Consider the following 576,716-nt stretch of genomic DNA (forward strand, 5'->3'; position numbering starts at 1 on the left):
CCTACGGTCTTGGCGTGCATCCGTGCGTCGCTGCGGTCCGGTCCCAGATCGACGGGCACGTGCACCTTCCGCCGACCACTGGCGACAACATCGATGTACTGTGGAGACCTCACGCCCCACGTGTTGAGCAATTCGGCGGTTACGTCCACCCGGCCTCCCGCATGCCCACTATACGCCCTCGCTCAAAGTCCGTCAACTGCACATACGGTTCACGTCCACGCTGTCGCGGCATGCTCCCAGTGTTAAAGACTGCGATGGAGCTCCGTATGCCACGGCAAACTGGCTGACACTGACGGCGGCGGTGCACAAATGCTGCGCAGCTAGCGCCATTCGACGGCCAACAGAGCGGTTCCTGGTGTGTCCGCTGTGCCGTGCGTGTGATCATTGCTTGTACAGCCCTCTCGCAGTGTCCGGAGCAAGTATGGTGGGTCTGACACACCGGTGTCAGTGTGTTCTTTTTTCCATTTCCAGGAGTGTATATACTCGATGTTAACAAATTTCTCTTCTTCAGAAACGCTTTCCTTGCCATTGCCAGTATACATTTAATATCCTCTCTACTTCCACAATCATTAGTTATTTTGCTCCCCAAATAGCAAAACACCTTTACTACTTCAAGCGTCTCATTTCCTAATCTAATTCCCGCAGCATCATCCGCTTTAATTCGACTACATTCCATTATCCTCGTTTTGCTTTTGTTGATGTTCATCTTATACCCTCCTTTCAAGACCTGTCCATTTCGTTCAGCTGCTCTTCCAGGTCGTTTGCCGTCTCTGACGGAATTACAATGTCATCGGCGAACCTCAAAGTTTTTATTACTTCTCCATGGATTTTAATTCCTACTACGAATTTTTCTTTTGTTTCCTTTACTGCATGCTCAATATACAAATTGAATAACATCTGGGGTATGCTACAACCCTGTCTCACTCCCTTCCCAACCACTGCTTCCCTTTCATGCCCCTCGACTATTATAACTCCCATCTGGTTTCTGTACAAATTGTAAACAGCCTTTCGCTCCCTCTGATTTACCCCTGCCACCTTAAGAATTTGAAAGAGAGTATACCAGTCAACATTGTCAAAAGCTTTCTCTAAGTCTACAAATGCTAGAAACGTAGGTTTGCCTTTCCTTAACCTATTTTCTAAGATACGTCGTAGGGTCAGCATTGCCACACGTGTTCCAAAATTTCTACGGAATCCAAACTGATCTTCCCCGAGGTCGGCTTCCACTAGTTTTTCCATTCGTCTGTAAAGAATTCGTGTTAGTATTTTGCAGCTGTGACTTATTAAACTGATAGTCCCGTAATTTTCACATCTGTCAACACCTGCTTTCTTTGGGATTGGAATTATTATATTCTTCTTGAAGTCTGAGGGTATTTCGCCTGTCTCATACAACTTTCTCACTAAATGATAGAGTTTTGTTAGGCCTGGCTCTCCCAAGGCTGTCAGTATTTCTAATGGAATGTTGTCTACTCCCAGGGCCTTGTTCGACTTAGGTCTTTCAGTGCTCTGTTGAACTCTTCACGCAGTATCATATCTCCTATTTCATCTGCATTACATTCTGTTCCATTTCTATAGTATTGTCCTCAAGGACATAGCCCTTGTATAGACCCTGTGTATACTCCTTCCACTATTCAGCTTTTCCTTCTTTGCTTATAACTGGGTTTCTATCTGAGCCCTTAATATCCATACAAGTGGTTCTCTTTTCTCCAAAGATCTCTTTAATTTTCCTGTAGGCAGTATTTATCTTACCCCTAGTGAGATAAGGCTCTACATCCTTACATTTGTCCTCTAGCCATCCCTGCTTAGCCATTTTGCACTTCCTGACGATCTCATTTTTGAGATGTTTGTATTCCTTTTTGCCTGCTTCATTTACTGCATTTTTATATTTTCTCCTTTCATCAATTAAATTCAAAATCTCTTCCGTTATCCAAGGATTTCTTTTGGCCCTCGTCTTTTTACCTATTTGATCCTCTGCTACCTTCACTATTTCATCTCTCAAAGCTACCCATTCTTCTTCTACTGTATTTCTTTCCCACATTCTTGTCAATCGTTCGCTAATGCTCTCACTGAAACTCTCTATAGCCTCTGGTTCTTTCAGATTATCCAGATCCCATCTCCTCAAATTCCCACCTTTTTGCAGTTTCTTCAGTTTTAATCTACAGTTCATAACCAATATATTGTGGTCAGAGTCCACATCTGCCCTTGGAAATCTCTTACAATTTAAAACCTGGTTCCTGAATCTCTGTCTTGCCATTAAATAATTTATCTGAGACCTTCCAGTCTCTACAGGCTTCTTCCATGTATACAACCTTCTTTTATGATTCTTGAACCAAGTGTTAGCTATGATCAAGTTATGCCGTGTGCAAAATTCTACCAGGGGGCTTCCTCTTTCATTTCTTCCTCCCAATCCATATTCATTTACTACGTTTCCTTCTCTTCCTTTTCCTACTACCGAGTTCCAGTCACCCATGACAATTAAATATTCGTCTCCCATTCACTACCTGAATAATTTCCAGTATCTCATCATACATTTCATCAATCTCTTCGTCATCTGCGGAGGTAGTTGGCATACAAAGTTGTGCTACTGTAGTAGGTGTGGGTTTCGTATCTAACTTGGCCACAATAATGCGTTCACTATGCTGTTGGTAGCAGCTTACCCGCACTCCTATTTTTTTATTCATTATTAAACCTACTCCTGCATTACCCCTATTTGAATTTGTATTTATAACCCCGTATTCACCCGACGCGAAGTCTTGTTCCTCCTGCTACCGAACTTCACTAATTCCCACTATATCTAACTTGAACCTATACATTTTTCCTTTTTAAATTTTCTAACCTACCTGCCCGATTAAGGGATCTGACATTCCACTCTCTGATCCGTTGAACGCCAGTTTTCTTTCTCCTGATAACGATGTCCTCTTGAGTAGTCCCCGCCCGGAGATCCAAATGGGGGACTATTTTACCTCCGGAATATGTTACCCAAGGGCACGCCATCATTATTTAACCATATAGTAAAGCTGAGTGCCCTTGGCAAAAATTACGGCTGTAGTTTTCCCTTGCTTTCAGCCATTCGCAGTACCAGCACAGCAAGGCCGTTTTGGTTATTGTTATAAGGCCAAATCAGTCAATCATCCACACTGTTGCCCCTGCAACTACTGAAAAGGCTGGCCTCTCAACAGATACCCCTCCGTTGTGGTTGCACCTACAGTACGGGCTAACTGTATCGCTGAGGCACGCAGCCCTCGCTACCAACGGCAAGGTCCGTTGCTCATGGGGGGCGTTTTACATTGTCGGATGATTTTTTCAGGTCGACAAATCTTATAAATGTCGTCCTGATCATTATACACAACGTATGTTGGCGGCAGCAGTCAGCTTCAAATAGCGGTTCTCTACATTTTCTCAATAGTGTTTCGCGCTCCCTACCACATTTCACACATGCTCGTTCCATTTCATATCGATTTCTACGTTACACCCAGCTATTTAAACGACGTGAGTGTGTCAAGCAGGATACTACTAATACTGTATCCGAACGTTACAGGTTTGTTCTTCCTATTCATCCGCATTAACTTACATTTTTCCACATTTAGGGCCAGCTGCCGTTCCTCACACCAACTTCGTCACCTTACCGTACACCACTGCATCATCAACAAACAACCGCAGGTCGCTGCCCACCCTGTCCACCTAATCATTTATGTATGTAGATAACAACCTCCTATCACACTTCTCTGAGGCACTTCTGCCAACGCCATTGACTCTGATTAACACTCGTGTCGCGCACAACATACTGGGTTCTATTACTGAAAAAGTCTTCGAGCCACTTGTGAACTTAATCCAATGCTCGTACCTTCGTTAACAGCTGCACTGGGGCACCGTGTCAAATGATTTCCAAAAATGTAGAGATATGGAATCAGCCTGTTGCCCTTCATCCGTCGTTCGCAGTATATCATGTGAGCAAAGGACAAGTTGAACCATGCTGTTCGTTGGCATAAGGTTCACACACTCAAGAAAGTTCATTATATTCTAACTGAGAATACGTTCAAGGGTTCTGTAACAAACCGAAGTTAGGTACATGGGTCTGTAATTTTGCTGGTCCTTTCTAATTCTCAGGAGTCACCTGCGCTATTCCCGGTCACCTGGGACTTTGTGCTGGACGAGAGATTTACGATGAAAACTAGGTAATGGTTCAATGACGTGGAGTACTCTTTGCAAAACCTAATCGGGTTTCCATCCGGATTTATTTACTTTCAAATCTTTCAGTTATTTCTCTACGCCAGGGATGATTATTACTATGTCGTCAAATGGGAGTCTGTCAGAGGGTCAAATGACGGTATGGCTGGACGATTATCCTCTGTGACTGACTGATTACTTGAACGTGAAATTTGAAACTTCAGCGTTTGTTTCGCTATCTTTAACTGCCACAGCAGACTGGGCAACAAGGGACTGTATTGTAGCCTTAGACTCTGTTAGCGATTTTACACAGGACCAGAGTTTTCTCGGGTTCTCTGTCAGATCTTTTGCCAAGGTATGACGGTGGTAGTTCTTGTATGCTTCGTGCAAAGATATTTTCACAGACGCACGAATTTCTATTAATTTTACTTGTCGTCATTTGTACATTCTCTGCTGATCCGAGTTTTCAACAGTCTCTGATTGATCAGAATCTTCTGAATTTAGTTAATGAACCATGTTGTGTCTTTTCCATCCTTTATCCACTTACTAGATGCCTAACTTCTCGGACGACGATCTACAATCTGCTTAAACTTTGTTCATAATTCCTCTACGTCTATCTTACTGGAAGTAACTGACGTCATTTCACTGTGAAAGTGATATGCTAACAACTGTTTATCCACTCAACCTAGTAGAAACGCAATCCTAGTCTTCTTGACTGATTTATTAATTTTCGTAACCATAGTTGCTATGAAGACATCTTTATCACTAATCCCAGTTTCTATACTGACATTGTCGATAAGATCCGGTCTATTTTTAGCTGCAGGGTCTAAGATATTCCCATTGAATGTTGGCTCCCGAGCTAGCTGCTCAAGGAAGTTTTCAGGAAATGTGTTCAGAAGTATTTCGGAGGACTGTTTGTCTGTACTCCCCCCAATGGATCCATAGCCATCCCAGTCTATATTCGGCGGTAGGTTAAAGTCGCCTCCAACTAGTGTTGCTTAATCTGGGTATTTACGCACTACTTACCGTAGACCTTCTTTGAATAACTCTAGAACTGCCTCAGTGAAAGCGAGTGGTCGGTAAAAACATCCAGCAATTACGTTAGTTGCACCTACTTCATCGACCTCAATTGAGACAATATTTTTGTCAACTGCAGTGAACACTTCTCCTCCTATGGACTTCGTCTTTCCGATACACGTTCCATGACTCAAAATATCTCAGAGCTGCCCACTTCTGGTTTCAGACAGCTCTCGGTCACAAGAATAATTTGAGGTTGAGAACTTTCCTTGGATGACAGTAAATTCGGGAACATCAACAGTTTACTGACATAATTTTGACTGTCGAAGTGTCTTTACTCTGAATGCGGTCTCACTCCCCTCGACTGGCTAGTGCTCATCAGAGCATCTCCAAGTACCGTCTAGCCTGTAAAACCCTCATGTGCACTGAACAAGTACTCTGATACTTAAGTAGGTGCTTCCTTTATGTAGTGCACTCCTGACCTAGCAAGGGGATTTCTAGTAATCCCCACACGACAACGCATGTCTAGAAATCTGCAACCAAGACGAAGCCTTTGGTTAAGACCCTCCACTCGGCTCCAAACCAAAGGACCCCAATCACCTCAGAGAAAAATTCTTAAATTGCAAGTTCTGCTTGCACCCCGTGCACCTCCGCCAGCCACTTGTATGATCTATGAATGGCCTCATCATTGCTGCCGATGTGAGCCACAACTTGCAGATGATTGCACCCTGTATGCACGATAGCCGCAGACAAGGCCGCCTCTACATCTCGGATGAGACCGCCTGGTAGACATACCGAGTGCTCATTGTCCTTCTTTCCATCTCTGAACGCTATCTGCCTAAGGGGCTCCGTAACGCGCCTAACATATTAACTCCCGATAAGTACTAAACTACTCCCCCTGTGTGGCTGTTCGGATCGTGCTGAAGGAGTAGCCACCTGTCCGTACCTGGTGAGAACAGGCAGCCAGTCTCTACATCAGCTCTCTGAGCGATGCGAACGCGTTACCAATGCCACTCAGCCGGTTTTGGGGGCGGATCCAGTGCATAGGGTACACTAGGAGGTGCCTCCTAGGCAGAACATTGGGCAAAACAAGCAACACCTGAGATGTCCCAGGCGACATGCCTGATTCTGCACCACCGCTACACCCCGAGGCAGCAGCCTGAAGGTGACTGATCATAGCCAAAAGCGCATTCAGCTGTTCGCCAACTGCTGCCAGTGCCTCCTGCATCCGCAAAGCAGCATGCAACGTCCTAACCATCCTAAGCAAATCTAGTAAAGAAGTAAACTATAAAAGCAGACAGAATCCTAGAAATGCAACTTGCTACCCTCCTTACGTGTCACAAGTGCCCGCATCTCGTGGTCGTGCGGTAGCGTTCTCGCTTCCCGCGCCCGGGTTCCCGGGTTCGATTCCCGGCGGGGTCAGGGATTTTCTCTGCCTCGTGATGGCTGGGTGTTGTGTGTTGTCCTTAGGTTAGTTAGATTTAAGTAGTTCTAAGTTCTAGGGGACTGATGACCATAGATGTTAAGTCCCATAGTGCTCAGAGCCATTTGAACCATTTGTCACAAGTGTTGAGTAATTTACTCATTACGTTCACTTCAAGTGTGAACAATGACATACATCAGAAATTTGTGGTAGCAATAGGGAACAATTTGGGTCTTGAGAAGGAGTTGACTGGTCTGCTTAGGAGGGAGAAAGACTAGAAATGATTAACAGATGAGAACAAAACGGAAGTAGATACAGATGATGAAATCGTGGGTAGTGTTGACGGGGTGATGGAGGTACCGGTTCGACGTCGTACTTGAAGACGACAGCTGTGGTATGTCAAACGGGATGCTATGCCACTGACATTACAAGGAATTACCAAGCCTTGTTCGAAGAAGACTAACATGTGTCTCTTTAACGTGTATGAGGTTTGGGTAGTCAGTAAATGGTTTGTTCTCGTCTTCCACTCACCACATTCGATATTTTGTGGACTGGAATCGCGTGGAGAGAGATTTCTGAGAAACATGTCCACTATACCTTTGACTCCTTGACACAAAATTTAGAGCCTCTGATTTGAGGACTCGACAACTTGCTGAATTTTCGAAGAGATTACGTGTAGTGAACCATAATGTATGTAGTGCTTTCATTTCAAAGACCAGTGAGAAAGAACAGTTTTAATTTATAGCACAACAACAGTATTAGTAAGTGAATATAAGTTAGATTATTTACAGAAGATTAACAATTCGTAAATAAATATTACCTTCATATCTATATCTTTTGATGAAACACCAACACTTGGGAGGTCCATGAAATGGCAGTCATATATGGTACAGTTACGTTGTTAACGTCTTTGGTGATATTTTGGGGTATTCTACATAAATGAGATTGTAATTCAAGGCAGACACGTCCTCTACGCTTTAAAAATCCAGCCACTGATCCGCTTTTTGACCTACACGAGACCAATTTATTTATCTTGTGTAACTAATTCCCATGAAGTATCAGAAATAGCGGTGGTACTTGAAGGCTGATAGGGCAACAGGTAAATGCTAGGCAAGAGATAATTTTCGTGAAACATTTAATGAACAGTGGAATAATGAAGAATCTAATGGGTTTCTGTCACGTGGAAACTAATGTAGGCACTGGGAGTCGCCTCTTCTAGGCTTCTCCTTGTATCGGTTTCTCCTTTATATGAGGCACAGATCCTACTTGATCATGTTACCTGCAATAATTATAATGAAAACGGCGGATGCATACTCATAGAAGGTCCTGTCAGCACTTGGAAACTCTCAATCACTCACCAGATGTACAGCCGATTTCGGAAACGTAGTATATTACACTGAAGAACTCGTACACCTGCCTAGTATCATGTAGGTCCCCCGCAAGCACGCACAAGTGCCGCAACACGACCTGGAATGGACGCAACTAATGTCTGAAGTAGTGCTGGAGGGAACTCACATCATGAATCCTGCAGAGCTGCCCGTATATCCGTAAGAGAACGAGGAGGTCTGTTCTGAACAGCGCGTTCAAACACATCCCAGATATGCTCAATAATGTTCATGTCTTGGGAGTCTGGTGGCCAGCGGAAGTGTTTGAAGTCAGAAGAGTGTTCCCGAAGCAACTCTGTAGCAATTATGGACGTGTGGGGTGTCGCAACGTCCTGCTGGAATAGCCCAAGTCCGTCGGAATGTACAATGGAGATGGATGGATGCAGATGATCATACAGAGTCGTATCTAGACGTATTGGGATCCCATATCACTCCAACTGCACACGCCCCACACCATTACAGAACCTCCACCAGCTTCAACTGTCCCCTGCTGACATGCAGCGTCCATGGGTTCATGAGGCTGTCTCCATACTCGTACACGTATGTCCCCTCGATACAATTTGAAACGAGACTCGTCCGACCAGGCAACATGTTTCCAGTCATCAACAGTCCAGTGTCGGTACTGACAGCCCCAGGTGAGGCGTAAAGCTTTGTGTTGTTCAGTCATCAAGGGTAGACGAGTGGCCCTTCGGCTCCGAAAGCCCATATCGATGATGTTTCGTTGAATGGTTCGCACGCTGACACTTATCGATGGCCCATCACTGAAATATGCTGCAATTTGCGTAAGGATTACATTTCTGTCGCGTTGAACAATTCTTTTCAGTCGTCGTTGGTCCCGTTCCTGCAGGATATTTTTGCGGCCACAGCAATGTCGGAGATTTGATATTATACCGCATTTGTGATATTTACGGTGGACTCGTGAAATGGTCGTACGGAAAAATCCCCTCTTCATCGGTACCTCGGAGATAGTATGTGCCATCGCTTGTGCGCCGACTATAACACCACGTTCAAACTCACTTAAATCTTGATGTCTTGCCATTGTAACTGCAGTAACCGAACGAACAACTGCGTCAAACACTTGTTTTCTTACATAGGCATTGTCGACTGCAGCGCCGTAGTCTGCGTGTTTACATAGCTCTGTATGTGAATACTCATGGCGATACGAATTTCTTTGGCGCTTCAGTGTACTTTACGTAATTCAGAGGGCCCCAATTTTTCTGTTAAGGTCATACAGCGCAGGTGGATGTTTAGGGACACGAAGTTTTGGGGTTTGAGGCACGGTGTTAGATAGCCTTTCCTGTTGATTGTAGGTCATGTCTAAAACCATAATCTAACCGTCCCCCTCCCCATCACATTGGTGCTGTGTTGTGACAATGTAGTTTTGTTTGAACCGTGCGTTACTTTAATAATTTTTGTCTTATCCATTTTCGTCTTATTTACTTCACGATCAATGAACCCGACACTTACACGCAGAACAGCTGAATAATCCGGCGTTAACCAGTTATTGACCCATAGCTGTGCTTGAGACTTTGCTCGCATGAAACTTAGTTTTGATTTCTTTCTACACAACTTTTGAAGTAGTATGAATGAAGTGCTTCTTTGCTCAACTAACACATTTGGAAGCCACGTAGAGCTGGCCATGCGAAGAACAGCTGATACTAAAATCCACGCTTGCAATATGTAGTGTCTGGTCTTGTGCCTTGTGTCAAGGCATAACATAAGCACACTGAGAATGGTACACATTTAAAGCGAAATAGGCTTTGGGGTAGAGAAACTCACTCGCTGCATCAGTAACTTTAAGGCTTTGTGAGTGACGGTTTTTGAGGAAGCAAAAAATGGGTGATGCTGTGGATCAGAGTCACGCTTCTCTTTTAGGCGGATTTTCCAAACAGCGAGTAGAAGCCTGATGTTCTCGAGCTTGCAGTAAGTCTTGCCTCATGGTCTTCATTGGATTTTTCAGACCGCATAGTCCTCAACTCTTAGCCGTTCTGTTGTATTCAGGAACATTCGATCCTTTTGCTAGGCATCTTTATTCGTAAACTAAATATAATAAGTAGGCACCCAAATCACAAATCAGACTTCATAACTTCGTATTTCCTAGCAAAGAATATAATTAAAATCTAGCGACAGAAGCAAAGCAATGTCGTTAAGTTTTTAATACGCGAAGTGAAATCAGTAAATTCTTACGTTCTAGCCAAGTAAATTCGCTTTCTTATTCGTAAAGATAAGATTGTGCCGCTTAATTCTGTCACTGGTGTGTAGCTGGGTTTCAACAAAATATTTTCGCATTCGGAAGAGAAAGTTGGTGGTTGAAATTTCGTAAATAGATCTCGCCGCAAAGAAAACCTCCTTTGTTTCAGTGACTGCCACCCCAACTCGCGTTTCGTATCAGTAACACTCTGATCCCTATTGCGCGATAACACGAAACGGGCTGCCCTTCTTTGGAGTTTTTAGATGTCCTCCGTCAATCCTACCTGGTAAGAATCCCAGACCGCGCAGCAGTATTCCAGCAGAGGGTGGACAACTGTAATGTAGGCTGTCTCTTTAGTGGGTTTGTCGCATCTTCTAAGTGTTACGCCAAAGAACGCAGTCTTTGTTTCGCCTTCCCCACGATATTATCTATGTGGTGTTTCCAATTTAAGTTGCTCGTAATTGTAACTCTTAGGTATTTAGTCGAATTGACAGCAATTAGATTTGTGCGATTTATCGTATACCCAAAATTTATCGAACTTCTTTTAGTACCCATGTGGATGACCTCGCGCTTTTCTTTGTTTAGTGCTAACTACCACTTTTCGCACCATACAGAAATTCTCTCTAGATCATTTTGTAATTGGAAATGATCTTCAGATGATATTACCAGACGGTAAATTACAGCATCATCTGCAAATAATCTAAGGGGGCTGCTCAGATTATCGTCTAGATCATTTATGTAAATCACAAACAGTAGGGGGCCTATGACACTACCTTGCGGAACGCCAGATATCACTTGTATTCTAATCGATGATTTAGCGTCTATCACTACGAACTGTGACCTCTCTGAGAGGAAATCACGAATCCAGTCACACAACTGAGACGATACTCCATATGCACACAATTTGATTAATAGTGGCTTGTGAGTAACGGTATCAATAGCCTTCTGGAAATCTAGGAATATGGGATCGATGTGAGATCCCTTGTCGACAGCACTCATTACTTCATGAGAATAAAAAGCTAGATGCATTACACAAGAACGATATTTTCTGAATCGGTGTTGGTTACGTATCAATAAGCCATTTTCTTCAAAGTGACTCATAATGTTTAAGTACAGTATATGCTCCAAAATCTACTGCAAATTGAGGTCAGTGATATGGGTCTGTAATTCAATGGGTTACTGTTATTATAGACGTGTTGCACATTGTTATTCTCTTACGTCAGTGGGATTAAGCTAAAGGTCCGACTTGCATGTGGTCTGTTTAATTAAACTGGAACTCAAATTTAGAATAAGTAATAAGTATCTTTCTCTATATAAAATTATAATTAGACGTCACAGGATGTATTGAGCCAGCGACCACAAACTACTGAAACAGATGGTACTTGTAGTCCTCTCTGCTTCAAAGGTTGAGCCATTTCTTTGTCAAAAAACACAAGATTTATTAAAAGACTAGAAACCCGCCTCGATTGCGAAAAAAAAACACCTAGTGTTAACCTAGGTTTCGGCGTAGATAACTACACCGTCTTCAGAACAATAAAACCCACAAGTGCCTAAGAAGACCATTGTCAATGATTAAAAGAACACCATAGCTATACATTTATAAACAAAAAAAGGAAAACACAAACAGTACATATGTACAAAGTCAAAACCACTACTTAACTTAATGGTGTGAGGTGGAGCGTACACCATTAAGTTAAGTAGTGGTTTTGACTTTGTACATATGTACTGTTTGTGTTTATAAATGTATAGCTATGACGTTCATTTGATCATTGACAAAGGTCTTCTTAGGCACTTGTGGCTTTTATTGTTCTGAAGAAGGTGTAGTTATCTACGCCGAAATCTAGGTTAACACTAGGTGCTTTTTTCGCAATCGAGGTGGGTTTCTAGTTTTTTAATATATTAATCAACGATTGCTCACGCGCTGCGATGTTGAAGGTTCTTAAACACAAGATTCATTACTGCTTACCACCAGTAGTAAAATCTCGTCAGATGAAAGGTTTTAATAACAAACAGACACTCCACTAAAATCTGTTCATATACAACCTTTTCGACACAATAGGAGACTCCAAAGATGAAAGTAACAGGTGGTATGAACTCACGGACTAAGTGTGTCGAAATGTCGCAAGTCTTCGTAGCAAAGGCACTACTCACCAATGTTTCTTTGCTCTATACTGGTTTCAGTACTGGCTAGCATCTTCACAGAAAATAATAGTGTAGATCAACTGGCCAAAATTACATATCTGCCAAATACGACAACATCAACTAAAAATGTGACTAAGTATCACGATAATCGTTTCATTGAGTTTCCACTGTAGTAAATTTACACTGTCGAAAAGTGGTAAATGTGTGTACTTAATATGAAATGATTAAGACAGGTTCAGTCAGAACAGAAGAAAACTGTACGGCTCCTCCTTCCCCCATCTCTCTGTCAATGCCCTTCTCCTAACTGCACAGCTGTCGGCATAAGCAAGGTTTCTTCTAAATATTTATCGGCTGTAGATAACCACTTAAAGAAAGCTTTACTACTCAGCGAGACTGTCAGCAATTCACGCGTGGAAGTATTTGCAGACGGCCATTTATTCCTGCGGGAAGCATGGAAGTGAGCGGGCCCATTATTTAGGCCGGAAACAATCTGTCTCCGTCCATAACGGTGCACGATTGCTAATAGGAAGAACAGAGACAAACTGCTGTGCCCATCTAGAACAGCCTCTGATGAAATCCATTGTTTCCAGGATCAATGTGAACCTGCAATGTACAGGGAAAAAATCCTTCAGCTTGCTATTTTTTTTTTTGCACAAAACTGCGAAAGTAATGCGTTTAAAGCGAGACACATAGTGAAATGAAATGGTCTCCAGAATCGTTTTCACGACCGTGGCCGTCCAAATCAATTCGCAGAGCAGCCGGAATTACAGCTAACGTCCCCGCGCTCCCGTTCAGTCCCCATCCCGGCCTCCTCTCCAGCTGAACTCCTGCGAGCCTTTATTCCGGCCCTACCCTGTCCCAACCCAGAGCCGCACATCGTTTCTGCCATTGCCGCTCCCTTCTTCCCTCTCCCTCTTTACCGCCATCTCGCTCGGCATTGTCCGCCGTCCCGCACGTCCATCTGCACATCCTCGAAACAGAAACCGATAAACTAGATTCGGATTATCGGGACGCCACGCTGGCGTAAATCAGAGCCAATCGCGAAACAACGGCCGCGGTGTACACTCGAGCTGCGGGGGTGGAGGGCGGTGATGGTAGCGGGAATGGGGTGGACCCTCTTCGAAAACCAGTGGAGCGCCGGTCGCAGCTTCTCAAGGGCCGGCTGCAGGGACGCTGATTTTTTCGATTAATTCGAGTATCGCCAGGATCCATTCTGAGTGCACCAGCCGCGCGCAACCAGACGGACGAGTTAATTAACTCCGAGAGCCGGCCGGCTTCTGTGACGTCCGTCTGGCTGCGACGGCGACCTAGTTTTTCTTCCCCTGTACTAATGCTCGCTGTTAAATAACAGAGGGTAAAACCAATTTAGCTGTTGAAATTTTCCATTGAAATCGGATTTTAAAAATATTTTTAGACGCAGTGGCAGCAACTTCAAGATATTGAGGTAGTTATGAATATTGATGTAGTACGAAGAAGTATAAGCCAGTCATGGTCTACGAAGCCAGGAAACGACCTAAAATTGACCTACAAAAGCCACGTAAGCTACAGCACAAGCCTGCTGTTTGAGATTTTGAATATCCTCTCCCTCTCATATGCCTCCAGCTTTGACTAACATTAGTGAGTTTATCTATCTTGTGATGCTAGTACAAAGAAAAGACTTTTAAGCAAGTTATGGAAAAATAAAACACAACAGAGAGACAAAATGATTTAATTATGAATTTCACACTATTGAAACACACATATGTCAGTTTTATAATTTGTAAGTGCACCACTATGCAGGTGGCGTAAAAGAACGAGAAGATATTAAAAATCTTGCGCAGCACGCATGTGCTGTAGCAGCTTGCTTTTCCATGAGCTTTGCCTGCATTTTTTTTGTTATATACATTGCACATAACTTCTTCTCCATCCACTCTTGGTCCATCTCGTCCTTTCCCCCACTCTGCCCACCTCCTCCTAACACACTGACCATCTCTTCCTTCACCCACCTGACAATACCTTTCTGCCCCCGCTGTTCACCTCCAATTTGCCCTCTCTAACACATCTACTCCTTGACCTACCCCCTCCATCTGATCATCTCCTCCTCACCATCCTCTCTGCCCACCTCCTCCTTTCTCCTCTCTCTATCCAGCTTGTCATACCTTTCTCTTTCTCTCCCCTCCTATACTCATCTCTCTTTTGATCCTCTCCTGCCCCCACCCTGGCGATCCCCTCATGCCCCTTCTCCCCTACCCATCCTCTCCTGTACCACTCTCTGCCCATCATCCCCTTAATACATATCAGTCTTCCCTAACCATGCACATCTGCACATCTGCAAGTCAGTAAAGAAGGCTTATACTATTACCACAACATGCCTATACAAACAGGCAGCCAATGTGCGAAGAACTTAAAAACAGTTTTTTGTCTCCAAAGTGTAGGCTGCCATGCAGAGCAGGCTGATGAGGCAAACCAATGCCACTCCAACACAATGGACATGTTGTGCTGGGAACCCTACTCATCACAGGCTGGAAAACTGTTTTGCCTCTGACAACCAGCCTGCACTGCAAAGCAGGTTGATAAGGCAGGCTCATACTGTTCCCACAAAACATGCCTGTCATGCAGGGTAGCTTATGAGTCAGAGGCTGGAAAAACACTACTTTGCGCATATCTATGATCCTGCTGGAACTAGGACTTTATGAACTGCACAGAGTCAATATTCGTGAAGTTTGTTGTTTGTGAACCAAATTTGGATGAAATCCATTTAGGGGTTTGGGAGGAGACCCTGGACATACGTATTCACATACAGTCTGCTTTATACATGGGGTTCATTACTGAAGTTCCAGTTTCAAAATGCTGTATGAAGAGAACTATTGCTGTGAATCACGTGGAATTACTAACACAGAGGGAACCCATGGCGTAAGAGTAGCGCCCCTGATTTCTAATCGTCTTTGGCCCTAAGTTCTAAACTCAGCCATTGCTCAAAATTGGAATAAAAATCATCAGCAATGGCAGCCAAACACTTCCTGCATAAGAGGCCACTCTCACTCAGCCAACAGTCTTGTCAAAGAGGGCAGAGCATCAGATAGAGGTTCATGCACTCTTTGCCCCTTGGGGTGGGAAACTGCCCCTAACAGCGAAAGAAGCAGCAATAATTAATGGAATGAGGATACAGAAGGCTATGGGAACCACTGCATTAAAATACAATGTGTATTAAGAGGACATGTGGCTTGTAATTGAAAAAAAGTGTCATGATGATCTTTCCATTGGCAAACGTTTGTGGAGTAGTCCATCATTCGGATCTCTGGAGGGGGCTACCACTGGGGAGTGACCATGAGCAAGAGACTGAATAACCAACGAAACGATAACGTTCTATGAGGCAAGGCACGGAACGTCAGAAGTCTGAACGTGGTAGGGAAGCAAAACAATCTTAAAAGGAAAATGCTAAGGCTCAAACTAGATACAGCGGGTGTCAATGAAGTGAAGTGAAAAGACGAGTAGGATATCTGGTCAGATGGGTGTAGGATATCAACAGCTGTAGGAAATACTATAGCGGGTGTAGTATTCATTACGAGTAGGAAGGTAGTGCAAGAGGGAGTTACTGTAAACAGTTCCGAGCTGTTCTCATCAGAATCGGTAGCAAACCGACAACACTGATTCAGGTACACATGCCGACTTCGCAAGCAAAGGATGAAGAAGTAGAGAAATTATGTGAAGATGTTGAACCGGTAATTCAGTACATAAAGGGAGATGAAAAAGTAATAGTCATGCGAGACTGGAATGTGGTTGCAGGGGAAGGAGCAGAAGAAATGGTTACGGAAAAATAGGGACTTGGTAATAGGAATGAGAGAGGAGAAAGACTGAGTTCAGCATTAAATTTCAGCAGCTCAGGAATCACAGGGGGTGAAGGTATACTTTGTCATATATTGATTATTCCTTGCTACTGTAGTGTTATCTTGAAGCTGTGAGAAAGGACAGCGTTCCAAGGCGCGGAAGCAGAGAGGATGCTGAGGGCAGACGAAACTAGAAGAGATATTGTTACATGAAGTAAATAGTAAGGGGAGAGCCTTGCGAAAATGAAGACGCCTCCAGACGCGGTCCCAGGGCGTTAGTTACTCTTCAAAGAATCAACATGTAACTTGATATGTCGTCTAGACGCTGTAGTAGGTCGTCACTGCAGAACTTTGTAACCAACAGGCACGTACTAGTGAATAAACGCAGCATGATACCAGTCCTGAGAACAGCGACGTCAGTAGACTCACAAGGATTAGAAAGAAAGCAAAAACGCCAAAAACTGTCGACCCAGAAGTCCCTACTCCGGGGAGCCCGAGGGGCGGGGCTAAATGACGTATAACACTAATGTTTCAAGCCTTATTTGGCAGAGCAGTTACGTTTAGCTTTCAGCTGAACAATGTTGATACCAAATACCGTCTTAGTTAGTGCAAATGCATTAACATCCCCGCCTTAGGAGCAGTAGAGGGGACCTAACTGAACCATGATTGGCAGGCACCTGCAAGACACCTACGGGATAGGCTGGATGGCTTTAAGTGAGAAAAACAGTGCCCCCACGCGACTCTTTAAAACCCCTAGATTCCGCATTTTGGCAGAGTTCTCCGTCAGACGATCTGGGCGCCGAATCCGCATCCGTCGACTCCAGCCTCGGCCCAGCTCTCACTTGGAGTGCCTCAGTGAACAGTGACGCATTCATTATGTTTTGTTTTGCAACTAAGTTGTTGCCTTAAGATGCTGCTAGTGTTTGGTACTATGGTTAGCATCCAGCTCTGGAACTTCTGCACTGGCTTTTGTTGTAACAGTGATATTGATGCTTTTTCTAATCCTAGAATTAGCCTCCAGTGTATTAGTAAGCCCCGTCTGGAGTAAACTACTATTTCAAAACCCTGTTTGTCCGAGAGTCTCCACAACGAGTTCCCTACCGAGTCTCACCACCTGCATTTCTAGTAAATGCCTGTACTAGTGTTGGCTCAGATAGAAGAAAACAAGTAAAGGCCTTCAATGTGAATTGTCCTTCTGCCTTCTGCTCTGCACCGCTCCGGAGCGCAGACTGACCAGCAACCCCTTTTTCCCTCTCCCATCTATGTCAGGACACGACAACTTGCGAAATTGCGAAAGGCCTGGAAATACGGGAAGAGTTCAGTTAGATTACATCATGATCAGATATACCGAAGTCAGATATTGGATGGAAAGGCTTAAACAGTAGCAGATATACGTCAGTTTAGTAATGATGAAGAGTAGGTTGTATTTCAAGAGAGTAACCAGGAAAGATCAATGCTTAAGGAGGTGGGATATAGAAGTATTAAGAAATGATGAGACAGGATTGAAGTTCTCTGAGGCTGTAGGTACCTCAGTTGAAGAGAAATAAATATCTCTAAAAGGGGCAATCGCAGAAGCTGAAAAGAAAATATAGGTACAAGGCTGTAACTTCAAAGAAACCATTGATAACATAAGAAATACTTCAGTTGATCGACAGAAGAAGGAAGTACAAAAATATTCAGGGAAGTTAAGGCAAAATGGTTGTATGAAAAATGTGAAGAAATAGAAAAAAAAAATTATTGACCGAAGGACGGATTCAGCATGTAGGAAAGTCAAACGGTCTACGGTAAATTTAAAAGCAAGAGTTGAAACGTTAGGAGTGCCGTAGGAATTCCACTGTTAAATGCAGAGGACGGAGGGGACAGGTGGAAGGAGTACACTGAAGGGCTCTGTGAGGGAAAGACTTCTCACTTGATGTGGTTGAAAGAGAAGGAGCAGTCGATAGGGAAGAGATAGAGGATTCAGTATTAGATTTTGAAAGAGCTTTGAAGATCAAATAATGCAGAAGGGATAGATAACATCCGATGAGAATTTATAAAATCATTGAGGAAAGTAACAACGAAACAACTATTGACGTTAGTGTGTACAGTGAGACTGGCGACATTCGATCGACTTTCAGAATAACGTCGTACACACAAGTTCTAAGGTAGCAAGAGCAGGCAAGTGCGAGAATTATCGCAGAATCAGGTTAATAGCTCATGCATCGAAGTTGCTGGCAAGAATAATACACAGAAGAAAGAAAACTGAAGAACTGTTACACGATGACTGTCTGGATTTAGGAAAGGTAAAGGCATCAGAGAGGCAGCTCTGACTTGCGGTTGGTAATAGAAGCAATAATGAAGAAAACTCAAGATACGTTCATTGACTGTGTCGACCTGTACAATGTAAAATGGTGCAAGATTTTCGAAATTCTGAGTAAAGTGGGGCTAAGGTATAGAGAAAGGCGTGTGGTATACAATATGTACAAGAACAAAGAGCGAACAGCAAGAATGGAAGACCAAGAGAAGTGCTCGGATTATAAAAGGCTGAACGACAGTGATGCAGTCTTTCGCCTCCTACTGTTCGATCAATACATCTAGAAACAAAGAGAGAAGCAAAAGAAAGGTTCAAGAGTGGGATTGCTATCCTCAGTAAAAATGACGAAGAACTGTTGTGTTGAATGCAATGAACAGTCTAATGAGAACAGAATATGGAGTGAGAGTAAATCAAAGAAAGACCAAGGTAATGAGAGAAGTAGCAGAAATGAGAACAGCGAGGAACTAAACTTTACAACTGGGGGTCACGAAATAGACGAAGTTAAGGATTTCTGGTACTTAAGCAGCAAAGTGATATATGCTGGACTTAGCAAAAGCGACCTAAAAAGCACACTAGAACTCGTAAGAAAGGCATTCCTGGCCAGGAGAAATTTGCTTTCTTTAAAAAAAGTAACGTCCTTTAGATAACCCTGTAGACAGATGTCACGCGGATTAAGTTCAGGTGATGTGGATAGCCAGGCTGTAGGGAAATAACAGCTGATAATTCTTGCATTACCGAAATGCCTCTGCAGCAGCTGCTTCACTGGCTGTGCAGTGTGCGAAGGAGCTCCATTTCGTATGAAATGATCCTACCCACACATCTACGCAGTCGAATAGTTGGAATGACTCTGGTGCGCAAATGACTCTCATGGAGTTAACCAGTGGATGAGCTGGAGGCCACTGGAGTCCGCTGTCGCCGGCCGTCCATGATGTAGCAGCCACTACCTGATGCTTTAGTGTGCTGGTCGTATTGCTGCGCGACGAGCGCATGACAGCTTTCCTCCGCCCACGAGCCACTGTTCCGCCTGCCCGTTTGCGATTTGGCACTTCGGAAGACAAATTTATAACCCTGCTTAATAAATGTTTTACTGTCAACGATGTTTTGTTGGTGCTCTCGAGTGTAGCTAGGACCTCCCACTTCATCCCGCCTGGCTCTCTCCTGACGACTAACACCCTGGGACTGGACCCATATGGTCTGTTATCTTCTGCATTTGTCATAAATCAACAGGTAAAACATAGTCCCTTACTATGTTAAACACACTATCAGGCAAAAGTTTTACTGCAGGTTTATCATACGACTTTGACCAGACAGCATGGTTTATGTGAAGTGTGTCAGCCTGTTCTGGACTTCTTCATCTCACTTTATTATTTCTTTAACTCGTTTCTGGCTGTGAGACATTCAGGTATCAATTAAATAAACCATGCTGATTATAGCAACCTCAGTGACTGCAGCCACGCTGTGTAGCCGTGCGGTCTTAGGCGTCTTGTCACGGTCAGCGCAATATCCCTCGTCGGAAGTTCGAGTCCTCCCTCGGGTATGGGTGTGTGTGTTGTCCTTAGCGTAAGTTAGTTTAAGTTAGATTAAGTAGTGAATAACCTTAGGAACCGATGACCTCAGCAGTTTGGTCCCATAAGACTTTATCACAAATTTCCAGTTTTCAGTGATTGCAGTGATTAAGTTGTCATTTTCCGTTTTAGTATTCCCTTTTTACTTAGTAGCTTTTGGATGTGAAATTTACTGTAGCTGTACTTCTGAGAGGAAGGGACGGATGCAGTGTGGTGGCTTCAGGTTAGTCCATCTGGTTCTTAAGTGTCAAGGGGCTACTTGTGAGCCAGGTAGACTTTTGTTGGGTCTGCGTCTATCAACAGTGTACTCAGTCACTTTCTCTGAACACGCCGCATCGTGGAACGACTCCACCTTAAAACGCACATAGAATGAGCCCTGACGGAAAACTTGGCCCTGTGCAGAAAACTGCCCACTTTTATACGCCAAAGCTATGCTAGCACCAGCTTGTAGAATTTGTTTGTTGTGGCCGAGGGGCATTCCAGGAAAGCAAGCGAGTTGTGTGCCACTCGCAGATACCGATCTTTGAGATTTCTTATCTACCTTTGTAGAATTGACGTGCTACCACTCTACTTGGTGTCCATACGGGGTGAAAGGGCACTCACGTCATAGAACATGCGGGAATGAACTCCTTTGGCTGCTCTTAAAAATTACTGGAGAGTGTGAGACGGCAAGACGCTTTCTGAGATTTACAGACATGCGAGAACTGTACATGGGCTATAATTATTACGTCTGCGAAGTTTCGGAGTTTCGTGTTTAACTTATAGAAACGTTGCTCACAGCAACATAAGCCACTGGCTGATAAACTTTTTCCTAGGAGGGGAGTCAGAATTTAACAGAGTCTTGGCGTTGGCGAAGATGGTTTCCATGTGGAGCTGCAACGGTTCGCTTTCCAATCTTGGATTCCTCCATTCGCCTTGCCTTCTTCTAGACCATATGGCTGATCTATCTAGATCAGCCATATAGTCCAGCAACCCCTCTATAACGCTGAGGTCTGTATCAATTGTCTTTTCGTTCATATTATAAGGTAAATGTTTCACCAAAATACGCACCAAGTATTTTGAGCTCAAAATATATTTCAAAATACGCTCCCACACCTCCATACTAGTGAAAGTTTACCTTAAACTTCTAAACGCGTGTGTGTATTTGTTGAACCTCGTTTTGTAAGTGTCTGGTTGGTATCTGAGGAATGTGTAAATCTTACTTTGATATCGAAATAAGCAAATCACAGTGCAAGGCATCAGACTGAGTTACAATTAAATTTTGAACGGAATTATGTGAAGCTCAGGCTACACGATGAGAAATACAGACTATCCATTACATCAAACAATTCGCCTGCGTCAAAGCAATCCGTTTTCAGTGAAATTTACGTGTGCTCTATGACTGTAAAACAAATGACTCAGATTAAAACGTTGGTCCTGAATACTGTTAATCGTTAACTTTAGTCTCACAAACATTCACTGGACCAGAACTGTTTCTCTAATAACACAGCAAGTGAACATAAAATTTAATTCCTTTCACTTTCCGATTAATCTGCTCGAAAACCCACAAGATAACACTTTACTGAAATCATCTACTAGCATTAAGAATATGAACTGATATGATATTTTCACAAATATATTCCGTCAATCACTGTACCTTACAGTGGACATGAACTTTGATGATAATTAAATTTGTTGGTCACCTGTGATCACGGAACACTTGTCTGCTCTGTAACCTTTCGCTAAAAAGAAAAATGTTGTGACTGTGAAAAGTCAAATTTCATTTACCATACTTGCTATGTGCAGTGCAAGACGGTACCTCACCAATTTCCGCAAATTGCTTCTGCAGTACACAACTCGCCATGTGCAATGCGAGTGTAGAGACACATTCATAAAGGTAAAGAATGAACAATGAGGGACTAAACTTATTGACTGATAAGTGAGAACAAAGACTCCAAATATAAATATGTTCATGAAGCCAGTTATGAAGTTCTCACAACTAGACAAGTTAGCAAAATATTTCTTAATAATTATCCTGTGTACAATTATGTGCAACTACTTCCCTTTACACTTGTTTCAATTATAAGAAATTATAATATTTTTATAGTAAACGTCAAAGGAAATGGTCGTATAGCGTTAGTGGCCGGGAGTTCCCAGACGGGAAGTTCGGCCGCCAAGTGCAGGTCTTATTGAGTGGGACGCCACATTGGGCGACGTGCGCTTCGGCAATGGGGATGAAATGATGATGACAGCACAATACTCAGTCCTTGAGGGGAGAAAATCTCCCTTCCCAGCGGGGAATCGAACCCGGGCCCCCGTGGTTGGCAATCCGACCCGGTGACGATTCAGCTAATGGGGCGGGCGATAAACTTCAATCATATGCAACGCTCCAACAATAGCAAATTACACAGTTACAAGGAGAAAAATTGTGTCACGGAATTTTAACCCTGGAACCAAAATAACTAATGTTGTGTAGGTCGACAGCGCACCATTTTTAAACTACGGGAACTTGGAGCCCCGCGCTCCTATTAGCATTGGGATTGCCCTGTTGGCGTTCGTCAATCGACGGGCAGCGCTATGGTTGTCGGTTCACACATACAAATGTCCCTGCCCCGTTACTGCCCCAATGTGATACGCACACGTGTCGAATAGGTCTTTCTGTTTGTCTGAAACTACAATGGATATCTCGGACTTCGTCGGATTCGCCCCCAGGCCCCCAGTGTGGAAGGCTGACGGGCTACCACCGAACATATGGGCCACCTTGGATACATCACTATCTCCGGTAGGCAAAGCATTCGCCGTTAAGAGTTGTCCAGAGAATTCGGCAACAGGGCAGTCCCGCGACCAATCGGAGCGCGTGGCGCCAAGTTTCCGTAGTTTAAAATTGTGTGTTGTCGGCCTACACAACATTTTGGTTCCTACTGGCATCAGCTATCCAGGGTTAAAATTTCGTGACACAATTATTCTCTACCTTGTGTGGGCGCCAAGTTTCCGTAGTTTAAAATTGTGTTTTGTCGGCCTACACAACATTTTGGTTCCTACTGGCATCAGCTATCCAGGGTAAAAAATTTCGTGACACAATTATTCTCTACCTTATATATATATATATATATATATATATATATATATATATATATATATATATATATATATATACTCCTGGAAATTGAAATAAGAACACCGTGAATTCATTGTCCCAGGAAGGGGAAACTTTATTGACACATTCCTGGGGTCAGATACATCACATGATCACACTGACAGAACCACAGGCACATAGACACAGGCAACAGAGCATGCACAATGTCGGCACTAGTACAGTGTATATCCACCTTTCGCAGCAATGCAGGCTGCTATTCTCCCATGGAGACGATCGTAGAGATGCTGGATGTAGTCCTGTGGAACGGCTTGCCATGCCATTTCGACCTGGCGCCTCAGTTGGACCAGCGTTCGTGCTGGACGTGCAGACCGCGTGAGACGACGCTTCATCCAGTCCCAAACATGCTCAATGGGGGACAGATCCGGAGATCTTGCTGGCCAGGGTAGTTGACTTACACCTTCTAGAGCACGTTGGGTGGCACGGGATACATGCGGACGTGCATTATCCTGTTGGAACAGCAAGTTCGCTTGCCGGTCTAGGAATGGTAGAACGATGGGTTCGATGACGGTTTGGATGTACCGTGCACTATTCAGTGTCCCCTCGACGATTACCAGAGGTGTACGGCCAGTGTAGGAGATCGCTCCCCACACCATGATGCCGGGTGTTGGCCCTGTGTGCCTCGGTCGTTTGCAGTCCTGATTGTGGCGCTCACCTGCACGGCGCCAAACACGCATACGACCATCATTGGCACCAAGGCAGAAGCGACTCTCATCGCTGAAGACGACACGTCTCCATTCGTCCCTCCATTCACGCCTGTCGCGACACCACTGGAGGCGGGCTGCACGATGTTGGGGCGTGAGCGGAAGACGGCCTAACGGTGTGCGGGACCTTTCAGTTTGTTTTATATTCTGCTGATTCTAATATTTCGAGACTCAATCTGTACTGTGCATCATCGGACGAGAAACGGTTGTTGAAAGCTATCTGGAACCTGTAAAAGGCCCTACAATTTTCCTGGTCCTGGAATCCGACTGGATGGCATCTCCACGTGAATAACTTGCTATAACTCTAATCTTGCGACTTTCCATCCCTCCTGGGGCAAACACATCCTGGAAGAACTTGAGGAAGATTAGTTCAAATGGTTCATCTTCAACTTTTGTAGTCCTGTCTTCCTCAACTGCGTGCAATATTACGGTATATTGCTAATTGTTACTTATGGACCGTCTGACAGCAACTGAATAAAACACAATTTTAGTGCCATACGCGTTTCGCCTTTATTTTATGCAAGGCATCATCAGTGGCAGGTTGGCCGGCCGTAGTGGCCGAGTGGTTCTAGGCGCTACAGTCTGGAACCGCGCGACCGCTACAGTCGTAGGTTTGAATCCTGCCTCGGGCATGGATGTGGTTGATGTCCTTAGGTTAGTCAGCTTTATGTAGTTCTCAGTTCTAGGGGACTGATGACCTCACAAGTTAAGTCCCACAGTGCTCAGAGCCATATAAACCATTTTTGAGTGGCAGGATGCGTGGACAATTTCTTACATACTACGCTACTGTTGCAGTTTTCGTGTTGTTCTTCTTCTTATGAATACCAATTTGCGGTTTTTTCCCCATTCCACAGCACTACGAACTGAACGCTTGTTTCAATGCAGTGTTTTGATTTCTGTTGCTGTTTTGGTTCAAATGGCTCTAAGCACTATGGGACCTAACATCTGAGGTCATCAGTCCCCTAGACTTAGAACTACTTAAACCTAACTAACCCAAGGACGTCCTGCACATCCATGCCCGATGCAGGATTCGAACCTGCGACTGTTGCAGCAGCGCGGTTCCGGACTGAATCGCCTAAAACCGCTCGGCCACAGCTGCCGGCAGGAAGATTAGTGGGCGAAAGTCGCCTACTGGGGGGAAGTTACATAGTTTCAGTTCCCCAACTTCACGTTGCCCTCCTTTTAATCACTGTTACACTATTTAAGCTCTGACTCTTGACGTCCTCCATCTTTTGGGTTTCCCACTGTTTGGGCTGCCCTGAGGAATCCTTGAAGGACGAGGCCTCTGTTCCTGTCTTAGGCTGATTGCACGCTACCCCACATGAGTTTCTTAGACCGAATACTTCAGTTTTAATTATCTGATATTCTCATCTATCTACTTTCTTAAATTGTCGATTTTGTTAGACTTATCATTACTTTTACTATTAACTACATTATATATCTCTTCCTTAAAACTAAAAAAAATAAAGAAACTCTTGGCAGTTATCTCTTGTTTGTGATTCTCAACGACAATTTTCTTGCGTGGAATTAAATTTTTCTTTGAACTCCTCCGTTAGAGTCTGTGTTTGGCATTCAAAACCAGACTTTAATGTGGTGAAATTAACTTCAAGTTCATCCAGTTTAAAAGTATCAGAAGCTATCTTAGATCCTCATTCTGACATAGTCGAATGAATTTTGGCACTCAATTTGGATTCTAAACACACATTACTTCCCTTAAATAAACTTCTCATGGCACTGAGCCAGTTAAATTATCCCTCGACACAGTTATCACACTTTTTAACTTTTTTCATCCTTCTAAGGAACCGACATCTTATCGCTAAAGCCCTTATCAGTTCTGAGAAACTTGCTATCATTACCCACAGTATTTGTTAGAATTATAAGACTAGATATCTTAACAAATAATATCGCAACATCAGGGTTATGACACTAATACTCTTATGTTGACTTTACTGATACAGTTTCTTTTCTAGTTCCTCTTTCAAGAGAGTTGTGTCTCTTTCATCTCCAGGTTTATGGCAATCATGATTAGATCTACATCTACATTTATACTCCGCAAGCCACCCAACGGTGTGTGGCGGAGGGCACTTTACGTGCCACTGTCATTACCTCCCTTTAATGTTCCAGTCGCATATGGTTCGCGGGAAAGCCTCCGTGCGCGGTCTAATCTCTCTAATATTACGTTCGTGATTTCCTCGGGAGGTATAAGTAGGGGGAAGCAATATATTCGATACCTCATCCAGAAACGCACCTCTCTCGAAACCTGGCGAGAAAGCTACACCACGATGCAGTGCGCCTCTCTTGCTGAGTCTGCCACTTGAGTTTGCTAAACATCTCCGTAACGCTATCACGGTTACCAAATAACCCTGTGACGAAACGCACCGATCTTCTTTGGATCTTCTCTATCTCCTCCGTCAATCCGATCTGGTACGGATCCCACACTGATGAGAAATACTCAAGTATAGGTCAAACGAGTGTTTTGTAAGCCACCTCCTTTGTTGAAGGACTACATTTTCTAATGACTCTCCCTATGAATCTCAACCTGGTACCCGCCTTACCAACAATTAATTTTATATTATCATTCCACTTCAAATCGTTCCGCACGCATACTCCCAGATATTTTACAGAAGTAACTTCTACCAGTGTTTGTTCCGCTATCATATAATCATACAATAAAGGATCCTTCTTTCTATGTATTCGCAATACATTACATTTGTCTCTGTTAAGGGTCAGTTGCCACTCCCAGCACCAAGTACCTATCCGCTGCAGATCTTCCTGCATTTCGCAAATGCTGCAACTTCTCTGTATACTACAGCATCATCCGCGAAAAGCCGCATGGAACTTCCGACACTATCTACCAGGTCATTTATATATATTGTGAAAAGCAGTGGTCCCATAACACTCCTCTGTGGCACGCCAGAGGTTACTTTAACGCCTGTAGACGCCCCTCCATTGATAACAACATGCTGTGTTCTGGTTGCTAAAAGCTCTTCAATCCAGCCACACAGCTGGTCTGATATTCTGTAGGCTCTTACTTTGTTTATCAGGCGACAGTGCGGAACTGTATCGAACGCCTTCCGGAAGTCAAGGAAAATGGCATCTACCTGGGAGCCAGTATCTAATATTTTCTGGGTCCATGAACAAATAAAGCGAGTTGGGTCCCACACGATCGCTGTTTCCGGAATCCATGTTGATTCCTACAGAGTAGATTCTGGGTTTCCAAAAACGACATGATACTCGAGCAAAAAACATGTTCTAAAATTCTACAACAGATCGACGTCAGAGACATAGGCCTATAGTTTTGCGCATCTGCTCGACGACCCTTCTTGAAGACTGGGACTACCTGTGCTTTTTTCCAATCATTTTGAACCTTCCGTTCCTCTAGAGACTTGCGGTACACGGCTGTTGGAAGGGGGGCAAGTTCTTTCGCGTACTCTGCGTAGAATCGAATTGGTATCCCGTCAGGTCCAGTGGACTTTCCTCTGTTGAGTGATTCCAGTTGCTTTTCTATTCCTTGGACACTTATTTCGATGTCAGCCAATTTTTCGTTTGTGCGAGGATTTAGAGAAGGAACTGCAGTGCGGTCTTCCTCTGTGAAACAGCTTTGGAAAAAAGAGTAGTATTTCAGCTTTACGCGTGTCATCCTCTGTTTCAATGCCATCATCATCCCGGAGAGTCTGGATATGCTGTTTGATTTAAAGTAAGACCAGAACTTCCTAGGATTTTCTGTGAAGTCGGTACATAGAATTTTACTTTCGAATTCACTGAACGCTTCACGCATAGCCCTCCTTACGCTAACTGTGACATCGTTTAGCTTCTGTTTGTCTGAGAGGTTTTGGTTGCGTTTAAAGTTGCAGTGAAGCTCTCTTCGCTTTCGCAGTAGTTTCCTAACTTAGTTCTTGTACCACAGTGGGTTTTTCCCGTCCCTCACAATTTTACTCGGCACGTACCTGTCAAAATGCATTTTACGATTGCCTTGAACTTTTTCCATAAACACTCAACATTGTCAGTGTCGGAACAGAAATTTTCGTTGTGATCTGTTAGGTAGTCTGAAATCTGCCCTCTATTACTCTTGCTAAACAGATAAACCTCCCTCCCCTTTTTTATATTCCTATTAACTTCCATATTCAGGGATGCTGCAACGGCCTTATGATCACTGATTCCCTGTTCTGCACATACAGAGTCGAAAAGTTCGGGTCTGCTTGTTATCAGTAGGTCCAAGATGTTATCTCCACGAGTCGGTTCTCTGTTTAATTGCTCGAGGTAATTTTCGGATAGTGACTCAGTATAATGTCACTCGATGCTCTGTCCCTAGCACCAGTCCTAAACGTCTGAGTGTCCCAGTCTATATCTCCACCTAAGACTATAACATCCTGAGAAAATTTATGTGAAATGTATTCCAAATTTTCTCTCAGTTGTTCTGCCACTAATACTGCTGAGTCGGGAGGTCGGTAAAAGGAGCCAATTATTAACCTAGCTCGGTTGTTGAGTGTAACCTCCAGCCATAATAGTTCACAGGATCTATCCACTTCTACTTCACTACAGGATAAACTACTACTAACAGCGACGAACACGCCACCACCGGTTGCATGCAATCTATCCTTTCTAAACACCGTCTGTGCCTTTGTAAAAATTTCGGCAGAATTTATCTCTGGCTTCAGCCAGCATTCTGAACCTTTCTGTGCATTATCGAGAGCAGTGGTTGCCAACGTAGGGGTAGTTACCCATTAGGAGTAAAATGTAATTTTCTGAGAGGTAACAACAAAAGGGGTGTACCGTAAACCGATCACGAAGCTAAACTGTTTTTAAAAGATCGTTACTATTTGTATATTATATTAATTACGTAAGTTATTAATAATTACGTTTTTCCAATATTAGAATTAACGTTTGACACAGTGTTGTTGAGGGTACATCTTGTGAAACTAATGTATGAACGACATCTTCCTCACATTGTCCACCCACTACATACATACTTTGTACTTCGTGCCATGCATCTATGGCAGTAAAATTTAGAAAAATACGTCACATCTGCTTAGATATCTCACTAAAATGTCTTCTCCCAGTTGTAGACAGTGCCCACAACAGAATGAAAGTTACTTCATTACTCACGTCGCAACAAAAGCTATCTAATTTACAGCACAACACAACTGTGGATAGTCAGCCTTCTTTTCGTAGGAGTCGGAGGCACCACTCTTAATGCACTAAAATTTCTTCATGAATCTATAAAAAAGGTGTTGGAAATAAGCAGTGTTAATTGTCACATTGACTCAGTAGTCCGTGGCTTAAAAAAATACCTACAAGCAATAAATATCATTTATCATTTTAAAAATGAAGATGTTCAGAGAAAATTTTTTCATTCAGAAGTTTAGTTAGGCGCTAATGTTGATGATTTGGTGACTTGGAGAGGGGAGGGGGAGGGTACCTCATTGCACTCATGGGTAATGGTCTCAGACATGTTGGCAACCTAAGCTCTAGAGCCTCTTCCGAGTCCTTCCCATGTTGATACAATTTTACTGTTAAATAACGTTCTTATAAACGATGCTGGACATTGGATTAGCTGCTGTCGTTGTTGGCACTGCCGATGGACCTGCGGCGTGTAGACTGCGGCTAAGGGTGCACTCTGTGTTGTAACCACAGCGGGAACGCCTTGGGCTGCGGATCGGAGCCGCCAGGCGGGGAAGCAGCCGGCGGTGGAGCACGCACCACCGGGTAAACACAGGACGAGTCGGACGACAGACCAACGACAACTGACAACAACCGACCACGACCGACTATGAGCGACACATCGAGGAATAGATAACCAACGGAGGCTTGTGGAAACCACAACACGAAATACGAAACGTATATCCACTCGGAACCAGAGCCAGGCAAATGTTAACAACGAGCAATGACCAGAACGCAGTACCGCCGAGATAGAAACGAAATCCAGAGCGAGTACCAGACTGGCTGGACTAGGGCAGAGCGGGTCCCTATGTACGAAACCGGAAGGAGCTGCTATTGGCCGCTGGCTTAGCGGTGGCGCCCTCGCTGCACGAGAGCCGATGCGCGTAATAGCCGCCGCGGAGGCGGAGCCCTGTATGGGCTGACCACGTCCATTTGTTCTGCCGCGTGTTCAACTTCCGCGGCGGATGGTACTAGACTCTGTGGCTGGCTACCAGCTACCAGCTACCAGCTTCTGCCGCTCGACGCGATGACGGCGAGACGCCCATCGAGCTACCATTGATTGTAGTGTGCGCCGCGGCACCTCCAATCGTCTACGATGTTGGCTACTCTAGCCAGGGACTAGATCTATTAAACGTCGAACAAGAGAAGCGAGAACGAGGGAGCAATTTTGCGCAATCCCGCTCCGTAGCAAAAGCGGCCGCCCCGACCATTGACTCGTCCCCCGCTCTGTTTTGGCCATCAGGACCGCGTAGACTGCACCATGCAGGTGCATCTAGGGATGAGGTGGGCTTGTGCCCCGCCACTGAGATGAGAAGACCAGCGCCAACTGCGTCACGCGTCGCCGACCAGTTTCGCTGCACCATTGCAGACCACCTACCTTCTTCTCGCACTCCTCCTGCACTGTTAATGAGGAACATGATCCTGGCAGGGTTGCCAGTGTGGCGTTCCTCTTGATGATTTTCAGTACCTAGATCTCAGTTCACCAACAGACTGGATGAACCTGGCTGTACCTAATTAGTCATCGATCCAAGTGTATTTTACACCAGGGGACCTAAAAATATATGTCCCCCAAAAATTTGTTAACTATTTCAGTTATCCAGCCCTGGATACTTTTTCCAATTATGTGACTTGTTATTCAGAATGAAAAGAAATCAGAACTATCGTTACTGATAACGATTTCCGCTCCCATAGAGCAGATAGCCCTTTCATGGAATAAACAGTCTGTCACTTGTCACTGTAACGAATGTTCCTTCTCCATGTAAGATTTCAACCAAGAAAGCAAATTAATTAACGCACTCGATAAAGGTCGCTACCAATCACAAGTCAAAAATCTCAGTAAATCAGTATCAATCAATTCCTCTTTTTCTGTTATTCAGCTGCCCCTACCGCTGTCTTTATATGCACCCTGCAGTTTCATATCTGGCGTTCAAAAACCACACTCGAGATTTTCATATTCTCTCGTTCACTATGCGCATACCATTAGCCTCAGAAAAAAATGAACAGCTCTTTCTTGTAGGAAATTTAATGTCATTAAATATTGTACTGGGATACGTTTTCTCTAGATGCCGAAGTTCTCGAGTCATTTAAGAAAAACGTACAAAAGTGACCTTAAAACGCACCTTCACTCCTACACTCAGGCTCCAATGGTCAGGATTTACAGAATATTGTTCATGGCACTCCCGCCAACCACTGTACAAAAATTAGATACTGTAAGAATTATTTCTCATATTCGACCATTTTTGGTCTTCATTGACTGGCCCGTTAGGATACTGGCTTAGTGGAGCACCTAAAAATTCTAAAATTCACGTTTGTGTAACTCTTACCCCACGATTCTATTATTTGTAACATCATAAAATAAAGAATTACGTAGTTGTATTCGTCAAGCCTTCTGACTACACCCCGAAAAATGGCAACAGCGCACGTCCATCCAAGTGCCGACCACGTCCGACAGTGCTCAACGTCGGTGATCTCACGGGAACCGGTGTATCCACTGCGGCAAGACCGTTGCCCTTGATTACCTTCACAGGCAAGTTTAAATGAATAATTTTAATGAAATAGTCAGCTATGTTGGTAGCACAATAGTCCAATCAACAGAGAAATTTCGGAAATTTTTGAACTGTGGTAGAGGAAACGCCACGAACAGCATACTAGAAATCCTGACTATTGAAGAATGAGTTGGGACTGGAGTTGCATATGCTTTTCTTGAATAACTCGAAAATCGTGGCCTCCAGGTGAAACATATCCCAGTACAAAAGTCCAGTACATTACATTTCCTACATAAAGGTCCTGTTCAGTTTTTCTAGAGTACTAATACGAGGTTTGCACGTAGCGTGCGACATTATATGAAAATAGTTTTGAAAGCTAGATGCAGAATTGCAGGTTGCATAAAATGCAGCTGTAGGGGAAGATGAATCACCCTATACATTACGCCGTAATGTTCTAACTATGAGTAATATTTCAAATCAAATTCCAACGAAATGAATCTAGTTTGGCGTCTGCATGCAATACAAGACATCTCTCTTAACAAGGCGATACAAGACTGGTTTTTAAGAATATTTTCAGAGACTGAGAGTGCAGAGGGTGAAGTTGGGCGTTCCTTGATCACTGCTGCACTATCGCCTCACTGACATATGCTCCCAGCCAACAACCAGGTACTGTTGCTCCACCTGTCGCATCGTTGGCAGCGTAGCTGGATCAATTATAATATTTTGGAATAGTTTTGTCCCTTTAATATACAGAAAATTCTCCACAGTGCAGTCGTTTTATTAGAGACCTGGGAACTACACTGTGTAATCTAACATTAAAAATAGCTCAGATCCATCATACTCGCAGCTTAAATCATGGTGAGAATCTGCACCACAGGCGGCGGGGAATGAGAGTTTGAGGGAGGACAAGTTACTCTCCCACATTTTTTTGTATACGGAAAATTATTAAAGATTTTGTTACAACCTTACGCACCTTGAGCGAGACTCTAGAAAGTTAACGGCCTGAGCAATGTTGATGGAGCCTGGTAGGGCGCTAAAAGCGCAGGAACGGCATGTTGGAAGTTGAAAGCAATTGGCAGCGAGCGCATTCCTCAGTCAGTCTTGCCGGACAGGTCTACAGCCATAGAGGACAGACAGAGCAGCCCCTAGTCGAGACAGGTCTCCAGCAGGACAATGCCACTGTACCTGCATTGGCGCCAGCTGAAGGCTGGGCTGGGGGCCTTGCACTGAAGGGATGCGTCTACACAGTAGAGTCTTAAACCAGACATTGTTTTCAGAGCCATGTGTAATAAAAATTCACATGTTTTCGTGAATACTGCAAATGGGCCTGTGACTCACTTCCATCGGCCGCCTTGGTTGCATCTGGGAAACGTTTATAGATAGAAACTTTATCATACCTCATAGCTAGGACTAACACGCTCCAAGGCACAGGCGATTTAGATAAAGGTCCCTAAGATTATGTCTGTGCGCTTCTTGCCATGGGAAGTGAGATTTCAGAGAAAAAGATCTCCCTTGGCGAAAACTTAAGAAAAAGCTAGTAATTAGCGGTTTCCGTTCTTACAGAGACGCAAGTTTGTTAGCTCCTGCACTGGTTCGACATGAGTTTGTGCTGTCGTGTAGGGGGGGGGGGGGGGGAGATTAAGCGCCTCTAAAGCGCTGTGATTGGCTCAAGACGGGGTGGTATCGTTCTTGCACTTTGCAGAAAAACAGAAATTTTTACCTGGAGAGATGCGAGGCACTCTGGTTCTGGACTTCGATGTGGAAGAGATCTTCTGGTTGAAGCTTGGTTGGTGGTTGGTGCTTGGGACCTGTTCTGAGACTGCCTTCACTTGCAACTAGTTAGACTGGAGAGTCTGTGGTGAAGTTCTGTACCGACAGTGTGACTTCAAACGTCTGAGACTACTCATTTGCTGAAGGCACACTTATTCGTTTTTGGTTTACCAGTCTTGACGTTTGGCATTCTCGTGCGCTCTGTCATATAAGTGAACCAAATTGGTCCCTGGTACGACTAGCGAACGGGTGTGGCACACACTGAAATCTACCGTGATTTCAGGGCTCTAGTAGATAGTAAATTGCGATCTGTCTTCCTGATCGCTAGACCGTCAGATTTTCCATTTCTTTCGTGGCCTCGATCGATTCACAGGTGGCACCTTACGCCTCGCCTCCACCGCACACATCTCGCCAGGTGCGAGTCACATCGCTGCACGAAGCAAGCGGGATAATGTGCTGCTGCTCGTCCGGCCTTGTCAGGGCGTACAGATCTCAATCGCCACTTGCTCTCAGCTGCACGTATACAGACTTCGGTAGATTATCAATCAAAGACTGCTCAGCATCAGATCAGTTTAGTTTGCGTTGTCCACATCTTTAGGGTCAGAGTTCTGGACTCACTTCTGCCACCCAGGAGTCTTTGTCCATTGTTCTCTTAACCCAACTGTTAGTCGTTTACTGTATTCAGTCAATAACTATAACTTATGTCTGTTTTTATTTTAAAAAATAATTGTTGTTAGTAAATTCTACTAAATTCTCAACCATTTTATACAGTCAGTACCATGTCTTAACTTTCATTCTCGCGTCCTATGCCGGATTAACTTTCATTGTGGCGTCCCATGCTGCGATAACATCCAAGTTCCCAATCGCTCAGTAGGTGCGTGATATCGACTACGTTAGATCCTAGAATTTTGATACGCTCCCAGTGCTCATTGAATCAGACATCCTATGCCTTGTGGCAAAGTCGAAGCAATCGCTGTGCGGACACTGCATCGACTCAGTTATCAATGATGACAAGATGTCATTTTTTCCTTCGTCCATATTGCCTACACTCTTCGTCAGATTATCAACTATTAGCTTAACTTCCTCATTCTCCATAAAACTTCTTTGTTATTCCTTTGCTCATCATTTTTGTCTTGGAAATCATGTTATACATTTGTGAATGTGGTTTTATAATAAAGCAAAATTTTGACCTGGGTGTAGCAGCAACTGTTGAAAATCTTCACGGTACATAATAGTAGCCAAACAGTTGCAGGATAAAGATTTATTGAAATCCTTGACCACTGTTTCGGTAAATAGGGGAAAAAGGGGGCCAAGACAGGGCGTTAGGAAGGAACACATTGAGGTCATTAGAAACGGAGGACAAGCTCAGATTATGTCAAGGAGGGGGAAGAAAATCGGCAGTGCCCTTCCAAAGGAAACATACCGGAATTTGCCTGGAGCGATTTAGGGAAACCACAGAAACCTAAATGTGGATGGCCGGACGCGTGCTTGAATCGTCGTTCTCCAGAATGTGAGTCCAGCGTGTTAACTATTGTGCCACCTCGCTCGGTACACGGCATTAGGAGTACAAGTGCAGATGTTGTGAAAATTGTCAATATGTTCCCTTTTCAGTGCGTTAGTTGTTTTTTCTGTGCGTCTAACAGTCTTCCCGCAAACACTTCAAATAATTTACTACCTCATGTTTTCTGCACGATCATAAGTGCGCCTCGAAATAGGCTACAGCTGTCAGTACAGACTATTCGTTTTGTGTGCTCGCTTCAACACATGATCTGCTGCAAAATGGACAAAAAGCATTACTGCTTCCTTGAACTCCGAGAACTTGGAGGTACTGACCAACCTAAAGACTTACTACTCGCAATGGCTGTAATTATTAGTCTGAAAATGAAGTAAATTGTGATGTAATGTTGTTCAATACACTATCCTCAGTCATCAACAGAAGTATCTGTACTTATACTCCAAACACACGGTATTTTATTTCGGTAGAGAGACGAACTACCTTATATTGAGTTTATTAACGCGTTTTGCAAGAACGAACAACTCAGACTCATTTGTCAGGGCCACCTTTACAATCATGTTATTCCATTACGTTCCAGCTTTGATTATCACATCTGAGTTCAAGCGGACCGATCTGTCCCTCGGGAGATCCAACCGCGGTTTGTAATTGATGCTTTAAGAAGGCGTGTCCAGCTCGGTTGGCGTCTTTCAAGTACTATAACAGACTGCCGATGTTTGCACTTCATGAGATGATAGATGCAACTGCATGTGACGCATGATGCAGCTGAAAACATGTATTCATGTTGCTTAAAACTGTTGTAGTATCAATCTGTAACAACAGCAGCAATTATGCTGACGTTGAGGCACAAATGCTTGTCTAAAGTTCACTTGCAAAGCGGATCTTTACTGTACGGCAACATAGCATGTAAGCGCAGGAATAAACATTTGTTAAGAACCAACGGAGACGGCTATGTGGGACGCGCTAGGCAATGTAGTCGTAACTGAATGCCAAGACGACTGGCCCGAAATACAAATAAGCCGTGAACTGATTTAATTAGACTATTCGAGAGGAAGCGAAGAATAGCAGATTGAGCAGTTTGGCAACAGCAAGTTACAGACAGAACACGCTACAGTAACGAGGCTACCTGTAATAGCTTCATTTATAGATGCCATAACATCACCTTTCAAGATACGAATTTAAGATACAGGTACGCTCTAAAACCCTGCAGTTAAACACAAGAGTAGCCGAGAGTGCTGTCAGGTTCAGAAAACGAGAGCACATTTGGTTACCAATGTGTGCGTGTGCGTGTGCGTGTGCGTGTGCCTTGGTGTGTAAGGAGAGAGGCGGTGTGTGTGTGTGTGTGTGTGTGTGTGTGTGTGTGTGTGTGTGTGTGTGTATCGGTGGGGGGGGGGGGGCGGAGGTGTTCGCTTGCCATGAAACCTCCACATTCTTGAAGCTCATTCTCAAAATTTGGCCATTCCATCTGCATTACAAATACTGGTGGAGAACCAGCTCTGTTAAGTTGTAGGGTGTTCACGTGAATTCAACAAGTGTCTACAAGCTGCCACCAACCTGGAGTCCAGTGCTGCCACCTTAGAACGTTTCGGCCGTGGAGGGGGCTACTGATCTGTGGGCCTCATTCCTGACAGTTACAACGGCGACTGAATGAGGTTGGGGCAGGGCCGGTCTTCTGTGGACGGTGAACCGATCTGCCCGTCTGCAAGCTGTTCAGCGCACCCAGTGAGCGCCCGTGTCGCCACTACTGGGGCAGTCCAAGTGCCGCCTTATCGGCTGTATGCTGGGACCGCCACTCACACTGTCCTTCGTGTTGCTGCTGGGTCTTCCGCTTACACGCCTACTCGACAACCGAATGCCGGGGGATGCAGAGTTGTGGGAGCGAGCGTAACCTCAGTGTTGTGAACATAGTTCCGCTTAGTCAGCGCGTACACAACTTTCCCACTAGAGCGCGCCCCGCTAAGCACAACAGCGCAGGCGCAGCGCTCGTCCGTCTACGCCCTGCCTAAGAGACGGACCAAATTCTGCTTCCGCCGATCCGCGTATTAATATGTAACGCAGCCAATGGGATTGCTGCTAACTTAAAACCCTTTCCCCTCGCGGATCACACTCGCGCAGTGATACCTAAACGCTCGAGGTATTATAACGAATGTACAGACCTCCGATTAGTCAGTCTGCATCAGTCTGCATTTGCCTGCATTTGTCTGCAGTCAAGTTTCAGTCTGCGCCTAATAAGATTATCATATTCCTATACATAGCCATGAAGAGAAATGTATAGACACTTTGTCAAGTATCAGAGATATGTGAGAATAAGGTTAACGTACCAAGACCAAAGGAACTTCAGATTGTCAGTTGTAAACAGCCTCCAGAGTCAAGTTACGTAATGTCTATATTTTTTATTATTTTAATAATTGTGTGTGAAAATTAATCAAGTTCTGTTTAAAGTTGGTCACCGTCAATCTGCTACTCTAAGCGTGCAAGTAGCATTTCTATCGTCTGATCTAACGGCAGAAGATAAACACGTTACGATAAGACCGAGAGACATATTGCTGACACTCTCCTACTTCGTTAGAGCGACAAGTCAAATAATCTGAAGGTGTGTGTGCCGAACGTCTTACAGTATGCACACCACACTCAGCTCTAGTTATCTAGGGCACTGAGGCTCTGACGGGAGTCCGCTGGCAGGCCAGGCTGCGAGGACGCGCGGCCGCAGCTCCCGCCTGCGAAGAGGCCACAGCACTGAGTGCGTGCCACGCAGGACCCTTGAAGAGCATTCTTCAGTAGAGACGAGCAAATGATGAAGTTCAGCCAGAAAAGTGGATTCAGTGGAAAAGACGACCCATGAACGGTCCTCCGGTTTCATCCACCCGAGGACATTATGAACAATGTCTAACAATGTGACCGGAAGCTCTCAGGCGGTCACGACGGTGCAAACGCTCTCAATATAATCAGCTAAGTTCTACATCTACGTCTACATCTACATATGTACTCCGCAATCCACCATACAGTGTGTGGCGGAGGGTACCCCGTAACACAACTAGCATTTCCGTAACACTCGCGTAATGATCAAACCTACCAGTAACAAATCTAGCAGCCCGCCTCTGAATTGCTTCAATGTCCTCCCTCAAACCGACCTGATAGGGATCTCAAACGCTCGAGCACTACTCAAGTATAGATCGGATTAGTGTTTTATAAGCGGTCTCCTTTACAGATAAGCGGTCTCCTTTACAAGTTCTCTTTTAATTCGAGGGGAGTAATTTAAGCTGCATTATCCTTTTCCTGGTTGCACTTAATGAAGTTTGATTTGAAAGTACCTCGAAAAAAATCCTAGTTAACACACCCCAAGTTAACGGAACTAACAACTCTATAATAACATTTTTGTGAGAAACGTCTAACGCGTTCGCATGATGCATGATCCCGAGGCGGCTTACTCGCACTGTATCGGTACCACTATTCTTACGATCTTTGACTAACACGTTGCCGTTGTAGCGCAGTACTCCCTGGTGTGGCGACTCTGGGCGTGGTGGCCGTTTTGGTGAGCTGTATGAGCTGAGCAACAAAGCTGTAACGAGCTTTACGTGGGACCTCTTCGCCTTGGTGTTAGCTGTTGGCGGGCCATCGATACTGGGGTCATGTTGCCCCAAGTAAATTACTGAGTTCAGACGTGCCTTGTGCTGTTATGTATCAGAAGGGCGCCGAGCTGTCAGGGCAGTGTTCACTGTCAGTTTGGTCTGTCTTCCTTTTGATTGTTGGGTACGTACGCCTGTCTGTCCAGGGCATTCGAAGGGCAGTTTGATTCTAAGATCTGGTAGACATTTTAGACTGACTCACTGGCTGATGTCTTATTACCATTAGTATTATGTGTTAACTTCATGTATACGTGATGTTTGTCAACCTTTAGCCAGTCCAAAGCGCCATATTCCCGAAGAAAGCTTATTTGGAAAGGCGGTGGTGTGAATTAGGGCATGCTTTCTGTTCTTGTCCGCCTCCCATTAATTCTTCTGGTTTTTAAAGTAAATTATTGATCAGGTACTTTCAATTGAAGGCGCACTGAAATGCTTATTATTACCTGTTACCAAGGATGTTTAATTGTTCATGTCAGAATGTGTGTCGGTTTTGCTATTTTACTGACCTATCTATAATTTGCTTTTGTGATCCTGGTTTCCTTGGAGCCAATGCTAAAGGCCTGTGCTGTCCAAGAGATTATATAGTGCATGTGTTATATTTAAGTGGCTCAGATAAATTTTAGTTTCTTGCAGGGCGCATTTTTTTCTCTCCCAATCAAAAAAATGGCTCTGAGCACTATTGGACTCAACTGCTGTGGTCATGAGTCCCGTAGAACGTAGAACTACTTAAACCTAACTAACCTAAGGACATCACACACACCCAGGCCCGAGGCAGGATTCGAACCTGCGACCGTAGCAGTCGCGCAGTTCCGGACTGCGCGCCTAGAACCGCGAGACCACCGAGGCCGGCTCTCCGAATCGCTATGGACTAAAGTTTTTACGGATGAAATTTGAATGTGGTGCGAGTGTCGTGGCTGCTTTAATGGTTGGCTAAAGAAATTCTGATATCACCCTGATATTAATGTTTTATTACTGAAATTATTTTTTTAAATGTTTGTAGCTGGTTTCTTAAATCTTTTGGCTGTCATGCTTTTTGGTAAGTGCTCGGATTAATTAATTCCACCGTAAGAATTATTAATTTGATGCACGGTTGTGTGTTACAATTCTAATAAAATTATTTGTGCCGCAGGAAACTTTCGTTTATAGTCATTTGTATTCCATTGCTCGTACGTGTAACCAAGGATCGGCTTGATTAGCCGGCTGCTTACGTCATTTGGAGTGCATACATTCGGCAGCTCTCTCCGCTGTCTGTCTTTCGCACTGTTTCCTCAAACCGCAGCCGCACTCTTTAACGTCCCTATTCAGTTTAAGTTTATACTTGCAATATTTCTGAATTTGTGTCCGTTAACCTGTGGCCATCACCTTAAGCAAATTTTGATGTGTGTTGGGATCCCAAAATATACCTTAAAATGGTTCAAATGGCTCTGAGCACTATGATACTTAACTTATGAGGTCATCAGTCCGGTAGAACTTACAACTACTTAAACCTATCTAACCTAAGGACATCACACACATCCATTCCCGAGGCAGGATTCGAACCTGTTATTGGAAAATGTGTTAAATCTTCAATTGATACGTGTTTCTGGGTTCTAAATTAGTTTGCCTAGATGTTGGTGTTAAATTGTTTTTCATTGTCTTATATATGGTTTCAGTTTTTTTTATCAGTCAAGTTTAAATCATGTTTTATTCGCACCATTTGATAATTAACGTCCTTCGGATCTGTTCTGGTACTGTTGTTTAGATTTACGTCTGCCTTTATTACTATTTCACTCTTATTGCATTCTGTGTCTTACATAGGGCGTGCCTTCTCTTAAAGAATATTAAGTCATCTTGGGTTAACGTTAACTTTAGTTTTTCTGTCAATTAATCAAATTGGCATTAAATTTTAAACCATTCTCTTTGCTTGGAGTTTTAATTAATTAAAATAAAGGCTTAACTGAATTTTTATGTGATTGAAACAGTCTAGAATGAAGTTGTGTCCTGCCAGTGAATGAAGTGTGTATTAAATGCCCACTGGTCCAGCCCTTTACGGTTTTCCTACCTGGGTGAATTACGAGCCGGTAATTATCACATTTCAGTCACCGGGCGCAGACGTGCTACATCAGTATCGCTGCTAGACAATGCTGCGAAGACAGAATCATTGCCTCGCAGGCTAGCTCCGCGGTCTAAGAGTATTGTCACGGTCCGCGCTGTTCACCCCGTCGGAGGTTCGACTCCTCCCTCGAATATGGTTGTGGGTGTCGTCCTTAGTGTAAATTAGCTTAAGTTGGATTATGTAGTGTGTATGCTTAGGGACTGATGACCTCAGACGTTTGGTCCCATAAGACCTCACCACAAATTTCCAAATTTACAGAATCATTCATCTTTGCTCTCTGCTCGACGTCCTGGTAATAACGCGATGCCAACACGGGTCGTAACAATATATATCATCATATTAACGTAATACATCAATTGCTTTTTACATTGTTGCACATTATCATCAAGTCGTCGCGTTGAATGTGCGACCTCCTCCGGAAACGCGAAAGATCCCGTACATCCCCGATGGACAAGGTGGATCGCCCTCCCGATGCGCGGGAAGGCATCGCACACGGCTTAGAGCTCACAAGATGACCCAGACTGTGGGCGTTCTTACAGTTCTCTTCCGCTGTATAAGTAAATACAACTGTACGTACATAAGGTCTATCAGGCAAAATTGATATAAAAATCTTGAAGTTCTGTGGGCTCATTAAACAACGAGTGTGTGCAGCAGTGTGTCATATAATTAGCACAATCTCAAAATTTTGGACAAAAACGTATTGAGCACCTATATTAGGCGCTAATAGAGCAGCCATGCGTGTCAGCTGCCACCGAGACTACCTGAAATGTGAGCATGAAATGATTTCGAAGTAATCAACTTTATGATGCAGGCGTCAAACATTTGGAACAGTATAATAAATACAGCGATTAAGATATGTGTCGATTAAAATGCTCGGGTGTAAGGGTATGAGGGGGCTTTTGATATTGTAAATATAGTGGTGATGATTAGTAGGCTGAAGTTCAAGACCTTAGTCAGGAAGAATCAATACGCAAAGAAGTGGGATACGGAAGTTCTAAGGAATGACGAGATACGTTTGAAGTTCTCTAACGCTATAGATACAGCAATAAGGAAAAGCGCAGTAGGCAGTACAGTTGAAGAGGAATGGACATCTCTAAAAAGGGCCATCACAGAAGTTGGGAAGGAAAACATACGTACAAAGAAGGTAGCTGCGAAGAAACCATGGGTAACAGAAGAAATACTTCAGTTGATTGATGAAAGAAGGAAGTACACACATGTTCTGGGAAAATCAGGAATACAGAAATACAAGTCGCTGAGGAATGAAATAAATACGAAGTGCAGGGATGCTAAGACGAAATGGCTGCAGGAAAAATGTGAAGACATCGAAAAAGATATGATTGTCGGAAGGACAGACTCAGCATACAGGAAAGTCAAAACAACCTTTGGTGACATTAAAAGCAACGGTGGTAACATTAAGAGTGCAACGGGAATTCCACTGTTAAATGCAGAGGAGAGAGCAGATAGGTGGAAAGAATATATTGAAAGCCTCTATGAGGGTGAAGATTTGCCTGATGTGATAGAAGAAGAAACAGGAGTCGATTTAGAAGAGATAGGGGATCCAGTATTAGAATCGGAATTTAAAAGAGCTTTGGACGACTTACGGTCAAATAAGGCAGAAGGGATAGATAACATTCCATCAGAATTTCTAAAGTCATTAGGGGAAGTGGCAACAAAACGACTATTCACGTTGGTGCGTAGAATATATGAGTCTGGCGACATACCATCTGACTTTCGGAAAAGCATCATCCACACAATTCCAAAGACGGCAAGAGCTGAGAAGTGCGAGAGTTATCGCACCATCAGCTTAACAGCTCATGCATCGAAGCTGCTTACAAGAATAATATACAGAAGAATGGAAAAGAAAATTGAGAATGCGCTAGGTGACGATCAGTTTGGCTTTAGGAAAAGTAAAGGCACGAGAGAGGCAATTCTGACGATACGGCTAATAATGGAAGCAAGGCTAAAGAAAAATCAAGACACGTTCATAGGATTTGTCGACCTGGAAAAAGCGTTTGACAATATAAAATGGTGCAAGCTGTTCGAGATTCTGAAAAAAGTAGGGGTACGCTATAGGGAGAGACGGGTCATATACAATACGTACAACAACCAAGAGGGAATAATAAGAGTGAACGATCAAGAACTAAGTGCTCGTATTAAGAAGGGTGTAAGACAAGGCTGTAGCCCTTCGCCCCTACTCTTCAATCTGTACATCGAGGAAGCAATGATGGAAATAAAAGAAAGGTTCAGGAGTGGAATTAAAATACAAGGTGAAAGGATATCAATGATACGATTCGCTGGTGACATTGCTATCCTGAGTGAAAGTGAAGAAGAATTACATGATCTGCTGAACGGAATGAACAGTCTAATGAGTACACAGTATGGTTTGAGAGTAAATCGGAGAAAGACGAAGGTAATGAGAAGTAGTAGAAATGAGAACAGCGAGAAACTTAACATCAGGACTGATGGTCACGAAGTCAATGAAGTTAAGGAATTCTGCTACCTAGGCAGTAAAATAACCAATGACGGACGGAGCAAGGAGGACATCAAAAGCAGACTCGCTATGGCAAAAAAGGCATTTCTGGCCAAGAGAAGTCTACTAATATCAAATACCGGCCTTAATTTGAGGAAGAAATTTCTGAGGATGTACGTCTGGAGTGCAGCATTGTATGGTAGTGAAACATGGACTGTGGGAAAACCGGAACAGAAGAGAATCGAAGCATTTGAGATGTGGTGCTATAGACGAATGTTGAAAATTAGGTGGACTGATAAGGTAAGGAATGAGGAGGTTCTACGCAGAATCGGAGAGGAAAGGAATATGTGGAAAATACTGATAAGGAGAAGGGACAGGATGATAGGACATCTGCTAAGACATGAGGAAATGACTTTCGTGGTACTAGAGGGAGCTGTAGAGGGCAAAAACTGTAGAGGAAGACAGAGATTTGAAAACGTCAAACAAATAATTGAGGACGTAGGTTGCAAGTGCTACTCTGAGATGAAGAGGTTAGCACAGGGGAGGAATTCGTGGCGGGCCGCATCAAATTAGTCAGTAGACTGATGACCAAAAAAAAAAAGGGGGAATATAGGTCTTAAACATAACTCCGCCCGAACAGGCTATGAAGGCAGAAACGTACCGATCGGCAGCTGTATCATCCTCAGCTCATTGGCGTTACTGGATGCGGGTATGACGGGGCAAGCGGTCAGCACACCGCTCTCCCAGCCGCATGTCAGTTTACGAGACACGAACCGCTACTTTTCATTCAAGTAGCTCTTCATTTTGTCTCACAAGGGCTGAGTGCACTCCGCTTGCCAACAGCGCTCATTCACCCATCCAAGTGCTAGCCCAGCCAGACAGCGCTTAACTTCGGTGATCTGATGGGGACAGGTGTTACCACTACGGCAAGGTCGATGGCAATCTAGGTTTGAGTGTACTTAAATTTCGCCGGCAGTTACATCAATCTGACACAAGGAAAATTTTTCCCCGAAATTGCAGCGAAAGGTTTCTGACGGTGGCGGAAAACGATGACAGTTATACACTGCCAGCTATTAAAACTGCAACACCAACAGTGTGGCATGTAACAAGACTGACAAGAAATTTTGCTAAATACTTTGATATACAAATGCCTAGTATTTCAGCGCAAATTAAATAGTGACAACGCCATCTCAATTAATCAATCTCCGCCCGAACAAGCCTCGGATGGCTTAACATTACCCAACGACCGCCGAGTCACCCTCAGACGATAGGCGTCACTGGATGTAATTGTGGAGGGGCATGTGGTCAGAACATCGCTCTCCCGACAGTTATCAGTTTTCGTGTCCTGAGCCGCTACTTTCCGATCAAGCAGCTCCTAAATTGACCTCACAAGGGCTGAGTCCAACCCGCTTGCCTACAGCACTTGGCAGACCCGTACGGTCGTCACCCATCCAAATGTTAGCCAAGGCCTACAGCTCTTCGGGGATTTGATGTGAACCGCTTTTACCGCTGCAGCAAGGCCGTTAGCAATGCCATTTACACTTAATATGTAATAAAGGATTACACAGCAAGTATTTCATTCAGGAATCATAATTGAATGTTGTTTGTTTATGTGTAGTTCCTGTCATGCTACGTGTGAGAAAAGATACATATAAGAGCACGTATGGGATTTCGAAAACGCAAGGATCGTGGTCTATCGAGAAGAGTTTTATCCCCTATGACTTCCTCACCCACATACACTGGATCTTAATGCCACATGTCGTAACGTCCCTTCGCCCTTCCAGACATCTACCCATCGTATCAGCTGTAAGTTCACCCCACCCATTACAACTTACAGGGATTCCTTTCTGTCCACTCCCCACACTTCCTTACTACCCATGTTTTTCTCCATCTGCCTTTCTTTCCTCACCCACCATTTTCCAACCACTATTAGCATCACCATTTCCCTCCTCCACTTCATCCCTTCTTTTGTCCCAATAGCCGCTGGTACCTTATCGCTGATATGCACCAATCCTCCGTCCTTATACCACCATATTCCTTCCTTCATCACAGGTTCACCTTGCTTCCTTCAACAACAGCCTCTCTATCCCAGGGCAAGTCCTCCCGGTTCTTAGGAAATTGGTTCTTTTAAATGTCAGTGTTTCAGCATCAAGTTTTAAACGTTTTATATGTGCGCTCATTGTGTTTCGTTTTACGTTTTGTTATTACTGTTTTTAACCACCAGTATAAGAGGTCATATCTATCGTACATCTAAAAGTTTCCGTTTCATTCATCTCTAAAATGTTTTAAATTCATTGTAAGTCTCTCCCCTATTTGTTTCTTGTTTCTTTTTCATTCAATTTAATTCTTATTGTGAGTTGGCTGAAGAGCGGGTTGCCCATACCGCTTATAGAACACCTCACCCCCGCCCCCCGCCTATATGGGACGCGGGGGGAGGGGGTGGGGGACGTTGAATAACGATAAAGAAAAAATAAAATAAAATAAAAACATCCACAACAGACCCACTGCCGAACGTTAATAATGTCGTCACTTTATAGACTCCTTCCTATGTGACTTTGTTCCCATCCCTCAGCACACCAACCCTGAAAGTAACACCACCGCTGATGTCGTCTAAGCATCTCTGAACCTCCTTTTAAACAACACTGCAGCAGTCCTCAATCCAATCGGAAGTGACAACATGCCTGTTCTACTGACCATCTCCTTATACACTACTCCATACCGACGCACTCCATCCAAACATCCTTCCAAAGGCTGTCCAAGTCCGTTCTCGCACAACAGGAATCCCTACCGAGAATCCATAGATACCCACCAAAACCTGATACTACCCTAATGTCACGTCTTTCCTTCAGCAGAACTCGTTAGTTGCTAGATTTGACCACATTTTCACCAAGACCATGTATCCTCATCGCCCGCCTTTCCTCCTCCGAGAATCTCGTCTCTGTGCTGCTCCTTCCTACGGTCTCATGACCGGGACTCACTCCAAACCCAGGAAATAATTAAAGAAAAATCGCCCTCAGGTTCCACCTCTATGATTTCTAACTCATCTTTCAATTGAAGACAAAGTCTGTAAATGAGTACGCGATCATATTGTGGCACTTTGTTTGTAAAGGTCCGTCTTGATAACTATCTCATCATTTACAGCCATCCTATTCAGTTAACTAATACACTAAAATATGTTGCACTAATCCTCGACCGGCAACTAACAGGGAAGCCTCACCCATGAATAATCCAACAAAATGTCCACAATGGACAAAAATTCTAAAACTACTAACTGACCGAACTTCAGATAACATCTTTCCACTACCCTCCGCATATACAAAACATTGATAAGACCTTTCCTCTCATATGCAAACGCTGCAAGGATACCTGCTCCACTTACGTTCTATTAATCTCTCCAAGTCTTTGAACATCATTCAGTTCATCTTACTTTCCGCTTCCGTTTACCCTGTCCTCACCTACCATCTCATCAATCTCACACCCTTCCTCACTCACACTGTATACCTTCGTCTATCCTATGCTATCCACGAATTAGATTCCAATAACCTCATTGTTTCCCCTCTGATCACGAATACTGGTATACTGTCACGCCTTTACAAACACATCCCGCTGTTCGCACGCCTACGCACTCTCCATGTCTTACCCATTCAAAACTGACATCTTCTTCCAACCAATGAAATCCACCCCGATAGTTATCCGCCCTACGAACTATATCTTTTGGCCACCTGTAATAGGCCACAGTAGGGCTCCCCACTTCCTCTTCCCTCTCCATATCTCGTCATCACTTACACTCTCTCCTCTTCCCTTCTTCTTTTGATACCACTGCCCTGCCTACCCATCAGACTACTTCTCCCTTTCTTTTTTCCCACTGTTCACCCTGACATCTACCTTTACCTCCACAATTACTACCCACGGACTCCTATGTTTTCTACCCTCACGCTTCAGTTCTGCAAAACACATTTTCCCCTTCCCAAATCGTCTGCGCATACTGCACGTCCTTTACCTTTTTGGTGCAAGTGCAGTGCTCCTCTTTAACTGACGTCACCGCCCTTTTCAGCGTATTTTATACCAGATTTTTTACGTCTTAGTTTCATTAGGATTAATAAAGAAACGAAGAGAAACACAGCGTAATTTTATGTTAATAGCATAAAACGCTCATCTTGTTATAGATATTTAAAAACTTTTTTTAAGTTGCATCTCTTATACTAGTTTCTAACGTCTTTACTGCTAAACTACTGGCTGAAGTGCATATAACACTAGTGGCTACTATTAAAATGGTAATATGCCGATAATGTTATTCTAGTGAAAGGATTTTTATTTGTGATCATGACGGTGTGTAATGGTAAGGTATCAGACTAGCGTAACTTTGTTCAACATTCAACTTAACAGTTCCGCTGCAGTGTTCTTGAACTGCGATGCTGTTGATAATGGAAGCTACAAGTATGTGCGCTACCTCTGACTTGGTTGAAAGGTCATTTGCTTGAATGTTGAAAAATGTGTTCATAGATTTCTTGGGAACTCAAATTTGAAAAGCTGAATAAGTGGCGGTAAGTCTATATATATAACTTGTAAGTGCAGACCACTCTGTATAAAAGTTCAATTTTTCAAAAATATTCTCCAGCTATTATAAAGCGAAAAAAATTATTTTGTTAGACTATAGGGCTAACAATATGACAGCGCAGATATCTGCAGGAACAAGCGTGACAACTGAAAGTATAGAAAACGAGTGTCTTTAAAGAAATTAAGGACGTTCGTGAATGGCCTCGTAAAAAAGAGAAAGTTTTATTTGGCGTTATATCTTTGTTTCTAAATCTAATATACATATTATATTGTATTAAACGTGTCATGACTTTGTGCCTAAACATTATAACTAATTACCTTGCCTAGAGGATACTGTGTTTAACGTAAGTGTTGTGGCCTGTTCTTTTCTCACGCGGTTCTAGTGAAGAGAGACGCAAACAGATGTATAACAGTTCTAATTACCTTGCATAATGAAGTTTAATTCTTTTCATTTATATTTCGTTTCGAAAGGATGGGCTAGATTTTATATAGATTTAAGACAATTAGTAAAATAATTCTCGGTATAATCCAAACTTTGTCAGATATATTTTTTGTGTATTGATAGAATAAAACTCATAAAACTGAGCAAATATGTAACAATATTGTAACTGTGTATCATACAGAAAATCTTGTTTCGCCCAACTTTTCGACAGTTGAATTTAACTCTACTTTTCGTGTCTAAGGTTTCATGTCACAAAGTTATCCTGAACTGGAGCGGTACGTTATGACAGTTAATATTCCATATTCCAAATACCGCTGTGCACATAAAAACTTCATTGTCACCTAAATTGAAGGATAAAGGTTATAAAACTCAATAAATGAGGAAATTAAATGTCTCAGTGCACGTTTGTATAAGATTACGTTAGAAAAAGTACTAAAACAGTTTTACAGTACTTACAATTCGCGGAAGCATCATGTTTATGTTAGCGTTTAAGTTGTTTCTTTGCACTCTCAACAGTGAGCAAATGACCTGTTTCTGATAAACTCACTGGCGAGGAAAATAACCAAACAAATGTTAGCGTTGAGTGGTAAATCTCTCGCAAAAAGTTTAACGGGAGTGACGAGCGCCTCGACATAGTACAGGATTTTTCTGGGACCTGTCCTCGGAATCTGCGCTGCCGTCGTCCAGAATGTCTCGCGTGGAGCTCGTTTGGTGGAAATGGCCCACGGTAACGAAGGCAACGGCGCTTGGCTTTATGGAGGCGGCGCCCCTTTGTTCGTGGGACAAAGCGCCGGGCCGCCAGCACGCGTCTTTCCACACCGACGCCATCGCCGGCGACGACGCAGCGCCGGTGCGCGCAGGAAGCACGGATTGGGCGGCACCCGGAAACGTCGAGTGACGTCACAAAGGCCGTAGTATGATGGGTGCCGTCCGTCCAGCGACGCGAACAACCGTCAGAGGACGACCCGGCAGTTGAGAGCGCCGCCGTCAGAAGGCGCTGACGTCGTCGGCAGGCTAGGTGAGCAGCTCTTATTACGGGCTCGGCACAAAGGCGCGCCTCTGGAGCAAATAATAAGTACGTTCGGCTGTTTCGTAAAAGAAAATTGAGTTAACGTAAGAGATTTTCCCATCTCTTTTGACTCTTTTTGTACATACGCCTTTGTTCAAAGACAGCTCAAAGTGACAAGGTACGTTTTCACGGTAGAGTTATTGTCAATATGTGGTCGTTCTTTTTTTTAAAAGATTGTCACTGAGATTAGTGTAGTGATCGTAGTAACTGAACGGGTATTCGGTAAGAGTGAACTAACCATTATTTTTCCAGTGTTCCTTAAATAATTCACTTTCTCTTTATATTGTCGAAGATTTAGTCATCAAACATACATTAAAAACCAGTTTTTAATTATTCATTGCTCTACATTGTAGCGCCATTACAACACCTACGCACTTGTTTTGCACCATATGCTAAGGACAATCGTGATCTTACACTATGTCATTGAAAGTATCCGGACATACTCAACAACATACGTTTTTCATATAAAATGCGTTGTGCTGCCACCTACTGCCAGGTACTCCACATCAGCGACCTCAGTAGTCATTAAACATCGTGAGAGAGCAGAATGGGGCGCTCCGCGGAACTCACGGACTTCGAACGTGGTCAGGTGACTGGGTTTCACTTGTGTCATACGTCTGTACGCGACGCCGATAGTTGAAGAGGGTCGTAATGTGTAACAGGTAGACATCTATTCAGACGAGGATAAAAGTATAGGAGGAGACTCGTAAAGCTGGTATGGTGTAGGCGATAACGTATGTTTTCAGTAGTTTTTTAAAGTTGTATAACATGTTTTCAGTGTCCTGTTATCAGTTTATGTTTAAGCAAAATCGGATTGTGCAAATAGCCGAAAACAGTTATTATCTTTCGATAATGACGGAATATTATGAAAAAAGCTTCAATAAATGCTCAGGGACAGCTACTCTAAATTACTACGCCGAATACAATGAAACTTCCTTCACAAGAGCCCTGCATCTACTTGGTAATTGAAATTTGGTGCTGGCGAATGACCATTTTAGAGAATCAGGTACAAGACAAATTAAATGTATTATAAAACAACATTGTAGCTAAGTCTCAGGTATTCGGTATATACCGCCCAATACGCTGATGACCAGACAGTATCTGTAGCTTCAGAAGATATCCTTCGCAAATTCGTTCATAAGCTCTACAATATTTTTGGAAGATATAAATTCTGAATCTCGACAGCGGAAACCACCCCTAAGAAAAGAGTGTATTAGGTGTGTTATATTCACCTAAGAGTCTAAATTCCACACCAGATTCAACAATCAAGGGCAGCCTACTTTAGAATAATTCACTAATGTGTTTAATTGTAACCATGTAAGATTACCTGTTGGCATTTGGAATGAAAGTTTCTTTGCAGTATCCCGACAGAAAGGATGGAGGGCTGTGTCACAAATAGATGACCTGCATACATGCTTTGTGCGATGTCACCGTCATTTACCTGCACTATAACAACACTTTTGTCATGACCGCAGGTTTTCATTGACTTTGTTACACTTAAAGCATTTCGGCGTTACGCCATTTTCCTATCTGTTGATTCATTCGACGTTGTGTGTCATATATTTGACAGTTTGAAGTTCGAGTAACGTCGAAACGCGGGAGGTGTAACAAAGTTAAGACAAAGAAGATCCAAAGAAACTGGAAAACCTGCCTAACGTAGCGTATGGTCCCTGCGAGCACGCAGAAGTATCGCAGCACAGCGTGGCACGGACGCGACTAATGTCTGAAGTAGTGCTGGAGGGAACTGACGCCATGAATTCTGCAGGACTGTCCATAAATCCGTAACACTACGGGATGGTGGAGATCTCTTCTGAACAGCACGCTGCAAGGCATCCAGGATATGCTCAACAATGTTCATTTCTCGGGAGTTTGATGGACTGCGGAAATGTTTGAACACATAATAGTGTTCCTGGAACAACCCTGTAGCAATTCTGGACGTGTGGGTCCTGCTGGAACTGCCCAAGTCCATCGGAATGCGCAATGGAGATGAATGGATGCAGGTGATCAGACAGAATGCATCCGTGCGTGTCACCTGTCAGTGTCGTATCCAGACGCATCAGGGGTCCCGTATCACTCCAACTGCACACGCCCCGCATCATTACAGGGCCTCCACCAGCTTGAACAGTCCCCTGCTGACATGCAGTGCCACGGATTCATGAGGTTGTCTGCATACCCGCACATGTCCTTCCGCTCCATACAATTTGAAACGAGACTCCTCCGACCAGGCAACATGTTTCCAGTCATCAACAGTCGAATGTCGGTGTTGACGGACACAAGTGAGGCGTAAAGCTTTGTTTCGTGCTGTCATCATGGGTACACGAGTGGTCCTTCGGCTTCGAAAGCCCATATCGATGATGTTTCGTTGAATGGTTCGCAAGTTGACATTTGTTGGTGGTCCAGCTTTGAAATCTGCAGCAATTTGCGGGAGCGTTGCTTTTTCTGTCACGTTGAGCGATTCTCTTCAGTAGTCGTTGGTCCCATCCTTGCAGGATCTTTTTCCGCTCGCAGCTATGTCGGAGATTTGAAGTTTTACGGGATTCCTGATATTCACTGTACACTCGTGAAATGGCCTCACGGGATAATCCCTACTTCATCGCTACCTCGGAGATGCTGTGTCCCATCGCTCGTATACCGACTATATCAACACATTCAAACTGACTTTGCCATTGCCATTGTAGCAGCAGCAACCGATCTAGTAATTACGCCGTACAGTTGTCTTACGAAGGTATTGCCGACCGCGGCGTCGTATTGTGCCTGTTTGCATATATCTATATTTAAATACGCATGTCTTCAGCAATTTCTTTGGCGCTTCAATGTCAAAGCCTGTGCACAAGATAAAAGTGTTAATAGTAGTGTTACAGAGAGAGAGAGAGAGACTGCCCTTATGCCCCGGAACAGCTCGACCTTGTACTGGTCGCTGGCAATACGGTCGAGAGCAGGACGGAGAAAACTCACGATCAGAGAATTTGTCATATCGTGTATGTCTGATGCCCTGAAGGACTCTCATGTGTGAGATTATGCAGCGCCGCGATTCGGGGAAGGCCGACAGCGCCAGAGTCAAGTGTCTTGAACAACAACTTGATGATCACAAGGGCAGCGGATTCTTGCAGCGTATAGACGGGCCAGAGCGCTAAGAAAGATTTGCCATTTCGATTCAGAAGAGGACCTGCCCTACACATCACCATGTCCAGTGCGACATGAGCCATAGATTAACATGCAACCAGCGGTTGGCGTAGCGGAAAGAGTGAGGAACGGTATTTCGTGGGTTCGATTCCCAGTGCTCAGACTTATTTTTATTTTCAATTTTTACATTAACACTGCAAATAATCTGTAATAATTCTCAGTATACTGTATTTATCAATAATTTCTTAAAATAAATGTGTGGGAAACGCTAAGTAATATTTGTGATCCCAATTAAATTTCCCGCAAACGATTGTAAGACGAACACGAGAACTTCGATGTATAATGAGATATATGTTTTTACTCGTAGCTGTTATTTCCTCAGCAACTATAGCGTTGTGCGCAACTCGTCGAAAAAACAGAGGAAGTAGTAATTTTCACGTCGTCTTTCTCACATTATAAACGCCCCATTTTTACAATCACATGGTCGTTTCAGATTTTCTACAATTAAAATATCTTGGTTCACATTCATAGAAGGTTCTCACTCATCGCACAGTTTGGCGGTAAACCACACGTAACGCATCATTTCGTCAAATATTTCAACGATAGCTTGTGAAATACAATGGAATGTATTTTGATGCAGTCGTCACGGGTGTAATTTCTTTTTCTCTGTCGATGAGACTGAAGTCTTTACCTGCCGATGGCTGCTCAAAGGGGAAAATGAAACTAACGGAATACGAAGTCCTAAAAACTTTAACTACCATCTGTTCTTGGAATATTATTTGCAGAGTCCTCGTGGACGCTGTAATTTCCCGGAAATTTATTTTCCCGCGATCTGTTTGAGAGTGGAACGGAAGAGAAGTAGCTTAAAGTTGGTTCCATGAACCCTCTCCCAGGCACTTAATAGTGAATTTCAGAGTAATTATGTAGATGTAGCCCAATCCCAAATTTTCCTTCGCCTTTCCTCCTCTTGGCTTTTATGAAAATATGAATAAATACAATATACTGAGCACTATTTCGTCTATTTGCTGGGTAAAACTAAACCGATCTCCACGCGAACAGACCATGAAGGCCCAACGGCACCGACCGGCCGCCGTGTCATCCTCAGCCAGCAGGCGTGACTGAATGCGGATGTGGAGGGGCATGTGGTCAGCACACCGCTCCCCCGGCCGTCTCTCAGTTCACGAGACCTGAGTCCCTATTTTTCCATCAAGTAGCTGCTCAGTTTGCCTCACAAGGGCCCCGCCAACAGGGCCCCGCATACCGGATGGTCGGCCTTCCAAGTGTGAGCCCAGCCCGACAGCGCTTAACTTCGGTGGTCTGACGGGAAACGATGTTACCACTGCGGCAAAGCTGTTGGCCATTTTCAGTGTACGTAACGTAAAAATGGAAACTAAAAAGAGTTTCAGCATGAGGACTGGAATCCACCACTTTCGGATTTCGGTTCTGCCATCTTTCAACTGCTGCTTCTGCCGGGATTTAACGCTAAGACAACTGGCCTACGCCTCGCCCAACCCGTGTAAGAGATGATTGGTCATCTGGAGCTACCAGTTCTATCACTTTCATTTCTAGTCGCTGCCGTGGAGCAGCTTTACCACTCACAACTATCCATTGGCCGCCACGTGTGACTCCAATCACCGCACATCATAGAGTACTGTGTAACAGTGTGCCAATGACACTGGCATGGGCACTTAAAGCATGGAAAGAGATCACGTGAACTGATTGATGGATGGGTCGCGATATAAGCTGTTGAAAATCAAAGTCAATGTTCGATAAAGCTGAAAAGTGGTTAGCCCTTTCTTTCCACTAAGTAAACAGGTCCCAGCTCACTAGGAAGCATCTGTATACAGTGTGGGGAATGTTTTCGTGGGTCGAAGCGCAGCCCCCAATACGGGTGTGTATTTCTGTGGTTATTAATTATTAATAAGTGAAAGAGAAGAAAGGGATTTATATATTCAAATGAGCGCCAGGCACCCTACAAATTATTTCAAATGCTTTCGGCGCAATGTAATGCAGGCTACGTTCATTGACCTAGAATAAATCGTATCTTTGAAAGTATGCATTTTTTACGAAATAAAATTAGTGGAGCTTTGCACTTTAGTTAATTGAATAACTTGAAGTGATTCTTTCTGCTCCGGCTGTGGTGACAAGTTACACAGAAAAATAAATTTAAATGTGGCGCGTAATGGCGGCCAATTGTTGCCAGTCAAAGATCACCGCTGCTCGCTTCGCAGAAACTGAAAAAATGTTACATAACTTTTTGCAATTATTAATTCAGGAGAATTGTTTGCATGGGTTCTTTAAGTAACACAGTGCACTCACTTTTTGTAAATATATTTCCACAAAGCACAGAATACACACTTGAATGATTCGCTACGTGCGAGTACAAACAGAACAAAAGCTACTGCAAGCGTACCTTACATACAGCAGAAGAAATGATCTGACTCGAAGTGATTTTAAAAATCTTTTTTCTCTTATGTATAATGACAAAGATAATAATGTTAGTTTCGAGAACGTTATGCGCTACGATCTCATCTAATATAAATAATGTCTCTTTATTACATTGCAATCGATATAGTCTTTCTTTGAAGCTAATTCAGTATATTTTCATAATTAATTTGTCGTTTATGTCAATATAATATTATTCAGAGTCCTTTTATCATTTACTTCAAATATATCAGCTTGAATATTTCAAAAGGGACACTATAGAACCTTCTGCCCAAGTGTAGACGGCCAACCTGTAACCTCAGCGTGAGTTGACACAGAAAGTACAATTCTAAAATTCGTGCAATAACAACGCAAAAACTTAGCATTTGTTTATGTGTCACTTCTTCATTGCTTTTGGTAATAGGAAATGGCCCTCAGCGATTGTTGCACGGAGTGAATATCACGATTCAGTTTCCTGTTGTCGATGAGCCTATTACGTCAAATTATTTGCTGTATTATTTTATTCCTGTTTTTAATTTAATAATTTCCTTTGCTTTTAGGTAATTTTTTTAAATTTAACTTTTATCATTAGAGACGAGCACAAGTGCAAGCTCGGACTGGGATATGAGGTGGATGGGACACTCTCAGTGGGACCGCCCTAGCATTTGCCATAAACGACTTCGTGATACCATGTAAAACCAAATTTGGATGCCGCGACATGGATTTGAACGGCAGTCCTTCTCAATATAAGACCAGTTTCTTGGCATTGCGCAGCTTCGTTAGACACGATCTTTTGAATATTATTCACAAACCCCGTACAACACGAGATGCCCAAATAGTACTAGGGACAGAAAGTTGTCTGAAACCAGATGTAAACAGTAATGAAATCCTAAACTCAGATTGGAATGTATACCGCAGAGACAGGCTGGATAGTGAATGGGGAGGCGTGTTTATAGCGATAAGAAGTGCAATAGTATCGAAGGAAATTGACGGAGATCCGAAATGTGAAATAATTTGGGTGAAGGTCACGGTTAAAGCAGGCTCAGACATGGTAATTGGATGTCTCTATAGGCCCCATGACTCAGCAGCTGTTGTGGCTGAGCACCTGAAGGATAATTTGGTAAATATTTCGAGTAGATTTCCCCACCATGTTATAGTTCTGGGTGGAGATTTTAATTTGCCAGATATAGACTGGGAGACTCAAGCGTTCATAACGGGTGGCAGGAACAAAGAATCCAATGAAATTTTTTTAAGTGCTTTATCTGAAAATTACCTTGAGCAGTTAAAACAGAGAACCGACTCGTTGCGATAACATATTAGACCTTCTGGTGACAAACAGACCCGAACTATTTGAAACAGTTAACGTAGAACAGGGAATCAGGGATCATAAAGCGGTTACTGCATCGATGATTTCAGCCGTAAATAGAAATATTAAGAAAGGTAGGAAGATTTTTCTGTTTAGCAAAAGTGACAAGAAGCAGATTACAGAGTACCTGACGGCTAAACACAAAAGTTTTGTCTTAAGTACAGACAGTGTTGAGGATCAGTGGACAAAGTTCAAAACCTTCTTACAATATGCGTTAGATGAGTATGTGCCAAGCAAGATCGTAAGAGATGGAAAAGAGCCACCATGGTACAACAACCAAGTTAGAAAACTACTGCGGAAGCAACGGGAACTTCACAGTAAACATAAACATAGCCAAAGTCTTGCAAACAAAAATTACGCGAAGCGAAATGTAGTGTGAGGAGGGCTACGCTAGAGACGTTCAATGAATTCGAAAGTAAAGTTCTATGTACTGACTTGGCAGAAAATCCTAAGAAATTTTGGTCTTATGTCAAACCGGTAGGTGGATCAAAACAAAATCTCCAGACACTCTGTGACCAAAATGGTACTGAAACAGAGGATGACAGACTAAAGGCCGAAATACAAAATGTCTTTTTCCAAACCCGTTTCACGGGAGGAAGACTGTACTGTAGTTCCTTCTCTAGATTGTCGCACAGATGACAAAATGGTGGATATCGAAATAGACGACAGAGGGATAGAGAAACAATTAAAATCACTCAAAAGAGGAAACGCCGCTGGACCTGATGGGCTACCAGTTCGATTTTACACAGAGTACGCGAAGGAACTTTCCCCCCTTCTTGCAGCGGTGTACCGTAGTCTCTAGAAGAGCGTGGCGTTCCAAAGGATTGGAAAAGGGCACAGGTCATCCCCGTTTTCAAGAAGGGACGTCGAACAGATGTGCAGAACTATAGACCCATATCTCTAACGTCGATCAGTTGTAGAATTTTGGAACACGTATTATGTTCGAGTGTAATGTCTTTTCTGGAGAATAGAAATCTATTCTGTAGGAATGAGCATGGGTTTCGATAAAGACGGTCGTGTGAAACCCAGTTCGCGCTATTCGTCCACGAGACTCAGAGGGCCATAGACACGGGTTCACAGGTAGATGCCGTGTTTCTTGACTTCCGCAAGGCGTTCGATACAGTTCCCCACAGTCGTTTAATGAACAAAGTAAGAGCATATGGACTATCGGACCAATTGTGTGATTGGATTGAAGAATTACTAGATAACAGAACGCAGCATGTCATTCTCAATGGAGACAAGTCTTCCGAAGTAAGACTGATTTCAGGTGTTCCGCAGGGGAGTGTCATAGGACCGATGCTATTCACGATATACATAAATGACCTTGTGGATGACATCGGAAGTTCACTGAGGCTTTTTGCAGATGATGCTGTGGTGTATCGAGAGGTTGTAACAATGGAAAATTGTACTGAAATGCAGGAGGGTCTACAGCGAATTGACGCATGGTGCAGGGAATGGCAATTGAATCTCAATGTAGACAAGTGTAATGTGCTGCGAATACATAGAAAGATAGATCCCTTATCAGTTAGCTACAATATAGCAGGTCAGCAACTGGAAACAGTAAATTTCATAAATTATCTGGGAGTACGCATTAGGTGTGATTTAAAATGTAATGATCATATAAAGTTGATCGTCGGTAAAGCAGATGCCAGACTGAGATTCATTAGAAGAATCCTAAGGGAATGTAATCCGAAAACAAATCACGTAGGTTACAATACGCTTGTTCGCCCACGGCTTGAAGACTGCTCAGCAGTGTGGGGTCCGTACCAGATAGCGTTGATAAAAGAGATAGAGGAGATCCAACGGAGAGCAGCGCGCTTCGTTACAGGATCATTTAGTAATCATGAAAGCGTTACGGAGATGATAGATAAACTCCAGTGGAAGACTCTGCAGGAGAGACGCTCAGTAGCTCGTTACGGGCTTTTGTTAAAGTTTCGAGAACATACCTTCACCGAAGAGTCAAGCAGTATATTGCTGCCTCCTACGTATATCTCGCGAAGAGAGCATGAGGATAAAATCAGAGAGATTAGAGCCCACACCGAAGCATACCGACAATCCTTCTTTCCACGAACAATACAGACTGGAATAGACGGGAAAACCGATAGAGGTACTCAAGGTACCCTCCGCCACACACCGTGAGGTGGCTTGCGAAGTATGGATGTAGATGTAGATGTATATGTAACTGTGTACCGCCATTGGAAATGCTCCTTGGGAGCAGTGCTATATGGACTGAAAGTAACAGATTGTCACAGAATTGATTGTTAGGACAATCAGAGATCTTCTTACGAGTCACTTGACATGATCAGAATTTCTTCTGACTCTTACGCTACATTTTGTATACTATATGGCTTCGCTATACAACTTTAACTGCTACATAAGTTGTAAAGACTGCAAGTTCATTATAGTGTTCGATAAATGCATGAAATCGAACAAGCCAGGTAGTCGGAGAATAGCGATAGGCGTGCTGACGCAGAACTTCAGACGTTAGAGCTCAACGAGGGGCAGTAGTAGTCTTCTGAGAAAATTCGTGCTGGCACCGAAACGTCCGGACAACTTTCTGTACCCTTCCCCTCTAGCCCTTCGACTCAAACAGGATACGCTCTCGTAAGCAGAGAGGATGCATACAAGTGTTGGCGTCTTTGATACGTATTCGCTTTGACTCTCTACGTTATTGGGAACAGCTACCTGACGTTACGAGATCTTTTAGAGTGGCCCACATATCTTGAATGCACCGACGAAGCGGAAATTGACTGCAGCGCTTTTCTGTGTTTTGAAGTTCGTGTGCAGGACGTATATTCGAATGGAAATTTGATGCCGTTTGCAGTCTCAGGAAAAAGCAGAAATGCATATTACATCTCTCTCCGCTTTAAAACTAGTTAAGAAGGCAGCTGTTAATGTCTTTTATAGTCCACTGCATCTAGCCAACGTGGGAAAATAACACCATTCCCACATGGTACTGTAACACATGTTTTATTATGAATAAACCTTCTTGTCTACTCATAGTGTAAGGGATGAATGACGAAATTTAGAATTTATCATACAGTCGATTTTTAGGTTAAGAGTGAATGAACGTTGGCGCAGTAACAAAATAAAGTAGAGGGAAGACGTTGCAAAGGAATCGTCCAAACATACGCCCACGGAAAATCCGGATCACAATGCCTGAAAGTTTATCGACGTGTCGAATCTCTTAGCCAGTGTGCCAAACACTATCGATAATCTGTGTTGGCAGAAACCTATTGCGTCCACAGCAGGTCTCCGCGTGGTGAAAAGGATGAAGAGCTGTCGAATAACATCCGAAAATTTCAGACTTCGACAGATTCCGGTGTTCAACTAACTCAAGTTGCATTGTACCTCATGTTTAAGTTTTTTGAGTTTTGATTTAGTTGCAACATTAAATATGAGTATATATCTGTCATGTCAAGGCTTTACTCGGCTGAAACACTTAGTGATGGTGAAACGTAGCTGCTACTGAACACTTTTACTTCCTCAGTATATTTTTACCTTTCTTGTGAATCACTAGCCTTCTTTTGTTGCTATTATCTTTGAGATCTCGCTCTCATCACTTTCGTTACCGACATGCGCTATTTCACAACCTCTTTGCTTAGTCACTGTGAAGTCTTTGGTGAGACGTTTTCCTCTCGTTCAGTAGTAGTCCTTCGCAGGTTCCAAGCTGTGTGGATTCCTTGTTCGAAGAGAGTTAGCCCTAGTACTGGACTACTACTTTCATACTGGTTTGGTCTGGTGCCTGTTCTTAGTTGGACAGTTACATTGTAGGCTAGGCGGTGTTGAGAAGGGGTCTGACTTTGTCTAATAGAGATCCATATCTTTGAGCAGACATTGCCATGTACAAGGAATCCGGTAACATCCATGCAATTTACATCTTGTTACGAAATTTAGTTTTGCTAGTGAGATTGACTTAGGAATTTTTATAAGTATCAATCGGTGCGTACATCCCGTCGCGTGATTCCGTGCAGTGAAGTAGGAAGAGATTGACTGCCACTAGTGCATTGCGTACCACGTATTTCATTTTGAGTTATTATAAATTCAAGAAATTAGAGCTGTAGAAACGTCAAGGATAATGTTCTCGAAGATTTGTAATTATGTGTTCAATGGATGAAGTTACATCTGGTTGTGAACCCAAAACTTGGAGGCGTAGTCTGAAATATCGTTTCGGGGTTATAAAGTTTACTTCTGTATGCTTTTGACAATATAGTATTGGTTAAACTCGGTTCTCATGAGTTTATTCTACCGAGGAACGCATCATTCTATGTATAGGATGCGTCAAAAGAACTCAACGAATATGAAACCACACAACTAAGCTAGTGTATGGTGTAGAACTATAAGAGTAGTGTTATTCAGCTGCTGTGTATATGCAATTGTCAGTTCAGCCATGGTTTGGCGCATTCGTTATGCACTTGGTCGACATCAACCCGTTTCGTGTAAGAAAACGATTGACATATCGAGTCGGAATTTTAGAGAAAGAAGTTCTGCTTTGAAAATGAAATATGGTAGCCACCCTCACACTGCAACAGAACAGGTTAAGTGGCTCTAGTAAGGCATTCAATTCAATAGTCTCCTCCGACGCTCATGTAGATAACGCGTCATGGTCTTACACTCATCGACTCTAAGTGTTTGCAGAACTCTTCACCGAGATCTTACGGTGCATTGTTATACAGTTGTGATTACTCAGCAATTGAGTGACACACACTGAAACCTGCACATGGTTCTTGGGAACATGCGCCGCACAGACGTCATGGTCTTTTCCGACGAAGCCAATTTTCATCTTTCGGGTGGAGTAAAGAAACAAAATTTTCAGATACTGGTTTGAAAATAACTAGAGAGAACTTCAGTAGTGTCCACTTCATAGCCCGAAAGTAACTGTTTTCTGTGCAGTTTCCCAATTTGCAGCATTGGGTCCCTAATTTTTTTAAAAGATGGTGTGACAGTTACAGTAAGAGATCGTTACTGTGAGATGTTGCAAAACTTTCTCCGACCAAAAGTGTATGACATTTTTAATGAACAGGAAGCTGAAAAGGTTTGGTTTGAGCAAGACTGTGCAACATTCCACACATCTCGACTCTCATTTGAAATCCTGAGAGACATTTCTCCTGGGCGCTTCGTTTCCTTATGAGTGATACCGGACGGCATCCACGTTTACCTGATTTGATATTTTGTGACTTTTTCCTGTAGGGTACATCAAATGCGAAACGCTGGAATCTCTTAAGGAAGAGATAAAAATGAGGTTGCTGCTATTCCTCCCGAGATGATTCGCTATCATGCTTACCCTACGAGTGCATCAGTGCATCAACACTGGAGGCCACCATTTGAGTGATGTATTATTCACAACCAGTTAATGTAAACCGTCAATGTAATGTATTTTGTGCACTATATTTTAATAAAAAGTATTTATTAGTATCGCATAAGGTTTTGCTTTTAGTCATTCGCAAAATAGGGGCGCTACTTTTGCCGCATCCTGAATAATATGTGTATCAATATACCATACTGATCTTGTTGTTCTGTCTCGTGTAATGTAGCTGCTGAAGTGGGAGTCACTCTGATTATTAAATAAACGGCTACTGAACTATGCCTCTGGCACAATAGCAATAAATAGAAATCTATACATGGTAGTTGACTTACAGGGACTGAGTAAGGTAGGGCTAGGTATGTTGTGGTGCTGGACGCTGTTACGAGACTTGTGGTTGCGCTGCTTCACTGGAGTGTGATAATATGTTCGACTGGAATTAGGTTTTTGTAAAATGATTATTTTGTTGTTATTCAACATATAAACGTCACTACAGGTACTCGGATTTAGGTTATGACACGTTCCATACGTCTGCCGTCATTGGCGATGATGTGCCCAGACGAATAGCGAAATTCTGCATGACTCGCCGAAGTGTCGGTACTTCGATGCAGCCGATGCCCCCCTGGATGGCTGTTTTCAGCTCAGCAAAAGCTTTGGGGTTATTGCTGTAGTTCTTGTCTTTAATATAACTCCACAAAAAAGAGTCACATGTGCTCAGATCTGGAGAATATGCTGGTCAATCGAGGCTCAAGCCAGTGGCCTCTGGGTACCCCAGAGCCAGGATGCGGTTTCCAAAGTGCTCCTCCAGAACATAAAACACTCTCCTGCTTCGACAGGGGCGAGCTGCGGCTTGCTGAATCACATATTGGCGAAAGCAGGGTCACATCGGATAATGGGGATCAAATCGCCTTCCAAAACCTTCACGTACCGTTCGATAGTCACCATGCCATCAAGGGACACCACGCCGATTATTCTGTGATTGGACATTGCACACCACGCAGTCAACCGTTGAGGGTGAAGAGGCTTCTCGATAGCAGAATTCTGATTCTCAGTCCCCCTAACGCGCCAATTTTGCTTACTGACGAACGCATCCAAATGACAGTGGGCTTTGCCGCTAAACCAAACAATATTCGTATCAAAGCCCTGTTCGACAATTCTGTGGAGAATGTTGTTGGAGAATCACAACCACTGATCCATGGCTGTCGGCCTTATTCGCTGATGGGTCTGAATGCAGTATGGGAAGACGGGTAATACACAAAATGTACATGAGCCAAGAGGGAATAATAAGAGTGGATGACCAAGAATGAAGTGCTCGGGTTAAGAAGGGTGTAAGATAGGGATGTAGTCTTTCGCTACTGGTGTTCAATCTGTAGAAAGAAAAAATAATGATGGAAATAAAACAAAGGTTCAGGAGTGGAATTAAAATTCAAGGTGACAGGTTACCAATGATACGATTCACTGATGAAATTGCTATCCTGAGTGAAAGTGAAGAAGAATTATGTGATTGCTGAATGGAATGAACAGTTTAATGAGTACAGAATATGGATTGAGAGCAAATCTAAGAAAGACTGAAGAAATGAGAAGTAAATGAAATGAGCACAGTGACAAAATTAATACCAGGCTTGATGGTCACCAAGTAGATGAGGTTAATCTACTACCTAGACAGCAAAATAACTCATGATGGATGGAGCAAGGGGGACATCAAAAGCAGACTGGCACTGGCAAAAAGGGCACTCCTGGCCAAGAAAAGTCCACTAGTATAAAACATAGGCCTTAATTCGAGGATGAAATTTCTGAGAATGTACGTTTGGAGTACAGTATTGTATGGCAGAGGAACATGGACTGGGGTAAAATCGGAACAGAAGAGAATCGAAGCATTTGAGATGAGGTGTTATAGACTAATGTTGAAAAATAAGTGGACTGGTAATGTAAGGTATGAGGAGCTTCTGCGCAGAAATGGAGAGGAAACGAATATGTGAAAAATGCTGACAAGGATAAGGGACAGGATGGTAGGATATTTGTTAAGACATCAGAGAGTGACTACCATGGTACTAGAGAGAGCTGTAGAGGGGGAAAACTGTAGAGTAGGACAGAGATTGTAATACATCCAGCAAATAATTGAGGACGTAGATCACAAGTGCTACTCTGAGATGAAGAGTTTGGCACAGGAAAGGAGTCCGTGGTGGGCCACATCAAACCAGTCAGAAAACTGATAACTCAAAAACAAACAAAAAAACAAACTCAACAACAATTTGTCGCAGTGTCTCCTGGTTCATTCCCACCTATTGTGCACCTCCTCTGATCGATTTTCTCGGGCTAGTTTGAAACACAGAGCGTGTCTTGTAGATGTTTTCAGGCGTTTTCACCCCTTTTGGACTACCGACATTGTCAACACTACCATTATGAACACTACCCGTTCTCTCAGACCTGCGGCTCCAGTTTTTGATTGTTAGCACATTTGAGCTTGAACTCGGTCGCAAACTTCCTTTGAGCCGCAACTGGGCTGTTATTGATCGCATAGTAGGACTTCACAAGCGCTATACTCTCAGACATGCAGTACCGCGACATTTTCATTTGCAAATGGCCGACAACAACAAGGCGCGTGCGCATGCGCATGCTAATTCCAATCAAGCACTGCTGCCAACCACGCACTTTGAACGGCATAACGCAAGTCGTTCAGAACTTATGAAGATTTGATTTTATTCAGTTCAATAATTGTCCCCCTGTATGTGAACAGAGCTGGAAAGATTGCCCCATTTACACCTGGACAGCGAGAAGCTCACAAATGTACAGAGTATTCTAGGTAATTAGCGAAGTAACTGCTTGATTTTCTCCACTAGGTGTTCACGCTCGTTTCCTCATTCCACTATTGAGAAGGCTGCGTAGGCACGTTCCGAAAGCCAATAAATTAAAAAAAAAGAATTACTTACTTCATGTGCAACAAGCTATATCTTCATATGTAGGCCCTCAGTTGTTATCGTTGTGATGACTTATGAACGTGCGTCATTGGTGACGATTTTAAATACCATTTACGAGTCAGTCAGCGTTAGTAGCTTACTTCTACTGGGCGTTACATATTTCGTGCTTCATATTTTCAAAATACCAGGACTTATTTCTCACTATGTATGAATTTAGTTTAGTCTTCTTTCAAACACACACATATACACACACACGCATACACAGTATCCTTCAGATTATCGGAAAAATAATGATGCAGACTGCTCACCTCGTGGCGAATATATATAGTGAAAGTAGGAAGAACAGTATAAATAATGAAGAAAACAGTTTGCCGCTCATACACGGGCAACAAAAATATTAATAATCGTGATTTACGAATGGAAAAATCGATAAAACAAGATATTTCTAAATTTATGTTCCTATACAGATCATATACTTGACGTCTTTGCATTCACTAATGGCGTGCATCAAGTACCACAACAGCAAATAGCAATGTTGCGCTACAAGTTATTTAGCTACGAAGGGAATAATTACTAATTACAGTAAATTAAAATCTTTGTTTCACCCAAAAGAAACTCGATAACGGAATGTGTTATATTACAACTTATTTCCTGTAGTACAAAAATAGTATGTTTTCCGACAGAAGTTCCTGTTCAAAATGATGCCTACTGAACCCGCAGCACAAAACCTGCTAATTTTGTTTGAAAACGCAGGAGAAGGTAGTACGACTGTCACAAGAAGATACTCAGATATTCAGGTGTAGCTCTAATTAGCAATCACTAATTCCTTCTGCGCTTTGGTAGAAATGGTGTAATCATTTTGAATGTTGGATTTCTAATAACTGAACAAAATGTACAAGTTTCAATTTATTTTTGTCAAACTGCTCTGTGTAATTAATTATTTTAAGTATATTCTTTCGCAATCCTGTTTATTAAAACATTGCTGAATGTCACTTAAATTTGAATCTTGTACAGCTCAAAGTAGTTGGCAAGAAAGCGTATGCTTACTGCAGTAATCTGCTAGACAGAATGATTACAATAGAATTGTCGGTGCATTTCGCGCTTCTACGCTTTTTTAATTTTGTCGTCGGCACTGACTGCGAAAGTGTAGCCTCGTACCAGATTCAGATGCTAGTAATTTGTTTGTGGAGTTTAATATACCGTATGAAACGTTGCACAGCAAGCGGCGGCTGGTCCGGTAATGCCGCTCTCGAAATTTTCACAGGCGTTGCAAGTAACCTCCAGCGTGTAATTCGAGCACTTAACGCACAGTTGTGGTCACAACAGAGCGCTTTCTGAAGATGTTTCGGAAGGACCATATAAATTACAGGAACTAGGACAGCACCTGATGTGATAAGTACGGGAGTGATTAGGACTCCACCAGGTGTCTCTAGGCGGAAGATTGTCTCATTGAGGGCGAGGTTACTACAGACTAAAGAAAAACCTCACTTGCAGAGACTTGGGAGGAGGAACACAGGTCGATTTTATTAATACTACGGCGGCTTTCACCTGACTGATTCAGGAAAACCGCGAGGAATCGGTATGTGGATGACAGGAAAATAATCTGAATACCGTTCTTTCAGGATGTGAGTTCATTGTCATAGCCACTGAATCTCTCTGTTCGGTCTGATAAGGGTGAGATCTTTTCTGTGTACACATTGCCCTAAACCGTAATCATCTGGCTTCAGAATATAATTTTCATTTAACCTACGGCAAATTAGGTGACTTGAAAATGATTGCCGGCCGGGATGGCCGAGCGGTTCTAGGTGTTACAGTCTGGAGCCACGTGACCACTACGGTCGCATGTTCGAATCCTGCCTCGGGCATGGATGTGTGTGATGTCCATAGGTTAGTTAGGTGTGAGTAGTATTAAGTTCTAGGGGACTGATGACTTCAGATGTTAACTCCCATAGTGCTCAGAGCCATTTGAACCATTTTTTTAAAAAAAAGATTGGTGTAGTGAATATAAACAATGGTTTAATGTAGTTGATTGATGCTGTTAAAAAATCTACACTGAAAGTTATACTGTCTTTCTTGATTCATGACACTTCAATTCCCTTGCATGAAACGACACGCGTGGTACCCTCATCACAAATACGAGAACCTTGCATTTCAGGTGGACATACTTACTCCCCGCAGAAGTTGGGATTCGCATAGACTTACCTGTAATCCACACAACGTTGAATTTCACGTGGACATGCCTATTATCCCCGCGTGTTGCCACCTAGTCGATTCCTCAGTGTTGTGATATTTACATGCTTCCTGTTTGTGACTCTTGATTCTGGAAGATCTCCTTGACAAACCTAAGACCATCGTTAAAGGCTGCGTGCAGATTCGTGATTTGGGGAAAGGGGGGGGGGGGGGAGTTGGTGCTACGTTTCCTATCTAAGTTAGGAACATTGGGTGAAAAGTTTTTGATTTAGCCCGGACGAGAGGCCATTTTTACAGCAGCTGTGTATTTGTATAGACATAAAACGTCATCAGAAATAGTACTGAATACCTTACCAGAAAATTATTTTGAGCAACTTGTTCAGGAGGCCACTCGAAGTGTAAATGGTTGCGAAGACATACTTGACCTATTAGCAACAAATAATCTTGAGCAAGTAAGGAGTTAACGACAGGGACGCAGGGATTAGTGACCGCAAGGTTGTTGTAGCTAGACTGAATATTGAGACATCCAAAACCACCAAGAATAAACGAAAAATACATGTGTTTAGAAAAGCAGATTTAAATTCCCTTGACACTTTCATAAGAAACAGCCTTCACCGCCTCCAGTCTGACTACGCAAGCGTAGACCACATGTGGCTTAAATTCAAAGAAATATTATCGACGGCAGTTGAGAGATATATTCCAAATAAAGTCATAAGAGATGGTACTGATCCCCCGATGGTACACAAAATAGGTCAGAATACTATTGCAGGACCAACAAAAAAAGCAAGCCTAATTTAAAAGAACGCAAAATACCCAGGATTAGCGAAGTTTTACAGAAGCTTGAAATTTAGCGCATACTTCAATGCGAGATGCTTTTAATCATTTCCATAACGAAACTCTGTCTCGAATTCCTATAGTAAACCCAAAGAGATTAGTATGTAAGCGGCAAGATGCAGTCAATAACTTCACTGCGTGACAACAATGGTGATGTTATTGGTGATAGCGCCACTAAAGCAGAGTTATTGAACACGATTTTCCGAAAGTGCTTCACAAAAGAAGACGAAGAAAATATTCCAGAACTCAAAACAAGAACAACTGCCACTTAGAGCTATTCAGAACTAGATATCCTTGGTGTAGCGAAGCAGCTTAAAACATTTATAGTGCGTTTACAACTAGTTGCTGGTTTTTACAGTTCAGTACGAAGCGAGTGGAGGGAAGCGTAGTTGCCGGTGTGTGCTGGATGCGTCAGCAGGTGACCACAGTATGTCAGGCCTACTCGGCGCGGAACCTGGCAGGCTCGCGTGACTGCATGAAGAGCGTGCCGACGGGTATGCGATCTTTCTGAAACGATTTTAAAGAAACTGTTCCATAATAAAGTCTCATTCTCGCATATCGTATAGTTTAATTCGTCAGCCTGATAATGAACCGGCTATCATTTCGTTAATGGCCATAGTAGTTCTGATATTTCGATAGTAGTTAAAAAACTGCAAGAAATTCTTAGTTTGCAGTCAAAATTAGGTAGCGCTATGAATTTGTGTTTGGTGCGTGATAGTTTACATGTTGCTGCTTATTAAATGTAGATGATATATTGAATTATTCTTTAAACTTGTAAGGATATTGTCGACTGTTTCCAATTTCGAGAAAATTCAATGTATGTAAGGCGCTCCATGACGAATTCGTGTGTCAGTGAGAAAACTAGAATAAAGTATTCATAAATTCCTCGTATCTCATAAATGGCATGAGATATCGGAACACGCTTGGCAAATGAGAGCGAGTGTCTTTTGCCATACGATTAATATGTGAAACTTCCCGTATCTACTGCGATATTCAAACGACTACAGATTCTTTCAATGAAATAATGTAGTTATTGACAGCCATCGGTAGCTGGTGAAACGATAAGTGCTGTGGGTTTTGTGTCAATATAAGTGAAGAAATTACAAGTTTACTCTTGTACTAAGAATGGGCTGTTTCATAAACTATTGACCTATCTAGCACTCAATTGTTAGTTCAAAACACACTATTTCACGATTCTGTCGCAATTTCAACTGCATCAGAATGTTAGTGAGATGAATATTTCTGAACCCTGCAATGTTTTGACAAATGAAGCAGATTTTAACGTGGCAACAAGAGAAGTTACGTGTTCGTCAAAACTTCCTACAGTCCTTCATGAATCAATGTCCCTTCAAATGCCTTCTAGGTATGGCTGACAAATTAACACTTGTCCTGTACTACAACATTTTCAGAGCCGGCCGCGGTGTTCTAGCGGTTCTAGGCGCTCAGTCCGGAACCGCGAGACTGCTACGGTCGCAGGTTCGAATCCTGCCTCGGGCATGTATGTGTGTGATGTCCTTAGGTTAGTTAGGTTTAAGTAGTTCTAAGTTCTAGGGGACTTATGACCACAGCAATTGAGTCCCATAGTGCTTAGAGCCATTTCTTGAACCACATTTTCAGTAGCTTCTTTCGTCAGAATTTCAGCACCAGTGAACGTACATTTCTTGTTTCTTTTTGCCATATTACTTTTCACCTAGGCCCATATACTCTGTCGGATTTAAATGAGCATGATATGGAGGATGCCTGATCAAACTATGTTCTTCACGTTTAGCCAGTTTGTCTACCTGTTAGCGTGAAGTTTTGGCTTATGCGGCACTGCAAGTTCCATTAACTTTGATTTAAAAATGTTAGGTTCGACTTTATCTCATGAAACATTTCTTTGTATACAGAGCAAAACATCCATTTCCTCTACTGCATTGTTGGAGATTTGTGCATCACAGTAGTGTGGTGTGGCGTTGTCTCCATTACTATTGTCAAAGTCCGAGAAATGTATTGCATCACAGCGTTATCTTCCCATCTGGTGAACAGTGACCCTGGACGACAGTTTTATTGAAAATTTCTTATTCAGATATACTGCGTTGTTGCCATTACTACAACGCAAACACAAAACACTTTTTTACAACACATGTCGACTACAGAACATTTCAATGCCATAAAATACGACTTTACAACGAGAGCTGACGAACGCGTCTACTACGTGACTCCAAGTGGTGCTGTTGACTCGTGGTTTGACAACAGGGGCGCTTCACCACCGGACCGCTGGCGGCGTGGCAGGGAAAGCCGTATTGCCATTGGTGTTACCTGGGCAACGGCGTCACGTCCCTCTCTGGTCAGCCAAACATCAAAAGTCGCACCTAATTTTAAACGCACTATAAGAAGGCGTGGCTTCCTGTCCGGACTACATGCCAATCAAGTTCATTTCAGAGTATGCTGACATAATAGTTACGTACTTAACAATCATATACAACCGCTCGCTCGTAGAAAGATCTGTACCAAAGACTGGAAAGTTGCACAAGTCACACCACTACCCAAGAAAGGAAGTAGGAGAAATACCCTGAATTGCAGACCCATATTACTTACGTCAATTTTTAGTAGGATTTTGAAAAATATACTGTGCTCGAACATTTTGAATCACCATGAAGAAAGCGTTTTATTGATAAACAGCCAACACGGATTCAGAAAGTATCGTTCCTGTGAAACACAACTAACACTTTGTTCACACGAAGTAATGAGTGCTATTGACAGAAGTGAAACTGATTCCATATCTTTAGATTTCCCGAAGGCCGTTCCTCACAAGGGACTTCTAATTATATTGCGTGCCTATGGAATATCGTCTCAGTTGTGTGATTTCTTGTCAGGAAGGTCACCGTTCGTAATAATTGACGGAAAGTCATAGAGTAAAACAGAAGTAATATGTGGCGTTCCTCAAGGAAGTGTTAAAGGACGAAGTTTTATAGGCCCTCTGTTATTCCTGATGGACATAAAAGATTTAGGATACAATCGCAGCAATCCTCTTAGATTGTTTGCAGACGAATCTATCATTTACCGATCTATAACATCATCAGATGTTGAAAATGAATTGCAAAATCATTCAGACAAGATATCTGTATTGTGCAAAAAGTGGCAATTGACTCTAAATCATGAAAATTGTGTAGAATATGGTAAATTTTAGAACTAAAAGGCTGTAAACTCAGCTAAATACATCGGGTTTACAATAACGAATAACTTGAATTGGAAATATTTCATAGATACTGTTTTGGGAAAGCAAACCAGAGACTGCAATTTATTGGCAGTACACTTAGAAACTATGACAGGATTGCTAAAGAGAATGCTTACACTACGCATGTGCACCCTCTTCTGGAGAATTGATGTGGGGTGTGGAATCCGCATCAGATAGGACTTGCGGAGGGCATCCAAAAAGTTCAAAAAAGGACAGCTCGTTTTGCATTATCGCGAAATAGGGATGAGAGTGCCACGGATATGATACACGAATTGGAGTGGCAGTCACTAAAACAAATGCGTTTTTGGCTGTAGCAAGACAATTTTAATGAAATTTCAATCACCAACTTTCTCCTTAGAGTGTGAAAATATTTTATTGACGCCCATCTAGGTAGGAAGAAATTATCATTATAATAAAATAATAGAAATCGATCAGAGCTCACACGGAAAGATTTAAGCGTGCGGTTCCCTGTGTGCTGCTCGAAAGTGCAACGGTAGAGAAGTAACATCAAGTTGGTTCAATAAACCCTCTTAATTGTGAATTGCAGAGTAATAAAGTAGATATAGATGTACTATCGACAAATGCATTCATAAAAGGCTGCCTACCACTTAAATCTATATTCGATGGTAACAAATTTGTCTTATTTAGAAACGCTTTTCTTGCCATTGCTGGGAAAGGTGTATATTCTCTGTGCTTCAGCTCTCGTCATTTATTTTACTGCCCAAACAGTAAAATTCACAGCGAATCTGGTGTACTGCGTGCTAAGTGGTCCCCTGAGGATGGCACTGTGTATCGAAATCGGTAGCCAGTAGGCAAAACGAATAAATTGCGACTGTAGACTAAAACATATATTTTTCAGTACTTTATCATTCGCAGTTCCACACACGGTATATCGGGAATATCCAATAGCTGGTAGTCAAGTAACACTCAAAATGAAGCTGTCAGATGTACAGTCAGCATATATTCATTAATTAATATTTATGATAACCTGTAAATTTGATTAAATTTTGGTCAATTATCAAATAGCAATACGTTTTTTCAAGTATTTGATTTTTTACTTGATTTGATTTTAGAATATCGAGGTATGTAAGTGGTGATCATTTTGGTTGGAATGTGGACGTTGACAGGGAAATGGCTGCTAATGGAGAAGTTGATGTTTTCGGGAAAAGCTTGGTTGGACAGAAAAACCGTGAATTATGAGGTAGGGCATGAAATGGAATTGCACATTTCTGGCCCATTTAGGAAAGTGTTCAGTAGTTGTTTTGTTTCGTCTATACGCCGTGCTTGCTTCTATTTCCTCTAGCAGTTCTTCGTTTCCCATTCTCTGCCTCTTTCAAATTCTTCTGATAAACTGTAAACAGAGTAGAATTTAATTAGCACTGCTTTGATGTAATTGACATTTGTTCACTGTGAAGACTGTTTTGCTGCAGTTATTGAGACTAGTCTGTCTTCTGTAATCCTCTACATCTCAGTATGTCTACTGCAGCCTAATCATACAATTATTTGAACCTACTTTCGTCTGTATAATTTTTACCTCTCAACGGTTCCCACCTTTACCAAGCTGACAATTTATTGATGACTTAGAATGTCTCCTTTCAAATGAAAGTTTGACATCTACAATGATAAATCGTTGCTCCGGCAACTTAAGCATATCGATGGGTAGATATAAGCAGATCTTGGCTTCTTCCAATATCGATCTCTTCTGAGCAAGTATGTTTCTGAACGTGGGCCAAGTGACTCACATATTTGGCCCGTAAAAGTCAGTATAATCCGAGAGCCGGTTAAGTAAAGTGCTCGTATAGGCTGTTGTGTTAACTCATGTACGGTACCACGTCTTGAAGGAGCAAGGACTGCTTTCCCTATGGAAGTGGGATAGCGTGCAGCTCACTGCACCACTCACTTTGTAATCGGGTGGAAACCCTATACCATTATGTATATTGTTGACGCCTTCCGATTATTTCTCGTTCGACCTGACATGAGCGTTTATACCGTAACCACTTTTCATATTGTTCTGCAGACTCTGGTTAACCACTAACGTCGCGTCTTGGAGAAAATGTGGTCTGTAAAAGGTGTTCCATGTTTTGTAGAATCAGTACTTTTACCAGGTATGCCAATACTTTTTGCTAATAATTGTGAGGGCTTAAATCCACAATCTGGTCAAATTATCGATGTAAGTTTTGTGGTTAGATAGAAACACGTGCTGTCTACTGGCAATGAAATTCTTGTGATGGTTGACCGGTAATTCAATATACATAGGAACACCCAACCGAACATTAAGGTGTCTTTTACGTTGTCCACACTATTTTATGATTTCTGTCAATTTTTCACGTTCTTGTAGCAGTGTATGAGTGATTTATTAACTCAGTATTTTAATTAGTTTTTGCACGAGCTTAATATGAATACGTATTTGATTGTGATACTTCAGCTATTGACCGCTAATATTAAAAGTATTTTTAAATGATAAGTACATGTATTAAATTCCAATTTCCAACGTAAGTCTCGCCGTAGGCCGAGTCTACACGTTGGGGAGTGGAGATACAGATTAGTTGCGTTCTCTCCTCATTATTACTGGCGGATTAGTTGTATTGATTCAGTTAAGGAGCTTGATACGTATTGAATCATTTTAGGAGTACTATCAATGCAGTAAGAATTCATACGTGACAGACAGGTACAATCTGTACATGTTACTCGACACTGTAGATCTAACAAGGGCTTCACCTCCGGATAAAAGATAGCATCTATTTCAACTGAAATGAAGTTATTCAGATTACAACTGTTACTTATTCAGTACCCTGATTTCTAGTTGAGTGCTCAAATGCACATTGTACTATTACAGAATGGTCAGATTATGCCGGCCGCGGTGGTCTCGCGGTTCTAGGCGCGCAGTCCGGAACCGGGAGACTGGTGCGGTCGCAGGTTCGAATCCTGCCTCGGGCATGGATGTGTGTGATGTCCTTAGGTTAGTTGGGTTTAATTAGTTCTAAGTTCTAGCGGACTGATGACCACAGCAGTTGAGTCCCATAGTGCTCAGAGCCATTTTTTGGTCAGATTATGTTCACAAATGCTCACCGCACAGGCCTCGTAACATATCTCAGTCACTGGCAGTGATAGTTTAGACAGCATATAAGTCGATGAACCAACATTATCACCATCTACTTAATAGCGTGTTGGTCCACCGATGAAACAAACTACAGTAGCGATTCTACGTGTCACGGATTCTACAAGTCCATCGAAGGTTTCTGAAAGTATTGGCCCAAGATGTTAACGCACAGGTGACACATTCCTGCAAATTACGGGACACTGGTCTGTGGGCGCCGAGTTGGCGCCCAATTGCGTCCAAGATGTGTTCTTTCCGTTCCAGATCAGGCTAATATGGTCACCAAGGAGTCAACGTGAGATGACCATTATGCCCCTCAGGCGGCTATTACACGATTCTGAACTTGTGACATGGACAGTTATCCCGCTAGAAGATGCCGTAGCTGAAAAGGAGGAATCTGGCACAATGGGATGTCACCTAATCCACAGTTACCATAATGCCTCTGGTGATCCTGATCTGGAACGGAAAGAACACATCTGGGACGCCGCTGTACTCCGTCCAGATACCGCAATTCCGGTATTCGAGATAATGCCGATGGTCATTCACAGTGCCTGCCGATTTGCTCTGCTTCTATTTTTTTCGATCAGAATTATAGAAATTTTGGAAAGTAGTGTAGGCGTTAATGGCTCAAGAACTACTGCACTGAAGAGTATCGGAGATACACTCACTGGACAAAAATTAGCCTTCTATAGGGAAATCATTAAAAGTGTCATTTAATAACGTGTAATTCCGTCCCTGAACTTGATGACCTTCCGGATTCCGTTAGGAAGGGAATCCACAAGATTGTGCAGATACGTCGCATACAGGTTCAGCAACTCGCGCAATTCCACCAAATTGTGGGGACGTTTATGTTGTCACTAGAACAGCAGTTCCAACATGTCTCACAGACTTTTCATGCAGTTCAAGTCCGGTGATTTTGCGGGCAATCGATACGTATTAGAGTGGGGAATGTTCAGAAAACCAGTCAAATATTTTTCCAACCCGACGAACTTCAGTGTTCTCGTCTTGAAAAGAGCGGTGTCGATAGATGTTGACAGAAAGGCAACATCTGAATATCCAGAATGCATAAGTAAACATGCTGGTTCTCGTTAGCAATCACCTCAGTGGACGGGAACAATTCATGATAAGAAAAACACTCCCAAAATATCACAGACCCACCTCCTGCTTGAACCTGACTTTGCAGACATTCAGGATGAAACACTTCATCTGGCCTTCGGTGCACTCGACGACGTACGTTATTTGAATATAGACAGAAACGTGATTCATCGCCCCACAATAAGTTCTGCCAATCTACTATCCATGTTCGATTATTTCTAGCCCACTAAAGGCGCGCAGCTTCATGTGCTTATGAGCAATGGGCTTTTGCGAAGTGTCCGCCTCCAAATGTTCAGTGCAGACAGTTCCAGTCGCAATGTTCTCTCGCTGGTAGGTTTGGATGGGCCTTCATTCACTGCCTGCAGCAGTTCGTCTCGGGTTTGGATACGATTTGGATTCACAAGCCGTGAAACGCGTCTCCAGCCCCTGTAGGTCAATGTTTTCTTCTGATCACAATTCTGACAGCGTGTTTCGCCGCCCACGTGTGTTACACCACTGATTGTAGACGTGTTGAACGGAACGCCCCGAAACACGAACAAATGCAACAACTTCACACGCCATACAGCACAAGGCACGGCCATATACGATTGCCCATTTTCGCCACCCTCTCAAGTCCTTACATTTAGCCGGCCGCGGTGGTCTCGCGGTTCTAGGCGCGCACTCCGGAACCGTGCGACTGCTACGGTCGCAGGTTCGAGTCCTGCCTCGGGCATGGATGTGTGTGATGTCCTTAGGTTAGTTAGGTTTCAGTAGTTCTAAGTTCTAGGGGACTGATCACCACAGCAGTTGAGTCCCATAGTGCTCAGAGCCATTTGAACCATTTGAACCTTACATTTATCCACGTTTACGTACAATGTCCGTTTGAAACATAAATGTCTCACTGAGCGTTACTTCCACATTATCATGTACAGGCAGTACAAGCGCTGTTGAGAACGTGGGTGTATCGTCGTGCCATCTGTAAAGGCTTAACGACTCATCAGTGCGAACGCACTGGGGGGATAATTTTTTTGTCCGGTGAGTTTATTTATTACCACGGTGGATTATGGGAAGCATGAAGTCAAACTCGACGGATATTTTAAATACATAGTGATGTCTAATGTCACTCAAAGTTAATTAATTTAAAGAGATCCGCTTTAGCTGTACTAATGGCTGTTCAAACCACGACCGGTTTCTGTATGTTAAAATTCCATCTTCAGGTGTATAAAACAATAACACAGAAAGGATAGCAGGAGAGAAATACGAGGTAACATATCTATAAGTATCAGAGCAGTAGATTACAGATACAAGGCAACTTACTCGTTGTATTTGCAAACGTATAACATGAGATCGGGCCAGTCAGTGCAAGGGCTCCACACCACTGCATATTGGCGGATGTAGAAGAAAATGAGAGGGCCTAATAAACGGACCTAAATTGTAACGTCCTGGCGGTTTAGGACGAAGGAAACAGAAACCGAGAACAAACACCGTACTCACACTCTGCGCCGTCGCGGCAGCCGCACGGTGTGATGGTGTGATTGCTAAGAGCGACTGAGTGAGGGCCACGCCGGAGGTCTGGAGGCGCGGTGCGCCACAGACGTCAACGGTGTACAAACAAGTAAGCTGACGTCGTTATTGGCTGAGATATGTAAAATCATGGAGAGCTGCATCAAACCAGTCTCAGGACTGAAAACAACAACAACAACATGTAAAATCTAGACTGACTGGCCCGAGCGCTTACAGAACTTCATTTAAAAGTATAACAGAATGTAAACGAGCTGTTTTATGCCTTAAGGCTAAGTAACTTTCAATGCTGTAAGAACATTGACGGCTTAGGCAACAAGTCAATGGTACATAGGCAAAATGAATGAACAAGGTATAAGAAACAGTAAAAACAGTGATAAAAATTAATGGTAATATAGACCGTGCTATCTACATTATATGTATGATACGTTATGGGCTGAAGTGATAGGAACTATCACATCTCCTCTGTGAGTGTAGCAGTGTAAGCAGCGAGGTGACAAAAGAAATGATCAGGCTGCGAACCCTACATTACAAAAAACCATAATGATGAGGAGAGATGGTTAAGAGAGGAAACAACCACATGAATGGAAGCAAAATAAGCCTGAACCTCACAGGGTTGTAAAAATATGTGCCGTACCGGGCGACAAGACAATGGTACATTGGCCAAATGAGTGAACAGAGGATAAAAGAGTGAAAGCCTTGACAAAAAGTATTGGTAACATAAACTATATCAAAATATGAAACATTTATAAATATATACAAACCATCATAAACATCTAAAATGTAAGTATAGCGATGTGAGCACTATTTTAGTATTATTATGTCTAACATAAGGCACTCAGCCCAACCATGTTAATTTGTCAATTCGCTGCTCACATCGCTACATTTACATTTGATTAAATTTTCTCATTTTCAGGGTATTGGAGGACGATCCGTTTTAATTGTTAAAAAGCATTCAAAAGTCAAGACCTAATTTTTTTGTTTAACGCGATCGGTTTCAACAGTCATTGCTGCCAACTTCAGTTCCTTAACATCTTTTTATTGTAAAACGTGTCCATTTTATGCTGAACCTCACGCGCAAGATGTCAATTGTATAAAACACGGCAAGTTATAAACGTTTGTCATCGCTAAAATATTTAAAAACATGAAGCACTTTGTGTAAAAGGCGATGTCCATACACATATAGCTCAGAGATGCTTGTTATATCGCAAAAACACAGTACACAATAGCACATCTGTTTACATGTGCTAGACAGTGTTGATGTAATTTGATCCATTTTAGATTTTTTGATACTTTTTATGTTTTTATATGTTTTTGGCACTTGAGTCCATCATACGACAATTTACTTAGCGTGGTCTATGTTAGAATTAATTTTTTTATCACCGTTTTTACTGTTTCATATTCCTTTTCATTCATTTTACCTACATACCATCGCCATGTTGCTTAAATCGTTACATACCACAGTTGGTTTACCATCTGTTACACGTTTAAGTGAAGTAATGTAGCCACTCGGACCGGTCAGTACAGATATTCTATACCTTCGCTGATAACGACGTCAGTTTAGTCGCTTGTACACCGTCGGTGCTGAACCGCACCGCGCGTTGAGGCCTTCGGCGCGGCCCTCCTCTCAGTCGCGTTTGGCGTTCATACCGTGCGGCTGCCCCGAGACCGGAGAGTGTGAGTACAGTGTTCGTTCTCGGCTTCTGTTTCCTTCCTCCTACCCGCCCGTAGTTATATGCATAGATCCGTCTGCTTATTAGGCTCTCCTATTTTCCAGTCCCACCAAGATACAGTGATTTGGAGCATTTGTACTGACTGGCCAAACGCGTTACCATATACAAAAGGCCGGCCGCGGTGGTCTCGCGGTTCTAGGCGCGCAGTCCGGAACCGTGGGACTGCTACGGTCGCAGGTTCGAATCCTGCCTCGGGCATGGATGTGTGTGATGTCCTTAGGTTAGTTAGGTTTAAGTAGTTCTAAGTTCTAGGGGACTAATAACCACAGCAGTTGAGTCACATAGTGCTCAGAGCCATTTGAGCCATATACAAAAAGTGAGTCGCCTTGTATCAGCAGTCTGCTCTACTGATCGTTAGACATTTGTTGAATCATTACATTTCTTCCCTACTGTCCTTTGCATACTATTTTTTTTCTTTTCTTTATTGAGTTTCCGTTCCCCTCAAAGGGGGCGGGCTGGCAGCAGCTTAGCATGCCGCTCTTCAACCTACAGAATTTGTTTTAAAAAGATGAAGATAATAAATAATAAAAACAGGCGATAAAATCGGAGACTTAAATAGTAACATGGTGAAAAAATCGTGGAACTTAAAACACAGAACATAGAGATTATGGTGCTAATAGAATACATATGAAGCAGACAGGTAAAATAATACACAGACAATTTCTGTTCGCAAGAGACATAAAATTCACGTCCAGCGACAGCATGACTTCTGTTCGCAATACCACAGCCGAGGGCAGGTGGGGGTAACGTGGACAGATGATGTGAAAATAAAAAGGGGGGAAGGAGAGGAAAAACAGAGGGGGGCCAGGGGAAAGGAGCCGACGGAGGATGAGGTGAGGACCCATAAGAGGGGGGGGGGATGCTGGGCAGATGCGACAGGGAATGGGGAAAGGCGGGGGGGGGGGGAGGGGAGAAGAGGTAGGGAGAGGTTAGACAGGGAGAAAACAAGATGGAAGGGGAGGGAGAGGAGGCCCAGGGAAAGTACAAAGGAAAGGAGGGGGGTGAGGATCAGAGGAGGGATAAATGGAGGGAGAGAGGGCATCATCCGGGAGAGGGAATTGATGGAAGCCACCGTGGGAAAGGAGATGAAGCGTTCAGAGACGGAGGGTAGGGGGGACACAACAGTGAAGGTGTGGCAGGGGGCGGAGACAAGAGAGGAGAGGAGCAACCAGGGGGTGAGGGGGATCAAGGCGGCGGGAAGTGTAGAGTATTTGGTTATGTTCGAGGAATATGAGCAGATGGGGGAAAGGAATGAGGTCATAGAGGATCCGCGTGGAGGATGGGAGGCATATATGGAAAGTGAGGCGGAGTGTATGATGCTCAAGGATCTGGAGGGACTTACGGAATTTGGGGGGAGGGGGTCAGATATCCAGGTGGGACTGGCATAACACAGGATTGGACGGATTAGGGATTTGTAGGTGTGGAGAAGGAGTAGAGGGGTGCAACCGCGATGTTCGACCAGAGAGGAGTTTGAGGAGTCGGAGGCGGTTGTGGGCTTTGGATTGGATGGAGCAGAGATGAGGCATCTAGGTGAGTTGCATGTTACGGTTACTCTCCTTTATATGTTACAGTTTTATACACCTCAAGATGTGATTTTAATATCTGCGAAAGGTTATGGTTTGAAGAATCATTAGTACATTAGCAGATCATGCTTGTCAACTGGAGACGTCCTATATACCAAAACTCGAACACTCCAAGGAAAAGCTCTTCGACTGGGCTTCCCTGAAAGCACTAGTGGTCTTGTGTATCAGCTTGTGTCCTGTTGCGACAAGCCGTGCTCGCAGCCTCTGCAGTGCATCGTTAGTGACGCGGCGTGTGAGAGCGGCTAGTGAGGTGCCGCCGAGTACGGCCGTGGCCGCTCCATGCGCGATGGACGCTGCGCTGCGCCGCGACGAGATTGCGCGCCAACGCTGCCTCTGCCTCCGCCCTCCGCCGCCTGGCAGCCGCCGTGTTTACCGACGCCTCGCCGACTCCGCCGCCACCGCCGTCGCCGCACCTCATCTCCGCCGGCCGCTTCATTTCCTGGGCGCAGCTCGGCGCGCCGCGAAGCTCTGTTTCGGCGCAGCCGTCTCCCGGGAGGCCAGGTCCACTCAGCTCCGTGCAGTTCCCGTGCCCGGCACCTCCGTCTCTCTGCAGTCGGCGCCTTACACCGCCGGTGGCGACACAACGCCACCGTGGCCTCTCCAACTCCTCTCACCGTCTACTAACTCAGAACGGAATGGTCCAATTCGACATGTCGAAACCTACCCTGAAATTTTTCACGTAGGAAGAAAGTTCAAATTTTAGCTGTTACGTCGCACTGCAAGTACTAAAGAAAGGATGAAATTACACATATTTGAAACACGAAGAACCGTTTATAACAGCGATTTGTACAATCCATCCTGCCGAGCGTGCGAATCGGCGAATAAGCAGACGCAGCCGTGACAAGAGAAAGTAGTGCAAAGTCCAATGTGCTCACACGTGAATTTTAAGCATTAAGCCACACCATTAACTATCTGAATAACTTAATGTTCATATCGGCAGCTAAACTGTTGCAGATGTAAGAGGGGCGTTCAATAAATAATGAAATACTTTTTTTCTCGGCTAATTTCGATTGATTAAATAAGGTGAAATTTGTTGCGAGACTTGGAATATTCTAGCTTCAACCCCTACATTTTCATGTAGCTCTGAAAACTGTCGGCGCTATAAGTTGCCTTCAAAATGGCATTTGTAACAGAGGTGCGGTCGAAGCAGAGAGCTTTCATTGAGTTTCTTTTGGCGGAAAACCAGAGCATTGCAGATGTTCATAGGCGTCTGCACAATGTCTACGGAGATCTGTCAGGGAACAAAAGCAGAGAGAGTCGTTGGGCGTGGCGACTGTCATTATCACACCAAGGGCGTGCGAACCTCACCGATCTCTAGCGTATCGGCTGGTTGCGTACAGCTGTGACTCCTGCAGTCTTGATACATGAGGACATTCGAGCGACCGACGGTTCACAATCAAACACCTTGCTGCTCAATTGACGTCTCTGTTGGTAGTGCTGACACACTCGTCCAACAGTTGTGTTTACTCAAAGGTGTGTGCCGACTCGTTTCCTCGCCGCCTAACAGATCATAAAGAGCAACCGAATTGCTTACGCGTTATGAGGCTAATCGTCATAATGTTTTGTCGAAGGTAGTCATACGCGATGAGACATGGGTTCATCACTTCGAGGCGGAAAAAAACGGCAATCCATGCAGTGGCACCACATTACCCATCCTCCGAATAAAATGTTCAAAGCTGCAAGCTCAGCTCGTAAAGTCATGGCAACGGTCTCGTGGGAGGCTGAAGGGGTTATTCAGTTTGATGTCCTCCCTGATGGTGCAACCATCAACTCTGAAGTGAACTGTGCTACTCTCAGGAAATTGAAGAAATGAATTAAGCGTGCTGGTCGTCACAAAAATGCAAAAGAACTTCTCCATAACAATCCAAGGCATCACAAAAGTCTGGGCACGCGCGAGAAGCTCACAAAATTGCATTGGACTGTTTTACCATATCCACCCTACAGCCCATATATCGCACTTTCCGACTTTCATCTATCCTGGCCTGATGAAGGATACACGCCGTGGAAAGCAGTATGTGGTCGATTTGGATGATGTGGAGGTTACTGTAGTAGTAGTAGTACATCTCTTTTTACAAGGATGTAGGACATGTCAAAGTATTTACAGATTTAGATTAATTTACAATAAGCTGATTCGTATGCACATATATTTACATATTTCTAGTTACAATCATTAGATTTACTCCTGGTATACAATACTTTTTTTACAAATTACTTATTAAATAATGTCATGCCACATTGTTCACTCATATCTCACTATCAGTCACTGCTCACACTATACACACATTGTTTCATAACACTTCACTCACTACTCACACACACACACACACACACACACACACACACACACACACACACACACGCATTGGTGATCTCTGAGCCATTTTCTGTACCGCAACTTCCCGTTGCCTGTTGATGCAGCGGCGACACGTCGACTAGTAGAATGGCGTCTGTAATCCTCCCAAGGTGGCAAATGTAGTCTCGTTGTACGGAAATTACGTTCAAGAATATTGCTTTGTGGGCCGAAGAGTGGGGAACAATATGGTATATGGAAGTCCTGAATAAAATCAACAAGTGTCCGGCGCAGTTGTTAGATAGGTTACTGCTACTACAATGGCAGGACATCAAGGTTTAAGTGATTTTGAACGTGGTGTTATAGTCGATGCACGAGCGAAGGGACACATCATCACCGAGGTAGCGACCAAGTGGCGATTTTCCTGTACGACCTTTTCACGATTGTACCGTGAATATCAGGATTCCTTTAAAACATCAAATCTCCGTCATCGCTGCGACCGGAAAAAGACCCTACAAGAACGGGAACAACGACAACTGAAGAGAATCGTTTAACGTGACAAAAGTGCAAACCTTCCGCATATTGGTGCAGATTTCAATGTTGAGCCATCAACGTTACCGTGCGAACCATTCAACGACATGGGATTTCGGAGCCGAAGGCCCACCTGTATACCCTTGATGACTGCACGATACAAAGCTTTACGCCTCGCCTGGTCCCGTCAACACCAATATTTGACTGTTGTTGACTGGTAACATGTTGCCTGATCGGACGAGTCTCGTTTCAAATTATACCGAGTGGAAGGACCTGTACGGGTATGCCGAAATCAGTGGACTCTGCATGTCGGCAGGGGACTGTTCAAGCCGGTGGAGGCTCTGTAATGGTGTGGGGAGCGTGTAGCTGGCATGATACGGGACCTCTAATACGTCTACATACGACTCTGACAGGTCACAGGTACGTAAGCGTACTGTCTTAATTACCTGTATCCATTCATGTCCGTTGAGCGTTCCCACGGACTTGGCCAATTCCAGTGGGACATTTAGACACCCCACACGTCGAGAATTGCTACAGAGTGGCTCCAGGAACGCTTTCTGAGTTTAAACACATCCGATGGCTACTAAACTCCCCAGATATGAACATTATTGAGCATATCTGGGATGACTTGCTGCGCGCCGTTCCGAAGAGATCTCCACCCTCTCGTACTGTTACGGATTTATGGACATCCCTGAGTGATTCATGGTGTCAGTTCCCTCCAGTACTACTGCAGACATTAGTCGAGTCCATGCCACATCGTGTTGCGGCTATTCCGCGAGCTCGCGGGAGCCCTTCACGATGTTAGGTAGGTGTACCAGGTTCTTTGGCACTTCAGTGTATAAAGATTACGAAACAGTAGTCCACTGATACTTATCACTTGCAATGTTGTGTACGATTTTTTCGCTACGTTCATTTACTGCAAAGCGATTCTGGCTTTTCAAGCTCTAAATGATAAAGTGCGGTTTGCACGCAGTTCTTTCAAGAAACCTGACTGGCGGGCTATACACACACAGTACTTTAGGAGGCAATAAGAGTCCTCATCTTCACGTCATTTACGAGTATCTGTACATTATTACCTATCAATGACATATACTCTCACGTTTACTTTAGGTAAACTTCGTAATTTTGCGACTAACATTTCTGTGTAATTTCCTGAATCTGTTTAACCAGGTCGAAGGAGCCCGGAAATCAGTGATATTTATCTCGCACTTCAGAGCGCCCAGCCTCCTAGAGCTCCCTCGATAACAACGCATTAACGCTCTCGAGTAGTTCTACATCTTTCGCATAGTTTTTATTTCACACTTACACGAATTTTATTTTGGCGCATATTTGGTACTTCGTGTAAATCTTTTTTTTCCATTGGTACAATCCGTGTTCAGATTTTACGAAACGAAACCGGCTTTGCATACTTCTTATATATAAGGGTTTTTTACCTAAAAATTTATAGCCTATTATTTCTCACTGAAACCTACTACTATACGTGTTTTCTTTGGGCTTGGAACGTACTCTGGTTTTGTTCTGGGTTTTAATTAGCACAACAATCATCGTTCAAACCACAGTTCACGAAATCGACCAAGTTATTTTCTGATTCCGCTAATGTTCCACAATTTTTGGCGATATGTAGACACCTTTCGAATGAATCCCCAAGAAATTAACTAATAAATGCAACATATATAAATCACCAGAAGAAGTAGGTGATTTACATTGCGTATCACGTTCTTCATATTTCATATTCGGAAAGCTGAAGACGTTAAAACTGGATTCCACATTACAATGGGACTCTTAAACATGCACAAAGACAGTGCTATCAGCAAGCATTTACGAAGCAAATAACTTACGGGTTTGCTGCCGGGTGACATCGTCGAACACCGCCGATATTTCGCCACTGCCACTCTCAAGGCACAAATGCAAGGAAGAAGAAATGTGCAAGCAAATTTAATACCTCGGTTCACAGAGGAGAAAAAAGGAAGACACCACACACAGAACAAGTGCCAACACAAACAAAGATAACCAACATCAGAAATATCGACAGGTACTATTAATCAGCAGGTGAGGTAGCACTAATTCTGTCCCTCTGTTTTTTGATGAGAGACAGAGCCGGATTACAAGCAGCACTTAAACAAAATCCACCATCTCTGTTAATAAGGTTGCTTGATAGTCGCATTTCAACAGCTTCCTTAAAAACACTATCCCAACAGCTGGACGTGCAAGCAAGAATCTCCGTGTTGTTGTATTCCATAGGATAACCGGTGTCAAGTCAATGTTCTGCAATAGCATATTTACTCGGCTGTTGTAAGCGTGTGTGACGCTTATGTTCAATACACCGGTCTTCCACACTCCTGATTGTCGGACCAATACATGACATGCCACAACTGCAAGGAATACGATAGATCCCAGCCTTATGCAAACCAAGATCATCTTTTACGGACGCCAACAGGGCCTTAATCTTAGAAGGTGGTCGAAAAACACATTTCACATCATATTTCCGCAAAATACGGCCAATCCTGTTGGAAATGCTTCCTGCGTAACGCAAAAAGGTCGTAGACGTAGGTGCCACTTCGTTGCTATCGTCGCTCACACGTTGCACAGAAGGCTGATGGCGCAACGCACGTTTGATCTGCCTCTCGCTATAACCATTCTGACGAAAGGTGACTTCGAGATGTGATAACTCAGCTGCCAAACATTCAGGGTCTGAGATAACGTGGGCCCTGTGAACCAAAGTGCGAAGTACTCCTTCACGCTGAGCTGGATGGTGACAGCTATCTGCTCGCAGATACAAGTCAGTGTGGGTGGGCTTCCTATAAACAGAATGTCCCAACGTACCATCAGCCCTCCTCTTGAACAACACATCAAGGAAGGGAAGGCATCCATTCTTTTCCACCTCCATAGTGAACTGAATATTCGGGTGGATTGAATTCAGATGTTCCAAAAATTCTCACTACCATGAGGCCAAACCACAAAAGTATCGTCTACACATCTGAAAAAAAAAAAACACGCAGGTTTCGAGGTCGCTAACGCCAACGCACGTTCCTCAAAGTTCTCCATAAACAAATTGACCACAATAGATGACAACGTTCTTCCCACTGCAACCCCATCAGTCTGTTCGTAGTACTGACCATTGAATAAAAAGTAAGTGGAAGTCAACACATGTCGAAACCACTTTGTTAACTCGACACCAAACATAACCTCAATTAGCTGCAACGAATCAGAGAGAGGAACGCGAGTGAAAAGAGAAACCACATCAAAACTGACTAAAATGTCAGAGTCATTCAATCGCAATCCCTGCAATCGACGTAAGAAATCTGATGAGTTCTTAATGTGGTATTCACACCTACCTACTAGTGGGCTCAACAAACTAGCAAGATGTTTAGCTACACGATATGTCGGAGCACCAATATTAGAAACAATAGGCCTCAACGGGACAGCCTCCTTATGGACCTTAGGGAGGCTATGTTATCTACTAGGTGGTACAGCACAGTAAGAATTAAGACTCTTGATAGTCTCCTGTGACAAAGAACTTTTCTTCAGGAGGTCTTTCTCTCAACACTCTTAGTAGGGTCAGCACCGATTTTGCGATACGCCGAATCATAAAGTAGACGCTGCATCTTTTGAATGTAATCGTGCTTGTTCAACAAAACGGTGGCGTTTCCCTAGTCCGCAAGTAAAATAACAATATCAGGATCCATTCTAAGTGAACGTAAAGCAGCCGCCTCAGCTGCTGCAATGTTACAATTGGGTGGACGGGCGCCAGTAAGCACACGACAAGCTTCCCTCCTAACCTCTTCCGCAGTCTCGGAAGGTCGTTTATAAACAGCCTGTTCGGTAGAACTAATAAAATTAACGACTGGCAAACTCTTAGGCGTCGGTGAGAAGTTCAAACCTTTCCCCAGCACAGATAAAGCTGTGTCGTCAAACGTTTTCTCAGTGAGATTGATCACAGAACGTCGAGAATTAGAATTAGACACTGAGCCAAGGAAACGTTCAAACTTTGTCGAATGACGAGCAGTTACAGATTGAAATTCCCAGTCTGACTGCGACCAAGAGGCACCGTCCAATCCCAAGAAAATTCGGAAACATTAGACGCCATCATTAAATGAAGCTGAAATAATTCCTTAGAAACAAAATCTAATTGACGGCGAGTATAGTGGATCCTTTCACTATCAATAGCTAAACCAGCACGTTGCTTGATGCGATTGGCGGCAGGAGATATTTCTGATGTTGGTTATCTTTGTTTGTGTTGACACTTGTTCTGTGTGTGGTGCCTTCCTTGTTTCTCCTCGATTCGCCGGGAAAAGTTAAGGTCTCACATTTACGAAGCAATCGAAAAGAAAATTGATTCAATTTTATCTCAATTGTTAACACTTAGCGATACCACAAAGGCAGCTGCTTATTATTATGAATATCGAATGAGTTGTAGATTTGAGCGAACAGTAACTGTGAACAGCTGTATACGAGAAACTACCAAAGGATATTGACACTCGATTTACAAATCACGATCGCGTTGGGCTGTGTTACCTGTTTACCGATATGCCATCAACCGGGGATATGTGCCCTCTGTGTTGTACATGCTGTCTCCTACAGCTACAGCACGGTATACATTCCTTCAGCTGCCTGGTGAGTTACGAAATTGGCAAACTTCAGCATTTTTTAAAAATTACTTGCAGTGTGTTGTAGCAGCAAAATATTGACTTACTGTTTCTTACGGTGTATTATTCCCATACAAAAATTTCACGACAAGTTTCGACAATTCGGATTGGATAGTTCCCTTGTCAGTCAGTACTTCTGCTCAGATTTTAGAGGAGAAAAGACGAGCATCACTTTTTTGAGTCATCAGCGTTCAGATCGTTGTAATACATATACTGAAAGGGCTGATTACTGACTCTTTTATGCTGAATGTCAATACCATAACTACTGCTATACCGACTGTCTAATAATAATGGTTTTATGGTGTCTCCGTATTTCACACTGCTGTGGTTTCCTGCTTCCTGTGTGTACCAATCGACTGTAGTATCCCATTATACATCTCCAGATGTTTGGGTGAAAATTTTTATGTTTTTGAGGATTTTAGGAAAATGAGGTTCAGTAGACCTGTTTTTCTTCGAAATACCATTTCACCTATCTGTATTGTTTTTTTTAAATTTAAACTGGCGCTCTGCACTAAACATGTTATCTATCCTAGCATCATTATGACGGTTAATGAAATCGGCAATAGTATAATTTCCGACCTTTTGTAATTTCACTGGGAGTTCATCGAGAGATTCAGTAACTGGTTTAAAGGTTTCTCTGAGTGCTTGCTCTTAATCCAAATGTCCTAACATTGGCAGTCATAACTTCTCTCACATGACTTTCCGTTCAGTGATGACCTTACAGTTCGTTAACATCCTGTTATACACTAAGCAGACTGCTTCACAGGCTGCAACTTATATACATTTCACTCAACTTTTACAGTTAAGTCATGTACTTTCTTTTCAGTTCTATCAACCCTTACTGCTAAGTAGTTTACTTTCTTTCTCAGAATGATCCAGGTGTACATCTCTAGTTCCTTGACCCTAGCATCTAACTCATTGATCAGTCGCAGGAGGGTATGGGCATACGTCTACAGCTCCTTCACTTTACAGCCGAGAGACTGAAATTTTCGTCCATGTAAACACAAATTCTGTGCATGCCTATCCTCTCGGACTGAGTGTCTGACATATGTGCAAATGTGTTCATAGTGCAAAATACACAAAGCAATCACTCATATAAATACAGTACATCGGCTACACCACTGCAATTTCATAACCACTTCTACAACCCTTTAGATCACATAACGTCAACAGATATAAAGAAAGTAAATTGGAAAAAGAAAACATGGCAAGCACCCGTATCATCTAACACAGCCACACATCGGTCAAGACGCATCCAACACTTGACTACGAAAAGGCAATATATACAGTGAGACGGAAGGATTCATGACTGCAATACAGGAGCAAACAATAAACACCAGATATTACAGCAAGCATATTATTAAAGATCCCAATACCACAACAGATAAATGCAGACTTTGCAAACAATAAATAGAAACAGTAGATCACATCACAAGTGGATGTACAATACTAGCAAATACAGAATACCCCAGAAGGCGTGACAATGCAGCAAAAATAATACATCAATAACTTCCCATACAACATAAACTAATAAAACAACACATTCCCACATACAAGTATGCACCACAAAATGTACTGGAGAATGATGAATACAAATTATACTGGAACAGAACCATTATAACAGATAAAACAACACCACATAACAAACCTGACATCATACTCACCAATAAAAAGAAGAAATTAACACAACTAATTGAAATATCCATACCCAATACAGCAAATATACAGAAGAAAACAGGTGAAAAAATTGAAAAATGCATCCAACTGGCTGAGGAAGTCAAGGACATGTGGCATCAGGATAAAGTTGACATTATACCAATTATACTTTCAACTACAGGAGTCATACCACGCAATATCCACCAGTACATCAACGCAATACAGCTACACCCAAACTTATATATTCAACTACAGAAATCTGTAATTATTGATACATGTTCAATTACCCGAAAGTTCCTAAATGCAATGTAACATATACCGTACGGTTAAAAGGAAGTCACGCTTGATCAAGGTCCGCGTCACTTTCCATTTTTAACCAGACCTAAGGTCTGAGATAGGAAAGAAGATAATAATAATAATATATGTAGCAACTATAGCGCAACAATTTTCTGGACTGAGCTACAACAGCTACACCTTACATTATATAATGACAGGGCGGTTAAATAAGAGAAACAACAAAGATGTAACGCAATATTCTTATATGTACGCATCACCAGTGCTATATATCAGTAATAATTCATTTGTTCAGGCTTCAAAACAGCACTGTATTTCACAAATTCACAGAATTCAGTGCTTTCAAACTTGGGTGTTCCTCTAGCTCATTCGTTTGACACCGTATTGATGCTGTGTTCTAAATCGTCTACATACACATTGTTTGTACAGATACACTTCACAATATCTTTCCACGCAATCTGAACACATGGCAGCCCACAGTTCAAGCTTTCCAACTCAAGGGAGAGCACCATCCATAGGCCGAATAAGTTTGTAATGGTGGAGTGTTGCAGGTAAATCGATCGATCCCCATGTCTCACTATGAGTGTCACAATGTAGTACACTGATGTTATAGATAGTATAACGCAAGCACAGTAAATGTTCGGAGATGTAAAATACTCGAAGGTCATCTGTTGGTTGATGTAGGTTCTGCATTGCATAGTTCATTCCATTTTTACTCCTTAAACTGCAGTTCAACATTTCTCAATACATTTTCAACCTCTAACACAACACGCCAGTCACTATCCACTGATGGTTCTGTACCAATATTAAAGCGCCTTGAACCGATAGCTGTTAAATTATAAGGTGAAGTGGAAAGCAATAGAGCACTGGGAGGAACTGGTAGCTTCTCGTCCGCATCAACATTCTGTCCTCACAGTAACACTGGAATGTCCTGGGACGGTGTGTATGGCGGAGATGCATCAGCCAGGCTGAAAGCCTCAAGGCAAGAAGTGGATACAACAAACAGGGTGCAATACAGACGGCTAAAGGCCACAATTAAATTTCAAAATTTTAAAATATATTACGATAATCCTTTAAGGCAGAAGGCCGCAATGTTTTCGCTTAAGGGGAAATTTTAAGAATAAGGCTTTAAGCGGCTGAAGGCCCACAACTGATTTTCCAAAATTTCAACATATCTTAAACCTTTACGTTGTAAGTGGCAGTAAATGAAAAGACAGCATAATAACAGTAACTTTGAGCAAAATATCCACTTGCCAGGATTCAAACTTATTTATACGGGCTGAATGCCCTTTATTTACATAAAACATAAAAATTTTTTTTAACCATTGGCTGTAATAGATTCCCAACAGACCATTAAACACCCATGAAAAGGACAGTAACGTTCACTTAGATGAGACAGGTAGTGGGCCCAGATACACTTGATCTGTCGGTAACCTAACCAAGAGACAGTCACGGACCGACCGACCAAACGATTTGGTAGCCACTAATCGGTACACGAAAATTCAAAGACCAAACTGTTACGGACGTGATTATCCACATTGAAATATGTATTAAGGTGTCTCAGCTACACACCGTGTTGGACAGTGACCAGATGAAGAAAGTACATTGCCTGAAATTACGTTACTGGCCAGGGCAGGTAACCGGAACACTAACAGTCACAAGGCAGAAAATTCCTCTGGTACACTTGAATTTGAAATTAGATAATATAGTTAACTCCACCAGAAAAGAACACTGCCTGAATTTGCGTCAGTGGCCAGGGCAGGTAACCAGAACACTAACGGCAACAAGGCAGAAAATTCCGCTGGTGCACTTGTATTGTAGTGAACTAACATAGCATGAACTAACATAGCACGGCGGCTCGATTACACCACTACAACCACTCGGTGTTGCTCACAGGAAAAGCTCCCCAACAGCGAACCACCGAAACGAACGACACAACATGAACGGACGTGGCTTGGGTACTTAAGACACCACTCATCTTTGACGTCCTGGGTCAGTGAGCCACAAAGCTCATAGCGATCGGACAGCTCCACATACGCTCCGATACTGCGCAGGAACTGCCAGCGGACCCAGACGACGGCGCCGCACGGAGATATCCTCCCTGGTCCAGAGCAACCGTCCGACTACCCGCACACACCCTAGCTGGAAACTATATGCACAACACCAAAGATGGTACATGGTGCAAATATCGATACACATCGCTGCTGTCATACGTAGAAGGATAAAGAACCACGGCTTAACCGCAGCAACGGCGGGAAACCAAACACATATAGACAGCCAAGTTCAAGGAAACGCGTAGTTGGGAGTGAGCACGACTCATCCTCAAATATACATCTTTAATTACTTACTCCAGAGATATGCGTCCATATCACGGAACATCCATTTCTTGCAGGCAGTTTACACTATTCTCGGCATTAATCATTCGCCTCCACTATACTAAAATTTTTTTCATCTTTTACATTCTACTTCAGGGCACATGCATTCGCATGCCGCGGAGCTCAGCTGTCAGGTGGCAACAGCATTCCAACTGACTCCCGTCCCTAAATTTCTGATCTGTGTTATGATGTGGACAGGATAAAAGAATGAGAGATGTGGTATAGTACGCTTTTGCTGGGTATTTTAGCTCAGATTTACACACACACACACACACACACACACACACATATATATATATATATATATATATATATATATATATATATATATATATTATTTGCAATTTTAACTGCATGTCTTCAGTCACTTCATATTTATCTTGTTGATTTTTAAGATTTATTGTGTGGAGGCCTGCAGCCGTGAAAGAATTGGATTTTGAAACTCGTATGTTCGGCTATGTGCTTTTTTGGTTTAAATGCGTTATTAAATTACAATTTTGAAGTGAAAATGACCGCCACGTTATTTGGCCCTTTTCACAATCTTAATCACCTGTTCTGACCTGCAGGTTTAGCAGGCGTTTCAGAGGATTCTGTTTGAAGCGATTACAGAGATCGGATGTGTTTTATGTTGGAGAGATTTTGATACTGTTGTGCGACTCCAGGAAGCTCCATTGTAAAGTTTTAGTTAGTCGATGGCGCAGTAAACAAATTCAAGGAAATAATACGCATTCAAAGTGTGTATTTATCAATTTATAAATGATTTGACAAACGTTCTTGAGATATCACAAGACGTAGAGCTATCGGAGGTGCAGTGTGGAATGATGGTGCGAGCCTGCATCTTATCACGGTCAATATTCTTCGACTACCTCAGAAGCAATAAACTTTCGTTGATAAAAAAGTTGAACACATCAGTCCATACGCATCATACAACATAGCACCTACTTGTGCCGTACGATCTTCGTAGCGAAATAAGCATTTTAGAGATTTCAGATGTAGCAGTTCCGACGAGGAATATCAGGGAGATCGACGCTACGGGACATGTATATAGCTCTCCTGTGGTATTTAAAACCAAAAACTTATATACTTTAGCTTTTAAACAACTGAAGCTAAAACTTAAATAAAACCACTGGAAATCATAACTAAAAATACCAAAAATAAATAAGGAGAGAATTTTCTTAAACAAATTTCTTAAATAAATAAGTTAATTAAATAAAATCGCTCGGACGACTGACACATGCACGGGGGGCCCGAATGGTGGCTAATGTACCGCACTCATTTCCATTTATCAGTGCTTACAGTTATTATGTAGTGGGAAATGGGGGCAGATGCAAGCTCTACGCAAATGGGATGAACAGTGTCTCCCGCAAACTGATTAAATAAAGAATATGTGCCAATAAATTACTGACAATGATTTGAATTTTGTGTCGTGAGATCCAGCACAGACTGAGACTTTTTCTTGCTAGTTTTGAGATTGGGAAGAGGAGGGCGTGGAGAAGGAGAGGGGTTTGCGAAGGCTGGGGGATTTCACAGAGGATCGATTTAATTAATTGTCAATTAATTTGATATCAAAAGTTAGCCTGCATCGGCATGGGGATGGGGGAGGGGTGGGGGATATATCAGAAGGAGTGATTATTCACATGGGGTCATAAATCTATTGTTGTTGTTGTGGTCTTCAGTCCTCAGACTGGTTTGATGCACCTCTCCATGCAAGCTTCTTCATCTCCCAGTACCTACTGCCGCCTACATTCTTTTTAATCTGCTTGGTGTATTCATCTCTTGGTCTCCCTCTACGAATTTTACCCTCCACGCTGCCTCAGAACATGTCCTACCAACCGATCCCTTCTTTTAGTCAAGTTGTGCCATTGTGCCACAAACTTCTCTTCTCACCAATCCTATTCAACAACTCCTCATTTGTTATGTGAGTCTGCAGCTCGTGGTCGTGCGGTAGCGTTCTCGCTTCCCGAGCCCGGCTTCCCGGGTTCGATTCCCGGCGGGGTCAGGGATTTTCTTTGCGTCGTGATGACTGGGTGTTGTGTGATGTCCTTAGGTTAGTTAGGTTTAAGTAGTTCTAAGTTCTAGGGGACTGATAACCATAGATGTTAAGTCCCATAGTGCTCAGAGGCATTTGAATTAGAAACGACTTCCTGACACAAATCTATACTCGATCTTAACAAATCTCTCTACTTCAGAAACGTTTTCCTTTCCATTGCCAGTCTGCATTTTATATCCTTTCTACTTCGACCATCATCAGTTATTTTGCTCCCAAAATAGCAAAACTCCTTTACTACTTAAGTGTTTCATTTGCTAATCTAATACCCTCGGCATCACCCGACTTAAGTCGACTACATTCCATTATCCTCCTTTTGCTTTTGTTGATGTTCATCTTATATCCTCCTTTCAAGACACTATCCATTCCGTTCAACTGCTCTTCCAAGTCCTTTGCTGTCTCTGACAGAATTACAATGCCATCGGGTAATCTCAAAGTTCTTATTACTTCTCCATGGATTTTAATACGTACTCCGAATTTTTCTTTTGTTTCCTTCACTGCTTGGTCAATATACAGATTGAATAACATCGGGAACAGGCTACAACGCTGTCTCACTCCCTTCCCAACCACTGCTTCCCTTTCATGCCCCTCAACTCTTATAACGCCATTTGGTTTCTATACAAATTGTAAATAGCTTTTCGCTCCCTATTTTTTACCCCTGCCACCTTCAGAATTTGAGAGTATTCCAGTCAACATTGTCAAAAGCTTTCTCTAAGTCTACAAATGCTAGAAACGTAGGTTTGCCCTTCCTTAATCTAGCTTTTAAGATAAGTCGTAGGGTCAGTATTGCCTCACGTGTTCCAATATTTCTACAGAATCCAAACTGATTTTCCCCTAGGTTGCCTTCTACTAGTTTTTCCATTCGTCTGTAAAGAATTCGCGTTAGTATTTTGCAGCCGTAAGTTATTAAACTGATAGTTCTGTAAGTTTCACATCTGTCAACGCCTCCTTTCTTTGGAATTGGAATTATTATATTCTTCTTGAAGTCTGAGGGAATTTTGCCTGTCTCATACATCTTGCTCACCAGATGGGAGAGTTTTGTCAGGACTGGCTCTCCCAAGGCTGTCAGTAGTTCTATTGGAATGTTGTCTACTACCGAGGCCTTGTTTCGACTTAGGCCTTTCAGTGCTCTGTCAAACTCCTCACGTAGTATCATATCTCCTATTTCATCTTCATCTACCTCCTCTTCCATTTCCATAATATTGGCCTCAAGAACATCGCCTCTGTATAGACCCTCTATATACTCCTTCCCTCTTTCTGCTTTTCCTTCTTTGCTTAGAACTGGGTTTCCATCTGAGCTCCTGATATTCATGCAAGTGGCCATCTTTTTTCCAAACGTCTCTTTAATTTTCCTGTAAGCAGTATCTATCTTACCCCTCATGAGATAACCCTCTACATCCTTACATTTGTCCTCTAGCCATCCCTGCTTAGCCATTTTGCACTTCCTGACGATCTCATTTTTGAGACATTTGTATTCCATTTTGCCTGCTTCACTTACTGTATTTTTATATTTTCTCCTTTCATCAATTAAATTCAGTATCTCTTCTGTTACCCAAGGATTTCTACTAGCCCTCGTCTTTTTACCTACTTGATCCTCTGCTGCCTTCACTACTTCATCCCTCAAAGCTACCCCATTCTTCTTCTACTGTATTTCTTTCCCCCATTCTTGCCATTTGTTTCCTTATGCCCTCCCTGAAACTCTGTACAATCTCTGGTTTAGTCAGTTTATCCAGGTCCCACCCCCTTAGATTCCCACTTTTTGCAGTTTCTTCAGTTTTATTAGCATAGCAATAAGTTAAGGGGAGTGAGGTTTAACTTGCCCCTGAACGTGTACTTGCCTCTGAACGTATGCAATCCGCACAAACAATGTGGCGTAAAACAGACATTACCCTTTTACTTCGGGAAGGTGTCTCCGTTGCGTGACTACAGGAGGGTACAAGGTGACTCCGACAGGATTTCTTGTTGGTATGAGGTAAAGTAGGAAAATGTAAGTTAATACTAATGAAAAGGAAAAACTATCCCATGCTGCCTGACACAGTCACGTCGATTAAATATCTAGAATTAACGTTACAAACTGATATAAAATGGAAAGTGCAAGTTAGATTGATAGTAGTGAAGGCAAGTGCTCGACTTGGTTTTATTTGAAGAATTTTGGGGAAGTGTAACTCATCTATAAAGGAGACGGCATATAGGGCGCTAGTGTTCGAAATCCCCAAAAGGTCGGATTAAAGGAAAACATCGAAGCAATTCAGAGATACACTGCTAGATTTGTTACCTGTAGGTTCGAGCACTAGGCAAGATTATGGAGATGTTTTGGGGATCAAATATGAATCCTTGGATGGATGGCAACGTTCTTTTCGAGGAACATATTGACAGAATTTAGAGAATCGGCATTTGAGGTGACTGCAGAGCGATTCTGGTGCCGTTAACGTACATATCGCGTAGGTATCACGAAGGTGAGAGAAATCAGGGCTCGTATGGAGGCTTACAGACAGTCGTGGTTCCCTCGCTGGAACGGGAAAGGAAATGACCAGCAGTGGTACGTAGCACCCTCCCCCATGCGACCTGCGGTGGCTTGCGGAGAGTCTATGTAGATGTAGATGTGAATGTAGTGTAGTAAATGTTTGCTGGTAATTTGAGGAGTTTGAGAGGTACCAGAGAGGCAGTGATAGAAGTGACAAGTTATCGCAGTCCATAACAGGTTCAAGTCCCAGTCCGGCACACAGCCTGAATCTTTTAGAAAGCTTCTTACGGGTACATTCTTGTAGAGAAGAGCAGCACAACATCTAACCATATTCAGATATCATGGGTGACGAATATTATTCAGTGTCTCCTATTGTGCTAGTATGTTGTTCTGTCCTGTATGTTAAAGGGGATTACATCGGTGAATGTTTATTGCTGCCGTTTGCCGCGCGGGACTAGCCGAGCAGTCAGGACGGTGCAGTCATGGACTGTGCGGCTGGTCCCGGCGGAGGTTCGAGTCCTCCCTCGGGCATGGGTGTGTGTGTTTGTGTATGTCCTTAGGATAATTTAGGTTAATTAGTATGTAAGCTTAGAGACTGTTGACAGCAGTAAAGTCCCATATGATTTCACACACATTTGAACTTTTTTTTTCAAATATCGTTTACCTTAGGTTTACAACCGATTACTGAAAATAATTTTCTTTCAACCCTGGACAATCAACCTACTGCTGTTGATTTTTGTGTGTATAAGCAGTGTTTTGCGCATTAACGAGTTGTTGATCAAATTTTGTCGTGTCGAGAGTGTTTACTGGGGGAAGGAAGGCGACACGCGATTCTGCTGGAAGATACAACGAGGAGCGGCCTGTTCTTCTCGGAGATGGCGTCGGCGGAGAGGAGCGCAGACACGGCTGGAGGACGGTGCGAGGCGCTGATTTCAATCTGGGCCACAATCGCCGGCGGCGAGCTGAGCTGTTTACGCTGGCCGCTTGTCTCGCGCTGTCTGCCGCCACGGCGTCTTCCTCAGGGGCCCTCGAGTACGGCTCTCGACTACAGATAGCCCGTGATGTAGTCTGGTGTGGTGCTGCAGCCCGTGGAGCGAGACGAGGTACCGGAACACGGTGGTTCAGCGACTGCAGCAGGTGGAGACGGACTGGGAGGTGAACCCGAGGACCGCAGAGACGGTGTACCGTCAGAAGTCCGTAGGTCGTAGACTTTCCCAGAGCAAATCGCGCTCTCATTGGCAATGCCAAGGCAAACACTACATTCAGTTCATACAGTGGAAAACACTTTTCTAAATACAGAAAGTTACATTCACTTCTCGGGGATGATAATTTTCGATTTCTGAAACTAACACGGGAGGCATACTGAAGCTACGACTACTGTTACAGTATAGGTTAATGAAAGGCAAACACTCTTTCATAATAATTGTAAACTTAGAGAAAGTAAAATTGGTTCCAGTCTATGTTGGACGCCAGGTACAGCAACTATCTATGAATTTTTTGAAATAAGGTTGGTTGGTTTGAGTGAGGGGACCAAACAGCGATGTCATCGCTATCGTAGGAGCAGGGAAGGTAGTCGGCCGTTGTAACGTGCCAACTGACGGTACTCAAGATCGAACTCACAACGGCAACGAATCGTACTGTACCAACGTCGTAATGCCGTATTGTGTGGCTTACTGCCAAAATTGCTTGAGCGAACCAATCGACCACTACAGCATGAATTTGGTGCAGTTTTAATTTTACAGTCGATGTTATGACTATGGATCGCTATTAATTTTCAGGAGATTCCAGTCGTAGCGGAGAGCCTGGCAAATACTCGAAGACTAGCTCGATCGTAGTTGCACTCTTAGAAGACAAATTGAAAACAGATCAACCCTCGGATAGTTAATAGACCACCAATCATAAACACTGACGAGACGGCAGACTCAAATGTCGAATAATAGTAAACAGCACCTTTATGATACACAACGTCGTAATCGTACAGTGACACTTTTACACCACGAATAAACACTTTAAACATTCCAATGATACTGACAACATTATCGAGCAGCAATTACTAGACAGGCAGATTTCAATAACAACTCCCGTTATCGTACTACCGGGCAAAACAAAACACCAAACCACTTAAATACAATACCTGTTTATATTATGTCAAGCTAAATATTACCTCTAGCTTTCAACTGTTCTCACACACCACACAATTCTCACAACGCAGCACACTATCGCTGGAAAAGTCTCGTAATCTTTTAATTACTTACAATATTTATATCCAATATATCGTCGTGTTACGACCAATTCACATTAAATTGCTTTCACCGATATCTATAAGGATTAAGATAATTGATGCTAACGTTAAATCTGTTTCTGTTTAGCCCAGCGTTGCTATGAAAATAATACTACTTGAGGTGTTCCACAGATTTAACAATCTCTGTTATTAGTATAATCGCTGACTTTTCCTTAATAACTTTCTACAACTTCAATTGTAATTGAAGTTACTTAAGGCACTCTTTCCATAAATGAACTCTTTAGCATATCTACCCTCTGTATATTTAGCATCGATTAACTCAATTAATGAACTTTTTGATCAGACAAAACATACAAATACCATCGTAAAATTGTGTCATGCAAAGCGTTATTAATATCTCTGAAAATAAACGTTTTCTTTTCTCACAAAATTTAGCTACGCACAACAGATACTAATTGAACACACGTAAAGGTTTCTTTTAACCCAAGTAACTGGTATTTATTGGGTCTATGTACCTCAATACAATTTAATTCAAGCAAGTGAGCGAGTGCCAGCGAAGATTAACAGGCCCACCAAAAAAGGTAATTCAATAATATAAAACAAAACAAAAATCCTAGGCACCACCACCTTTTTAACCCTAACCTTAAGTAACAATTTAACACAATTCTGAGTCTCTTTTGCCGTTAGCAAAACGCGACCCTCTAAGTTTCCTAAATTGAAATAGGCCACTCGTCACTTTGACTAACGAAGTCTTCGTTTAGTTGCGTGTTGCTTGTAAACGGTTCGTTTTTTTTTCGTCGCTTATCAACTCAACTACTGGCGCGATCTATCACATTACAGTGAAACAGTTCGAAAGTATACGAGCCAATTCTAGGTCCGCTGTATGACCGTGGTATTTAAACAACAGTAACAAACATGTGTTCGAGGCTTTACCTTTTCGACACACATCAGTCACTACCAAGCCATTCCAATAAAACAGCTAACAACTCAATTACCCTGGGGCGCTTGGGCGAGCCGCGACCACTAATCAAACACCACGGACAGGATGTCAGTTCCTTCGATTCCCAAAACCTCATCAATCTCATTCTTTCTAACCCGGCTCACGCTGGATCTATCACAGCAAACTATTCCGTACTACCGAACTGTCCACAGGACGACAATAAAACGATCGCCCTAGCACATAAATTCACGATCCGCGACTATGTATAAAATCACACAGACCCTACGTACATTCCGTAGCTCAGCTTTCTGAGGAAACTACCGTCACAGCTTCGTATATGGACAGGGGCCTAAAAGAAAAGTATCTACACTGCCTCCGTGAACGGCACCAAAATAAGGTACTGGTTCTACCAGCAAAACTTCTTTCCCTCTCCCAAGCCTTAAACAGCGGTGCCTCAATATACCACGCAATGGGTCGGTATCCTATCCGACCTAGACGTACCCTGACATATCAACTCAGTCGGTAAGAGGTCTACTCGGGAACTAACTACCTTCTTACGTCATACAATAGGAACCATTTACCGGAGAAAACACGCAGCGCCACGCCAACTTTTGACAGCTAATTAATAATTCGTTGAAGCTCTCGGTTCTCTACGACAACGGCCAGCTGCTGCGCGTCGCTCGGGCAGCGTCTCTGGACCCAGCGATGGCGAGTTGTCGCATCGCTGAAGTCGCTCGTGCTCACCACCTGTTTCTTTCGTCGACGCTCTCGGATCATCTATAACATGTTTTGTCGACTCAATACATCGTGCACGTATATTTATAGTGACCACCAGGTGAGAGCCATTTATCGGGTCGGACGCTCATCAACTGTAAAGGCGAACGTAACCCGTGCGTTTTGACACAGCACACCACGCCCTTTCAAAGGAACCGTCCTGGCATTTGCCTGAAGCGATTTAGGGAAATCATGGAAAACCGAAATGAGGATATCCGGATGCGGGTTTTAAACGACGCCTTCCCGAATGGGAGTCCAGTGTGCTAATCACTGCGTCACGTCGTTCAGTCTTGAAATAAGACGGTGTTGGTTGCAAACTATTTTATCTAGTTACTAGTAATGGCATGCTTCGCCTCGCAAGCATAAGGGAGATTATATGGAGCGTTGCGTACAGCGGACGAAATATAAATACCTATCACGCGATCTAGGACAGAAAATGCGTCATACCTCACAAACGGCCACACAAACGTAGATATTAACAATTTGCAACTATGACTGTCTCTTTTCAAAGCTTACACAGAGCTTTTGGCTGCGTTGACTGGAATATACTGTTTGAAATTCTGAAAGGAACAGAGGTAAAATACAGGGAGGAAAGGCTGTATGCGGCATGTACAGAAACCAGACGGCAGGGCATGGAAGGAAAGCATATGTTAAGGACAGAGTGAGACATGGTTCTAGCCTATGTCCGATGTTATTCTGTCTGACATTGAGCAAACAGCTAAGAAAACCAAAGGAAAATTTGGAGTGGGAATTAAAACTCAGGGAGGAAAAGTAGAAACTTCGAAGTCTCCCAATGACATTCTAATTCCGACAAAGACAGGAAAGGACTTGGAAAAGCAGTTCAACGGAATGAACTGTGTCTTAAAACGAGGATTAATAAGAACATTAGCAGTAGCAGAAAAAGGAAAAGGAATGTAATAAAATTAAATCAAGTGATGCTGAGGGAATCAGATTAGGAAACGAGACACTTGAAGTAGTAATGAGTTTTGCTATTTGGGCAGCAAATCAGTTGATGATAGACTAACCTGAGATGACATAAAATGTAGACTGGCAATGGTAAGAAAAGCGTTTATAAGGAAGTGACGTGTTTTAAGATCGAATATAGATTTCAGTAGTTATTCGGAGGTACAGACCCTTGCACGGGACAGAGTACCATGGAGATCTGCATCAAATTCGTCTTCGGACTAAAGACCACCACAAAAACAATGAGATCGCAATCTCTACAGCTGATGAAATTACAAATCAAATGACCGCAAACAGTGATCGACTGCAAATTTATTAAGCAAGTAAATAAGATTAATATACATATATCCTGCATCCGTGTGAGGTTGTTGGTACCCCCATCGGGCGCCACCCCGGGTGGCGGATAGGTGAAACCTTCCTAGATATAGGTGGTACTGGGGAAATGAAATACCCAGGGCGGACCAAAAACCAATAAACCCAGTGGTGTCTGTTCAGCATCTGGCGGTTAGTGGTCAGCGTCTGTTCCTGTAGTTGAGACGGCTGCACAAAATCTTCTCGAACTCAAAAATCGAGTCGTATACCTGTTGTCTCAACAGAGATCACCACAAAAACTAAAATTCAACTTGAACGCATGATGGAAAAGACGACCACAGAGTCACTACCCCATTCACCAGTCGATGGACTGGATTCACCTGATCATCGGATTCTGGGGGATCAGGGACACCATGCAGAGAAGAATCGGAGCTTCTCAAAAACTCCTCACACTCTCAAAACGTAACGTAAAAATTTTATTGATACAATTAATGTGAACACCCTCATTAAAACAGGCAAATTAAAGCAACTTACCAACGCAATGGGAAAATTTAACCTGAAAATCACTGCGCTGCAAGAGACAAGATTCACAGATGAAGGACACTTTAACACAGAGAATTACAGGATCTACAAGGGCAAACCTGCCATAAAAGTAAGAGACAAACTACTACTTTTCGGAACAGGATTCGCCGTTCAAACTTCCGTACTCGACTCAGTTATTGACTTCACGTCTCCCAACGGAAGAGTCTCCCTGTTATCAGTAAAATCAGCTAATAAAGCATACACTCTGATCAATGTGCACGCCCCCACAAATCACCACAATAAAATCTACCCTGAAACAGTGGAAAATTTCTGGGAAACACTAGAAGAAACAACAAATAAAGTACCTAGGCACCATGTGAAAATCATAGTAGGCGATTTTAACGCACAATTAGGAAAGGAAAAAAATTCAGAGATACCACTGGACCCCACACCAAACACAAACGTACCAACAAGAGTGGTGAAAAACTAATCGACTTCTGCAGAAACTTTGGACTTAAAATAATGAGTACCCAGTGTCAAAAACCTGTACATAAATTAACCACATGGAGATCACCCAGTCTTAGACAGGGTGAATACCAAATAGACCATGTCGCAATTTCCAAAGAAAACATAAAAGAAATTCAAAACATCAGAACCCGCAAAGGTGTCTTTGAATCAGATCATCATCTTCTCCAAATAAAAACAAAATTCCAACCTAACAGAATGCTAAAAAGGCCACCCAAAAGTACCAAACCAGATCCGGAATATCTGCAACTCAACAAAGAAAAAATCATCATGCAAATTAATCAGGAAATATCAACAGACCGGAAGAAACTAACAGAGAAAATTGAGGAAGCCCTAAAATTAGGACAACCCCCTCGTAACAGGAAACATCGCTGGTGGAATGCAACCTGTGATGAGGCAGTCGATAACCGAATAACTGCATGGAAAAAATTTACCAGTCACAAAACTGAAGAAAACTGGGAGAACTTTCTTAAAACCCAGAAACAGACCTCAAAAATAATTAGAAACGAAAAACGGGGATATGACAATAACAGACTCTCTGAAATCCAGCAGGATTTCATCAAAAATAATACAAGAAATTTTTATAAGACTTTCAGAGAAAACTTATAGGGATACCAAGCCCCTAGCTTGTGCTTCAAGAAACCCGATGGGTTTTTGGAAACCAATACGAAAAATAACTGCAAAATCTTAGCCCAATATTTCAGTTCCCTCCTCAACAGCGAATCACCCCAAGAGAAACTTGTCTTCTCTTCTCCAGTATTCACACACCCAGACTCACATGCCCCAGATCTTGAAGAAATTATGGAGATAGTCAAGCAGCTGAAAAATAACAAAGCACCAGGAGAAGATGGGTTCACTGCAGAGTTCTAGAAACTAAACGATCCTATACTTATGGAGAAATTACACCATATAATGTCAGACATATGGATAACGGAGCCAGAGGACTGGAAATGCGCTCTAATTCACCCGCTACACAAAAAGGGCGACAAGACAGACATGAACAATTACAGAGGAATTTCCTTGCTCCCAGTCTCTTACAAAGTCCTTTCCAAAGCGTTTTTAAACAGGATAGAATCCCAAGCAGATACACTAATTGGTGAATACGAGGCCGGATTCAGCAAAGGACGCTCATGTGCGGAACAGATCTGGTGCTTAAACACAATATTACAAATGAGGAAATGCAGAAACACAGTAGTTATATTCATCCACTTCAGGAAAGCATATGATTCAGTGGACCGTGGAACTCTGTTTAAAATCATGGAAGAATTTGGGATCGACCGAAAGACACGAAAAATCACAGAAGAGACACTTACAGGAACAACGGCCAAAGCGAAATTCACGGGCGAAGTATCAGAACCCTTCGAAATCAAATCTGGAGTCCGACAGGGGGACGGACTATCCCCAATCCTTTTCAATATTGTTCTAGAAAAGATAATCAGGGAATGGGAACCTCACGTAAAGGGTATCCAAATTGGTATCAAGAAAGAAAACCGAATTAAAGTCAAGTGCCTTGCTTTCGCTGACGATATTGCAACTATCACCAATAACAGAACAGAAGCGATTCAAGCAGTGGAAAAACTACATGAAATTATGAAAAAACCCAATATATGGAAAGGCAGCCAGAAAATAAATCCCCTTTAATAACAAAATATGGTAAAATTGCACAAGTCTGCCATTTTAAATACCTCGGTAAAACTATACAGTCCTCAGGATTACACCGAATTGCCAATGAACAAAGAATCACCAAGCTCCAGAAGTCCTACAAGCTAACATGGACGCATTACAACAAGAAGTGCATTTCGACAGACGCAAAATTAAGGCACTATACAACAGTGATTCGTCCAGAAGCAATCATGCAGCTGAAACAATGGTGATTGATGGTCATTCAAAAATTAAGGAAATAGAAAAGCAGGAAAGAAAAATTCTCAGGAAGATTTACGGTCCAATCAACAAAAATGGCATTTAGATGAAGAGACCACAAAACGAACTCTATAGAAAGATCAACATAGTAACAGATGAAATCAGAAAGTGCCGAGCCAAATTTTATACACACATCTACAGGATGGAAGACTCCAGAACAGCAAAGAAATTATTCAATATTATAACAAGGAGTAAATGTGGCACAGAATGGCTGAAAGAAGTCCAGAGGGATCTACAGCAGATGAACATAAAAAATCTCGAAGATCGCACCGAGTGCCGTCATAAAATCACAAGTGTGTAGTTTGGGGGAAGAACATCGCGTCAGCCTGGTAAAAAATGGACAGAGGAACGGAAGAAGGAGTATTCTGAGAGGATGAGGAGGTTTTGGGAAGCAAAGAAGAAAAACATCCGAAGATGACATTATGAATTCAAGTTCAATCGCTCTCCTATAGGGGAACAATCGTTATAATAATAATATATCGCGCAGAAAATGGACTACGTGCAATGTTCTGAAACTAATAATGTATTGTGGAATGGTTGGACTATCTAATATTGACACCAGAACCATTATGTGAATACCATCAATACTTTAATTAAAAATAGCTGTCCCAATGGTCATTTGGAAAAGAAATTTACGTTCAGACTTCGTGCTCGGCCATGCAGTCGCAAAGGGAGATGCTATCACTGCGTCTTCGCATTGGCGACATGCGAAAAGGGCAACCCCACAGGTAAAGAGATTCATCGCTCTCGGCATAAAGACACAACAAGGGTAAGAGGTGTATATGCCTTGTAGAGCTGGCCAGTGGACTGTGCTTTTAGCCATGGAGGCACCCTATCCAGGCTATGAAACACCAACATCCGCCTCACTCACTCAGCTTACCCGCGCTATTCATACATTCGTTTCATCGTATTTGTTTCTCGTCAGTGTGTACATTCACCAATACTCTGTAGGTCGTTCTTGCTACATTCTTATATGCAACTGCATCATCTACTAACACTCTTAAAGAACTTCCGACAGCAGTCAGTGTGGCACTGCTATTTTGCTTATTCTAAAACAAATGTTGCCTCATCTGTTCCCCTACAAGTAAACTAAAAGCAGTTAGATTGTGTCATCACTTAAAAACGTAACATTTTAGCTCATTATCGATTTATGTTTTCGGGACACTGACATTATCTCCTTTGAATTTCACTTCTAATTGTCTGATTTAGTGTAACATGTTACAAGACGAATTTCTTTTTTGGTTCGGAGTCGCTATCATTCACCTTTTTTTATTTGGCCCTAACTACACTCTTGCCGATGTGACAGTATTGTACAAGTAGTCTACGTATTGAAGAACGTAGAGAAATGCTTTAAAGTGAGCTAGTGAAATGTTTATACCATGGCGGGTTGAATTAAAAGTACTCAAATGAAATATTATTTATGTTCCAATTTGGTAAGCATTAATCTACAACCAACGTCTGAGGTTTAATAATTTTTTCATAATGAGGAGCCACAGTCATAATATATTTCTTTAAAGTCATTATCGCCATTAGACGTGTTTATTTACAGTGTTACATTTACACTTACACAATCATGATTTCGGCTTCAAAGTGCCAGTATCAAGTGTTCCAAGTGTTATGCATTGCCTAAGATAGCATACTGTCGTATTAAAATACACTATTAGACACATTGTCTAAGAGGCGATATGCCAGAAATATCAACTCTTAGACAATGTGGCTAATAGTGTATTTTAATACGACAGAATGTCATCTTAGGCAATGCATAACGCTTAAAACACTTGATAATGGCACTTTGAAGCCAAAAATCATGGTTTTGTAAGTGCAAATGCAACACTGTAAATAAACAACAGTCTAATGTCGGTACTGACTTTAAAGAAACGTCTGAGGTGCTGGTAGACAGTAATGAACATGTGGCGTGGGGTAGGTGACAGACAGATCTAGTTTGCTTGCCGTACAGTGACCACTGGTCTGATCTACTGATCAATCTGTAGATCGTTACGGGAATGTAGCCACGTCTCGAACAACCTGCGGCTTATAGGCGGCCCCTACTCATATCACTCACAGAAAATTAACAAACAAATAGTTAAAATATAATTAAATAAAGCAAAAGCTGTTGCGACATACAGACAGATGGTGCGTACGACTTCCGTCCTAGACTTACGTGTTACTTATCTAGCTACTTATTAGACCTAAATCTAGTGATGTAGTAATTGGAATGAGAGATGTAATAAAGGTAATCGCCCGATTCGTGTATTCCTCTCGAAGTAGTTTCTATCTTCGTCACTGCAATTTACATGGGTTTCAAGTTACACAGATCAACTGCGAATTCGTACCCAAATAAGCTACCATTTGTTCCTAGCACTAGTATCATTAGCCTGTACCTGAATAATAGTATAGTCACCTCTGTTCTGACGTAACCACAAGGGCCGGAAGGCTGTGAAACGACGTTGGCCAATGGTGCGCTGATTAGGACCACACCACGACAGGAGCGTCCCCCCCTACCCCCCCTCCCCCCCAAACTGAAGTGAATATAAGCGTGGCTCCTGCCAGCCTCTGCCGGACATTAGTGGCGTGTTAGCACGGCCTAGCAGAGAGTGAGACAATATCTGGTTGTAGTTGTTGTGGTTGGCAGGAGAGCCAACACCGTGTTACTAGAGGAAGCCGAAAGGCACGCGATTTAGCTCACGCAGGCTGGCGTGAGGTCTGGAATAGGGCAAGGAAATTAGAATTTAGAAACAAGGACGTAGCAGGTGGAATACTTAACTTTAATCTATTAATGACGAACGTCGCTCTTGACGGTACATGATTCACAATATCAATAGTAACTGAATATGGCGCCTTACTAGGTCGTAGCAAATGACGTAGCGGAAGGCTATGCTAAACTATCGTCTCGGCAAATGAGAGCGTATTTTGTCAGTGAACCATCGCTAGCACAGTCGGTTGTACAACTAGGGCGAGTGCTAGGAAGTCTCTCTAGACTTGCCGTGTGGCGGCGCTCGGTCTGCAATCACTGATAGTGGCGACACGCGAGTCCGACGTATACTAACGGACCGCGGCCGATTTAAAGGCTACCACCTAGCAAGTGTGGTGTCTAGTGGTGACACGACAGTAGTGATCCATATCCTCTACTTGTTTGAACATTGTGTATAGCAAGGAATCGGATTTATGTTGCATGTCGCCCATCGCTTGCAACTCCTTTGTACATTAAAGTTAAGTATTGTCCATCTGCTTTATAGGAATAAAACTACTAATGTTATTTGCTTGAATTGTTGTGTAGCATTTCGAGAACGCAGCATCCCGAGTGGGCAAGACCCAGCAACTCGCGACAAGAATCCTCGGAACCCAGTGCCCGACGGCCACGAACTTTTCGTTTATATTGTGCTGGCGCCTTGGTTCTCTCTTGTCTTTACTTTGCCGAACCGCTTAATTGCTTTAGCAGCTTCTTGTCGTTTTTGCTAATCAGTTTTTTTCAAAAAAATTGCAGAAATTTTCTTGGCCTGCGTTAAGTGTGCTGTGGAGCACCTGAGCCGGGAACGTCCGTTCCCGATCCAGAAGACATCCACGTCCTCCAACTGCAATGAAGAGCACGTCGCCAGCTTCCGGGGCTACAAAGCCTTCAAAACAGCAACTGCAAACTGGCGGCAGGCACCAGCGAGGAGAGTTCAGCCGGGAAGAAACTACGCTACTCCAGCATCAACGGCGACCGCGGCAGTGGCAGCATGGGAAACGCCTGCAAGGCCGTCACAGCAACACGCCGAGCAGCTGCGGCAGGCGGAGCGGCCTACCCGCACAGCGGAAGGCGTTCCCAGACCGCCACGAGAGGAGCACGAGACGCCGGGCAGGGCCGGCCGCATACGTGGGCGCGGAGGAGGGAGGCCGCCACAGCGCAAAGCCCCACCACCTATGCCCGCCCCACCAACTCCGACCACTGTAACCACCGAGGACACAGACCTACGAGAGATGCTGCGGGAGTTAAAACAGCTGCTACTCCAACTACAGCAGATGATCGTGTGTGCACTGATTGCGGTCAACCAGGCCAACACCACAACAGAAGCCAACAACACCCGCGATGCCTAAACACATCATAGGTCTCACCGTCTGCGTATGGAACCCAAACAGCATAAGGCAGCAGGAAGGCGAATTTAGGGAGTTTTTACGCGACGTGGCAGTGGATGTGTGCCTCGTGTGTGAGACGAGGCTAAAGCCCGGCGGAAACGCGAGGGCATCTAACTATAGGTGCTATCGTGACGATAGACCAACAGCATGCAGCGGAACTGCTGTCGACGTAAGTAGAGCGCTGCGACGCCACCAAATCCAGCTACCAGAGCTGACGCAACTAGAAGCAACAGGCGTCGCAGTCAGCACCTCAGTGGGTCAAGTGACCTTCATCACCGCATACCGGAACCCAGAGGACTCCTAAGACAACAGAACTTCTAGACGCTGTTGTCAATGCGCGGAAACATCTTTATCGGCGGCGACTTCAACGCCAAGCACCCGGTGTGGAACTCCAGGGTCACCACAACCAGCGGCAGGAGGCTTCTTAAGATGACTACAGATAATGACGTGATGGTGCTGGGGCCATACTACCCTACACACTGTACCTAGAGAGGCCGCCCGGATATCTTGGACATCGCGATCATCAAAGGGGTGACCCACGATGCAGTCGCAATGACACATGTGGCCCTGTCCATAGATCTCCTGCCAGTGATGTTCGGTCTGAGCACGGACGGGGCCGCACCAACTGAACGGCGCAAGACATACTTCAACAACGACTTGGAACACTTCCCGGTGCACTTGTCAGAGACGCTCGCCTCGGTGCCGGATCCTGATGTTGATGGCGTGGACGCCACACTAGCTGCGTTCTCGCACCTCGCGATCAGCTCGGCTGATGCAGCAACGCAGCACAGACGTCAGAAGCCGCAGGATTTCTCCCGCCAGCCACCGCTGGACATCCTGCAAATGATCCGGGAGAAGAACCAGCTGGTCCGAGAGTGGCACGTTACTCTCCAGGCGGTGGCGAAAAATCGGATCAACCGAATGCGCCGAGCCATACAGTACGCGGAATACAGGAACAGGGCCTGGGCTGGGAGAGTAGCGACCCTGAACATCACAGACGGCACTGCCTGGCAAGCAACCAAGCAGTTCCTTCGCAGGAGGCAACTAGTCCCGCCGCTACACTTCAGACAGCATGCAGTGGCCGAGCCTAACGCCAGAACTGGGGTACTGGCCGATATCTTCGCGGCCAACTTCACGCTTGTTGAAGAAGAAGTAGATAACGACTATATCCGAATGGTGGTAGATACGCTGCGTGTGTACTTCGCGGCAGAAGGCACTGAGGACTTCATCGAACCCACAACGGAAGAAGAGGTTCACCGGCAGCTACCGCACCTCGAACCGCGGAAAGCGGGTGGGGGCGATAATGTCGGCGGCGCAATCCTGAAGGAGGTCCCCTTCCCCCAGAGGCTGTGAACAACTCACGAAGATGTTCGCTATCCTTAGGACTGGCCACTATCCTTCCGCCTGGAAACATGCGGAGGTGGTGTGATCCCTAAGGCTGACAAAGACAACAGGCTGGCGGAAAATTACCGGCCCATCAGCCTGCTACCTACAGTCTCAAAGGAATTTGAGAGAATCAATGTCGGGAGACTGCCCCATGACGTTGGAGAAGAAGGCCTGCTTCCCGAGGAGCAGTTCGGTTTCAGGAGGGGGCACGGGACAACACACCAACTACTGGGACTACTTCGACTGCGCGATGGGGGCGCTGGAGGAGGAGGAGTACCTTGGGGCGGTACACGTCTGCCGCGCCTTCGACAGCGTGTGGCACGGCGGACTAGTCTACAAGTTACTGGTACAAGGAGTTCCGGTGTCACACGCCAGCCTGATCTACTCCTACCTGGCGGGACGTACCTTCCGTGTGAAGATAAAAGACGGGACCTCAACAGCATGGGCAATAGTCACCTGAGTCCCACAGGGCTCAGTATTGGGGCCCCTCTTGTATACCCTATTCACAGTGGACATGCCGCGAACGCAACGAGTGCAGACAGGTCTGTATGCCGATGATACAGCCCTGTACACCAAGAACATCAACCCACATCTGATGTGAGGGAGACTACAAATAGCCTGCAACGAGCTAGGAGCTTGGGCCTCCAAGTGGTGGCTCAAGTTCAATGCAGCAAAGAGCCAGGCTGTGATTTTCATGAGGAAACGTTTACCTGAAGCTCTGCCACCAATCCGCATCATGGGAAACCCCATCCCATGGTCGAACACCAGCCGGCGCCTTACGGGGAAGACACCCATCGCCGAAATACGTGGTAAGGCGCTTGGCAGAATGCGCCTCCTCTACCCCTTCCTCAATCCCACGACTACACTGTCTCCACACCACCGAAAGACGCTATATCTGTCACTTATCAGTCCCGTTCTGGAATACGGCACCGTGGTGTGGGGGAACGCCTCCTAGATTCATATCAGCAGTCTCCAGAAGATCCAGAACAGGCGCCTGAGACAGGCACTACATCTACCGCATGACTTCAACACGATCGAACTACATCGGCTAACGGGCGTGCCGATGCTCAAGGACGGCTTCAAGCAGTCGGCGAGACTCTTTTATGCCGACACGAGAAGATCTACGAATCCTCTCATGTGCAACCTGGGAAAGCAGATTCACTGGCGAGAGACAAAGAGATAGTCGGACTTACTACGAAAGTAGCACACAGGATGAGTAGGCAATACCCAACAACCTCTCTATAGAATAGTGTGTCTACATTACTTTCCATCAATAATCTGCACAACTGGTTACTAACTTATGCGTTTTAAGTTTAAGTTTAATGTTAACCACCGGATCGTTGTCACGGTGCAATGCTGCGCTCAGCGCGTTGAGAACTATATTGCAAGCTACAAATTAGAATGATCACCGCACATTTCGCAGTGCTGAGCACCAGAATACTTCAGAATAATCGAAATGGTTACGACCTGTTTTACTCGTTTATACCGGTATAGCACTCTGCTCAAATTATAGCGGCAGTAACCTCATTACCGACGCACGTAGACAATGTCCACTCTAGAGAAAATCTGTAATACTTCGCTCTCTACTAAAAGTCGGGGAAAACCAAGTAGCACAAGGATAAAAACTCCTTTTTAAATTCAACATCACTGTAGTAGTGATGTTGGTTCAGTCTACAAGTTCTTGCGCGAAATTCAAACGCGACATCCATAAAAATCGTCTTCCGACAAGGACAGACCTTTTATGGTCAATCTCCTAAATCAAATGATTTTTCAGTAATCGCTTTTGATTAAGTTCATCATTCTATACTGTAAACTAGTAAACACTACAGTAAAATAGTAAACACTACAGAATTACAAAACGGTCCAATAACATACCAACTCCGTATAAAATTGCTCCAAACCTGTACCATGTACGCAGAAAAATACCCGACTGCTGCGTTGGGTTGTACTTCGATCTTTATTACAAGAGAGTGGTGGAAAGTAATGTCTCCGAATCTTTTATGTGAAAACTCTAAGCTCTTTAAATAAAACAGACACTATTGACGTGTGTTGATCACCAGGGTGACTGTGTTGAGAAATAAATATTTAAACATGAAGCAGAAAAATGACTGTTTCATTTAAAGGATTTTAAGAGTTTCTACATAAAAAATTCAAAGTAATTACTTTTCAGCACCCCCTTATAATTACCGCAGAAAGTTATTTTTGATGTAATTGAAACGTTTATTTGTTTCGGTTCGTCGGTTCATTTTTCTACAAAAAGGTCACTTCCTTTGTAGTAGACATTTATTACAGAATCTTTATAAAATGTCCGCAATTTGCCTTTTAAAACTACTCGCATTCGGGAGGACGACGGTTCAATCCCGCGTCCGGCCATCCTGATTTAGGTTTTCCGTGATTTCCCTAAATCGCTCCATGCAAATGGCGGGATGGTTCCTTTGAAAGGTCACGACCGACTTCCTTCCCCATCCTTCTCTAACCCGATGAGACCGATGACCTCGCTGTTTGGTCTCTTCCCCTAAACAACACAACCCAACCCATTTAAAACTTCTGCTATTACATAAAAATTTTGCAAAGACAGGAATATGAAGGATGTTCAGGGACAAAAAGCTGTTATAAATGTGTTGTGGTAGGAATGAATAAATGAGAAGTTGAGTGGCGGTGGTACTTTATAACTCCCACTACAACACAGAATGTGGGAAAACGCTGTAAAGTTGATATACAAGTTAACTGCCATTTAACTGAAAAGCAATGTGAGAAGATGGTAACGAACGGTTCAAGAGTTCTCGTTATTGTCATTTAAGTGCTATTAAAGATGAATGTAAACGTTGTTGGCTTGGTGTGATACCGTTACAGTATTTCGTAGCAGCGTGCCCAATTATGTTGTTTTGCCGTTAGGGGTAGATATGTTTGGCTATTACACATTTTTCAAAATTTCCCAAGTCTGTTCAGTCTTTGTTCACTTCGTACCTTGTTGACGTTGTCTTATATAGGTCGCCGTTCATGATGCACACTGGTTTTTATATTCTCTAGCTTCTACTGATTAATTTTACTCGTTCCCAACCTCAGGCCTTAAACTTTATTTAAGTTTTCTGCTTGGAATGTCAACTTGAAATTTTGTGATTTAGATTTCTTCACCACGTTCTCTCAAATTTTCCTCAAAATATTGCAGGATGAACATATATTTATCCTTAACATGTCCTTTTTTATTTCTTTTTCCATTTGAGGATAATACGAGCCAAGGTACGTCACATCCGTAGTTCACTGCTAGTTGCTTGATGATGTTTAACTCACTCTATTTGCTGGATAAATTCACCCCCTCCTGCATCTGGGCACTAAATTTCTAAACACAGCTTCTTTATAAATTAACGGGTGGCAATTTTTGTACAGTTGATGTGCATGTGCAGTGGTAAACGCATACTACCAAAATATGGGATCTTGATTCCAAAAACACGTAGCTATGGATAACAGTCCTTATGCAGGGAGATCAAAAATAAATATGTAAACAGGGGTTGCACTGCGTTCATTAGAATAGCCGACGCCTCAATATACCATAGGTATTTCCACCAATGTAATTGGTACGCGTCACATGACGTATGTAGTATTGGACAGTTAGTTGCTTTGTAAAGACGCCGTTTTTCCAACAGCAACAAGTTTCCAATGGTGAACAGTATTTTATCGTCGTTCGTATGCAGTTCGTAGGAAATATGCAGATGCCGCAGTGCTGAGCAATTGAACAGTAACGAGATTAATTGCTTATTTTTGGGAATGTGAATTATTTGCAAATAAGAAGGGAACCATCTACATATACACAAAACGGGCTGAAGTGAGGAAGTTTGAGGAGACTATCTGTCCATTATGACATTTCATACGGCTGTGAAGGCAAAGACACACAGAAATTAAAATTTCGTCTGCTCAGTGTACGTAGTGTGCAGCAACTGAAGGGGCCCGATTTGGAAAGGTGTTTAATGTACTGTGTAGAGTTTCGGTCATTTGTTGACATCCATTCAGTCGAAGAAGTGTACCGTGTTTTCTTCACTGCTGAGGCATGGTTTTACCTTAGCGTATACGCGAATAGTCAAAACACAGAAATTCGTTGGCACGAAAATCCACATGCCTTTTACGAAAACGCTTCGCATTCTCAGAAAACAGGAGTGTGGCGTGACGCATCTTTTCGTGGAACAGCGGGCCCCTTTTTCTCTAAAACTACTGTGAACAGTGCTGAGTACTCTTTTGTGTGTCATTACGCAATTGATTTCGCTTCCTGAGGCAGATGAACTCTATAGTTGTTTGTAACAAAACGTTGTCACTTGTCACACTCTAATGAAAGAATCCATTTCTTAAGTGAATTTTTTGCTGACTGAATCATCTCTAAACGATTACGGTCCCCATGCTCTACTGATTTAACGTCGACCGAGTTCTTCCTGCAAGGCTACCTAAAAAGAAGCACAGAGAAAACGATGCCGCACATACTTGTGGAACAACCGATATTAACATCATGAGTATCAAGTCTTCGTATGCAGGGTGGACAGAAAGAGTCTGAAAATCTTGCGTGGGTATAGCAGTGTGGGTTGCAATAAAAAATAAAATTACGATTAAGAAAAAATTCGATATGTTGCGCCGTTGCCCCGATTCAATTGACACCGAATTCAGCCAATTAGGGCGCTGCGCGCGCACAATCAATCGGCTTGCCAGGTACAAGTAACGTCAGCTGTTCTCATACCGTAAATGATAGCACACTGGCCCGATCTTTACTACCGTCTCATGTCCAGTTTTTGTATCGCCCTCTTGTTCTGTTTTTGGAAATGAAACGAAGGTCAGGGTTGGAGACACCGTATCTGGCTTCAATTGGCAAGTGTAGCGGCCAGGTAGGCTAACGTCAGTGCTAATTAACTCGGAAACGGCGCAACATGTCGAATTTTTATCTTAAAATTTATTTCTCAATATAACGTTACAGACTTTTCAGCCTGTTTCTGACCACCCTCTATTAAGATACTTTTTGACATACGTGACGTTTTGCAATCACCCTGCGTGTTCCTTCTTAAATAGCTTCAATGATGAACTTCGCAATCACTACCTCCCCTACATAAGAAGGGAATTAAAATTCAAGGAGAAAATATAAAAATACTGCGGGTAGCCGATGACATCTTAGTTCAGAGACTTGGAAGAGCAGCCTAATAGAGAGAACAGTGGCCTGGAAACGTGTTATAATATGAATATCATCATCATCATCATCATCATCATCATCATCATCATCATCATCATTAAAGTCAGATTATGCCTTTCAGCGTTCAGTCTGGAGCATAGCCCCCTTATAAAATTCCTCCATGATCCCCTACTCAGTGCTAACATTGGTGCCTCCTCTGATGTTAAACCTATTACTTCGAAATCTTTCTTAACCGAATCCAGGTACCTTCTCCTTGGTCTGCCCCGACTCCTCCTACCCTCTACTGCTGAACCCATGAGTCTCTTGGGTAACCTTGCTTCTCCCATGCTTATAACAAGACCCCACCATCTAAGCCTGTTCATCCTGACTGCTACATCTATAGAGTTCATTCCCAGTTTTTCTTTGATTTCCTCATTGTGGGCAACCTCCTGCCATTGTTCCCATCTACTAGTACCTGCAATCATCCTAGCTACTTTCATATCCGTGACCTCAACCTTGTTGATAAGGTAACCTGGATCCACTCAGCTTTCGCTCCCATTCAACAAAGTTGGTCGAAAGATTGAACGGTGCACGGATAACTTAGTCTTGGTATTGATTTCCCTCTTGCAGAAGAGAGTAGATCGTAGCTGAGCGCTCACTGCAGTAGCTTTGCTACACCTCGCTTCCAGTTCTTTCACTATGTTGCCATCCTGTGAGAATATGCATCCTAAGTACTTGAAACTGTCCACCTGTTCTAACATTGTTCCTCCTATTTGGCACTCAATCCGTTTATATTTCTTTCCCACTGACATTACTTTCGTTTTGGAGATGCTAGTCTTCATAACATAGTCCTTACATTTCTGATCTAGCTCTGAAATATTGCTTTGCAAACTTTCAATCGAATCTGCCATCACAACTAAGTCATCCGCATATGCAAGACTGCTTATTTTGTGTTCACACATCTTAATCGCACCCATCCAGTCTATTGTTTTCAACATATGATCCATACATAATACACTCCTGGAAATGGAAAAAAGAACACATTGACACCGGTGTGTCAGACCCACCATACTTGCTCCGGACAATGCGAGAGGGCTGTACAAGCAATGATCACACGCACGGCACAGCAGACACACCAGGAACCTCGGTGTTGGCCGTCGAATGGCGCTAGCTGCGCAGCATTTGTGCACCGCCGCCGTCAGTGTCAGCCAGTTTGCCGTGGCATACGGAGCTCCATCGCAGTCTTTAACACTGGTAGCATGCCGCGACAGCGTGGACGTGAACCGTATGTGCAGTTGACGGACTTTGAGCGAGGGCGTATAGTGGGCATGCGGGAGGCCGGGTGGACGTACCGCCGAATTGCTCAACACGTGGGGCGTGAGGTCTCCACAGTACATCGATGTTGTCGCCAGTGGTCGGCGGAAGGTGCACGTGCTCGTCGTCCTGGGAACGGAACGCAGCGACGCACGGATGCACGCCAAGACCGTAGGATCCTACGCAGTGCCGTAGGGGACCGCACCGCCACTTCCCAGCAAATTAGGGACGCTGTTGCTCCTGGGCTATCGGCGAGGACCATTCGCAACCGTCTCCATGAAGCTGGGCTACGGTCCCCCACACCGTTAGGCCGTCTTCCGCTCACGCCCCAACATCGTGCAGCCCGCCTCCACTGGTGTCGCGACAGGCGTGAATGGAGGGACGAATGGAGACGTATCGTCTTCAGCGATGAGAGTCGCTTCTGTCTTGGTGCCAATGATGGTCGTACGCGTGTTTGGCGCCGTGCAGGTGAGCGCCACAATCAGGACTGCATACGACCGAGGCACACAGGGCCAACACCCGGCATCATGGTGTGGGGAGCGATCTCCTACACTGGCCATACACCTCTGGTGTTCGTCGAGGGGACACTGAATAGTGCACGCTACATCCAAACCGTCATCGAACCCATCGTTCTACCATTCCTAGACCGGCAAGGGAACTTGCTGTTCCAACAGGACAATGCACGTCCGCATGTATCCCGTGCCACCCAACGTGCTCTAGAAGGTGTAAGTCAACTACCCTGGCCAGCAAGATCTCCGGATCTGTCCCCCATTGAGCATGTTTGGGACTGGATGAAGCGTCGTCTCACGCGGTCTACACGTCCAGCATGAACGCTGGTCCCACTGAGGCGCCAGGTGGAAATGGCATGGCAAGCCGTTCCACAGGACTACATCCAGCATCTCTACGATCGTCTCCATGGGAGAATAGCAGCCTGCATTGCTGCGAAAGGTGGATATACACTGTACTAGTGCCGACATTGTGCATGCTCTGTTGCCTGTGTCTATGTGCCTGTGGTTGTGTCAGTGTGATCATGTGATGTATCTGACCCCAGGAATGTGTCAATAAAGTTTCCCCTTCCTGAGACAATGAATTCACGGTGTTCTTATTTCAATTTCCAGGAGTGTATGAACAACAGTGGAGACAGGTTGCAGCCTGGTCTTACCCCTGAAACTACTCTGCACCATGAACTCAATTTACCGTCAACTCTAGCTGATGCCTGACTATCCATGTAAAGACCTTTAATTGCTTGCAAAAGTTTGCCTCCTATTCCATAATCTGGTAGAACAGACAATAACTTCCTGCTAGGAACCCGGCCATATGCCTTTTCTAGATTTATAAAGCATAGATACAATTCCCTGTTCCATTTATAACACTTCTCCATTATTTGCCGTAAGCTAAAGATCTGGTCCTGACAACCTCTAAGAGGCCTAAACCCACACTGATTTTCCTCCCATTAGTCCTCAACCAATACTCGCACTTTCCTTTCAACAATACCTGAGAAGATTTTACCCACAACGCTGATTAAAGAGATACCTCTGTAGTTGTTACAATCTTTTCTGTTTCCATGCTTAAAGATTGGTGAGATTACAGCTTTGTCCAGTCTGATGGAACGTGTCCCGATTCCCAGGCCATTTCAATTATCCTGTGTAGCCATTTAAGACCTGACATTCCACTGCATTTGATGAGTTCCGACTTAATTTCATCCACCCCAGCTGCTTTATTGCACTGCAATCTATTGACCACTTTCTCCACTTCCTCAAATGTGATCCTATTTCCACCCTCATTCCTATTCCATTGTACATCGAAATCTGAAACATTACTGATCGTATTTTCACCTACATTGAGCAACTCTTCAAAATATTCCCTCCATCTGCCCAAGGCATCCACAGGATTCACCAGCAGCTTTTCCTGACCTGTCCAAAATACTTTTCATTTCCTTCTTACCTCCCTTTCGAAGACTGATAATTACACTCCAGAATGGTTTTCCAGCAGCTTGACCCATAGTCTCCAACCTGTTTCCAATGTTGATATGAATATCAACAAAAGTGTAACAAGGGATATCGGAGTGAAGTAGGCAATGCTCGAGGTGGTATGAAAGGACACTCAGAACTAATAGACTCATTTTTCTCTTTGGACAGCAGCATAACTGATGACTGACGAAGAAAAGACGATATGAAGTGCAAACTAACAATAATGGTAAAAGATTTTTTGAAAAAGACAAAGCAAATTTAAAAGTCAGGAAGTCTTTTCCGAAAACATTTATGGGGAATGGATCCCTGTACGGGAGTGAAACGTGGGCGACGTACAGTACATCCAAGAGGAAAATACCGAATATTAGATAATATTGAACAACGGAAAATCCAAGATGGAGTACTGACAAATTTAGGTAGGTAGATAGGACAGCAAAGGGAAAGGTACTTAATCGAGTAGCTGGTAAATGTACTTTATAGCGCAACTTGAGTAAAAGAAGAGATAGGTTGACATGAAACACCCTGAGGTTTCAAGGAACAGCAAAGTTCATAATGGAGGTAAGCGTGGGTGAAGAACCGGCCGTATGGAATAGTATACGTTGTCCGGGGGGAAACGATTTTAAATTTGTTTTAAATCTTGCTTTTCTACATGGCAGACATTTAATGTTATTGTGCAAATTTTAATTCCTTTCTGCGCCACTGACAGTTTTGACAATGGGTAATAAAGGTCATCTTTCCTTCTAGTGTTGTAGGGATGGACGTCACTGTTCTAATCAACTTGTAGTGGATTATTTATGACGCATTTCGTTATGTATTGTGACTGCGCAGTTAAAATGCCTAGCTTCTTGGAAGGGTACCTGCATGACGTCCGTGGTTGAACACTACGCATTATTCTTACTACTCGCTGTTTAGAGTCAGTATGTTCCCTCGAAATGATACTTTACCCACGAATATTATTCCGTAAGGCATTATTGAGTGGAAATATGCAAAATATGTCTGGTGGCTGATAGTCTAAGATTAGCAATTATAAGATGAGCAAAAGTAGTTGAATCCACTTGTTTGAGAAGCTCAGTAATATATCGCTTGTAGTTCAAGTTTTCATCAATATGTACACCCAAAAATTTGGAGCATTATACTCTATTTACTGATTACTGATCATAGCTACAACAGTTGTTAATATGACTCCATTTTCTGTACAGAACTGAACTTAGTTCGTTCTTACAAAATTTAGGGACAATTAGTTTTCAGAGAATCGCTTAATAATTCAATGGAAAATTTCGTTTACCAGCTCTTTTTTGCTTTGTCTATAATTGATTTATTATAATAGTAGTATCATCCGCAGAAGTACCGATTTTGCTTGTTGAATGGTAAGTGGAAGATCATTCACATACACAGGATGAACATGAATAAAACAATAAGCCGGGACGGATTCCTGAATGGAAGTGGAGGAAAAGAGGTACTATGAATACGTGTCCGGAAATGCATCATTTCCTTGGTAGATGGCGCTGACAAATGACAGTTCCTCTTACCACGTGCCGTGTCTCCCTTGTGTATTGCAGGCTGTGTGATTGACGCAGTGTACTGTAAGCAGCAGAATGGTCGTGTTTCATATCGTTAACAAGCCGAATTGGTGTCTGTGTACTGCCAAGCAGATGAAAACCGTCTAGAAGCTGAAGTACACTCACAAACACCAACGACATCACACATCATTACAACCCCTTTTTGTGCGTTTGTATGATCATGGGTCCTCTCAGACAGACAAACTTGCACGGAGGCGGCGGACTGTGCGGGCACCAGATTTGGGGGACCAGTTTCCACAGGATATTGAGACGAACGCTAGTACAAGTTCCAGGTAGGTGGGCTACCACCGTGGTGTGAGCGAAAATACGCTTATGTGTATCCAGCGTGTCCTTCGGTAGTACCCCATCTTCTGCAACAAGTACAAGGATTATCAGCATCGGATTTCCCTCTACAGGGAAGGTTTTGTCTGTGGGTTTTGCACCAGGCCGTCACTATTTTGGGAATTCTGTCATTAGTCCTCTTTACCGACGAAGCAGCCTTTAGCAGAAGTGGCACCTTCAATCTGTATAATCATCATCTATGGGCTACAGACACGGCACGCGGTCAGAGGACGAATGTTCATAAGACTCTTTTTCCTTTGTTTCCAGTCAGAATGTGATGATGATGATGATGATGATGATGTTTGGTTTGTGGGACGCTCAACTGCGCGGTTATCAGCGCCCGTACAAATTCCCAGCCTTTGCTCAGTCCAATCTCGCCACGTGCATGAATGATGATGAAACGATGAGTACAACACAAATACTCAGTCATCTCGAGGCAGGTACAGTCAGGAACCCGACCCTGCGGTTTGTCGGATTTATTAATATTCACCCAGTTTAAAGAATGGGAGTGGACTGAAAATTAAGCCCTGTGGGGATCCCTTTGTGATTTTGTTTTTCTCCAGTTATTAAAATTTTCTACCTTTCATACATTTTCTGAATTATTGTATTCCGTTTGTTAAGTATGATTCATACCAGCTGTGAATAAAACCACTGAATCCTAAAAACTTGACTTTTTCTAAGGGAGTAATATGATCTACACAATCAAACACTTTGTAAAGATCACAAAAATACCAACTAATGACATATTATTTTTTAGGCTTGTACTATTTGATGAGCCTTCTCAGTCTAGTAACCCTCCTGGAATCCAAACTGTGATACGCTACAGTACCTTAAACGGGTTCAAATGGACACACGGATCTTCGTTAGTGCCGAGTTAGCAATGGCCTCAGAGTCAACGAGACGGTGCATTCTCTGTTTCTATTATTCTCGTATGGTACCTCAGAGTATCTTTCTCGGTGCACATGTAACAAGTCGAGATTTCACCAACTGTGATACCGAGCGAGATGGCGCAGTGGTTAGACACTGGACTCGCATTCGGGAGGACGAGGGTTCAATTCCACGTCCGGCCATCCTGATTTAGGTTTTCCGTGATTTTCCTAAATCGCTCCAGGCAAATTCCGGGATGGTTGCTTTCAAAGGGCACGGCCGTATTCCTTCCCCGTCCTTCCCTAATCCGATGAGACCGATGACCTCGCTGTCTGGTCTCCTTCCCCCAACCAACCAACCAACCAACTGCGACATAGCCGTACTAAGCTCAGCTTTATTTACGTATAAAGGTCTGAGATTTTGAAGAACAGTGGAGAACAGATAAGAGGCTGGTAGACGTTATTTGCCTTCAGTACCTCTCAAATTTTCCGTTATTTTTCCTGAGAAAAAATATTGTCTGTGTTTCGCAACAGAATTTTATTTTGCTTTTTATCCGACGAACTAGTACCAAGGAATGATGTTGCATGTTCATAATGCAAGCCTGTGTTCGTTACACTTGGACATAAATTTGACAGGTTTCATTCGTCTCCGTAATTTTCTTTTCTCTTCTTTCCTGCAGATGGATGCACCAACTGGAAATAACGATGAGAATTCCAGAATGAGATTTTCACTCTGCAGCGGAGTGTGCGCTGATATGAAACTTCCTGGCATATTAAAACTGTGTGCCCGACCGAGACTCGAACTCGGGACCTTTGCCTTTCGCGGGCAAGTGCTCTACCAACTTTTTTTTTATTATCAGATTGACTTGGTATATTTCACGAGAATTCAGACAACCATAGTCAAATCATCATTTAATATTAGCTGCAAAAAGAAAATCAACAAATTAGTTGAAACACAAATAAAACATTACTTCTGAAGGGGAAGACCAACCCGTTATCCCACCCGTATGAATTTTGGGTGTATATATATATATATATATATATATATATATATATATATATATATATATATATATATATATACATGCAAAAAAGGAAAAAAAAATTACGAAAAAATACAACAAGGGAGGGGACTCAAGCTCAGGGAAGAAACAGGAATCACAGGGGAACTTAACCAACACCTTGACGGTGAAACACAAGAAAAAGCATATTCGCAAAAAGCGTTCGGTATTGTGGTAACCGCTGCCATTTCCAATGCGCAGTTGACAAGTAATGGTGAAAAACGCGGGGATCTGGGTCATTACCGCCTTCAATGACGTAGTGGACATAGTAACCCAAGAGCCAGACAATCGAGTTCGTTTTCGTCTGAGGAAAATAAGAGATGTCCGGATGTAAGAAGATGTCGTCTGGGAATGCGGTTTCAGGCCCTCTAGTAAGAAAAGCTAATTGACGGCGGACCCAGAGCCAATGATCCCGTCCGCAAGCAACTAGCCTGTGAAGTAAGGTGTCAGTTTGATGACATTCCTCACACTGATCAGTCGGACGAAGGCCAATACGAAAAAGACGATCACCAGTAGGTATCAGACGGTAAATGACCTTATACCACGTTGAAACAATCTCCATCGGCAAAATGGGAAGACTAAGATGAGACCAGACCGTTTTCCATGACGTTGACGGGGAAGCAAGTTCAACAGAAGAAGGGAAACATGCTGTACCCCAACGGATTTGTAGAATGTTGGTAGTAATATGCGTCATAGAAAGTATATCAGCACCCAGAATACCGACAAGTACAAAGTATTCACGAATGTGCCGCAGTTTAGGATTAATCCGTCCAACATCAACAGGAGGGGTCAGACTGGCCGGCCGGAGGCGGGAAAGTAAACGAGAGGTGACTGAATGCGGAGCCCGCGTACAGGTTAAAACATTGCGGCGGGCAAATAAGATGGACGTCTTCACTTTGATATCTGAAAGACCCAATCCTCCAAGCTTCCGAGGCCTGGCCACAACTTCATACCGGACACGGAAGACATGGCGGCGCCACAGAAATCGACTAGACAGCTGTTTCAGCCTGCGGGCCATCATCGCGGGAAGCGGGAAGACCTGCGCAACGTAGTATATTTTACTGAAGACATAGGTCTCTAAAACCCGTGCCTTGTGAAGGAGGCTAAGGGAACGGCGGTCATGTTCAAGGATCGCCCCGTGAACACGACTCTTAACCTCACGCCAATTTAGTGCCGCCATTTTGATCGGATTACGATCCACTATGATCCCCAAGGTCTTATGGCGATCGACAACCGTCGCCCAAGGAATGACGACATGATCAAAGCCTCTCAACGGCAGGAACGTGCATTTGCGATCATTAATGCGAGCACCAGCAAGACCACAAAATGAATCCAAGGTATCCTTAAGCCGCGGTATGTCCTCGGCATGTCGTACTAAAACCATGACGTCATCGGCGTATGCACGGACTGCAAAAATTTCCCCCAATATATTCCAGCCACGTAATTGCATGGTGAGATGGCGAAGTAAGGGTTCTAAGGATAGAACAAAAAGTGACATGGATAAGGGGCTTCCCTGGGGTAACCCCCGTCTGATCGATATCCGGGGAGGTAGGGTGACCGTTCACAATCACCGAGACACTGATACCGGTAAAAAGATTAGTTAAGACTTGTCGAGCATCATTATTAAAACCGACAGCGGTGAGCACTCTCGATAAAAAATCATGGCTGACGCGATCGAACGCTTTTTGGAAATCAAGAAAAAGCAAAGCCCCTGGGTTATTAGCGGCAGCCGCCACCGAGATTACATCGCGACATTCGAGAACGGAAGTCAGTATCGTGCGTCCAGGCACACAGCTTTGGTGGGCGGCAATAATGGTATCGAGCAGCTTAGAGAGACGGATATTAATTGCTCGAGCGACACGTCTATAATCAAAGTTAAGGAGAGTAATAGGACGGAGGGAATCAATTGCAGGTCGACCTGTGGATTTCGGGAGGAGGACCATTCTGCCTTCCTGAAAAGGAGCAGGAAGTGAGACTCCCCGCATCCCTTCATTTACCATTGACGTTAAGGTGTCACCAATGAGCGGCCAAAATTGAACATAGAACTCCTTAGGAATACCATCTCATCCAGGCGACTTGCGGGACTGCGATCCTGCAACAACATCATATATGTTATCCTTCTGAAAGGGACGCAGAAAGGCGTCGTTTAATTGATGAGTGACGACGCGAGGCAGCAAGGAGGTAAAGTCGTCAAGAGAGGTTTCCGCCGGGATATGAGTATCGTACAGATCAGTAAAATAGGTGTAAACGAAGTCAGAAATGTCACGGTGAGAGGTGAACACGCGGCCGTCAGCGGTTGTGAGGGAGGCAAGGCACCCACGTTTCCGGCGCGACCGTAAACGGACTAGATGGTAGAGTGACGTCAGTTCCTCTTGTAGAAGGGAACGTGGTTGACACCTCGTCCGCAGGCCCTCCATTTGAATGCGTTTGAGCTGCAGCAATTTGGCTTTGATGCGCTGTATATCAGTAACCCGTAGGGGAGCATGCGTAGCACTATCGTACAGTTGACGTAAGACAGAATAGTAAAATTCTTGCGTTCGTCGATCTTCTGCCACCTTCACAGCCCAAAAACGCATGAGAGCCCTACGGATGTGTGGTTTTGCATACAGTGTCCACCATGCCACGATAGACGGGTACCGGTCCATAGTACGAGAACAACGAGTCCAAATGTCCTCCAGGACGATACCAAGGGAGGTATCTTGCAAATACGCGATATTGAGCATCCAAGGAGGACGAAACAATTTTACCGGTTGTCGCTCGTAATTAAACGTAACGGCTACAGCGCAATGATCAGTAAAACAGGCTGGTATCACATCAACAGCCACAAGTTGCCCACACAAGGAATCGGAAAGGTAAAAGCGATCGAGGCGACTGCTAGACGTGGGAGTAAAGTAGGTATGTCGCACAAGTGTAGGATAGCGAGAAACCCACAAGTCACGCAGGTGCAAGGAGCGCACAAGGTCGTCGAGTTCTTTACTGAAATTAAAATTAGGAGACTGATCTACCGGCCGTAGAACACAATTGAAGTCCCCACCTAAAATTATCTTTGTCGGGGATTTACGAAGCAGGTAAATGACTTCTTCTTTATAGAAACTCGAACGTGCGGTAGTACAACCCGAACCAGAAGGGGCATAAAGAAGGAGTAAACTGAGATCATAAAACGTGCACCCGATCCCCCTTCCACTGTCGAGTACTTCGAAAGTCATCAACGGAATGCCTTCTCTATAAAACAAGGCAGTGCCCGTAGAAAGTTCGGAAGCGACATTAAAAAACGTCGAGAACCCAGGAATGGAAAACTGGTCGAATAGGACTTCCTGTAAAAAAACAACATCTGCCCCAGACTGATAGATAAACTGTCGCAAAGCGGCGAGCCGAAGCTCAGAACATATTCTGTTAATATTCAGAGTAAGAAATGTATATGCTTGCATGGAACTTCAACCCAGAAAGAAGAACAAAGATCGGTAGAGAGCCGTCAGCTGACGGAGCAACATACAAGTAATCATACCAGAAACAAGCGCTGAACCACAGAAAGAAAAACTACGAAACAGAACCCTCATCTTCCCACTGCTTTTTCTTCGGCCGTGACGCGGCTCTCTGTGGCTGTTTACGGATTCGACTGCGGCTCCGCGGTGCCGACGCTGCAGCGTTCGGCTGCGTGGGAGCATCATGTAGACATTCCGTGTCAGATTGCGGGAGAGAGGCCTCTACATCCCACTCGTCCGCAGACATGGGTTCACGGTGGGACAGTTGGTGAATAACAACGGGATCCACTGGCTCTGGAGAATCAATCAGTTGTTTGATGGGAGGAGGCTGTGACCCAGAGGGGCCGCAGAAATTCCAGAAGGGGGATGCGAAACAGAGTCAATAGGAGAAGTGTCAGAGAGAACCGGAGAAGACACGTGGCAACCAGAAGCAGGTTCCGTCACGGGCGTCTCCGAAGAGGCTGCCGCGGCAACAGGAACAACGTCAGATAAGGTGTCAGGGAGCTTCTGCAAAGGCGTGATAGCACCCGTGGCGTCCTCATCCACGATTTCCGACTGAGAAAGAGAGTCCTTTACCGGAGGCCCATCGGAAGGGCGAGCCAATAAGGAAGATTCATCAGCCGCATCATCCTGTGTTCGCCGACGCTTGTTGTGAGAAATCAGCGTGGGCACATCGGATTTAAGGGCAGCAACATCCCTACGCAAGGACAACGGGGGAAAATCACGGCCGTTGTCGGGCAACGGATCACTGCGTCCCTCAGTAACAGTGAGCGATTCAGTCCGAGATCCTTGCGGGAGAAGATCAGCTGAAGTCAATTTTTTACGCTGTTCGTATGTAGGTTTTAATACCACCACACACCGCGGACAATTAGTACGGAAATGACCAGTTTCATTACAATAATAACATGTTCCTTCCTGGCCACTGTACGTGATATGGACCCTATAACCACATACCTGTAGGTGAGAAGGAATAGGTTTTTTGACCACCATTTCCACCGACCGAATACCACTATATACCTGTAAGCGGTGCTGAGCAGACCAGCGTTCCTTTCGAATATGGCGTACGTCCCCATAAGGAAGCAAAACGGACTTCAGAAAACAGTCGTCAACCTCGGGCGGAAGGTTAAATACCCGAACATTCGTATATATCACTTCTGCATTTGCCAAGAGAACCATACTAGTGGAACCATCACGGTGCGTAAAGGGTACCTGAGAACCATAACGAGAAAGTAGCCTATCAACCTGGAGCGGGTCAAGAAACTTAACAAAAAACACATATAATTCGCTGTCGAAATATGCGGTATGCACCTGATCCGTAGTGACCTTAACTGTATCGACTAACCAGTCATGTATCTCCAAAGAACCGGGCTGGACGTGATGCGTGGATTTGTCAAAGGTAAAACTGACTGTACCTGTACGCGGAACTTTCGTGGGAACCATGGTGGACATCACGGCGAGAGACGACGCCGCGACAGGAAGGGCCGCACGAACACCAAACACCAGCAGACAACCAGGGATGCGACGCGCACGGGGACCAACACGGCACTAAACTGACAGGAGGAAAACACGCTGCGCTACGGTAGAGGCGGAACTAAGAGCACAACCTAATCGCCCGACGCGCGAAGCGAGAATGTTGAGCTACCGAAGCACGACTCACGTCCGGTACTCACAGCTTTACTTCTGCCAGTATCCGTCTCCTACCTTCCAAACTTTACAGAAGCTCTTCTGCGAAACTTGCAGAACTAGCACTCCTGAAAGAAAGGATACTGCGGAGACATGGCTTAGCCATCAGCGCACACTCTGCTGCAGAGTGAAAATCTCATTCTGGAAACATCCCCCAGGCTGTGGCTAAGCCATGTCTCCGCAGTATCCTTTCTTTCAGGAGTGCTAGTTCTGCAAGTTTCGCAGAAGAGCTTCTGTAAAGTTTGGAAGGTAGGAGACGGATACTGGCAGAAGTAAAGCTGTGAGTACCGGACGTGAGTCGTGCTTCGGTAGCTCAGTTGGTAGAGCACTTGCCCGCGAAAGGCAAAGGTCCCGAGTTCGAGTCTCGGTCGGGCACACAGTTTTAATCTGCCAGGAAGTTTCAACGATGAGAATTGATGCCTTGTGACTACGCAGCAGGTAATGGAAATGAGCATTTTGCGTCATAGGCCGGGAGGCCCCTGAAGGGGCAGGTCCGGCCGCCTTGGTGCAGGTCTTATTACATTCGACGCCACATTGGGCGACCTGTGTCCCTGATGAGGATTAAATGATCTTAGGATGCTAGGACCTCTCATCTCACATTGTAGTCTCTCATCCCACGTTAATGACTGGTTCTAGGCCAGCAGCTGTACTGTGTGAGAGAAGGACAAAGCGACGTGTATATTTTCGCACTTGATTTGAATGGTAGTGATGTGTCGACAGTTATCGTATGTGTACTGCGAAATGGTTCGGAAGAGATGGAAAAAAAGTCTGAAGATGCAAGGAATTATGGGTGCAAAAATGGGTTGGCTGGAGAGATATGCATAGAGCATCCAAGGTAGTTTTTACAAAGGACAGGCCCTGCTGTTCTAGGTAAACAAAAGACTTGTTCGTAGTATAGTTACTCCAACCAGCCACGTAACTAATCCACAAGAAACAAAAGTTCGATAAGAGAATTCAGAACGAAGACGCACTACTAAAGCATCGAACTAAGCAGTTGGTTTCCTCTCCTGTGCAGTGGCCCGCAGCGGTGGAAAGTGGATTAGGGTGGGGACGCTACTGGACGACATACTGTCCCGCTTACTGGACCGAGCAGCATGACAATGGTTTGGACGCACATTTAATTACTAAATTACTCTGAAAATGTCTGCATTACTTCTTCCTCGTCTTCTTGGCCTGATGCCGTTTGTCGCTGTGGCTGTCATGTTATTTCTCATTTGTACTGTTAGTGGTAGTGCGCGGCGGAATGGCGTTGCTGACACCACCTCTTCTCCCGGGACGGAATTTCTGTACCCCATGTCTGCGCCTTGTGTTATTTCACGTGCAAGTGTAATGACGTTTTCTAAATGCTTGATAGTCGTGCAATTGAAACGCGACGTTGGTACCAGTCCGGTATTCACCTTTCACCTAGTGGGTTGTGTTGAAACCGCCTAAAAACCACATCCAGGCTGGACAACACACCGGTCCTTGTTAATTCGCCGGAAGCGAGCGCTTTTACGCACTTGGCTATATTGGTGGACTTTACTCAGTGACTGATTTAGTATAAATCAATGCCTAGGCTCCAGATGGTCAAGTCCAACAGACGGAGTTTGTAGACTTCAGAACCCTCGTTTGATTGTGCTAATGACGCTCTGCCTGTTAGCTTTCATTAGGGCTTTCCACAATTTAATGTTATCCCTCATACAAACAAAATAAACGCATATGATGTGTGGTCAGAAACGTCACAATGAGTCCGTTCTGTTTGTCCTTTTAGACTGCAGAAGAGTGAAGTGTTGACTCATGTTAAATAAATAAACGTCGATCGACATTTCATTTGGACATTGTTCTTCGCACTGTAACTTTGACAACATTTGTTCGTTGTGTAATGTGTGCCAATCTGTGTTTCGCCTAAATAATCCTCTTTGGACCTCAATGGATTAATATTCGTAGAAATTTAGTATAGTGTATCCTTTGCGCAACTATGTATCGTCCTTTGTGATTAAGCTTTGAACCTGGACTTTGTAAAATTTTAATCGCCTACATAACGATTTCTGTGAGAGTATCTTTTTCTGTGAGATGAAATTTAATCTTTTGTGGCTAATATTTCCTTGTGGTGCTAACTGCACATGCATATCGTCAGTAGAAAAAATATTGTGAGCAAATTACTTCTTTGTTGCATGATCCTATTGCCCTCAGCGTTACGTCCCTGTTTCTACAATTAATACTTCATCGACTTACTCAACTACAACATTTTGCAGTATACTGTTGTTATAGTCGCTCTTTCTCCCAACGCAAGCGTTTGATAACCTTAGCGGCAAACTGTTATGATGAAGTCATCGTTCACTGTCGTCTATCTGATGGCACAGTGTGGCAGCAACTTGCACTACTCTGAAACAGAACATTGCTGTTTCTAGTCACGCGTTCAAGTTTGCTAGAGTTTCGTTGTGAACTGCAGTTCGCTTAGTCGATGAATAGCTCTATCGCATTAAGTGCACAGCGCATTCCCTATGCTGGTTATGTAGTTACCGTAAACTTGAAATTTCCGCATCGAGTGTCGCTACAATTTTCTTGACAAGTGCAGGGCGCTCCTCTCCTCCGACGGCCGGGACGGCCGTAATTTCCCGCCGGAATGCCAATAATTCGGCACAGATGCTAACCGGCACTGGGGGATCGATGCCAGTTAAAGCTGTCCTCCGGCGCGCCCCTTAATTCGATAAGGAAATCCGATTAGCGTAATGGGCGCGTGCGGGGGTCGGCCTTAATTTAATTTCGGGCATACACGCGCTCCAAATAAATGTGTTTCGCGGACGTGCCGCACAGGTGTCGCGTGCGTCGCCTTCCTGTTCATGCTGGCCCCGAGGCGAGCCCGGCGCGAAAGCCGGCGCTCCGTTCAACAGGTAAACACCTGCCAAGCCTGCGGGTAGCCCTCTGTGGCAACGACGGAGAGCTCAGCGTGGATCACGGCCGTTGCTGGCGTCATTGCGCTGGGGGAGGCGAAGGCGAGGAGAGTGCGACGTTGCAGGTGCTTCTGTTGGGTATAGCTATCTTGTGCACTATTTCTGTAACTCCTTCTGATTTAATTTCTCTATTTTGTTTTCAATAACTTTTCATTTAATCACGGTGCTGTCGTCTTCTGAACTTTTGACAACTTTCCTTCGGCTTTCCTTTTTTGCTTCCTCTGGAGATGGTAGTCAAAACCCTTGCTTTCGAACGTGTCTCTGATCAGAATTACATGTTCTTCAGTATTCACCTCTTTTAGGTCACTTCTCATATATTGGTGCCACTTGCAAAATTGATTTTTTTCCCGTTGATATGTTTAAAAGTTCTCTTGCATATGTTGTTTTCATTCGTCCGAATCAGATGGCTGTACAACGTCATTTACGTTTCTTGGTCGTTACATTTAGCTGTTCAGTTTTCTTGAACGCACCTTCATTAGGTTTGCTCCTGCATGTGTAATAATTGTTTTTCTTAGGATTTTCTTCCCTTTCTTTACCATTTGTCCACGTTTACTACTTATGCTCCCTTAGTCAGATTCTGTCAATCGGCTGCGTATAAACATTCCGATTTTGCCAGCCGTTGTGGCCTAGCGGTTCTAAGCGCTTCAGTCTGGAACCGCGCGACCGCTAGGGTCGCAGGTTCGAATCCTGCCTGGTGCATGGATATGTGTGATGTCCTTAGGTTAGTTAGGTTTAAGTAGTTCTAAGTTCTAGGGGACTGATGACCCCAGATGTTGAATCCCATAGGGCTCAGAGCCATTTGAACCATTTGAACCAAACATTCTGATTTTAATACTTTAACACAATGCTCTAACTTTCCTTGAGAGGTGACAAATTTGTCACTGTGCCGATCTTTAGTCACCTGAAAGGTCACTTTCATTTTCTTTGTTTATCAGCCACCCTGTCACGACCATTTTTTTTTTCTATCTTCTCACTAAGTTAATTAATAGCGTAGTATTCGTTATTATTATTATTATTGGTTTAGTAAGTAACGTATAAATTACCAAACGCAAAGGCTAATTCATTTCTTTTTGTGCCTAATGCCAGAATGATTGTTCTGTCTGTATTTCAGCGAATCTGTATTTTGAAGGCCTTCCGCTTCAGATACATGGAACCTACTGTAAAAATACTTTCGTTTCGAACATTTTTAGGCTTTCGAGGTTGGCCTAAAACTTCTTCTACAGTCGGAATGCAGCACGTTGTCTCGCTCTAAGAGTTATCAACTGAGACAGAGCTAATACCTGGTGTTCTATAGGTAGCTATTGCTCATATTAGCAGATAATCGTATTTATTATCCAGTAGGATTTGGCTTAGTGTAAAGGCTACCAGCTAGATCTTAAGGAAATAAATCTGAAGTTGTGCGTTTTGCTACGTAGTGCCCTTCGACAGGATAAACGAGCATCTGTCACACCTGCACACACTTGGAAATTTGAAGAGAAACGACCACATAAGAGCATTTGTAAGGTCAGAGTAATGGTGGTCTCTGAGAATACGCAAAGGAGTGAGCGATGAGTGTCGTCTCTGCTTGGCGGGAGAGAGAGTACGTAAAGCAACGTTAAGTGAACTGACTAAAACTCGTAGAGAGTGAAGTGCATCTAGGGTTAAGCAATTTTTTTCTACTGTAGCAATCAACACAAGTGATTGGTATATCACACGATACGATATGGTGAATGATACGATACAGGTGATCACTAAGAACTAATTATTTGATTCAGCATGTGTTGTAACTAATAGAAGCTTTTCCTTCGGATTATAGTCGAGCAATTTACATACGTATCACATATAGCAATAAAGGTTCGATATCTAATAATTTGTTTTGGTGCACAGGTGGTAATTAGAAACAAACAGAAACAGTTATCTGTTCGGTTAACAGTGTGTTTATCTCTCATAAGGTCTCTTAAATACGTAATGTATAATTATCGTGGTTTTATGAAAAAGTGATTCGAATAAAAGTTTTTATTCAATATTTGCTCATCCAGCTACTTAATGTAAGAATGTAGTTAGTTTTGTTAAAAACATTTTCCAGGCTGGTGTCGCCGAGTGGTTCTAGGCGCTTCAATGGGGAACCGCGCGACCGCTACGATTTCAGGTTCGAATCCTGCCTTGGGCATAGATGTGTGTGATGTCCTTAGGTTAGTTAGGTTTAAGTAGTTCTAAGTTCTAGGGGACTGATGACCTCAGATGTTAAGTCCTATGGTGCTCAGAGCCATTATGTAAAATAAAATTATGGCTGTGCGATGGAGACAAAAAATTTAGTACATAAAATTTCTATATAGATACAATATAATTGTTTTAGAACCGACATACCACATTGGAAACCTCCTTTTTTACATGTATGAAAAAATTGTTTTCTTTTACAAAAAGTATTTCGTCTATAAAATATTGTAGATTAAAACTGAAGAAACTGCAAAAATGTGGGAAATTAAGGAGATGGGACCTGGATAAACTGAAAGAACCAGAGGATGTACAGAGTTTCAGGGAGAGCATAAGGGGACAATTGACAGGAATAGGGGAAAGAAATACCGTAGAAGAAGAATGGGTAGCTCTGAGGGATGAAGTAGTGAAGGCAGCAGAGGATAAAGTAGGTAAAAAGACGAGGGCTGCTAGAAATCCTTGGGTAACAGAAGAAATATTGAATTTAATTGATGAAAGGAGAAAACATAAAAATGCAGTAAATGAAGCAGGCAAAAAGGAATACAAACGTCTCAAAAATGAGATCGACAGGAAGTGCAAAATGGCTAAACAGGGATGGCTAGAGGACAAATGTAAGGATGTAGAAGCTTATCTCACTAGGGGTAAGATAGATACTGCCTACAGGAAAATTAAAGAGACCTTTGGAGAGAAGAGAACCACGTGTATGAATATCAAGAGTTCAGATGGCAACCCAGTTCTAAGCAAAGAAGGGAAGGCAGAAAGGTGGAAGGAGTATATAGAAGGTTTATACAAGGGTGATGTACTTGAGGACAATATTATGGAAATGGAAGAGGATGTAGATGAAGACGAAATGGGAGATACGATACTGCGTGAAGAGTTTGACAGAGCACTGAAAGACCTGAGTCGAAACAAGGCCCCCGGAGTAGACAACATTCCATTAGAATTACTGACGGCCTTGGGAGAGCCAGTCATGACAAAACTCTACCAGCTGGTGAGCAAGATGTATGAGACAGGCGAAATACCCTCAGACTTCAAGAAGAATATAATAATTCCAATCCCAAAGAAAGCAGGTGCTGACAGATGTGAAAATTACCGAACTATCAGTTTAATAAGCCACGGCTGCAAAATACTAACGCGAATTCTTTACAGACGAATGGAATAACTGGTAGATGCAGACCTCGGGTAGGATCAGTTTGGATTCCGTCGAAATGTTGGAACACGTGAGGCAATACTGACCTTAAGACTTATCTTAGAAGAAAGATTAAGAAAAGGCAAACCTACGTTTCTAGCATTTGTAGACTTAGAGAAAGCTTTTGACAATGTTGACTGGAATACTCTTTTTCAAATTCTAAAGGTGGCAGGGGTAAAATACAGGGAGCGAAAGGCTATTTATAATTTGTACAGAAACCAGATGGCAGTCATAAGAGTCGAGGGGCATGAAAGGGAAGCAGTGGTTGGGAAAGGAGTGAGACAGGGTTGTAGCCTCTCCCCGATGTTATTCAATCTGTATATTGAGCAAGCAGTAAAGGAAACAAAAGAAAAATTTGGAGTAGGTATTAAAATTCATGGAGACGAAGTAAAAACTTTGAGGTTCGCCGATGACATTGTAATTCTGTCAGAGACGGAAAAGGACTTGGAAGAGCAGTTGAACGGAATGGACAGTGTCTTGAAAGGAGGATATAAGATGAACATCAACAAAAGCAAAACGAGGATAATGGAATGTAGTCAAATTAAATCGGGTGATGCTGAGGGAATTAGATTAGGAAATGAGACACTTAAAGTAGTAAAGGAGTTTTGCTATTTAGGAAGTAAAATAACTGATGATGGTCGAAGTAGAGAGGATATAAAATGTAGACTGGCGATGGCAAGGAAAGCGTTTCTGAGGAAGAGAAATTTGTTAACATCGAATATAGATTTATGTATCAGGAAGTCGTTTCTGAAAGTATTTGTTTGGAGTGTAGCCATGTATGGAAGTGAAACATGGACAATAACTAGTTTGGACAAGAAGAGAATAGAAGCTTTCGAAATGTGGTGCTACAGAAGAATACTGAAGATAAGGTGGATAGATCACGTAACTAATGAGGAGGTATTGAATAGGAGTGGGGAGAAGAGAAGTTTGTGGCACAACTTGACTAGAAGAAGGGATCGGTTGGTAGGACATGTTTTGAGGCATCAAGGGATCACAAATTTAGCGTTGGAGGGCAGCGTGGAGGGTAAAAATCGTAGAGGGAGACCGAGAGATAAGTACACTAAGCAGATTCAGAAGGATGTAGGTTGCAGTAGGTACTGGGAGATGAAGCAGCTTGCACAGGATAGAGTAGCATGGAGAGCTGCATCAAACCAGTCTCAGGACTGAAGACAACAACAACAACAACAAAATTATTTACGGAAGAAAGGTTCGGTTTCTAGAGCAATACATTGCAAATATGGACAAATTGGACATAAGTAAACACCTAATTATTTCTTCTGTTCTCTAATCACACAATGATTTGTTGTGAAATGTTATGTGAACGTAAATAAATGTAACAAGATACAGACAAACGTGTTTCAATCATCATCCGACTATCGGGTAACGAGCTGGAAGCAAGAAAAATAAGTATATTACTACTAGACTTTAATTATTTATTTCCAATGATAATTATGCAGTACAAGAATGCTGTAAAATTAAACAAAAGTGCACTTACTTTACGAATTATTGCACACTGGAAAGAAAATTTGCTAGAGACGCCTTAAACCCCTCCAAAGATTGATTGGAAAACTCCAAGCACCGGCGCCCAGCTCGGAATTAGGATATACGTCGAGGCATAACGATGACTTTCACAGTTACTCACTGCCGTGTAACGTTCCTTGGTGCCATTCAAGAACGATGGCCCAAGTCGCGAGTACTCTCTGGCACCAGTACCCAGTTATCTGACACGTGTTGGCTTTCTCCTGTATGGACATAGGTCTCAAGCGGCCACTCTCACATCCCTAATGTGACATTTATCTGCCCACCCAAAGCTGTCCGCCGGTACTACGAACCTTTCTGGGTACATCCAGTACAGAACTTGTTATTACCCGGAAAACCGAACTGGAGTGCTCTCCAGGACGGCAGCTTCGACGTGTTTCGCTCGAGAATCAGGCGGGGAGGCGGTGGCTGCGTGCGCTCCCTTGTCTTTATGAGTGGATCGCTGACACCCTTATACGAAAATTCCGCGCATAGTACAACAATCGAACGTATATCAGTATATTTGATAGCAAGAAATGGAGATATTCTCTGAAAGCGCAAGAGTTGAATTTATTCACCGATCTATTACATTTTTTTTTTATATAGTGATGACATAGCAGGACGTGTGTGAGAGACTGACCTGCCTAGTGTGGCAGTACAAATTTCTTCAAATTTCTTATTTTTGTCGGCGTAGAAATCCGCTCTACAAATAAGAAAACTACTAAATATAAAGTGGTTTAACATAAATTGTCAAGAAAAAGTGCTTGAGAGAATAAACGCGAGGATCCAATGAAGGAATAATATTACGCTGACGGGAAAATGCTGTGAGATCTGCCAGGAAATACAGGGATTAGGCAAAAGTATGGAAACACTGAGAGCAATGCATTCTTCAACGGTAAGTGCAGGGGCCAGTGAAGGCTGCACGTTGCACTCTTGTATTTGACCAAGAATGTCCTCAATACGTTGCAAGTGTCAGTAGTCGTCAGATCTGTGTTATTTCTAATAGTGGTTCAAATGGTTCAAATGGCTCTGAGCACTATGGGACTCAACATCTTAGGTCATAAGTCCCCTAGAACTTAGAACTACTTAAACCTAACTAACCTAAGGACATCACACACACCCATGCCCGAGGCACGATTCGAACTTTCTAATAGTGAGTGTATTCTGTTGGAACGAAGTGACTTCGAAGCTGGGCAGATTGTTGGTGCTCGCATGGTGGGTGCTTCCGTATCACGGGGGGCCGAAGTGTCTTGTGCTTCAAAAGGTACCGCGTCTAAGATTTATACCGATCTCGTGGAAAGCGGAAAAACATCGCCAGCACAGCCACAACGCGGACGAAACAGTGTGTTGAGTGATCGTGTCAGAGGGTCATTGACGAGCAGTGTGACGAAAAATGTGGCGACGACAGCTGAAAAAGCCGCTACAGAATTCAATGTCACAATCGTGAACCCTTTCATCACCAAAACAACGCGATGGGAAATCCATAAGCACGAAATTCCAGGGCGAGCTGTAATTCCAAAACTACTCGTCACTGATGCAGATGCCCATAACAGGAAAATGTGCTGCGGAAGCTGTAAAACCTGGTCCACGGGATAATAGGAGATAGTCATTTGGTAGCATGATTCGTGTTTCACACTGTTTCCAACTTCTAGCTCAGTTTACGTCCCAAAAAAGAAAAATGACGGGGGCTCGGTGATGGTCTGAGCAGCCATATCGTGATATTCCATATGCGACCATTTTGGCTGATCAGGCCCATCCCCTGGAACAATTTTTGTCTCCCAACGGTGGCGGTGTCTTCTAAAACGACAGGGCGTCTTTTACCGTAGCTCACATCGTCCAGGGCTAGTTTCTTGAAAACATTTTTCCAGGTCACCCAGTCTCTAAATCTCAATATTATTGTGCCTTTGTCATCCGCTATGAAGAGAAGGGTGTATGATGGCTATCCACCTCCATCATCGTTACCTAAACGTGTCACTATATTGCAGGAGGAATGGTATATAAGTCCTTCCAAAACCTTATGCGACCTTTAATTACCATTTCCAAGACAGTTGTAAACTGTTTTCACTGCCAACGGGTTTCCTACGCCGTATTAGGCACAAAAATGCGCTGTGTTATAGGTGCTCCCGTATTTCTGCATATAGCCTGTACAACGAACCCTAAGACTCGAGACGAAAGGAATAATACAATGTATGATAAGAGAAGCAGAGGATGGTTTCAAGCGTCACAGGGCAAGGCAGGTGTATAAAAACAGAAAAAAAATCTTTTGGTAACTTTGTTAAAAGGGAACTGTTAATAGACAGTCAGCTTGGGAAAATACTGCCAAACGAGAATGACATAAAAACATGGAAGGCATACTTTTCGCAGTTATGCAACTGCAATTATCCACAGTCTTAAATGTGAAGAACCTGATGTAGTTGAGGTAAGTCGCCACCCCATCAGTAAATCGAATGCATCAAGCAAAAAAGAAATTAATGAATAACCAGACATGCGCTGACCTAATAAAAATTGAAGACTACAACTGAGATTGAAACTAAAGTCGTCAACAGAAAGAATTCGGAACGTAAGAACCGTGCTTGCAGACTGGATAACGGGAGTCATATGCCACATATTTAAGAAGAATGGTCCCCTTGTCTGCGGTATCTACTCTACTGGATATCGCTTATAAAATACTATTGATTTGCCAATTAAGTAGGCAGAGTCCCATAACTGAAGAACTGCTACTACCAACGCGATTTCCACAGAGACAGATCCACATTAGGACATTTATTCACTGTTACCGCAAATAACTGAGAATGTGTGGGGAATTCAACGTAGTTGTCGAAAATTATCTCTACAGTTGAAAAAGTTCTATGACAGCATACAAAAATGACACTGTATCAGCCCAGCTAAAATGAATTTAGACGAAACTTCATGTTGTATAATGATATATGGAGGAAACTGAAAATTTTAAAATGAACTCCGGACTGAGGCAAAGGGACACCATTTCAGTTTCTTTATTTAAACTCGTCTTGGAAAAGGTTAACAGAGATTTTTATAAAATTAAGCAACGAGGGATCCAACTACAAGGGATGAATATTACGAGAGTACTTGCGCAGATGATCTTGCATTAATACGTGGTTTCTTAACATAATTAATCAGAACGATGCAAATAATGTCTATTCCCGTCTCATCATCAACCATCAACATTCCGCCTTTCATAGCTGAAAGTTGGTGTCTCATCATACAGTCCTCTTAAAACTGTTTCAGTTTTCTCAGATATTCTGGCCTTATGCTTGATGAGTTTTCATCTTTATCTGGTCTGTCCATCGCCTCGGTAGTCTTCCCTGCAATCTTTTGCCTTAGGCTTTGCCTTGCCAGATCATTCTTTCCAAGTTACCTTCCTGTCATCAAATTATGTGACCAAAGAACTGCAGGATTCGCTGGAAACAAATACTGGATAACATCTTCTCTACCCTGAGTTCCTGAAGCATACATTTGTCGGTCCATTTGTCCACCCACTACGTCCTCAGCAACCTTCTCTATGTCCACACCTTCATCAATTCTTTTGCGGTACCCTTCAGTTACTGTTCATGTTTCAGCCCCATAAAGAAAAACTGGAAATAATAATTACAATATACTGCCATGCAGAAATTATTTTCTTTGTCTGAGAGAATGAGAACTTATTGGTGTACTGACGCGATGAACTCACTGTGGTCCTGCCCTTACAGCGCTTGCGACATACCGTGAAATGTGATACTGCTCTCACTGCAAAATGGAATTTGCCCCTCGTTCCTGTAGTGAAGATGTACGGTGGAAGGGTGGCGAGCCTACGTCACGCGCAGACACAACGGCTGGCGGAGTTTGACACCAGCAGGCGACTGGTGGAGATAGAGGGAACGGTGTGGCTGGACTGTGTACAGTGGACGCCGGTCGGCTTGTCGCGGCGGCCTGTTGATGCAATAACGGGTCTGCCATCGCATCGCCGCTCGTTAGATAAACGACGTCCGATGGCGGGATCGCGCTGTCGCACGGCGACCGCGCCGGGCCGTCACGGAGCCGGGCCGCGTCGCGCTATATTGCCGGCGCCGTTTATTGGAACCCTACACAGGGCCGCGCCGACAAGTGATACGTCCGTTAATTTGATTGCAGGCGCCGCGCGGCTGCGCTGGCCGGTGCCGCAGTGTAGCGCGTGCTGCGCGACTTCCTAATGGCGGACACAGCTGCTTGCAGCGCCAGAAGCATCGCGGAGGGCGCCGCCCGACACCCGGCTGGTTCCCACGCTGCTCTCTGGGCGTGCCTCACGGCGTACAAGTGCTAGTGGCCAGCGGACCGTATTAGCCTATGACGTGGAAGCTTCGGCATTGTCTGTTGAACCTTCCTCTGAATGCTAAGTACGAATCTCTTGCTGCATTTGCCAGGAACGAAAAAGAAAGTAGATTACACCACTTCTGCTATCTGGTTTCATTCCTACGTGCTTAACAGAAAATAATAGCGTCATCTTGAATTACTTCTGAAGCAGTAGTCACACCTTGAAAGAGCTTTCTGGTCGCTTCGAGCGCTGTAGACGGTGTAAAAAAAACAACGAATAGTACCAAACGCACGTGGGATACTATTCCGGTAACACTGCAGTAAGATGGTGCGTGTGTCTGCTAGTCAGTTGTATGGAATCAGAGTGTTAAGATCGGTCCATCTATGCGCGTGACAGAATGGTAGTAAGGAGCTAATCAGCATCCTTACATATTTTGCGTATATTCACTCTATAATGTGTTACTGAATAATTTTCTGGGGTAACTAATTACTTAGAAAGTTTTTATTGCACAGAAGATGGTATTCACCCACGGAAGTCATGTAGGTGCCTCTTCAAGGAGCAAGACATTTTAACTGCTCCTTTATAATACATATTTGCGCTAGTTACAGTCGTCGTAAATAATAACACAATTTGAGAAGAATGGAGATGTCTATATCTAAAACACTAGAGGGAAAAATGACTTCTATTAGGCACTAATGAACGTGGCAATGCTTCGCTATTCCTAAATAATTATCATAATTGGATATAAGTCCTAATCTCCTTCTCCTCTCTCTCTCTCTCTCTCTCTCTCTCTCTCTCACCCCCCCCCCCCCCCCCGGTCTCTCTGTCCATCACCTCCTACCTCTCTCTGTGCCCATCTCCTCCTCTCTACCTGTCCATGCCCTTGCTCTTGCTCCCTACACTCCTCTTACCCCAAGTTCTTTCTATTCATCTCCTCCTCCTCCTTTCTCTGACCTTATTTATTGTTATTGCAAACGGAAACTTGATTGGCAATAGAGGTCAAAGTGAATGGGTAAATAGGTTGGAACCATTAGTACACCAGGTACGAGAGAGACCTTTCCGGCTGCTTGACCTGTGCGGATAGGAGCTTTAATGATGGTATTTCGCATGATATTAATTACGAACAGGCAAGATTGTTAAGTTACCCATAAAGACAACTTTCGTATTTTATGTTAATAATGACTGCATAAAAGGAAACAAAATTCACATTTGCACAACACAGCGTGATATGTTCTTTCTCGCAGCCGGTTTAGCAAAAAAATTTTATTGTGTGACACGTCTATATCATTAGTGGTGTAGTCTGTGCAGTGCCTGTCAGTCAGTCAGTCAGTCAGTCAGCTGGTCGAGTAGTCTGTCGCTGCTTGACCCGAAGATCGCGTAGTTGGCTCCCGCTGCGCGTACTCTGACCGATATCTATCTCGATGCCTCACTGGTGGTATCCCTTCCAAAGAATGAAACCAGGTACTGAAATCAGTTGCCTGTTAGTAACATACCAAAAATAGTTCTAATGGCTCTAACCACTATGGGACCCAACATCCGAGGTCATCAGTCTCCTAGACTTAGAACTACTTAAACGCAACTAACCTAAGGACATCACACACATCCGTGCCCGAGGCAGGATTCGAATCTGTGATCGTAGCAGCAGCGCGGTTCTGCACTGAAGCGCCTAGAATCGCTAGGCCATAGCGGCCGGCCAGTAACACACCAAATTACCATGAACTGACATCAGTACAGTCTCTACAACACACAAAAGATATGATCGCCACCGAAAACACATGTTTTGCCGTCTGTTTTGTCGACATTCCGAATTAATTTACTCTTAAGTTCCAACTGAGTGAGTCGAATTCGACTGTATCCATCATAATGGATTTCTCTTCAGAAAATCTTACTCAATTTGCCTCCAAGCGCTGTCCACGCTCTTCGGCGTTTATTTAATATGCTTTCCCATACTATTTTAATGTGAAGGAGTTATTCCCACTTCAAGTGTAACAACTGCAGCCTACACGTTTTACATTGTGAAACACGTTATTACTTTATAAGCTGATAACCTAGGCGTTGAGAGCCCGTAAGCTCCAAGCACACACACACACACACACACACACACACACACACACACACACACACACACTTACTTTTTCTTTACAATATGCGTCATCGTGCATCAAGAAATGTTTAGCTTAAATAACATGAACTGCATTTATGTACAATTCAAAAGAGAATAACAAAATAGCATTTAATACATGTCCAGTAGAAAACATGTTCCTGTGGTATTAATAACAAAACTATAACTAACCCCTTTACATATACAGAGGATAAGGGAGATTTATTTCGAGGTATGGTGAGAAAAAGAACCTTTTATATGATATTTTAAATAGCGTATCATATACAAAACAGCAATGACATCTCCTGGCAGATTAAAACTGTGTGCCGGACCGAGACTCGAACTCTGGACCTTTGCCTTTCGCGGGTAAGTGTTCTAGCATCGGAGCTACCCAAGCACCTTAAGTTTCATATCAGCGCACACTCCGCTGCAGAGTGAAAATCTCGTTCTGGAAACATCCCCCAGACTGTGGCTGAGCCATGTCTCCGCAATATCCTTTCTTCCAGGAGTGCTAGATCTGCAAGGTTCGCAGAAGAGCTTCTCTGAAGTTTGGAAGGTAAGAGACGAGGTTCTGGCAGAATTAAAGTTATGAGGGCGCGTCTTGAGTCGTGCTTGGATTGCTCAGATGATAAGTCTGCCTTCGACAGCGCAGCAGTGGGAACCGCGCTCGGCTGTCCAAGCCGATGCGCGCGCGGAGTGTTTGTTTACTTCCCCGTCACCGCGCTTCTCAGTCGAACAAGCTATGATGGCCAACTGTTACAGGAAAAATTACTGAAACAGCCAAAGAAATTATTAAATTAAAAACAGGAGAAAAATAAGAAAGTAAATAATTAAGTTCACCTTCTCAAATGAATACGCACGACCTAAAGCACTGGCCGTCGGACGCTTCCTACGCGCAGATGTGAAGGTCCCTGTGACGATTTCATCTGCATATACCTACGATCACTAGCAGAATCGTTCACGTTAAGATGACTTCCAACGCTGCCTGCAACGAGATTATTCAACGTACGTGACATGGACTAAAATTTCTGGCCTGTGGATGTGGACCATGCAGGACTTGACTTTCGGACGATCAGTGTATTCGAACTGCTTTTCGAGGCGAATGAAGATGACGACATCACGGTGCTAAGCACGTGCGGAAAAGTCCAGAGTCACGTAGTCGAGACATGGGCACAGTTTACGACGTATCCGGTGCTTAATGGTGTGAGACAAGTCCGAATAAATCTCAAACGGCGCATCCCATCGTACATGTCTATTGGCGGCTGCCGTGCGGTGGTCATTTACGACGGACAGCCTTGAACATCTTCCGGTTGTGGCAAAGAAGGACACGTCCGTAATGAATGTCTGAAACACCGCATCACACAACTACGGCACAACGATACGAACACCGATTGAACTACAACAGCCCTTCCAATCGCCTATGCGGCGATACTGCACGTCCAGCCCTCAAAAGTCGCAGTTCATGAGCGTGTCTCTGGACCGATACACCCGAAGGCGTCACAGCAGTGAGTGTTATGGAGACCGCATCATAGCACCAGCGGCTTTTGTACCGGAACGACGTGACTCTCTCCCTTCCTCAAACACCGAAACACATTGCTGGAAGCAAAGTCACCCAAACGACAAAAAACGCCGTAAGACATCAGAATCGACCACTGAGCCCCCTCCACAGGACGAAGAGATGGCACATACCTCTGACGGAGTATACGATAACTCTCTTCCTCCTCTGCCACGGAGACGCGTCATCCACAAGCCGGGCCGGCCGGTGTGGCCGAGCGGTTCTAGGCGTTTCAGTCTGGAACCGCGCGACCGCTCCGGTCGCAGGTTCGAATCCTGCCTCGGGAATGGATGTGTGTGTTGTCCTTAGGTTAGTTAGGTTTAAGTAGTTCTAAGTTCTAGGGGACTGATGACCTGATAAGTCCCATGGTGCTCAGAGCCATTTGAAATACAACAGAGATAGTGAGCAAGCCCCGCGCCCAGAAGCCATGGAACATAACACGCCCATCGTCACCGACGTAACTGAGCCGACTCGGCCAGCGCTGCCACCTTTCACCGATGATCAAACTGACAAACATTCTTCATGGGTGGATGACACGGGTTTCTCACCTCCACCTCATCCGGAAATGAGATCTATTCCTCCATTAGATCAACACTTAAAAGGGGGATGTTTCCTACGACTTCTGTGACTTATATGGAATTCCAGAATCCAGCACGACAATCTTCATCAGCTACGAATTTATCGACAGCACGGATTCCCCATCAGGCATACCGAATAGCTACTATCAATACTAATAATATCGGCTCTTCAACTGCTCCGTGACACGCTAAGAGCAGCGGACATTGACAAGAACTGAGGACAGCGACTTGGTCCGGGTGTTAGGAATACGAGACGTACGCCGCCCCGGCAGCTATGGAACACACAGTCGCCTGCCTCTGAGAAGGGATTGCAGTTTCCGATGTTGCATATCTCCCAACGGCGGAAGGGGTGGCCATAACAGTTGAAGGAATCAAAATCATAAATCTCTACGCTCCATCTGGCACTGATAAACGGAGTGATCGCTCCTAGTCTTACGCAGAAGGTATCACCCCTTTATTCCCCGGCAGATACGATCATCTCATCATAGGCGGAGATTTAAACTGTGTTCTCGAGCGTACAGAACAATACCCTCATTTCACGACATGTACGGAACTTCGCTTCCTCTTCCGCAGCCTTCGTCTTCTCGACACTTGGAGAGTGATACACGGCGACCGCCCGGGGCAAACACACATCACGATCCACTCCGCCAGACGAATCGATAGAATATACATCTCTAATGCTCTAAAATCCGTTCTCCTCGACGCGGAATGTTGGCCGTCTGCCTTTTCGGATCATAATATTACATCTATACGATGAACCTACGTAGGCAATCTATATGGCACAGTGTAGAACCTTGGAAACTCAACGTCACGCTACTGTGGGACCCTGCATGTCGACAACAGGTGACCAACACGTGGCACACTTGTGTTCAATGCATTATGCGTTACTAGACCACAGCGCAGTGGTAGTTACTATGCACCAAACCGGCCATCTGACGCATCTTGACACACTATGGCAGAGCCAAAGCCAGGTGGAATCACCACACAACAGATTTCTACTACAGCGCTCTAAGCGAACTCATAGGTCATCCTCCATCGACGGATCGACTAAAAGAGGCTCAACGCATCAGGTCAAAGATTTTAACCTTGACCAGGTGCCGTCTAGATGGCACGCAGTCAAGATAGGATTAACCGTGAAGAACCTTCAGATTGTTCAAAATGTTCGACGCCGACAGGCTTTAATTACAACCTGATGCCTTCACAACGCACTACAGACTTTTCTATGAAGCAGTACCTGCCGGTGCAGAGGCCATTGCTGAGCATGCCCAGGAGATGCAACCTTCCTGATTGCGGGAGTGACCAACGACGACGTCCATGGCGCTGTGGCCAAAGGAACAGTGGATCGGTCTCCCGGCCCGGATGGTTTACCTCTAGAATTTCACAGAACCTTCCAAGATTTGATATTGCCACAATAGAGAGACATGTACTGGGACCTTTTGTCCGGCGCTTAAATCCCGCCACCAATGTTCATGGACGGCTTACTCGTACCAGTCCCGAAACCTGCAGGAGGAACACGACTCGACAGATATCGGCTGATCACGTTACTCATTTCCGACTTCAAGATTTTCACACGCCTTCTAGCAGCGCGATTCAAACATGCCTTACGATACAGAGACAGCCCTCAGTGAATATCGAGATATGATCGCCTTGGCAACACACTTGCTACTGCCAGGCACTTTAATCTCCATCGACTTCAAACAAGCGTTGGACCGCGTCAATCAAGCGTTCTTCAACGCAGTGTTGGGGCGGATGGCGATTCCCCCGACGTTGACGCAAGTGATTATGCGACTCCTTCCTGGCTTCTTGTCAACGGCAGACTTACAGAACCTATGCGGATTGAATGCTCAGTACGGCGGGGTTGCCCACTGTCGACGGTGCTTAATGCCATTGCGATGGAACCTCTCATTTGTGGATTACGGCGACATTTGATAGGTATTCCGTTCCGGGATCATATGTTCCGCTGTCGAGCCTATGCGGATGACTTAGCCGACGTACAAGCTTGGACGACGTACAAACTGCAGTGCAGTGGATTACCCGTTACAGTGCAGGGGGAAGGGAGCGCTATGAACGTCGCAAAATCATGCGCTATGAAGTTCGGCCGCAGTCTTCCCGAAGACAGCGTAGTCCCCTTTAAACTGGTGTACACCCTTCGCTGTCTAGGGTTGGTGTAAACGCGAGACATTCGCTGCACCTCGGCGATCAGTTTTCGGGCGCCACTGCAACGCTTCACGCCAACTACAAAATCACCTACTACACCCCTTAATTTGTGCCAGTTAGTCACCTTCGTCAATACCCATCTGGCAGCCTGGATACCCCATATCAGGCAGATTCTGCCCATCGCTGCGACAAAAGCAGCCATACTACAGGCGGCTTTCGAGTATTTTACGACTATGTATTCTGGACACATCTTCAAAGTCCAGTACCGAAGCGGGATGGTGGCCTCGATCTGGTTAATGTGAGAGCAGGACTACTGCACTTTACACCAATACTATGCTTCATTTATGGAAAAGGACTAGACTGTTGACCACCGAGCACGCCCCTGTTTCGAGACGCCCTCAGACGCCCTTGGCACACGTCCCATCTCCGATGTCGTACATCGACCGTTTCTTTTTGGAATACAACTACATATCCACCGAGCTCCCCAGGACCAGGAAGGCGACCAACCGCGACATACGTCGCCTTCTCCGAAAGTCCCCACTCCGAAACCCCATTGAAACACGTCACCCCCAGGTTTCATGGCCTACAGTATGGAAAACGATCCACCAACCATACCTAACCACTGACACCACCGCTACGTGGTACCTTCTCGCCAACGGCAAATATACTACAAGACAGAATCTGCATCGCATCGCGCTGGTAGACTCACCCCTGTGCCTCAACTGCAATGTCGAATATACATATTTACATCGTTTTGAATATGGGTCAGCAGCAGCTGTCTGGACCCTCGTACGTTTTTCCTACCATTATGATATATCCCAACACGACCTGCTTTCTATCGTCTAAGTGGCACGACATCACATGAATTAGTGGCATCGCTATCACTTACCTCTTCCGGGACGGCATCGTCGATCCGGCGGACTTTTGGACACGCCTCCAAGTTCATCACCACACATTCGATGACATCGACATTATCGGGCCACTTTCGCGAACTATTTACAGAGTATTTTCGCCAACCCGTCTCGGAGCTGGAATCTCAAGGAAATGTGCTGCCCAAGAGTGGACGATCCCCCCCCCCCCCCCTCCCCCGTATGGTCAATGACAGAATGGACGTTGTTCCGATAGGGCGCCAAAGTGGAGTATGGTGCATGGTGCAAAAAGTATTCCTAATTTCTTTCACTTCTCCCCCTCTTTTTATGTTTTACACTTACACATGTTTATCCTTTTCACGCATAGCTCTCTATCTGCAGCCTATTTGTTTTCTTTCTCCTGTGCTCTCTCATAAAAATAAAATAAAGGAAGTTGGGTTGCTGCTGAACGTGAGACTGTATACTTATTAACGTTTACAAAAAGAAAAAAAGAAAAAAAAAGAAAATAGAGAAAAATAAAAAAGGAGGATGTAGTGAAAATATACCTGTTTATGATTTACGTTTTCAAGGAATATTGCGTTATTTTATGAAGAACGTTGTCTTTTATTTTCATATACTAGAGGTGTTTATTTGTTTCCTTATTACTTGCAACTTTTTGCTCATGTAGTAGGTGTTTATTCCTTTTTTCTCAAAAATAGAAAAAAAGGCAGGTTCAAGCGGCCGTTCTAGGAAAGAAATACAAAAATGACAAAAAAAAGGTCGGTAGATCTCAGATGGTAGAGCATTTGCCCACGGACGGCAAAGGTCCCGAGTCCGAGTCTCGGTCCGGCACACAGTTTTAATGTCCCAGGAAGTTTCATATCAGCGCACACTTCGTTGCAAAGTGAAAATCTCATTCTGAAAACAGTAATTATAGTAACATTAAAATGATATTGAACAGTACTGACGGTGGTATTACACAATACATGCGACACAGCCTTAGATAAGAGCCAGTTTGGCCTCTCATTTTGTCTAAAGCGTTAAGAATGTTTTAATTGATGCAACTGTTGTTCTTTGTGAAAAATTGTATTTTGTATTAAATAAACGAAGCACATTTTTAGCCTTGTTAGACAAACTTTATTATTACCTCACGACCTAAATTTCGAGCTATAAGCCCATTTTATAGTATACAACCGACCCCAAAGATGCGAACCAAGAAGTGTCAGCTTTTTAACCGTATCGATTCTTGACTTAAACTGTAAAAGAGGTAAGATTCGAACCTGCGACCGTAGCAGTCGCGCGGTTCCAGACCGAAGTGCTGGCAGCCTTAATTTGAGGAAAAAATTCTGGGAATGTAGTCTGAAACACAGTACGGTATGATAGTGAAACATGGACTGTGGGTAAATCGGAACGGACGAGAATCGAAGAATCAGATGAATGTTGAAAATTAGGTGGACTGATAAGGAAAGGAATGAGGAGATTCTGCGGAGAAAGGAATATATGGGAAACACTGTTAAGAGGAAGGGACAGGATGACAGGACATCTGTTAAGGCATCGGGGAATAACGTCCATGGTACTAGATGGAGCTGCAGAGGGTAAAAACTGCAGAGGAAGACAGAGACTGGAATACAGCCAGCAAATAACTGAGGACCTTGGTTGCAAGTGTTACTCTGAGATGAAGAGGTTGCCAGAGGAGATTAATTTGTGGCGGGCCGCATCAAATCAGTGAGAAGACAGATGAATCAATTAAAAGAAAATTGTTTGTCTATACAAATCCCATTTTGATAATTTTTCTTGGTGCTGCACCGATTCTCTTTCTTTCTGTTTTAGAGTGTATATAAATTTTACGTTTGTCATATTCGCAGAGCTAAGGATTACTATGTAGGGGGCAATAACAGTGAAGAAAAGCACAATTACAGTCACACTTCAACACGTAACGTTTCTTCGTTTATGGACGCTAAATGCCTTATTTTTGTCATTGTGAATGTGGAGATTACTGTGTTACCGGTTAAAGCTGTACATAGATCCCACTACAATATTGTAAGAAACGGACTGAAGTGAAACTAGTTTGAATGAATACAAAAATTTACATTTATTTTAAATCATTTGCAATAATGATTATTGTTGAATCATAATAATTAAGAAATGTACATATAAAAATAAATAAGACGAATACAAATGATACACACATACGTTACATTAATGAAACAGTGTAAGTGAGCTTCTTCTGTGTTGGCAGCGCTATGTAGCGCTTTGCATTGGATCTCTGACTGCCCTTTCTTTGTAAGAGACTCTGTGGCTGGTTCGACTCGTTGTTGGACGTTAATCGCCAGTAGTGTTGGGCAGTTGGAACTAGTCCCCAGCAGTGATGTAAGTACTGTTCGGCAGTTGGAGGTGAACAGCCAGCAGTGATGGATGTTAGATGTGAGAAGTTGATGGAGGGTACAGGTTTCAAGTGTTAGTGTAGACTAATGATCTGTACATGCTCTACTTGGAGATGGAATATTATTCATAATGTCACATTATGTCACATTATTAAGGTAAAAAATACATTATTTGGTTTGCAACAAAATATTTCTGTTACTAACCACATGCTTGTTAGTAGTTAGTGGCTTTAGTAGTTCGAATCTTTTATTTAGCTGGCAGTATCGACGCTCGCTGTATTGCAGTAGTTCGCATAATGAAGATTTTTGTGATGTAAGCGCTTAATGAAATTTATAGGTTCTTGATATGATTTCTTTTTAGTCAGGACCACTCTTTATTAACTGTTTGAAGTCGGGCTGTAATTTTTTTGAGCAGTCGGATTGCGTTGCGCTAGAATATTGTGGGTCAGTGTTGACATGATAAGAAAAAGTAAAGAGAAAGTAGGCTTAGTACGTGCAGTTTTACTCAGCTTTTTAAGAATCAAATAACGTAGAAGTTTCATCTTCTCAGTCATTCAGCAATTTCAGTACAGACACACTTATTGAAATAAAGAAGTTTCAACAGACATTGCTCTGTGGGCAGGTTGTTCACAACTAAGTGTCAAGTTAGACTGCCAATAGGATTGTCCCACCCACAAAAGGTGGAAACTAATCACTTGTTATCACAAAGTGGGAAACTGCTACAAGTGATGTAGAACAAGGTGGATATAACAGACAGGCTGACATTAGCAAGAAAAGTGTTTTTAGAAAGGCGAACCTTGTTAATTTAGAATATAAATTTAAGAGTTAGATCTGTTTTAGGTTATTTGTCTAAAGTGCAGACTTTGTCAGAACCAGGCCAAGAATGCCAACTTGTTCAGGAAAGAACAGCAGTTTTCGAAATGTGATATTACAGAAAATTGCTGGTTTTAGGTGAGTGGATGATGTCACTGAGAAGGAGGTGCGGAACAGAACTGAGAACAAAAAACTGACTACATGAAGGAATCAGTTGATAAGATAAATCCTGAAGCTTCAGAGTATTGGCAAACTGATAATGAAAGAAAGTGAGGAGGGTATGAACTGTAGAGTCACATGGTTTGACTACAGTAGGCAGGTTCCTGCGAATGTAGGTTGCAGTAATAATGCAGAGAAGAAGAGGCTTGTACAGATCATGCTTAGATTATCGTGGAGACGTGCATCCAGCCAGTCTTCTGACTGAAGGCTACACCACCAACAACAGCAATAACACTAAAAGTTATCGAAAACATTCAGTGGTATTACACGTCATTTCTGTTGGGTGCAATATTTAGTGTAGTACAGCAGCAGAAGAGGAATGAGGGTGGGGTGGGTCGGTCTTAGTATACTGCAAGGTACGCTTACTGGTTTTCGCGAAAACTGAAAACACATTACTTGAACATCCCGCTGCTAGAGGGCGCCGTTACCGCCTGTGTGTCGGCAGCCCGCGGCACACACGGACACTGCCCCTGCGCTTTCGGCGCCGTATCGGCTGTGGCAGGCGCGGCCACTTCCGGCGCCACGCGGCGCGGCGCAGATATTTATGGGCCAATAAAAATCTAAGCCGCCGGATGAGCGGATCCTGCTCCGAGGCTGCCGATTTATCTGCCGCTTGTTAGGAGGAGCCGCAGGTCCCTGACCAGGCGTCCGCACCTCGCACCACAACCACCTGCTGTTGCCGCTCATACCATTATTAACATCGTCGTTTAGCTTATCCCTACCTACAAATGTTCAGAGCAGGATTGTCAATAAAGCACTTTGTATGTCCTCTCCAAAGAAGGCAGTTTATTTCCTGTTACTATTAATAAAGTTTTCCACTTCATATGATCTGCTGAGAAATCGAACACAGCGGAAGACCTCCACTAGAGTGGCTAGCACATTCTCTAAACTTGAACCCTATCGAACATGCCTGGAATAGACTGAAAAGGACTCTTTATGGACGACGAGACCCACCAACCACTCTGAGGCATCAACGCCTAATCTCCGTTCAGGAGTGGAACGATCTGGACCAGCAGTACCTTGATGAACTTGTGGATAATATACCATGACGAATACAGGCACGCATCAGTGCAACCGGCCGTGCTACTGGGTTTAGAGGTAGCAGTGTGTACTGAAATCTGGACCACCACCTCTGAAGGTATCGCCGTATGGTGGTGAGCAATAAAAAGGGCGGAAACGATGTTTATGTTGATCTCTGTTCCAATTTTCTGTACAGGTTCCGGAACTCTCAGAACCAAGGTGATGCAAAACTTTTTTTGATGTGGTATATATATTGTTATGGTGACTACTTTTGACATTATAGACAATTAAGATTCCTTTTTCTACCTGTCTCGTTTTCAATTTTCTTTCCCTTATACACTAATGGCACATAATGATAATTAAAAGATAGGAACCGGTAGTAAATGAAGGTTTCCCTCATCAACAGTTCTTGTCAGTTACAAAATATGGCATTTTTCAAATATCCACCAGCCGTGTTTCACCACCTGCACAAAATGTATTGATGATTTTATTTCAATTGTATAGCTTTCGTTTAGTCATTATCGTTTCTCCTACTTTGATGCTCTACTTATTTGTACTTAATGGCAATCTCTTAACCTCTGTTGCTAAATTTACCTATTTGCTAACGAGTATTTGAATAATTAGTTTGGTCTGCAAGCTGTAACTCTCAGTCAATTTCCCGCGAAATCAATTATCTGGTCCTTCGTTCTATCAAATGTTCTACTAGCGTACCTCTTAATCTGTTAAGACTTATTCTTCTATTCTTTCATTGCCTTTTCTGTCTTATACCTGTTCAATCTCCCCTTTAACTATACTGTTTATTTAATGTCGTTTTTATTACATAATTACTGCAGTTTCCAACTTATTTTTCGATTTTTGCACTTCCCAAGACACATTTTCTCCTTTTGACAGTGCTGCTAACGGATAATTTTTTTTAGCTCGAAACGTCTTTTGCTCAAGGCATGGTAACTGACCATTTGGTGCGCTCTTCATATTCATCTGGTTCTAATATTTAGTGTCCAGTGACCCTGAAGCAGTTGGTTCAATTACAGCTGGTGTAAGACATTATCATCAACAGTTCTTGCTACCCCTCTCCGGGGGACACCACCTTGACGAAGCACTGTCCATGTGGGTGGAGAGGCTTGCGTATCTGCGGGAAGCTGAGCACTATGCCGAAGGTAGAGGACCTACTGCCAGAAAGGCCTCAGCCAATGGATTAGACTAAGAGTGTCCCATCTTCCCTATCCACTCCTAGTCCTACCCTATTCCCTGACCTAACCCAAGATGTGATGCGATCCATTCTGAGGGGTGCGTGGCACATGGGAAGATGTGTCGCAAATGGAGCCTCAGAGATACCGGGCGACCTCCCTGAGTAATTAGCCTTACACTGGGCGGGGTATTAGTGGTGTGGACCTTTTAGATCCCCAAATCTCGTGGGACCAACATGGACACGATTACAGAAAAAGAAACTGAGGGGCAAATTGAGACCTTAGATACCCAAACATCGGGACTGAACCAATGGCAGGCATTTCCACTACTGAATCAGGGTCTAGACCTGAGCCAGAGAAGCTAGACCAGATTAAGATCAAACGCTTCTCTGGGGCCCAAAGGAGGAAGTTAGGAAACAGAGGAAAAAGGAAGGAAAAGAATGGCTACCTAAAGTGGAGGGAAGTAAAGGGACTAGAACCCAAGACCCCCAGGAAAAAACTGAAGGGGTACGCAGACCCCCACAACCTCAAAAAAAAGGTAGTAAGCGGATAAGGGAGGAATCAAAGACTACCTCCTTCCTGGATAAGCGAGTCCAGAAAAAACCGAGGCAAGAAGTAGGGAAACAGACCTATAATACTGCAGTCCCAGTTTTTTGGATGGCAGTTATCCAGGAAGGTTATCCATTGGTGGCCATCACCTCGCAGCAGGAGAAACTAGTACAGATGTCCCTCTTTGAAATGATTAGGGGGGGGGGGGTGCGCTGGCCCAGGTCCCAATTTCAGGAGGGTTTATCTAGATCGTGGTGCCCTCATTTTTCTCTTTGAGGGGATGCACACAGTGAAATGGTTCAAGGACAAGGTGCCCGTGGGAAGATGCAAAGCTGCTGGTCAAAACGCCAGCAGAGCTTCTTAAGACCGCAAAGATATCATTAAGGGTACCCAAGATCCTTAAGGAAGTCTCTCCCAAGACTGTTCGGGAAAATAGGGGCCCAGAACCCAAAATTCCCAACAGAAGACTGGAGAGGGATTAACCAGAAGGTTGCTCTGGAAGGACGAACCTTGGTGGTAGAGGTGGTGAGAAGTCCCTGAAGGTGATGCGAGAGCAGGACCTGAAACTGTTTTTTGGGTTCTCGCAGGTATCTGTCAGGGTTCTCAAAGACCTCAAAGATGACAGTAAGATGGAGCTTGGAGGTGCTTCTGATTAATCTGCAGCACAGTAAAGGGGCCTCTGCTGCCCTGAGCCGCTGCCATGGGGGACAGGAAGTGGACGTGGCCCTGATACAAGAACCCTATTTATATAAAGGAGGTGTATCGGGCCTCAGAGGCACTGGAGGTAAGCTGATCTGTGCTAGGAATCTAAGAAACTCCAGAACATGCATCTATGTTAGAAATGGCACTTCTTTCATGCCAATGATGGATTTCTGCTCTAGGGACTTAGTGACCATCAAAATGCAGCAATGTGAGGAAGGTATCACGAGGGAAATTATTTTGGCCTCAGCATACCTTCCTTACGAAGACAGTTCTCCCTCACCCTCGGAGGTGAGCGGACTGGTAGAGACTTGCCATCGGCAAGGTGACCAACTGCTGGTGGGGTGCGACGCCAATGCCCACAACCTAGTGTGGGGCAGCAAGGACACGTAACAGCTTAGAGGTTCTGAATAGAGGCAATGAGCCTACATTCAGGAATAGCACAAGGGAAGAAGTAATTGGCATAACATTTGGTTCCATGACAATGGGTAGCTATGTCAAACAATGACATATGGTGTTGAAGCCATCCTCATCAGACCACATGTACATTAAATTCAAGGTTGAAATGGGAATCAGACAGGCCATGACTTATAGAAATCCCAGGAAAACAGACTGGGAGACATATAGGAGGAACCTTGACTTACTCATCAGAAATTACAACCATGATAAGGAAGCCAGTAGAATTTGAGGAAGTAGCAGAGGCTGTTGTCTCTGCCATAGTGACCCCCTATCAGGACAACTGCACAATCACCATAAAGTGCACAACTAGGAGTGTTCCTTGGTGGAATAACAAATTGGAAACACAAAGAAAACAGGTATGGAGGCTGTTTAATATTGCGAGACGTAAAGGACAATGGGCTAAATATCGTGAGCCCCTTGTCAGTTACAATCTTGCAATAAGACAAGCAAAGGAGGCTTCCTGGAAGGCATTCTGTGAGGAAGAGGAAGGCACAGCTGCACAAGCCAGACTTCACAAGATTCTCAGTAGAGTGCCAACTAATCCAGGAGGTACATTGAGAAAGGAGGATGGGGAATATACAAAGACAGCACATGAGATGCTGGAATTGCTCCTCAAAAATCACTATCCTCAATGTGCTCTGCCAGATAACACAGACCAGTCTATGACCCCAGAGATACAATGGTTCTCAGGCACTCGAAGAGAGGACTGGGAATCGGCCAAGGAGTGTGTGAACTTCAAGAAAATCCAGTGGGCGGTGGGAACATTTCAACCGTTCAAGTCACCTGGCTCAGATGGAATTTTTCCAGCTCTCCTGTAACAGGCAGGAGGGAAGCTTGTAAGAGTCCTATGCAGGTTTAGCTTAGCAGTAGGAATCATTCCCAATGTTTGGAGGGCAGTGAATGTTGTCTTCATTCCAAAGCCAGGGAGAAGTGATCATACCAAGGCCAAGGACATGAGACTAATCAGTCTGTCCTCCTTCATTCTCACAACATTGAAAAAACTGGTTAATGTATATGTTGGGGAGAGGAGGCTAAGTAGGGTCCTTCTACACCTGAACCAACACGCATACCAACCAGGTAAATCATGTGAGACAGCTCTCCACCAACTCGTTGGGAACGTGGAAAAAGCACTTCACTTCCAAGAAATAGCCCTCTGCATCTTCCTGGATATCGAGGGGTCTTTAGTAACACGACCTTCGATTCCATGGTAAGGGCAGCAGTGGTGCATGACCTTTGGGACCACTATATGTAGGTGGACCAGAACCCTGCTTAGTGGAAGGAAGGTAGAGGCTACCATGATGAATGAAAAGATGGTAATTAAGACCACTAGAGGCTGCCCACAAGGAAGAGTTTTGTCTCCTCTATTGTGGAATATAGTGATGAACGTACTCTTCGAGGAACTAAATTCCAGACAATGCTCGTACCAAGGATACGCAGATGACCTTGTCTTGGCAAATTCACTGACACAGTCAGGAATATGGCACAAGGAGGGTTGAACATTGTGCAAAACTGGTGCATTAAACAGGATCTGAGAGTGAATCCTAAGAAGACTGTTGTAGTGCCATTTACAAAGAGACATATTCAGCGTGCAAGTTGGAATCTAAAGGTCTTCGATGAAACTCTACCTGTGAAGGAGACAAAGAAATATCTAGGGGTAACCTTGGATGAGAAACTAACTTGGACCCCTCATATTAAGAGTATCTGCTCCAAGGCAAAAAACACTTTAGTGAGTACTAGGAGGGCTTGCGGCAAAAACTGGGGCCTAAACTCCAGGGGTATGCACTGGATATACACCACATTGGTTAGACCTAGGATTTCCTATGGGGCCGTAGTGTGGTGGAAGAAGGTAGAACAGCGTGTTGCTGCTAAAGAGCTTGCTAAGGTGCAGAGACTGGCCTGCTTAGCCATAACCGGCGGAATTAGCAGCACACCAACTGCTGGAAGCCATGCTGGATATGCCTCCACTTCACCTTTGGGTTAAGATGGAGGCAGCGGATGGGGCATACAGACTTAAAACTGGCCGAAACTGGGTCTCATTCGGATATCGAGAATCACACACTAACGTAGTGAGTGAGGTGAATATAGGTATGGCTGGGGAAATGCCAGCCGACTATACAATAACTCTCAACTGCTTCGACAAGCCATACAACATAATAATTGGAAGTAGGGAGCAGTGGGAGAACACAGACATTGGGGGGGGGGGGGGGAGACATCGTTTGGTTCACTGATGGGACAAAAACAGATCAAGGCGTTGGGGCAGGGTTGTACAGGGTTCATCCAAGACTGGAGAGCAGCATCTCTCTGGGGAAACAGGCCTCTGTATTCCAAGCCGAAATTACTGCAATCAGGGCATGTGTGGAGGAGAATATGAGTAGGTGCTACAATGACTGTAGCATCTACATCTGTTCAGAGAGCCAGGAAGCCCTGAAATCATTGGCAGCTCCTGCAACAAGATCTAAGACTGTTGCAGATTGCCACAGGGCTTTGGTAGAGCTAGGGGGAAGCAATAGGGTGTACCTATGTGTGTCCCTGGCCACTCAGGGATTTGTGGCAATGAACAAGCCGATAGATTGGCTAGGATGGGGGCTACAACAACATTTATTGGACCGGAACATGTCTTGACAATCACCAAGGCTATGATCAAGGTAGAACTACGGAACTGGCTTAGGAAACAGCACGTACGATATTGGACCAAGGTCCATAAACAAGAACATGGTAAGGTAATGATGCATAAGCCATGTTTTAAAAGAAGCTCTGTAATCCTGGGATTGAACAGGAAAGAGATCAAACTTATGACTGGACTGATGATCGGCCATGGCAACTTCAAAAAACACCTACACACAATGGGTATAACGGAAGAGGACCCTAAATGTAGGATCTGTGATGAGGATGAAGAAACTGCATCACATCTAATCTTCGAATGCATGGCATTGGAGAGTAAAAGACACCGAATCTTCGGGACAACTAGACCTCAAGAAACTGTGTCTAACAAGGAACTGGTAGAGGGACTCCTTGTACTATTTAAGGCCACTGGTTGGCTTTACTGGATATACAGGGAGCGATACCGCACAATAAACCTAGTTTAGGTGCAACCAGTGGCGGGTCAGACCTAAGCTGTTTTAGCTCTCCTGTTAAAATCAATCAATCAATTAGTCTATCAATCTTGGCCACCGGATGGAAGGTGACTTTGTGTCCTTAGTTGCCAGAACTCTGAACAGTATCGTAGGTTAAATCGCAAAACACACCACTGTGTATTCAGTAACGCTCCGTGACTCTTCTGATGCTGGCAGTACATCAGATGTGGAACTACTACCCGGTGGCCCTTTTTTTGATATTCGAGACAAATAGGATTCCTGTCGGCAACGGGGTTCGCCCCTCTCTTTCTTTGCATACCAATTCGTTAGCAACATAAACACGGTACTATACTGCACAAAGATCCATTACAATCACATACGATTTATCACGATTTGGAAGAAGGCAGTGCCAAACCATTCTCGTTATGATCTTCTCCACGATACAATGAATGATTCCTGCATTACATTCAATACTAGCCATCTGAATATGTGACTAACTTCGACGATACTTGACAGCTATTCTGTATTTGATGGCTCGGATGGACAGATGGCCCCAAGTAATGCCTCAGGATAGTTCCTTCCATATGAAGCTCATATTGAAATTTTTATTACAAGTTACGCAGGCGACAAGAGACAACTGAATACCGTTAACAAGTGTCCCTTATCTAATGATGGACTATGGAGCTTCTGATCATTCAGTTCTAGCATGAAAGACATATCACATGGACATGCAAACCACATAACCCTGGCGTTCTCCAGCGGAAATACAATATCTTACCTGAAGGAGAATCAATAACTCCGCTTCTAAACCTTCCTCATATAACCGTTGTTTTTGTAATAATACGCGTTTATAATGTTCAACTGTGGTATCTTTATTTATGATGTTCTTTGTATCTAACATGTTATAGACTTCAGAAGTCGTTATGGTTGTCAAAATCAAATGGAAACGGAGTATTTCGTGCTGGTGAGTGGAATGTTGTAAACATGTATTGTTTGTAAATACAGCTATATGCCCAAAAAGGAGCAATAACAAAACAAAATAAAAATACCTGTTTATCTTTAGTTTGTACTCAATGAGAAGGATTCGATATCACATCTCAAGCAGGCCCGACTAGAAGGAAGCAGATTCTCCATTATTTCACTGGTAAGCTTGTGGGGTAAAGGAACTTATCACTAAACTTTGCGTCAATCATCTTCTACATTAAATTTCAGAGATTTCAGTAGTGTCTCATGCAATGAGGGCATTTGACACTGTTGATTGTGGCCCTTCTGTCGAATAGGAACGTCAACTCTGCCCCGTTCCCTTGGTGTTAATCGAGAGGAATTAAACGACGGTTGGTTTCACCCTATGTCTTCTCGCATTATCAAATGACACAAACTTGATACCATTTTAGACATACACCTACTACAATCTCCTACACTCAGAAGATACACTTAAGACACGTCTCTCTCGCGTTCAAAGAGATGAAATCCCTTTCAGCTTAGGCGACTGAGCAGAGCCTTGGTGTTCTGCCAGCCAAAATGATATTCAATTTTTTCTTTCTTTGCCAGTTACGCATTTATGTTTACGGTGATATTTATCTTAGCTGTCTGCGTCGCATTAGGATGACAAATTAACAAAAGTTTACCACCTTCCGTTAATGAACTCACACGAAAGAAACATCAATAATTCTTTAATATCGCTTCTGGATGACGATGATTCGAAACTGTTTAAAATGAATATTTTATTCAGTAACAGGATGTGAGCTGTGTGAGCTGCTTTAAAGCTTGATGACACATTAGAAATGTGAGATATAACACGCTTTTCAAAGGCAGTGCTCTAATATGTTGAGCTACCCGACACCACACACAATTCTTCCCCACAGTTTCAATAGTACCAGATTCTATCACTTGCGCTGGGTTGGTATTAAACACAATATACGACAATACGAGCTTCTATCACTTGCGCTGGGTTGGTATTAAACACAATATACGACAAGAAATCGTACCAAACCAGTTAGAATGAGATGACCTCCTTTTGCTTGCGTTATCAGAAGTATAAAGTTTTCCTTTTAAGAGACTCGCCATTTAGATCAACCAAACCGTATATATTTTGCAAATAACTACACAGGGGGTTGAATTTCAACACTCGACATCCATAAATAAACGTAGCTACTGACTGGAGAATATACACTCCTGGAAATTGAAATAAGAACACCGTGAATTCATTGTCCCAGGAAGGGGAAACTTTATTGACACATTCCTGGGGTCAGATACATCACATGATCACACTGACAGAACCACAGGCACATAGACACAGGCAACAGAGCGTGCACAATGTCGGCATCAGTACAGTGTATATCCACCTTTCGCAGCAATGCAGGCTGCTATTCTCCCATGGAGACGATCGTAGAGATGCTGGATGTAGTCCTGTGGAACGGCTTGCCATGCCATTTCCACCTGGCGCCTCAGTTGGACCAGCGTTCGTGCTGGACGTGCAGACCGCGTGAGACGACGCTTCATCCAGTCCCAAACATGCTCAATGGGGGACAGATCCGGAGATCTTGCTGGCCAGGGTAGTTGACTTACACCTTCTAGAGCACGTTGGGTGGCACGGGATACATGCGGACGTGCATTGTCCTGTTGGAACAGCAAGTTCCCTTGCCGGTCTAGGAATGGTAGAACGATGGGTTCGATGACGGTTTGGATGTACCGTGCACTATTCAGCGTGCCCTCGACGATCACCAGAGGTGTACGGCCAGTGTAGGAGATCGCTCCCCACACCATGATGCCGGGTGTTGGACCTGTGTGCCTCCGTCGTATGCAGTCCTGATTGTGGCGCTCACCTGCACGGCGCCAAACACGCATACGACCATCATTGGCACCAAGGCAGAAGCGACTCTCATCGCTGAAGACGACACGTCTCCATTCGTCCCTCCATTCACGCCTGTCGCGACACCACTGGAGGCGGGCTGCACGATGTTGGGGCGTGAGCGGAAGACGGCCTAACGGTGTGCGGGACCGAATCCCAGCTTCATGGAGACGGTTGCGAATGGTCCTCGCCGATACCCCAGGAGCAACAGTGTCCCTAAATTGCTGGGAAGTGGCGGTGCGGTGCCCTACGGCACTGCGTAGGAACCTACGGTATTGGCGTGCATCCGTGCATCGCTTGCGTCCGGTCGCGGGTCGACGGGCACGTGCATCTTCCGCCGACCACTGGCGACAACATCGATGTACTGTGGAGACCTCACGCCCCACACGTTAAGCAATTCGGCGGTACGTCCACCCGGCCTCCCTCATGCCCACTATACGCCCTCGCTCAAAGTCCGTCAACTGCACATACGGTTCACGTCCACGCTGTCGCGGCATGCTACCAGTGTTAAAGACTGCGATGGAGCTCGGTATGCCACGGCAAACTGGCTGACACTGACGGCGGCGGTGCACAAATGCTGCGGAGCTAGCGCCATTCGACGGCCAACACCGCGGTTCCTGGTGTGTCCGCTGTGCCGTGCGTGTGATCATTGCTTGTACAGCCCTCTCGCAGTGTCCGGAGCAAGTATGGTGGGTCAGACACACCGGTGTCAATGTGTTCTTTTTTCCATTTCCAGGAGTGTACTATTAGGTACAGATGAAAACTATCAAAGGACAATAAAAAAATTCCCGTACGAAGAAGTTCCAGAATCTATATGGCAATCAGATAAAGCCACCATGAAAATTGAGTCAATCATACCAGTGACGCACTATGCTAAAGATAACCGCTGTGCACCCTCATCCGACAGGAATCATTGACCCTTGAAGGTCTTTTTTAAGGGACCGAAGGCGTCATAATCACATGGGAGAGATCAGAGCTCTAGGATGGCTTTTCTAGTGTCTCCCATGTGAGTTGGTGTAACTTCTGCCTTACGACATATGCGATATGGGAACGTGGGTTTTCATGACGCAGGAGCACAGTTTGTTGCACCATTCCACAACAGTGTTTTCGACGTACACGATACACGTTCTTCATTCTCCGATGGATATCTACCGATGTTTGTCCTTAGGCAGCTAAGAAAGGAATAACAGCGCGTCCGTCCTGTGTAGACGCATTTGGTAGTAAAGCCGCCATAGTTCACGTTTCCCCATTTACCGCACGCACGTCGGCAAGACATGGATGCCACACTAACCCATTGACTACTTGTCAGTGCTTATATGCCCTCATTTGAATGGCGCTATGTTGCGTATACGCTGCAGTGATGTTCTCAAATGGAAATTTTTTCATCGTCTCTGATATTTTCCGATGATATACAACTGGCTAACAGATAGAAGCCGTACTTTAAAAATCGGCATTGAGAGCTGGCCCTCCACCAACGATATCTTAGGCCATAGTTCTGAAAGGCGCCAATGGCGCTGAGTTTAGGTCCTACATAATTTAGCGGAACGTGAGAAGCCAAAACCCTTAATGGTGTGAGGTGCAAATACTATGTTCACAGAGGGCGCTAACAGAGGACAGCGAATTTACTGATTCAAATCACCGGGCTGTCCACCGATGACGGATAGCGAAATAGGAATGTGATAGCATGAGAGGCACAAATTTGTATTTACCAATCAACCAGATTCTGTATTGGCATTTGTAATGAAAAAATTCTGAAAAAAGTAGGGGTAAGCTATATGGAGAGACGGGTCATATACAATATGTACAACAACCAAGAGGGAATAATAAGAGTGGACGATCAAGAACGAAGTGCTCGTATTAAGAAGGGTGTAAGACAAGGCTGTAGCCTTTCGCCCCTACTCTTCAATCTGTACATCGAGGAAACAATGATGGAAATAAAAGAAAGGTTCAGGAGTGGAATTAAAATACAATGTGAAAGGATATCAATGATACGATTCGCTGATGACATTGCTATCCTGAGTGAAAGTGAAGAAGAATTAAATGATCTGCTGAACGGAATGAACAGTCTAATGAGTACACAGTATGGTTTGAGAGTAAATCGGAGAAAGACGAAGGTAATCAGAAGCAGTAGAAATGAGAGCAGCGAGAAACTTAACATCAGGATTGATGGTCACGAAGTCAATGAAGTTAAGGAATTCTGCTACCTAGGCAGTAAAATAACCAATGACGGACGGAGCAAGGAGGACATCAAAAGCAGACTCGCTATGGCAAAAAAGGCATTTCTGGCCAAGAAAAGTCTACTAATATCAAATACCGGCCTTAATCTGAGGAAGAAATTTCTGAGGATGTACGTCTGGAGTAAAGCATTGTATGGAAGTGAAACATGGACTGTGGGAAAACCGGAACAGAAGAGAATCGAAGCATTTGAGATGTGGTGCTATAGACGAATGTTGAAAATTAGGTGCACTGATAAGGTAAGGAATGAGGAGGTTCTACGCAGAATCGGAGAGGGAAGGAATATGTGGAAAACACTGATAAGGAGAAGGGACAGAATGATAGGACATCTGCTAAGAAATGAGGGAATGACTTCCATGGTACTAGAGGGAGCTGTAGAGGGCAAAACTGTAGAGGAAGACAGAGATTGGAATACGTCAAGCAAATAATTGAGGACGTAGGTTGCAGGTGCTACTCTGAGATGAAGAGGTTAGCACAGGAAAGGAATTCGTGGCGGGCCGCATCAAACCAGTCAGTAGACTGATGAAAAAAAAAGTGTCGTTCGCATGTATGACGTCATTCAGAATAGCAGCAACTACGCGAAAGCTATCGAGAAGCTACACACACAACCAGCTCTGCTTAAAATAACAATGCGCCTCTCATACGTATTTCGGGAACCGTGAACACCGCAACATACGCCTACACCATTAGCCAGGTCACTTCTAAAGCATCAGTGTACTGCCAATGCACCTACTTATCTCGTTACACAATGTACTCTCCAAGATCATCGTAAGCTGTATAATAACAGACGTCTCCCACTCAGCATTTGTGGAAAAGGATATTGTCGTTTCTGTTCATATGAGTGTATCTCCTACATAATGATAATATACCTTTTATATATAGCTTTTATATATAGGGGGGCGGACATTTCTTCAGAGTATTCGTTCTGTTTATCCCTTAGTACTCGTGTAATTGTGCTGACGAAGAAGTTTTGTGCTATGAACATCAACAAAATGATACACAAAAGTAAGTCACCAGTGGGATTTTCCATTGGACTGTAGGATCACACCATCCGGATAAGCATCGCTCTCAATCTTCTGGATTCTTTTATGACCAGACCAATCGATTCTAAGGGATTTGTGCCTGTGTTTGCAGCCGAAGTAAGCTTGTACGGTTGTCGATACTTTACTGCCCAATAAAGAAGAAAAATACAGGAGCCGCCGAACGGACGGAATGGGCGGAGGAATTTACGAGGCAGGTTGTTAGGGCGTCGCGGTCGAGCGACGGGTTTATCGCCGGCCGAGGACGGGCCCTGACTGTCCCGCGGGGCTGCCTAACTGCCGCAGATAAGTCAGCGCCGCAAGCCGCGCACCCGCAAACACCTGTGCGTCCGGTTCAGGTACCCTGCCTCTTCACTCGATTTCCTCGGCACTGGACTGGTTGCTCGCAAAAGAAGATTATGCCCATCAAAATATGACGCCTTGTAAGTAGTGGAGACTTCGAAGACGTATTTATTAAAAGCAGTCGTTACAGTTCTCTGGCAAAATATACCCCTGATACCAGAAGCTGCTGCCGGACTGAATTGCTTTTCCGTCTTCAGTAAAATGTATTCATGAAATATCACAACATGATCGTTACACAAGTACCCTGCACATAACTGATAAAGCAATTTGACGACTGGCAAGTAAATAGTGAAACTATAGCGTCCCATGGTATACAAGGTGGTTGTAATTATTGTATTGGCTACTTGAGGGCTCGATACTTGATGCGGCCCCATGGAAAACGAACGATCACAGAGCAAAGAAACTTTGTGGAAACATTTGTAAGCTTATACGGAGGAGAAATAACGAATCACCCACTGAAAGAAACACATTTTAATTGCACTAGGAGGAGGAAACATTCGTTAATTTCGTACCATATTTACGTTCCAGGTTGCAAACGGTGCTAAGTGTGACAACCATCTGTATCCACGACAGCCTTGAAAGCATTAGATAAATCTGAGGCGGACCAGGAAATATACGAGTGTAGTTGTCGTGACACAGCTAGTGCACTGCTTGAAGATCGCACATTGCGTCCAGCATTTTCTGCCATGGGAACAGTAACTTCTAGAACAATCTGTAGCACAACTGACCGTCAGTCTCTTCCAGGAGCAGTTTCTAAACAGCCAGGTAATTCTGACTTTCGAATCATCTTCTTCAGTCCCGGTGAGAAAGTCGGATCTCTCTGTATTCCTTTAACTCATCGACACTCGACAAGATCAGCAGCACTATTATTGTTTCGATAAAATTGTTGTTTCGATAAAACGGCTTTACTAGTAAAGCCCTGCTCACTTGTTCAGAACCCTATTGAATGTAAGCAAATGTAATGCACACTGTTGCTTGTTTTTCAGCCCTACGTCGCATTACCAGTACCTGCGACTAATGGCAAGTCATGACACTTACAGAATTAACAACTTCAGAGCTGACAAAACTTTTAATGTATACCAAAGATTATTTTGTCAGTGGTTGATAACGACGCCGTGGCACTGCATTAAACGGAGCTAGAGGGTAGCGGTCTACAATAACACCGTCGTTGACAGGATATTAAATTAGAATCGTTCTTGTTTTGCACATTTTTGGGTCAAAATACTAAAGCAGCTTTTGGGATGCTCATAAAGCTTGCAATCGTACTATTTTCACTTAAGGAATAATGTAACAGCCGTTTGACTGTACACTAGATTTCAGTCTTTAGACATTTTCAACACGGAGAAAACCTTCGAGCTTTTAAGGAGTGGCTCCAAAGGGAAGCTCGTTGCCGGAGCTCTAAACTCCAGTGCGTCTCCCTTGTTGCAAAAGACTCATTTTAGTCCAAAATACGTGACAGCTTTTGGGATGCATAAGTAAATGAAAATTTGTTGTCATACTGTTTCGAATGTGGGATTACTGCTTTCTTGTGTGATTCCACCGTCACCTAGGTGGTAGTGGTGGTAGCAGCGGTGATTTGCCAAGTCAGATTCGTCGACAGCCTTGTAAACGTAAAAATCTTTAGAAGACACTGGAACTGGAACATCTTACATGAGCAACTGAAATTCAATAAGGCTTTTTCACTCTGAGTTGCCGCCTGTATTTTATTTTCGAACTTCACGGCGCTTTTGCTGCTCGTGGGCACCTTTGAATCCCTATTAGAAGGGCCCTTGTTTGCTATGTCGTTCTGGCTGCCATGCGGCTGTTCGCTCTCTATATTACGATTAGAATCTCTTGTTAGGTGACACTTCACGCCATGGCACAGCCCCTACAATCAGAGCCTACAGCGTTCCATGCGACTTACCACTTTCTGGGGCATCGTACTGTATCTGCAGCAGCAATTTGAGCAGCAGTGGTCACGGGAGTGACACATCGAACTGTTACAAATCGTTTACTTCAGGGGCAGCTCCAAGACAGACGCGGTGCAACGTCCATTCCACTGACCCCAAACTACCGCCATTTACGACTTCAGTGGTGTCAAGCGAGAGCTCACTGGAGGGCAAGGTGGAGGTCTGTTGCCTTTTTTCTGAAGAAAGCTGGTTCTGCCTCGATGCCAGTGATGGCCGTGTGGTGGTTAGATGGAGGACAGTTGAGGGCCTGCAACTAACCTATCTGCGTGCTGGACACACTGGGTTTACATCTGGGATTGTGATATGGAATTATCCCATAAATTTTACGTCAATCTGGTGATTCGACCCGTTGTGCTGCCATTCATGAACAGCATTCCCGGGGGGTGCTTTCCAGTATGATCACGCTCGCCTACTTACCGCTGTTGTAACCCGATATGCTCTACAGAGTGTCGACATGTTGTTTTGGCCTGCTCGATCACCAGATCTGTCTCCAGTCGTGCAGATATGGAACATCATCGCACGGCTCCAGCGTCATCCACGTTATTTAAGTACCAGCATTTTACTTTTGCAGTGACTTTTCTCGCGCTTACATTAACCTATAATCTTGCAATGTTAATCACTAGAATATGTTATCTAGACAAACCAATTTACGAAATGTAATTACTCTACATTAACTATTTTTTGGTGTTGCGATATTTTTATCCATCAATGTATGAGGAGGTACGGCTGTCGTAGAAATTCGAATTAAAACTCTCTAAGGGAAGACAAATGAAAGTTTACCGCTACAGACTCGAGATTTGTTTTCCACTAAACTGTTCACGCAACCCTACTATATTTTGAAACGCAATTACCTCTTCCTACCTTTCCCTTGAAGCTTCCTACCTTCGCTGCACAGTGTTCTTACCACGGCTGGATCTACGGCTATGGCTGCAAACGTAAAGTAACTTCAAGCTGCCTTCTAATGATGTTCGCCTCTACATGCTCTCAAGGTATCGGAAGAAATCAGTAGAACTTTCCTGCGGAAGTGGCTAACTACGACTTTAAAGTAAAGACAGCTCCTGACATGAAGTTTTTTATTGCCTTGACCTCGTGTATGTACACTGGATTACTAGTTTCGATAAGAATAAGATGCCGTCTTCAGATCCTGAGAGTAGATGTTACGAAATCACACTGTGCGCAAACCGCTCGTTTGTATTCGTGGCATCGTAATGGACTCGTAATAAAAAGAGTATAGAACTTAAAAAAATATAGCTGTGTCTTTATGGCGACACAGAGTCATACAGGTGTGGCGATATCAAGAATTGGCGCATTCGCCATGAAGAAACAGCTATATTTTTTAATGTGCTCTCTTTTCATTCTGAGTCCATTACTATGGCACGAATATAAACGTGCGATTTATCGCACAGCATGGTTTCATAACCTGCTCACTGTGGATCTGATGATGACAGCTTAATCCTGTCAAATCTAGTAAACCAGTCTACGTAAGCGCTGTCTAGGCAGTAAAAAACTTCAAATCTGAAATTTTCGTTACACTGAATTAGCTGATCGTCCTCCAGCCGACAATGTCAAGTATTTATAATATGAGTTTAAGCCTGCCGAGCTAGAGCGCACCGAAAACTTCTACCATGTAGGGAAATGGACGAAAATGAAGTGTCTGAGTAAGGGTTAACCCGAATTTAAAATATTGGCTTCGCATAACCTGAAAATCAGATGAAGTGTTCGAAAGCTGAGAATTAAGACAAAGTTTTACCTACTTGAAGCCCCCGTTGAAAATGATCTAAAATGAAATTCTGGCTATCCTTGCAGCCTCGGAGTAGCACCGTCCCCTCATCCACAATCAATAGCTAGGCAGACAGCAGACATAACTTCCAATAAAAAACAATTTCTAAACTCCTACCAGTGCGACTAAAACAGAGGGGACAATGAGATTCGCTCTCACCAAAAGGTAGGCCTACGCCAAAATTTTTCCACCACTACAGCCACACACACACAGTTTGTGTGTGCTCACAGAACAGTTCACACCCTGACGAGCCACTTCTGCCTATCACATTTTAAAAAATGGTTCAAATGGCTCTGACACTATGGGACTTAACATCTGAGGTCATCAGTCTCCTAGAACTTAGAACTGCTTAAACCTAACTAACCTAAGGACAACACATACATCCATGCCCGAGGCAGGATTCGAACCTGCCACCGTAGCGGTCGCGCAGTTCCAGACTGAAGCGCCTAGAACCGCTTGGCCACACCGGCCGTCTATCACGTTTTAAATTTTTGTTGCACGTTGAGCTAATTCTGTTGCTGGCCATTTGTTTCTTCTGCTGGATTTGATTTTCCTATTGTTGTTTTTGGCTTCGTATTAACAGATCTGAATTTGGAAATTGTATTGTCAAAAATTAAAGGAAAGCAATATCAAGCTGTGCTTTCGCCTTTTTCTTTTGAATTGGAACGCTAAAAGGCAGTTAAACAAAAGTGGGGTAGGAGGGGAGTCGCTTCAGAGTACAAAAAATACTGGAAAACCAGGAAGGATAACAGATAACGGAATCTACCTTGTTGTGCATACACAGTATAATACGAAGGCTGCATTATTAATTCCATGGTGACTTGAAGATGTGCCAGTACACAGAGCTGCCTACTCTGGCAACAACAACGACCCTAACTTGTGCGGCATAGTCGAACTGAGCGTGGAAGACTCATTCTCAACGTCATATCTTGGTTGATTTGGAAGGGAGGAGACCAAACAGTGAGGCCATCGGTCCCATCGGGTTAGGGAAGGATGGGCAGCAAAGTCGGCCGTGCCCTTTCAAAGGAACCATCTCGGCATTTGCCTGGAGCGATTAGAGAAATCACGAAAAACCTAAATCATGGTGGCCGGACGTGGGTTTGAACCGTCGTTCTCCCGAATGCGGGTCCAGTGTGCTAACCACTGCGCCACCTCACTCAGTGAGACGTCATTCCATGCCGCTCCATGAAAGAGTTCACAAATCATGTTGTTGTTGTTGTGGTCTTCAGTCCTGAGACTGGTTTGATGCAGCTCTCCATGCTACTCTATCCTGTGCAAGCTTCTTCATCTCCCAGTACCTACTGCAACCTACATCCTTCTGAATCTGCTTAGTGTACTCATCTCTCGGTCTCCCTCTACGATTTTTACCCTCCACACTGCCCTCCAATGCTAAATTTGTGATCCCTTGATGCCTCAAAACATGTCCTACCAACCGATCCCTTCTTCTAGTCAAGTTGTGCCACAAACTTCTCTTCTCCCCAATCCTATTCAATACCTCCTCATTAGTTACGTGATCTATCCACCTTATCTTCAGTATTCTTCTGTAGCACCACATTTCGAAAGCTTCTATTCTCTTCTTGTCCAAACTAGTTATCGTCCATGTTTCACTTCCATACATGGCTACACTCCAAACAAATATTTTCAGAAATGACTTCCTGACACTTAAATCTATATTCGATGTTAACAAATTTCTCTTCTTCAGAAACGCTTTCCTTGCCATTGCCAGTCTACATTTTATATCCTCTCTACTTCGACCATCATCAGTTATTTTACTTCCTAAATAGCAAAACTCCTTTACTACTTTAAGTGTCTCATTTCCTAATCTAATTCCCTCAGCATCACCCGATTTAATTGGACTACATTCCATTATCCTCGTTTTGCTTTTGTTGATGTTCATCTTATATCCTCCTTTCAAGACACTGTCCATTCCGTTCAACTGCTCTTCCAAGTCCTTTGCCGTCTCTGACAGAATTACAATGTCATCGGCGAACCTCCAAGTTTTTACTTCGTCTCCATGAATTTTAATACCTACTCCAAATTTTTCTTTTGTTTCCTTTACTGCTTGCTCAATATACAGATTGAATAACATCGGGGAGAGGCTACAACCCTGTCTCACTCCCTTCCCAACCACTGCTTCCCTTTCATGCCCCTCGACTCTTATGACTGCCATCTGGTTTCTGTACAAATTGTAAATAGCCTTTCGCTCCCTGTATTTTACCCCTGCCACCTTTAGAATTTGAAAAAGAGTATTCCAGTCAACATTGTCAAAAGCTTTCTCTAAGTCTACAAATGCTAGAAACGTAGGTTTACCTTTTCTTAATCTTTCTTCTAAGATAAGTCGTAAGGTCAGTATTGCCTCACGTGTTCCAACATTTCGACGGAATCCAAACTGATCCTCCCCGAGGTCCGCATCTACCAGTTTTTCCATTCGTCTGTAAAGAATTCGCGTTAGTATTTTGCAGCTGTGACTTATTAAACTGATAGTTCGGTAATTTTCACATCTGTCAGCACCTGCTTTCTTTGGGATTGGAATTATTATATTCTTCTTGAAGTCTGAGGGTATTAGGCCTGTCTCATACATCTTGCTCACCAGCTGGTAGAGTTTTGTCATGACTGGCTCTCCCAAGGCCGTCAGTAGTTCTAATGGAATGTTGTCTACTCCGGGGGCCTTGTTCCGACTCAGGTCTTTCAGTGCTCTGTCAAACTCTTCACGCAATATCGTATCACCCATTTCGTCATCATCTACATCCTCTTCAATTTCCATAACATTGTCCTCAAGTACATCACCCTTGTATAAACCTTCTATATACTCCTTCCACCTTTCTGCCTTCCCTTCTTTGCTTAGAACTGGGTTGCCATCTGAGCTCTTGATATTCATACACGTGGTTCTCTTCTCTCCAAAGGTCTCTTTAATTTTCCTGTAGGCAGTATCTATCTTACCCCTAGTGAGATAAGCCTCTACATCCTTACATTTATCCTCTAGCCATCCCTGTTTAGCCATTTTGCACTTCCTCTCGATCTCATTTTTGAGACGTTTGTATTCCTTTTTGCCTGCTTCATTTACTGCATTTTTATGTTTTCTCCTTTCATCAATTAAATTCAATATTTCTTCTGTTACCCAAGGATTTCTAGCAGCCCTCGTCTTTTTACCTACTTTATCCTCTGCTGCCTTCACTACTTCATCCCTCAGAGCTTCCCATTCTTCTTCTACTGTATTTCTTTCCCCTATTCCTGTCAATTGTTCCCTTATGCTCTCCCTGAAACTCTGTACAACCTCTGGTTCTTTCAGTTTATCCAGGTCCCATCTCCTTAATTTCCCACATTTTTGCAGTTTCTTCAGTTTTAATCTACAGGTCATAACCAATAGATTGTGGTCAGAGTCCACATCTGCCCCTGGAAATGTCTTAGGAGCTAGCAAATGCCTGCATGCCAGTCTCTCGGCAACCCATGGTCAGGTGACAAAAAAGTTTTCTGCGAATGGTACCGAGTAATAATGTATAAAACTACTGCTGCTGGAGAAAACCAACGTTCCGGCCACGGTTGCAGCGGCCTTCTTCTGGGTCTAATGGAGCACCAGTAGTTTTATGCATTATGCCGCGGTACCATACCCAGAAGGCTTTTATGTCGGCTGACTCCGGTCGCGGAAGCCTACGCAATTATACTACGATCAGATGTCATCAGGTAGAGAGAGAGATGGAGAACGTGCTGAGCAGTATAACACAAAACCCCTGGGTATCGACGAAGGTCAGGACATCACGGGAAACGTACGGTTTTGCGTTATCTTGCTGATAGTTACCTCACACAGACCGCGAAGACAGGACACAACCACCAACTTCAACACCAGCCTCAACACGGCAGAGATACAACGACTGATGTCCAAATTACCAGCTTTAGGAACCAGATGGCAACACCTACATTACGCCAGCTGCTGGACTACTATGCCAATGATGAATGCAAGTTTCCAAGGTTCATTCTCCTCAGAGCCTCCACATTTAGATATGTCCATCGTCATGTTGTACACAATATTGAGTCTCGCCAGTGTCCAGTGTTAGTCGGAGGGTGCACCAATGTCTACAAGTTTCTCTCTGCTGATGCTTCAGACGAAGCTGCAACAATGGTCGCAATGCTGACACTTTGAACCAGCCGTCACCGCGTTGTACGTGTGGGAACTTGTCTTCCGACAAACAGGCTCCATTTGCTGATCCAAGGTACAAGACATGGCTGTACAATCCTGCACGGCCGAGCATACGGTAGTTCTGTGCTAGTCCTTTGGAGCCACTGAGAACTAGAATAGCGTCGACTATGGCCCTCCTGAACCCATTCCTTCTCTATCTGCATGACAGCCGTTGGAACTTATTAACGCCAGCAGAAAGGAGGAACGTAAATTTTTCAGTCTCAATAGCCTACAACGCTGCTGCTATCGAATTTCGACGTGTGCAGATAGATGTTTTTGAATTTTGCGTCAGGAAACCACCATCTTTACACAAATAACAAATAATCAGACACTATTTCTGAATGAGATACACCATGCCAAATCTTCCCTTGTAATACGGAACATAGATGGCGTTATCACTTTCGACATTGTGCGGTTGTGCTGAAATAACACCAGTTTGCATTACGATGCACGTACCACTATGACTGGTTTCCCTAAGGATGCAGCCCCGTAGAAGCAGTCATATTGACCCCGGTCAGATTAGTGGCTGTATGCATCGAGAACTCAAATTTGAATCTCTGGAGGGAAGGCGATGTTCTTCTCGAGGAACACTATTAATAAAATTTAGGGAAACGCCATTTGATGCCGACTGCAGAAGGGATCTAGAGCAGCCAACATACATTTTGCGTATGGACCGCGAAGGGAAATTAGCTCTCATATGGAAACATGTAGATAGTCTTTCTTCCCTCGCTCCATTTGCAAGTGGAATAGGAAAGGAACTGACATAGTGTTACAGGATACTCTCCGCCACAGGGTACGATGGCTTGCGCAGTAAGCCTACAAATATAGATAAAAATTTAGTTTACTTATTAAGATGTCACTCCATCAATTTATAGGCATACAAAACTCACTGATGAACATTGTCTCTTATTTATCGTGAAAACAAAGGACGTAACTTGTGATGTTGATTATCTCTCTGTAAAAGATCTTTCTATTAGTTCTAAATTTCTCATTGCAGTCACATCGCCAGGTGTATATGAGAGGTTGTAACACATTTGCCCACAACACTTGGAAGAAGAGGTACAGAGCTCATCTCCCAACTCCACTTTCGTCACAGCATTGCTTACCTGCCTTATTCTTAAGCATCTTCCAGTGCTCGATATGCAGCATTTGAATTCACCTGATTCCGACGAGTAAGAGACGTCCCTTGCCAAGTCACAGATCCACGGTAATCCGCTCGAAATCCCATCATATTTCGAAAGCACTGTCTGCTCCTCCACCCATCACTGACTAGATGTAGGGGTATCACAATGAGAAAGATAGCACACTAACGTATAGGAGGAAAGTCAAAACGATGCAGAGTACACATGGACTGCACAAAGAAATCCAAAAACATATCATCTACAATTCATGGATATCGAATAATAGTCTATAAATATCCCCCTGTACGTGACCTAATCATTTTTGCCGTACTCTCTTAATTACTACGCTAGAAATACGATAGTGTAACGGTGTCAGAATCTTCGTTGATATCGTTGCGTTTTGTGGGAATACAACACCCTCTTTCAAATGTAGCATACTTCCATTATGCGAATTTAACAGTTTCACAGAGCTTCTAACACATTATCCATTGAATATTTTACATCGTGCAACAGCCTCACCTAGACAAGGTACTAGTGGAGGTGGTTTGCCATTGCCTTCCTCCGACCGTGGTAGGGATGAAGGATGATGATGAAGAGGACACAACAACACCAAGTCATCTCAAGGCAGGGAGAATCCCTGCCCCGCCGGGAATCGAAACAGGGACCCCGTGCTTGGGAAGCGAGAACGCTACCGCCAGACCACGAGCAGTAGCATCTGAATTTCTTTGTGCAATCCATGTATACTCTGAATGGTTTTGACTTTCCTCCTGTACGTTTGTGTGCTATTTTACTCGTTATGATACCCCTCTTTATAGTCAGTGACGGGTGGAGGGCTAGACAGTGTTGTCGAAATGTGATGGGAAATTCGAGAGGATTTGCGTCGATTGAGACTGGGCGAGGGACGTCTCTTACTCGTCGAAACCAGGTGAACTCGAATGTTGCATATCGAACACTGGAAGATTCTTCAGAATAAGACAGGTAAGCGGTACTCTGATGACTGGGGATGTGAGAGGTGAGCTATGTACCGCTCCTTCTAAGTACTGTGGGCAAATGTGTTAAACGTCTCATAAACGCCTCACGGAGTGACTGCAATGAAAAACATTAGGGGCCAAGAAGAATATTTTTACCGAGAGATAATGCGCCTAAACTTTCTCGATACATAAGAGACAACATTATTCCTTAAGTTTTTTGTGCCTATAAGCACATGTAGTAACATCTTAATAGGTAGATAAAATTTTCATCTACATCTCTGTGCTTACTTCACAAGTCATCATACGGTGTGGCAGGTGGTATCCTGTACCACTAATAATCATTTCCTTTCCTATTCCACTTGCCAACAGAGTGAGGGGAGAAAGACTACCTATATGTATCCGTATAAGCGCTAATTTCTCTTATATTATCTTGGTGGTCCTTATGCGAAATTTGTGTTGGCGGGAATATAATGCTTCTGTAGTCAGCTTCAAATGTCAGCTCTCTAAAGTTTCTCAGTAGCGTTTCTTGGGAAGAATATCTCCTTCTGTCCAGAGATTCCAGTTTGAATTCTCGAAGTATCGAAGTATCCAGCCACTAATTTGGTAGGAGCCAATATAAATGCTTATATAGTGCTGTTTTCTGCCAGGTCTCCAAGCTCATACATGTTTGCCGGTGGTGGGGGTATCTTCTGTTCACACGTCGGCCGGTGGCGGTGGGGACGGGTGCCGGTGTGTTGTGGGAGTGGAGAAGAAAGTGAAACATCAAACTGCCCCATTGACCGACGGGTCAGGATTATTTCGGTAGCAGTATATCAGAATTCTAAGTGACACACTTCTATCAGCTTGACAATGCAACCGGCAGAAAGAATGCGATTAGCGTTGGATGTATTCAGCAATTTGAAGACGGTTACCACCCAACCACCCATTCTAGTATTGGATGAAGTGATTCCTTGCCTGTGGGAAGTTCCCAGAGGCGTCCGAGAAGCGTCTGTAAAGGTTACCTGGCGATTGTAATGTGATTGCAGAAAAAAGTTACTCACTATGCAAAGTTAATTAATTAGTCACCCAATTTGATATCAATTACATGCTGTCAGGCAGGTGGAAGCGAGAGCGAGTGTACCACGGATAATATTCGCGATTTGGAGCGGTAATCAGGCTTTATTTCGTTGCGACGAGATCTTTTGAGGAAATTTGAATCTTCCACCTGTACATAGAGATATCATCATCGTAATAAGATCAGTTACATTAGCGAATTTATAAAGTGGTATGTAGTGCTAACCCAATATTTACTTCTATGTACTGCTACCTTAAGAGTCTTCGCTGGTGACGAAGCATTTGGCTACTTGAAGAGAGTTCGAAAGTGAGGAGGCATCCCGTGGCAGAGGTAGAACATGCTCTCTGCACTCTGTTATGAGCCAAAAAAAGTGTAATATTCTAGCCTGTGCTGCAGGATATAATAGATACAAAGCTGATAAGAAGATATTTTCATTGACCTGATGAGAGAACACTTGGTGGAAGTCTGTCCGCTGCCATACTGTAGTACAGAATTTTCATGACTAATAATGATATTTTACCGATGTGAAAACGCATGTATGCTCAGATTCGCTCTGTCTTCCAAAATAACTAGTACATTTTGTGACGGATATTAGTGGTGTAACGCCAACGACACCCCGTTTTGGATTGGGTAAAATGGATTTTTAAACTGAGGGGCTTATGTCGGGGGTGAAAGAGCAGTTGGAACTATATGTCCGAGCCACACTTGCTTGTCTCACATGTGCTGCGGCCAGTAGCAGGAGTGGGTACAAGGCTTCGACCGACCGGAGCAGTTTCTCTCGAAAACGGATTAAATTAAGAATATGCAAATTGAGTTGAACAGTGTTTTACAGACGCTGATTTGAATTTCGTCTTGTTAGATCCTTTTTCTCCAGCACCTCACTCAGCACAGATCGAGTCTTCGAGTCTTTTTTCGTCCAATTCCCGCATGGAAAGGGGAAATGTGGGAGGGGAGTGTATGACTGGGAGACTCCCCAGAGGAGAGCTGGTAATTAATTGATCAATTTTTTAGCTAGTCAGTTAATTTTATGTGAACCTGCTCTCATTGGTGTGAGGTAGAGGGCTGGAGATTTCCCAAAGTGGTGAGGGAGCAGGATGGGTGGAGTGTTTCTCATAAGGCCTGATAATATCCAAGGGGTCATATATCCATTAGCATAAGAGCAGGTTAAGGGGAGGGGGATAATTTAACCCTAATTGTATCCAGTCTTCACAAAAGAAATAGCTGAGAACTGGCGGTGCCTCAATACTTTCAGACTTAAGATAATCGAACAGCCGGCCGGAGTGTCTGAGCGGTTCTAGGCTCTACAGTCTTGGAGCGCACGACAGCTACGGTCGCAGGTTCGAATCCTGCCTCGGGATTGGATGCATGAGATGTCCTTAGGTTACTTAGGTTTAAGTAGTTCTAAATTCTAGGGGTCTGATGACCTCAGCAGTTAAGTCCCATAGTGCTCAGAGCCATTAGCCATAATGAAACCGCTGTTACTGTTTCCAGTGATTTAACGTAACTTCATTTCCCGTCTACCCATGCACCATACGTTACATACCTCTAGGTTGCGGGTCAACTAATAGTCACTGCTCCATTCTCGAAATTCTACGGGTGTGCCTTCATATCAATATAGGTTTCCAGCACTGCCAACCTTTGTGTACAGAGCAAAATTGTTAGCGAAGCACGTCACGAATCTTCTAATGTTATATCCTGGATTGGCCATAAAACACTTTCTTAGATTACCCTCGAAGCCATTGCTACATATGTTGATTTCATCCCATTAAGAATGTTAAGGAGTCGTGAATCCACTTTGAAGTCTTGTCCAAAATTCACTAAGTTCATTACGGATCACTGTGTAACTGTATCCTACACCAACCTTAAGTCAAAGCACACCGCATTGTGGCTGCAAGTACTATTGAAGACTTGACGGTCCATACACTGAAATGGTTTCTTACCTGTACGATCCTATAATTATACCGGCTGTTACTTTTTCTTAGAAGAACGAGCGGCATTCTGCATTTAAAAAACTCGAGCAGAATTCGTATGTTTAGGTCATATGCTTAGTTTCAAACTGGATGTTGTTGAGTGCACAAAATGCGGGCTGGTCTCTGCACTGGCATCAACCAGAAAGGCAGTGTCCGTTGTCTAACTAACAACAGTGAACCGTAGTCAGGAAGAGAGAGCTGCATATCCTTCAGGCTCTTCACCAGTCTTAGCCTGGCCTACGAACACTTTCCGGGCCTCGGAACCATCGAAATTCACTAGAAAGGCGCTCGAGGGTACCTGATGAGACTGCCGACACTATCTGACCTGCTTCAAAAGGACCTACGATTCAACTTAAGAAATGCATCCTAACAACGTTTTTGCGGCAATTCATTCTAAGCTACACTGAAAGACCACTGACTGCTCATACCGAAAATGAAAACTCAACTGTGGCAGTCCAGGAGTAGCGGCGCCAATTTTTGTGATGTTACTGTCACATGTCTGTTCGAAGAAGGACATAATAATTCCAGATTGAGATTTTCACTCTGCAGCGGGGTGTGAGCTGATCAATAATTCTTTCTTGTGGATAAATTTTGATGGCTATTCCTTTCCAAATCTTCCTCTTTTCCTATTATAATTTATGTTTGGACGCTGATATATTAGTGCGAGATGAACGGTGACTACCGGATATTTCGGGACCAGGGGTTTACAAACCTTGATTCACCTTATTATTGCGCTGTTTTAAAGACCATTACATTTAAGAATTTACTCAGTGGTTACATATCTCTGGCAAAAGGGTCACCGAACAATTTTACAGCATTAATAAATATGAACTGAAATTTTGCGTGCCGTAAGTTAAGACACATCAGCAACATGAAAAGCACTTAAATCCAAATGAAAACAACTACGTGAGTTAACTATAGTTATAATATTACTTTAGACCTCGATAAGAACCTGTAAGAGAATTTTATCGTACAAAACAGACCCTAAGGCTTCAACCCGATTGGCCGGCCGCGGTGGTCTCGCGGTTCTAGGCGCGCAGTCCGGAACCGTGCGACTGCTACGGTCGCAGGTTAGAATCCTCCCTCGGGCATGGTTGTGTGTGATGTCCTTAGGTTAGTTAGGTTTAAGTAGTTCTAAGTTCTAGGGGACTAATGACCACAGCAGTTGTGTCCCATAGTGCTCAGAGCTATTTGAACCATTTTCAACCCGATTGCAGAAAAAGCAAGATCTAAACTTACGACGGCATAAGCACCAAGGCGGAACACATTCCGGTATACAAAAACTCAGTAGAACATGAATATTACATTGCATTATTGAAAAGAATAATGAAGTCTCGAATAAAGCTCCACAAAAGACATTTTGACTTACAGGGAGAACAAGGTAAATATTGGCCCCAATAAAGGTACACAAACTGTTGATACATTAGGACACTTGGGATACTTCGACTCTAGTGGCTGATACCAAAATATCTGAAAATTATCCCTTAGGCACCTTAACATCACTCCAGAAACTGCCGGACGAAATGGCGTGGCTTAGTCCCAGGTTCCACTACCGAATAAAGGACCACTTGACCTCTAGAGCGGGCACAACTCGTCCGCGTCCTAGCCAAATTCCGTTCGACTGGCCACAGAAGACCAAACAGGAAGGGAAATGCATAAAGAAAGTTGGTCATGCGATGCGCAACCACCAGCTCGGGCTACGACTAATGTAATCGTGGGGTGGCTACCAGGTATACCAAACACAGATCAGTACATTGAAATAACAAGGTTAAATATAGCACATAAAAATCAGACGTAACACCCAAGAACACACTAGACAGTTCATCACAGGATTCAGCAATTTCGGCCACCCTGACCAACTGACGCATAACTGATTACAAAACAAAACCTGAGAAGCAACATGTTTTTGCACGTGAACACACAACCACCATATCATAATTAATATGAAGGCCTACTTCTGCGCTAAGGCGGACAGAATAAAACATTAAATATAACCCCAGGCGAGACTATTTGACCTAGTATAGTAGAAATTAACAATCATTTAAAAATACGAATATAAATTTAAAAACAAACTTTAAAAACACTTAACTAACCAGATATGATTGTTATCCTGGATTACAGCAGTTACGCGAATACCAATATTTATGAACTTGGAGTAGTTGAATGTGGTTTGATGTGGGCCGCTGCGAATTCCTGTCCTGTGCTAACGTGCTAACCTCTTCATCTCAGAGTAGCACCTGCAACCTACGTCCTCAATTATTTGCTGGTTCCAATCTCTGTCTTCCTACACAGTTTTTGCCTTCTACAGCTCCCTCCAGTACCATGGAAGTAATTCCCTCACGTCTTAACAGATGTCCTATCAACCTGTCTCGTCTCCTTATCAGTGTTTGCCACATATTCCTTTTCTGTACTGCCTCCGAAACTGCGTAGGACCTCCTTATTATTTACCTTATCAGCCTACCCAATTTTCAACATTCGTCTGTAACACCACATCTCAAATGCTTCGCTTCTGTTCTCTTTCGGTTTTCCCACAGTCCATGTTTCACTACCCTACAATGCTGTACTCGCTGTACTCCAGACGTACATTCTCATAAATTTCTTCCTCAAATTAAGGCCGATATTTGATATTAGTAGACTTCTCTTGGCCAGGAATGTCTTTTTTACCATAGCTAGACTGCTTTTGTTGTTCTCCTTGCTCCGTCCGTCATTGGTTACTTTACTGCCTAGGTAGCAGAATTCCTTAACTTCATCTACTTCGTGACCATCAATTATGATGTTAAATTTCTCGCTGTTCTTATTTCTACTACTTCTCATTATCTTCGTATTTCTTCGATTTACTCTCAGCCCATACTCTGTACTTATTAGAGTGTTCATTCACTTCAGCAGATCATGTAATTCTTCACTTTCACAATAGGTAGCAATGTCTTTCGTTTATTTCTATCATTGCTTCCTCGATGTAAAGATTGAACAGTAGAGGAGAAAGGCTACATCCTCGTCTTACACCTTTTTTTCATACGAGCGCTTCGTTCTTGGTCGTCCACTCTTATTATTCCCTCTTGGCTGTTGTAAATATTGTATATTTGTCTCTCCCTAAAGGTTAACCCCAATTCTCTCAGAATTTCGAATATCTTGCACCGTTTTCCATTGTCGAACGCTTTTTCCAGGTCGACAAATCCTATGAACGTGTCTTGATTTTTCCTTAGTCTCGCTTCCATTATTAACCGCAACGTCAGAATTGCCTCTCTCGTACATTTACTTTTCCTAAAGCCAAACTCATCGTCATCTAGCGCATGCTTAATTTTCTTTTACATTCTTCTGTATATTACTCTTGTAAGCAACTAGGATGCATGAACTGTTAAGCTGTTTGAGCGATAATTCTCGCACTTGTCAGCTCTTGCCGACTTCGGAATTGTGTGGATGATGCTTTTCCGAAAGTCAGATGGTATGTCGCCAGACTCATACATTCTACACACCAAAGTGAATAGTTGTTTTGTTGCCACTACCCCAATGATTTTAGAAATTCTGATGGAATGTTATGTATCCTTTCTGCCTTATTTGACCTTAAGTCCAGTAAATCTCTTTTTAATTCTGATTCTAATACTGGACTCCCTATCTCTTCTAAATCGACTCCTGTTTCTTCTTCTATCACATCAGACAAATCTTCCCCCTCAAAGAGGTTTTCAAGGTATTCTTTCCACCTATCCGCTCTCTCCTCAGCGTTTAATAGTGGAATTACCGTTGCACTCTTAATGCTACCACTCTTCCTTTTAATGTCACCGAAGGTTGTTTTGACGTTCCTGTATGCTGAGTCTGTCCTTCCGAAAGTCATTTCTTTTTCGATGTCTTCACATTTTTCCTGCAGACATTTCGTCTTAACTTCCATGCACTTCCTATGTATTTCATTCCTCGGCGACTTGTATTTCTGTATCCCTTAGTTCTCTGGAATTTTTTTTTTGTACTACTTCCCTTCATCAATCAACTGAAGCATTTCTTCTGTTACCCGTAGTTCTTTGCATTTACTTTCTTTGTAACTATGTTTTTTTTGCCAGAATCTGAGATGACTCTTTTTAGAGATGACCATTCCTTTTCAGCTGTACTGCCTGCAGAGCTATTCCTTATTGCCTGAGAGAACTTCAAGCATATCTCGTCATTCCTCAGTCTTTCCGTATATTACTTCTTTGCGTTATGATTCTTCCTGACTAATGTCTTAAACTTCAGCCTACTCTTCATCACTACTATATTGTGATCTGCGTCTGTATCTGCTCCTGGGTAAGACTTGCAATCCAGTATCTGATTTCGGAATCTCTGTCTGTCCATGATGTAATCTAACTGAAATCTTCGCATATTACTCGGCCTTTTCCAGGTATACGTCCTCCTCCTGTGATTCTTGAACACGGTATTTGCTGTCATTAGCTGAAACCTGTTACAGAAATCAATTAGTCTTTCTCCTCTCTCATTGCTTGTCCCAAGCCCATATTCTCCTGCAACCTTTTCGTCTACTTCTTCCCCTACAACTGCATTACACTCGCCCATGACTATTAGATTTTCATTCCCCTTTACATATTGTATTACCGTTCCAGTATCCTCATACATTTTCTCTACCACCTCTTCATCTTCAGCTTGCGACGTCGGCACGTATACCTGAACTATCGTTGTCGTTGTTGATTTGCTGTCAATTCTGATAAGATCAACCGTGTCACGGAACTGTTCACTAACACACTCGCTGCCTTACCTTCCTATTCATAACGAATTCTACTCCTGTTATACCATTTTCTGTTGCTGTTGTATACTCATCTGACCAGAAATCCTTGTATTCTTTTCACTTCACTTCACTGACCCTATTATATCTAGATTGAGACTTTGCATTTCCCTTTCCAGATTTTGTAGTTTCCCTACCAAGTTCGAACTTCTGACATTCCACGCCCCCACTCGTAGAATATTATTATTTCATTGATTATTCCATCTTTTTCTCATGGTAATCTCCCCATTGGCAATCCCCTCCCGGAGATCCGAAGGGGGGATATTCCGGAATCTATTGCCAATGGAGAGATCATCAGAACACTTCTTCAATTACAGGCCACCTGTCCTATGGATATACTATACGTGTCTTTAATACAGTGGTTTCCATTGCTTTTTGCATCTTCATGCAGTTGATCATTGCTTATTCTTCCGCCTTTAGGGGTAGTTTCACATCCCTGAGACAAGAGTGTCCTGAGCCTCTGTCCGCTTCTCCGACCTCTTTGACAAGGCCGTTGCCTGAATGAGGGTGACTTCTTATGCAGGAAGATGAATGTATACAGTACTTAATCTATTAAATGATACATACGGTAACTGTGCAAAAGGGGAGAGACCATAGTCAAATATTTTAAGCTTCTGAGCGGGTGAAATAGATTAACATATCACCTGCTAGCCGGTACACAAAATAGCCTTCAAAAACTTAAATCAAGCCTTTTTATAAAGAAAAGGCTTTTATAAACAAATTCGTAAAATATAACATATGAGAGACAGCATATGGCAAGCAGAAATTGAATAGCGTGATAAATCAGTTGACGTCACTGCTCGGGAGCAGAATGGGTACAGGCTAACGGATCAATCGTTTCCTTTAACAGGTCTATTCAAAATGTTGTCATTATCTTGGAGACGAATCCACTGCGGTTGTAAGTACTGAGGAGAGAATGTCACTAGAAACCGAAGCAATCACCATCACCTAAACGTGTGACTTCGGCTTCATACGTGGCAATCTTATTAAAATAAACAGCAATCCTTCAGTGACATAAGATGCCAGCTTGCTGGACCCACGGAAGACAAGCAGATCCCCTTTCTGTCTCTCCCTCTCCTCTCTCAACCACGGTGCGATCCGCTTCCCTCCGTCCCTACTGCGCTTTTAGCCTACCCCAATCTCCGCCAGAATGCGCCAATACCAGTCTAACACGTCCTCGTGGACAAACCGTCCACTTGCGTGAAGAATCGATAACCAGAGAGCCGCAATGACGCACAAGATATTGTTTTTTTTTTAATGTCTTCCTTTAGCATAAAATTTTCAATTGATCCTGATACACATTTAATCTGCGATCGAAACGTAAAACTGATAAAAAGTTGATCGAGCTGTAGTAGCCAATACTCTTTAGTAAGTTCTGCGTTCCAGCCGTAGACGGGCCGACTCCTGTCTCACACTCTGGCAGTGGCGCCATCGGATGCTGTGCAGGCGGCGTGTGATCAGCTCTCCGGTCTCCCGGGTGCTGTCTCGTTTCTTGACCTTATAACCGCTACTAAGCTAATATTTCCTCAGCTGGCCTCACGCGGCCAATTTCACGGCGCTCCAGTCCTCACATTATCAGAAAATCCCTGGTAGTTCCAGCAATCTAGCCCTGGTCCTGTTCATGGCTCTCAGCCGCGCAGACCACCCAGCTACAGGTGGTGGACGGTCCTGTTTAATAGCTGGCAACTTACAAGACAACTTCACGTCTCTTGATTATCTCCCAAGTGGAAGTTAAGGAGAAATCAGATTTTATCGATGATGAGTGAGAGATAAATAGATTGAGATGGACGCTTGATGTTGGGCATTTCCATCTACAGCTATCAGCTGTTGAACCAGTCTGTTGATTGGTTGGTTGATTTTGGGGTGGGGACCAAACAGTGACATCATCGGTCCCATCGGATTAGAGAAGGATGGGGATGGATGTCGGTCGTGCTCTTTCAAAGAAACCATCTCGGCATTTGCCGTCAGTTATTTAGGGATATCATGGAAAAGCTAAATCAGGATGGCCGGACACGGGTTTGAACCGTCGTCCTCCCGAATGAGAGCCCAGTGTGCTAACCACTGCGCCACCTTGCTCGGCAGCCAGTCTATTACAACCAACTACCGGGCTGCGTTTTTCGAAGCAACGGAGATGTTATAAGATGATTCTTGGTGTGGAGGCACAGACTCACTCAAAGCCAACCTATTTTGTGCATAGATTGCTTACTACGGGTATGTCGTACGTCTGCCGCTTCATGCTAGAAATATAACGCCGCTCAGTAATGAATAGAAACTGGCAGTCCTGCGCTAAAGGATGAGAGCCTGGAATGCGAAAGGGGAAAATCTGCCCATTTAAGTGTTTCGTAAATGAAAAGCAGAGATTTGAAGTACAATTTGCTCCAATATTCTCTGTATTCATCCGACAGAAAGTCTCCCCCCCCCCCCCCTTCTCCCCCTCAGGAAGAGAAACTCGAATACTTTCGAATCCTTGTGTAAGAAATATCTTCAATGCTACATATAGGTGGTAGGAGTAGGAAAGTTCCTGGCTCAAATCATTGATCACCAGCCATTGCGGCAACGTTCTTGACTAAATCTAAAGCTATCTAAAGTGTCTGACAGTGTGTGAGAATGGACACTGTTCAGAAGACGGAGACTTTAAGCACGGCGCGTAGAGTATCTGGAACCGTACTTTATCGCCTCAGCTCCTTACATTTACTATACATCCATTAAAAGAGAAAGGCAACACCATACTGCACATGCACCTGACACGTTATATTTCATCGGTGTAGTGTATTTTCGAAGCACTTCCGCTAGGATTCTGCGCAGACCAGCAGAGTTAGAAATGCTGATGACCTGAGTACATCGGTGAGTGAGTAAAAAGGTAAAGGTCTCATCCAAAAAACAGCTCGAATTCAGCAAGTCTCACTTTATAATTCCATTGTTGTTCATTTCGCTTTCAGGCCACAGAGATGAAGACCTCTTTCGCCATCTTTTTCATTTATTCATTCTGTTTTTGCGTTAACGGTTTAGAGCGCTGGCTCAGAGGTCAATGGTCTCTTACTGCTGCTTCTTCTCATACTTGTAATCCAGTTGGCAGTTTGCATAATTTACTTCTTCCACGCTTTCTGTTTTTCCTTTGTTAGCGTGCATTATGAAACGAACATCTTGTAGCTAGGTGCTTACTTTCTCCAGGAATCCTAAATTTATGCGGCTTACCTTAGGTACAGTTTCTCGGTACTGAGCCTTTAATGTATTCTTTTGAAGAGGATCCACGAGAATCTCCAGAAACACTGGAGAAGGGAACCGATACAAATTCAAGTATTTCTCAACGCCGAACGGAGTTTTCATTTTATACCCCGTTTCCTTTGAGAAGACATGTGATGTATTACGTTCAACAGAAAAGAACAAAACTCGGCCTGTACACTTTTCTTGTAATTAGAGCTACAAGTTTCAAGAGTAAAACTATGACGGAAACGTTGCAAAAATGTGCGACGTTTAATATGAAAATAATCAAAATTAACAATTCCAAACTAAAAAAAAAGGAAATGCACATATAGTTCATTAAAATGTAAAGGTCCAAAAATAATTCTCTGACAAATGTAATGAAATATATCACTTTACATACTGACCTATTTCAGTTCATCAATCAGAAAACTTTTTCAACAAATGACACTGAATGTTTCAATCTGAGTGAAACTGCATCTGCGATAGCAAATTTTTGTAAATGGAAAAGGCATATTCCACACAATAGACACAGGAGGTGTGCAATTTCTTTTTAAACGATGATCAATATTCTTCTCCATTACTACGTCTTCCATAACACTGTCTTTGGCTAAGCCTTGCTGGAGCTTTCGTTTTTTAATACATTCAAGCGCATCCTTCACGTCTGTAAAAGCAGTCTATTGAATTTCTTTATTAACACTTACCTCCACCAGTTACCTCACGTTTGTTGTCGGAAAGGAGTGTCGGTATACTGCATAATGATCATCTTGGAGAGTTTGTTTACTTGATAGATCTTTAGTCTTTCTTACAGTCGAATAATCGTCTAAAAAAGCATTTAAATATGGGCATCAGTGCGGAAGCTGTTGTAGACAATCACTGCAACTTTCAACCAGGTACCCCGTCTGTTGATGAGCAAGGCGATAAAGGAAGACTTGAAATTTGTAACCACCGTTGTATTCTGACAGGAACTTTCTTCAAGATTTTCATAATGCAGTTTTGTTTACGTAAAGGCGTTCTTCATTTACCGCATCACAAATACGACGAGAAGCGTGCAAGGCGCAGGTCACTTATTTTAAGTTAAAGAACGTGGACTAGACGTTTGAAAATGTATGTAAAATGTTAGAAGCTTCACCTGTAAACAGTAGCGACGCTTGGTAACTCTTACAAACTGTTACACAAAACATGTGTTGCTGAAACTGTGCATTACCATATAATTAATTTGGAGAGATCTGTTTCAATTGTGCTAATTATTTATTCAAACCACGACCAGTTTCGGGATTGTAAAATTCCATATTAAGATGTATGAAATTATTGTATTTGGTAACACGTAACATGTGGTCGGCCCAGTCAGTGAAAGACTTTGAGTCAGTGCATGTTGGCGGAATCTGTCCGCCGCCAGGCAGCGGCACTGCAGGAGCGTGGCCGCTACTGTGCAGAGGGCCTCGCCTCCCCCCTCCTACGCCGTGGAGCGGCTTTCCTACCGTGCGGCTACCCGGCAGCGAAGTCCCGCCAACATGGAATGACTGGAACTCTTACACTGACTGGCGGACCGCATGTTGTGTGTTACAGAATACAATAACCTCACACACCTGAAGGTTGGATTTTAAAATCCCGAAACCGGTCGTGGTTTCAATAAATATTTAGCACAATTGAAACAGATCTCTCTAAATTAATTATCGTGCTTCTCAGTTATGGATACCCTAAGTACCACATCTTTTACTATGCGTTACGGTGGCATCGTCTGTTTTCTCAACAATGCAAGTTAAAAAGAACAAAAAAACAGGGATTTAATTTGTTGTCCATTCAGCAGGCCCATAAACATGTACACTACGTATTAAAAATCTTTGGATCATTATCTACTTTTCGTTCCGATCTAAGTCATCATGAATTGCAACGTCTAAATATTTAGTGGACTTCAAAGCCTTTAGATTTATGTTATTTATCTTGTAATTTAACGGAATTATTTTATACTCATACGTATGGCTTAGAGTCAATTGCCACCTTTCGCACCACACTGATCACTGATGACCCCATAATCTGCAAAGAATCTAAGATGACTGCTTATATTGTCTACTATATTGTTTGTACATATTAGTGACAGCAAGCGCCATTAACACTTCCTTTGGAAACGCCAGTTAGCTCTTCTGTTTGACCCTATGAATTTCTTTCAGTTACTACGAACTGTGACCCTTCTGACAGGAAGTCACGATCCAGTCGCCCATCCGAGGCGATGGTTCGGAGGCATGCAATTAGATTTGAAGTCGCTTGTGAGTAAAGATGTCAAAAAGCTTTCGAATATCTAAAAATACCGAATCAATTTGACATCCCGTGCCGATAATATTCATTATTTCAAGTGAATAAAGTCTAGCAGTGTTTCACAAGGACGATACTTTTTGAATCTGTGCGGACTGTTTGTCAGTAAAAAGTTTTCTTCGAGGTAAGTCATAATTTTCTAAGGCTACATGTGTCCCAAAACCCTACTGCAGATCGAGTTTAAAGATATTGGTCTGTAATTCAGCGGATTTTTCCCTTTTCCTTTCTTGTTATTGGTATGATCTGTGCAATTCTTCTGTCTTTAGGTAAGGATCTTCCGTCGAGTATGAAGCTTCTGCCTCAGCGTACTCAAAGAGACCTAATTGGTATACGGTCTGGACAGAAGAGCGTTCCTCTATTAAGTAATTTAAGCTATTTAGTTACACCCAGGACATCTAGTTCTAAGTTACTCATGTTGGCAGATGTTCACGATCCGAATTCTGGAATATTTGCTTCGTTTTCCTGAAATCTCGGAAAACCGTGTTTGGTAGCTGAGCTTTATTGGCACTATCATCAGTAACATCACCATTGTTATCGCGCAATGAACGTATTGATTACGTCTTGCTGCTGGTGTGCTTTACATATGTTCAGAGTCTCTTTGGAATTTCTGCCAGACTCCGAGACAGAATTTTGTTGTGGAACTATTAAAAGCATCATGCACTGATATCCGCACCAAATTTCGAGGTTCAACCAGCGTCACCAATCACGGATTTTATTTTAAATTTGGCATAGTTTTTCGCTATTTCGACAACATGTTTTGACCTGTTGTGAGTACCATGGCGGATCAGTACCATTTCTTACTATTTTATTTGGTTTGTATCTGTCAACTGCTGTCGATACTTTTTTTCTGAATTTAAGACCCATTGGTTTTACGATTACGTTATCTGTTCAGAAGGAGTGGCGACTGTCTCTCTGGAAAGCATAAAACGAACTTTTATCTGCGTCTTTAATAGGCATACTTCACGTTTATTTTTGCTTGATTTGGAGTCTACAATATTCAGTCTTGCTACAAGTAGCTTGTGGTCACTAAGCCCTGCTTCCGTCATGATGTTCCCTATTTACTCAGTATTATTTGTTAGTGAAAGGTCAAGTAAGTTCTTGAAACTGTTAACACTCCGGGTGGGCTCCTCAACTAATTACTCAAACAATTTTCGCGGAAAGCAATCGGTACAATTTCGGAGGGTGGTGGTTGTGGGGGGAGGGGGGGGGGCGGAAGAGGAACCAGTTTTTTATTCCAGCTGTTAAGTATAATGTTTACCTTACTGACTAACAGGAACTGTCTAGGTCATTTTCACAACAACCACTTCTAACAGCTACAAACTTTCCAACTACATCATTATTTACACTCTTTCTGAACACTGTTAGGTCGTTTCTAAAATTTTCAACTGAAAATCTGTAGCTTTAGCTAGCTTTCAGGACCTATTACGATTTGAGCTTCAGTGCTTGGAGCTCTGGTTCTTTCGGAACACAGATACTACAATTTAAATTACAATACTGATTGTTGCTAGATCTACCTTCCTGTGTTTGCCGTGCGCCCAATGAAATCCTTGCTGTAATTTGTACTTTTAGATGCACATGATCTGGGCAGAGTTTTGAATAGCGGTAACTTACAAGGATGCGCCAGACTGAGTGCTGTGACGTCATGTCAGTTCTGCCTCCTTTGATGGCGCGTATCCGTGGCGCCACCCGATGCGGAACAGCCAACGACGGCGGTCCGCTGGCGAGAGGTTGAGACTGCGGTTTGTTTCGTAGCTGTGGGGCGCGCCGGCTGCGGTCGACGCAGATGCTGTCGATACCGCGGTATCTACTTTTTGAGTTTGATGGTCAGTGTCGCTATCTCATTACATTGTTGCCGCGTTGTATTTCCTTGTTCCACATGATGATATACCTCGAAATGTTTGGTACTTATCTTCTTGATGTTTTCTGTGGGGCTGTTCATAAACATTTAGAAAATTTGTAATAACATGGTAAAACACTTTAAGATTTTTGTGGGTATTTTGCAATTTGTCTCTGTTTTGTAGAGTGTTGCTATCATAAAGACAAATTGTAATAATAAAATCAGTTTATCCTCTTTCAAATACTTCGTATATGAAAGACACAATTGGCAGATTGCCTAGCGAACATTAATTATGAAGGCAGCGATCGCGGTTATTCGACATGGTTAGTTTGTTGTGTGGAACGTAAAACTTCTACCTGCATCTGAGTCTGCGGCGAATCTTTCTAGATTTCCGAGGAATTTTACTACGTCTCATTCTGAATTAACGATACACATTTTACTTGGAAAAGGAAACGGAAATTCGTCTAGCTGTTGAGATCCGCCGTAAAAAGCACATAAAGGACGAACAGAGGAGATGCCGAGGCTCGTAAATTCCGCTGCAGCAGCTAAAGTTTCCCAGCAGTCCATGAGGGGCATTATTACCTGCAGCAGCCCTCGGGGCAACGGCTCGTGTCATGTACCACTTTGGGCAGTAAAGATGCAGGAGACCGCCAGGCGGGCAGAATGCTTATCAGTTTGCTGGAGGTCTCGTGAGAATGCAAATTTTCTTGCAGGTTCAAACGATGATGATGCGTCTCGTCGTAGATGAGGAGTTCTAGAGAGAAACCTAGAGCGAAATTAAAAGAGAAATTCTTTCCTGAAACAACCTACATATACACCCTATCGAACCAGCGTGAAGTGCACAGCAGAAAATACGTCCCACAGTACCACTTATTAGGATATTTTTTAACCTTGTGTTCACGTATGGACCGCGGGAACAATGATTGTTTAAATGCCTATCTGCATTCTGTAATTAATCTAATCTGGTCCTCACGATCCGAATGGGAGCGATATGTAGCGGGTTGTACAATATTCCTAGTGTCATCATTTAATGCCGGTTTTTGATACTTTGTAATTAGGCTATTCTGGATAGTTTACGTTACGTTCAGGAGTCTGCCAGTTGAGTTTCTTCGGCATCTATGTGAAACTCTTCCAAGAATCAAACGAATCTGTGACGATTCGTGCTGTCTTTCTCTGTATACGTTTATTATCTCCTATAGCTCTATTTGATACGGGTATCACACACATGAGCAATATTCTTCGGCGGGCCACACGAGTGATTTTTATCCTATCTTCTTTGTAGACTGATTGGATTTCCTCATTGTTCAGCCGTGTGAGGTAGCTGCGGTTCGCACGCCACCCCCCTCCCCCACCGCCCACATCCTCCCCCTATCGGAGGTTCGAGTCCTCCCTCGGGCATGGGTGTGCGTGGTGTTGTTCTTAGCTGAAGTTAGATTAAGTAGTGTGTAAGCCTAGGGAGCGATGACCTCAGCAGTTTGGTCCCACAGGAGCTTTCAATTTTCCCCACTGCTCTACCAAAAGACCGAAATCTACGAGCTGCTTTGTCCACGGCTGAACCTATGTGCTCATTTCGTTTCATATCCCTACAGAGTGTTACAACCAGGCATTTAAATGAGTTAATCGATTCATTTTTGTCTCACTGATATTATTGTCATAGGATACAATAATTCTTCGTTATGTAAATTGCCCAATATATATTTGTGAATATTTAAAACAACATGCCAATGTTTGCGTCATTTTGAAATCTTATCAAGGTCTGAATTAACATTTATGTAACTTTTTCCAGACAGTATTTCAATATAGGAAGCTGCGTCATCTGAAAAAGTCTGTTACTATTAATATTATCTGCAAGATAATTAATATAAAACATGAACATATGAGTCCCAATACACTTCTGTGAGGCACACCAGAAGTTATTTCGAGATCTGTTCACGATTCTACATCCAAGATAACATGTTGCGTCCTCTCTACCAAAAAATCTTCAACGCAGCCACAAATTTCGCTTGATACGCCATACGGTCGTACGTTTGGTAGTAAGCGTAAATTTGATACTGAGTCATGTACCTTTCGCGAATCAAGAAACACTGCATCTACTTAACTGCCTTGACGCAAAGCTTTCAGTATGTCAAATCAGAAAAGTGCGAGTTTTTTTCTCACAGCTATAATCCTCTGTATGTTGCTGGCCGCGGTGGCCGAGCGGTTCTAGGCGCGCAGTCCGGAACCACGCGACTACTACTGTCGCAGGTTGGAATCCTGCCTCGGGCATGGATGTGTGTGATGTCCTTAGGTTAGTTAGGTTTAAGTAGTTCTACGTTCTAGGGGACTGATGACCTCAGATGTTAAGTCCCATAGTGCTCAGAGCCATTTGAACCTCTGTATTTTATTACAAGTGATGTTCGTATAAACTGTTGGTTGCAGCGTAGGTCTCCATTGTTACTACGGAAATTTATTTGAAAGAATCTGATCATATTTGGAAAGTATTTTATCTTCATTTTTCCGTGTACAGTGTGTCCACATCTTCTCAAACACAACCGAGGCATATTTACGGATGAGAAACTTCCTTTTCTAGTTCTTCGTCAAACTCAGCTATTGCCTCTGATGAAAGACATGTTATCTCCTCTCATATCATCATATTTAGCAAGATACTCCCCACTAAAGAACGTCCCTTAGAAGGAGAAGCTAAAGGGTGGAGTATGAGGGTAAAGGCATATATCAATAATATAAATTTTTGTTATCTTGGTAGATGAATATTCGCAGGATTTCACGGCTGCTGTCAGTTTCCACAGAAGTTTACTTGGTTGTAGGCTATTTTAATTTGCGAAGATATGAATCTACACTTCGACAAGTAGTAAAAGTAGCGTTTATCTACTACTCTTTCTTCTTCTTTTGCTGTACCTGACAGTCACTAGATTTATATGAATAGTTGCCACTTTCAGTTGTAAATTGGAGGTATCTTAGGATCTATAAATGAGGAAATAAAAACACCTAACTGTAACAAACGTTGCTTATAATAAATTAAAACATAATGTTTGTTTTAACTTCTTATTTTTGTTTCCTCGTTTATAGATCTGAAGATACGCAATGAATGCGTAACAATCTTAAGATTTCATTGATATATAGTGTTCCTTTTACACTGTACTCCTGTATGTAAGCTGTTTTAAACATTACTTCAACGAATGGGGCAACACGAATTCGTATTTGTTTCAAGCTTTCTTATTCTGTTACACTGATTTGATGCCTTTAATTCTTTTCTTCTATAACGTTATTGTATCCCTTCAATTACTTAGTTTTGTTTTCTTACTAACAAAATGTTTCAAGATGTTTTTAGATAACAGTTTAATCCATTAATGTAAAACGAAAACCAATGATTGTTGTTTGGTATAGCAAAAAAAAAAGTATAATTTTTCAATCATGGCTTTCTCCTAATCGACAATTATGTCGTATTTTAGTATGTATTTATTATTCATTTTCATGGTTTCGTGTACATTCAAGTGTATTATGGATGTTGGTGCATTTGGTGCTAGCATTAAGTCAAGTGCGACATGACTTGTTGAATGAAAGAAGTGTCCTCGTGGTTCCTTCGTATAGCGCGCGAAAAATACGTACCGTGGCCGCTAGATGCGCAGTCTGCTGGGGAAGTGTGCGAGGAGCGGCAGCGCTGTGGGGCACACACAGCGCTGTAGGGGAAATGCCGACCGTTGGAGGGAAAGTGCCGTTCTAAACTGAACCCTACGCTCACATTTTTGTAGATATTAAGTGGGACCCTCCATGCTGACATTTGCATGGTGGCCATTCAAAAAGATCTACTGAGACCGTTGCTTTCGTTAGTATCTAAAAATAATTCCGCCGAAAATGCAGCGATTTATTTTCGCCTGGTTTGTTAACCATTTGTAACTTTCAGAGAAGCGTCATGAGTTGCAGATTTTGAGAAAATCCTACACATTTCTCTTACTGGCATGTCAAAATTTGCTTCTTTTGCTGCAACATGGAGGAGTTTACAATGTCTCACCTCAACATGTTGTGCAGACAAACTTGCGAGAGAATTCTGAAAGAGTGGTTTATTAAGTTTTTTAAGTGACGAACTGAGGAAAAGTAAAGTCAGTAGCTGATGAAAAAGTACATACTCAGAACAAAAAAACGTGTAATGTCTTCACATAAGTTGTTTCAAAGCCAATAACATTTCTCGTTTTATCAGCTATCGATAGCCCTTAAAAATTACATTCTTTCACAGAGAAGTCTGTAGTTATTGGAATAGTACAGTAGATTACTATGCTCTTTGAGTGCTATCATTTTCCAAAATTTTCTTTCGATTCCTGAAACCGTTTATGAAATATCTGGAATGTTGTGGATATTTCACTCTGGCTTTATCGCTGGCGTGGCGCGATCACAAATGAGTGTGCCACATCAGATCAATTTTCTCGAGAGTGGTGACAGATAGATACGTCAACCCAAGTGTAAAGAAAAATTCAATATGTTATCTAAATTTCATATGCAACATATTATGTAATACGCACCAAACTCAAAGTCATAGCGACCTCTATTTTCCATTGCACACAGTTCCGAATATACGCAGTGTCTTACTTTCACCTCGATATTACAATAACTATGACCAATGACAAAATGATGTGCATATCATCATGACCCTGACATAGGGTATAAGTAAAACAAAAAAGAAATTTTTTACGGATTAATTTCTGTAAAATCGTTTGAGAAAGACTGCACGGTGTGTGTTTGGATTCTATCATAGTTGATCCGCCGAAAGGTGGAAAACACTTATCGGCCTCTCCTTCCGAACAAACGAATGAACTCGTCCACGCTTTGGACCAAAACTGATCACCGCGCATCGGTCACAGTGTCCTGCCCGAGCTATAAGTGGTGGCAGTGTCCAGGTCTTCGTCTCATAATCTGCATTTAGGTTGCCTGTCATTTCTCTGATGCTTATCAGATGAGTTACAAGAGCATTTTGATGACTTAAAAGACGTTCTCTTGAAGGTGATCGAAAGTTAAAGTACTACAACCACTGATGGCAACATCAAGAAAGTGTAACATTTCGAGTAATTGGACAATTAGTTATTAAAACTGTATGAAATAGCTAATGCCGTAAGCATTTTAGAAGAAACAGTGCTGTACATTTCACACCAAGAACTGTACATGGAAAAAAAAGGCTCTGTGCACTATGGGACTTAACATCTGAGGTCATCCGTCCTCTAGAACCTAGAACTACTTAAACCTAACTAACCTAAGGACATCACACACATCCATGCCCCAGGCAGGATTCGAACCTGCGACCGTAGCGGTCGCGCGGTTCCACACTGAAGCGCCTAGAACCGCTCGGCCGCGGCAGCCGGCCAACTGTATGTGAGAAACCTTGTACAAAATTGATCCTACATTGGTACAAAAACTGGGTAGTGCAATGTTTCCATGGGTTCAAAAATAATTCAACCTGTTTTTTGTTGGATTTTTTAAAGGGAGACTTGGATCCATTTTTCATGTCAGAAATGTAGCAACAATGAAAACTGCGAGTAGAAACCGATTTTCGTAACCCAAAAACGGAGATGTCTATTTTATCTGCCAGGAAGATAACTGTCCACGTTTTCTGGACTGCAAAAATGTTTATGTCAAACTTACATTGCAAAGGTTAAAACCATTACTTGTGACTGTTTCTCAAGCCCTCCTAAGCAACAATAAAACATGTGAGAAGAGCTGTATTTCTACAGGAAAAAAATTAATCTCCATTCATTTGAGCATTTACAGGGGCTTTGATACATGAAAAACTTAGGATTTAAAATGTACTTTATTTGAGATTCACTCTATTCACCAGATTTAACAACATATAATTTTCAGCCGTTTTCATATCTACAAAAGATCTATACTTGCAAAATGATTTGTATCCAATCAAGAAGTTTTGGAGTGTGAGTATTTGGGAATCCTGCTGGACACAATCGCCTCTGCGGGTCTTGTACTGTGTAGTCGTGTTTAGCGTCTTCTTGGCGGCGCATTTGGAGCAGTTAACGTCTCGCAGTTGCCTTTTCACGCATCGTAAATGTCAAGGATTTGGCGACGGCTCTGTGCGAACACACAGTGAATTATTTTTGTCGCTGCTTTTTGTTACGCCTGAACCTCAGTCACGTGACAACAGAATGTAGCGACTGTGATGATAAACAGCTGCAATGTCACACTGCAAGGGATCAGTGAATTAGCCATAAATATCTTTAACTCTACACTAACTTCCTTAACGGGCCGTAACAAATACGCAGTATAATGAAGCACCACTTTCAGATTCTAGGAATAGATCCTTGTTGATTGTCGTTTCTGCATGCTTTGAATAGTTAATAATGCCAATTTGTGTTGTACTCAGAAACACGGAAAATAGGTTTGGATAAAAAAATACAAAGGAAAAATTGTATCATTGGGACATTTAATGTGGTTTTGGCTGCAGAAAAACTCATAATCTTAAAACACGAACCGTTAGAAAATTCACTCAGTTCACTCGGTTTTTATCTGTTACAAAATCTAAAGGAATACACTGACGAGTCAAAACAGAATTACAACCATCTGCTTAATGCGAAGTAAGTCCACCTTTGGAATGCAATACAGCAGCGAATCTACTTTTCACGGATTCTGCAAGTCACTGATAGGTCTCTGGAGGCATGTTTCATCAGATGTCTACTCACAGGTCACCAAATTCGGTGTTTTCTGGCCACGGATTTGGGGCACGATAGCGTCAGATATGTGTTCCATCGGACTCAGATAAGATGAACTGAGTGACAACAACGTGAGCTTACTCAACCCACATGGCACAATTCTGACCTTGTGACGTGGACAGTTATCCTGCCGCAACATGTCATCACGGCCAGAGTAGACAACAACCACGGAAGGATGAAGGTGGTCCAGAGTGATTGCATAATCCACAGCTGTCATGTTGCCTTCGACTACTATCACAAGTCTAATAAAAGCCCAAGTGAATGACCTCTTTAATGTAATACTGCTCCCACCAGTCTGTGTCAATGATGTGATACATGCTTCGAGTACTCACTCCTCTGGATGACCATCGACCTGGCGTAACAAGAAAGAAGATCCTATCGGGCACTTGACGCATTTCCATTGATCAGGCGTCGAATCTCGATGACTGAGATGGTGTACCAAGAAACGTGGTCCTATCGACCAGGTGACACCTTTTCATTTATCGGGGGACCAGTCTCGATAATCTAACTGCTGTAACAAGAAATGTGGTCATATCGACCACTTGATACATTTCCAGTGATTAGGTGTCCAATTTCGATGATCGAACTGGTATAACAAGAAAGTGGTCCCATCGACCAGTTGACTTGTTTCCATGGAATGGGGTCATATCTCAATGTCTCGTGCCCACTCCAATCGCAAAATCGACGATGTTATTGAGTAAATATGAAAACTGGTATAGTTTGTGTGCTGTGATGTCCCACGTTCAATAATGTGCACTGAATGGTGTGCTTCGAAATACTTGGGCCTATATCGACATTGTACACTGTCGTCAGATCTGCCCCAGGTCGCCATCTGTACTGCTTTACACAGAGGGCAATCTAACAGATTGTCGCCTATTCGTTCATCCACTGTCCATAGATGTTCACGACAGTAGCTTGTAAACAGCCGACCACTGCCCTTTGCAGAAGTCGCTTATGTCATTGGATTTCACCATTTTCGGCCCGTATCGTCTCTGTTCCGGTTCTACACTTTTGTGCAACATGACTTGCCCACAACGCCACCAGGCGGTATTCAGTCTGCTGATTCTATGCATGCTGCTTCGGGATGTTAACTCTGCAACACCTGTAGTATTGAGGTAATTTGATAAGTTCTTGTTTTGCCCTCTCATCTGCGTCAATGTACAATCTTTTGTTACTTTGATTACCGGTTTTGATCTGACCAAACAACAAACCTAAAAATTACAAAATACAAGTGCTACAGCAATGTTTACATATGTATGCGTGGTCTTATTATAAATAGTTACGTGCTTATAGATACATTTTGTTATTAATCGTAACTAGTCAAAACATGGTGCCAAAAGGCACGAATAGCTTTTCTACAGGAAGCCATACTGTAAACGACAAGTACCCTCATTGATAAGATTGCGCCGGCCAGAGTGGCCGAGCGGTTTTTGGCACTACAATCTGGAACCGAGCGACCGCTACGGTCGCAGGTTCGAATCCTGTCTCGGGCATGGATGTGTATGATGTCCTTAGGTTAGATAGATATGAATAGTTCTAAGTTCTAAGGGACTGATGACCTCAGAAGTTAAGACCCATAGTGCTTAGAGCCATTTGAACCATTTTTTGATAAGATTGCCTATGTGTGTCCTGTTGCACCTGACCAACACAACCAAAGTGACAAGTATAACATTTAGTGGTGAACAGGACTCCTTGATTGTTGTCGCTCTTATTAATAACGTTCATGCACATATTGCTGCCTATTAATATATTACGGTGCTGCCGTATCCACACTCATTTATTGGTAACGTTTTTAAAAAGTGGAGAAGAATCAATTTTACATCACACACAATCTTAACAATGTTGTTTTACGGAATAACGAAGTATCCATATGAAACATATAAGCACAGGAAGTGATGACATATCGCTCTGTCCTGTGTACAACACCGTATTTTTATTGCATGTTACAATACCAAAAATTACTACATTCTATCCGGAAGTCAATGCTAAAATCTAAAATATACTTTTATTGTGTGTTATCCAATTACTGTTTCAAGAAATGAAAATAGGATGAAAGACATGAAACAGTTATATTTTTTTAAAACTAGAATGTACGTGTAAAATTTGGTAAGGAAACTCTACTTGCTAATAAATGAACATCACTCAGCATCATACTAAATATCATCCGACGCAATCATCATCCATACGCGAAGGTAACATTCAAAGCCAAAGCGTTGTTTGTACATTCGTCAATCATGCGTATAACCGTAGGTAAGAGTGTTATATAAAAATGGCGTTAATATATCATTCAGTAGGGCCACATTAAAAAAGGACCTGTGACAAATAACATGCGTCATCACGATACATGCAGTAAATGGTCATACACATTTGAAGAATGTATCAAACGACTATGCACGCACGCAAACTACGCGCGCTAGTATTTCGCCTCTCGGTGCATATTTGTTGCAATGTTCGGCTCAGCAACGAAAGTACTTGAAAAACTGTTTTTGCCCAATAACGAAGTGATACACATTGAAATTTTGCAAAACTCTGATAATCGGTCTCCGAAGATGGCACAAAAGTAGACAGTGTGCGTTGACATAAAAGGTGACAACGTTGAAAAATAGGCAAGACTGAAAAAATTTTCACAGTGATTCGTAAACGGCATCATGTTTAGAATATTGGGCCTTCCAGTGATTCATAAGTTTGGCTTCGGTAAATGATGAGGCGACAGTGCAGTTTCCCAGAATGGTGTTCGGTACCCGGAGAGTGCTGCCGTTGTCTACACTCTAGCAATGTCCGTCTGTGTATAAGTACGACCTACCAACCGCCGTGCCGCTTCTCTGCGCACGCGGCACCGCCTAGTTGCATTCGCGGCAGTAGTGCATCGCTGGAGGAGACAGTTGCCGTAGTTTGCCGGCTGCGGAAATTTCGCGAGCGTTGCGCTGTTGCTGCCCCAGTGTCCACTGTTCATTGTCCTGCCCGTGCAGAGTTTCCTGAAGCTAGATGCCGTCGTGACAGAAGTTGGCAGCGCGGTAACCCGGAGCTGTAACTCCAGGGCGGCGCTCCAGGGCGGCAGCTGGCCCGCTGCGCAACCACGGTGGGTGGCGTCTGGAGCCATTGTGTCGCGAATACGTCAACGTTGAACGTCTCATACACCATACTGAATATTTACGGAAAGCTGACGAAGCTTAAAAATAAGCTTCACTGAAAAACTATACACTGATTCGCAAAATACGTTCTTTATGGAATTGGTATATCTAGTGTTTCGTAACTGTGGTTTAGGTTGTGTAAAACATCTTCCAACGTCTGACTACTTTACGAATAAGTTAATGAATTAAATATTTGACATTAAGCAGAAAGTTTAGAAAAGATTTCAAATCATGCTTAAAATTTGATGAAAGCTTTTAGGTCCTCTCAAATATGAAACACTGAATGGACCTATGTGGTTAATTCGAACATTTTGAGCAAAAGTAAATATTTCAAGTCTTTCAATGTTTGTGACGTAATATCTCCTGAACTAGGTGCCGTGCAATGATATAATTTTGCAGGTACGCCTACCGGGTTCCCGGGTTAGATTCCCGGCGGGGTTAGGGATTTTCTCTGCCTCGTGATGACAGGGCGTTGTGTGATGTCCTTAGGTTAGTTAGGTTTAAGTAGTTCTAAGTTCTAGGGGACTGATGACCATAGCTGTTAAGTCCCATAGTGCTCAGAGTCATTTGAACCATTTAACCAGGTACGCCTACATGCTAGATACTGCCTGGAAAGTTCGTTGCAAATAGACTTACTAGTAAAGAAGTAATAAAGACTTCATGTTGTTCTTGTTTTTGTTATTTTGACACTAGTCTGTATTAGTATTTATGTCTCTGGGAGTACAGAATCTTTAGGAATTGTCGTTTGTTCATTTCTTTATGCATCTATTTCATCTGGCAAAATTACGGCCTTCAGACACCTACTTATGTGTAATTCCACACCGGCAGTGAGTCGACACTAGTACACAAATAGTACATGAGCCTTATATATGTGTAATTCGACACCGGTAGCGAGTCAACACTAGTACACATATAGTACATATTACATTCTGGTCGGACCTTGTCATCATCGTTGATCACAGACTACAATTTCAAGGGTTGGGTTGGGTTGTTTTTGAAGGCGAAGTCCAGACAGCGACGTCATCGGTTTCATAGGATTAGGGAAGGACGGGGAAGGAAGTCGGCCGTGCCCTTTGAAAGGAACCATCCCGGCATTTGCCTGGAGCGATTTAGGGAAATCACAGAAAACCTAAATCAGGATGGGCGGACGCGGGATTGAACCGTCGTCCTCCCGAATGCGAGTCCAGCGTCTACCCACTGCGCCATCTCGCTCGGTAAAGACTTCATGTCTGATTTATGTTGAAATTTTATTGCGTGTCATTTAAGCTGAAGCTAGTTTTTCATGCATCTAAATGTCTAAGATCTTACATCCGCTGAACCATAAGTTGAACTATGAGAAAATTTTACATATACTTTCAGTGGTGTATCCCGATACTCCTGCATACAGCTTTGTACACAATGGTAAGGAGAGATGGACTTCAGAGTAGTGCAGCGACTGTCATCTTAGGTAAGCTGCAAGCGCGCAGAAATATTTCGCGAACGAGTTTCCGCAACAAACTAAATATTTAGTTAACTTTTATTTCTCCACGTGAATGAGGACTCATTGCAAATAATGCTCCAAGCTCATACAACAGCAACTAAGATGAGGCTCCCTGTACTACGCATTGACTATGGTGTCGTGGAGATCACGATCGATGTGAAAGTGGGCTGAGTAGCTGCTACCGGCCGTCACATCCTACACTCATCAAAAAAAGTTTTGCAGTACCTTGGATCCGACAGTTCCGGAACCTGTACAGAAAATTGGTATGGCGATCAACATAAACATTATTTCTGCCCTTTTTATTGCTCATGAAAACCACACATTGCATGTTGTACCACGGTGCAGCGAGCCCTTCAGAGATGAAAGTCCAGATTGCTGTACACACCGGTACAATACCCAGTAGCACATCCTCTGGAACTGATGCCTGCCTGCATTCGTCATGGCATACAATCCACAAGTTCATCAAGGCTCAGTTGGTCCAGACTGTCCCACTCCTCAACGGCGATGTAAATACCTCAGAGTGGTTAGAGGGTCACATCGTCCATAAACAGCCCTTTTCAATCTATCTCAGGCATGTAATTCTTCATGCTTTCCCGGCGATCTGTTGACATCTTGGATATTCGGGAATCCAGCCGGATGTTCGCCTCGTTCTCCAGAAATATGACATAAAGAGCATATTTTGCCCACCCTCCAAAATTGGGGCTATGCTGGGGAATGTAAAAGATGACCTGGGGCTACGCAAGCCAGGTATTTACAATAAACCATGCCAGTGTGAGATGTCATACATTGGCCAAACCACCAGAACTGTGGACATCAGGTGTAAAGAACACCAGAGACATACCAGACTCAGGCAGGCAACTAAATCAGCCATAGCAGAGCATTGTCTGGAACTTGGTCATTCAATGGATTACAATGACACCAAAATTGTGACACAGACCTCAAGATTTTGGGACAGTGTCATTAAAGAAGCCATTGAGATTAAGGTCACAGACAATCTAATCAACCGTGACTCAGGATACCAAATCAGCACTGCCTGGAATCCAGCGCTTGAGCTTGTGAAAACTCAACGCAGACCACTCCGGGATTCTACAAGAAATAGAAGTGGAGACCGAGAGAACAGCCGCGAGACAAGGTGTCGGACATTAGAGACCAGATCTGACACACCCCAGACCATGTACTCGACTTCAGAAGGCGACCAGGCCGGGCGCGGACGGCGGAGGGAACACCGGCGACCAGAGACGGACAATGTAGCCGCGTCTGGCGGGCGCGGACCACAGATGGAACACTCGACTCGGCGCGGACCGATTAGGGAACGCCCACTTCCTCCCAGGCATAAATACTGGACTCGATCGACCCAAGGATCAGTCTCAGGTAGCACCTGAAGAAGACAGCGAGGCACGCTGTTGAAATATCGTGCGAGAACGACGCGAACATCCGGCTGGATTCCCGAATATCCACGATATCTCAGGCATGTTCGATAGGGTTCATGTCTGGAGAACATGATGGCCACTCTAGTCGAGCAATTTCGTTATCCTGAAGGAACTCATTCACAAGATGTCCACGATTATGGCACGAATTGTCGTCCACGAAGACGAATGCCTCTCCAGTTTTCTGCCGATATGGTTGTACTATCGGTCAAAGGATGGGATTCACGTATCGTACAGATGTTACGGCGTCTTCAATGACCATCAACGACGTACGTCAGATCCACATATTGCCACCCCAAAACAGCAGGGATCCTCGACCTCGCTGCACTCGTTGGACAGTGTATATAAGGCTCTCAGCCTGACCAGGTTGCCTCCAAACATTGAGATCTGGTGACTGTGGTGGCCGGGGGAGATGGGACAAATCATCCTCATGCTCAATAAACCGATCCCAGACGATGGGAACTGTGAGAAGTGGTCCTGTCGTTCTCGAATACAGCATCACCATTGTGGAACAAATATCAAACCATGGGATGGACCCGATCAGCCAAAATGGTCACATATTCCTTGGCACTAATGCGATCTATGCGCTTCAGTCAGGAACCACGCTGCTGCTACGGTCGCAGGTTCGAATACTGCCTCGGGCATGGTTGTGCGTGATGTCCTTAGGTTAGTTAGGTTTAAGTAATTATATGGGACTGATGACCTCAGATGTTAAGTCCCATAGTGCTCAGAACCATTTGAATACGATCTAGCAGCGTAACTATGAAGTAATGGCTCAGCCATCAATAAAGCCACGTAGATGCAGATAGATCTGTACTGGACGACCTTACTAATTATTAGGTCGGTCACCATGGAATCATGTGACTTTAATGACAGGTTTGTACAATGGATAACTTAAAGAATTTACTTTATCAAACAGAGATGGCCGTAGCATATGCGAAATGTGGATGCTGTAATTCATAAGATGATACGATAGGAAGTTTCATCAAACAATTGCATGAAACAATGGTCACTATAGAACCCTATTTACTGTAATTTGCTGTGGACTCCAAGTTCAACACAAGTGCACAAGGACATGACATCGTCATTATACAAGTTACAGTAGAATTAAAATATCAACTCCTTGGCAAGGGTTGGGTAACTGGGCTCAGCTGAAAATGTTAAAATCAGCACGACATTTGTTAGAACAATTATGTTTACAGAAATTGCACAGGCATTGCCGAATGTTAATCGGAGGGGAAAGAAGTAACTGCTGAAAGAATCATACATGAACACACTATCATGTCCCAGCACGTGTTGAGTTCGAGGCTGCTAATAAACCGACTTGTATTAGAAATGCAACGTCCCTAATGTCAATCTGAAACTCTCCTAGCATTTGATTTGCGATCGCAGCACTTTCTCACCATCCTTACCGTTACTGGTGCCTGAAAGTGGAAGCTGTGGTGGCTGAAAATTCTAAGTCATCGGGCCTGCACCAAAGGCAGCTCTGAGAGCCTGGAATCGAAGTCCCATTCTCGACAAACATGTCCCCTAGCAAGTATCGGATACAAGTAAGTTCCACAACAAGGAGCAGAATTTGTACTGTCTCTTTTTGCGTGTGAACCTTATGTATAGTTTTGACCAGCAATAACAGTGGGTCTTCCGAGTGTCAACGAATCAGGTGTATGGTAATGAAGCAACATACTCAGTTTTAAAACACCTAATCAGCCGTACGGTTGGAGCTCGGAAACAAACAGCTACTGACTCCCACCAGCTGCCCTATTTTACGTTAGGAAACCAGGCTTTCGCCACGTACATGAAGTGATTTCGGTTCTCCCACTCTCGGCTTTATTTATATTACGCAATGGTAGCTGCTCTTACTGTTACTTAGCAGAGTCAACAACAAGGGAATTAGGCTCCGTTGAGTTTCCCGGCGTAGTAATTTGCAATGTTCATGTCAGGTCTACAGCCGGAACATATCGCAAAATAGGTGTAAGCTGTAGGAAGAGACAGATAATATACAACATGTCCAAGAGCCGAGAGGGAATAACAAGAGTGGACGACCAAGAACGAAGTGCTCGGATTAAAAAGGGTTTAAGACAGGGATGTAGTCTTTCGCCCCTATTGTTCAATCTGTACGTCGAAGAAGCAATGATGGAAATAAAAGAAAGGTTCAGGAGTGGAATTATAACTCAAGGTGAAAGGATATCAGTGAAACTATTCGCTGATGACATTGCTACCATGAGTGAAATTGATCTGCTGAATGGAACGAACTTTCTATTAAGTACAAAATATGAACTGAGAGTAAATCGAAGAAAGACGAAAGTAATCAGAAGATGAGAACAGCGAGAAAGTTAACATCAGGATTGATGTTCACAGAGTAGATGAAGTTAAGGAATTCTACTAGATACGCAGTAAAATAACCAATGACGGACGGAGAAAGGAGGACATCAAAATTAGAATAGCAATGACAAAAGGGCATTCCTGACCAACAGAAGTCTACTAGTATAAAACATAGGCATTATACGAGGAATAAATTTCTGAGACTGTACGTTTGGAGTACAGTAGTGTATGGTAATGAAACGTGGACTGCGAGAAAGCAGGAACAGAAGAGAATCGAACCATTTAAGATGTGGTGCTACAGATGAATATTGAAAATTAAGTGGACTGATTGGGTACAGAATAAGGAGGTTATACGCTGAATCGGAGAGGTAAGGAATATGTGTAGAACACTGATAACGAGAAGGGCAGGATGATAGGTCATCTGTTAAGACATAAGGATACTAGAGGGAGTTGTAGAGTGCAAAACCTGTAGAGGAAGGCAGAGATTGGAATACATCCAGCAAATAATTGAGGACGTAGGTTGCCAATGCTACTCTAAGATGAAGAGGTTTTCACAAGAGAGGATTTCGTGGCGGACTACAATAAACCAGTCAGAAGACCGATGACACACAAGTCGGAAGACCGATGACACGAAAAAAAAAAGATGGAAGGATTTCGGCATAACAGTGATGTTCGGAAAATATTCGTTTTTCGTGGAATTCCAGTATTCTCGCAGATACTGCCCTCTCCACACACTGTTACTCTCACCGTGGTGAACACCAAACAGCAGCAGGCTGACGACCTCGCCGTTTGGTCCCATGACCCCTCTCAATTAATCAGTAAATAATTCAGAACTTAAAGGAATTCACCCGACTCTTCTCACAACATAGAACGGCATTAAAAAAGGAAAAAAACTAACCAAACCGCAATATAGCCTGATATCCACTGTACAGTACGTGATTGTGAGAGAACAAGACTGTCTTCCTTTATCTTAAACAGTTACCTCGGTTCTTCGATGAATGAGGGTAGTCACCGTCGTTTAAAATTAATGTCCTATTAAATCTAAACCATGATGTGTTTGGGGACCACTTGACTTTTATTATGAATTTTCTGATAGTTAATGTGAAGATATTAAACCACCTATCCTTATTCTGAGAGAGTTAAATAAAACGTTCTCATTGAATATTACACAGGCTTTCAGTGTCCAATCAAATCGAAATTGTGTTATGTGGAATAGGTCCGAATATTGTGTTTATGGTGTTAGTTCACTATCCATCACTTTTACTGATGCGTGAAATTGCATTAATGACTCTTTGGGTGGTGTTTACTTGGTATTTTATCCCAGTCACAGGTTAGAAATATGACGTGAAGGGGCGAAGCAAAGATAGTTGAGTAAGGCAAGTGTAAATCCGCCACCGATTCCTCACCTGTGCCAACATAATACAGCAGCTCCTGCATCCAACGTCCTCAGGTATTTGGTGGAGGTATTTCAATCTCTGTCTTTTACAGTTTTTACCTACTACGGCTTCCAATAGTACGATGGAAGCTACTCCTTGCTGTTTAAACACATGTCCTATTTTCATACACTCCTGGAAATTGAAATAAGAACACCGTGAATTCATTGTCCCAGGAAGGGGAAACTTTATTGACACATTCCTGGGGTCAGATACATCACATGATCACACTGACAGAACCACAGGCACATAGACACAGGCAACAGAGCATGCACAACGTCGGCACTAGTACAGTGTATATCCACCTTTCGCAGCAATGCAGGCTGCTATTCTCCCATGGAGACGATCGTAGAAATGCTGGATGTAGTCCTGTGGAACGGCTTGCCATGCCATTTCCACCTGGCGCCTCAGTTGGACCAGCATTCGTGCTGGACGTGCAGACCGCGTGAGACGACGCTTCATCCAGTCCCAAACATGCTCAATGGGGGACAGATCCGGAGATCTTGCTGGCCAGGGTAGTTGACTTACACCTTCTAGAGCACGTTGGGTGGCACGGGATACATGCGGACGTGCATTGTCCTGTTGGAACAGCAAGTTCCCTTGCCGGTCTAGGAATGGTAGAACGATGGGTTCGATGACGGTTTGGATGTACCGTGCACTATTCAGTGTCCCCTCGACGATCACCAGAGGTGTACGGCCAGTGTAGGAGATCGCTCCCCACACCATGATTCCGGGTGTCGGCCCTGTGTGCCTCGGTCGTATGCAGTCCTGATTGTGGCGCTCACCTGCACGGCGCCAAACACGCATACGACCATCATTGGCACCAAGGCAGAAGCGACTCTCATCGCTGAAGACGACACGTCTCCATTCATCCCTCCATTCACCACTGGAGGCGGGCTGCACGATGTTGGGGCGTGAGCGGAAGACGGCCTAACGGTGTGCGGGCCCGTAGCCCAACTTCATGGAGACGTTTGCGAATGGTCCTCGCCGATACCCCAGGAGCAACAATGTCCCTAATTTGCTGGGAAGTGGCGGTGCGGTCCCCTACGGCACTGCGTAGGATCCTACGGTCTTGGCGTGCATCCGTGCGTCGCTGCGGTCCGGTCCCAGGTCGACGGGCACGTGCACCTTCCGCCGACCACTGGCGACAACATCGATGTACTGTGGAGACCTCACGCCCCACGGCCTCCCGCATGCCCACTATACGCCCTCCCTCAAAGTCCGTCAGCTGCACATACGGTTCACGTCCACGCTGTCGCGGCATGCTACCAGTGTTAAAGACTGCGATGGAGCTCCATATGCCACGGCAAACTGGCTGACACTGACGGCGGCGGTGCACAAATGCTGAGGAGCTAGCGCCATTCGACGGCCAACACCGCGGTTCCTGGTGTGTCCGCTGTGCCGTGCGTGTGATCATTGCTTGTACAGCCCTCTCGCAGTGTCCGGAGCAAGTATGGTGGGTCTGACACACCGGTGTCAATGTGTTCTTTTTTCCATTTCCAGGAGTGTATATCTTATCAATGTTTCCCTTACGATCCTTACCGATTCTGCAGAGAACCTAGTTATTTCATTTCACGAATTTTACAGCACTCTTCCGTAACACCACTTCTCAAACGTTTCGATTTTTTGTCGGTTTTTCCACAGTACATGATTCATTTTCATAATATACTACACATCAAACATACATTCTCAGAATTTTTTTACTCAAGCTAATATACTTATTTTGGTCAAAAACGCTCTCTTTTTTAGACTAGTCTACTTCTTATGTCCTCCTTTCTTCGTCCATCATGTACTTTTCGCTGACAAGGTTACAGAATTCCTTCATGTTGTCTTATTCATGATCCTCAATTTTGCTTATCTCATAACTTCTATTCCTCACTTCTTTAGTTTGTTTTCAGTTTACTTCTAGTCCTTATTCTGTGCTCAGTAAGCTGTTCATTTCGATCAGTGTATCAAGCAATTCTTTCTTTCTTTCAGTTATGACAGCGATGTCCTCAGAGAATCGCGCTGTTGGTATTTTTCACCCTGAACTGTTATCCGTCTCCTGAACCTTCCATTTTTCCGTTATTACTTCTTCGATGTACGAATTGAATATTAGTGGACAAGGCTGCATCCTTACCTTACTACGTGTTTAATCCGTGCGCTTCGGTCTTGGTATTCCATTCACATTTTTCCCAGTTGTCTTAGGCGTATTGCATATCATCCGTTTTTCCTATGGCTTGCACATATTTTCCTGAAAATTTCGGACATCTTCCAGCATTTTACATTGAACGTATGCGAATGGTTCTTGAGTTGTCTATTTTCTATTATTAAGGGCAACTTCAGAACTGACTCTCTGCTATCTTTATCTTCCCTAAAGACAAACCAATCCTCATCTAACAGATCCTCATTTGTTTCTACATCCTTGTGTGTATTAATATACACGTAACATGCTGAAAGATCCACATGCGTTAGAGTGAGGAATGATCTGGATCAGTCGTTCCCAACAGTTCCTCCGCTGACCCCCAGGGGTCCGCGAAGTATGCCAGAGGGATCCGCAAGATGCTATTAGAATAAAAAATATATTAAATATATTTCGTATGATAACAGATTTTTTTGTTTCTGATGGAGCACTCTGATGCAACTGTATTTTTTCAAATAAATAATACCTTGTATGACATTAGTGTTTTCTTATTTTTTACACGTCTACTCAATGCAAACTCAAGTGTAGTACACTTGAAAGACCAATACAATCTGTTTTAATTTTTTTCTTTCATTTCAGCTCATACACAATTTTTATTTTTTTAAGGAGTTTGTTGTACTCAACACCCAGGTTTGAAGACAAAGATTTTGAGTAATAATAAAAAATTTAACAATAACTATGATGGCTAAATTTAAAAAGTTCTGAGCTCAATATTTTTTCAATAAGGAATATGTCGACGTTTTTACTAAGTACCAAAAATAGAAAATATATAAAAATACTCTTAGTTTGGCTTTTGTAGGTACTTGATACTGAGATATGACAAGGTACCAATCATGCTCGCTGAGGGGATTCTCGAGAAAATTTTGCTGGGAGCCCCTGATCTAGATCATAGTGTATCCAGGAATAAAAGATATTTTGTGATCGATACTTCAGTCTAGTGAGTGATCTTAGAATTACACAAAGGAACGCGCATTAGAGACCACTAAAAGCAGCTTCCCCCATGTTCTATGGTTTTTGTGGTTGTCAGACATGAGGTTGCGTTTTGCGCAGCATTTTTAAATATTTAGCCTTCTATTCAGAGCTACAGTTTTATCTGTTTGGAAACAGATATTTGTGTTACTTTCCTTTAGTTTCTGTTTCAAAATGTATTTAACGTGTAACTGGTTTTTGTTAAAACATATGCTTTATAGTGTCTTCTTGTCAAGGATGAAACCAGATATCGGCAATGGGCGTGTTATGAGGATCATCCTCAAATTCGACCAAAGTCATTTAGCTGCAACTAAATGTGGATGGTCGGATGGGGATTTGAACCGCACAGATATGTGTCTTAACCACCATGACAACACTGTATTTAAAACACCACCACAAGTCGTCAATGAATCATTTTCATCGTGAATCCGATACCCGCCTGGCTCTCGTCCTATGACGAAACCGAGGATGTGGTAGAGATAGATGGTTGGGGTGGGGCCTGCTTCGCATTATGAAGGTGATGAAATCTTAATCTCGAACGTAATGTGCTAAAAAAACGTAGGAAGCCATACGTCAGTTGTCTCAGCGGTGATGACCGGATTTCACTCAAGTATTTCCTTGGAAATATTCTTAAGGTAAGAATAGCTAAAGTATTCCCAAATATGAACGGTGCCTGTATCTCCCGGTGGAAGATAAGAATATTTTGATATAAGAAACACAATGTTGACGCAAGAGCCTCGAAAATAAATTATTTCATGAGAGGTCATTCGGGGATTACCAAGTGAAAGAGGCAACACGAAACTTGAAATACCAGTTCTATTCCATACTAAGACATAAAATGCAGAATCAATATGTATTAGTGGTCATTTACAGATAACAGTGATTAAACCCACCAAATTTAACTTTGCAGATCTTGTTTGTTGGATGGTGTGAGGGCTTAATTGCACTCCGAAGCAATTCGGACACTATTTGCATCTAATTAAATTGGGACAGACATAATCACTAGGTGAAAGGACAGTTAACGCAAAGTTTTGTGTATATAATCAGTAGGCAATTACGGCAAATTCAGACTAAATACACACATTGGAGTTTTTCGTAGTTATTAAATAATTCTGATCATATCAGACGGTACTCATTTGTACAATTCAAAATACCGACAGGAAGGGTTCCAGTATAATTGACGGTTTACATCTACTAGCTACATTAACTGTTCACTACCTAACGTGAAATGCTACAAAAAATTCTCCGAAAAATGTTTTAGCCACTACAGACACGAAGTTCTATAGCTTATTGCGATGAACTACCATGTTCCTCCATTTATTGGTATAGTACAACTACAGTGGAATAAAAGTGGTCGATGCTTTGAAATACAACCCCTAACCTGAAAGTCGCAAATTCCTGTAAAACATGAATGAATACAACAAGTACTTTTACTAGTGTATATCCAAAATTTATAGAAATGGCTGTATAGGGACTGAAAACACTTAAAACGTGATGGATAAGGTTTTCAGTCCGGAAGGATACTATTGCGTTGCTTCGTTACAAAACCACACCCTTTTTGCGACAATTAGGAGGTGTGTCTATAAAATAACGGGAAACGGGACTGGTGCTGTCAGAGAATAAGTACGCATGTACCAAAGATGAAAGATCAATATTTGTGATACGTGAAGCCTTCTCCGTCGAATGTGACATCTCTGGTGTCTGACGACAAATCATTGCGTCCCTGCTTTCGTTTGTGCAGGAGGTGTTTTATTTTGTTTTGCAGGGAAAATAATAAGTGTAATGATAGAGCATCGAATTGTCTTGAAATTTCATACGAAACTTGGAAAAATGTCTCTCTTTTTACTAAAGGAAGTGTATGGCGAATACTATTTACCACGTACGCGAATTTTTGAGTGATTTAAAGGGTTTGTAAGACTTCTGAGAAGACGCTGAAGATGACTCACACCTCGGACGCCTTTCAACATCAAAAACGGATGAAAATATCGAAAAAGTAGATAATCTATTTTGATCTGAACGTCGGTTGTGTATTCGATAGATTGCTGAAAGTATCGGCATTGACAAAGAGTGCGTAAGGCAAACCTTGCATGACCAAATTAACATCAGAAAAGTGTGTGTGACACTGGCGCCGAAAATTCTCACGACTGAACAGAAAGAAGTTCGTGTAAACGTTTGAACCGATAGTTTGAATACCATTGAAAATGATCCTGATTTGTTGGAAAGAGTAATAACATGTAACGATCCTTTTTTCCCACTCATGTTGGATACTCACGTTACTACCTCTTGATTCTTGCTCAGCCCCATAAGGAAATAAGGTAAAAAACGGCCCGAACCGTGGAAGAACGAGCCATGAGTTTTGCATCAAGATAACGCACCTCAGTGTCCGTTAAGAGGTTTCACGTGAAGAACGGCATTCCAGTGCTAGGCCACCCATCTTACTCTTGTGTCCTAGTGCCATGCATCTCTTATCTATTCCCGAAGGTCAAATCTGCATTGTAAAGTACAAGGTTTCATCCGTTGAAGTAGTGAAAGAAAATGCGGGACGTGTGATCAAGGAGCTCACAGAGTATTCTTTCCATCACTGGAAAATTCGTATGGAGGGTTGTCGAAATATAGGAGGGGAAGTATGTTGATGGGACAATCAGCTAATCAGCTGATGACATGCATATCTTCAGTACGCAACTATAGTTGCCATAAATGACAGACGAAAATGTACGTGCATATAACCAGCGTATTATGAAATATATAAAATCCTATCCGTCAATTATGAATAAAATAATACAAACGGCATGTGGGGTTTTTGATGAGAAATTAATCACCGAAACGTGTGTAATGAGGTAAGTAGCATGCTAGCTGGGAAGCTGTCGGCAAAATCAAAGGGCATGGGGCCGGAAGTTGGGGACACAATTCTCAATCAGTACCTAATGTGAAATGAAATTTACTGAGCTATTGTAATGAAACAACTAGCGCAGGAAGACGATTCGAGATGCAACTGTAACTAGCGACGTTCACACCAGTTGTATGGTAAGCTTCAGAAGACCACCGAACTCTCGTAGCGATGTCAATAGTGCCAAGTGAGAACAACATCGCATGTATCGATTGGACTCTACTCTGCGATCACAGGACCAGATGAGAGCCGCCTTTCCTGTGTGTTCATAACGGTTCATTTTGCTTCGACCGCAATAATGGTAGGTATTTTGGGGCACTTGCCATTGTATCAGGTTCAGTTACGAAGAACCACAAATGAATATGATTGCAAGGGAAAAAAAATCTGTCGTTCGCATGCTGTATTGCTCTATAGTAATGGTACAGTCGTGCTCAGAAGTATCTGAACGACATGAATTGTATTTCGCCTGATTCGCATGCAACCCACATAACGCAGCTGTCTATCAGATCCTCTAATCGCTCCTTGGTACAGTCGTTTGACTATTGAAAATTGTTCCAACAAGTCACCACTAGAAAACACTGCCCTGTATCGCAAAAACCCAAGATGTAAAGTAATACCACGATATTAGAAATATCAGGGAACACCTTATCACAGATAAGGCTGTCCTGAAGGCTTCTAAACTCACATTTATTGCAATAAATGACATACCTGAAATGTTACCACTCTCATTATTACGTCAGATAGGTAACGCAGGTAGTAAGTTTGTCGTATTCATGATTTCCTCTTCAAATTAACGTACCGTATTTGTTATTTAACAGAAAATGACATTAAAAATTTAAGTTATTCACGAGCAGCTAGTTGAGAATATGTATGAACTTCAAATGACACAACGAATCGTCTCGTTCTGCATGTGGATTCAAACCCAGGTCATGCAGGCTAAGATTTCGTGACTGACGGAAAATAACAGTCATTCCTGACTAGGCGTTCAGAGAGGGATACACCTCGATTTTAGACAGTATCAGTTAGCAAATATCAACTTTAAATTACATAACGTAAACATTTTTAATGGACGCGAATTCCTACCTAGCATCTATTGTCCCTGTTAACGAACTACGAGAGATGTTAAATATTGCTTCTTCACAAGCAACTTTCTTGAAATGCCGTGAGGTAAAGCTTTGTGTTTGATAGGGATTCGAACCCAGAACCTAATCGGATTGTTATCGAAGCACAATCAACTGTGACATATCGGATTTTCTCGGCAGTAACTAGATGTCTTAACTGAAATGACGAGACCAAACATTAATTTTTTTCCTTCCAAGGACTCCAACCCGGCACCTATCGCTGTTATATTCTAGAGAAAACGAACGTTAAATGCGGGTTTGCTATACCAGCAGCGACATGTGAGCATGTTTGAACTAGAAATAATATGACGAAGAGTTCAGTGCTGACTGGGAATCTAACCCCACACATATCGTTGTTGACTACACACAAACAGACGTCAGCTACCGAATTATTCTCCACCAGCAGCTCGGAATAACATCCATGAACTTAAGAGTGATCTCGCAAATAGTTATATGTCTCACTGGGAGTCAAAAGCTTCAGATATCGTTAGTGTTGACAACGAATGAAAATGCATTAAAAACCAAAATTATTATCCACCAGCAGATAGGTGTTCTCATGCTAGAGCTTGATAATTCATAATGAAAACCTTAGTGCCTGGCCAAGATTCGAACCCATTCACGCGCAATATGTGGAGATGTTGAGAGGAATCTGTAGTTTTGAACAAACAACAAATTGTAGTCGAGCTGTATTGTCACGAAGGGATCAAATTCCACGTTAAGGGCGGTCTGAGTTGCATTCCCAGTTCAGAACCAATTTTATCAGCATACAGAAGCTCAAATAAAAGATAGAGTAAGTGCCCTGTGACCCTACATAGCGCTTGTCACTAGAAATGAATAACTAGTATAAGAAAGGATCTGGTGATAGAGTTTCTACATTTCGCCACCCCTGACTTTATTGTGATTCAACCTAACGTCTAGTTGGTAGAGAAGGAATATCATGTTTAATGTGAATTTCAGGCCACTGTTTCATTATACCTTCTTCACTTGGCGTAGCCAGAAGCGAATAGAATCTGTCTCTGCGTATCAAAAATCATCGGTGGAAGGTGGAATCGAACCTATACCGTCAGTATATGACCCTATCACCAATCTAATAGACCACCAAATCCTCTTCTCTGTTACTCCTTTTACTATCATAACACCAATGCAGCACACTAATTGAGAATTCTGACACACAAGCTACATGTAGTGGTTTGCAGCATGTTCAGTACAGTCATTTACTTTGTTGACCGAATCGCCATGAACTAGCTGCCTCGGCTATCCAGTGCATACATTCGACTCTATTTTGTAATCACCGAAATAAAACAACGTAGCTGCCACCTACACACAACTGTCAACAGAGTAGGATGCAGAAATTTAAATAGGAAGTGTTCCTTTTAAATTGAGATACTCTATTGCGCTATCTGTTTGTTGAAACGGTCGTGCAGTGCAAAAGAGAAGCTGTAACTGTCTGCCTCTCAGAAGTCTAGATCCGGCCTTATGCATTATCTCACAGCACTGTGGAATGCGGAAATTCTGGAGGAACTGTGGTAGACTTCAGGAGCTACCAGCTATTAGCGTAACAGTAAGCATCGCGCACTCTCGAGAACGGGTCGCGAGTTGTATTACAGCCGCTGCTACATTTTTTAAAATGCAGTTCTTCTGTCTCCTGAAGTTATCAATTTACTGGAACTGTGAACATAATTCCCTTCACTTCTCAACCCAAAATAGTCGCATGTGGAAAAAGGGCTAACTTCTGCGACATTTAGTTCTTTTCAGGTTTAATAGAAGGCCAGGGAGCAGACGCATCTCGAAGCTTTTGTATTATATCTGGGGAGAGTGCATCGTGCCAAAATAGTCAGAAAAGTATTTTCTACATTAGTTGTCGTCTGGTAGTGGCATTTTACTCTACTTCAAACCTTGTTTGATAGCTTTAACTTAGAACAAGTTTTCTACATGCATGTAATCAATAAACTGCATGTGTATTGTCGGACTGTTATAGATAACATCAGAGAATTCGCATATATCGTTGATGATTAATTTCTCTCTCATGTTTAGTATTGTTTTAACAACACTAAAAGAAACGTTACGAAAATTGTGCACTGTATTATAAGAAATGAAATAAAACTACCCACGATAACCTTATGACGGAAGTCTGTTTTAATAAAACTGAGTATCTGTACAGAAGCGTGCCTCTATCGGCACGAATTGGTAAAATACTACTCACTCAGATTTCGATTGGGTCCTGTGTCCCTACAGGATCCCGGTATTCCAGATAACGCTAGTCCGAAGCCAGTGCAAAGGTAAAATCTCTGATGTGCAGTGAAAAGAATCAGACCACTCTTTTGTGTTTAAGAAAATTGGGCCCGCTGCCGTCAGGCTGGTGGCAAGTGAATTCCCTTGTTGATGATATTAATGTCAGGTCTCCAGCCGGAACATATCGTCATCTGGACATAATATTTCGGCGGTCCACCTGTGCCGCCATCTGCAGGTGAGCAAGCCGTCGCACTAACTCGCCAGAACTGAAATCAAATACGCCACGGTGGCTCCTTTTTTCGCCGACCATAGGTCCACAGCGAGTGCGCGAACGTAACTACCATCTAGCGCAAGACACGACAGCGCACCGGTGGTATCAAACACCATTGGCAGTTTTGATGACGGAAACAAAGACCGTTGGTTCTTTTTTTTTTTCTTTTTTTGGTGATCCGTCTACTGACTGGTTTGATGCGGCCCGCCACGAATTCCTTTCCTGTGCTAACCTCTTCATCTCAGAGTAGCACTTGCAACCTACGTCCTCAATTATTTGCATGACGTATTCCAATCTCTGTCTTCCTCTACAGTTTTTGCCCTCTACAGCTCCCTCTAGTACCATGCCCTATCATCCTGTCCCTTCCCCTTATCAGTATTTTCCACATATTCCACATATTCCTTTCCTCTCCGATTCTGCGTAGAACCTCCTCATTCTTTACCTTATCAGTCCACCTAATTTTCAACATTCGTCTACAGCACCACATCTCAAATGCTTCGATTCTCTTCTGTTCCGGTTTTCCCACAGTCCATGTTTCACTACCATACAATGCTGTACTCCAGACGTACATCCTCAGAACTTTCTTCCTCCAATTAAGGCCGGTATTTGATATTAGTAGACTTTTCTTGGCCAGAAATGCCTTTTTTGACATAGCGAATCTGCTTTTGATGTCCTCCTTGCTCCGTCCGTCATTGGTTATTTTACTGCCTAGGTAACAGAATTCCTTAACTTCATTGACTTCGTGACCATCAATCCTGATGTTAAGTTTCTCGCTGTTCTCATTTCTACTACTTCTCATTACCTTCGTCTTTCTCCGATTTACTCTCAAACCATACTGCGTACTCATTAGACTGTTCATTCCGTTCAGCAGATCATTTAATTCTCTTCACTTTCACTCAGGATAGCAACGTCATCAGCGAATCGTATCATTGATATCCTTTCACCTTGTATTTTAATTCCACTCCTGAACCTTTCTTTTATTTCCATCATTGCTTCCTCGATGAACAGATTGAAGAGTAGGCGCGAAAGGCTACAGCCTTGTCTTACACCATTCTTAATACGAGCACTTCGTTCTTGATGGTCCACTCTTATTATTCCCTCTTGGTTGTTGAACATTTTGAATATGACCCATCTCTCCCTATAGCTTACCCCTACTTTTTTTCAGAATCTCGAACAGCTTGCACCATTTTATATTGTCGAACGCTTTTTCCAGGTCGACAAATCCTATGAACGTGTCTTGATTTTTCTTTAGCCTTGCTTCCATTATTAGCCGTAACGTCAGAATTGCCTCTCTCGTGCCTTTACTTTTCCTAAAGCCAAACTGATCGTCACCTAGCGCATTCTCAATTTTCTTTTCCATTATTCTGTATGTTATTCTTGTGAGCCGCTTCGATGCATGAGCTGTTAAGCTGATTGTGCGATAATTCTCGCACTTGTCAGCTCTTGCCGTCTTTGGAATTGTGTGGATGATGCTTTTCCGAAAGTCAAATGGTATGTCGCCAGACTCATATATTCTACACACCAACGTGAATAGTCGTTTTGTTGCCACTTCCCCTAATGATTTTAGAAATTCTGATTGAATGTTATCTATCCCTTCTGCCTTATTTGACCGTAAGCCGTCCAAAGTTCTTTTAAATTCTGATTCTAATACTGGATCCCCAGTCTCTTTTAAATCGACTCCTGTTTCTTCTTCTATCACATCAGACAAATCTTCACCCTCATAGAGGCTTTCAATGTATTCTTTCCACCTATCTGCTCTCTCCTCTGCATTTAACAGTGGAATTCCCGTTGCATTCTTAATATTAGCACCGTTGCTTTTAATTTCACCAAAGGTTGTTTTGTCTTTCCTGTAAGCTGAGTCTGTCCTTCCGACAATCATATCTTTTTCGATGTCTTCACATTTTTCCTGCAGCCATTTTGTCTTAGCTTCCCTGCACTTCCTATTTATTTCATTCCTCAGTGACTTGTATTTCTGTATTCCTGATTTCCCCGGAACATGTTTGTACTTCCCCCTTTCATCAATCAACTCAAGTATTTCATCTGTTATCCATTGTTTCTTCGCAGCTACCCTCTTTGTACCTATGTTTTCCTTCCCAACTTCTGTAATGGCCCTTTTAGAGATGTCCATTCCTCTTCAACTGTGCTGCCTACTGCACTATTCCTTATTGCTGTATCTATAGTGTTAGAGAACTTCAAACGTATCTCGTCATTCCTTAGAACTTCCGTATCCAACTTCTTTGCGTATTAATTCTTCCTGACTAATGTCTTGAACTTCAGCCTACTCTTCATCACTATTATATTGTGATCTGAGTCTATATGTGCTCCTGGGTACGCCTTACAATCCAGTATCTGATTTCGCAATCTCTTAATGCCAACAAAACAGAGTTCCAACTCTCACTTAAAGGCTACCCCTTATCTCTGTTATTACTGTTGTCGGAGATCCAGATTTCAACGTCTTCTTTTACTACACAGTCCCAACGACGCGACGCAGGGCCAACCACTTGTCTCTCGTCGTACAACATTTTATCTCCTTTAGTATGACAATGTTCCGCCATTGCAGATTTCTCTGGGTGAAATAAATGCATTGATCCTGGACCGTACGAATCGTTTGTCCAGTATAGACTTTCCCGCTATGGCAGGGAATCTGATAGACCCAGGGCTTTCTCAAACCCAAAACCTCCTTCGCTGAGCCCAGCAGAGCTGTGGTCTCAGCTGGCGGAAGCAATAGACATTTAATATCAAGTTTCTTTAAAATTCTTCCTGTTTTTGAAGATATGCTTCCCGCAACAGGCAGGGATGCCACCGATTTGCTTGTATCTTCTGTTGGTTCCCGCGAAGGTCCAATCTATAGAGCACGACGGATCTACTTGTCAATATACTCATTCTGCTTGAACACAGTTTTTCAGATGATCAAGTTCTCGAGTAAAATTATCTGGCAATCGAGATGACGTAAGCTCTTTTTACCAATGTACGTAGGACCCCATTGTGTTGGTACGAAGAAAGACAACTTGATGCATGAAGATATCGGTCCGTATGCGTGGGCCTAAGATAAACACTATGTCCTAATGTCCCATGATCCATCTAAAAACGGAAGTTTTCCATCCTTTTCAACTTCTATCGCGAACTTAATATTGGGATTCAGACAAGTAAAACGACCTAGGAAACTATCCAGAGCATCCCTCCCATTGACCATTCCATAACCGTATCGTCGACGTATCTCCAGAAACAACTTGGTTTAAAGAACGTTGTCTTCAATGCCATGTCCTCAAAACCAAGTTGTTTCTGGAGATACGCCGACGATCTTGTACCATGTTACATTGTCGAACGCTTTTCCAGATCGACAAATACTATGGAGGTGTCCTGATTGTTCTTTAGTGTTGCTTCCATTATCAACCGCAACGTCAGAATTGCCTCTATGGTGCCTTCTCCTTTTCTAAGGCCAAACTGATCGTCATCTAACACATCCTTAATTCCCTTTTCCAGTCTTCTGTATATTATCCTTCTTGTCAGCGACTTGGATATATGGGCTGTTAAACTGATTGTGCGATAATAGTCGCACCAGTAAGCTCTTGGAGTCTTCGGAATTAAGTGGATGATATTTTTCCTAAAATCATACAGTATGCCGGCAGACTCACACATCCTACACACCAACGTGAATAGTCGTTTTGTTGCCACTTCCGCCAATGATTTTAGGAATTCTGATGGAATGTTTTCTATCCCTTCTGCCTTATTTGACCTTAAGTCCTAAAAAGTTCTTTTAAATTCTGATTCTAATATTGGATTCCTTCTCTCTTCTAAATCGACTCCTGTTTGTTCTTCTATCACATCAAACAAATCTTCCCCGTCATGAGGCTTTAAAAGAATTATTTTCACCTATCCGCTTTCTCCTCTGCATCTAACAGTGGAATTCCCATTGCGCTCTTAATGTTACCAGCCTCGCATTTAATGTCATCGAAGGGACTTTCCTCCGACAGTCATTTCTTTTTTCGATTTTTCATGCAGCAACTTCTTCTTAGCTTCCCTCCACTTCCTATTTATTTCATTCCTCAGCGACTTCTCTTTCTGTACTCCTGAGTTTCTTGGAACATTTTTTTACTTCCTCGTTTCACCGATCAACTGAAGCATTTCTTCTGTTACCCGTAGTTTCTTCGCAGTTACCTTCTTGCTAACTATGTTTTTCTTTCCAAATTCTGAGATGACCCATTTTAGAGATGACAATTCCTCTTCAACTGTACTACCTGCAGAGCTATTCCTTATTGCTGTATCTATACCCTGAAGGAATTTCAAGCATGTCTCGTCATTCCTTAGTACTTCCATATTCCACTTATTTGTGTATTGATTCTTCCTCACTAATGTGTTAAACTTCAGTTTACTTGTAAACACTACTGTATTGTGATCTTAGTCTGCACCTACTCCTGGGTACACCTTACAATCCAGTATTTGATTTCGGAATCTGTGTCTGACCATGACATAATCTAATTGAAATCATCCCGTATCACCCGGTCTTTTCTAAGTATACCTCCTCCTTTTGCGATTCTTGAACAGAGTATTCGCGATTACTAGCTGAAATTTATTACAGACCTCAATTAGTCTTTCTTCTCTCTTATTCCTTGTCCCAAGCCCATATTCTCCTGTAACCTTTTCTTCTTCTTTTTCCTCTACAACTGCATTCTAGTCCCCCATGACTATGAGGTTTTCATCTCCCTATACGCATTGTATTATCCTTTCAGTATCCTCATACACTTTCCCTGTCTCTTCATCTTCAGCTTGTGACATTAGCTTGTATACCTGAACTATCGTTGTCGATATTGGTTCGCTGTCGATTCTGATAAGAACAACATTGTCATTGAACTGTTCACAGTAACACACTTTCTACCCTACCCTCCTATCCATAAAGGATCCTACTCCCATTATTACATTTTCTACTGCTGTTTACATTGCCCTGTTGTACACATGGAGATACTAAAAGGTATCAGATAGATTTTATAATGGTAAGACAGAGATTTAGGAACAAGGTTTTAAATTGAAGACATTTCCAGGGGCAGATGTGGACTCTGACCACAATCTATTGGTTATGACATGTAGATTAAAACTGAAGAAACTGTAAAAAGGTGGGAATTTAAGGAGATGGGACCTGAATAAACTGAAAGAACCAGAGGTTGTACAGAGTTTCAGGCAGAGCATAAGGGAACAATTGACAGGAATGGGGGAAAGAAATACAGTAGAAGAAAAATGGGTAGCTTTGAGAGATGAAGTAGTGAAGGCAGCAGAGGATCAGGTAGGTAAAAAGACGAGGGCTAATAGAAATCCTTGGGTAACAGAAGAAATATTGAATTTCATTGATGAAAGGAGAAAACATGAAAATGCAGTCAATGAAGCAGCCAAAAAGGAATACAAACGTCTCAAAAATGAGATCGACAGGAAGCGCAAAATGGCTAAGCAGGGATGGCTACAGGCCAAATGTAAGGATGTAGAGGCTTATCTCACTAGGGGTAAGATAGATACTGCCTACAGGAAAATTAAAGAGACCGTTGGAGATAAGAGAACCACTTGTTTGAACATCAAGAGCTCAGATGGAAACCCAGTTCTAAGCAAAGAAGGGAAAGCAGAAAGGTGGAAGGAGTATATAGAGGGTCTATACAAGGTCGATGTACTTGAGGGCAATATTATGGAAATGGAAGAGGATGTAGATGAAGATGAAATGCGAGATATGATACTGCGTGAAGAGTTTGACAGAGCACTGAAAGACCTGAGTCGAAGCAAGGACCCCCGGAGTAGACAACATTCCATTGGAACTACTGACGCCTTGGAAGAGCCAGTCCTGGCAAAATTCTACCATCTGGTGAGCAAGATGTATGAAACGGGCGAAATACCCTCAGACTTTAACAATAATATAATAATTCCAATTCCAAAGAAACCAGGTGTTGACAGATGTGAAAATTACCGAGCAATCAGTTTAATAAGCCACAGATGCAAAATACTAACACGAATTCTTTACAGACGAATGGAAAAACTAGTAGAAGGCGACCTCGGGGAAGACCAGTTTGGATTCCGTAGAAATACTGGAACACGTGAGGCAATACTGACCTTACGACTTATCTTAGAAGAAAGATTAAGGAAAGGCAAACCTACGTTTCTAGCATTTGAAGACTAAGAGAAAGCTTTTGACAATGTTGACTGGAATACTCTCTTCCAAATTCTAAAGATGGCAGGGGTAAAATACAGGGAGCGAAAGGCTATTTACAATTTGGACAGAAACCAGATGGCAATTATAAGAGTCGAGGTACATGAAAGGGAAGCAGTGGTTGGGAAGGGAGTAAGACAGGGTTGTAGACTCTCCCCGATGTTATTCAATCTGTATATTGAGCAAGCAGTAAAAGAAACAAAAGAAAATTTCGGAGTAGGTATTAAAATCCATGGAGAAGAAATAAAAACTTTGAGGTTCGCCGATGACATTGTAATTCTGTCAGAGACAGCAAAGGACTTGGAAGAGCAGTTGAATGGAATGGACAGTGTCTTGAAAGGAGGATATAAGATGAACATCAACAAAAGCAAAACGAGGATAATGGAATGTAGTCGAATTAGGTCGGGTGATGCTGAGGGAATTAGATTAGGAAATGAGATACTTAAAGTAGTAAAGGAGTTTTGCTATTTGGGGAGCAAAATAACTCATGATTTTCGAAGTAGAGAGAATATAAAATGTAGACTGGCAATTGCAAGGAAAGCGTTTCTGAAAAAGAGAAATTTGTTAACATCGAGTATAGATTTAAGTGTCAGGAAGTCATTTCTGAAAGTATTTGTATAGAGTGTAGCCATGTATGGAAGTGAAACATGGACGATAAATAGTTTGGACAAGAAGAGAATAGAAGCTTTCGAAATGTGGTGCTGCAGAAGAATGCTGAAGATTAGGTGGGTAGATCACATAACTAATGAGGAAGTACTGAATAGGATTGGGGAGAAGTTTGTGGCACAACTTGACCAGAAGAAGGGATCGGTTGGTAGGACATTTTCTGAGGCATCAAGGGGTCACCAATTTAGTATTGGAGGGTAGCATGGAGGGTAAAAATCGTAGAGGGAGACCAAGAGATGAATAGACTAAGCAGATTCAGAAGGATGTAGGTACTGGGAGATGAAGAAGCTTGCGCAGGATAGAGTAGCATGGAGAGCTGCATCAAACCAGTCTCAGGACTAAAGACCACAACAACAATAACAACATACTCATCTGACCAGAAATTCTTGTATTCTTTCCACTTCACTTCACTGACCTCTTCTATATCTAGATTGTGCCTTTGCGTTTCTCTTTCCATATTTTCTAGCTTCCCTACCACGTTCAAGCTTTTGACATTTCACGTCCCGGCACTTAAAACGTTATCCTTTCGTTGAGTATTGAATCTTTTTCTCGTGGTCATCTCTACTTTGGCAGTCCCCTCTCGGAGATCCGAATGGGAAACTATTCCGGAATTTTTTGCCAATGGAGAGATCATCATGACACTTTTTCAGTTACAGGCCACATGTTCCGTGTATCCACGTTTCTTATCTTCAATGCAGTGATTTTCATTGCCTTCTGCATCCTCATGCCGTTGATTATTGTTGATTCTTCCGTCTTTAGGGGCAGTTTCCCACCCCTAGGACAACAGAGTGCCCTGAATCTCTATGTGTTCCTCCCCCCTCTTTGATGAGGAGGTTGGCAGAATGAGGGTGACATCTTATGCCGGAAGTCTTCGGCCACCAATGCTGACTATTAATAAAAGTTTTGATACTAATCAGTAACGTCAGACGCTACCCCTAGACCAGCATACTGTTTGACATAGTGATCTGATGCACTGCAGCACAGGAGCTCCTTAACAACGACCGACAGAGAGCACACTGAAGAGAAATCAACCTGAGCCTTTTCACACTCAAGACAGCGTACAGAAGTTGCAATTGGGGATCTCAGAGAATAATCAACTACAAGAGAGTTACCTATTTCTAACTGACTACTGTGATGATAAAAATTCATTTCACAGCATCTTGGTAAGTTAGCCAAAATGCAGTCAGAAATGGAATAAATAATATCGAACACTTCCCTATCATGACTAAATTTAAGTCAAAAGAATTGCAAAAGATAAATCACAAAATTTACGCATTCTGATACTTTCCTTACGAGACCAGACAGAACTCATACGGAAGGCAGATATCAAAATAAGAGATGATGGGCTAGAAAAGCAACTGAAATCGTGGGGAAGACCACTGGACCTGACGGATAGCAATACCTTTCTACATAGAATACGTGAAAGAACCTGCTCCTCCTCAAGCTGCAGTGGACTGTAGATCTTTGGAGGAACGAAGTGTTCCTAATGGTCGGAAAAAAGCGCAGGTCATTCCCGTTTTCAAGAAGGGTCGTCGAACAGGCGCGCAAATCTATGAGCCTCTAGCTTTGACGTCGGTCAGTTTTAGAATTTTGAAAAATGTTATATGCGCGTGTATTATGACATTTCTGGAGATCTAAAACCTCTGCAGGAACTAACAAGGTTTCAGAACACATTGATCGTGCCAAACCCAGTTCGCTCTGTTCATTGAGAGACCCAGAAAGCAATATATACAGGCGCCTAGGTAGATGCCGTGACCCATCACGTCTGGAAGGCATTCGGTACAAATGGTTCAAATGGCTCTGAGCACTGTGGGACTCAACATCTGCGGTCATCAGTCCCCTTGAACTTAGAACTACTTAAACCTAACTAACCTAAGGACATCACACACATCCCTGCCGAGGCAGGATTCGAACCTGCGACCGTATCGGTCGCTCAGTTCCAGACTGAAGCGCTTAGAACCACTAGGCGCATTCGATACATTTCCGCACTGCCGGCTAATGAACGAAACACACTTTCAAATCTACAATAAATTGAGCGAACCCAGAATAGCGTAACTAAGTTGCATTAAGAACGAAATTCTCCATTCGTCCGCCTGTGTGATTTGCCCTGTTACCCTGCAATCCAAGACCAGCATTCCAGGGAATGTTTTCCAATAAGATAACGTTAGCCCAAATATCGCTGTTGTGACCCAACATGCTCTACAGAGTGCCGGCATGTTGCTTTAGCCCGCTCGATCACCAGACCTGTCTCCAACCGAACACATTTGGGACATTATTGGACGACACTTCCCGGTCACCTGCAGTCAGCATTAACGGTCCCTCTGTGGCAGCAGGCGTGGAACTCGACCCCAGAAGCGGATACCCGGCACCTGTACTACACAATTCATGCTTGTTTACATGCTTTCGTTCAAGATTCCGGCGGATACACCAGTTAATAATGCACTAGCATTTCACATTAGTAATGGCTTGTCTTGTGCTAACATTAACCTGCGATCTTGCGATGTTAATCATTTAATATGTAATTTAGACAAATGAATTCATGAAAACTCATTACACTGTTTTGGTTTTTTTTTTTGGTGTGGCGATTTTTACAGGTTGTCTCTTAAGAGTCGTCAGGGGCATTTACTCTGGTATTTCGGCAGATATTTGCAGTTTCGTTTTTTTTCAGTGTGTAGCTGGAGTGATCCCAAATAAAAGCTTATCATGTCTTTCATGGAACGTCCAGTGCGTATGGAAGGCGTAGGGTTTTTTCAAGTTACATGCAAAATGATTTTTAAAGCGTAATTTTACGTGGGCATTGGTTACAGCGGTATCAGATTAGTCTAGTGCGGTATTTGTTTTGTCGATATGTATCAACACGGGCTGTACAACACGAAGAATAGCCGGTGTTCCAGGACCGACTGAGCAACAACGAGGGAAACGGAGGAGTTGGAACCTTACACCGTTCACGAGCAGCAGTGTTGGACTGAATAACGCAGTACAAAATCTGTGTTTCCACAAGTCGTGAATTACACAGACCGACTGCTCTCAGTTTGTATTTGAGTCTTAAAAATGATGGGCTTTTTGCCTATCGAAATTTAGTTGTCAAAGACATCACCACTCATACGTTGCCCGTGGTTCATGAACTAGGACATGACTACAGGGACCCACACCATGAACCACACCAGGAAAACTGCTTGTGAATCCTGTGGATTCCTTGGGCAGATGGAGGGAATATTTTGAACAGTTGCTCAATGTAGGTGAAAATACGATCAGTAATGTTTCAGATTTCGATGTACAATGGGATAGGAATGAGGATGGAAATAGGATTACATTTGAGGAAGTGGAGAAAGTGGTCAATAGATTGCAGTGCAATAAAGCAGCTGGGGTGGATGAAATTAAGTCGGAACTCATCAAATGCAGTGGAATGTCAGGTCTTAAATGGCTACACAGGATAACTGAAATGGCCTGGGAATCGGGACACGTTCCATCAGACTGGACAAAGCTGTAATCTCACCAATCTTTTAGCATGGAAACAGAAAAGATTGTAACAACTACAGAGGTATCTTTTTAATCAGCGTTGTGGGTAAAATCTTCTCAGGTATTGTTGAAAGGAAAGTGCGAGTATTGGTTGAGGACCAATGGGAGGAAAATCAGTGTGGGTTTAGGCCTCTTAGAGGTTGTGAGGACCAGATCTTTAGCTTACGGCAAATAATGGAGAAGTGTTATAAATGGAACAGGGAATTGTATGTATGCTTTATAGATCTAGAAAAGGCATATGACCGGGTTCCTAGCAGGAAGTTATTGTCTGTTCTACGAGATTATGGAATAGGAGGCAAACTTTTGCAAGCAATTAAAGGTCTTTACATGGATAGTCGGCAGCAGCTAGAGTTGACGGTAAATTGAGTTCATGGTTCAGATTAGTTTCAAGGGTAAGACCAGGCTGCAACCTGTCTCCACTGTTGTTCATATTATGTATGGATCATATGTTGAAAACAATAGACTGGATGGGTGCGATTATGATGTGTGAACACAAAATAAGCAGTCTTGCATATGCGGATGACTTAGTTGTGATGTCAGATTCGATTGAAAGTTTGCAAAGTAATATTTCAGAGCTAGATCAGAAATGTAAGGACTATGGTATGAAGATTAGCATCTCCAAAATGAAAGTAATGTCAGTGGGAAAGAGATATAAACGGATTGAGTGCCAAATAGGCAGAACAAAGTTAGAACAGGTGGACAGTTTCAAGTGAAAGAACTGGAAGCGAGGTGTAGCAAAGCTAATGCAGTGAGTGCTCAGCTACGATCTACTCTCTTCTGCAAGAAGGAAGTCAGTACCAAGACTATGTTATCTGTGCACCGTTCGATCTTTCGACCAACTTTGTTGTTGTATGGGAGCGAAAGCTGGGTGGATTCAGGGTACCTTATCAATAAGGTTGAGGTTACGGATATGAAAGTAGCTAGGATGATTGCAGGTACTAGTAGATGGAAACAATGGCAGGAGGGTGTCCACAATGAGGAAATCAAAGAAAAACTGGGAATAAACTCTATAGATGTAGCAGTCAGGGCGAACAGGCTTAGATGGTGGGGTCATGTTACAAGGTTACGCAAGAGACTCATGGGTTCAGCAGTAGAGGGTAGGAGGAGTCGGGACAGACCAAGGACAAGGTACCTGGATTAGGTTAAGAATGATTTTGAAGTAACAGGCTTAACATCAGAAGAGGCACCAATGTTAGCACGGAATAGGGGATCATGGAGGAATTTTATAAAGGGGACTACGCTCCAACTGAACGCTGAAAGGCATAATCAGTCTTAAATGATGATGATGATGATGATGATGAAAGACATCACTGATCTTCTTTTGACGTTACCCAGTTACTTTTCCTTGAATTGTTTGAACATTTTATACACCGGGAGAAACGCGATTCTATATCAACATTTTGCTTCTCCAAAGGCACTCCACACGTATTCTGAACATCTTCACACCGTTGACTTTGTCAAGGAATGCGGTGCTAATTAAAGTCCAGTTTGAAATTCTCAAAGGTGATCTCCACAACTCCGTCCCTATAAACGCCAACAATAACCTGTAAGAGAGTTAATTTGTGTTAGGGATAACGCTACACTTCGACTACTGATGCGATGACACTCATTTTTTTACACATATAGGCAATATGACCTCCCCCCATGAACCATGGACCTTGCCGTTGGTGGGGAGGCTTGCGTGCCTCAGCGATACAGATGGCCGTACCGTAGGTGCAACCACAACGGAGGGGTATCTGTTGAGAGGCCAGACAAACGTGTGGTTCCTGAAGAGGGGCAGCAGCCTTTTCAGTAGTTGCAGGGGCAACAGTCTGGATGATTGACTGATCTGGCCTTGCAACATTAACCAAAACGGCCTTGCTGTGCTGGTACTGCGAACGGCTGAAAGCAAGGGGAAACTACAGCCGTAATTTTTCCCGAGGACATGCAGCTTTACTGTATGATTAAATGATGATGGCATCCTCTTGGGTAAAATATTCCGGAGGTAAAATAGTCCCCCATTCGGATCTCCGGGCGGGGACTACTCAGGAGGATGTCGTTATCAGGAGAAAGAAAACTGGCATTCTACGGATCGGAGCGTGGAATGTCAGATCCCTTAATCGGGCAGGTAGGTTAGAAAATTTAAAAAGGGAAATGGATAGGTTAAAGTTAGATATAGTGGGGATTAGTGAAGTTCGTTGGCAGGAGGAACAAGACTTCTGGTCAGGTGACTACAGGGTTATAAACACAAAATCAAATAGGGGTAATGCAGGAGTAGGTTTAATAATGAATAGGAAAATAGGAATGCGGGTAAGCTACTACAAACAGCATAGTGAACGCATTATTGTGGCCAAGATAGATACGAAGCCCACACCTACTACAGTAGTACAAGTTTATATGCCAACTAGCTCTGCAGATGATGAAGAAATTGAAGAAATGTACGATGAAATAAAAGAAATTATTCAGATAGTGAAGGGAGACGAAAATTTAATAGTAATGGGTGACTGGAATTCGAGTGTAGGAAAAGGGAGAGAAGGAAACATAGTAGGTGAATATGGATTGGGGCTAAGAAATGAAAGAGGAAGCCGCCTAGTAGAATTTTGCACAGAGCACAACTTAATCATAGCTAACACTTGGTTTAAGAATCATGAAAGAAGGTTGTATACGTGGAAGAACCCTGGAGATACTAAAAGGTATCAGATAGATTATATAATGGTAAGACAGAGATTTAGGAACCAGGTTTTAAGTTGTAAGACATTTCCAGGGGCAGATGTGGACTCTGACCACAATCTATTGGTTATGACCTGTAGATTAAAACTGAAGAAACTGCAAAAATGTGAGAAATTAAGGAGATGGGACCTGGATAAACTGAAAGAACCAGAGGTTGTACAGAGTTTCAGAGAGAGCATAAGGGAACAATTGACAGGAATAGGGGAAAGAAATACAGTAGAAGAAGAATGGGTAGCTCTGAGGGACGTAGTAGTGAAGGCAGCAGAGGATAAAGTAGGTACAAAGACGAGGGCTGCTAGAAATCCTTGGGTAACAGAAGAAATATTGAATTTAATTGATGAAAGGAGAAAATATAAAAATGCAGTAAATGAAGCAGGCAAAAAGGAATACAAACGTCTCAAAAATGAGATCGACAGGAAGTGCAAAATGGCTAAACAGGGATGGCTAGAGGACAAATGTAAGGCTGTAGAAGCTTATCTCACTAGGGGGAAGATAGATACTGCCTACAGGAAAATTAAAGAGACCTTCGGAGAGAAGAGAACCACGTGTATGAATATCAAGAGCTCAGATGGCAGCCCAGTTCTAAGCAAAGAAGGGAAGGCAGAAAGGTGGAAGGAGTATATAGAAGGCTTATACAAGGGCGATGTACTTGAGGACAATATTATGGAAATAGAAGAGGATGTAGATGAAGACGAAATGGGAGATACGATACTGCGTGAAGAGTTTGACAGAGCACTGAAAGACCTGAGTCGAAACAAGGCCCCCGGAGCAGACAACATTCCATTAGAACTACTGACGGCCTTGGGAGAGCCAGTCATGACAAAACTCTACCAGCTGGTGAGCAAGATGTATGAGACAGGCGAAATACCTTCAGACTTCAAGAAGAATATAATAATTCCAATCCCAAAGAAAGCAGGTGTTGACAGATGTGAAAATTACCGAACTATCAGTTTAATAAGCCACGGCTGCAAAATACTAACGCGAATTCTTTACAGACGAATGGAAAAACTGGTAGATGCAGACCTCGGGGAGGATCAGTTTGGATTCCGTCGAAATGTTGGAACACGTGAGGCAATACTGACCTTACGACTTATCTTAGAAGAAAGATTAAGAAAAGGCAAACCTACGTTTCTAGCATTTGTAGACTTAGAGAAAGCTTTTGACAATGTTGACTGGAATATTCTTTTTCAAATTCTAAAGGTGGCAGGGGTAAAATACAGGGAGCGAAAGGCTATTTATAATTTGTACAGAAACCAGATGGCAGTAATAAGAGTCGAGGGGCATGAAAGGGAAGCAGTGGTTGGGAAAGGAGTGAGACAGGGTTGTAGCCTCTCCCCGATGTTATTCAATCTGTATATTGAGCAAGCAGCAAAGGAAACAAAAGAAAAATTTGGAGTAGGTATTAAAATTCATGGAGACGAAGTAAAAACTTTGAGGTTCGCCGATGACATTGTAATTCTGTCAGAGACAGCAAAGGACTTGGAAGAGCAGTTGAACGGAATGGACAGTGTCTTGAAAGGAGGATATAAGATGAACATTAACAAAAGCAAAACGAGGATAATGGAATGTAGTTAAATTAAATCGGGTGATGCTGAGGGAATTAGATTAGGAAATGAGACACTTAAAGTAGTAAAGGAGTTTTGCTATTTGGGGAGCAAAATAACTGATGATGGTCGAAGTAGAGAGGATATAAAATGTAGACTGGCAATGGCAAGGAAAGCGTTTCTGAAGAAGAGAAATTTGTTAACATCGAATATAGATTTATGTATCAGGAAGTCGTTTCTGAAAGTATTTGTTTGGAGTGTAGCCATGTATGGAAGTGAAACATGGTTGATAACTAGTTTGGACAAGAAGAGAATAGAAGCTTTCGAAATGTGGTGCTACAGAAGAATACTGAAGATAAGGTGGATAGATCACGTAACTAATGAGGAGGTATTGAATAGGATTGGGGAGAAGAGAAGTTTGTGGCACAACTTGACTAGAAGAAGGGATCGGTTGGTAGGACATGTTTTGAGGCATCAAGGGATCACAAATTTAGCATTGGAGGGCAGCGTGGAGGGTAAAAATCGTAGAGGGAGACCGAGAGATGAGTACACTAAGCAGATTCAGAAGGATGTAGGTTGCAGTAGTTACTGGGAGATGAAGCAGCTTGCACAGGATAGAGTAGCATGGAGAGCTGCATCAAACCAGTCTCAGGACTGAAGACAACAACAACAACAGGCAATATGAATAGCTAGTAGCGCGCTTCCATGCTGATCTTGCAACTGTGGGCGCAACTCTGCTGCAAAGCGTTCGGGAAGCAAAATCTAGATGGTCGCTAAGTGTTTGGAGATGCAAGGTGATCACTTGAAGTATCTGGTCTTAAGACTATGGACGCTGAAGTATGTTTAGCATCTCAACGTTCGTAAGGTTGTAGTTACTTCTGCACTACACCACTTAATGTATTTTTAATTGATTATTATCTTTCAGGAATATTTCTGACCTTTCCGTCGAATTAGTTTTATGTTGAAATTGTAAAAAATTTCAGCCATGGGAGACGTATCGTTTACGCAAATGTATATTATACCGTTATTGGGCAGGTCAAAGTTGTCAAAATTAGCGAATACAGGAAAATATTCTATATTCGGTATCCAACTCTTGACCGCGTGTATTGTAACATAATCGATTCAGTGCACTAACTTGTACTGAAAGGAAATATTTTTCTAAGTGTTGCCAAATTGCTTCCTTTGACGTCTGCTTTCAGCCTGAAATAAGCACTAGACGAAATTTACTAAGTGACGTTTTTGTTCTTTTAGTATGCAAGAAGCACGCTGCACGCTGCACGCTGCAGTATCCGAGTGCGTGAGCTTTCGAGCCCCCTGTGCAGTGTGGGACTTGAGTTCCGTTCCGATAGCTCAACTGTAAGAATAAACAGAATAAATGTACAGAATGACAGTAGTCATAATATGGAACCAGGAGTTACAAGCAGATACTGAAAAAGAAAAGAATGGTTGAGGATTTACAGGGAAGAGCTGTTGAAATCCTAGAAAGATGTTAATACAACAAGAAAGTGAAGGGGGGAGGTAGTGAAAACGCGAAATATTGCCACACTGTGTACCATAAAGCGAGGAATGTGTTTTAGTGGAATATAAAAGGGAAAAGGTGGAGAATTCAGTAACCTGATAACATCGTAAAAGATATGATCAGAGGCTATGACCTCGGCCGGTGAGGAACGATGAAGTCCGTAGCGCAGTAAACATGTTGTGGGGTGAGGAACGATGAAGTCCGTAGCGCAGTAAACATGTTGCGGAACACCAAGTTATCAAGAAAAGGATGGTATCCGTGGTGGAGAGGTGCGAGCTGTTCCGAAGTAACAAACTTTGAGATGTGCCGACAAGCGGCGAAATTTCCGCTTCCACACAGACAGCAACGAACGAGCTACTGCGGGAATTTTTACGGACCATTTCCCGAAGGTCAGTTTGCAGGTCTTGTGTTAGTTGACACCGCTAGTAAACATAACGAATTACAGTCAACATATCAATGTCTTAAAATATTATGGCAAAATTACAATCCGATGTATGGAAAAGCAAATCACGTTTTGTCACACCGCTCTGGTCTAGATGGAATTGAGGGGTGTAAAAGTAGGAGTTAAAACCATATCGTCAAGCCATAATGCGCAATCCAATGTGGCTGACAGATCTACATGACGCAACTAAGATCTGGTTATAAGTACAGAAATAACACATTGCTTAGGTAGATTACATCAGTGAAATTGCGATGTGCTTTGATAGGACTGAATTTCTCTTCTTAACTTTTATTTACTCTGTATGATGTCGAAAGTCACAACAGGAGATAGGGAATTATCACACCATCGCAAGGAAGAAGATGAATTAGCAGAGCAGGTGCATAAGGCCCCTACAGGCCTTAGTACAATATTCATGAAACAGGACTGACAAACTTACATGTTGTTTCTTACGCCGTAGAAAGGACTGCGCTGCTCAACACCTGTTTATTGTTGGGTGGAAGGGACCTTCATCTAGAATCATATGAAAATTTTCACGCCTTAGCGGTAACTACACTCCGGGAAATTGAAATAAGAATACCGTGAATTCATTGTCCCAGGAAGAGGAAACTTTATTGACACATTCCTGGGGTCAGATACATCACATGATCACACTGACAGAACCACAGGCACATAGACACAGGCAACAGAGCATGCACAATGTCGGCACTAGTACAGTGTATATCCACCTTTCGCAGCAATGCAGGCTGCTATTCTCCCATGGAGACGATCGTAGAGATGCTGGATGTAGTCCTGTGGGGCTTGCCATGCCATTTCCACCTGGCGCCTCAGTTGGACCAGCGTTCGTGCTGGACGTGCAGACCGCATGAGACGACGCTTCATCCAGTCCCAAACATGCTCAATGGGGGACAGATCCGGAGATCTTGCTGGCCAGGGTAGTTGACTTAAACCTTCTAGAGCACGTTGGGTGGCACGGGATACATGCGGACGTGCATTGTCCTGTTGGAACAGCAAGTTCCCTTGCCTGTCTAGGAATGGTAGAACGATGGGTTCGATGACGGTTTGGATGTACCGTGCACTATTCAGTGTCCCCTCGATGATAACCAGAGGTGTACGGCCAGTGTAGGAGATCGCTCCCCACACCATGATGCCGGGTGTTGGCCCTGTGTGCCTCGGTCGTATGCAGTCCTGATTGTGGCGCTCACCTGCACGGCGCCAAACACGCATTCGACCATCATTGGCACCAAGACAGAAGCGACTCTCATCGCTGAAGACGACACGTCTCCATTCGTCCCTCCATTCACGCCTGTCGCGACACCACTGGGGGCGGGCTGCACGATGTTGGGGCGTGAGCGGAAGACGGCCTAACGGTGTGCGGGACCGTACCCCAGCTTCATGGAGACGGTTGCGAATGGTCCTCGCCGATACCCCAGGAGCAACAGTGTCCCTAATTTGCTGGGAAGTGGCGGTGCGGTCCCCTATGGCACTGCGTAGGATCCTACGGTCTTGGCGTGCATCCGTGCGCCGCTGCGGTCAGGTCCCAGGTCGACGGGCACGTGCACCTTCCGCCGACCACTGGCGACAACATCGATGTACTGTGGAGACCTCACTCCCCACGTGTTGAGCAATTCGGCGGTACGTCCACCCGGCCTCCCGCATGCCCACTATACGCCCTCGCTCAAAGTCCGTCAACTGCACATACGGTTCACGTCCGCGCTGTCGCGGCATGCTACCAGTGTTAAAGACTGCGATGGAGCTCCGTACGCCACGGCATACTGGCTGAGACTGACGGCGGCGGTGCACAAATGCTGCGCAGCTAGCGCCATTCGACGGCCAACACCGCGGTTCCTGGTGTGTCCGCTGTGCCGTGCGTGTGATCATTGCTTGTACAGCCCTCTCGTAGTGTCCGGAGCAAGTATGGTGGGTCTGACACACCGGTGTCAATGTGCTCTTTTTCCATTTCCAGGAGTGTATCAAAGGGCATCCTGTAAGTCCAAATTATTGTGAGTGTACCATGCCAGAATTAATTTAATTATTCATAAGTTTATTTCGCAAATGAAACAATTTTGTCGATTGTGTAACATAATAATCGAATGCGTAAAGCGTTAGGGAGAACTACTGTGAGTGAGTTGGACGCTAATACAGGAAAGTTCATTTTAAAATGTACAGGTTAAGTACATTTTAAAATGTGTGTTTTATCGCTTTTGCTTTTATTTTGGTAGTAGGTTTAGTTACCTACTGGACTTTGATTTTTGTGCGTATTCACAGGTTAACACCAGGGAGCTACCTGTATATGAACTGCTTACCAAACTACTGCGTGCATCTTGAGTACAACAGCAGTAATATTTTTATAATTCATATTTTATTGTGAGCGTACAGTGATCATAATTTGAGAACAAAACACCCCCCCCCCCCACACACACACATATATATATATATATATATATATATATGAGCAACCCTTTGATGGTTAACCCTAGCAACACGTTTTCCACAACGGGTATTACCAGCACGGAGGAAGAAGGGAGAGACTTCATGCCCATCAAAAAATAAAAAATAAAGGTAAAATTCATTAGTTGTTGTTGGTTTGTATCACCAACATAGTTTTTAAAGAGGTATTGATATGAAAGAAGGGTCCAGAACCTGGAAATATCTTTTAGCATTATCTTAGCAATATTACTGCACTTTCAATTATGTGTAATTCTGCAAAGTATGGGGTACTTTATGAGCACCACAAAAAATTTATAAAATGTAGGTTTCACTAATTCTTACTTATATTTACTCACAACAATCGATGTGTAAGTAAGGCCCTGAATCTGAAAATTTTGAATATGATTTTTATTGAGAAAGCGGCATCTAGTAGACTGATAAGCCAAAACATTATGACCACTGCCCACCGCGACGTTGGATGCCGTCTCGTTGCGGACACGCACCCGACCGAAGATATGGGTTGCAAATGTGGAAGTACATCGAGATAAGCGCCTTCGACATAGGACAGATTATTATTATGCAGAGCCTCTGAACTAGTATCTCGAAAACGGCGAAATTGTTCGAATGTTCACGTGATACTACCGTTAGTATCTATGGAAAGAGGTAAAACGACAGTGAAATTACAACTAGGCGCTAAATAGTTGCACGTCCACAACTCTTCTCAGAATAGGGGGTTCGGAGGCATGTCTGGTCTGTTAAGTAGGTTCAAATGGTTCAAACGGCTCTGAGCACTATGGGACTTAATTTCTGTGGTCATCCGTCCCCTAGAACTTAAAACTACTTAAACCTGACTAACCTAAGGACATCACACACATTCATGCCCCACGCAGGATGCGAACCTGCGACCGTAGCGGTCACGTGGTTCCAGACTGTAGCGCCCAGAACCGCTCGGCCACCCCGGCCGGCTGTGAAGTAGGATTGATGGTGATCCGTGAGACTTCTGCCAAAAGAGCATAATGCTGGTGCACGCAAGTGTTTGGGAGCATTCCGTTCATCGCTCATGGTGAACATGGACCTCCACAGCAGACCTCCCCTACGTGTTCACATGCTGTCAGAACGACATTGTCAGTTACGATTGCAGTGGCCACGGGACCATCGGCATTTGGCCGTCGATCAGAGGAAACTGTCGGTTCTTCAGGCGAATCACATTTTTACTACATTAGGTCGCTGGACGTCTCCACAAACGCCATCATCGAGGTGAACGGTGGTTCGAAAGGTGTTGTGCCACGGAAGTAGGCTGGTGGGAGCAGTGTTATGCTATGGGAGATATTCTGGATTGCATTGGGTCTGAGGTAGTGATCAAAGACACACTGACAGCTGCGAACCACTTGCATCCCTTCACGCCTGATATATTTTTCTCCGACAGCGATGTCATGCTTCAACAATGTAACTGTCCGTGTCTCGGAGCCAGAACCGTGGTACAGATGTTTGAGCAGCATTATAGTGAACTCACGTTGATATCTCGGGAACCAAATGCACCTGATATAGATCCTATGGAACCCATCTGTGTCGCTATGGGGCGCCATAACCCCGCATATGCAAATAGCAGCCCATTATTTATGTGAATTACACGACCCGTGCGTAGACATGCAATGCAGCAAACCTCAACAAACCTACCAACAAAATGTCGGATCCCTGATACGCAGAATAGGTGATGTATTGCATTCCAAATATGGACAAACAAGCTATTAAGCAAGTGGTCGCAATGTTTCGGCTCATTAGTCTACAAGACTTATATTTTCGAGTTAAATTTAGTTAGAAAATTTAAATCATTTGTGGAGGCTGTTAGAAGAATATTTTTCAGAATTTTCAAACTTGACTCACTAAAGTAAGCTTCCCCTTCACCCTTGGCACAGCATGGGTTAAAGGTAGCCTCTGGTGGGCACGACGAGTACAGCCGTAACAGTGTTTACCATTGGTGAACACTTCTTGCTGTTGAAGAGAGGAACTCACGTTTTACATCATACTTCAGCTGGCGAATGAGCTCAAGGGAACGAAAGAACAGAAACACCTGGCAAAGGAAGAGGGAAGAAGATACGGGACTGAAATCACCTAGACAGCGGAGGAAATGCCAAATCAGCCTCTGGAAAAGGCAACAATTGGGAACAACTGGGAAAATTGCGTAAAGTGCCACAAAACTAAGCGTGAAAATTTGTACGTAAAACAGACATTACCTGCGTAAGTGAGCCCAGTACATTCCAGTGAGTTGTGTGAAAAGTATAACATAACCGTGTGGAAAACACATACGAGAGTAATACGGACGAAATAAGCTAAATACGTCCACGTACAAATATTTAAAACGAAAATCTACAGTTTACGAATCTTGTTAGAATTAGTAACAATAAATCCGTAAGATAGTTTGATGAGGAGATAAATAAGTAATTGTTACTTATAGTGTTAAATAATTATTGTGATTAGTTGAAAAATGATGTCGATTAACGAACAGTAAACCAAATTACTTATTAAAGTCAAATATGGAAGTATTTTCCGCCGTTCCGCGAATGTCAGAAGCTCTGCCTTTCTAGTGTTAACATACGTTCTGTCATGTTGTCCCCGCTTGTAATCGGTATTGTCCACTCATTACATTCCTCGCTGTTTATATATAAGGAAAATATTCTTTTCAGTCAATTTACTTTTCAACACCGCGTCTCATAAGATTGGATTCTCTTCTGGTTTCCCAGTGTCAATGAAACCCTTACACACAATTCGGTGCCCTATACATACTATACATTCTCTGAAACTTCTTCGTCGTATTACCGCCCATACCTGACACTGGCAGATTTCAGTTAGCTAGGAACGCCCTCCTGACTTTGGTAGCCAGATCCTTATACATTTTTTGCTTCGTCTGTGTTCCCAGGTACCAGTTCCCAATGTGGTCCCCAATTTTTAAGTTAAGTTTATCGCTAATCTCATATCTGGTATTCCTCATTAGTTTTAATCTTCTTTGATTTATTCTTAGTCTATATTCTGTGCTCACTAGACCACTTTATTCAGTAGATCCAATATTTCTCATTACAATTTTTTTGTTCGGTGCTCTTCAGCTGCACTGCCTGTAGTACTATCCATTATCACAGATTAATTCAAATGCGCATTATCCTTTGTCAGTACTCCAGTACTGGCCTCCTAAACTTCAGCTTACTCTTCAACTTTACAAAGTTGTGATCGGAGGATAGTATCCGCTTCTGGGCGCGACATATCTGATTTTACAGTCTCTGGCTCGCCGTAAAATAATACAGCTGGTATAGATGGGACGTTCCTTGCGCTCAAGTCTGATCCTCCTGCGAATCTTTAAGAACATATTTTCTGCAACTAGCTGACTGATTGCAGAATACAGCGATTATTATTTGCCATTGCTGCTAAAGAACCAATATTCTCTCGTAATTTTATAATACATTCGTTTCCATATTACCACTTTTAATCCTCCACAAATATTAGATCTTCCATTATAAACTAAGTTACCTGTTCAGTTTCTTTATATCCTTATCTGTTATATGTATCTGTAGTATTGTTTGTCCTGGTCTGTTGATAGGTTCTGATGACAATAATCCTTCGACTGAACTTCCTAAAACACGTCATTTCACTCTATTGACTCCTGACACACAGACATTAGACATTTACATGTCAGTTTTCACATTTTCCAGCACCTTCAGTGTAACCCTTCCGTAATTAAGGAAGCTGACTCCGTTGTTGCACATTGACATCTAATGGCAAGTGTTTGTTTGAGGTGCAAACACGGTCGCAGATAATGATGGTGATTTCACAATAACATTTTTTTTTTGTGGTCCTTTCTTCCTACGACACATTCGTGTACGACAGCGCCAGTGAAAGGCATAAGAGGATTACCGTGTCCGCAGCGTTATATCTCTCGTTAGGAACCTCCAGAAAAGTTACGACAAAAATTTTAAGAGAGCGACTGTTATTTGCAAAAACTTGTATCAGACACAATGAATTCTGGAAAAACTGGAGAGCATGATTTTCAAGATTACTTACGAAACGCCTTCTTACTAGTTACATAAAATAAGTGATGATATTGTAGGACTCCTGGCCTGGACATAACTACACCTCTGCCTTTAGCAGGACGACAAAAATATTGTTAATTGAGGGCGACTACGGAAATAAACAAGGAACTTCTTCATTGTTAGTAAAACATACATTATTCAAAAATTATCCCCAAAACTGTGCTACACGAATTGTTATCAACTATTTCACGTCAGCAAATTAAAATCTTGTTTGATGGAAGTCGCCTGTAATGTAACATCATACACTGCCTTCACTTCCTATCCTCTGCTACTCACTTGCGTAAGAAGTAGATCTGTACAGTTTCGCTGAGGGTATGAACTGCAAGTTACTCAAAAGTGCTGGTACTGTTTAAGTGCTGAAAATTCTCACTATGGACTTCACTCTACATTCTCTTGTCACAGCTGAGTCTGCTTGTCCGCTGAATCGCCCACAACTGCTGTTACAAGTGGTTCTCTTTATGGCAAAAATGAGTAACTACAACATTAAAAAATACTTGCAATGTGCCTTAGCAGCTAAAATTTTAACATTGCATTTCTTTCAGTGTATTTTTCTTGAGACATAAATTTCAGCGTAGGTTTCGACATGTCGGAGTGAACCATTTCCTTGTAAGTCACATTCCGCGTTAGTTCCCTGTTAATTTGCAAGAATCCTTAGTAATTTTCACATGAAAGTCATTTTCCGCCCAACATCTAAGATTTCGGACCTGCTGGGTTCAGTGAGTGATAATTTGTTATTGCAGAAGGCGGTAATTTACAAAATACCTTGCCAGTGTGTTATGGCCCTTGTAGGACAAACAACACACATATTTGAAGAACGTTAGACAAAACATAAACATTGGACTCGCCTTCTGCAACCCAACAAGTCTGCAGTTGCGGAACATTGTATCTCTAACGGACATCCAATGGAGTATGACAAATCGTCGATTTTGGCCAAAGCAACATCTTTTTGGGACTCTGTTATAGAAGAATCCGTTGAAATACACATCGCGGAAAATCTAATGAGCCGTGACAGCAGCTACCAGCTGGATATATGCAGAATCCAAGATTTGCTCCAGACGAAGATGTCAGAGTTCAATGGTCTCATTGTATAGACACGTTGGATGGCGCCGGTCTATTGGCGTACGCTGGACTGAATAACGCCGAGAAGTCGCTACCGCAATGAGCAGAGCAACAAAGCAGAGGATTGGCCCTTGTTAGGCAGGAAGCCGATGAGACAAATGTGAGCTTTCTGCGAATTTCCGTGGGAGACGTCACTGGCGCCCAGACATCCAGACTCTGTTACAAAACATATTTGTGAAGACACGAGGCTTTTAGCGAGTTTATAGCTTTTGAGAATGGACGCACAGGGTAGATAACGATCTTTTTATGGATGGCTTTGGTTCAGTCAAGGTCATGTTATTACCAAAAGACATAATGTAAATTCGTGGGAAGGAGGCCTTTTTTTCCTTTTCTCCCAATAAACTTTAAAGTCTCTCATTCTTTAAATCTGCATAGGCAGAGCAAGGGACAATCTCCAATCTTCTAATGCGGCACTCCAGCTCGTGATTTTCTTGTGCTAAAGAGGGAGTAGTCTAAGATGTAAACGTATGTTGCTACCGAGCTGATGAGGAAAGCTGAGAGAAACAGAGGACACTTTTGTACTGGCGCTTCGCTAGTAAAGAGCTCCTGGTCTTTAGCTGAATGGTGAGACTTGTGTCCTTTGCTAGAGTGCCACTTAGAACCTGTGCCAGTCACAATCTGAACCGTCACGGGTACTGCCTCGAACATCACGCACACAACGAGTGATGCGTGGGTGTACGCTGTCTAAACATTGGACTCATTCCGTCGCGCTTAGTCGTGGCATGGAGTCAAATTGGTGGTGGTGGTTAGTGTTTAACGTCCCGTCGACAACGAGGTCATTAGAGACGGAGCGCAAGCTCGGGTTCGGGAAGGATTGGGAAGGAAATCGGCCGTGCCCTTTCAAAGGAACCATCCCGGCATTTGCCTGAAACGATTTAGGGAAATCACGGAAAACCTAAATCAGGATGGCCCGAGACGGGATTGAACCGTCGTCCTCCCGAATGCGAGTCCAGTGTGCTAGCCACAGCGCCACCTCGCTCGGGAGTCAAATTGGTTTGGCAGACTAGCAAACGGGTCCACTTGCACACTGGAGTCCACCTGGGTTTCAGAGGCTCATGGGGAAATACCTGCGTTCCGAATTAGCGGAACGCGACACCGCGTACTTGCATTTTTCGATCTCGCGCCATTAATAAGAGATTGCTGCCGTCCATTATATCAGTCGCCCCGACAACCAGGAGGCTAAAGTATCCGCTGATACGGCGTAGGGCTCCAATATATGCTTCTCAACACCCTGTTCTTTTTAATCGTATTGTTCTTTATGGAATAGTAGAGTATAGATGCTTGACTGCGGCGTAGTATTTGTGCCGTACCCCAGATTCGCGTGTATGAAGTTAGATAAAGAGCCTAATGTTCTGGTTAGTGTCGTGTACCGATCCCCATCTGATCACTTTGTCCACCATAGACCCCATATTAATGAAAGCGTTTATCAAATAAAAAAGTTTGTGTGACGTTTCTTTTGCCATTTTATTTGTCTTGTGATGTTAAGAATGAAGAAAACTATTATCATTTAGATCACAATTCCTCCCTGTGTTCTGACAAACTTTAACAAAAATTCAGATACAAGACCGAATTTTTCAGCTGCCAGACGTTCAGCTCTAGTCGATTTTTCATCGAAATGGAGAAATCTGAGAGGCTCCCTGAATCTGTCTATTCGCATTATGTCTTTGATAAATGAAGGCCCCTAGACTGCGACCAGAGACCACACAGACTTACCTTTTGTTGAAATCATACCCTGAGATTAGGTGATGTCTATCAGTTCTCCAATTCCTCAGGTGAAACAATTCAGCCATGGCTTTTCGAGCATTTGATTCTGTGTGTTTCTTCATGAGAGGTAGCACTGCTAAGTCAAAAATATGATGGAAGGCACCGGTGACAGAGTCGTCTACTCGTTGGAAAGTGTAAGCACTGGGACCTCCTCTCTCCTTCAGAACGTTCACAGCCGACCTTCTTCAGAAAGCCCTAGAAACCATTTTCGCCGACGCATCCAACTGTGCCTGCTGTGCTGAAAGAGCTGATGACTGACGTAGACCAGCGTACGAGTAACACTAATCGCACCTCGTTCGCAATGTCTTCATCTTCACTTGTCTCAGGTACATAATCATCATCTTCTCGGTGAAATCAATTCATGCTGTAACTTCGGAACTCTCTAAGAGATGTACGACTCCTTCATCAGAAAGTCCACACTCACTATACATGCTCGAAAATGTGTTTTGCAGACGAAGACTATTTATCTGTACGACACGATATAAACTGTGATACATTATGTGATCAAAAGTATCCGGACATCCCCGAAAACATACTTGTGTCATACGTCAGTACGCGAGATTTCCTCACTCCCAAACATCCCTTGGTCCACTGTTTCACATGTGATAGTGAAGTGGAAATGTGAAGGGACACGTACAGCACAAAAGAGTACAGGCCAACCTTGGCTGTTGACTGACAGAGACCGCCGACAGTTGAAGAGGGTCGCAGTGTGTAATAGGCAGACATCTATCCAGACCATCACATAGGAAACTGCATCAGAATCCACTGAAAGTACTATGACAGTTAGGTGGGAGGTGAGAAAACTTGGATGTCATGGTCGAGCGGCTGCTCATAAGCCATATATCACGGCGGTAAATGCCTATCGACGCCTCGCTTGGTGGAAGGAGCGTAAACATTGGATGACTGAACGGTGGAAAAACGTTGTGTGGAGTGACGAATTACGGTACACAATGTGGCGATCCGATGGCAGGGTGTGTGTATGGCGAATGCCCGCTGAACGTCATCTGCCAGCGTCTGTAGTGACAACAGTAAAATTCGGAGACGTTGGTGATATGGGGTGGTTGTGTTTTTCTTTGAGGGAGCTTGCAACCCTTGTTGTTTAGCGTGGCACTATCACAGCACAGGCCTACACTGATGTTTTAAGCACCTTGTTGCTTCCCAGTGTTGTAGAGCAATTCGGGGATGGCGTTTGCATCTTTCAACACGATCGAGCACCTGTTGATAATGCACGGCCTGTTGCGGATTGGTTGCACGATAATAACATCCCTGTAATGGACTGACCTGAACAGAGCCCTGACCAGAATCCTATAAAACACTTCTGGGATGTTTTAGAACGCCGACTTCGTGCCAGTCCTCACCGAGCGACATCGATACCTCTCCTCAGTGCAGCACTCTGTGAAGATTGGGCTGCCATTCCCCAAGAAACCTTCCAGCACCTGACTGAACGAATTTATGCAGGAGTGGAAGCGGTCATTAAGGCTAAGGGTGGGCGAACACCATATTGAATTTCAGCATTACTGATGGAGGGCACTACGAACTTGTAAGTCATTTTCAACCAGGTGTCCGGGTACTTTTGATCACATAGTGTAGATTGGAATTTACAATGCTGCAGCAACTGCTCTGCTTTGACTGCTGACTGATGCCAATTCATTGTTGGATATATTATGTATACTCAGAAGAGAAATTATAGTGGTGTCAAATTTACCCCTTCAGCCGCTTTAGGTATATCGAATGAAATGTCGAAGAAAATATAAGTGTTTTGTGAATCTTTTATCGCTAAGGGAGAGAAAAAGTTAGGAAAAGTCGTATGATTTCATTAACGAAGTAAATAAACTGGGTTTGACAATGAAGGAAAAAATTATGATGGAAGTCATTTTGACCACTTCCAACATTCTAGTTTTAAGAGAACAGGAAATTACCTTCATAGTAGCAGAGACGTAGAAGAATATATCCAATAAATATACCAGAATTTTAACTGGCTTTTATCCTTCGCTATGACAATGTATCATGGCTCAATGTGTTAATTCACTGCCGGACAGAAAGGCGAAGTCCCAAAAGACACATCTGGATGTCAGTGTTACTTCGTTAATGTACACAGCATCGACTGGTATGTAAATGATTTAGTGCTGTTGTCAAGCCTGGTAGGATATATAAGGGAGGTGAACAGCGTCAGACATTGATGACTTTGAAGGACACGTAGATGGCGTGAATTGAATGTGAAACAACCTTAAATCAGCGACTGACAGTTTGAAAGGGACCTCAATTTGGAGCCCCATTTGCTCCGCTGGTCGAATCGTGCAGACCCAGATTTGTGAGCATTCAGTTGTGACTGTGGCCCAACGGTAGACTGCGTGGGAACATGAAGGCAGGAAGGCTCGTCGTTAAGATTCCAGTCGAACATGTCTGACCACCACGAGGGTGGTCTGCCACACAGTACACCAAGCATATCGTGGCTCCTTCACGTCTGCGCCTGCCATCCGAAAACAAGTAGTGGACTCCCTGCAACATTCCATGCCGTCACACACCACTGGTCGGAGACTAGCAACAGCTGCAGAATGGAATTACCGTCCCATGCGTAGACTACAGTTAACAGCAATACACCAATGGCTACGTTTGGACTGGCGTAATGACTGAGAAAGGTAGACAGCTGATAAATGGCATCGTCATGTGTTTAGCTGTGATTCGCGGTTCTTCACTATCACGGATGACCATCATAGACAAGTATGGTGGCGACCTGGGGAGAAGTCCCATTCTTCAAGTGCTCTGGAGAGGCACAGCGTTGTTACTTCTGGCATCTTGGTGTTGGGAGACATCGTGTATGGCTTCAGATCACGGTTGATACTGAAGGAGTCGTTGACATCCTGCGTCTTGATGCGTCACATTTTATGCAACAGTTTCGTGTTGTCATTTTTCAACATGACAATTCCAGTCCTGATATGGCACGTACCTGTGAAGCTGAGGTACCCTGTGATCAGCAAGATCCCTAGATCTGAACGTGATAGGACGACTGTGGCACTATCTCGGACGTCAACGTATCAGTAGCATCATCCAGGATAACGTGTCAATATAGGTTTGGGATAGCTTGCCTCAAGAGGGGACACCACGGATGTGTGGCTGTATTACTCCATTCCCAAATGAATCACTAAATGCATCCATGAAGGAGGGGATGCAACTTTGCACTGATACATGGGCTTATACTGCTACTTTCCTTGTAAATTTGACTCGATTTTGTAATCATTGAAATAATATTACATACTATCTCAACCCGTGTAGTATATTTTCCCTTCTTTCTCGCTTTCTGGCGCTTCACTTTTTTTTGTCGGCAGTGTAAAAGAGACTCGAGCTAAGAAGTAATGCCTCAGAACTGTTAACGTGAAAATTCTAAATTCTTTTTGTATAAAACAAACATTATTAAAGTTCTGCATCTGCATTCATCATGATACATATTCACTGCCTTCTGGCGTTAGAGGGCTCCGAATTGTGGCGTCTGACATGGCGGTGTGTGACGTAACTATGTCGGTGCGCGAGAGACAACGGGCTGTAATCAAGTTTTCAATTCGAAGAGTTCGTCCACACATGGAGTGCCCTCTCCTTCCGCATGACACTGCGAGACCACACAAGAGCGCTGTGACGTCTGCATCAATTGAGCCCCTCGGGTTCACTGCCATCGATCATTCTCCATACATTCCCGACTGGCCCCTATACGATTTTCATCTGTTTCCAGAACTTGAACGCCTTCGAGGAATTTCCTTTAATCGTAATCAAGCGGTGCAAGCAGAGGTATGGTTTTGGTTCCGCCAACACAATCAAACATTCTACAATGACAGTACCACGACATAGTTCTCTCGTTGGGAGAAATGTGCTTGTCGCCAGTGCAACTATGTTGAGAAAGAAATGTAGACATGAAGAATAAATCTGTAGAATGTTAATAAGGTTTATTTTATTTAAAAGAAAACCTCAAGAGTTGACACACGAAAAATTCGGTGGAGTTGCTTAGCATCACGCCCTTGTAGTTCCGGAATTTTGTGCTTCACAGATGTTCTCAGCGTTTCTCCATATACGCGTTCTGTTTTCGTTCATGCCCATCATAACTTATATTAAAGGAAGACATTGTAGTGCCTCTGTAGCACCGCTGTAAACGACTATGGATTTTCAACAGCGTCTCTGTGAATATTCAGCACACTGTTACAGAAAAAAAATGAACGCCAAACATGTTACATGCAAACTGAAATGGAAATCAAAATCCCCCTAGTCAGTTTGACCCCATTTCCATATGGTGCCTTTCTCCCAGTCCCACTGACACTAAGTTTTCGGTAGATATTGTGTGTATAATGCTTCTTAATTGCACATGTAATCCTCCTTCTTCTGCCGCTACACGCCATAGACTAATGGACTGTAATTATGAGTACCTAATTACCCGAGAAGGCATTTTCATCAAGGGGAAGTGCCCAAAATATTGTGTAAAGCTGTACGAATATTCATAAATATGACAATTAAATACAGTGTCTCAATAGACATCACTTGCAAAGAAATATATTTACAAAGACCGGTTTCGATTGATTAGTCACATCTATCAGTAATAATGATTTGAATTTTTTAGTGATAGTATGGTCATTTAAATATATAATTAGACTGATACTTCTAAAGTGCACAATTTATTTATGAAGCCAGTTGCTTGTAATCAGTCTTAAGTTCACTCAACAAGCACTTACATATGTACTGATGATGTCAGGCATTAAATAGACGGGAGAAACTTCTTGTTTTCAGTCGACCAAATTAATTAAGTATAATCAAAGTTGATACAATTTTAGAATGAACTTAAGTAATCATAAACAAAAAGAAAACTGACTTCAGTACAATAGTCTCAATGTGATAATAATGAAGTATGCAGACCTCACTATAATCTTTACTATTACGAATTCTGACACTCTTACTTTTCCAGAGACCTAAGACCAGTGTTAAATTACTTCATTTAAAAATTAATCACTACAAAGCAAACATTAAAACGCCATAGCAAAGCTAGAATACGATAGCCAATATATGGTTACATATAATTACCAAAATCACATGAAATGAAATGATATAGACAAGTAAGAAGTAAAATTTACTAAAATACACAAATAATGGACAAACTGAACAACAAAATGAAAAAAAATGAAAAAAACGTGAATAAATTACCAGCCACAGCAACAACACAGTAAAAACACACGGAATGAAAAACACCTTACAAAGGCACAAACTAACATTCAGCAACAGAAACGTTTACAGGGTAGGAAACATTCTGACGCAACAACACTTCAAATATCATTCTACACAGACAACGCACTACAGAGAAATCTGAACACCAAGAGTATCTCCACAGAAAAAAACTTTTTAAAGCTGGATTCTGTCATGTTACCTGAAGTCCACGCCAGTCTGTTTACATGGCCTAAACATGCAGAAATTTTAGAACTATATATTCTGAACTCCTCAAAGCTTTTACAGATCGTCTCATACAAGAAAACCACCACTCAAACAACACGGAGACTGATCTGATCTTCATAGAAAGCAACAGCCTCTAATGAAAACCCACAATATGAGAAAACTCACATATAAAAAGGAGCGTCTGACTCATGTGTTAGGCTGCTACTGAGCTACCGTCCTACCACACTTGCGCAAGGACATTCTATGAGTGTTTTAGGAATTTATATTGAAGCTATAGCCTGGGAGGTAGGAAGACACCAGCTCACCACGCAGAGTTCAGAAGAGTTCAGCAGTATGGACAGTGATGTAATCAGAGAATGATCTCAATGTCAGTTCCACTACACTCCCTGTAAAGGAAATGTTATCACTAACAGAAAATAGTGTACGGGTTCAGGAGTAGCTATATGTTAGCAAAAAATAAAAATCTTAGATTCTCGTTATTAAGGTTTATTTTCACTCTAATTATGACTTCATGACATAGCAATCCAAGCTATAATACACACAGAATGGTAAAATATTGCTATTGGGGGTTCACAACAGTGAAAGCAAATTCTTAATTCTAAGGTTCTTTAATAGTAAGATGTTTCATGACCATGTCTGGTGGTCGATAAATACAAACAAATTAAATTCTATTAGGGACAGACATACCAATTAAGCAAAAAATTGACAATGAAAATACCGAAAAATGAATGAGGTCCATATAGGGTATGTAATTTCATTGTCGATATAACTGTACATTTAAAACAGTTCAATAACTTCAGAGTACAAAGCACTCTGCAGAGGCTGATCAATCCTTTTTGTTAGACCGGATGTATCACATGTTTTTCTTTCAATTGAACTCGACAGTCGTGAATATGTTTAACTATAGGTCATGGTTGGATGTACAAAAAGAAATAGGATGTACGGAGACGATCGAGTTTTGAGTGTCAACTGTGTTTACCTTTCGTCGACGGCGACAGAGGCTGCTGTCCACGCTAGTTGTGAATCTAAGAATGATTCTAAATCTCTCTCGACAGTTAAACATCAGTCTGCTACATTTCCTATATCTTCGGTGAACCCGAAACTCTGAGTTATTCCCTAGCTAAATTAATTGGCATGATACACGCTATTTGACTGAAATAGCATGTAAGCCATTGCCATCAAATCACTCACAAGCATTAACTGTCAGTGCTCAGTGCAATTCTCCTTGCTAGGAGACTTTGCAATTGAACTCCTTGAGAGTTCACTTAAAGCTCTGGCAATCGTGAGAGAGCGGCGCGAGTCGCCTTGTTCAAACACTTGACGATTTGCTGCAAGAGAAAAGCGAATTTTTCTGTCTGCATTTTGCCTGTAGCAAATGTGGTGGGCATTCTCTTTCTTCCTGGCTAAAATTGGAGGTGTCATTTCTTTTGTAGGGCGGAGTTTAACTTTTTGCTACGTAATACTAAGACAAACAGCTTTTTTCCAAGTTTTTTTTTACTAAGGTAGCCACATTGAGTCACCAATGTTTTGAGTTGGATTTCTCTAGATGTTTATCTACCATCTGCAGCCGTGTTCGTGCAGAAAGGCTTTCTGAAGGCTCGTCCTTAAAAGCCTGAACCAGGGCGACTTTTTTGTCAGTGGCCTGCACAGTGGCTGCAGCATCACATTGTCTCCGCTCGATATCCCACTGTGAAGTTCTTCTTCAAGCTCCTACCTTGCGCTGAAAGTTCCAAGTTCGTCTTTGAAATGTGGCGTTAGTGATTTTTGTATCTAGTTTACTGAAAATGAATATCATTCTGATTGTTTTAGTTATGCATTGCCACAATTGATTTTTAGCAACTTTAATTCCCAAGAAAGGTTTCCTTTGCAATACCAATAAACGAGGCTCTGAGTCAGAGAGAGAGAGAGAGAGAGAGAACTCAAGAGAAGGTGGACATAGGGGGAGAGGGGAGGGGGAGTTGGAGGAAGTGAAGATAGAGGAGGAGGAGATGTACGGACAGAGCAGACAGGCCGAGAATGACATAGGGAGACGGGAAGATGGGCAGGAAAGAGGGAGGAGGAGGAAATGAACGAAGAGAGAGGGGAGGAAGAGGTGGACAGAGAGAGGTGGACACGAGGCTTAGGACGTACATCCAATTCCCATACATGGTTAGCATTGCGAAGCACTGCTGGGTTCGCTAGCGAAGAAATAACAAAAAAAGTCATTCGTAAGGAAATAGATATTTCTGTGTTACAATGTTCTGTAGTGTGTAGTAGTGTCACATACGGTTAATTTCTTCCCGCTGTTCAACATCTCTTCTAAAAGAAGTGAAATACAGAGAAGATGAGGGTAGCAGGGAGGCAAAATATCTCGAAGAGGGTGATATGGGTTGAGGTTTTGGGGAAGCTTTTCGTTTCAACCTCCAAGGGGAAACTATAGCGCTGGCGCCGAAGACACGACCTTATCACCTTCAAAGTTGGGAGACGCTAATGGTCTTTGAGAGCTGTGCCGCAGCGCCTAATAAAGCGGGCAGGCCGGGGCGGCAGAGGGGTAGCTCGTCTGCATGGGGACGCGGCCGTAAAACTGTTTATGGCCGCCGGCGCCGGTTACGGCTCTGTCCGGCCGCTGTTGCTTAACGAGCCCAAAATTTGTGCGTAGCCGCGGCCGCCGTTACGCCGGCAAACTTGGTGCTCGCATCGCGGCCAGGCCGTCTCCGGCAGCGCGGCCCGCGGCCCGCGGCCGGTGTTAAATGGACGCACGGGCGTGCAGCGCGCGCTGCCCTCGCGGCTATGCGGCGCCCGTTATGTCCGCCTGGCCAGCGGGGAGCGAACTCCAGCCACATTCCTGTACAGCCTTGCTTTACGGCTCGGTCGTTCTGGACCTGTCGCCAGAATTTCGATTGCGAGAATAGCTTCCAACCAGACACGCTCAAGCCACACTGCAAATCACGGGCGTACATTTTTAAAGGCTCGTCGCTAAACTCACTATTAGGGGACAGACTCCATCCTAATTTTTCCAAAATATTTCTCAATTGGTACGTTAGATGGGAAGTTTCTCGCCATTCTAATGGACAGAAGGCTGTTTTGGAAATGGAAGTTCTGCAGCTACAAGGATGTGTAAAAATATTTCAGTAATGTACTTACACTATGTGATCAAAAATATCCGGACACCCCCAAAAACATACGTTTATTATATTAGGTGCATTGTGCTGCCATCTACTACCAGGTACTCCGTATCAGCGACCTCGGTAGTCATTAGACATTCGGAGAGAGCAGAATGGGGCGCTCCGCAGAACTCACGGACTACGTACGTGGTCAGATGATTGGGTGTCACTTGTGTCGTACGTCTGTATGCGAGATTTCCACACTGCGAAGCATTCTTAAGTCCACTGTTTCCGATGCGATAGTGGAGTGGAAATGTGAAAGGACACGTACAGCACAAAAGCGTACAGGCTGTCCGCGTCTGTTGACTGACAGAGACCGCCGGTAGTTGAACAAGCTCGTAATGTGTAATAGACAGACATCTGTAAAGAACAAAACACAGGAATTCCAAACTGCACCAGTATACACTGCAAGTACTATGACAGTTGGCAGGAGGTGAGAAAACTTGGATTTCATGCTTGAGCGGCTGGTCATAAGCCAAACGTCACGCCCACAAATGCCAAATCACACCTCGCTTGGTGTAAGGAGCGTAAACATTGGACGACTGAACAGTGGAACAACGTAAAATTTGGTATTGTATTTATTTGCTTGAAACAGTAAATTTTTTAATATGCAAATGTATTTGTCGAGAATACTGATGTGTACCCAAACACTTACCTGGATAGGTTTCTACCCCTAGCGATGTTAACACATCTGAGTGTCCGATTACTAATGAACTATAGAATCATTACTGTGTTAAAACTATTTATTAGCCCGAATGGAGCTATAAATTTCTTAAATGTTTAGTTAGTCTTTGGTATGAGACGCACCACGTTATCGATAAATGAGAATAGTTGAAGTATTTCAAAAGAAGTAGCGATCAAAAATGCCTAACAATGTTATTTAACTTTAATCCTTATCAAAAACTTTACTTAGAATCAAAGTAACACAATAACTTTGTCGTCATAAGATGTATTTATTGATCAATATAGCTGAAAGGCCTACTCAGTTATTCTTCACTTTGCAAGTTTCCATTTAACAGATGGAGCAGTTTCTGTTCCTCCACCCCCCACCCCTGATGTCAAGCCAATAGTTCAATAATTGTCACAGTTGAGGCGAAAGTATTTATCATGGTAGTAATCATAACAGCGACATTTTTGTTGATATGAGTGTAGCTGGTTACAACTTCGTGAGAATGTAACAGATTCAGGGTACGCATCGTTCACGTGTGCTCTGGTTTATGGTAGAGCTGTAGCGGATTCAGGGCCCCCATATTTCACGTATGCTCTAGTTTATGGGACGAAGTGCGTTATCCAGGCGCGAGTAGTGTGGCAGCTGATGCAACAGTATTATGACTGTAACAGTTTCACTGTCTCTAAATAATGTAATATGATTATAAAATTCCGGCTGCGAGTATCAGCGATGATGGGCTACCATAATTTGATACGACGACGCTCTTTGCTCTGACGACTTCACTCTTGCGGGAAAAAAGAGGAGCATCTATGTTTTCTTGTAATTATTGGAGATACGAAATTCCGATTGGACATTCTGCCTTTTTGAGGTGGAATAAGTTTGCATATAGAAATAATTTGAAGTGCGGAGGTCAAAATGTAATCGCAATTATCAAGAATAAAAATTGAATTTGTGTCTAAAAACGAAGGTAAATATCTTTAAAAACCTTTTCTCGATGTTGGATCCTCGGACCTTCATGAAAACTGTTAGTGTGTTTAGCAATACAGTGCATAGTGATTTCTTCGCGAATTAACAATACTGGGCGAATCTGCTAGTACCACGGTCCGAACGACGCATGTATGTCCCCGACTCCCTAAGCAACTAGTTTGTTAGTCAAAAGATATCATACTGCCACTGTTGTTCAATCTTATCATTCTGAAAGTGTTTCCAGAAATGAAAATCTTACGGCGACTGTGAATATTGTAGCTACTAAATGGTTCAAATGGCTCTGAGCACTATGGGACTTAACATCTGAGGTCATCAGTTCCCTAGAACTTAGAACTACTTAAACCTAACTAACCTAATTACATCACACACATTCATGCCCGAGGCAGGTTTCGAACCTGCGACTGTACCGGTTGCGCGGTTCCAGACTGAAGCGCCTAGAACCGCTCGGCCACGCCGGCCGGCGTAGCTTCTAAGGGAGGCGGCGTCTTCGTCGCGAGTTTTCTTCGTCTTTGCCTGACGTTCTCTGAGAAGCGGAGAAGCAGAAACCTCCGACCGCCAACTCATCCTGTACCTAACCCGTTCTCTCCTTACAGCAGCCACGAAGAAAATGCATTCACCCATAATAAATTTTTTCCGAGGTTGTTTGTGTTAGGCAGGGAAAAGAATTTATAATGTACGCACATAGACAAAAATAAGAACAAAAGATGTTTTTTTTTTTTTTTAAATTCAGAACTTGTCTCACCTGTGTCAGAAACAAAAGTCAAAGAGTAAGTTAATTAATTAAACCTTTTTATTACGTAGAAGAGTCACTTCACACTGTATAATGAAAATTACGTTTCTTGCTTTAATACGACTACAGATAATATTCATTAGTGGGAGAGAGTTTGTTGTCAAAAGATTTTATGCTTTTATCTGTGTTGCTCATGGATAGATACCTTATCAAGACATGCTAGATTGTGCTATTGTTTTGTGTCCATTTTCCGAAACAGCTTTGTGTCCCCCGTAAAGTCATATACAATGTTTAGTACTCTTCGTTAACAGTGTAATTACTTTGTATCACTTTCCCTAATTAAGCTGGCGACCGTCTTTCATTTACATGAATACCATGTTACAACGTGAATTACATTGATTCGATCCCTGTTAAATTAACTTCTGCTCCCCATCAAAACAGAATCTTTGTGGTGACGAAACTTAGTCAGATTGCTTTACATTAGCACACGACCTCGGTGAGCTTTAATTTCTTTCATAGGAGTAACATTATATGGGCTTTGTTCACGAGCATATAACCGGAAATGTTAAAGAGTCACTAATCGCTTGTTTCACCTCTGACAGTGGTTGTTAAATGCCGAGTCACACAGTGATTCCGAGTCCATCTTAGACTGCAGGTCTTATGATAAATCGCTGGGTGAGTCTGTTCACAGTTCCGAAGAACGTAACAAACAGCATGCCACTTCCAACACGACCACGAAAGGCGCTCTGGTGTTCAAACCAACCATCGAGTTGACAACTGTATTACTTTACTGAATGAACTTGGAATCTCTTCTGAAGTTGGAAAATGCTTTTACCCGATAAAACGGGTCTCTGCCGCTGCTTTGACTCCGCTCTGATGATGGCCAATGCTGGACTAAACCGTTTATCAACGTAAAACATTTCCTGTGATTCTGTCGGAGTACGTATTAAATGCACAATTATTCAAAAGTATTTGTATATTAGTTTGGCGACTAGTTTCTGGGTCACAGGCTCACTCTAAAGAGGCCATTCTCATTTAAAGGTAAGGTGTCACGGTGATTCTCATATCACCGTGAGTCAGTCTAATATCATTACACAGTGATATACATTGACTAAAGAGTAACTCTCTGATTATTTAGTCAATGTATATTGCATTCCTATGAATTTTTTCCAAGCGAGGTGGCGCAGTGACTAGAACACTGAACTCGCATTCCGCAGGACGACGGTTAATCCCGGGTCTGGCCCTCCTGATTTAGGTTTTCCGTGATTTCCCTAAATCGCTCCAGAAAATGCCGGGATGGTTCCTTTGAAAGGGCACGGCCAACTTCCTCCCCCCTTCCGTCCCTAATCCTATGCGACCGATGAACTCCCTGTCTCGACTTCGCCCTCAAAAACGACCCAACCCAACCCTTGAAATTATAGTCTGTGATCAACGATGGTGACAAGGTCCGACCAAAATGTAATGAAATTTCTTAATAATACTGACATTCCTTAAATAACACATGTTCATTTCTGTACATATTGTTGTTATTATCATCATTATTATTTGATGATAATAATAATAATAATTATGTTTATATACGACTCATGTACTATATGTGTACTAGTGCCGACTCGCTACCGGTGTCGAATTACACATAAGTAGGTGTCTGCAGGCCGTAATTTTGCCAGGTGAAATACGTGCATAAAGAAATGAACAAACGGCAATTCCTAAAGATTCTGTACTCCCAGAGACATAAATACTAATACAGACTAGTGTCAAAATAATATCGATGTTCAAGAAAATATCGCAAACCATTTACACCTTTATCATTGACGTACGAAGGTGTATCGATCGTATAAACCACGAGCAGAACTTCGAAAATGGCGATATAACTAGTAGCAGAGCAATGACATTAAGCGGATCACTACCAGTTATGCTGTCAGCATCTTAACACCGCAGCTGCCGCTGGACTCTCATTAGAAATTTGCTTCGCTCTTTTGGTCTCTGCCGAGACCTTCTCTTGCTCTGCCGTACTGCCGGAGTTTTGTCAACACTACTCAATCGCAGATAATATACAGTACCTGCAGACTTTGGTGTCCATTGTCACTAAAGATAAATTATTCTGGATTGTTAGGCAGCGTCATACTTCTTCCGTACGATCGACGTTCCGACTTCTTAGATGGGATCTTCTTCAGGATTTTGTGTTGTCCATCGTAGATGAGTATTCATTCAGCCTTGGCACCACATGATCCTGATGAAGACCCCAACGGAGGGGTTGATTGTATAGAATAAATACGTGTAGCCTAACAACCCAGAACATTTAACCTTCAATATACAGCATGTTAGGGAAGTTGCTGTGCAGTTATAAAATATTGTGAGGGTACAGCTGAGCCTTCGACATTACCCTGTCGATGTCAGAATGATCCACACTGGTCACACTAGTCGATAGTCAGAGTGGTCTCCATGGATTCACATGCATTTAACGAAAATTATGTTGTGCGATGGATAAGTAATGGCACAGTTGTGACTCTGGTAGAAGTGAGACTTGGGCGCTGCACCTCCGAAAAAGTGACAAACAGGGTAGTCATCTAACTATGAAATGAAACAGTGATCCACATTGCTCCCTTTTTATTACAAAATTCTATACTAGCATACATGAATTACAAATTCTTATAGGGTCTGTTCGATCACAAGAAATCTAGGGAACAACAACACTATCAATTGTTAGCATGAATCTATATACTATTTGAACATGTGAATATCTCGGCAAAGACATGATATTTCAGGGGAATAGGATGTCATCTACATGTGAATTATGTGCCGATAAAACCAGTATTAGATAAGCAACTGAAATCACTCAACAGAGGAAAGTCCACTGGCCCTGACTGGATACCATTTCGATTCTACACAGAGTACGCAAAAGAACTTGCTGCCCTACTAACAGCCATGTACCGCAAGTCTCTAGAGGAACGGAAGGTTCCAAATGATTGGAAAAGAGCACAGGTAGTCCCAGTTTTCAAGAAGGGTCGTCAAGCAGATATGCAAAACTATATCTAATCTATATCTATATCTAATCTATATCTCTGACATCAATCTGTTGTAGAATTTTAGAACATGTTTTTTGCTCGCGTATCATGTCATGTCATCAAAACTATAGGCCTATATCCCTGACATCGATCTGTTGTACAATTTTAGAACATGTTTTTTGCTCGCGCATCATGTCATTTCTAGAAACCCGGAATCTACTCTGTAGGAATCAACATGGATTCTGGAAACAGCGATCGTGTGAGACCCAAATCGCTTTATTTGTTCATGAGACTCAGCAAATATTAGATAAAGGCTCCCAGGTAGATGCCATTTTCCTTGACTTCCGGAAGGCGTTCGATACACTTCCGCGCTGCCGCCTGATAAACAAAGTAAGAGCCTACGGAATATCAGACCAGCTATGTGGCTGGATTCAAGAGTTTTTAGCAAACAGAGCACCGCATGTTGTTCTCAATGGAGTGACGTCTACAGACGTTAAAGTAACATCTGGCGTGCCACATGGGAGTTTTATGGGACCATTGCTTTTCACAATATACAGGGTGATTCAAAAAGAATAACACAACTTTAGGAATTTAAAACTCTGCAACGACAAAAGGCAGAGCTAAGCACTATCTGTCGGCGAATTAAGGGAGCTATAAAGTTTCATTTAGTTGTACATTTGTTCGCTTTAGGCGCTGTTGACTAGGCGTCAGCGTCAGTTGATGCTAAGATGGCGACCGCTCAACAGAAAGGTTTTTGTGTTATTGAGTACGACAGAAGTGAATCGACGACAGTTGTTCATCGTGCATTTCGAACGAAGTATGGTGTTAAACCTCCTGATACGTGGTTTATTAAACGTTGGTATAAACAGTTTACAGAGAATGGGTGTTTGTGCAAAGGGAAACGTTCTGGACGGCCGAGAACGAGTGATGAAAATGTAGCACGCATCCAGCAAGCATTTGTTCGCAGGCCAGGAAAATCGACTCGCAGGGCTAGCAGAGAGCTGCAAATTCAACAATCAACTGTATGGAGAGTCCTACGGAAAAGGTTAGTTATGAAACCTTATCGTCTGAAATTGGTTCAAGCGTTGTCTGCAACTGGTAAAATTAAAAGAATCGATTTATGTGACTTTATCCTTGCTCAAATGGAAACAGATGAATCTTTCGTTTCAAAGATTGTGTTTAGTGATGAAGCAACTTTCCACACTAACGGGAAAGTCAACCGTCACAATGTCTGTATATGGGTCACTGAGAATCCGCGGGAAACAACTCAGTATGAACGTGACTCGCCTAAGGTGAACGTTTTCTGTGCCATTTCAGCCAATAAAGTTTTTGGTCCCTTTTTCTTCGAAGGTGCTACTGTAACTGGACTACAGTATCTGGATATGTTAGAGAATTGGCTGTTCCCTCAGCTCGAACAAGAAGCACAACAATTCATATTTCAGCAGGATGGAGCGCCACCACATTGGCACTTATCTGTCCGTAACTACTTGAACGTCAACTACCCGAGGCGATGGATCGGCCGCCAGGCAGCCCGTGACAGAGCACTTCATCACTGGCCTTCAAGAAGCCCTGATCTTACCCCCTGCGATTTTTTTTATGGGGGTATGTTAAGGATATGGTGTTTCGGCCACCTCTCCCAGCCACCATTGATGATTTGAAACGAGAAATAACAGCAGCTATCCAAACAGTTACGCCTGATATGCTCACAGAGAGTGTGGAACGAGTTGGAGTATCGGGTTGATATTGCTAGAGTTTCTGGAGGGGGCCATATTGAACATCTCTGAACTTGCTTTTAAGTGAAAAAAACCTTTTTAAATACTCTTTGTAATGATGTGTAACAGAAGGTTATATTATGTTTCTTTCATTAAATACACATTTTTAAAGTTGTGGTATTCTTTTTGAATCACCCAGTATATAAATGACCTAGTAGATAGTGTCGGAAGCTTTTCGCGGATGATGCTGTAGTATACAGAGAAGTTGCAGCGTTACAAAATTGCAGCGAAATGCAGGAAGATCTGCAGCGGATAGGCACTTGGTGCAGGGAGTGGCAACTGACCCTTAACATAGACAAATGTAATGTATTGCGAATACATAGAAAGAAGGATCCTTTATTGTATGATTATATGATAGCGGGACAAACACTGGTAGCAGTTACTCCTGTAAAATATCTGGGGGTATGCGTGCGGAACGATTTGAAGTGGAATGATCAAATAAAATTAATTGTTGGTAAGGCGGGTGCCAGGTTGAGATTCATTGGGAGAGTCCTTAGAAAATGTAGTCCATCAACAAAGAAGGTGGCTTACAAAACACTCATTCGACCTATACTTGAGTATTGCTCATAAGTGTGGGATCCGTACCAGATCGGGTTGACAGAGGAGGTAGAGAAGACCCAAAGAAGAGAGGCACCTTTCGTCACAGGGCTATTTGGAAAGCGTGATAGCTTTACGGAGATGTTTAGCAAACTCGAGTGCCAGACTCTGCAAGAGAGGCGCTCTGCATTGCGGTGTAGCTTGCTCGCCAGGTTTCGAGAGGGTGCGTTTCTGGATAAGGTATCGAATATATTGCTTCCCCCTACTTATACCTCCCGAGGAGATCACGAATGTAAAATTAGAGAGATTCGAGGGCGCACAAAGGCTTTCCCGCAGTCTTTCTTCCCGCGAACCATACGCGACTGGAACGGAAAACCGAGGTAATGACAGTGCACGTAAAGTGCCCTCCGCCACACACCGTTGGGTGACTTGAGGAGTATAAATGTAGATGTAGATTAGTCACGCAGTGATAGCTTGAATGCGTCAGCAGACTGAAAAACTACTCAACCAGTTAACATATCCGATGGTGCCGTAAGGAGCCTTGTGAAAGGCATTTTATTTCGAAGTATGGCTAATTCCAGTAGCGTACCTCGAAACGCACACTAATTTTCCTATCCTGCTGGCACAAGCTGCGATTTCTCACCATTTTCAGAAGTCAGAGGCGTGGAGAGTAGTGGACGCTACGACACCCCGCAGACTACGATGTATCAGCTCTCCATCCGATCTCCAGATAAAATCTCTAAGCCAAGTATTCTCTTCCGTATCATGGACTCATGTTTCCGGCAACGCATCCCAAGCTCAAGAGCATTCTCAGGTGAACCTCACACACGAGTAGAACGTTCTCTCCGCCAACACTGTCTTCTTTAAGTCTGTGCGAGTCTCATGTGACAATGGAAATGGTTCTGCAAAATGCTGGCCAATGATCTTGTTGTTAGCAAGGCAACAATCTCTCTTCTATGGAAAAGTTTTACAGTGTTAACAATCGTTACACAGCTGGGCTTGCCATTCTTAAATAATTCTGAGTTACTCACCTATTACTCTCCCACTCTTCCACCAGTTCCATGTTTTAGCCAATGCTATCACCTACTATGCCAATGAGGCGCTCTCGTGAAACTTTTTAAGCCATGGGTTATCCATCCCACATAAACTGGTGAGAGAAAGGCGATCAGTGCGTTACAAAGCAAAAAGCATTCCTGTTCACAAAGCAACCCGGCTGCTTCTCACGATACACTAAGATCTCTCCGACTGCCCCTAGTCTAACATTCCCTGAAGGCAAGTATTCGGCAAAAAGCAAATTTATTTTGAAGTATGTTTTGCCCCGATGCCCTGTTTGTAAAAACTGATACCCTCTTTGAATGCAAGTGTTCATCACCCCACGTTAACTATTCCGTTAATATGGCCCTGGACCTAGCTCAGCGCATAGCATTGTGTGAAAGCTGCAGGAAGGCTTGTGGCAGTCCTGGCAAAAGGCAGGTCGTTTCCTGCACATGCTCTTAGCGGTCGGCTGGTCTTGCACTTTTCTCTGAAAAGGCAGGCCGTAGCCCCGAGGATTGGTGCGTCCAAACATCAGTTCACTGGCGTGGCCTAAAACCGCCAGCAAGAAGATGAAGGAACTAAGACAAAATGGTTCAAATGGCTCTGAGCACTATGAGGCTTAACAGCTGAGGTCATCAGTCCCCTAAAACTTAGAACTAATTAAACCTAAATAACCTAAGGACATCACACACATCCATGCCCGATGCAGGATTTGAACCTGCGACCGTAGCGGTCGCGCGGTTCCAGACTGAGGCACCTGGAACCGCACGGCCACACCGGCCGGCAGAACTAAAACAGAAGTAGCGGTTTTACTCCTGGAACACACCGACTTTAATCATGACAATCGTTAGCTATTTTATAAGTGGCAGGAATGAAGTTCAGACAGTAATGATTTTAAATCAAGTTATGAAAAGTATATGAAATGTATGTTCGAAACGACGTCGACAGGTGGCTGTATAAGTGTGAACCCGCTTATTTCGATTGAAAAACACGTTCTGCAGATCTGATTCTCATACAACTTTCACGTACGTAATTCTTTCAGTTTTTAACTCTTTTGACCTTCATGGGCGATCGCAAAAAACTACAATGTTGTGTTGATCCCCAAAGAAAAAATTATCTGGTGAGGGAAGGTCTCGTGCGCGAGGGAGACATAGATTTATTGACATGCCATGTTCCCCAAAAATCTGTTCCAGTAGACACCTAGAATTGCCAGCTGTGGGCACAGTAGCGCCATCTAGTTGAAACCATGAGTAGCTGATTTTGTCTTCCCGTAACTGGTCAGTTTAATCATGGATCATTAAACAATAACGTTCACTGTTCACGGTTTTGTCAGAATATAAAAGTCCATTAAAGTGCTATCTGTATGTTGTTACCTCTACTCCAATTCCCAAATGTGTTCCAGACAAATCATAAGGATTCTACGTTGCGTATAATGGTGTTATCCCTAACGGCCTTGCCGCAGTGGTAACGCCGGTTCCCGTCAGATCACCAAAGTTAAGCACTGTCGGGCTTGGCTACCACTAAGATAGGTGACCGTCCGGTCTGACTAGCGCTGCTGGCAAGCGAGGTGCACTCAGCCCTTGTGATACAAATTGGGGAGTTACGTGACCGAGAAGTAGCGGCTCCGGTCACGAATACTGACGACGGCCGGGAGAGCGGTGTGCTCCTCTATATTCACACCCATTGACGCCTATAGGCCGAGGATGACACGGAGGTCTGTCAGTACCATTGCGGTCTTAGTTTTAGTAGCATATAGCTATTTTGTATGTTAACCTCACAAGAGATATGGAACAAGGCCTCTTATAGAAGGGGACATCGAGAATATCTGTGGTATTCCTCACTATAAAAGATTTAAGAGTTTTCAGTAACGGATTCGCCATCCGCAACCTTCAATTCTTGCATTGTATCAATCTTTGTCTAACCGCTTTATGCGGTATTTCCAGTCCGATATTTTTTCTGTGGTATCTTGCGGAATTATTTTGCTAGGCTGCATGGAATCATGTATATCCAATACCCTCTGTTCATATTGTTTAGGTTGCCTTCCAGCTCTTTCTACACCTTTGGAAATATCGCTCTGTCGGACCTCATGTTCAAGAAGAAAATTACGTCTCTGTGTTGAAAGCATGACAATTTAAACACAGAGTTAACATCTAAACACTACACATCGCATAAAGTAGGTTTTCATAAACTGAACCAAACAGCTGATCATTGTGAAACAGGACAACGAATCAAAAAACTATTGTGTATCCGTGAAAAAACAGGTCTGCCACCATGTGCTATGCCAACTTTGTCTCGAACTTCTAACGTAACTACGAGTTCGTCTACAGCCCAGTGCATAGTGACTTTTTGAACACAATGTACGTGGAAACATTTCCTCTCGATATCAGTGTAAACGTGGCGTATGTCGTGTGGAACACTGAATTTTGCTGACGTTGTTATCTACTGTCACTGCCTGCATCCTGCGATAGACATTGGAGTTCTGAAGTCCCTGTGTCAGTTTCTTCTTGTGGTAAGTTAAAACTGGGTATGTGTCAGAAACCTTTCACGAATGTCGAAGGTTTGGTGCACTGAGTCAGTATGTGACGCTTGATTCAGTAGCGCAATTGGTAGAGCTCTCTTTCTGCATAACGTTTCTATGCAAAGTTTTAACATGTCGTTAAATGCTCATGTGCGGGCTGTTTGTACGTAGAACGGGCTGTTTATATGTAGACCTTCTAGCAGTACTTGAATTGTAGCATATACGTACACCTATGTTGTTGCACTGCTGTAGATCCCTCAGAGTGGCTGTTGGGTCACGTCGTCTATAAACAGCCCTTTTCAGTCTATCCCAGGCATGTTCGATAGGGTTCATGTCTGGAGAATATGCTGGCACTCTAGTCGAGCGATGTCGTTATCCTGAAGGAAGTCATTCGCAAGATGTGCACGATGAGGGCTCGAATTTTCGTCCATGAAGATGAATGCCTCGCCAATATACTGCCCATATGATTGCACTATCGGTCGGAGGATGGCATTCACGTATCGCACAGCCGTTACGGCGCCTTCCATGACCACCAGAGGCGTACGTCGGCCACACATAATGCCACCCCAAAACAACAGGGAACCTCCACCTTGCTACACTTACTGGTCATTGTGTGCATGGTGTTCAGCCTGACCAGGTTGCCTCCAAACACGTCCCCGACGATTGTCTATTTGAAGGCAATGTGACACTCATCGGTGAAGAGAACGTGATGCCAATCCTGAGCGGTCCATTCGGCATGTTGTTGGGCCTGATGACCTCAGATGTTGAGTCCCATGGTGCTCAGAGCCATTTGACGTGTGTAATATACTCGCATGTCTTTGATTCCCTTAATGGATGGGACCAGTTTTATCCATCTTCCAGAAGATGTTGCCTCTAAGAAAACCATGCACCTATGTCCAGAACCTTGATAAGGATAACACATATTTCTTTGCAGGTTAGCTTCTGGCTAGTGGCAGATATTCCCCAAGACACACACATGACAAGTAAATACGATCTACTGTCCATCAGCTTTGCAATTTCGAAGGCCTCTCATTCTTTTTAAAGCTCCCGGACCTACAAAGATTTTGAGAGACAGAATCCTGATTGTTCAATTCACGTTTACTATCTGTATGTCGATGATGATAGCAACCCAGAAGATGCTCAACATGAACATACTGTGCTGAAGCATAAAGTATTTGGACTCCTCTACTTTCCAAATTTATCTGGTCAGCACACAAACACGTGGATTTATTTTTATTCTCTGAGGGCGAGGTGCAACACTATGTGTGAATCAATAGCATATCTACCTACTTTCCCCTGAACTGTCCAAAAATAAAGGTGCATTATATGTCTGCCACAGATGTCTCAACCATTTACCAAGAATGTGTATCTTGTAAAGTACTTCATTGACTGCTAGAGCTAGGAACCGGTATGTGTGGAAATGCCTACCTAACCAAGATAAAACGTTCTAATGTTTAAGAATGCCCACCACCAGAAATGAGCCCCTTCGTTGTATATGCTGACTTCGAGTGCCTCCTGTGGTGCTTTGTGAATGCAACCTCTCTGCCTCTCATGCTAACTGCACAGAATGGGACATACAATATGGGGCAGTGTATCAAGCTGTAAGCACATGTGATTCCAGTTGCAACAAATTCAGGTCGTATGTCAGGGATGATCTTGCAAGACAGGTGCTCACTGAGCTCTAAAAACTTAGATGGGAAGCTGATGGAATTTATTGTAACAATGCCCTCATGACTTATAGAAGAAAGAAGCTATATATGAGCAGGCAATTTATTGTCATATTTGTGGGCTACCACTGATTAGAGAAGCGTAAACTACACATATAAACCACAGTCATCTAATGCGGAAGTTCCACAGTGCAGCTCATGCAACTTGAAGTACGAACTCCCACCACACATATCCGCCTTCTTTGACAATTTCAAAATGTTTAAGAATCTCGCGAAATTTATTTCGTTCACTGTTGGTTGGGTCATTATGGTACAAGAAATGATATCGCTACGCCAAATTTAAGTGAGTCACCATCTTCATTGAATGACTAGTTGCTGTGGAATGACAAAGGCTTTGGTGCAGCTCACGAAGCTTGTCTATATCGGTCTGTGTGTTATGGACCTCTAAAAACTCATCATGTACCGTTTCCACTATGAGTATGCTAAGCCAGACTTCGCTAGTCGTAAGTTACTTCATATGGCTACAGACAGTTTCATCTGCTGTGTGAAAGGCTGAGATTCATATGAAGTTATTAGGTGTAATTCCGAAGAATTGTATACGTCTGGATATGCGGCCGATAATCCTTTTGTAATGACACAACAAAACAAGAAGTTTATTGGCCTGATGAAAGATGAGAGAACGGTTCGCAGATTGTAGAGTTCGTGGGGCTCAGATAGAAAATGTATGCATACTGCATAGATGCAGGAGCCACCCAGAGGCAGGTTAACGGTATACATCACGCAGCCTCAAAGGATCTCGTGATGTCGGATTGCAATAGATGTCTGCTCGTTGGCATTAGTGCTGCGCTACATCTGTTGCACCATGTAGTCTTTCGATCACCAGACCATGAGGTGCATGCTGCACTGCGGCTAAGTGTGATGTATCGAGTAGCCCTACCCCTAAATGCCCGACGTGTCATGTTAATATTCTGAAAACTGACCGGCCAAATTTAGGTGCTGAGTGCTGTGTTTTTCAGGCTACAGTAGATATAGAATCTCTCGATACCACACGTGGATTAGGTAGTAATGTAGGTCAACCCTGAATTTCTTGCTGGTTGAGCAGGTGTCAGTCAGGTACTATCCTGCCACTAAGTCTCCCAGTTCCAGACATTTGCTTGTATTGGGCATTTGGTCGGTGGTGGAAAGAACTCAGTTGAAATCACAAGCAAGGATTGTGTTTTCTTTCGAGAGGTTGATTAACTCAAGAACGCTTTTTCTTTTAAAGAAGGTTGCTCTGTACAGTCCGGCTGGCTGACAGAACTCAGGTATTAATGAGCTGAGCAGTGTCTGTTTCCAGAGAAATTCCTTCCTCGCTCGCTAATTTTTTAACACTTCTAGGTATAATTCCACACTCACGCGACATGACGGTACCGCGTTCAGGTCCTACGTTGAGAATAGCTTTGTGCCACCCTGTACATACACATTTATCCAACATGACTATCACTACATGGAAAGCATACATAATACATCATAGGCATTCTATTTTGGTCCCACCAGTGATTTTATTGATGATAACAGTATCGGTACTATCAGTGTTAGTATTCATTTGGTATAGTCTTCGATTCACAGTTACGTGCTAAGAGACTTTGTCTCTCATGTGCCGTGCGGGTTAGCCGCGTGGTCTAGGGCGCCTTGCGACGGTTTGCGCGGCTCCCCCTGTCGGTGTTCAAATCCTGCCTCGGGCATGGGTGTGTGCGTTGTCCTTAGCTTAAGTTAGTTAAAGTTAGATTAAGTACTGTGTAAGCTTAGGGACCGATGACTTCAGCAATTTGGTCCCATAGGAACTTACCACAAGTTTCCAAATTTCTCCCATGTCTTCATCATCCGTGTATCTCGTCCTCAACTGTGTGGTGCCGGCTGATTACCGTCTTCCGTTTCTTGACGCCAAGGTGTATTATTGGGTACTGGTGCAGACAGGTCCATCTTAGGAGTGAGATTTTCAATGAAGCTAACACTGTGTTCTATGCCAAGAATCGGTGATTCATTGCTACAGAGTTTCTTGGGAATCCTTTCTCCAGATACAAATGGTTCAGTGTTTACTTCTTGTGTTGAGCGCTCTGACTTGAATCCTCTTTCCCTGATTCTTCGCTCCTGTTCTACTGGAATTGCTGCCAGTTCATCAACACCTTCCTTATCATTCCCACGTGCCTGCGAATTGTTGGCTTTTCGAGTTCCTTTTCGCCCCTTCGATGCTTCTGCAAGTCTGCACTTTTTGAATCTTTATGCTGTTTGTGGATTCCTCTAATTTTTCCGTTCCACTGTCTGTCAATTCTGCCGTCTGTGATTTCTTCGATGTTTGGTGATTGAATTTCTGGTTACCTGATTGCGTGCCAAGTAGTTTCTGTCGTACCTGCTTCGCCTTTTCTCATACGGTGGGTGCACTTTTTATTGCCCATTGATGACCAATCGTTCATTCTTTGTTTTCCTTGATGAAGTTATCTTGTATAGCATCACTTGTCATGTGTGACTGAAGGTCGTGTTCGGATAGTTGCACATTAGTTGGACTACGGTAAGATCATCGTTGTTTGAACTGTTGTGCGCAAAATCTACACGCTGCCTCGTAATTACTCACGGAGATGATCTGAAACTGCGTCATTTAGAGTTTCTTCTATACTGATCCTTTTTATTCGTGCGCCTTCCTCGACGTGTACCACTGCGTCATGAATAAGTGCTTCTGGCGTCGTAGCCGAAATTCAGTGAACTTCTGTTACATATGTTATTGGTAACTGTGACACAGCAAGCGGGACAGGTGTCTCACCTGTCGGTTGTTGTGTCACACCGCGTTGCAGACACTCGTTGCTTACGTGTCCCGTGGAACCACATTCTACACACTTTATTGGCTGCCTCACATAAATAACAATAGCACTGTATCAACAGTCGATGACATAGGGTGGGGTATGCTTTATCACGTCAATTTTAACTTGACTCACACTGTTTAAGATCGGGGATTTATTTGCAGTGGGCCACTTCTCTTATATTGGTGCCATAAACTTTCTACACTACGTTAAACTTTTCTGCGGTTATTTCAAACGTTGTTCTAAAGGTCAAGTTCAGATACCAAGGCCTGCGTGAGTAACTTGAATTTCCTAATATTGCCAGCAGAGCACTTGAACTTCAAGTTGTTTCCATGTAGTTCTATAATTTGGCCACATTTTTGGAGACTCCTTAAGAAATACAGTATTACTACTGATCGATACATGTTAACTACTCTAGTGCAAACAATTTAGGTCGTGCAGAGTTATTGTCAAACATCCAATCATGAACTTCGAAAGTGTCTTTCCTGACAGTTTCTGTCATTACAGTTTCTACAGTTCTGTCGGTGTGTATTATGAACGCAGTACAGCATGGAACTCACCAACGATAATCCACGGCCACTGCCAGAGGAGACTTAAACACGGCACTTTCGCTAGCTACGACCGCGAAGAACCGATTTCTAAACCAAGTGAATCACGTGATTCATTGAAAAAATTGTCTTAACACTGGGGAATTAAATTACCTCGTAAATCTTCGAAGCCGATTTTCTCGATGATTTTTGATCTGAGCTACGGTCAGGGACTGATATTTGGGTTCTGAACTTCACGTACCATAATTATAAGAAATTACAAAAATCCAATTGTAGGGTGGTTTCCTTGTTAGTGTCTAACCGCTGCGTGGAACAGAGGCCAAAAGGAGACGCAGGCAACCAGCGTGGCAGTGGGTGAGAGTATCGACTCGGGAGTCAGCAACAGCTAACGCACAATAATGACCAGACAGGCTCAAATGGCTCTGAGCACTATGGGACTAAACTTCTGAGGTCATTAGTCCCCTAGTTAAACCTAACTAACCTAATGACATCACACACATCCATGCCCGAGGCAGGATTCGAACCTGCGACTGTAGCGGTCTCGCGGTTCTAGACTGCAGCGCCTAGAACCGCACGGCCACCTCGGCCTGCTACCAGACAGGAAGCCGTTAGATAAGCTGCACAGTATGTTTTTTTGCTCTAGGCTACAGCTAGAGCTGCGCTCTACCGAAAATATAGTTCAGTAGTTTTGGTATAAAACGTAATGGTAAGATTACCAATAACACGGGTACAAAAAGAAACATAGTTGAAAGTGTGAGAGAGAAACTGGGACCAACGACTTCTCATGGTTTTTTTGTTTCTTTGTACATAATTAGACATGCACATCGTTCATTGTTAGACCGTTGTGTATTTCACACCACTACAAAATATAAACTGCTTTTTATAAGTAATACAAATGTAACGGATGGTTTAAATTATGTGCTTTTATGTAACCAAAGCAATTACTTTTGATGTAAGTACAATTTACTTGCATAAATATAAAGAAACTGTATTATAATTGTTATTATTTTGTATTAAACAGAACGTCCTTTATAGTGATCAAAGGTAGGAGTTTCCTGTCATTACTGACATCTCTGGAAGTTGTTAAAAACATTCGGCAGCCAAGTTGAAACATATATTTCTTTATTTAAAACTAGTTTCGATAGACTTGGTTGTCATCTTCGGGCCCAAGGGACCCATATCAAAAACGTTTTGCATCACCCCAGTTCCCAGAACTCCTGAAGATAGATGTTGATTGTGGATATTGTATCACAGACACAGTCCCTTTGACGGCCATTTAAATAGTTCTAAGCTCTAGGGGACTCATGACCCCAGATGTTAAGTTCCATAGTGCTCAAAGCCATTTGAACAACTTTTGAACACAGTCCCTTTGACTGTTGACTGTTCAGAGATGTCAATAAACGCGCCCAAAGATGTGAACAACCATACATGAGCAGTGCCTATTAGATGGATGGGGTCAGACAGCCGATCAGTTCCACTCATTCCACCAGGAAGGAGGTACACGGCTCGCGTTGTCTGTAGTTCAACCATGCCTAGTCGGTCAATACCTAGGTTCGCATTGCTACTTTGCGCCAGGAAGGGCTCTCAACAAGGAAAGTGTGCAGGCGTCTCGGAGTGAACCAAAAGATGTTGTTCAAACATGGAGGAGATACACAGAGACAGGAACTGCCGATGACATGCCTCGCTCAGGCCGCCTAAGAGCTAGTACTGCAGTGGATGATCGCTATCTCCGGATTATGGCTTGGAGGAACCCCGATGGCAAAGCCACCATGTTGAACAATGCTTTTCGTGCAGCCACAGACGTCGTGTTACGACTCAAACTGTGCGCAGTAGGCTGCATGATGTGCAGCTTCACTCCTGACATCCATGTCGAAGTCCATCTTTGCAATCACGACACCATGCAGCGCGGTATATGTGGCGTCACCGCCAGACAACACACTTGCTAGGTGGTAGTCTTTAAATCGGCCGCGGTCAGTTAGTATACGTCGGACCCGCGTGTCGCCACTATCAGTGATTGCAGACCTAGTGCCGCCGCACAGCAGGTCTAGAGAGACTTCCTAGCACTCGCCCCGGTTGTACAGCCGACTTTGCTAGCGATGGTTCACTGACAAAATACGCTCTCATTTGCCGAGACGATAGTTACCGTAGCCTGCAGCTACGCTATTGGCTACGACCTAGCAAGGCTCCATTATCAATTACTATTGATATTGTGAATCATGTAATGTCAAGAGCTACGTTCACCATTAATGGATTAAAGTTAAGTATTCCACCAGCTACGTCCGTTTTTCTCAATTCTAATTCCCTTGCCATGTTCCAGACCTCACGCCAGCCTGCGTGAGCTAAAACGCGTGTATTTCGGCCTCCTTTAGTAACACGGTGTTGGGTCTCCTGCCAACCATAACAGTATAGATGGGCCCAACAACATGCCGAATGGACCACTCGGGATTGGCATCAAGTTCTCTTCACCAATGAGTGTCGCATATGCTTTCAACCAGACAATCGTCGGAGACGTGTTTGGAGACAACCTGGTCAGGCTGAACGCCTTAGACACACTGGCCAGCGAGTGCAGCAAGGTGGAGGTTCCCTACTGTTTTGGGGTGGCATTATGTGGGGCCGATGTACGCCACTGGTGGTCATGGAAGGCGCCGTAACGGCTGTACGATACGTGAATGCCATCCTCCGACCGATAGTGCAATCATATCAGCAGCATATTGGCAAGGCATTCATCTTCATGGACGACAATTTTGCGCCATCGTGCACTTCTTGTGAATGACTTCCTTCAGGATAACGATATCGCTCGATTAGAGTGGCCAACATGTTCTCTAGACATGAACCCTATTGAACAGGACTGGGATGGATTGAAAAGGGATGTTTATAGACGATGTGACCCTCCACTCACTCTGAGGGCTCTACGCCGAATCTCCGTTGAGGGTGGGACAATCTGGACCAATAGTGCGTGGCTGAACTTGTGGACAGTATGCCACGACGAAAACAGTCATGCATCAGTTCAAGAGTACGTGCTACTGGGTATCAGAGGTACCGGTATGTACAGCGATCTGGACTACCATTTCTGAAGGTCTCGCTGAATAGTGGTACAACATGCAATGTGAGGTTTTCATGGGCAATACAAAGGCGGAAACGATTTTTAATGTTGATCTTTATTACAATTTTCTGTAGAGGTTCCTGGAACTTTCCGAACTGAGGTGATGCAAAACTTTTTTTGATTTGAGTACGAGGTGCATTCATGTTCTAAGGCCTCTGATTTTTTTCTAATTATCTACTCACCCGAAATCGATTAAACTGGCGTTGCTTCTCGACGTAATCGCCGTGCAGACGTACACATTTTTCACAACGCTGACGCCATGATTCCATGGCAGCGGCGAAGGCTTCTTTAGGAGTCTGTTTTGACCACTGGAAAATCGCTGAGGCAATAGCAGCACGGCTGGTGAATGTGTGGCCACGGAGTCTTTCATTGTTGGAAAAAGCCAAAAGTCACTAGGAGCCAGGTCAGGTGAATAGGGAGCATAAGAAATCATTTCAAAGTTGTTATCACGAAGAAACTGTTGCGTAACGTTAGCTCGATGTGCGGGTGCGTTGTCTTGGTGAAACAACACACGCACTGCCCTTCCCGGACGTTTTTGTTGCAGTGCAGGAAGGAATTTGTTCTTCTAAACATTTTTTTTAGGATGCACCTGTTACCTTAGTACCATTTGGAACGCAATGGGTAAGGATTACGCCCTCGCTGTCCCAGAACATGGACACCATCACTTTTTCAGCACTGGCAGTTACCCGACCCGGTTGATTCTTAATCAATTGCAAGCGACAGTTTTCGGAAAAGTGATGAGTTATACTTGATTTGCCACGAAGTCTGCAGCAATTTGCGGAAGGGTTGCACTTCTGTCAACTTGAACTATACTCTTCAGTCGTCGTTGGTCCCGTTCTTGTCGGATCTTTCTCCGGTCACCCGAAATTTTTTTGGTGGCGGTGAATCTGTGTGCTTCCATTGAGCTGACTGGCGCTTTGTTTCTGGATTGAAAAATGGCATCCACGTCTCATCCATTGTCACAACCGACGAAACGAAAATCCCATTCATGCTGTCGTTGTGCGTCAACATTGCTTGACAACATGCCACACGGGCAACCATGTGGTCGTCCGTCAGCATTCGTGGCACCCACCTGGATGACGCTTTTCGCGGTCGTCATGCAGGATTGTGTGCACAGAACCCACAAAAATGCAAACTCTGGAGGCGATCTGTTCAACAGTCATTCGGCGATCCTCCAAAACAATTCTCTCCATTTTCTCGAACATGTCGTAGGACCGGCTTGTGCGAGCCCGAGGTTGTTTCTGTTTGTTGTCACACGATGTTCTGCCTTCATTAAACTGTCACACCCACGAACGAACTTTCGACACATCCATAACTCCATCACCACATGTCACCTTCAACTGTCGATGAATTTCAATTGGTTTCACACATCGCAATTTCAGAAAACGAATGATTGCACGCTGTTCAAGTAAGGAAGACGTCGACATTTTAAGTATTTAAAACAGTTCTCGTTCTCGCCGCTGGCGGTAAAATTCCATCTGCCGTACGGTGCTGCCATCTCTGGGACGTATTGACAATGAACACGGCCTCATTTTAAAACAATACGCATGTTTCTATCTCTATCCAGTCAGGAGAAAAAAAATCGGAGGCCTTAAAACTTGAATGCACCTCGTATATTTATGCAGTCTCGGCTGTTGAATGTTTTTAGCAAGTGGCAAGTAAAACAGATCGCTCCTTCATTCTTTTCAAAATGTGAAAATTGAATCATTCGTGGAAGTTGTTTACGAATAATAGAAACACGTTTTTTATAAGCTTGATGAAGTATTGAAGCGATGTTGAATATTTTTTGAAATTTTTACCTTCTTTCACCTAACTGCGTTTTCTAGTGCTATACTGTGTGATAAAACTGTATTTTCCTTTTATTTTTACAACCAAATCCCTCTATTTCATGTTGCAGAACAAGAATTTTCGAATAAAACCTAATTAAATTTTTTACTATTTCGGGTTTGCTGAGAATGACAATGTAGAGCAAAACTGTTCCATGGGTTACGTGGGTCTTTACATGCCGTCACTCAGTTTCTACGCTGTTCACTACTTCCCGTTCCTAGGAGATCTAGGAAGACACTGGTCGCATACGCAAACAATGTGATCGAAATCGGGTAACCCCGACAGGAATGCAACACACTTAACCTACAGGTAACACGATTTCGATCTTAACTGAAGAATGCTGCTAGGAAAACTACCGTAATCTATGCGTGCTTATGATATAGCCTACGGCACCATACGGTAGTTTTACAACTTTAGTTAGAGCAGTTTATGAGTGTCCAGCGTACTGCCCGCGGCGCCCATTGCAAACTGTGGCGGGTGGGTAGGCAGGCAGGCAGGCAGGCAAGCAGGCAGGCTGGGACACCTGGCGCCGGCTCGTTAGGGCGACACGGCTGTGCACTCAGCCGCAGCGGCGACTGTCCCAGCAGCCAGCAGCCAGAGGCGCGCGCGGTCGGTCACGGCCGGCTGCGCGGCTAAACACTCGCTGCAATTACTCGGCATGCCCCGTGGCGGCCCAATTAATATTTTCCGCTTTCATTGTTTTAATGTAAATTTGTTCGTGACTACGACGCTCGCCGCGCTCAAGCTCTGTTCGAATGTAGCGCTGAGACAGCCAGTACAGCGTTATCATCTGGGGAATGCGCTAGTCTTACGAGGAGAACATCGTGGGTGGCATCACCTGATTTCCCATTAACTTCTCTCGGTGGAAGAGGAGTCAAAATAAGCGAACACGTGTCTCGGCTTATCTGTAGATAGTCGACCGTTTCTGGAAAAGCGATGATCAAAGTTTTCGAGGTATTTTCCAAATATTTCACATCCCTTTTACCGGGCGATGTCCTCAGACGGCTCATTGGTTACCGCTGCGAATAGTTCATTTTGCTGCGAGTTTTCGGAACCTATTTTGTTTTTAATTATTTTCTTTTTTTGTTTTTATCATTTTCATTTATCTATTCATGTGCATAGTCAGTTACTAAACGAATAATTGTTAACAAATTAGGGGAAGCAAGGGCGTGATATTAATTGTAAAATTACAGCTGGGTTTCACAATATCTGTCAGATATTTAATATACACTGAAGCGCCAAAGAAACTTGTAGAGGCATGCGCATTGAAATACAGAGATACGTTAACAGGCACAATACGGCTCTGCGGTCGGCAACGCCTATATAAGACAACAAGTGTCTGGAGCAGTTGTTAGGTCGGTTACTGCTGCTACAATGACAGGTTATCAGGATTTAAGTGAGTTTGAACGGTGTTATAGTCGGCTCCGGAGCGATGGGACACAGCATCTCCGAGGTAGCGGTGAAGTGATGATTTTCCCGTACGACCATTTAACAAGTGTACCGTCAATATCAGAAATCCGGTAAAACATCAAATCTCCGACATCACTGTGACCGGAGAAAGATCCGACAAGAACGGGACCAACGACGACTGAAGAGTATAGTTCAAGTTGACAGAAGTGCAACCCTTCCGCAAATTGCTGCAGACTTCAATGCTGGGCCATCAAGAAGTGTTAGCGTGCGAACCATTCAATGAAACATCATCAACATGGGCTTTTGGAGCCGAAGGACCACAAGTATACCCTTGATGACTGCACGACACAAAGCTATATGCCCGTCAACACCGACATTGAATTGTTGGTGATTGGAAACATTTTGCCTGGTCGGACGAGTCTCATTTCCAATTGGGCCGAGTGGTTGGACGTCTACGGGAGTGGAGAAAATCTCATGAATCCATGGACCCTGCATGTCAGCAGAGGACTTTTTAAGCTTAAGGAGGCTCTGGAATGGTGTAGGGCGTGCGCAATTGGAGTGATATAGCCCCCCTGATACGTCTAGATATGACTCTGACAGGTGACACGTATGTAAGCATCATGTCTGATCACTGCATCCACTCATGTTTATTGGGCATTCCGATGGCCAATTACAGAAGGACAATGCGACACCCCACACGCCCAGAATTGCTACAGAGTGGCCCCAGGAACATTCCTCTGAGTTTAAACACTTCCGCAGACCACCCTAGACAGGACCATTACTGAGCAAATATGGAATACCTTGCAACGTGTTGTTCAGAAGAGATTTCCACCCCCTCGTACTCTTACGGATTTATGAACAGCCCTGCAGGATTCATGTTGTCATTTCCCTTCAGTACTACTGCAGAAATTGGTCGAGTCCATCCCTCGTCGTGTTGCCTGCTAGCAGGGACCCTATACGATACTGCGCAGGTGTATCAGTTTCTTTGGCTCTCCAGTGTATAACATGCTTGTGTATGGTATATTGAGGGGCTACAACCTTTTTAAATTCTCATACACTGATATTCCACTATCATATCAATTCTTATATTAATTCTTAAATTTTATGGATACGTTCATTCCACTGAAAGATTTGTTGCATTGCCTTGTATCAAACAGATTGTAGAAACATTCGAAACACAGATATTCCGAGCAACGTGAGCACCGGACGAAGGCAAGTTCGCCGACAGTGAGATCTCTTAGTACGAATTGCACTTGGGAAAGAAACATCGTTAATCCGTGGTGTAGATCTCGCTTGTTGGCAGCAATTTCGTGACAAATCAAGTATAACTCATCACTTTTCCGAAAACTGTCGCTTGCAGTTGATTATGAATCAAAACACACTAAAGGAATTTCACCGAAAGCAATTTCAAAGAAATGTCTCATTTTTTTTATTTATTCATCTGACGCACAATTAGTAGCTGAATAAGGACAGTGTTATATCAATATACGCTGGAACACTTTCGTGTGGGAATCTTCTACAGACTTTGATATATAAATGAAAAACAAAAATAAAAGTAATAATCGAATTTCGAACACGGGTCACAAAATTAATGAGCCGTGACGTTAACAACTGTGCCAAAATTTCTTACGGCGACATCGTCTGGTAAAATGCTCGTAAAGTAACGGGAAAATACTTGGCAAACTTCGACCGTAATCTTTTCTGAAGTCGAGTATCTACGGAAAAACTGAGAGACGAGTTTCGTATTTTGACGCCTCTCCAGTTGAGCAAAGTTCCAGGGAGATAGGGTAATGGCACTTGCGATATTCTCCGCTTTAATTTCTGATTGTTTGCAGTTCGTGGTCCGGTGGTTTGTGACGTTTCCGCTACATCGCGTGGTCTTTGGTTTAATTCCCAGTCAGGTTTGAGATTTTTTTTCTCTTGCGGACCATGTTTCTCCTAATGATTTTCATTTCACCTTTACCACAAAGCCGTGCATGTCACGAGTGGTGTCAAATAGAAACACTTGCACCAGACGGCCGAACAATCCCAGGCTGGAGCTCTTGGTCAACAAAGCCATAAAGATCATTTCACCTTTTAATTCCTGATCCAGCAATTCTGATGACCTCTTCGTATGTATCACATTAATCTTTTCAGGACGTGATTCCGACAAAGGCTTCACAGAAATGTCCCAAACTTGAATCCCTTTTCCACGAGTAAGTTACTCATCAGATCCCACAGGAGCTGGGCAGTCATGAATTGAAATTAAGTCTAAAACTAACAGTAACATGCTAACAACGTTGACATATATGCTGCTTCAATCTTAAAACCATATTTCACAAGTTGATGTACTGAAACAGCAAAATTGAAGAAAAGTGAAAGGGAATTATGTCGTGCGGCTGGTCCCGGCGTGGCATGGGTGTGTATGTTTGTCCGTAGGATAATTTAGGTTAAGTATTGTGTAAGCTCATGGACTGATAAGATTTCAAACACATTTGAACATTTTTTGAAATTATGTCATCAGACAGCAAACAACATGCAGATCACGATCATGTTTCGTAATAAGTACTTCCTCAAATCAACTTCAATGTTTAATATTAATAAAGCTCTTTTGTTAAAAGTTTCCTTCACTGCATCAAATAACTTAATTTATCGTCCCTTTATTCACCTTGTGAAATATCGTTTTCTGGGTAGGAAAGACCTATCATTTCAAGTTTTGACAATAAGCATCACTTCCATCTTTATTTATCTTTAAGTCCTATTCTATCTCTGAATTCTGTCCACCGAATTAGAAGATTTCTAATTCTTCTTTACTTGCTGCGAGACGGGCTACTCCTTTTCTTTTGCTACTTTATTATTCTTCTGAAATTCTGTTTCTCTCGCTTTATTGATTCCGCTACTAACAAATTAAACAATGGTAGAGTTAATTTGAAACCCTACTTAGACTTTTTTTCACCCTTAGTTATTTTCTTTGATTCGCCACTTCATGGTCATCATAAGAAGAGAATGTAACAAATAAACTGTCTTTTAAATATTAGTTATGTTGTACAGACAATTTGCAATAATACCTGCCTAAAACTGTTAAACTCGACATTAACGAAACGCTTAATTTCTGAAGACAAATTTATTGAAATTCCTTTTATCGCGCAAATCTCATGACGCAACAAAAGTTTAGAGCTTTTAACGCTGTTATACAGTGTGACACAGAAAAACTGGAACATTTCCACAATCCAATAAAACTAAAAGTGATGGAGGAAAGGAATTGCATTCATAGTAACTGAATGCTTACAATTTTGCCATTTACGAAACATTGATGGCATTTATCATTTGTTAAAAATTACTTCCTTTATATGGCGTCCTCCTGTGCGAATACATTCGTGAAACCTGCTGTTGAGTTTATCATTGATCGCTGCAACTTTTCAAATGGGACACTGTGAACCGCATCCAGAATTCTCTGTTTTAACTCATCCATGGTTCTTGGTCGAGTTGTGCCCTTGGCGTAGCCCCACAAGAAAAAAAATCACAAACGGGTAAATCTGGTGATCTAGGGGGCCAGGGAATGTTACCGAATCGCGAGATCACACAGTCTCCAAATATTTGTCGCACATATGCCATTGATTGCCATGCTTGGACAATTGTTCAGCGCAGGTGTAACGAAAGTTCGTAAAATCTCCACGTAACGATCGACATTGACAGTTATTGTGTTTCCCTGTTCATCTGCGAAAAAATACGCTCCGATTTTTATTATTTATTCGTATGACTTACATGCAGTTTAAAATTACAGGTATACAAGTAATACTATACATAACAGGAATATGAAAATACAAAACTACATATAAAACTAACTAAATGTCAATATATAGGTTCCTAATCCATATAAGAGCCGTATCATCAGATTTCAAAAGGTCGCTCCAGCTCCCCTGGTAGGAACGCAAGGTGCATTCATGTCTAATGTGCTTGCTTGTCTCTTTCGGAGCCCCACAGTCACGAACTGGAGACTCTGTAGCACCCAATTTGTAAAGAGAGTCTGCGCGTCGTCCATGCACAGTGCAAGCTCTGTTCAATTTGACCCACAGTTTCCTATCTAGTTCTCTCCCAGCAGTATCACAATTACACTTTCTAAACAACTCACACTCTTCAGGATTTTCAATAGTTGACAGCTTTGGTTCCAGAGGTCTCTCACACTAGTAATACTGGCCTCTAGCTCCTCTGCTTACCGTAGTGGAGGGTTTCTTGAACGGAGTCTATTTCGTTAAACTTTGTATGTCTTCCTGTATGGGTATTTCCAGGTTCTCCTGTACCTTGCGGTATTCCTTAAGCAATGCCTCGCTTCTGCCGATTACGGGTGGATGGATGTTACTCAGCAGAGGAAGCCAATAAATCAGTGTTGGCCAGATTGCCCCAGTTGTTAACCGCATCGTGTGGTCCAACAGGACGTCGATCAAGTTAGTGTGGGAGACTTTTAGCCACACTGGGGCACAATACTCGGCTGCTGAGAAGACCAGAGCAATGGATGATTTGCGCAAGGTATCTGCTGAAGTTCTCCACACAATTTTAAAAAAATATTGTTACTAGTTTTTATCTTGGCAGCAGTATTTTCAAGATGTTTTCAAAATGAAAGGGTGCGGTCAAGAGTGACACCAAGGTACGTGAGGTACTTTTTCCGTTAAGTTTCACTCTGAGCTCCGCATTAGCTTGTCTGTTTGTCAGATGGAATGCACACACTTCAGCACTACTTGTACCGGGTTTAAGTCGCCACTTGCTAACTTAGGCCCTCATAACGGCTAGATCTTCTGCGAGAATTGTTTCCGCTCCTCTTAGATCCTTGGTTTTACAAGCCAGAGCAATATCGTCCGCGTAGCAAAATTCTGTTGATCTAGTATTGGGGAGATAGGAGATACAAGGGTTGAACAACAGGGTGGCTAAGGCAGAGCCCTGTGGTAGACCATTACTTAGTTTCCTCTCCTTGCTCACATTGTCTTCCAAGTAAACGCGGAAATATCCATTGTTTATCGTGGTGTTGAAGAGAGTTACAGCATCGGACTGTTTTTAGTAACTTGTATACCATCCCTTCTCTCCAGATAATGCCATACGCTGCAGTTAGGTCAACGAACGCGACAGATGTCTTCACGTTTTCTTGGAAACCAGTCTCTATGAAAGTTGTTAAGGCTAGTACCTGGTGGCAGCAACTTCTCTGTAGCCTGAAACCCGCTTGCTCAGCTGGAATATGTTCCAGAATGAAGACGGTAATTCTGTTGTAGATGAGTCTCTCCAAGAGTTTATAAGGAGAGCTAAAAAGGGAAACTGGTCTGAAGTATTGCGGGCGGTCAGCTGGTTTCAAAATTGCCACTATTTTTGTTGTCCTTAAATCTTTGGGCAATGATCTGCTATCTAGAATGTTGTTTTCCACCAATACCCATGTTTATCAGTAATTCCGGGAATATATTATCCAGACCAGGCGCCTTAACATATTTAGTTTGTTTCAAGGCCTCATCCCATTCATCCAGTGTAAATGGTGAAGAGAAATAGGATTCGTTTGGGCCTTGAGCTTTTAGAGAGGTGAGTTCTTGTTTTTTTAGAAGTGTGGTTTTTGTCACGGGATGATCTAGATGTTTCAACAACTTGAGTAGCGATATGGTTACCTGAAATACAAAGTTTCGGTCAGAGTTTTTTGGTGGCTCCAGGAAGCTTACTCAGAAGGGTCCATGCCTTTCTACGCCTGAAGATTTTTCTAGAAGCGTCAAGACTTTGGAGGTCGAATGCAATATCGCTGTCGCCAGTTTCGGTGTACTGTTCATAAAGTTGTTCGCAATGTTCATTCCAGCCTGGTATATATTCCTTTCCGTACCCACGAGGAATAAACTTCTTAGGAGCAGTAAGAACAGCTCCGGTGAATCGATGGTAGTTTTTAGGTTCAGGAACAGATATATTTATGTAGGTGGTCAGCAAAACTCCGCCAATTAGCCCTGCGGAAGTTCCGTCTGGGCGGTGGTACAGACCTCGCTATGGGGACAGAGAGCCGCATATCGAGGATTACTAGCCTGTGCTGGTTGTGTGATTGTGTGGGAAATTATGACCTCTCTGGATATAGGCACTGCGCGTCCTCTGCAGTCCCGAGACACAAAGCAGAGATCCGGATTGTAATCTCTTCGCCAAGCGCACGATATGAATGTTCTCAAATCCTTGGCAGCATAAACCAGGTATAGATTTTCATTTTCAGCTCGGTCGTTGGGCGCAATACCACACTCATTATTACGTGGGTAGCTCCAGCGCTCGTGGTAAGTATTAAAATCTCCACCATAAATCAATGGGTGGGCAGTAATTGGCAGAACATCCAGTGATCATAGTACATTTGGTGGCTTGTAAGTATTATTTATAATGCTCTCCTCCACTTGAATAGAGACGTAATAGAGATAACTTTTTGTATTTGCCGAAATGAGAGGAGGAAATCTAATATCTGATCTCGCTGCCTATTTGTTCTAGCTCATTTAGCGTTACCCGCGGTGTATGTTCAGGATTCCACTATGGACGCTTGCTAGTTTACACCCCTACGGTCCGATAATCCCATATGATGAAACACCACACCATATGGTCACTTTACTAGCGTGTAAAGAGCGCTCATGAACGTCATTAGGATTTGTACAGGGTGTTTCAAAAATGACCGGTATACTTGAAACGGCAATAAAAACTAAACGAGCAGCGATAGAAATACACCGTTTGTTGCAATATGCTTGGGACAACAGTACATTTTCAGGCGGACAAACTTTCGAAATTACAGTAGTTACAATTTTTAACAACAGATGGCGCTGCAAGTGATGTCAAAGACATAGAAGACAACACAGTCTGTGGGTGCGCCATTCTGTACGTCGTCTTTCTGCTGTAAGCGTGTGCTGTTCACAACGTGCAAGTGTGCTGTGGACAACATGGTTTATTCCTTAGAACAGAGGATTTTTCTGGTGTTGGAATTCCACCGCCTAGAACACAGTGTTGTTGCAACAAGACGAAGTTTTCAACGGAGGTTTAATGTAACCAAAGGACCGAAAAGCGATACAATAAAGGATCTGTTTGAAAAATTTCAACGGACTGGGAACGTGACGGATGAACGTGCTGGAAAGGTAGGGCGACCGCATACGGCAACCACAGAGGGCAACGCGCAGCTAGTGCAGCAGGTGATCCAACAGCGGCCTCGGGTTTCCGTTCGCCGTGTTGCAGCTGCGGTCCAAATGACGCCAACGTCCACGTATCATCTCATGCGCCAGAGTTTACACCTCTATCCATACAAAATTCAAACGTGGCAACCCCTCAGCGCCGCTCCCATTGCTGCACGAGAGACATTCGCTAACGATATAGTGCACAGGATTGATGATGGCGATATGCATGTTGGCAGCATTTGGTTTACTGACGAAGCTTATTTTTACCTGGACGGCTTTGTCAATAAACAGAACTGGCGCATATGGGGAACCGAAAAGCCCCATGTTGCAGTCCCATCGGCCCTGCAGCCTCAAAAAGTACTGGTCTGGGCCGCCATTTCTTCCAAAGGAATCATTGACCCATTTTTCAGATCAGAAACGATTACTGCATCACGCTGTCTGGACATTCTTCGTGAATTTGTGGCGGTACAAACTGCCTTAGAAGACACTGCGAACACCTCGTGGTTTATGCAAGATGGTGCCCGGCCACATCGCACGGCCGACCTCTTTAATTTCCTGAATGAATATTTCGATGATCGTGTGATTGCTTTGGGCTATCCGAAACATACAGGAGGCGGCGTGGATTGGCCTCCCTATTCGCCAGACATGAACACCTGTGACTTCTTTCTGTGGGGACACTTGAAAGACCAGAATGCAGAAACAATTGAACAGCTGAAGGAGTACATCTCATATGCATGTGAAGCCATTCCGCCAGACACGTTGTCAAAGGTTTCGGGTAATTTCATTCAGAGAGTACGCCATATTATTGCTACGCATGGTGGATATGTGGAAAATATCGTACTATAGTGTTTCCCAGCTGCAGCGCCATCTGTTGTTGACAATTGTAACTACTGTAATTTCGAAAGTTTGTCTGCCTGAAAATGTACTGTTGTCCCAAGCATATTGCAACAAACGGTGTATTTCTATCGGTGCTCATTTAGTTTGTATTGCCGTTTCAAATATACCGGTCATTTTTGAAACAGCCTGTATTTGCCCAGTAATGGTAGTTCTGTTTATTCATATAACTTGTGAGATGAAAATGTGCCTCATCTGACATCCACAACTTGTTTAGAAATTCATCGTTTATTTTTGTTATAATTTGTTCACAGAATCCTAATCGTAACCGATAATTGTCGTCCTTCAATTGTAGCATCATCTGTAGATTGTACGAATGAAATTTCAAATCACGATGAAGAATTCAGGAAAACTCTCCCGGGATATTCCAATCACTGCTGCTTCTTACTAATTGAACGCCGTGGGGTCTGTAAGGCAGACTCGTGTACAACATCAATGTTCGCTGGAGAACACACACTTCTTTGTCATCCTGTTGGTTTCTTCTTCAGGGCAAATCCAGTCTCTTCAAAGTCATTAATCCAACATTTTATCCCGTGTTTCAACGGATACGCATCATCCTAAATTATAAAAACTCCCAAACTGCCTTTGCGCCGCTACTAAACTATCATTGTTTTTATAAAACATTTTATGGCTAACGCACGCTGTTGTCCGTTCCACTGATCCATGATTACTGAAATGGCGGACTGTTTACTCGCTAACTGTACTGAACCCGCAGTACTGACACCAGCCCATGGCTGCCACTACACATTTCAAACATTCCCGTTATTCTCTGTCATCCTGTATATCAAGTATTTCGGGGACTTTTTTAGATGTGCTGTATGTTATCTTGGAGTGAGTTGACAACCTAGTAGTGGATGGATAAATTACGCTAAAAACATGGGAGAGGAAAGTAGTTACGTGTAGTTAAATGTCTTGCATAGACTTTCGGGTGCAGAGAAGGAAGTCAGTTGTCGACGGCGAAGCCACATAAAAGATAAATAATTTTATTGACAAGAGAATCCACTCAGACGTAGCAGTTTTCTTAGCTTCCAGTAAGCGACTAGCAAGACATAGCTGTAGCGTGGTCACCAAGACATTTAGCGGCCTATTGAGGCCAACAATAAACACAGCTGAAAAAGATGCGGATAAAGGAGCGAGAGGCTACGGCTCAAAGTCCTGTTTGTTCGAGGTCGCTGTGAAAGGGAAAACAGTTCAACGGGTCCTTCATACGGAACGGAGTTGTCCATAAAATTGGTGCGGGCAGTACGCATTCGTCGAAATGATTTAAGACAACCTTGAACCCCTTCCCTTACACGATAGATTGCAATGTTTACACTACTTCGCCATCTCGCTCGATATCCAAACAGGGTCTACTGCGACATTTTTAGATAATTTGCTATAGTGCGTACAATTACTGGCGTCTCTTGTATATACAGAAACGGTTCAGCATTCCGAAGAACCGTTACTTTGCCAATAAGCTGTGGTTTCTTCTATGGAATGAAGTTATAAATTCAATGTAATTGAACATCAGAAACATTGTTTTATCGGAATTAAAGTTAATCTCCTCTTCGGTTTATAAACATGAATTCATTAGCTCAGTTTCACCTATAAAACCATATTATTCACACGCTCCACTGAAAAGTCCTTATAGAAAAAACTGCATTAACAACATGGCTTCTGCAGCTCAGCTATCTCTAGCACTGTTCCTCGGCTAAACTCGTAAATTGATGCCTACTCTCGAAGTTGGAACAATATTCGTGGGCGGAGCAGAAGCAGGTAGTTGGCAGCAGCATAACGACGCCATTATTATGTAATTTTATACGTTCCTCTACCGAGAACAGCTCATTCGAAACGATTACGTGGACGAATTAAAACTACAAGTTTTGGATAGACTTTCAGTTATATATAATCGAAAATGAGATGATAGTCAGTCCTAAACTGTCAAATGTTCGTATGCACCCGATAAATTATTCTCGAGTGGAATATATTGGTCGAAGTAAAGCTCCCCCTGTTAACATAGAATTTCGAAAATACGAGAACTTTTCTCTGCTCTTAGCTTACAACATCAATCAGGTCGACGGAGTGCGTCGGTGTAGCGGTTAGAACACCGAATTGCGGCATAGACGGGATTTAAACGGTCGTGTGGACAACCAAATTTTCTCAAATTCAAAGAGAGACATCAGTTCCATCTGCCTTGAATATCGTCACCCAGGACCCCCGGACAGATACTTCAAAACTGCCCTACGGATGCTTATCCGTCTGTAGTAACCTTGTATCGACGGAACATTTTACTTATATCTAGCTTCTTTTCTTCCAGATACCTTAGCTTCTAATATCTGACGACTGCCCTCCATTGTCTCCGTCAAAAACATTTAACCTGTGGTTAGAAAACTTCCGTCAAAATAACGGTCGGCTACACATGGGCGATATAGTTGCTCACTCATCAACAACAGGAAGTCTGCTTGACATTTCAGTGGTATGTAATCAAATCATGTGGCAGTTCTTTGTCAGCAAACATTCCTTCATTATTGATTGCTGAAGAGTGAGCTAAAATTGTTGTAGGATACGATTTGTAGTGACCAATTTTTCGAGCGCTGGTGGACAACAGAAATATAAATTCCATGATCAGCTCCAGGACTATGAGGAAACGAGCCTGTAAATTAATGAGACTTTGGCTTAAATCGCTGTAGAAAGATACTTACAAATGCTTGACAGATTCGATTGATCGTCCATGACGTATCAGTGTGTATTAACTCCTCCCGTGTATTTACAAGTACTAATTTATATTCAAAGTCAGCTGCTAAACTTTGCAACAAGTGCTTCTTCAGTTAACCGGTACGTTATAACTATTTCCAACGATGTAACTTTCCATTGAGTAAATGGTAGCCTGCGAACACCTTTTTGAGACGAAAAGAATTTATCGGCCAAGCTATTTGTACACAGTGGTCAGAAACTATGTGAATAGCTTATAAGGATGGGTTACGATGGGCAATAACTGTTAAGAAAAAAATTCGATGCGTTGCGCCGTTCCCATGTTAATTAGCATTTAAGTCAGTCAGTCAAGCTGTTGTGCGCGCAAATTCAAGCGGACAATCTGTGTCAGTAGCCTAGATGCTAAAGTAGATGCCAGCTGCTCGGCCTTTGCTCAGATTTCATTCTTACCACCGTCCCAGGTTCAATATTTGTGTCGATGCCCTATTCAGACTCTGAGCGTGGAATGGTAGTCGGAGATACACGCATGGAACATTCCATTTCGGAAATGATTCGAGAATTCAATATTCCGAGATCAGTAGTGTCAAGTATGTGCCGAGAATACAAAATTTCAGGCGTTACCTCCCACCAATGACGACGCAGCGGACGATGACCCTCAGCTAATGACCGGACCGACAGCAGCGGCATTTCCATAGAGTTGTCAGTGCTAACACACAAGCAACTGTGCGTAACGTAACGGTAGAAATCGGTGTAAGACCTACGAAGAACGTATCCGTTAGGTCAGCGTAGCGTAATTTGGCTTTAAATGGGCTATGGTAGCAGACGATCGACACGAGTGCCTTGCTAACTTCACAACATCGTTTGGAGCGCCTCTTCTGGCCTCGTCACCATATGGACTGGATGATGATGTTTGGTTTGTGGGGCGCTCAATTGCGCGGTTATCAGCGCCCGTACAAAGTCCCAAGTTTTACACAGTCCATTTTTTTACACAGTGCAATCGAACCACTGTCATAAATGGTGATGATGAGGATGAAATGAGAAGGATAACACAGATACCCAGTCCCCAGGCAGAGAAACTCCCCAACCCGACCGGGAATCGTACCCAGGATCCAGTGATCCAGAGGCACAAACGCTAGCCCCTAGACCACGAACTGCGGACTGTATCGATTGCACTCTAGATGACTGGAAAATCGAGGCCTGGCAGGATGAGTCCCGATTTCAGTCGTTAAGTGCTGATGGTTTCGTGTGTAGCGCATACACCACGAAGCCATGGACCCAAGTTGTCAACAATGCACGAAGCAAGCTCTTGGTGGCTCCATAACGGCGTGGGCTGTGTTTACGTGGAATGGACTGAGTCCTCTGGTTCACCTCAAACGATCATTGGTTGAAAATTATTATGTTCGGCAACTTGGAGACCATTTGATGCCATTCATCGTCCAAAACAACGATGCGCCGAGTCAGCAGACCACACTTGTTCGCAATTGGTTGAAGAACATCCTGTACAAATCGAGAGAATCGTTTGACCACCTAGATTGTCCGACATGAATACCATTGAACATTAATTTTATGTAATCGAGAGGTCAGTCCGTGCAGAAAATCCTGCGCCGGCTGCTATTTCACAATTATGGACGGCTATAGAGGTAGCGTGGCCCATTATTTGTGCAGGGACTTAGAACGACGTGTTGAGTTCAAATCGCCCCGGGTTGCTGCACTTCACCAGGCAAAAGGAGCTATCACCCGATTTTTGTCACCTCAGTGTGATTAAATGTATTTTAAATGCTTAAACCTTGAAAACAGATTATGTACACATATACAATGCACAGAAAATTTACAGTTGTTGGTTTCCTATAGTTTCACATTGTTGCGTGAGCACTGTGCAGGTTGACTGTGTTACCACACGAAACATGATTAATTCAGTATTGAAAATTTAATTTAAGTATGCGTCCCAAAGACAGTGAGATTCTAAATGAAACAAATACGATGGAAACCTAATAACTAACAAGAACGTAATGTGTGAATAAAAACTGTTTTAGCATATCTCAGGCTCGTCAGAAACTGTTGAAGACTAATATTTTGAAGTCACAGCTGCGCAGGTTTCGGCTAAATTAATCTAGCCATCTTCAGAAGCATAAAATTACTAGACTATAACGTGCCAGAGTAAGGCACAGTCAACATTAAAATTAAAACCTATAGTACCGTGGTACCATGTCGAATTAAAACTACTTAACTGAAGTCTAGCCCCGGCATCTCTTCCCCATGCTGTCGGTTGGCAGCGGCAACACTAGAGTGTCAACGTAGTTCCCACAGCCAACAGACCGCATGGGAAAGAGATGCCTGGGCTAGACTTCAGTTAAGTAGTTTTAATCCGACATGGTACCAAGGTACCATAGGTTTTAGTTTTAATGTTGACTGTGCCTTACTCTGGCACGTTATAGTCTAGTAATTTTATGCTTCTGAAGAAGGCTAGATTAATTTAGCCGAAACCTGGTAAAGACCAGAAAATTTGCGTCGCTGAGGCTGATCCTTCAAAATATGAATCAAAACTGTTTACTGCACAACATTTACGTGGTGATATCGGAATTACGCGACACTGTGTTGCCTGATTAAAAAAATGAACGCACCTACATATAATTAGCTTAAATTATTAAATTTAAGATAATTAGGTGTGGGTGTGTAAATTAAATAATTTAGGATAATTAAATGTTGGTGTGCTGATTTTTGTTTTAATCAGGCAACGCAGTGTCTCGTAATTTCGATATCACCGCGTAAATGTTGTAAAAAAAACAGTATTTATTCGCGCATCACGTTCTCGTTAGGCATTAAGTGACCATCTTATTTGTTTCATTCAGATTGTCAGTGTCTTTGGGACGCATACTTAAATTAACTTGTAAATACTGAATTAATCATGTTTCGTGTGGTAACACATTCCACCTGCACAGAGCACATGCAACAATGTGAAACTACATAAAACCAACATTCTAAGTGACACGTCATAATTTGTACTTGTGATGTGAACAGAGTGGAACAACTGCAGTTCTGCATGGCGATCTATCGGTTGGTGCAGTTATCCAACATTGTTACATTTTTCGTGACGCTGTTGATGGGAGGATAACTAATTACTGGCGGTGCTGAAGAGCCTGGAATCTTATAATTTTGTGACTGCTCAGTTATTTATCTGCACATACTTCTTGTTACATGAAGCGGACTGCGTAGACAATAAAATAAATTTTAAAAAATGGTTCAAATGACTCTGAGCACTTCTGAGGTAATCAGTCCCCTAGAACTTAGACCTAATTAAACCTAACTAACCTAAGGACATTATACACATTCATGCCCGAGGCAGGATTTCAACCTGCGACCTTAGCAGTCGCGCGGTTCCAGACTGTAGCGCCTAGAACCACTCATCCACTTCGGCCGGCAATAAACCTTAAAAATCGAAGTTCTTTTGTGACTTTTCTGGTGTCACCGCCAGACACCACACTTGCTAGGTGGTAGCCTTTAAATCGGCCGCGGTCCGGTAGTATACAATTTGTCGTACCCGTGTGTCGCCACTATCAGTGATTGCAGACCGCCACACGGCAGGTCTAGAGAGACTTCCTAGCACTCGGCCCAGTTGTACAGCCGACTTTGCTAGCGATGGGTCACTGACTTCTACGCTCTCATTTGCCGAGACGATAGTTAGCATAGCCTTCAGCTACGTTATTTGCTATGACCTAGCAAGGCGCCATTATCCATACAATTGATATTGTGAATCATGTACCATAAAGAGCGACGTTCTCCATTAATGGATTAAAGTTAAGTATTCCACCAGCTACGTCCGTTTTTCACAATTCTAATTCCCTTGTCATGTTCCTGACCTCACGCCAGCGTGCGTGAGCTAAAACGCATGCATTTCGGCCTGCTTTAGCAATACGGGGTTGGCTCTCCTGCCAACCACAACATTTGCGACGAGAGTAAAAGTATTCTTATCTAAATTGCCCTGATTTACTTGTGTAATGGCTTCGCACAATCTCCAGATGTACTGTCCGAATTTTATCGCTTACAGAATCAGCAGACGCAGGCCTTACTCGATGCCCTTGGACACCTCGTTCAGGGTCAACGTGCGATGCAAAACGATGCGGCAGCAGCCGCTCCACCGCTAACGCAGTCACAACACGCTGTTGCACCCACTTTTCGACCTTTTGATGCTGCACTGGAAAGCTGGACGGAGTGGTTACGCCAATTTGGATTCCATCTCGCCGCCTACAGAATTCAAGGTAACGAGCGGCAGCCTTTTTTGTTGTCTTCGGTTGGCGTGAGTACGTAGCGTGTGATAGTCAAATTATTTCCCCGACGCGACGTAGCAACTCTGTCCTGCGAAGAAATTTTGTCTGCATTAGATGCATATTTCAAGGAATCACTCAATGTAGTTGCCAAACGATATACCTTCTTTCGTACAAAACGTACAGCTGGTCAGACTAATTGGGAGTGGGTTGCAACCTTGCAAGGCCTTACTAGGGATTGTGCTTTTGAGTGTCAATGTGGACTCCCTTATTCAGATACTATGGTACGTGATGCAATTGCCTAGAACGTTTATGATGTTCGTATAAGGGAACAGATTTTGAAACTAGTAAATCCCTCCCTTCAACAAGTGATGGACATATTGGACCGGCAGGACACACTTGACTTTGCTCAGGAATCATTTGAAGCTTCGACAGCAGTGTGTCAGGTTAACCGGCCCGCCGGGTGAGCTGCACAAAGCAGTAAACAGCCCTCGCGCCCGGCCGCGCCGCTGCCGCCAGGCTCTCAGCCACGTGTGCCGCGCCGGCATGCAAATGCAGTGATCATGCCCGCGGTGTACTACTAAACATTCGCGTGAGAATTGCCTGTCACGCCAAGCTATTTGCTTTTATTGTAATAAAAAAGGACATGTTCAGAGTGTTTGCCAAAAAAAGCTCAGATCGGAAGCTCAAAACCGTTCCACGCCCTTTGCTTTGCGCCGGAATCGGAATCGAACCAAGGATACTCAGGCTTGCGAAACATCGCCCATGGAAATTCATGTAGTTCATTCCACTCCGCCCACTGCCACTCTCTCTAACAGTTCCTGTGTTCGTCCCAAAAACATACAAAGGACAAACAAAACTTGTCATTTTACGTCCTTTGTTCTTCTTCTGCAGTGAACTTGTTTGGTTTCGATTTATTTCAGTAAATAAGGTCCTATCAGTGTACCAGACTGTGCCTTCAGATAGTGTTTCTCGTCGACGTGAAGAATTTGCAGACATTTTTGCACCGGGCCTCGGGTGTGCTAAGAACTATAAAGCAGATTTGGAGCTGAAAGTAAAAACGCAACCGAAATTTTTCAGAGCTCGCAATATTCCGCACGCATTGCATGAAGAGGTCGCAAAACCATTACACGATTTGGAATCACAAGCTGTGATTGAACGTGTGCAGGCTTCTCTCTGGGCATCACCCTTAGTCATTTCGCCAAAACCTTCCGGAAAGTTGAGACTTTGTGTGGACTTCAAGGCAACAGTGAATCCACAACTAGTGATTGCAACTTCTCCTTTATCCCGACCAGAAGATCTTTTCGACAAACTGCGCCCGGGTAAATATTTTTCAAAGTTGGACCTCCCAGATACGTACTTGCAAATACCGGTGGACGAAGAATCCCAGCGCGTTTTGGTGGTTAACACGCATCTTGGGTTGTATCAATTCAAACGACTGCCATTCGGATGTGAATCCGCCCCTGCATTGTTACAGCAATATCTACAAACTGTTTGTGCGTCGGTCCCTACTGCGGCAAATTATCTGGACGATATTGTGATCTCCGGAAAGATGGAAGAACATTTGGCCAATCTCAGAACATTATTTCAGGTTTTACAATAAAATGGTCTTGGCTTGAGGAAGGACAAATGTGTTTTTTGCTCGGGACTTGCCATACTTGAGACATGTACTCAATGCCCAAGGCATACATCCCAGTCCCACGCACCTTCATGCCATACGAGACTTGCCGTCGCCGCAGAATTTGAAGCAGCTACAGAGTGTGCTGGGAAAAATTCATTATTACCACCGCTCTATCCCGCATGCCTCTTCCATTTCAGCTCCGCTTCATCGCTTACGCAGTAAGGGTGTTCCGTTCGTCTGGACGACGGACTGGAACGCGCCTTTCGCCAGTTGAAATCGGCGTTGCTTTCCAATACTTGCCTTACGCCATTCGATCCCCAGAAGCCCCTCTTGGTGGATGCATCGGATTTCGGGATCGGTGCTGTGCTTGCGCACAAAGATGGATCGCACGATCGCCCTATTGCGCCTTTGCGCAAAGAAATTATTCACAGATCGAGAAAGAAGCATTGGCTCTCGTATTTGGTGTTACAAAGTTTCATGATTTCTTGTATGGCCGTGACTTTACCATAATCACAGACCACAAACCTTTGACATCGCTTTTTCATCCGACCAAGCCTGTAGCTCCACGTACAGCGCAGAAATTCATTCGCTGGTCTATTTTCCTCTCGCAATACCGCTACGATATCTTGTATCGGTCCACTGCTAAGCACGGAAACGCCGATGCGTTGTCCCGCTTGCCTGTTGCTGAGGATAGGGCATTCGGTTCCTCCGAACTTGTTTGCATGTTCATTGATGCGGAAACCGATGACGTGGTCGAATCGATTGATTTTTGTCTCGTGGCTACAGCCACAGCTGCCGACCCTGTCCTTGCTCCCGTTCTGCGTTTGTTGCTACGCAATGGCCCTTGTCAAAGTCACGGATCGGGGACCCGTTGGTTCGCAGATTTTTTGCTCACAAGGAGAGACTTTTTGTACTACGTGGTGTTTTGCTGTTGCGTTCTGATAATGATCAGTCCAGGGTCGTGGTACCACGTTCGTTACAGTCCTCTGTCTTAAGGCTTCTCCACCAAAGACATTGGGGTATAGTGAGAACGAAACAACTTGCTCGTCAGCACTCTACTTGGTTCGGAATCGATACCGCGATTACGAATATGTGCTCTTCTTGCATGCTGTGTGCTGAACAACAATCAGCACCACGGAGGAAATTCTTTGCATGGCCAAAAGCCACTTCTCCTTGGCAACGCTTACACATCGATTTTGCTGGTCCATTCTGGAATGCTCGATGGTTGGTTGTGGTAGATTCATTCAGTAATTTTCCTTTTGTTGTCCGGATGTCTTCCACGACATCGCTCTCAGCCCCGAGATGGTCGTTCGCTCGCTGGCTGAGTTGCTCCACGGTCGTCATTATCGAACCTTGATGTTTTTGCTACATCCGCACTTCAGGTTCCTGTGCAGTAGCAGACACCTGCTTTTGCTCCAGGCGACGTTGTCTACTATCGCCACTATAGAGGTTCACGGCGTTGGCTCGAAGGGCGCATACTTCGCTGGCTCGGCCGCGCTATGTATCTGGTTTTGGGGCCCTCTGGTGAGGTGCGTCGGCATCTCAATCATCTACGCCTCTGTCGTCGCACGGGATCTCCCGCTCGCCGTCTGCTTTTAGCGGCGGTGCCGTCCGGTCAGCGCTGTGGGAACCCATCTACTGGCTCGCCTCAGCCCCAGGTGTTACCGACGCTGCCTTCCATTTTGCCCTATGGCGACGCGCCGCCGCCGCCGCCGCCGCTGCCGCCGCCGCCGCCGCCGCCGCCGCCGCCGCCTGTTCTCCCACCGGCGACGCCCGCAGTGGACGCGTCGCTGCAACCGCCGGGCGCCTCCTTGGGTCACGCGCCGCCGGTCGCTTCCCGTGACCAGCTGTCCTCCGACATGGAACTCTTGCCCGCTCCGGACCGTATGTCGTCTTCGCCCGTCGGTTGCCCCGGCCCGATGGAGTTCGACCCTTCGGCCCCTCCTCTCTACGGGCGCATACACCGCATGTTGTCGTGCACCTTGGAGCAGGTTTTCAGGCGTTTCCTAGCTCCCCGGGGTCCGAATGGAAGGGTGCGGGTGGCACAGCCTCGCCTGTTGTTAGGCTCCCCACCTCGTCGCACACGTAAACATGGGGTTCTCCCCACGGCGTGCGGAAGCCTTATGCCACAACCGTACGCTGATTTGCGGGGGAGGAATGTGGTGTCACCGCCAGACACCACACTTGCTAGGTGGTAGCCTTTAAAGTAAGTACAGATATTTTTTTTCTTCTTATGAACTTCATATAGAATTGGAATTACATTCATTTGTACAATGAAAATACTTTTTGTCTACGTGACGTGCAACACCAGAATGTTATGCTATAGGATATTAGTGAATAAAACTATGCCAAATTGTGAACTTACTGATTTCTGTGTTCCCAATATTTGCAGTTAGTCCTATGACAACAGTAACTGAACCTAAACGATTTAGCATGTCTTCTGTACGGTTTTCCCAATTTAAGTTTCCATCAGTATGTATACTTACGAACTTAAAAATATATACGTGTAGTATTTTTCGTTGGTAAAACTGCGTTCATAGTAGCTGAAGTGTTACTGACAGTACAAAACTGGAAATGCTGTCTTGTTTGTTGTTGTTGTAAAATTAAACGCTAGTGCACTCGCTCAAAACTTGATAACTATACTAAAATCTTCATTCACTAATTACTCTGCAGATGATTCTATGATCAGATTAATAACAATTAAATCACATTCAAAAACTATTAATTTTAACTTCAAATTAAAATAAGATGTAAGATCATCAACGAAGACAAGGCCAGTAATGGATCGTTAATCGAACAGTGCGCAACGCCCATTAAATTTCATCCCATAAAGATGATATAACATGCCTGTTTGGTAAGCTCCTGGCAGATTAAAATTGTGTACCGGACCGAAATTCGAACTCGAGACCTTTGCCTTTCGCGGCACTTGCCCTCGTTTCATATCAGCACTCACTCCGCTGCACGATGAAAATTTCATTCTTGAATTGCGTATTTGTATTAGCATTCTGTTGTAACCTTTTGCACCCCATTTCTGAAATAGGAGGGTGAAACACCTTGAACACATCACCTTCTAATAGATTTTGGAAAGTAATGCAAGGAGTGAGATTGCCTGGTAGTTACATCTATGTGCTCATCTTTGTTATAAACACATCTATCAGTGGCATATTTTAATCTGTGTAGCAAAACATGACGTAACACAAACTATAGGGCAGCACATTATTGGAGTTTTCTTCAATTATATAACTTTCGACACATGGCTGTGACATTCTCAATATGATTCATAATCACTGTAAGAATTGTGGAGTCAACTATCCAAGTTATGTGGGGTTGCCTCCAGTCACAACGCAATTGCCTTCTGAAGATGATTTTTTCAATACTGTAAATGATTTATACAACACACAGAACTATCCAAATGCAGTTAGAGATGGCAGAAAACACATTCCTCTAAAAAGCTCATGAATTTCTATTACAATGTTTGTAAGTATGAAACGTTTTCATTGAATCATCCTACAAGCAGCTGCAGATCCTCACAGGAAATCGACATTGGGTTTAGTGGGAAAGAAAGCGACAGTGGTAGACTTCATTCCGCTAGTGTGTTCCACTTGGTGCCAGAAGGGGAGCTTAATAAAGAGCCAGACTCTCCACTACCAAACATGTCAGTTGTGTTGACTTTCGTGTTCATTAGAGATGAGGCATATCCATTGTTAACATATTTTATCAAATGTATGTGTTCTCCACAACACAGTTATTGGCCTATAAGGATTTGATGAGCAGTATGGAGTACAAAACAAGTGCTGCATAGAATGCACTTGTCAGACAGAAGGAAACTATAACAGAGCTCCAAATGAAGCTGTTCAATGAGACGATCGCGAAAACTTTTTTTTTGTACATAATAATACATGATATCATGTGTTTGTCAGTTGTGCTATTTCAACATCGTCATCGCCTATCGTTTTAAGACAGTGAAAGAAATAAGAGAATAAGGAAATGTCTTCAGTACTAGTAGTTTGTGATAGTGCTGCCACCTCTGGTTGTATCGCTATCTCGTAACGTATGCAAAGTAAACACGGCTACTATTAAGGCTTTCGCTGATGCCACTTTCTCACCAGTACAACAAAAGAAATAAAGCTGCCAGTAACAGTGACCCTGCTACCCGCAGCGACAGCAGAATGCTGCCGGCGTTCCCTGAACGCAGACGAAGTATGTCGAACACTCTGGTCGCCGCGCTCAGAAACCAGCATGTTTGATACACTCAGCGCCGCTCTGTGCCACTCGGCTCCAAGCCTTCTGCTTGCAGCGCCTCTATAATCACGTGCAATGATTAGCACTGGTTTGCTTCGCCAGCGCTGCTCTGCTAGCTGTGCCGTACTGCTATGACTGTTCCGCTCCGCTTATAACCGCAGCCTAAGGCTCAACCCAGAGTTGCAACGATCCAGACGTTCCGGCAAAAAATATAAATCCCAACACAGTTTAGTCTTCCCATCTGATTGGTTCTGTGCAGCCCGCCAGTAATCCATCTGCTGTCCTGTCCTCTACATCGCAGGAGTAGTACTTGCGCCGGACATCCTCAATTGTTTTTTGAGTATATTTCAATATCTGTGTGTTCCATACAGGTTCTGCCCTCTACTACTCGCTCATGTGCCATGGAAGACACTGCTTGATTTCTTACTGCATGCCCTGTCATCCTGTCCCTCCTTCCTCTCAATGTCTTCCACATGTTCCTCTCCTTGTCAGTTCTGCGAAGAGCCTCATTTCATATATCTGTCCACCTAATTTTCAACACCCTCCTACAACACTAAACCTCATATGTTTTGATTCTGTTCTTTTGCGATTTCTCCAAAACGTATTTCATACGATAATGTACTTCAAAGTACATTCTCAGAACATTTGTCCTCAAATTTAGGACGCTATTTCTGACTAGTAAACTTCTTTTGACCAGAAATGTCGGTGATATTGTGTTTCTTATGTACCCCTTGGTTCGTCCGTCATGCATTATTTTGCTTCTATTATACCAGAATTCCTTCACTTCGTCTCCTTCTTGGCGCCCAGTTTGAAGCTTAATTTCATCGCTAATCTCATTTCCTGTAATCGCCATTTTTCAGTCTTTATTCGGTTTATTCTCGCTCCATAGACGTTAGGGGGAAATAATCCTTCAAACTAACGAATGAGTGTGGCAGTAACCGTAATGAAGATTTAAGAAAATACTACACTCTTGGAAATGGAAAAAAGAACACATTGACACCGGTGTGTCAGACCCACCATACTTGCTCCGGACACTGCGAGAGGGCTGTACAAGCAATGATCACACGCACGGCACAGCGGACACACCAGGAACCACGGTGTTGGCCGTCGAATGGCGCTAGCTGCGCAGTATTTGTGCACCGCTGCCGTCAGTGTCAGCCAGTTTGCCGTGGCATACGGAGCTCCATCGCAGTCTTTAACACTGGTAGCATGCCGCGACAGCGTGGACGTGAACCGTATGTGCAGTTGACGGACTTTGAGCGAGGGCGTATAGTGGGCATGCGGGAGGCCGGGTGGACGTACCCCCGAATTGCTCAACATGTGGGGCGTGAGGTCTCCACAGTACATCGATGTTGTCGCCAGTGGTCGGCGGAAGGTGCACGTGCCCGTCGACCCGGGACCGGACCGCAGCGACGCACGGATGCACGCCAAGACCGTAGGATCCTGCGCAGTGCCGTAGGGGACCGCACCGCCACTTCCCAGCAAATTAGGGACACTGTTGCTCCTGGGGTATCGGCGAGGACCATTCGCAACTGTCTCCATGAAGCTGGGCTACGGTCCCGCACACCGTTAGGCAGTCTTCCTCTCACGCCCCAACATCGTGCAGCCCGCCTCCAGTGGTGTCGCGACAGGCGTGAATGGAGGGACGAATGGAGACGTGTCGTCTTCAGCGATGAGAGTCGCTTCTGCCTTGGTGCCAATGATGGTCGTATACGTGTTTGGCGCCGTGCAGGTGAGCGCCACAATCAGGACTGCATACGACCGAGGCACACAGGGCCAACACCCGGCATCATGGAGTGGGGAGCGATCTCCTACACTGGCCGTACACCTCTGGTGATCGTCGAGGGGACACTGAATAGTGCACGGTACATTCAAACCGTCATCGAACCCATCGTTCTACCATTCCTAGACCGGCAAGGGAACTTGCCGTTCCAAAAGGACAATGCACGTCCGCATGTATTCCGTGCCACCCAACGTGCTCTAGGAGGTGTAAGTTAACTACCCTGGCCAGCAAGATCTCTGCATCTGTCCCCCATTGAGCATGTTTGGGACTGGATGAAGCGTCGTCTCACGCGGTCTGCACGTCCAGCACGAACGCTGGTCCAACTGAGGCGCCAGGTGGAAATGGCATGGCAAGCCGTTCCACAGGACTACATCCAGCATCTCTACGATGGTCTCCATGGGAGAATAGCAGCCTGAATTGCTGCGAAAGGTGGATATACACTGTAGTAGTGCCGACATTGTGCATGCTCTGTTGCCTGTGTCTGTGCCTGTGGTTCTGTCAGTGTGATCATGTGATGTATCTGACCCCAGGAATGTGTCAATAAAGTTTCCCCTTCCTGGGACAATGAATTCACGGTGTTCTTATTTCAATTTCCAGGAGTGTATATTCGTTAACCACAGTGCGAGATGAAGAGACATTTAACATAGCTACCTCTGCGTTAGATGTGTATGGGGGTGTACCAAAAGGAAAAGGTGAAAGTTCTACTGACTATATTGTGTAAAGGAAACGTCCAAGAACCCTGTCTAAAGTAGTATTAGTGTACATTTGCTAACGACGTTACAGAGGTGCATCATATCATTTCCTTTGATATTAATTTATTATTGGGTACATTATGTCCACACATTATTTGCAAATTGAAGACTACTATATACTGATTTAGATCGGTGGCGATGAGATACTGTTTTTAAAAGAAGAAAATAAAGTCTTTGAATCAGTCAGCGACAATTATTGACCTTTATGAATAACGTCGTCCACGTTCAATGTAGGGATTTTACTGTGTTGGATAGACGAGATCTATACCAGAGATGACTTTAGCAGGAGCTCAGATTGAGGACAGAACTGCAATATCACTGTATGAGAATCTAAAATCGTGTTTAGTTGAAGCGGCTGAGGAGGCTCTTGGAAGAGAAGATGGAGCCTTAAGAGAGAGGACTAATGAAAAGCAGACTGCTTGCCAGAAATGGTTAAGCTCTAAAAGGCAGGAGGATAGAAATCACTACAACACACTTAAGAGGGTAATTAAAAGGGTGGTTATCCGAGCTAAGTAGAACTCGTGAAAGAAGACATGTACCACTGTAGAACATTTAGCTGAACACAACAAGGCATCAGAAGCTTGTCGAGTTAAATGTCAAGTGAGAGGTACCGCTAAAATTAGAAGGGGGACTAGCATTATAGCTACTTATAGGGCAGAGTTTCGAAAAGAGCTGAATGAAGTTGAAATTACTACTGTGGAGGAGCTGACTATAAATGAAGTTCATCAGGTCCTTCAACATGGAAAGTCAGCCGGTTCTGGAAGTACAGTAACGGAATTACTAAACTACGCGAAAGGGCGAGCAGTAGCAAACCACTAACAAAGCAGTTAAAGGATATTAAGTACCCCCAGCATGGAAGATATCATTGTATGACCGCCATATATTAGAAAGTGTGCAGGATAATATATATTATGGCTTTGATGAGTAGGTTGTTCAGTGTCACAGTAAAGAGAAGACTGGAAAGAGTTAGGCATGTCGCTGTATCTCAGGAACAATCGTGTGTTACTGCCAATGAAAACTGTATGCATAACATCTTTCGTGTACGCCAGATGTGTCAGAAAATTATCACAAAAATCAAGATCCTGCCTACAAACTTCATATTTATAACTAATGCGGTCTCGCAACCATACTGATCTTAAGAATAACAATCGAAAAATTAATACATGTTTAACCTAGGAAGATGGCTAGAGCGACTGCTACGCAACTGAGGACTGAACAGAAAAGAAATCCAGTGAAATGAATCTAATAGTCCTAAAATTGCATCGACGCACATTAGTCCACATTACGTTGTGTGGTGCAGGACTCTTCTGGCAGCACAGTTCTTTCCCTCTTTCCTGTTTCATTTGCGAATATTGCGTGGAAAGAATGACAGTCGATAAGGGTGCATATGAGCTCTAATTTTCCTGATTTTCTCTTCGCGATCATTTCACGCGATGTATGTGTGAGGAAGTATTGTGTTGCTGATTATTCTTGAAGCGTATGTACTCGGTATTTTGGTAGTAAACCTCTCAGTGGATCACAACTCCTCTCTTGTAGCAGCTGCCACCGGAGTCTGTTGAGCTTCTGTGCAATGCTCTAACTCTTACTAAAAGATACCGCAAGGAAACGTGCCGCTCTTTGTTTAATTCCACTTAGTAAGAGTTCCAGGCTGTTGATCAATACTCAAGAATCGGTGGAACAAATGTTTTTAAATCAGTTCTTTTGAGGATGAATTTTATTTCCTTAAGATTTTTCCAATGAATATCCGCCTTGGATCTGCTTTCCTTACAATTAGTTTTATGTGATCATTTACACTTCAGGTCGCTGCAGTCGTTTAATTCTAGGTATTGTAGGGTGATGACTGTTAGTAGTGATTTCTCGTCAACAGCATTAAATGTTTGCGTCTCTTTTAGTGCTTGTTGTAACATCGATCAAGGCTCAGAGGACGCTTGTGCAAGCTGCCTGCCACACCAACGAACTCAACACACAAATGAGCAAATAAGCGATTCTATGCTCGGATAGAACCCAACACTATAACTGAACTGTTAAAGTGATAATTATTCATGCTGCCAAGTGCTAATGCAGCAAAAATTTCCTTATCCACGAAATAAAATTTAATTCAATTCATGTAATTGAAAAGGCCCTGTTAGCTTCCCAGATTAAAAGAAAAGAATGTGTTTTCTGTAATGGCACCTATATTGCTCTGGAAACACCGTCACAGTGAGATTTCTATTCAGTGAGATAGAATCCTCTAACGACATTTGTTTGTAATGGAAAGGTCGGCACATCAGAACTTGTGCGAAGAAATGGTGGAGTGAGAAAAAGTTATCTTAAAATATAAAAATTTATTTGCTCAATATTGTTCAGGTTGAAATTGGATTCATTTACAATTAGTTCTACCAAAAAATGTAAGAGCGGTACGTGTACAATGTAAAAAATTTCTGCATCACCGGAATGATAATAGCCAGGCATAAATGCTGTATCTGTATAGAAGGCACCCGAATGGTCCCTGGAAGACTGTAAATTGAGATGCAAATCACTTTCTGAAGCCTGGGAAACTCATAAAAGGGACATATATTAAAAAGCATGGACTTTTGATCCCAATATAATACAGAGCTACCATAAAAAGCAATTACAAATTGCAAATAGAGACAGAAATTCTGATCTATGCAATGTAAAGAGAACGCAAACACTAAATGCGCCACTTACTTCAGAACAGTTTACGGTGCGCCATGTTGAAGCAGGACCCTGAGCAGCTGCTCTCTAATACCACGACACGAACTGCCACCGTGTCCTTGCCCCGAAATCGACTAACTCTGTGTACTCTGATGCTCTCCTCAAAACAAAAGTAGTGTGTGGGGGATTACGGGAGGAAATCACAAAGTTTGCTACAGTGGCAACTGAATATCTCCCTCTCTCTTCCTGGACAATTTTCTTCTCCAGAACTTGTTGTATTCTCTGTCAAGAAACTAAAAGTTGGCAGTTGTACTGGGCCTCACCTTGTTATTGGCAGAAGGAAGTCTGGGGGTGTTAGTGCAACTCAGTTCCCACGCTGCTTACGGAAACATAACAGTGGCTCTGTTCTATGCTTCTACTTTTAGGATAACCTGTGGCTTTTTGTGGAAATCTCTTGGAAGTTCACGAGGCTTTCACTACTTTGAGAGGCTATTTTGAAGTAATCTGACGTAAGAGACACTCAAAGGAGCTTATTTGCTCAACCACCGCCCGTGGGAGTTCCTGTTGAAGAACTTACTAGATTTTCGCCATTGTCTGCCACCGCCTAAAACTTGTTGGTGGCGGGTCTTGCCACATTCCAACAACTGGGAAGAACATGAGCTAAAACATTAATATTCACATGTCCTCCTCATCCATTCAGTCGCTAAGGGAAGTGAGACAAACTAATATCATCACAGGCATAATGGAACATTAATTGAACCCTTCACCTATTTATACGCAACGAGTTTATATTTATTTACATTCAAGGAGCGTCATCTGCTGGTCCCTGCAGAATTCGTCTATCATCTGCATTTCTATCTTCTAGCGTTTTGCTATAGTCTTCTGGCGGTGTAACCCTCCTTTAAACATCAGCATCATTTGCATAGAGCTTTCGTCATTATCCACTTATCACTTTTATATATGTGTTGTAATCAGCTGCATAACTGTCCATTGGAGTAGCCCGAAATTATATTCTCATAGGTCCTTTTAAGGACGATGTGTTGAGTCTCATCAGCAAGCAAGTCCCAGATATAATCACAAATCCTTTACTCTTATTTAGTTCCTTAAACAACAATCCTGGATTGTTTCGAATACCTTTTGGGAGTGAGGAAACACTGCATTTGTTATGACGTTATGCACCGGCACGCCAGTCGGGAACGAGAGAGCAGAAAGGGACGTCAGCCAATTGCACGCCGACCGACACCTCTCCAGGACAACAACGCGACAGCAGCGGCCTCTATGCGAAGACAACATAAGCGCCGTACCCGACTGGTGACGGCCAGGTTCTACAGCAGCGTCAAGACTAGGATCTAGATGGAAGCGTCAAAGCTCATTACTTCCTTTGTACATTCTATGTAGCTCAAACTTGGAATTGTTATATTGAAGAGATTCCTTATTTTGCATGTCGCCCTTTGCTTACCACACATCTGTGTATTTCTGAGTTAAGTACTATCATTTAATTTTCGTAATAAGACTGGTTAATACGATTTGTTTGAATATTGTGTAGCGATCCTAGAAATCAGGTTCCCCAGACATCCCATATTTGACGACTAGGCAGGATTCAACAGCATTAAAACGGCCACAGTTGTCTAACGCTCTCCAGACCTCGTGGACGGACGGAGATATCTCTTTTTGCAGGCTATAAGTTTCTTTAATAAAGGATAATTTCGTTCTCCCAAAACGTCAGTGTGTGAGCTTAAAATAGGTTGTTTAATTCTGCATCCAGGTGACTATATCTAAAGAACTGTAATAATTTGAATCTATCTGATGACGCATCTTGAAAATGAAAATGACCAGCGTTATTTTCCAGTCGCTCGACCAGATGACGATGATAACGTGGTTCTTCACTTTGTGTAGAAAGCAACGAGCGTGTAGCTTTAAAGGTACTGTAGGAGGAGGAGGAGGAGGAGGAGGAGAGCTGCGGGCAGACCGCTGTACGTTGTGGCGCACGGAGAAAGGCCGGCAGTTTCATTTAGCGGCGGCAGACAGCGCGCACGTAGCAGCCAGTTGACGCCGCAATATCCTCCGCAGGCACGTCCGTGGCTTCCAGCAGTCGCCGCCCCCGTGTCAGTGGCTGCAGGGAGGGTGGAGGGTGGCCGGACCGCCGCCCGCCGTTAATCCTCGCCCAGTGACCCACTGAGCAGCCCCACTCTCCTGCTGTGAGCAGCGCGGTCGGGCGTCTTATCACTGGTCAGCTACATGAGCTGACTGCTCCCACGTCCCGATTTGTGTCATACGGAGTGTCCCAAACCCTCACCATCAAAATTATATGGGCTATAGGGGATCCTAGACAGGCCATTTTGAGATGTTGTTGTGGTCTTCAGTCCTGAGACTTGTTTGATGCAGCTCTCCATGCTACTCTATCCTGTGCAAGCTTCTTCATCTGACAGTACCTACTGCAACCTACATCCTTCTGAATCTGATTAGTTTATTCATCTCTTGGTCTCACTCTACGATTTTTACCCACCATGCTGCCCTCCAATGCAAAATTTGTGACTCCTTGATGCCTCAGAACATGTCCTATCAACCGGTCCCTTCTTCTTGTCAAGCTGTGCCACAAACTCCTCTTCTCCCCAATCCTATTCAATACCTCCTCATTAGTTATGTGATCTACCCATCTAATCTTCAGCATTCTTCTGTAGCACCACATTTCGAAAGCTTCTATTCTCTTCTTGTCTAAACTATTTATCGTCCATGATTCACTTCCATACATGGCTACCCTCCATACAAATACTTTCAGAAACGACTTCCTGACACTTCAATCTATACTCGATGTTAACAAATATTCTTCTTCAGAAACACTTTCCTTGCCTTGCCTTGCTCTTACATTATTTGATTTTCAAACAGCTGAGCAGAACTGAACGTACTCAGACATTTCGGTCTCTACCTATTCTGATCAACACTAAACTGACAGAAAATATTTTTAGCGCAACACTATCTGACTTTCAATAATCCCTACAAGGGAATGACTAACATTAGCCTATACGTTTCACAAATCACTTACCTCATAAAACTTTTCTTTATTCGAACTACTGCAACACAGCGAGCGACACTACTGCCAGCTAATTAAAGATTCAAACTACTGAAGGCACTAACTTCTGATAGGCGTAGTTAGCAAATGTAAGATCTTGATAGAGAACAAACAATGTATTTATCTTAATAGTGTTCAAAAGTCATTATATATACACTCCTGGAAATGTAAAAAAGAACACATTGACACCGGTGTGTCAGACCCACCATACTTGCTCCGGACACTGCGAGAGGGCTGTACAAGCAATGATCACACGCACGACACAGCGGACACACCATGAACCGCGGCGTTGGCCGTCGAATGGCGCTAGCTGCGCAGCATTTGTGCACCGCCGCCGTCAGTGTCAGCCAGTTTGCCGTGGCATACGGAGCTCCATCGCAGTCTCTAACACTGGTAGCATGCCGCGAGAGCGTGGACGTGAACCGTATGTGCAGTTGACGGACTTTGAGCAAGGGCGTATAGTGGGCATGCGGGAGGCCGGGTGGACGTACCGCCGAATTGCTCAACACGTGGGGCGTGAGGTCTCCACAGTACATCGATGTTGTCGGCAGTGGTCGGCGGAAGGTGCACGTGCCCGTCGACCTGGGACCGGACCGCAGCGACGCACGGATGCACGCCAAGACCGTAGGATCCCACGCAGTGCCGTAGGGGACCGCACCGCCACTTCCCAGCAAATTAGGGACACTGTTGCTCCTGGGGTATCGGCGAGGACCATTCGCAACCGTCTCCATGAAGCTGGGATTCGGTCCCGCACACCGTTAGGCCGTCTTCCGCTCACGCCCCAACATCGTGCAGCCCGCCTCCAGTGGTGTCGCGACAGGCGTGAATGGAGGGACGAATGGAGACGTGTCGTCTTCAGCGACGAGAGTCGCTTCTGCCTTGGTGCCAATGATGGTCGTATGCGTGTTTGGCGCCGTGCAGGTGAGCGCCACAGTCAGGACTGCATACGACCGAGGCACACAGGTCCAACACCCGGCATCATGGTGTGGGGAGCGATCTCCTACACTGGCCGTACACCTCTGGTGATCGTCGAGGGGACACTGAATAGTGCACGGTACATCCAAACCGTCATCGAACCCATCGTTCTACCATTCCTAGACCGGCAAGGGAGCTTGCTGTTCCAACAGGACAATGCACGTCCGCATGTATCCCGTGCCACCCAACGTGCTCTAGAAGGTGTAAGTCAACTACCCTGGCGAGCAAGATCTCTGCATCTGTCCCCCATTGAGCATGTTTGGGACTGGATGAAGCGTCGTCTCACGCGGTCTGCACGTCTAGTACGAACGCTGGTCCAACTGAGGCGCCAGGTGGAAATGGCATGGCAAGCCGTTCCACAGGACTACATCCAGCATCTCTACGATGGTCTCCATGGGAGAATAGCAGCCTGCATTGCTGCGAAAGGTGGATATACACTGTACTAGTGCCGACATTGTGCATGCTCTGTTGCCTGTGTCTGTGTGCCTGTGGTTCTGTCAGTGTGATCATGTGATGTATCTGACCCCAGGAATGTGTCAATAAAGTTTCCCCTTCCTGGGACAATGAATTCACGGTGTTCTTATTTCAATTTCCAGGAGTGTATATATATCAGTTCATGACATCCAGTCTTATAAATTTACTGTCTCTGATGGGCGCAGGTCCAGATCATCCGCTCTCAAAACTCCGCTATCTCTCTCCCCACATCTACCACTGCTGGCGGCTCACCCCCAACTGCACTATGCAAAATTTTACAAATTGTTTTGCCACCGAACTTCACTAATTCCGACTATATCTAACTTTAACCTATCCATTTCCCTTTTTAAATTTTCTAACCTACCTGCCCGATTAAGGGCTCTGACACTCCGCTCTCCGATCCGTAGAAGGCCAGTTTTCTTTCTCCTGATAACGACGTCCTCTTGAGTAGTCCCCGGCTGGAGATCTGAACGGGGGACTATTTTACCTCCGGAATATTTTACCCAAGAGGACACCGTCGTCATTTAACCTTACATTAAAACTGCATGCCATCGGGAAAAATTACGACTGTAGTTTCCCTTTGCTTTCAACCGTTTGCAGTACCAGCACAGCAAGGCCGTTTTGGTTAGTGTTACAAGGCCAGATTAGTCAATCAGGATGACAGTTGCCCCTGCATCTACTGAAAAGGCTGCTGCCCATCTTCAGGAACCACACGTCTGTCTGGCCTCTCAACAGATACCCCTCCGTTGTGGTTGCACCTACGGTACGGCTCTCTGTGTCGTTGAGGAACGCAAGCCTCCCCACCAACGGCAAGGTCCATGGTTCATGGGGGGACGCATTTTGAGATAAGGTACTAATAATTGGAAGTGAATGTGTCCGACAGTACATTACCTAAAATGTTAGTGTGTGTAAAAAGGCGAGAAAAATGCGGCGTAATGCAAAGGGGGTGATTGGTGCATGGACTTGTTATATAAATAAAAGTAACTTATTCCACTTCGTATGAGAACGAATCCATTACAGTTCGCAAACGTTATTGGCGAAAAGTCACAGTATCGGCTGTAAGAAACATACGAGTTATCATCCGGAGCGACGTAAGTAGAGTGACTACATTAAACGCCGGCCGCGGTGGTCTCGCTGTTCTAGGCGCGCAGTCCGGAACCGTGCGACTGCTACGGTCGCAGGTGCGAATCCTGCCTCGGGCATGGATGTGTGTGATGTCCTTAGGTTAGTTAGATTTAAGTAGTTCTAAGTTCTATTGGACTAATGACCACAGCAGTTGAGTCCCATAGTGCTCAGAGCCATACATTAAACGAATTGTAAGATAAGTAAACCCAAGACGGATATTTATTGGAAGATTTAAATCAGATGTAACAATTGTCTAACAAAAGACTTGTTCATCCAATTATTGAGTATTTTTCATGCCTAGGACTCTTGCCAGATTTGATTGATAGAGAACATCTAGCTAGGAACATTGATGTGGTATGGGGAGCTCTTAGTTATTACTGTTTTGGTAACTGTTGAATAGAGATTCAGTACGTGGTAAGAATGTTACGTGTTGCTGACATACTCTTCACGACCAGGGTCGCAACTGGCATATTCCAGCACACTGATGAAAGTCCCAATATTGAAGTTCACATCACAAACGCCTTGATGTATGTGCGGATCTTTGCCTGGCTCGCTTGGCTCCCTGGCTTGTCATCCATAGACAACGTGCAGGGTTCGATCAAGATTTACTAGCGTCGAGCCATAAACCTTCATGAAGCGACACTAGTGTTTCGTATGTGGCAAGAAATCCCTCAGGTTGACGTTCGGGGTCTGCTTTCACTAATGGTTGCATCAAAATATACTAGGCGATTGCATTACCTTGAGGCACTTGCAAGGCGACACTTGTGCACACAAATTGTTCAATCGCTACCCCTTGATGTATGTGCGGATCTTTGCCTGGCTCGCTTGGCTCCCTGGCTTGTCATCCATAGACAACGTGCAGGGTTCGATCAAGATTTACTAGCGTCGAGCCAGAAACCTTCATGAAGCGACACTAGTGTTTCGTATGTGGCAAGAAATCCCTCAGGTTGACGTTCGGGGTCTGCTTTCACTAATGGTTGCATCAAAATATACTAGGCGATTGCATTACCATGAGGCACTTGCAAGGCGACACTTGTGCACACAAATTGTTCAGTCGCTACCCCAGTTTGACTGACTAGTCCTGTGACCTGATAAACAAAGGAAAGGCACGATTCCGTTACGATTGTGGACGGGGCCATAATCAGTTACTATTGGTTGTCTTTTACAGTTACACACATTTATTTTTAAAACAGTAATTCCAGACGCAACAATAATAAAAAAAACTACCATATGTTATTAATGAAGGAATAAACAGTTGTATAAATAATAGAGTTTTCAGTGCTGAGCCGTAGTTGTGTCCGGCTCTTCGAAATGCACGCCAGGCGGAATGCTTACGCTTCGCGTCTAGTGTTTGCGGTGACGCTTTCGGTTTGGCGCGCTGTTTGGATCGCTACAGCCCTCTGGCGGGAGGTGGAGCAAGTGTACGGTCGCGTGAGGATCGAGGAGTACGTACTGGGCGGTGATCGAGAGAGATGGTGGCGCGAGCGGGACCCTGTTGTTGGAGGTCGTCAACTGCTTGCCACGTTCTTTGGCCTACCTTTTGGCTGTCAGGGGCTAAGTCTGCCTTCCGCGCATGTACGTGGCTTATGAAGCTTAAAAGCCGTGGTACAGGAGATAAGCGGGTGGGACCGTATGTCTTCATATCGCCCGTTGAAACCACTGGCAGCGGTTGGCTCTCACGAGCATTTGGAGGTAGAACGTATTCCCGGCGCTGTGGTGGAGTACGGTTTTTATGTAACAGGGGTTTTTCAAGTTCTAGTGAAGTGTATGAGTTTGTTTACCAGTGGTTTTGGTCTTCCCATCACAGTTTTCGTTTGCCTGTCCGCGGGAATGTGGTAATTGCTTGTTGGTCGGGCCGTTTCATTCACACCTCGACTGGGCGATTTAGGGTCGGTGTCGCGGGTCTCTGTGGTTCGGAGTCTGGGCAGGCACCGCCACTGCCACATCTTCTGGTTTTGGGTAACTCGGGGAGGTGGCGGCTAGTAATGGAAGTTGTGGGGCTGACCTGCTGTGGTCCTGTAGACCACTAGTAACTATTCCGCTTATTGTGATTTGGGCCCCTTTACATGTGTCATTCCCTCACCGAGCTAAGGAAAATGTCTTTTTGGGAACTGCTTTTAATGTGAAGGTTTGTGTGCTGGCTTATTCACATTTATCTTGTAACAAATATAAGTTATGTAACTGGCGAGGGACAAACTAGCTATTTAAAGCTTCTTTTGGAATTGTTCTCTTATTTGTATAACAAGTTTAAAATCTTCTTATTGTTAACGTCAAACCTTGCAATATTCTTTACGTAGAGCTATTTTTAAAAGAATTTTTTTAAACTGATGTCAAGTTAAAACCTCATTACTGGCAAGTTGTTAATGTCATACCTGGTAATCTCCTTTTCGTAATGAAAATTGTCAAACTATTTGAAATTGTTTTGAAACTATTTTTTTAAAGAAATGCCAGACTTAAAAATTTATTACTGAGAAAGTCTTTTAAAATAAAAGAAAACCTTATCAATGTGTGTTTTTTCACCAGCACCTCCTGGCCCCTACTTCCACGTTTACGTTTATGGAATAACATGTGTACTTAAGTCATTGTTTGTGAATCGCCCTAATTGACTGTTCAAGTGCGTTACAATTTAGCAAATCACCATAAAATACAGATACAGATAATGTTAAAAAAAATAAACAAGCCACTGTGATCACGGCTGAAGGCCTTACACACCAAGAATGGCAATAAATTAAGAATGTTTAAGGTATTTAAATATTAAAAGGCAAATGGCCAAAAACACGGCAGAAGGTATCAGACGCCAGGAATGATTGTAAATAAGGTTTTAAGGCTTACCGCTAAAATACAAATACCGAATTAATTTTTTCAAAGCAAATGACCATAATCACGGCTGAAGGCCTTACATGCCAGGAACGGCAATTATATATTAAAAAATTTAGAAACCAGCAGTAAAACAGCAAATACAAAGGTTAATTAAAAGAAACAAGCAACTGACCAAACAGGTGAAATAAGATGTTGGTAAACCTTGTAACACAACCCTTACACTGCTAGATTTATTCCAGAAGGCGACCGGAACTATTAACTAGACATACCATACATAACCTTTAATGTAGGCATTACAAGGTATGGTAGTAAAAGATACAATAATAAAACACAAGGACCAGTCACAGGAATCGACCTCTGAGAAGGTCCGACAACAAACACTTTTGTTAGCGATGAGATAGGCAGCCAAGAGTTACATTCACTTTACAAGATGGTAACTCATTCTAGTGGCAGTCTAGCGAATGACTAATGATAATCTTGTTGAAGCTACCTGACATCCGATAAAACAAATGCAACGACGGAACAATACGCCTAAGCCGGAACTGTCGGTCTGCAGTGCGGCACCAGAAGACTGTGTTTAGAGCGCCCGGAACGAGAAAGGAACCGCTACCAGGTTTCGTCGGATTCCACAAGCCCGAAAATCTGAATAAACAAATCACAGTACAGAAAGCAGACAAACTAACAGTAACTAAAACCCCACTCGATTTGTGTGCGAGGCAAAACGTAAATGCAACCAACCAAAATCAGCAACCACACATCATTGCGGAAACAATCGCAAAGAGAGCCAAAACCAAGTACGAAATGAGTGAAATTAAATTCATTAGGCACACAAACGGACACTGAACTCACTCTGACAACTATGACGACGGTTGTCAGAATGAAACAAATCTCTTCACTGCTTTATTAATTCACAGTCGAGTAACCACACCGTCTAATCAGTAAGCCAAGTGCTTTTAACTCAGTAGGGTCTTGAAGTACTAAGCGGTACGTAAACTGCTTATGACGGCGCGATGATGATCTGTCACATCACATATCTACTATGGGGCCCACACGGGTGACTGACTCCAGTCGACTTGGAATGAAATGCACTCACCTTAAAGCTTGCTGGATCCGGTTTACGACGAGGTGGTGCACCCTCGTGACCACAGCCCTTCCATCCAGCAGTCCATGTGTGCTGCCAGCGGTCCCGGCGTGTTCTTGACACAGCCCGGACTTGGCTCCTCCTGAGTCCCCAACCGAACTCCGCACTCTCACACGACTCGGAAAAACAACGACGTCGCCCGAAAGATAGGGCAACAGTTATTACATATCGACAACCGCAGCTGCTGCCACTGGCGGACAGGAAATGCTTGCGGGATCAAGTGGCACTAGTTAACATGAGAAGAAGACAAACAACCACAACCATGCCAACTAACCGATACCATCTGGCCTGCAACAGAGAGCGTAAACCTACCATGAGCGCCAACTCGAGCCGCAGCACGTCTCAAGTCCTTATCAGTATCCCATTAATACTCTTTAACCGATATCTACGTCAAAGCGCACTAGGAATCATTGTCATCTTGACACTGCTACTGGTAGAGTAGCCATTTTGTAAATATGACTTCCTGCGCTCAATATGTAATGGAACATTTTGATTTAAAACATGCAGAATTTTTTGAGGGACATTGTAGAATATTTCTGCTTCAGCCCTTATAGTTTTATGAAGTTCCTGTAGATGGTGGCGCTGTAAATAACATTCAAAATGTCTGCAACTTATGTGAGCTCCAAGCAGAGAGCTGCCGCTAAGTTTCTCTTGGGTAAAACCAGAGTGCTTGCGGAATGTCTATGGAGACGTGACAGTGAACAAAAGGACCGTGAGCCGTCATCAACGCAGCAAAGTCGCTCAAACTAGTTGGATCTCCCGCGTGCCATCAGGCTGCAGTCAGCTGTGACACCTGCACCTGTCGTCCGAGGTGATCGACGGATCACAAACACCTCGCTGCTCAATTGAACGTCTCTGTTGGTAGCGCTGCTGACGCAATCGTTCTCAGGTTGAGGTACTCAAAGGCGTGTGACCACTGAGTTCCTCGCCTTCCTACTTCCATCTGTTTAGCCCAATGAATGATGCACTCCCCAGGAATCAGTACGTGGATGATGGGGACGTCATTGATGCGGCAAGACTCTGGCTCGTACATCGACCAGTAGAGTGGTACCATGCGTAGATACAGGCCATCGCAGTCGCAGTCACAGTCCGTCACATTGAACGGAGAATTTGCTGAAAAATAGTGTTTCGTTGCCTAAACAGATTACCCCCCTAGTGCAACTTTGTATTGGGGTCACACCTCAAACTGAGCATTACGTAACATAAAGTTCAAAAAAAGTTGCTTGGTGCTTCACAGTCAAAACACATTCCATCTATGGCAATGTAAAGTACTTCCGTCTCCATCAGCCAAGTGCATTTTACCATTCTACTGCTGACTAGTTACTTATGTAGATGTTTGAATGACCCGTGGAACAATCTCTCAATAATTAGAAAGGAGCGAGTCAGTTTTTCAATTATGGAATATCTTCTCATCGGAGAATATAAAATCTTTGTCTCGATTTACATGATTTATTAAGGTTTCTTTCGAAACTTCCTGGCAGATGAAAACTGCGTGCCCGACCGAGACTCGAACTCGGGACCTTTGCCTTTCGCGGGCAAGTCCTCTACCAACTGAGCTACCGAAGCACGACTCACGTCCGGTACTCACAGCTTTACTTCTGCCAGTATCCGTCTCCTACCTCCCAAACTTTACAGAAGCTCTTCTGCGAACCTTGCAGAACTAGCACTCCTGAAAGAAAGGATATCAGCGCACACTCCGCTGCAGAGTGAAAATCTCATTCTGGAAACATCCCCCAGGCTGTGGCTAAGCCATGTCTCCTCAGTATCCTTTCTTTCAGGTGTGCTAGTTCTGCAAGGTTCGCAGAAGAGCTTCTGTAAAGTTTGGGAGGTAGCAGACGGATACTGGCAGAAGTAAAGCTGTGAGTACCGGACGTGAGTCGTGCTTCGGTAGAGCACTTGCCCGCGAAAGGCAAAGGTCCCGAGTTCGAGTCTCGGTCGGGCACACAGTTTTAATCTGCCAGGAAGTTTCATATCAGCGCACACTCCGCTGCAGAGTGAAAATCTCATTCTGAAGGTTTCTTTCCTTACACGGACACAGCCATTTATACTTAAATAAGTTCAGTGTCTGTTTATCTCTCTGTCCCTCTCATAAGCGCGCGCGAACATAGACACACCCACCCTTTCCCCTCCCCTAACACACACCATACTATCGCACATATGAAAATATGGCGCGTTCTTTCGGACATGTCCGAATGGAAACCACGCGGAATCTGCATCTGAGAAACATATTAGGTACATTATAGGAGGAGGATGGAGAGAGGAAAGGAGAGGGAAGGGATTACTGATATCTGCTGCATCAGGACTCTGTGCGGCATCAGCACCGATGAGTGAAAATGTGTGCCAGACGGGGTTTCGAAAACGTGGTTTCCTGCTTACCACGCAGTTGCGTTAATCATTGCGCCGCCTGGACACGGTGTTTATGGCAATTGCACAGACTGTCTCGGCAGGCCCTTCAGCCAGCCTACATTCCCACCGAGCGCCACCTGCCCACAGTTCCTGTCCAAGTCCTCCGCAGTCTCTGCCTATTTCCTCCGTGCTCACTACTTAGAGACCCCTCACACTGTGGAACGTAATTGTGCATACGCACTGAATGTGGTGGATCCATTTCCCATTGAGGTGAATCAACTGTATGAATGTGGACAGGTGCCTCCAGGTGAGAATGAGGATCGTCTGAGATTCGTGCCGAGATAGTCAGCACAGTTGCGATAAACATTGCGTTCGGATGGCGCAGTGGTTAACGCAGATGCTTCGTAAAAAGGCGATACGAGGTTCGAATCACAATTCGGCACACAATTTCACTCGTTGCGGTTAATGCCGCCCAAAGTCCTGATGCAACTGATATCAATAATCTCTTTCCCCTCAACCCACCCTCCTCTTTAAATTTACATAACATTCAGCAGTATATAATGTGTGTCGGATAAGATTTATGTTTCTCTTTCAAGTTAATTGAATTTTTCATTAAATTCTTTATATCACTGGATAGGATTCCAAAGATTTTTTTGGCTGAATACCTCACCCCTTTCTGTGCCACATTAAGACTGAGTGATAGTTAAATCATTTCTGCTTCTAGTATAAAATTTATGAATGTCACTGCTGTCCTTAAACTGTGACTGATTGTAGATAACCGCGCGGGATTACTCGAGCGGTCTAGGGCTGTAGTCATGGACTGTGCGGCTGGTCACGGCGGAGGTTCGAGTCCTCCCTCGGGCATGGGTGTGTGTGTTTGTCCTTAGGATAATTTAGGTTAAGTAGTGTGTAAGCTTAGGGACTGATGACCTTAGCAGTTAAATCCCATAAGATTTCACACACATCTGAACATAGGATTTTTGATTGTTGGTAGTAAACTTCACGAGCGAGTAGTAGTATGGGCCTATTGTAAGTATGCCCAACTGATGGAAGTGGCGTCTACAAGAGGTTCTTAAGTGGACACCGCGTATTATCCTTATTACATGCTTCTGTGCAATGACGACCTACCCCAGAACATGTCGCTGTATGACATTTTTTGAATTGAAATGAAAAAGTACGTCACACTTTTGGCATATACATATATAAATTCTGATATTATCCGTAACATTAAAGTTGAAGAGCTTAGGCCTTAAAGAAGATTTTTTAACATATTACTTCCAAGTCAAATTTTTAGAAAATAAGTACCTAAGAATGTTTAATTTTTTGTTACTTATTGATATATTTTATTGCATTATTTCTAATGGTGTGACCAGAAATTGTGCGGTCTAAATGCAATGTATTATGTTTTTCTCCATTTGTAACGATATAATCGTCGACAGGACGCAGGAGGTTACTATTCCTCCCCTTCCTATCAGAGGAGTCCGGCGTACTGAAAAGCAATGTCTCCGAATTTTTTATTCTGTTCTCGGTATCGGTTGCGGTGTTACATGTCATGGATGTTACTTGGTCGACATTCCTGCTTCGCTGACGCAGCTTCCAACCCTCTACCGCTAGAGTTCCGATTTGTAAAGTGTGTAAGTAGGCTGTTAAGGTTTTTATATTGGTAACGCCACGTAGCGCTCTGTATGAAAATCATTGGTGGCTGGTTAGCATTGTTGTAATATTAGCTATTGTAGTGTTGAACAGTTGGCTGTTAACAGCGCATAGCGTTGCACAGTTGGAGGCCGCCAGCAGTGGTGGATGTGGGGAGAGAGATGGCGGAGTTTTGAGAGCGGATGATTTGGACGTGTGTCCATCACATACAGTAAATTTGTAAGACTGGATATCATGAACTGATATATATCTTATGACTTTTCACCACTATTAAAGTAAATACATTGTTTGTTCTTTATCAAAATCTTTCGTTTGCTAACTATGCCTATCAGTAGTTACTGACTTCAGTAGTTAGAATCTTTTATTTAGCTGGCAGTATTGGCGCTCGCTGTATTGCCGTAGTTGGAGTAATGAAGATTTTTGTGAGGTAAGTGATTCATGAAAGGTATAGGTTATTGTTAGTCAGGGCCATTCTTTTGTAGAGATTATTAAAAGTCAGATTGCGTTGCGCTAAAAATATTGTGTGCCAGTTTAGTGATGCTCAGAATAAATAAAAAAGAGAAATGTCTGAGTACGTTCAGTTTTGGTCAGCTGTTTGAAAATCAAATAACGTAAGGGGTTTACCAGCACAGTAATTCACTTAATTTTTCTAAGGGGACGTTTCACGTGTAACACGGCGTTGCGTAACGTAACTGTTTCGGTGCGTGAGAAGCAGCATACTATAATCGGGTTTATGTATTTTGCAGGTGGGGATATTCAGCCTCCAAATAGCTCTAAAGATTCATGGTGAAACCTTCAGCTGTCATTTATTTCACACAGTTCGCTACTAATTTCGGTCAATGACCATTATCAAGCTTAGCTGACATAATGGGCAGCAAAGTAAAACGATAATCTGCAAAAAAGTAATTTTGTTGTTTAAAGCCCACCATAGTAGGTAAAAATTTCTCACAATAGTAATTCTGTACAATAATTTTCGTGAAGAAGGAAGTCAACAGCGACAGCTAGTAACACGCAGACAGATGTCCTGCCTTTTTGCCAGGTAACCTTCACAATGGTTACTGACCGAAACTACTAGCGAATTGTGCAAAATAAATGACACCTGAAGGTTTCACCATGAATTTTAACAATAATCTAGTTTCGAATTCGAAGTTTTCCACCACACATTAATCACCCTCTCGTTCCACATGAACTGCCACACACCAGCGCTGCAACACCCACAACAATCCGACGCTCTGAGTTCAGTGTCATCGACCATCCTCCATACAATCCCCACTTGGCCCCATTAAATTTTCATCTGTCGTCAAAACTTAAAGATCACCTACGAGTATTTCACTTTGATAGTGACGAAGCGGTGATAACAGAGACGAGGCTGCTGCTCCGTAAACAACGTGAAACACTTTACAGTGACGATATCAACAAACAGGTTGACATTTTGAGAAGTAAATGTATAGCCATGGAGAATAAATGTATAAAGGGCTAGTATACTTGTTTTATTGAAAAAAAAAAACTTTAAGAAAGTTGCATTCCCAGGCATTAGTTTCACTCACGCCCTATTATTTGGTAAGCATATAAACCGCACCATCTGTGATATAAAGACACTCATACCTTACCTTGTTAGTCCACCTAATTTTCAACATTCGCCTGAAGCACCGCATCTCAAATGCTTCGGTTCTCTTCTGTTCCGGTTTCCCGCAGTCCACAGTTCACTACCATACAATGCCGTGCTCAAACATTGCTTCGAGAAATTTCTTTCTTAAATTAACACCTATTTTTGATACTAGCACGTCCCTCTTTGTCAGGAATACCCTTTTTGTCAGTACTAGTCTACTTTTGATGTCCTCCATGCTCCATCGGACATTAGTTATTTTGCTGCCTAGATAATAGACGTCCTTAAATTCATCTACTTCGTGACTTCCTGACGTTACGTTTCTCGCTGTTCTCATTTCTGCTTCTTCTCATTACTTTCGCCTTTCTTCGATTTACTCTCAATCTATTTTCTGTATCCTTTAGGTCGTTCATTCCATTCACCAGATCATGTAATTCTTCTTCACTTTCACTCAGGATAGGAATGTCATCAGCGATTGGTATCGTTCATATCCTATCAGCATGAATTTGGATTCCACTCCTGAGCCGTCTTTTTATTTGCGTCACTGCTTCTTCTATGGACAGCAGGATCCAAAGACTACATCCCTGTCTTACTCCCTTTTTAATCAGAGCACTTCGTTCTTGGTCGTCCACTCCGATTAGTCCTTCTTGGCTCTTGTACATATTATATACTACCCATTTCTCCCTATAGCTTCCCCTGTTTTCTTCAGAATTATTCCATTTTACATTGTCGAACGCTTTTTCCAGGTAAACAAATTCTATGAACGTGTCTTGATTGTTCTTTAGTCTTGATTCATTATCAACCGCAACGTCAGAATCGCCACTCTGGTGCCATTGCCTTTCCTAAGGCCAAACTCATCGTCATCTAACACATACGCAGTTTTCTTTTCCATTCTTTTGTATATTATTCTTGTCAGCAACTTGGAAGCACGAGCTGTTAAGCTGATTGTACAATAATTGTCTCACTTGTCAACTCTTGCAGTCTTTGGCATTTTCTGGATGATATTTTTCTGAAAGTCACCTTGTATGCCGCCAGACTCATACATTCTCCACACCAACGTGAATAGCCTATTTGTTACCACTTCTTCCAATGTTTTTACACATCCTGATGGAATTCTCATCATCCCTTCTGCTTTATTTGATCCTAAGTCCTTCAAAGCTCTCTTAAAATCTGATTATAATACGGGATCACCTGTCTCCTCTAAAGCCTTCCCCCTCCCCCCCCCCCCCCCCCCCCCGCCATAGAGGCCTTCAGTGTACTCTTCCGCTCTTTCCTCAGCATTTAACAGTAGAATTTCCGTTGTACTCTTAATGCTAAAGCCGTTGCCTTTAATTGCACCGAAGCTGTTTTGACTTTCCTGATACTGAGTTAGTCCTTCCAACAATATTTCTCGATTTCTTCACATTTTTCATGCGGTCATTTCGTCTTGGTTTCCCTGCACTTCCTATTTATTTCATTCCTTAGCGACTTGTATTTCTGTATCCCTGAATGTACCTGAACATTTCTCTGTTATCCAGCGTTTCCTCGCAGCTACCTTCTTTGTATCTATGATTATTTTTTCCAACATCTGTGATTTCCCTCTTTAGAGATGTCCATTCATCTTCAATTCCACTGCTTACTGAGTGTTGTGTACATTGTTCCGCGTAGTCAGCGCATACACAACTTTCCCACTAGAGCGCGCCCCGCTAAGCACAGCGCGGGTCCCTCTCCGCACTACGAGATGGCGTTACCTTAGAGACGGACCAAATTCTGCTTCCGCCAATCCGCGTATTAGTATGTAACGCAGCCAATGCGATTGCTGCTAACTTAGAACCTTTTCTCCTCACGGATCACACTCACACAGTGATACCTGAACGCGCAAGGTATTACAACGTGTGTACAGGTCTCCGATTAGTCAGTCTGCATTTGTCTGCACAAGTCTGTAACAGTCTATAGTCAAGTTTCAGTCTGCGCCTAATAAGATTATCATATTCCTGTACATAGCCATGAATATAAATGTATAGACACTTTGTCAAGTATCAGAGATATGTGAGAATAAGGTTAACGTACCAAGACCAAAGGAACTTCAGATTGTCAATTGTAAATAGCGTCCAGAATCAAGTTACATAATGTCTATGCTTGGTATTATTTTAATAAATATGTGTGAAAATTAATCGAGTTCTGTATAAACTTGGTCACCGTCAATCTCCTACTCTAAGCATGCAAGTGGCATTTCTATCGTCTGACAAACACACCACGATAAGACCACGAGACATATTGCTGACACTCGCCTACTTCGTTGGAGCGACAAGTCAAATAATCTGATGGTGTGTGTACCGAAGGTCTTACAGTAGGCACACCACACAGAGCTATTCCTTATTGTCGTGTCTACAGAGTACTTCAGGAGTATCTTGCCATTCCTTAGTACTTCTGTATCCTACTTTTTTGCGTATTGATTCTTTCTGACTTATCTCTTAAGTTTCAGCCTACTTTTCATCACTATTAAATTGTGATTTGAGTCTGTATCTGCTCCTGGATACGCCTAACAATTCTGTATATGATTTCGGGGTTTTTGTGTGACCATGATGTAATCTAACTGAATTCTTCCCATACCACTCGGCCTTTTCCATATATACCTCCTCCTCTTGTGATTGTTGATCAGAGTATTCGCTATTATAACTGAAATTTATGACGGAGCTCAATTAGTCTTTCTAGACTCTCGTTCCTTGTCCCAATCCCATCTTCTCCTGTAATTTTTTTCTACTCTTTCCTCTACAACTGCATTCCAGTCCCCCATGACTATTAGATTTTTAACTCCCTTCATGTGCTGCATTACATTCTTAATATCCTCATGTACTTTGCTTATCTCTTCAGTTTGCGATGTCGGTATGTATGCCTGAACTTTCGTTGTTGGTGTTGGTGTGCTGTCGATTCTGAGAACAAAACTATCACTGAACTGTTCACAGTAACACGGTCTCTGCCACACTTTCCTATTAGTAACGAATCCTACTCCCTTAATACCATTTTGTGCTGCTGTTGATATTACTCTGTATTCATCTGACCAAAAATCCTTGTCTTCTTTACATTTCATTTCACTGACCCCTACTATATCTAAATTGAGCCTTTGAATTTCCCTTTTCATATTTTCTAGCTTCCCTGAAACGATCAAACTTTTGGGATTCCACTCCCCGACTCTCGTTATCCTTTCGCTGATTATTGAATCTTTTTCTCATAGTCACCTCCCTCGTGGGAGTCCCCTCCCGGAGATCCGAATGGGGGACTATTCCGGAATCTTTTGTCAATGGAAATATCACCATGACACTTTCTCAATTACAGGTCACATGTCCTGTGAGCACACATTACGTGTGATTAATGCAGTGGTTTGCATTGCCTTCTGTAACCTCAAGCCGGTATTATTGCTTCCGACTTTATGGGAGTTTCTCACCCCAAGGGCAAAAGAGTGCCCTGAACCTCTGTCCGCACCTCCGCCCTCTTTAATCTTAATTTTAATAATTAAAGCCTCAGTTGCACCGTTCACTTAGAACTTACCTAGGTTTCAGTCGGGATAACCCAACCTTCTTCAGAATAACAGTAACTACCGTTTGTCCATAGTGGACATCGTGAAGCTAAAACTACAAATCCATAAATCATCATCAGACTATAAAACTTCCAGTACAGCACTAGTGGCTGCCGCATCGCTGTCGTTAAGTGGGGCCGAGGCAATGCCAGATACGTTTTATAGTCTGACGATGATTTATGGATTTGTAGTTTTAGCTTGACAATGTCCACTATGGACAAACGGTAGTTACTGTTATTCTGAAGAAGGTTGGGTTATCCCGACTAAAACCTAGGTAAATTCTAGGTGAATGGTGCAACTGAGGCTGTTAATTATTAAAATTGATATTTACACAGTTGCTGACAGGGCCGCGAAATGTTGAAGATATTCCGCCCTCTTTGACAAGGCCGTTGGAAGACTAAGGGTGAGTTCTTACGCCGGGAGTCTTCGGCCGCCAATGCTGATTATTAATCAAAAGTTAAACAGTAGCTTGATTCGTACTCGGGACCGATAACGTTCTGATTCCTAATCAAAGAGGCTACCCCAAGACCACAGTTCGCTCGCTACCGCGAACTCCACCGTTCCTAGATCTTACACGTACGTAGGTTCTAGTACTTAAGAAGTCTTCGAGCCACTCGGTTTTCTGGGAGCCTCTTCCAAATGCTCCTACATTCGTTAATAGTCTACAGTTGGGACTCATGTTGCCTTTCATTTATGGTTCGCAGGATAGCGTCTGAGGATAGAGGAAGCTGTGTTTGGAACTGACCATGTTTGGTAGACCCGTCCTCATCTATGGACAGAAGCTGTTCTTACATGAATGTCTGGAAGAACACTGTTGAAAATCAACAGCTGTAGAAAATAATTTTGAGGACTCGAACCTCCGCCAGGACCAGCCTTACAGTCCATGACAGAAGCGCCTTAGACGGCTCGACTAATCCCGCGCGGCTAGGCATAAATCTAGTACCTAATACTGACATATGAAAGCTTCTCCTGGACCGGGACTCGAACCCTGCATTTGACGCTTATCGCGAGCAGTCAGTCCACTTAACCACAACGACAAACCGATGTTAAGAACACTATTCTGCAATTTTGCCGTTCTTTTCCTTTACCTGTTCAGGAATCACCTATGCTATTTTTACAGTCACGTAGGACTCTGTGCTGGGCGAGAGACACGAGATTAATGCAAGCTGTGAGGTCAGCTCTATAAATCCGAACTGGGATTCAATGTGGTCCTGGTGACTTATTTGTTTTGAGCTGTTGAAATGCTACAGGCTGTAAAAATTAATAGCAAATACTCATCTTCGTTTCTTTGTGATCTCCGTGGCTGTGAATTTGCGAGTATCTGCTTCACCAAAATTTGGTACATCCCGCTGAGTTCTCGACAGTGCAGCTAATGATTTGGTACTAACAAGAGGAATTTCCAGAAATTGAGATTCGTACGATGTTTCTCTTCAAGAATTACACGTTTATTGGGTAATACGGTTACAAAATTGTAATACGGTTACAAGACTGTAACAAAACTGTGTGCAAACTGAGACTCAGATGACTGATTCGCCAGTCTTTATATACTATTTTAACTATTACTGGTTACGTCATCCATGATTAAAAACAGAAAGTTTATGTATTACAACCAAAAACATTCTGACTTATGCAGGATGACGTTACGCTCCTCTAACATTGCTACAAATAGTTTTACACAGTTCTTAGCTTTTAGTACAGAAAATTAAAAAAAATATATGGTTGATAACAATGGCTTTTATAATGGATCTTGTATCATGAAGATAATTGGAAATTGTTCCTAGCATTTGTGGCTATTTATTCTATAAAAATTGTGGAAAGCTAGTCTTACTTCTTCTGAAAGGTATTCTGGAATTACAAAATTAGGAATGTTTATGTTTTACGTTTAGGTATAGAACAGTAATAGTCGAACAGTCTAGAGGTAGATGTATGCTTGCTAATGTCGAAATGAAGTTACTGACAAAATTTGAATTAGTATAATAAAGTGACAAATGAAATAAAGATTGTAACAAAATTTATATAAGCCTATAAATGTGGCAGCCGGGCACCTGAGGTCAACACTTTAGGTCAAACGTATCCTAGCGACCATGTATTGGAACTGCCCACCTTTCCGTTGCTGCTCAACGCCAGGGATGCCTCTCTTTACATACTCTTTAGGAATTAGTTGTCGACGTTTATTATGAAAGGTTCTGAGTTGAGAGATCACAGGAGGGCTGCCGCGGAATGAAGACTGCGCAGACGCTGGCGCCTATGACTGGTCCTGGTTCCGCTTTCCGTCCCCCGGCGGTCGTAATTGCGCCAAACGCCGTCGGGCGGACCACTTCCCCTCCGCCGTTCTAGTGGTGTGGGCGGTCCCACCCCAGCCTCTGGGGACGGATCATCCCTGACGGCCCCACAGGGCGACCCCAGCGCCGGCGTTATTTATCCTCCACTTTGCAGCAACTCAATGGAACATAATCTGGCGTTATATATGGCGTGAAGACGCACGGCCTCCGAGGCCATAACTCAGGCGTGGGCGGCGCGGCAGCTTCCTCCGCGGGGAACCTGCGACCAGCTCCCCCACCCCCACCCCCCACCCCCCGCCCCCCTAAGCGTAGATCAATACGCGCGACGTGCGTGCGCCTGAGAGCCGCCTCAATGCGTGATGTATGGCCCGGCGAGCTCACGGCGCCGATATATCCCCGGGACGGCGCCAGCCATTCATAAGATGACGTCACTCCGGCTTTAAGATCGCCGCTTCCGCTGCCATCACAGACAACCGGAAACGCTGACATCAAGGGTACATGACAGGATTCTTCACAGAGCACACAACTGCACACATTCAGGAACGTAAGAGGCAGAAAGAGAGAGAGAGAGAGAAAAAAGAGAGAACCGCTTCATTCTACAGGCAACTGTCGCTGCAGCAGATGGTTTGGAACTACAAGCTGAAGCTCCTGACGCGAATATGGCAGTTTCAACCAATAACAGGTGTTGGTAACTGCCCACGCAATAGTTATGTCTGTCGTGGGAACTATCAGTACTTGTGGCTGAAGCTGCTGTCGTGAGCAGGGCAATTTCAATCAATAATTGTTGTTGGTAACTGCCCAGGTAACATTTATGCCTGCCGTGAGAAAAAAAGGCAATCACCAAAAATAGAAAATAAAGTGTGAACTATAGCCTGTTCTAGTCTATCGTAATCTACTCTGCAAAGAATGAGTACAAAAGAACAAAATAGCTCTGAGCACTATGAAACTTAACTGCTGAGGTCAACAGTCCCCTAGAACTTAGACTACTGAAATCTAACTAAGCTAAGGACGTCACACACACCCACGCCCGAGGCAGGATTCGAACCTGCTACCGTAGCGGTCGCGTGGTTCCAGACTGTAGCTCCTAGAATCGCTCGGCCACCGCGGCCGGCACAAAAGAACAGAGAACATGTACAAAGTGGAAAAAAAATTATCCGAGCGGGACGGGAACCAGAAGATGTGATGTACATGTACAGACAAACAAATGTTTATAATTTTAGAAAAAAAATATGATTTATTCGAGAGAAATAACTTCAAAAATTGATCAAATCATTTCCTCGTTTGGTCCTTAGGTAAGGAATTGTTCAGTCTATCATTGATTGACAGACTTGTTGGATGTGTTCCTGGGCGATTTCGTACCAATTTATCTCCATCTGGCGCATTACATCGCGAAAATCTTGTTAATTGGATGGTCCTGCCTGCAATGCACAAACGTTCTCAGTTGGGGAGAGATCCGGCGACGTTGATGGCCAAGGCATGATATGGCAAGCAGCAGAAATTCTCGACGTGTGCGGGCGGGAGTTATCTTGCTAAAATGTAAGCTCAGGATGGCTTGACGCGAAGCGGAGCAAAACGGGGCTCAGAATATCGTCGACGTACCGCTGTGCTGTAAAGGCGTTAAGGATGATAACCAAAGAGCCTTGCTATGAAATGAAATGGCATCCCATACCATCATGTCTGGTTGTTGGGCCGCATGGTGGGCGACAGTCGGGTAGGTATTCAACCGCTGTCTGAAGCATCTCCAGACGCGTCTTCTTTGGTCATTGGGACTCAGTTCGAAACGGTAATAATCACTGAAGACAATACTACCCGACTAAATGAGATTCCAGGCCGAATGTGCCATCCAGCACTGTAAACGGGCTTTTTGGTGTGCAGAGGTCAATAGTAGCCGATGCAAGAAGCTTCGTGAGCTCAGTCCCCTTTCTCTGAATCTGTTACTGGTCCTTTTAATTAATGAAGCACCATGTGTAAGTCTAATCGATGATGATGGTGAATCCAGGGCTTTGAGTGGATCTCTGAGGATTGCTCGGTCCTCAGGCTCTGTCGTCTCGCTAGGTCGACCGCTTCCTTCTAGACGCATTCCTACCAACATCGTCGGTTAGCGATATCGCTAGTATTCAGATGTCGAGATATTCGTCGATTACTGCAATTGGTTTCAACTTAAGCTACACGTCCTCTCTCAAATGCTGACATCTGCGTAAATTGTTCACAGACAAAGCATAGTTATTGTCAAACTGAGTACATGGAGTCTAATTTGCAAAGACTTTATACCCTGATATCCACATGACCCTGTTTGCTATAATTGCCAGTTGCATGGTAAAATTGCGCTACCACGTCACACATCCATCCATCGGCAGCCGAAGTTTACAGCTTCGAACTGTCCGTCGCTACCTGTATAAATACCAATTTGTGATCTATTTTCGTAAGTCCTTCGTGTTGCGTCGTTCTTGTTTCGGTCATAGAATGTTGAAATGGTCTTTCATTTGTGGCGGCAGTAAATCATGGAAGGGCAAAGCCTTGTGGTTGACAAGATCAAGACTTATATCGCGGAAACATTTTAAATTTTCCTTAACAGTGGAATGAAGCGAAAAACCAGTTAACAATAATCAATAATATTAGAGCAGCAAAAGGGCTTAAAAACTTGCTTCGAAATTTATCTGCTTAAAGAAAAATAACCATTACAAAAACATCAAAATCAATAATGACAGAACGCCAGAAGAAATAGAATTTACTTTAAAGTTCTCTCTTAAAAAGTCTACAAGATCCAAATCAATAGCTACATATCCCCGTAAGGGTTGGAAATCGCCTTGAAGGTTTTAAGTACTACAATAAGGTCATGAACCATACGCAGTCCCAGAAGTCTTAGAAATATTATACGATTCTTATGAAACAATTTAAGAGTGAAAATGCTTCTTTTCAAAACACGTAGACCCCCGTGGTGGGTACGAGGAATAGAAATAATACAGAACAGGTGACAGCAAGCAGGCATTTAAGGGCTTTAACGTTTCGTAAATTGGCAACATTTTCAAATGTCTGTGGTGAACTCAACATGCAATAGATTTTAACTTGGCAAAATTTAGTAACTGTGTGATGGTTTGAAACCTTCGTATTTGCACAGTTCTGAGGCTTGATACCGGCAGGGAAAGCAGGTAAAGGCGTATTTAGCGAGGAACAGAAAATTAAGAAGACCCCCGCGTCAGAGCGTCGCAATAGCCATAACAACTTAAGTGACCGACGACGCGCAACCGCATCTCTGCACGGAGTAGCGGTCCCAATGAGGTACTAGAACAAGACTCCGACCAGAACCGTACCCGCTTTATCACCCTTCATCAAGTTGGCCTGTTCGTGAGGGACACCGGAATAATTTATTGCCGGTTAGACAACCAGGAGCTGGGTCGACATACAATATGGCTAACTAGCCCGCCCGCAAAACAGACAACATGATATTAGTGTTACATAAACTTAGATAGTAACCACGAAAAACGCAACAATAATTCACCAGTTGAACCTCCTGCGAATCTGATTCCTTAAAAAAAAACTGAGAAACACTTAAATAAGATTATAACACTTAAGCCGAAGAAGTAAACTATTGCTTTCCACAGAGCTATGAATGATTGACAAACTTCTTAATAAGAGGGTAACATTTGTAATATCATTCCAAGGTAATTACAACAAGTTCCATGACAGGAAGGACCTGTTGTCTAAGGATGCCGGCACGGTAGCTCAGCGTGTTCGGTCAGAGCTCTGGCTGCTATGTATATAAAAAAACTGAGTGAAGGGACCAACAACGAACTTCAACGGATGTCATGTGATGTCCGCAACGACGAAATACACGAACAAAATGGAAAAAAAAGGTATCGTCTTTGGTTGTAACCAAAACGTCTTCTGTCCCTGGTTCGAAACCCTCTACTTCTAAAAATTTTGATTAATAATCATCACTGGCAGCCGAAGACTTCGGGTATAAAATGTCACCTTCATTCTGCAATCTGCCATGTCAAAGAGGGCGAAGGGGCGGACAGAGGTTCAGGGCATTCTCATGTCCTTGGTGTGTAACGTAACGTGTATCCACAGGACACGTCACCTGTAATTGAAAAAAGTGTCCTGATGGTCTCTCCATTGGCAAAAGATTCCGGAGTAGTCTCCCTTTCGGATCTCCGGGAGGGGACTGCCAAGGGAGAGGTGACCATGAGAAAAGATTGAATAATCAACGAAAGGATAAAGTTTTACTAGTCAGGGCGTGGAATATCAGAAGCTTGATTTCGGTGGGGGTGCTAGAGAATCTGGCAAGGAAAATGCAGAGGCTCAATCTAGACATAGTAGAGAACAGTGAAGTGAAATGGAAAGAGACAAGAATTTCTGGTGAGGTGAGTGCAGGGTAATATCAGCTGCAGCAGAAAATGGTATACTCTAGGCTGCGGACGAGGAATAACTAATTGGGTTCGCTAATAAATTTAAGCTAGTAATAGTGAATACTGTGTTCGAGAATCACAAGAGGAGGAGATATACTTGGGAAAGGCTTGATGATACGAGAAGATTGCAGTTAAATTACATCATCGTCAGAAAGAATTTGTGTAATCAGGTACAGACCAAGATATAGACTTAGATCACAAAGTAATAGTGATAAAGAGTGGGCTGAAGTTTAAGAGATTAGTCAGAAAGAATCAATACAAAAAGAAGTGTGATACAGAAGTGCTACAGCATGACGAAATCGAAAAAGAACTGACTCAGCTATAGGAAAAACAAAACAACCTTCGCTGAAATTAAAAGCAAATGTGGTAACTATAAGCATGCAACGAGAATTCCACTATTAAATGCAAAAGAGAGAGAGGATAGGTAGAAACAGAACATTGAAGCCATCTGTGAGGAGGAAGATTTGTCTAATGTGATAGAAAAAGTCGATTTAGAAGAGACAGCGGATCCAGTAATAGAATCAGAATTTAGGAGAGCTTTGGAGGACTTAAGATCAAATAAGGCAGAGAGGATAGATAACATTCCATGAGAATTTCTAAAATCATTGGGGGAAGTGGCACAACAAGGCTATTCACGTTGATGTGTACAATGCCGTATATCATATGACTTTCGGAAAAATATCACCTACACAATTCCGAAGACTGAAGAGCTCAGTCAGGTTAACAGCTCATGCATCCAAGCTGCTGGCAAGTATGATAAACAGAAGAATGAAAAAAATTGAGAACGTGTTAGATGACAATCAGTTTGGCTTTAGGAAAGGCAAAGGCACCAGAGAGGCAATTTTGACGCTGCGTTTGATATTGGATGCAAAATTAAAAAAAAAAAAACTGAAAACACTGTCATAGGATTTGACGACCTGGAAAAAGCGTTCGAAAATGCAAAGGGTGCAAGAAGTTCGAAATTCTGAGGAAAATAGGGGAAACTATAGGGAGAGACGGGTAATATATAATATGTACCAGAGCCAAGGGTCAATTATAACAGTGGTCAATCTCGAACTAAATGCTCGGATTAAAAAAAGGTGTACGACAGTTATATAGTCTTTCACCCCTACTATTCAATCTGTACATCGAAGAAGGAATGACGAAAATAAATTAATTGATCAAGAGAGAAATTAAAATTCAAGATGAAAGGACATCAGTGTTAGTATTCGCTGATGTCATTGCTATCCTTAGGGGAAGTGAAGAAGAATTACATGATTTGCTGAAAGTAATGAACAGTCCAATGAGAGCAGAATAGGGATTCAGCGTGATTCGAAAAAACAGGAAGACAATGAGAAGTAGCAGAAATGACAACAGTGAGGAACTCAGAATCGGGACTGATGGTCACGAAGTAGACGAAATTAAGGAATTCTACTACCTAGGCAGCAAAATAACTGGCAGACATAGCAAGTGGGACATCAAAAGAAGACTGGCAATGACAAAAACCCCAAAAACCCCATTGCTAGTCAAGAGAAATCTATGAAGTCTACTAGTATAAAACATAGGTGTTAATTTGAGGAAAATATTTCTGAGACCGTACTTTTGGAGCACAACGTTGTATGGCAGGGTAACATGAATTATGGGAAAACCTGGAGTAAATCGAAGCATTTGAGATGTGGTGCTACAGACTATAAGATGGACAGATAAGGTAAGGGATGAGGAGGTCCTGTGCAGCACTGGAGAGGAAAGGAATACGTGGAAAACACTGTCAGGATGACAGGACCTGTTAAGATGTGAGGGAATGACTTCCATGGCACGAGAGGGCGCTGTAGAGAACAAAAACTGTAGCGAAAGACCGAGACTGGAATACATTCGGTAAATAATTGAGTACATATGTGGCAAGTTATACGCTGTGTTGAGGAGGTTGGCACGGAAGAGAAATTCGTGGGGGTCGCATCAAACCAGTCAGAAGACTGATGACTCAGAAAAAAAAGATTGACTTCTCATTAGAAAATTGGACTAGATACCTCACATTAAGGGTTGGGATGATTTTGAGAAAAACATACGGATGGGGGAATTACATATTTCGTCATTTGTTGTTTCATGGAAAACGCTTTATTGCCTAACAACAATTATTATAATTACAATTTAGGAAACTTGTAAAAAAGCTAAAAACGCTCACAATAATTTAAAGAACTTCAACAGAACCAATTCATTAATAACAAATTTTGACAATTTTTATCATTAAGAACAGGTTTTAAGACCTGGAATACACAGCCCCCAAAATTAAGAAGCCACACAAACTAGGTGTGGGTGGAAGAGGATTCATCAAACTGTGTTTTATCAGTAAAATGAATTACAAATGACTGCCACTAGATGTTCTAATAATTCCCAAGCACAGATGACATGTTAATCGAATGGATAACGCTCATCCAGAATACAGAATGGATAACAAGTTACGTCACTGACTGTTGCAGTTGGAAAGCCTTTAACCACGTATAAGCTCTAATAAATGCATTAAGCAATAAAATACACACTCCCCCAGAGTATAAGCAAAGATGGGAAGGCATACAATTTAATTGTAACTACTAGCCGGAGAAACATTGAAAATGACCCATATACAATTCTTCAAAGTACAAGATAAACTGCGAAGACATGCAATTTAAATGTGACTCCTAGGGGGTACACACAAGAAGAGACATTGAGAATGATCCTTAAATAAATATACAGTTCTCCAAAATACAAGATAAGCTGGGAAGACATGCAGTTTAAATGTGACTCCTAAATGGTATACACCAGGCCCCCACAAACACGGAAAACCGCACGCCTGCAAAGCGAGGTGCAGCGAGTGCCTGCACAGTGCATCGGTTCAACTCGGCATACTTCGCCTCAACTCGGCTTGTTAGGTGAAGCCGACGCTGTGCGATGCCGAATGCGCTGCCAGACGGCTTAGTCAACATTGGAATACGTAAGGGCAAGACAATTACCGGAATAATGGAACCATCTGCTCCAAAAAAAGGGAAAATTGCCGAAAGTCAATTTAAACCGCAATGGTAACTCTCCTACTTTTTTGTGCGTTGTGACGATAAAGCTAAATATCTAATCTGCGGTACACTAATTACGTGTGTCAGAAAATCGTCTGTTGAAAGGTACTACAGCAAATTACATTCAGAAAATTATAGTGCATAACAGGGGATGCCAGAGAGGAACAATTACGTAAGTTGCAAACTCTTGCAGAAGAGAATTCTGTATCTACAAACGAGGTTTGTTGCAAGTACTTTAGCATGTATATTTTGGTTAAAGTTCATGCGAAACGAAATAACATTTGTTTAGATTCCTTAGTTTTCGTTTCCGCATAGATTATTTCTAACATATCTTTTTTTCTCTACTTTAGGGTGAAGAAGATGAGGGGTGTTGCGAAAGGACCCTCAGAGGCAGTTACAAAGTTGCTCTACGTTTAGCAAGAGCTGGGAGGCCATTTGTGGACGGGCCCTTAATAAAACACATTATGTTGGACGTAGTGGAGACAATGAATCCCACATTAGCTCCCGCGTACAGCAGAATACCACTTTCCAGAATGACAATACATCGGAGAATCAACGACATCGCTGAGAATGTGCATAAACAACTGGCAGCAAAAATTGAAAACTTCCTAGCGTACTCCATCGCACTTGATGGGTCCACGGATAGTAACGACACGGCTCAGTTAGCAATATTTTTTCGTGGCGTGGACGACGACCTACATGTAACGGAAGAGCGCCTGGATATGATTTCGTTGAAGGACACTGTTACAGGGGAGGTTATTTTAGCAGCTGTTGAAATGACAGCTGAAGGAATAGGACTCCCTTGGGAAAAGCTGTTTTCCGTATCCACAGACGGGGAACCAGCTATGTGCGGTAAAGCAAAAGGGTTTATTGGCCTACTGCGGAAAAAACTTAACATGCCGAATTTACCTTCCGTTGATTGTTTTGCACACCAAGAGGCTCTTCGTGCGAAAGTTATCGGTCTTCAAGATGTGACGAAGGTAGTGGTGCGTATCGTGATCTACATTCGTTCTCAATTCAAAGAATTTTTGATTTCCTTTGGAGAGGAGTATCCAGATATTCCCTACCACGCTGAGGTGCGCTGGCTGAACAAAGGGAAAGTGATTTCCCGAATTTTTCGACTACGCCACATTGTGGCTCAGTTTTTGGAGAGCAAAGGACGTCCGGAGCCACTTTTTAATGACCCTGAATGGATAGCTGATTTACGTTTTTTACTAGACATTATGGATCTCCTAAATGATTTAAGTCTGAAACTCCAAAGGAAAACAAACTCATCAACGATATGATCAGCAAAATAAACGCTTTCCAGTATAAACTGAAGCTCCTCAAAAACAACATTTCAGAGAAAAATACGCAACACTTTCCTGAACTAGGTAGCGAGATATAAATTGTACCTTTATTAAAACAGCCTGATTTTTATAACCGCTCTAATCAAAACGGTACTATGTTTTTGTTTGACAGCATCTGTGCAGGAAGGAGCTTGCTTTGAAAAGTACGTCGAGGTGCTACAATCCCTTGAAAATGCGTTTAACGACCGATTCCAGGTGATGTGCCGGTATATGACATACAGCTAAATAAAGGAGATTGCATTACATATGCAAGTGTAAAACCAATAGTACACATTACATGTTTATTAAAATCTATCGCATCTTATTACTTTGAAACAACGGCTTACATTATTCTTATTTATTAACATTGGCTTTGTTATTGTTTCAGGAAATTACCTACCTGCTGCCAATTCTCAATGTTTTTGTGAAACCTTTTTCGATGGATATTGAGAGTGCGCCTTCCGATTTACATTTCGAAGTAATTGATTTGCAAAGCGATGTTCACCGAAAGGATGTGTTTTACAATACAAAAGGTTCGTTCCAGTTCTACCAGAATTTGCCGAAGGGAGAATTTCCAAAGTTACACAGAGAAGCAGCGAAGATTATTTCTATGTTTGGTTCCACTTGTGTATGTGAAAGGTTTTTTTCTGTTTTGTCTTGTACAAAAACTAGATTGCGTGCGAGTATTTCTAATTGTAATTTAAAAAATTCTCTCAGAATTGCTGTCAGCCAATCTCTTGTTCCAGATCTTAGTAGCATAATTTCAAATAAAATAAAGAACACATAGGAAGATACATTTGTGTTGAAACCAAATTTAAAGTTGTTACCATTACAGTTGTTATATACATCACTTTTGTACCGGTACAACAAACGAAGCTCTCCACCTAGTGTACTTTAGTATTTGGCAATGACGAAGGCAACAGGGAAAAGCTTTGAAACAGGTCGAGACAGGCGGCGCGAGCGACACAAACTAAGGAAGTGAGAGGCAGCGCTGTTGCGCAAAGCTGAGGAGTTGGGGGTCTGCACCGTCGTCAACATAGCGCAGCCGTCTTCTGCACTCTGCACTGTGCGATGCACCGGTGCATGCACCTTGTGCGGCCCTGGTATACACCATCAAAAACATTAACAAAGGCCCTTAAATAAATTTACGATCTTCCAAAGTACAAGATAAGCTGGGGAAACATACAATTTAAATGTGACTCCCAACTGGTACACGCCAGCAGAAACATTGAGAATGACTAGGACATACTCATCTACAAAGGATACCTTGCCTTCGACACAGACTATGTTACAAATTTACTTTCATCAATTCAATTTATAACAGAAAATACTCGTACACTTGCAGGGAAAGTGGCCTGGAACAACAAATTACGATCACTTACACTGACTGGTGACCGTACAAACATCACTTGGCGAAGCTTTAGTGTAATAGGTGCAATTCAACATTAACATAAACATGGCCTTACGATAAGAAGTACCCAAAAAATGAAATCAACACGTAACTCCACTCAGGTGTTAAGGGGCGTGACTTCTAGGATTACAAGCCGGGGTGTTATTCCCTCGAATCGCACCGGGGGTCCTCGAGGTGCCGTAAAATTTAAGCTTGCAGAGCAGGCCGGCAACTTGCTGTTCAGGTTGCACATGTCGTCCACTGCTCTTTCCACAACCCTGCTACCAATCGTTATCCAGCCAGCAAGGCTTTCCTTCGACTGGTTGAACCACTCGCGGCTTCTCGCAGCTCTTACCGGACAGCAGGAGTCCCCCAAAACCAATGACGTGCCTGCGACGTGCCCTCCAGCAACTGACTGTACCAGGACTCACCAGACCAACAATACGTGCCCTGACCAAAGATCCTAGCTCCTGAAATACGATCAGATCGATATCGGCAACCCAAGTAGTTAGTGGTGCTACCGGTGTGCCATGTCCGCCAAAATTAAAGGCGCCACGGCTCAACAAATACTGCACGTACCAGTATAAGTGTTTCGTCAACAGTCCAAAGTGTTCGCTACATGACAGCCCTGTGCAGCTAGGTCTAACGGACACCACATTGCAAGGCCAATGTAATTCCCAAATACAATTTAAAAAAGCTTTTAACAACTCGGTACAGTAGTTGCCCTGTCTATCCCAGTAAGACTTCTACCAGTAGGACCATTCACAGATTCACCATAAGAACAATATCACAAGCAACTCAAACAATAGTAGAGCCAGTCACTGCGCACAAACAGGGACTAACTGCAAGCAATCAGGGGCACACAGAACCCAGAACCCGTGAGAAGATCCAATACATATCGTCCGCCGAGGCGACTGACCGACCAACAAACAGTCGTGCTCGATGAAATCTCAGGCAAGGGAAAAGGCTGCAAGTGAATCGCCAACCGACAACTTGTTAGCAAGTGGTCACTTCGACGGACGGCAACACAGTGAACGGCGGCAGCAACACATTTTCGATGGAAAACCAATAGCAATCAGCCTCTCACGGAATGGAGGCTTTGCACACTTCCCACCGTCACCACCCAACCGTCATCCCGGCCGCTTTAGCTCGGAACCTAAACGTCTTCATGGTGCTGCCCAAATGAAACTCGCAAGCCGCGAAAATTCTGCCCACCTCCACGGAGCGGCGGCAGCGCCATCGGAAGGCAACGAAAAACCAACCAGAGGAAGACATCTGGAAAAGAAACCGATACGAGCAGCCACGGCTCAATTGTACTGACAGCACTCTAATAAATTAAAAATTCCCATAAATTGGGATTAATATAGGAATCAAATAATTATCATCTTTCTTTGTTTAGCTCGAGAATCCTTTCAGGTTTTTACCCATTTTCAGTTGGCCTAATACACTTGCATGTTCGTAATCAATGTACGTAGAATAATGCAGCGTCGAATAGCAGATTGTTTTAATATTGTGTACAAACTGAAAATATACTGCTCTACAACTGTAGGACAGCTGATGAACTAACGAAACAAAACTTCTTTGTCTCAGTGTCGTAAAAAAGTGGGTAGTTGCTATATTTCTTAAGGTATCTTAATCTACAAACAAGTGCGTGTAGAAGGGCAACTCTTGGTTACTCAGGATGTTGTGATAGTTTTACTGAAGTGTCAGGGGAACCAGAATTAGAGGCGTCAACCAAAAACAACCTATAAACAACAAAGATCCACCCGCAGCCAGAACTGCACCCTCCACATAGACTCACCTGTGGACAGAACTTCACCCTTTATCCAGAATAGGTTAATTGCATCACTATCCCTGGTAAACGGAGAGGCCTCGCATTATTTGAGGAGTGCACTCACGTCTCCTTGGACGACACATCGCGCGTCCAGTCGACTACGGTCCACCTTCTGTGTTGTCGCGGCCAACGAAGAAGTACTGCTTTATACACACTGTAAGCAGTGGTCTTTCGCGAGCTGCCCTACTCTGTCAGCTGGATGGAGCTCCATTTCGCAATGTTGAAACCCTGTTAAGATGGACTAGCATTCTCTAACAGCAGCAGTTTCTGTCGTCAGATCAGAAATTATCACCACCAATTTTTGAAACCAGTTTTAATTAACGAGACATGACAGGTGTCTAACGACCTCAGTTCTTAGTCTGCATTACGTGCCTCCTAGTGAAACACCACTCCTTGCATACACGTTGGACGGTCCGCGTGGCTACACCAACAAATCGGGCAACCACATTCACGTTGTTTTCATCTACACGTACAAATAATACAACAGCTCCAGTCGTCCAGTCAAGATTCCACGATGGCCCATCTAAGTGCACTGCAGCTGACTGCGCATACACACGACTTCATTGCTACGACTCTTATCAGCGTTGAAGTATCGCATGTTCTCCTGCTAGCGGTCCTACTTCACCTACGGTAGTCCACAGCGATCTTGGTTCTCTTTACATTTACGTCTATACGGATATTCTTTAAATAACATTTAAGTGCTTGGCACAGGGTTCATCGAACCACCTTCACAATTCTTTAGTACTCCAATCTCGTATAGCGGGCGGAAAGAACGAACACCTGTATCTTTCCGTACGAGCTCTGATTTCTCTTATTTTATCATGGTGATCGTTTCTCCCTATGTAGGTCGGTGTCAACAAAATATTTTCGCATTCGGAGGAGTAAGCTGGTGATCGGAATTTGGTGAGAAGGTTCCGCCGCAACGAAACGCGCCTTTGTTTTACCGATGTCCACCTTAAATCCTGTATCATTTCAGTGAACCCTCTCCTCTATTTCGCGATAATACAGAACGTGCTGCCCTTCTTTAAAAATTTTCGATGTACTCCGTCAATCGTATGTGGTAAGGGTCGCACACTGGGCAGCAGTACTCTAAAAGACGTCGGACAAGCATAGTGTGCAGTCTCCTTAGTAGATCTGCTACATTTTCTAAGTGACCTGCCAATAAAACACAGTCTTTGGTTAGCCTTCCCCACAATATCTTCTATGAGTTTCTTCAAATTTAATTTGCAGTTTTTAGATTTAACCGATTTATGGTGTAACCGAAGTTTAATGGATTCCTTTTAGCACTCATATCGATGAGCTCACACTTTTCGTTATTTAGTGTCAATTGCTAGTTTTTGCACCATACAGATATCTTTTCTAAATGGTTTGGCAATTTGTTTTGATCTTATGATGACTTCATTAGTCGATAAACGACAACGACGTCTGCACAAAACCTAAGAAGGCTGCTCAGATTGTCTCCGAAATTGTTTATATAGATAAGGAACAGCAAAGGGCCTGAAACACTACCTTGCGGAATGCCAGAAATCACTTCCGTTTTATTCGATGACTTTCCGTCAATTACTACGAACTGTAATCTCTCTGACAGGAAATCAGGAATCCAGTCACATAACTGAGACGATATTCCATAAGCACGCAATTTCACTACAAGCCGCCTGTGTGGTACAGTGTGAAAAGCCATCCGGAATTCCAGAAATACGGAACCCAATTGAAATCCCTTGTCAATAGCACTCAACACTTGATGAGAGCAAAGAGCAAGTTGTGTTTCAGAAGAACAATGTTTTCTAAATCAATGTCTACTGTGTGTCAATAGACCTTTTTCTTCGAAGTAATTCATAATGTTCGAAAACAATATATGTTCCAAAATCCTGCTGCCTATAGAGGTAAATGGTATGGGCTTGTAACGTAGCGGTTTACTCCTACTACCTTTCTTGAATATTGGTGTGACCTGTGCAACTCTTCAGTCTTTGGGTACTGATTTTTCGTCGAGCGAATGGTCGCATATGATTGTTAAGTATGGAGGTATTGCATCAGCATACTCTGAAAGGAACCTAATTGGTATACAGTCTGGACCAGAAAACTTGCTTTTGTTAAGTAATTTAAATTGATTCACTACTACGAGGATATTTACTTCTCCGTTAATCATTTTGGCAGCCGTTGTTGATTGGAATTCTGGAATATTTTCTTCGTCTTCATTCGTGAAGGAATTTCGGACGACTGTGTTTAGTAGCTCTGCCTTGGCAGCACTGTCTTCCATGGTATCTCCATTGATGTAGCGCAGAAAAGGCATTAATTGTGTCTTGCCACTAGCATACTCTACATTCGCCCAGAATCTCTCTGGATTGCCTGCCAGGCTTCGAGACAAAGTTTCGTTATGGAAACCATTATAAGCATCTCGCATTGAAGTCCGCCCTATTTGTCGAGCTTCTGTAAAAGATGGCTAATCTTGGGGATCTTGCGTCTGTTTAAATTTGGCATATTTGTTTCTTTGTTTCTGCACCTGTTTCTTTAATGGGTATCCCTGATATTTTGGCTGGAGAACGTTGTACGGCAGGAACTGACAGTGCAGAATAATTTAAAGTGCGCCTGCTTTTAGAACATTTAATAGCAGTCAATGAGACAACTGCGAGTAGGAGGCACTTGGATGCGAACAGAGAGTACAGTTAAATACAGGATGTAACAGTCAGCAATAGCATTCAACGAAGGTAAATACTACAAAAATCAGTACTCATACGAAACTTAATTGCTTTCAAAAGTGGAAGTCCTTCAATGCACATTCGAGGAAGGCGTGTAATAAAAGTCTGTATGTTGTCTCAGTACATACAGCATTAAAATCAATTAGTTATGGAAGACATACAGTTTAGTCGGCGCGAGAGCGTTACAAACATGTGCAAAAATCTCCAGTGGCCGACTGTACAAAATAGGCGTTGTATTTCCCGAAGCAGCTTATTGCTGAAATTTCGAGTGAGCGTTTTCCGGGAAGAGTCCGGCAAAGTATTTGTGGGGTCACCGCCAAACACCACACTTGCTAAGTGGTAGCCTTTAAATCGGCCGCGGTCCGGTAGTATACGTCGGACTTGCGTGTCGCCACTATCAGTGATGGCAGACCGAGCGCCGCCACACGGCAGGTCTAGAGAGACTTCCTGGCACTAGCCCCAGTGGTACAGCCGACTTTTCTAGCGATGGTTCACTGCCTTCTACTTTCTCATTTGCCAAGAAGATAGTTTAACATAGCCTTCAGCTACGTCATTTGCTACGACCTAGCAAGGCGCCATTATCAGTTACTATTGATATTGTGAACTATGTACCGTCAAGAGCGACGTTCATCATTAATGGATTAAAGTGAAGTATTCGACCAGCTACGTCCATTGTTTCTAAATTCTAATTTCCTTGTCATGTTCCAGACCTCACGCCAGCCTGCGTGAGCTAAATCGCGTGCCTTTCGGCCTCCTCTAGTAACACGGTGTTGGCTCTCCTGCCAACCACAACAGTATTACTTCCTCGGCATATCACGAAATAACCACGACGAGAAAATTCGAGGAATGAGAGCTAATGCAATGACTGATCGACAATCACTATTCCTATGCTCCATTCGCTAGTGGATCACTAATACAGGGGTCAGTCAGTGGTACCGGAAGTATCACCAGCCACCCTCCATCAAAGACCTTGCGGAGTGTGTTCCAGATGTGTATATACTGTTCGAGTTTGTGGGATGTGTCAAAATGCAATACGTGTAAACAATACTGACAGATGATTGACATCACACAGACACACACACACACACACACACACACACACACACACACACACACACACACACACACCAGGAAACTCAGTTTTGAAGGCTAAGTTCGCATCTGTGAAGCTACATTAAGACTGAAAAAATTTATCTTGCATTAGAGAATCTTATTGTTTATTCATAAAAGTTATTAAAAGACACTTATTTCAATTTTATGACGAACGACGAATTATATCATTGATATCAGAAATCCAGGAATACAAATATACTTTAGCAGGAACTGTATCCCATTACTCTTTGGTGTCTTACGCAGAAATATTTAGATGTTCAGTGAGCTGTGACGACTAAGAGACCATTGTTTGAGAGTTGAAGCCAACAAATCGTTTGAAGTTTTGCTGCCAATGAGAACACAAAAGCTGCGACATTCGGAGTTTGGACAAAAATTTGAAATACTGGGATAAATGCATGGTTGAACAAACTGCAATTGCTAGGCAAGCCTGCAGGTCGCCCTCTTGTACGTAATCAGGAATACCGCACGTACGATGTCCTCAGTACGTTGGAAATGTGAGTCGTAGAACAGTGCAGGGTAGAGCGGGGCTAATTGAATAGAGGGACTGTATGAATAAATGTAAGCTTCCGTGGATGCACAGTGACAACAGCAAAGAGCACACGCCATTATGTGAGTGATAATTGTTGTCGTAAATCTTACCTATCCTGTAAATATGTTTATTTAGTTTTCTGACTTCAAAAATGTACTAGTGTACAAGTGTAGAAGGTAAGTGGCTCACAACTGTTCACTGCACGGTTTGTAAAAGTGACATGCGGTTCGAAAGGGATTTCCTGCAGTTTGTAAAAAATGAAAGCCGCCGTCCTGGTCTCGCGGGTAGAGTGCTAGATTCCAGCCCTCTAAGAACTGGGTTCCGTCCCTGGTAGGAGGGGTAATTTATCCTTGCAAAAGTTTTTCCAGGACGCCCCCATGTCTACCCAGCCTGCTATCATATTAAGTAGCAGGGATCATTCCTGTGGGAAAAGTCATCCGAATGATGGGTTTGCCACCCTCCCATTCCTACTACCGTGGCCAAAGAAAGACTGCACTCTACGCGCAACAAAGCTACATGCCTATTCACGCATTGAGTGCCACAAATTCTGCTTCACTTTTACTTGTTCAAATGAACCAGCCGAATTTTTCAAACTGTGTCGTACTGTGGCTCGACAGCTACCTCAATAACCAGTGTCAAGGGTCGCCTTTGGATTGGAGATTTCGCGGTAACTCGTGCTCTCCGGACTCCCACAGGGTTCAGTTGTTGAGTTGTTGCTACACTGCTTTATCTCTCTGTGTATCAATGATGCTTCATCTATCATTCATTCTCGTAAGCACTACTTATATGTTCCAGCCAGATGAACATCGCTGTAACCATATCCGGTATGAACTGTCATCTTTGTTCGGTATCACAATGGGGCCAAAACGCTGGTCTTAAACTATGTCCTAAGAATGTTCCATTAAGTTTCGGGTGTGCAGCCACAAGAATTCTCCTCCTTCTTCTTTTTATAATATTTCGCGGCTGTATACCGTTCGACCATCTTCAGAGTGAGCCGCAAGACTGCCGCTCCAGTGCTCGCTTCATCCTTTTATACTCGTGTACCGCGCACCTGCGCATGCGGCCACAGATGCAGATGTGCCAGAGACGTTGGTCGGCGACAGAGACGTGCACAATGCGCGAGTTACATCTATGACCCCGCAGTCGATCTGTGTTGGCATGTCGATAGATCATTGTGAGCTGCACTGTGACGGCGTCTTTATGAGTTTATTACACCAAGTGCTGGATTCCATGATTTATCAAGATTGATACCACTATTTCTATTACTTAAACTTGTCGTCAAGCGAATCTCAATTTCGAGTCCCAAAAAGATGATGTATTAACCAAAATTTCGACGTTGCCATACAATATACTGTGACCAGTATCAATACAGTGCTCTGCCACTGCCTACTTAGGTTTAAAAATCGTGTGTACCTCCGGTGTTCTGTACATCTTTCTTGGACAGTGTGAGTTGTTTGCCCAATGTAAGAAAGGCCACATTCACATGGAACGTTGTAAACTCCGTAAAAACGGTTTTTAACACCTAGTTACCATTTCAAAAACCCAGTCAAAGACATCGTCGTAATCTTGGATGCCTCCCAAATTGCCAGATTCGGAAGCACGAATTGTTGTAACATGTAGCATGCAGGAAATCTCTTTCCAAGCTGTATGTAAATCAAAACTCTAGAAAAATATTTCAACCTGAAAAGAAAAAAACGATCCTAGTACTTAGGTTCTACCAAATCTTTACTTTTTTGGTGTACTTTTACAGACAGTGTAAAGTTCATCCAGACAATTTGAGCTTGGTGGAAGATGGTCACATGTTTTTTCTACACTCAGTTAAGTTGAAAGTGACTGGATCTTGGTTGTAACTTTGCATAACACTAAATCTGTCTACATCCCCTTCTCCATTTGAGCTCTACGACTGAAGAACAAATTATCTTGTAACCTGCGTGTTATCGAAAATTTCTGTACATTCAAGAAGAGATTAGAGTTTTATATTATCTACTAAAGAGGCTGCTTATACCACGCTTATCCGCCCTATTCTGCAGTATTGCTGTGCGGCGTGGTATCCGCATCAGATGGGATTGACGGATGACATCGAAAAAGTTCAATGAACGGCAGCTCGTTTTGTACTATCGCTAAATATGGGAGATAGTGCCACAGATATGGTACATAAATTGGAGTGGCAATTATTAAACCAAATGCGTTTTTCGTTGCGACGGGATCCTGGTTCAAATGGCTCTGAGCACTATGGGACTTAACATCTGTGGTCATCAGTCCCGTAGAACTTGGAACTACCTAAACCTAAGTAACCTAAGGACACCACACACACCCATGCCCGAGGCAGGATTCGAACCCACGACCGCAGCGGTCACGCGATTCCAGACTGAAGCGCCTAGAACCGCACGGCCACAGCGGCCAAAGATGGGATCTTCTCATGAAATTTCAATCACCAGTTTTCTCCTCCGATTGTGGAAACATTCTGTTGATACCCACCTACATAGGGAGAAAATAATCATCACGATAAAATAAGAGAAATCAGTGTCCGCACAGAAAAAAAATTAAGTGTCCGTTCTTCCAGCGCGCCGTTCGAGAGTATAACGGTAGAGTGACAGCTTGAAGGTGGTTCATTGAACTTCCTGCCAGTCACTTTGTTGTGAGTATCAGAATACTCGCGTAGACGTAGATGTACCGGTTACCTTCCCTCTCGCTGTATCCTAGCTGCTTTCTGTCTGTTCAATAGGGAACCAGTATCTTTGTTACATTGTAAAATATTCATGCCTATCTCAGTCCTGTGTATTTCTGTTTTATTTCTTCCGTTTCATCACCTAATCTTAGCCTATTACACTCTAAGACGATCAAAACTACGCACCACTAAGGTATTACACGAATGGGACGGAAATAGGTAGATCTGATATATATGTACAGACAGGGAAATGAAAAATGGCGTGTTTCATTCAAGAGAAAGAGCTTCACAAATTCAGCAAGTGAATATCGCCTTGCCGGCGGCGGTGGTCTCGCGGTTGTAGGCGCGCAGTCCGGAACCGTGCGACTGCTACGGTCGCAGGTTCGAATCCTGCCTCGAGCATGGATGTGTGTGATGTCCTTAGGTTAGTTAGGTTTAAATAGTTCTAAGTTCTAGGGGACTAATGACCACAGCAGTTGAGTCCCATAGTGCTCAGAACCATTTGAACCATTTTGAATATCGCCTTGGTCCCCCTCTGACCATTATTCAAGCTATTATTTGGTTTGACATTGGTTGCTGGATGTTCTCCTGAGGGATGTAGTAACAACTGGTTCGTTAGACCGTCAAGAACCCCAAATGGTGTGAGGGCCCTACCCATAATGCTCCAAACGTTCTCAATGGGGAAGAGAACCGGTGACCTTGTTGGACAATGTAGGGTTTGGCAAACAGGAAGACAAGCAGTAGAAATTCTCTTGGTGGATTGCAACCCCTGGATGGCTCGCCAGGAAGGTCTGTGAGAGTGGCGCGTATGACTGCCGAAGGGCTGCTTCTATGACAAGAAATGGCACAGCAGGCTATCACAATTTGCTGTTTGTCCGTATGACTGGCGACAGTTAGCTGGTTGGCCATCTCCTAACAAGTCTTCAGCCTGGAATCTCGTTGACTGAAGTGACATTGTCTTCAGTGATGAATCTTGCTTCGATGGTTATCTGCCCGACGATCAGCGAAGACGTGTCTGGAGACGGCTCGAACATTGGTGGGATAGCAGCCTATCGACCACCATACCGACCGGCAAGTGATGACTTAGGGTACCATGTCTTATTCACAGCAGGACGCCTTTGGTTGTCATCTGCTGCACCCTTACAACATAGCTTTCGCACACAGAACCCTTTCTATTTCTGTTTTCTTTCTTCCATCTCATTTGCATACTGTATTATGCTGAAGCAGCATTAGCCACGTTGCAAGACGGCATTTATGTATTTTAGAAACGTGTGTACCTTGGTAGCATAACTGAAGTAAGAGCGTTGCAGTATAGACACGACCTCTATTGTGTTACAATGGGTTCTCAGCAAGGAAAGCGAAACTTTTCGCGATGTTATCGGTTCCATACTATCAAACTTTTACTATTTGCCTGAAATATATAACTACTGCACAACACGCCAAATGATCGTCAGTGTCACCGAGTCTCTGGTGAGACATGTGGCTCATGAGACATTTGGCACATGAGCAAGATGCCAACCAAGCTATGAAACAAACTTTAATGAGGAGACACTGCTCCGACTGGACCTGCGTGAGTCAGACAACTCCTGTAAATTGAACTACCTATCAAATGTGTTACTCAACTGAAACGCTAATTATTTTAATGGACATTAGTGATTAAATGAGATCAAGTTAGAGCCAAGTAACTCATTCACGATGTCGAGCTCTGCATATGCATTATCTAATACGTTGGTGGTTAAAATTTCTAAGTACTGATACTGAATTCTAGGTCCAGTTTAAACATGGCACTTATTATTTATATTCTCATGAGGGCACTGGAGTACAAGTAGTCGACACCACGAAATGAAGTTAGGTAGCAACGTATTTCTACGACAAACAAATATTGACATAACTACTTGATATGCTACAAGCACGGAAAGACCGCACTAATAAGAGATAAGCTAGTAGGTGAAACGGTACTGGTTTGAATCGCTCTTTGCCATCAGAGGCTAGCTACATATCTCATCACACAATTCTGTCTGTGGTGTTACACTTAGTCTCTGACACCATGTTTGTCCCGATAGGTCTCTAGTGAGCTAGTGAACATTTTAAGTGACAAATAGTGTCTGAATCGGAGTTCTGATTGCGTCTAACATCAACAAGGTCTTGAAACCCAGAACTGCTCGTACAACGTACCACTTGTTGGACTGCAACTGCAAGACGAGCTTAGCCGCTACCGCTATAGTAGTGACCATCAGTTCCGAGATGGCCAGATGTAGAAGAGCTGATGGAATTTGCAAGACCCTTTGCCTCATCGTTATGCTGAACCGCACAGCTTTAGTGTCTGTTAACATACCATAACATGTAACATGCAGGGAGACGAAGTACTACCAACGTATTGTGTATTGATGCAAAGTAAAAAACCATCCGAACCTGTTAGATTGTACTAGATAATGTGGGAGACTATATTTCTGTTGATATTTTTATCTCTTATTTTTAATTGTTGTGTTCAATAAACCAACGAAAAAACGCTATTTAGTATGCACTGGACTAATACAAATGAATTAGAACTTACCGTGATAACGTTAGGATAAAGTATTTTTTGATGAAACAAAGCATTGCAAATCGTCACGAATTAGTAGGATAATACGCGCTTCCGGTGTCTATACGGTCTGTCTCTGCGTTCAGTCCACATTCATACTCAAGAAGCATTACGGGACTGCCATGAAAGTTTCCAAAACGAAGCAGTAGGAGTAGATACATAACAAAATCGAGATAACAAATCATTCAGTGCCACAAAAAGTCAAAATATTTTATGGACGCAGAAGAAGCAGACACTAATAATTGTACAATTGTGCAATTCAATTGGGTGTCAATCTTTAGATCTATAGGGGCCAGAATCAAGGTAGTGAAAAAACTTACGTGGACGTGGGGGGGGGGGGGGGGGAAGGGGGAGTTATGTATATCTTTAATGAGTGTTGATCTGCCTGCTAGTGGCTCTTTCAGAGGAGAGAGAAAAATCTTCTCTCCAGTGATCCAGTGAGATTAGAAACGAAACCTAATACACTCTTTCAGTTGAAGGACGAAGACTCTACCGTTAAGATAGCATAAAACTGCAACAAACAACGCTCCTTGTTGAACCAGTGATGACCAAGACAGAATTCGCAACGTAAATGGCGAAGTAAGCTGCGGTTTCAACAGGAAAGAACTTTCTGGACTAAAAACAATAAATTTTCTTCTTCTATGTCACCTCTTAAGGGAGAATAATTCAAGATGTTTAGTATAAATGACAAAAAATAACGGATGAATTCACCAAGATAATTCTGAACCAAACCAGGAAGGAAATCGACGGTCACACAACTGCCAAAAGTATCCTACATCTATGCTAATTTTCCATTAGACTACCTCCAGGGAGAATATGGATGCTCTGCCAGTGTGAACCTTGAGCTGTCTGGCACCAGTGCAGCTGGCCTTCCGAACTCACGGTGACGTCGCATGCCAACGAGTTAACTAGGAGCACAAATACCTAGTGTAGGCTAATGAGTTTTATTTGTATTTCTGTAACTATTCTTTGGGTCTAACGCGTAGTTACGAATAATGTCCAGATGCATCGACTGCAACTCTAATATCATAAACGAATAGAAGGGGCAATTATTTCGGTAGGTCTTCTCTTCTCTAGCTGTTGTAGTTAGTTTTGCTTTTCTGTTTTAAGCAAACTGCAGAGTAAAAGCCGAAAAGCCGATTTACCGGAAGTGATTTGCTTATTTTTTTTTGCATCCCCAGACGCTATTGACCTTATGGCTAATAACATTCATTTTAACATTATACTTGCAAACAGTTTTCCAGTTTTCCTTATGAATGCTTGCACTGACACCGTTTCTAATTCATAATAACACGGACGAAAAGACAACGTAGACATGCTGGTGGACATTTGCATTACGTAATCAAATTTTATATGCTGAGGAAAACATATGCTCATTCCAAAAGCCGCGAAGATGGCTGCTCCTTCTTTTCATAGATCCGAACCCTGAAATGGTAGTGATGTTGGATCCTGGGTTCTGGAGCGAAATCGGCGTTCTGAGTCAACCTAGAGGTGCGCTAATGGCTTCAGGTCGGGAATGTGGACAGGTCAGGCCATTCCACGAATATTATCGTCCATAAAGCACTGCCTTACAGATTCTGCCTTACGAAAGAGTGCACTATCATGCTGATACCAACAATCATCGTCTCCGAACCGTTCCACTGCTGTATGATGCAGAAAACGCTGCAAAATATCTTGAAAGGGAGGCCATGACGTCCGTACCACGGATTAACTTCAAACTTTGTACGCTCTTCACAGTCGATTAGAGCAACGTAATGTGCAAGTAATAAGGTGTACTGCATAGGCGATTTCGAAAAATCGCAAAAGAAGGTTTACAGGTCAAAGATGCACCGCAGCTTTGCGACTCTGAGGACGAACTACCGTAATCGCTACATAGAGTATCACTCATCTTTTTTTCTTAATTCATATTTTTTTCAACCCTTGTCACAGTATTCCGAAAAGCAGGTATACTGCAAAACTTTTCTTGAATTTCCAATGTTATTTGGCTGTTTACTAATTTTTATTATTACACAAATACTATGCGATGTTTTTACGTAGGGAAATTAAAAACATTATCAATCGCCTTCAAAATTGTCCACAGTCGATTGGCAACGAACGAGAAATTGCTTCTCGTGAAGATGCAATTACAATACATTCAGTCGTATGTCGCAATTTTCGGCACCGATATTTACGATAATGTTGCGATATGCATGGTTTGCATCCACACAGTCGGAAAAAAGAGAAAAATTGTCGGAAGAAACAGATTTTTTTTTCGGAATGTCAGCGAGCTTTGTCTTTCCTTAGAAACTATGAAGATTCCTCCTGTATGTCGAAAAATTGCGTTCATTCCATACAGCTCGTACATAATTCGTATTCGTTGTACGTGTGAGTACGAAAAATATTATCCTGCAAAATGTACGAGTAATGTCGAAGGCTGATCTGACGATTAATCGTACATTACCCTCATACTCTAGCATAACGGATGTACTACTGAAGAAAGTTATTTACATCTTTATTTATCGATGTTTCGCTTGGTGTTTACAAGTAGGTTTCTCGTCCTTGAAGCCTGTGTGTGCTGACTGAAACGTTCGGATGCAATGTAGGGTTTTCAGAATTCACGACAGGCATAAATCTTCCATAAAAATTCAAACGTTTGGTCATTTACTTGTCGATTATTATAAATATAATATTTGTTGTTGTAATAAAAACATAGTAAACAAATGATTGAAATAGGAAATTGAATAAAAGTTCATAGAAATACACGTGTCCTTTCATAAAATAACGTTTCAGATGTGACACGCATAAAATAATATGACTAGTGTTGTAAAATCATAAGTTAAAAAGAAAAACAATAAGCGGGGCTCTATCCAGCGACTGCGGAGCTTCGCCGCTACCCACAATACCGCAGCCAGCTCGTGCTCATGGTAGAAGGGCATCGGAACGTCACTGTTTTTCTCGATATCGCCTAATTTGTACGACTTACTGCTTGTAGATTGTGTTGTCCGAATGGCATACTAAAAGTGCACAAAGTTTGAAGTAAATCCGAGACCTGAACGTTGTGGTCTCCCCTCGTTAATATCCATCCGCATTCAGTGCGTTTTTAACCACAATAAGTGTACGAGTATCACATCTTAGCCACGAAAAACATCCCCACAGCACCTCACTCCTGGCATTACACATTTACTGTTACTGTTCTTCCCGACTGCCACGGGTACAGTGTGATTCATCAGTCCATATCACTCGTTACCGGTCATCTACCGTCCCATGACGTCGCTCTTTACACCACCTCAAGCGTCGCTTAGCTTTGAATACAGGAATGTGTAGCTTACGAGGAGCCACTGAATCAATGCTTATCGTTATTTTTAACTACCGGTACTGTTCACACTGATAGTACTCTCTGGACTCATAGTAGCACTCTGACACTCATAACTGATTCCTTTTGCGCATTTCATGCGATTTTTTTGCAACCACACACTGGGACGCTCGACCGTCAATGTCCATCAGTATATGAGGTCTGTCTGTGCAGTTTACCTGTGACCGCATTTCCACTTCACACGTACATCACGAACTGTCGAGATGGGCGGCTTTAGAAGAACCTTGATGGATCTGTTACTTGGGTGGCATCCAATGACAAGTCCACGTTCTAAGTCGCTTAGCTCCACTGGCCGACCCATTCAGCTGTTACTGGCAACGCAATACTGTCCACCTCCTTATATACTGTAGGGCCTCTTTGTTGTGACATCTGGTGTGAATTTTGCGTTACGCTGCATTGTTTGCATACTTATGTTCAGATGGTGTATTTACACTCAAGATGAAACATCAAAGTTTCGGGACATACAGCCGTAATGAAGGACAAGTTTCGGGAGGTGAACTCTCTCCTCTAGAGTGTTGTACCTTTCATGCGACAGGGATGCCACGCAGGCGGTGCGCAGACGGACGCGGTGGACCGGCGCTGCTCGTCGCCGCGACGCGCCCCAGGCGCGGCAGGCGCGGACGCCGCACTGCACTCACTTTGATTTCCGCAGTAATTCCGCGCGTGGCTCGCCGTTTACTGTTGCACGCGGTTTCAATTTCACGGCTGATGTTTTATTCATTGAATATAACTAGGGATATTTTTTCGCCCGCGCCCGCGCTCGCGCCTGCCCATAGCTCGTCGGTTCCATTTTCGCCGCCGTGCCGCCTCCCGCCGCCACGGGAACTTATTTCCGCAGGGCCGCGCCGCCCGCCGCCTCCCGCCGCTCGCCGCCTCCCCAGACACGCGGAGCGCGGCGCCAGCCCGGCCGGTGATTACATCTGCCCACGGCGCTCTGCTGCTCTCCCCACAAGAGCGGGCGCCAACGGTGGCGGTACCAGGGGAAGCTGGGGAGCAGTGGATTATCTACTTACCGTGCATGCTACCGTCGACAAAATCTCATGTAAGTGCGCACTGGAGATAATTTAATCCAATCCTCGTCCGCTCTGTTCGATTTCGAAAGGCGCTTCTACCACAAGATAAGGAGAAACGCTATGCAAACGATGAAGACGGCAGCAGTATTCCCATTTCCAGGGAAGATAAACTTTTCAAATGACTTCCAGGATGCAGCGGTTCGATTCGTCTATGTAAAAGTAAAGATACCATAGAAACAGTTGTCAGCTGGCACCTGCAGTGGATGCAACAATTAAGAAATATCATCACACATACGTAGCATTTCACCATATACACTGAAGAGCCAAATAACTGGTGCGCCTGCCTGTTATCGTGTAGATACCTCGAGAGCACTCAGAAGTGCCGCACCAACACGTGGCATGGATTCGACTAATGTCTGAGTGAGTGCTGGAGGGAACTGACACCATGAATTCTGCAGCGCTATTTATAAAACCGTAGGAGAAGGAGGGGGTTGAGTTCTCATCTGAACAGCGTGTTGCAAGGCTTCCCGGATATGATTAATAATGTTCATGTCTGGGGAGTTTGGTGACCAGCGGAAGTGTTAAATCTCAGAAGAGTGTTCCTGGAGCCACTCTGTAGCAATTCTGAACGTGTGGGGTGTCGCATTGTTCTGCTGGAATTATACTAGCAGCCCGAATGCACACTGGACATGAATGGATGCAGGTGATCAGAAAGGATGCTTACGTTCGTGTCACCTGTCAGAGTCGTTTCTAGACGTATCAGGGGTCCCATATCACTCCAACTGCACATGCCCCACACCATCACAGAGCCTCCACCAGCTTGGAGAGTCCCCTGCTGACATGAGAGGTCATGGATTCATGAGGTTGTCTCCACACTCGTACACGTCCATCCGCCCGATACAATTTGAAGCGCGACTTGTCCGACCAGGCAACATTTTACCAGTCATCAACTGTCCAATGTCGGTGTTGACGGGCCAAGGCGAGGCGTAAAGCTTTGTGTCGTGCAGTTATCGAGAGTACACGACTGGGCCTTCGGCTCCGAAAGCCCATATCGATGATATTTCGTTGAATGGATCGCAAGCTGACACGTGTGGTGGCCCAGCATTGAAATCTGCTGCAATTCGCGGAAGGGTTGCACTTCTGTCACGTTGAGCGATTCTCTTCAGTCGTCGTTGGTCGCCTTCTAGCATGATCTTTTTCCGGTCGCAGAAATGTTGGAGGTTTGATGTATTAAATGCATTGCTGACATTCACGGTACACTCGTGAAATGCTCTTAGAGGGAAATCCCTACTGCATCCCCACCTCAGAGATGCTGGGTTCCATCGCTCGCGCCCCGACTATAACACCATGTCCAAGCTAACTTAAATCTTGATAACCAGCCATTGTAACAGCAGTAACCGATCTAATAACTGCACCAGACACTTGTCATCTTATACAGGCGTTTCCTATCGCATTACGATATTCTGCCTGTTTACATATCTCTGTATTTGAATACGCATGCCTTTACCAGTTTCTCTGACGCTTCAGAGTAGAAATATCGTTTGACGATGTAAAATGGTGCAAGATGTTCGATATTCTCTTTAAAGTGAGAGTAAACAGCAGCGAGAAGCAGTTGTATAGAGTGTGCACAATAACAAATAGTGAAAATAAAAATGGAAGACCAAGAACGCTGTGCAGAGATTAGAAGGAGTATAGGAGAGGAATGTCGTCTTTGCCACTGTTATTCAACGTATACGTCAACGAAGCAATGACGAATATAAATGAAAGATTCAGAAGTAGGATTAAGATTCGGGGTGAAAACGACATGTTGATCTCTCGAAATATCGGCGGTTGTCGAGACGTCACCAACCTGAGTTCCAGTAACTTAGCTGAATATTCCATACACTGGGAGAAGTTTCACATTTTGATGATATGTGGAAATTTTTCTTCGTAAGTCTATTTAAGCTTCAGAAAAATTCATTCACACAAATTTATTTTTCTATGTAGTCTCCTCAATGGAAAATATATTTTGCGCGACAGATAAGCAATTTCTTGATCCCGTTTCCGTGAAATGAACGTGGATGTTACAGCAGCCAGTTGCTGAAATCTGCTTCCTCGGACTGTTTCATTTCATTGTCCAGTTGTTATTTGGTGGTTGTTTTCAATCACCTGGCTAACAATGCTGATATTCTGCTCAGCTCTGCTGGTCCTCAGGCAACGCCGGCGAGCTGCTTTCTCAACTGTTTCTCGTCATCGTAAAAACTGTTTGTGTCATGTGCACACTTGAATCTTTCTCAGGGTGATGATCCCGAATTGTGCCGCAAGTCTGTCTAAAATTTCGGGCGGTTTTACTTCCTCTGTTGTGTGAAACTCGATTATAATGCGCTGCACAATACATGACCGTACCCCTCGATCTGACATTACTATTCTGACTTCCTTTTTTTAAATATCAGTCTTCTGACTAGTTTGATGCAGCCCGAAGCTCTCTCCTGTGCCAACCAGAGTATCACTATCTACCAACGTCATCAGTTATTTGCTGGATGTATTCCAATCTCTGTTTTTCCTCTACAGTTGTTGTCGTCTTCAGCTCCCTCTAGTACCGTGCAAGTCAGTCCCTGATGTCTTAACAGACTACAGAAACGGTACATCGCTCTAACCGTGAAGAATAATCACTAGAAACGAAAGCAACAATGAGACGAGATCGCGTCTCTCCCCGTTTACAAAATGCCGCTTACAACAAAAATTCACCCATGTACTTTACCGTCAGAAACGACAGTCTGTCATAGAAACAAACTCACTAAGCAAAATTTAGCCGTGTGGAGTACCAGTACAAACAGTAATTTTGAGGCTCCTGTAGGAGAAGTATGGTAATATCAGAGGGGTAAAAGCTCTCGAGACATTTTCAGTTGGTTTTACTTTATTCCGTTCACTGGATTACAATTGGTATTTTATGGCCTTCATGTTTTAAACTGCGGTACGACCGAAACGATCGTGATGCACTAATCTCACTAGATATTGAAAGGTCTTTGTTGGATTCCTTTCATGTTAATTTCTTAAATCTGTTGCCATTTACGGTATAAATTCCTCTTCTAAATTTACTGTGGTGTTTCTGGCTCTCTGGGAGGAGACTGAGCAGTGGAACGTGTTACTTTTACACATAAACAAGAACGATCTGTCACACTACTACACTTTAAAGCACAGTTTATATGTAATTCATATATGTAATTCATGTCACTCAGTCTCATGCGGAACCTACATCCGCTTTCTTTTATATACAGTATATGATAAGATACTGTCATCCCCCTTCCCTTCTGTGTGAAAGAATGAATGAGCAAATATATTTCTAGTTGCATGCTGGATGGTAGCAGACAAGCCTGTCTGCTAGAGAACAGTAGGACCAACGTCGGAACAGTTAGCTACGCTTTCTAAAAGCAAAGAGGTTTCTATCCTTAGTATTGTCCTGTCCGTCCCTTGTCATGTTGATAAAGGAAGCTGCCTCTCTGGTCACTTCCGTTTTGTATACGGAAGCACCCTTGGTAGCAGCCCAGGTCAGTCTGTCCGCGGCGAGCGTCTGAAGCGGTAAGATCTGCTAAGCGCGTGTCTGCTAAGTCCGTAGGACAACGGATACTTAAGTTCAGCCTAACTGAAAATTTAATCACCTTTATTTCACGTTTAGCTCTAAAATATCTAATGTTATCTTAAATTGCAACGCAGTGTGATTCGAGTGTGCAGTTCAGAATATAATCCGGTAGTTGCTTTGTCACTACTTTGTGAGTAAAGTGGAACCACGTGTTGATCAGTAACTCTAACTAAGATCGTCGATCTTAAATGCGAATGTGCGTGAGATTACAACGTCTCGTCTTGGCAATATTTTTCAATATAGCAACTTTTCTTCAACCCACGTGGGGTGTACTTCGTGAGACCGGTACCACGTGCTTATACAGTTGTTTCAACCATCAAGTTAATAGTAAGACGATAGTAACCAGTTCAAGGTTTTTCTTTTGTAAATTGCTTTTCGATCTAAGTTATTTTAATTATCAGAATTATTGTGGAGTTACACTCTTTGTGTAAGCCAAGTTGACCACGTGAAGCATGTGGTGTAATCATCTAAGTAGCCCCTAGCTATTCTTTTCGGGAAGATTTCACAGAGAGTTAGTATGAATTTAATATACCAGTGTGTGGAAATTACATGACGGACAGGAACGTAACTTCTTTGGGTGAAAATTGAATCGGTTGGTTTTGATTAATTTCCTCTTGCATATGTTTCAACGTTCTTGGTGTGTTATTTTATGAATGCAGTGCTGTATGCAATCTCCCAATCTTGGCTCCATATTTGATGTGTTCCGTAAGATTACAATCTCACATTTTCACAATCCTAAATAAGGCACCAGTTTAGTTATGAATCAAGTTTAATATGCTGAAATTTCATTGATCAATGTTAAAATAAATTTGCAAATATAAACTGATTTATTTCTTTTTATTTAAATTCTCTTTTCTATATATATATATATATATATATATATATATATATATATATATATATATATATATATATATATATCACCGGTTGTCGTATGACTATTAAAAGATTATAATTAATGTTAATCTGGTAAGCTAGACTGGATACCTGGTGAAGCAGTTGCTCAGTAATGCAAGGTTAACTAACCCCAGACAGCTCACAGCTTTTAACCCGCTTTCATTGTCTACCAGCACAGCTTTCACATCATATTGATGCAACAACATTACAATATTTCCCGCGTTATCTAACGCTTGCTCTATTTCACATATCCAGAGACAATCCAGATCTGCCTGAACTCTGGGGATCCGTCTCACGTAAGTATATAAGGACAAGTACCGAGATTCGTGGTGCACAACGTGCTGGCAGAATTTGTACTGTACAAAGTCTTTCGAAAAGATTAATTTGATCTGAAAACGCTATACGTTTTACATAAATGAAGATAGTAACTTGGTACAAAATTTAATTTACGCTTAGGGCGACGTAGTTGTTATTTTTTTTTAATACTGCAGGTTTTGCAAGGGTCGGTAAATCTTTTGCATGAATGCAGATACAAACCTGAGGTACATTTTGCAATTACACAACTTTTCTGAAGGTTCGATATTCAATCCAAAGGTGGCGCCAGGACGTTTTTAGCTTCTTAAGCTTCTTTAACCTCTAGCAATGTGTTTTAATCCGGAAAATGACGAGTAGCAGCGTCGTTTCTAGTCAATGTTAAGCTGTGGCCCTGCCCCCTTATAAATGGCTGGGCAAGTAAATTCATAGGTCTCGAGAAAGCAAAGCATGCAATCTTTAAAGGGACAATGCCAACTAAAGCGCTGTGGTGATCAAACCAAGCTTCATCTTGAGGACAGCTGTATATTGCAGCATATTAAAGGTTGACCCAGCCATAATTGATAGGAATGGTATTATCACTATCTTTACAAGATCAGTGCTAACCTGCACGCAGAATCTAACAGGAAGAGGGTTTCGTCTTCGAATGCTGAGTGCCGGTTCTGGCTGGGTGTGCTCCACATATTGAGGAGGTTGCTGACATGTAGTCATTTCTCCAGTCAGGACAGTCCTAGGAATTGTAAAGTGTGGTCTCAGTACAATAGATCGCTAGTTACTAATTGGAAGCGTGGATAAACACGTATGAAAAAGCTCAGCAAAGAGTGTAACATGAGGCGTGCCGCCAGAGTGATGATGAGGTCGTAACGGACTCTCAATCTTATCGATGGTCAACCTGTTAAATAAGTGGTAGTTATCCCAGATGCAACATATTTCACTCTACATTTCGAAAGGCAATTTACCTCCTTCTTAATTCGTAAATTGAGCATCCTTAAATTAAACAAGTTCCTTTTCAAGTAAATATTGTCTTCACCAGAGTGATGGTGTCATTTTTTTGTAATATGCATTGGTGAAGCACTCGTTCACCTCTAGCACGAGCAAGTTTGTGTGACATTCATACTGCGCTTAAATTAACTGACAAGGATCTACACGCATCTGACATCAGAATTTCGGCCGTACAACAACCAGAACGTTCTTGGATCACCTTGTTTCTGTGAGCCAAGAATTGCAGCAGACTGCAGAGGTGGGCTCTTACCGACCCGTTTTCCAGTGAGCAACACGGACAGATAAAGCTGGGCTACACTCGCTCCATCTCCTTCACATTGTTGTCCAGTCGTGGTGGGCAAAAGACACGGGCTATAGGCATTGGACAATAATAAATCATCTTATCTGTTCTCAGACAATACATTTCGGCTTGCCTGTCATAGAGACACAGCACCGCATTTGAAATACACAACAAGAAAGCTTCCAAGAGGTCTGTGTATGTCTTGCGATGAAAACAGAAAGAAAATCTGTGAAACTAGGGAGAAGTTTCAATTACGCAGAAATGAATCTTTTGCTCGACGTTACAAGTACTTTAAATCAGAATTGCTGCATCGAGTAAATGGACAAGTAGAACTGGCCGTTTAGCTTTCATCGCATCCGGCACAAGGACATTAGTGCAATCCTCTCTACCACCCACGTTCTTATGGCCAAAGAAAGGTCTTCTAATTGTGTAACTAAAACAACATCTTTCAATCTCGTACGTGTCCTCATTGGTACTTCCTGGGGTGCCGATCGAATCACCCTCGTCCGCCGGTGTGGCCGAGTGGTTATGTGCGCTTCAGTCTGGAACCGCACGACCGCTACGGTCGCAGGTTCGAATGCTGCCTCGGGCATGGATGTGTGTTATGTCCTTTGGTTAGTTAGTATTAAGTAGTTCTAAGTTCTAGGGGACTGATGACCTTAGATGTTAAGGCGCATAGTGCTCAGAGGCATTTTTGAATCACCTTCCTCCGTTTGTACCAGTCCCTTGTCCAACCGAAACTCGACTATGGGTGCTTTGTTCATGCGTCTGCACGTCCGTCCCTCTTACGCCGTCTCAACACTATCCACCATCATGGAATCCGTTTGGCCACAGGCGCCTTTCATACCAGCCAGGTTGAGAGTCTATATGCTGAAGCTGCTGAACTACTACTGTCCTACCGCAGTGACTTTCACCTCAGCAGGTACGCATGCCGTTTGTCTGCCATGCATGGCCACCCATCCTATGCCTCCTTCTTTGATGATTCCTATGATTGTAAGTATGGTGATCGTCCCTCTTCTCTGTTACCTCCTGGAGTCCGCTTTCGCCAGTTACTGCGGCGGTGTAAATTCACACTATCTGCAACTTTCCCAGTTGATGTGAACCAATCACCACCTTGGCTTCGTGAAGCGGCCCATGTTAACCTTGGCCTTAATTCGCTTCCTAAGGACACTACTCCAGCCTCGGTCTATCGCCTCCAGCTTCACGACCTTCCCATGGTACTTCGCGATAGTACCTTTGTATACACTGATGGCTCTCGGACTGACCATGAGGTGGTGTGCCTTCGTCATTGGCACACTCCTCAGTATTTAGAGCCGAGCTCTTCACCTTGTATCAGGCCACGGAGTACATCCGGCGACACAGCCTTTCCAGGTGTGTTCTCTGCTCAGTCTCACTCAGTGTCCTTCAAAGTCTATGTGTGCTCTACACTGCCCATCCCTTAGTGCAGCGGGTCCAGGAAAAATGTCACTTGCTAACTCTTAGTGGAGCCAGTGTGATGTTTCCGTGGGTTCTGCCAGGAAAAAAGGTTGCTGAGGCTGCTGCCAAGGCTGCGTACCTCAGCCCACGAGTACCTACATTCCCTCCAATGATCTCTGCGCTGCCTTCTGTTAGGAAGCGGTGCCTCTTTGGCATCACCAATGGTCCTCCGTTCGCGGGAATAAGCTTCGTCTTATTAATCCTCTCCCAGCGCCTTGGACAACCTCCTCTCGACCCTCCCGCCGGGAGGAGATTATTTTAACTCGGCTGCGTATTGGGTACTGCCTTTGTAGCCATCGTCATTTGCTCAGAGGCGCTACCCCATTACTTTCTCCACATTACCCACATATTTTAACTGTCCTCCACTTGCTGCTGGAATGCCCCTGTTTCAACCATTCATGTTGCAGCTTGGGTTTCCGCCCGATATATCAGTCGTTTTAGCGAATGACGCGTTTTACTTTTCATCCGTCGCAGCTGTACGGCGAAGGCCATTTAATTTTTAGTTTTGGACCTCCATTACTGTATGGTATGTTTTTCTATCTGTTTTTTCACGTGTCTGTTTTCAGCTGTCTCCTAATCTGTCCATTGGGACTGACGCATAGTCGTTTAACTCCACTCTGTGTTCGTGTTCTCTAATTTTGACTTGGGCGCAAATGACCCAGCTGTTTTTTTGCTCCCTAAAGTAAAAGAAAACAAATAAAATATTCAAGTAATTTTATCCTGAAAAACGTTATTCCAAAACAACCTAATATAAATGAATTTACAAATATTTTTATTCAGGATCGCAAACATACTCATTTATTTCAAGAAGATAAAGCCCTGTTCTAATGTGGCGGCATTACACCACTTTTCACTTTGTCATTTGCAGAAAACGTGAAAATTCAGCATATGCTACACAACAGCACATAAGTTTGTTATAACTGTATCGTAAAGCATGTACTGAAGGTTTTCTCTTTTTGGCAAATCGATTTTTGACAGTTAAAGTAACAGTGACACGTCATAATTTGGCCGAAACCGGTAACATTACCTTACGTCGAGTCGTAGTGACTGCAAAAACATTTTTCGCATCTTAAATGACGGGGTCGTTGTCTCTCCATCTGTTTTCTTACGAAATATGAACATATATACTATAATGTCAGGCCACGTATTGAAAGATAAGTAAAACTCGAAGCTTCTATCCACTGTAATTTGATTGAATTGCGGCCATTGATAGTCATTGTTTGTGTTTAAATGTGTCGATTGGAGCAAAGAGCGTAAGTCCGCAAGGTAGAAATTGCTACTATCCAAATAATCCCCCCCGAACCATGGACCTTGCCGTTGGTGGGGAGGCTTGCGTGCCTCAGCGATACAGCCCTTAATCGGGCAGGTAGGTTAGAAAATTTAAAAAGGGAAATGGACAGGTTAAAGTCAGATATAGTGGGAATTAGTGAAGTCCGGTGGCAGGAGGAACAAGACCTCTGGTCAGGTGACTACAGGGTTATAAACACAAAATCCAATAGGGGTCATGCAGGAGTAGGTTTAATAATGAATAAGAAAATAGGAACGCGGGTAAGCTAATACAAACAGCATAGTGAACTCATTATTGTGGCCAAGGTAGATACGAAGCCCACAGCTACCACAGTAGTACAAGTTTATATGCCAACTAGCTCTGCAAATGACGAAGAAATTGAAGAACTGTATGATGAAAGAAAAGAAATTACTCAGATAGTGAAGGGAGCTGAAAATTTAATAGTCATGGGTGACTGGAATTCGAGTGTAGGAAAAGGGAGAGAAGGAAACGTAGTAGGTGGATATGGATTGGGGCTAAGAAATGAAAGAGGAAGCCGCCTGGTAGAATTTTGCACAGAGCACAACTTAGTCATAGCTAACACTTGGTTTAAGAATCATGAAAGAAGGTTGTATACATGGAAGAACCCTGGAGATACTAAAAGGTATCAGATAGATTATATAATGGTAAGGCAGAGATTTAAGAACCAGGTTTTAAATTGTAAGACATTTCCAGGGGCAGATGTGGACTCTGACCACAATCTATTGGTTATGACCTGTAGACTAAAACTGAAGAAACTGCAAAAAGGTGGGAATTTAAGGAGATGGGACCTGGATAAACTGAAAGAACCAGAGGTTGTACAGAGTATCAGGGAGAGCATAAGGGAACAATTGCTAGGAATGGGGGAAATAAATACAGTAGAAGATGAATGGGTAGCTTTGAGGGATGAGGTAGTGAAGGCAGCAGAGGATAATGTAGGTAAAAAGACGAGGGCTAGTAGAAATCCTTGGGTAACAGAAGAAATACTGAATTTAATTGATGAAAGGAGAAAATATAAAAATGGAATAAATGAAGCAGGCAAAAAGGAATACAAACGTCTCAAAAATGAGATCAACAGGAAGTGCAAAATGGCTAAGCAGGGATGGCTACAGGACAAATGTAAGGATGTAGAGGCTTATCTCACTAGGGGTAAGATAGATACTGCCTACAGGAAAATTAAAGAGACCTTTGTATATAAGAGAACCACTTGCATGAGCATCAAGAGCTCAGATGGAAACCCAGTTCTAATCAAAGAAGGGAAAGCAGTGAGGTGGAAGGAGTATATAGAGGGTCTATACAAGGGCGATGTACTTGAGGACTATATTATGGAAATGGAAGAGGATGTAGATGAAGATGAAATGGGAGATACGATACTGCGTGAAAAGTTTGACAGAGCACTGAAAGACCTGAGGCGAAACAAGGCCTCCGGAGTAGACAACATTCCATTGGAACTACTGATGTCCTTGGGAGAGCCAGTTCTGACTAAAATCTACCATCTGGTGAGCAAGATGTATGAGACAGGCGAAATACCCTCAGAATTCAAGAAGTATATAATAATTCCAATCCCAAAAAAAGCAGGTGTTGACAGATGTGAAAATTACCGAACAATAAATTTAATAAGCCATAGCTGCAAAATACTAACACGAATTCTTTACAGACGAATGGAAAAACTAATAGAAGCCGACCTCAGGGAAGATCACTTTGGATTCCGTAGAAATACTGGAACATGTGAGGCAATACTGAACTTACGACGTATCTTTGAAGAACGATTAAGGAAAGGCAAACCTACATTTCTAGCATTTGTAGACTTAGAGAAAGCTTTTGACAATGTTGACTGGAATACTCTCTTTCAAATTCTATAGGTGGCAGGGGTAAAATACAGGGAGCGAAAGGCTATTTTCAATTTGTACTGAAACCAGATGGCAGTTATAAGAGACGAGGGGCATGAAAGGGAAGCAGTGGTTGGGAAGGGAGTAAGACAGGGTTGTAGCCTCTCCCCGATGTTATTCAATCTGTATATTGAGCAAGCAATAAAGGAAATAAGAGAAAATTTCGGAGTAGGTATTAAAATCCATGGAGAAGAAATAAAAACTTTGAGGTTCGCCGATGACATTGTCATTCTGTCAGAGACAGCAAGGGTCTTGGAAGAGCAGTTGAATGGAATGGACAATGTCTTGGGAGGAGTATATAAGATGAACATCAACAAAAGCAAAACGAGGATAATGGAATGTAGTCGAATTAATTCGGGTGATGCTGAGGGAATTAGATTAGGAAATGAGACACTTAAAGTAGTAAAGGAGTTTTGTATTTGGGGAGCAAAATAACTGATGATGGTCGAAGTAGAGAGGATATAAAATGTAGACTGACAATGGCAAGGAAAGCGTTTCTGAAGAAGAGAAATTTGTTAACATCGAATATAGATTTAAGTGTCAGGAAGTCATTTCTGAAAGTGTTTGTATGGAGTGTAGCCACGTATGGAAGTGAAACATGGACAATAAATATTTTGGACAAGAAGAGAAGAGAAGCTTTCGAAATGTGGTGCTACAGAAGAATGCTGAAGATTAGATGGGTAGATCACGTAACTAATGAGGAAGTATTGAATAGGATTGGGGAGAAGAGAAGTTTGTGGCACAACTTGACAAGAAGAAGGGATCGGTTGGTAGGACATGTTCTGAGGCATCAAGGGATCACCAATTTAGTATTAGAGGGCAGGGTGGAGGGTAAAAATCGTAGAGGGAGACCAAGAGATGACTAAGCAGATTCAGAAGGATGTAGGTTGCAGTAGGTACTGGGTGTTGAAGCAACTTGCACAGGATAGAGTAGCATGGAGAGCTGCATCAAACCAGTCTCAGGACTGAAGACCACAACAACAACAACCAAATAATTTAAGGAAATAAATGCAACTCTTTCACAAAATGTTTTGCATCTCTAAAACCATTAGGCGAAATCCTATGTGCATATGAAATACTGGAGTGCAAGTTTTTTCCTCCTGTTACAGCCTGTATAAGTACGTCGCATATAACCATTACAGTGGCAACGAGTAATCTGTCCTTAATTTTCAAATATACTAGACAAACCAAAGGACAGGAATTACTCCAGTGTCACTGTGGTATTTACGGAGGAACTCCACACTTGCCCTCCAGTGTTAGAGATAAGCCACACTGCGGTCAGGGCGGGCAGCTCAGCGTTCATTTGTCAGTGCCGTATCTGTGATATGGCACAGCCAGCGAGAGAGGCTCTACTCGCATCTTCTGCCCTAATCCAGCAAGCTCTCACTGCACTGCTTTTTACGCTTGGCAGCAAAGAGACAGTTGCTTCCAAGACCTGTCGTGGAAAAACAGGAGCTTTCGTCTTCTTTTCACTTAGTGCCTCTTCCACACCATGTGCTCCATTATCTAAATCATTTTGCCCAACGTTCTACATTTTGAAAAATTAAATTAATACTGCAAATTGTACCGCACGATCAATTATGTAAGTACATGAGTTAATGTCAACTGATCCAAAATGGTTGTTAGGTAAATGTTCCAAGCGTTACTTTTATAACAACATACTGGTTGTGGTGATAACTCATAAAAGTGAAAACCTGTAAACTGTTGTAAGTCATTGCAGTGCGATCAAGACAACTGCGAATCTTTCTTACATACCGCCAAAAGCATTGTCTCCTATCTTTCCTAACACAGTAAAACTTTAACTTTTGCCTGACACATGTGACTCTCACTAGTCGGTTTCCTCATGGCAGATAATGCTTTGCATCTTGTAGACAAGCACTTCGTTTCCTAAATCATCTTGGTTTACATCTTCATCGTTTCGTAATTTCCCATGACGACACTTAAGATCGATATTGCCTTCTGAGTAGAATGATATTCCATCTGCTTTCACACAGTTGTCAAGTTCATACCTCAAACTCATTGTGACTTTGAAGGAAATTCGATACTGAGTATATCAGTGTAATTGCATCCATACCCTAAACTTCAGCTGATGATTTAAAATTCCATTTCACTCAACATTTCGAAAGGCAATCTACCTCCTTCTTAATTCGTAAACTGAGCATCCCTAAATTAAACAAGTTCCTTTTAAAGTAAATATTGTCTTCACTAGATGACGGTGTCATTTTATTGTAATCTGCGTTGACAATTAAAATACGTTAGTGAAGCACTGGTTGACCTCTAGTACGAGGAAGTTTGTTTGACCTTCATTCTGATACTGCTGAGTGATGGCAATGTTGAAATGCGATGCAGGAACTAAACTACTCAACAACGAACAAGAAGAGTCAAATTCTAACGCATGTGTATTAATGAAATTACGTTGTACGTCGTTGTGAAACTTCCAAACAGGTTAAAACACTTGTGGAAACAATGTGAAGAATCAGGACTTGTACACAGGCTCTTTCAGTCTGTCGCCGTTTCATCATTGCATGCAATACGCTACACAGTCGAAGTCTCATTTTGGACAGAACGCCAAGAATAGCTAACATCACGTGCACAAGGTGTGCAGCAGAGCTTATATAAACTATGTAAAGTATGACAAAGGTTCTGGTTGGTTACTGATGTCAGGAGACTGGAGATGGTTAGACCACTGGCAGTGAGAGACAACCGTCCGATTCGTTCTAATAGTTTTAACCTGTCTTGAAGTATCGCAAGGGCATTGGATACTAAGGCAAGGGGAAACCTGAGGTCAAGTTATCTTAGTACAAGCCTTCTAATATAGTGTACAAGGTGCCAGAACAACAGTTGCCATCAGGTAATGTGTAGTAAATTTATTTACAGCCACTCTCGTGTGTGATTTATTCAGTCGTAACTAGTTTAGACACTATAGTCAGGCATCCTTTTCATCATCTCTAAATACATAATTATTTGTTGTAGAGTTCAAATGCTAATTTTGAAGGATGATGTGTTGGAACAACACAATATAATAATGTGTTTACATCATTTCTACAGCTGTGTCTAAGGGAATGGAAATGAGGCTGGTTACATGTAAACAACGAAAGTAGGTGAGTACAAAATTGGTATAAAAAAAACCCGTTTTGCTGCATAAAAACTAATTCGCGATTGAAGTATGTAGCAGCCAGCGCCACGGAAGCTACAGAATTAAAGGTATCCATAAACTGGCACTGCTTTTGCTGCCCATATTCTTTTAGAGTGACATTTCGTAAATAACTTTGCTACGTGTTTGTGGACGAATCACCTGGTGAGGATAAGACTATCAGAAGAAGACAGTAGTATCGAAAGTGGTTATGTTAACTGCACGTATCATACGAGATAAATGAGTTACGGCTGCACACTAAACACCTTGTCTTGACACGACGCATTGGGTCCAGCCTATAAATTTGCACCGAGCGAGTTGGCGCAGTGGTTAGCACTCTCAACTCGCATGCTGTACGCTGGCGGTTCAAATCAGCGTCCAGCCATCGCGATTTGCTTTTCCCATGAGTTCCCTGACTTTCTTAAGACAAATGTTGAGACGGTGTTTATGAAACCGCACGATTTATTTCCTTCCCCGTCTCTCTTTAGTCCTTGTCCTCCGTCATTAATAACCTTGTCGTTGACGGAACGCTAAACACTAAACTTCGTTCCTTCCTTCTTCTGTTTCTCCAAATGATTTTATGATTCACATACGCACTATTCTGAGATACCTCCTAATATCGTGTCGCACCTCCCTTTGCCTGGCACAGTACAGCAACTCGACGTGGCAGTGGCTCAAGAAGTCGTGGATGTCCCCTTTTAAAAGGACATTACTTTTCCTCAACAGTTGTTGTCGTCACCAGTATTATTTTTCGAATTTTGGACAGGTCAATGATATCTCAGCACTTTTTCTGAAAACTTTCGTATAATTTTATACACACTGTGTTATATATCAAGCTAAAGCTTATGAAAAGGAATTACTTTATTTTCGATATTACAATCGATAAGTACTCGCTTTTAATGTACTAGAACTTTTTACTATGTTTATTTCTGGATTAATTTATGAAATAGTAAACCAAATTAATAGAAATTCATTCGCCAAGAGAAATTGTAAACCCCTGGGAATATGATTAATATCGATGAATGAAATAGTAGTAAGCATATCTCTAATGTGATTGGTCGTAACTTTGTGTTTTGAGTGAACAATGCAATTTCAGCTTTGTTGATGAGAAAATTCAGATGACTGTATGATATACTAAAATGAGACAAAATATATTAAAGTAACAAAAAAAGTCCTGAAACAACAATCTTCAAAATTATTTGGATCCATTGAACCATGAGGTCTTAATACTTTAGAATTTCAGATTCAAGAATCAGACCGCTAGACAAGAAGACTTGGAGCCAACTCTTCGCGAGGAGCTAAGTAAACTAGAAAGTTTACTATAGTCTTCGCTCCTCTCAAATTTTTCACAAACGACTTTGCTTATTGTGGACAATAACTCGTATTAGGAAGGGAATGGAGATTGCACCCTGAATAAATATCGAGCATTGTTGCATCTATAGCCGTTCATAATTGTGGAAATGGTGCCGGTGGAGGATTCTGTGCACGAACTGACCTCTTGATCGATGTTGCTGTTGTGGTCTTCAGTCTTGAGACTGGTTTGATGCAGCTCTCCATGCTACTCTATCTTGCGAAAGCTTCTTCATCTCCCAGTACCTACTGCAACCTACATCCTTCTGAATCTGCTTAGTGTAGTCATCTCTTGGTCTCCCTCTACGATTTTTAACCTCCACCCTGCCCTCTAATACTAAATTGGTGATCCCTTGATGCCTCAGAACATGTCCTACCAACCGATCCCTTCTTCTTGTCAAGTTGTGCCACAAACTTCTCTTCTCCCCAATCCTATTCAATACTTCCCCATTGGTTATGTGAGCTACCCATCTAATCTTCAGCATTCTTCTGTAGCACCACATTTCGAAAGCTTCTATTCTCTTCTTGTCCAAACTAGTTATTGTCCATGTTTCACTCCATATAAGTACTTTGAGAAACGACTTCCTGACACTTAAATCTATACTTGATGTTAACAAATTTCTCTTCTTCAGAAACGCTTTCCTTGCCATTGCCAGTCTACATTTTATATCCTCTCTACTTCGACCATCATCAGTTATTTTGCTCCCCAAATAGCAAAACTCCTTTACTACTTTAAGTGTCTCATTTCCTAATCTAATTCCCTCAGCATCACCCGACTTAATTCGACAACATTCCATTATCCTCGTTTTGCTTTTGTTAATGTTCATCTTATATGCTCGTTTCAAGACACTATTCATTCCGTTCAACTGCTCTTCCCAGTCCTTTGCTGTCTCTGACAGAATTACGATGTTATCGGCGAACCTCAACATTTTTATTTCTTCTCCGTGGATTTTAACATCTACTCCGAATTTTTCTCTTGTTTCCTTTATTGCTTGCTCAATATACAGATTGAATAACATCGGGGAGAGGCTACAACCCTGTCTCACTCCTTTCCCAACCACTGCTTCCATTTCATGCCCCTCGACTCTTATGACAGCCATCTGGTTTCTGTACAAATTGAAAATAGCCTTTCGCTCCCTGTATTTTACCCCTGCTACCTTCAGAATTTGAAAGAGAGTATTCCAATCAACATTGTCAAAAGCTTTCTCTAAGTCTACAAATGCTAGAAACGTAGGTTTGCCTTTCCTTAATCGTTCTTCAAAGATACGTCGTAAGATCAGTATTGCCTCACGTGTTCCAGTATTTCTACGGAATCCAAACTGATCTTCCCCGAGGTCGGCTTCTACTAGTTTTTCCATTCGTCTGTAAAGAATTCGCGTTAGTATTTTGCAGCTGTGACTTATTAAACTGATAGTTCGGTAATTTTCACATCTATCAACACCTGCTTTCTTTGGGAATGGAATTATTATATTCTTCTTGAAGTCTGAGGGTATTTCGCCTGTCTCATACATCTTGCTCACCAGATGGTAGAGTTTTGTCACGACTGGCTCTCCCAAGGCCGTCAGTAGTTCCAATGGAATGTTGTCTACTCCGTGGGCCTTGTTTCGACTCAGGTCTTTCAGTGCTCTGTCAAACTCTTCACGCAGTATCGTATCTCCTATTTCATCTTCATCTACATCCTCTTCCTCTTGATCATGCCCCATAAATATTCGACGGGGTACATGTCGGGCAATGTGAGTGACCAAATCTGTCGTTCGTCCAGAACGTTCTTCAATCCAGCTGCTAATAGTTGCGGCCCGGTGACATGACGCATTGTCATGTGGACATGAACTGTAAATAGTCTCCAACTAGCCGAGTATAGCCATTTATAGCCAATGATCGGTTCAGGTGGACCAGAGGACCCGGGACATTGTATGTAAACACAGCCCACACCGTTGTGGAGCCACCACCATCTTCACAGTACCTTGACTCCGTTTCAAAGAAAACATAACGGCATTTACCTGTAACGATTCAGGGAAATCATGGAAAACATGAACTTGGATGGGAGGATGAGGATTTAAACGCCGCCCTCCCCCCTCTCCTACGCAAGTAATTCGGATATACTATTCGTTGTTGATTGAGTTTGACATCGAATTAACTCATCCTGAAAGCCGTTTTATATATCATAACTTTCTCACTAACTGATACCCTGTCGTCATTTTGGTGGTTACAGACAGCCAGGTTATTTTACATGTTTCATGGACCATAAATATGGGTCAGGTTGGTGTTACAATTGTATGGTGCCTGTAAAATTTGAAAGCCTATATTGTGCAGTGATGCTTATTAAGTTCCACATACAATTTCCCTGATTAAATGTGCTTTCTTTACTAAGTGAACCAAGCTCAAAAGAAAAATGTGATTCTGACTGCCCTTCAGGTATGATCCGATACAGACACACACACACTTATCGGAACGGATATTCCTTGGCATTTGAAATGATTTACTATAGTTAACTGAGGAAGCTTCTCATCACTGAATTTCACTTTTAATCCCATAAGCATAATCTAGATTACTCTCAGTAGGAACCATGTATCATAACATGGATTTAATTATGGCTTGTAACTCTTGACTTCTCGTAACCGATAATACACCGTTCCCACAAAACATTGCATTAATACTGTGAACTGTTCAACTGTGTTTGAATTCGTAACGGACCAAACTGCTGAGGTCTTCGGTGCCTAGACTTACATACTACTTAAACTAACTTATGCTAGGAACAACACACACATCCATGGCCGAGGGAGGACTCGAACCTCCAGCGGGAGGGGCCGCGCAATCCGACACATGGCGCCTCAAAGCGCGCGGCCACCCGCGGCTTCCTGTGAACAATAACTCGTCTGGAATACTCGAGGAAAACTTTCTTTATGGAATCTGAAAAACAGTTTATTAAAGTAATATAAGTCCTTCATGGCAGTACAATTCGTGGATATGAGAAGCGTTTATCATAAAAGTAATGTCTGAGCTAAAGGCACAATGTCAGTTCTCTTATTGCTCCCATGCAAAGCATTAGTGTGAGGGCTCTTGGTTACTCAATATCTCCATCATGAAAACTACGGTCAATTTAATTAAGCTGATGAAAAGAACGAAATATATCTAAAGACACGAGATTTACTTTTGGTTTATGGTTTTAAGCACCCAATGCACACAAATATCTTTCTGTAAGACAAAAACATTAACATTACATGAGTCACTTGGCGATACAACGTCAATTTCATACAGAGACATAATTTTATGGATAATCGTGAAATATACAAAGTGCAGAAATTCAGCAGATAAACAGAACGCAAGCTGTCCCATATTAGTCATAACCGCAAATACCGCTCTGCTGTTCCTTCTACTTTACGGACCATGGAATCTCTTCCAAATGGGTCACCAAATCATAAATAATTACAACACATTACTTTGTATTACACAATACATATGGATGTACAGTGAGATGTTGTGTGCAATCTTTGTAGTATCACTTCTTGAATACAAACCTTAAGCTGCTTTGAGACATCACTTTCCATCTTTTTTAGAGTAAATCAATGCAGTCAATCTCAAAAGCCTACCATATCAAACACAAGGAAAAACACGTATTCACTCCCGAATAGGTCAATCGGAATAGCAGAAAGAAGAAATCTTTGTTCTCCTTCAAATCTACAAGCCACGTGGAGCGTCTCAATTCTCATTGACAGAGGCGGCTCTTACCTTAAGGATCTTAGGCAAGCTAAACTAGTATAGCAGACGCAACAGTGAATATACGGAAAATCTGCGTGCAGATATGATACAAGAGATTGCTCGCGAATGGCAGAGGTGTAAGAACTTGATATGTGGAACTTGGTAAATTATGACAACCTTCAAATTATAGTACATTATCTAAATGAGATTGGTTGATTGTTGATCATAAATTCAAAAGATAGTAAATTTACTATGAGCCTGATATCAGCATACATAATTGTGTAAAGAGGTTACTACAAGATGCTGGCACCGCATGTTATCCTCATTACACGCTTCTGATACCAAACACTTCCATCCACAACGAAAAATTACCACAGTATAAAGCCGGAAGACACTCATGAATGAAAGTAGGAATAGTAAGTCAGATTTTTTACATTTCCTCCTCGTAATCTGTCCATAATACAAAAGTTACGAGTTTAGACGGTTAAGACCGTATATATCGACGAAGTTCTAATCCTCTCTGAGTAGAATAAAGACATGACTTATAATATGCACGGATAAGTATGCACACTTAAGAAGACAATGCTATGCATAGACGCCACATCTTGAATTAATAGGAATATGTTCACTTTGTGATAATAAATTGAGGCATGTTCCTCCAAACTACAAACCATATGAAAATAATCAATTACAACCAGATGTTTTTCTTGGATCAAGTGAGAAAATATTGCCTTTGATGAGGCACCAGTGGACGGGATGTTATTACAGAAGAACAATACTACAATTTTAATAGCATTTGTCTCCACTCAGACAGCAACGTTGTAGAATACAATTATCAAATGTTTATCTTGTTCGGTTTACATTCACATGAGGCGATAATAGCCCGTTCGATGCATTGTTTGTTCGCTGTAGAGTTATATTTGTTCGCTGCTAACAAGACAATTATTAATTCCATGTTGTGTTCCTATACCATTCAGTCGATTATCTCCCCATCCCAGATCAAACTTCCTCGCTATAAATGCTGTTGTTGGAGATGCTGCAGTTGAACTCAACGAGTTTCAATACAGTCTAGTGCAATAAAGGCACATGCAGTGCACCTACGAATACACATTACAAGTCATACGTATTTTCAACAAATGATCATTGAGCTATATTTACAGATATGTTGCACAGATGCTGTTAATCTCCTGTACCTCAAATAATTAATTACTGTTTTCTGTTCAAAGTTTATCTCTAGTAATATACCGTTAATGCTGCAGCACTCCGGAAGAAAGCGGTTTCGCTTGTATTGTGAATTGTCGATGTATTCTTATTTTTAAATAAACAAGTATCTTATCTCATAAACGTACTGTTTTCTTCGTATTACGCTTCATAAGGGGTTCTTATGACATTTAAAATGGTTACATCTTTGATACTCTGCGCTCAATGCATTCCATTTATTTATTTTGGAAATTTTCAACGTTAATACTGCAGACTACATCGGAATGTGCGTTGTTATAAACCTTCGTGACGGATTATAATTTGTGTCAGAATAGTGCAAGGTAAGAGAGGGATATTGACAGATAGAAGGCTGTGAAAGCTTGTCTTTCAGTTACAGTTGGCTCGCGAATAGTGTGAATTCCGACCCTGATAACAAACACAGCTTTAATCTTCGGAAATTTTCAAGAGAAAGCTATTCTTAGTGGGTTATGTACTCACAATGACACGCTCTCGGATCGACTGATACTTTTTCGTTCCTCCTGAGTTACTTAATGTAAGCTCCACGGTTCATAACGAATAGAGTTGAGGTAATGCCTTCGACGAGGCTCGCACTGCAAATTCATGTGACTTTCCTAGAAAAATAATTGTTAGCAACTATTCGTATACACCAGCTGTCATTCTCCACCATCCAAAATCATTGGATCAACCAGCTCCAGTCCATCACTGCCTCTCTTTCTAACCCTCCTTCCCTGCCCCTTTTCCCATACACGCCCATCCATCTGCCCCGTCATGGAACTCTATAATTTTATCTGCTTACGTATCTATGATGTTGTCGCCTGTAAACACTCTCCAATGCACAGGGTGACATTCAGTGGAAAGTCAGGAGTTTAGTGTGTGCATTTAGAGAAAGTAAGTAGCTTAGCTAGTGCTAGCATGCCTGATCTACGTGAGTGATTTCGGACGAGGCAGTATGATCTGTTGGCTCAAATGGCTCTGAGCACTACGCGAATTAACTTCTGAGGTCATCAGTCGCCTAGAACGTAGAACTAATTAAACCTAACTAACCTAAGAACATCACACACATCCATGACCAGGATTCGAACCTGCGACCGTAGCGGTCGCTCGGCTCCAGACTGTAGCGCCTAGAACCGCACGGCCACTCCGGCCGGCAGTATGATCTGTAATTGCGAAACATTTTTGCTCATCATTGTGATGGCGATTGCAGTCCGAAAACAAAGGAAGTAGGTTACAGTACGCTTGTTCGCCCACTGCTTGAATACTGCTCAGCAGTGTGGGATCCGTATCAGATGGGGTTGATGGAAGAGATAGAGAAGATCCAACGAAGAGCAGCGCGCTTCGTTACAGGATCATTTAGTAATCGCGAAAGCGTTACGGAGATGATAGATAAACTCCAGTGGAAGACTCTGCAGGAGACACGCTCAGTAGCTCGGTACGGGCCTTTGTTAAAGTTTCGAGAACATACTTTCACCGACGATTCAAGCAGTATATTGCTCCCTCGTACGTATATCTCGCGAAGAGACCATGGGGATAAAATCAGAGAGATTAGAGCTCACACCGAAGCTTACCGACAATCCTTCCTTCCACGAACAATACGAGACTGGAATAGAAGGGAGAACCGATAGTGGTACTCAAGGTACCCTCCGCCACACACCGTCAGGTGGCTTGCGGAGTATGGATGTAGATGTAGATGTAGACTTCCTCTCCTCCGTCAACCTCTTGATATAACAGTGCCTATAACGTCCTCCATTCTTTTTGTATAAGTTGCAATCTCTGCCTTTCCCTTCACCTTTTGTCTTCGACATGTTCCTCTAGCAGCACTGAATGTTATTATTTCCAACAGCTTTCTGTAATATCACACCTCAAATGCTTCAATACTCTCGTTTTCCGTTTCTTCCACGACCCAAACAGTGCTGTGCGTCAAAAGCATACTCTGAAAAATTTCTTCATAAAATTAAGCCCTGTATTCGATCTTTCAGTTGGCCTCTGTTGGTTTCATTGTTTTTCAACCTCCATTCTGTCGCGAAACTATGACACCTGTGTTAGTCCGGTGAAGCTTTGTGCGGATTGGTTGTGCAGTGTCTCTAATACGCTCGTTATCGCATAACGTTCGAATTTTCAGTTCTGAACTTTTTCTAGATCGACTAAGCCTATGAAAACAGCTTCATAGTTCTTAACTCTTGCCTTCATTATTAAGCACATCATCAGATCTGCTTACAAACGTAGCCCTTTTAGCTCCAAGGGAGTGACATGTTACCCGCTGTAGGTTGGATCGCTATCACGTAATCATTGTTTGACCACTTCCATTGACCTTTGCATGCCGCTGTGGCCGAGCGGTTCTAGGCACTTCAGTCCGGAAACGCGCCGCTGCTACGGCCGCAATTTCGAATCCAGCCTCGGGCATGGATGTGTGTGATGTCCTTAGGTTAGTTAGGTTTAAGTAGTTCTTAGTCTAGGGGACTGATGAGCTCAGATTTTAAGACCCATGGTGCTTAGAGCCATTTGAACCATTTGAACCATTGTCCTGGAACCGAAAATCTCCATATTGCATTGGGCATGCCAACATCGTCGCTCAGGTGCAGTGACAAAAATGTGCGTTCAGGCAGTGCCAAGTCAACCAACTCCAGTGTAATTCTTTACAGCTATTTCGTCATGATCTGCCCCCTTGAATTGCTATTATAAGTCCCTTGACACACACACTGTATTGTATGACAATGCATTATTTTCAAAATTGCAAACATTATGTAATTTGCACAATGAAATGAAATGAAACTGGTATACGCCCATTACCAAATGAAAAACAGTATCTGAAGCCCAATGATGTACTACTATTTTGGTTCTATTATGCAGACGTTGAAAGGTGGCTACACTAAGTCACAGCGCCAGAGATTGCGCCAAAGAGCTTTATTCAGCCGCCTCCACTGGCAGTGCTTGTTGAGAAGTTGCTGTGGGCAGTTGTAGTTCTGAGGCAGGCGTGATCAGTGCTTGTTGAGACTATGTCGATAGAGTACTAGTTGTGAGCATGTCGTGTGCAGTTTGTAAGTAGGCTGTTTCGGTTTTCTTATTGATATGAAAAACACTGGCTGTGCTGTGTGCAGTCAATGGCTGGTTGGCATTGTTGTAATACTCGCCATTGTAGTGTTGAACAGTTGGCTGTTAGCGGCGCGTAGCGTTGCGCAGTTGGAGGTGAGCCGCCAGCAGTGATGGACGTGGGGAGAGAGATGGCGGAGTTTTGAAATTTGTAATAATTGGTGTCATGAACTGATATATATATATATATATATATATATATATATATATATATATTATGACTATTAAGGTAAATACATCGTTTGTTCTCTATTAAAATCTTTCATTCTCTAATTATGCCTATCAGTAGTTAGTGCCTTCCGTAGTTTGAATCTTTTACTTAGCTGGCAGTAGTGGTGCTCGCTGTATTGCAGTAGTTCGAGTAACCAAGATTTTTGTGAGGTAAGTGATATGTGAAACGTATAGGTTAATGTTAGTCAGGGCCATTCTTTTGTAGGGATGTTTGAAAGTCAGATTGCTTTGCGCTAAAAATATTTTGTGTCAGTTTAAGCACAGTCTTGTACAATTTTTCTAAGAGGCGTTTCATATGTAAACCCTTAGCCAAGGATACCTCACTGGAATCTTCTGATTTTTTCTTGTAGTTTGTGTAATTAGTGTAGCTTTTGTTTATTGCTAGGGCGTAATCATAGAGAGAATTTCCTTTGTAGTTGCAGTCTTTCATTGTTGTACAGTAAAATAGCTGTGGCATGCATGTAGTTTTGCACGAAGTATTTCGCAGCTGCGCTTGCAATTAACTAGATATTATTTTCTGTGCTATGTTAATGTGTTTTCTTATTTTTGCTCTTCAAATTGTGCTTTTCTGTATTATCGTGTGAAATATTGTGACAATAATGGCGTGTGAAAAATGTAATACTAGGCTCCAAAGTAAACTGAGAAATGACTGTGAAGACGAAAGCAGTGTGTTAGCGCCGCCATGTAATGAACTAACTAATGTTCAAAGTAGTAATTTGGTAATTGTGCATAGGGAAATGTAGCGGGCTGCAAATAATGGTGTAGGCAGTGAAACAATTAGTGAACAGAGAAGCATTATCGATCGATCGGTCGGCAACAGCTCGTATCAGGATTCCAAAATGACAGGAAACAATCTTGCAAATACTGTAGATTCAGGTTTTGCGTCCTCACCGTTTTCTCAAATAAGTCAAGACACATTTTCTGTTTTTCAAACTGCGAATATTGCCGGTTCAAATGCATTGCCAAATTGCACTAAGGAACATGTTTCAGACACCTGTGCATTGTTATTGCAATTAATGCAACAAATGGGACAAAAGCTTCAAAAGTTAGACACAATGGAACAATTCTTGGAAAGTTAGACACAATGGAACAACATCAGAGACAAACACAGTAACAGTTGGACACAATGGAACATAATCTTCAAAAGTTAGACACAATGGAACAAAATCTTCGGAAGTTAGACACCACACTTGAACAAACACTTGAAGATTTAACTACTGAGTTACATAACATTGAATCGAAATGTCAAAAAATCTGTAATGACCTAAAAACACAAATTTGTGAGCATTTTCAACCTATTTTTTCGCGACATGAAAACGCCTTACAGAATCACGAAGCAGCCATAAAAGAATTGCAAACTATTGTTCGTGAAAATCTCGACACCTTGAAAGCTAAAATGGACTCAGTTGCATCCACCGATTCGGTTACGTAATTTGCAAGAACTCAGGAAAACTTAAAGGACACAGTAGATTCGATTTCAACACAAATGGACACTCTGAAACTTGGTTCAGAAAAACACACTGAGGAAATGTGTTCACTATCAGAAAAAGTAGCCGAACTTTCGGATCAGTTCACTAATTTATCTGCAAAGGTAGATGATGATCTGAATGACACAAGACCTGTAGCCATCACTGACACAGAAGAGTATGAACAAATGAAGAAATTCAAACAAAATCAGAATCAAATTAATACGCAATACAAAAGAGAAATCCGGGAAGTACAAGATCAGTTGACGCAGGTAATACAAAAATTACATATTTCAGAGGACACTCGCTCTCCAACACGGGAAGAGGAACTTAGAAATACGGAAAAGCCACAAAATATTAACACAGGGCATTTCGGAAATCATGAAAGAAATTGGCAAGGTGCACCGAATTTTGAGATGGAACCGCCGACACGACGTAACAATGACCGATATGCTACTCGCCGACACGATGATTTTGACTATAAGCTGTTCATTACTGCACGTCAATTCAAAACATTGAAGAATTCTGGCAACGACATTCATCCACAAGCGTGGCTCCATCAATTCTCTCACTGTATTCCTCCCAACTGATCATTAGAGCACAGATTAGAATTTATGTGTGGCTACTTGGAAAATGAACCAGTTGTAAAAATGCGATCGATCATTCACAGTTGTCACAGTGAAGGAGGATTTTATCATGCTTTCCTCTCAGCATATTGGTCTCAAGCTACACAAGACCGAGTAAAACATAGCATCATGATGATGATACACTTTGAACAATCTGAATTTTCCAGTCTTGTCAAATACACTCCTGGAAATGGAAAAAAGAACACATTGACACCGGCGTGTCAGACCCACCATACTTGCTCCGGACACTGCGAGAGGGCTGTACAAGCAATGATCACACGCACGGCACAGCGGACACACCAGGAACCGCGGTGTTGGCCGTCGAATGGCGCTAGCTGCGCAGCACTTGTGCACCGCCGCCGTCAGTGTCAGCCAGTTTGCCGTGGCATACGCAGCTCCATCGCAGTCTTTAACACTGGTAGCATGCCGCGACAGCGTGGACGTGAACCGTATGTGCAGTTGACGGACTTTGAGCGAAGGAGTATAGTGGGCATGCGGGAGGCCGGGTGGATGTGCCGCCAAATTGCTCAACACGTGGGGCGTGAGGTCTCCACAGTACATCGATGTTGTCGCCAGTGGTCGACGGAAGGTGCACGTGCCCGTCGACCTGGGACCGGACCGCAGCGACGCACGGATGCACGCCAAGACCGTAGGATCCTATGCAGTGCCGTAGGGGACCGCACCGCCACTTCACAGCAAATTAGGGACACTGTTGCTCCTGGGGTATCGGCGAGGACAATTCGCAACCGTCTCCATGAAGCTGGGCTACGGTCCCGCACACCGTTAGGCCGTCTTCCGCTCACGCCCCAACATCTTGTAGCCCGCCTGCAGTGGTGTCGCGACAGGCGTGAATGGAGGGACGAATGGAAACGTGTCGTCTTCAGCGATGAGAGTCGCTTCTGCCTTGGTGCCAATGACGGTCGTATGCGTGTTTGGCGCCGTGCAGGTGAGCGCCACAATCAGGACTGCATACGACCGAGGCACACAGGGCCAACACCCGGCATAATGGTGTGGGGACCGATCTCCTACACTGGCCGTACACCTCTGGTGATCGTCGAGGGGACACTGAATAGTGCACGGTACATCCAAACCGTCATCGAACCCATCGTTCTACCATTCCTAGACCGGCAAGGGAACTTGCTGTTCCAACAGGACAATGCACATCCGCATGTATCCCGTACCATCGAAAGTGCTCTAGAAGGTGTAAGTCAACTACCCTGGCCAGCAAGATCTCCGGATCTGTCCCCCATTGAGCATGTTTGGGACTGGATGAAGCGTCGTCTCACGCGTTCTGCACGTCCAGCACGAACGCTGGTCCAACTGAGGCGTCAGGTGGAAATGGCATGGCAAGCCGTTCCACAGGACTACATCCAGCATCTCTACGATCGTCTCCATGGGAGAATAACAGCCTGCATTGCTGCGAAAGGTGGATATACACTGTACTAGTGCCGACATTGAGCATGCTCTGTTGCCTGTATCTATGTGCCTGTGGTTCTGTCAGTGTGATCATGTGATGTATCTGACCCCAGGAATGTGTCAATAAAGTTTCCCCTTCCTGGGACAATGAATTCACGGTGTTCTTATTTCAATTTCCAGGAATATATTTTGAAGACAAGTTGCATAAGAATCAATATCTTTCAAACCCATATAGCCCTTCAGAACTCATCCGCATTTGCATAATCAAATTGCCTGAACATTTACGGCATATTATTTTGGCAGGGCGTGGCAAAGACGACATTGAAGCTTTTCAGGGACTCTTACAAGAATTAGAAATTGACACTGACAATCGCGGAACGCGAAAACAGGAACATAACAATTACAGGTTACATCCGTCACTATTCTGCAATGAAAGAAATAATAACTGGACACGACAAGGCTATTCTCACAACACAAATCTTGACCAAAACAGACGCCACCCATATGACAATCACTGGCGGAGTAATAATAGTTACAGAGAAAGATCGCATTTCCGTAGTAATGACTATCACAGAGACAATCAGAGAAACAGAAAATATGTAAACCAAAATAATTATTATCAAGGGAGACAGAATAACTTAAGACGCAACGGTCCAGCGTGCAGTTACGATTCAGGGAGAAATTCTCCACCACATTACCGACAATAAAGAAACTATGGAGTCTACCGACATGACGACAGACGATATGATCGTAACGACAGACCTGAATTGTATCAGAACTGGCGAGCTTCAAACAGGGCAGGGCCTTCTCGACAAGGTGAATTTGTAGAAGTTAGGTCTCCTAATCCCAATAACGGCGCGCGCCAACAAAGAGACAGACAATGACTCGCACCGCAGGCAGCCGCGTGCGCCGGTTGGCTCAGAGAAAAATAACATAGACGCTAACCTTGAGAATAATTCCAGTATTCTTTACCGACGTATACCGCATGATAATTGCGTTCAAGTTAACTCTGAACACTAGGAAGAGTAAAGGATTGTACTACATTTCACATGTAAAACCGTTTATTGAAAGATAATCTCCTTTTTATCTTTGTCTTTGCCATATAACTTTTCAGTTTACATTACTAGTATGCTGAGAAACTGTTAGCATGCAACAATGTTTTGACGTTAACTATCCAGTCTAGAACCTAGGGAACATTTTTAAACAGAAATTACGAATGCATTGTTATAGTGAACAGACGACACTGTTGTTATTTGTACATTCTTGCTTGTTAGTTGCACGATTACGTAACGACTATCAGGCTAAGATACTTAGAACATATAACAGTAGTGTTAATGAGATTTTACTGCAACATTTTGGTTTATTTGAAAATACATTATGGATTTAAAGTGCTTTCTGAGAGATACCAGATGACAGAGTGGTTAGTTTATTTGACAGCTACACGATTATATCACGACGCTACTAATATGTGACACAATTTACAATGCTGCTTTTGAGGTGTTTCTGTTTTATATCTGCACAGTTTTTCTGAATTCTTCTGGAAAGTAAAACTTGTTTTAGTAGTAACTTTGTGGTATAGCTACAATGAGACAGCCTTTTCTGTAGCACAACAATACGTTACAGTGCAGTACTCACTTCATCAGGGCAATAAGCGTAGTAACTACGATATCTATACGCAAAGCATTTCACTTTTGTTTATCATGAGGTAAGTATATTGACTTCTGTAGAACTTAGCTTTCGGAGGACGATAACTACGACACTACCACAGAGATTATCTTACAACAAGACGCACAGTTTAGCGCTACAGTGAACGTATTTGAGTGATTAATTTTGTACTTAAAACATTTATTTTTAAAGATATTTGAAATACAATGATACAACGGTTTTTTGTGATACATTTCATTCCATTGCTGTAATCTGTAACATCTGAGGATATAATTACATTAATCCTCAGGGGGGTACACGCTTACTTTGTGTACCATGTGTGTGGCAAGCACAAGGAGCCCTAGCTTATATGGTATTCTCTTATACAACTTTACACATCGGTACCATATTTCTCCAACACAGAATTACACAGCTACCTGGTTATTTAACAGAGAAACAAACTTTTTTTACTACATCAGTGACCGATGTTTACGTAATTACACAGTTGGATAACTTCACACTTACGAAATTGTATTTTGTCTGTACTTTGTGAACTGTTCATACTTTTTCGGAACCATTGTGATACTCTGAGAGCTTTGAATGACATATTTGGTATGAGATCATGATTTTTAAAGTACGTTTGAGGTAGATGACACTTTTCACATGAGCAGAGATTTTTTTTAGGTTTTGAAATTATTGGAAGAAGCTACGACGATTTTGAGATTTGGCTGAGGTTTTATGGTGTTATGATGACGATGTATATTACGCTGTTGCGGTATGTTTATGATCAATAAGCTGATGCTATATGAGTTATTTGATAATGCTACGTATCTGTTATGATGAAATATTGAAGTGTCGACGAATAAGGTACGGAATAAAGAGCAGTGGTTAGGGACTCTGGTTTGTGAAAAAGGTTGTTGGAAACCAAGAATCGTACTATAAGAGTTATGAAATGTATGTAAATGGATGAATGTATTACAATGCCAACGAAAATTTTTTGGACTCTATTATATTTAAAGCATTTTGTTTCTACAGATTTGTAACGCAAATTCTTGGCCTGTGAATTTTTTTATATGAGACTGCCACTCTAGTGGAAACTGGTGTCGTAAATATTTCGATAAGACAGTTAAGTGACCACCTGCACGTAATGCGTCGTGGGCACCCAGCTGCACGACAACCACCTGACAAAAGAAAGCCATTAGTGTGTGACTGTCAGAGGCACAGGTGGAGAGACAAAAAAAAGAGGCCATTATCCTCGCTATTGACATTTCTTTGTAGAAAGCGTCGCAAATACGACACCCTCAAACTTGAAAACATATGATTACACTTTGGAGTTATTAATTTATGATATTTACTGAAATGAAATGATGAGAAACATTTCATGTGTATTGTCTTGCTAGTTGGAAGATTGTTTACTGCAGTATGAAACGCCATATGGCTAGCGAATGACGTTTCATGCCTTGCTTTGCCTATTTTGTTTAATATCTAGTTTCTAGCTGCACTGCAGCATTGGTTACTATAAAATTTAATGGATGTACTAATATAAATATTTTGTGCCTACAGATCCAGTAAGTAATAACCTATATCATGTACTTAAAAAAGAAAGGAAGGAGCTCAAAAAGACATTTCCATTGGCAGGAATTGCATACAGAATTTTCTTTTCAAGTACATGGTAATATTTTTTTACAATAAGTTTTTGTGGTGCACCACTTTAATCATATAGACATTAAGATGTGAATATACATTACCCTGATCTGCATTGTTGTCTTTAGTGTAATATTTTTTCTGCTTGAGCTTTGTCATGTTGAGATATAAGTTATTGTATTTGCTGCTGCTGTTTGCCAGGCATATTGCTACTAAATTTCACTTTGTATTACTCTGTTAAGCTGGTTTTACTACTGATTTATTTTTCTTGTTGCTGCACATTGGTTCATATAAGTTGTAATGTTGCATTGCTTGGTAATTTAGATTTACTGTAGCTTGCTTTGCCCATTGCCATTTTTTGTCATTGTTGTTTGTGTTAATTATTTTGTGCTGCTGCAATGCGTTGTCTCTTAGTTTAGCATCTGAGCTCAGTAGGTTTAAGTTAGCTTAAGAGTGGGTAGACTATATAAGAAACTAACTATGATGAATTGGAAGAAAACCATTGAGAAGCTATAAGAAAATGGTTTGGCCAAAAAAGTAGTGTACAGTGGAGAAAAACTATTTTTGAAAGAGGATGAGAACAGAATACAGAAAGCATGCTTTATTTTTGGCTGGAGCAAATGTTGAAATAAGAGGGACTATCTATGGTATGAAGTTTTGGGTTGGACTGCAGTACCAAATGTTACCCTGAAAACAAACCCTGTCCTTTCCTTTTGTGTTATCGCACTATGTGTTTGTGTACCCTTGTGTATTTATTTTCTTCCTGTCTCTGTGTACTGTTTCATAGAATTTTTTCTCTTCTAATACTAAGCTGCATTCACTATGATGAGGAATACTGTTACCTTCAAATATAATTTGCATTAGTAATATGTTATTTACTTTGTAAAGATGTTTAGCCATTATTTGTTCTGTTTTGTTCTAATGCTCATGTGTGAAGTTGATGTATAAAAAGTTATTCTGATCTTTTATGTATGTACTTATGCTGTAATTTTTGTAACACTGATGTATTTGTTATTTCTATTCTTTTTTAAAGCCCCTATTACTACAAATGTTATCTGTATTGTTATGTTCTTTAAAGATGTATTTTGTACCTTTCTTATTGTATTCTTATGTTATAAAATTGTAATTGACACCAGTTGATCAAATTAAGTAAGATACATGTCACTGCACACATTTCTGTTGGTCATAGTATATGGACAATATGTGAGAAGTAGGGACTGAAAGTGTTTGCACGTGTGTTAATAATTCAGCAAGGGACTGGACAACATCAGTGCTGGTTCTAAGGACATTTCCAACAAATTCTTTGTGAGTGAACAAGTGGTGGTTTATGGACTTGCTATATTGTCCATAAGACTCTTCGAGGGTGATTGTGCACCTGAACTAGCCATGACTACAAGGACTGCAGTGGATCTACACCTTTGATGACTCACCAATACCATTATTTCTACAAGGACTGCAGTGGGTCTGCACCTCTGTTGGCCCACCAATACCATAATCTCTACTAGGACTACAGTGGGTCTGCTCTGTGCGGACCTACCTACCAGTGGTCTTCAACTTCGACTGACTCTGCTGTGGGTTTGCTCTTTTGTGGCCCATTACCTGTCTGCATGTCAAGAGTCAGCCCTGTCTTTCCGTTGGAAGGACAACGCTACTTCTTCAAGACTGCATGGAAATCCACAACTTCAGTGTGCATTTTCTTTTACTACTCAGACTTTGAGAAAAACACTGCAGTTTTACTTTGATGAATGATCAGGACTGTCTTTATGGACTGTGAGAAAATTTTAGCTATTGACCAACATTGTATCGATAAGTGTGTGCATTTCATTTCTTTGTTATTGTAATTATGAAAAAATTTTCAAAACTGTATTTGCCACTGCCCAAAACAATTTGTAAATTCTTTTGTGGGTAGCATGGGGGCTATGTAAGTAGGCTGTTTAGGTTTTCTTATTGGTATGAAAATCACTGGCTGTGCTGTGTGAAGTCAGTGGCTGGTTGTCATTGTTGTAATACTCGCCATTGTAGCGTTGGGCAGATGGCTGTTAGCGGCGCGGAGCGTTGCGCAGTTTGAAGTGAGCCGCCAGCAGTGGTGGACGTGGGGAGAGAGATGGCGGAGTTTTGAAATTTGTAAGAATTGGTGTCATGAACTGATATATATATATATATATATATATATATATATATATATATATATATATATATATATATATATATATATATATATATATAATGACTATTAAGGTAAATACATTGTTTGTTCTCTATTAAAATCTTTCATTCGCTAATTATGCTTATCAGTAGTTAGTGCCTTCCGTAGTTTGAATCTTTTATTTAGCTGGCAGTAGTGGTGCTCGCTGTATTGCAGTAGTTCGAGTAACCAAGATTTTTGTGAGGTAAGTGATATGTGAAACGTATAGGTTAATGTTAGTCAGGGCCATTCTTTTGTAGGGATTTTTGAAAGTCAGATTGCTTTGCGCTAAAAATATTTTGTGTCAGTTTAAGCACAGTCTTGTACAATTTTTCTAAGGGGCGTTTCAAGTTGTTCTGATGGGCTAGACAGCCGATGCTGTTCGATTGGGGATGTTGTAATGATCAGAGTGTATTTTTCGTCAATATATATGAGGTAATTAAAGCATTTTTGTATTTTAAATTTCGTAAATAACAATGCCTCTTGCTCACAGGTTCAGTCAACAAAGCATCTGGCTTGTGTTCATGTATTAGAGTGTAATTCTGGTTTCTATGTGCAATCATAGTATTTCTGGTTTTTTCAATTACTTCACTGTAATTGGCGTTTAAAGCGCCTTGTCGTATTGAGGAAGAACCGTGCCACATGTGTACGTTGAATCACACTTCCACATAGAGAACAGTTACACTTATGCTTTCTTGTGTCGTAGCTTTTATAGTTGCTAGGGACTCAATTAATTAATTGTGTTAACGGAAATTTCCTTTCATTCTTTGTTGTTATTCTATGCAGTCAGATTTCGTACTAATATTATTCAGGGCCAACCGGTTACGAGACTTCGTAGCCAGACATACAGCTACCAAAACAAAAAAATATTTCCATTATATTTAATTAAGCCCCCATGCACGTGGCGAGCGCTGCTTCGGATCGTCCCTTGGAATTCTTTTGATAATAAAAACAGTAGACAGTAGCTTTGTTGTAGTAATTTGTAGTTTAGTAATTGTAGTCTATATTGCATGTGTAGATTTGGTAACTGAACATTTGTAGTTGTCTTGCCATTCTTTTAATGATATTTTGGCAGAATTTAATTTTTGATGTCTTGTGTAAGGGTTTGACAGTTTTGTGCAACTATGAAGATTTTAATTGTTAGTTAGGGGTGTTTGTCAGAAAGCATTTCGTGTGAATGGTATTGTTGGTGATAAAGTGTTACATTCTGTGTAATTTTCGTATTGTGACGAGTTTTGTATGGTTTGTAAATGATTACGCGGTCGATGAAAAAGGCAACAATGATGGATAGTGAGAATGACGAAATTGTTAACATGAGGAACTCGCCAACACATGAGAACAGTATGATGAATAATGAAGTAGAAAACAATTTAACAAGTCGGGAAAATAGTCCGGGACCAGTTCAAAAGTTTTCACAATTAAAAAATTTTCAGAATTCTAGATTAACGACAGAAGATTCTAGAATAGTATCGAACACAGATAGCTTTACAGCTATGACGAAGGAAGTTGGTTTTGTGGGAAATCTTAAGGGCGTAAAGGATTTAGAACCAGTTAATATGGAGCAGTTGATGAGTTAATATTAAATTTGGGATCTGAATTAAAAACAGTGGGATCACAAATAGGAACAATGAAAACTGATATGGGATCACTGGAAACACGGTTAGGATCTGAATTACAAACAATGAGAGCACAAATAGGAACAATTAAAACTGATATGGGAACAATGGAAATACGGTTAGACTCACGAATAGGGACATGTTTCAAAAACATGAAAGATGAATTAAAGAAAGAAATTAAGAGAAGAAGTACAACCGATTTTGAATTCTCACAATAATAGATTAATTTCAATTGAAATAAGACAAAAGGAACAGGATAGAGAACAGGAAGTAAGAGATCGCGTGATAGTACAAAAATTTTCAGAGTTAAGTTTACAACGTGCACACAATAAGGAAGAAATATTTGAAAGAATCGAGGAATCGGTACCAAATGACAGAATAAATAACCTAACACAACAGTATGAACAGTTAAGTACTAAATGTGTCAATACTGAAACCCGAGTCGCGACACTTACGCAAGACGTAAATAAACAGAAAGAAAAAATTGGTGACTTATCAGAAAGAGTTGAGGAGATTTCAGATAAATTGAGAAGTCTTAATTTAAATGAGAACAGAGATTCAGGTGATACAGCTCCATTGCCATTTGCAGAAACCGAAGAGTACCAGAACATAAATAAACATGTTTAAAATGAGGGAAAATTTACTGAACGCGTTAAAAGGGAATTTGAGGCGTTACGAAAGCAAGTAAAACAAATTGAAAGCGAAATCGTAGGAAAAGACAGCAGAAGAAATTTAGAATCACAGATAGCAGAGGGGTTTGAAGAAAATAATTTATTTTATTTACGAGGTGCATCAAGAGAGCGCCAGGTGCGTGAACTTGACAATAATCGACATTGGGACTGGGACAGACGCGGTAGGTCTTTGTCGCAACGGGGCGAAAACTTTGACTATAAACACTTCTTAACTGTTCGGAAATTTAAAATCTTTCGCAATTCTAAGAATGACATACATCCATATTCATGGTTAGATCAGTTTATGTACGCATTTCCACCAAATTGGCCACTAAATCACAAACTGGAATTTATGTACGGCTACTTAAGTCCTCAGGGGATTCGCTACACTAAGTGAATATGTGCCGTAGCGTGCACAGAGCCCCGAGCTGTAGTGGTGCTATTTCCCTTTTAGTTTTCTGCACTTCTGCCTACTCTTTTACTATTCTTTGTATCTATCAAAACAACTCTTCAACGATGAATCTATGTAGAGAGTCGGTAAAGAACAATCGGATATGACTATTTTACCCAAAAATGATTTCTGAAATTACCGTTTGGACTTACTGTATCTTCAGCAGCATTCGTTCGTGGTTTAAACGAAATTTTAGCTGGTTACTTGGTGACAATATTACTTCATATGTTGACGATATTCTTATTGCTAAACGTTCTTGGAGTGAGCATAATGAAATTTTGGATTCATTATTACGTATTTTTGAAAGAGTTGGCATTACAGTGAACTTGTAAAAATCTGCATTTTGGTCGTTCTCAGGTGAAATTTTTGGTCATATTATTTCTACAGAAGGTATTCTTCCTGATCCAGAGAAACTAGACGCTATTCGTAATTATGCTGTTCCTATTGCAAAACGTGATGTTCGTAGTTTCCTTGGTGTCTGTAATTTTCTTAGACGCTTTGTTAGATTGGATAATTTGGCCACACCTCGTTTGTGTGAACTATCTGGAAAGAATTCTAATTGGTGTTGGGATGAGGAAGCTCAATCAGAACAACTTCGTGATGCGGTTCCACTTCTTTCACATCCGGATTTATCTAAAGATTTTTGTTTGGCGGCGGACTCATAATACAAAGGCCTAGGTGCACACTTATTTCAAGAGATAGAAGAAAACGGCGTTGTAGTACAGAAAACTGCATTTGGAAGTCGTGTTCTCTCTAAATCAGAAAAGAATTATTCGATTACGGAACTTGAAGCCTTTGCTGTTGTTTGGGGTTTCACAAAAATTCGCATATTTTTGTATGGAAGACATACTAAGGTTTACACCGATCATCGAGTTCTGGAATTTCTTATGTCAACAAAATTAACACATGGAAGATTGTCACGATGGGCGCTGTATCTACAGGAATTTGATTTTAGTATTGTTTACATACAGGGTTCTTTAAATATTATTGCTGATGTTTTATCACGTGCACCTATGGGTTTGAAACGAAGTGCTGAGGAGGACTGCAAAGAAAACAATTATTGTTTGATGTATATTCAAGGTGCTGCGTTTGAAAAATTTATTTCATCTTCGCTCCAGGACATCGCTAAGGAGCAAAACAAGGATCCAATCTGGAAGGACATTAAGGAGAAGTGGAGGAGAAAGGAAAGTGTAGCGATTAGACAGTATTATTTAGTTCGCAATGATATCCTTTTTAAACGAAAATCGGTCGACAACTCTGTTTGGTTAGTATGCATTCCTGATGAGTGTGTTAATAAATTGATTTGCTATACACATTTCAGTTAGGCAGACTTTGGTTCCAGAAAATGCTTTCATAAATTACGAGAAATTGCTACTTCAGTAATATGGAAAAACGTATTCGATCAGTTCTTGTCAAATGCAAATTATGTCAAAAGGCTAAGCCGCCAACTATTTCTCACAGAGCACCGTTGTTTCCTATCATTCCAGCGAAATTAAAGGAGATGACTGCAGTCGATTTGTTCGGTCCAGTGGTTCGTTTTACTAATGGTTTTGCGTACATTTTGGTAGCAATGGAATTGACATCAAAATATGTGTATTTTACATCTTTACGCAAAGCAACAGCTCGTTCAGTATCTTATGCTTTCACTAAACATTTTCTTAAAGAAGTGGGACGTGTTGATAAGGTTATATCAGTTATCGGATCAGAGTTTCGCTCTAAAATTTGTCTTCGTACTCTGTGACGTCGTAAGATTAAACCAATTTTCATTTCACTTTTTCACCCTCAATCTAATGCTTCAGAGAGATGGATGAAGGAAATCAATAAATTGTGTCGACTTTATTGTCATCAGAATCACAGAACGTGAGATCAGTATCTTCATATTTTTCAAAACATTCTGAATGAACTCCCTAATGTTTCAACTTCTTTACCGCCTATATTGATATTAAAAAATAAAGCACCAACAAATCGCATTTCTGAAATCGTTCCTTTTCCGCCTCACGGAAACTGCGGCATTCTGAAGTTGTCAACCTGGCTGTACAAAATATTGCATCTCCGGCTGTTAGAAGAGAGAAATCAGCTAAACGTCCTGGTCATTTAAAAACCTTGTCAGTTGGTCAAAAAGTATTAATTAAGTCTCACCGTTTGTCTCACAAAGGAAAAGGCTTGTGTCGCAATTTTTTTCTGCTATATAACGGTCCATATAGAGTTCGCAAAATTATTCATGATAACACTGTCGAAGTAGAAACTCTTAAATCACGGCGCTCTAAGGGAATACATCATATATCGGACGTTAAAATTTTTGTGGAATGACATACTTTTGAGAAACTAACAGTTATACGTAAACACGCAGAGAGTACAAGGATACCGCGCTGTGTTCTGGCGGCGGCACATACTCAAAGCAACAGTCAAGTCTGCGCCCCGCACAAGGCAGTCGTTGACCGCAAACAATTACTTCCTACGTCACGCGTTCCTACAGCTGATCGAGCGCTCAGTGCGAATGCACTGACAGCCGTAAGCAAATACACAGTCTAATTTCTCCGAATAAATTCAGTATAAAGCTATAGTGATAAATTATGTTGTTATCGTTCAGTATTTTTCAGGATATTCAGTATACAGTTGTATAAAATATTTAAGAACTTCAGGTAAATTCTGTATGTGTCCGACGTTAAGAGGACTTGCTATCGGGCGAGAAAATATCAGGAAGAATGTAATTTCGAAGAAGAAAGTAATAAACTAAAAAGGTAACTATTAACTGAGTTTATTTTTCAGGTAACATATTTCTACTTAGATATGTACTTTAGACGTAATTTGCTGCTCGCGATTACGTGATTTATACTTTGTGTTAACTGATTTTGACAATGATTGATTAATGAGCAGGGTTGTTACTTATGTATATTATGCATCGCTTGGCTGCACTGCTTTTTCACTGATGTCAAATTTTTTTATTATGTGCCTGCTATGCTTATTTATTTAAATTTGTGATTTATCTGCTTGCGCCTTCATGTTTACTTATTAAGATTACATATGAACATTTAATTTCTTATGCTGATGTGTTGCTAATCACCTGTTTATTATGTAAGATATATATTTGATGCCTTGCGTATGGATTGCATATTTACACATTTCTGTTTTGTTGTCATAACTACTCTTTAATTTAGTATATAGAAGTGCTGATATATGGTGTACGAACGTGGAGTTTAGGTCATACTATGGTATTAGTTATAGATTGTTCGCTTGGCAGAGCCTCGTTATAGGGATTGTGCTACATCCACTTGTTAACATTCTGTTCTCTACTGGTATATTTACTCGCTATTGCATGTTTTGCTTACGCTCAGTGCCTTATATTTTAAGATAAGCAAATGAACTGCTACAATTCTACGAACGACATTGGTACAAAAAACTTCATTGAAGTCACATGAGCTGGAGGTTTTATGGAAGCTGTATAAATTTATGCTAATAGGAAGGAAGCTAACGACATGACATACCAACACTAGGTTTAGACCATTGACAGTTATTACACTCGATTCTTCGTGAGCAATTGAAATAGCAAATGGCACGTGACACAAGAAATATTCCACATGTTTGCTTCTGTTTTGCCATGATTCTTGAAGTGGTGTACGCATTGTGAAATATTACGATCATTCACACTCTGTACTTGTACTTACTTACTGAAAGTTCTTCAAACGAAAGGCTGTTATAGTCCATGTATGCATTTCTTTTATTTAATGATGGACAAGGTAACCAAAATGTATTTTGTAATTCATAATGAGTAGAAGATTTGGGTTAGATGGATTACACAGAGGTTGTGGGTGAACATTATGTCTTTGATTGTATGGGATGATGAGTTGAAGTGTGAACTAGGATTTTATCTGTACTTGTTCGAGGAGACTGACTAGAGGAAAGAGTTGTTATGGAAATGAAATGATATTGGTATATGTATCGACGTGCGGAAGAGGTATTATTGAAGTATTGAGATTGTGTAATGTTGATGATTATTGGAGTTTTGGCGGACAAGAGGTAAGGTAAATGATATTCGTGACAAGGTTTATTTGTATCGACATATTGAAGTAGGTATTATTGAGGTATTAAGATTATGTGATGCTGATGATTATTGGAATTCTGGTAGATAAGAGTTAAAGTAAGTGAGGAGCATTTTTTTTTTGGTTTATATGGAACAAGGAAGATGAAGATGGCAGACTAGAACACTAGAAGATTGTCTACACACACTCTTTGTTAAATCAATAAGCAGTATATACTTTTTGGAGAGAGGAAGTAATTGCATATCTTGGCACACTAACAGTTGTTCAGGAACCGTACATTTTAATTTGGCTTGGCAAACATTGGTCTTGACAGGATGACTATTCAGTTGACTCACTATTATTGACTGTGATACACTGTTACCACTACTACTTGATACACATGTTGAACATCAAATTTTGACAGAATTGCATTTACACACTTAACACTATTCAATTACACAGTAGTACTTAAATGTGGATGAAAGATGAGTGAGTGTGTTTTCTGTATTTTGCTTTCCTAATCACAAATAACTGGTACCGACCTATCACCTAAATATTATTTTACTTGTTTGTTGTGGCTTGCATTGAAACCCATAAATATTATAGGTTTACTGATATTTGTGTATTTGTAATAGTTAATGTTACAATTATCTGATATCATTTGTGTGTTTATTATAATTTCTATGTTTAGTGTAAGAGCATTGATAATAATTTTGTTAAAGCAATTGTGTGTGCATTCAAACTGTTGTTCGTGCTTGCACTTGTTCAACATGATAGGTGCCACTTGGAAATGTTTAATTTCTGCTGATAAACTCTGATGAACTGTCTGATTAGTCCAGAATGAGATTTTCACTCTGCAGCGGAGTGTGCGCTGATATGAAACTTCCTGGCAGATTAAAACTGTGTGCCCGACCGAGACTCGAACTCGGGAGCTTTGCTTTTCGCGGGCAAGTGCTATACCAACTGAGCCACCGAAGCACGACTCACGACCGGTACTCACAGCTTTACTTCTGCCAGTATCCGTCTCCTACCTTCCAAACTTTACAGAAGCTCTTCTGCGAACCATGCAGAACTAGCACTCCTGAAAGAAAGGATATTGCGGAGACATGGCTTAGCCACAGCCTAGGGGATGTTTCCAGAATGAGATTTTCACTCTGCAGCGGAGTGTGGGCTGATATGAAACTTCCTGGCAGATTAAAACTGTGTGCCCGACCGAGACTCGAACTCGGGACCTTTGCCTTTCGCGGGCAAGTGCTCTACCACTTGCACTTGCCCGCGAAAGGCAAAGGTCCCGAATTCGAGTCTCGGTCGGGCACACAGTTTTAATCTGCCAGAAATGTCTGATTAGTGATAGTGAATATCATGGACTGTTACCTGCACTTGTTCAACATTACTGAGTGCCACTGTTGGAACTGCTTCTACTGAAATAATGTCACTTGTTGCTGTCTGCAACTGCTCAACATTGCTGGGTGCCACTGATGGAACTGCTTCTACTGAAATAATGTTACTTGTCGGTGTTTGCACCTGTTCAACATTACTGGGTGCCACTGATGGAACTGCTTCTGCTGAGATAATGTCACTTGTTGCTGTCTGCACCTGTTCAAAATTGCTGGGTGCCACTGATGGAACTGCTTCTACTGAAATAATGTTACTTCTAGCTGTCTGCACCTGCTCAACATTGCTGGGTGCCACTGATGGAACTGCTTCTAATGAAATGATGTCACTTAATGGTGTCTGCACCTGTTCAACATTGCTGGATGCCACTGATGGAACTGCTGCTACTGAGATAATGTCATTTGATGTGTCTGTGCCTGCTCTCCATTTCTGGGTGCCACTGTTGGAGCTGTTTAAATACTGCTGATGGAATGTTATGAGACTGCTATTTGCACCTGTTGACCATTGCTGGGTGATACTGTTGGAACTGTCAACTACTCTGAGGAGTGCTACTTGTTTATTGAACTGTTGAAAGGATTTTATGTGAATATTTGTATAAACTGATTTTTTGTATGTTTACTGTTTATGAAATGTTATGAGACTCTTACCTGCACCTATTCGTCATTGCTGACGCTATTGATTGAGTTGTTTAACCACATGATACTTGTGTAAACTATTATGTAAAATCACATGTATGCAAGCATCTGTATTCCTTACTGTATTTTATATATTAGGTTATTGAAGGGTCAGTCCAAAGCCAAAATTTATTTAGCTATGTGGTATTTCCTTATTTAATATTATCTTTTATTTTTGTCTGCATTTTTTGGACGAACTTGGTGTTTTCTTCACCACCAATACTGGCAAAAATATCATCAAATTCTAGCCCGTGGAGGAGGGGCATATGAAAGGTGGCTACACTGAGTCACAGCGCCAGAGATTGCGCCAAAGAGCTTTATTCAGCTGCCTCCACTGGCAGTGCTTGTTGAGAAGTTGCTGTGGGCAGTTGTAGTTCTGAGGCAGGCGTGATCAGTTCTTGTTGAGACTATGTCGATAGAGTACTAGTTGTGAGCATGTCGTGTGCAGTTGTTCTGTGCAGTTGTTCTGATGGGCTAGACAGCCGATGCTGTTCGATTGGGGATGTTATAATGATCAGAGTGTATTTTTCGTCAATATGTATGAGGTAATTAAAGCATTTTTGTATTTTAAATTTCGTAAATAACAATGCCTCTTGCTCACAGGTTCAGTCAACAAAGTATCTGGCTTGTGTTCATGTATCAGAGTGTAATTCTGGTTTCTATGTGCAATCATAGTATTTCTGGTTTTTTCAATTACTTCACTGTAATTGGCGTTTAAAGCATCTTGTCGTATTGAGGAAGAACCGTGCCAGATGTGTACGTTGAATCACACTTCCACACACAGAACAGTTACGCTTATGCTTTCTTGTTTCGTAGCTTTTATAGTTGCTGGGGACTTAATTAATTAATTGTGTTAACGGAAATTTCCTTTCATTCTTTGTTGTTATTCTATGCAGTCAGATTGCGTACTAATATTATTCAGGGCCAACCGGTTACGAGACTTTGTAGCCACACAGCTACCAAAACAAAAAAATATTTGCATTATATTTAATTAAGCCCCCATGCAACGTTCTAGTTTTCATAGCTGTCTCCAAGGGACATTCAGAATTATCCATCCGTCATGCATCCTAACTTAAGCAGCTACACTATATCTTAACTTTAGGTCCTTTTACTTACATGGTAAAGTAGTAGGACTGGGGTCATCTCCTGTGCAAGCATGATCGTGTTTCATTGACTCAACAGACTTGTGTTTGAATTACAAAATGATGTTGCGTGTATTCCGAAATCAGTTATGAATGTTGTACTAATAATCAGGGTCAACAAAATACTGCCTGTGAAAGTCTACATACTAAATGTTTTGCGGTTTTATACCTCCAAAATGCCATTGTCAACGACATGGAATAAACTAAAATTCTGTGTTGTGTCGTTAAGTATGATACCTTGAAAGCGAAATAGTTTTAGTATCTGTAATGAGAAACGCATTATTTACATTCGTTTTGATGTAAATCTTTAATTGGTTTATTGTAAATTAGCATGTGAGAGATTGCTTTAAGCATTAATGTTTATAATGTGTGATACACAGAGACGAAAGTGAAAAATACAGATACAGATATACTTTCGAAAAATGTACCTCACGTCCGCTGTTTAAGGATTTCTTATTACCTTCATGTGCGTTTTTGCTATATTGCATGCAGATTTCTTAGCGTCAGGATAATTTTAACTCAGTACTAATATGACACGCAGAGATCATTCTATCCACAAACACGGAATATAAGAATCAGAACTAAAACATTTGTTTTTCTGACTTTGAAAGTCCGCAGCTCGTGGTCGTGCGGTAGCGTTATCGCTTCCCGCGCCCTGGTTTCCGGGTTCCATTCCCGGCGGGGTCAGGGATTTTCTCTGCCTCATGATGACTGGGTGTTGTGAGATGTCCTTAGGGTAGTTAGGTCTAAGTAGTTCTAAGTTCTAGGGGACTGATGACCATAGATGTTAAGTCCCATGGTGCTCAGAGTCATTTGAACCTCGCAACTGTCGTTGCAAACCGGATTTCCTTCACGATAATTTACGCCAGATGTTCTGTGTGTTGCCCCGTTGCGATTATCACCTGAGCAGTCATTCTCAGATGCACTGAATAAAGTCTTGAGTGACTGACTTCAGTTACCAATCTTTCCATTGTTCTTCAAAACAGGGTCACACTTCGCATGTGTGCGCCCATCATAACGTCAAATTGTCTGCGACTCTACAGTGCTTGAAGCTGGTTTCGCATAAAAAAGCCTGATTTTATTGTGACACCAATAACATTAAGGTCGGCATGATTCTTTCCAAAGCAGAGGATGTGGTCTTGTCAGACAATTCTGGCTCATTTTCTTCCGCTCATCGTAGGCACCATAAGATAGTCATATGACACAGACAGAAACGAGGAAATTTTTAGGATGAAGAAGGTAATTACTATTTGTAGCAATCAACAGTAAATTACCGCTCAGCTGTACATTAATACAGGCATAGATTGCATATCAGCATCTACTATTTGATTGTTGCATTATTTCACTACGTAAAATATATTGCAAATAATAACTTCCAACTATAGGTTGGTATGGCCGAATACGACAGGACATTAAACGGCTGAGAAATGCACCATTGCTGATTGTCGAGTGTCGGCTGTCGGTCTTGGTGGCCAAGCGGTTAAAGGCGCTACAGTATGGAACCGCGCGGCAGCTACGGTCGCAGGTTCGAATACTGCCTCAGGCATGGATGTGTGTGATGTCCTTAGGTTAGTTAGGTTTAAGTAGTTCTAAGTTCTATGGGTATGATGACCTTAGAACTAAGTCCCATAGTGCTCAGAGCCATTTTTTTGATTATCGGCTTTGGCAATGAGACCTGTTTCTACGCATTGTTCTTGTACATTGTTGATGTAGTAGAAGAGTGCCGATTGAGGAAAGCGGAACTGTGGCAATAGATCTTGGATCTGCATTTGGGCTTTTCGACTAGTATTAGCATTTTGTCTGGGCGGAAACTTTCGTATGTGTGGGTTCAGAAGTAGCTTCTCAAAAGAACACACTTAGGCTGATGAAAGGTAGCATGTTGAAATGCTTAATCCAAGATGGAGACTGTGATGATTATGAATGCATTGTGGGTGGGCGGAGTGAAACCCCAAATCTTATGGGAGGATCCGCCCAGTTGAAGCGTCATGGCCAGTGAAATTGAAACGTTCCCTTAGAAAAATTGTACAAGACTGTTCTTAAGCTGACACACAATATTTTTAGTGCAACGCAATCTGCCTTTGAAAAATCCCTACAAAAGAATGGCCCTGACTAACATTAACCTATACGTTTCACAAATCACTTACCTCACAAAAATCTTCGTTACTGAAGCTACTGCAATACAGCGAGCACCACTACTGCTAGCTAAATAAAAGATTCAAACTACGGAAGTCACTAACTACTGATAGGCACAGTTAGCAAGTGAAAGATTTTAATAGAAAACAAACAATGTATTTACCTTAATAGTCATAATATATATATATCAGTTCAGGAGATCAACTCTTACAAATTTCAAAACTCTGCCATCTCTCTCCCCACATCCACCACTGCTGGCGGCTCACCTCCAACTGCCAACGCTACGTGCTCTTAGCATCCAGCTGCCGCTGCCCAACATTACAATGGCAGACAACAATGCAAACCAGCCACAGACTGCACACGGCACAGCCAGTGATTTTCATACAGAGCTCTACGTGGCGGAGGCGTTACCAATAAAAAACCTAAACAGCCTACTTACAAAATCACCCCAAAATACAGCGTGTTGCTGTACCAGCAACGGCGACTATCACCAGGCAGTTCAACAAGACCACATATCGTTAAGAATAAGAACTACTGTACGTCCGACTGCAATTAAACAGTCATAGATTTTTTTATTGTAACATGGTCGTTTTCGAGACTACTAGCGTCCTTCAGATCAAACTGATACATGCCAGTCAAATTGTTAGTAGCAGGTAGCTAGTAGCCTCGAAATGGATCATGTTAGAATTTAAAAGGTTGAAGACAATTTATTTGCTCTCAAAGGTAAACGAATTCCTACTCTCATGCTATCATACGGCAGCTTTCCTGCGGCTCCGTCAACGATGAAAGAGCTTCTTCATTTGTACATGTACTGCCTGTGGTAGCATTCTGTAATTTGACTATTATTTTAAATTTAATTATGATAGTGTAGTCCCTTCCTGTCTCCACAATTTTCAGTTAACCTAAGGTAGGAAAGTCGTGTTTTCCAGCAGGGACTGCGTAATTATTTTCCTATGGTCATGTACATATACAAGGCGAGTCACGTAATACCTAACAGCCTTTTTATTTTATGAAGGGTTCCAGACATCAAAATGGGGTTTCTGTCAAATGCTAGTACGTTAAGGGGCACGTACTTTCGTGCATGATGAAGAGGCCTAACTCTTGTATTGATCGAGGTACTGAAGCAAGTATGATTTTTAAAGTGGGATAATATACACTTTAATGGCGTGGGAAAGCACTTTGAAAGACGTAAGTGATGTAATGTTTGTTAATTTTGAAGATGAGACTCTTCCCTAAATAATCGGAGAGATGTATATAAATTGGAAAGTAGTGTGATCAGCGTCGGCTATTGAGATGTAAACACTGGCCAGCAGATCTCTCAAGCGGGGCTCTGTCGTTGTATGCTGCAAGACAGATTAAAGTACTAATAAAAAATTCAGTTCCTATACTATATACACACAGGGACAGATGTGATTATTGTATGTGGATCTACGACATAAATTAGCTTCTGACGCAACGGATGCGACTTAGGAAAACGGTCTGAAATGTGTATACGTTTTCAGTTTTCAGACTTTCCAGGAAACAATTACAATATCACCAGGCAGATCCCAATTTAAACCCTCCTTGTCGCTGCTTACTTGTCAGAGCCGAAACAGAGAGTTCGCTCATACATATTCGCAGTCATTTTTATAGAAAAGATAAACTAGTTGGGTAACTTTCTTAGATCTAATAATAATAATAATAGTAATAATAATAATAATAATAATAATAATAATAATAATAATAATACCAGGCGTCTCCAGAATGAGATTTTCACTATGCAACTTCCTGATAGATTAAAACTGTGTGCCGGACCTAGTTCCGGTCCCGAGTTCGAGTTTCGGTCTGGCGCACAGTTTTAACCTCTCAGGAGGTTTAATACCAGACGTCTCTTAGCCTGGAGAGGCCTTCATGCCCCTTAAAAAATAAAGCATCTGCTGTCGAACAAATGAGTCTATAGATACTACTCAAAATTGTAGTCAAACGGAGTGAACTTAAAATAAACTAAATATTTTATTCAGAATGTCTGACGTCTTGTCACCCGCAAAATACTTTTCCTAACGAAATATTATTTTATCTTCTACTTAAGCATAAGCTCAAATTATTTACTATCAACTGCAAGGCGCATTTTAAATCACTGTTCGAGAGATAAGAGAGACAGAAGGAAATGCTATTGTGCCCAGAAGTACCCGAAGGCCGTGAATCGTGTTTAGCCTCATTTTCATTTGAATGTTTTGCTGATTATCTAACCTCTTTGCAGCACAGTCGTTTGATTACAAATTACAGATACCACAAGAGATCACTGGAGAATACTGTCTTTAAAATAATCAGTCCAGATGTAAATCAACACCGCAGTACTACAAAAGCTAGAGACCATGGCATTAGAAATGAGACAGTTCTTAACGCTTGTAAACTCGATTTTATTACGGTAAGTGACATTTCAGAAAGAAAATGCTGTAATGTGATCTTCTTAACAGTACTCACATGGAAATAATTTAATAAATCTTTTTTCAAAACATGTTATACGAAATGAATTTGACCATTTGTTATCATCTCAACGAGAAAGGGAGGCGTGGATCCAAATCGAGGAAACCTTGAGGGAACAACGTCACACTGACATACGAGGTGCATTCAGGTTCTAAGGCCTCCGATTTTTTTCCCCGGACTGGAAAGAGATAGAAACATGCGCATTCATTGTCAATACGTCCCAGAGATGGCAGCACCATACGGCAGATGGAATTTTACCGCCAGCGGCGAGAATGAGAACTGTTTTAAACACTTAAAATGGCGACGTTTTTCTTAGTTGAACAGCGTGCAATCATTCGTTTTCTGAATTTGCGTGGTGTGAAACCAATTGAAATTCATCGACAGTTGAAGGAGACATGTGGTGATGGAGTTATGGGTGGGTCGAAAGTGCGTTCGTGGGTGCGACAGTTTAATGAAGGCAGAACATCGTGCGACAACAAACCGAAACAACCTTGGACTCGCACAAGCCGGTCTGACGACATGATCGAGAAAGTGGAGAGAATTATTTTGGGGGATCGTGGAATGACTGTTCAACAGATCGCCTGCAGAGTTGGCATTTCTGTGGGTTCTGGGCACACAATCCTGCATGACGACCTGAAAATGCGAAAAGTGTCATCCAGGTGGGTGCCACGAATGCTGACGGACGACCACATGGCTGTCCGTGTGGCATGTTGACAAACAATGTTGATGCGCAACGACAGTATGAATGGGACTTTCTCTTCGTCGGTTGTGACAATGGATGAGACGTGGATGCCATTTTTCAGTCCAGAAACAAAGCTCAATGGAAGTACACAGATTCACTGCCACCAAAAAAATTTCGGGTAACCGCCAGTGCTGAAAAAATGATGGTGTCCATGTTCCCTGGACAGCAAGGGCGTAATCCTTACCCATTGCATTCCAAAGGGCACTACGGTAACAGGTGCATCCTACGAAAATGTTTTGAAGAACAAATTCCTTCCAACACTGCAACAAAAACGTCCGGGAAGGGCTGTGCGTGAGCTGTTTCACCAAGACAACACACCCGCACATCGAGCTAACGTTACGCAACAGTTTCTTCGTGATAACAACTCTGAAGTGATTCCTCATACTCCATACTCACCTGACCTGGCTCCTAGTGACTTTTTGCTTTTTCCAACAATGAAAGACACTCTCCGTGGCCGCACATTCACCAGCCGTGCTGCTATTGCCTCAGCGATTTTCCACTGGTCAAAACAAACTCCTAAAGAAGCCTTCGCCGCTGCCATGGAATCATGGTGTCAGCGTTGTGAAAAATGTGTACGTCTGCAGGGCGATTACTTCGAGAAATAACACCAGTTTCATCGATTTAGAGTGAGTAGTTAATTAGAAAAAAATATCGGAGGTCTTAGAACTTGAATGCTCCTCGTAGAGGAGCCATGTGGTCGTCCGTCAGCATTCGTGGCACCCACCTGGATGACACTTTTCGCTTTCATACTGGGAGAAAATTATATTTACTGCGAGAAGGTGTGTTCTACTGCACCAAATACTTAAGTCCATCAATATCGACCAAGTGGAGCGAGATTCGACAGCAACTATGTCCATCAGAGGCAAAAGTGTGGCCAATCTGCTGTCACAGTTTGGAGATGGAGACCAGCAAATGGTTGCGGCCATCTGTGCCAACTAGACCGTCCGTTTTCTAGTTATTACTACTGGAAAATACTGGAGAACGTAATGCTTCCTTCTGTTCCTCAGAGATATCCTGGAGCCTCAATGATCTTACTGACCGTTCTCCTGACCACAGGAGTATGTAAAACACTGGATTTAAATGAACGAAGATATTATTGAGCTGTTAGATTGGCTATCCAGACCTCAGTTTTACAGAGCATGCATGGTCATAGATGGGGTATATTAACAGGTGTAGAACACGATCACCGACTTGTCACAAAATAACAATTTCAAACGGAAGAGGAGGACGGATGCTGGACACGTTACTGAATTATAGTGTTATTAGGATAAAAGCTTTGAATATCACAAATGGGTGTTTTGTTTCCACTCAAAGAAGAGGAAAATTCCCTTGTCGTATCTTCTTTTTAGAAAAAAAGAGGAGCATATTCCACTCTTCAATAGTTTCATAGAATCTTACTCTTACATTATTTTGCCACCATTGGTCAAAAAAGCTGATACAAACATGAAACTAATTTCTTTTTCACTTGGCGCATAATGTCAATGCCGATGAAGGCGTCATAGAAGGAGTACTTTTTGTGTGTGCTTTTTATTTACATGCAAACAGGACACCAACATCGACTATCGACGAAAGCACTTGAGTTACCAGCTGTTCAGTTCTTACACTCTTCCACGCACGGCGTCTCGAAAAGACGGAGATCTGATTAAACCTAGCAGAATACCTATTGCGTCACTTTCAAGGAGTTTATTTCCTACCAAACTCCGTTCATGGAACTCAAACTGAGATGGACTGCCTGCATTTTCATCGAGGACGTAAAACTTTGCTTTCACGCACTATATCATTACTTTCTTATGTAAAAGGTGTGACGTAACTCACCATATCATACCCTCGCCTAAGGGCAGTACACGCGCTTTGTAGAATGATATAGCGTTTAAAGCGGCCACTTCGTATTCTGTAGGTAGGGGATTCAAATCCTGTCGTTTCCATGAATTTTAAATCGCAGTTAGAATTCTTAGTTTATAATGGCATCAACAATTATTTAGCGTTCATAATTTTAAAGTATAAGTATGCTTATGTATTTCCATTTAACGATAATTGGTTCAGCTGTTTAGCGCGGGGGACAACCACCAGGAGAGACATCCCTAAACCACTGTCCCGTTTCGACAGCATGTCCTTGACGTTCACCTTATAAAAGTAACATAGCTAACTTTTCATTGGTGTTCATATCTGCATGCCAAGGATGTTGAAACAGAAATAAGTTGAAGACAGACGACATTGGTCCTGTTAGTTCTGCAGTGCAGACAAGAAAACAGACGAAAAGTTTGATACAATGGCGTAGCTAGGCATGAGCGTGTTTACTACGCACTGGCCTGTTTCAGTCGACTTACCTTTCAGTTTTAGAATACTTGTCGGATTGTTTTGAGAATAGTTTCAGTCTCAGAGTTAACAAGCATCGTATCAGTGTACTCGTCATTTCAAGCGCCTTCGGATGCCGTTATAAAAAAGCACGTCATTCCATTAAAAATAATCATCTTGACTTGAATATGTCGATCGCTACAAGAGAGTGTTTATCACGCACTGACGTACCTGCTCCTTAGCGTAGTATCAGTTGCGTAAAATCTCATTTCGATATCTGGAACTGATCACGAAATAGAAGGGTGTTACGTCTTAGTGACTCACTCTGTGCAAATATTCGTTCACTGCATATTTGAAACAGAGAATGAGGCATCTTGTAAGCTGAATTGACGAATATTAATTATCGCTCGAAAACCACGGGCTGATCCTGGCAGCATGCCAACGATCGTTAATCCAAGGGCTGAATTAAGTCTGCATTTTACTCACCTCCCTGGCGCTGGGCCGCCGTAGGTATTTGGCCAGATCGACGCAATAATAGTTCCGAAATAATTTTATTGAATTTTAGAGACAATGTAAAAGAACTTTTTCTGATTTCAGATAGTGGAAATGCGGAAGAATCGCTTGATAGCGCGTCTGGGGGATAGCATTGCAGGCAAGTGATAACATAGCCGTAGGGAGTGTAGAAAAGAAGAAGCTGAAACGTGGAGCTACTGAAGAATGCTAAAAATTAGGTGGACAAATAAAGAATATGAAAGGCACATAACAATTGAAAGAATGTGTGAGGGCACAGTCTCCTCGTTGGCAATACGCTGGAGATCAGTTATTGTTGTGGTACGAGTTAGTTGCAGTTGGGCTCTCGGCCACGACGGAGTGAAAAGAGCTTGGATGGGGCATTCGTCGGCACTGATCGGTAACCGTCTTAATTCTATTATAGGGTGTTCGTGTCGCAATCGTGCGTTGCTTAACTTACAGTATGGAAGCGATCGGTAGCAGATCGTGACATTTACAGCCCGCATCTCGAGGTCGTGCGGTAGCGTTCTCGCTTCCCACGCCGGGGTCCCCAGTTTCGGTTCCCGGCGAGGTCAGGAATTTTCTCTGCCTCGTGATGGCTGGGTGTCGTGTGATATCCTTAGGTTAGTTACGTTTAAGTAGTTCTGAGTTCTAGGGGACTGATGACCATAGATGTTAAGTACCATAGTGCTCAGAGCCATTTGAACCATTTTTTGACATTTAGATTGAAATGCTGAAAATTATGTAAAGTGTTAATGTTTACTGAGTGTTTGAATAAATTATAATTCGTGACCCCTTGACAATCGAAGTTCTCGCTTGAAACTTATCATAGTATCCCTGGAGGAATTATTTAATGAGATTAGCTGTACGGAAAGTTTTTTGGAAAAGTAAGGAGAGACTGCGACCTGATGTAGCGGATCTGGAGGAATACCAACGGGGATGTTACAAAGTGACTGATGAGTGGATGCAGAATAGATCGCTTGCATTAATATTTTGATTTAACCGTTAATGATTCAAGTAAATTGATTAATTACTCTCGGGGCAAGTTAAAGGATTATAAGTCGACTGCGCATAGCAGTACGATCGTGAGAAACTGGTAAACTGTTCTCGAATTTTGTGAAAATTTATCTGCCTACTTTTAATGAGTGAAGAATTTACCTAAGTTCATTTCAAAAAGGTAATCCCACGTGGGAACGTAAGGACACGTCCGTTAAGACTGACGCTGATGGTGGAGCTCTCTATCACATAAGCCTCGACGACAACTCTATCTGTTTTGTTGATGCCTGCCAACATCAAAAATCAGACCCATCGCCGCTGTACCTATAGAAAGAAGTGAGAGTGCCATGTCTTATGGTTCATCAGTTCTGTTAACATTGGGGCAGTATGGAGTGTATTTCATATCTCTCTCCTCCGGGACTGAGATAATAAAATGAGGATATGATTTCAATACTCTCATTTATCTCACATTTACCTCATATACCAAAATTGTCCGTCACGGTTCGAATCACGTATGTTCTGCGCATCTAATTTCAGTTTAACACAGTGTTGGACATCACCTCGTCATCATCATCATCATCATCATCATCATCATCATCATCATTTAAGACTGATTCTGCCTTTCAGTGTTCAGTTTAGAGGATAGTCCCCCTTATAAAATTCCTCCACGACTCAGTGTTAATATTGGTGCCTCTTCTGATGTTAAGCCTATTACTTCAAAATCATTCTTAACCGAATCCAGGTACCTTCTCCTTGGTCTACCCCGACTCCTCCTACCCTCTACTGCTGAACCCATGAGTCTCTTGGGTAACCTTGCTACTCCCATGCGTGTAATATGACCCCACCATCTAAGCCTGTTCGCCCTGACTGCTACATCTATAGAGTTCATTCCAAGTTTTTCTTTGATTTCCTCATTGTGGACACCCTTCTGCCATTGTTCCCATCTATTAGTACCTGCAATCGTACTAGCTACTTTCATATCCATAACCTCAACCTTGTTGATAAGGTAACCTGAATCCACCCAGCTTTCACTCCCATACAACAAAGTTGGTCGAAAGATTGAACGGTACACAGATAACTTAGTTCAGGTACTGACTTCCTTCTTGCAGAAGAGAGTAGATCGTAGCTTAGCGCTCAGTGCATTCGCTTTGCTACACCTCGCTTCCATTTCTTTCACTATGTTGCCATACTGTGAGAATATGCATCCTAAGTACTTGAAACCGTCCACCTGTTCTATCTTTGTTCCTCCTATTTGGCACTCAATCCGTTTATATGTCTTCCCCACTGACATTACTTTTGTTTTGGAGATGCTAATCTTCATACCATAGTCCTTACATTTCTGATCTAGCTCTGAAATATTACTTTGCAAACTTTCAATAGAATCTGCCATCACAACTAAGTCATCCGCATATGCGAGACTGCTTATTTTGTGTTCACCTATCTTAATCTCACCCAGCCAGTCTATTGTTTCCAACATATGATCCATAAATAAAATGAACAACAGAGAAGACAGGTTGCAGCCTTGTCTTACCCGTGAAACTACTCTGAACCATGGACTCAATTTACCGTCAACTCTAACTGCTGCCTAACTATCTATGTAAAGACCTTTAATTGCTTGCAAAATTTTGCCTCCTATTCCATAATCACGTAGCACAGACAATAGCTTCCTCCTAGGAACCCAGTCATATGCCTTTTCTAGATCTATAAAACGTAGATACAATTCCCTGTTCCACTCGTAACACTTCTCCATTATTTGCCGTAAGCCAAAGATCTGGTCCTGACAACCTCTAACAGGCCTAAAACCACACTGATTTTCATCCAATTTGTCCTCAACTAATACTCGCACTTTCCTTTCAACAATACCTGAGAAGATTTTACTCACAATGCTGATCAAAGAGATACCTCTGTAGTTGTTACAATCTTTTCTGTTTCCATGTTTAAAGATTGATGTGATTACTGCTTTCGTCCAGTCTGATGGAACCTGTCCCGACTCCCACGCCATTTCAATTATCCTGTGTAGCCATTTAAGACCTGACATTCCACTGTATTTGATGAGTTCCGACTTAATTTCATCCACACCAGCTGCTTTATTGCACTGCAATCTATTGACCATTTGCTCCACTTCCTCAAATGTGATCCTATTTCCATCATAATTCCTGTCCCATTCTACATCGAAATCTGAAACATTACTGATCGTATTTTCACCTAGATTGAGCAACTCTTGAAAATATTCCCTCCTTCTGCCCAAGGCATCAACAGGATTCACCAGCAGTTTTCCTGAGCTGTCCAAAATACTTGTCATTTCCTTCTTACCTCCCTTTCGAAGACTGCTAATTACACTCCAGAATGGTTTTCCAGCAGCTTGACCCAAGGTCTCCAACCTGTTTCCAAAGTCTTCCCAAGATTTCTGCTTGGATGCTGCAATTATCTGTTTGGCTTTGTTTCTTTCTTCAACATAACTTTCTCTGTCTACCTGACTTCTAGTATGTAGCCATTTTTGATATACCTTCTTTTTCCTTTTACAAGCTGCCTTGACGGTGTCATTCCACCAAGCTGTTTGCTTCATCCTACCTTTACACATTACTGTTCCAAGACATTCTTTGACCACTTCTAGTACTGTGTCCCTGTATCTTTTCCATTCCTTTTCCAATGACTGCAATTGACTATATTCAAGTAACTGGTCCCTTTCGGAGATCACTGTTATGTACTTGAGTCTGATTTCCTTATCCTGAAGTTTCTCACTATTAACCTCCTACACATGGACCTGACCTCCTGCACTTTCGGCCTCACAGTACCAATTTCACTGCAGATTAATTAATGATCAGTGTCATCAAAGAATCCCCTGAATACACGTGTGTCCCTCACAGCCTTACTAAATTCCTGATCTGTTATTGTATAGTCAATGACAGACCTGGTTCCCCTGCCTTCCCAAGTATACCGGTGAATGTTCTTATGTTTAAAGAAAAAGTTTGTGGTTACTAACCCCATACTGGCACAGAAATCCAAGAGTTGTATCCCATTCCTGTTGGCCACCATATCCTCTCCAAATTTACCCATAACCTTTTCATACCCTTCTGTTCGACTTCCAATCGTGGCATTAAAGTCACCCATGAGCAGAAAACATGTCCTTGTCCTTTACTCTAACAACTAAATCACTGAGTGCGTCATAAAAACTATCCATCTTATCTTGATCTGTCCCTTCACAATGCGAATATACTGACACAGTCCGAGACACTGTCAAATCTATCCACATCAGACGTTCGTTTACATACCGTATTTCAACTACGCTGGGTTCCATTTCTTTCCTGATGAAAAGCCCTACACCCCACTGTGCTATTCCTGCTTTGACTCCTGAAAGGTAGATCTTGTATTCTCCCACTTCCTCTTCTCTCTCACCCCTTACCCGAATGTCACTAACAGCTAAAACGTCCAACCCCATCTTACCTGCAGCCTCTACCAGCCCTACCTTCTTCCCAGAGTAGCCCCCATTGATATTAATAGCTCCCCATCTCGTTGCGATTCGTTTGCCGAGTCGTATCTTAGGAGTCTCTGGTTTGTCAATTAGAGGTGGGACTCTGTCACCTCCAAAGGTCCGAGGCATTTTGCTCTGATTGTTGCCAGCATCATATTCATAGTACCAGAAAAGCAGGTTGCTAGCCTTACTTGCCCTGTTTCCCATTGAGTTTTACCCGTAACGGTTGAGGGACTAACCGATGGATTTGGTAGTCTTTGCCGTCTGAGCTCAAAGGTGGCCACGACTCGGAATATGTCCGAGATGCCCAGCCTTATTCCAAAGCAACTGGATCCCGACTGTCGGGACCACTTACTTGGCAACGCGTACGTTGCCCGTGGTTCATGAACTAGGATATGATACCAGGAACCCACACCATAAACCACCTCGTGGTTTTCCAAAATAACAGGAGTAGCTACAAACCATTAAAGCAGTTTAAAATCAGAATGGTTTTTCGATTTACCGTGCGAATTGTCCAGTGGGTGCACTGTTTCACGTGCATTACGATCGTTCTAAGGAACAGGCACTGCTGATCGAAGGAGGGGAGGTAGTCGACAATGGTCAACTACAGCAGCAGACGTCAGCTACAATGTGCGCCATGCAAGAGAGAGGCCACATCAAGCAGCGGGTGGAATTGCAACCACATTCAGCAGGACTGAAAGGCACACAATCTCTCGCTCCACAGTGTTACGGTGACTGCAAGCGTGCTGCCTCATTGTGCTACGACCAGTACGTTGTGCTAACACCCCAGATATCTGTGTTACCGTTTGCCATGATGATGAGACCATGGGAAATGGACCAAAGAAGAGTAGGATTACTTGTGTACTAATTCTTCCTGACCAGTCTACTAAACTAAAGCCTACTCTTCATCACTATTACATTGTAATCTGTATCTATATCTGCTCCTAGGTATGCCTTACAATCCAGTATCTGATTTCGGAATCTCTGTCTGACCATGATGTAATAATAATGACATCTTCCCGTATCACCCTGCCTTTTCCACGATACCTCCTTCTCTTGTTATTCTTGAACAGATTATTCGCTATTACTAGCTGAAATGTATTACATAACTCAATTAGTCTTTTTCCTCTCTCATTCCTTGTCCAAAGCCTATATTCTTTCACCTTCTATTTTAATTCCACTCCTGCACCTTTCTTTTATTTCCATCATTTCTTCTTTGGTGTTCAATCTTCTTATACTCCTTCCCGTAAAACTGCATTACAGTCGACCATCACTGTTAGATTTTCATCTCACTTTACGTACTGTATTACCCTTTCAACATCCTCATGTTTACTTCCTCTCTTTCATAAGCTTACGACGTCGGCATGTACACCTGAAATATCGTTACCGGTGTTGATTTGCTGTCGATTCTGATAAAAACAACCCTAACACGGAACTGTTCACAGCAACAGTCTCTCTGCCCTGCCTTCCTACTCATAATGAATCCTACTCCCGTTATACCATGTACTGTTGCTGTTGATATTTCCCTGTACCCATCTCATCAAAAATCCTTGTCTTCTTTCCATTTAATTTCACCGAGCCTTACTATATCTAGATTGAGGCTTAGCATCTCCCTTTTCAGGTTTTCTAGTTTCCCTACAACGTTTCACTTCCCGCTTGGCAGTGTCCTTCCTGAGATCCGAATGGAGAACTGTTCCGGAATCGTTTGCCGAATGGTGAAATAATCACGACACTTTTTCAATTTATAAGTCACATGTCCTGGGATACATGTTATGTTAATGTTGCGATTTCCATTGCCTTGTGCATCCTCATTCCGTTGATCAGGGCTGATTCTTCCGCCTTTGGGTGCATTTTACTAACCCAAAGACATGAGAGTTCCATCCTCTTTGACAATTCTGTTCTCAGAATGAGAGCGATTTCGCATGCCGGAATCATGTTAGAGATGGCGAATTTCGAATCCGACACCCAGAAATTTTTGCTGGCCAATCAAAGACGCAACCTCTAGATTTTCTTTCAAAGAGGATAATTTCACTGAGGTCACCGCGATTAATGACGGCGTGAAATGGCGCTTAATACGATATGTGATCACAAGAGGACTGTGAATGCTCTGCAATGTGCTCCCATGCACACCTCAAGGTTAGTAGGGAATTTTTGTGGTAGGCCGTCCTATTCATCCATCAGGAAAAAGGCAGGGAAATCCGTCGAATATCCTCTCATTCCAAGCGCTCTCCACCAACCCTTAAGAGTGCAATGGAAATTCCATTGTTAATTACAGAGGAGAGAGCAAATAGGTAGATAAAGTACATTGAAGGCTTCTATGAAGGGGAAGATTTATCTGATGTGATAGAAGAAGAAACAGAAGCAATTTAGAAGGGGTAGGGGATCTAGTATTAGAATCAGAATTTAAGAGAGCCATGGAGTACTTGAGATCAAATAAGGCAGTATAGATAGATAACACTCTATCAGAATACGGGAAGGTACGGGCAAATGACACGAAAATGGCTATTTACATTGGTTTGTAGAATGTATGAGTCTGGCGATATACCATCTGACTATCGGAAAAATATTATCCATATAATTACGAGCCGTTCTGGCCGCTACAGTCTAGAATAACACGACAGCGACGGTCGCAGGTTCGAATCCTGCCTCGGGCATGGATGTGTGTGATGTCCTTAGGTTAGTTCGGTTTAAGTAGTTCTAAGTTCTAGGGGACTGATGACCACAGCAGTTATGTCCCATAGTGCTCAGATCCATTTGAACCATTTGAACCACATGATTACGAAGACTGCAGGTGCTGACAAATGCGCGGATTATGTCACGATAAGAATAACACACAGAAGAATGAAAAAATAGATATGAGGATGGGTTAGATGAACATCAGTTTGGATTTAGGAAAGATTAAAGTCACTAGTGAGGCTATTCTGACGATGCGGTTGATAATGGAAGCAAGATTAAAGAAAAACCAAAACACGTTCATAGGATTCGTCGGCATGGAAAAAGCGTTCGACAATGTGTAATGGTGCAAGATCTTCGAAACTCTGAGGAAAACAGGGGTAAGCTATAGGAAGAGACGGGTAACGTACAATATGTACAATAGGCAAAAGGAAATAATACTAGTGGATGAATAAGAAAGAAGTGCTCGGATTAGAAAGGGTATCAGACAGGCCTGTGGTCTTTCGTCCCTACTATTCAATCTGTACGTAGAAGAAGAAATGAAAATAAAAGAAAGGTGTAGAAGTAGGATTAAAATTCAAGGTAAAGGGGTATCAATGACACGATTCGCTGATGACATTGCTGTCTTGAGTGAAAGTGAAGAAGATTTATATGATCTGCTGAGTGGAATGAACAAGTTAACGTCAGGACTGATGGTCACGAAGTAGATGAAGTCACTCTACTACTTTCTTTCTTCCTTTCTTTTCTTTTGCTTGTGCCGTTTTTCCCGCGGATACGCAGCGTCGGCATGGTTAATTGGATGTGGCAATGTTAGTTGAAGGGGTGGCCAGGTTCCCTACCTGCCGCCACCCTGTACTCTCCAGGAGGGATTTAGTGTACCCCAAGTGTCTGCAACCAGTGTAATCCATGGAATAGTGCGAAAGTGTTCAGATGTCTGCGAGCCGGGGAACCGAGGCGGGACGTGGGGACCAGCCCAGTATTTACCTAGGGGGATGTGGAAAACCGCCTAAAAACCACATCCAGTCTGGCCGGCACACCGACCCTCGTCGTTAATCCGCCAGGCCGATTCGATCTGGGGCCGGCGCGCCTACCCAAGTATAGGGCTGGGATAAGTCATTTTACTACCTAGGCAGCAAAATAACCAATGACGGATGGAGCAAGGAGAAATCAAAAGCAGACTAGCACTGGCTAGAAGGCCACTCCTGGTGAATATGGAATGGGAGTGAGAAATGAAAGAGGAAGCCGCCTGGTAGAATTTTGCACAGAGCATAACTTAATCATAGCTAGCACTTGCCTCAAGAATCATAAAAGAAGGCTGTATACATGGAAGAAGCCTGGAGATACTGGAAGGTGTCAGATAGATTAAACAATGGTAAGGCAGAGATTAAGAAACCAGGATTTAAATTGTAAGACATTTCCAGGTGCAGATGTGGACTCTGACCTCAATCTACTGGTCATGAACTGAAGATTAAAACTGAAGAAACTGCCAAAAGGAGATGTGGCCTGGATAAATTGAAAGAACCAGAGGTTGTACAGAGTTTCAGCGAGAGCATTAGGGAACGACTGACAAGAATGGGGGAAAGAAATACAGTAGATGAAGAATTGGTAGCTCTGAGAGATGAAAAAGTGAAAGTAGCAGAGGATCAAGTAGGTAAAAAGACGAGGGCTAATAGAAATCCTTGGGTAACAGAAGATGATATTGAATTTAATTGCTGAAAGGAGAAAATAAAAAAATGCATTAAATGAAGCAGACAAAAAGGAATACAAACGTCTCAAAAATGACATCAACAAGAAGTGCAAAATTGCTAAGCAGGGTTGGCTGCAGGACAAATGTAAGGATGTAGAGGCGTATCTCACTAGGGGTGAGATAGATACTGTCTACAGGAAAATTAAAGAGACCTTTGGAGAAAAAAGAACCACTTGCATGAATATCAAGAGTTCAGCTGGAAACCCAGTTCTAAGCAAAGAAGGGAAAGCAGAAAGGTGGAAGGAGTATGTAGAGGGTCTATACAAGGCAATGTTCTTCAGGACAGTATTAGGGAAATGGAAGAGGATGTAGATGAAGATGAAATAGGAGATACGATACTGCGTGAAGAGTTTGACAGAGCACTGAAAGACCTGAGTCGAAACAAGGCCCCAGGATTAGACAACATTCCATTAGAACTACTGACGGCCTTGGGAGAGCCAGTCCTGACAAAACTCTACCATCTGGTGAGCAACATGTATTAGACATGCGAAATACCTTCAGACTTTAGGAAGAATATAATAATTCCAATCCCAAAGAAAGCAGGTGCTGACAGATGTCAAAATTACCGAACTATCAGTTTAATAAGCTACGGCTGCAAAATACTAACACGAATTCTTTACAGACGAATGGAAAAACTGGTAGAAGCCGACCTCGGGGAAGATCAGTTTGCATTCCGTAGAATTGTTGGAACACGTGAGGGAATACTGACCGCACGACTTACATTAGAGAATAGTTTAAGGAAAGGTAAGCCTACGTTTCTAGCGTTTGTAGACTTAGAGAAAGCTTTTGACAATGTGGATAGGAATACATTCTGAAGATGTGGAGTACTCTCTTTCATATTCTGAAGGTGGCAGGGGCAAAATACAGGGAGCGAAAGGCTATTTATAATTTGTATTGAAACCAGATAGCATTTGTAAGAGACGAGGCACACGAAAGGGACGCAGTGGTTGGGAAGGGAGTGAGACAGGGTTGTAGCCTCTCCCCGATGTTATTCACTCTATACATTGAACAAGCAGTGAAGGAAAGAAAAGAAAAATTCAGAGTAGGAATTAAAATCGATGGAGAAGAAATAAAAACTTTGAGGTTCGCCAATGACATTGCAATTCTGTCAGAGATAGCAAAGGACCTGGTAAAGCAGCTGAATGGAATGGACAGTGTGTTGAAATGAGGATATAAGATGAACTTCAACAATAGCAAAACGAGGATAATGGGATGTAGTCGAATTAAATCGGGTGATTCTGCGGGAATTAGATTAGGAAATGAGACGCTTAAAGCAGTAAATGAGTTTTGCTATTTGAGGAGCAAAATAACTCACGATGGTCGAAGTAGAGAGGATATAAAATGTAGACTGGCAATGAGAAGGAAAGTGTTTCTGAAGAAGAGAAATTTGTTAACATCGAGTAAAGATGTAAGTGTCAGGAAGTCGTTTCTGAAAGTATTTGTATGGAGTGTACCCATGCATGGAAGTGAAACGTGGACGATATATAGTTTGGACAAGAAGAGAATAGAAGCTTTCGGGATGTGGTGCTACAGAAGAATGCTGAAGATTAGGTGGGTAAATCACATAACTGATGAGGAGGTGTTGAATAGAATTGAGGAGAAGAGGAATTTGTGGCCCAACTTGACTAGAAGAAGGGATCGGTTGGTAGGACATATTCTGAGGCATCAGGGATCACCAATTTAGTATTGAGGGCAGCGTGAAGGGTAAAAATCGTAGAGGGAGACCAAGAGATGAATGCACTAAACAGATTCAGAAGGATGTAGGTTGCAGTAGGTACTGGGAGATGAAGAAGCTTGCACAGGATAGAGTAACATGGAAAGCTGCATCAAACCAGTCAGGACTGAATAGCACAAGAACAACAAGATCGATATAGCGAGGATTAATCTAGTTTTCCCACTTTCGCATCGAAATAAAGGGACTTCCCACTTAAATTATGTAGAATTTTTGCCATAGCATCCAGGAAGGAGCAGCAGACGAAAAAAAGAGAATATGTGAAATAGGTTGTGTATGGACTATGCTGTGTGTGGTATTTACATGGACGTACAATGACAAAAAAAGTGATCTCATGTATCTGTACCACCCTAATGGCGTCGAAGTTGCAATGGAATTGCTAATTTCCCTCAGATCCGGATGGTGGTCGTGTGGGATCCAGCGGACCCAATGGAGCATACCCATGCCTCCAACAGCTGCGTACCACAAGTGCCCTCTGCAGTCATGACATTGGATGGTATATGGCTGCCTCACAGCCCACTCACACTTTGAGCCATTTCGCTACGTGACGCTACGCAGACGCTGCCTAGTTGTGTCTCTGACACCTCGTGTGCTTTAGTAGCTTGTTGATAGTAATAGAGGTATTAGTTGTCGTTAGTCTTTGTACGCTTGGAGAAAAACGAATTTGTTGTGTTATCTTGTTAATCATTTCTTTTTGTTTGTGGCGGCAGTTGCCGCACAACTCTGTAACCCACCTCTCCTTACCGCTACGTACTAAGTAGTTTGTAGCAAAACTTAAGGACAGCGCAGACGTCCCGAAGGACAGATGACAAAAAATGGTCTTCAGTCCTTCTCTGATAAACACGTTCTAGGGGCAATGCCTACAACTAAATGGCACCCCATCGGTCTCATCGGTCTCATACAGAGTGTTCTCCGAAAGAGAAGCGTGTCTGGGGCCGCCGCGGCGCCTCGAGAGCAGCCGCCTCGGTGCCAGTGGCGGAGCTGACGGCGTGCCGCGCGCTGCGGTTGGGCGCCGGAGTGCCGCGCCGGCTGACGGATGGATCAGCGCCGGCGTTGACTGATGACGCGCCGCCAGCTGTGCCGCTGACGCCCGGGGCTGACGCGACGCACAAAGGCGGCGACGCGGCGTCAAGGCGCTCCAGCCAGCCAGTAGCAGCCGGTAGCAGCCGGCAGGCGGCAGGCGGCAGCCAGGTGAAATATTGCGGGCCCTGCGCTGAGTGCCGCCGCTGGAGGGTCGCACCCGCGCGAGACTCGCGCAGGTGAGCACCGCGCCTAACGACGCTCCTACGTAAGGTGACACTTCCTCCGGCGTGCTTAATGAACCCTCAAGGTCAGGCAAACTACGAGAGGCATTCAACAAGTAATGCAACACGTTTTTCCTCTGTCACTTTCAGTTAAAAAAAATACGGAATTTGTTGTGGGACGTTGTGGAATATACCCGCATCAGCGCCTACAGTTTCTTGTTGTCCCGATAGGTGACAACGCTATAGGTAGCTTCCAAAATCCAAAATGGCGTCTGTAATGGGTGTTGTGTTCCTAGCACAGAATTATCAATGAATTTCTTTTGGCGGAAAACCAGAGCATCACAGATATTCATACGTACTCCTAGACTGTCTACGGAGATCTGGCAGGGAACAAAAGCACGGTGAGTCGTTGGACGAAGCACCTGTCATCATCGTATCAAGGTTACCCCCAGTTTCCCGATTGCCGGACGGCCGCATACAGCTGCGACTTCGGTAATGTTGGAACGTGCAGACGGTCTCATTCGAGATGATCGACGGATAGCAATCAAACACCTCGCTCCGGAAATGTACGTCTCTGTTGTCAGTGCTCGTCCGCCTGTTGGGGTATTAAAAGACCAGTGCCCGCCAAACAGGAGACCATAAAGAGCAACGAAGGATTATCTGTGAGGAATTGATTGCGCGTTACGAGGCTGATCTTGCCAATCTTTTGTCGAACATCGTCACAAACGATGAAACATGGGTTCATCACTTGGAACCGGAAACGAAACGGCTATCCATGGAGTGTGACGCCACACCACCTCTCCTCGGAAGAAAAAGTTCAAAACTCTCAGCCGATAAAGTCGTCTGGGACCCTGAAGCAGTTATTCTGTTTGTTATCGACAGAGCGGGGTGGCGCGGTGGTTAGCACACTGGACTCGCATTGGCTCTAAGCACTATGGGACTTAACATCTATGGTCATCAGTCCCCTAGATCTTAGAACAACCTAAACCTAACTAACCTAAGGACATCACACAACACAGTCATCACGAGGCAGAGAAAATCCCTGACCCAAGATTTGCATTCGGGAGGACGACGGTTCAAACCAGTCTCCGGCCGTCCTCATTAAGGTTTTACTTGCTTTCCCTAACTCGTTTCAGGCAAATGCCGGGGTGGTTTCTTTGAAAGGGCACGGCCGATTTCTTTCCCAATCCTTCCCTAATCCGAGCTTGTGCTCCGTCTCTAACGACCTCCTTGTCGACGGGACGAAAAACACTAATCTCCTCCTCCTCCTCTCTTTGTTGTCCTCCCTCTTGGTGCAACGATCAGCTCTGAAGTGTAACATGCGGGCCCCTCCGATACATGGCGTGAACAGACATTAAGTTAAAGAGAAATCTGTTGAAACCACTTCAGCGTATTTGTCGCCATAAAAGTGCAAACGAACTTCTCCATGACAACGCAAGGCCTCACACAAGCTGGGCATCAGCGAGTTGCTCACAAAACTTCATCGAACTGTTTTTCCTCACCCACCACACATGCCGTATCTCGCACCTCCCTATCTTCATCTTTTTGGTCCAATGAAGTGAGTACTCCAGTGCAAGCAGTATGTGGATGATATGGAGATTACTGATGCAGCAAGGCCGGTATGCTGGCCCTCCCAGTACGATAGTGTGAACCGACATTATGTCGAAAACGTTGGGGAATAATGTGGTGTGCGGGAATCCTGAATAAAACCAACCTGCTTTCAGAAGAAAAGCTACAATGCATTACTTACTGAACTACTCTAGTATTATCACCACATCAGAACTACTTTAATTAGAGCTTAAACAGCTTTTGCCACAAACACTGATATTCCCATAAGAAATAATAAATTTTGGATAAAATTTGATGCCTTCTTTTTGTGCATTACGAGAGCAGGTGAGAGAGATCAAATACAGAATAATAATGCCCCAGTATATAGACAATGTTCATATTTTTACTCGTCGTAACTGCAGTTAGTTAAGAAACATTGCGTTATGTATTCCTCCGCACTTGATGTTACCTCTTCAAATTCTCCTTGCCGCAGTACGTAAATGACGATCAGTCGATTACAGTCGCGTACAGCCTCGCAGTATTCAATTTACGACACTTTGTATCGACGATGAAATAATTCTCGGTAAGACTCCTTAATACGCTACTCAAAGGATCAAGCAGAAACAGAAAGATTACAGAAAAACCTGCCGTAAACACAGGAAGGTATATGTAACGTAAGATCGTACCATTCAGATCTGAACAGCAGGAACTTTATGTATGTTGTTTGTTGCGCTCACCTACGGCACTCGACACAGAAACTACGATGGAAGGTTTTAATACCGGAATTTGTCGTAGAGGTAGCGACGGGTTTTTCTTCGGAAATTAACGAAAAACATCTCGACGACATTAAGCTCGATCCGTTTGTCCTTGAATTTTAACGGTTTTCGGCACCTACGTTTCTCTATAGAACATGAAGTAACTTCACACGGATTCGTGGTATATGGGAACAACCACGTGAGAAAGACTGGCCAGTCTAAAGAAAACGACTGTTCTATTAGATCTAATATTAGAGCTACAAAAGTTAAACATTCAACAGGGCGAATGGCGGAAACAGTGAAGAACTTGATTGCTTTAGCGTCCCACATTGTGCCACTCACGCTGGAATAACGATGAAGTGCTGCATAATCTCTTTCCAGTGGCGTCAAAACGTGTAGTACAGCTACACTCCACCCGACGACCAATTACTGTTCATGCTGAGCAGCTTTTGTTTACGACAGGTTTAAACTCACTGTGAATAAAGTATAGTACACTTCTTGTAACAAACAAAACCGACCATCTTTCAGCTGTAGAGGGTGTCATTAAGAATAAATTACGGATAAGAACCCTCATCTGGGAGTGGCGGAACTCTTATCTGAGCTTCCGTAGCGCCGCGCGAAAGCCCCATCGTGGCTGCACACAGAATCCACACTGCGCTACCTGCGTGATAAATTACGCGAGGTATAGCTACGCAGATTCATCGTAAATATTTATTGACGGATTCGGGTTAATACTTTGCACCTGTGAACTATTAAATCATTCCAAATAATCGTAGTCAGTAACATTTTAATCTGCGAGACATAGTTAAATTGCCGCTTTCTCATCACTAACACAGTATCAAGTCACATTAATGTGACCAACTGTCAAAATCCTGAATAACTACCTTTTGCAGCCCGGTCTGCTGCGAAACGTACAGAAAGACAGTCAATGAGGCTCTGCAAGACTCGGCAGGCACGTGGAGCCCTTCCAACTCCAGCTCTGTGGACAGCTGCACTAGGTTTCTCGGTTGAGATAGTCCTATAGATTCTCGATTGAGCTCAAACCCAGAGAGTTTGGTGGTCAGGGGGGAACGCAAAGCCATTCTGGTGTTCTTCGAACCATGCACATACACTGCCTGGCATGTCACGTTGCTCTATCCTTGTGGTAGATGACATCGTGCCGAGGAAAAGAAAACTGCATGTAACGTTGGACATCGTTACCAAAGGATAAGATGCATACTTGTGTTGAGCCATTGTGCCTTCCGGAAAGACGACATCGAGCCAGGAATGCCTACCGACCTGGAACTTTCTGAGGATTGCTTTAAGACGTTTTAAGCTGTAAATGCCAATGGCCACCTGTCCGCTGGAGCATATAACTTGATTTATCTGAAATGGTCACCTGTCGCTGTTCAGACGAGGTCCTGTTACAGTATTGGCATTCAGACTCCAGATTTAGTCGCCAAGGAACAGCAGGCTGAACGGATGCTTCAGACAAGCGGCTGCTGCGGAGGCACTCAGCAACGTTCACTGTGTAGTCGTTAAGGAGACACTGTTTGTAGGCAATCGGTTTACCTGGGCAATCAGCTGCTCAACAGTTGCACGTCTTCTTGCCCATAAAATCTCCGTAGTCTTCATTCACTACGTCATCTATCGCCCATTACTCGAGTGATTGCGTAATCGATGATCAGGAGATACTTTATGGCTAAAAAGTATATCTACATAAAACTAAAGATAAGACGAAACCAGGAGAGGTGTGATCTACTACACTGAGTGCCAGCAACCGATTCTACAATTGTTGAATACAGGACAGTTTCATTTCCATTATGACACTGAAGAGGCGTGTTGGCTAGCAATGTGCCGACAGGATACGCCACTCAGGCCGCAGTAATCTGCTCCAAGCTCCAAAGGGCCTAGGAGACCCATTTAATTGGAGAAATGACTGACGTTTAGTAGATTTAAAGGCATGTTCCCAGTCCCTTTTGTAATGTAAATCTGGTAATAGTAGTTGAACCTGATCCTAGTAAATAGCAGAGATTTCAGCTACTTTCAAATAGAACAATGCAGGATGTCTTACGACTCTGTGGTAGCACACACAAGTCTTGGATCAGAGTATTATGCGAAATTATAGAAGCCTTTTCTGCCTAAGCTGGTAATAACAATGCAACTATAACACACGAGAGGCGGGAACTGCTAGGAGAGTGCGTGGCCCCTGTGAAAAACAAGTGATCGAAGAACAATGAAACTTCGTGGTCTAACATATGTGAGACTGGTTCTCCCTGACACGATTGAGCAAGGACGCTGTGTGAGTGTTTTAGGAATTTGTGTTGAACCTATGGCCTGCAAGAGAAGAAGACACTAGCACACCATGCAGAGTTCAGCAGAGTTGTGTTGTGTTGTTTGGAGGAGGAGACCCAACAGCGAGGTCAGCAGTGCCGTCGGATGAGGGAAGGACGGGGAAGGAAGTCGGCTATGCCCTTTCAAAGGAACCATCGAAGCATTTGCCTGAAGCGATTTACGGAAATCATGGAAAACCTAAATCAGAATGGCCAGGTGCGGGATTGAACGGTCGTCCTCCCGAATCCGAGTCCAGTGTGCTAACCATTGTGCCACATTGCTCGGTGCTCAGAAGAGTGCACCAATATGGACAGTGAAATAATCAGACAATGATCTCAATGTAAAGGAAACGTTATCATTAACAGCAATTAGTGAATGGGTTCAGGTGTGAAAATATGTTAGCAAAAATGGAAAGCTCAGATTTCAGTTATTAAGGTTCATTTTTACTCCATGTATCACTTCATAACATAGCAACCATAATCATAATACGTACAGGACCGTAAAATATTGATACTGGGTGTTCACAACTGTGAAGAAAAATTCGTAACTGTTTTAAGATTCTTTAATAGAAAGATGGTTGATGACCATGTCTAGGAGTCGATAAAATGCAAACAAATGAAGTAAAATTGATATTATTTACTGAGTTGAAAAGCGATTTAGAAAAGATTGCTGTATGGTGTGGCAGGTGGCAGTTGACGCTAAATAACGAAAAGTGTGAGATGATCCACATGAGTTCCAAAAGAAATCCGTTGGAATTCGATTACACGATAAATAGTACAATTCTCAATGCTGTCAATTCAACGAAGTACCTGGGTGTTAACATTACGAACAACTTCAGTTGTGGGGAAGACGAGCCAAAGGTTGCGTTTCATTGGCAGGACACTTAGAAGATGCAACAAGTCCACTAGAGAGACAGCTACACTCGTTCGTCCTCTGTTAGAATGTGGGATCCTTACCAGGTGGGATTGACGGAGGACATCGAAAGGGTGCAAAAAAGGGCAGCTCGTTTTGTATTATCACGTAATAGGGGAGAGAGTGTGGCAGATATGATACGCGAGTTGGAATGGAAGTCATTAAAGCAGAGACGTTTTTCGTCGCGGCGAGATCTATTTACGAAATTTCAGTCACCAACTTTCTCTTCCGAATGCGAAAATATTTTGTTGAGCCCAGCCTACATAGGTAGGAATGATCATCAAAATAAAATAAGAGAAATCAGAGCTCGAACAGAAAGGTTTAGGTGTTCGTTTTTCCCGCGCACTGTTCGGGAGTGGAATGGTAGAGAGATAGTATGATTGTGGTTCGATGAACCCTCGATGAACCCTCTGTTTAAATGTGAATTGCCGAGTAATCATGTAAATGTAGATGTACCTATTAGCAGTTACTCTTTATATTTTTTGATGTGGCATACATGATGAAGTACTAAACTTTTGCCTGTCTTTCGATTCATTAGTTCTACAGCTTTGTTGTGAGCAACTCTAGTTGTTACCACAGGTCCTTTGTATGCCCCCAAAAGCTTATAGCTCCTTTGTTTGTGTTTATTGGAGAGACAGTGGGTTTTCACAAACATTTTATGCCCTACTGTGAATGTCCTTTTCACTGCTGTCTTATCCCCTCTTTCCTTTGTTTTTCATGTTCGCCGTTTTAATGTTTGTTAAAGCTGTGATCTGCTTGTGTTGCCTGCTTGGTACCTTGGGAAATCTTATTGCTTCTTTGGTTTTGTCAGCGGCTTCAATGTTTTTAATTACTGTGATAGGTGGAAGTAGGTTAGTGCTGTATGGAATTTTGTTTATAATGTGTTGGAAAGCTCTCAGATGTACATCACAAGCGTTATGTTCTTTGTTGGCATACAATCAACATAAACTACCTATGTCTTTCATTGACAGTGCCGCTGGATTTGCACTGGGTTTATATTGTGATATAAAAATAGGTATATTTTTGTACTGCTTCAACGAGTCCTGCCACAGTGCTGATTTGTATTGTGGACTATTATCTGAAAGGATTCGTTCTACCGCATCAAACTGAGAAAATCCTGTTTGAACACTTTGATTATTGTAACCCCCATTACATGCTTTAAATGCGTTAATGTGGCATATTGTGACGTTAATTCCAGTACTGCAAAGAGGAAAGTGTAGCCCTTCTTTGTGTGTGGGAGAGGTCCCATTAAATCTGTTGCCACTATGTGTTTCAATCTATCAGGAATTATTGGAATCACAGGTGGTTCGGTCTGAAAAGTGACGTGTTTTGTTCTCATGCATTTTTTGCACTTAAATAAAACTTTCCTTACTCGCCTTTCCATATAAGGGAAGTGGCTCGTTTGTTTTAGTTTCAGGAAGAAATTTATTTCTCCAAAGTGGCCTTTACTCAAATCTGTGTACCATATGTATTTATTAACTATTTCAGCCAGGATACAAGCTAACTATTCTCTAGTGGCAACATTTCATCTGAAAACTAAGGTATCATTTTTCAGATAATATTGTTTGAAATCTGGGCAATCTCTGCTTTCCTGGAACAGAACAATTTCTTAGCCTGTTTTCGTGCTGTCCATGACTATACAAAAATTCTGTTCCAAATCAGGGTGAGCTAGTATTGATGCTGTTGCTAATGCGTTTTTCAGTTTAAAAAATTCTTCATTAGCTTGCTGACCCCATACTATTGACATATTTTTTCCGGTAAGTGCACATAGATGTGGTGTTGTGAGAGTGCCGATCCAAATGAATTTTTTGTAAAAGCTGATTAGTCTGAAATATGCCATTCAAGTGTTTTTATTACATGGTGTGCATAGTTCTTGAATCGAGGCTAAGTTGGTTGGGTCTGGCATCACTCCATTTTCTGATATTATGTGCCCTAAGAATTTGACTTCTTGCACTCCAAATCTGGACTTACCTCCTTTATGGTCTGCAAAAACTGGGTTATTGTGTTGTTGTGCTGCTCCCATGAAGGTTCTGCTATAATGACATCATCTACATAACACGTTATTTTCTGTAAGATTTCAGGACTCAGTATGATGTTAAGCTCCCTAATGAATGCCACTGGTCTTTTAAATTGGTAACATATTCCAAAAACTACGGGTGCTGTATATTTTCTGTATTTAATCTGCCAGAAGCTAACGTAAGTCAATGGACGAGAAAACCTAAACGCCATGAAATTTTTAAATTGGCTCTTCCAACTTTTCAGGACGATCTGTCTCTCTGATAATGATGTTGTTTATCTGTCGGGAATCAGGCACTAACCTGATACTGCCCCCTTTTTTATTCATAGTATGGAGAGGGCTATTATATTTTGAAGAGGCTGATTTAATGATGTCATTGTTTAACATTTTGCATGTCTCCCTAAGTACTTTATCCTTGTAACTTAGTGGTATTATATAAGGTGGTACTCTAAATGGTTTGTATTCCTTGACTTCAAATTTGTATTGGAAGTATATAATATGCCTGGCTTGGGTAAAAATCTTCTACCTTATCCACAAAATATTTTCTAACTCCCTTTTACTTACACACGGAACGTCTCGTACCTCTAGTAATTTATCTTCGATTTCTTTGTGTACTTGTGACAGAGTTATCTAGGGAGAAGAGGTGATTCTCCCCTTCCTACGTGTCATTCTGGTTCCCTATCATCCTTGTCTGACATCGTTCTTAACTGGTTATTGATTATTGGAATTTCTTCTAATTTCAGCATTTGCTCAAAGAGAAGTGTAATTCTCCCATATGTCACACTACCCTTTCCTATGTTTATCACAGCTCATCTTTCATTCAGAAAATCCGCGCATATTATCATGTCCACCGCCAATTTCGGTATAATAACGAAATTACATTCGATCTTTTGACCTTGGCACGCAAATGGTAACCTTGTCTGTCTGTTCACACCAACAGCATGATTTTTGATGGGACCCTTCACTTTAATTTTCTTCTGCTGTCTATGACTACATTAATTGGGATTTTTGCTACCATGACCTTCACAACTAGTTGAATCTTGACCGGTTTGCTCTGTTCTTCCCCATCTTCCTGCATTAAAGCATCCTCTGTTGAATCATACGTGAGTCGTTTCAGGATTTTTACATGTGAATTAGAACCTTGTGTAGGATATGCCTCAACCACTATATCTCTCTCTTCTACAACTCCTTCTCCACATTTAACTTCGTCTTCCATCAGCTCAACTACATCTGCCTCTTCTTTCTTCGTGGAAAATCCCAAATTATCGCATCTATAAGACCTTATTATATCTCTGTAACTTCCATCATTGTACACATTGGGACCTGCGCCCAGTTGTAATTTATCTTCAACTTCCATTGACCGCGCATTATCCTCCTTGAGTTAGTTTTCCCTGGTCTTAATTTCAAATAACTCGCCAGTTGTAATTATTTCGTCCCTATTCTCTTTTATTTTACCTCTTAACTCGACATCTGTTATGCTTGCCTCTTTTTGCTCTGGTAGTCCGTTTTTCACGAAATCTGGGCAACTAATTTGTCCCCAACCTGATGTTCGCCGTATTTCGCCTTCTTTCGGTTTCTGCTGTTCTGTTCCTTCATCTTTCATTTCATGTGTCAAAATGTTAATTTGTCTCGTTACGCTACTGGAGCTTGCCTGGGTAAGTGCACTGTTCTCCTTGGCTTGGCTGCTGTCTCGTCAATTCGAACGTTCATCAGTGTTTGATGACCTTGTCGCCACGTCTTATTTCGATTCTTCCTGTGTTTGTTCGACTTGTTGATACGGGTTCCGTGCTGGAAATTTGTCGGTCTGTTTGTCCTCCAATATCCGTTGCGACTGCTGTTATTCCCCTTGTAGCAGTGATTGCAATTCCATGATGGATAAACATTGCCGTCTCTTGTTCCGTATCCATACTCATTTCTCTGCTGAAATCGATTGTTATTTCTCGGCGCGAAGTTGTCACGTGGTCTATAATAACTGACATTCCTTCGTATGGTATCCAGTTCATTCCGCGATTTTTCGTACAAGTTTTGACGCGGGTTTCCTTTTTTTTCTTTCGTGCCTCATATTCTGAGAATTTAATTAAAGTTCTCTCATAATTCCTTCGAAAGCTTCAATATCATTACCTCCACGACCTACCAATGTCTGTTGTTATTTCAATGGCAACTTCATGGTATAAAATTTGATCAATTCTCCGTCGCTGTATGCAGATCCAAACATATGTTTTTCTTTGCCATTGCTTCTAAAACCCTCATTGGGCTCGTCTCACCGGAATTCTCGAAGTATGGATATTGTAGTAGTTCATACTTAACTCTATTTTGTGCTTCACTCTACCAAAAGCATGAGAGAAACTTATCTCTGAGCCGGCCGCGGTGGTCTTGCGGCTCTAGGCGCGCAGTCCGGAACCGTGCGACTGCTACGGTCGCATGTTCGAATCCTGCCTCGGGCATGGATGTGTGTGATGTCCTTAGGTTAGTTAGGTTTAAGTGGTTCTAAGTTCTAGGGGACTGATGACCACAGCTGTAGGTCACATAGTGCTCAGAGGCATTTGAACCATTTTTGAATTTATCTGTGAAATCTTCATATTATTTCTGCTACTGTTCCAGACATATGGGCTCATATAAAGTCTAGTTTGTGTGCTAATGTCCAATGTTCTGGTAGTCATACTCTGAATGAATCAATGAAGGTTAATGGATGCAGTGAGTTTCCTTCATGGAAATGCTGAAACTTCCTTGCAGTGAAGAAATGATTGTTGTCGTACCTCGTCATGGTACCGTAAGAAATTCGACAATTCTCGCCGCTTCTGTTTCTGTTTGTCTGCACGTCCACTACGATCTCGTCAAAATCTGTTCTTAATTACGTGTGACCTATTATTAAATTTTCGATCGCGTCAGGGGTTTCTTTTACCTCTTCTTTAATGTGACGCAATTCTTCTTTGATCTCTATGTTTTATATTTTTTTATTTCATGCGCTTGTTTCGTTGTTTCTACATTCTGCTCGCGAATCTGTCTCTTAATCTGCAAACTTTGTGTCGTTATAGTACACGTTAATTGCTAGAGTATTTCCTACAAATTAACAGGTCGTATAACCGCTTCTTCCAACGTGCTTCGTTCTACGTTCTCATTGTTCTTCATCTTGTGTCTTGACACGACTGGCTGACTGATGACACATTTCTGCTTGTATTACCTGTACTTGGTTGTGAGGGAGGTCTTATTACATTTACTATGGGTTCTACGCATTCAAGCCATTTCCCATCTTCCTGCTCCTCTGCAATATGTTGATCGCCGCTTTCGACACCTTGTTGAACGTTATCGTTCTGATTTCTATTTCTCGTGACATTGTGTCATCTGCTGTGCTGTCCTTGCGGTAGCGTTCTCGCTTCCTGCGCGCGGGGTTCCGGGTTCGATTCCCGGCGGGGTCAGGGATTTTCTCTACCTCGTGATGACTCGGCGTTGTGTGTCTTTCATTGTCATTGACTCGCAAGTCGCCGAAGTGGCGTCAACTAAAAAGGACTTGCAATACAGCGGCCGAACTTCTCCGCATGGGGCCTCCCGGCCAACAACGCCATACGATCATTTCATTCCATTTTGTCCTGCGGTTTCCGTATTTTATCTTGCTGGATGTCTGTCTCTATTCGGTCAAGGTATCTCTCTGCCATTGCTGATCTCTCTGATTCCCATTTTTGCAATTTTAACAGACACGCCCTACTTTGCAGAATCATGCGATTATACGACCTTTCTCGCCTCATAAAATTATTGCCTTCACCCCTTGTATGCTGTTCCTAGTTCCCTTGACATAGTAAAAAGACTGTACGACCGTCACTTACCTGTTGGGCCAGAACCAACTTATCAACTCTGTTTTACCACATGTGTGTCTGCAACAAAAACTTAAAGCTAACATAAGTTTCACAACTATACTATGGGGATACTGCGTACATCTCTCTGTGCATTGCACGTCTCTGTCTCCCTATTGACTTGTCAGTAGCCACTGATATTCATCATTGGTTGTACCAACTCAAAAAAAAAGATTATGAAAATATTTTAAAAGGATATTTTCTCTGACCTACTAATTATTAAGCTAAAATTCACAATGAAAATTCCAAAAAATAAATGGTGTCTGTTTAAGGTACGTAAATATCACTGCAAATATAACTGCACAATTGAAACAGTTCAGTAACTTCTCAGTATCAATTCTTTTCGTTAAATCGGATATCTCGCGTTTTTGCTTCAATTAAGCCTGACAGTCGTGAATATGTTTAACTACAGGTCATGGCTCAATGTACAGGTAAAATAGGAGAGACAAGATGACCGCAGTTCTGAGTGGAAACTGAGTATCACCTCCTGGCATGGTGCGCGTATTAACTTTGGTCGGCGGCTGTAGTAGCTGCCATCGGCTTGCTGTGGGCCTGAGAATTTGTTCTGAATCTTTCTCGACTCTTAAATATCAGTCTGATACTGTTCCTACACTACTAGTTGTTCCTTAGCTAAGTTAATTGGCATGGTACATGGTATTTGGCTGCAATAGCGTATACATTGTTGTCCTCAAACCGCTCGAAAACATTAACTGTCAGTGCTCGGTGTAATTCTTCGTTGTAGGAGACTTTGCAGTTTACCTCAAGAGTTAAGACGAGTCTGTGAACAAGAGTTCACATAATTTCTCTCACAATCGTCTCAGTACGGCGCGAGTCGCCTTGCTCAAACACTCGTCGAATTGCTGCAAGGGAGGAGAAAATTTTTCTGTCTGCATTTTGCCTACATCAAAGCTGGTGGCCACGCGCAAGCTATCTACTTTCTTTTAGAATCTGGACTGTAATAAAAATAGCAAGGTATGTTAATCAGAACACAAGGAGAAGTTGAGATCTAAATGACAATAGATTTATTCAATCTTAACATCACAAGACAAAAGAATGACTAAAGAAACGTCACGCAAGCATTTTCATTTGACAATAGCTTTCACTAACATGGGGTCTATGGTGGACAAAGTGATCAGTTAGGGATCGACACACGACACTAACCAGAACACTAATCGCCTTATCTGACTACCACAGGGTGCTGAGAAGCATATATTGGTGCCCTACGCCGTAGCAGCGAATACTTTACCCTGTTGTTGGTCAGGGCAGCACACCACGATCGGTTATGCGGCTGAAGTCATGGACAGCCGCAATTTGTTATTAATGGCGCGCCCGAAAAATGCAAGTACACTGTCTCGCATTTGGTTAATGCAGGCACTTCTCTATGAGCCTCTGAAACCCCAGTGGATTAAAGTGTGCAGGTGGACCTGTTTGCTGGTCTGCCAAACCAATCTGACTCTGTGCCATGACTATGCATGTCGGAATATGTAAAATGTTTAGACGGCCTACTCAAGACAAGTGAGTACTCGCATGCATCACTCGTTGTGTGTGTGATGCTAGTAGCAGTACCTCTGACAGTTCAGATGGTGACTGGCACAGACTCTAAGTGGCACACTAGCAAAGGACACAAGTCTCACCATTTAGGTAGAGAGCTGCAGTTCTTTACTAGCAAAGCGTCAGTACAAGACTTAGTTTCCTCTCTTCCTCTCAGCTTTTCTCGCGAGCTCGGTAGCAAAGCACATTTGCATCTTAGACTACTCCCACTTTAGCACAAGCCAATCACGAGCTGGAGCGCCGCATTCGAAGATGCGAGACTGCCCTTTGTTCTGCATATACAGATTTGAGGAATCAGAGACTAAAGAAATTGGGAGAAAAGGAAAAAAAAGATTCGGCTTCGTGGCGTCTTTCCCACTCATTTACGTCATATCTTTTACTAAAAACATGACCTGGATAGGACCACAGACCACCATAAAAAGATCTGTATCTCCCTGTTGTGTCCATTTTGAAGTTTTCAAGGAAAGCCATGAAATAGCTAAAAGCCTCTTGCTTTCACAAATATGTTTTGTAACAGAGTCTGGACGTCTGGGCGCCAGTGACCTGTCCTACAGAAATTCGCAGAACGCTCACAGCTGTCTCGTCAGCTTCCTGCCTAACAATGGCCCATCCCCTGCTTTATTGATGGTCTAGAATGTGCTGGTCATTGCAGCGGCGAATTCGTGGCACTAGTTAGTCTACCTGAACGCGGATGCCGGCTGACTGGTGCCAACCAACGAGTCTGCACAATGAGATTGCGGACCTCAGCCATCCAGAAATGTTTCCACCCAGGTTCAACAGTGAAAACGCGCTTCCCTTTGCCCACCGCCACCGTGCGCTTTTACTGCAGTCATCTAAATTGGCACCCTATTCATTTGAATTCAGGTAAAGCTTACGGTAATTCCTGCCCTAGAGCACACAAGGAAGAGCATTAACTACTGCCCACCATTTCATCATGATGTATGATGTTAAATCATAATAAAGATCATTTCCCTAAGAACATGAAGTAGCATAACACCCAATCAGAAGTGAGAGTGCCCTGCGGTCTCTCACAACTTCCCCGTTCCTCTAAAATTTATTTGTGGGGACTGTCACACTCTAAAAGATTAGTGTGACACGGAAGAGAGTAAATTGTGACACTTTAGTTGGCTCATTATCAAAGCAATAAACACGAATCAATTTTTGTTCATCATAAATCCCAGTACAGTATTATTCCCTGTCTATACCACAGTCAACCAGGGGTCATCCATGACCTCTCTGCTGCATGCCTACAAAATTAAAGTGGGAAATAAAAATGTGATGGGCGTACCATTGGGTCATATTCTTGAAGACCCAGGCGTAAATGACAATTACTAAACTGTTACAGGGCCATGCAGACATTTACCTCCTCATTCATCCTGAAATTGGGGCCAGAGAAGGTTATTACCTAACCTGAATATAATATTGTTGTCTTGAGGATTCACTGCCCCATGGAAAATTAGTTTCCCTGTTCAATTATACACATGGTTGCATTCATTCCTTGATAGAACATTGATCACAAACACTCTCACATTCAACCAATATTGCATGTCTTTTCTGTGCAGCTTATTTCTCTAAAATACATCAGTCTGTCCCTGAAGTACATACATACGATTGACATCAAACAGGTAAATCTTTACACAAAACGAAAAGAATAATACATGAGTTGATTAAAGAAAAAATAAAGCTTGATAAGAAAACAGAAAATAAAAGTTCAAAAATGCTCAAATGTGTGTGAAATATTATGAGACTTAACTGCTAAGGTCATCAGTCCCTAAGCCTACACACTTCTTAACCTAAATTATGCTAAGGACAAACACACACATCCATGCCCGAGGGAGAACTCGAACCTCCGCCGGAACTAGCCGAAACTACAAGTAATCATGTATAATGGTTCAAATGGCTCTGCGCACTATGGGACTTAACATCTCAGGTCATCAGTCCCCTAGAACTTAGAACTACTTAAACATAACTAACCTAAGGACATCACACACATCCATGCCCGAGGCAGGATTGGAACCTGCGACCGTAGCGGTCGCTCGATTCCAGACTGAAGCTCCTAGAACTGCTCGGCCACACCGGCTGGCAATCATGTAAAAATGAAAGCAGCTAGGCACATATTAAACACATATAAAACATATGTAAAACAAACATACATAAAATACTTAATGAATATAAGAAGCCTCCTACAGCTCACTTCTTAAAGGTATTTAGGGAGTCAATTATTTTTTTTTTTTTAATTTACAATTGTCACACAAAAACACCGCATTACACATGTTATGTAAAAGGGTAAATGTGGCAGCTATGTTGGATGAGTTTGACGATCATCAGAAGACCCAGGTAGCTTATAGACACAGGTTTGAGGTGAATCGCCTCCCGCCATCTCTGTCGCCGTCGACCGTGTCTCCAGACACGTAATACCTCCACTCAGCGCTGTCCAGTGCGCCCCACTGGCGCGGGCCTCAGACTTCCATTCAGCAGTAGATCCCTCGGGACCTTGTAGTGGCAGTGGCGGCGAAAGTGCTCCAGTAAGGCGGTGCACCAGACCCCTGTTGGCAGCTCGAGGGCGAAGGGACCAGCCCGCTCCTACTCCATTCACGCTGCCATGTAGTCACTAAGTGGGTCACCATCGCCTGCTCCGTCACCCCCTGCCCACAGGGCTGTTGGACGACCTTAACCGTTTATCTTGTCTGCATGGTGTCCCGTCTACCTAGCTGCTACAGCCGCTGTGATGTCTGCGACCTTGTTGCCAGAACTCAGCTGCTTATAGACTGCACAGTGCTTGCATGCAAACTTAGTGCTGCGTTTTCACAGATATGTTTACACCATAAATACAGTGAATTATAATGAATGATTACTCCAAGAATAAAAAATAAAAAGGTTTACAGCTCCTTCACAAAAATATAATCTTATTCTATTTCACAAAAATTGGCTATTATTATAGCAAGAATTTTAAATGATTAATTTTCTGAGTCCAAATCTTTATAATATTAAGTACACTCCTGGAAATTGAAATAAGAACACCGTGAATTCATTGTCCCAGGAAGGGGAAACTTTATTGACACATTCCTGGGGTCAGATACATCACATGATCACACTGACAGAACCACAGGCACATAGACACAGGCAACAGAGCATGCACAATGTCGGCACTAGTACAGTGTATATCCTCCTTTCGCAGCAATGCAGGCTGCTATTCTCCCATGGAGACGATCGTAGAGATTTTGGATGTAGTCCTGTGGAACGGCTTGCCATGCCATTTCCACCTGGCGCCTCAGTTGGACCAGCGTTCGTGCTGGACGTGCAGACCACGTGAGACGACGCTTCATCCAGTACCAAACATGCTCAATGGGGGACAGATCCGGAGATCTTGCTGGCCAGGGTAGTTGACTTACACCTTCTAGAGCACGTTGGGTGGCACGGGATACATGCGGACGTGCATTGTCCTGTTGGAACAGCAAGTTCCCTTGCCAGTCTAGGAATGGTAGAACGATGGGTTCGATGACGGTTTGGATGTACCGTGCACTATTCAGTGTCCCCTCGACGATCACCAGATGTGTACGGCCAGTGTAGGAGATCGCCCCCCACACCATGATGCCGGGTGTTGGCCCTGTGTGCCTCGGTCGTATGCAGTCCTGATTGTGGCGCTCACCTGCACGGCGCCAAACACGCATACGACCATCACTGGCTCCAAGGCAGAAGCGACTCTCATCGCTGAAGACACCACGTCTCCATTCGTCCCTCCATTCACGCCTGTCGCGACACCACTGGAAGCGGGCTGCACGATGTTGGGGCGTGAGCGGAAGACGGCCTAACGGTGTGCGGGACCGTAGCCCAGCTTCATGGAGACGGTTGCGAATGGTCCTCGCCGATACCCCAGGAGCAACAGTGTCCCTAATTTGCTGGGAAGTGGCGGTGCGGTCCCCTACGGCACTGCGTAGGATCCTACGGTCTTGGCGTGCATCCGTGCGTCGCTGCGGTCCGGTCCCAGGTCGACGGGCACGTGCACCTTCCGCCGACCACTGGCGACAACATCGATGTACTGTGGAGACCTCACGCCCCACGTGTTGAGCAATTCGGCGGTACGTCCACCTGGCCTCCCGCATGCCCACTATACGCACTCGCTCAATGTCCGTCAACTGCACATACGGTTCACGTCCACGCTGTCGCGGCATGCTACCAGTGTTAAAGACTGCGATGGAGCTCCGTATGCCACGGCAAACTGGCTGACACTGACGGCGGCGGTGCACAAATGCTGCGCAGCTAGCGCCATTCGACGGCCAACACCGCGGTTCCTGGTGTGTCCGCTGTGCCGTGCGTGTGATCATTGCTTGTACAGCCCTCTCTCAGTGTCCGGAGCAAGTATGGTGGGTCTGACACACCGGTGTAAATGTGTTCTTTTTTCCATTTCCAGGAGTGTAGTGGTGAGGTGTTGTACTGTATGATAGTGTAGTGTTAATTTCCCACAACCTTTCATGCACTCAAAGTACTAAGCCGGCTTCGACTGCACATTCAATTCAGTCATTCGCATTCTAAGTCTACTACATATCCCTGAAAGCCAACTACAATAAAATATATACAATTTACTATACTCCCAATTTTCTGTCATTAAGCTGGCACTAACACTGATGTATGGCGTGAATTTCAAGGAGAATCGATGACACCAGTCTGCTCTCTGTCCTATCCCAAAGGAATCGCTGTGAAATTATCTTTTTTCTTGAACTGATACAAATTTTCTCAGGTTATTGTACAAAGTTTCTACTCCGGCTGCTGAAACAAACATAAAAAGCCCAAGGTATTATCGACATTTTACTGCAAAACTACATTTCTGCCATTCTTCTTTTCCACAAAAATTGATGGTGTGCCTTGCTCACTGTGCAAAAACATACCAAAGTGACTCGCACATTCCGTGCTCTCGCTACATAGTACAAACTATCACCCATGATGTACCACTCAGGTACTCACGAACTACTCGTGGAAGCCCACACGAATATAGTCGCACAATAATGCAGAAAACCACAAGCGAGAACCACAAGTGAACAACCACAGTGAACAACAACCGCTTTAGACGCCATAGCTCATCTGTGTAACCACACTCGAATAAAATATCCCATTCTCGAGAAACATCGCACCAAAGGCGACATCCATAGACAAAGAACACACCACGCATACTGCAATCGCGTGGACAATACGTAACCATCTTGCAAAATACCTCCAAACACCTCGCAAACTAATCTCAACGATGCGCCTCTCACACTATACTAAGAATTACATACCAAATCGTACACGGGCGTGTACTGCGGTGCACACACAGTAAACACACGAAGATATAAAATTCTATCGTTGTTGTGACACCTGATCCTTTCGTTCCCAGCAAACTGCAAAACTGCTGTGAGAACATATTAACTCACGATAATAAGACTCAAATAATTAACAAAGTGTCCTTCGTGAAATCGGCACATTTCTACTCTCAACAACTGAAGTTTGTTCATCTCTGGGATGACCAACTGTACATCTATAAACTTGCTACATGTTATGAAGAAACCCTCGACCTGGGTTCGGTCACCGAATCTCAGTTTCCTCGATATGAGCTCCTCTTCCGTTTTCTCCATTGTTCATTCACACCCATCTTCAATTGTCAATGGAGCCATGGTTTCACCATCCGTTGTTTTGTGGTCTGTAGCCTTCTTCCATTCCAGCCTCTGTTGCGTAGTACATAATTATTGCAGTTCCCATTCCAGTCTCTTCGGTGTTCAACTTAATTGCTCCCAACATTTCCCGACCGTGAATGGTTTCTGTAAGGCCCTCCATTCCGTGCATTTCCGTTCCTACAGGGTGTTTCAAAAATGACCTGTATATTTGAAACGGCAATACAAACTAAACGAGCAGCGATAGAAATACACAGTTTGTTGCAATATGCGTGGGACAACAGTACATTTTCAGGCAGACAAACTTTCGAAATTACAGTAGTTACAATTGTCAACAACAGATGGCGCTGCAGTCTGGGAAACTCTATAGTACGATATTTTCCACATATCCACCATGCGTAGCAATAATATGGCGTAGTCACTGAATGAAATTACCCGAAACCTTTGACAACGTGTCTGGCGGAATGGCTTCACATGCACATGAGATGTATTGCTTCAGCTGTTCAATTGTTTCTGGATTCTGGCGGTACACCTGGTCTTTCAAGTGTCCCCATAGAAAGAAGTCACAGGGGTTCATGTCTGGTGAATAGGAAGGCCAATCCACGTCGCCTCCTGTATGTTTCGGATAGCCCAAAGCAATCACACGATCATCGAAATATTCATTCAGGAAATTAAAGAGGTCGGCCGTGCGATGTGGCCGGGCACCATCTTGCATAAACCACGAGGTGTTCGCAGTGTCGTCTAAGGCAGTTTGTACCGCCACAAATTCACGAAGAATGTCCAGATGGCGTGATGCAGTAATCGGTTCGGATCTGAAAAATGGACCAATGATTCCTTTGGAAGAAATGGCGGCCCAGACCAGTACTTTTTGAGGATGCAGGGACGATGGGACTGCAACATGGGGCTTTTCGGTTCACCATATGCGCCAGTTATGTTTATTGACGAAGCCGTCCAGGTAAAAATAAGCTTCGTCAGTAAACCAAATGCTGCCCACATGCATATCGCCGTCATCAATCCTGTGCACTATATTGTTAGCGCGTGTCTCACGTGCAGCAATGGTAGCAGCGCTGAGAGGTTGTCACGTTTGAATTTTGTATGGATAGAGGTGTGAACTCTGGCGCATGAGACGATACGTGGACGTTGGCGTCATTTGGACCGCAGCTGCAACACGGCGAACGGAAACCCGAGGCCGCTGTTGGATCACCTGCTGCACTAGCTGCACGTTGCCCTCTGTAGTTGCCGTACGCGGTCGCCCTACATTACCAGCAGGTTCATCCGTCACGTTCCCAGTCCGTTGAAATTTTTCAAACAGATCCTTTATTGTATCGCTTTTCGGTCCTTTGGTTATATTAAACATCCGTTGAAAACTTCGTCTTGTTGCAACAACACTGTGTTCTAGGTGGTGGAATTCCAACACCAGAAAAATCCTCTGTTCTAAGGAATAAACCATGTTGTCCACAGCACACTTGCACGTTGTGAACAGCACACACTTACAGCAGAAAGACGACGTACAGAATGGCGCACCCACAGACTGCGTTGTCTTGTATATCTTTCACATTACTTGCAGCGCCATCTGTTGTTGAAAATTGTAACTACTGTAATTTCGAATGTTTGTCCGCCTGAAAATGTACTGTTGTCCCAAGCGTATTGCAACAAACGGTGTATTTCTATCGCTGCTCGTTTCAAATATACCGTTCATTTTTGAAACACCCTGTATTATTGTAATGGTTATATTGTGGACACAGCACAGGGCCTGGGACGTATCTATCAGACTTATTCTTTCTGACCAATCAGATTGTTCATACTTTTTATAGTTCCACGCACTAGAGTTTCTGTAGCCTATCAAAGGCGTCATTTCTTTTGTACAGCGGAGTTTAGCTTCTGCTGCGTAATACTGAGACAAACAGCTGTTTTCCACAGAGGTTTTGATGCAGCTGGCCTCAGTGAGTGACTGACGTTTTGCGTTGGGTTTCTCCGGACGTTTATCAGTCATCTCCATCGTGTTACTGGAGAAAGGCTTTCTGAAGGTTATTTGTTAAAAGTTAGATTTATTGGGTGCTTTCCAGTGGCAAAAGGAGTTTCTGTCGGCGACCCGAGCAGTTGCTACGGCGTTTTTTTGTGTCCACTGGATATTCAACTGTGAATGTTCGGCCGAATATGGAACCAGTATTGCCATCGAAAAACTCTCCTTTCCTCAAAACTGCATCTCGTAACTCGAGTTTTGGAAATTACTTGCGGGCAATTCCTAGTGTGAGTGTTAGTGTTTTATATTCAGGAGATGTTTGGTTGGTTATTTGATTTACATATCAATAAAATTCGTAAATGTTCATGTTACTATGTAGTGTGGCACATCGATGTAACCGGAATTGTTTCAGGATTCAATGGAGAGTGTGTTATTTGTCTGACACCTCCAAAACATTCAGGGTGGTGTCTGTTTGTTCTATATCGTGTCTCCCTACCACTTTCGCGCAACGACGCTCTGAGCGTGTTTTTTAGGGAATTAACTGGTTTGAACCTGAGACCTGTTGCTGGTAAGGAGACGCCAGACCACACATGATATGTAGGATTCAGAAGAGTTCAGTGAGACTAGCGTTGATATAACCAAATACTTAATGATTTCAGCATCAGCTCCACTGCACTCCCTGTAAAGAATCTTAATACTAACTAAATTTAGTGGAAGGGGTTCAAGGCTTTCCTCTTTTTAGTTAGCTGGTAAAATAACGTCGAAAGAGCAGTTAAGTTTACCATTGGAAATTTTATTCTACTCACGAAACATTGTTTATAAATGGCACTATTGATAAAAGGAAATGTTTTAATACATTATGATAAAAACCAACTGTGTTCAACAAAAATGCGAACGAATATTCCCTGAATGGGTTTCCAAGTTCTACAATGGATCGAAGGATGACCTATGCCATATCACATCTATAATATAGGTTTAAATTCAGTTTCACAAAAGAGAAAACTATCAAAATGGTCTACAGTGACCCTCAATTATCTTTAATTACTTATCTAACTTGTCGTAAATTACAGTGGCTGATGTGGGTTCTCAATAACTATATAAAAGAAAAATCATCGCGTTTCAGATCTGTTCTTCAAGTGGCAAATGTAAACACCATGAGTGTTAATGAACGATCGACACTAGTATTACTCAACAAGGGGGTGTAACAGATGAGACTTCTGCAGTTCTGAGTGAAGCCTTATGCACTCAAAAATGCGGCATCGCGTGCGTTCGTTACCTTGTCGGTGTTTAGGCAGCGTCAGGGCAGCGGCGGGCAGCACGGATCCGCTCACCTCGCCATTTCGGAAGCAACTCTTTCCTCTAACTTCTCCTTACTACAATTTACCGAAGTTGGTTCAAAAAAACTATCTGGTAGTATTTTCATCTGACCAATCAGGGTCTCAATGTTAACATTAAGCTCCACCTACAAAACTTCTGTCTATCCAATGAGAAACGTTATATTTTTCGTGGTGGGGCAATGTTTTTAAAGTTTGCAGCGTAACAGAGACGCGAAAAAGTCTCAAGGTAAAACCTGCAGCTGGTGTGGTCCTTTTAGCGTTATCGTAAGGTATATACTGTTCTTCTGGAGGGCTCCATCTTTTAACATGGGCTGGGGGGTGGTCCTAATGTAACAGACACGCAAAAAAGTCTCACGCTAAAACTTGCGGGTGGTAGTGGCCCTTTTTGTGTTATCGTAAGATCTATAATGTTTTTCTGGAGGGCTCTAGTTTTTAACATGGGCTGGGGGGTGGTCCTTGACGTAACAGAGACGCGAAAAAGTCTCACGCTAAAACGTGCAGGTGGTAGTTTTAGAGGTAGCCTGGCGACGTGGGTGTCCAGTCCGTCCCTTATCGTAGGGCCTTCTAGCATAACACGGTTCTGCTCTCGGCTTCTGTTCTCGTTTCTCCCCTCGGAACTGCGTCGGTCTCATGGTGGGAAGGTACGAGATGCATTTAGGCATTCTTGTGTTAGTCTGTGGTATTCCATTTGCTCACTCGTTACTCGTATTACTTTGGTTAATTTAATTTCACGATTTATTCGGAGCTATGTGACATACTACTGGATTTGCTTATCAGGTCAGGGTTTTCATGGAAGGTGTTGGATTTGCCTGACACCTTACAACCTTATAGTGGAAGCAATTGTGTGAACGTGGGGGAGAGAAATAAGGAATAAACCATTGAAAGAAAGACGTTTTAGTTTCCACATGAGAGGGTAGTATTTATTAACTGCATACCATGTTTTCATTCCAGGTTATAACCAATGTTCATTGTGACAAAATATGCATCCAAAATAGCCTGGAATCGCAAACCATTTCATAGTTGTTTGCAACACTTTTCGAATAGTGGTCCATGTAATGTTCAGCAGTTATGACACAGTTCATGCACTGCTTGAAATTCGCACATTGCGTGTAACATTCTCAGCCATGATAAAATTACTTCTTCAGCAATTTGTGTCGCAATCGGCTGTAGGCCTCTTCCAGGAGAAATTCCCAAATTAATTCAAACTTCTGAATGATGTTCTTCAACTCTGGTACAGAAAGATGACCTCTCAGTTTTCTCTCAATATGTCGATGCTCCCGAAGAGCAGAATCACTGCTGCTGTTGTTTTGATAAACAAGCTTTGCGAGTAAGGCCCTGGTCATATCATCGGGACCCATGTTGACTGTCTGCATCTGTAATGGACATTGCGCCGGCCGGAGTGGCCTCGCGGTTCTAGGCGCTACATTCTGGAGCTGAGCGACCGCTACAGTCACAGGTTCGAATCCTGCCTCGGGCATGGATGTGTGTGATGTCCTTAGGTTAGTTAGGTTTAATTAGTTCTAAGTTCTAGGCGACTGATGACCTCAGAAGTTAAGTCGCATACTGCTCAGAGTCATTTGAACCATTTGTAATGGACATTGATGGCTGTGCTTCAGTCCTTTGTTACCATACCAGTACCAGCGCCTAACGGAAGTCATGAAACTAACACTACTAACAAAGCAAATCCTCCAATGCACAGTTTTAACATTATTCCTATAAAGTTGGGTGCCCACGGGGTACATATTTTCAGTCTGCAAGGGCTCAAATAGGGTACGTTTAATTATAACGATCCTGTTCCTACGTAAGTCTGATGTCAGGAGCTGTTACATCTCCTCTATATAATTTTCTAACTTAGAAAGTATTTGATAAGCTATTTCATATAGATTCCGATTGAAGTACTTAAATTGTTGTTGTTTTCTTTGTTCGTTGAAGCATGGGGCTGTAGGTCGTCCTGTTCATATTGTAATACCAGTAAATGTAACTGTTTTCAGTCATTTTTAGAACACTGCAAGTGTGTTTTGGTTAGTGATTTTTGGTCATTCCAATTTAAGTAATAGAGTTTATGACATATCTTTGTCATGTATTAGCCTATTCATGTGGTAACACAAGTAAATATTTCTGAACTGCTCTCGTTTATTGTTTCAAACGTCACAGGAGTGGTTTGCGTAGTTTACGATTTAATGAAGTGAATTTATATCACTTTCTCCGTGAGCCATGTATCTAGAGTTCAGTATGGCTGTACTAGGAAGCAAGTAGAGGTTTCGTAAATCTTGAGTGTGCAGTACATCTTCGTTCCGTATGTTTCCCTTTTATTTAGTAGCGCACAGATAGTTGTTTCCAGCCGACCGTAGTGGCCGAGTGGTTCTAGGCTCTAGAGTCTGGAACCGAGCGTCCGCTACGGTCGCAGGTTCAAATCCTGCCTCTGGCATGGATGTGTGTGATGACCTTAGGTTAGTTAGGTTTAAGTGGTTCTAAGTTCTAGGGGACTGATGACCTCAGCAGTTAAGTCCCATAGTGCTCAGAGCCCTTTGGTCCATAGTTGTTTCCAAGTTATTCCACTTGATTCAGTGAGCGTCATATGCGTATGATTTTCCTGTTCATATTTGAAAAGTTTGTTCTACTATTATGACTAATAGGATTTTCTGTCCACTTACGTGTTTTTTTATTAGTAATAATTTGTTTCCTTTCGTCTGAGTCAATATCGTTCTACTGAATCTATATTTCTGGTATGTTTCACTACCCGTTCAAAGGGTGGAACATAAGTCTCACTGATTTCCTGCTTCTGTTTCCTGGTCTGTTGCTAGCACTGACCCAAAGGCAGAATGTGGTCTTATCAGTAAATACTACTTTGCATAGTTCATCTATTCTGCAGTATTTTTGTGGCTGCCATGAGACAGGCACTGGCCAGAGGACTGATGAGGCTAAGGTCCTTAGAATACCGATTCACCTAAAGTCTGTCTCAGAATATTTCGCTGTCACGCAAAAATCTGAGCATGTTGCTGTTGATCAGCAGTCAGCGTGTTTCATCGTCTAATGCAACATAAGGTACCAGTTCGAAGAAGTCACAAACATTTCATCTTGCACAAGAGTAAATGGAGGCCACTAAGTTTAGAGAACACACGAGTGATTCTTGAAGGAGAATAACTGGCTACAGCTTGTGGGCTTTCAAAATAATTAACTACTTACTCTCAGACTCAGAGTATATAAAAATATTAAAAGTGTTGGCTGGTTTCGTTTTCTAGGGGCTTGGATATGTAGTTGTCGCTTTACAAGCCAAATACTGCTGAGTCTACAATATACTATACGAATCTACACATAAATCAAATGGTCGAAGGTTCCTATCACTCGGCAATTGCGAATTTTGAAGGTAACATAGAAATTTATAAATGAAAGATTGCAACTGAATGAAATCTGCAGGTACTACTTTTAACGACTTTAAATAATGAGAACGATAGCAGAAGTACCTTTACGAATGCCGTTTATTACTGGAAAGCACTTACTGGTGTCGATGGTCCAGCAGTTAAATAAAATATAAGTTGAATAACAGGGAAACAATAGATTCCTACTTCATTTAATTAGTTATGAACAACAACACAGCTCGCGAGTTATTCACTTCTAAATGCATACTACGTCTTCACTGCAGAAGCCACGGAAATATCACAAGTGCACAAGCCGGCACTACGAAATATTTATATCTCCTGCGACCACGCGCAAACTGCTCAACAGTCGCCAAGTATTTCCTGCGACCGTCCGTCGCGCCTTCCCGTCCAGCATTTCCCCCAGTGTCTTCAGCTAACCGACGCTCCTCCGACACTTTCATAATCTCTCTCCATTGACTTCGGTAGTCCCCTAACGTAGTAACGAGCGCAGTGATTCGCTAGAGCGCTCCTGCCATTTCTCCAAGCCAACGCACACTCACAAACATGTTGAAACACATACGAAATACTGGATTTACATTTAAATAACTTGAAATTAAATAAATATTCCTACGGCTGGACCATAAACACGCTCTAACACACATTATTAAATACATAAACAAATAAAATAAACATATATCAAAGGAATGGAAACAAAAGTAGGGCAGTAGCCTAGTGTCTCTGTGCTTTATAAAACATTTTGACCAATTTCTTCATGAATAGTATATATGGGATATAAACAAAGACATAGACGAATAAATATATTTATAAGCATGCTGCTACCATTTTTTTCGTGTAGCTGTGGAGTACTTATGGCCTGGTGCGATAAATAGTAATCGGCCACTTTGATCTCCAAAAAATTGTGTACTACTCAAGTTACATGTCTGTAATTCATACCAATTTAGGTTTACACTAACAGCTTTCTACAGACACGTCGATCGACAAAATCGGATGTAACGTTTAGATTTTGGGAATTCGTTGCTGGGTGTTACTTGTATAATTTACAGTCAGATAATAAACTTTAAACTAATAAAGATATTGAAAATCTGATTACACCATCATAATTGTTGTGCAAATAATGGCATCATGATTCCTCTGTCTATTATTAATTTCTACATGAACTGTGAAATGTGTGCCATTATGGTTTCACAAAGTCCGCCAAATTTGGCACTCCCCGCATACAAATCTCCTTCACCGACGAAAAGCACAGCCCTCGACACAGCGTCAACATGAAATTCCCAGCCGTGCGGTCGGCCTGGACCACGTGCTATTGCTCCAGCTAATGTTCCCCATCGCGTGGTTGCTGACGAGCCCTGGCTTGCCGAGCGGCTCGTGCGGCCACCGTAACTCTGAACAGAATGTTTTCAGGGCGCCACAACTCGCCCGTTACCTCACAAGTTTCAAAAGCAGAAAATAAACGAACTTGAGAACTTGTAATAACGACGGTTTAGGTAGAGAGTGAGCATCTCGCATTTCACTGATCCTGACATTCGAGGTACTCACGAGCAGCATTGAGGCCACTGCTTGTCTCGGTAGCTGCAGAAAACTATGAACAATTGTGCAGCTACATGTAAGGGAATGTGGCCATAAAATTTTATGCTGGTGTATTGTTGGGTGTATTTGGTAGAAAAAGCATTATTCTGGGATTAGTAGGGCAATTCAGTGAGACATCATTCAGACACTTTCTCGAAGTCCTTCACGGAAACAGGAGCCCGACTTTCGAATAATATTAGGGAACGAAATAATATCTCCAGCTTCAGGAGACAGTTAACGACATATATACTAAAGCAAAAATAAGGATTACCATTGTCTCTATACGCCCTTTTTTCCCTTGTACATCCTTATTTGCAACCAGTTCTTTCTCTTTTTCCTAATATTCTTAGTTGGTGCAGTCACTTATAATTTTCATTCCCAATAACTCGTTGTATCAGAAAACATCTACATCATAGACCTGCAAGTTCTATTTTTATCTGGCACTATCGTTATTGTTATTTTTGTCAGTATTATTATTATTATTGTTACTGTTATTACTGTTATAACCATTAGTGACAGCAGCTACAGTAGTACAAATAGTGCCAGTATGAACTTTGTGAGTTCACAATCAGTATTATTAATCTACATGACACTTGAGACATTCACAGTATCTTAAAACTATTTGTCGAATCAAAATCGTTATTCTTTTAGGAAACTGTGATATAAAGAAGGCACTGTATGTGTGAAACAATGGTCCTATGTAGGAGAGGGCCAAAGGCTACAATCATATAGGTTTAAATAAATAAATACGCTACTGTATTGGATGCACACAATAATAAATTTGAATTCGAAATGGCCCTGAGCACTATGGGACTTAACATCTGAGGGCATCAGTCCCCTAGAACTTAGAACTACTTAAACCTAACTAACCTAAAGACATCGCACACATCCATGCCCGAGACAGGAGTCGAACCTTCGACCGTTGCGGCCCCGCGGTTCCAGACTGTAGCGTCTAGAACCACTTGGCCACACTGGCCTGCTAAATTTGAATTCGGCACCACGTGGTACACTCTTTGGGTTTGTACCGGTTCCTAACTCGCGTAAGTCGATATCTGAGTGAAGCTGTCTTACTGTTTACGTTCCTCTCTTTGCCTTTGGTTTTATAACTTCTTGGATGTATTCTGTATTTGTTGGCCTTTCCTTGTTCCATACCTTATTTCTTCAAGAAAAGAGTGATTTACGTGGAAGGCCACTAGAGTATCATTACAATGAGTTGGAAACAGTCTGTAAGAAATGAAAGTGATGAAACAAGCAAAAACCAATGAAGACTAGTCAAGGGTGGTAGGCATGCAATTGATTCAATGCTGCAAGAGAGCTTTCACAAAATCTGCAGCTCAAATCTTTAAAATTATGATATTTAATTGCAGATCAATTGGTTACTGAATGATTAATTGACTACCTCAGTAAGTGTTATCAGGTACAAGCTTTTCAGATATAGCGCAGTCAAAAAAGTGGTGGCACATGAGAAAGTAACAACTGTTTTCCTGCAGTGTATGTCAGTCTAGAGGGAGCAAAATCATGAAATTTATTCCTCTTCGTACTGATCGGTTTTATCCCAAGCACACTCCTGGAAATGGAAAAAAGAACACAGTGACAACGGTGTGTCAGACCCACCATACTTGCTCCGGACACCACGAGAGGGCTGTACAAGCAATGATCACACGCACGGCACAGCGGACACACCAGGAACCGCGGTGTTGGCCGTCGAATGGCGCTAGCTGCGCAGCATTTGTGCACCGCCGCCGTCAGTGTCAGCCAGTTTGCCGTGGCATACGGAGCTCCATCGCAGTCTTTAACACTGGTAGCATGCCGCGACGGCGTGGACGTGAACCGTATGTGCAGTTGACGGACTTTGAGCGAGGGCGTATAGTGGGCATGCGGGAGGCCGGATGGACGTACCGCCGAATTGCTCAACATGTGGGGCGTGAGGTCTCCACAGTACATCGATGTCGTCGCCAGTGGTCGACGGAAGATGCACATGCCCGTCGACCTGGGACCGGACCGCAGCGACCCACGGATGCACGCCAAGACCGTAGGATCCTACGCAGTGCCGTAGGGGACCGCACCGCCACTTCCCAGCAAATTAGGGACACTGTTGCTTCTGGGGTATCGGCGAGGACCATTCGCAACCGTCTCCATGAAGCTGGGCTACGGTCCCGCACACCGCTAGGCCGTCTTCCGCTCACGCCCCAACGTCGTGCAGCCCGCCTCCAGTGGTGTCGCGACAGGCGTGAATGGAGGGACGAATGGAGACGTGTCGTCTTCAGCGATGAGAGTCGCTTCTGCATTGCTCCCAATGATGGTCGTATGCGTGTTTGGCGCCGTGCAGGTAAGCGCCACAATCAGGACTGCATACGACCGAGGCACACAGGGCCAACACCCGGCATCATGGTGTGGGGAGCGATCTAATAAACTGGCCGTACACCTCTGATGATCGTCGAGGGGACACTGAATAGTGCATGGTACATCCAAATCGTCATCGAACCCATCGTTCTACCATTCCTAGACCGGCAAGGGAACTTGCTGTTCCAACAGGACAATGCACGTCCGCATGTATCCCGTGCCACCCAACGTGCTCTAGAAGGTGTAAGTCAACTACCCTGGCCATCAAGATCTCCGGATCTGTCCCCCATTGAGCATGTTTGGGACTGGATGAAGCGTCGTCTCACGCGTTCTGCACGTCCAGCACGAACGCTGGTCCAACTGAGGCGCCAGGTGGAAATGGCATGGCAAGCCGTTCCACAGGACTACATCCAGCATCTCTACGTTGGTCTCCATGGGAGAATAGCAGCCTGCATTGCTGCGAAAGGTGGATATACACTGTACTAGTGCCGACTTTGTGCATGCTCTGTTGCCTGTGTCTATGTGCCTGTGGTTCTGTCAGTGTGATCATGTGATGTATTTGACCCCAGGAATGTGTCAATAAAGTTTCCCCTTCCTGGGACAATCAATTCACGGTGTTCTTATTTCAATTTCCAGGAGTGTATTTATGGCATGAGGGGTAGCTCAAACATGTGGAAGCGCTATAGAGCAGTATCGGAAGAAAAATTTCAATCTTTAGTCAGCACACAGCTGAACTGTTTCCTTAGCACTGTTCTGATAAGACCGGTAAAATTGTTGTTCACTGAACTTCTCTTTCCAAGTCCTTGAATTCAGATAGCACTGTAATTAGTGAATCGTATAAAAGTAAATGTTAATTCCATGGTAATCCGGCACTCGTGAGAACCGCTGTGCAACTGTGGCTTGCTGCCTTTCATCCATTAGATTATTGATCCTTTCTGCTGAACAATCAAGCGGACTTGCAATGTCGGGAGAAATTTTGCTCCTTTTTTGGGATGTATCTGGGTTCACTGTTCATGGACCCTCCGGCTATCTCGAGTGTTCCAGGTACGAGAAGAGATAACTGACGATCGTTCAGGATTCTAGATAGAGTTCAGCCTGTGTATGTAGGGGCCAGAGCTCCTCATCATGCGAAAAGACGACTTGGACGATCTTGGTGCTCAGTTGTTGTAGGATTTTCTGTACCTTGTTAGTATGGTATTTATTTTGGAATTGAAACAAAAATAAATAAATAAAAAGAAGAACCTCTGGTATCTCCCTCCTCGATGTCTTTTCCAGACTCTTGAAAGCCGCGTGGGATTAGCTGTAGTCATGGACTGTGCGGCTGGTCCCGGTAGAGGTTCGAGTCCTGCCTCGGGCATGAGTGTGTGTGTTTGTCCTTAGGATAATTTAGATTAAGCAGTGTGTAAGCTTAGGGACTGATGACCTTAGCAGTTAAGTCCCACAAGATTCCACACACATTTGAACATTTTTTAACTAGATCCTTCAGGAGGGCGACAGTGGCCAGACCTCGAATGGCGATGCCTACCCTCGATGCCGCGATGCTCCACCCCAGAAAAAAAAATCGTAAGCGACCCTTCTGTGGAGGGAAGGCTGTGTTAACTCTAGGTTGTGGTCTCTCTAGGGGCCTCAGCAGTTTGTGTGCTTTGTATTTCTTCTCTTATCAGGCTAAAATGTTTCAGATCGAAATTTAACTTAAAAAAGTAGCAAAATAGCTGCATAGGAAGCAGGAGAAAGGGGTTCGATTCCCGGCCATGGTACAAATTTTCACTCGTCGCTTGAGTCTATAAACATAAAACAATATCTGTATAAGACCAATAAAGTCTATGAAATTGTATGATTTCACCCGAATGATTATTCTTACTAATATTTACTGTACTGTGAAAAATATGGTGAAATCTATACATATTTAATTTTATATCACTACAGGAGGTAGCGTTACTTCTTCTCCACCAAGGGAATTTGTAAATAGAGAGCTACAAAGCAAATGAGTGAATCGGCATCGCATGACCTGAACAAGTCCGGTTTCGCTTAGATCGGCGCTCATGTCCTTACTTTCGACGAATGCGAATTATCCTGGGCTCTAATTAAAACTGCATCTCGTTCGCTTAACTGGAGTCGGCCGACTGTGATGCGAATCTCATTTAGGAGGGCGATCGGATCGCACGCTCTCCGCCAGCGGAATTCCCACTCCGGCCGTTCGGCGGTCGTTCGGGCCGGCATTCACTGCCACCTAGCCGGTAGCCAGCAGCACCGACACACGGGCCCTCTTGAGAGGACGCCCAATGGATTACTTGTTGGCGTTCGGAAAATTTTTGAAGCAGTCGGTAAGGATTTTCTCTTTCGTAGGAGCAGTAATATAAACGTTACATCCTGCTATACAAATTAAAAGAGATGCTACTGAACATAGAATCTTTTTTATCTGAATTTCGTCTCTCACTAATCTAGCGTAAAATCAAACTGGTATCTTTAGGATTAATAGACAAACTACGGACCAGAGGAAACGTTGCCAATATGCTGAATTTAAATGTGATGTAGGACGGCTGTCGACATTCTTACAAGGGAAACTCCCCATCGCAGCCCCATCAGATTTAGTTGGTAAGATGTCCAGTGGAATGCTCGTCGATACTTATCGAAGCGTGAGAACAGGAAGAAAGTATACTGAACAGCGAAAAATATAGGAAAAATTAGAAACAGTGAGCAGTCCAAGCCTAAGACGTACAAGATAGAGTAGCGTAGTAGTGCCATGGCGTCGTGGTCAAGTGATTGCATTTCTTTTCAAAATATTATGAACTGTCCGTCCAGTCACTGAAATGGGTGTTTTCTTTCTGTAGTCTGGGCAATTGTCATACAATTGTCATACACTCTATTGGTTATATGTGCCATGTGGTAAGAATACATTAACGTCACAAGAAAATGTCGTAATAGTGAGAGCAGGCGAGATACGACATACACATCTCACAGAAATCAAAACAACGAATAAACGGGAGTGAACTACGTTACAACAAAGTAATTCAGGAGTCAAAACTTACAAAACGAAATGGAACTTCAGAAAACATTAAAAACATGTTTTGACAGAGCACACAGAAAACTTTGTGATTGTGAAACTGTTGCATTCATTTGTTGCAGCTTATGTGGCAAACTATTACATTTTAATCATTTCTTTGTGATTGATCACATTCACATTCATACGAACACCTAAATGGGGCAGGGAGGCATATCTCACTCATTCACCAGGAGTGCAAGCTAGGTGCGTTGAGAGGAGAGTCCTAGCAAATGTCACACGTACTCTCACTAATGCCGTATATGACACACCAGACGTGTTTTCTGGTGGGGGATTCGGTTGACTTGTCGTCTTGACATCAAAGTTTTCGGTTCCCATTCGAAAGCCATCTCATTTCGGCTACTAATAGAGTGGTTTTATTATGAGTCCCTTCCTTACACTTTGCTGTTGCAAACGGATGTTACACCACAACATATAAATAAATTTGAATACAGCGAACAAATACACCAATGACCGGGTAGATAGTTCATAATTTTGTGAAAGAAAAAGGCCCAATAGAGTCTACAACAGGGCTCGCCCGGTTTGTACTAGAACATCGTGATCACTTAACAACCGGGCTGTGACTTGGCGTTCTTGTTCGATGTTGAACTTCTTCAGCTTGAACCGTTCACTGTTCGTATTGTTTTTTTCCCAGTTCAGTACACCTTCTTCCTATTCTCGTGCTTCACCTGTCTTCAGTTTTGACAGGCTGTCCACTGGACCCCCTTACCTCTAAATCTGAAGGAGGGGGCGGGGGTGGCGAGTTTCTTTTGTTAGCAGGAAGGAAGATCACTGAATAACGCCTCGTCGACGATGGAAATTGGATTTTTTAAGGGTAGGAAAGGAAATCGGTCGTGATTTTCTTAAAGGACTCATGTTTGAGCGATTCAGGGAAACCTCGAAATGCTTGCAAAATCTGTTCAGGGATGGGTAGGTGTTCCCGTATATTAACTGTTTTGTAATATATCAGTGAAATTTTAAAACTTATTTTGTCTATTAGTATCTGAGAATAGTGCAATAAAACATGACAAAGAGATATATTTCAATATGAAAATCACACAGGGCTGCAGAAGGCTATAAACTTTAAAGATGGCACGTATTTTGGCGGACAAAGCTCAGTCGTTTTCAGCGGGTGCATGTGAGGTGTTAACTGGTGATTGTTTAGAATGTGGACAGGAATGGCTACCGTCGTCACGTCGGACTCGCTCAAGATGTGACTAGTAGATGTATCGCTATGGGAAGGCCTATTTATTGCTCGATTAAAAATAAGAATTGCACGCGTTAATAACCGTTGCCACGAAATTTCCAAACTCACCACTCTAGTTGTCAGAACTTTCATTTAGTTAATAATGAGCTATAAGTATGAGTAATATTAACAGATAGTGACTATAAATTACGAAAGTTTCAGTGAACTAACATTGGAAAATGGACTTAATAGATCATCGGAAACTACCGAAGCGTTCGCCCAAAGTGGCTATAATCTGCTGCAATATCGGTTAGCTGCATAGGTGTCCTCCCTATGATCGGAAGTAAAATGTTGTTTATTCGATACAGAATTCTCGCACACTTCTAGATGTGATTGCCGTGGTTCTACAAAACCTCTCGTTTAGCCAATTGTGGCACTATGAGGCCGATCGCAGTGAGACAGAACTACACTAATGGCTGTCTAGCATATTTGTTGCGTTATCACAAATGGAAAATTACGCTATTTTTTTCGGATTAACGGCGTTTTTGAGCAGACGCAAACTCAAAGCAGTTGCAGCCGCCGCAGGACGGTGATGAAACATCGACTCTTCATACCCGCTCTTGTTGGGGTACGCAGAAGAACCGGCCAGCGATTCTCGGAAAGAACCTCCGTCCTCTACACGTTGCTGCACGACTAAAACATTGTAAGTCGCTTACTTGGCCGGTGTCTGTCACCAATTCTCAGGTCACCTCAACCTGCGCAAATTCTGCTTTTACCTGTGCACAAAATACAAATGTAGCGGTCTTCTAAGATTGCGTTTACTTTGTCACGGCACAGTGGGGGCTGCTTCCTGAACAATTTGAGGGTGTGTGCTTGCTTCAGTCGCAACAAAGCATTCGTGCAAAATCCTCAGTCATCTGAATGGTAAAGATGTGTTTTCTGAACCATTAGTTCACACGTTTTTGTGTAGTTCAAGGCAACAGACAGTGCTACCGCTTTCATTTATCTAGCACTGTGCTGTTCTAGGCGCTTCAGTCTGGAACGCATGACCGCTACGGTCGCAGGTTCGAATCCTGCCTCGGGCATGGATGTGTGTGACGTCCTTAGGTTAGTTAGCTTTAAGTAGTTCTAAGTTGTAGGTGACTGATGAATACAGATGTTAAGTCCCATAGTGCTCAGAGCAATTTTTTATCTAGCACTGTCTTTTGAGACTTGCAGTAAATTACTACAAATTGCCACATAGGTTCCGCTTTTTTTTCATGGCATAATGAGAGGTCTTTCATGTTTTACGTAGTCAATTATGTACCTATAATTTGAATATAGAATTCAGTTTCTTGATTTTGTGTGTTGTTAAGTCCTTACCTTTCCTTGTTAAAGATGGATATTTTAAACATTTGAATCTGAGAACGGGTATGCTAATCCTTCTTATATTGAATATTGCGGACTTATAGTGTATCATAGTATTCCACAGTTCCGTAGAGATACGCGGGTATGTTATTTAACTACTTATTTAGATTCCTCGTTGCCGAAAAATTGTGATAGATATTATCGAGAACATTTATGAAATATGAAGCTTTATTCTGTATAAGTTATAGTCTATTCTACATTACTGTAGGGTTGACAGATGTCCAACTCCGACGAGAAGATAGGTCAAAGTGGGAGGAGATGGTGGCAGCGGGGAAGCAGGGGAAGGGGGAGGGGCGCTCTACCTGTGGCGCCGACATTGTAGCAAAGGGTAACAGACGTCACGTAAAACGCTCGTCTGACACATTTATCAACTTTAAAAGTAACAGAACTGGAATTACCAGTTATACTTTTTTAGACAATAAGAATTTCAGCCTTCAGTTGCAAGGTAAATTTTTTTTTAGTTTGTCTAGGTTTCGATGCCAATAATCGTATCTTCGTCAGAAACTATAAATTAACCCATACGGACATATAATAAACATTGAAATACATCATCGATCTAATAATTTCACAATAAGGAAAATCATGATATTTACAAAAATTAAATAATTTTGAGGGCCAAACGTTGGACAAGTCACAGAATAAGACTAATACAGAAAGATGCATTATCATAAGATTATGTCTGTCAATACTAAAAACAATCAGAAAAACGTAGACAGAGCTACGCAGGGCCAGGAATAAGAGAGTCACGCGTAATCAACAAGGAAACTAGGCGTCTCGAGCAGTTGCGCGGCGAAGCTCGGCCAGCGGCAAAGCGCATGCGCGAGCGCAAGCGCAAGCGCTAGAGACAAGCTGTCTCAAAATTACTTAGAGCAAATTTAAATTGTTAACAAATTGTGACGGGAAACAGTCCTGCAAGTGGACAAATGCCTGCCCACGGTACAGTACATTAAATATGTCAGGGCAAGAAATATTACATTTAAATATTGTAATAAGAGGGCGAAACCCCACTACAGTAACTAATAAATTAGTATGGGAGACATAGGCGTGTGAAGCATGAAATATCTTCAACATAAAACAGGTAAATTAAGAAACACCTTTTCAAATGGTGTCATTATCAGTATAATACAAAATATATGCAGGCGCAATGTACAAATGCACTATAATAAAGGAACAAAACAAATAGGAAGCAGTATCGGCCATTCTAAGCGGACGGTGGGTCAACTCCACTGGAGTAAAGGTTGAAATCTTCCGAAAGAATTTCTATTTTGTAGTTCCAGCTGATTATTAAGAAAATTTTCTCTATCAGTAATAAGACGTTTAAAAATCTGCTGTTCATCAAGGGTGTCTAACTTATATCCTTCTACTTCATTATGCAAAAGTTCTGCATCTTTTAGAGGCTTGGGAACATAGGCCATTTGGACAAGCTGTTCAGCAAATTTAGATATTCGTGTTCCATCACCTCTTTTAATCGGCAGATGCTCTTTAAACCTAACTGTTTTAATAATAAATTATATTCGCAACCCTATGGTCTAGCTGTTGGCAGTCCGTCAGCTGGTATAATGTCAGAGATTTTTATAAACTTAATGAAGTAGATCTTTTTTCGAGATTAGACGGAACTAGCAAATATGGATCAAATGGCTCTGAGCACTATGGGACTTAACGTCTGAGGTCATCAGTGTCTGGAGGTTTGAAAACCTCTTTCTATTGAATACGTCATCCAGTTTTTCTGAAACCATAATCATCTATTTGTTTTCAAGTGTGCATAACATCTTCCGCTTTCCGTCCCATTCGAATAAATTTTTGTGTGTCTTTTATTTGTCGTACGTTGCATTTACCACCCCTTATATCACAGCAGACCTAGAAATAAATAATAAGTTGAACATGTTCGTTCATAGTTATTCTCAAAAACTACATATTGCCATGGATTTCATTGTATACTAGGGAAATGTTTTGTCACTTAAAGGATTAAAACTAAAAAGTGTAAATGTAAGAAAGGCGAATGTATAGAACTCTCATTTTACAGCGGGAAGAATGCCATCTCCTCTACAGAAAATGTAACACCTGACACTCAATTACGGAGTCAGCCGTTCTTCCTTAAAGAATAATGAGTGCGCTGCTGTACTGCGAAACAGACAAAGGCGGATGGAAGCCACTCTTGTTGCCGAGCGACTTGCTTTATTGCCTTCTATGTTCTCAAGCTGGCTATCAGGCGTAACCCGACACTTGTGGAATCAAATTGCGCGTCGTCTTCTTCTTGATGTAATCAAGAATAGCAAAGAGTAGGCGCCTCCTGGAGCGTTATTTGGTTTCACCGAACGACACGTGCGGTGCCATTTGCACTGCGCTATGATTTAACGGTCGCTTTTGCAGCAGCTTCGTTGTGTTAATCACGTGCGTGGAGTCACTGCCCTGAAGACAGCCAAGAGGACGTTATCTCATTTCATTGTGGTGGAAGAGGTGTAGCCTGTGTGGAAGCTTGGTAAGCTAATTTAGTGTATTGCGAATATTTAACAAGAAGAGAACGCTGCTGCCAGAATCAGACATTCAGAATCGAAATGAGGCTAATCGGTGAAGTTCACTGAGCTAAAACGAAAGTAACAATCATTCATATTTTTCAGTCCTGGCGTGGCGTGCCTCAGGGGCCCGGCAAAAGTTAGCGACTGATATGTTAAATACTAAGCAATCGTCAGTCCCTATTTTCGAGCCGGCCGGTGTGGCCGTGCGGTTGTAGGCGCTTCAGTCTGGAACCGCGTGACCGCTACGGGCGCAGGTTCGAATCCTGCCTCGGGCATGGATGTGTGTTATGTTCTTAGGTTAGTTAGCTTTAAGCAGTTCTACGTTCTAGGGGACTGATGACCACAGATGTTAAGCCCCATACTGCTCAGAGCCATTTGAACCACTTTTGAACCTATTTCTGAGTAATTCGGACTTTGGGACAATGAATATATATCTTCAAAATCTGAAAGCACCGGAGCAATGAAGTTTACGGTCTCATGAGAGTTCTGAAGTAGTCCATTCTCTCCGTTAACAACTTCCACTTTCGACACAAGTCTTTCGGTATTCTCGACTTGGCTCGGGATGATGAAAGGTATAAAGGTTGACAAAGGTTCGAATCCTGCCTCGGGCATGGGTATATGCTATAAAGGTAGCAACCAAGATGTATTTTACGGAATTTTTCAACTTTCAACAATGATTTGGGTCGCTGTGAGTTATTATACTCGTATTTAACGTCTGGATGCACATCATAAAGCTGCCAGTATTTGTTGTATCGAAATGCTGATGAGAAGTAATTTACATAACCTTATGGCAGCTAACAGTACAGTGAGATCTATTCCGTGCCCCTACTAAATGGGGAACGTTCATATACATTCAGGACACAAAGTGTAGAGTACCTGAGTTGTCAACAAATTCAGTGCTAAGGACTAAAATGTGGAGCATAAATGGAAAAGAAATTCAAAAGCATCGTTCAATCTGCCTTAGACCAAGGTCTTAAAGAATGGGAAAAACGCACCGTGGCTTACGAGTCGTGTTAGAAAATTGTTACAAAAAAATGGCTCTGAGCAGTATGGGACTCAACTGCTGTGATCATCAGTCCCCTAGAACTTCCAACTACTTAAACCCATCTAACCTAAGGACATCACACACACCCATTCCCGAGGCAGGATTCGAACCTTTGACCGTAGTAGCAGCGTGGCTTCGAAAACTGTTACATAAACAAAAAGAGCTTCATCATAGATTCAAGAGAAGTCAAAACCTAGCTAGACGAAGCGAAAATGAGGGTAAAGATATCAAAGAGAGAAGCGTTCAATGATTTTGAAAGTAAAATTTTGTCAACCGATTTGACTAAAAACCCCAAGATGTTTTGGTCTTACGTAATGGTTTGAAATCTTAGTGACGACACAGGCACCGAAACAGGAGATAAAAGACAGACGACCGAAGTATTGAATTAAGTCTTCCGAAATTGTTTCACTGTGGACAATCGTAATAGAATCACTTCTTTTAATCGCCTTACGAATGTGGGAATGGCAGATTGACGTGAATCTGTTGTATCATTATGGAATAAGTTATATGATGAGGTACTATGACCTTTCTGGTGAGCGATTATCTTTCTATAAAAATCAGTATGGATTCCGCAAACAGAGATCTTTCGAAACTCAGGTCGCTCTGTTCCTCCGTAAGATCCATAGCGCTCTAGGCAACGACCCTTAGATTCACGTAGAATTTCTTGACTTCAGGAAGTATCTGACACAGTCCCGCACTCCCATACAGTGTACAAAATGCGAGGTTACCCAGTATCGGACCTCATTAGCGACTGGTTCAGTACTTCCTTGCAGAGAAAACTCAACATGTCGCTCTTAACGAAGCGTAATCGACAGATGTGAAGGTAATTTCTGGAGTACTCCAAGGAACTGTTTTCATTGTATATAAATGTTGTAGTAGAAACCGTCGAAAGCCTTTTCAGACTGTTCACAGACTTTACAGTAGTCTATAAGAAGGTAGCAACTCCAGAATGCAGCATGAACTTGCGAAACGGCCTACAGGCTATTGATCAGTGGTATAGAGACTGGTAGTTAACATTGAACTTAAATAAATATAAATATAACATATTGCGCATACACAGAAAAATAAACCCACTACTGTACAACTCCACTATTGCTGACATGTTGCTGGAGAAGGTATTTACCATAAAACAGAAGTAACTTTACAAAGCTACTTTATATGGAATGAACACGTACAACAAATAGCAGGGAAAGGAGACGTCAGAATGAGATTCATAGGAAGAACTTACGGAACTGTAGCTCATCCACGTGCAAAGTTACGTGTAGCCGGCAGCGGGAGAGAGTGGGATGGATGACAGCTGCGGGGGGAGAGGGGGGGGGGGGGGGCAGCGGCAGGTCTCTACACGTTCACCTGTCAGGTTCATAGGGCTGGCCGTTATGTTACGCCACATAGGTTTACCCCGTTCCAGCGCACGTCTTTCAGACAATGCTTTATCCACGTTTACGATGAAATGAAATGAGCTTCTGGCATCGTTGGCCGGGAGGCCCCATCCGGGGAAGTTCGACCTCCAAGTGTCTGTCTTATTCCATTCGATGCCACATTGGGCGACTTGCAAGCCAATGATGAGGATGAAGTAATGTTGAGGACAACGCAACACCCAGTCCGCGAGTGGAGAATAGCTCCAACCCAGCCGGGAATCGAATCCGGGCCCGCTTGTATGGGAGGCTAGAACGTAACCATCCAGCTAAGCACGCGGAATCACATTTACGTCGATAACACGCAATCGCAAATTAGCACGACGAAGTACTATATGGCAAATGAAGGAGGATTTGACACGAATCAGGCGAGACGCTGATACGATTTATAATAATTTTAGTTAAAAGGATATTAAATGAACAAATCTGAAATATTTGCAGTTTACTGAGTAAATTACAACTTTTGAACCAATACTGGTGCAAAGCAGAGCAAGTACTCATTTTAAAGATCTCATCGAAGCGCAACGATTGACATACTTGTACAATTTACAGCGTTAATATTTCCTGGTTAAACACTGCTTTTATTAATTTGTTGTTAACAATTAATTAAAACAAATAATACAGTACAGATAAACGAACAGCAAGGCAGCTTATGATAGCGGATTTAGTTATACAGATTTCAAAACGACTAGTTTGTGATATCTGTAATTATTGTTATATGTTTTCTATGTTTATTAATAGTTTTTGTTTAGTTTTGCCCATATTTCTTTAAACTTTGTATATAAGTAAATTCAGATAAGCGCATCAGAAAGGGCGCTGCAGATCCGTATGGAAAGTGGTATCTTATAAAGAACTGTAATGTTATTTAGTGACACAAATGGGCAAAAACTGTTTTAGCACTCTGCGAAGATAATTGCAAAAATTTTAATCATTAATTTTGGACAAACTATTGCAGCTACCAACGTGGGTTATATATGTGTTTTGATGAGTATTTTAGCGGAAATATTACGGTGCAAAGAGAACTGTTCTTCTTCTGTGTAAAAAGTTATACAAAGAAGAGATGATCAATGGAAAGCAGTTCCGTGACGTAGTTTGGGAAATTTCTGATCGAGGGAATTTAAGCGCTGCTGACACAAAGCTCCAGAGGACAGAGTTAGGCGCTCCTCTGTCGACGCCGGACCTCTGTTGCTCGACTAGACACTTTTTTGGTAGTTTTCGCGGTTTCACAACTGTTGAAGTTAACCGAAATTCGCGTGTGCGCGAAAGGAAGATAGAATTTTTCACATCGAATCCGGACTTAGGATATTTTTGGAGTGGAACGTACTAGAGACTTGGGTTTGTCATGCGTTGTGTCTTTTGGTAATTGTTGCGTAAGGAAACGGAACTTTGTTGCAAAACCATAGCTGTACGACTGTGTTTCCATTCGAGGTACTCCACATGTACTCAAGCATTACTGAGGGACTCTAGTTTGAGCATTCCGAACTGTTCTTTTTGGCATACGAACGGGACTTCGTTTCTGATGTGGTCAGGCTGGACTCTAATCCTTTTCACAACGTTTTGGTGATTGATTCAGAAACATTGCCGCTAGACATTAAACGTTTTTAAACTATTCCGGACTCCGAATATTTTGCGGCACCCGAAACTTAAGAATTCGCGCTAGTGCCGAGTGAACTTTAGATCATTGGGATTAAGCCGTGGTTTAGCGAACTGATCGATTTGCTAAATATCAGTCTTAGTTCTTCAGCACTAAACAACTTTTATCAAAATTTATAGCGTGTTCAGTATCGCTGTTGGCAGCTCGAAAAATAATTAAAAGTCGCGCGGGGTAGCCGCCCGGTCAAGGGGGCCTTGTCACGGTCCGCTCGGCTCATCCCCCCTCCCCTCCTCCTTCACCCCGTCGGAGGTTCGAGTACTCTCTCGCGCGCATGGGTGTCTGTGTTGTCCATAGCCTACACACTACCCGCATCGACTCACTCACGTGCTTGAAACTTGGTCCGCTTAAGAACTCATTCTGAAGTCGCGTTTGTTTGGCTTTAGTTCAAAATATGTTCAGCAAATTATTCTGAAACACTGATAGGTAGTAAATAAAGCACTCATTGAAATTGCCCTTAATTGTACGTTGCCCTCAAGATGTCTCTACCGAGATTCCTTGCTCAAAACCATCCCTACATACAGGTACGATTTCATCTGGGTGGTAGTCTCGATTATTAGCAAAGTACTTCGTCGTTCTTGAACGACCCCAGGGAACACCCCTAGCACACTTGTAGCTTGATTTGCTGCTAAAGAACATAATTCTGCCCGTACTTCTTTGGTTTGTAGTTTCTGCTGCAAAACTATATTACTACTCTCTACTTCCGACTGTTGGCTACTTTTCACCACCTCTTTGTCGCACATACACACGTAACCACTCTACCAGACAAAGTTATTAGTAGATTTAGTGATCACATCCGTAGCGCATGTTGCCTCAATGCACAGTTCCTAACGTCGCCACCCAGTTCGTCCAGTTATCTTTTCCAACTTGCGGCACAAATTTTTTTCTGCTGTATTGACTCAGAAATCTTGCCCACATTGAATCAATCATCCCTTCTCGATCGGATTTATCTATTTTTTCTTCCTCAGCTTTTACACTTTCTGTTACACTTGTCTCTACATTCTCAGTATTTTTCCGTACTGAACGCGGCTATCTTTTTACTAATCTTAGCTCTATTGCCAATGCCTCCATACTAGATAGCATTGATCCCATACTAGATAGAATTTTCAGCAAAATTTGCATTGGCTGATCGCTTGCTCCCCCTTCCTGATTTTGGATGACCTGCCCCATTACTAAGTTCCATTTCGTCACGTCCATGTTCAGACTTAGCTCTAACCGGTCCACTAGTATTATCTGTACCAAACATACTGGGCGACGGTTTAATTGTTGGAAGCTGCATCACTGACGATGACCCTGCAAGTGCACACATGTTGACGTTATTCGCACATGTACTTAACTCCATGATGGCTGCTTCTTCTGTACTGCTCCTACTGAAAGTGTAGATTCTGCCTCTGCCATTGCCAACGCTGATGAAATCTCCACCAGTGCTCCGCATTGTCAAAGCCGCCGCTACTGCAAGCGCCGTCGGTGACTAGGACGCTGCTCGCCTCATCAGAGTGGAACTCTTCGCGCCACGGCATAGCCTTCTCCTTCTTTACTGAAGTTCTGCGCCAAACTTTTGCTACCAGTTCTCCCCCACGCAACTGCTGCAGATTCTTATGCTCTGAGCCCCCATGCAAACTGCCTGTCATGCAATAAACTTAGGATCTGAATCACAGAATATTCTGAAGTATTGGAATTCAGTTCATTTCCCGGAAGAGAACACCCCAATTGTGACGTTATTTCGCGTTTCTACTGAACAGTTACTCTGTAAAGAGCATCCCAACCGAGCAAACCAGTTGTGTCTTTATCTCATGTTACTCGCACCTTAGGAAGTTCAACTCCGTTTATAACGAATAGCTCGATTTAGTCATAGGGTGGAGCCACAGACGTCTGCTTACAGGCCCTCGGACTAACGCGCTACAAATAATAATCTGTAGCTGTGATACTGTAATCAAATATTCTATGCATTAGCAAGAATAGCGAATTAATAAAATACACAGAAATATTAAATAAAAGATAAACGAATAATATAATAAAAAGGATTCTGTTCCAATGTCTGTAATTGATGGAGACGAAAGAGAATTATGTTGAATAATGTTTATTCAAAAAAGGACACCTCAAATAAACGGGAAATGGTCCTACAACACCCATTTCAAATACAAACAGAAAATCCCCTTTTCCAGTGCAGTAACGTTGCATTGAGAACGTTACGAGTACGGTAGCCAAATCTCAAACTTAAATAGTCATCCAAGATGAGTGAAAACTAAGTTTCTTTCGTAATGACAACACACGGAATATTGACTACCTCAAAATAGTTCAGAGGTCTATATGAAGATTAACACGTTACATCATAACGAGTAGGAACTCCTACGGTGCCTACCCTCAATTCCTTAACTCAATCGGAAAAAGGTATCAAACCAGCCATCCATCGCTCGCAATCTATAAACCACTCGACCGAAAAATGCACTATTTGAGTGGCAGGTCTGCCCTTAAGAGCCAACGTAAAAGTCTCTAGAATCGCTACCTTGAGCTCTTCACTCGAAAGCCCAGTCTCCACTTGACTTCCACAGTGTTCCGCTGTTGTCTGCTTTTTGCATTGTCTGAAGGCCGTCCCCAACAAAGGATACGTCGTTCTACAGCCATGATTTGATTTAACATAACCATTTCCCGAACTAATATATTACAACAGTATTTAAGTAAATAAATGTTATAAAAATTCAGTCACAGTCAGACCACTCACAATAGCTACAAATAAAGGTTTGTTCACTAATAAATAGCCCAACATTCATGTGAAAGTGTGCTCAAGATAACAGGTTGTCGTCAAATATTGTTAGAAGCATCTTTTGTCACTCTACACAATAGTGGTGTCAGCTAATACATGTAGTTGGAGACTTTTTAAATTACCATTATTGTTTAATAACATTTGAAAACAATACTTATATAAAGTTACTAGCCAAATAGTTAACTGTTCATTAAATAATTTTACAGGGATGACAAGGTGTGAGGTGGAGAACACGATGTTGTGATAAACATTTGCGTAACTGAAAGCTACAAAAGATGTGACAAGTCAGTAAATAAAATGGATACAGGTGAGTAGCGTACATGGATGATAACTACAGTGCGATGCCATTATTTGAGATATAGTGTGTTGAAATCGCGTGACGCGTTTAAAATGATAAAAATATGTGTTTACTGTGAAGGTGCACAGTCACTGTAAATACTGATAGTAGTAGTTTTAAATATGTTCAAAATATTGATGTGCCTCATTTATTTAAGATCGTCGATGTATTCAGATCAGATGCATTGTTTGACTGTGATTTATTGTCGAATTCCAAAGAGCTTCAAGATTTCATCAATCTGTGTGGCAATTTCTGCAGCACAGTGGGCCATCTTACGTTTTCGAAGCTTTGTCCAAATTCCCTGTAGCGGGGTTTTCTCTATTTCCGACCGAAACTTTGCACATAGAGTCGCACATACCAGTTCGACGGTTGAAGGAATGAAGTGGGGCTCCCAATGTTTCTGCTCGTTGGCTGTCGTCGTCTACCTGGGCGATGATCTCCTACACTTTGAACCGCCAGATATGTGTGATTAACGCCTGTTAAAGTTCGTAAATTCAGTACTCTCGATGCTGCTGACCGACAAGTACAAATGATAACCAGGACACAGTCTACGAGGCTTATCGAATGAGTATGTTGAATTCCCTAAATTTAGTAAGTTCTTGTCAATAACTAAATACTGGTCAGTGGTGGTATGTTCCAAACAGTTACGTATCGTTTTAATTATTTGGAAAATTTTGGAAATTTGTGGTAAGGTCTTATGGGATCAAACTGCTCAGGTTCGCTGGAAATGTTGACAGACTTTACTATGCTCAAGAGATGCTTACCGGACCATTTATTGGAAATTTGTAGTAATTTCCAATGGGAGAGAACTACTGAGGTCATCGGTACCTACTCTTATACTCTACTTAATCTAACTCAAACTAACATACGCTAACGACAACATGCACCCGTGCCAGAGGGAGGACTCGAACCTCCGACGGGGGGATCCGAGCGAATCCTGACAAGGCGTGTTAGACCACGTGGCGGTACATTTATAATGGTATCGTGTTAACAGCTGAACAAACTGCATCGACGAATTTTTAGATTACATTGAGAAAATTGGACATACGTTGAAATTCAAGCCACGTAATGGGAACAGTAGACAACGAAATGAGTACCAGAACATGAACAGTAGTAATATCCACAATAATTATAATGATCACAAGAGAAATAATTATAACTGTAACAAAAGTTTTCAAAGGGATAATGGAAACGGGAACTTTCACAATGAAAATCAAATCGGGGAGCGAAGACGTGAAGGGCAGTAGACTCCGGAAATGCAACGCCAGAATACAAGATAGGGAAATTAAAAGTAGCCACGTCAACGATCCGGTGGTGGTAAAAAAGGACACGTCAGCATCATCATCATCATCATTTAAGACTGATTATGCCTTTCAGCATTCAGTCTGGAGCATAGCCCCCTTATAAAATTCCTTCGTGATCCCCTATTCAGTGCTAACATTGGTGCCTCTTCTGATGTTAAACCTATTACTTCAAAATCTTTCTTAACCGAATCCAGGTACATTCTCCTTGGTCTACCCCGACTCCTCCTACCCTCTACTGCTGAACCCACGAGTCTCTTGGGTAACCTTGCTTCTCCCATGCGTGTAACATGACCCCACCATCTAAGCCTGTTCATCCTGACTGCTACATCTATAGAGTTCATTCCCAGTTTTTCTTTGATTTCCTCATTGGGGACACCTTAATCCACCCAGATTTCGCTCCCATACAACAAAGTTGGTCGAAAGATTGAACGGTGCACAGATAGCTTAGTCTTGGGACTGATTTCCTTCTTGCAGAAGAGAGTAGATCGTAGCTGAGCGCTCACTGCATTAGCTTTGCTACAACTCTCTTCCAGTTCTTTCACTATGTTACCATCCTGTGAGAATATGCATCCTAAGTACTTGAAACTGTCCACCAGTTCTAACTTTGTTCCTCCTATTTGGCACTCAATCCGTTTATATTTCGTTCCCACTGACATTACTTTCGTTTTGGAGATGCTAATCTTCATACCATAGTCCTTACATTTCTGATCTAGCTCTGAAATATTACTTTGCAAACTTTCAATCGAATCTTCCATCACAACTAAGTCATCCGCATATGCGAGACTGCTTATTTTGTGTTCACCTATCTTAATCTCACCCAGCCAGTCTATTGTTTCTAACATATGATTCATAAATAATATGAACAACAGTGGAGATAGGTTGCAACCTTATCTTACCCCTGAAACTACTACCGAGCGAGGTGGCGCGGTGGTTAGCACACTGGACTCGCATTCTGGAGGACGACGGTTCCATCCCGTCTCCATCCATCCTGATTTAGGTTTTCCGTGATTTCCCTAAATCGTTTCAGGCAAATGCCGGGATATTTCCTTTGAAAGGGCACGGCCGATTTCCTTCCCAATCCTTCCCTAACCCGAGCTTGCGCTCCGTCTCTAATGACCTCGTTGTCGACGGGACGTTAAACACTAACCCCCCCCCCCCCTCCCACCATCACCTGAAACTACTCTGAACCATGGACTCAATTTACCGTCAACTCTAACTGCTGCCTAACTATCTATGTAAAGACCTTTAATTTCTTGCAAAAGTTTGCCTCCTATTCCATAATCACGTAGCATAGGCAATAACTTCCTCCTAGAAACCCAGTCATATGCCTTTTCTAGATCTATGAAACATAGATACAATTCCCTGTTGCACTCGTAACACTTCTCCATTATTTGCCGTAAGCTAAAGGTCAGGCCCTGACAACCTCTAACAGGCCTAAACCACGCTGATTTTCATCCAATTGGTCCTCAACTAATACTCGCACTTTCCTTTCAACAATACCTGAGAAGATTTTACCCACAACGCTGATTAAAGAGATACCTCTGTAGTTGTTACAATCTTTTCTGTTTCCATGTTTAAAGATTGGTGCGATTACTGCTTTTGTCCAGTCTGATGGAACCTGTCCCGAATCCCAGGCCATTTCAATTATCCTCCACATCCTCTCCAAATTTAGCCATAACCTTTTCATACCCTTCTGTTCGATTTCCAATCCTGGCATTAAAATCACCCATGAACAGAACACTGTCCTTGTCCTTTACTCTAACAATTACATTACATCACTGAGTGCCTCATAAAAACTATCCATCTTATCTTGATCTGTCCCTTCACAATGCGAATATACTGACACAACCATAATTTTCTATCCACATCAGTCGTTCGTTTACATACCTTACTGCAACTACGCTGGGTTCCATTTCTTTCCTGATGTAAAGCCCTGCACCCCATTGTGCTATTCCTGCTTTGACTCCTGACAGGTAGACCTTGTATTCTCCCACTTCCTCTTCTTTGTCACCCCTTACCCGAATGTCACTAACAGCTAAACCGTCCAGCCCCATTTTACTTGCAGCCTCTGCCAGCTCTACCTTCTTCCCACAGTAGCCCCCATTGATATTAATAGCTCCCCATCTCATTACCATTTGTTTGCCAAGTCGTATCTTAGGAGTCCCTGGTTTGTCAGTTAGAGGTGGGACTCCGTCACCTCCAATGGTCCGAGGGATTTTGCTCTGATTGTTGCCAGCATCATATTTAAAGTATCGGGGAAGCAGGTTGCTAGCCTTACTTGCCCCGAGTCCCATTGAGTTTTACCCCTAACGGTTTAGGGACTAACCGGTGGGTTTGGTAGTCTTTGCCGTATGAGCACAAAGGTGACTACGACTCAGAATATGTCCGAGATGCCCAGCCTTATTCCAAAGTAACTGGTATCCCGACTGTCGGGACCACTTACGTGGCCACTCATACGTTGCCCGTGGTTCATGAACTAGTACATGACTACAGGAACCCACACCAGGAACCAGGACACGTTATTTAAAACATTCTGTGGGTGTCTAAAATTTGGCACAGAAGCCACAGATGTTGGAAATGGAGGTTAATGAAAGTAAAATGGAAAATATTTTAAGCAGCGCAATCGTACTGAGGGCGCAAGAAATATTGTAAAATGTGCTGAGAGAGTCAATAATGATGTTATTCGACTGGAGAAATTGTTTTGTGGAAGAGGAATGAATGATGGAACGAATACATGCATGAGGGAAAAATTCTGTGATCAGAGTAGAGACAGAGGTACATCCGGATTTGACGGAATGCACGTAACTGTGAATTCTAATGTGGAGCGATGTAGTAGCAGCAATTTGTATGGTATATCAGCGGTGGTGATTTCTATGACCTATCGGCCGATGTAGTGAACGTTTTAGTTATGAATCTTATGAGTTATCTTCGAATGTTAATGGAGTTAACTGTAATAATGTTTGTAGGGATCGGAGGAAAAAGGAGAGATTTTGTTTAAGGAAGACTAAGTGAAGTTGTGAGATTAAGAGAAGAGTTTTCAGCTACTGGTATCATTACTTCAGAGGAAAGGAACACTAAGCTAGATGCTTACGAGGACCATGAAATGTCGGATTTTGAGGAAGATTTAAGGGCTACAGATGATTTGGAGGTAAATGAGGAGATTGTGGTTTGGACTGAAATTACAATGTGAATCGTAAGCATGGGCGAAAATGGAAGGGATGTGAAAATGGTCCTTCGAGGTAGCAATGTTTGGAGATAGATGAAATTAAAAATGTGCAGTCGATAAGTGAAGTGATGGCTCTTGATTGAGAAGGGAAGTGTGTATCTCTGTTAACTAAAAATGGTGATCCAGCGATAGTAAAAAAGTTTACTGTAAACATGAGTCCGTTGGTGAGCTAGGGAAGAGGGCTCAAACCTCAGCAGGTGAAAAAGGAGAAAAAAGTGAGACTCACAAGGCACTCAGACTGGCGAGATAGGTGTTACAAGAGACATAATGTAACAGAAGAACGTCATATGTATTAATATGTGCAAATAAGTGTATTTTCATGTGTAGTTGTCAGATTTTTGGGTGTTGTATTGGTTGTATGAAGGGCAAATTTTGGGAATTTAAGATGTGTGGAAGATACAGTCAAGTTCAAAAAGGGAGTAAACCTTGGCAACACAAATTTAGATGCGACGAGGCCGCCAGAACGTAGAGTTTCATCATTTACAAGCAGAGAAATATGAATTCAGCTGTATGTTAGATTTGCAGTGGAAATGTCAAGGTTTTATTTGTAGTATTTTGGATAGATTTCTCGTGTGATATATGCTGTTTATTAGTAATTATCGTTCGCACAAAAACTGGTGGTTGGAAGTCATCAGACCTCATTAAAATTTTTATTGCTTGTGGGAGTAGAAAGTGCACTCATGTGTAAAGTATAAGCTACGGTTTTGGGGGTATTACTTCGTTGGGTTAATTATGTAATATGTGTTTTTCGAAGAAGTTTGAATACATTTGTATAAATAAATGTTGAGAATAACTTCGTATGAAGCTCATGAGAATAATTATTGGGATAATTGCTTTACTATATTAATAAGACATTGATGAATTACTATCTAGTTACGTTAAATGGACAATTTACGTGCCGCATAGTATTAGTTTTAAACTTTGTAATTAGATGCAGAGATTGTAGATAAGTGACAAGTAATAGTTGACTTATAGTGTTTCATAGCACAAAAATTTGTTTCCTAGTTGGAACATAAATACAATGTTTGAAATGTCGAGCTAAATCAAGAGTGTTTTGCCTATGCTATAAATAGGTGTTTGGTTGCTATCCTGTTTGTGCATGTATCGATTCCACTGGGGAGGACGTTCACTGCGTGATCTTGAGGATTCAGAGAATCATTTGATTACTGGTAAGTACACTATAATCGCACTTCGGCAGCTGTCATCCTCCAAAACTATTGGTGACTGCGGATTGACCAGTGCTTTGGCGCAGTACGTTGCCAAGGCTGTCATCAATTACTAGAGGCGGCATAACTGCGAAAGTGTGAAGTGCTACTAAAAGAGAGCAACAGCGCGAAAACCTGTGTACAGGTTGAACTAATTTGAAAGTTTCTTTAAATTAATGTTCTTTGTTTATTTCGGCATTTAATTAATATGTCGTACCGTGTTACAATTTGTATTAGATTTTAAAAAAAATTTCTGATAGTATATGTTATGATATGTCCTAGGAGGTACATAGTGTTTTAAACACTACCAAAAAGACATTTACACTACTGTTCTGACACACAAATGGCCTATTCTATTTGTTATGATACGTATGTGTTTATTATGTCATTTACGTATGTCAAACTTGATGCGAGTTAATGTACCAAGTTAGCGAGCTAATGTGAGACACTAAGTGGAGGTGTGTAACGTTACGTGTATGCAGGTGCGCTGATCGGCCGCCTGGTGTTGGTACGATAAAAGGTGGATTTGTTGTGCAGTTGAACGCTACACTTGACCCAGAGCCAAGATGCGCCACGGCCGATTCAGCTACGTGACTGGTACGTGCGAATCCAGGTGTGAAGGCTTGGCTACAAATGCTGGTACGGAGAATTTGGACATTGCGTCAATCGCTTAAGATGGCCGGCTGTGCTACAGCAATGGCATAACTGAAACATAGCTTTTTACAGCTGGAATTCGACAGTAAATAACAGTCAAATAATACAGCTAATCTGAAAACTAAACATCGACGATCTCAGATGTATGAGGCACATCATGCTACACAACAATACTTTCAATATCTTTAAAGCTCCTACTGTTGATATTTACAGTGGCTAGTCATTTTCACAATGAACCTCTAATTTCTCAACTCTTAAACGTGTCGCGCGATTCCATCAAATGGTATCTCAAATTATAGTGTCGCACTGTAGTTATCATCGCTTAAGACACTCATCTGTAACCATTTTATTTATTGACTTATGACGTCTGTTGTAGTCTTTAATTACGGGGATTTTTGTCAGAGCATCGTGTTCTCTACTGTTAAGCAGCAAATGAATTCAGCACAAATACCACACATCTTGTGATATTTATGTAGTTATTTAATGTACTATTTGGCCACTAACTTTATTTAAATGTTGATTTAAAGTGTGATTAAACAACAATAGTAATTTAAAAAATCGCCAATCACATGTGTTACCTGACACCACTATTGCGAAGAGTGATAACAGACGTTTCTGACAAGCAGACCAAAATAATTGTTTAAGTAATATTTAACGACAATCTATTTTAAGTTATCGTGAGCACACTTTCACAAGAATGCTGGCATATTCATTAATGAGCAAACCTTTTTTTTTGTAGTTATTGTAAATGGTCTGAGTGTTACCGAATTTTTATTACATTTCTTTATTTAAATACTATTGTAATATATTAATGCATAACATGGCCATGTGGAGTCAAAGCCCGTAAAACGTAAGAACGACTTATTTTTGGTATGGACGGCCTTCACGCAATGGAAAAAACAGACCGTAGCGGAACGGTATGGGAGTCAAGTGGAGACTGGGACTTACCGAGTGAAGGGCTGAAGGGAGTGATGCCGTGCATTTTTACGTTGGTTCTTGAAAGCAGACCTGCCGCAGAAGTGTTTTTCCGTTGAGTGGGTGATAGAGTCTGGGTGGCGGAATCGAGCGTAGACAGGTCATCTTGCATGTATTAATTTTTAAATAATCATGTTGAGCTCAGAACTATTGGGACCGTGAACTGGACTTAGCTTTCACGCATCTTGAATGACTATTTAACTTGGGAATTGTGCTACGATTCTCGTAATGCTCTCAGTACAACTTTACTGCATGTCATAAAGATATTTTCTGACTGTATTTTAACTGGATACCATAGGATCACTTCCATTATGCATCATAATTCTCTACTGTCTATATCAATTACAGATTTTACAACATAACCTCTTTTATTAAATTATTAATTTATCTTTTGTTTAATATTTCTGTTTATTTTATTAATTTGCATTTCTAGCGAATGCACAAACCATTTGACAGCAGGATCCCAGCTACAGATTATCATCCGCAGCGAATTAGCTGCAGAGCATGAAAGGAACCTTACGCAAATAAAAGAGATTAGAGAAGTGCATTTATTTCAAATGCTGCAGGAGAACGCGCAAAACTTGAGTAGAATAAGTTTACAAGTATTGAAGTAAACTACGTCACACAAAAAACAGAAACCAAATAAATTGCTCTGAGCACTATGGGACTTAACATCTGAGGTCATCAGCCCCCTAGAACTTAGAACTACTTAAACCTAACTAACCTAAGGACATCACACACATCCATGCTCAAGGCAGGATTCGAACCTGTGATCGTAGCGGTCGCACGGATCCAGACTGAAGCGCCTAGAAAGGCTCGGTCACACCGGCCAGCAGAAACCAAACAACCGTCAATAAATTTACAACTACATAACGCTTTTGGTACCACCATAAAATAAAGCAGGAAATAATTGTTTCTATTCATATTAACAATAGTTTTCTTGTCCAGAAAATCACATTGTTCTTCGACGAAAATTAACTACGACTCTAAATACGTTTCATTGTAGAGCTGAGAAGGGACTGTAAATTTAAGAAAACATTCGAAAGTGAGCAGCAAAAATTTCAGTCATTGCTTTGCTAGAATTTAGATTGAAATTATTAATATTTTTGGAAACATTATTCGAGATGACATACGGGTTGTTCCTAATTGTGCTACTGAATTCTCAACTTTTTCTGATGAAACAAGGTAGAGCAGTTATCGTTGGAACTGGATTTCTAGAAGATATTAATAAAGAAACAAATATTAACGATGAATAACTTTGGGCAGTTTGCCTACTTTGAATCATTGTACAAATGGTATATCTACAGGAAGTATTAAATTTTGTTAAAATTTTAATCCTAAAATGAAAACTTTTGTTGACCAGGGGTACGACTGTTGCGCCCCGATTGAAGGAAAGGAAAGAGGTGTCCAAGTAAAAACTGGAAATGAGTACCTCAAACCAATATTTGTGTACTGTTGCTCGTATCCCCTAGATTTAGTGGTGGCTAAGTGAAGTAAGTGATATTCGGCATATAGTTGGTAGCGTAAGGAACATAATTAATTTTTTTCTAGGAAGTTCGCAAGAAGGGCTGCAGTACGAAATATTCCTATCTTGGGCGAAATTCTGATAGTAAACAGTTTAAGTATTCGAATACCTGCATACCACTTCTCATAACTGTGAACCAACTGCAGAATTTCTCGTGATGGCAACAGGAAGTCAAGACAGACGACACACCAGTTGTACAGTGCTTGCCGTCACATGAAAGTTTTCTTCAACGCTATAATTAGTAGTATGTCAGTCTCTGTAAGCTACTGAATTGAATTTATTAAAAATACATATCCATGTAGAAGAAATAATGAACATTCTGAAACAGTACAGGAAAAATTCAGTACAACTGTTTGAAGCTGTACATGTAGCTCCTAAAATGTGGCAGGTGGAATAAATGTGAATGTTTTAGTGTCTAGACAAACTAAGAAGCAAACGTAAGGGCAAAACCATCTCTGTGACACTCTAAATGAGTATAACAGACAATCGGTTTTCATTTCATATCAAAATTGTATAATTTTCTCTTCGCAATCTTTATTCCAGATGAACGTACAGAAACATTTAGCTAATTTAATTATGCCCTCTTAAAAATAAAAATTTCTGCAAAAAAGAATTCGATAAAATAGCAAGACATATTAAAAATTTTATAATACTGATAATTTCATTCTGCTGCAACACTGTGGTATGAGGTTTTGTCAATGAGACAACAAATTCCTAAAAATCTACCAGTTACTGGTATTCTTTATAAACATACAGAACCTGTCTCTGCTTTGAAAAGAGTATTTTAATTTTAGGAGTAATCAATCTTCTGACTAGTTTGATATGCCTGCAATGAATTCCTTTACTGTGCCTACCTCCTCTTCTCAGAGTGCCATTTACAAACTACGTCCACAATTACGAGGGTTGGAACTTCAATAGTGGCAACTATTTAATTACAGCTCGAACAAAACAGATACGTGTTTCAAAGTTTTACTGAGCTTCAAAGTAATCACTAGCATTGTGTATAACCAGTTGCCAGAAATGTGGAACTCGTAGGATACTCTTAGCAGAGCCAGTTGTGTTGACAGTTCCAGAGGCGCGGTTTATTGCCCTTTGAATTTTTAGCAGTTCTGAAGCGGATGCCGTGAAGTGTTTCCTTCAGTTTAGAGATCGAGTTGAACTCACGAGGGCTTAAGTCAGGGGAGTGCAGAAGGTTGTATAGCTCTTAACAGCCCCATCGGTCAAACAAATCTGTAACAGCTTGCACTGTACGTGCTTGACCATTGTCCTGCAAAATGATGGTCAGGTCCTGTAGAAAGTGTCATCACTTCTGTCTCTATGCTCTTCAGTTTTGGAACACAACCTACGAGCAGCTGAGAGATGGAAGTGATGAAACGTTTTGCAGGACCCGACCATCATTTTGCAGGACAATGGTCAAGCACGTACAGCACAAGCTGTTACTGATTTGTTTGACTGATGGAGCTGCTGAGTGCTATACCACCTACTGCATTCCCCTGACTTAAGCCCTAGTGAGTTCAACTTGATTTCTAAACTGAAGGAAACACTTCACGGCATCCGCTTCAGAGCTGCTAAAAATTCGTCGGGCAACAGACAGCGGCGCTGAAATTGTCAACACAAATGGTAGTACTAAGAGTATCCTACGGTTTGCACATCGTTGGCAACGGGTTATACACAATGCTGGTGACTACTTTGAAGGTCAGTAAAACTTTGAAACACCTGTCTATTTTGTACGAGCTGTAAATAAATAGTTTCCGCTATTGAAGTTCCAACCCTCCTATTTACTGGATGTTCGCCAAGCTCTGTCTTCCTGTACAATATTTTTCCTCTGCAGTTATCTCTAGTATAATGGTAGTTATTTTTTGATATCATAATAAATGTGCTATGTTCCTGCCACCTCTTTCCCATACATTCCTTTCCTCTCCGATTCTGACGAGAACCTCTTCATTCTTCACCTTATCATTCCACATAACGTTAAGTATTCTACTGTAGCACCGTATCGGAAATGTTTCCATTCCTCTGTTCCGGTTTCCCCACAGGCCCATGTCTCACTACCATACAAGGCTCTGCTTCAAACGTACCTTCTCAGCAATTTCCTCCTCAGATTAAGACCTTTGTTTGATACTAGTGGACTTCTTGGACCAGGATTGCCATTTATCAGAACTAGTCTGATTTTTTTGTCCTCCTTGCTCGTTTGCCTAGGTAGCATAATTTAGTAGGCTAATTCATGATCATCAGTACTCATATAAAGTTCCTTTCTGTTCTAATTTCTGCTACTTCTCATTGCTTTCGTCTTCCTTCGATTTACTCTCAATCCATATTCTGCACACATTAGACTGTTCATTCCATTCAGCAGATCCTGTAAGTCTCCTACATTTTAACTGAGAACAGCATTTAACTGAAAACAGCATTTTCTTTTATTTCCGTCATTGCTTCTTCGATGTACGAGTTGGACAATAGGGGCGAAAGATAACATCCATGTCCTAAACGCTTTTTAATACGAGCATTTCGTTCTTTGCCTTCCACTCTTATTGATTCCTCTTGGCTCTTGTACATATTGTATGTTACTCATCTTTCCCTTCTAGCTTGCCCCAATTCTTCTCAGAACTTCGAGCTTCTTGTACGTTTCGCACTGTCTAAAGCTTTTTCCAGGTAAAAAAATCCTATGAGTGTATCTTTAGTCTTGCTTCCATTATCATCTGCAACGCCTTAGCTGTCTCCCCGTGGCTTTCCTTTTCCTAAAGCCAAACTAATCGTCATCTAAAACATTCTCAATTTGGAAACTTCCTGGCAGATTAAAACTTTGTGCCCGATCGAGACTCGAACTCAGGAACTTTGCCTTTCGCGGGCAAGTGCTCTACCATTTGAGCTACCGAAGCACAACTAACGTCCGGTCCTCTCAGCTTTACTTCTGCCAATATGTCGTCTCCTACCTTCCAAACTTTACAGAAGCTCTCCCACGAACCTTGGAGAACTAGCACTCCCGAAAGAAAGGATAATGCGGAGACATGGCTTAGACACAGCCTGAGGGATGTTTCCAGAATGAGATATTCACTCTGCAGCGGAGTGTCCGCTGATATGAAACATATCAGCGCACACTCCGCTGCAGAGTGAAAATCTCAATCATCCTCAATTTGCTTTTCCCTTCTTCCATACATTATTCTTGTCAGCAACCTGAATGCAAGAACCGTTAAGCTATTGTCCGAAAATTCTCGCACTTGTCGGCTCTCGCAGTCTTCATAATTGTGTGAATGATGTCTTTTCCCGACGGCCCCGGTGGTCTCGCGGTTCTAGGCGCGCAGTCCGGAACCGTTCGACTCTACGGTCGCCGGTTCGAATCTTGCCTCGGGCATGGATGTGTGTGGTGTCCTTAGGATAGTTAGGTTTAAGTAGTTCTAAGTTCTAGGGGGCTAATGACCACAGCAGTTGAGTCCCATAGTGCTCAGAGCCATTTGAACCATTTTTTTATGTTTTTCCGAAAGCGAGATGGTACGTCGCCAGGCTCATACCTTCTACACACCAACGTGAATAGTCGTCTATTGCCATTTTCAGCAAGTGATTTTAGAAATTCTGCTGGAATATTATCTTTTCTGCCGTATTTGATTTTAAGTGTTCTAAAGCCCTTTTAAATTCAGATTCTACTTCTGGGTGCTCTATCTTTTCTATACCGACTCCTGCTTTCTATCGCATCAATGGACAAATCTCCCCCTCACAGAGGACTTCAGTGTAATGTTTTTATGTATTCGCTTTCTCCGTTGTATTTAACAGTGGAATTACCATTATACTCTTAATGTTACCATCAGTGCTTTTAATGTCATCGACGTTTGTTTTGACTTTTCTATCTCTGAGTCAGTCCTTCCCACAATCATTTGTCAATCCTTCCCAAAATCATATCTTCCTATTTCTTCACATTTTTGATGCAGTCATTTCGTCTTAGCTTCCCTGAAATTCCTGTTTATTTCATTCTTCAGCGACTTGTATTTCTGTATGTCAGAATTTCCCAGAACATTTCTGTACTTCTTTCTTTCGTCTATCAGCTGATGAATTTCCTCGTTAGCGGTGCCCATTGTCTCTTCGGTGTTAGATTTTTGTGTATCTCGCCATTCCTTAGTACTTCCGTATCCCAAGTCTTTGCGCATTTTTCTTCCTGATTAGTCTATTAACTTTAGCCCACACTTCATAACTATTAAATTTTTGATTTGAGTCCATATCTGCTCCTGGATACGCTTATAATCCAGCATCCGATTTAGGAATCTGTGTCTGACCATAATGTAATCTAACTGAAATCTTCCCATATCTCCCAATCTTTTCCACCTCCACGTCCACTGATTTTTAAACAGAATATTCGTTATTACTCTCCGAAAGGTATTTCAGAACTCAATTAGTGTTTCTTCTCTTTCAGATCTCGTACCAAGCCCATATTCTCCCGCAGTCCTTTCTTCTACTCCTTACCCTCCAATCCCATTCCAGTCCCCCATGACTATTAGAATTTCCTCTCCCTTTTAGTAATGAGTTACCCGTTCAATGTCCTCATATATTTTGTCTCTTGGTCTTCAGCCTAAGATGTTAGCACATGTACCTGAACTATCGTTGTCGGTTTGGTTTGTTTTCTGTTCTTACGAGAACTACAATATCAATGAACCGTTCACAGTAACTCGCACTCTGCCCTACTTTCCTAGTCATAGCTAATCCTACTCCCGTTATACCACTTTCTGCTGCTGTTGATATTACCCTATACTCATCTGACCAGAAAACCTTATTCTCTTTCTATTTCACTTCACTGATCCCACTATATCTAAATTGAGCCTTAGCATTTCATTTTCAGATTCTCTAGCTTCCCAGCCACAATAAAACTTCTAACATTCCACGCTTCGATCGGTGGAACGTCATCCCTTCGTTGGTTATTCAGTCTTGTTCCCATGGCCACTTCCGCCTCGGCAGTCCCCTCGCGTAGATCCGAATGGGGGACCAGTCAGGAAGCTTTTGCCAATGAAACAATCGCCATTAAACATCTTGAGGCCACATTTCCTGTGGAAACACATTATCTTTCTTTAATGCAGTGCTTTCCATTGCCTTCCGCATCATCACGCATTGCTCACTGGAGGTTCTTGCACCTTTAGGGGCAGTTTCTTAACCCAAGGGCAGGAGAGTACCCTGAAGTTCTCTACCCTCCTCCGTCGACATTGACAAAGTCTTTGGTTGAATGGTGGTAAGTTCTTATATCGAAAATCTTAGACTACCAATGCCGATGATTGTTATTAAAAATTTAAGCGTTGGCGGTCTTTGAACTGGGAACGGTGGACGTTTCGAGTACAAAACAAAGACTGCGACGCCTTGCCACGGGTGCAGTACTCTACAAACACTAAAAATGGGGCTTCCTTGTTCCATGAATGAAAGCACGTTATGTGGGTTGTGCATGCTAGGTGTGATTGAGACACTTTTAGTATGCAAATGCACACTCTATAGTTTTATACCACTTTATTCAGTTCAGAATACGTAACCTGAGTTATTATATACCATAACGAACCTGTTATTAATCATTTCTGAATATGACAATACACTAACAAAATGTGAAACTGTAGTTATTTCACTATCTTGACTTAAAAATTATTATTTACTCTAGTTTTTCCCTCTGCATGTCTAAAGTGGTATAGTAAGATTCACTTTATTCAGCTACAGAAATACAATATGCCAAATGACTGCATTGTTTTGCACATTGTTCAAAGCTCAGCTGAATAATTTCCTTTAGAAAGATGATTGTCGTTTTATTATAGCACTAGATAATATTGCTGATACATCTACAATTGCTACACCAATTAATTTTATGTGCAACGCACATTCTTCTTGAAATCTACATAATTAACTGCTAAACACTTCCAGAAATACTGCTGACCATGAGAGCCCGCAAAAAGATTTCCAGGAGGGGGATGGGGGGCAAGACTATGTTAAAATTGTAATTTTCCACATAAAAGAGTTAGTTTAGATAGGTGCCACGCCGCTAGGACAAAATTTTGACACTGCCATACAAAACTTATTTTAGTACAGAGAACTCACTACTGGTTACACACATATTATTTTGATACCTAGAAGGCAAGCACGATTTCATGATTACTTTTAAAGTATACCTTTTGAATTACTAAAATGATTACCGATGTGACAAACTTTTTTTAAGTTGATGAACTGAAATTGTATCCTTAAGTCACTAAATCTTTCATGTACCTAAAAAATGATCAAACGAGTTGGGAAAAAAACGCAATAAAATATTTAGAAAAGGCATTTTAATCACGCACCGAAAGTGTTACATTAGAACTATATGTAAAAAGTCTGAAGTAGAAAGAAGGAGAAATGAGATTCATGTTGTTTATAAACTAAAATAATCTCTCAAAAAGAGCTTTTGTTAATCTTCTTCGGACATGGAAATGCAAGGTACAAATTTTAAATAAATTCTTATGCACTCTTATCTATAACACTGCTTACATCGTATTACACCTACTTACATTAATGGATATAATTCATTATTTTCATATATTCCGTATTTTAATATTGATATACATAAGCAGAGTTCACCAAACTTGTGTTGGAACCTACATTCGAATCTTGCTTTTTGTAGTTTGTAACTGAGGCTCAGTATTTGTCTGAGGGAATGTGAGACACCTCTAAAACCCACAGCAAAATTGGAGAATAGAGTCGGTTCATAACGATGTTGGCTCAAACTAAGATTGCTTTCATCTGTCCAGGAGTTCAATGCAATATCGTGTAGACAGTCAAACGTAGTTTGGAACTCGTAACAATAACTGCATGCTCAATGTTTACACGCCGTGAGGTTCAAGAACGTGCCAACTCCTGGAGACGGACCTTCTCAAGCCTGAAAATAGATTAACGTCTAGTACACAGAATTATGCATCTGGGCTCAAAGTGTATGATTCAGCAGGAAAAGAAAAAGAAAAAGAAAAGAAGTGGAAATGACGATTTGTTGTAGGTGGTCAGCTGGAAATAAATCATTCTTTAGTGTCTCATAGTATAGTTTGGTTTGTACATAACAGGAACGAAACTGCAGGATTATCAGCCCTATCTAATAATATAGTTATGTTCATCGTGATTCACAAAAGAGAGATGTTGTAGTAATGAACTTCATCTACGTCAGTTGTTGAAATCAGTCCACTGAACGCTGGGAATGTTCGTACGCTGACAGTATGATTTAATTACAATATAGCATTAATGAATAATATTAGTTTCAAACACAAATTTATTGTGTAACACAGAGAGCACAGTTTAATAATTTACACAGAAAATGCTGTTTCTCTCATATCAAGTAAAAACTTACATATTAAAATTCTAAATAACGAAATAGTTAATTATTTTCTTAACAAGAAGTAATGAAGAAAAGAGTATCCATGAAGAGCCACAATGTGACACGAAACTACACAAAATGTAGCACTGCACCTCAGGGTATTTGAAGAAGAATAACAGTCGCCGAGTATGTCGCCCAAATTTGTTAATGAGAAAGTTAGTGAACTCAGTTTCTTTTGAGAACACTTAGTACGGGCTAACTGTGAGAGTAAACGTAAAAGTTTCTGCTGGGAACAGATATAATGAATTTGTGGACCTGATGATCTGACTGCGTGATTCCAAACGGGTGAGACTACTCTGGTGAACAGGACGAAGAAGCAGACGTATGAAGGTCATCTCAAGGAACAGTTGCACACGTCAATGGCAATTTGTCAATATTTTTAATCTGGTCGCCTTTCGTACTTTGTACATTAATATTTGTTGTTTGCTAGGGTAAATCATGTGATGCAATAATTGTGAAGCTTCCAATTGAACTAAAATTTAGGAAAACAGACCTACACTACTGGCTATTAAAATTGCTACACGAAGAAGAATTGTTGATGATAAATGGGTATTCATTGGACAAATACATTATACTAGAACTGACATGTGATACATTTTCACACAATTTGGGTGCATAGATCCTGAGAAATCAGTACCCAGGACAACCACCTCTGGCCGTAATAACGGCCTTGATACGCCTGGGCATTGAGTCAAACAGAGCTTGGATGGCGTGTGCAGGTACAGCTTCAACACGATACCACAGTTCATCAAGAGTAGTGATTGGCGAATTGTGACGAGCCAGTTGCTCGGTCATCATTGACCAGACGTTTTCAATCAGTGAGTGGTCTGGAGAATGTGCTGGCCAGGGCAGCAGTCGAACATTTTATGTATCCAGGAAGACCCGTATAGGACCTGCAACATGCGGTCGTGCATTAGCCTGCACAAAGACCTGCATTATCCTACTGAAATGCAGGGATCGAATGAAGAGCAGAGCCACAGATCGTAACACATCTGAAATGTAACGTCCACTGTTCCAAGTGCCGTCAATGCGAGCAAGAGGTGACCGACACGTGTAACCAGTGGCACCCCATACCATAACGCCGGGTGATATGCCAGTATGGCGATGAAGAATACACGCTTCCAATACGCGTTCTCCGCGATGTCGCCAAACACGGATGCGACCATCATGATGCTGTAAACAGAACTTGGATTCATCCGAAAAAATTACGTTTCGCCATTCGTGTACCCAGGTTCGTCGATGAGTGCGCCATCGCAGGCGCTCCTGTCTGTGATGGAGCGTCAAGGGTAACCGCAACCAACGTCTCCGAGCTGATAGTCCATGCTGCTGCAAACGTCGTCAAACTCTTCGTGCAGATGGTTGTTGCCTTGCAAACGTCCCCATCTGTTGACTAAGGGATCGAGACGTGGCTGGACGATCCGTTACATCCATGCGGATAAGATGCATATCATCTCGACTGCTAGTAATACGAGGCCGTTGGGATCCATCACGGCGTTCCGGATTACCCTTCTGAACCCACCGATTCCATATTTTGCTAACAGTTATTGGATCTCGGCCAACGCGAGCAGCAATGTCGGGATACGATAAACCGCAATCGTGATAGGCTACAATCCGACCTTTATCAAAGTGGGAAACGTGATGGTACGCACTTCTCCTTCTTACACGAGGCATCACAACAACGTTTTACCAGGTAACGCCGGTCAACTGCTGTTAGTGTATGAGAAATCGCTTGGAAACTTTCGTCATGTCAGCACTTTGTAGGTGTCGCCACCGGCGCCAACCTTGTGTGAATGTTCTGAGAAGCTAATCATCTTCTTCCTGTCGGTTAAATTTCGCGTCTTTAGCACGTCATCTTCGTTGTGTAGCAATTTTAATGGCCACTAGTGTAGATTTCAAATAATGAAGGCAACATTGTTAATACGACTGCCTTTAAAAGCAGTTTGTAAAGTTACGCTTATGTAAGAGAGCTAATCGGCTGCCCGTTGCTGGTATGAGGCAAGATGAATTTGTTGTACAGGTGAGCGCTGGCGGCGGGTCCAAGGGCTGTCAAAGCACCGCGGCCAGTCGCGAGACAAAGGCTACAGCAGGCGAGCCCAGGTGCGGGCACAGATGCTTGGTAGGGAACGGGGAAAATCTTGACGCTTAAGAGGACAGACAGTGCTCCAAGAAATTCCTGAATGTCAGACAAAGATAGCTCCTTACAACTCTTTGAGAACGTGTGATAGTTTACACTCCAATATTAGCGGAAATTTTAATACGACTACGATACCAGAAAATAAGACGCATCCAGTGACATCTTAATATTTCAATATCATTAACAGTTGCATACCAATGGGTGGAGTCAGTAATAAATAAATAAGTGACATTTATTGTAATTATAATTGCTACAATCGACAATAAGAACAGCTTTTGGTTTACACTCATTGTTGAGTTATAGTGATTGTTATAACTGAAGGTGTAGCAGGTCAACAATCACTACTCGCAGTCAACCGGTAAACAGTGTGGTGAGTGGAAGGTAATATCTTTGTGGCATTTGACAGAATGTACAAGAAGATGAAATTGACAGATGACGAAATTAGAAATTTGCTTGAGAGTTCAGACAATGAATGTAGTGGTGAACTATCTGAAAGCTCAAAGTGTTCTGGAAGAAAGAAGTACCTGAAAGACCTTGCTCGTGAACTTTGTGACCTCAACGTGAAAAGACGCGCTCAAAATGCTGTAGATCTACACTCAAATACGCTACAGCGTTATTAACTTTTGGGTATGAGTGTAATCAAAATCAAGGTGCTGTGAGCAGAGGAAACAACGTTACAGAGCAGCGATGGAAAGTAACGCATGCAGCTGAGCATAATCTGCCAAAGAAAGGACGCAGAAGCAAAGATTGTACGTACATGAAGGCTTGCACTTCTTGCAGGAAGTATATCTGCCCTGCAAACACCAAGAAAGGAGAAGTATTTCTTATTGTAAAGTGTTCTGAATGTGAATCTGAGTAATCCTTGTAATTGTGAAATTAATGCAACCCACAGCATCAGTAACTAGTATCTTGCCATACTTTTGTTTTTATTAAATTAGTAGTTAACTACTTTGGCAGTAACTTTATTTAAATGTTGTTTACAAGTGTCATTAAAAATCTGGGCTAAGTTAAAAGTGGTCAGTCGTATGTGTTAGCAGACGACACAGCAGAAAAGAGGACAAAAAGACGCATCTGTCAAGAATGCATTAATAGTTGTTTGAATAAAATTTGACAGTTCTTTGTCATTTAATGTGCTTGCAATAGCACAAGACTATTACCTTATTAATTTTTAATTATTATGAATGATTTCATTGTGACCAAATCTTTATAACATTTCTCCATTTAAATATTGTTATAATATATTAGTTTAGCATGGGACATGGTTATGCTGAGTGAAATTACGTCCGTAGCGCTTATGAAGAATGTATTTTCGGTGGGAACGCATTCAGATAATGGAAAAGCAGACAGTTGTCTCTGAGAGTGCTTGTTTTGGTAATGCCGTGCTGCCTCTCGATCGTTTCCATCTTGTCAGCACAACACATACAGCATCCCGCCTCGCCCCGACGTGAATACCAGACCATATTGCAGCTTACAGCGCGCTACGTCAATCACACCGCCTGCAACACACAAGGAACAAACTGAATGTGGTCAGAGGAAATTTCATTCGTCAGCGTCATCTACCACGGCAGGGATGCATTTCCAAACACATGTTCTTAGGATCTTTTTTCCTCAATTTCCAGTCAGGAATTCGTCTCTGCAATGTGTCGGTTTTATTAATGGTTCCAGGGTGTCGCCACGTGCCCTCTGCGACCGGTTATTGCGCGTTAACATCGAACGTGGAAGGAGGAGTTTTTAATAAGTGTGGACACTGTATAACTTCCTCTGAGACTTTATGAGACGATGTTTCCTTCTTTTCTCCATATATACGTCACACATCCACTATGGTATATTCCAATTACGTCTTTTCTCTTGTAGCTTTACTTGGTTTCAGGATCTTTCCTATAAATATTTTCTATTTATTGGGAATGTAATTTAGAATATGACATTCGTTTTGCCCATTGGTATCAATCTGCCGTCCAGATGGAATATAGAAGTATCAGACTGATGATGCTGAGGCTGAAAAGTTACAAGGAAGATGTAGTTCTGATACAGGTCTACATGCCAATCAGCCAACACAGCGACAATGAGATTGAAGAGTGCTATAGCAAAATTGAATCCTGGTGGAGAGAGAGAAGAAAAAGCCATGCATCATAGTAATGGGAGATTGGAACGCGGTGGTTGGAGTAGGGAAAGACGGAGATGTGATTGGAAAGTTTGGATTGGGTAACAGAAACAGGAGAGGTATGAGAATAGCCAGATTTTGTGAGGAAAACTCATTGGTAGTCAGAAACACTGTTTTTGAACATCACAAAAGAAAACGGTACACATGGACATAGAATATAGACAATGGCTGGTACGAAATAGATTACATACTAATACAGAGTAGATTCCAGTCATGCATAAGAAATACCAAGGCTTATCCAGGAGCAGATATTAACTCTGATCACAGCCTGGTTGTAGCAGATGTGCAGGTTAGAATGAGAAAAGTGACAGAGAAATTTAACGTTGATGCTCTAAAGGAAGAAGGAATAACCAAAAAGAAGAGTTCCGAGACAAGTGGAAAATAAGAGAAAAGCAAAGGGCATAAATGAACAGTGGAACCAGTTGAGAGACACCCTGAAAGCAACCAGTACAGATGTCATTGGTCTGGTGAAGTGCAAGTGGAGGAGAAAACCATGGGTTACAGATGATATGGAAGTTGGCAGAAAGGACAAAATGGAAAATCACACAAACTGATGAAGGAAAAAGGCAATAGAGACGACTGATCAATGAGCTGAGAAGAGTAACTGATCAGGTCAGGGAAAAATGGACGAGAGAAATGTGATCAGAAATTGAGACACTGGAAAAAGAGGACAAGTACGAAAAGATGTGTCTTGTAGCCAAGGAAGTAGTACTTCGGGTGTTGTAACCTGATGTAACTGCGACCGGAACGGTCGCGGGGTGGCCGAGAAAGCACGGCGGGAGCGGCCCGCGAACAAACAAACGAACGAAAAGGACGGATACGAAACAACAATGGACTATGGAAAGGGACCTAATGACGACAACACGCAAGAAGCAACGGATTGACAGAGACAACCAAAGAAATCCAAGACGTCCACTAGTAATGAAAACAAAGAACGATGAACACGAAGTCTGTTGTCGAGGTGATGGGTCAAGATTCACGCAACGATTACACTAGCTGGCTGAGCGAGAGGCAGGCGCTTAAATACGCTATCGGTGGCGCCGCTATTTGCCGCTGGAACCACATGTCCCACTATGGCGCCCTGACACTAAATGCGGGCCAGGAGGCTCGCACCGCCACAGCTTACGGCGCGATGGTGCAGAGCCCTCTAAATTCCGCGTCGCACGGTACCAGATGGAGGAAGGAAGAATCAAACATATATGGAGATAGAAGGGAAAGACAGAGCTCTTTTAAGTGACCCACACGCTGTTCAGATAGATAGAAAGAATATATTGAAACTCTCTATGAAGGGGATCAAAGAGATTCCGATCTGCAGATTGAGAAGGAAGAATCAGTTCAAAAATGTTGAAATGTGTGTGAACTCTTATGGGACTTAACTGCTAAGGTCATCAGACCCTAAGCTTACACACTACTTAACCTAAATTATCCTAAGGACAAACACACATACACCCATGCACGAGGGAGGACTCGAACCTCCGCCGGGACCAGCCGCACAGTCCATGACTGCACCGCCTCAGACAGCTCGGCTAGTCCAGTGCGGCCGAAAGATCAGTAAATGAAGATGAAAAAGGAGATTTTTATCCTAGGGTCAGAGTTAAATAAGGCATTGGGAGAACGTAGAAACAACAAAGCGTGTGGTGTAGATGGCATTCCGGCAGAAATCTTAAAGAGTTTAAAAGAAACAGGCGAAAATGAGTTGACCTCTCTTTGTAACTACATCTATGACAAAGGGGAATGGCCAGAAGACTTTCTCGTAAGTATAATAGTCGCGATCCCAAAGACTAACAATCCAAAAAAGTGTGAAGACCACAGGACAATCAGATTAATATCGCAGGCAGCAATAGAAGTTCTTCTAATTCCGAATAGGAGACGATATGGAACGCTTGAAAAAACACTTGGTGAAGAACAGTATTAATAGGAATGGGAGCACGAGATGCCATTGTATTTCTAAGAACCATCGAAGAAAGATACATAGAAAAGTGCAAATAAGTGTATGCTGTCATCATAGACCTCGAAAGGCCTTTGATGGAGAGCAGTGGGATAAGCTATTAGATACCTTGAAAAAGAAGGGAGTAAAGTGGAAGGAGAGAAGATTGATCGCAAATCTGTACCTGAATCAGAAATGTTGGGTACGAATAGGTAATGGGAACTCTGAAGACAGCAAGATTGGGAGATGTGTTAGACATGGCTGTTGTCTCTGGACGATCCTATGTAACATCTGTCTGGAGGAAGCACTGGAAAGCTTTTTGGATGGGACAAGAAGTGTCAGGATAGGTGGGTGGAAAATGGCATGTATAAGATTTGCAGATGACATGGCGATCCTCGCAGGAAATAAAGAGAAGCTGACTCAAACGCTAAGTGACCTGAACGAAGTCTGTGCAGCATATGGTATGACAATTAATAAAAATAAAACCAAAAGCATGGTCGTAGGCCGAAAGAAAAGAAAAGTGAAAATTAAGTTGGAGTCAAAAACGGTACAGCAGGTACGAATTTGGCTTGAAGAAGACGTGGATTGCCAGCAAGATATCAAAGTGAGAATGGCTCTGGAGAAAGAGGCATTTCAAACGCAGAGAAGACTCCTAACTTGCTGCTTAAAGAAGGAATTAAGGAAGAGACTGGTTAAGTGCTTAATATGGAGCGTGGCCTTGTACGGAGCAGAGACGTGGACTTCGAGATATCAGGATGATAAGAGAATTGAAGCTTGTGAAATGTGGATATGGCGTAGCATTGAGAAGATCGGATGGACTGATAAAGTCAGGAATGAAGAAGTACTGAGGAGAGTTGGGGAAGAACGGAGGATGCTGCTGCTGATGAATAACAGGAAACTAAACTGGATAGGCCACAATCTAAGAAGAGATTGTCTTCTATTAGAGGCAATTGAAGGTTTCGTTCCGGGGAAAGAGAGAGAAGGGCAAGAGAAGGTTCCAGATGCTGGATGATGTCAGCAGGCTACAAGGGGGGTACCAAAGAATGAAGAGGAACGCAGAAGACAGAGAAACATGGAGGGCCGCGAGGCAGACAACCCAATATTGGTGAGATGATGGTTGAAGTGACCGTCATAGCAAAACTCTACTAGTATCAGTATCACTGGCCCCTGTTTTGATCACTACCGAGGTAGAATCTTCCGACACGTCGGTCAGTGGCCTGAAGATGGCGTAGTAAAGCGCTGAAGCTGGTTGCCAAATAGAATAAGTTTGCAAACTAGACGACTGAAAGGTTTTTAATTTGACATTGGCCATACTTGTCCCCAAAACTGTACGTCTTCAGTGAGTGACGTAACACAAAAACCTGACACCAGCCGACTGGGGTTTGCATTGCGATCCGGCGAGGCGCTATTTTCCTACTGTTGCAAATGATTCTAGGCATATAGCGCACTGACGACCTAATGAAGTGTTTAATCCGCATTGTTTCGAAGGTATAGTGCTTGTCTGAGGTGGTTCTATGATATTTTTGAGAGTGTTTCTCGTTCCATTACTCGGGTACGCTCATCCAGGTAACGGTGAATATGAACCTAAATGTTTGCGTTAGAATTTTCAGAGACCAAGTGTTGCCATTGCTTTTACATCTTGACAAGTATTCTTTGGACTCTCTGTTATGTAAGTTGACAACAGCCATATTTACAGTGTTGCACTCACACTTTCCCGGTGTGATTAACATTCAAACGCCCTATAGCACCTCGTTCGACCCTATGAATAAGCTGATATTTATCTCATACAAAATATCTAGAACCATATGGAGCCGAGAATGAAGCAGAGCAATCGGCATCTCCGAAATCTGACACTCTCTAACATCCAGTCAGGAAGGAACGCCTTGAGCTTGACTTGGTATAAATAAAAGAAACTTGTGGGCTGACTCCCTCGGGTAATTAAGGCCTTTATCGCTGCTAGAGGTGTCACACTGTATTAGCGTGGCACCTTCTGGGAGTGACACATTTCTTGTCGACTCTGCTTAGGTAAGCTGCACTGCTATCTTTACTGCCTGAACGACGTACGACATACGTTTAGAAAAGACATTTAATCAGCTTTGGCCAATCGTAACTCGAAAATAACCGGCAGACACTTTGTTTCTGTCTGAACGAGAGCCGATCGTAGGAATATGCTCGCTTCAGTCACACTACTTGACCTGTAGCTATGTTCGAGGTTATAGTTCAGTAACCACCCACTTATGGCAGGTGGCAGCACTAACAGTGGTGCATATACAAAGCATTTCGGGGTGACGCAGAAAGCAGTGAAGTCGTAGTCGCAATGCGAAAACGAGGTAATTTTTCTGACGTCCAAAGGGGCATGATCACTCGCATTCTGGCCGAGGGTGAAAGCATTTCCGAAACGGCTAAATCTGTGAACAGTTCGCATGCCGCCGTGGTTAAAGTATACCGTTCACGGCAACATGACGTTGTCACAACCAGAGCGGAGACAATCGTGGTGCACCAAGGGCCATAGATGACTGGGCTAAACGACGACTGTGGAGATGTGTATGGGCGGACGGACGTACAGCTCTTGGACAACTGAGCGCCCGTATGATCCGAGGGGCTACCTACAGTGTCTCCTCAGTGACTGTTCAGCGAAAGCTGCTCCGAATGGGCCTCCGTAGCAGGAGCTTGTTTCAAGCACCCACGGCAATTGCTCTCCATCGGCGAGGAAGGCTCAAATGGGCACGCCAATACCGCAACTGAACGTACACTGAATGACGACAGGTGACTTTTCCGATGTATAACCTTTTATGATCGATCTGACAGATGGCTGTTGGCGCGTAGGGCGTGAAACGTCTGAAACCAAACAGCCTGCAGTGCGACTGCTGCGGTAGCAGGTTCAAATCCTGCCTCGGGCATGGATGTGTGTGATGTCCTTAGGTTAGTTAGGTTTAAGTATTTCTAAGTTCTAGGGGACTGATGACCACTTCAGTTGAGTCACATAGTGCTCAGAGCCATTTTTGACCCTTCCTGCCAATATACTGTTCCTAAACCGTTAAATAGAGAATAATTTATATACGTCTTTCTTGCATTCATAGCGTCAGATTTGCATCTGGTGGTCAAAATTGAACTAATTGTTTTTCTGCCAAGTTTCGCTACCATACGATAATTACGGCCGGCACTGGACTTCAGTGAGTAGCTGCACTTTCATTATAACCACACGGTACGACCAAACTTTATTCCCAGGTACACTGGAGTATCGTCGTAGGATGATTGTTGTCCTCTGCCGGCCAGAGTGGCCGAGCGGTTCTAGGCGCTACAGTCTGGAACCGCGAGACCGCTACGGTCGCAGGTTCGAATCCTGCCTCGGGCATGGATGTGTGTGATGTCCTTAGGTTAGTTAGGTTTAAGTAGTTCTAAGTTATAGGGGACTGATGACCTCAGAAGTTAAGTCCCATAGTGCTCAGAGCCATTTGAACCATTTGTTGTCCTCTCCCGGTTATATTTAGCTTCCTCCCGACTTTACAGTTTCTCAGATGAAAGGCCCAGTCTGGCATCTTTCCGTGATTTGGATTTGGGGGGTTATCATTATAGCACTTGACGAGATCTTCAATTATCTAAACAGCTGCTGCTAGATAAGCTTTTCTGACGATGTGTGGTTGGTAGACATTACTCTTCTGAAAAGTAGTGATTACTGAATGAACACAGAGAAAGAAAGTGTCAGTCGTAGCTGCGCATATAAAAGTAACACCTTCTAGCTGTACCTTCAATTGTGTTTGTATGCTACAGATGCGACCTGTGGGTGGCTGCCAGTATTTTAGGCGAAAAGAAGGACATGCGATAAGGACGGACAGTCAACTATGCTTACTGCAGGCGGCCGCGGAGCTGGCTGGAGCTCGGGTCTGAGGGGCTGTTAATAACGAATATTGCCCGCCTGGTGTACCGAGTGGGCGGTGAGGCTGCAGGCGGCGCCGGCTGTGGGCGTCTCCCCCCCCCCCTCCCCCAACCTCCCCTCCCTCTCTCTCTCACTCGCAATGGCTCTTTCGTGGCGCTTTCTTCCAATAAATTATCGACTACTCTGTGGACGAAAAGCTCGCTCTTGCCAGCCGTCCTCGCCTGGGGAATTTATCTGCAACGGCTGCGGCTGCGGGAAATGAGAAGTAATGGAATAGCAGCCGGAGTGGATGGGACGCGCAGAATGCATTCCCCGATTGCTGAGCTTACCCTGCAAATAACGCGGCCAGACGCAGCACTGACTGTGGTCGACTGACGTCTCCGATCTTGCCTCGCTACCTTTTCAGACCAGTTAGGCAACCTAATGCTCCGATCATCACTTTCTGCCGACCGGAGGGAGAACTATAGATGGCCTGGGAGGCCTCTGATGCTCCTTTCACAGTGTGGCAACAAGTTTAAACAGAACGTAGTTCGTTTTCCTGTTACCCAAACATGTTTCGCCACCAATGTATCTTAACCTGTGATTCTCTACCTACTTTGTAAAAATATTATACAAGTTTCATGCCTCGTTTCTATTTTATGCTTAAAAATTATAAGATGTGAATTATTTTTCTTCACTTTGCTTTGATTGCTGACCTGAAACTACATTAATTGTGAAAGGTGAGTTGACAGGTTGGTTTACGTATGTTTTTTGTGGCTTGACAGCATGTCTTCATTAAAACAGCCAAGAAAAAATTGCTTAAATATCTATTAACTTTGAACGACTTTCTTTGGGAATAGTAGTGGTTCTCTGTTATTTTGTACATTTCTGGTATGTTTTAAGTTTTGGTTATACTATAAATACATTCGCAGTTTTTCTCATCTTTTCGCTTCACTCTAACTTGGTATCAAACGTTTTCGCAATCAAAAAGAGATTTCTCACCGAGAAACGCTATATTGTTTTCACTTCTCACTATGTAACTTTTCAAGTTTTCCCGATAGATCTGTTCCAAATACTTTTCCCGGGTTTGCCGTCGAATCATATTGTGCGAATCAACATTTCGTCAGAGCTACTGTTCGACATCTTCAGGTGGTGGCAGCTGCTGTTTTCACTGCTACAGGTCGAGCCGCCTTCCTCCAAACTAGAGCGTCTTCTAGCGCACGCTTATTGTCTGCTCTCGGCCTGATAAATTTCGACGCCGCCGCGCGCCTGTCGTACGTCACACCTTGAAGAAGTGACAACAACATCTACCACCATCAGAAGATGTCGAGCAGTTGTATCGACGAAACATTGTGGTATTTGCACAATACGATCCAACGGCAAGTGCGAGAAGTGTATTCGCTTCTTACTGCTTCTACTTCTTTTTCCTTTTTTTCCCCAGTGATTCTGAATGTGGTGTGGATTTTTGTGTGCATCTGTTAGGCGGGAACTTGATTGTGTGTAGGTGAGAGAGAGAGAGAGTGAGTGAGAGATAGATAAAGAGAGAGAGAGAACGAGAGGAGGGAGGGAGGCAGGCAGGGAGGGGGTTGGAGAGGGAAAGAGAGACAGAGATGGAGAAGGGTGCGCGGTGACTCCAAGAAGCAAGTCGTTTTTGATTATCGAGAGTATTTGATGTAATGCTTTTTCTTTGAGGAAATATATTGCCATAATTCACTTAATGTTGCGAACAGTGAACAGTTTTTTTTTTTTTTGCATTGTGTCACCCGTGGTCTAAGGGTAGCGTCTTTGATCCATACTCAAAACGTCTTCGGTCCCGGGCTCGATCCCCGCCACTGCCTAAATTATGATAAATAATCAGCATTGGCGGCCGAAGACTTCCGGCATAAAAGTCAACCTCATTCTGCCAACGGCCTTGTCAAAGAGAGCGGAGGAGCGGATAGAGGTTCAGGGTACGCTCTTGTCCTAGGGGTGGGAAATTGCCCCTAAAAGCGGATGAATCGGCAATGATCAACGACATGACGATGCAGAAGGCAATGGAAACCACTGCATTAAAGACACGTAACGTGTATCCACAAGATATGTGGCCTGTAGTTGAAGAAGTGTCATGATGATCTCTCCATTGGCAAAAGATTCCGGAATAGTCCCCCATTCGGATCTCCGCGAGGGGGCTGCCAAGGGGGAGGTTACCATGAGAAAAAGATTGAATTATCAACGAAAGGATAATGTTCTACGAGTTGGGGCGTGGAATGTCAGTAGCTTCAACGTGGTAGGGAAACTAGAAAATCTGAAAAGGGAAATGCAAAGGCTCAATCTAGATATAGTAGGGATCAGTGAAGTGAATTGGAAGGAAGACAAGGATTTCTGGTCAGATGAGTATCGGATAATATCAACAGCAGCAGAAAATGGTATAACAGGTGTAGGATTCGTTATGAATAGGAAGGTACGGCAGAGGGTGTGTTACTGTAAACAGTTCAGTGACCGGGTTGTTCTAATCAGAATCGACAGCAGACCAACACCGACAACGATCGTTCAAGTATACACGCCGACGTCACAAGCTGAAGATGAACAAATAGAGAAAGTGTATGAGGAAATTGAAAGGGTAATGAAGTATGTAAAGGGGGACGAAAACCTAATAGTCATGGGCGACTGGAATGCAGTTGTAGGGGAAGGAGTAGAAGAAAAGGTTACAGGAGAATATGGGCTTGGGACAAGTAATGAAAGAGGAGAAAGACTAATTGAGTTCGGTGACAAGTTTCAACTAATAATAGCGAATACCCTGTTCAAGAATCACAAGAGGAGGAGGTATATTTGGAAAAGGCCGGGAGATACGGGAAGATTTCAATTAAATTACATCATGGTCAGACAGAGATTCCGAAATCAGATACTGGATTGTAAGGCGTACCCAGGAGCAGATGTAGACTATGATCACAATATAGTAGTGATGAAGAGTAGGTTGAAGTTCAAGACATTAGTCAGGAAGAATCAATACGCTAAGAAGTGGGATACGGAAGTTCTAAGGAATGACGAGATACATTTGAAGTTCTCTAACGTTATAGATACAGCAATAAGGAATAGCGCAGTAGGCAACACAGTTGAAGAGGAATGGACGTCTCTAAAAAGGGCCATCACAGAAGTTGGGAAGGAAAACATAGGTACAAAGAAGGTAGCTGCAAAGAAACCATGGGTAACAGAAGAAATACTTCAGTTGATTGATGAAAGGAGGAAGTACAAACATGTTCCGGGAAAATCAGGAATACAGAAATACAAGTCGCTGAGGAATGAAATAAATAGGAAGTGCAGGGAAGCTAAGACGAATTGCTGCAGAAAAAATGTGAAGTCATCGAAAAAGATATGATTGTCGGAAGGACAGACTCAGCATACAGGAAAGTCAAAACAACCTTTGGTGACATTAAAAGCAACGGTGGTAACATTAAGAGTGCAACGGGAATTCCACTGTTAAATGCAGAGGAGAGAGCAGATAGGTGGAAAGAATACATTGAGAGCCTCTATGAGTGTGAAGATTTGTCTGGTGTGATAGAAGAAGAAACAGGAGTCGATTTAGAAGAGATAGGGGATCCAGTATTAGGATCGGAATTTAAAAGAGCTTTGGAGGACTTACCATCAAATAAGGCAGAAAGGGTAGATAACATTCCATCAGAATTTCTAAAATCATTAGGCGAAGTGGCAACAAAACGACTATTCACGTTGGTGTGTAGAATATATGAGTCTGGCGACATATCATCTGACTTTCGGAAAAGGATCGTCCACACAATTCCGAAGACGGCAAGAGCTGACAAGTGCGAGAATTATCGCACAATCAGCTTAACAGCTCATGCATCGAAGCTGCTTACAAGAATAATATACAGAAGAATGGAAAAGAAAATTGAGAATGCGCTAGATGACGATCAGTTTGGCTTTAGGAAAAGTAAAGGCACGAGAGAGGCAATGCTGACGTTACGGCTGATAATGGAAGCAAGGCTGAAGGAAAATCAAGACCCGTTCATAGGATTTGTCGATCTGGAAAAAGCGTTCGACAATATGAAATGGTGCAAGCTGTTCGATATTCTGCAAAAAGTAGGGGTAAGCTATAGGGAGAGACGGGTCATATACAATATGTACAACAACCAAGAGGGAATAATAAGAGTGGACGATCAAGAACGAAGTGCTCGTATTAAGAAGGGTGTAAGACGAGGCTGTAGCCTTTCGCACCTACTCTTCAATCTGTACATCGAGGAAGCAATGATGGAAATAAAAGAAAGTTTCAGGAGTGGAATTAAAATATAAGGTGAAAGGATATCAATGATACGATTCTCTGATGACATTGCTATTCTGAGTGAAAGTGTAGAAGAATTAAATGATCTGCTTAACGGAATGAACAGTCTAATGAGTACACAGTATGGTTTGAGAGTAAATCGGAGAAAGACGAAGGTAATGAGAAGTAATAGAAATGAGAACAGCGAGAAACTTAACATCAGTATTGATGGTCACGATGTCAATGATGTTAAGTAATTCTGCTACCTAGGCAGTAAAATAACCAATGACGGACGGAGCAAGGAGGACATCAAAAGCAGACTCGCTATGGCAAAAAAGGCATTTCTGGACAAGAGAAGTCTACTAATATCAAATACCGGCCTTAATTTTAGGAAGAAATTTTTGAGGATGTACGTCTGAAGTACAGCATTGTATGGTAGTGAAACGTGGACTTTGGGAAAACCGGAACAGAAGAGAATCGAAGCATTTGAGATGTGGTGCTATAGACGAATGTTGAAAATTAGGTGGACTGATAAGGTAAGGAATGAGGAGGTTCTACGCAGAATCGGAGAGGAAAGGAATATGTGGGAAACGCTGATAAGGAGAAGGGGCAGGATGATAGGACCTCTGCTAAGACATTAGGGAATGACTTCCATGTTACTAGAGGGAGCTGTAGAGGGCAAAAACTGTAGAGGAAGACAGAGATTGGAATACGTCAAGCAAATAATTGAGGACGTAGGTTGCAAGTGCTACTCTGAGATGAAGAGGTTAGCACAGACAGGAAAGGAATTCTTGGCTGGCCGCATCAAACCAGTCAGTAGACTGATGGAAAAAAAAACAATGTTGCGAACAGTGAACAGTTTTTTTTGCATTGTGTTATGTGCATTGTGTTATGTATTAGTTCAAACTTTTCTTCACTTACATTTCTATTTTTTCTATGTACTAGTTCGCTGTACTGTAATATTTTGGTTGAGGCTCTTCCTTTGAAGACTTTGAGGCCTAGTTTAATATTATTTTGGTTATGATTTTCCTCTATGAAATCACCTCGTAGAGGAGTGGAGTGTATACATTCACTTTTTAAGCTCTGTGGTGTTCACAGTACCTAGTTTGGAATTATCTGCATCTTTGACCTGTGTAGACAGACTGTCATGAATTACAAAAGAACTGGTAGATATCAGCTTTGATTAATATGTCAGTAAAAACAGGGTTTACAAGAACATCCACACAAACTACGGATGCAATATTATCTAACTCGTAGCAGACAACGCTGAAGTGGCGCATGCTTTGGACATTCATTACTCAACATTAAGGTTGTCTTTAGCACAAAAATTTTTGGCGATTTACCCATCGACATAAAATGTCTAAAAGACAGCAAGATAAAATTTGAAAATAAATTGAATAAGTTTCTCATTGACATCTGCTTCTATTCCGTAGAAGAACTGCTATGTTTGTAATGTGTAAAAGGTGGTGGGTAGGAATTGCCAACTAAATCTGTATATCATGTTTTCATTTTGGGGGAAAAGAATAATAACAATTATATGTTGATGTTTAGAGTAGAAAAAGATGTGCAAATTAATTAGCAATACGAATGTAAAGTGACTTGTTCCACATCATGACGATTTATCCTGCAAAATGATCCATTGAACATGAAAGTAACTAACTAACTAACCAGTTTTTCTTTCTACCTCCCTAGAAATACGATTTGTTTTATAGTCTGACGGCGTGGGTTGCTTTTTGCTGTGCGATATACTGATAACTTACATTCCGGCAGTGTGCAGAAAGAGAGATTTTGGCAATCATTCACAGTTTATGGCACACTGATAATCATTTTTATCGATTTGCATTGTGAGGTTACTAAAACTTGCATGATTTGGACACGTGTTTCACATGTGAAAATCTGGCATTTACTTCGTTGCAAGAAGAGAATGTTTAGATGCACGGTGCAGAATTTGTTTGCTATTAATTCATCCGAATGGTAAAACAGCTACTTGCGTCACACAATATAAGTTAAGATTTACCAGTGATTTGTGACTCATATTGATGTCACGTCGTTTAATTTTCTTACATATTTGACCTCTGTGTGCTGTGATGTTTCTGAAGATTACTTCAAGTGTTGCTGTGATTATAATTACTTTTCTGAAATCGATTCTATTAAATAAATTCAACTGTATTTTCAAATAAATTTTCCGTTGCCAACAACTTTTATATTCAGACGAGTATGCGTCGCCATGCATTCAGCAGTCAGCATACGACTACTCGATGTGAAACGCGCAGCTTGGCTTCAGCAATTTGTACAGTTCTTACTGCAACTAATATCAAAACTTACGTCAGTTACTATTAGTAGTATACCTGGTAAGACATTTACTACGATTGTTTTCAGTCCAGTACAATAAATAAATCTCAGAATTTCTTTTTTAGTATCACATATCAGACATCCACACTGCTCTATATTACAGCCGATAACCTTTGGCTTAAGTTCACTGTTACTGAGACTCTGTATGTTGAAATGGCTGGCTTCTTCCTCAATGGGATGCCTGATTCTTCGATGGCTCTTTGATGTTGTACCGCCATACTAGCCTTGTGTCGTACTTTTCATTTCAGCACTGTACTTTTCTATGTTTGTACTGTGCGAGTCTCATTATAAAAAACAATTTTATCGCAGGAATCGATATTAATGTCTCCAGAATTTTACCTGCGATGCTATTAAGCATTACAGGAATTATTTTTATCTGCGATGCTATTAAGCATTACAGAAATTACTGCATAAGATGACACTGTGAGCCGTCAAAACAGCGCATCTCGTTCCGAAAATATTCATGCTGGAATTTCTCCAGCATAGTGAGATACAAATGTTCTGTTTACCGTTATAACTACCCATGTTCTACAGCCTTTGGACAGATGTGATTGTCAAGATACAATACTCAGAGATGGCAGCAAAATGGGAACAAAGGAAACTCAAACGAGAATGGGCAAAAATCATTTCATTGACCTGGTGAGCGAAACATGGATGTCAGCTTCGTCAGTCCGCTTAGGTGTAAATGAATATTCCTGTACGAGAATATACCTGTTTAACCTAGTTGTGATTGAGGATTGTTTGCTCCTTCTGGAGCCGGCCAGCGTGGCCGTGCGGTTCTAGGCGCTTCAGTCGGGAACAGTGTGACCGCTACGGTCGCAGGTTCGAATCCTGCCTCGGGTATGGATGTGAGTGATGTCCTTAGGTTAGTTTGGTCTCAGTAGTTCTACGTTATAGGGGACTGATGACCACTGATGTTAAGTCTAATGGTGCTCAGAGCCATTTGAACCATTTGCTCCTTCTGGAGCCCTAAGCGAAGCCACAGAAACAAACAGAGGAAATGTCGAATCGAGCGGTAAGCCGTCAACAGCTACTCCAGAAGTCTCCATTCTGGATGTCCTTCCTTCTCCACAGAAATAGTCTGCAAAAATATCCTCCAGCTGTGTACCAAACGCTCATTACACACCACATCCAGAACACAATTCCGTAGTAAAAACAAAGAAGGAATTACTGATGCAGAAACAAGCAAAAAGAAACAGAACCTAATGGGGGCAGAAAGAAGAGTTCCAGTACCAGAAAGAGTGCCAGTATAGACCTATTCAAGAAGGATGCAGACACCGATTCAAACTGCAGTATAAACTATGTTTGTGAAGAAGATACGACAGAATGGAAACGTGGATTCTGCCAGGGAGAAAGGTCAAATGTTCAAAATGAAGATAAAAATGAGGGAATACAAAGCCAATGTGTACTTCCTGGAATCATGAATACTGTGTTGGTGCGACAGGTTGTAAGCAATGTCTATGAGGACGCTGCATGATTTATAAAAAAAAAACAGCAACTATTCACGAAGTTTAATTTCTATTACTGTGGAATTGTTGTTGTATCATTAGACCTGTCCAGAGACTGGTTTGATGCAGCCCTCCATGCTACTCTATCCAGCGCAGGCTTCATCGTCTCCAAACAACTAGTGCAACTTACGTCCGTCAGAATCTGCTTAGTGTATTCATCTCTTGGACTCCCTCTCAGAATTTTACCCTCAACGCTGCCCTACAATACTAAACTGGTAATTCCTTGATGCCTCAGAAAAAGTCCTACCAACCGACCCCTTCTTCTAGTCAAGTTGTGTCACAAATTTCTCTTCTCCCCAATTCTATGCAGTACCTCTTCATCAGTTACGTGATCTACCCACCTTATCTTCAGCATGCTTCTGCAGCACCATATTTCGAAAGCTTCTATTGCCTCCTTGTCTAAACTATTTACGTCCATGTTTCACTTGCATACATGGCTACACTCCACACAAATATTTTCAGAAAAGATTTCCTGAATCTCAAATCTATACTGGACGTTAACAAATTTCTCTTCTTCAGAAAAGCTTTCCTTGCATTGCCAGTCTACATTTTAAATCCTCTCTATTTCGAGCATCATCAGTTAGTTTGCTTCCCAAATATCAAAACTCGTGTACTACTTTATGTGTCTGATTTCCGAATCTAATTCCCTAAACATCACCTGATTTAATTTGACTATATTCCATTACTCCCATTTTCCTCATTTCAAGACACTATCCATTCCGTTAAACTGCTCTTCCAGGTCCTTCGCTGTCTCTGACAGAATTGCAATGTCGTCAGCAAACCTCAAAGTTTGTATTTCTTCTCCATGGATTTTAGTTCCTAATCCTAATTTTTCCTTTGTTTCCTTTACTTCTTCCTCAACATACAGATTGAAAAACATCGGGGATAGGCTACAACCCTCTCTCACTCCCTTCCCCACCACTGCTTCCCTTTCATGCTCCTCGACTCTTATAAATGCAATCTGGTATCTGTAAATTTGTAAATAACCTTTCGCTCCCTGTAATTGACCCCTGCCACCTTCAGAATTTGAAAGAGAATATTACAGCCAACATGGTCAAGATCTTTCTCTAAGTCTAAAAATGCTACAAACATAGGTTTGGCATTCCTTTATCTTCTAAGATGAGTCGTAGGGTCAGTGTTGCCTCACATGTTCCAACTCTTTTATAGAATCCAAAATGATTTTCCCGGAGGTCGGCTTCTACCAATTTTTATTTTCGTCTGTAAAGAATCAGTGTTAGTATTTTGTAGCCGTGACTTATTAAACTGAAAATGTAGTAAATTTCGCACCTCTCAGTACTTGTCTTCTTTGGGATTGGAATTACTATATTGTTCTTGAAGTCTGAGAGTATTTCGCTTGTCTCATACATCTTGCTCACCAGATGGTAAGGTTTTGTCAGGGCTGGCCATCAGTAGTTCCAATGAGATGTTGTCTACTCGAGGGGCTTTGTTTCAACTTAGGTCTTTCAATATCTTGTCAAACTCTTCAAGCAGTATAATAATTCCCATTTCATCTTCATCTACATCTTATACCATTTCCATAATATTGCCCACAAGTACGTCACCCTTATATAGAACCTCTTTATAGTTCTTCCCACTATCTGCCTTCCCTTCTTTGCTTAGAACTGGTTTCCGATTTGAGCTGCTGATATTCATGCAGGTGGTTCGCTTTTCTCCAAAAGTCTCTTTAATTTCCCTGTAGACAATATCTATCTTACCCTTATTGTGATATAAGCCTCTACATCCTTACAATTGTCCTGTAGCCTTCCCTGTTTAGCCATTTTGAGCTTCCTGACGATCTCAATTTTGAGACGTTTGTATTCCTATTTGCATGCTTCATTTGCTGCATTTTTATATCTTCTCCTTTCATCAATGAAATTCAATATCTCTTCTATTACCCAGGATTTCTACTTGCACTCGTCTTTTTACCTATTTGGTCCTCTGCTGCCTTCGCTATTTCATCTCTCAAAGCTATTCACTGTTCTTCTACTGTGTTTTCCCCTGTCCTTGTCAACCGTTCCCTAATGCTCTCTCTCAACCTCTCTAGAACCTCTGGTTATTTCAGCTTATCCACATCCCATCTCCTTAAATTCCCACTATCTGCAGTTTCTTGAGTTTTAATTTACAGTTCATAAACAACAGACGGGGGTCAGAGTCCACATCAGCCCCTGGAAATGTCTTACTCTTGAAAATCCGGTTCATAAATCTCTGTCTTACCATTATATAACCTATATTAAACCTCCCAGTCTCTCCAGGCCTCTTACACGTATACAACCTTCTTTAATGATTCTTAAACCAAGTGTTAGCTATGATTAAATTACGCTCTCTGCGAAATTCTACCAGGCGGCTTTCTCTTTCATTTCTGACACCCATTCCGCATTCACCTGCTACTTTTCTGTCTCTTCCTTTTCCTACTATCGAATTCCAGTCTCCCATGATTGTTAAATTTTCGTCTCACTTCATTATCTGAATAATTTCTTTTATCTCATAAATTTCTTCAACATCTTTGTCATCTGCGAATTTAGTTGGCATATAAACTGTAAGTGGTTGTTTAGGTTTTTTATACTGGTAACGCCATGTAGCGCTCTTTATGAAAATCACTGGCTGTGCTGTGTGCAGTCAGTAGCTGGTTGGCATTGTTGTAATACTCGCCATTGTAGTGTTGGGCAGTTGGCTGTTAACAGCGCGTAGCGTTGGGCAGTTGGAGGTGAGCCGCCAGCAGTGGCGGATGTGGGGAGTGAAATGGCGGAGTTCTGAAATTTGTAAGACGGGATGTCATGAACTGCTATATATATTATGACTTTTGATGATATTAAGGTAAATACATTGTTTGCTATCTATTAAAATCTTTCATTTGCTAACCATCCCTATTAGTAGTTAGTTCCCTCCGTAGTTTGAATCTTTTATTTAGCTGGCAGTAGTGGCGCTCGCTGTATTGCAGTAGTTCGAGTAGCCACGATTTTTGTGAGGTAAGCGATTTGTGAAACGTATAGGTTAATGTTAGTCAGGGCCATTTTTTGTAGGGATTTTTGAAAGTCAGATTGCGTTGCGCTAAAAATATTGTGTGTCAGTTTTTAACACAGTCTTGTATAATTGTTCTAAGGGGACGTTTCAAAACTTATACTACTGTGGTAGGCGTGGGCTTCGTATCTGTCTTTGCTACAATAATGCATTCACTATCCTGTTCGTAGTAGCTTAATCGTGCTCCCATTTTTTTATTTAATATTAAACCTACTCCTGCATTACCCCTATTTGATTTTGCATTTATAAACCTGTATTCACCTGACCAGAAGTCTTATTCCTCCTGCCACAGAACTTCACTAATTCCCACTATATCTTGCTTTAACCAGAGCATTTCCATTTTTAAATTATCTTTCCTACTTGCGCGATTAAGGGCTCTGACATTCCACGCTCCGATCTGTAGAGCGCCAGTTTTCTTCCTCCTGAACACGACGTCCTTCTGAGTAGTACCCCCCCCCCCCCCCCTGCCCCTCCCGGAGATACGGATGGACTATTTCACCTATGGAATATTTTACCCAACAGGACGCCATCACCATTTAACCACACAGTAAAGCTGCATGCCCTCGGGAAAAAATACGGCTGTAGTTTCTCCTTGCTTGCAGCCGTTCCCAGTAGCAGCACAGCAAAGCTAATTTGTTTCATTATCAAGGCCAGGTTAGTCAATCATCCAGACTGTTACCCCTGCAACTGCTGAAAAGGCTGCTACCCCTCTTTAGGAACCACACGTTTGTCTGGCCCCTCAACAGATACCCCTACGTTGTGTTAGCACCTACCGTACGGGTATCTGTATCGCTGAGCCAAGCAAGCCTCCCCACCAATGGCAATGTCCATGGCTCATGGGAGGCCTAAGCAGTATTAAACAGAAATTGGCAGCGTTTTCAGCTAAACATCTGCGGTGTTACGAGTGTGTAAATTATTTTCGTTCTTTGTAACTAAATGCTTTCATGGCTTTGTTTGAATAAATCCAAGTATTGTTTGGAAAGTGGCTCGTAAAATATTGCATTTGTTTTGAGCCTCGCACTTCCTTTTGCGACATAAATTACAGGACATTTCTTAGCTATATTTACAATAGTAATCACGAATTGAGCCTTACATCTAACTACTGTAATTTCGTGGTGTAAATGCTTTTATAAGCAATGAAAATAAAAATAATAATAATCTCGTGGCGATAAGCGGCTACGTAATATACCTATTATTGCACCACAAAATAAACTATGCCACTGTAAATGACTGTCATTGTAGGTATTTCGCACTATAAAGGTTTAACAGTTCATAGTCGTAGACCTTTCTTTCATAACAGTACCTGAAATTACGTCTTTGGTGTTTGGCAGCCAGGCCAGCTGAAAAATCAATCCTTCATCGTACACCTACTTGTTTCAGTGTATATATTATCTCCTCCAGGTCCCGTGAAATAGAAGTGTTATACTAGCTGCACGTGAAGTGGTCCTTCTAGAAGAAAAGTATTAAAATTCCAATTTGCCGCCTAATGGCGGTTACCTTGTAGCTCCTGGGATGCTTCGCTGTCTCGCCTGCTCAGTGTGTTAAAATTACTGCAAATGCTCCGTTATTTGACACAGGGCGATTATAACCACGAAATGAAATAATTAAATAACAATAAGTTAAAAAACTATTTCACAATTAATAACACGTTATACAGTCGTACAGACATGGAAAACACAGAGCTATCTTATAACAACGACAGACTCCGAGAAAGAGCGTCAGAGAGAGAATGTCTAGGAGAGAGATACTATAAAATGGCGCTGCTATACGTACAGTAAAGTGTAAGGTTCAAAGATATAAATAGTATACCATTTCGTAGCACATTACATCAAGTTTTTAAATGTACAAATGACAATTTTATATTCCACGTCAATTGATTTTCTTTTACACCAGTTCTTACATTACACAGAGTTTCTTTTTTTAAAGTCACTCAGTTCACTGATTCGTAACAAATACACCAATGTTCTTGAAAAATACTTGTGGGAACCCAATACATCCATGTTTTTTCATTGATTACTTGCTCTTAATTAACCTTACTCAAATATCTCCGACCACTATCCGAATAGCTTTCCTCAAATTCGTGTTCGCCCAATCGAGATGGTCAATCGAATGACAATATTACACAAATACTTGACAATCATGTTCAACAGCATTTCATAGCTACGATAGGTATACCCTTAGAAGTATTACTGCATGCCTAATAGGAAAATTGTATTAACCATTCCCTGGGAAAATTTTATGTAGGTTGACATTATTCCTGTAGCTGCACTGTATCCTCATTTTTGCAGCCATTCTACTTTTAAATTCTGGAAACACACCTGCGCGACAATAAAAATTTGCAAGGAAACATGAGGAGGACTAAACAGAGTAAGTGGTTCATAGATTTTAACGCTAATCATGTATACCTGTCGGGCTCGTTCGTCATCAATATCGATGAAAAAATCGTTCAAATGAATTCTAGAATAAGTAACTATCCAGCTAACAGGCGTACTGCCTGTGGAAATCGATTACATTCTTGGATTTCTTACGACACATTTACGAAAATATTAAACAATATTGTAACCAGTTTTCATCAGCCAGTGGTCACTACCGGGTAAAAAAATAAAATAAAATAAAAATTAATAAATCAACAAAGCGCTTGCTGCAAGTATGTAACTTTTTCAGATTAATCGTCAACGTAAAATGTGAACAACGTAACAGGAACATTGAGAATCGCTTTCGGCATGCTTTTCAGTCTAATATTGACAACTTGCTAGTGGAAACTGTTCTGACATCATGTACTTTTGAAATTGTCTCAAAAATAAATAAACAAGTAAATGAAATAAAATAAAACAAATAAATGAAAAAAACTGTAATGACACTACTGACAGTAGTTTACTGGCGTAAATTGATACGTAACAGTTACTGGTGAAATCTGCTCACATGAAGTCGTGCTACTACCAGCTAACTGCTTCGGAGCACGCATCCTGTTTCTTGTGAAGACAGCTTTGGGAGGAAACGGCCGTCGTGTGTCGCGGGTCTGCCTGAACGCCAGGGGTCCCCGGGGAGCAGCCGTAAGCAGCTTGGTGGGCCGCCGTAACGGCCTAATGGACCCACTGTGCACGCAGCTGTGCCTTCGTCTGCTCTTGACGAGCAAGGCCACAGCTCAGCGTCGTATTTAGTTACATTGTGGAGACCAGTGTAAGTAAATCACTGTACTTTAACGAGGGCTGTAAAGGCAACGCTTCAAGCCGCTGTATTTTTTAAGGGCGAGCAACCATAAAAACCGTCTATGGCCTTAATTCCACAATAGCTGTATTTTCCGTTTTTAAAAAGTGGTCTGCTGTTTCGAGCATTATAGTAGGCTAGGAAACAACTAAAACATACCGGAAATAACGTTGATAGCCATAGTTAGTGAAATACGCTGAATGTGAGGTATTAGTATGCAAGAGTATTGCCAAAATATAATCCATGGAAGTGTTCTCGCTCATAATCCTGCTGTGGTAGAGTTTTAGCATTCATAGTCAATATAAAATAGTACAAGATGTTCAAGATTCTGAAAGAAGTAGGGGTAAGCTATAGGGAGAGACGGGTCATATACAATATGTACAACAACCAAGTGGGAATAATAAGAGTGGACGATCAAGAACGAAGTGCTCGTATTAAGAAGGGAGTAAGACAAGGCTGTAGCCTTTCGCCCCTACTCTTCAATCTGTACATCGAGGAAGCAATGATGGAAATAAAAGAAAGTTTCAGGAGTGGAATTAATATATAAGGTGAAAGGATATCAATGATACGATTCACTGATGACATTGCTATCCTGAGTGAAAGTGAAGAAGAATTAAATGATCTGCTTAACGGATTGAACAGTCTAATGAGTACACAGTATGGTTTGAGAGTAAATCGGAGAAAGACGAAGGTAATGAGAAGTAGTAGAAATGAGAACAGCGAGAAACTTAACATCAGGATTGATGGTCACGAAGTCAATGCAGTTAAGGAATTCTGCTACATAGGTAGTAAAATAACCAATGACGAACGGAGCAAGGAGGACACCAAAAGCAGACTCGCTATGGAAAAAAGGCATTTCTGGCCAAGAGAAGTCTACTTATATCAAATACCGGCCTTAATTTTAGGGAGAAATTTCTGAGGATGTACGTCTGGAGTACAGCATTGTATGGTAGTGAAACATGGACTGTGGGAATATCGGAACAGAAGAGAATCGAAGCATTTGAGATGTGGTGCTATAGACGAATGTTGAAAATTAGGTGGACTGATAAGGTAAGGAATGAGGAGGTTCTACGCAGAATTGGAGAGGAAAGGAATATGTGGAAAACACTGATACGGAGAAGGGACAGGATGATAGGACCTCTGCTAAGACACGAGGGAATGACTTCCATGGCACTAGAGGGAGCTGTAGAGGGCAAAAACTGTAGAGGAAGACAGAGATTGAAAAAAAAAGCTACCATTTTCGATATACTAGGAATCCAACACAAAGCAGTGCCATTGACGGAACTAGAGTGTTTGACAGGTCCATCAGGAACTGTATGAAAGGAGGTGGACTCGAGCGAACCGAGTGATTGCTAATTTTTTTTACAATGTTAACTTTTTTACCAGAACCAGGAATTCCGTACCCATGAAAACTGTGTATACATAGGGCCTGTATAGATGTTACGTTACTCTGTCCTGAAAGCTCCAAGAAAGTATAAATGTAAGGGACATAAAATTAGTATTTCCTTAAACCAGACAGCTGTAACATGATGTAGCATCTGCTGCGCGATCACACAGAACAAAATTCTTATTCACACTGAAAGGTAACACATGAAATACGTATCAATCAGCGACTAATGGTAAGGCTTACAACAACAGATCCAGCAGCCGAGATTAGTTATCGAACATTAATTGTGATAGGAAAATCGTGATGTAGGCATTAAAGGTTCTTACTATAAACAAATATTTAAGAAATCACATGAAGACCGCTGTTTCCCCCCATCAGCCCCGCCCCCCCCCCCCCCCTCCGACAATGTCACGTTTCAGCAATTTCACACTGTAGACGTAGGGTGGTACGATTTTCATTATCTCGGAAATGGCGCAACATATTGAATATTTTGCTTACCAATTATTTCTCCACATGACCTAATCTGCAACACCCTTACAAACTTTTCAGAGACTGTTTTTTCTGATCACCCTGTATTTTACAGTGAGGATTTGGAATTTCGGTTCCAGACAGAAGCCGTATCCACGTAAATTAAGTTATAACTAATGAGAACGTTTGTGAGTTCCCTCCTACTTAGAAAAAAGAAGAAACAACCAGCGATGCCACTAATGTAATGGTTCCAAACTGATCACATTAACTGCTGTACATAAAGGGAAAGAATGGACTGGTTGTTTCAGTGGGAACATTGAGCGAACATTGAGCGAACATTGTGCTGTGCTTAAAATACCAGCCTTTCTTAGGGAGGTAGTGGCAGTGAAGGGGAGGGGGGATGGGAGTCTCTGAGACACACGCCTGCTCCTCCTGAATTAGGTTTGTCGTGGGTTCCTTAACGAATATCAGAAGAGTATTTTATTAAAAATACTATTGTCGATTTCTGGCATTGCGGAATCATATTTATCCAGCTATGTCGAGCTGTACCATGCCGTAGTCTCTTTCATAGCGAACATTTCGTTGCAAAGAAGCTTTAGTAAAATAGTACATAGGGTAGAAAACTCAATAGTATCAATGCTTTGTTTGCGTTAAAACGTAACAATTTTAATGTGCATAACAATTACAGGACATTTTTGTTCGAAGAAAAGAACTTCCATTTGTATCACACAATGGACATTTAAAAAAATTTTACATTCCCCTATATGCGTCGGATGTGGAGAAATAAGGTAGAAATAGCTACACAGAAATTAATAATTCATGTCTTAATATGATTTAGATCGAATGTGTGCTCACATATAAACGATTCAGCCCTTACAGCATTTAATGGCGGAAGCAAAATATAAAGCGTAAGGACGTACACAAGTTTTTAAATTGAGCCTACATGACGCAGGGCAATAAACAACTTCACGAAAGTATTAAAAGAGAACGTTTACAGGATGTCTCTCAGGTCAGAACAGTAATCTAACTTACATCCCTTGCGAGGTCCTGGGGCCAGCACTGTATATAACACTAAATTCTTCTAGAATCTTCATATGGAAATGATGCTCTAAGCCCCACCCCCCTTTTCTAACTCCGACTTTTGCTATTGCACCTGGATTAAGAAGAAACGTGAACTGACTCTAATCGACCCTGCAAGTAGAGTAGAAAAGAGTTTGGCACCTGCAATAATTTAATTTGATAGAAATTAATTTGATAAATAAGTTTCATTAACGTGGTGAGAAATTAAATGGTTGCCCTGCCGATCTACAAAATGAAAGTTCTGTCCAAAATACCAATTTGATTTATTATAACTAAACTCAAAATAATAAACACAACACATGAAACATTTACAATACGTCAAATTGGATACTCAAATAAATGCTGTGAAGGTGAAGTTGACCGTAAACTTGCTTGTGTCGTTTATGACCAGTAGTATGTGGAGCCAATTCCTTGCAACTCAAATCTTAAGAGAAACACCCAGCCAACCAAACATTAAATGCTGTTACAGTAGTGAGAACTCAGACAATGAACACCTAAGACAGAACCACGTAAGAAACGACGGGAACAGGCGCGCTCTGCTGAGCTCTGATTATCACAGAGCTAAATTCCCTAATCAGCCGGTGCTGCGGACATACACTCCTGGAAATGGAAAAAAGAACACATTGACACCGGTGTGTCAGACCCACCATACTTGCTCCGGACACTGCGAGAGGGCTGTACAAGCAATGATCACACGCACGGCACAGCGGACACACCAGGAACCGCGGTGTTGGCCGTCGAATGGCGCTAGCTGCGCAGCATTTGTGCACCGCCGTCGTCAGTGTTAGCCAGTTTGCCGTGGCATACGGAGCTCCATCGCAGTCTTTAACACTGGTAGCATGCCACGACAGCGTGGACGTGAACCGTATGTGCAGTTGACGGACTTTGAGCGAGGGCGTATAGTGGGCATGCGGGAGGCCGGGTGGACGTACCGCCAAATTGCTCAACACGTGGGGCGTGAGGTCTCCACAGTACATCGATGTTGTCGCCAGTGGTCGGCGGAAGGTGCACGTGCCCGTCGACCTGGGACCGGACCGCAGCGACGCACGGATGCACGCCAAGACCGTAGGATCCTACGCAGTGCCGTAGGGGACCGCACCGCCACTTCCCAGCAAATTCGGGAAACTGTTGCTCCTGGGGTATCGGCGAGGACCATTCGCAACCGTCTCCATGAAGCTGGGCTACGGTCCCGCACACCGTTAGGCCGTCTTCCGCTCACACCCCAACATCGTGCAGCCCGCCTCCAGTGGTGTCGCGACAGGCGTGAATGGAGGGACGAATGGAGACGTGTCGTCTTCAGCGATGAGAGTCGCTTCTGCCTTGGTGACAATGATGGTCGTATGCGTGTTTGGCGCCGTGCAGGTGAGCGCCACAATCAGGACTGCATACGACCGAGGCACACAGGGCCAACACCCGGAATCATGGTGTGGGGAGCGATCTCCTACACTGGCCGTACACTTCTGGTGATCGTCGAGGGGACACTGAATAGTGCACGGTACATCCAAACCGTCATCGAATCCATCGTTCTACCATTCCTAGACCGGCAAGGGAACTTGCTGTTCCAACAGGACAAAGCACGTCCGCATGTATCCCGTGCCACCCAACGTGCTCTAGAAGGTGTAAGTCAACTACCCTGGCCAGCATGATCTCCGGATCTGTCCCCCATTGAGCATGTTTGGGACTGGATGAAGCGTCGTCTCACGCGGTCTGCACGTCCAGCACGAACGCTGGTCTAACTGAAGCGCCAGGTGGAAATGGCATGGCAAACCGTTCCACAGGACTACATCCAGCATCTCTACGATCGTCTCCATGGGAGAATAGCAGCCTGCATTGCTGCGAAAGGTGGATATACACTGTACTAGTGCCGACATTGTGCATGCTCTGTTGCCTGTGTCTATGTGCCTGTGGTTCTGTCAGTGTGATCATGTGATGTATCTGACACCAGGAATGTGTCAATAAAGGTTCCCCTTTCCTGGGACAATGAATTCACGGTGTTCTTATTTCAATTTCCAGGAGTGTACATTACCAAGTTGTCTTCTTAACTGCAAGGACACTAATTGGCGTACCGTAATCGATGGCCAGTTTCTTCGACGTCCAGTCGTGGTGATGATAATGTCGCATGTATAGCAAATTATCCTAGTCTGGTTGTCCCAGACTGAAGACTTCCAAGCAATACAAATGCGCCTCTGAGGGAGACGAAGAAGGCCCGCCACACAATCACTGGGTGTACAGTGATTGATTTTAACAAGTGCAGCCATACAGTAACTTCGATACAATCAACTTTAGCCAAAACTGCTCAAGAGAGACAACATACGCCGCTTGTACGCAGAACGCTCAATTGCCAACTGTGCTCGAAAAGTTACTTTGAAGTCGAAACTTCAGCAACTTCGTCAAACAGTTACAATTAAATGAAAGTTTATTAGACAGCCAAGGGAAGGCAGGCTGTCCAGAGCAACGAGAGCTCAGTCTTGTAACCTACTCCGACCGAAAGGCGAGAGCCGACTCTCTCAAGAGCACCCGTACAAGCCGAACACAGAACATTCCCGGAACTACGACAGTGGTCGTGGTTAAACGTTCCAATCAGCAACTCTAAAACCGGTGGAAAATTCCACTCTATTGCCGACGCGCTACTATTCCAGGAATGGAGATATTGGCGCCAAATTTCTGCACCGATTTTGCTACGTCACGGAGCTGTCCTTTGAGCAAGCCACTCACAGTTATGATTTTGTAGAAAACGCGTCAATTTGCCCGCCAAGATTGCCTGGGAACACAAGTTATTCCCACGCCTCGCTGGTAGCCCGCCAGAAAGCTTTTTCACTAATTTTCTGCGAAGTAACGGAATCTTTAGCCCAGCCGCTCCCAGTCTGGAACCGCATGACCGCTACGGTCGCAGGTTCGAATCCTGCCTCGGGCATGGATGTGTGTGATGTCCTTACGTTAGTTAGGTTTAAGTAGATCTAAGTTCTAGGGGACTGATGACCTGAGATGTCAGGTCCCATAGTGCTCAGAGCCAAGCCAGCCTCTCTGTCAGGCCCCTGTGGGCGTGTCGCCCTCGCTATTATGACAATGTCGGCGTCTGGAAAGCATTCACTTGACTCCCTCTCACACGTCGGCTTAAACCTTTCAAGATCAGCAAAACCCGCCTGTCACCGGACCACCTGGGTAACGAGAGACGCTGCATGGGAAGTCCTCGTGTGAAGGAATAACAACTTTTCACCGCATGCAATTAGAGAGGAAAATCGAATTACTCAGAGTAAGATAGAAATAAGAGAGGAGTCTCATGCCACCTCTCACCCTCAAATGTGAACTGTTATGGTTACCCTGAGTCTCTTGGAAAGGCTGTTTTGAGTCTACATCCAGTGGAGAAGAACGCACATCGATATCAAAATGTAGGCGAGCACGTAATATATCATCAGGTAATAAGTAGTGGTGCATATAAATAATAGTATCTTGTCGTTTAACAGGATTCCAGACTCTGATAGTAGAGGTGGTATAGAGACAGCTTCGGGGAGTGGCGTCGACATTGTTTGTGACGAAGTACATAGTTTCTCTTTAGTTTGTCACAGTTATAAAAAGTAGCTATGAGTAATTGAACCCCTTGCATGATATTAGTGCTTGATTGGAGAGGAGTCTTTTCCAGTCATGACAGCATCAGCTGAAGTGGCAATAGAAACAAAGGCAGTAACAACACGAGGAATAATGCAAACTCAAGAGAAAGTTTGCGATTTCTGTAGCGCGTAGCAGAGTAGCCAATGTTCCACTAACAAAATATCTGCTCCAGCGTTGTCAGCACCTACACTTCTCGCGTTTGATATTCCGATATAAATCTGGATTACGTATCTCCAACTACATCTATTGTTTTACAGGGCTAGTAACGTTTAGGATCTTCATCATATTGTACTAAGCTACTGCTGGAGAAAACCAAAGTTTCGGCTACGGTTCCAGCGGCCTTCTTCTGGGTCTACCGATGATCGGATCTTCATGTTCAGTCCGCTTTTCTACTCTCGTCTAGTAGAAACAATTTAAGAACTTGTTCAAAACTTTACACTTCTCACAGAACTTATTAGCTTATCGTTTGACATATTGCACAACTTTTAGTTCACTCATATCAAGATGCAAGCACATGTAGTGGCTGCTAAGCAATCTCATCCATTGTCAATAGGGAGTCGCATCTGCAAGATCTATGTCGACAGTACAACTTTCTGCGTTCACAGTCTAACATACCCTTTTTCGAATTTTTAAATTTGGATTTCATTTACACCTACATCATACTCCGCAAGTCACCTAATGGTGTGCCGCGGAAGGTACTTTCGGTACCACTATCTGATCCCCCCAATCCTGTTCCAGACACGAATAGTGCGTGGGAAGAATGATTGTCCATAAGCCTCTAATTTCTCGAATTTTCTCCTCTTGGTCAATACGCGAGATGTATGTGGGTGGGAAGTAATATGTTGTCTGACTCCTCCTGAAAAGCACTGTCCCGAAATTTCAATAGTAAATCTCTCCGTGATGCACAACGGCTCTCTTGTAACGTCTGTCAGTGGAGGTTGTTTAGCACCTCCGTAACGCTCTCTCACAAGCTAAGCAATCCCGTGACCTTCTCTACTTCCTGTATCAGTCCTACTTGATAGAGATCGTAGATAGATGAACAACATTCAAGAATCGGGTGAACAAGCGCCTTGTAAGCCACTTCTTTCGTGGATAAGTTACATTTCCTTAAAATTCTTCCAATAAATCTAAGTCTTGTGTCTGCTTTTCCAGCTATCTGTTTTATATGGTCATTCCACTTAAGGTCGCTCTGGATAGTTACGCTTAGATATTTTACGGCAGACGCTGTCTCCAGCTGTTTGTCATCAATGGCGTAGCTGTACAGTAGTGGATTTCATTCTCTATGTACGCGCAATATGTTACATATATTTACGTTCAGGGTGAACTGCCAGAGTCTACACATCGTTCTGAGAATTCGTACTATTTTCTGGCGTTGATATTTTGGTATAAACAACTGCACCATCCGTAAATAGCTTTAAAGAGCATCCGACGCCTTCTAGTAGATAATGTATATATATATTGTGCACAGCAGCGGTCCTATCACATTTCCCTGTGGTACTCAAGATATTACCTTTAGCTCTGTCTATTTAGTTCTGTTCAGAACAACGTGTTGAGTTCTTTCTGCAAGGAAGTCGTGATTCCAATCGCAGGTCTGTTCCGATACTACGTAACCTCGTTTTTCTTTCGTTAATTGGCAATGTGGGACGGTGTCAGATGCCTTATTGAAGTCAACTTGTATACGTTTTGGTCAACTAATATCAAGATGGAAGCTCATGTAGTGGCTGCTAAGCAATCTTTCATCCGTTCTCGATAAGGAGTAGCATCTGCAAGATCTATGTCGCCAATACAACTTTCTGCGTTCAGAGTGTAACACATCTTGTTTAGAATTTTTAAATCTGGATTTAATTATGTATCGAAAACCGAACCACAATGTCTGTGGTAATTGATGTGAGACTGCCCACGCAGTTTCTTCATGAGCAATTGCATCAATGGCACGTCTTACACTCGACGTTGACCAGTCTCCTTCACTATGTAAATTCAAAGTTGACAGCTGTAACAAACGTGTGTTCCAAACTACTCAGTTGCATCAAGTACACTAATGACAGAATATCGTCATCTGTGGTCCCAGGTGCTATCACGTAACATTGTAAATAAGTCGATTAGGAATGAAGTTAGAAAATGCTACTGTACATCGATTCGATCAAAAGCAGGACGTAGAACAGATATAAATTCTAGTAGTAATAGTAAGTATTAGTTGTTGAAGTAGTGGTGCTCGTCGTGTTGGTTAGCCGGTGATCAAGGTACAAAGGAATTAAAAGATACGTAGCTGCAAGTAGGCACTGATTTACATCACTGGGGAAGCTGCCGGACCGAGATCCTAAACCGCGTCCACAGCTCACAAGGCAGATGCTCAGAGCACCAAGCCATCCGGACTAACTTAGCAGACCTCCCGTCAGACCCAAATTCTCAACTTATCCACACACTACTGATGTAGGGCCCCTGGCCATTACCCTCATTACTAGCGACGGTTCTCCGATTTCCGTAAGAGAGCGACCATGGGATGCATCTGCACTGAAGTGGTCACTGGCCAGTCCGTTCTTTCAGACAAGTCGTAAAGAACAGATACCACACATACAGAGGGGTCAAAAGATGTAGACGCTTTTGTGACAGTATTAATGAAACAAAATGACGTACCATTACAATCGTTGCTTGGTTGTGGGAGAAGGGGAAGGGGTTGTGTTCAATGTGGCACCCCTTAGCTTCCAAATAACGTCGATGCCGCTGAACTGTTGACCGAACTAGGGCTGTCAGTGATGGCGGTGTAACAACTGGACAGGACGCCTCGAGGTTTCTCGTAGCTCGTTGAACGTAGCTGGCTTGTGCTGATGAACCTCATTTTTCAAGGTCGCCCATAGACAGAAGTCAAGACGTATGGAGGCCGTGTCAGGTACTGAACAGGTCCTCTTCGATCTATCCATCGTCCAGGTAGATTTTCATCCAAGTAGGCTCTGACATCTCTGTGGTATTGAGGCCGAACGCCGTCTTTTTTGTAGGTAAAATCTTTCGTTTCCAGCCACGTGGGATTAGCTGAGCGGTCTAAGGCGCTGCAGTCATGGACTGTGCGGCTGGTCCCGGTGGAGGTTCGAGTCCTCCCTCGGGCATGGGTGTGTATGTTTAGGTTAAGTAGTGTGTAAGCTTAGGGACTGATGACCTTAGCAGTTAAGTCCCATAATATTGCACACACATTGGAACCTTTTTTTTTTTCATTTCCAAACGCCTCTCGGACGGCAGGTAAAATCGAAGTTTGGAGCCTCACCAGTTGCGGTACCTTCAAAAACGAATGGGCAAACCAAACAGCGCGATGACAAACCATACCACACATCAACGCCCCGTAGATTAACGTGTTTGTCCACGTGAATGTAAGAATTCTGAGGGGCACAGTACACGCAGTTGTGACGGCCTACAATACCCTTCAGTCTGAACTGCGCCTTACCAGACGATATAACCATTTCTGCAACCTGTAATTCTCGCGAAGCATGCAGTCAAACCATTCGCAGCATTCCATTCTTCGATCCGAGTCGTCCTCGTTCATAGCGGGCAGCGGTCTTGGAATGTGTTCTTTCCACTTTGCAGGATTCAGAATTCGTCTTATGTTTGATCGGCTTACTCCGTTGTCACATGCACCCTGTTTCACAGATTTCTGAGGTGACCTAGTAAAATGTTGCAACACAGGAGCGCTGGAAGCTGAACGTGATGTTTTTAGTCGGCCAAACCTTTCCTTATGCACATCTCGAACAGTACAGTCGGCATCATATTTCTCCCGAATCGAATAAATTGTTCTACACGTCGGTGGCCTAATTCCGTACACATTACGTCACTGTCTTTGTACCTGCACCATGTTTTCGAACTTCCACTACCACTTCAATATGGCCTGCGGTTACTCAAACGACAATCTTATTTCTTTTCTTTCTGCACTGTTATCTGCTGCAAAGCGCTCACGAAGATCTGTTGAGAAAACGATGGACGACGCTACCGGGGAAAATTGCAACCATATGCCATTTTGTTCCAAAGATATTAGCTATCAAAGAGTGCCTACATTTTTCTTGACCGCTGTGGTTATGATAAAGATAGTTCACAAGATGTAGCGAAAACAACCACATACAACACGACATGTTTCTGTAATTGCAACCAACGCATTCACCCACAACGAACGATATGTAATACGCATGCAAGAAATGTGCAAGTAGCCCCCGTCTATCAGTCACCCATGACCTTATGGTACGACACGGTGCCACCATGTATAACACCACACACTCATCTACTGATGACAAGACTTCACTCAAGCTTAAAATAGGCAGTCGACAGGGATTAAGCACTTCATTTAGAGCGAGGTCACTGTTAACAGCTTTCTTGCATATCACTTGCACTTCACTTGTGTTTAACTTGCACTTAGCCAGAAATGAATAATAGCCTTCACTACTAAAAAAAAAAAAATGGTTCAAATGGCTCTGAGCACTATGGGACTTAATTTCTAAGGTCATCAGTCCGCTAGTACTTAGAACTACTTAAACGTAACTAACCTAAGGACATCACACACATCCATGCTCGAGGAAGGATTCGAACCTGCGACCATAGCGGTCACGCGGTTCCAGACTGTAGCGTCTAGAACCGCACGGCCACAACAGAATGAGAAGGTCCAACTATGCAACCAATTGTGAAAGTCACATCCCCGCCAGAAGAACAAGTATCTGACGGTGTGGCCACGCTACCATATGCCACTGAGCATGCAGGGAGGCCCTCAAACCCCGCTCCCACAGACCACTGGCCAGTTCCACCCTGGACACTGCTTCCCCTTTGGGTCGGTTGAAGGGCAGATCCACCACTCCAGGGAGTGAGCTGTCTATTTAGTGCCAGACAACGCCACACAATGTGCATATTTCTGTAAACACTGAGTGGTGTATTGGCAGTCGAACACGGATTTGTGAATAACGTTTGGCGGTGACCAGCCTTCTCACTATGTCAGTATCCTTTCTTTGCTGCCGTATCTCGAATCTTTCAATCGGAGATTCATTTACTGTAGCGTTAGGGAAAACGTGTATTGCAGCCCCAATCCACCTCTCAGATTCAGACCGCAAAAAAGTTGCACGAGCGGGACTTTTCAAGATTCACCTACCTCCTGCTGCTGTATATGGGCTTACCTTATTTAAAGTATTCAGCGGTTGAAACGTTTGAAATACTTTAATATCCTAGCCATTGTAACAATTTCGTTATATGAGGATTTGTTAATAGTTAATGAACCCACTGTGTTACACTCTCTCAGTACGACTTCCATATTTCTCCACTGAGTTTTTTGCTCTGATAAAGAAAATTACTGCTGTCTTGTTACATTATTTACGTCATGAATTGTACTGATGTGTACTGGAACTCTCTTGGTCGATTTCATTATGGAGTAACCGTTAATAATTTTCTTTCTGTGACTCTTGATCCCTACTAAGTATATACCACTTGCAAACTCTGTTGAGACCACATAACGTCACAGTTAATCACACTTATAGTTGTAAGAAATGCTTGCATATGTCAGAATATCAACAATACTTTGCCTTTGAACTTCTCTTGGTTGGGTGAGTGTCACTCAATGCTCTCGTTGGGACAATTATTTTTCTTTCTCACAAGTTGTATTTCTTGTTAAAATATTTAGCTTTACATTGCTGACATTGTTCAACAGAACTTCGAATTTCCCATAAATTTCTGTGGATAGAAACCCATACGCTTCACTTAGTTTCTGTGCTATGTTGGTCTTTATATCCTATCTAAGGTAGCGTGGTCTCTTATTTGCTTGAAGCGTCTCATATTGACCGTATCCATAAGATAAAGATGCATATTGTTATGCTGCATACTATTGTGTCCAGAATGAATGGCGTCCTCTGCCTTAGCTGAACACTGTTGTGAAAAATTCTGACGGATTCAAACTGTTTGACTAATCCTGGATTCTTGCATTCCTTAGAAAACATTCTACAGCATCATCTACAACAGATTCGTGATCTTTCTCATGTCTTTAATTTTGCAACACCTTCCATCTCCTGAGCAGGAGAGCCTGTGCAGTGTTTGGAAAAATAAGGAATTAGCATGCGTACGATTTTCTGGATCAGTTGACTAATGAGAAATAAAGAACGCGGCGGAAATGAGCTGTAACCTTAAAGGGAATAGAAAATTAGTAAAATGAAACAGATTCCGGTTCAGTTTAACAGCATATTGCTTCCAGCAGCTTAAATTATTTTCCAACCAATTTCCCAACAGTCTTCGAAATGAATTCTGAAATTCATCTGCAAATTCTACGTTTAGTCAATAAAATTATTAGCAGATTTTCTTTACTTAAAAAGGCGTTCCCTGTCTAGCGGCAGATGAGCGGTGGGTAACCAAGAGCAGGAAGTGTGCCCTGGCGTGGCTGGGAGATCGAACGGACAGGCGGAGCAGCGCCCAAGTTTTTAACTAGCAAAGTTCGCTTTCGTTTGCGCAGAGCTGCTGTATATGCATAATCTGCCATATTGGCACCGCACTTGCTGTTCGGAAGTTGTCGAACTCCATCATCGCAAGATTCTCAGACACGAAGTCTTTGCCTTGGGAGGCGGAAGGGGCCAAGACAGCCGCTAGACTTCACAAGTTGTGCGTTTCCGGAGCTAATTCCAAACTGCATTGACCCAGGAGCGAACGTGCTAGAACTACACCTCTTCAGAGCTTCAGAGAGGTGAACTGCGATCGGCTGATAAAACGTTTCAACCAGGAACAGATTTTTTTTTCAATTTAGCGTTTCCGTCTTCGTGTATTGTAGACGACTGCGTAGCCTACTAAGGGTGATACAGAAGCAATAGTCCCAAACACATTATAAATGCTGAACCGGGTGGAGAGACGTGGAAAAAAATTATAATCTAATTAGCTTATACCTGAATAAAAACAAAGGCTACTTTTAAAAGTGTGCTGTACAAGATATCTATTGATGCGAAGAATATAACGCGAAGTGTGGAACGATAGTTACTCTTAGAAAACGCGATTGACTCTTTGACTTTTGAATTATATCGTATTTGATAAAAAAGGGTTTATCGTTTAATACGTCCTACGTAGTACTATTCAAGGTAATGAACTCAATGGTTAACAATCATCGACGTGTTTCAATCCATTCATCCATACAAGCCCATCGTCTTTCAGCCGCTAAGCGCTCGGTGTATCTTAAATCTTCTGACACGTGGTTTATAGAGACTTATTACAATAATTTCTTGCTCTCCGTACACACCAAGACAATTACGATCTTTTCCGTGCTGGCATGTTGGTAACAGCCGCGAAGTTATTTATTTCCTTTCTTGGCAGAGTTTGCAATTCGCTACTCAGTCACGTTATAATTTTTCCCGAAAAGAAACGATTGAGTTGTGAGTGACATGTATTCTATCAGCTCCTCCCACGTCTCAAAATTTGATTGTTTTCTTGCGATGTCACGCAGCTTGCTGAGCCACAAGTGGCTCGCACCTCAATGCATCCAAGAGATAATTTTTGTGATGACGCATAAGCGAGACTAATGACATTCGGCTTTAACATTTCTTTATAAATAACTGCTTAACCGCAAATAACAGCGCGGGACGCAGCTAGTTCCCTATACTTCATAAAGTAATCTGTGCACCCATAAAACTAATGAGCATTTAAACTTAATCCTGGAACTATGGTTTCCATGAAAATACTATGAGACCAAGCAGACATTTTGATGCACTTTAATAACTTTTCTGATGTCCTCATTTTTTATTAATTCCAAAATCACCTTACGCGTTTCGACATTCTGTTATTTCCAAAGGCTATAAAACACAAGATTGGTTTCACAAAATATGAAAATATGGCACATTTTACCATTGATTAAAGATGTAGCATAATAATACGGCTTATTAGCTTACCAGTGCTATTACAACCATATAAAATTGTTCATTAGGTAAATTTTCAGCCATCACACAAGTGAAGACAGCTTCCAAGTGACAAATTGCATTACTCTAAGAAATCTCCAATTTCTTAAGCGTATTTGACGGCAGCCCATTTGGGGCTTGTATATAATCTGAAGATTAGTTTGTATTTCGCCTAAAGTGTGATTTTCCTTCCTCTTTTGAATTTCGAGACCCCACAGAGGTGAGGGGAGGGGGGGGGGGGGGGTGGTTAGCTGGCAGCTGCTTAATGTGCCGCTCTACGGCCTACTACAGACTGGTTAAAAAACATAATGAGAAGATAGAAAACAATAAAAACAAACGATAAAACGGTGACTTTGCAAAAACTGTAAAATGGTGGAAAGTTGTGGAACCTAAAATATAAAAACATGAGGTTGATGATGCTAATGAAGACACACAGTAAGGCGGCCACGGTGGTCTCGCGGTTCTAGGCGCTCAGTCCGGAACCACGCGACTGCTACGGTCGCAGGTTCGAATCCTGCCTTGGGCATGGATGTGTGTGATGTACTTAACTTAGGTTTAAGTATTTCTAAGTTCTAGGGGACTGATGACCACAGATGTTAAGTCCCATAGTGCTCAGAGTCATTTTTTTAACACACAGTAAGTAGACAGGTACAATTTAAAAAATATGGCGACAGTCTTGTTCCTGTTCGCAACACTTACAACAAAAGAGGATGCACAACGCTGAACATTCATGTGAACACTGCACTCTAGAGTAGACACAATGGTGACACACCACAACCTAAGGCAGAAGGAGGGGGAGGCGATGCCGGGAGTGGACACATAAAAAGGGGGGCAGGGCAAACCCGAGAAGGAGTGGTGAAGACAGAGGAGGGGAAAGCAAAAGAATTAGGGGGAGAGAATGGAGACAAAGAGAAGGTAGGTGGGGAAAAACACGATGGAAAGGGGAAGGTGAAGAGGGAGCCCAGGAAAAGTACAGATGTAGGGAGCAGGAGTTGAGGATCAGAGTTGAGGGGAGAGAGGGCATCATCTGGGAGGGGGAGATGACGGAAGCCACCTTGGGAAACGAGATGAAGGATGTAGAGGTAAAGGGTTGGTGGGATAAAACGGTGAACCAGGGCAGCAGGCATTGATTGGAGAGCAGAGGGGTAAACTGGGGATGGGGGCATCAGGTATGCAGGAGGTATAGAGGACTCGAATATGTTTGAGGAAAAGGAGCAGATGGGATAAAGGAATTAGGCCATAGTGGATCTGCAAGGGGGACGAGAGGCGGCGGAGTGCATGTTGCTCGAGGCTCTGGAAGGACTTATAGAATTTGGGGGAGGCGGATATCCACGTGGGACTGGAAAAACAGAGGATGGGAAGGATCAAGGATTTGTGGGTGTGAAGGATGGTAAAGGGGTTCATGCCCCATATCTGGCAAGAGAGGAGTTTAAACAGACAGAGGTGGTTGTGGGCTTTGGATTGGATAGAACGGAGATGAGGGATCGAGGTGAGGTGATGGTCAATGGTAGGTGAGGGTGGCGGATGTTGTTCTTTTGTAAAATATCCCATTTTATACAGCCTGCAGAAGTATGCTCTCTAAAACGTTTTTTGTAGTATCTACCAGTCTGTGCTATATAAAATTCTGTAAACCCCCCTCAATTCTGTAAACCCCCATGTCCTCAGCTATTGTCTAACATGTTGATCGTAAATGTCGCTTCAAGCAGTTAATAATTAATTTTCAACGGTTTAAGTAGTTTTTTGACATACTGTGGCGACGTAACTGCCGTATTTTTTACAGTACAATTATTATTAGAACGGCATTGCACCCTCCTCGGTACCGTAATCATGATAACGTACTTGGATTTCTGATATGACGTTTTTGTGGTTCATGTGTAACGTCATAGCACTCTGCAGGAGCTATTGCTCGCCATCTTGCGGAGTCAAAAATGTTTTACAAGTACTCCTTTGTTCCCAAACTCAAGCGCCGTCTCCCGTCCATAGTATCCCGGGAATTCCACTCGACATGATCTTACCTGTTGGCTCGCCGCCACGGTCACGTACCTGCGCCCAAACGCCACATCACATGTTCACAGGCTGCACGCTGACAGAAGGCCAAAGGGGGCATTGCTTTATAAACTGACAATGTTTTTGTCCTGTCAGGTCCTTATGGATATTATGAATATTCCTTCCCATGTATTCACAAATCTGGATATATATGCCTTCGGGTTATTCATTGAAATAATGGATTGTGAATAAAGTTACTCGTAATTAAGACAGAGTAGCTTCAATTTCAGAATTTTTATCCTTGGCAGGTACTACATGGGTGACACTGCTGCTAATTGCGGCATCCATGCGATGGTAAATTTTTCGCACTGACGCTGGGGACAAACTTCCAGTGTTACAAACATAATCACTGACTTGGTATTAAACTGTTAGTGTGTATTCCAGCTGCTTCTCGTGTTGCCGTTCGGCTGACAACAGAGATAAAGCTAGCATGTTCCGTAATCTTTTTTTCGCACTCTGCGCTTACTGCTTGCTCGGCCTGTCCTTCCACCTCCTTCAGAGTTTTCCTTGTATTTCTGTCTACCTAACCTGTCGTGTTGTGTCGTTTCTGTCCATTCTTTTGATGCGGCATGTCCTCTTCATTCAACACTACAGAAACAATTGCAGCCGGCCGTTGTGGCCCAGTGGTTCTAGGCGCTTCAGTGTGGAACGGCGCTCCTGCTACGGTCGCAGGTTCGAATCCTACCTCGGGCATGGATGTGTGTGATGTCCTTAGGTTAGTTAGGTTTAAGTAGTTGTAAGTGTAGACGACTGATGACCTAAGATGTTAAGTCCCATAGTGCTTAGAGCCATTTGAAATTTTTTTTTAAACAATTGCGGATATTGCCGCTCGTAGAACCGCAGATTCTTGATGAGTCTGATTAATGATACTGATAGCTGATTGAACGGGCGCTAAAGACTACACTGTTGAGAGCCCAAAGCAACATATCCACCCTGGTAGCTGATGAAACTTTCTCAGAAATATATTGTCACTGTGGGATTGCACGGATGCATAATGACCACCATTCGAGCACTCACCACTGGTTATAGCGACTCACTTCCGAACGAGGGTGGATCAGTTCTTCGGAGTGGCATTTGCGCAGAGTCACACTTGTACGGAACTCGAGGCTCTTGCCTGGGTAACCGGCTTTTCACAGGCACAGGCACGCTAAGAGTCTTGCAGTTCAGCACAGCTGCTTGTGTGAGCTCGCTCTCGCCTAAATCACAACAGTGAGAAACCATATATCATTTCAGGATGGCTCATTAACACGTTTCGTGGAAAATTTATGTTTAAGACTGTTGTATTAATGAGAACTGACAATGAAATTCAACCTCTGTTTTTAATACCTTGATGATGAAAAGAACGGGGACAGTTAAGTAAGAAACATGATATTTCTTTCGACTTTTGCAGCCTCATGGTGACTGCTGTTTCAGGACGAAATTTGAACAGAGAAATTTATATTTAGTTACTAATTTACTTAAACATTAAACACTGAATGTCAACTAATATCACTTATGTTGCTTTTCACTAAAGAATCAATGTCTGTTATTATTTTTCGAGTAATGCTAATTCGAAGACAAACTGTTAAGTTGAAGTCTGCGAATGAGCTTCCATGGCTGGATTTCGTTCTCTTCGTTGCGTAAAAAAGCAGCATGTACATGTAAGTCTAAGCTTTAACGTAATCATAGGTACAGACTTGTAAAGTCGTGAGAATGCACTTTGGGTAAACAGAAATCTGCAAGACTAATTTTACTATGAAACTAAGCACGCAAACGTCACACTCTAGGTGTATAATTTCTAGCCGTAGCAGGGTTCCCACACTGTCAACATAGCCCGAAAGTCAGTGAAACTGCGCAATTCTTTGCAACCTCAAAAGCAGTATGTTAACTTTATCTAATTGTAGATTCGTTAGCTGATTGTTCCTTCTGAAAACCAAAACATATTTTCGTAGTGAAAATGTTGAAAAAATTATTGAGGCGTTTTTTCTCTGTTCTTATATGATGAAAACATCTTTAGCCATGTTTCTCAAAAGGGTAGTTTTTGTTGTCTTTTGCATGGAAATCTGTTGTAACGTTGTTGTAAACTGAATGCTTTCGTCGTGTTCAAAGTTTCGAAGCACATTAATACAATTAAGGTTTTCACGATCAGATGGCACTGCTGCTGGTAAAGCTTCCGCGGTGGAAGGTCGTGGTCTGCGAAACTCTTCTGTTCGTAACGTTTCGCCAAGAACTGCACTAGACATATTCAGTAGAGGAGCAACGCTTCTGAAGATGTCCAGCACAGTTCTGTAGGAAACATTAGGAATAGAAGAGTTTCGTGGATCATGTCATGAGCTTATACCCGTAAAGGCTTAACAACAGCACATTAATAGAACACTAAGCGTTTCAACACACCATTGCATACAATAAACATACTGACGAGGCATCCTGCACTAAAACATAGATACCGATGTGGATTCACCACGCTGAAGTTCCTAACCCACTCATCATGCTACTTTGTATCGCTTTAAGAGCCGCTACTTTGCATTTTAAGGGTACACTCCCTCTAAAACTTCAATTAAAAAAAACAAACTATTTCAGATCTTTGGAGTGTTTACTCTTAGATCGCTAAACGGTTTGGTGTATTCGAATGACAAGTACGTCTAAGAAAGTAACAGACTCCTGGAACAGACTGTGGCATGCCAAAGGTAATTTTTGATTTCTATGACCATCAATACAAACTGAAACTGGGAAACACAAGTTGCAAGATTTCCAGCAAAACTGAAGCAAAACAATTGGAAGCCAGTCAGTGGAAATCAATTACTTTGCCTGTTGACTGTGTAAATATAAATTTAGAGAATACACTGAAGTTGATTTCAGTACGGTCAACAAAGTCCAAGAAAATAGGTATTTGCTTACAATCAGATATTCCTACCACTGAACCTACTCAAGAAAAAAAATTCAACCAAAAGGGTACCCTGAACTCAAGAAGAAGCCTCATATAAGTAGGAAGAGAAAACGTTGTGGTCCCGGTGGATTCTAACAGCTATGTCTTGCAGCCACATTCATTTTTCGATAAAATGTTAAAATCCATTTTACTATAAGTTTGTTTTTCTAAGCTCAATGTCAACTTTATGATAAACATTAACCAACCTAAATTAAATTTTTGCAGGAAGTAGTTTTGATGTGTTGACGTGTTGACGTATTTCTGTGAATTAATATTAACGACAATGTAATTTGTTTATTCAGTCATCACATTTATGTATCGATAAGTAAAGAAAATGTAAGGCTGAAAGTTGAAACAGATTCTGAAAACAAATTATTAATATCTCTCATAAACTGAATGCACAGAACAGTTGAAATATGTCTTGTGAATGTGCCAAGAAAATCCGGCATGTGAAAATTGTTGTGTGAGTACCTAAAATTGGGTAGAAGAAAACTTAAATTTTTGGGTGGAGCCTTCCCTTAAGCACTGCGCAGTATAAACTGTATGTTCGTATCTAAGGCTTCTCCGTATCTAATTATGGTCATTCATCTGAAGACAGCATATTGTTTGCACTTTTCCTGCGCTACCAATATACCGTTCTGAAATACGTAGCGCGACATTTGACCGTCACATTTTACCGCGAGTGTCCACAACCCAGGCGGTGAGTGTGAGTGAGCGCTCTTGCTCGTCTAGCCGCATGCTCAACAGGCTTGCAGTCATCTGTTGCTAGAAAATAGTTTTAACATATGTTGAAAGGTTGCAGAACTGCAACTAATCTCTTTTTTTATAATTATTTTGACCTTACCAATTTCATCCTTGGTTACTCACTTTCTTCTTATGGAGAATGTATGGATTTAATTGATTGTCATTTGCCTCTGTTTCCGCAGCAAAGATTCGGTGTCCATCCAAACAGATTTTGAGTCTAAGAACGTTTCAAGGCGAATGGCGCGATTGTTCCCTAGAAAAACCTTAGCGTTTGAGATAGTCTTGTCAGTCTTCATTATAGAATATTTTACAAATCTCTAAAGACATTTAGCCCACTTTATGTCGTTTCTAGGAAACACTACGACAAGGTTATCTCTTTTCGTCCCCAATCAAATTTATTTGCAATATTTACAATATTCAGGACATTGTTAATAATTATATTAAACGTCTTTTCAGAATTTACAAATTTTTCATGTATTCTGACGTTTTACTCATCATTGTAACTTCTGCGCTTAGTCTTCACAAGTCAGAAACGATTTTGATACCCTATCAGTTCGAAGTGTCTTTCATCATTTCGTCAGTCTAAAATCAAGACTTTTTTCTTCTTTTCCCATCAAAATATAAAATTAATCAGTCAAAGTGGTGTCCGTGGTACTCCTCATCTTCTCGTAGATTTTTCACTACTGAGTAAACATTCGGATAAACATTTGATATTAATGTAACTGTTCTGTTCCATCCTTTCTGAGACGTTGTTAGTGGCGATTGCGCCCTCCACTGCTGTTCCATATATCTCTTGGCATGCGTTCTTTATCGATCCACTGGTCCACTAGGTAGTCATCAAGATTTTGATTTTCAGGCGTACTGTCATGAATACACAGCCAACCATCACTCAACATTTCCATGGGAAGATGTGCTAGAGCAGAACACATTCTAATGTGACAAAGTATTTCCTCGTTTTCCTTACAGAGTAGGACGACACAGCAATATTGAACTTGTTTCCACAAACACTGATTAAGATGATAACTGCAGCTAGTAACCAGAGTTCCAGAAAATGAACTGCTAGCTGCTTAGGAGAGGGCAACTTCGAAGTCTGTCATCAGAGAAGCGGGTTTGCATCCAGCTTTAAAAAAGATTCATATGTTTCTCACTTTTTATTTGGCGGAAAAGCTTAAATACTGAAATAGTTTTTGTTTGCTGCATGGAGTATAAACAACTGCCCAAACTGCTTGCTCGAACTCTTGAACGTTCCTCCTACAAAGAATGATTCGCAGTTTGATAAACACACTTTTCCCTTTTCGCTGGCAAAAACCAGTATTCCGTCATTCCGTTCTCTGTTACCATCTGCAAGTATCTGTTATCTTCAGCAACTGCTACCAACATTCACCAGTAAATTATTTTCTTGGAAAAATATTCCTCCAGTATAGGTGAGATATTGTTTGGTTCTCATATATTTCAGTGTAATGTGAGTGTAACGATTTGTTTCAGACTTCTGTGTGATGATAATGATGTTACTAAGTCGCAGTCTCAATTAAAGAGCTGCCCTACTTCTTCAATGAAAACTGATGAAACTGTAAGGTCTGTTTCTTTTTCGCGCCACTTTGCGCTGAGAAAGTGTTTTCGCACTTAACTTGCCGCTTCATTTGGAATTGCGAACATGGCTACCTTCCCCTTCCATTAATAATCTTCCTTTGCATCTATTGTTTTTAAAGTTTACAGAACGCCAGTAAACCACTTCTTGTTTGTTTGATGCCCGTTCTAAATCACTTAAGGCTTCCTTTGGTGTTCTCAGTGAACTCCATCATCTCAGCACTAAAAACACGGAACACTATCTACCAGAGACCAGCTGCAGTACTGGATTCTGGGAGAAAGCCACACGCAGTATGAACTGGTGCTGGAACGGGGAACTTAGTGCAGAAAATGGACTTTGTGCCCCCCCCTCTCCCCCGCCCCAGAATATGTAGTAGATATAGCGGCGGACAGGCCGGTTCATCCTACGTCTGGAAACCCTGTCCACTAGCGACAGTATCCCCCGCTCAGTCCAAAATTCAACACATTCCCTTTCCGTATAAGTGTCACTCCGTGTAAGTGCACAAACTCCTTCCGAACTGCTCCCTCACCTAACTACGGTGCGTCAGTTCGAGGTTCCTTGTGACACAACCGGTCAGTTCAAAATCTACATTTGACTGTTGCTCCAGGAGGAAAGAACTATTTAAAATGTCTGAGTCTGGCGAAATAAATAAAGCGATTTACGGTACCATTGTTGTATGCGTTGCCAAAAGGACGTTGATGTAGTTCTTTTAACAGATATTGTTCTGGTCTAACCACAAGCAGCGGAACGAAGTTGCGGAACGCAAGAGCAGAGCAGGTGGTGAGGAAACATCGGCCAGTGGTGCGCGGAATTGGACCGCACCGCGCCAAAAGCGACACCTGGATGAAGGGAATATAAACGCCGCTCCTGCAACCTTGTCCTCTCAAATCAGCCCATTCTGGAACGGTATTAATACTACGCTATCAGCTTGACGTGTTCCGTAGCAAGTGCTTAGTTGGACTTTGGGTATAGCAAGAAATTTACTGTTTCCATGCCCCCTCTCACTAGCGACATTTCCTGTAACAAAATTTTTCTATAAATAGAACTTCTAACGTTATTTGTTTGAATTGTTGTATAGCATTCCGAGAACGCAACATCCTCTAGACATCCTATAAGCAACGAATGGACAAGACACCACAGATATTGTTTTCTTCAGAATAAACTCCCAGAAGCTAAAACTGTGCTTCTGTACAAATCCGGCTGACATTTAGTAATACTTTCGAATTTGTTACGATAGTACAAAAAATGAATGTTGTTGCTGAAAATTATTTCTTAAACGTGTTACTGGCAATAGAATAAAAAGAAGTCCGTCATTCCAATTAGATCTGTAGCTATTGGACGCAATGACATTATAGTCCAAATGGTCAAGTTTGTTACTGACCCACTACAATTTTTGACTCCAAGTGTTTTCCTAACGGCCTGGAAACAGGGACTTGTCGACCCACTGCATCTACGTCCACACATACCTATATACTGGGCAAGCCAACGAACTTTGCGTGGCGGAGGGTACCCTGTGCCACTACGAGTCACTTTCTTCCCAGTTCAACTCGCAAAAAAGACCGAGAGAAAGCCAACTGTCTATAAGCCGCCCTAACAACTATAACTTCTCCTGTCTTTGTGATCGCTACGTGAAATGTACTTTGGCTGCAGTAGAATCGTTCTGCAGTCAACTACAAGATGGATGGAGTCACAATACCTTCTACTACCTTATTTTTCATGTAGCACTCGCCATGCGGTAAACTATGTGGTCCACAACGTACTAGAGGAATACCAACTAGGGTCCTACGAACATGGTACACAGAACACTCTTTAATAAAAGTAAGAGAAAATTAGGGCACATAATGCGACGTTATCATGTTTTTGTTAGAATTTAGCAAAACCTTTTATCCTGTTAACTTTCGCAGACTTCGCAGTGGAATAGTTTCTCTCATAACAGTTGTCTCGTGAACAAGCCATCACATCTACGACCACAAAGTCGTAATAGTCTATAAGGCGATCCCTAGGGCTCGGTGTTAGCTCTGACAGTCTTTTATTTGTGTGTCAATGACGTGCCATGAGTTCTATCTTACTATAAATACCACATGTATACTGAAAACCTACAGTTATTGAAACGCGCAAAAAAATTGTTAGGACAGCTATCAATAATGTCAATATAATCTGCTTGCATTATCAAGACCGCTAGAGAATATATGATTAAAGACGAGTGCATCCAAAACTAAAGCTTTCCTGGTTGGTCATTCCGGGTTCATTAATCCGAAATTTAATTGACCCTTAAAATGTTTTTGTCATGGGCTTCAGACTGAATACTGGTTTGACGAAGATCTTCACGGTGCTCTATTTCGTGCATGCTTCTTCATCTCCGAATAGCTACCACCATCTACAACCATCTGGACCTGCTTGCTGTATTCAAGCCTTGGTCTAACGCCACAGTTTTGACTTTTGACACTCCCTCCGGTACTACATGATTCCTCTACGATTCGCAACATGTTCTATCAACCAATCTCTTCTTTTACTCAAGTTATGCTACAAATTTGTTTTTTTTTTCGCCTTTCTGTTCAGTATTTTCTTAGTAGTTACGCGATCTAAGCATTTTGTCTTCAGAATTCTTCTGTAGCACCACATTTCTAAAGTTTTTATTCTCTTCTTGTCTTAACTGCTTATAGACCACGTTTCGGATCCATAAAAGGCTACACTGCAGACAAATATCTCCAGAAAAGCCTTCCTAATACTTAAGTCGATGTACCATCTTAACAAATTTATCTTTTTCAGACTCTGTTTCCTTCCCGTTGCCAGTCTACATTATAAGCCCAAATAACGAAACACATCTACTACTTTGTCTCGTTTAATAATCTGATTCGCTCAGCATCACCTGATTTAATTCGACTTCATTATCCTTTTTTGCTGTTGTTGATGTTCATTTTATAGCCTCCTTCCAAGAGGCTCTCCATTCCTTTCAACTGCTCTTCCAAGTCCTTTTCTGTCTATGAGAGAAATACAATGTCATCGGCAAACCTCAAGGTATTGGTTTCTTTTCCCTGGACGTTAATTCCTTCCTCAAATATTTCCATGGATTCCTTTAGTACTTGCTCAGTGTTCGCCGGTTTTAGGATACAACACTGTCTCACGTCCTTCTCAACCACTGCCATCCTTCTGTGTCTTTCTACTCGTATAATTGCCCCCTGGTTCATGTGGAAGTTTGTATATAAACTTTCGCTGCCTGCCTTGTACCCCTGTTACATTCAGAATTTCGAAGAGTTGCTGTCAATACTGTCCAAAGAATTCTCTAGGTCAACAAATGTTAAAGACGTGGTTTTCCTTTGATTGATCTATAGTAAGTTAATTACTGCTTCGTGTGTTCCTATTTTTCTCTGAAACACAAACTATATTTAACCCTATATTCGAGTGATATAATTTTTCCCCTCGCCACACAGAGTCTATGGGTGATAATAGATAAAAGTCTAAACTGGGCTTAGTTTATACTTAAAGTCTGAAATAAGGCATTAATGTCTTTCCAAGCTGGGCAAAAGTGTAAAAAGGCTTTTACATTTTGACCTAATAGACTTGTAGTTGTTCATTAAAGGTTGTTATCGTGTAAGGTCTTTCTCAAAAAGTTCATGACGCTTGAATTTGTTGTTGAGGACCTACGTACGATGCATCAGCTACGTTAGAAACTTTTCTCTTATTTTACTTTTTTTCACAACCATGTGCAGAAAAACACAGAGATTTACAAACACTATGTCTAATAAAGAAGAAGCAATGGTTCCCATCAGAGTAAAATCCTTTCCGTCCTTATCAATCACTCAGCCACATTCTCAACTTCCTTTCTAGGAGCAGGAGTTTGACTTTTGAAAAATCTCCCTCAGAGCATCGAGAGCTAAAACTCATCACCAGCTTCAAATGACAGCGAATGGTGAGTCTGCCACAAGAACAATAATATCTGCCTTACTGTTTTACAGCTAATTACTTTTCTTTCCCACGGGAGCTAAATCATATCCACAATCCTCTAGCTGGCTCAATCGCTCTATAATTCTCCCCTCAGAACTCGCTGTATCACAAAATCCCATTTTTATACACCCAAGAATTCATTTCGTGTCTTCTAGTGTTCACTGTATACTACTATCGCTGGTATCACTAATCAGTAGCCGGCCCAGGTGGCCAAGCGATTCTAGGCGCTACAATCTGGAACCGCTCGACCGCTACGGTCACAGGTTCGAATCCTACCCTCGGGCATGGATGTGTGTGATGTCCTTAGGCTAGTTAGGCTTAAGTAGTTCTAAGTTCTAGGGGACTGATGACCTCAGAAGTTGAGTCACATAGTGCTCAGCGCCATTTGAACCATTTGTAACTAATCAGTACTGTTATTCCAAAGACGTTAGATTAATTCAAATTTTGTATTAAATCATACTTAACTGTATTACTACCAGTTCATTTCTGTGTGTCATATAAAATTATCATTCTCTAATAGCGATAGTAATGCCATGGTGCTATGTAAAGGATAGTCTGAAAGGTCTAAGTTGATACAATTGAATAAATGAATGTAAATAAATTAATAAAATACAGCCAAGTGTTTTGTGCTTACGTATCTATGCTTATTAGTTTGAAATAATATCTCTCATGCGTTTGTAAACTGATGAAAAACACGGGCATTCATAAGAAACAGACGAGAAGTATCATAAGGTTATGACGCGTAAGCACTGATTATCGAATATGTCTAGAAACATTTGTCATAGACGCAATAATAAACCGGCAGAAACCACATATTTTGTGTTATATTTTAACAGATCGTTACTCACTTGAGTCTTTTCTTTTACATCAGTGATTAGAGAACTATAGTTCGTTTTCTTTCGTCTGGGCTCTCTTCGGAAACCAATATCAGCCCGACGTATGGTGTTCGCGGAACTTTGACAAGTACTGGGATGAGAAAATAGCGTTCTCTCTTTTTGTTTGTGTGAATGTGTGTGTGTGTGTGTGTGTGTGTGTGTGTGTGTGTGTGTTTGTGTGTGTGTGTGTGTGTGTGAGTGTGTGTGTATGTGCTCATGTGCTCGCGCTCTTCCGTGCGAAGAGAGAGAGAGAGCAGCTCCTCCGCTGTGCAACATAAGCGCAAATTCACCTCCGGTGCACATGTGAATACCGCCTGGGGAGCTCCATTAGGGCGAACGCGCGATTTGACGGTTCGAGGAGGCCCCTGATGCTGCGAAACTTGGTTGTAAATGTAAATTTACCCGTTTAGGGAAGACGCATTAGTTAGCTCTCGCCGGAGGGTTGGCAGCGGAGCAGATGCGCGGGTGGTGCGCACCCGGCCCGCAGGCCTCCAGCGTCAGCGGCAGGTGCTGCGCGCTGCCAACTTGCAGGCAAGAAACAGTAACAAGCAGCAGACGGCTAAGAGTGTCTGTTCTCAGTGAAGGGCCGACTCACAGACACTGCCGCGGCCAACGAAACGCGTGCCTGTTCGCACGGTTGCAAAACACGACTATGTTTCAACTGGCTCACCATTTCGCTCAATTCTTGTATGGTTTGACGACCGAAGATATATTGTCAACAAAAGAACATGTACATTTTAAAAGGATACTTGAGAGCGCAGAAAGAGATATTCAGTCAGTGGATATTTCAGAGTAATCAAGTAATCGCAACAACAACCGTGAAGCTCACCGTTGTCTCCTTCCTACAGACGGTAATACAAGGAATGCTCGCGGGAGTTTAAGATACTAGGGAGATGATCCAACGCTAAGTTGAATAATCGGCGTGTTCAGAGAGCGTTTCTGGGAGCATACAGCCTGCAAGAAACGTTCTTACTGTTTTAACTTGTCTCGTATGATCATTTCTGTCCAGACTCCGCCGACGAATAAGAACACTCCATCTCAGAACAATACTTCTTTTGTAATCCATGATCATGAGGTTATAACAATTCCGCACAGATACGCCGGTTGTACATTCGTTTTAGTATCGGCCTTCTGGTAGATTTACTGGGCATTTCCAGTTCTTTTTAAGACTTTTTCTATGTCGAAAAAGCTTATGAAGGTGTAATAACTTTTCTAAGGTTTTGCCTCGATTGTCAAGCACAACTTCAGAACTGTGTGGCTGGTTCCTTTATACAGTACATTGCTCTGCGAAACTCAAGGACGACATATTGTAATCTCCCCACAATAAAATAATATGAATAATATTCACATTTAGTGTAACCTCCCAATAAAATGGCTCTGAGCACTATGGGACTCAACTGCTGTGGTCATCAGTCCCCTAGAACTTAGAACTACTTAAACCTAACTAACCTAAGGACATCACACACAGCCATGCCCGAAGCAGGATTCGACCCTGCGACCGTAGCACTCGCGCGGTTCCGGACTGAGCGCCTAGAACCGCGAGACCACCGCGGCCGGCTGTGACTAATCTCTCAATAAAAATTGTGGCTCACTTATAACCTTTCAATAATTGACTGTGAATTCAAACTGGTAAATTTTGGACGTCGCCAGTACTGCGCCAAGGCCCTAAAAGATCATTCTGAATAAATTGAAAATTCTTACCTCAATAAGGTCGCCGGATGACGCATATATATCTGTTCCTATAAGAAATTTTTCTGGCACAGCCGAGTGCAATGCTGACTGATAGATTTGTCATGTATAAAAAGAAACAACTGATTTTTCTTTTCAATAATCGGGATGCCCAAGGATTGGAGAAATTATTAAATTCTTTAAATTGAAATGAATAATTGTCAAAAGTTACTTTTTATGAGAAAGATTATTGTTAAGAAATTTTTTAAGACATTTACATAGGACTTGATATAACAATACTACATTTGCGCGAGGCTTCTTTTACCTTATACTATAACGCTCAGGCTCCGCCATCGCTCCACACGACTTCTCGCTACTACTACTACAACTGCTACACAGTTCCTATTGCAGTCAACACTGCTCTACGGTCTGATATTCCCTTTTGGCTTTCATATCGCAGGCAGCACGTGAGCAATCCATCGAAATTACATCTGCTCGAGTGCGCTAGCAATAAATTCCTTAGTCGTGACCTCTTACAATATATAAAGTGACGTAGCACATAATCAACTCAATGGAAATGAATGAAAGTTGTCAGAAGTCTCCCAGTTCTGGTTTGAGATCGCGTGAGATTAGCGTGACTATAGCCCCGCAACATGAGGCAGTTGAAGGAACGGGAAAATACAGTACGTGTCAATACTGTAATACAGTGTGAGACAGTGCGCTGATCATCGACAGCCGTATTTAATTAAGAATGAACTCGAAAATGGCGATTATGATTCCGCATCAGCTCTAGAATATTTCAGCCGAACTCGGATTTCCAGTTTGTCACGAGTGATCGTCCTAACTAGTTCGTCTATCCTATCACTCCCACAGGAGCGGCTGGAATTCCAATTTCATCTAGTGTGTTCACTCCCTTGTGCAGTGATGGTGTTCTTCGTTTCCACACGCCCTGGTGACAGCATTCGGATGTCTCTACACTAGGAGGAATCATCGGGAAACAGGATGAAGGACGAAGTGTGACGAGTGTAGTCCAGGGCTTTGGTATTGCTCATGTGCATCGGGAGCGCTCCGAAAAGCAGGCGCAGAGGAGGTAGTCGACCACGGTCAGCTACAGTAACCGATGACCGCTAGTCTGTGCTCAATGTGATTACAACTAAATTTAACAATTTAACAGGACGAGAAAGCACGCAGTCTGTTGCTCCACATCGGCACGGCAACTGCATTGGAGTGATCTCATTGGCCAACGAGCAGTAAGTTGTGATCCGTGACATCCGCACATCTTTGACGCCGTTTGGGATGTTGTGGAGAGCGTAGAGATTGGGCCAAGAAAAGAAGGGCCGCATGCTCTTCTCATATGAGAGCAGATTCAGCTGAATTATAACTCGGTTAGCAATTTCGAAATCAGATATTGGATTGTAAAGCGTACCCAGTATTTCAGTATTTTACTTCCTTCCAGATTGAGTCTTTTGGACAATTTCTCAGAATCATCAGCCTGCCCTTCATAGCTCCTGGATATGCAGCTCTATCTAATTTCTCGCCGTGACGTAAACCCGCTGGAATCTTTGCATACCTTCCAGCCTTTTCCGATCATACTTATTTCTCTTGTAGTTCTGGAATTTATTTGCTTCTCCCAGCTAAAATTTATTGCACTGTTTACCAGTGTTTCTTCTATCTGACTTCCTCTACCGAGTTGGTATTGCTCTGTGTCTTCAACTCCTTCCCACACCTCAACCTTCCAATTGGAACCTAATACCTCCCTGTACTCGTCACCATCTCCTACACTACACATTACCTCACACTCCATTCTGGTCACAGCGTTGCAACTGGACCTGAATACCTTCCTGTTCTCCTTACCAGTTCTTACACTACACAGTATCTCACAACTTGTCACCCCATCCTGATCTCCATTCAGAAATTGTCTGCGACTACATCCACACGAAACGCATTGTGTACTGCGAATCCATTGATACCTAGGCTGGAAGGCACTCCCTAACCTTCCAGCGACCTGACTATATGCACCACGCCACGATCTTTATCCAGTAGACTTTTTCGGATGATATATCTGCCCACATCTCAAGCAAAATGGAATATCCTCACTGTCCGACTCCTCCCCTCCCTCTCCCACTCCTTCACCCAGAATCCCTCAAATACAAAGACGCATCATTAATTTATTCAACACTAAAAAGGGCTAAGACTGGCCCCAGGGATGCACTGGACTCAATGCTACACTCCCCAACAACTCTTCAAAGTGCTGGAATGGATTCCACCAACTCCTGTCAGTGTTTCCATGCCTCACAAATCCCTAAATGCCTTCCCTTGCCTGACAACCAGAACAAAGCTGACCACTTTGAATCCTACCTCCCTGAAATCTTCTCAATCCCTAACGACCCTCATTTTGTTTACACTCTGTTCCCTACCATTCATGAATGCACAAATACCACTGTCCCACCGCTGGCTCCCAACTTGAAATACTTGGGTAACATACCAAGAACATAATTAAACACAATCACAGCAAATTACATAAATCAAGTACGTCACAGAAAACGCAACACATCCTCTAGTCACAACCGCATTACCTACCGACGCCTCAAAGAATGCCGTGTCTCCTTTCCAGTAACGCTCACAGTCCTTTGTACCACTAAACAGGCTATTATTCTGAACTGAGATAAGCCTCCAACATCCTACTCTTTCTCAAACTGCATTTACCCCTTGCTGATAGCTCATCTTACAGTCCTATCTGCCTCACTTCCATATCTTTGAATCCATCCATCCATCCTCTCCCGAATCATCCACCAAATCTTGAACCAACATCACTCCTAGTGTGGCTTCCGTCCCACCTTTTGATGACGAGCACCTCACCCATGCACTACCCCACCAACTCCACACCTGCAAGTATTGCTATTGTTGACTTCCTCGATCTTGAGAAAACCTACGACGGTGTATCGCAGTGCAGCCACCATTTGAAATTACAGACTTAGGCATTTACAGTTAATTATGTCGGCCCTATTACATTCTTGCTCTCTAATCACACAATTTTTGTCATCGTCACCTCCTTTTTACTTTCGTTACAGTAATAACTGCGTCTTGTACTTCAGCCTGCTGTTTCATCCGTTTCTTTACTTTCGAGCCTTTCGGAATACGTAACAACATGTACCTTTTTATTGTTGCCCTTGAAACCTTGTTATTTGGACGATTTTCGAATTAAAATTCTATACTTTTTTCACAAGTAAAGTTCTTTATACGCACTGAACGTAAACTTTTCGTTTCAGACATTATGGAAGCCTGCTTCTAATAATAATGTTCAGTTTTTCAAGGCACTTTTGTCATTTTTACTCTTCTTTTTATTTATTCTTCTCTGCATCTAGTATTTGACTTTACTTGTCATATAGTTTCCCTGAACCTAAACACGATTATTTATTGATATGTAGTGTTTTTTGAATATATCTCTGGTACGTTATTAATAATATTGTACAGTTATTTTGTATCTTTTAGTGTTGATTTTTCCACTGTCAAAATGGAAGCTATAACATCATATACTGAAGAGGCAAGGAAACTGGTACACCTGCCTAATGTCGTGTAAGGCCCCCGAGTGACCGCAGAAGTGCCGCAACACGACGTGGCATGCACTCGACTAATGTCTGAGGTATTGCTGGAGAGAACCGACACCATGAATCCTGCAGGGCTGCACATAAATCCGTAACAGTACGAGGATGGTTTTTAATTACTCAGCAAGACAAAGTGGCTTCTGAATTGACGCAGTAATCTAAGTATGAATAACTATTTTGTTGGGATACATGGATTATGAAAAAGCTTTCGCCTCAATTTCAACAAAAGCTGCTCTGATAGTCTTTGAAAAATAAGGCTTTCATTCAATCAACCTACATATCCAGGGTGTTTCCAAAGTGATTGTCAGTATTCAGGGATATGGCAGGAATTATCATTCAAAACTAAAAATTCAAGTAAATATGGTCTCTAAAACGCAAACCTTAAGAGCTCTGAGTAATTCTTCATCTTAGATACCGTGAAACAAACCTCTTCTACTGCAAGCATCTTGCTTTTCATATTTTCGGAAGTGATAGTATGGACCAAAACAAGAAAAAATGTTTCATCCACATGTGCTCAAAAATGCATACCTTAAAAGTTATCAGCACTTGTTCATTAGAATAGCTGGGTTTCTAAGTAGCAAAGATGAAAAAGTGCTCATAGCTGTTAAGGTATGGGTCAAGGAACCCATGTTTACGTGACTTTTTTGTTTCGAATGATCGTTTCTGTCACATCCCTGAACACTGCCATCACTTCTAAAACATGGGCATGCGTATTCAAATACAGAGATATGTAAACAGGCAGAATACGTCGCTGAGGCCGGCAACGCCTACATAAGACAACTGTCCGACGCAGTTGTTAGATCGGTTACCGCTGCTAAAATAGCAGGTCATCAAGATTTAAGTGAGTTTGGAGATGGTGCTATACTCGGCGCACGAGCGGTTGCACACAGCATCTCCCAGGTAGCGTTGAAGAGTGGATTGTCCCGTACGACAATTTCACGAGTGTACCCTGAATAACAGGAATCCGATCAAACATGAAATCACCAACATCGCTGCTGCTGGAAAAAGATCCTGAAAGAAAGAAACCAACAACGAGTGAAGAGGATCGATCAACGTGACAGAAGTTCAACCCTTCCACAACTACCCGCTTGCGAATCATTCAAAGAAACATCATTGATATGGGCTTCGGGAGCTAAAGGTTGACTTGCGTAACCTTGATGACTGCACGGCACAAAGCTTTATGCCTATCCTGGCCCGTCAACAGCATTGGACTGTTGATGACTTGAAACATGTTGCCTGGTCGGACGGACGTGCCGATGGACGTGTACAGGCATGGAGACAATGTCATGAGTCTATGGACCCTGCAAGTCAGCAGGAGACTGTTCAAGCTGGTAAAACCTCTGTAATGATACGGGCGTGTGCAGTTGGAGTGATATGGGACACCTGATAGTCTAGATACGACTCTGACAGGTGACACGTACGTAAACATCCTGTTTGATCACCTGCATCTATTCATGTCCATTGTGCATTTCGACGGACTTGGACAATTCCAGACGACAGTGCGACATCCACGAGTCCAGAATTGCTACAGAGCGGCTCCAAGAACACTCTTCTGAGTTCACCCGTTTCCACTGGTCACTAAACTCACCAGGCATGAACATTACTGAGCCTATCTTGGATGCCTTGCAACGTGCTATTCAGAAAAGATCTGCACCCCCTCGTACTGTTACGGATTTATGGACAGCCCTGCTGGATTCATGGTGTCAGTTCTCCCCAGCACTACTTCAGACATTAGTCGAGTCCATGACAGGTCTTGTTGTGTCTCGTCAGCGTGCAAGCGGGGGCCCTACATGATATTAGGCAGGTGAATCAGTTTATTTGGTATTTCAGTGTAAAATATGTCGCTATTAATGCAATTTCGAAGCTAGTCCCATGAAATTTGGTATTTGGTTGCTCGGCCAGAAGTTAAAAAATAAGTTTTTCAGCATTTTTGGAAATTTAACCACTAAGAGTGTAAAATAGTGGGTGAACGATTTCTTGAAAATAAATCATTGTTAGAGTACTACATCTATGAAAACTGGTATTTCAATGATTTGGAAAGTCACCCCCCCCCCTAAGGAAGAGAAATAGGGGATGGAACCATTTTAAAAGCTAAATCTATGAAAATTTGTGTTTGGCTTCTCTGTTAGAAGTAAAACAACAAGTGTGTTACTGTTTTCGGAAGCTTAACCTGTAAGGGGTTGAAATAGAGGATGATAATTTTTAAGAAAACATTTCATTTACTAAATATTTTTAAAGGAAATACATGAAATCTCGTGTTTCAGTTCTCTGCCAAATATAAAGTAATGTGCGTTAGGAGATGAAAGTTTCTAATAAAATTTGACCACAAGAACACAGAAGGCATTCTTGGGCTTCAGGTACCAGAACCGCTTTTTGGTCAGAAGCATTTTCGGAAAAGACGATCCTTGTGTGGGCTTAATTATCATGAAAAGTTTAGAACGTTCTGGAATTTGTAAAGACTATTAAGATTCGATTGAAGAAGAACAAAACAATCTGTAATAATACCGTCATGTGACGAGGGCCTCCCGTCGGGTGGACCGTTGGCCTGGTGCAAGTCTTTCGATTTGACGCCACTTCGGCGAGGCGCGCGTCGATGGGGATTAATGATGATTAGTACAACACAACACCCAGTCCCTGATCGAAGAAAATCTCCGACCTAGTCGGGAATCGAACCCGGGCCCTTTGGATTGAAGGTCTGTCGCACAGACTTTTTTTTTTTGCATTTTCTTCGTTATTGATCGTTGTATTTTGTCGTTGAGGACGTCGCAAGACATCCTGTTCAAGAACCAAGCGGCTCTCTGACCGAACATGCTGAGCTACCGTGCCGGTCCACTCAGCTACCGGGGGCGGACAAAAGAATCTGTGAAGACCTTAAGGTCTAACCGAGTAGCGTAGCGTGCTCTGAGCTAGTGAAAGTATACTTTGAGAGCTTCGAGCTGACACTGGGGTCTACCAACAATCATTCCTCCCGTACAGTACTTAAGATTAGAACAGGAACGAGGGTAAATGGCAGTGGTACACAAAGCGCCCTTCTCCACTTCGCATGAGATGGCTGTAGACGTAGGTGCAGATATTGAAAGCGTTTACGTGACAAGACATAGTGCTGTACCACGCCGAACTGCTCGAGAGCGCCTTTCGCCTTATTGTAGATAGGGAGCTATCAGTGCCTGCCCTCTGTCCCGGCGACCCCCCAGCGGGTTTTTCCTCCGCGCGGCCCGCAGCCGTGAGCCGTGGCGGCGTCCCCCCGACAGCCGGGCGCGCCGCAGCTGTGCGGGCCGTCATTCCTCATTCAGGCCGGCAAATTCCTTGCGCAAACCGGCGGCCTGCGGCCGGCGGCCGGCGCAAATTTGCGCTGCTATTTGCCGACGCGGGGCTACCCGTCCTGCACAAATATTGGACCACCGGCAGCGGGGCCCGGGCCCGGCCACAGCGCGCAGCGCGCCTGTCTTCCGAAGAGCTCACTGCGCTGCGGCAGCGGGGGCCACGTGGTGGAGCCTCCGGATAAACGACGCGAAAGCAATACTTTAACAGTGTTAGACTCGGCTAACCTGAGAGTAGTCCAGCAGGAATGTCAGATGCTTGTAAATGAACTTAACGGTAAAACTTCGCTTCTGATTCAGTATGATGTGAAATATTTCACCTACACTTTTGGCCATTAAAATTTCTACACCAAGAAGAAATGCAGATGATAATCAGCTATTCGTTGGACTAATATATTGTACCAGAAGTTACACGTGATTACATTGTCACTCAATTTGGGTTCATAGATCATGAAAAATAAGTACCCACAACAACCACCTCTGACCGTAATAACGACCTTGATACGTTTGGGCATTGAGTCAAACAGATCTTGGATGGCGTGTACAGGTACAGTTGCCCATGCAGCTTCAACACGATGCCACAGTACATCAAGAGTAGGGACTGGAGTATTGTGACGAGCCAGTTGCTCGGTCACCATTGATCAGACGTTTTCAATTGGTGAGAGATCTGGAGAACGTGCTGGCCAGGACAGCAGTCGAACATTTTCTGTATCCAGAAAGGCCCCGTACAGGGCCTGCAAAATGCGGTTTTGCATTATCCTGCTGAAATGCAGGGTTTCGCAAGGATCGAATGAAGGGTAGAGCCACGGGTCGTAACACATCTGAAATTTATCGTCCACTGTTCAAAGCAGCGTCAGTGCGAATAAGAGGTGACCGAGACGTGTAACGAATGGCACCCCATACCATCACGCCGGGTGATACGCCAGTATGGCGATGACGAATACACGCTTCCAATGTGCGTTCACCGCGATGTCACCAAACACGGTTGCAACCACCACGATGGTCTAAACATAACCTGCATTCATCCGAAAAAATTACGTTTTGCTATTCGTACACCCAGACTCGTCGTTGAGTCCACCATCGCAGGCGCTCCTGTCTGTGATGGAGCGTCAAGGATAGCCGCAGACACGGTCTCCGAGCTGATAGTCCATGCTGCTGAGAATGTCGTCGAACTGTTCGTGCAAACGTCCCCATCTGTTGACTCAGGGATCGCGACGTGGCTGCATAATCCGTTACAGCCATGCGGATAAGATGCCCCCCATCTCTACTGCTACTGATACGAGGTCGTTGGGATCCAGCGTGGCGTTTCGTATTGCCCTCCTGAACCCACCGATTCCATATTCTGCAAACAGTCATTGGATCTCGACCAACGAGAGCACCAATGTCGCGATACGATAAACCGCAATCGTGATAGGCTACAATCAGACCCTTATCAAAGTCGGAAACGTGACTTGCCATTATGAGAAGGACGAGTAGAAAATGAACCTCAAGTGAACCTGTGCCTCGCAGGGATCTGTGCGTGGATCTGGCACTCTACGATTCGGAAACCGCCAATCGTACAAACCTCGGGTAGCGTCGGCATTTCCATCCACCGCCCCGTAAGCAGTTTGCTTTGCTGCCCTGCCAAGAACAGCGCTCTATCTCCTGTCCGCTCTGCGCAGTAGTGTCCCCGCTTGATGACAACTGGCAAACCACCCTCTGCAGTGTCCACAGGCGCTCCCCTCTAACACCTGTCAAACAGGCATTTGAACTCTCAAAAGTAACGAGTTGACGGGGCAGTAGTAGGCAAAAGAAACGAATTGTTGTCCCGCCTCGAGTATCCGCAACTACAGCGTTTACAAATGTCCGAACCACATCGAAATCGTTGCCCTGCACACCTGCTACCATGACGGCGTGGAGGGCATTATGTTTGCTTACCGTCTTGCCAGAGCGCGACGCTGTTCAACGACTTCTAGTGCCATAGGCTAAGGGATGCAGACATGTGTTGCCATGTGAAATGTGTTTGTTATGACCCGCTCTACCAGCCCTCTGGTTTCCTACATTCATTTCAGATACAACCTATGTTTATATGTTGTTATGAAAAATCTAAAAAGGTAGTTTATAGGTTTACTTCGGAGTTCGATAAACGTAGGCTATATATTTTTTAAACAATAATGTGCAGGTTTGCTGTTAAAACCAACTACGACAAAGAAAATGCTGTTCTATGCTGTGCGAGGCAAATGTATGGTTTCGTTTTCTTTCTCGAAATCAGTTTCATTTATGACAACATGCCACGTAAACTATTAGATAAATTGTTTCTCCCATGTATATACTTCTTCCTTATATCTAGGGTGTAATCTTATAAATGTTGTATGAAATTGTCTGCACAACTGTAAGCTATTTTGGCTTCTTCATCGCTGTCTGTTTTAAAAGAAAATAGGGAATTTATATTTATGGATTATGATTAGAATACTGCCTGTGCATCTGAACTTACCAGTCCTACTCGTTTGCAGATTAAAACTATGTGAAATACTATCATTGGAGCTGCTACTGTCACAGATCCAGCAGCAGTGGAGGTCTCTGATATCCATCTATACAAATGGTCCATAACGATTTGCCCACTTACTTTAAACGACTTCAATTTCCAGTCAAGGTGTCGTCGGCTACAACAATACACAAGGCTCAAGGTCTAAGAGTGGGGAGAGAAAGAGACAAAGGGGTCGAGGGGGAGGGATGGATACAAAGAGGGGGAAGGACGAGATGAACTGAAAGAGGAGGAGGAGATAAACTAGGAGAGGTGAGAGGAGGAAATGGACGGAGTAGAGGTAAGTAGGGCATCAGGACGTATATTCTGTTCCCATACGTAGATAGCATTAGCAAAGCAATACGGCATTCGCTAGGTATATATATTTTCTAACAATTTAAATGGTGCTGAACGACAAACAAATAGTGAATAAGCATATAAATGTTATGATTTACGCTTGAATTTCTCTTAGGACTTCAAGTCCTTTGCTTCACAAGCCATTCAGCAACCTTTGCCAGCTTGCTTGTCAAGATGAACATACAAATAACTTCATGAAATATCTCCCTCACACAAGTAGTAGTCACTGGATAAGTTGATATAATAAACTGTTATACATAGAATGAGTTTAAAGGAACAATGGTCTATCTCAAAATATCAAATAAGAACAGCGTTACTCTTTCACATTTCTTTTAGTGTAGTAACTTGATGTTGCAGGTTAAATACGTTGGAAAACTCCGATACTGAGTCAGCGAACCAGTATCTGATATTCTTGATGTAATAAAATGCGAACTTCAGAAGTAGCAGCAAGAACTCGTACCGCCCCCTTTAACTCGCCCAGAAGACTCATTCCTCAATAATGAATTTTAAAACAAGAGTAGGGACTGGATTATGAGCACCGATATAATATGTCTGCTTTGATGACGCGCGTTATTAATTACGGATTTATAATGTCGTAATGAAAATAATTTCGTGACAAAATTTCAAATAACCCATTAAATGCAACAAAATGTGTAATATGGTGCTTCATTTGATAACTTCGTGGATGTTATCGAACACGGTGAATTCCAAAGAAGAAAGACAATTATCTGGCTTACTGGATGCAATGCGATTACCTTGGAGCCAAGAACGAGGCGAGCGACAGTTTTGTTCTCGAGAGGTAATAATATTTTTCTGCTCGGAGCTGTAGCGTGGTAGATTGGGAAATGTGCCTTGGCATCTTGAAAATCGATTCGCTACTAAAATATCAGCAAAGCAGATAATAGTTATTGATGAAATCTCCCAGTACATGTAGCACGTTATTATAATATTTACTTTCTTACCTCCATACATCAAAAAATAATGCTCTTAGTCTCATAAATGTAGCTCATTTATGCAGTGAAAGAAAAAAAAAAACAGATTTCTCCGATCAGAGAACCAGTATTCATGGCCAAATAACATTATTCACAATATGGGTTGATTCTTGCAGAGAATATAACAGCAACTGCCACATTTTACAGTGCTATTTATTGATATAAATAGCACCGCCGTTAACAGTTTCGAAACAACAGCTACATCATCAGACGGCTAGTTCATGATAAGATATATTTTTTGTAATTTAAATTAGTTTTCACTTTTTATTCCTCGATGTGGTGAAAATACCTTGGAGTGATAGTGCCCTACAACCAAAACATGACGTGAGAAACTATCTGTTTAACCCTTTTTGTGCTTAATGAGAACAAGCCTCCTGATGACGAACTCGCCTGTTTGTGATTATAAACAGCATTATAAAATTTGAAGGTTGCTATTATGTTCTATGGAAGAATCAACCTGTATTTTGTGCACAGCAAAGGTTTCAAACCGTCAGTTTTCAACAAAACAACGTTATTCACACACTCATTCCAATTACGTGTACGACTACGAAATAGTTCTTCGATAAATATCAGACAAATCTCTGAAATTTGGTTTTGAAATGTCCATGGAACCTTTTCGTAGAAGTTGGTTAAGTGTGTAAACATACGTTCATCCCTGATATCTGTTGTATTTACACCAACTGTTGGCTAATGTTTAATACCAAAGGACAATTAATTGAAAAAAACACATATATACTTGGTCCTTTTGGACGTAATACGTACACTCCTGGAAATGGAAAAAAGAACACATTGACACCGGTGTGTCAGACCCACCATGCTTGCTCCGGACACTGCGAGAGGGCTGCACAAGCAATGATCACACGCACGGCACTGCGGACACACCAGGAACCGAGGTGTTGGCCGTCGAATGGCGCTAGCTGCGCAGCATTTGTGCACCGCCGTCGTCACTGTCAGCCAGTTTGCCGTGGCATACGGAGCTCCATCGCAGTCTTTAACACTGGTAGCATGCCGCGACAGCGTGGACGTGAACCGTATGTGCAGTTGACGGACTTTGAGCGAGGGCGTATAGCGGGCATGCGGGAGGCGGGTGGACGTACCGCCGAATTGCTCAACACGTGGGGCGTGAGGTCTCCACAGTACATCGATGTTTTCGCCAGTGGTCGGCGGTAGGTGCACGTGCCCGTCGACCTGGGACCGGACCGCAGCGACGCACGGATGCACGCCAAGACCGTAGGATCCTACCCAGTGACGTAGGGGACCGCACCCCCACTTCCCTGCAAATTAGGGACACTGTTGCTCCTGGGGTATCGGCGAGGACCATTCGCAACCGTCTCCAGGAAGCTGGGCTACGGTCCCGCACACCGTTAGGCCGTCTTCCGCTCACGCCCCAACATCGTGCAGCCCGCCTCCAGTGGTGTCGCGACAGGCGTGAATGGAGGGACGAATGGAGACGTGTCGTCTTCAGCGATGAGAGTCGCTTCTGCCTTGGTGCCAATGATGATCGTATGCGTGTTTGGCGCCGTGTAGGTGAGCGCCACAATCAGGACTGCATACGACCGAGGCACACTGGGCCAACACCCGGCATCATGGTGTGGGGAGCGATCTCCTACACTGGCCGTACACCTCTGGTGATCGTCGAGGGGACACTGAATAGTGTACGGTACATCCAAACCGTCATCGAACCCATCGTTCTACCATTCCTAGACCGGCAAGGGAACTTGCTGTTCCAACAGGACAATGCACGTCCGCATGTATCCCGTGCCACCCAACGTGCTCTCGAAGGTGTAAGTCAACTACCCTGGCCAGCAAGATCTCCGGATCTGTCCCCCATTGAGCATGTTTGGGACTGGATGAAGCGTCGTCTCACGCGGTCTGCACGTCCAGCACGAACGCTGGTCCAACTGAGGCGCCAGGTGGAAATGGCATGGCATGCCGTTGCACAGGACTATATCCAGAGTCTCTACGATCGTCTCCATGGGAGAATAGCAGCCTGCATTGCTGCGAAAGGTGGATATACACTGTACTAGTGCCGACATTGTGCATGCTCTGTTGCTGTGTCTATGTGCCTGTGGTTCTGTCAGTGTGATCATGCGATGTATCTGACCCCAGGAATGTGTCAATAAAGTTTCCCCTTCCTGGGACAATGAATTCACGGTGTTCTTATTTCATTTTTCAGGAGTGTATATATAAGACTCAAGATCTTTAGACAGAGTATGTTTTGTTATACACTTGGTAGTCTATGATGCTATTGCCAGAATCATCAGTGGAGATATCATTAAGCGTCATGTTCTCCAGTAAATACACTAAGATTTGGAGAAGCAATTTAGACAAAGGGCGAAATCTATTAAATCGAGCCTGGATACAGAGCTTTCAGAAAATCCGTTCCTAGGGTACTAAAACAATTCAAACTTCAAATACGTACTAATTCCACTCATTTTATCATAGACAAGTAATAATGCTTTTTAAAGGGCATTACCAACAGAAAGTCATGGAAAAGTTGTACTTTTCACAGCTGCAAAGAAACTTAATGCCTGTGGAATAATCAGCAACGTATTGTAATCCGATTAAGTGCATCTCAAACAAATATACCATGATCCTCCAAAAAATTATCTTCATAGTTCATGTTACTTAAAGGAAATGTTTCTCAAAATAACATGGCAGGTATAGACGCGTGCAGGCTCTGATTCTTGCATCCTGTTCACCGTACAGATGGCGGATCCTGTCCTGGGATACGTTATTCTATACCTGTTCGACTTGTTACGTCGTTCTGTAATTGTTGGGTGACGAGTCACACGAGCCACTTCTTCTCCCTTCTTATCCCGCGGAGACAAGTCCGGAGACCGTGTTGACCAGGGAAGCTGTTACACGTCTTGCAGAGTACGTCGAGTTTCACTTGGAGTGTGCGGACGATCATTATCCTGTTAGATGAACACCGTCGTGTTGCAAGAACGGCAAAAGAAGGTGTCTCGCATTCTGCAGGCACCGAGCGTTGGTTTTCGTCCCCTCCAGAAACACCAAATGTGAACGAGGGTTGCAGCTTACCGCACCCCAGACCATAAGACCTGTGGTGGGGTCAGTGTGTCTTGGACGAATGCACTCTACGAGATAGCTCTCTCAGGGTGTACGTCGAATCCGCAAACAACCATCGCTTACGTTCAGGCACAATCTGCTTTCGTCGCTGAAGAGCTCGGCGCGCCATTCCGTTTTTCAGGTGATCCTCTGGTGGCAGCTGTCGATCGGTGCACGTCAGTGCTGTGGGCTGAGTGGAAGACAGAGGTGTGCGTGCCCGTACTCTCATTGCTAGTAACTGGTCCGCAACAGCTAAAGCTGACACACGCACTCTTACCTGTGCTATGGAAGCTGTGCTTTCTGCCTCTTGCTGTCCTTACGATACGAGGATCCTGGCGGGTGTCTGCGCTCCGTGGACGTCCAGAACCTCATCTAAGGCTGTGAGATTGTTTACGTGACTACTAATACCAGGGCCGTTGCCTAACTGAAGCACCACGTTCAACTTTTGTGGCAGTTAACTGAAAGGATCATCCCACTACCCGTAAAGCCATAATTTGACACGCTCAGTTGGCTGTAGCAGACAACAATGCGTCCCCTTTGCATGGCTGCCTGCTTGTTTCAAACATTTGCACCACAGACTTCTGGCTGTGAGCATTACCTATTAAAGGGGAGAAATAGACGACGCTCTGGTAGCTATGCCCCTACGCTGACTGGTGGCAGACGACGTTGAAACCAGCATCAGTACATCTACTATCCCCCAGGTACCATACGCCGTCATCCGATCAAAATCGATGTCGTCTTTCCATGTGTATTTTATCCGGCCGAGTGGATTCCGGGAAACACTTCACATTATACTGGACAGAGGACTTCATGCCGCTGTAAGACATTTCTTTTCATGTTCCACCTATAAATGCAACGAGGAAAGAACGATTGTGTGATTTTCTCTGTTCTTTACTTTGTCCTTGCAGTACTTACGAGGAGTGGATATTGAAGGGAGCAGAACATTTGTGCATCTGTAAGAAATTCTTTTTATATAAACTTCCTCAACACTTAAACTTCCTGGCAGATTAAAACTGTGTGCCGGACCGAGACTCGAACTCGGGACCTTTGCCTTTCGCGAGAAAGTGCTCTACCAACTTTTTTTTTTAATTATCAGATTGACTTGGTATATTTCACGAGAATTCAGACAACCATAGTCAAATCATCATTTAATATTAGCTGCAAAAAGAAAATCAACAAATTAGGTGAAACACAAATAAAACATTTCTTCTGAAGGGGAAGACCAACCCGTTACCCCACCCGTATGAATTTTGGGTGTATATATATACATGCAAAACAGAGAGAGAAAAAAAAAATTACGAAAAAATACAACAAGGGAGGGGACTCGAGCTCAGGGAAGAAACAGGAATCACAGGGGAACTTAACCAACCCCTTGACGGTTAAACACAAGAAAAAGCATATTCGCAAAAAGCGTTCGGTATTGTGGTAACCGCTGCCATTTCCAATGCGCAGTTGACAAATAATGGTGAAAAACGCGGGGATCTGGGTCATTACCGCCTTCAATGACGTAATGGACATAGTAACCCAAGAGCCAGACAATCGTGTTCGTTTTCGTCTGAGGAAAATAAGAGATGTCCGGATGTAAGAAGATGTCGTCTGGGAATGCGGTTTCAGGCTCTCTAGTAAGAAAAGCTAATTGACGGCGGACCCAGAGCCAATGATCCCGTCCGCAAGCAACTAGCCTGTGAAGTAAGGTGTCAGTTTGATGACATTCCTCACACTGATCAGTCGGACGAAGGCCAATACGAAAAAGACGATCATCAGTAGGTATCAGACGGTAAATGACCTTATACCACGTTGAAACAATCTGCATCGGCAAAATGGGAAGACTAAGATGAGACCAGACCGTTTTCCATGACGTTGACGGGGAAGCAAGTTCAACAGAAGAAGGGAAACATGCTGTACCCCAACGGATTTGTAGCATGTTGGTAGTAATATGCGTCATAGAAAGTATATCAGCACCCAGAATACCGACAAGTACAAAGTATTCACGAATGTGCCGCAATTTAGGATTAATCCGTCCAACATCAACAGGAGGGGTCAGACTGGCCGGCCGGAGGCGGGAAAGTAAACGAGAGGTGACTGAATGCGGAGCCCGCGTACAGGTTAAAACATTGCGGCGGGCAAATAAGATGGACGTCTTCACTTTGATATCTGAAAGACCCAATCCTCCAAGCTTCCGAGGCCTGGCCACAACTTCATACCGGACACGGAAGACATGGCGGTGCCACAGAAATCGACTAGACAGCTGTTTCAGCCTGCGGGCCATCATCGCGGGAAGCGGGAAGACCTGCGCAACGTAGTATATTTTACTGAAGACATAGGTCTCTAAAACCCGTGCCTTGTGAAGGAGGCTAAGGGAACGGCGGTCATGTTCAAGGATCGCCCCGTGAACACGACTCGTAACCTCACGCCAATTTAGTGCCGCCATTTTGATCGGATTACGATCCACTATGATCCCCAAGGTCTTATGGCGATCGACAACCGTCGCCCAAGGAATGACGACATGATCAAAGCCTCTCAACGGCAGGAACGTGCATTTGCGACCATTAATGCGAGCACCAGCAAGACCACAAAATGAATCCAAGGTATCCTTAAGCCGCGGTATATCCTCGGCATGTCGTACTAAAACCATGACGTCATCGGCGTATGCACGGACTGCAAAAATTTCCCCCAATATATTCCATCCACGTAAGTGCATGGTGAGATGGCGAAGTAAGGGCTCTAAGGATAGAACAAAAAGTGACATGGATAAGGGGCTTCCCTGGGGTAACCCCCGTCTGATCGATATCCGGGGGGTAGGGTGACCGTTCACAATCACCGAGACACTGATACCGGTAAAAAGATTAGTTAAGACTTGTCGAGCATCATTATTAAAGCCGACAGCGGTGAGCACTCTCGATAAAAAATCATGGCTGACGCGATCGAACGCTTTTTGGAAATCAAGAAAAAGCAAAGCCCCTGGGATATTAGCGGCAGCCGCCACCGAGATTACATCGCGACATTCGAGAACGGAAGTCAGTATCGTGCGTCCAGGCACACAGCTTTGGTGGGCGGCAATAATGGTATCGAGCAGCTTAGAGAGACGGATATTAATTGCTCGAGCGACAAGTTTATAATCAAAGTTAAGGAGAGTAATAGGACGGAGGGAATCAATTGCAGGTCGACCTGTGGATTTCGGGAGGAGGACCATTCTGCCTTCCTGAAAAGGAGCAGGAAGTGAGACTCCCCGCATCACTTCATTTACCATTGACGTTAAGGTGTCACCAATGAGCGGCCAAAATTGAACATAGAACTCCTTAGGAATACCATCTAATCCAGGCGACTTGCGGGACTGCGATCCTGCAACAACATCATATATGTCATCCTTCTGAAAGTGACGCAGAAAGGCGTCGTTTAATTGAGGAGTGACGACGCGAGGCAGCAAGGAGGTAAAGTCGTCAAGAGAGGTTTCTGCCGGGACATGAGTATCGTACAGATCAGTAAAATAGGTGTAAACGAAGTCAGAAATGTCACGGTGAGAGGTGAACACGCGGCCGTCAGCGGTTGTGAGGGAGGCAAGGCACCCACGTTTCCGGCGCGACCGTAAACGGACTAGATGGTAGAGTGACGTCAGTTCCTCTTGTAGAAGGGAACGTGGTTGAGACCTCGTCCGCAGGCCCTCCATTTGAATGCGTTTGAGCTGCAGCAATTTGGCTTTGATGCGCTGTATATCAGTAACCCGGAGGGGAGCATGCGTAGCACTATCGTACAGTTGACGTAAGACAGAATAGTAAAATTCTTGCGTTCGTCGATCTTCTGCCACCTTCGCAGCCCCAAAACGCATGAGAGCCCTACGGATGTGTGGTTTTGCATACAGTGTCCACCATGCCACGATAGACGGGTACCGGTCCATAGTACGAGAACAACGAGTCCAAATGTCCTCCAGGACGATACCAAGGGAGGTATCTTGCAAATACGCGATATTGAGCATCCAAGGAGGACGAAACAATTTTACCGGTTGTCGCTCGTAATTAAACGTAACGGCTACAGCGCAATGATCAGTAAAACAGGCTGGTATCACATCAACAGCCAGAAGTTGCCCACACAAGGAATCGGAAAGGTAAAAGCGATCGAGGCGACTGCTAGACGTGGGAGTAAAGTAGGTATGCCGCAGAAGTGTAGGATAGCGAGAAACCCACACGTCACGCAGGTGCAAGGAGCGCACAAGGTCGTCGAGTTCTTTACTGAAATTAAAATTAGGAGACTGATCTACCGGCCGTAGAACACAATTGAAGTCCCCACCTAAAATTATCTTTGTCGGGGATTTACGAAGCAGGTAAATGACTTCTTCTTTATAGAAACTCGAGCGTGCGGTAGTACAACCCGAACCAGAAGGGGCATAAAGAAGGAGTAAACTGAGATCATAAAACGTGCACCCGATCCCCCTTCCACTGTCGAGTACTTCGAAATTCATCAACGGAATGCCTTCTCTATAAAACAAGGCAGTGCCCGTAGAAAGTTCGGAAGCGACATTAAAAAACGTCGAGAACCCAGGAATGGAAAACTGGTCGAATAGGACTTCCTGTAAAAAAACAACATCTGCCCCAGACTGATAGATAAACTGTCGCAAAGCGGCGAGCCGAAGCTCAGAACATATTCTGTTAATATTCAGAGTAAGAAATGTATATGCTTGCATGGAACTTCAACCTAGAAAGAAAAACAAAGATCGGTAGAGAGCCGTCAGCTGACGGAGCAGCATACAAGTAATCATACCAGAAACAAGCGCTGAACCACAGAGAGAAAAACTACGAAACAGAACCCTCATCTTCCCACTGCTTTTTCTTCGGCCGTGACGCGGCTCTCCGTGGCTGTTTACGGATTCGACTGCGGCTCCGCGGTGCCGACGCTGCAGCGTTCGGCTGCGTAGGAGCATCATGCAGACATTCCGTGTCAGATTGCGGGAGAGAGGCCTCTACATCCCACTCGTCCGCAGACATGGGTTCACGGTGGGACAGTTGGTGAATAACAACGGGATCCACTGGCTCTGGAGAATCAATTAGTTGTTTGATGGGAGGAGGCTGTGACCCAGAGGGGGCGACAGAAATTCCAGAAGGGGGATGCGAAACAGAGTCAATAGGAGAAGTGTCAGAGAGCACCGGAGAAGACACGTGGCAACCAGAAGCAGGTTCCGTCACGGGCGTCTCCGAAGAGGCTGCCGCGGTAGTAGGAACAACGTCAGATAAGGTGTCAGGGAGCTTCTGCAAAGGCGTGATAGCACCTGTGGCTTCCTCATCCACGATTTCCGACTGAGAAAGAGAGTCCTTTACCGGAGGCCCATCGGAAGGGCGAGCCAATAAGGAAGATTCATCAGCCGCATCATCCTGTGTTCGCCGACGCTTGTTGTGAGAAATCAGCGCGGGAACATCGGAATTAAGGGCAGCAACATCCCTACTCAAGGACAACGGGGGAAAATCACGGCCGTTGTCGGGCAACGGATCACTGCGTCCCTCAGTAACAGTGAGAGATTCAGTCCGAGATCCTTGCGGGAGAAGATCAGCTAAAGTCAATTTTTTACGCTGTTCGTATGTAGGTTTTAATACCACCACACGCCGCGGACAATTAGTACGGAAATGACCAGTTTCATTACAATAATAACATGTTCCTTCCTGGCCACTGTACGTGATATGGACCCTATAACCACATAACTGTAGGTGAGAAGGAATAGGTTTTTTGACCACCATTTCCACCGACCGAATACCACTATATACCTGTAAGCGGTGCTGAGCAGACCAGCGTTCCTTTCGAATATGGCGTACGTCCCAATAAGGAAGCAAAACGGACTTCAGAAAAGAGTCGTCAACCTCGGGTGGAAGGTTAAATACCCGAACATTCGTATATATCACTTCTGCATTTGCCAAGAGAACCATACTAGTGGAACCATCACGGTGCGTAAAGGGTACCTGAGAACCATGACGAGAAAGTAGTCTATCAACCTGGAGCGGGTCAAGAAACTTAACAAAAAACACATATAATTCGCTGTCGAAATATGCGGTATGCACCTGATCAGTAGTGACCTTAACTGTATCGACTAACCAGTCATGTATCTCCAAAGAACCGGGCTGGACGTGACGCGTGGATTTCTCAAAGGTAAAACTGACTGTACCTGTACGCGGAACTTTCGTGGGAACCATGGTGGACATCACGGCGAGAGACGACGCCGCGACAGGAAGGGCCGCACGAACACCAAACACCAGCCGACAACCAGCGATGCGACGCGCACGGAGACCAACACGGCACTAAACTGACAGGAGGAAAACACGCTGCGCTACGGTAGAGGCGGAACTAAGAGCACGACCTAGTCGCCCGACGCGCGAAGCGAGAATTAACTGAGCTACACAATCACGACTGACGCCCCTTCCTCTCAGCTTTACTTCTGCCACTACCTCGTCTCCTACCTTCCAAACTTAACAGACGCTCTTCTGCGAATCTTGCAGAACTATCACTCCTGAAAGAAAGGATATTGCGAAGACATGGCTTAGCCACAGCCTGGGGGATGTTTCCAGAATGAGATTTTCACTCTGCAGCGGAGTGTGCGCTGATATGAAACTTCCTGGCAGATTAAAACTGTTGGGACGGAATGTGGGTCGTGCTTGGGTAGCTCAGTTGGCAGTCTGCTTTCGGCTGCGGTGTGGCGAGGACGTCCGCTGCGCCCCGCCGTGCGCGACCGTGAGCGCTTGCTTGTCTTTACTTTCTCGCGGCGCGAGATGTATTAGCTCCAAGTTCAGTGCGACTATGGCACACCACGGAGCCACGATACGATCAAAATTACTTTCCAACCAGATCACGCGCGTCCTCGAGCCTATGAAATAAAACAGTTCATACGCGACGATCTACGTTTAGATCCGTCGACTGTCGTCGGAATACATTTTTCTATAACGGTGATCGTGGTTTATGTTAAAATGACAAGTGCAGAGGTCTGCGCGACAGTGGTGTCTAAATACTCGAACTCTCTCAGATTCAAACATTCTGACGGGCATATCGGTGCAGTGACGGTGGATCATGCAGGCATGGGCCTACGGACTGTAAGGGTTTTTGAGCTCCCCTTCGAGGTCCCAGAGGAAGTTGTCAAGGACGCCTTCCGACCATATGGCAATGTTATCAGCCACGTTGCAGAAAAGTGGCAAACTTTTTCGACGTATAAGGTCTACAATGGTGTGCGCCAAATTAAACTTGAGCTCAAGAAACATGTGCCGTCCTATTTGAACATCGGTGGCTGTCGTGCAATCATCATGTACGACGGTCAGCCGTGTACCTGTTCCGGATGTGGGCAGGAAGCCCATGTTCGATCGAGCTGCTTACAATTACGCAGATACCAGTGGGAGACCGTTTCCCCGACGGGAACGACAATCCTGCCCCTCACGTACGCTCAGACGACGATGCGCACCATAGTTGAGGACGAAACGGGCGATCAGACACACCCATCGACGCCAGAAGTACCAAGGGAGGAAGAGGAAGGACCCATATGTCGCCCCCTCCACAGCAACAACAGCAGCAACAGTCCCACGGACTCCAGACGCAACGTAACATTCAGAACGCGATGGACGTGGACGCGAACATTGTCGCGATCGCGGCTTTCCTAGCGGAAGGTGATACGACGCTGGATTGCCTCCCACATTCGGATACGGATGTCCACGTTCGAAAGCAACGTTCGCCTCGATGACGGCAGCGACGACGGCGGACCCCTTCTGACGATTGCGTCCTACACACGGCCGTTCAAGAAGGTGACATCTCATCAGACGGCATGGATGCTGCGCCTGCTGAGGATCTAAGTGGTGTAGACGGTTCACTAGCCCATACCACGAGTGCCAAGTTACTTCTTGCACCACAGATGCAGCAGGTCGCGTAGATGGATGGCGCTGCGTCTACCTCTACCAAAGACGGCGCACGTGCGGGAGATTTAGGTGCCGATCAGCTACACAGCATCGTGTTGCAGCCACTGTGGTCGGACGATGTTGAAGAACTTCCTGAAGAGGGCACGGGTGACAGGGGAGGGGGTGGCATTGGAGATGCCACTCCTAGCATGAAAGACTCTTAATTTGTAACTAATTGGGTGGGTCCGGCATCTCTTGCGGTTAGCTTTGATTGCTATGGCGTCTACCCTAGGTGAAGAGGCTAGGCAGCACACCTTCCGCCTTGCCACAATCAATATCAACGCGATAAGGGCACCACACAAACTGACAATGCTACAACGCATGTTTGATGCGGCGGACGTCGACGTGGCCCTCTTACAGGAAGTATGTGTCGCTAGTTTCCCTGACTTCTACGGATATACCGCCAGTATCTCCCACGCCTCTTCTACCGATTGTGGTGTTGCTGTTCTGCTACGGACGGTCTGGCGGCTACGGACGTACTGTACTTAGCGAGTGTAAGAGCCATGGCAGTAACTGTCAATGGTGTACGACTCATTAATGTATACGCCCCTTCGGGATCAGGGAGACGGAGAGATCGGGCCCGCTTTTTTTCGGAAGATATTACGCGTCTATTTATAGGCCGCATAGACGATATGGTGATCGGAGGAGATTTTAACTGTACATTATCTCCGTCTGATCAGTAGCCACATCACGTCCCGTGTGCGGAGTTAGAAATACTAGTGAGTGGCCTCCACCTGATTGACACGTGGCGCCACATCCATGGCCCAGCTCCTGGGTACACCCATTATACAAGTCATTCATCAAGTCGGTTAGACAGGATTTACATAACAAGCACGCTTTCGACGGCGACGAGAGGGGCAGAGCTCTGGCCCACTGCATTCACCGACCACACTGCCTATATTTGCACCATTGCCCTCCAACCTGCACGTGTGTGGCGGTGTAGGCCCCCCTGGAAACTGAACGTCGCCCATCTGGACGAGCCGGCATGTAAAGGTGCTATCGAAGAGTCGTGGAACGCGTCCTTACAGCGTCGTGGTCGTTACCGATCGACCGTCAGTTGGTGGATTGAATGTGCGAAGCCTGCTCTTAGGCGCACCTTTATGGCTTACGGCCGGGAAGCGGCGGCATGGAGGAGGAGCACGGAGAACTTTTATTACACCGTCCTATGGGAATGTTTTGCTATGGAGCCCTCACCTGACCGGCAGATCGTAGTCAATCGCGCGAAAGCGCAGCTCGTCTCCTTAGCACGCCATCATTTACAAGGCGCTGTTATACGGTCGCGTGCTCCAGACATGATACAATCAGAAAGGCCATCTATGCACCACGTGCTCCTAGAACGCAGGAGGCGCCATAGGGCACTGGTAACCGACATGATAACGGACGACGGACGACACGTGGCAGAACAAGTAGATATAGCAGAAGCCTTCTATGGGCATTACGCTCAACTTTATTCAGCAGTGCTCCCTGATATGGCGACGGTAGACACCGTTACAGCACATGTCCACGGTACAGTTCCACCAGACATGGTACCGACTTTACTGGGAGAAGTGACAGAAGAGGAAGTGCTCGACGCCATTGGTAAAGGTACTCCCCATAAATCACCACGAATCGATGGATTACCATTAGAGTTCTATCGAGCATTTAAACAACTGTTGGTACTGTGTTGGGTTGAAATTTGTCACGAATTGATGTCCCTGGGTATACCGTTGCCTGCACCGTTCTTGGAAGGACTGATTGTCCCCATCCATAAGCCGAAGGGACGGAATCATGTCCGCGATTATCGCCCCTTAACGTTATTGAAGAGCGACTTCAAGATCTTTTCGAGGCACACTATTTCACATCCTGTCCAGCGATCATATGTCCTTAGGAGGACCCAACAACATCAGAACTGCGTTATGTCGTTACAGAGATCTCATCTCCCTTGCACGAGTGAGACGTTTGCCGGCAGCCCTGGCGTCTATCGACTTTATCCTGCCTTTTGACCGCGTGGGCCACACTTTCCTCACGGCCGTTCTACGGCGCATGGAATATCCCGATCGCCTTATCACAGTGTTGACACACCTTCTGCATGGGGCTACTTCTCGAGTTCTTGTTAATGGAAGACTAGCGGCACCCATGCCGATCCGCCGATCAGTACGACAGGGATATCCATTATCAACATTGTTATTTACATTGACCTTAGAACCATTGTTGTGTGGTCTCCGAGACAGGCTCACTGGGATACAGTTCGGCGGCTCCATCTATCGCTGCACCGCATATGCGGATGATTTGATGATCGTCATACGAGGGGTTGACGATATGGCCGCGGCGTTGGACTGGATTGCAACCTACGGTACAGCATCTGGTAGCCAAATCAACGTTGACAAGTCTGTCGCCTTGAGCTTCGGGATTGGGCTACCGCAGGAACACATTGCCCCCTTACGCTTCAGTGATACTGTCCGCTGCTTGGGCTTAGATTTCATGAAAGACATGCGACGCGCGACGACGCTCAATTATCGACGCCTTCTTCACCAAATTAGGGCTGGAATTGCAAATCAGTGCTTGCGATCCCTCAACATCGTTCAGCGGGCATATTATGCCAAAGTATACCTTGCGTCCCACATACTGCATGTCGCCCAAATGCTACCCATTCCGAAACCCTTGGCTCGTAGCATTATGCCAGCGCTGGTATGTTACTAAAGATCAGATACGCATCTCTTACCCTCCCCAAGGGAAAAGGTGGTCTCGGCCTAGTCAACGTCCATGATAGGGCCATTGCCCTCTATGTTAGCTCACATTTATGTCTGCTGCGCCGTTGTCCTACGAGCCTCACGAATCTGCTTCTGACGGCGCTACGACCTGCTTCATTAAGAGCGCCGGTGCCACTACAGGACATCCCAGCGCCCCGCTTTTATATAGGACGTTTCTATTTAGAACAAAGTTATTGCACTGTAGCGCTCACGACACCACGACTCGACGCCTATATCACGACCTGCTGCAACGCCGCCCACTAAATGTGGTCGAACTAAAATATCCTGACGTACGGTGGTGATTGGTGTGGAAGACTGTACACGATGCCATGCTTGATTCCGACGTTGTTTCCCAATGGTACGTAGTCGTTAATGGGAAGCTGGTGACGCAAGAACGTCTCTACAATATCCACATGGCTGAATCTCATAATTGTGTGGGTTGTAACACAGTAGATTCTGACGAGCACCGCCTCAGCTGTGGAGAGGCGGAACCGGTTTGGCATCTGATGCGGCAGATGCTGGCTTATCTCTTGCTAGTTAGGAGGGAGCATATATCTGCACGCACATTATTGTTTCCGGATGAGACATTTTACCCCAAGACTCGAACCAACTCCGTCACCTGGATACGTGGACATGCGGTCCATTACCTCTGTCGTGACGGACACAAGAATTTCCTTGACTTCTGGCTCTATTTGCAAGAAAGACATCATGCTATTTCCGGGTATACCAGATATCGACAATGCTTTGCAAACTACCTATGGAGTGCCTTTCACAACCCGCCGTGCAGCTGGAATGTTCCAGGCAGTGCCAGATGAGGTCAGAACGAACTGCAAACGAGCATATATTGAACAATCTTTATCAGTGGGCGCAGTCGCTGGGAAGCCTAACTACGACGTGGTAGCTTTCTTTTCATGTTATTTACGTTTAATATCTTCGATGGTGTCTTCATTCTGGTTTAGTTTTCCACACTTGATTAAATATGACTGTTTGCACATTGATACCTATAAAAATAAAAAAAAAGATGAAAAAAAGTGGGCAGGAGACCTGCGTTTCAGTCCAAATGAATACACAAGAACAAAATGAACAACAAATACAATAAAGTACTATACCCTTTCCTTTCCCGTTTTATTATTTTTTTTTATAGAAAGTTCAGAGGCATATTTACTTTTTGTTTCGTTGGCGAAACCTGAAGTGGTGGCGAACGACCGTCCTAGTTAGCTTTAGGATGACAGTGGCGGTGGCACTAGCTTTGTTTTTGTTTTTAGGCTAGATAGGTTTTTGGGGGTAGTATGGGTGATAGGGGCCAACGCCTGAAGTGGAAGAGGTAATTTAAAAAAAACAAAGTCTATCTCGAAGAAACCTAGCTGATGCTATTCTTTTCGTTTGTATTTTTCCATATATCAATTGATAGGGATAGGAGGGTTGAAAAAAAAATGTTGGTAGAGTACTTGCCCGCGAAAGGCAAAGGTCCCGTGTTCGAGTCTCGGTCGGGCACACAGTTTTGATCTGCCAGGAAGTTTCATATCAGCACACACCCCGCTGCAGAGTGAAAATCTCATTCTGGATTCCTCAACAGTGTTTTTAGGAAGATCGTCTTCTTCCTATAACGATTCCCGTATAAGTTCACGAAACATTTCCGTAACTCTCTCGTAATGATCTAACCGCACTTAACGAATCCAGCATATGGGGTCTGAATATCTTCGAAATATTCCTCTAATCCGAAGTGATGACCGTCTCGAGCAATATTCAAGAATGGGTCGCTCAAGCGTTCAGTAGGCTTTCTCATTTATAGGTACGTTACATCCTCCCAGGCCTTAAAACCGCAGTCGACTATTCGTCCTAGCTATACGTGGATTTATGTGCCGTTTCCTGTTCATAATGTTTCGTAATTTTAGACATATAATCGACATAGTTAGATGAATCTACAAACGGCACCATATATGGGAGTACTGCAGATATGTTTTACACACCAGTCTGGATTAAGTTACATTTATACAAATTTAAAGCAATCTGCCATTCGTTGAACCTAATAGAAATTAAGCCCAAGCGATCACGAATCTCCCTAAACTCACTCTAAGAAACCAATTTCCCTTGCACGTTATCCGATAGCTCGTTCAATGATGGACAAAAGCGAGCCAATTGTATTGCTATCGGACACTACTTGCTGATAGTTACTCGCCAATGTGGACAACACTCTTACATTCTTCAAAACGTCTTTGGGTCAGTCACATATATGGAAACATATTGTCTAGCCTCGTACTTGTTTACAGTCTACAGCGTTGTTCAGTGTCGAACACATTCCAGATATCTGGGACTGTGGAATGTGTCTGTTGGTTACATCCACATTTAGCAGGAAATAATGTCTGAAAATGTCAAGTTGCATGGTATCTATTTAACTTTTCTTATAAAGCATGTTTTTACAAAAATGTCTCACGATTTTTTTAAATTTTTTTGAATAGGCAGTCTTCTTACTCAGTTCATGCAGGTCGTCATGAATTCCTATTCTGTACCACCTCTGGTTGTACTTGCATGAAGCGTCCTCAGTTACATGTTCGATTTCAATTGCCGTGTTCCCCGCCAGTTTTTACGCTCTACAACTCCCTGAAGTACCGCAAACAATTATTCATTGATGTCTTAATACATTTCCTATCACATCATCCCTCATTGTCAGTGCTTCCCACACCATCCTTTCTTCGACGATTGTGTCCGTGAGCTGTTCAGTCATCATCTTATCAATCCTCCTAATATCCAACATCTTTCTATTGTACCAAATCTCACACATTTCGCTTATTTTCTTCTCCGGTTCTCCCACCGGCCATGTTTCACTTTCATAAGTTACTGTGTTCCTAACGCACACTCTCAGAAATTTCTTTTTGAATTTAAGATGGATGTTTGGTAATAGTTAACTACTTCTGGTCAGGAACGAGCTCTGTGCCAGTGCTAGTTTTATTTGTATTTCCTCCTTATTAGTCAAAACTGGAAAAGACAATTCTTTGAAACATAAGTCAGCAAACAAATATTTTAGTCCTATGAAAACTGTCTGTTGTCACTAAAGGGGGTGCTCAATATTGTTATCAATCATATTACACAACGTTCAGCCCTTCTCCTCAAAGAATTTTTCGGACATGATATCGGAATAAATGATGTCAGGTCTCGATAACGTCATGCAAATGTTGTAATGCACAAGTTGGTCAACACGACTATTGGAACACTTGGAAGTATAACCACCTCTAATTAGCTCTGTTGTATGTAGTAAAATTCTGAAGTTTAAAGTGATGTTTCCATCAAATTTACCTTGTAGTGGAAACTTATCAAATCTCATCGAGAATGCCGCCACAAAAAGACTACAGCGTTCGCTTCATGATTACCTGATATAGCCGATAATTCCCAGAGCACGGCACTTCCATTTCATAACGACATGCGGGGCACAGCTTAGCTTCGGGTGCGGCACAGGAAAGGACGCAGTTAATTAGGACGAGTGCGGCGTGAGGGGCTGCGGGGGGCGGCTCCGCGCGGCGCGACCTGCGAGCGCCGGCCGAGCCATCAGGAGACAGCGGTCCGTCTTGAGCGACGCGCACTTGTTTCACGGGGGCAGCGCGGCGTTCACTTAGCGAGATGAAACTCCTGTCCACGGAGGCTGACAAAAGAAGTTAATTACGCTAAATGAAGTGCAGGTCGCGCCCTGGTGTACTGTACGGCTCTGCAGGACGAAAGTGTGGCGTGCCGTAGGGTGGAAAACTATTACAAAAGGACAGAACGCGGACGCTAATGCGAATTAATAAATAACCTTGGGAGTTAAATGCGAGCCTAACTACGTATATAGTGTACGTAATTGTCTTAGAGATATTTTACACTACTGTCTGGACCGAAATTGAGTTTATTTAGTGTGCGCTTTGCTCCCTGTGAATCAATAAAAGCCGTCTAGTGTACTTAAAGAGTAGTAGGAGACCCTTTGCTACTTTCGTGTTGAATCGTTCGATACAGTTCCTCGTTAGATACATTTCCCCACACTCGTTCGATACAGTTCCCCACAGTCGTTTAATGAACAAGGTAAGAGCATATGGACTATCAGGCCAATTGTGTGATTGGATTGAAGAGTTCCTAGATAACAGAACGCAGCACGTCATTCTCAATGGAGAGAAGTCTTCCGAAGTAAGAGTGATTTCAGATGTGCCGCAGGGGAGTGTCGTAGGTCCGTTGCTATTCACAATATACATAAATGACCTTGTGGATGACATTGGAAGTTCACTGAGGCTTTTACCCGATGATGCTGTGGTATATCGAGAGGTTGTGACAATGGAAAATTGTAATGAAATGTAGGACGATCTGCAGCGAATTGACGCATGGTGCAGGGCATGGCAATTCAATCTCAATGTAGACAAGTCTAATGTGCTGCGAATACATAGAAAGAAAGATCCCTTATCATTTACCTAAAATATAGCAGGTTAGAAACTGGAAGCAGTTAATTCCATAAATTATCTGGGAGTAGGCATTAGGGGTGATTTAAAATGGAATGATCGTACAAAGTTGATCGTCGGTGAAGCAGATGCCAGACTGATATTCATTGGAAGAACCCTAAGGAAATGCAATCCGAAAACAAAGGAAGTAGGTTACAGTACGCTTGTTCGCCCACTGCTTGAAAACTGCTCACCAGTGTGGGATCCGTACCAGATAGGGTTGATAGAAGAGATAGAGGAGATCCAACGGAGAGCAGCGCGCTTCGTTACAGGATCATTTAGTAATCACGAAAGCGTTACGGAGATGATAGATAAAATCCAGTGGAAGACTGCAGGAGAGACGCTCAGTAGCTCGGCACGGGCTGTTGTTGAAGTTTCGAGAACATACCTTCACTGAGGAGTCAAGCAGTATATTGCTCCCTCCTACGTATATCTCGCGAAGAGACCATGAGGATAAAATCAGAGAGATTAGAGCCCACACAGAGGCATATCGACAATCCTTTTTCCACGAACAATACGAGACTGGAATAGAAGGGAGAACCGATAGAGGTACACAAGGTACCCTCGCCACACACCGTCACGTGGCTTGCGGAGTATGGATGTAGATGTAAATTGATACGATTTTTTCCGGAGCTAAGTGACACGAATATTCTGTGTCTTTTGACCTCCAACGCTTCACATTCGAAGGATACATTTGGTGCGGTCTCACTTCCTCACCACGTGATCAACAGTCAGGGACCTCTTTCTCTCTGTCTACTATGTGTAGGTGTTTCTTAAGGCTCCTATCGTCTAACATGAGCCCCACCATTAGCTTAATCTGTGTGCCATTAGACTCTAGGATTAGAGGACTTGAGGTGGAGACAAAACATCGTTGTTACAGATAGTCTGTGATTACCAGTCCATAGACGTTGGCCACCGATGATTCCCGTATACGATTGTAGTTAGCCCCCCTGAGGGTCAGCTGAGGCCTGAAGATGGTGTACAGAAGCACCGAAACAGGTAACCACATAAAAAACAATATATTAAGGACGGCTGTAGGTATTCCACTTTATCACGTAATAAATGGCGTCGTCGCACCTGCCCTGGGCAGATTATTATGCTTTTTCAATGGCATAAATTGCTGAGTGACCAGACACCCACAGCAGTTTTACCCTGTTGCTCTCCCCTGGTCTCACAAGGTCATCATGGCATTCTGCTATCATCTTTGATCTCGTTGCAAGGGCTGACAGAGGTTTCAGAGCTCCTTCGCTGCCTGAATAAATGTAAATATCACGATCCTTGAAGTACCTCCGCAAATTCTCCTCCGCGCACACACTGGTAGCGGATATTTCCGCCTGGAAAACGGTGGCCAGCTTCCCTAGAGAGATTTCTCTCCCTAGTGTATGCTGCGCTCTACATAGCCAGACCCCAACTCATTCGTACGTTTTCGAGCTTTTAGTTGACCATTCCTGAATGGTATCGTGGTTTGTTCTTCCATTGGTCCCTTCTTCCAATTGTTACACTGAAAAGTTTATTGAAGCACTTGGAGTTCTTGTATGACCATCTAGCATTCCTACATTTATTGCACTCACTTTATAGGTGTGCCATTCTGGATATCCTAAACCATCTAGCTATATCCAGCCACTACCTCCATTGTAACCCGAAGGCATAAAGGGGCCATTTCCAGCACGGTCATCACAACAACGTGTGTGCTGTGAAATTCGACTGTTATGGCTAGGCAGACCAATCTTTGTACCTTCCCAAGATCCTTAGGAACTACTTTCTGTTCTATTTTTTCTATCACACCGTAGCGCCTTAAATTACCATGGATCTTTTTATAGTGGTGTTTATCCAGTGCTTTCTCCTAGTGTCGAGGTCCCAGTTTTCACGACGGACCCTTTTAGCATACGTAAGAGTACCTTTCGCTTTGTGATAATATTCTTTACCTGAGGGGACCTTGATAGTTTCACATTCAGGGTAACCCATAGATACTTCACCACCCCTTTTTCCGGTAGAGTTCCGTCTAGTACCTTGAAACTGCATTACATATACTGGATATGCTTCATCGTGAATGTTCTGCAACAGTTTTCTTGGGACTTACTCTTAGAGATCGTGTTTTCTGCACCAGTTTTTCAGAACGACAAGTGCAAATTGTTGTAACAGAACCACCAGATTTTACAAGTATTAAATCGTCTGCTTATCGTTGACAAAAGTGGAGACAAAAGTCTTCCTTGCAGACGTCCCGTGGTAGTGTTCACCATTTTCTCATTCATCCACATATAGTGGCTTGAATGCCATTCTCTTCAGCAGCTTTCAACATGGATTCGAAGCTCGAAGGTTAATGTCAGTCTCTAGTTAACATATTACTAGAGTCTCAGTCAAGTGTTTCAGTCGTACAGTCCACCGAGAAAGTTAGAAGACCATATGTACAGGACGTCAGCTCACAAAACCGGCACTCTTGTAAGCATACGAGGTTCGAAGTATGAAGAAGCAACACTACAATTCCTTCACCTTTTAGAAGAAAATTTACTTAGTTATCAACTCTGCAGTGAAATGCGTGTCTGTTTGAATGTTATTGGTACATAAAACTGTCAGCAGGGAATTCAGATTAGTACACTCTCCGTTGCATAGTTAACATTCACTCCGGAAACATTCCGCCTGGCTGTGACTAAGCCACAGCTTGGCAGTATCATTTCTTCTAGGGGTGCTAGTCTCGCCAAGTTATGCAGGATAACTTTTATGAAGTGTGGAACGTAGGAGACGAGGTACTGGCGGAATTAAAGTTATGAGGGCAGGTAGGGAGTCGTGCTTGGATTGCTCAGTCGGTAACTTGCTTTCTCCATGAGGCAACCACACTGTGTGGACTACGCGCATTGGGGCAGGAGAGATTACGTCGGTGCGGTGAGTCGCAAGTGTACATTGCGCAGCAGCTGTAGCTGCGACATAGCTAGTGCAGACTAACATAGAATAATGGCGCAAACGGTCAGAAAATGTGCCAAGCAATTTATCGTTGACAACCATTTTCCCAGACCAAACTCATTTAAACTAGAAGTCACGAAAATACCCTTCTGTGGATGTTAATTTCTCTACAGTAAGCGGTGTTGTTTGCCTCCAACTGAAAAATCTCCGAAATGTGTGATGGAGTAACAGAATCTTGCGGAGGGGCATAGAAATTCAAACATAAAGATACTAACGTAAGCGATATACGAGTTATGCATGCGGGACTGGCATCCAGGCAGAATTTTCTAGCTCCCCTTATAAATTACAATATAGCAGGTACAATCCGTAGTATCTTCTTTTCGTAAGATGCGGAATAATTGTAACGGAAGGTATTCTAACGCTGATACATAACTGGCGCTTAAGTGGGTGAGGCGGGTTAACTCTTTGAAGGGCAGGCACCTACCACATATATAGACGCTTTGAAACGGCGGTGGCCACCGTGGCTGAACACATATCTTTCTCAGTTTCCCGCTCAGGGGCGATAATTGTCTCAACTATTTTTTGACCAAGTTTCGCTAGAATGACAGTGCAGTAATGTTGCCGCATATTTACGACGCGAGCTGATATTTCGTACATTGTTCTTGTTCTTAGTGGAAATGTCGCGCATTTATCTCCGCAGCCGTTTTTTATACGGCTATTCTTGGCAGTAATTGCCTGTATTTATGTATTCCATAAATCTACAAGTAATATTACTTTTTATTCGAACAGAATTATCTATACCTCACAGACGGATTTCTGTGTCGTTAGTGGCATTGTTCACCGCCATTCTTCTCCATCTAGTATATGTCGCCCAAAAAGAATAACAGTGTTGAAAGTGAACGGAACTGACGACGATGACCTGATATCACTTTCGTCGAGAGGCACACAAACCATATGTAGACGAAAGTATTTGCCAGGAAAACGGTAAACATTAGCCTATTCACTAATCACCTACAAGATATGCAGTTTACAGTTCAAGAGAAACGCTGGTTTGATCTGTGTGAGTGTGTTTCGTGTGCAAAGTACCTTTCCGCCTGAGAGCAGGAAAGAACTGTTTCAAGAGAAATCAAGAAAAGTAAAAGCAAGTTACACCAAAGCTGTACCACCAACTATCGAACTTGTATACTGTAATGGGGTGATGGTTAGTTGCGGTGACCACATTTAACACTAATTTTATATTGTTAAAGCGAATTCTTGCAAACCTACTGTGCAAAACATGTTTTTGTTGTGGTCTTCAGTCCTGAGACTGGTTGGTTTGATGCAGCTCTCTATGCTACTCTATCCTGTGCAGGCTTCTTCATCTCGCAGTGCCTACTGCAGCCTACATCCTTCTGAATCTGCTTAGTATATTCATCTCTTGGTCTCCCTCTATAAATTTTACCGTCCAATCTGCCCTCCAATACTAAACTGGTGATCCCTCGATGTCTCAGAACATGTCCTACCAACCGACACCTTCTTCTCGTCAAGTTGTGCCACAAGCTCCTCTTCTCCCCAATTCTATTCAATACCTCCTCATTACTTAAGTGATCTACCCATCTAACCTTCAGCATTCTTCTGTAGCACCACATTTCGGAAGCTTCTGTTCTCTTCTTGTCTAAACTATTTATCGTCCACGTTTCACTTCTATACACGGCTACACTCCATACAAATACTTTCAGAAACGATTTCCTGACAGTTAAATCTATACTCGATGTTAACAAATTTTTCTTCTTCAGAAACGCTTTCCTTGCCATTGCCAGTCTACATCTTATATCCTCTCTACTTCGACCTTCATCAGTTATCTTGCTCCCTAAATAGCAAAACTCCTTTACTACTTTAAGTGTCTCATTTCTTAATCTAATTCCCTCAGCATCACCCGACTTAACTCGACTACATTCCATTATCCTCGTTTTGCTTTTGTTGATGTTCACTTATACCGTCTTTCAAGACACTGTCAATTCCGTTCAACTGCTCTACCAGGTCCTTTGCTGTCTCTGACAGAATTACAATGTCATCGGCGAACCTCAACGTTTTTATTTATTCACAATGGATTTTAATTCCTACTCCGAATTTTTCTTTTGTTTCCTTTACTGCTTGCTCAATATACAGATTGAATAACATCGGAGATAGGCTACAACCGTGTATCACTCCCTTCCAAACCACTGCTTCTCTTTCATACCCCTCGGCTCTTATAACTGCCATCTGCTTTCTGTACAAACTGTAAATAGCCTTTCGCTTCCTGTATTTTACCCCTGCCATCTTCAGGATTTGAAATAGAGTATTCCAATCAACATTGTCAAAAGCTTTTTCTAAGTCTACAAATGCTGGAAACGTATGTTTGCCTTTCCTTAATCTTTCTTCAAAGATAATTCGCAGTGTCAGTATTGCCTCATGTGATCCAACATTTCTAGGGAATACAAGCTGATCTTCCAGGAGGTGGGCTTCTATCAGTTTTTACATTCGTGCAAAACATATCACAATAATGAAACTAAAGTGTTACAAGTGGATAAAAATTGAAATAATGTAAATTATTGTTCATGGACTTCTACGGTAAAAATTTTACGACGTTGATGTGGCCCTCAAAGAATTAAGGTACACCTTCAGAACCACGTACGCCACAGAAGGTTGACAATGCGCTGTTCTACTGCATGACGGGCAATCTCGTGCAAGTGCTGGCTGTGGATCGCCCGGCCATGTTCTCGCACAGTGCATGCAACGAAGACAGATACCTGCCGTTGAAGCAACGAGTCCCCCTTTCACAGTGGCGCTGCCCCTGATGATCGCAGTGACAGCTACTGGACTGAAGCTCGCCTCTCTTGTAGAAGTAAGCGTTTTTGAGTATGTAGTACTAGTGAGTGTGCTGTCCGTGCGTGGAAGGGCACAGCTGCGCGATCTATCTGAGTTTGACAGAAGGCAGATTGTGAAGGCCCGGAGGCTCGGCACTAGCATTCCTGAGGAACTGCACGGCATGTCGGGTGTTCGAGGAGTGCTGCGGTGAGTGTTTTCGACCAAGGTGAAACCACGTCCAGGCGTCGTAAGTGTGGGTGGCCACCCTTCATTACAGATGTCGGAGTGGTAAAACAGGATAAGAGGCGAACTGTGGCGGAACTGACATAAGGCTTTAGTGCCTGGCAAAGGACAAATGTGTTTGAACACTTCTCATGAAGGTCCTCCTCATCCGACAACCCATCCACGTGCTAATGTTATCAATACTATATTGGCAACTACGGCTAAAATTGACACATGACAATGGGCAGTGGAAGTTGGAGCAGGTGCAGAGCGTTACATGGTATGACAAATTTCAAAACCTTCTTCATCGAGCCTAAGGGAACAGCTCATTGACATCCGTAATGCGGGGCAGAAACAAACTCTCGGTGGCTCCATTATGCTCTGGGTAACATTCATGTGGGTATCCTTGAGTCCAGCAGAGCTCGTACAAGGCACCGCGATTTCCAAAGAGTATTGTGCACTGGTTGCAGACCAGATACATCCCTTCATAACGATCATGTTTCCCGATGGCAGTGGCATTCTTGAGAAAGATAATGTACCATGTTACAAGGCCAGGAGTGTGATGGAATGGTTCAAGGAACGCAGTGGTGAGTGCCAACTGACGTGCTGACCCCCAACTCACCAGATATGAGCCCGATTGTCCACATCTAAGATGTAATTGAACGTGGCGTCAGAGTTCATCGCTCCTTTCCGCAAAATGTATTCGAATTAGATGACTTGGGTGTGTAGATGTTGTGTCTTCTCCCTTCACTAATTTTCAACAGCCTCACGGCTTCCATGCCATGACATTTCACTGCTGTGATCCGTGCCAAAGATGGTTATGATGTTCTGGCTGGCCAGTGTACGTGTTGCTGTGTCAAGTCCTTGCGCCTACTCAGCCAGCAATCAACAACACATACGGATTACGTGGACAACCGACCTCTCTACGGACGATAGGCAAGAGGCCACATTTCACTGTGCCACCAGAAGTGTTTTGTTTTCTTTTGTGTTACAAGTAACTCCTTCCACAGAAGACTGCGATGTACTAAATTACATATTCATTCCAAATCTGGGTATTTTGCTCGCATATAACGCTTAAGACAAGGATGTCCAGGCTGGCAGCTGTGGCTCAGCTGTTGTAGGAGCTTCAGTCCGGAACGGCGCTGCTGCTACGGTCGCAGGTTCGAATCCTGCCTCAGACATGGATGTGTGTGAGGTCCTTTGGTTAAGTTGGGTTTATGGGGTGTTGTGTACATAGTTCCGCGTAGTCAGCGCGTACACAACTTTCCCACTAGAGCGCGCCCTGCAGGCACAACAGCGCAGGCGCAGTGCTCGTTCGTCTCCGCACTACAAGATGGCGCTGTCTTAGACACGGACCAAATTCTGCTTCCGCTAATCCACGTATTAATATGTAATGCAGCCTATGAGATTGCTGCTAACGTAGAACCTTTTCTCCTCGCAGATCACACTTGCGCAGTGATACCTGAACGCGCGAGGTATTATAACAAGTGTAAAGACCTCCGATTAGTCAGTCTGCGTTTGTCTGCAACAGTCTGTAGCAGTCTGCATTGGTCTGCACCAGTCTATGGTCAAGTTTCAGTCTGCGCCTAATAAGATTACTATATTCCTGTACATAGCCATGTATAGAAATGTATAGACACTCCGTCAAGTATCAGAGATATGTGAGAATAAGATTAACGTAACAAGACCAAAGGAACTTCAGATTGTCAATTGTAAATAGCATCCAGAATCAAGTTACATAAGGTTTGTGCATGTTACTATTTTAATAAATGTGTGTGAAAATTAATCAAGTTCTGCTACTCTAAGCGTGCAAGTGGCATTACTATTGTCTGACCTAATGCCAGAAGATAAACACGCCACGATAAGACCACGAGACATATTGCTGACACTCGCCTACTTCGTTAGAGCGACAAGTCAAATAATCTGATGGTGTGTGTACCGAAGGTCTTACAGTACACACACCACATGGGGACTGATGAACTCAGATGTTATGTCCCACAGTACTCAGAGCCACATGTGGCCCACAGCAAGTATCAGTGTGCCCGAATAAGTAAGCATATATTTTTTCGGTCTGTGTAAAGTTATAACACACTGAAAGTTTCATTTTCAAGCACCTGGAGCACATCCTCCAACCCCACTTTTTTGTCAGCAGTTATGTGTTAAGTATATTATGTATGGCCCCAAAAATACTTATCTTCATCCACTGTGTTTGACACCACTTGTTTAAGACAAGGAAGAAAATATACGGCATAGATGATTTTAGATCGGCAGGTAAGTCGACGTGTTATCTGATTACGGTTCTGAGCCTAACTTCTAGCACCAGCAAGAATCTTTAGCGAGCATGATCTTATTTCCGTATTGCTCTCGCTTCGAGTGTAATTCAGATGGGCAAATCACGGACCAAATAACATGTCACCTGCGCAGAAACGCATAGTTGTCCTAAGTACTGGGGTATTACATCCATTTCCTCTGAATGATTGCAACCTGTCTTTTGCTTACCCGCACACATCGAACGTCTCGTTACTGCATAGTGTGGCAAGATTATCTACGCACAGCGTATATGCACAGAAAGTTATTCATTACAATGGAATTGTGATTATGTGCAATTTCAACACAGAACACAGAAAACACAAACGAGGAAGCAAAAAGTCTCATTAATAACAGTGTTTGAGAGGGTTGCAGGAACTGCTAGCTCCTCTAGTCGCAAAATAAGGAGAATAAAGATAGAGAAGGGGAATAATAATTAACACTCTTCTGGTGTTTATTCTGCACATACGCTTAACGTGTTCGGGCCAAAAGAGACCGGATTTTTGTTTTCGTCTTCCTGTAGAAACACTTTTAGATATTTGCGTACCGAAATCTTAAACAAAGTTATAATTTGGGTAAATTAATGTATTAATCATTTAAACTGGATAATAGGATAGTACAACAACACAATAATCGAATAGAATATTTACACTACTCGCCATTAAAGCTGCTACACCACGAAGATGACGTGCTACAGATGCGGAATTCAACCGACAGGAAGAATATGCTGTGATGTGCAAATGATTAGCTTTTCAGAGCATTCAAACAAGTTTGGCGCCGGTGGCGAGTCCTACAACGTGCTGACAGGAGGAAAGCTTCCACCGATTTCTCATACACAAACAGCAGTTGATCGGCGATGACTGGTGGAACGTTGTTGTGATGCCTCGTGTAAGGGGGAGAAATGCGTACCATCATGTTTCCGACTTTGATAAAGGCCGGTATGTAGCCTATCGCGATTGCGGTTTATCGTATCGCGACATTGCTGCTCGCGTTGGTCGAGATACAGTGACTGTTAGCGGAATATGGAATCGGCGGGTTCAGGAGAGTAATACAGAACGCCGCGCTGGATCCCAACGACCTCGTATCAGTAGCAGTCGAGATGACAGGCATCTTATCCGCATGGCTGTAACGAATTGTGCAGCCACGTCTCGATCCCTGAGTCAACAGACGGGGACGTTTTCAAGACAACAATCATCTGCACGAACAGTTCGACGTCGTTTGCAGCAGCATGGACTATCAGCTCGGAGACCATGGCTGCTTGACGCTGCATCACAGACAGGAACGCCTGCGATGGTGTACTCAAAGACGAACCTGGGTGCACAAATGGCAAAAGGTCATTTTTTCGGATGAATCCAGGTTATGTTTACAGCATCATGATGGACCCATCCGTGTTTGGTGACATCGCGGTGAACGCACATTGGAAGTGTGTATTCGTCATCTCCATACTGGCGTATCACCGGGAGTGATGGTATGGGATGCCATTGGTTACACTTCTCGGTCACCCCTTGTTCGCATTGACGGCACTTTGAACAGTGCACGTTAAATTTCAGATGTGTTACGATCCGTGGCTCTACGCTTCATCCGATCCCTGCCAAACCCTACTTTGCAGCAGGATAATGCACGACCGCATGTTTCAGGTCCTGTACGGGTCTTTCTGATACAGAAAATATTCGAATGCTGCCCTGGCCAGCACATCCTCCAGATCTCTCACCAATTGAAAACGTCTGGTCACTGGTAGTCCAGCAAGTTGCTCGTCCCAATACGCCAGTCACTATTCTTGATGAACTGTGGTATCGTGTTTAAGCTGCATGGGCAGCTGTACCTTTTCACACCATCCAAGCTCTGTTTGACTCAATGCCCAGGCGTATCAAGGCCGTTATTATGGCAAGGGGTGGTTGTTCTCAGTACTGATTTCCCAGTATCTATGCACCCAAATTGCGTGAAAATGTAATCACATGTCAGTTCTAGTATAATATATTTGTCAAATGAATACCCGTTAATCATCTGCATTTCTTCTTGGTGTAGCAATTTCAATGGCCTGTAGTGTATGTGTGCACTGAGTTTACTACACTACGCCTAACGTTTACTAACAGGTTTTGCATGTATATCTAAGATCTTAAAAGTGAATTTTTTACACTTAACACATTTCACCGAACTTTTTTAAACGGTTTTTCCACATAGATGATATCTGCCTCTCTTCTCAGTCCCATGATAATTTTCTTCCGATGTGGACGATACAGATTCGAACGATGTTCTTTTCTCTACAGATTTTCCTGCAGTATTTCTTCTTGGAAGATGTCCTCTTGTCTTCATGTCTCCATCAATTTGCTGTACGCTCAGAGTTTTTAGAAATATTCTTGTTTGCTGTAGCGTGTTAGCTTTACTTTGGGGGGGGGGGGGGGGGCGTGGTTTAAGTTGCCTTGTTCAGGACGCGAGAGCTGTACGCATGTTGACGATATTTGGAACAATAATAGGCCGCCTGTTTCTCTTTTTTTTTACTGCACAATTCAGCACCATCTTGTGTAGTGTGTCGACACCTTATTTCGTAGCGTTGTAGTCTAAAATAATTTGAGGTTTTCTCATGGTACCATCACTGATTTTTGTATCACTATGCAGAGCTCTTACCACATTTGTTTTCCTTTGGGATGTTGCATACAAGCATTCTGTCATTTGTTCTCTTCATCAGATTTTTTTCTAGCTAGTAGGAAGCGAAAACGTTGGCGCAAGTCGTGTTATGCTCTTTAAAGCTATAAAGCTAGTCAGTTATAAAGCTTACACCTTGGTTGTTTCTCGGGGCACCCAGTGACTGAATAATCCATTCACAACTTGTTTCTTTGTAACAAAATATCTAAAATTTGTTGCCATATGTTGCCGGTTTACTAGGCTTATTCTGGCGGAAAGGGTAGTTTCCCCTGTATGCAAGAAGTATTTCGTGTAATGTAACAAACATATTTTGATTGTACAGTAATTTAATTTCTCGCACAGATCCTTTATGAACAGTTTTTGATGTTGCTGAGCAAGAATCATATAATAATTTTTAAATGAACACACCGCCATTTGTCTTTATCGCTGTTTATTTAATTACGACTGAGGTTTCGTACTGTTCTGCTATTTTCAAGTGAAGTTTATGTCATTAACACATATTGCAGAACATCAAATTCAAAATTGGTCATAAATTAAGAAAATTATTCGCTCCTCACAAAACCCCAGATGTAAAACCATCAACTGATCTACTTACAAGATGATGGTTTTACACAAGGCATGTAGTGGGGAGGAATATTTTTCTTAATTTATGTCCAATTTTGAGCTTGATGTCCCGCAACATGTGTTAATAACGTAAACTTCGTCTGAAAGTGGTATAAAACACCGAATCCTGGGCCATAATTAAAAACCAACAATAAAACCAAAGGGCGGGGGTGTTCATTTAGAAAAAAGATCCTTGATAAGTCCAAACTTATCTTGTTCACGTCTTTGTATTTTTGTTTAACAGTCATCTTTGTACTCATCCTATAAACTAGATACATTATTGACTTATAAAGTCCTGCAACAACAGACGTATGTAAGCATCTTGGTAAAAAACATCTAATTTTTCCCTCCTATCTCCATATTAGCACATTCCTTCACCATTAGAATGGCTGAGTATTTTTTCAATTGACAGAGGAAGGAACAACTTGAAAGGTGAATACTGCTTTAATTTGTAATACGAGAAGTGGCATATTCTGTTGGTCCTGATGCCGGGTGAACTATATTACATGCAGAGTTTCAGTCTCCCATTTAGTTGATCTATCCTTTGGCCTCATAACTGCACAGCTTACCAAAAAATGAAGAGCTACGTTCCGAAACTCCTTCATCACCATCAGATGTATTCATCAGTATGCCTGCCACTTCATCATCTTGAAAAGAGTCCGTTATAATGGGAAAAAGCTTAAAAATATATGAAATGTAAAGGTAGAAACCTAGTGACCCGAGTAGAATTAATCACTTTAAAAACTGATTTGGTGAAATGGACAAACAATGTCACGTCCTCTCTTTTCCCTCCTTTCCTCAAAAATAGTCATTCTGTTATTCAGACCAACAATATCTTAATCTTTTATACTCACATTACTGCACACATCTATTCTTGATAAATTGAATACTGTCAGAATCTGCTGTAATATTGAAGGATATAATACACAGTGTCTAAAAAGACCGGAACAGTTTCTGAAACACTATTTCTGAGGATGCGAAACTACAGCTCCAAAATAATTCTTTTTTCTATCTGAATATGCTTCACTAAGGAGCAAACAAAGTTAGTGAAGGAATTTTTTTTAAATAAAAGATTTTCAAAATTATAGACCTTCAACAATTATTGTGGGTCAAAATTGACCCAAACACCTCGTGAAGATTAAAAACATATCTCAACGCTTCAGTACTTTCGAAGGATTTGAAAGAGTGAGAAGAAAATTTTATTTTTAGGTAATAATGCCGAAGAGATTTTCTAGTACAATGACATGTAATTTCCAGGTGACACATATTTTTTATTTTATATGGTATCACTGCTAGTGACATTGTACGGTAAGCTATATTTTCACCGATTTTTTGTTTTATGAAATTTCCTTTTGGCAGCGAGTGGTCGTACTCAATTCGCTTTGGTTGATCATTGTGCGGTTATATCTTTTTGGTATTCTAGCTAGAAACTTTTAACATTGTACTGGAAAAAATACGTGGCCTGCTGACAGGTAATGCTTCCGAACTTTCTATGTGAAAAGTGTTAAAGCTTTTTAATAAAACAAACGATATCAACATTCGAAATGTGCATTCTTCGTTTGTACGTATTGGCAGCCCTTTGCCGCTATACGGATACGCATTGTTTTGATGCGCTTACCTTGGGTAATCTGCGTGTGTACTGTTGATCCAGACTGCTGCGCTATGTCCTGTCACGGTGCACACAAATCTATGAGCACTGGTTCTTAGTGTTGGTGCTGATGAACCACTTGTGGAAACACAAATTCCTGTAGGATGCCGTTTGTAGTCCATCCAAGAGGCAGTTCTCAGCAACTGCTCGTTAAAGTTGAGCGTCCAGTCAAGACTGCCCCCTAGATATCGTGGCTTCTACTATGCTTCATCCGTTTCTTCTCTAAATGTCTTTATTTCCTTGTTGATGAGCTTTTAGGAATTTCTGAATTTTTTATCTGTGTTCTAAATATGTGTGCATGTATTTTAAAGAAAAAACTTTTCTTGTGTGAAGTGCTCCTAGCCGTACGATAAATAAATAAATAAATCTCTTAATTTGCATAAATCATTTAGAGCGATCACGGAAAATATGGATTTGGCTGGGAGATTGGAACCGCCGCCTTTCCAAAGCGGGTCGCCTGGCTCCTTCACAACTGCGCGGCCTCACTGTGTAGCTACGGTTTGAGGAGCGTTCCATATTTGTAATTAAAATACATATTAAAGAAAAAAATAGTTTTCTTGTAGCATATTGAAATCTTCCATTAATATTTCTGGAGTGATGTACAGCTGCGTGGCGATTCTTTTTTACTTTTGTACATCACCTCCTGTCCCAGTCGCTTCTGCTGCACGGGAAGAACGACTGCTTGAGTTTCCCTTTTCGTGTTTTGAACATCTACTTTTTGTGACTACTATGCAACGCACACTTCAGTGCCTGGCACAGGTTTAATCGCACCACTTTCAAACTATTTCTCTGCCGTTCCACTCTCTAACAGCACTTGGGGAAAGTTAGCACTTAATTCTCTGTACGACTCTGATTTCTCTTATTTAATTATTATAATCGTTTATCCCTATGTAGGTTGAAGACAATAAAATATTTACACTTTCAGAGGAGAAAGTTTGTGATTGAAATTCGTGAAAAGGTCTCGCTGAACGGAAAACAACTTTGTTTTAATTACTGCTATCCCAGTTCGCTCAAGCGTAGTGCATTTACTAAATGTCCTCCCTACAAAATGTATTATTAGTGTCCACATAACATTATTTGTCTGATCGTTCAAACTTGAAATGTTCGTAACTGTAGTTTTTAGACACTTAGCCGAATTGGCAGCTTTTAAATTTGTGTGAATTACTTTCATTATTGAGGGGCAACTACCACTTTACGTACCGTACAGATACCTTGCATAAGTCATTTTTCAAATGCTTTTTATATTATGATGACTTTACTAGACGGCAAATGACGGCACCTTCTGCAAACAATGTGAGACAGCTGCTCAGATTGTCTTCTAAATCGTTTATATAGATTAGGAACAGCCGAGGTACTAAAACAGTTCCATGGGGAGTGCCAAATGTCACTCCTGATTTACTCGACGGCTAAGCACTGTGACACTTCTGACGGGAAATCACTCATCCTTTGTAGCCTTTTAGCGAAATACACGTAGGAAGAAGCAATAATTGCATTTCCTGTGGCTTTTCCGACGGATTAGCTGCGGAAAAGCTTCTCGGACGAGACGTGGGAGGTCCATTTGAGTTCTGCACAGGCTTTCATCAGTACAACTGCCACACATATTCAGTTCTGACGAAGAGTGCGTTTGTCGCACCAAGTGATGTCGGTCTGTTGCACCAATGAAGTAGCGTGCGGACGTCACAACGTCTTGCCAGAGAACCATTTCTACAGATGAGATATTGGTTCACTCTTCTAGGAATGCGTGCTCCCAGAACCATAAGAGTAAAGTACAAAGTGATGCAAGACGCCTCTGTTGCCTCTGTTGCAGCGTGTGACACTAGAACTGGGTGACAATCTATGTGATACTTCTATGCTTACTAAACGAATATGGGACGTAAAGAGATGTTCTTTTTTGAATTACTTCTATTGTCTCTATCAGCCCCATCTGACACAAATCCTAGACTGACGGTGGAAGAAATCGGTGGAACAAGCATTCTGTAAACCACCTCCACCTTGGCTGGACTACAGTTTCTGATGATGCTTCCATTGTTACTGCCATTAATTTTATGTAAGTTGTTTTAATATAAATAGGTCACTTCACCTACTCTCAGGTACTCAGGAAGTGTGACTGCTCCCAGTGATTGTTCAGTAATAATGTACTTAGACAATAAAGGGGTATCTGCAAAATTATACCCAATGTGTAAGATATGCTTACGTTAATTGTTTCCTTATAGTATGTGTCCACACCCTCTATACATTTTTAAAGGATATTTTGCTTTCAGCTGTTAGAATTTCCTTTTGTGGTTGCAGTTGCAGCATTAAACCAGTTTCAAGCATAATATTTTGACATATTGGTTTATGTTAGGCAGAGATAATTAATATTCATCCTCCACTCATCTCCCGTTACTATCTTCGTTCTTTGTTAAGTATGTCGGATTAGAATCTTTACTCGACAATTATTCTTTTAACTAACGGAAAAATGTAACATGTACATTAGATATACAGTCATAAGCATCTCATTAGAATTTAACATTACCCCATTCAAATCAAGACACTACATTCCATCTTCTATTATATGAACATTTTCACATTGGAGATATGATGAAATCTCCTGCTTTTCCTGCTCTTTAGAGTGTCCACATCAGTCGCACAGCTGCCTCACCCTCAACAGTCCTAAATATATTGCAAAAAATTTGTGACTTAATGACTGTCATTTACTTTACAATTAAGTCATCTTATTAACACGTTTTGACCTACTGTTACAGGCTTTGCTACTTCCCTGAGCTTATTATTCCTCTTGCGTCAGTTAGCAGCATTCCTAATGTTCCTAAACACTAGTTGCGCAACGTCACCATGTATCAACTTGGTATTTGTTGAAAATGCTATTAAAAAGGTGTGCTGAAGAGTAATGCCTCCGATAAAAGTTTCTAATGCGATCAGCAACAGCCATTAAACTTGACAATGAATGGAAGTAAAATGAACCGCAAGGCAGCTGTAATTGGTGATCTCTTTAGCGACAGAAGCGGTTTCTTAGCATTAGAACAGCATCTTCAAATGAAAACACTGTCACATTAACGCAGCAAGATGTTCCCCTCGTTTGTAGTAAAAAATTAAACCCCTTAAGAGGGTATCTCCAACTGTGACTGACTGATATTCACAGAATGCTATGTTTTCTCGTTTTGTAAAATGCACTGTTTTAATTTCTGTATAGTTAAAGTAAATTGCCAATCTTTGCATCTCTTTGAAATATTACCAAGGTCTGGCTGAATATTTTTAGAGCTTAGTTCATACCGCACTTCATTGGAGGTAACAATATCATCTGCAAAAAAGTCTGAAGTTACTATTACTATTGCCCGTAAGTGATAATTAGACAATATGAACAGAAAGAAACTCAACACACTTCCATGGGCTAACCAGAAGTTACTTCTGCATCTGCCGATGACTCTTCTTTCAACGTAACGTGCTTCGTCCTCCTTTCCAAGAAATCTTCAGTCCAGTAACGAATTCCACTTGATACCACATGCGATCGTACTTTTGAGACTGAGTGTAGGTTACGTACTGAGTCAAATACTTTCAGGAAATCGATAAATACTTCATCTACCTGCCTGTCTTGATCCATGTCCTTCAGGATTCCAGTTGAGGCAGATGCGAGTTGAGTTTCACATGGTCTGTAGTTCGATATCCATGTTGGTTGGCAGGGGGAAGGTCGATCTGATCAAAATACTATGCGCAGAATATATTCTAGTATTTTATAACAACGGACATCGTGGTGCATGATGAGAGAAAGTTTTAATTTTGGCCTTTTGACGGGGCATGCATGTAGTTAGAACCACACATATCCATTTTCAAAAGTAGCTTTTTTCATGAAGCATGTGAAAACCCTTCCTGGCAACAAAGTGACGAAGCTTAAATAAACATGCCAAAACGATTAGTCAGGAATGAAAAAAACCAAGTGCATATACCCTCACCTCTGTTCTTAAATAAAATATCTTTTCTATCCCAATGGAGTGGCACAATGGCGAAGTTATTATGATCTTGCCGTTTAGCGTTTAAGTTTTTCCGTGTTGCTTCCTTGTCTCGCTCCATAGCAATATTTTCAGGGAAGTCGCCATAAAATTACTAGAAGCGAAATGCTGCAAGTACATGATAATGATGTTGTTTTCCTTGACATCATCCTCATTCTCATGATTAAACCATAGAGGAGATGTCGAAAGTGCATCAGTACGACGATGTCGTGACTGGGCGTGTAGACAATTGTGAAATTATACTCGTGAAGATACAATACCCACCTTGCCCACCTTGCACTCACTAAATATCTGCTCCTTGCAGTTGGTATAAACATCGGTCATCTGACCTAATAAGTAACATCTAAATTTCACAAAGCAACTTCGATGTCAGTTAATGAACAGTTGCGCTCAAACTGCATAGAACCCTGCTAGCTGAAACAATAGTGTGACTCTTCACCATTCCATCTAACCCTATACTGAAATAGCTCAGCACAAGGACCTGTCTTAACTACCTGAACTTTAATAGAAATCCATACTCAGATCTAGGTGTGAAATGAGAGGGCTCTTTGAAACAACTTGTTCTTTACTCTCAAATTCTGTTTGTGCTCGTGCATCTCATTCCCTAGTAGTACCTTTCCCATAATAGCACTCTAACGTGATACAAATAGAACAAATTCACACCACTTTTGTAAAATTAATCAACCTCAGAAATCCTGCCTTGTTTTAGGAACAGGAAAGTTTCTAATTGCTTCTGACTGTATCTAATAACATCTTTGGCGCTATGTGAAAATGCTCTGGAAATAATACTTATTCTAACTTTTTACACCAAATTCTCTGAAGACACCTAACGAATTGTCCAAAACCTCATTGTACTTACCTCAACTCTCTTCTGAAATCAATACATCATCAACATCTCCTCTCTAGGTCTAGTGGAAAAATGATATTGAAACCTATGATGAATGTAGCTGTACTGACATCCGACCGGAAAGGTAACTTGTTGAACTGATAACAACAATCATAATTTAAACATACAGTGAACTTTCTACATCAAGCATGCAGCTCAGAAAACCTAGAACTCTGCCAGAAAGGGCTTTGAAGTCTCTACGTTTCCGACCGGCCGCCGTGTCATCCGCAGACCACAGGCGTCACCGGATGCTGATATGGAGGGGCATACTGTCAGCACACCGCTATCCCGGCCGTATGTCAGTTTACGAGACCGGAGCCACTACTTCTCAATCAAGTAGCTCCTCAGTTTGCCTCATATGCCTCATAAGGGGTGAGTGCACCCCGCTTGCCAACAGCGCTCGGCAGACCGGAAGGTCACCTATCCAAGTGCTAGCCCAGCTGGACAGTGCTTAACTTCGGTGATCTGGCAGGACAGGTGTTACCACTGCTGAAAGGCCGTTGGCCAGGTATGCAGCTCAGTCTGTTAATGACTTTGTTGAAGATCCATAGATGGCAGGAGCTTAAGACAGTGAAGTTTCTGGATAACTATTCTCTTTAAACGGCTATAAGTTTCTCACAAAGTTACTGTATTAATTTGCCTGGAATCCAACACCAACCTAATGCTGATTCCCTTCTTTGGAAAAACTAGCAAGGTACCACTGTACGATCTAACAGTAGTTTCAGTCACCCCTTGCTGCATCATCTTTTCCATTTCTCCCTCAAACTTTTCCTAGTAGGTTACTGCTATAGTATATAGTACAAAAATGACTCTCTTTACCAGTTTTATCTTTAAACTGATATGAAAATCCCTCCATCAAACTAGTACATTCAGAAAACACATTCAGAATGACACTGCAGCAACACAAACAAACTTCGTTTCACTATCATCTGCTTTCTCGAGACCGGCAACCCAATTCTGCATTTCTTGATCAGCAAACACGTGTTTGACAATCTAGTAATAGAATATGCATTAGCCATACTCTCATTCTCAACAGATTTCGCCCCAAAAATCAGTGTAGACCTGGAGATAAGCTGAAAACAGTGCTTCAAACTATTTTCTTTAATCGCACGTTTACAAAACTCCAGTTGCACTTCAGTATCACTACAACCCCAGTTCCTCACTGTTTAGTGCAGGTTCAAGAATTAGTTCGCAGTATAACATCGTCGACAATCTACGCACAGCCACGAAATTAACAGAGAACCTCTTGTTGTTGTTGTCCAGAGACTGCTCTCCATTCTAATCAATCCTGTGCAAGCTTCTTCATTTCTCAGTACTCAGTGGAACTCACAACATTCTGAATCGGTTTAGTGTATTCATCTTTTGGTCTCCCTCTACGATTTTTAACTTCCACGCTGCCCTTCAGTACTAAATTGATGATCCCTAGAGACCTCAGAATATGTACCATCAACCTATCCCTTCTTCTAGTCAAGTTGTGCCACAAATCTCTCTTCTCCCCAGTTCTATTCAATACCTGCTCATTAGTTCTGTAATCTACACATATAATCTTCAGCATTCTTCTGTAGCACCACATTCCGAAAGCTTCTATTCTTTTCTAGTCTGAACTTTTTATCGACAACGTTTCACTTCCATACATGTCTACACTGCATACAAATACTTTCAGAAACGACTTCCCGACACTTAAATCTATACTCGATGTTAACAAATTTCTCTTCTTCAGAAACCCTTTCCTTGTCACTGCCAGTCTACATTTTATATCCTCTCTACTTCGACCTTCAAATAGCAACACCACCTGTCTCTTCATTTCAACACTCTTTCGAAGTTCTCCTTCTTCATCTTCGTACACTGCAAAACGACAACAGACCAAGAACCCACACCTTTACCCCTCTGAAACATCGCCACAATCAACAGACACGTGACTACCCATATCAGGAATACAGGATCTGAAGCACTGCTATGGCCACAGCATTTGTACTACGCCATTAATTACCTGCATCGGTACATAGATGCCAAATGAAGACTCTAAACTATCACTTGTTACACAAGGATTTTTAAATAACGCAAAAATTACGACCTTACGGACTTCCAAAACATGGTGGCATAGTGACACTGTAATCTAGTGCTGTTGCCAGGTTAGATACGTATATAACGAAAGTCAAAGTTACTTTAAGTTTTATAGTTTATTACAAATCCTCATGCAAAAAGGGTGCAGTAAGTGCAATGAACTATAACACGAACATGTTTAATAACATCATCTTTACTGCTAAGTTATCACAAGAACATAAAAAAATTACAAGTTATTAAGATCGACAGAAATTGCAGACACGGACCCGATAGGTGCATTACTACATAGCACGCTGGTCCGTTCCCGCAATCTGACGACAGTGATCGCTAAAATCTGAAGTTGTAAAATTATGCATGCCAGGAGGACGTCTTTCTTCTACTCGTATACGCTCTAACTTATAGTGAGAACCTTGCGACCTGTGCATGCGAAGCCGATTGCACATCTTATCATTTATAAAAGTGTCGTAATGTTGTCCGCCATTGCTGTTGTCTGCCACTAGGTCAGATACGTCGCCTGTGAATCCCGAAGAGCTACCTAATCCAAATCTTATATCATGCTCCAGCTGGAGCTTCAAAGTAAAACGACTACACCTCACACTAATTCTGTGAGCAGGATTCCCACTGTTTCTCCCACTAGCAGCAGACGAAATCTCATTAGTCCCTCCTGTTGTTCCTTGAACAATTCTCCCCTTCTGTCCTCGCCTTTTACGAGAAGTCATCCAACGACAAGAGGCAATTCTCCTGGTGTGTTCTCCTACTACTTAATAATTATCCAAAACTACTACATCAGACAAGGCTTACCAATAAAATTTCTGTATTTTCGCTTCCAGAGGCATACATCTCAAGAAAGGAGTTTGTTGTGACACATCATTATCGATAATGTGAAAGTAGATGAAACTGTTAGTATCGCCATCTTTCACCACATCCCATTCACATTTGAAATTTTGCAAGGTGTGTGACAGACTTCAGTGTGTTACAGACTGAAGGAAAATTTGAGTATCCCAAACCGTTGGGTATCTACATATTTAAAAAAATGTTTCGCATCACCTCGGTTCCAAGAGTTCCGGAACCTGTACAGAAAATTGGAGTAGAGATCAACATATCCGGCCTTTTTTAATGCTCATGAAAACCACACATTAAATATTTTACCACCATACAGCGAGAACTTCAGAGGTGGTGGTCCAGATTGATGTAAACACCGGTACCTCTAATACCCAGTAGCACACCCTCTTGCATTGATGCATGCCTGTATTCGTCGTGGCATACTATCCACAAGTTCACCAAGTCACTGTTGGTCGCGATTGTCCCATTCCTCAACGGCGATTCGGCGTAGATCCCTCTGAGTACTTGGTGGCTCACGTCATCCATAAACAGATTTTTTCACTCCATCCCAGGCATGTTCGATAGGGTTCACGCCTGGAGAACATCCTGGCTACTCTAGTCGAGCAATGTCGTAATCCTGAAGGAATCCATTCACAACATGTGCTCGATGGGGACGCGAATTGTCGCCCATGAAGACGAATGCCTCGCCAATATGCAGCCGATATGGTTGCACTATCGGTCGGAAGATGGCATTCACATGTCTTACTGCGGTTACGGCGCGTTCCATGACCACCAACGCCGTATGTCGGCCCCACATAATGCCACCCCAAAACAGCAGTTAACCTCCACCTTGCTGCACTCGCTGGACAGTGTGTCCAGGACATTCGGCCTGGCAGGGTTGTCTCCAAACACGTCTCCGCCGATTGTCTGGTTGAAGGCACATGCAACACTCATCGATGAGGAGAATATGACGCTAATCCATGTTGTTGGGCCGATGTGGGGCGCAATGCATGGTGTCGTGGTTGCAAAGATGAACCTCGCCATGAACGTCGGGAATGATGTTGGACGTCATGTAACCTATTACGCACAGTTTTAGTCGTGACACGCCGTCCTGTGGCTTCGCGAAAAGCATTATTCAACATGGTGACGTTGCCGTCAGGGTTCCTCCGAGCCATAATCCGTAGGTAGCGGTCATCCAATGGAGTAGTAGCCCTTGGGCGGCCTGAACGAGGTATGCCATCGACAGTTCCTGTCTCACTGTATCTCTTCCAAGAACGGACAACATCGCTTTGGTTCACTCCGAAACGCCTGGCGACTTCCCTTGTTGAGAGCTCTTCCTGACACAAAGTAACCAAGCGGACGTGATAGAACCGCGGTATTGACCGTCTTGACATGATTGAACTACAAACAACACGAGCTGTGCTCCTCCTTCCTGGTGGAATGACTGGAACCGATCGGCTGTCGGAAACCCCCGTCAAATAGACGGTGCTCATGCATGGTTGTTTACATCTTAGGGTGGGTTTATTGACATCCCTGAACAGTCAAAGGGACTGTCTGTAATACAGTATCCACAGTCAACGTCTATCTTCAGGAGTTGAGGGAACTGGGGGGATTTAAAACTGTTTTTGTAGTAGTAGTAGTAGTAGTAGCTTTTATTCATCTGCACATCTCTTTTACGAGGATATAGGGAGTGTTGAACTATTTACAAGTTTAGATAAATTTAAAATAAGCAAATTCGTAAGTCTTCTGGTTTTAGACAAGTATTAGAATTACTCCTGGTATACAACCTTTTTTTACAAATAACTGATTAAAAAATGTATTGTCGCACTGTTCACTCATATCTCACTATCAGTCACTGCTCACTCTGTACAGACATTGTTTCAGACCACTTCAGGCACTACACACACACACACACACACACACACACACACACACACACACACACACACACACACAGACATAAGTACACACACACACGTGATCTCTAGGCTATTTCTATTTTCTGTACCGCAACTTCCCATTTGCTATCCTGGAAAACTGAGTCAGCATCCCTACATAATGAGTGAGATGTTGAGCTCAGAAAGAGGAAGATGTGTTAGTATTGTGCTATGCATGTCTTGGGGGTAAGTATTTCTAGAAAGGAAAAAAGGAAGGAAAAAACATCAAGTGAAGGTGTTATGTGAAATGTGGATAGGTACATTACTACATTATTAGTGCACTGATCCGTTTCCGCGATCTGAAGAGTAATTGCTAAAATTTGAGTTTGTAAAATTATGCATACCAGAATGACGTATTTCGCCTAATCATTGACACTAACGGTTACAGAGTACGTTGTGACCTATATACGCGAAACCGATTGCAGATCCTATCATTTTTCTGACAGTGTCCTTGTGTTGCCCGCCATTGCTGTTGTCGGCGTCACCGTTCAGATACTATGCCTTTGAATCCCGAAAAGCTACATAATGCAAACTTTATTTCATGCTCCTATCGGAGCTGCAAAGTGATATGACTACATCTCACACCGAATTCTGTGAGCAGTATTCTCACTCTTTCTCCCACTAGCAGCGGATGAAACCGCCTCAGGACAGTGAACAGCGATATTGTGCTGCCAGACCCGGAAGGTGAGAATCGTATGCTTGCAGGTGCGCCTATCTAGTGAACTGATGCTTCACTGTGGGGCTATTTTGACTTAAATTAACACATGATTAAAGGGAACAGTGTCACTATTCGCTGTCCGTTCCGTTGCCTTGCTTGCAGAATGGGAAAGGACGGAAGTTCGTACCTTTAGGCAGCTGTTCCTGTTTCTGGCACATTTCTGGTCCACACAATTAGTACCACATCCCAACACCACTCTAACTGCAAGGAAGTGATATTTAAATATTCGAAATTCCACGTTTATACAGAAATAAACACAGATTTGTTGAAATGAAAGGAGAGGGGACTGATCTGCTTCAGTGGAAAAAAAAAGTTATAACCACGTTCGCTTTCTCACTCACCCGAAGTGACGGTGCTAAGTTATACTAGAAGGAAACAAGCCTATTGCCGTCTTTGGCAATATACTTAATTGGCACACAAGTTAAGTGGAAGTGGGTCTAATTGATCCTTTTGTAAGAATGTTGAAAAATAGGGGGACTTTAAGACAAGAACTGTCGAGGTTCGCTGCAGAATCGTCGAGGACGGAAATATCTGTAAAACATTGATAGGAAGAAGACAGAGAATGGTAGGCCAGATCTTAATGCAACAGGGAATAATTTTCATGATAACATAAGAATCTGCAGAAGGGGAAAAACTGTAGAGAGAGACAAACATTGAAATCCACACTGTAGGAAAAAGAAATGAAGCATCTAGAGGGGGAGGAGGAAAAGAAGTGAAACATACATGTTAAGGGGGTATTTGATGTTACTGCAGTGGTCATAAAATCGATCAAATTTACAAAGAACTTTGCAGTATGAGCCCACTTTTGAGTATGATGTTGCATCTCCTTTGGCCTGGATAGATGTACTGATTCCGTTGTAAAGAATGCCAAAAAGCCGTTGTAGCCTCTCCTGAGGCAAGCTGGCCATGAAAATTAACTGACCCTTGATATCCTTGACCCTGGCACTGGGATGGACTTGATGTCCCAGCTGGTCCCACACTTGTTCTGTTGGGGACAGATCAAGTGATCGTGCTGGTGGCAAGAGTAAACATTACAAAGACAGTTCCTAGACGTACGTGCCAGGCGTGAACGAGTATTGTATGTTTAATAAATGGTATCAAGATGCTTTCATATGAGAGATGCCATATTACAGAGCAGGACACCTGTGCTGTACAACTGCGCCATCATAGTTCCCTCAGTCACTACCCTCTGTGACCTAAAGTCATGTCCGATGGGGGCCGGTACCATGACGCTAGGGGAAACGAGGCTGTGTCCTACAGAACAATGGAAGGATGGGACGTCTGCTACAGCCACCGCCATACTAACCGAAGAGGGTCATCCAGAATCATACAAAGCCGTAATTAATTGCTGAACAGAAAACTAAACCCAAAACCCGAACATGCCTTTGAAAGCTCAATACCACCCACCAGTTTCTGTGTCATCCTTTGCTGTCAAGCATCACTGTAGGCGAATGTGGTTTGCACACCGCTCTCCCAGCTGTTGTCAGTTTCTGTGACCAGAGCCGCAACTTCTCAGTCAAAAGAGCTCCTCCATAGACCTCACAAGGGCTGTGTGCAACTCGCTTCGCAACTGCACGTGGCAGACTTGGATGGTCACCCATCCAAGCGCTAGCCTAGCCCCACAGCACTTAACTTAATCTGATGGGAACTGGTATTCCCACTGTGGCAAGACGATTGGTTGCTGAAGAGAAAGGGATACCATTTGTCAGCAATCCAATTTTTACCATTACGAATGCAGCTGCTTCTGTTCTTGTGTTAAGAACAGCATATTCATGAGAGAGTAATTTCCTGGTCTAACAGCCTATTCATGAGAGAGTAATTTCCTGGTCTGGGTGCTTCTAGTCTCCGGCCAATGGTACTGGATGAGAAAGAAGGTTACATGGAGTTCTTGGATGGCATGCGCAGATGTGAATGGAAGCTTGTTGCACAATACGGAGATCGTCTCTTATTCTAGTTAGATAGTGTTGGCCAGAATCTTGACAACATGTCTGCCTGCCCCCTAATCTCATGCAGGCCAACATCGGACCACTGCCCCATCCGCATGCCCCACAAATTTCGATGTAGCACGATTCGGCAAACGGAAGACCTACAATGACCCAACTTTCAAATTCTGTAAGGTGCTAATAACGTTGTCTCAAATGAACGCGCCACTTCGTCGTGTCCTTCGCAGTCGTCACTCAACACCTGACACATTTTACGTCCCTTATACGTCGTACCAGGCCTCGTTACAGCAGTAAACACGGAGAACATTATAGTCGGTGACAACGTTTAAGGCCTCTGGGCCAGGGATCCACAGTTGACCACTGTGCTGGTGTCCAATCAGCGCTCAGTCAGTTTCCGCGTTCTGTACTGTGCAAACGTCCGTCATATGTGAACGTTCTGTCGTGTTTTATGTGTGCGAAACTACGACTGACTGTTTTCCGTCTTTTCTGCGAGTTATTTCACAATGGCTGAAAGACTTAAAAGGCGCTAAGTGTTTCATAAACAGGCAAGAGACCTTATTTCTAAAGTGTATTCGTTCTCCAAACAGAGGCAGATCCAGGCGAGCCGGTCTGCGGGGTTGCCAACGTGCAGGAACGCCTACGACATTATCGGTGGGCTTTCAAAAGCGTTGGCAACACAGTATTCCTTGCGAGGTGCGCGGCAAGAGGCCATTAGCGCTGTCACCAAACTATAAAGCGCTTTGGTGGCGTTCTTATTGTTACAGGGTATTGCAGCTCACATCATTTATATAGCCTCCAACGGTCTGTACGTGTACAGGTATACATTGTTATCCAACATTGTCTTGCTGTTTTTTTCCGTTACTGAATTTCGATTCCCCCTGAAAGGGGCGAACTGGCAGCAGATTAGTACGCCGCTCTCCAGCCTACAGAATTTTTAAAACATATGTTGTTGTTGTGGTCTTCAGTCCTGAGACTGGTTTGATGCAGTTCTTAATGCTTCTCTATCCTTTGCAAGCTTCTTCATCTCCCAGTACCTACTGCAACGTACATCTTTCTGAATCTGCTTAGTGTATTCATCTCTTGGTCTCGCTCTACGATTTTTACCCTCCACACTGCCCTCCAATACTAAATTGGTGATCCCTTGATGCTTTAGAACATGTCCTACCAACCGATCCTTTCTTCTAGTCAAGTTGTGCCACAAACTCCTCTTCTCCCCAATTCTATTCAATACCTCCTCATTAGTTATATGATCTACCCATCTAATCGTCAGCATTCTTCTGTAGCACCACATTTCGAAAGCTTCTATTCTCTTCTTGTCCAAATTATTTATCGTCCATGTTTCACTTCCATACATAGCTACACTCCATACAAATACTTCCAGAAACGACTTCCTGACGCTTAATTCTATACTCGATGTTAACAAATTTCTCTTCTTCAGAAACGCTTTCCTTGCCATTGCCAGTCTACATTTTATATCCTCTCTACTTCTACCATCATCAATTATTTAGCTCCCTAAATAGCAAAACTCCTTTGCTACTTTAAGTGTCTCATTTCCTAATCTAATTCCCTCAGCATCACCCGATTTATTTCGACTACATTCCATTATCCTCGTTTTGCTTTTGTTGATGTTCATCTTATATCTGTCTTTCAAGACACTGTCCATTCCGTTCAGCTACTCTTCCAGGTCCTTTGCTGTCTCTGGCAGAATTACAATATCATCGGCAAACCTCAAAGTTTTTATTTCTTCTCCATGGGTTTTAATAGCTAATCCGAATTTTTCTTTTGTTTCCTTTACTGCCTGCTCAGTATACAGATTGAATGACATCAGGGATAGACTACAACCCTGCCTCACTCCCTTCTCAACCACT

The sequence above is a fragment of the Schistocerca gregaria genome, chromosome 2, assembly GCF_023897955.1.
Source record: "Schistocerca gregaria isolate iqSchGreg1 chromosome 2, iqSchGreg1.2, whole genome shotgun sequence".
NCBI lineage: Eukaryota > Metazoa > Arthropoda > Insecta > Orthoptera > Acrididae > Schistocerca > Schistocerca gregaria.